Source organism: Brachycentrus maculatus, unplaced genomic scaffold (assembly GCF_059751285.1).
Source record: "Brachycentrus maculatus isolate JH-2025_06_01 unplaced genomic scaffold, ASM5975128v1 h1tg000081l, whole genome shotgun sequence".
Classification (NCBI taxonomy): Eukaryota; Metazoa; Arthropoda; class Insecta; order Trichoptera; family Brachycentridae; genus Brachycentrus; species Brachycentrus maculatus.
The window spans coordinates 3,893,943-4,467,500 of NW_028280835.1; the positions used below are offsets into that span (position 1 = coordinate 3,893,943).

Sequence of the window (573,558 nt, forward strand, 5' to 3'; positions counted from 1 at the left end):
TTACCTAGTTATCGATAAGATTGTTTGATAGATTGTACTACTCATTCCATGTATTGTAATATGTATGAATACAGTGTATTGTATTACTATAATTATAAAAATAAATTATTATCGTGTAAGTAACTTAAAGTGATTGAATACATTAAAATAAATATGATAAATACCTGTTTTATTACGAACACCCTTTACCTAGAATTATTTTTATCATTTTCAAATGAATACCATTTTGATAATGCAATATAACAATTGGATATACAATAACTCCTAATTGGAGATAATCCAGATTTGTGAACGAGTATTTGAACACACTCAAAAAGTTGTAAATAAATTAACTGGTCAAATTTAAAAATAAAGCTTAAAAAAATAATTTTACAACATTTTGAGTGTGTCCAAATACTTGTTCACAAATCTGGTTTATCTCTAATCATAGGAGTATAATAATTAGGACGTCAGCCCCATAAATGCCCAGACTTCCATATTCTTCTTCATCTTTGATGAGATGTCAAAAAATAAATAATGAAAATGGTATTTTCTAGCGTCTCTCAAGGATGTGAATATCATCCAGGATTCGGACCTCACATACAAATGAAAGAGTTTCTGCTTAATAAAAAGCTTGCCTTATCCCACCATAGATGTCCACAGTGAAGTCTATTGAATTCAAGGACTGTATTTCGAGTTTAATTAATATATCTAATTGTTACAAGAATTTGAATAGTGTGGTTGTATATCAAGGGTAAAATTGTTGAATGTTACACGTGTAACATTCAACAATTAAGGTCTGGTTTAAGTGATCACTTAAACCAGACTGTGACGGCCGTAAGCCCTGTAAACGCACAGAATAAGAAGAAAACTCCTCCAGTGTAATTACTAAGTTAGTAAAAAGTCTTTTTCTACTCAACCAGTTTTAAAATAAAATCATAAAACAAAAAAGTTCGTATTAACAATTTTTCATTGTCTAAAACATCAGAAATCTTTTACGATATGTTGTCATCATTTTGAAAAGGGAACTATAAATAACACATATTATCGAATCCACATCTTTTTCTTTAGTAGAAGAAGTAATGCCAAAACCGCTGTTTGTTGAATCAATTAATCTATAAGTCGTTTGTTCCATGTTTAGTCGGCTATACTGAATAAAAAGCTTCGCTTGCAGTAGGCACTCTCAACCTTTTAGCTATGGACAAATTTAAATTCAGTGTTTTCATGCTCTATGTGTTGCACGCTATCTTACTGCCATTTTACTCATTCAAAGTTACAGGTTACAGACGTTAAGGGCCCGTTGCTTGCAGCCAGATGTGGTGCTAGTAAAAAAGGAACGATCTAATAGTGATTAATGTGAATTTTTATAATCATTACAAAAAGTTATCGTATTTCGTCGGTTAATTGTTTTGTTATGCTTTATGGTTCATGACTCACATAAAATATATTTTTATTAAAAAGAACTTACCTACTAGTATTAAGTTTTAGAAAATATTTTTTTTGGTTTTTCCTGTTATAAATGAAGATATATTGAAACGGCTTGGTGAAATATAACTATCAAGCTTCGAAATGTTTTTTTTTTTTATATTATTATATACTTAATATTATTTTATATTATTATATACTTATTATATACTTTATATTATTATATCTTGTTTATTTTATTTTATATTTCTTTATAAGCTTAATGTAGTATTCTCGGCGAAAACAATGTTGATTCTCCGAATTATTTACTTCGAAACTATTTTTTTTTATCCTTTACCATCAAAGACATTTGATATCAAGACCTACATACGTTAAATAGCAAATTAACTTTCTTCAAACCCATGTGTAACAATTTCATCATAATTGAATTTTTTCTTGGAACATCGCCTTTAATTGAAAAAAAAAATCGAAATAGAGATACCAATGGTTTTGAAAAGAAAAGAGTTATTGAAAGGTAAGGAGTTAAAAAAATATATAAATATATATTCTTAAAAACAAAACAAAAAACATCCAATTCTAAAAAAAATCTGGTCTGAAATGACGTGCGGAATGCTGATTAAATTCCGTGATTGCGAGTATGGCATTAAATATATGTTTTTATATTCGTTTACATTTATTAATAATTATTGATTTCAATATTACAACGGAATTTTATCGAGATTAATATATAATGGTTCAAATTGATTGAAAATCAAAAGCTGCCTTGCATTTCATTGGATTAAACGGTAAATAAACGATATTGCACCTCTGATATAAAGGTTTCGCCGTCAGCTCGTCAGCTAGGTGGAAGGAGAGACTTTGGATAGTATTGAAAAATGATTAATGAACGAAATCGCAAAGAGAACGGGGAACAATGTCACACACCCGCAAGCCGTCCCCTTTGCTTTTATTTCCGCACAAAGTTTTCCACACTTTGTTCTGAGAAACAATCACCTACACACAATATGGACACGGTGACGAGACGAGAGAACGCACATACTCGTACTCGCAACTCAGATAACGTGCGTTAATCGTTTTATAAACATGACGCAACCCCGATATGGAAATACTTGAACGGGTCCCGAAATGCATCCAAGGGGCAGCTATCTATACATGGAATCATTCAAAATAATATATCATAAACTTTATAAAATAAATAAAACTCAAAGTTTGTTTTTAACCACGATTATTTATGGTATTATTTTTCCGACCGGCTTCGACGGGGACCTTGTTTTCTTCGACGGTTTATACGCATTCATCTAAAAGGAAGACAAGGTATTTGTCGAATCCGGTTGGAAAAATATTTCCAAAATGAAAATTATTAAAAGCAAACATTGAATTTAATTTTTCATTAAAGTTTAAAAAATGAACCACATTTTAATAAATATATATATATTAAATATATATATATATATATATATATATATATATATATATATATATATATATATATATATATATATATACATTTATATATATATATATATATATATATATATATATATATATATATATATATGTATATATGTATATATACATATATATATATATATATATATATATATATATATATATATATATATATATATATATATATATATATATATATATATATATATATATATATATATATATATATATATATATATATATATATATATATATATATATATATATTATATATATATATATATATATATATATATGTATATATACATATATATATATATATATATATATATATATATATATATATATATATATATATATATATATATATATATATATATATATATATATATATATATTTGGTGTGTGTGAGTGTATGTGTGTGTCTAATACTGATGATAATTGCAGTTTGAGGATCGCTGAAAGTATACACGTTAAGTAAGCGATAATTTCATTTTTTCTTATTTAGATACGAAATAATCTCTAAAGTAACTTTTGGTGCTTACAGTACATAATTTTTTTTTTTTTTTAAATATTTAATAAAGTTACTTTTTTAAGTACAACATAATACAATTTATAAACATTTACACCTATGGCAAACTAATAGTTTTAGATTCGCTGTGCCTCTCCAAAAAAGAGACTGAGCTCTTGTGCTCGGAGAGGGACTTACACCCAAGGTTTAATGTTTTATATAGTTAATAATGTTAATGAATAATATAATCAATATGGATCTATATTCAAGGCGGGTTAAGTAATATGAGAATTAGCTAAAAAAGTGCTTTATACTGATAAATAATAAGTACAATAGAAATTGATCCCTGTATTATTGTTATGCGATCACCCGATTATGCAATGGTGTAAGTATTATGCATATACACAAGTTGTATGCAATGAGTTCTCGATCGCAAAAGTAGCGTTATTTCGCAAGGTTGCCGCAAAATTCCTGCTGAAGTTGGCTCAACATCCATTAAGCATAGCTTCGGCATCATTACTCATCATGTCATCCCATTGTGAGAGCTTACCTGGACCTGTTCTTTGTCTTTGCCTCACTTTACATAGTGGGTACCCTGCACCCTGTACCGAGAACCGATAGGTGTGCCCGACCTTCCTCAACTACTTCTACTTTAAATATATCACAAATAAGACTCAACATAGACGAAGAAAAATATGCAAGTCAGGGTATTTACAGGGCAGGGTAACTCGCAAGATAAATAAGGAGTCTAAGGTTAAAATCTGTGTTGAAAAGTCGAACGGAACATATTGTCCTCTCAGGATCTTTAAAAAAACTATGCTTCTCTGCATTGTATGTATGTCCCTACTAGAATCAACATCACACACACACATTCATTGATTTGCAAGATCTACACTAAATATTTTGTACTAATCTTTATGTTTCTGTGGTTAACTATAATTGGCTTGTTTAATGTATTTCTTTTAATGTTTTATTTTACATATGTTGCTGTTGTTAACCCAAATAAGAATAATAAAAAAATAAGTAAACAAAATTTTAGTACCTACGACATTTTGAGTGTGTCCAAATACTTGTTCACAAATCTGGATTTTCTTCACTTAGGAGTTAGTAAATATAATCCGGGGTTCGGAACTTGCATACAGATATAAGGGTCTCTGCTAAAAATATATGCTTTCCTCAATCCAACAAAGATGGCTGTAGTGAACCGTACATATATTTATATTTTTATTTTTATTTATTTATTCATTTCGTAGATACTTGCATTTTTATTTATTTTTACTATATGTATTACGGCTCTTTAGGCATGGTCTGTGTTGAGCCGAAATACTTACATGTTAATACTTTTTTTTATTAAATTTTGTTTTTTTTTTCAATTATTAGATTATATACATTACATACAATAGATACAATAACAATTTACAGTAGAAAGGTTTTACAATAAAATAATTACACCTGGACTTTAATTAATTCACTTTCTACCTTGTCCCTTCCAACGGGAAGCAACCATTGACGGACACTTTGCTTAAAGACATGATCACTACTGGAATATAATAAAATATAATAATAAAATAAATTTGAATAATTTATGTAGCGCCATTTACGTAAGATACTACCTCAAGGGCGCATATCGCTCACTCCTTTCAAGAACGTCATAAATCAAAAATCGACAATTTTCAGTTGAGCATGTTTTCGGAATGCCCAGAAAATGTACTATATCCCAGAAAAAGCGGCATTTTTAAAACTTAATATTTACCCGTTACAGGGCAGAAAGTGTTGTTTTTGCATATTGTTGAAAAGGTATAGTTTAATTATTTTTTTAAATATACTAAATATTTTTCAAATGGAGAAAAAACCTACAGGTTTTACCTAAAAAGATCTGTTGCAAAGTAAAAAGTTCGATAAGTGGCTTGATATTTATTTTTAATACATTGAATTATATTTTTAAACTTTAAAAATGTTCTCCTGAAAATCAAGTTTTTTGATTTATGACGTTCTTGAAAGGAGTGCGCGATATGTATGTACTGTGTCACGAGATTGATCAATATTTCTAGTTTTTACTTATTTTTCCTTATATGTATTTGAGTAGTGCGGTGGTCAATCATGGGTAGAATGGTGAATGTTACATGGCTATACCTATGTATGTAAAATAATTCACGAATGAATATCCTGTCGAATAATTAAAAATATCTAAAATTTAGACACGTTGGTAAAATTCATTAAACATTGTACAAAAATGAAGATATAGGTCTCTAATAGTAGAGACAATAGTGTCATAATAGTTTTTTTTTTTTTTAAATAAATAATTACGTGTAAAGGCTTAATTGATATTATAATAGTGCATTGTAATGAAATTGTATCTGATGTAGAATTAATCTTAACGTACTCTAAACGTTATTTATCCCGTTTTAAGAGACTCAAGGGTTTGTACTAGTTAAATCATTTGTAGAAATATATTACATGAAGTTACACTCTGACATTAATAATAACTTCCATATATTAAGACATCACATCTAGAAGCAAGCATAGACAAAAACCTTTTACTGTATTTCTGAGCACCTACCTCAAAGTCCATTAATGCGCATTTACGCGTCTCTCTTAGAAATCAAACCTAATTAATTATCACTCAAACTTATCAATATTACCATTTTACTAAGCGCTTGCATTCCGCATTCCGAGAGACTCTAAACTCTGAAAATAATCAATTATACATGTGCGCGGGTAGGTTTTTTTTATATCGTAATGGGACAACGATTTATGGCTTCATCTCATATGCATAGAGGAACTTCTCGGAGCGTCCTAAGTGATACCTGTTATTCTAGTAACGCAGTAAGTACGAAATGATTATATTCAATTTTAATAACTTAGAAAGGTATACCTTTGATGAATTGCTTAATCATTGTAAAGGAGAAAACGAGAAAAAATCAGATTTTGCAATGTATGGCATAAGGCTTCAAGCTCGTTTTATGTACAAAACAAACAGTTAATAATAATGAGAATATTAGACAATACATACAAAATTTTGAGTGTGTCCAAATACTTGTTCACAAATCTGGATTATCTCCAATTGACTTCCATATTCTTCTTTATCTTTGATGAGATGTCAAAAAATTATATGAAAATTTTACTTAGTAAATATTACTGTGCATTCAGCATCATTTTGAATCGAATGGATCGAAACACGTGTCATAATAGATTTTAAGAAGTAGTGGATTTTAATTTTAATTTAACTCAGTGTTTACTCAGGGTTAGATTCCCAGGGTTAAAATAAATATTAGTGATTTTACACTGTAATATTTATTTAAAATTACGCTGGACTGGTTCCTGAAGCGCAAGAGTGACCACCTTGCCTTCATTTAAGTAATGATCAAGATAATACTGCGTCAATTCGATGCAGTGCCCTATGCACCATTGGGTGCGGATAAGGGTTACAAGTAAGTAAGTAAGTTTACTAAGTAAAATTTTAATTAAAAATTTATAGATTTTACCTTAAAGTAGGTAATTGCCGAATCAATTAATGAAATTCTACATTTCATTATGGTATTGAAATTATGTCCATAATACGAGTATCAAATTCTTTGCTGTGTTCAACAAAACAAATATTCCCGATCCAGTTACCAGTGTACTGGAAATGCACTTTTAATATGATGGTTCTAGAGATTTCCCTTCAATATGCGAATAAGAGAGTTCTCTGAATATTTATTGGTCACGTATCAAGTACAGATCTAAAAAATTCAACAACCTGATCGACGGGAACTTAGTACACTTGCAGAATTTCTCCAATATGGTAAACTCAAGGGTGGCTGTACCGTCACGGACAAAATTCACAAACCGATATTTAGAAGAAAAATAATATTTAAAAATAGTAAAAATATGCACATTCACAACATTTTGAGTGTCGAAATGCTTGTTCACAAATCTGGGTTTTGTACCCTTAGGAGTTATTAAATGGGTCTCTAAATCCAGTTCACATTTTACGTAATTGTTTTTTTTTCTTAATACCGTTTTTGCATTGAAAACATATGTTTTTTTAAAAATAATTATATGGTTTTGAAAATAAAGGAGTTAAGTAACGAGAAAAAAAAAATATTAAAAAAAAAATTAACAAAAAAATATCCAATATACATTCTTTAAAAAAATCGAACGTGTACAGACATGTGACCTCTCTGGTGGCCTCCAGTGGAATGAATTCTGTGTTAGCAAATATGCTGTGAATAAAATAACTGGTAATTTTATATATATGTTATAATTTCACAAAAATGTAATATCAGTATGTGAAATAATTCGGTAAAGATCATGCATGCATTTAAAAGGCTCTCTTCAAAATAAAAAGATTACTCAAATCAATCATTGATATCGCCGCGAACTCGCACATGAAGCAACGTGTGAATGATATCATAAATCTTTAAGTTCTGAAAAATTAAGTATTGTGGTTGTCAATCATTGGTAGAATAATGAATGTTAAATTGTATATAATGATAACATAAACCACCCTATGACAAATCGTAAGCCCTTTAAATACCCAGACTTTCGTGTTCTTCTTCGTCTATGTTGAGATGTCAAAATGTTTCTGTAACTTCTCTCTTCTCCCATGCTTCCTAAACCATCTTTGTTTCACACTCTCTGAACTGATTTCATATAAATTTATGCCTTAAAAACCTGCGCACTACCTATAGGTTACCTATTTTTTCGGGCTTTATTGTAGGTACTTATATCTAAAAATATGTTCAACGTGTCAGGCAAAGAAAGTTTGCAATGACAGAGTGGTGTATCGTTCTCTTCTCTCTGCCTACCCCTGCGGATAAGTGGCGTGATGGTAAGTTAAAAACATTTTTTAAAAAGTTAGACAAGTGCTTACGGACTGTCTACTCTTCCAGTTAGAACCGTGGAAGAATCGATCGAATGATTTCGATTTTGTTCAATGATGAATTGTAATCTCTTTATCTTGTTCACAATAAACTTTCAGAATAAAATGCAAGTGGCCATACTAAATCCGTCACTAGCAGTCCTACAAAACATGTTTCTACATTTATAACAACAGCTTTTACGAGATTTTTAAATATGACCGCTCGTACAAGACGCAGTTGCATTCAGATGCTTTGAACGATATAAAGACATTCCTTCGGCGAATGTAATTCATCATTCATCAAGCGACCAACCTTCTTTAGCCCGAGAGACAACTGGCCGTAATATTATGTATTGCCATTCTTCTTTGGGCGGATGGTTCTAGATCGCTTACTGACATCAATATGCCCCAGGGCTGGAGTCGAACGTAATTCCCATCATTTTATTGCTGAAAGAACATTGTCTTCTGATCCTTCCATCACCACCGAATGATACTTTGATCCACCACCAAGTAGGGCACTTTGATCGTTGATTAATGGAGGAAAAAAGTATTTTAATTTATTATTGCATGTATGTTGAAAAAGGAGAAAAGGATTTTTATAAAAAATGTATTTTATTAATTAAATGAAAAGGTAACACTTTTTCCAATAAATAAATAAATAAAAATAAAAATAAATAAAAATAAATAGTGTCGGGTTATGGTCCCGTGGTTAGTGTCGCTGACTCTTAAGTCAGAGTTTCTCAGTTCGAACCCACTCTACCACAATTTGATACCTATTTCTAATAATGAGCCGCTTAGGCTCACAGAAATAGTATGAAATTGAAATATTTGTGTGAAAAATAAAAACGCAAATATTTCTCTTTTTTTTTCAAATTAAGATTCACGTTTTTTTTATTATTTGACTATACATTACATACAAAATGAAGAAGGAAAAAAGTCCAAATTTCAAACTTAATTTAAATGTACGATTTAAAAATAAAAATTAATATTTCAAATTCCGGCTCTGTTCTTAAGTCATGTAAAATTTGAATATGTAGATGTATTGAGGTAATACAAATAGTTGGGTTTATATCAATGCACTTTCCTGCATTGTGTAAACACAATGAGTGACTGATTTCAAATTTATATATGTATTATTGTACGAAAATATGTATATAAATGATAACAAATAAACTTACAATATTATCAATATATGTTATTATTGGCATAGATAAAATTTCTCTACTGGAACTAGAAATCACGGTAACCATTGGTCAAACGGAACCCATAAACAAGTCATTTATATAGAGTAATAATATGAAAGTATCTATTATACATATATTTATAGAAACTTTACTCTTAGATCCTTTACAACAACTGCCACAATTTAACGAGCGTGCCTTTACTGTTGCGGTCCGATGGCACGAAATGCACTTTCACCAGCAGTTAGAAATATTGGTCTTTTGAAAAAAACTAAACTTGTTTTTGTTGCTCAATCATTTCCATATTTATCTTTTCCCAAATGTAATCGCAGCGAAGCGCCCTTGAGGAAGTATTTTACGAAGAAATTATACAAAATATTATTATTATGTATCTATCTACCCACCTATTAGTACAGACCACTGCCCTATATACTATGATACGTTATCTCACGCTTAGTAGTTTTTTTTATCCAAGATGGTCTCAAAACATTCATTGGTAAAATGACAACAATATTTATTTTTAAATAAACAGACTAAATGACATGAAGATCATATAATTCTTAATTAAACATTTGTTTTTTGCAACTAGAGTATTTTATTGTATTTACGGTTTTGAATATAATCATAAATGGAAGCATATGAAGCTTCCGAAACTAGTAGTAATAGAACATAATACTCAAGTGTTAAAAAACAAATGTTTATTTATAATGTACATAATCATAAAATGATAAAATTGATGGCTTAAATATTTTTATAAACGGATAGTGAAGTAGGTACACAGTGCTGTAGAAAATTTTCATATATATTTATTACTTTAAATTAAAACTTTAAAAAAAAATTAAATCGTATGTATAAATTCACTGTTGATTTAATTAGAATATTGAAATTCATTGAAAATACTACTCGTTCAAATTACAAGAAAAATCAAACATTTCTTTTATAATAATTTTTCCATTTTTAAAATTCCGAAATAAGAAACGACTTCTGAATATCGTTAAAATTTCAAGCAAACATCTCTTAGAAACTGTTCTAACTAACTTGTTTCTTGGAATTCGGCATCAATGTTGAACACAACCTTTAAAGTATAATTCGTACAACAGACGATAGATGTCAGTAGCAATGAAAATATCCTGAAAGCTCCGCGCTTTTACGTTGTGTTGGTACGGTTTTCCACTCATAGATGGCGGAGTAGCATCTTGTTTTATGAAATTAAATCGTTAAATTTCATAGTCAAATTGCCACGTTATATGTAGAATACAAGCACCTACCTATATTTTAAAAAATTAGACATTATTTTACATATATTAATATTAACATAACACTTTTTTTTGTTTAAACTTAACATTTAAAAACATGAGTTCTCTATTTTTACACTCCATAAAGCATTCATCTTGTGTGACAGCAAGTAACTACCAAATACATAATAATATCGTTATCCGACCCCAGATGGTGTATAGGGCACCGTAAATATGTAATAATTGATGGAAGGAAGGTGATCAGTCTTGAACTCCAGATGTAATGTAATATGTCATAATAAACTAAATAATATAACTATATAATTACATAACTAAATAATTTTAATTACACAAAATTAAATTACCATCACAATATTTGGAGTGTGTTTAAATTTTTGTTCACAATTTTCGGATTTGTCTCCACTTAGAAGTTATTTATATCAATATTTTTATTGATATCTTGATATAGAGGAAGAAAAATGTGAAGGTCTCTGCTAATTAATAAACTTACTTAGCCCAACCATAGGTGGAGTCGAAGAACTCGCATATAAAAGAAGGTTCGATTGAATATGATGGCCAATCATGGGTAGAATGGCGAATTTTAAACGTATTTAAAATGATCACTCAAACCAAACTATGACGGGTAGTAAGCGCTGTAAATACCCAGACATTCATATCCTCTTCATCTATGTTGAGATGTCAAGATGTTAATATTACCGGTACATTTCAAGCCTCTCCGAATTATCTCCAGACCATCTCTATCCAAAAATTCATAGATTAATAATAAATAGTTCTTTGAGGTGGTATGGAAATATGGAGCGAATGGATAACGAGAGAACTACTAAGAAAGTATATTTCGCAAATGTGAATGGGAGAACAGAACGAGGACGGTCAAAAAAGGCTTGACACGACCAGATAAATCAGAACCTAAAATCTGTTGGTGTCATAAATCTACGTAATCGGAGGGCGTGTATGACAAGATGTATGGACGTGAAGGAAGCTAGGAGTGTATGTCGGGACTAAAAAGTTTGGCGTTCCATCCTCTATGCCTGCCCCTGCAAAAAACCAATGTTTTTTTTTAAATATTTACATAAATTGTATAAATTTATTTCAAGAACAATTATAAACATATTTAAAATATTTTTTTTTGCAGAGGACCCACCAAGCCACCTTGTATGTCTTGGAGTCGGTGGGGTTCTTTTTACATACATTTTTTATTATTTTTATCCATTTTAACCTAACATACACACAAAAACGAGAGAATGATGATGGTAGTATAGTAGTTGTACATACAGAGGCATGCATTCTATATAGGCTGAAAAGCACTGTCTACCCTGGATTACTCGCGTTACATATAAAAACGCAACTAGTGCCTACAATGCCTTATCCTTACCCAACCATACTGCCTACCTTGATTAAAAGTCTGTGCACGCCACTGAGTACATGTATCTATAATATTTCATACATGTAACGGAAATATGTGAAATATCTACGACTAAAACATTTTTTTAAAGTACCTAAGTGTTTATGCATTAATTTTAAATCAAACACAGATTTTTTGAGTTTTTGAGTCTAATTTAGTAGACTCAAAAAAAATTGTGTTTGATTTAAAATTAAAACATAAATTAAAACGGAGTTCTACAAATTAAACGCCAAATCAATAAAAAAATAATTAAAAAAATACCTAGGAGTTATTTTCTCTGGGGTGGGTCGTGCTAAGTTTCTATTCGTCAATCTCAACGTTGCAATATGATTGAGTGCATTTATTATTTACTAATGTGTAGCAGTATGTAGTGTGTAGTATGTAAAGAGGTGAAGTGAGTATTGAGTTACCCTCGTCTGCTGGCTTGTCACTTGTCAATCATCCGTGAGAAGGGTCCGCCTTGACAAGTTATACCTAACTGCAAAGGGCAAGGCTGCTCCGTGAACCATTTCGTGAAGCGTATTGAAAATGTAAAATGATTTTATTTTTTATTTTGTTATTGGTATATGTATTTTTTGTTATATAATTTTATTAAGGAACCTACATTGTACAAGAATGTATAAAAAAAATAAAAAAAAAAATTAACGAGTGAAGCTTCCATAATTTGTAAAAAAAAATTACATTCAAAATTTAGTTTAAAATACACAATTTGTATAATATATATAATATAACTGTATTACGTAAAAGTTCTCAATAAAAAGTAAGTAGTACGTATATATGAAAGCACAAGTGGAAAATAAAAATCAAAGGATAAAAAGTATGGAGTTTTTATTTATCTAAGAGCTGTTTAAATATGATATTATAATTACGAGAATTTAGTTTTTCAAAAAATCCTGAAGTTGTGTTGGTGATTTATTAATTTACTACTATTTATGTAAGATCAGTAGAAAATAGAATTTATACTTTGGTTTAGTGGTGTCAAAAGCTTACGTAATCGGAGGGTATGTATGACTAGATGTATGGATGTGAATGAAGCTGGGAGTGTATAATAATAATCTTGGATAATTTATATAGCGCCATTTTCGTAAAATACTACCTCAAGGGCGCTTATACATATCAGGACAGAAGAGTATGGCATTCTTTCCTATCTGCCTACCCCTGCAGTGGAACGGCGTGATGGTAGTAGTATTAGAAGTAGTTGTTTGAATATGGAGAAGTTAAGTAGAACTTTTTGTGGTACGTGGGCTACGTTAAACATTGGACAGATGGCACAGCCCGTATTTAATGATTTTTCTAGTTAGATGTGCGCAATAGATTAGAATTTGCAGTCTGCGCAGATCACGTGGGATAACAATTTTATAATGACGCACCTCTTTCAACATGGCCGCCGCGGAACATCTGCTTCTTCGATTAGAGGGGTCGACTATCAAATTATAGCCGTTTTTTGTGATGTTTTCCAAACATAATATGTATTATGAGCCGGTAAAAGGTACTAGAATGTGCATATGCAAGTCTGTTGAGAGCTTTTGAAATGTTATAATATTTTGAAGGTATGAAATTATTTACGGCAAAGTTGTTATTTAAATGATAAATTTTACACCATCCAAACATTTTATCACGGAATATGATAAATAAAAAAATGTAACAATATTTTTTTAATAATTTTTTTATTGAATTGATAAACTGCATTATATAAGGACAATAATAACAAGATATGATTCCCATAAGAAACAATGTAAGATGGATGAAACCATTTAAGTCAGTAAGTAAGAAAATTTTAATTTTCATCGTTTAAGGATTGTTTCTCAATAGAAACAAAACATTTTTTCTGAAGGGAGTGTGGAAGTCTAGGCATTCACAAAACTTCGATCTGGCGTTGGCTGGCTTAAGTGATGACTTTATACTGCACATGGCGACCGAACTAAAAAACCGAGCGAAATAAAGGCTTATTTTTTTAAAGTCTTTATTAATTCAATTTTACTTTACTAATCATGCCAATCAATGCACATATTTTTAGTATCTAATAAAATATATTCGACGATTTGACATTAAAAATTAAACTTGAAAGAAATACGAATCCAAAAAAGTAGCAGTATTACTTACTTTATAAGTGAATGTTGCTTCATAGAAATACGAATCCAAAAAAGTAGCAGTATTACTTACTTTATAAGTGAATGTTGCTTCTATCTTAAAAAGATGCTTCGTCTCTGTTAAGATATCTACACATTTTTATTCATTTCATAATTATTTATATTCCCATATTTTTAGGAGACTTCCGTAGAAATTTAAAAATAATATATATACTTATATATATATATATATATATATATATATATATATATATATATATATATATATATATATATATATATATATATATATATATATATATATATATATATATATATATATATATATATATATATATATATATATATATATATATATATATATATATGTGTATATATATATATATATATATATATATATATATATATATATATATATATATATAAATATATATATATATTATTATAATTATAATAAGTGTATATTTTTTATTGAAATAACGTTTACTTTGTAGAATTCCTTAATCTATATTTATGAATCTAAATCAAATCACGATTTATGAGGGTCGCATTCTCATAAAAGCTTGTGAACGTTGGACAAGACACCCATATAAGGAAAATTGTGTGATACCAACAAAGATGATAAAAAAATAGCATTGTCTTAGATACTCCATCTAACAGAGATAACTTGTTCTTACGAGAACCTACATTATGAAAAAATCTCAAAAATATTGGTTATAATATATATCTACAACATTTTGAGTGTGTCCAAATACTTGTTCACAAAATCTGGATTATCTCGTCAGCCCCGTAAATTCCCAGACTTCCATATTCTTCTTCATCTTTGATGAGATGCCAAAAAATATTATGAAAATAACTCCTGTAATTGGGGATAATCCAGATTTTGTGAACAAGTATTTGGACACAGTCAAAATGTTGTAAATAAATTATCTGGTCAAAATATAAGCTTAAATAATAAAAATGAAAATTATATTTTCTGGCATTTCTCATGTAAGTATGTGATTATAATCCAGGATTCGGACCTCACATGCTAATATATATATATATATATATATATATATATATATATATATATATATATATATATATATATATATATATATAAATTCCAAGAATTTGAGTAGTGTGGTTGTCCATAATAGGGTAGAATTGGTGAATGTTACACGTGTGTAAAGTGATCACTTAACCAGCTTATGACGGTCGTCAGCCCCGTAAATGCCCATACTTCCATATTCTTCTTCATCTTTGATGAGATGTCAAAAAATAATACAAAATATATCGGTTAATGCATTTGGCTACTGTTCATCAAATCTTGGATTCGATTTCTATGCGCTCAAAATTGATATGATAATTCCCTCTTTTGTCTTTAATTATTCTTACCCTGGACCGACCTGAAGAACAGCCACTCATCTTGCCTTTATTGAACTAACGATCAAGTTAATACTGCATTAATCTAAAGTGAAGCCATATGTACCTTTATATACGGATAATCGTCAAAAGAAAAAGAAGAATAACGAGTGAGGTATAGATATAACATATATTTTGGGCCATCCAGTATTTCAGAGGGTGTTCAGCGTATCGATGTTCGGAGTAGGTTCCTATACCGCTAGCCTCATATTTCGTCAGGAAGGGATAAATAACATTTTCAAGTAGCTAATTATTACTAGTTTTTCTCTTTATTATTATTTATTAAGTTGATATCATTCATTGTTCTCGTTGCATTTAATATAATTCAGGCCTATTTACCATACCGCGTTTAAAAAAGTTTCATGACATTAGGGCAAATATGTGATGGGGGTTTGTAAAAATTTTAACGGTGTCTCAATTCAATATAAAAAATGTTTCGTTCTTCCCTTATGAAAGAAGATGCAAGTCTAAGCATTCCAGGGCTTACAACCTGACATTTGTCTGGTAATAATACAAGAGGTCTATTACCAGATTGGTGAAATCAATTTCAAATTGATTTCACCAATCTGGTAGTCTTGAATTTTGTACCTTATGCATAGATAATTTCACCTTTAATTTTTACTTCTAATTTTTTTTTTCATTACTTTTAATTGTTATTACCCTTTTTTACAACCAAATTTCTATTCTTTATATATGTATTTAACCTGCACTTTTATTGTTTCTGTAAGCTTGTTTTGTTCTCATCTAATTGATGAAAAACATTCAAAAAAAATTGTATTGCACTGTATTTCATTTATTGTAATATGTTTTTCACTGTTTGAATGTGGGGACGTTAATTTGAAAACACCATAACTAGGCGAAACAATTGTCCATTTTTGATAAACGCTTTACTTAGTAAATACTACTATTTCTTAAAATCTACTATGACACGTGTTTCGATGCATTCCGCATCATTTTCAAACACCGTATGTGAAGCTAGTTCTAAATTTTAGAGTTGGGTCCTTGGGACGTTGAAGGCTGAAGAGGGGGTAGTAGCTGTTTCTTATTTTTATTTATTTATTTAATATTTTTTCTTCTTAAGAAATAAGTAGCAGCTACTACCGCCTCTTCACGTCCCAAGGACCCAACTCTAAAATTTAGAATTAGCTTCACATACGGTGTTTGAAAATGATGCGGAATGCATCGAAACACGTGTCACGGTAGATTTTAAGAAATAGTGGTATTTACTTAATAAAACATTAATTGTAAATGGATAGATTTTACCACAAATCAATTAATGAAACAATTATTATTAAAACCCTTATCCGCACCCCAATGGTGCATAGGGCACTGCTTCATATAAACGCAGTGTTATCTTGATCGTTTTACGCATGAAGGAAAGGTGATCAGCCCTCCACTTCAGGTACGAGTCCTAGGTAATATTGAATAAATATTACAGTGAAAAAATCACTTATATTTATTTGACCCCCCCTGGGAATCGAACCCGGGACCTCCAGAACGGTAGCCGAGCGTGCTGACCATTACACTACGGGGTCGGACAATGAAACAATTGTCACTAAATTGATTTTAATGTGTTTTAACTTAGTAGACTCAAGAAATCAGTGTTTGATTTAACATTTAATACATAAACTGAAAATAATATTGGTATAAGAAGCGTTCATTTCCAGGGACCGATTGTTTGAGTATAGTGCACGGTGAGTGAGGACCCCTGCCCCGACCGAACTAGTGTAAAAACGGCCATAAATCTTCCCGAGCGGCTGGCAGGACCCGACCAAGGCCGACGGGCTTTGTGCTTTGTGTCCGCTACTCCTCTGCACCGGGAGACCCGGGAAACCCAGACATTCTGCAAACTCTGCCGAAACCAAGCGCTATCGGACAACTATTCAAGTATTTTAAGGAATTACAAGTAAATCGGGACCGAGCTACCTACATATTAAATGTAAATCGGTAAAATAATTTAATACTAGACAAAATGTTCCTGGACAGTATGCCGTATTGACTTGTGAAATATCAACGTAGCATTTGAAAGCTGTCCCACTGCATTTCCAGATCTGAAACAGAAGCATCTAGGCTTCCTGACAAACCTTCTCTTGCTAAGCAATTTGTTTGTTTTTGTATTATGAATGTATTATGAAGTTGCGAAATTTATAGAAAATAATATTTATTTTTCCCCAAACTATCGACTTCGAAATGACATATCGCTCACTCCTTTCAAGAACGTCATAAATCAAAAAACTTGATTTTTCAGGAGAACGTTTTTTAAGTTTAAAAATATAATACAATATATTAAAAATAAATATCAAGCCACTTATAGAACTTTTTACTGTGCAATAGATCTTTTTAGGTGAAATCTGAAGGTTTTTTCTCCATTTGAAAAATATTAAGTATATTTAAAAAATAATTAAACAATACGTTTTCTTCAAAATGCAAAAACAACACTTACTACCCTGTAGCGGGTAAATATTAAGTTAAAAATATGCCGCTTTTGCTGGGATACAGTACATTTTCTGGGCATTCCAAAAACATGCACAACTGAAAATTGACGATTTTTGATTTATGACGTTCGTGAAAGGAGTGAGCGATATGTATTTACAAAATTTCATATAAAAACGTTCCTAGCCATCACTCCGCTTCCCCTCAGGGGCAGGCATAGAGAATAGAACGCCACACCACACTCTCTTATCAAACATTATATTATTCGACTCTCTTATACTCATGCATTTCCTTATACCTCCGCAAATAATATATTGATTAATATTAATATATTATACAAATATATAAAATATTATAATAATAAAAATATATAAATCTAACTAACTAACCATCACACTGCTTCCCCACAGGGGAAGTGAGAATAGAACACCACACTAATCTATCTTGGCAAACAATATTGGCATCTTCCACATTCATGCATCTCCTCATACATACCCTACCTGACCGGACCACGTCCAAGTATTTGAAATACATACTTGATAACGCCAAGTTTTCTTCGGTCGTCCTCTATTTCTATCACCTATTTTATTACGACTCCTGACCCGGCCGCTTTCAAGTATTTGACATACCTGATTGTGCCAAGTTTTCCTCGGTCGTCCTCTGCTTCTTTTTCCAACTACATTCGCCTCATAAATTTGTTTAACCGTTCTTTCTTCACTCATACGCTCCACATGTCCAAACCATCTCAACACACCTTTCTTAATTTTATCGATAATGCTTATCTCAGCCTTACATTCTTTCCTTATTTCATCATTCGAACATCTATCAAACATCGTTTTGCCACACATTTGTCTGAGGGATCGCATTTCGACTGATAAATCACGTTTTTATTTTATTTATGATGTTCTTGAAAGTAGTGAGCGATATGTGTAGAGCTATATTAGCCCACTGAACGACCATTATAGCTATAAAAATGTAATACATCCAGTCAGTCAGTAAGTTAAAATGAAAGAAAGAGTGACTTGCACAAATATCCAGGTAACTGATACGAAAACAAAACATCGCCAACTTGACAGATGTGTAAGCGAAAAGTACTATTTGTTTTTATACTCATATAATAATTGCGGTATACAGAGTTGAGGCCTTTTTAGGATTCTGTATGGTTTACTATTTGATGTTTTTGATGTAGCAAATACAGAATAAGTCTGCTCCAGTCTTTCTATTGCCTTTCAGTAGAACAGTCAATTTCAAGGAACGTGTGGGTAAATGAGGACGTAAGGTTTTTTCATGTTTATTTCATTTATACAATCACAATCAAGGTGGTATGGACATGTGGAGCGAATGGATAACGAGAGTGAGTGGGAGAACAGAACGAAGATCAGATCAATCAGAACCTAAAATCTGATGGTGTCAAAATTCTACGTCATCGGAGGGCATGTATGACCAGGGGCGTGCCTTCCATATAAGCAGGATCTATCCTAACTTACCCGCGTGACATATGAAAATGCAACCAATACCTACCATATCTTACTAAGTAGTACCTACCCTACCGTAGTAAGTAGAACCAGCTTACCTTACTACCTACCTCTACTGCATACCCTAGTAAGTAGTTCCTAGCTTACATCACTACACTCTGTGCATACCACCTTACCTTCTCTATCCTTACCTTCCCTATCCTTTAAAAGAAGAGGCTTTGCAGGTTTGTTCCTTTTGGGTCAATATGACCCAGTGCGTTTAAAAACGCATATATTTTCTTCTTCTTTTATTCTTAAGATCAGAATGTAAATATGCGTTATAACGACATAGATTAGGAACATATTCAATAAAACATGAAAATGTCGCACATTACATACATGGGTCATATTGACCCACCTAAATATCCGTGTAACAATTTCGTACCACAATGACGCCGGGTTGAAAAGAAAAAGAAAAGGAAGAAGAAGAAGATTATTTTAGTTTCTATCCATTGAATCCCATTCAGGTAACGTACTACTGCAAGAATTCAAAAAATACCGTTAGAAGCGTGTCCCGTTTCGCCCCTGAGCTCTCTCGTGCTAGAGTAATCAAAATGATTAATAGATCCCAAGCACCTTTTGGTCGTTACGTTCTACCTACTTACTGTTCAATAATCCTAGTTCACTGTTACGTCTGACTGCCGACACAGTTCCTATTTAGGACCAGTCGACCAGCGGAAGTTGATCTACCGGGATTCAATTCGTTAACGCGTTAAAATTCACATAAAACGCGTTTAAGCACACATGAAAACAAGCATTTTAATCTGAAATGTTTAACTTTTAGTCGGTTTTGAAAACTGTTTGAGTTTGCTTTGTGTTTTAATGTTCGTTTGAAGCCGAGGAAGTCATGATCCGAGACGTCTCGTGGTTATTGTGTTTGTAACGACTTGCGCTTCAAGGCTGTCTTCTGCTCCAGTGGTCAGTGGTTTACTTTAACTCCAATTACTTAATTATAATTATGTATTAAATTATGGTAATTTTTATTTGTCATAAATGACACATTAAATAGGTACTTTCTGTTATCAGGGTTGCCAAATATGCTTGGTTAAAAAAACAAAATATTCCGATAAAAAAAAACAGCTTTTTTACATTATAAAGTTTTGTTGCATTGCCAATCCTTATCCTGAAAAAAAATATTAATAAATATGGAATATATTTTTTCGTATTTATATACTTATGTATTATTTTAATTCCCTTTTTCAGTATAAGCTCCGCAATTTATGTAGTGTGGTTATCAATTATGGGTAGAATAATGGATATTATACAAAAACTTAAACCCGCCTATGACAGGTCTGTAAATAGTCAGACTTCCATATTCTTCTTCGTCTATGTTGAGATGTGAAATTGTAATAATAAATCAATTTTTTGTTTTTTTTTTAAACATATACCAAAACAATCAATTTTTCTTTATAAGTAGATGCAAACATGACATTTTGGAATTTTCCTTCGCTATCCGAGATTATTCGAAATTGTTCGAGTACATAACATAAAATGCAACGCTACTTGAGTTATCTCCACAGCGCATATTTAACCCTAGATTACGGGACATTCGTAAAATTTACAACGCACATCCAATTTGTAGAGATCACCGAGGCAACACGTGTAAAGAATATAGTGACAGTTTTTCCCGATATTTAACGTTCGTATTTTATATAAAATTTTCAAAAAACATAATTAACTAAAGCAGGGGTAGGCAGAGAGAATAGAACGCCACACCACTCTGTCTTTGCAAACATTTTTCGCCTCTTCCACGTTCATGCATCTCCTCATACATACCCGCCGATTATTACGACTCCTAACCTGACCACTTTCAAGTATTTGGCATACCTGATCGTGCCATGTTTTTCTCGGTCTTCCTCTGCTCCTTTTCCTAATTACATTCGCCTCATAAATTTGTTTTACCGTTCTTTCCTCACTCATTCGATCTACATGTCCAAACCATCTCAACACACCTTTCTTAATTTTATCGATAGTGATAATCTCAAAAAATATAATGCACTTATTTATTCAATGTTTTTAACAAACGTTTTTGGTAAAATGTGAATTTTTTTACCGTCGTACATTTTACGTTAGGTCAGGTACATTGAAACAAGTCCCGTGGCCTAGGGTTGAGCAAGTATCATTCGCTCATTATGAATTAATTCCAGCACGCTCATCAAAGGGTAATCGTTTAAACAAATAAAAAACTTTATGCTGGATAAAAGTCAAGTTGAAATGGTTATGGGTTAATTAGTATACGAGATAATAACACAAGTTGGTGCGGAATTGGGTACATATAATATTTACTTTACATTGCATATTATTACGCGAGTAAAATATATATGGCTGAAGCCCGGGCGTGTACGTACGTAGGTTCTCGCTAAGTACCTACATAGCTACGCTTTCAATAGCTCCAACCCCAGTGGACTTGGAATCTAAAAATAGATTCATATAAAATTACATGGAAAATGATTTAATTATATTGTTGGTGGTCATAGAATTAACCCTTTGTTTTCTGTACCCCGAAATTTCCACAGTTGCGCGTAGCATATTTATGTATTAGCGCGCTGGAGGTAGTTTTTTTTAGGAAAATGGCGCTATATTAATTATTTATTGATTTGGCGTTTAATTTGTAGAACTACATTTTAATTTATAGATTAATTTTTAAATCAACCACAGATTTTTTTGAGTCTAATAAGTTGTATTTTATTAACAGAAACACTATTTGTTTCAATTGTTCACCGAGTTATGGCATTTTCAAACGAATGTGAAGATCAAATGGACTGACGGTCCTTATGTAGCTATAAAATTTTAAGTGACAGTTTTAATTATCCAAATTATTATTTTTACTGTTCATACTCTGTCTTTTGATGAAATAACAATGCAAAATAATAGCAAAGATAAGAGAGACATGAAAATGTTTTTTTTTAAATGATAAAATCACGTAAACTTTCTTACATATGTACATACTTATAAAAGACTATAAAACGCAAGTACACTTTGATTATTGCATGTATATTTTCTATCAGAGTTTAATTAAATTAAAGGTGTCTCAAGTTAATTCCAAACATATATCATTCTTTTCATGAAAGACGATGGAAGTCTGAGCATCCCAGGGCTTACGACCTGGCATTTGGCTGGCTTAAGCGATCACTTTTTATACTCATGTAACGTTCACCGTTCTGTCCATTATTGGACATCCATATTGAATTCGTTTTTGAAACCTGTAAAAATGCAAAAGTCTCGAATATCTTTCACATGTGGATGCAATTTTCGATATATTTGAAAGTATGGCTGATTGTGGCGCCACCAGTTGAGTAATTTGTGAAGTAATTGTTTAGCTTACTCCAGTGTCTGACATAGGTACTAAATAATATAAATATATATTTTTAAATTGGTTTACTTGTTTTAAAAAATTAAGTATCCAGTTTAAAAACTAACTAACCATCACGCCGATTCCTCGAAGGAGCAGGTAGAGCACTCTGTCTTTGCAAACATTCGTAGACTCTTCCACATTCTTGCATCCCCTCGTACATACTCGCCAATTATTCCGAATATTTCCTTACCGCCTTCAAGTATTTCATATGCTTGATCATGCCAAGTCTTCATCTCTCTTTCTCTGTTCCTATTTCCAATTACATTCGCCTCACATTTTATTATCCGATCGTTCCTCACTCATTCGTTCCACATGTCCAAATCATCTCAGTCCACCTTAATTTTATGAACAATCCTTATATTAGCCTTTCATTCTGTCAAATATGAATCATTTTTGGTTTTCTCGGGGTTTTATCCTCCTGTTGAAGATAAGGAGTAGAATGAAGAAGAGAATTTCTCCTTTTTTCGAATATCAAAAATTTTAGCAATCGTCTTGTTGCATATTTTTTCTGCATTTATAATATTACTGAGTGCTGGTACCGGCACTGATGTATAGAAGCGAAACATGGAACTGACAAAGGAAGGATGAAATCAGAGTGAACGCTGTTGAATTGCGCTCCCTCAGACGAATGTGTTGAATCGAATCATGGAAGCCTAGTGCGCTAATCACAACTTAACAAAATAATAGTAGGACATAATCATATTGGTGGCCTGTAGAACCCGGCGTTCCGCACCCAATGGTGCATAGGGCACTGCATCGTATAGAAGCAATGTTATCTTATTGTTAAATACACGAAGGAAAGATGATCAGCCTTCCGCTTCAGATACCAGTCCAGGGTCATATTAAATAAATGTTAGACTGAAAAATCACCAATATTCATTTTGACCCCCTTCGAACCCGGGACATCCAGCATGGTAGCCTAGCGCGCTAACCACAATTGACAAAATAATAGTAGTACATAATCATATTGGTGATCATACACAAAAGCACTAACATTAATAACAGTCCAAAAATATAACCTTGTTAAATAACAAGCAAGGGACTACAAAGCAACACAACCAAGTATTTAAAAAAAAAAATCATATTGGTGGCCTGTAGAACCCGGCGTTCTATCCTCCGTTTGGGACCGCTCCAATCGCAGTAGTCCACTGGAGCCGGTCCCGCCCTCCGACCCAGCCGCCCGGATCGATACAGCGGTCTGCCGCCCTACCACCCGCCCTGCCCCCCCGCCCCCGCCCCCTGCCCCCGCCGCTACCCCAACTCGGCACTACCCCTGCGTGGCAACAGACTATATCACGGCCAGATAGCACCGGGGAGCCGTAAAGGGAAAACTCAAAATCACTATCAGATTTGAGCCAATTTATTCACATTTTGTTTTTTTTTTTAGATGAAAATTGCATTTATTACTTTTATAAAGATAAAGTTTAACGATTCCAAGTTAAGTAAAGGTAGTTAAGGTTAAAAAGTCGTACTAAAAAAAAAAGTTGTTTTTTAATAAACTCTTTTAGAGGTATGATCTCTTAAAGTCTCTTTAAGAGTTTAGGCGGTGCTCGTTGCATTTATTATTTACCTTGCTTATTATGTACAAGGTTTATAGATCATTTAGCGGATTTTTCTTTCTTCTAGCTAATTAAATATGTTTTAATTTGAATCTGTGTTGGGAACAGGAGGGATAATCTAGTGTGGGCCAAACAGGAACTTCTCACCATTTGCTCATTGCTGGGAGGAAACCACGTAAAACTCCTCAGGAGAAGGCGGACTGTTGACTGTCATCAGCAGACCTTCCGTTCCACTAGAAGATTTTGAGTGTGTCCAAATACTTACGAATCTGGAGTTCTATTCTCCTTCTTTTGCTTGGTGTAGGCCTTGTGGCCCGTTTTTTAAGAGGGTTTAGCCTCCTGCGATGTTGATTCCCAGCTGTCAATCCATCTCATTGGTGGTCTGCCCGGGAGTCATCTATGTGGGGGAGTCTGGATGGTTCCATTCTCCTCACATGCGCATACCATTGTCTTATTCGTTGTCTTACCCATGGGTTACTGGGTTTCTGGGTTTCTCCACTTTACATAAACATATATTTTCACATTTTGACATTTCAACAAAGACGAAGAAAAAATGGAAGTCTGAGTATTTACAGGGCTTATAACCTATCATAATCGAAGGAACGATCGAGGGAACAAACGCCAGAGGACGCCCACTCCGCGAATCTTTGTTTTCGGGCGTTTTCTAGTATGAATGATAATTGGATTAGGATCGTGCATACAATTTTAAATAAAAGGGTCTGTGCTTAATAAAAGTATACATAAATCAACCATAAATGCTGCTTCAAACACACACTTCACACATAGAGTGACATGAGTTTATGATAATTGTATGAGGTTTTAAAATTTGAGTAATATGGTTGATAATCACGGGTAGAATGGTGAATGTTATACGTATACGAAGAGATCACTCAACCATCCTATGACAGTTTATAAACCCTGTACAAACCAAGATTTCAAGTATGTTATGAATTTTATAAATACGATCATAAAATAAAAAAGTTTGAAAATATTTTATTGATATATATTTTATGATTTAAAGAAATGCATCAAAATTAATGTATCCATTTCGATGGCACTTAATTTTGTTTTAAAAATATCAGTGATAGCCGTTGAGATTTACAGTAAACATTGCAATGTAATATAAGTTATCCAAGTTTTAAACCAAAGTACTACAAGCGTAAATTTAAGCTTTTAACTTTTTCGTCTAATCTAGGCCTGTTTGCCTCACCGCAACTAAAAATGTTTCACTTCGAAAGAGCTACATAGAGCTACAAAGCTTTTAATTAGATAACTCCTTATCTACGAAATTCAAGAGAATTCTCTTTTATCAATAAGCTCCATTTCTGCGTATGTTTGTGGATACCGCAAAGAAGAATTTAATCCTCAGATTCGACGAGCGTTGTGCGGAGATGAAAGCTATTATTTTTCAGTCATTTATTTAAAAACTATCACTTTCAGATTTGCAATAAAAATATAAAATAATATAAAATGAAAATAAATTTTTAAAAATATGTGGAAAATGTTGCATAATAAATATACTCCATTAGATTTGTAACTATTTATTGTTACATTTTGATTTAATTAACTTTTTTTTCATATTTATATGAAATAATAAAAATAATCCGAAAACGATGCGACGGCACCTCGAATCAATGCCCCCACCCTAGAAATTAGAACATATTATCTGTCCCCCTCACTTCGTAGCGCGCCATCTCTGTCTCCCCCGAGACTGGTTCCGCCATTTTTGATGCCAGTCACACAGCTGCTAAAAGGCGGTATCCACTGGCCCGCTGCGGTGACATTTTGTCTCTTCTCAGACAGTAATTTAATCCCAAATCAAGCGAAAAACAGTGCCCAAAATTGTACTAATTCATGTAAATTCACGAATCCCCGATCGTAATTTGTATTTTGTCAAAAACATGGCGTCGAAATTAGCGGAAGATCAATATGAGATCGAAAGATGGTCGCGGACGTCATCGAATTTCGGTAAGTTTTAATTATATTATTTAGATAGTGCAATAATGTAGTGAATTATGCAACATTTGCTCGTTAGATTGCAAAAAAAAATTATTTTGTTTGTCTTTTCCGCGGAAAATATAATTTTTTTTTTCATGAATCCTTATGGGTATCGATTTATTACTAACAAATTTTTCAGTTTAATACATTAATTTAACGATATTAATCAAGTTTAATCGAATCAAAGTTGATTGGATAAGTAATCTATTACATTTTTGATATTTTCCGTCATTAATTGATGGTTCCAAAAATGGCTACGGTAATATGGATTTTATGCCTTTTACAATGTATCTCCCTTGTAACAAAATTTGGCCGTAGTGAATTTATTTTTTTGTTCAATAATTTTTATTATAAAATTATAATTTAATTCATTATTGCTATACTTTAAACTGAGTATCGTAGTATTGTTTTATATATTTCATAATATTTGTGGTACATTCATATGATTTCGTCTAAAATCAACGCAATTAACACCAAAAAAAAATACTAACAATTTTAAGCATTGTATAATTATGCGAATCATCAATATACATAGTTGAATATTATTTGTATTGATCGCCTTACCCACGCCTATTGGTGCATAGGGCGCTGCGTTTGATGTGTGCAATGTTGTATTGATCGTCATTTTTGCGTTTCAGTCACAATTATTAATAAATTCATATTAAAGTATCGATTAATGAAAAATAGTTTTTTTGTGTAATCGGATCGTGTCTCGATTCTTGGGCCTTTTCTTGGTAGCCAAATATGCTAACCTATTTGTAGGTTCATTAAAAAAGCCATTTTAAAATTATATATTTTTATTTTTTACTTGTAATTTATTATTGTTACAACGCTACATCAATTTTATTAATGTGTAAGTATACTACAATAAAATAAATATCATGTAAACTCCTTAAAACGAATGGCCCTCGTGGGACTACCGAAGAGAACACGTAACGGTAAAATCAATTTCCAATAAAGCCATTATGTGCAATAACCGTACAATTTCCAATAAGAATCCAATGTGATAAGACATTCATTCTATAAGTAGTTTACAGTCGAATGTTTGTACGTAGGTAGTTTGTACATAAGTGTTAATCCCCCTATAACGTTGAGATAGGTGTTGCTTTATCGGAGGGAACGTAATAGCAGTTAAATGTTTAAAATTGTATTTTAAATTACTCATTTCAATCATTTCCCATCGGAAACCATCGTTAACCATCGTTATAATGTAAAAATACAATTTATAACGTTCTCTCCGATAACGCTGTACCTATCTCAACGTTATAGGAGGGTTTGCTGTATATTCTACGTGGAATATCGTAAAGGTAGGTACCATACATTATTGACCCATAAAAAATACCTACCTGTAATTTATAAAATATTTTTTATTAACCTTTTCAGTACTGAATATATATTTTCTAATGTAAAATCGCACCCTGTTTTTAGACCAGTGGTCGGAAACCTTTTCATTTCTAAAAAAACGCATTCATTTATCTGTTTCAACGTTTCCATAAGACCGCGTTTGTAAAATATAATAGGTCATCGTTGTTACTATTTTAATCACACTTGCCAAAACAAAGCTACACTTTTGGCTACCCTCATATCATCGTTAAAATGAATAAAAATGTATTAAAAAATAACTCCACCGACAAGACACACAGGGTGGCTTGGTGGGTCTCTGCAAAAAAAATTGTTTTAAATATGTTTAAAATTGTAATTTAAATAAATGTATACAATTATGTTAATGAAAAAAAAAATCTAATTTTAAAATAAAAAAAATCCATTCTTTCTACCAAGCCATACCAACTTAATACACCCCACTCTTAACCTTTTAAATATTCCATTATTTTTCATTCTCAATCCAGTCATACTTAAATTTCCAATTTTTCTTTCTACGGCACTGCATTTTTACGGTGTTTCCATCTTCTACTTATAATACATTGTGTATACAAGATGTTACATTTACATACATCAATTAGAATAGCAGTTCAGTTGTTTGCACCTGGATTGTTATCACCGGAATATTTCCATATCTTGCAAACAATTCTTTTCCTTAAAGCCTTATTCGCAAACACAGAATTCAAGCACCGACCGACCACCGGAGAGGTCACACGTCTCTTCACGCTCGATTTTTTTAAAGGATGCAAATTGATTTACTTTAGTTTTTATTTCAAATATATTGACAAAATATTTTTATATATTTTTTTAAATCCTTACCATTCAAAAACTCTTTTCTTTTCAAAACCATATTAATATTTTGAAGAAAAACATATTTTTTCAATTTAAAAACGGTGTTATAAGAAAAAAATTAATTTCGTATTAAAGCCCAGCATTCGTTATATCGTAACATAATTTTTCCAAATCCATGTAACATTTTACGTTATCGATTTCTTTATATTACATATATGGTTTTGAAAAGAAAAGAGTTATTGAAAGGTAAGAAGTTAGAAAATAATTTTAAAAAACATTTCAATATATCGTAGTCATACCTACAGGAGAAAGTGACCAACAAAACGTAAAATGTTCAGGAGGCCCATTTAAGTCACTTTTGCTTGGCAAGAAAATAAACATCAATGCAGTTAGTCATTTTTAACAAGTCAATATATTATACTTTCTAGTTTAAAATCACTTTGGGATTTTTCAGGGCAATATTAAGATTTATGATATCAAATAGTCTATATTCTCAGTGTTATTAATATTTAAAGCATTTACTTTGTGGTTAGACATTTTTACTTATTTATTTTTTTACGAAAATGTTAATAATATTAGTATATAACCACTCACGGAGATTTTTATGTCTACCGGTTTCGAGACGTACCCGTCTCTTCGTCAGTGAATGGTGATATGGTGGTGAAGGGTGGTATTGTTTGCATGCTTCATAAATGGTGATATGGTGGTGAAGGGTGGTATTGTTTGCATGCTGTGTTAGTGATTGTCCTGACGAAGAGACGGGTACGTCTCGAAACCGGTAGACATAAAAATCTCTATGAGTGGTTATATACAAATATTATTGACATTTTTGTAAAAAAAATAAGTAGTCTATAATCACCTGATTATGAAAAAATGCACTTGATCAATTTCTTCTGTATGACTACGATATATTCTTTAAAAAAATACACGTCTGGCCCCTCGTGCGGCCGATCGCTTAATGCATTAGATGCACAATTTCCCCCGTAAATTTCCTCCACTTATTCCAAGCATTCATATTTTGAAATATTACATTATATTTCATTTCTTCTCATTGAGTCGGGCCTGAAACTTAACACCCATTGTTCTACGATTTGTCGAGTCGCTGTTCCGTTTTTCTTTTATTTTCGGCGCGTTTTGAAACAAATGTGTGATCCGAGAGTCGGGAGAAGAAAAGGTCACTAACCCGGGGGCAGATTGACTAGGCATCTGACACTACGGGGTTACGTTTGATCTTCAATCGTTCGCCAATCGGACGTTTTCATCTGACTTGCGAATATCACCCTCACTTATAATGTCTACATATCGTGGGTATACTGGCAAAAAACTCGACTCAATGATGCATATTATCAAGTTTTCTAATAAACTAACCATCACGCCGCTTACACGCCGCAGGGGTAGGCAGAGATAATAGAACGCCATCTCACCTTGTCTTTGCAAACATTCTTAATCTTTTCCACATTCATGCATCTCCTCATACATACCCGACGATTATTTCGACTCTTGACCCGGCCGCTTTCAAGCATTTGACATACCTGATTGTGCCAAGTTTTTTTCGGTCTTCCTCTGCTTCTTTTTCCAACTACATTTGCCGCATAAATTTGCTTGACCGTTCTTTCCTCACTCATACGTTCCACATGTCCAAACCATCTCAACACACCTTTCTTAATTTTATCGATAGTGCTTATCTCAGCCTTGCATTTTTTCCTTATTTCACCATTCGAACATCTATCAAAAGACGTTTTCGTCTGACTTACGAATATCACCCTAATAATTATATCTAATATTTTATCCGACTCCGTAGTGTAATGGTCAACGCGCACGGCTACCGTTCTGAAGGTCCCGGGTTCAATTCCCAGGGGGGGGGTTAAATAAATATGAGTGATTTTTTCACTCCAATATTTATTCAATATTACCCTGACTGGTACCTGAAACCTTTCACCTTTCACCTTATCACCTTTCCTTCATGTGTTAACGATCAAAATAACACTGCGTTAACATGATTCAGTGCCCTATGTGGCTATTGGGGTGCGTATTTGGGTTTGAAGAATGAAGAAGAAGACATTCCGGCGTGTTTCTGCAACAAAGAAAATCGCATTGGTCAAACTACTCCCAAAAATAATACTTGAGCAATAGTAAAATCGATTTGCAATATCTATATTTATATATTTATTTTATTAACGGCTGCTCGGAGGAGTTCAATTGAGAGCTTGCCAAATATTTTACAGAAGTGAAATAAATCTTTTTCATTACTTATTTCTTAACAATTTTAACAATACATAAAACAGTAATTTTAAATTGGAAATAAGGAAGTAGACAGATTGTTAAACATATCGCTCACTCCTTTCAAGAACGTCACAAATAAAAAATCGTCCATTTTCAGTTGTGCGTGTTTTCGGAATGCCCAGAAAAGGTTCTATATCCCAGCAAAAGAGGCATATTTTTAACTTAATATTTACCCGCTACAGGGCAGAATGTGTTGTTTTTTGCATTTTGAGGAAAAGGCACTGTTTAATTATTTTTTTAAATATACTAAATATTTTTCAAATGGAGAAAAAATCTTCAGGTTTTACCTAAAAAGATCTGTTGCACAGTAAAAAGTTCAATAAGAGGCTTGATATTTATTTTTAAGAAATTGTATTATATTTTTAAACTTTAAAAACGTTCTCCTGAAAAATCGAGATTTTTTTATTTATGACGTTCTTGAAAGGAGTGAGCGATATGCGTCATTTGAATTCCGGTAAATTCGGTTTAAAAAGACGAAATACTTTTTTTACTTTTTTTAAATATAACGATCATTAAATATTCACAACATTTTGAGTGTGTCCAAATACTTGTTCACAAAATCTGGATTATCTCCAATTACAGGAGTTATTTTCACATTATTTTTTTTCTATAATTTGATTAGTGTGGTTGTCAATAATGGGTAGAATTGGTGAATGTTACACTGTGTAAAGTGATCACTTAAACCAGCCTATGACGGTCGTCACGGCCTGTAAATGCCCAGATTTCCATATTCTTCTTCATCTTTGATGAGATGTCAAAAAATAATCATTAAATATGTTTGGTAATAGTCTAATTCCCTGCTTGAATTACAAATATTACAATGACATCATCGCATTTGGCCTATCGCGCCCCTTCTCAGGGGTAATTAGATAAAATGGAACACCACATCAATATGTCTGCAAACAATCCTTTTTCGCCCCTTCCACATTCATGCATCATCTCATACATACCCGCCGATTATTTCGACTCCTGACCTGACCACGCTCAAGTATTGGAAAAACTTGATCTTGCCAATTTTTCCCCGGTCTTCCTCTGCTCATATTTCCAACTATATTTATTTTATTGTTATTCTCTCACACGTTCGATTCACATGCCCAGACCATCTTAACACACCTTTCTTGATTTTATCGATAGTACTTATTATCAGCCTTGCATTCTTTCCATTCGAAAATGTATCGTGCATTTTTTTACATACATTCGTCTGCGTGATCGTTTTTCGACTGTATTCAGTCTACTTTCATCCTTCTCTTGCCTCACTTCATGCTTCACTTCCATGCATTAAGAAATAAGTAAGTTACTTTATTTGAAATGAAATATATGATCAACATTTTGAGTGTGTCCAAATACTTGTTCACAAATCTGGATTATCTCCAATTATAGGAGTTAATTTTCATATTATTTTTTGACACTTCAAAGATGAAGAAGAATATGGAAGTCTGGGCATTTACGGGGCTGATGACCGTCATAGGCTGGTTTATGTAATCACTTTACACACGTGTAACATTCACCAACTCTACCCATTATTGACAACCACATTACTCAAATTCTTGGAAATTCTAAATATGTATATGAAACAATTCAGACACATTGTTCTTGATTCATTAGAACTTCACTAGAGACATCTATTGGTGAGATGAAAAAATAAAATAAATTAAATAAATATATATATATATATATATATGATCCACCAACGTTAAATTGACGAAATGAAAGATCCAACAGTATGTGCTAAGAGTTCCGAAACAATAAATTCCTCATGTCGCGTTTTTCTTTGTACCCAATGTGTAAATGAGTTATAATTCAGTCGGAATTTGATTAAAACTACAGGCGACAATTTTATGGCAGCAATTTCGTCACCTAATTAACCTAAATAAAGTAGATAACGGAAATTAATTAATAGTAGTTGACAACACATTGTATGTATACATTTATATTGGCTGTTCGATTTTTCACCCTTTTGGGCCTACAATAATGGCAAACACTGTAGTGGATTTATGCAGTTTTTTTAAATATTAAAAAAAAAAAAAAATGGGAGTTCATTTTGATATGTAAGAGTAATTTGAAAGGTTTGTTTTGATAAGCATTTTCTTTCAAATTCATCATATGTATGTATATTATTTTTTAAATATTCGTATATGTAAATATTCGTTCAAAATCATGAATCTCCCAAACTGATTCATGGATTGCTATGAAATCGTGACACAATATTATTAATATTATTATTATTAATAGTAATAACATGCTCCTTAACCGCGATGGCAGCACCATCTGTTGAACATAATAGCACCAAACGAAATATTGAAGATCGCTCCTGGCGGACAGCGTGCTTCTTGACAGCCGATGCCACTCATCATTTTCAACATTTTTTTGCATCGTTGCTTCACGAGTATTGTGAAATAAAACATAGGTATTGGAAATGTGTGCTTTCTATTTTTTTTTATTTTCCATTTGCCAGACTGAGCCCGAGCAATGCGTTGCAGAGTACAGCTAGAACATATTTCATAAAAGCATTTTTTTTTTCATTTTTATAATGACATGGATGTCAATAAGCAAGTATTTGCCAATAACAGGCCGTATAATACTATTTCATTTGCATTCAATCCTAACCCTTATCAGCATCCAATGGTGCATAGGGCACTGATAGTTACTTACATGAAGGCAAGGTAATCACTCCCGCGTTTCAGGGACCAGTCCAGGGTAATATTAAATAAATATTAGAGTGCAAAATCACATGTATTAATTTCACCTCCCCCCCCTGGGAATCGAACCCAGGACCTCCAACACGATATCTAAACACGCTAACCATTACACCACCGTTGTTCATTCAAATACATTTTATTGTTTAAGAGTTATTGATTGGAAATTCAATTATTAGTTAATAATAAAATAACTACTATGTAATTTTTTCCACGTGAATTTTATTTGACCAGCAACCGGGTTTCGTAGTAACCGACATCATCAGACTGGTTATTAGTTAAAGTTAGGTTAGGTTAGAAGTCTCCACACTGCTCGAATAAGCTGCAGAAAGAGGCTTAGTGTGAAAATATAGTATATAAATCACAAAATATAGTACATTTCGTTTGATGACTTACTCCGAATAGGGATAAGCTGATGATGAAGTCAGAAAATGCTAAAAATAATTATGTGTATAATAAAACGAGATCTTCGGAGCTTTACGAATGTCTGCCTGCCTTGCAAAAATAATCATTTATGTGTACCGATTTTTTCGTGTGACACGAAGCGATATTTTTTATCTCTTTAATACCCAAATAATTATTTACCACGTATTAAAATTTGCCTTAGTGACAATTTTGATATAAATAAGTATATGGTATTAAGATCTGAGCTAAGAAATTAACGTAAAATTAACTTTGCTTCTTTTCGGTAAAAAAAAAATAAACACTATTCTGTTGGTTACATCGATTTATGACAATATGTGTCGACCAAATTTTAGATTTTGTTTGATTTAGTCGTGCCAAATCTTTATTTGCGATCTCCGTACTGTCCTCCCATTCCCATTTACCAAAAAACCTTTCATCATTATCTCGTCATCCATTCGCTCCACAAGTTCAAACCTCAAAGAACCTTAATTAATGTTTTCGGTTATCATACGTTTTAATTCAGCCTTACATTCATTTCTAATATATTTTTACATATTTTTATGGTAATTCTGTCAGACTTCAATGTCACCACACATTCGTCTGAGGAATCATATTTCAACGAGTTAATATCATGTTTTACCAATTCCATGTTTCGAACCCATTTTGTATCTAAGATCAGTACTAAAAGTACCTAAATGTTTTAAAAAAGTTAGGTTTTCTCTTAATTTTAACATTCAATATAAACTTTTAATTTTATTTAGTGTCTTATAATGCTGCATTATTTCATTATCAGAAATTTTAAAAAAAGTGCCTTTTTTCCAAAGAAAATGATCATTAAAACTCATGACTTAGGTTTAAAAAAATGATACTATTGGGCATTATATTATTAGTTTTTCTTGTAAATATTATAGATAATTACTTTTCAATATACATGCATAGTAAAAAACACATACAAACGCAGATACTTCGCCACCTAATTTCGCCAAACAAATTCATCCGATATGGTTTTCAAAAACTTCGGGTCTGAGAGTGTTAATGATATACTCGCATTATTTAGTACTATACGTATGTTACAATTTACGACATGCGACAAAACGACCATTTTGTCATCCGTAATAAGGATATAACGTAACTCAATGGTCCTCAAACATTTCTACCAAATAGATTTAAAAGAATTATTAACAAAATTTTAATAAAATGATGCAAAAAATTACAACTAAAAAATCTGTATTTATAAGGTAACCTTATCGAATTATATTTCACTCATTTTGCAAAAGAGGGTATCTAACAAATCATATACATATATTTGTATAACTCAACATATACTTATATTCGTACAGCTTACCATATATATTTGCAAGGTGGTTTTAAACATTTTTTTGGATTTTAAACCATTAAAACACCTTCGTCGGTGTTATATGGTTTAATCTAACCTAACCGTATTGTTTTTATTTTTGTTTTAATGTTTTCGAAAAAAAAATCATCGTGGCAAGTCTGGTTTTCAACAGTATATTTTTTTTCAACTGTTGGGTATGGTTTCATTCAGAGTTTTTTCATTGTTAATATAGCATTATAAAAAGCATCGTTTATTTCTGCTACCTTCACCCTCAAACAAAACCGGAAATTTCATGGTTTGTAGTTATCCAAGTGTTTATTTCTACATAAATTTACTTTTTGGTAAAATCTATCAATTTTTTTCAGTTAAACTAAGTAAATACCACTATTTCATAAAATTTTATTTCTACGGTGTTTGAAAATGATGCGGAAAGCATCGAAACACGTGTCACAATAGATTTTAAGAAATATTGGTATTTACTTAGTAAAACTTAAATTTAAAATATTTATTTCTACGTTTAACCTCCAACATGGAACTCCATTATCATGTTTACAGTTAAATATATACTAATCAGTATTTTTTTATTGAGTTCTATTAATTAAACAATTTTACATATGTTTTATGAATAGAAGTCGTTTTACATGTTTGATTGACTCTTGGAAAAAATGTTGCCATTCGTTTCGCGACCCACAGTTGAAGAATATCTAGTACCAAGGCTCAATATATATTTATGCAAAACTAGCAAGACATAAATTTTTATAAAACCTACCTTCATGATATGAAGGTATGGTTTATGAACTTTTTTTTATTAAGAGTAGGAACTTTTTGAAGTGTCCATTATTTTCCGTTAGTGCGGAATTTATAACTTTAAAGATATTATTTTTACGTCGAAAGTTTTTTTATTAAAGCCTTGTTGAAAAATTTTTCCGATTAAGTATTATGTAAAAGTATATTACGTTAGATACTTCTTTAAAAAAATATGACTTGATTTTCATATTTTTTAAAAGGTTTTTACACGGTTTACGCCCTGCCATCGGCTGGTTCAAGTAATCAATTTACACATTCACTATTTTACACGCGATTGAAAATTTATGACACATGTAAATGATAACGATTAAATTTGACTAAGCAGATTAATCAAATCGGTCAAAATCTAGGTAATTTGTGATATTTGTGGTAAGGCCCATGAGCAAATTTAATTGAGGGCTTTAAAAATTTTAATTCCATTTCCATGAAAAAAAATTGAATTACACTTGTATGTGACGTGTATTTTAAAAGTAATTGCAATTAGACCAATTAAGAGTTAACGAAACTCATATTTGTCCCATACTTCAATCAGTAAAACAGTAATTGTTTTACAAAAAAACTTTAATTAACACCTTTATATTATAGTATCATTAATTGATCGGTAGTCACTTTGTGGTAATACAGTATCTACTCAATGAATTAGGGCCACCCATTATTTTTTTGAATACTCTGAAATCTTTTGGATTATTATATTTATTTTACATAAATACTTTAAGTTTTCTATTGACATCTAATGTCATGTGTATTACCTTCAATAATATGTAAAATATACCTGGATTTTTTAAGCCTTTACAAAATTTCAAACCCTTTTTCTGAGAAAGGTCCCTAATTAGCACAGGTAGACTGAGAGTTGAAAGTTCAAAAAATAGTCCTATCTCATTTATTAGTGAAGTTTCTTGAGTTCTGGTTGTTGTTTTGTTCAGAGAGGTTATATAGTTATCGTGTCTTGTGAAAAAAACTTAATTTTTAATTTTAGTTCATAAAGTATAAATTTTTTTTGCAAACACAAGTGTTTTTTTTGAAAAGGCAAAATGGGAAAAAGTAAAGACATTTCTGAGGAAAAAAAGTCTAGTGTTATAGTGATACTGAAATTAGGAATACTATCTAATAGAGAAATTTCAAAACAAGAAAACGTTTCTCGTCAAACAGTGGACAGAATTTCAAAATCAATAAAAAATCAGTCACCCGCCACCAGCAATCGGCGAAAGAACTGTCGTAGGATTAGAAAAACAACACCGAGGACTGATCGAAAAATCGTTCAAAGTGCCTTAGAAAACCGTAGTGCATCAGCAAAAACATTAAAAATAAAATTGGAAGAAGAGGGTTTAAATATATCGGTATCAACACTGAGGCGACGTCTTTGCGAAGTAAATCTGAAATGCAGGCGCCCTGTAAAAGTACCAAAATTGACACCACGAATGAAAGCGGATCGATTAAAATGGGCCAGGCTACATCGAAATTACTCGGTGGATGATTGGAAAAAGGTATTTATTTAAATTTAATTTTCAACATATCATTTTAGTAAATAAACTTATATATTTGAATTAAACTTAAATTTTCATTATTTTTCAGGTCATCTTTAGTGATGAGTGCCGGTTAGAAGCCGTGACAGAGAGCCGTCGATTCGTCAGGAGAACACCAATGGAACGTTACAATGAGGCATGTGTGGTAAAAGTTATCAAACACCCCCCTGCAACAATGATATGGTCATGTATTATTAACAATTTACCTGGGCCGTTGTTTTTCGTGGAAGGAACAATGAACCAAAATTCCCATAAGCAGGTCCTCGAACGAATTTTATTGCCCTTCTACCATACACTCGACCCAACAGAAGGTCCATACACCTTCATGCAGGATGGGGCACCTTGCCACCGGGCTAAATCAATAATAAAATTTTTGTCTAACAAAAATCTGCCTTTGCTCCCCTGACCTGGAAATTCTCCGGACCTTAATCCTATGGAAAACGTATGGAGCATGTTAAAAAATAAGGTATACTCATTTCCAAATCCGACAGAAGACTGTCTAAAAAAAAATATTCAAAAAATTTGGTCAGAAGACGAAGAAATAAAAAACATGATAAAACAGTGCATTTTAAGTATGCCAAAAAGAATTGAGGCAGTTATTTCTGCCAAAGGTGGAAATACTAAATACTAACTATATTTATATGAAAATATATGCATTATTTAAGCGTAATAAAGTGTTCATGTGTAAATAAAATTCAATGTTGTTTAATTCAAGGTTTTCTCTGAGTTATTCCTGATTGAATTGAGAAATTGCGCGAAATTCTGGGTGGCCCTAATTCATTGAGTAGATACTGTATCTATCAATTTTTAATATAATTCGTAAATACCACTATTTCTTCATTCCGCATCATTTTCAGACAATCTTAACAACCTAAGGCCCAATATACTTAATTTTCTTTAAACCCAGGAAACATTTGACGTAATTGATTTTTTTTCAAAAAAATAAGTTTGTTTTAAATCGTACCCAGAGACGACGACCGGCCTCTAGCGCTGCCAATCGCATACTGATTGCGAGCTCTCTCATAACATCTTTCCAACTATTAAAATAACACTATTGGCTTGTTATAAATATTTTTCGCGTTATCGGACAAAGCGTTCTCATTATATTTTAATCATAAAGTTTAGCCTGGATTTCTCACCAAATGGTAAATCAATACGACTCAAAAATGGCCGCCATCTTGTTTATTATTGTCTTTTATAGTTCACCGATTAACATTTTCACTGGCAACCAAATATTGATTTCACAAATCGCTCACTCCTTTCAACAGCGTCATATATCAAAAAACTTGATTTTTCAGGAGATCGTTTTTAATGTTAAAAATATAATACAATGTATTAAAATAAATATCAAGCCACTTATTGAACTTTTTACTATGCAACAGATCTTTTTTGGTAAAACCTGAATTTTTTTCTCCATTTGAAAAATATTTAGTATATTTAAAAAAAAAATTAAACAATACCTTTTCTTCAAATTGCAAAAACAAATTTTTCTGCCCTGTAGCGGGTAAATATTGAGTTAAAAATATTCCGCTTTTGCTGGGATATAGTACATTTTCTGGGCATTCCGAAAAAATGCACAACTGAAAATTGTCGATATTTGATGTATGACGTTGTTGAAAGGAGTGAGCGAAATGTCATATTCATACGTGTATTATGTACAATTTACGACTTGTGCTAATTTCCGTAACCGTATAACGTCTTCAGATGCAGGGTGGGTCAACTATTAGTGGACATCATTTCGGTTGTCCATTGTATGTAGATCAGGGATGGTGAACCTTTTTGGCAAGGTTTTTTTTAAAATAAATCCATGTCGCGTGTCGCTTAGGTTGAGTAGTTAAAACAAAGGCTTACTAGATTCATTTAATTTAAAATTTTCTATCAAAATTTCAATGAACTCTTTATTAAATAAATGAAGAATATAATATATGTATGAAAGCTTTGAATAAAAATATGGCGTTTCAATTAGCATACGAAGAGGCGGTAAAAACTACAACACGTGTGCAATTTCCAAAATTCAAAGCAATATGTATGTTCAATCATTGGCAGAATGGTGAACGTTAAACAAGTGTATAAAGTGATCACTTAAACCAGCCGATGACAGGTCGTAATCTGTGCAATTTCACACGCTTCTTTATTTCATTATCATAAATAGTTACTTCGTATCCGTTGAGACTTCTATAATATATCTTGATAATAATCCCTCAAAGAAAAATCCAATACATACATACTTGAGTAGGTACTTTAAAAAATTCAGACTACCTCAAAGTATTGTTGAACAGCCTTGTTTTTATGGTATAATACCAATACAGTATTACGTGCCATATTCCACTGTAAAGAAAATAATGACTTGTCAACCCAATCAGGAATCGACCCCGAGACTCATTTATGGCCACTAAACATGCTAATCACTGCCTTACTACAATGTCGGGCAAAATAAACGAAAGTTGGTATTCTGCTCGTTAGACGTATTCAAATTGGCATGTTTAAAATTGCCTTACTAGGCAATCTTGTATTGCCTGTTTAAAAAACATTAATTTCGAATATACTCGGAACACAGAAACTTAAATTGAACCAGACAAGGTTTATGGCATTAAACCGGGTATTAATACCGAGTAGGTTAGTTCTCACGTATAGCTAACGTTCGTAACACTTATAAGCGCTACTAGAATCTAATCGGCTGTCCAAATTTAGAATACAGTAAGGGACATTTTTTTGTAGTACGTTTTTTTGCATTTTTGGACTAAGTAGAGTCTACTAAGTCCATAAATGCAAAAAAAAAACGTACTACAAAAAATGTCCCTTACTGTGTTTTAAATTTGGACAGCCGTAATTCAGAGATTCTCAAATTTTTATGGACCGTAGCCCTTAAGGAGATGTCGCTCACTCCTTTCAAAAACATCGTATATCAAAAATTGACAATTTTCAGTTGTGTATGTTTTTGGAATGCCCAGAAGAAGCTTTTTTATTGAGCAGAAACTCTTAAACATATTTGATATTTTTATAAAAAAAAATGTCAAAAAATAATATGATAAATAACTCCTATAATTGGGTATATTCCAGATTTGTGAACACTCACAGATTTGGACACACTCAAAATGTTGTTAATACAAGTTTAGAATTACAGAGATTGTTGGTTTTTGAATCTCGCAAACATACAAGTTTAGAATGACAGAGATCATTCGTATTATTGAAGAACTAGATTTCCCCACCAAACCGTTCTTGATTCAAGTTCATGAAGACGAGTAGGTAGGTAGGTACCTTTTGGCAAGCCAAGTCCCTCCGCTCGCAGACAGGAAGGGCCCCGTATTGGCGGGAATCGGTTCGAGGGGGCCGCGACCGGCGGGACGCGGCTCTGCGGTTGCCATGGCGACGGAAAGGGTGCCGCGTGCCGCCAAATTGCGCCATATACCTGAGATGAATTAAATTACAACCGGGGCTTTTTGTTTATTCCTAACCGCCATTCCGGAGATGTCCCTGCCTAAAATGTATCGTATTGAGCGGGAATTCGTTTTTTTTTAGTACCCAAACGGAATGCCGGTACAGATAACCCCGCGCACCGTGAAAACGTAATACATATTTAATTTCTCCATTATCGACATTATCGATAAAACTTGTGGTAAAATATTTTTGTTTGTTTTTAGAAGTGAAACTTTTAATGCGGCTATTCGATGATCGATAATTGGACGCGAGAGAGTGAAATTTCAAGGACGCGTCACGTTTTGTAAAAAGATAAATATTTGTGTTTTACAAAAATACTTCAATTAAGTACCTACATACTATGTCTATGAGTATTATTAAAATATGTATCAAATTGTGGTAGAGTGGGTTCGAACCCAGAAACTCTGACTTAAGAGTCCGCGACACATTTATTAGGCACATTTCGTTACACGAGAGAGAAGAAAGATGTAATGAAGGGAGAAGGTATCTTTTTACTTAAAAAAAATACATACAATTTTAATGCTGACTTTAAAATCGATTATTAATTGAATATTAATTTTGGACGACAACTGAATCATTCGAATAACTTTAACAATCAATTTTTTTAATGGATTTCCATATAACTCGATTATTTTCATTTGATTCATGCCATCGCTGCTTTAAAGTAATGTTAATGACAAATTAGATTAGTAGCCTTAGAATTTTTTTTAATGTGGGGTCAATGATCAGTGTTGCCTCCTAAATTTTCAATTTCCGTTTTGAGTGAAGTCTCAACACGCTACCTCTCATGTACGCGGGTACTTATGTTTTTTTTTTACACAAATCATACACTGGCTTAATTTTGTTCGTAAAACATGATGTAAGTAGGTAGGTACTTACATGTATAATGTACATTCGTTTTTAATACATTTTTTAAATAGTCTCATTGACAAATTAATATCCGGGATGGTCAATGTGACGAGTGTTTCCCGTTCCGAATCCTGCATAAATATCGTTCCTGTCACAATTTAGCACAGAATGACATTTTTTCTAATTATTTCAACTTCCAAGTTGTTATTGTTTACTTGATGCTTATTTTCATAAATCGCACTTATTTAAAAACAGTTGTAAGTGCCAATATTATGTATGGAAGTGAAACGTGAATTAGACACAAGAAGGAAAAAGCAGAGTGAATGCCATTGAAATAGGATGTGTGAATGAATCGACATTTGACAGAATTTTCAATATCGATTTTCGTAAATGAAAGCATTATGTAAGAATGTAAGGCTGAGATAAGGCTGTTTAGACATGTGGAGCGAATAGATGACGAGAAAATGACTAAGAAAGTATGTATATCTAACATATTTAAATAAGAAAATATCGAGAAAAGCAAAAGAATTCTTGGCACGACCAAATCAATACAAAAAATCTGATTGTGTCATAAGCCTACTTAACCGGGGGGAATGTATGACTAGATGTGTGGAAATTGAGGAAGCTAGGTCAAATATCAGAATAGAAGCATGTTCCATTCCATCCTCTGTACCTACCCTTCTAAAAATCCGTGAAAACTGGGATAAATGAAAAGATACTTGACCAGAAATCAATCCCCTACTGTATTTTTTTAAAGTTAGTAAAAGTTAGGTGTTGGTAACAGAAATAGTAGGTACCTACTCGCAGTAGCACCTAATAGTTGTGTATGTTGTGTAAAAATATGTTTTTGGGTAATGCCCATTTAACCTTCATTTAGTCGCGTAACGTGGAAATGCTACTGACTTGATTAAATACTGTTTTTAGTATTTATACCAAGTGGAAGCAACCACAAAGGAAGAAGTAAGTCTACTATTCAGAATCGAGGCCTACAACAAAATCAACTTATCAAAGAAAATATAAAATCAAATAAAAATCTTATTAGCTCCTACCTCATTCACTTTTATATAATTTATTTGCTTATTTTAACATATTGGCAGTACACCATCTCGGCTGTCCAAATTTAAAACACAGTAAGGGACATTTTTTTGTAGTAGGTTTTTTTTTGCATTTATGGACTAAGTAGACTATATTTAGTCCAAAAATGCAAAAAAAACCTACTACAAAAAAATGTCCCTTACTGTGTTTTAAATTTGGACAGCCGATCTAAGGTTAATAGCAGGGGTAGCCAAATAATTCTTATCGAGAGCAGCTTTTGTATAGAGACGGCGACTCTTTGTCTGCCTCTACTCTATATCTTGAAACAAAACATTATTTGATTCTCCAAAGATAGATGAATAATCAACATGTGTGGGTATGTCTAACCATTACGTTCTCGCGTATGGCACGTAGATTATACAAACCTAATTTTAACTGCCGCAAAAACAATGGACGATAATGTGACCTCAAATGCAAAGAAAAATTAATTGGCCAAAACCGCCGACGAATTGGATACCCAATACTTAAATCGACATGCACAGCCAGTGTTGCCAGTAGTAGTATTAGGTAGCACAAATTTATTCGGTAGGTCTTGCCCGCAAATTAACTACACGCGTACCTACAACTCAGGGGTGAATTCTACATCAAAATAACATTTTAATAAAAATAATAAAAAGAGTTTTTTCTATGTTATGAAAATTAGCTATGAAGTACCGAGCTCGATTCCGATACCTCCGTTAAAATAGACCCTTAAAAATCAATAGCCTAACAAATTTCTTACCATAAGGCGCAATTTAACAGTGCAAAAATATTAAATAATATTTTATTTTTATTCATATATAATATTAAATCCACGAATGAGAAAACGTTGATTACATGATTAATACCCCCCAATTTTTGGTAAGCAATTTATCATTAATACGTTTTTTTACAAGTTTTTAGTAATGTAAGTATATAACGCTCATCGAGATTTTAGTCTACCAGTTTTGAGACGTATCCGCCTCTTCGTCGGGACAATCACTACACCAGCATGCAAACAGTACTACACATCTCTGCCTTAGCACTATTCACACGCTTACAACTACACAAAATATTAATCACACAATTTTCACATGACCCTGTTGAACACCCTTAAAACAAGTATTCATTCGCAATATTTTTATTCGGCTAACGAATTGGAACTCGACTAACAACACGTGGGGAACGTTTTCCGTATGTACCGGTGAATATCTGTCTATGTTATTCGACTTATCAATCACGGATTTGCGGATTATTCCTTTAAAAACAAAAACAAAAGAAAACACAATTACGATTCAGATACTAAACGAATATTTCATAATGCGAAATCTAACTCTACCACTTTTGTACTTGTACGTTTTTTTCCTCCTAAATGCAATATACAATCCGTCGTATTGTAAATATTTTTCAATTTATCTAGATTCAGTCCTGCGTCCCATTATTTCAGTTATGATGTATACCCACATGTTAATTAACATACCAAACTAGGACAGATCCCAGACAGTGTATATGAGACTATACTGAGTGTAATAAATATATCGTACCTACCTACACCCATGGTGATGTCATGATACCATCATTGTTGCCTTATATTTATTCTAAAGATCGGCTAGACAGTTTTTTAAAGGATAAACAGCGTTGCCAATCTGATTTTTTTCATCATTTATCTCCAAATAAAATTAACAGCTGAAACAACCGTTATTTAGCGGAATAATGTTGAATAATATTTGGTCTAGGTATAAAATAAATCAATTTTGCTTTTATGAAATATGGCTGAATATGATAAGTTATTGTGAAATTTTATTTAGTTTGCCTTTTATTAGGAAAAAAATGTGTGGTCGTGGTCATGGTCATGGTCAATGTTACACGTGTGTTAAGTGATCAGGTAACCAGCCTACGACAGGTCATAAACCCTGCTAACACCCAGAATTCCATATTCTTCTTCATCTATATTAAGATGTTAAAAATATTAAATATATCTTAGTAAACTACTCTATTGTTCAAAGTTATACGAGTAGGTCATCTTGCATTGTAAAAGGGGTAAAATGAGAATCTAAAAATAACTAAAATCTCGCCTTAATTGTCACTAACTAGCTTTATCCACACGATGTTTCTATCCTATGCTAATTTAATTAGCACGCTTGCTCGACTAATTTAAAAAAAGACCATCCTTCTCCAGTGCGTCACAAAACACACACCACTAATTAAGAAAATGCCTACTTATGAGGATGCGAGTATGAAATTATCTGTATGCAAATTTGGATCAATATCAGTATATACGTTCGTTACAAGTCTGAGTAGAACGTAATGAGAAAATATCTCTAAGGTAAACAACACCATGCGTCTACAATTTTTGTACTTTTTTTAGCCAGATAAAAACTTAACCTTTATATTTGTAGTACAATAATACTGATAAATAATTCAAGGTACAAATAAGCAGTATCCAAGTCATTGCTGCTGTTCTCTTTTTCCTCTCCCGTAGTACCTACTTTACTTACTCCATTTCTTTTCCCATATTGATGTAATGTCTTTCACCCTGATCTCCTCCTTCATTTACCTAAGTCATCTTTATCCCATCAAACATATTCCACTCCTACCATACATCCATAAATCTCGAGTGCAGGGCTGATCACTCTGCCTTCATGTAATCACGATCATGTAGATACCGCGTGAATTCGATGCTGCAGTGCCCTATGCACCTCTTGGGCACGGCTAGTGGCCTAAGGAAGAGAAAGTATATTGATATACGTCCATTTTTCTCTTTTGATGTTTCTAAAATCTAGCAAACAATACCACATAAAATATCGAACTTGGCTAAAAATAAAATAAATATCGTCATCAGTGAGAGAGCAATACAAATATTGGAGATCGACTCATCGATCGAGATTGTGTTTATAATATAAAAATCAGTAACGGTCTGCTAATTTATTGACAAGGGGCTCGCCTGGGAGTGGTAAAAGTGGAGGGTAGGTAGTAATTTTTTTTGTTCGTTTTGAAACAATAATATTTTTTATTTAGATCAATTTAAATGAGTGGATAAAATAAGTATCCTTGTATGCGTACTTACGGTTAAAATAAAGAAGAATATTACTAATAGTAAAAAAATCATATGGAATAAAATTAATTTCTCAATTTAACAAGGCGCTCGCGCGAACCCCTTTGAGCCCCCTCCAGTTCGCTCCTGGTAGAACTCACTAAATATTTTTAATGCAATATTTTTTTTAACATGATCGTATTTTATAATTTACAACGATCATATTTATTCACCTTCTGAAGACATTTTTCAGTGACAAAATAATCGTTTAAAAAATATAAGAATGAAAAAACCTATTTTGGCGCTATTATTCTCTATTTTGCTGACTAGGGAAGGATGATCTCTAACGAACATTAACAGCTTATTTTGTTTTGGGCGATACAAGCCTTAATTTTTTAACATTTATGAATACAACACAACAACTATCCAACTATCCAACAACATACAATAATTAATCCACATCTGTGGTTATGTTTTCAACAAAACTATTTGTTTTAATTTCTTTTAAAAAAAGTCTCTCGTTATCTCACGTTAAGAAAAAGTTTTCTATGCTAAATTAATGATAAATCTCGCTTTAGATCTTTTCATACATTTTAGGTTACGACTACAAACGAAATATATTAATCGGTAGATAAAAGACTTGGCACGATCAGATCAATCGGAACCTAAAATATGGTGGTGTCAAAAGTCTGCATAATTAGAGGGTATGATGAATGGACGTGAAGAAAGGGAGGAGTGTATGTCAGAATAGAAGAGAGTGGCGTTCCATCCTCTCTACCTACCCCTGCGGGGAAACGGCGTGATGGTGGTAGTAAAAGTAGGTAGATATTATTGTGGTAAGGAATTAGCTGTAATGTGTTTTAAAAGAAATGTAAATTCATCATAATCCTAAATATGCACCACTGATATTGCACCACTGACGTTGCAGGCGTATCCCGTTTGCACAGGAAGTTTGTACTGATCATGTGTAACGCGAGAGGGAGAGTTAGCGAAGCAATTCACACCTCCGCTCTGTAAACTGCTATTCTACTTCCTGTACACTCAGTCACTGATTACACTGTCTCAATACATTAAATAACGTCTCCTATGGAATTATTGTAAATCTTGAGTAAAATCTAAGACAAAGGGTGACAAAATAACAAATAAGTAGGTGCACCATCGATTTTTCGGGTATTCCAATCAATTCCTTCATCAAATTATTAAGCTATTGGAATTGATGATCTAATATTAAAATGACTCTATTAATTTTTTTTAAACATTTATTTATGTATAACAAATGTTAAATGCTATTTAGATTTGATATATTTTATTCTGTGTGGATTTTCAAGCTAATTAATAAATTTTATTTTTCAGATACACTTAATCTTCTTGGAGTAACGCAATTCTGAAAAACAAGAGAAATAAGAAATCATGCAACAATTGTAAGTATTTTTTTTCTTCAAAATGATATACGAATATGTAATAAGGAATGCCAAAAACAGCTAATAATTTAAACCAAGAATTAATCAAACAAACTTACAACTTAAGTTGTGTGTAAATAAATATTTAATGTATCACTGAACTATAAAAAAATATATAAATTAAAATAGAGGATATAAAATTGTAGACTATCCCGTCCCTATTCAAATAATTTAAAAAAAATGTTTCTGCAAAGTGGGTAGGTACCCTGCCTACTTGAATATTCGAACAAAAAATTATAAATTTTTGCACACTGGCAACTTTTTTTCTCCATAGATTCCTCACCAAATGTTCGATCGAATCCAAAATTAAAATGTCAAAAGTCCTTTGTGAGTGGCGGTTGCGTCGACGAATTAAATTAATGAGTATGATATATCATTTAATCTTAGAATTGCTTTAGCTTTTCCTGCTTTTCAATGATTATCTTTCAATATATCTCTTAAACATTAAACCGTAATAAAAAGTTGACATATTTTACGCAATATCGAGTCCTCGCTAAAGTATGTTTCATCCCATGCCTCATTTACATAATTTTATTTGATCGAATATTGCATGTAACGCCCTGTTGTACATTTGAATTTAATTCTAAAACGTACATTCAAGAAAAATATGCCTCGCACGCCATTCTGAAACTTCGTATTATTTAGAAAATATTGATCCAGGTAAGGGTCGACATCTTTTCTACTTTCTTTTTACTTTATTTTGCTTTTCTTTTCATGGAGATCGTTCAGATTTCTGGCTTATTTCATTACTAATTTGTTTATAAAATATATACCACTGTTTAATTTGTAACATTTTGACAATAAAGAGGGTAGTTCCAAATTTCGATATTGTGTCACATTTGAGTGCTTTATGCAAATGTATTGAATATACAAGCAATCAATACAATTTGCTGACATCTTTTTTTACAACGCTACTAAAAGACTCAGCTTTTGTAATGAAGTGGAGACACCTTTCAAGCCCCTTTAAAGTAATTTTTAATGGATTGGGTTTTTCTGCTGACACATGTTTCTAATGGGTTCAATAAAGCATCATCAATCTGTTTTACTTAAATACTGTCGAACTTTCTGAACTCGGTAAATCACGGTTAATAGTCTCGCTATATTGTAGAAAATGTAATTTTATTATCAAATTGAATTATGTGCATGTCTATATGCACTTGAATATTTTCTTGATAATGTTAAAATTCTTTGCTTTCTTAATTTTTTTGAGAAAACACTGACTGTCAAAATAAGTGAGAAATATTGCACATTACATCTTCAATTCGAGACTTTCTTAAATACTAATGCATATTAGCTAGTGAACCCACAGTTCTTGGGTAAAAACCCTTTATTACATATCGCTCACTCCTTTGAAGAACGTCATAAATAAAAAAACTTGATTTTTCAGGAGAACGTTTTTAAAGTTTAAAAATATAATACAATGTATTAAAAATAAATATCAAGCCACTTATTGAACTTTTTACTGTGCAACAGATCTTTTAAGGTAAAACCTGAAGGTTTTTTCTCCATTTGAAAAATATTTAGTATATTTAAAAAAAATTGTTAAACAATACCTTTTCTTCAAAATGCAAAAACAACACTTTCTGCCCTGTATCGGGTAAATATTAAGTTAAAAATATGCCGCTTTTGTTGGGATATAGTACATTTTCTGGGCATTCGGAAAACATGCACAACTGAAAAGTAACAATTTTTGATTTATGACTTTCTTGAAAGGAGTAGTCCACGTGGAAACCACATTATGTTAAAAATTAAGTTTTTTAGCCAATGGCAGCAACCGGTAGAATATTAGATCTTCTACCGATTTGAGCTTTTTTGAGAGATTTTAAAAAGTGATTTGTCTATCGACATAGCGAGTTTTGCAAGAGTATTGATTTTTCTATTCCATTTTATTCCTAACTTAATGAGTTTTGGCAAATTATGTTAAATATGGACATTTATATTTTTAATCCGCCTCCGTAGTGTAATGTTCAGCACGCTAGGCTACCATGCTGGAGGTTCCGGGTTCGATTCCCAAGAGGGTCAATATAAATATTAGTGATTTTTCAGTCTAATATTTATTTAATATGACCCTGGACTGATACCTGAAACGGAAGGCTGATCACCTTTCCTTTGTGTATTTAACGATCTAGATAACATTGCTTCTTTACGATGCAGTACCCTATGCACCATTGGGTGCGGATAAGGGTTAGAGAATATTTTTAATTTCCTACTAATTGGAGCCATTTTCTAAAAAACTTAATTTTTGTAACACACAATGTGTTGCAAGTGGACTATTCATATTACTGTCACATTGCACAATATTTTTTTTAAAAACACTAAATCAACCCGGGGGAGAAAAAACTCACAAATAAACTTGGTACACCATCACGCCATTTCTCTGCAGGAGTTTACACTTGTCTGCCTGACATACACTTCTAGCTACCTCTACACATGACTATGGAGTCATACATGCACTCCAGTTACATTGACTTATCTGTTTTTTTTTTCTTTTCAGATTTATTCCTGTGAAGGATTTGTCCACCAGAAAATGGCCCTTGGCCAAAGGTATAGGTAAATACATTGCTCTGGAATCAGTTGAATTTACTTACTTGATTTTTATATAAAACAAAAATAATAACAAATGAAAATCTAACCGTGTCAATACTTAATTTAAGTAGAATACAGCAACTCCCTGGGAAAAATACTGTTACTAAAGTAATAGTAAGTCTCTCGTGGTGTAATGGTCAGTGTGTTTAGCTACCGTGCTGGAGGTCCCGGGTTCGATTCCCAGGGCGGGGGGTGAAATTAAATGTTAGTGATTTAACACTGTTATATTTATTTAATATTACCCTGGACTGGTTCCTGAAGCGCAAGAGTGATCACCTTGCCTTCATATAAGTAATGATCAAGATAACACTGCGTCAATTTGATGCTGTGCACTATGCACCATTAGGTGCGGATAAGGGTTATAAATAAGTAAAATAGTAATAAAGTCCTCATATATGAAGTGCGGCAACTACAATCTATCTAGTTCTAAGATGATGGAGAAAAAAAATATAAATAAAATGTAACTTTATTTTAAAATCACCATAAGTATTTTATTAAAACTTAATGTCTACCGGTTAGCTTCGAAACCGGTGGACTTTATAATTAAGTTATAGTAAAATATTTATAGTGATTTTCAAATAAAGTTACATTTTAATTATAAAATGGAAAATCACAAAGTTAGTGCTTCAAATATAAATTACATAAAAAAATATTAAATGAAATGTGCCATGAAGTATTTTCGAAATTTTAAATATGCGTGTAATCATTTTAATTATACATAAATGACATATGTATAGAACAAACTTACATTTTATATTAAAAAAAATAATGTAACTTCCTTTTGCTTGAAATATGTTAGTTAATTGTCGAAGGATAGGATTGCAATGATATGTGCATACAATTTAGTATAATTTTTTATACATGTGGCAGGATTCGCCAGCAAAATATCAATTCGAAAAACAATCTAGCATAAAATTAGCCATTTATGTAAATTTTGCATCGCTTTTTGCATAAAATAAATATTTCTATCCTTGCATATTCCATTAATTGATTCACTTTGTAGTAAAATCTATCCATTTTTAATTAAGGGTTTACTTAGTAAATACCACTATTACTTAAATCTACTGTGACACATGTTTCGATGCATTCCGCATCATTTTCAAATACCGTATGTGAAGTTAACTCCAAATTTTAGAGTTGGGTCCTAGGGACTTTGAAGGTAATACGAAAAGCCATAAAGTGCAACATATTGAAACAATAGAAATTCATAAAAATATAAATAACAATAAACCCATAATTAACGATATGACAATGACTAAAGCCTCCCCCTTATTGTCTATGTTCCCACTGATAGGAAATAATAAAAAATAATAATAAAAAAATAAAAATAAGAAACAGCTCCTACCCCCTCTTCAACCTTCAACGTCCCAAGGACCCAACTCTAAAATTTAGAATTAGCTTCACATACAGTGTTTGAAAATGATACGGAATGCATTGAAACACATGTCACAGCAGATTTTAAGAAATAGTGGTATTTACTAAATAAAACTTTATTTAAAAATTTCATATTTCCCCAACATGTTTGATTATTGTTTTTCTCTAGCCAATGTGATACTAATTTTTCTATTCAATTTTATTTACAGGCTGAATAATGTACAGAAGAAAGTGGAAGGCCTCAGATCCGGGTCCCCTGAGTCGGGCGCTGATGGAAATTCACAGGACTTCAAAATCCTGTCAGTTAATGTTCTACATCTACCCTGTAGATCCGAATTTGTTTGAAATAAGGCGACAAATTCGGTTCTAGAGAGGTTTGTGTGGTGCATACAATGCGTCAGTCAGCAGAAGCCCTTCAGTATTTTATAATTTGAACTATTTGTATTTCCATTGTTGCATTCGAGGGCATATCTGTTAACCAGCGGCGGTTGGTGATGGAAACATGAAGGAATGCAAACGAAAATTGCCCAATAGCTTTTGTATCACAACCTAAAGAAAATATATTAATATTGAAACTATTGCATATTTTTTTCATTTTAAAATTAATGATTGTGTTTTCTACATGTGCGCCGCCTCACCTAAGTAACTTTGAAATAACATTGTAATGATCTTGAAAGCAAATGCTTAAATAACTTTTTTTTTTTTTAAATAATCTTACTGTATATTTTGTCAACATCTGTATTGTAGTCGTTAACGCATTTCGCTTCCATACTTGAAGACCCAGGTTAAATTCCCAGAAAGACCAAATTAAATATAGGAGTTTTATTGCTCTTATTTATTTTATATTACGTGAATCTGAAGCACCTTGCATTCATATACATAATTAACAATCAAGTTAAAATTTTATCATTCTGATGCAGTTCTCTATACTTTAATAGAAGAAAATAATGTGAAACAAAATAACAAATATTTGAACCACCTGCTTGAAAATGAGTTTTGAAATACAGCGTAATTGAAATTCACTATGATACTTATATATATATCTATTTATTGGACTTTTGTACATATTACTTTTCCTGTTTGTATGTGATGAAAATGTATTTTTATTTTATTAAAATGAAATAAATCTGACCTCTGTATTTTATTTGTTGTTACTATATATTCGGGAGTTTAGGATCACAATTGCTGGGCCTATCAACATACAAAAAATACATATTTTGAGAACAGTTGCGATTTGTGACTTTATTTATTTATCGTGTATTAAATACAAAATTTTATAAAAATTTTAATTTCATAGACACATTCCACATGTGTAATGAAGTACTTATGTTAATATTAAATTAGTTAATTTAACTTGTTCAATAATCAAATTTCCACTCTTAATCCTCAAACTGATGTTTACGTTCTTAAGCCCCTGTGATTCTAAACCCTTGGTTTATCCCTAAAATTATTCTCATAATGTCCGGACCACTAAGCAAAAATGCTCCATAGAATGTATTTTACTTCGAACCTAGTGATGGATGGTATACCAAGACCATCACAGTTGGGAGTACAAGACCTTACAAGGAATTTGGGAATATTATACAAGGAATTAATACAAGGTACTTAATACAAGGAATTTGGGAATACAAGGACCAAATTCAAGGAAAGGTCATGAGGACCGCACTATTATTATCTAGGTACAATGTATAATCGTGACCCCATATCCCAAAGTTGGCCCTCCAAGTATTGTAGCGATAATGAATAGACAATGATGTCTGCCGTACTGTCTTTGTTTCTCAGAGTGTGAGTTCTGGGAATTATATTTTTTGAGCGTGCTGAGGTGACGAATATGTACTATTTTTGTCGTACGTTAAGTCAGAGGTCAAAGTAGATACGGGTCCAACGATTGTGAAATGATAATGAAATCAGTACCCAGAAAACAAGCAAAGGTCAAAAAAAGCAGAATAGAGATAAATCCAGTGTGTTTAGATATATGTATGTATTGTCCGCCTCCATAGTGTAACGGTCAGCACGCTCGGCTACCGCTCTGAAGGTCCCAATGAATATCCACAATGTCCTCTGAATATCCACAATGACAGGACCTTAACAAGCTGCTCTCCGGCATTACCATTACACAGTGAGGCGTCCTGTCCAACATTTTGGCCATACTCCAGCCTAAGAAGACCGAGAAGAAAGCGCAACAATACGGCGGCTCCACTTTCCTGCCTTCAGATTCAGCCGACGTCATTTTTCACTTATATATTTTTTTAATTTTCTCTCATTATCATTTTCATATCACAATCCATACCTGTATAAGCGCCCTTGAGGTAGTTTTTTACGAAAATGGCGCTATATAAATCATCCAAAATTATTATTATTATTATTATGTCCCGGGTTCGATTCCCAGGGTGATGTAAGCGATTTTTTCACTGTAATATTTATTCAATATTACCCAGGACTGGTAGCGGAGGGCTGATCACCTTTCCTTCATGTGTTAACGATCAAGATAACACTGCGTTTATATGATGTAGTGCCCTATGCACCATTGGAGAGCAGATAAAGGTTTGAAGAAGGAGAGTATAATACTGGGGAAAATATTCCCGAACTCTACATTATATATATATATATTATTTTGAGAAATAAAAATACTTTGTGTTCTGATCCACTCACATTTTTATTTAACCAACTAGTTTCGACAACAACCTGTTCTTCAGCCCTCTTCAGGGTTACATTTATTACCCTGAATAAATGTAACCCTGGGTAATAAATGTAACCCTGAAGAGGGCAACAGGTTGTTGCCGAAACTAGTTGGTTAAATAAAAATGTGAGTGGATCAGAACACAAAGTATTTTTATTTCTCGAAATAATATATCAATATGATCCACAAAGTTAATGCTTTCAATATTCAAAACATTATATATATACCTTATTAGACACCCGGCTTTGGCCGCGGAGAACGAAATCGGGATCCTTCCATTCCTCATGGTGCTGAGCGGCCTTGTCTCTACATAAACGACTGGGGCCGTACTCACTTTTTTATTCTCATTTCCCAATACACCTTGCATACTACATGAAAATTAATTATTTATCTGCATAATTTATTAGCTCACAATTATTCCTTTCTTGCTATTGTCTTCTCCTCGCCAGTGATGAATCTTTTTTGAATGTTGAAAGTTGTAACTGACTGCCTCTATTAGGCGTTCCCTAAAAAGTTATTTCTAATGCCAGGCTGTGCGCTAACCACCTCTTATCAGGCAGTACTTATAGGGGATCTTTCTGCATACATATTTTGCTGTATTTACTTATTCTCTTATAATGTTTTAACATGTTTTTATTTAGCAGCTATGTGCTGCTCGTCCGTCACAGTCGGAATGGCAAACTAGAATACTACACCAGGTAGTGAGATTTCCATCCATAGAAGGGTGATGATGCCTAATAAACTGGTCCATATCACAAAAGGAAAATACATTGATTTTGTCGATCTTTGTAACACTTTGAATACCCTACGGATTTTTTCTCTATTATTATTATTATTTGATTAGATTTGAAAAATACTTCAATTTCTTAATATTTCTGTGAGCCCAAGCGGCTCGTTAACAGAAATAGGTATCAAATTGTGGTAGAGTGGGTTCGAACCGAGAAACTCTGACTCGAGAGACCGCGACACTAACCACGGGACCACAACCCGACACCCGAGTTTATTGAGTAGGTACCTACAACATATAGATGAGTTTCTTTCTTTCTTTATACATGAGTTTCTTTTAATGTGACATGGCAATATGTCTTTCAAAGTATTCAAGACTCTAAATCTTAGAGGCTATAATTGCTTGTATATGTTTAGCTAGAAAGACTAGATGTTGGTTAGCCGTTAAATTTTAAAACGCCGAACTTTTTCCAAACGTCAGTTTCCAAATCAACTGGTTCTGATTTTATTTCGTTGACCGGGTCTTGGAGTGTAAGATTTTAAAGAAAAATATTTTGTGGTTTTTATTTAATTTACAATAAAATGTTCCCGCTATAGATATACAGTTTTTGAAAGTTTCGTTCCGGTGTACTGTGAATCGTTCACTATAACATAACCTAAAAAATGGCAAACGTCTCGCACTCTGTTTCTACCAAAGAAATATTCCTTTGGAGACTTTCTCGGGCAGTGTTTTGGAGTGTTTTAATGCAAGTTTTCTTTTTGTGCATATACATTTGTGTTTTGAACATCGATTTAGTTCATCCGATATCGTGGATCAAAGAGACGTTGTCGTTATTGACCAGTGTTTACACTTGGTTGCGATTAATACCGTCTGCCAGCATTCTGTTCTTGCAAGGAGTATGTTGCGGGAAAGAATACATTACTCATCGTCGCACTTACACGACGCGTTTTGCATTCTTCCTGCATTTGTTTTCGATACAAAATGTGGTGCTGTGCGGTTTACACATGGTGTCTGGAGGACTGACCGTTTGGCTGTATCTTTCGATGCTCGGGGGACACTACAGCAGTTTGATTAAACCGAGTTCCATCCCGAATCAATCGTGCTTGGTAGAAGGAAACCTTTTTTTGCTGTTGAGTGGATTTTGGAACGGGATGTACTATTTTTCTAAAGATCACGTTCTAACATCGCCTCTTTTGACATTCCCGCCGATTCAACAGAGAAAATTTATTCAAGTCAAATCGTCTCTCGGATCTCTGTTCAAGAAAGCGATGGGCGACTCGTTTCTGCCGATATTTATATTTGCCTTTTTGTATTACTGTAAAGGTTCCGTGTTCAAAAACACGATGACATCACTTCTCGGTGTAACTGTCGAAGATGAGCCGCTGGATAAATTATTTTACATGGCAAACTTATCCATTATATTCTACGCTTGGATATTTTCTACACTGTTCCTGACTACGATGTACAGCATGACATTGCTGTTCAATGTTTACCTCACGGAACAAAATTACTTCCCTATTGAATCAATGGAGAATGCCACAACTTTGAGCGAAGCTCTCTCCAACGGGCCGGAGATCGTTACGAAACTAGCCGCACAAGACCTGATGGAAATGTCCTTCAAGGACAGGGCTAGAAGGAACATCGTGTTTAGCTTATCCCAACCCGGAGGACACCCGACTAATTGGACCAATCTATCGAACGAATGCCTGAATATAATAAACTCATACTGCAACGAGTTAAATAACATCATAACCGACGGTAAACCGGACTACCAGATGACCACAACGCCGCCTAAAAAAATTCACACACCTCCGGAAATTATAAAAAGTCCGAGGCTGAGAAATCTCGCTATGTCTCCTCCCGTTAGTCCTATGACCGACGAGAATTCTCAAGCTCTAAAGAAACCTATTTTGGCCGTTTTAAGTAACGAATTCCACATTCTATTAAACGAGCTTTGTAAAAAGCCGGGTATTAGCTTTTTCTTTGGCGAAATGACGGAATTAAAGCTCAAATGGGTCGTTCTTCGGGGACAGGTCGTCGCGAGAGTCGCGCAAGGACTATCTCAGCTCGTGGCCACTTCTCTGGTAGAAGACACCTTCGGAGTAGTCCAGGACGACCTCTCGCCCATCGTCACGTCTCTTCTCCACCTAAAGCACACTCTGGACAAACTGTCCAAATCCGGAGTAGCCAACAAGAAGAGCGTAAGGCAGGACAGGATAGCGATGCAGATGCTGACAGAATTGAAATCGGCAGTCAAAAGAAGTATTTACAAGATCACGGTCACATTTGGAGTATTTATCAAAGATATTCCATTGGATTCTGAAACTTCGCAAGCTCTCCAACCATTTATCAACATGCGAGAGGGCTGATACGAAACGAAAGACTTAAATTAGATACTAATGTTGCCATTTTAAATTTTTTTGTCATAATATTTTACAACTAAAAACATGTGATACTACTAACCTATAAAATTTATCAATCTACAGTGTCGGAACATTGATTTTTTTTTGTATGTAATAATTTTAAGATGATCTAGTAATATTGTACATGTCTTACTTAATTTTTCCTTTGTCTAAGTAATGTTATTAATAAGTTAAGTTTTTGTTACTCAATAGATAAGTAAAAGTCATTTTATTTATTCAAAAAGTATTTTTTATTCATTTATAAACAATTAATCCCTGATTCACATATTTTTCAATGATTTAACAACACACAAATTGTACATGAGCATATTCTGCAGCTTCTTCCAGCCTCGAACCTGGGCATTTTGAATTTCATCGATGGCATCCAGCAGTTCGGAAGTCTGGACGATGATTTTGCTGTGGATTTTTAAAAATAAACTGAGATAGGATTGCGCTAGCTCGAAATCTCGATTGCTTTCAAACATGTTTGTGAGCATCATCAAGAACTGTTTAAAAACTTCCACGGAACCTCCGTTGTCGGGGGCGAGGTTTGTCACTTCGAAGTCGGTCATGGACGGACCGAAACCTTTGAGGATATTCAAGCTGTCGGTATAATCTGATGTCTCGGCAGCTTTTTGCAACGATTTTCCAAAAGCCGTTAGATTTTCAAACGATTCAGGAATCAGCAGTTTGCCTCTGTCCCCTTTGTTAGCATCTGAGAGATCGAACTGAACTTGTAGATTTGATATCGTCGGGAGGAAGAAAGGAGCGGCCTTCGGTGCCTTTGGAGGAGCCTTTGGTTTGTTTCTTTGCTTGACAATATCTAAGTTAAGAAGGTTCTGCCACCGAGAAGTGGGCAGGTTCGATAGGGTGATGAGCTCATCGCTTATTTGTTCCGGAGACTTGAATTCTGTTTCATCTCCCAGATTGAGAGCCTCAAATTCTTCTAGTGTCTCCCGTGGCCCATCATCTGATGATGTAGGTAAATCTGAAAGAAAAAGATTATGGAATAATTTTAGAAAGTGCAATCGAATACCGACTTTAACAAATAGAAAATACAGTTGTTTAGTATGAAAAGAATGAGTCTTTAAAAAGGCAACAAATGGAAAAATCAGCAAGACTAATGTTTAAATTCACTCACATCACTTCACCAACTGCACTGGTTACGGTTTCCCGAAAGAGTTGAGTATACTCATGTATAAATCAATAGATAATATGGCTCCAGAGTATCCAAAAGAGCTATATGTATTCCTGACTGGTTCCTAATTGGATGATAGATATCTCACGCTTCGACTGGCTACAATAACTTCTATGGGGAAAGTGATCTTATCAACTCGCAACCATCACACTTTTGGCGAGTGAGGCTTTGCTATTGCGGGACAAGTTACAATTTTTTTTTGATGAAGGACATTTTTATCCCTTGTCACAACTGGGATAAATTAAGACGATTCTGAGAATCATCTTAATTTTTTAGTTGTTCTCGTCTAAATCTAGGTGGGCAATATTTTAATAATGTGAGCATATACCTAGAGTTGGTATGACTAGATTGTCCGGGTCTAACGGCCGCAGATTAACGTGAGCATACAGGGTCCTGTTGGCCCACAGGTACACGCCCAGCTGGCCGGAGTGGGTCGTCGCCAGGAACTCTCCGTTGGGAGACATGCTCAGAGAAGTGCACGGGCAGTCCAGCTATAACAAGACAAAACAAACATCAGCACAAATACAGAATCTCGGCGACATTGGCAAGAGGGTTTTTTTTTACACCCTGTTCACAAATACATGGTAAATCCACAGATAAGGGATTCTTACACATTTACTGCAGTGCTTACAAAGACACATTGTGTGGAAAAAAAGGTAGTGGCAAGAGGGTTGCGTTCCTAAAAAAGGCAAATACATATTTAGACCCTTCACTTGGCCTGTGATAAAAACCTCCTACAAATTCCATCAACTAACAGAAGCCATCTTCTTCTTCCTCTCTAGCCTTCTGTTCTCCACTGCCAGATAGAGACCTCTTCCATTTCCTTCGGTCGGTTGCTGTTTGCAGCCAGTTTCTACCTCCCACAGCGCCTATGTTGTTTTTGGGGTTATCCAATGTCACTTTTATTCTCCCAAGGTCTCTATCTCAAAATTTTTGGGGTCCCGCCTATTGCCACTTGAGTTTTGCCACGCGATCCACGATATCCTCCCGAGTTTATTTTGCAATCGGCAAAATAAATTCAGAGGATATCATGGATTGCAGTCGCACCTCTACCCAACTATGACAAGGCGCCTTTCTAAATGTTGATCGCACGGGTAATATTATTTTGTAAGTGAATAAATAAATACTTAATAAAGATGTGCATGATATAATTTTTTTTCCTAATAGTGTCGGAATTGATTTTTTAACTCTAAATTTAGTTATTCTTTCAACTAAGTTAATTAAATCATAAGTAACTATAAAGTTTACTTACTCTATAAATATCAATAAGCTGTCCGGATGGTATGTCCCAAGTTCTGACTGTACAATCCATTGCTGTAGTCACCAACCACCTGGAAAATAAAATATATAATTTAAAAAAAATTAAAATTGTACAACCCGCTGCTTTCAAAAGACTACTGCCAATTTTATTTATCATAGGATGTTAACATTCATAATATTTTTATAAATTATTAAATATTAGATTACAGGAAATAAAATGTAGAATATTAGTGACATGCATTAACACATTGTTTGTGGGTGGTTTTTTCATCAACCCTGACATAATTATACTCGGACAGTCTGCAGCCCGACCCTCAGTATACTAATCACAAGTAACCGCAAACCCAATTCCGATCTATACAATGTTTTTTGGCGTCTTTCGTTCTCTACTAAAAGCAAGCATATAGAACAGTTATAAGCGTCTCCTACTCTCTACCAACAGTATATAAAAGACACTTTTAAGCGTTTCCCGTTAACCAACTTAAAAAATGAACTCTTGACTTATCTCAACATAGATAAAAATGAATATGGAAGTCTGGGCATTTACGGGGCTTACGACCATCATATGCTGGTTTAAGTGATCACTTTACACACGTAACATTCATCAATGCTACCCATGATTGACAATCACACTACTCGAATTCTTGGAAATTATACTTATATATGATCCAATTTTGAAACATTGTACACGAATCACTAGAATTTTCACTAGTGACATCTATTGGTGAGACGAAGAAGCCTTTTTATTGAGCATAACTCTATTATTTATTACATATTTATTATTATTACATTATAATCACATACATGAGAAACGCCAGAAAACATCCTCTTCATTTTATTATTTTAGCTTACGATTTGACCAGATAATTCATTAAAAACATTTTGAGTGTGTCCAAATACTTGTTCACAAATCTGGATAAATAACTACCACAAATATGATAAATAACTCCTATAATTGGAGATAATCCATATTTGTAAACAAGTATTTGGACACACTCAAAATGTTGTTAAATCGACCTGCTATCATGACTGAAGCACGCGTCGTTGATCTTGGAGGAATGACCGTTGAACTTCCTGACGACAGTATTGGAGTCCATATCCACGAGAGTGACAGTGAAGTCCTCGTTGCACAGCGCCAGGAGACTGCTCTCTCGGTGGCACTTGGTGAAGGAGACTGCCTCCTCGAGGCGGAGAATTTTCAAAGGAAGTTTGGCTACAAAATCAAGGCATTTAATCAAATTAAAACATAAATAGAAACTCGATAATAACCAGTATTTATACAAATCTGTTGTGATAAACAATATGCGGAATGCATTAAAACAGGTGTCACAATAGATTTTAACCCTTTGACTGATGAATTTTTAAGAAAAAAATTATTTGGAAAAGGGGCAGTTTTTTTTTCATATTTCTGGTGATTAAATAAAGTTAAAACCCCTAGTTTATGTGTTTTGAGGCTGAAGAAAAAAAACATAAATCGAGGGAAAATGTAAATTATAAGCGGGGTATTGAAAAAAAAAACATTTTAATCAAATCTATTTTTTGTGAAAATCATGTAGATGAGTTTTTTACATACAAAAACCTAATGAGGGGATATAATAATGGAAGGAAAGTATGAATTAAGGGTAAGTATTGATAAAAACATTTTATATTTCATTTAAAAACTGCATGTAAATGATGATCACGAATATTGTCAAAATAAAAAGCATTACTGATCGAATCGAATGACAGGATATTTTCGATATAAACTGTGGTAAAAAACGTAAATCCGGGTAATAAATGTATAATAAACATATCGCTCACTCCTTTCAAGAACGTCATATATCAAAAATCGTAAATTTTCAGTTGTGCATGTTTTCGGAATGCCCAGGAAATGTACTATTTCCCAGCAAAAACTGCATATTTTTAACTTAATATTTACCCGCTACATACTGGGCAGAAAGTGTTGTTTTTGCATTTTGAAGAATAGGTATTGTTTAAGTATTTTTTTAAATATACTAAATATTTTTCAAATGGAGAAAAAACATTCCTGTTTTACCTAAAAAGATCTGTTGCACAGTAAAAAGTTATATAATTAGCTTGATATTTATTTTTAATACATTGTATTATGTATATGTATTGTTAAACTTTAAAAATGTTCTGCTGAAAAATCAAGTTTTTTGATTTACGACGTTCTTGAAAGGAGTGAGCGATATCGGGACTGAAATAATTACATGCAATTGGCGGGAAAAAAGAAAATCCGAGTTTGACTGTAATACATTAATAATTATGCAGAAGAAAATTGTTTGAATATGCTTATTAATTTTTTGGCTTACACTCTTTGAAGGGCCATATCTTCAGTCTCTTGTCGTGTCCGGCGGTGATGAGCCGACTGTTGAGGCTGTCGGTTTCCACTCCCCTCACGGCCCCCCTGTGGGCGCCCTCCTTGTCCCCCCACCGTCCGCGGAGATGCCCCGACTGCATGTTGAACTTGTAAACCTCTCCGTTACTGTAACCTGCAAATTATACAAAAAAAAATGTTAGCACATTGCATGCCAACTACGAGATAACTCATAGATTGCGTTCTTTGCTAGGACACCAACTACGAGTTATCTCGTACTGTATTAACTTGCCATATTCGTGCAGATACGATAAAATTCCTAGTATATCAGTGCTAATATGGATAGATGGCACATGAGAAGTGAACAAAAAATCAATGCTGGCTTACATGAACACAAAATGTATTAATAAATTAACAGAACATATAATTATGTGCCAAAATTAGAGTTTTTAATTACATAATATGATTAAATGAAATTGGCTTTTTAGACCGGAATTCTGAAAATCGCCGTGGCAGTCAACGTGTTAATACACCCAACTTCCCTTAGATAAAACCAATCAAATTTAATGTTTTATTATAAATACGTCACATTTAAACTTGAAATCACAATTGCTTTTATAATTTCGTAAATGACAATTCATTATAGTGTCGAAAAAATAAAAATATGCTTATGTATTGAAAAAAATTAATGCAACCAAAAATACTGCATAATATAATAATAATAATAATTTTCTTCTTCAAATCCTTATCCGCACCCCAATAGTGCATAGGGCACTGCATCATATAAATGCAGTCTTATCTTGATTGTTAACACATGAAGGAAAGGTGATCAGCCCTCCGCTTCAGGTACCAGTCCAGGGTAATATTGAATAAATATAAGAGTGAAAAAATCACTTATATTTATTTGACCCCTCATGAGAATCGAACCCAAAACCTCCAGAATGGTAGCCGAGCGCGCTGACCATTACACTACGGAGGCGGACAAAAAAATAATATAACCAAAAATACTACATACCTATGAAAACAAAATTTCCACAGTGCGTAACAGACAGACACGTGGCGAATACATCCCTCGACATCTTGGGTGGGACCAGTTTGTGATTCCCCATCTTCTTCTTGTCGTACGACCACGTGGTCACGATGCTGAGACTGTTGTGTATGGCCGCGATGCTGTCCCACTGCTTGTCTCGCTGCATGGACGCACTGATCTCCGTGATAGCCGGCATAATGAGGTTGTCTTCCACTGTTCTCTCTGAAATATTAGAGGATTATTTATTAGCACTGTGAAATTGGAACTAGAATTTTCAAGAAAGATTACAACACAACACACATGATGACGAAACAACCCGCTGGGATTGTGTATAAAGAATATTTGTTGGTTTTTAATTCAAGTTTTACAGTGGAACCTCGGTATACGTCTGCTTTGGAATAAGTCCAACTTTGAAGGTATACGTTATGTTTGGACACGAAACATTTTGCTTGGTATACGACTTGCATGCGTACAAGAACTTTGGTAAAGATTTTTAGTAAAAATCAAACTTGGTGAGCCTCAACCAGAGTCATCTAGGGAAAAGAGAAAAATCAACAGAATGTCAAATTCCTGATGTTTTACTGGAAGCGGACTCTCCTTACAAACAATAACATCTCCTTCTCAGCATCATAAGCACTTGATTCTTCTCACCACGGTAAAGAGAGGTTAAATGTTCATTTATTTCACCTAAGTTCTTTTTTTTTATTATGTAGCTCTGATACCCCTGTCTGACACGCAAATGTGAAAGGCCTTGTCTATCGTTAGAACGCGTATGACAAGAAACGATAAATACTTTATGTTATCTTTATTTAGTTATATGTACTGTAAATTTAGTAAAACTTTTTGCTTAAATTTATCATTGTTTAAATGCAAATTTCACATTTATCTATATTAGTACTAAGCAATGTTTAAATTATTTTTTACAACTACGTCCATGTACAATATATAAAAATAAAAAATAAATTGTGCGAACAAATAATTTATCTTTATGGATTAAGGACGTATACCGGGGTTCCACTGTACTTGGTATATACATACTACTATTTCTTAAAATCTATTCTGACATGTCGCTCACTTTTTTCAAGAACGTCATAAATCAAAAATCGTTAATTTTCAGTTGTGCAAGTTTTCGAAATGCACAGAAAATGTACTATATCCCAGCAAAAAGGGCATATTTTTAACTTAATATTTACCCGCTAAAGGGTAGAAAGTGTTGTTTTTGCATTTTGAGAAAAGGTATTGTTTAATTATTTTTTTAAATATACTGAATATTTTTCGAATGGAGAAAAAACCTTCAGGTTTTACCTAAAAAGATATGTTGCATAGTAAAAAGTTCAATAAGTGGCTTGATATTTATTTTTAATACATTGTATTATATTTTTAAACATTAAAAACGTTTTCCTGAAAAATCAAGTTTTTTAATTTATGACGTTCTTGAAAGGTGTGAGCGATGTGTCTCAAGCATTCCACATCATTTTCAAACTCCGTATGTGAAGCTAAGTCTAAATAAATATCAGAGTTATGTCTTTAGGACATGTAAGGACGAAGAGGGGGTAGGAGCTGTTTTTTTTTTTTATCAGTGAGGACAGATAAAAGGGCTTTAGTCCCATAACAATAATGTAGAAATCCTAAAAATTATTACTTTAAAGTCATAAACTGCAACATTTTGAAAGAATAGAAAGTCATAAAAATATAAATAATAATAAACCCATAATTAACAATATGACAACGACTAAAGCCTCCCCCCCTATTGTCTATGTTCCCACCAATCAAAACTAAAATTTTATTTTACCAATAAATATGGTACATATAACTACATATAAATAATAAAACCCTTATCCGCGACCCCAATGGTGCATAGGGCACTGCGTCATATAAATGCAGAGTTATCTTGATCGTTTACACATGAAGGAAAGGTGATCAGCCCTCCGCTTCAGGTACCAGTCCAGGGCAATATTGAATAAATATTACAGTGAAAAAATCACTTATATTTATTTGACCCCCCCCAGGGAATCGAACCCGGGACCTCCAGAACAGTAGCCGAGCATGCTGACCATTACACTACGGAGGCGGACAAATAACTACAACTACATATTATGCACGTATTTTATTGTGACTCTAGATCAGAAATGTGATAAATTAACAAGAAAAAATAAATCAATAAAACATTATACCTGGGATGTAAAGTTTTGATTTCTAACTGATTTTAGTTAATATTTCAATCAAAAGGATAATTCTATCCTTACAGGGACATCTTTGGTCAAGTGTCGACAATAAATTTATGTAAAAATTATAAGAAATAATGCATTACAAATTTTGTAATGCATTATTATGATTTGTAGATATCAAACTAAAGTATCTTTATAATATGAACTACCACGGATGGGGGTGTGGCTTAAACTGCGGCTGATATGCGAATGTAAAAACATACCTAATGCCAAGATTTGGTGGCAGGTATGCCGATGGGTTAATGAAAATATTTATTAATACTCTCCTTATGATTCATCATTCACTTTGTGTAATACCACTTAAAATATATATTAATGTCGAAGGCCCGTCCATATTAAAATATTCATTAAAAAACGGAATGTAATTACTCTTCTTTTTCGAGGCGGTTCTGTTGTAGGATGCCTTCCCGAGGCTGGCGGGGTGGTGCCCCGCTGCAGAGGACAGGACCCGCAGGGAGCTGTCCAACCCGGCCGAGAGGAGGGTCTTCCCGCCGGGCCCCGCGTGCCGGACAACACTCGGGGCCGAACTGTGCCCTTCCCTAGAAAGAATATTACCAATTAAAAAGCTTCTTTTCATCTCACCAATAGATGTCTCTAGTGAAGTTCTAGTGATTCAAGACCAGTGTTTCGAAATTGGTTCAAATATACAGAACTTCCAAGAATTTGCATAGTGTTGTTGTCAATAATGGGTAGAGTTGGGGAATGTTACACATGTGTAAAGTGATCACTTGAAACAGCCTATGACGGTCGTCAGCCCCGTAGTAAATGACTTCCATATTCTTCTTCATCTTTGATGAGATGTCAAAAAAATAATATTAAAAATAACTCCTATAATTGGAGATAATCCGGATTTGTGAACAAGTATTTGGATACACAAGAACTTTATTAGAGACATCTATTGGTGAGATGAAAAGACGCTCTTTTATTGAGCAGAAACTCTTTTATTAGTATGTGAGGTCCGAATCCCGGATTATAATCACACACATGAGAAACGCCAGAAAAGAGCTTCTTTTCATCTCACCAATAGATGTCTCTAATGAAGTTCTAGTGATTCAAGAAACAACGGTTCAAAATCGGTTCATATATATATATATATATATAGAACTTCCAAGAATTTGAGTAGTGTGGTTGTCAATAATGGGTGGAATTGGTGAATGTTACACGTGTGTAAAGTGATCACTGAAACCAGCCTATGACGGTCAGCCCTGTAAATGCCCAGACTTCCATATTCTTCTTCATCTTTGATGAGATGTCAACAAATAATATGAAAATAACTCCTGTAATTGGAGATAATCCAGATTTTGTGAACAAGTATTTGGACACACTCAAAATGTTGTGAATAAATGTTATTACGAGTTTTGAGATTTATTTTCAATTGGCCTGGCTGTTATGATGCACCTTTCATATATTTCTCTGCCTCTATAATAAAAATGTCACACTACAATTTTTTTTTAAATAACTACCTTATCCTCAGCAGCCTGGCGCCCCCGTCGGGCATGTCGAAGATCCACAGCTTGATGGAGTTGTCGGGCGAGTTGGTGGCCATGAGGGGCTCCCCGGGCAGGCAGAGGGCCGCCGCCACGGCGCCCCCGTGCGCCCGCTCCAGCTGCGAGGCCACGCGCCGCTGCTCCAGGTCCCACAGCACCACGTGCCCTGCCGTGCTGCCCGTCACCATGATGGGGTGCCCGTCTGTGCGGAAGGAGATGCTGGTCACCAGCCCCCAGTCCTGGCTGAACTCCATGACTGTCTGGTCCACCTGATTCAAATAAAAAAATATATTACTTAGATTCTTCCATTCAAGTCATATGCCCCCCAAACTTCCACTATCCATTGAGTGTAATTGTCCTTGTCTTCATTCATTCTTTAAACCCTTATCCGCACCCCAATGGTGCATAGGGCACTGCATCATATAAACGCAGTGTTATCTTGATTGTTAACACATGAAAGGTGATCAGCCCTCCGCTTCAGGTACCAGTCCATGGTAATATTGAATAAATATTTGAGTAAAAATGAAGATATACAAAACATGTGTCTGACCAATAGCCACTTTTGGAATCGAGGCAAGGGCAGATATTTCTAGAAAGAGATCTTGACCGGAACCTCTGAGAACCGGAAACATTGCGAGACCGCGTAAGAAACATTGATATCTGGTCAAATATATTCCATTGCTAACTATATCCATAAATTTGTAGAGCAGGACTGATCACCCAGCCTTTACATGATCCCAATTGAGTTAACAACTCATCAATTAGATGCAATAGTAGTAAGTAACTAGAAAATAAGTACCTTGAGATTGTGGAGGATGATTTTCCCATTCGCTAGACCGATTGCTACAACATCAATAGCCGGCGCTTGCTCTAACACAGTAACACCACTTCCCCAGCCCTTAAAAGTATAAACTAATTTAGAAGTCTTAATATTCCAAATTTGCAGCGCCCCCTGTTCGCTTCCGAGAAGAATCTTGTTGAGGTATGTATTGGGATGAACCATGCATGTAATTTGGAAGGTATCATTGTTGAAAATCAACTCCAAGTGCTCTTCTTCCTGTTTGATGTACCAGACTTTCAGGACGCTATCCTCATCAATCGATATTAATAGAATTCCGAATGGTAGAATTGTGTGAACGGGAACTTTGTGTCCTTTGTAAGTATGCTTAAGTTCTGAGCCTCTTCTCCATGCGTAAATATTGCACTCGCTGGCTGTGTAAATGTGGTAAGTATCACCCGATAAGCATGTTATTGGACCGGGATGGACCCCACTCACGCTCAGAAGGCTGAAATGATTGCACCCGTAAGTGTGAAACCATTTTCCTACGCTCGTTACCAAAAGGGTCTCTTTTCGGCGTTTTATATATCTGGCTATCAGAGGAACGTGAGTGCTGATATAACCTAGCGCGCGACATCCTAAGAAGATTCTGCTTCTGTCGATTTCTGTCATAATGAAGTAATATCAGTATTAAATAACAGATGTTTAAGTGAACATTTCCACAACCTCGATAGTTTCAAATTACTGTGATTTATATTTGAATATGAACACGTGAAAAAGAAACAACGCGGTACGACAGACGTCAAAATCAGCATGTATTATTTATTTCCATAGACCAAAGACTAACTAATTTGTATCATAGACTAAATAAGACTGCAAGCTTATATGATAGAAATCTCAACAATTCTAGGGCTGTAGAGAAAGACAGCATACTACATTTTATATCTCATCTCTTTCATATTTTTTTGACAAATCCCCCACTCATCCGGTGGTCATTCTTTGATCTCTTTCTGTCTTGTTCAGTCTAAATACAAAAAACAGAGATAGGAATATTTTTAGACTAAAAGCCAAGATTTCTTGTACTGAGCTTGCGATGGGTAGTTATTTCATTTTTATTTTATGGCTAAAAAACTAGCCAGACGTAAATTTTTGGAAAAGATTTTTTTCGAAAACACCAATGATAATTCCTATTTTGTACGTAATTACTAAAGTTGCAAAAATATGTATTATTAATTAATAAAATGCCATGAAAGTTTATTTTTGATGATGAAAATGGAAATTAATATTTTCAGTTCTTAACCAGAAATGTTCATGTCATACGAATTATTCTCTATGATTTCAGTCCTTTTCCCACGTGTTTTGTGGTGTTTCTGACGTTTCTGTGAATGTTTTTTTAAATTTGTCGAAATGTCTGTCCCCGAAAAGGTTTTAATGCGAAAAATTAAGAAACGTGAAAAGAAGAAGCTCAAATTTTTACAAAAGAAAGAAGCCGAAATAGCAGAAGTTGGTAAAGTATCATTTTATTCAAGCGTGTTTGTAAGTAACCCTACTTTATATTATTTATTTCAATCATATTATGATTTTTCTATTTTAGAAGCGAATAAAGATGAAGACGAGGACAGTGATACGGTAAAACTAGTGACAATGGACAGTCTTAAACGGAAAAATGACGATGAAGACACAAATGGTAAGTGTTTTGACTAAATTTATGTACTTTCATAACTTGTTTACAAACTTTAGTTTCTTAATTATTATGGAGATATGAACAAAGTATTTGTGTTTTCAGGTAAACGTAAGAAGAAACGCAAAAAGAAGAAGAGTGTGAGTGAAAATGAAGATTCTGACAAGGAAGATAAAGACGAAATTAAACTAGAAGAGGATGGTGAAATTAATTGTGAAGATGATACTAAAATCACAGCTAAGGCTGAACACACACAGGATTTGGGCGAAAAACGTATGTATTTTGTAAAAATCAAATAATTATTATGTTGTTACCTTTCTAAGATCACTACTGTGGATAAATAATAATAAATTTGGATAATTTACATAACGCCATTTTCGTAAAATACTACCTCAAAGGCGCTTAACTGTAAATGCATTGGGAAAAAGAAGATAGTGAAAATGATTTAGCAAACAAATGCGTTGTTAGTTTTTATTCTTAAGATCATCTCACTCACTATTTCTAGCTTCTTCCAGAGCATTCCACGCCATCGGTCTCGCAACATTAAAGACATGCTCGCCAAATTAAGTGCACTGGTTGCGACCTGATAAAATCACTTTGCCCATAGCAGTTGTTGTCGCCGATCGAAGCGTGAGATGTCTATCAACCATTTCATCTGGAATACACAGCTCTTTTAAGATTCTCTGGAGCCATATTGTGTATTGATTTATATGTAGTCAATTTAATTACCAAATTCACACTCATCCGAGTCATATAAACATAGGTCACCTGTATTAGATTAGAAAAGTATTTTTAAAAAATTCATCGGACTAAAAATCTTCTTCTCCGTCTTAGTCCTCATTACTGAGGGTTGTGACCCTTGTGGAAGTAATGACTCTTCTCCAGTTATCCCTTGACTGCATTGCATGTAGCGCTCCAACCACAGAGGTGCCTGCTGCTGCCTTAACTTGATCAGTCCATCTTGTGAGGATCTTCTTCTCCTTCTCTTCCTCTCCAGGCTACCGGTCTCAACCAGTCGTTCCAGGCTATCTTCATTGCCTCGCACAACGTGTTCAAAGAACTGAAGAATTTGTCGTGTACAGACATTGGCCAGAGTCAAGCCATCCAAGTGTAACTCCTGACAAATGGATCCGTTGGTGCGTCTAGCTGTCCATGAATTCGGAACAAAATGAACACAATTTTTTTTCTTTTCTGCTGCTTTTATGGTCCATGTTTCAGCAGCGTGGGGAAAAATGGAGTGGACCAAACTCCTGACAAGCTTTATCATATAATTTATATTTCTAGCAATAACTTTGTGATTTTCCGTTTTAGAAATAAAATATAACTTTGTTTTAAAATCACTTGAAATATATTATTATAAATTAATTATAATCTCTACCGGTTTCGAAGCTAACCGCTAAAATATTTATAGTTATATTATTTTTTGACATCTCATCAAAGATGAAGAAGAATAGGGAAGTCTGGGCATTTACGGATGATGAGATGTCAAAAAATAATATGAAAATAACTCCTGTAATTGGAGATAATCTAGATTTTGCGAACAAGTATTTGGACATACTTAAAATGTTGTATTTATAGTTATTTTAAAACATACTTATATTTAAATTATAAAAATCATGATATTCAGTTTGCCGATTTCTGTAATACATATTGTGTTTTAAATTGCAGTGCCAGGATCCAGTGTGGGTATCGAGGTCCTCTCCGACACGAAGTTCTCGTCCCTGGAGGGCAAAGTGTGCGAGGCGACGCTGATGGGCATCAAGGACATGGGCTTCACCACCATGACGGAGATCCAGGCGCGCTCCATCCCCGCGCTGCTCGAGGGCCGGGACCTGGTGGGGGCCGCGCAGACCGGCTCCGGGAAGACCCTGGCCTTCCTCATCCCCGCGCTGGAACTCATCAACAAGCTCAAGTTTATGCCGAGGAACGGTGAGCTAATTTATCAACATTTTGCAGATTTTATCATTTTGGACCATTACTACTATTACTAAGGCATCAGGTTCGCGCCGCCCAGGACGACCACTGCTGACAATACGTCGGCAGTTCTCGTCAGAACTTCGGGTCGCGGATCTTACTTGGGAGGATGCAAGGGAGCTAGCAGCAGACAGAAAAGCCTGGAAACAGTTTGTGGACTCCATATGCCCCACCTAGGGAGCGGATATGGTTTAATACTACTATTACTTGTCCGCCTCCGTAGTGTAATGGTCAGCACGCTCGGCTACCGTTCTGGAGGTCCCGGGTTCGATTCCCAGGGGGGGTCAAATAAATATAAGTGATTTTTTCACTGTAATATTTATTCCATACCCTGGACTGGTACCTGAAGCGGAGGGCTGATAACCTTTCCTTCGTGTGTTAACAATCAAGACAACACTGCGTTTGTATGATGCAGTTCCCTATGCAACGTTGGGGTGCGGATAAGGGTTTGAATGAAAATGAAATGACTACTAATACTTCTACGATAGTATACTATACTTCAACGATATGTTTATTTTAGAAGTATGCAATTTCAAATTTCCCCTGCCTTGTGATGTTGCGCCATCTTGTTGAAACCACAGCTCTGTCACATCAATGCCATTCAACTGAGGTATGGAGATGTTAGTAATCATGGTTCTGTAGCACTCTCCATTTACCATAACATTCTGGTTGGCATTGTCTTTAAAAAAAATATGCGCCAATTAAGCCAAAATTGCATGCGGATAAGGGCTGTAAGAAGAATAATAATGTTTTCTAAATGTGATGAATTTATACAAGGTAAAATGGCAGAACTCCAGATTGTTGTCAGACGTCCGTTGAGTCGCCACATGATTTTACTTAGAACGGATATCTGAAATTCTTATCAAGGGAAAGTTATAACTTTTATGTTAATTTCTCATAATATTCTTTTTATTTGCATATTATTTTTTGACATCTCATCAAAGATGAAGAAGAATATGGAAGTCTGGGCATTTACAGGGCTGACGACCGTCATAGGCTGGTTTAAGTGATCACTAAAGTGATTATTAACATTCACCACTTGTGTAAACACAAGTATAACATTCACCAATTCTATCCATTATTGACAACCTCACTACTCAAATTCTTGGAAGTTCTATATATATATATGAACCAATTCTGAAACAATATTCTTGAATCACTACAACTTTACTAGAGACATCTATTGGTGAGGTGAAAAGAAGCTTTTTCAGACTTCCATATTCTTCTTCATCTTTGATGTGATGTCAAGAAATAACATGAAAATATTTCCTGTAATTGGAGATAATCCAGATTTTGTGAACAAGTATTTGGACACACTCAAAATGTTCTTTTTATTTGTGTATTGCCATAAGGGATTACAACTTTTTTTTTATTTCCTTCAAGGTACCGGCTGCATCATTATTTCTCCAACTAGAGAGTTATCAATGCAAACATTTGGAGTACTGAAAGAGCTTATGAAGTACCATCATCACACGTATGGATTAATAATGGGCGGCGCTAGCAGAGCTACAGAACAACAGAAACTATCTAAAGGTACAATATTACTTATAAACCTATCAGCGAAAGCTAGCATGCTTCACATCCACCCGTAATGTATTGGAAGGGGCAAGGTAGAAAGTGTGGTGAACGCCCCGCGCGTTTACGAACAAACAAAGCGACGTCACCAAGTCTTTATGAGCCAAAGCGAAGCAGAGTACTTTCTCTCTTCCGCCACCGATGCCGCAATGTGACTGTCGATACGTACTACCTCTGTGTCTCATGTAACCAAAATGTTGTAACATTTTATTAATATAGTTTTGTGTAAATCAGTGTAGAGTAGAAGCATCTGTAAATTTCAAGTCAACTTGTAATCAAAAATCTTTTGTTCTAAAATAAACGCGGATTCCCAAGTAAGTTGAGCCTTTATTCTTTTTATGATTTCACCTAATGATCAATTGCAACTTCTGAGGAGATAGGTACGCGTGGTCCCGTGATCAAGTACCAACAGGCTTAGTAAGTGACCACAAAAGTAATTTAATTAAAGTCCAGGTGTAATTATTTTATTGTAAAACTTTTATACTGTAAATTATTATTGTATCTCTTGTATGTAATGTATATAATCTAATAATTTAAAAAAATGTATATATATATATAATTAAAAAATTAAAAAATATTGTATTAACATGTTAGTATTTCGGCTCAACACAGGCCATGCCTAAAGAGCCGTAATACATATAGTAAATGTATCTATGAAATAAATATGTATCTATGTATCTGTGAAATAAATAAATAAAAAATGTGTGGAAGTGACGCATGGAGTTTGCAAAATAAGGATGAAAGTAGACTGAATGCAGTCTAAATGCCATCTCTCGGACGGTAGATGTCCGAATGGTGAAATTAGGAAATAATTCAAGGCCGAGATAAGCATTACAGTGGAACCCCAGAAATCCAAACTAATAGGCCTTTGTCAGGATGTTGAATTTTTGAATAATAAATTTGTATGAAAAATCACAAGACTATCGATAACATTCTTATTGAAATCTGTAGGGAACTAAGGGAGATATCAAAGTTTAAACTTTAGATATTTGAATAAAACGAAAAATGCGCGTTCGCATACGTCATCAAATTTCTGTCATCAAACGTTTTATGACGTCATATGGTTTATTGTCTATGGTTTATATAGCTGTAAAAGTAGTGTAGATTGTTTGTTTACCACTACACTACCATTTGTGTTATACAAATATGAGGGAAAGGGGGAGGGTGGACCATAGACATCAACGAATAGAGCCGCCAATAATTTAACATTAATGTTAACGCCAACATTAAAAGAACTCCATCGTTTCTGTGACGTCATTCATTGCCAACTTACGAAAATAACAATTTTCAAAGGCGAATTTTCAAAAAGAAAATGATGAATGAAAATATTAATTATATCGGCTGTTATAAGCACAAAACGAGTCTAATACAATCCTCTATAAGTTGAGTATGTTGAATTAGATATTCCTCCCGTCTGACAAAGATCCATTGGGACTGTAGCCTGTTCGGATTTGGAAAAGGTCGGATCAGCCGATAAATTTGTAATACAATACATACATAGTACTTAACACTACAGAAGGTATGTTAAACATGCTGCTCTATAAGTTATTATTTGCAACTTTTTACATTTCAATCTAATATTACAGTACTTGAGTAGCAATACAGGTATAGTACCGTAGAACGGGGCTACTTGAACTTTGATGTGTTACTTGAGCCCAGTACAAAAAAATATTTAGATCTGTATTTGGTCTACAATAATGAACGTATCTACGTGATTCATTGTTTCCCTGACAGGTGACACTTGTACGTTCATTATTGTAGACCAAATACAGATATCATTTTTTTTTACTGGGTTCAAGTAACACATCAAAGTTCAAGTAGCTCCGTTCTACGGTACTGTTTACTTTATTAACTTTTTAATCATTTTTAAACCAAATTAGTTTATATATAATAATACATGTGTAAATCAGTCTTGCATGTTTTTTAAATGTTTTCCTATAAATATTTTTCTTCTAAATCTTGTTTGGATTTTTGGGATTTCGGATTTCTGGGGTTCGGGTTTCGAAGTTCCACTGTGTTGAGATGGTTTAAGTGGATACCCTTTTAAATTATGGCTTTCTCTCTTTCTTATTTTGTTGCTGTCATATATTATTCTTGTGTATATTTTTTACAGGTGTTAATATAGTAGTTGCTACACCTGGTAGACTACTCGATCATCTCCAGAACACTCCCGACTTCCTGTACAAAAATCTACAGTGTCTGATCATTGACGAGGCTGACAGGATACTAGATATTGGTTTCGAAGAAGAACTCAAACAAATTATCAATCTTTTACCTAGTGAGTGTTATTCCTAGCTTATTATAACATACCCTCTCCGGCAGAATAGTCAATTTAAGAAGAATCCTAGCAGTTTAAAACCGTCAAGATCAACAGTTTAAAGCTGCCGCAGTTGAGCATTCTGGTGTTACAATTGAAAACATCTGTCCTTTTTTTGTTAAATCTTAATATAAATACAATGTATCTAACTTTAAAACGTAACTATCTAATAAAAATGCTTTTTATCTTACAATTTTCTGCCTAGAATGTTTTACTATTTGTTCTATCAAAGTATATTTTAGATTTGTCAAATGAGATACATAAATATCATTTTTGTAAATTTCACTTGATAAATAAAACTTTTTCTTAAAATGCACAATTTCTATGCATTTCACGTCATTTTTAAACACTGATTAGTATTTCAAAATAATTTGAAATGCATCAAAATGTGTGTATTTTCCATGTAAAATTTAAAATAAAAATGGATAGATACTACCACAAAGTGGCTGCCGAACTAATGGATTAAAGGGTACTTAACACTCTCCTTATCATTTTCGGTTTACTTTGTGTAATACCACTTAGAAACACTACCAGTTTCGAAATAACCATTACTTCATGAAGACAGTGGTAATTAAAGGCTTAATGTACATTATTTTCTGTTCAGAACGGAGACAGACTATGCTGTTCAGCGCCACACAAACGGAGAAAACCAAGAGCATCACATCTCTAGCTCTGAAGAAGGAACCAGTTTATGTTGGAGTGGACGATCACAGAGAGACGGCTACTGTAGCTGGCTTAGAACAAGGGTGAGATATACGAATACGTCCTTTCTTACATATCTGATTTATACAGCATACTGTTCATTATACAGTATTGTGTTTGATATATCACTCACTCCTTTCAAGAATGTCATAAATCAAAAATCGTCAATTTTCAGTTGTGCATGTTTTCGGAATGCCCAGAAAATGTACTATATCTCAGCAAAAGAGGCATATTTCAAACTTAATATTTACCGGCTACAGGGCAGAAAGTGTTGTTTTTGCATTTTGAAAAAAGGTATTGTTTAATTATTTTTTTAAATATACTAAATATTTTTCAAATGGAGAAAAAATCCTGTTGCACAGTAAAAAGTTCAATAAGTGGCTTGATATTTATTTTTAATACACTGTATTATATTTTTAAACTTTAAATACGTTCCCCTGATAAATCATGTTCTTTGATTTATGACGTTCTTGAAAGGAGTGAGTACAGTAAAACCTTGTTAATTTGAACAATGGTAAATACGTAGACAAAGTGTATGATATTTTGTCTCCACGCAATATTTTTATCAGATCTTTCGATTATTTGAAAAAGTTTGAAAAATATTTTTTCTAAAGTTCTAAATTTTATTTGTACAATAAAAAATCCATAATTTTTTTATTTATGAAATGTACGTTTTGTACAAATATTTTTGGTGAATACAATATAACCCCTCTCTCTCATAAAGTCCCTCATAAATCTTCAACTATAACTTACTTTTTTCTTAGTATTTTTTTACCTTTAACCTTTAATTAACCCTTAACCTTTAATTTTTATGTGTTTTCTCTTTTCCAATAATAATAATAATAGTTTTTGTGCGATTGATTGCAATGTTTATGATGTAGAAAATAATACATTATCCTTTTTGAGTTGTTTATTTTACTACTGTAAACCGGTATTTTGTTTGGTTAGAAGATATTGCTTTTTAGCAATAAGCCCTCCAATGTACTTATTTATTTTCTGTACATGAAGTTTAAATAAATAAATTTTTCTGCATTTTCTGATAATCTAACCTTTTTTATATAATTTAATTTATATTTGAAGCACTGACTGTGATTTTCCATTTTATAATTAAAATGTCATTTTATAATTAAACGTAACTTTGTTTTAAAATCACTATAAATATTTAATTATAACTTAATTATAATGTCTACCAGTTTCGAAGCTAACCGCTTCTTTATCAAGACTGATTAATACTAAAATACTATCTACTAAACAGAATTCAAAATATTATGACAGTTATGCAGTCACAGTCAAAAGGGATCAGGGATGATGAGTGATTGGAAACATATTTAAAAACGGACTTTTAGAAAAATCATTTATTTGTGTATTTATAAGTTGTAAATTATTATTATTTGCCTTTTTAATTTATAATATTTCTAAGTAATCCTTAGCTTTCCTACCATACCCCCAACACCGAAGATGACAGATCAGAGGTGTTCTACTGTAATTCTATGTTGTATAGCTATCTTTATTATCGATTTATCACAATCATGATGATTATAAGGCGAAGATGATGGTAGAACTCCAATAACTTATATCGATGAAAGGTTTTCATCTCTGTTTGTTGTCGAGTCACCCTATGATATGTTTATAGAACGGATATCTGAACAAAATACATACTTATGCTGTTGATTACACCAATATCATATGGCACTGATATCCAATTGTTTTATTTGATTCTAGATATATTGTCTGCCCTTCCGAGAAAAGATTATTAGTATTATTTACATTCCTCAAGAAGAACAGACGCAAGAAAGTGATGGTTTTCTTTTCAAGCTGTATGTCTGTAAAATATCACACAGAACTATTCAACTACATAGATCTACCTGTTCTGTCTATACATGTAAGTATTATTAGATGCACAGATGTGATGACTTTATACTCGTTACTTTTGGATAGCTTAAAAATTACAATTAAATTTTAAGTGGACTGGTCTGAAGCCGGAACAATCTATGTGCGTGTGTAAGGAGTTGGTTAGTTAGTTCTTTAATCACAATATGGAGAAACTACGGTATTCCACTGCAAATGTTATGACTACTCTAGTTCAATGAGTACACGCATAAACTAACAAATAATTTACATAACAGTTTGTTACAATACAAAACAAATTGTCTTAATTTATTTCTCAAAAGCTGGCATTAAAACTATATTCAGTTCTTATATATCTTCTTTAAAACGTATCTGCGCTCAAATCTTAGAAAAATTCACTTAGTATGTAGTAACGGAATGTATAAAGAATTTTTTTTTGTCATATTATTCCACAAAGTTAACGACGAATCAATCAATAATAGAATCTACAATAGTTTTATTACCTCCTTAACAATTTTGGAATTTAAATATGTCTAATTATTTTCTATTACTTTTTATTGTCCGCCTCCGTAGGTCAGCACGCTCAGCTACCGTTCTGGAGGTCCCGGGTTCGATTCCCAAGGGGGGTAAAATAAATATAAGTGATTTTTTCACTAATATTTATTCAATATTACCATGGACTAATACCTGAAGCGGAGGGCTGATCACCTTTCCTTCATGTGTAAACGATCAAGATAACACTGCGTTTATATGACACAGTGCCCTATGCACCATTGGGGTGCAGATAAGGGTTCAAAAAAAAAATTTTTTTGGCACAGTCTGATCACACTCTTGCAAAGCAAAGACATCTATTACATAAGTTAATAAATTCAACTAAATCATAAATCGTGTTTATGGTTTATATAAATTTTTTTTAAAATCACTTTTTCAGAATGTATTTTGATTTCATTCTACGTAAGGGTGTACAATTCTAAGATGTATTTTTATTTTAGGGTAAACAACAACAGACCAAGAGAACGACTACATTCTTCCAGTTTTGCAATGCGGAGACCGGGATATTACTTTGTACAGACGTAGCGGCGAGAGGACTTGACATCCCCGCAGTGGATTGGATCGTACAATTTGACCCTCCGGATGATCCTAAGGTAAATAATAAACATCGCTCTATATTTCAGCTTCCATAATTGTATCTCGCTATTATCTCAGCTTATGTGACATGGTTAGCTAGACATTCACTGTGAGACTGGTTTTGCGATATATTGCAAAATGAATTTTTGAAAACAAGATAATGAATGTTTTTAAGGCGTGCACATATTTGTACGTTTCAGAAACCTTGTATTGTGGCGGTGTGCAATTTTTTGTATATTTCGGTTACCTTCAACTTCACATACAGAAAATGCGTCTTAGGGGAAGACTGACCGGAGCATTTCGTCATAACGTAACATGTTATGATGCGAGCATTCAGGCAGTCAGTACAGCGAACCGAGCTCTCCATCCATAGTTTTGGATGCTCGCCGCGAGCGGTGTTACGACGAAATTCTCCAGTCTGTCTCCACCTTTATACGTCTAATTTCTTGTCGTGTTTGCTTTGCTGTGTAGCATATAGGTGTCACCATAATAGTAAAATATTATTGATTCTTTTCTTTTAACATTCTTTCGATGGGATCTTACATCGCCGGGATCAAATCAAATTAAACTTCACAGTAACTAACGTTTTAATTAGTCTAGACGTTGGCTTTTTTTTATCTTTCAAATACAAAGAGAATGAAGTAAGTACTTGGAGGTATATAAGTATACTTAGCACAAGAAATCTGCTGGCTATTTCTTTGAGTTGTGTTGTTGTTGCCAGGATATGTGGTCTGATAGGCACGCATCCTTTTTATTCTACAGTGAGTTTAAACACTGATTTGTTGATCTCGGTCCCAGGAATACATCCATCGAGTGGGCAGAACGGCTCGAGGCATGGGGGCTGCGGGACACGCCCTGCTGATCCTGCGACCCGAGGAGCTGGGCTTTCTGCGCTACCTGAAACACGCCAAGGTGCCGCTCAACGAGTTTGAGTTCTCCTGGTCCAAGATTGCCGATATACAACTGCAGGTAAACACTTTGTTTTTCACATGTCGCTCACTCCTTTCAAGAACGTCATAAATAAAAAATTGACAATTTTCAGTTGTGCATGTTTTCGGAATGCCCAGAAAATGTACTATATCCCAGCAAAAGAGCCATATTTTTAACTTAATACTACCCGCTACAGGGCAAAAAATGTTGTTTTTGCATTATGAAGAAAAGGTATTGTTTAATAATTTTTTAAAAATATTAAGTATTTTTTAGATGGAGAAAAAACCTTCAGGTTTTACTTAAAAAGATCTGTTGCACAGTAAAAAGTTCAATAAGTGGCTTGATATTTACTTTTGATATATTGATTTATTATTAGATTAAAACCAATATTTTTAGCTTTTCCACTTTTTTATTTGACCAGCGACCGGGTTTCGTCCAGTCTGATGATGTCGGTAACGACGAAACCCGGTCGCTGGTCAAATAAAAAAGTGGAAAAGCTAAAAATATTGGTTTTAATCTAATAATAAATTAAAAATGCAATTCCATCACGAAGTGTCAGTGGATAATATAAATCTATTTAATATATTGTGTTATATTTTTAAACTTTAAAAAAGTTCTCCTGAAAAATCAAGTTTTTTGATTTATGACGTTCTTGAAAGGAGTGAACTTTTTTAACTGGTACCAATAATATTTTACTCTTGTAAGATTCAAACCTACGCATGGTGAACTCGCCGACATCTCGTGATAATGTAATAATTTAGCAATTAAAATGTAAACAACACGCACGTAATGCTCACTGAATCCACTCTGCTCGAAGAAGGTCAAGGAGAGTGCTTTGTTTAATGAGGAATATATTCAATAATAACTTCTCAGAATGTGCTAGCCACATTATTGACGATAACCGCAATATTAATAATCGTACTATTAACCTTTTATACCGTGTCATGGAGGCTAAACAATGAACAGTGGATATCCTTAAGTTAAAAAAAAATTATAAGTAACTTTACATTCCACAACTCATCGCCCATACTGTGTTTGTTCCCCATAACCTTTCCCCTGTTCCACCCCATATCATTTTACGCCTTACCACTTACATTGGCATAACTTCTGGTCTATATAATTTCAAACATACATCGTATATGTGACTGAACTGAGAAGTAGTTTATATCGTTTTATACAAAAGAAGATAGTGTATAATGTAATCTCATTAATTGATTTGACAATCATTTCGTAGTAAAATCTATCCATTTTTAACTTAAGTTTTACTTAGTAAATACCACTATTTCTTAAAATCTATTCGGCATCATTTTAAAACACCAAATGATGCAGAATGCGTCGAAACACATGTTACAATATATTTTAATATATTGTTTATATATTAAATGTTAAAATCAAACACTCATTTTTTTTAAATTTGCATTCTTTTGAAAATGCCATAACGAAACAATTGTCACAAAATAGATTTTTTTATTTGTTTTTCAATAATGCCGGTCCGCCTCCGTAGTGTAATGGTCAGCACGCTCGGCTACCGTTCTGGAGGTCCCGGGTTCGATTCCCAAGGGGGGTAAAATAAATATAAGTGATTTTTTCACTGTCATATTTATTCAATATTACCCTGGACTGGTACCTGAAGCGGAGGGCTGATCACCTTTCCTTCATGTGTAAACCATCAAGATAACACTGCGTTTATATGACACAGTGCCCTATGCACCATTAGGGTGCGGATAAGGGTTTTATTGTTATTATTATTTTCAATAATAAAATGCAACTTAGTAGACTCAAAAAATTTGTGACATCTAAATAAAATTAAATGCCAAATCTATAAATTAAGAAATAGTATTATTTACCAAGTAAAACATAATTTAAAAATAAAATATAATCACTTAAGCCAGCCAATTGCCAAGTCCTTAGCTTTGAAATGCTCAGACTGACCTCTTTCATAAGTATTTGAAATACTTGATCATGCCAAGTTTTTCTCGGTCTTTCTCAGCTCCTTTTTCCATCTGCATTTGCCTCATAAATTTGTAGAATAAAACAACAACTATGTAACTTTTTCCACATTAATTTTATTTGACCAGCAACCGGGTTTCGTCGTAACCGACATCACCAGTCTGATGATGTCGGTTATGACGAATCCCAGTTGCTGGTCAAATAAAATTCATCTGGAAAAAGTTACATAGTTGTTATTTTATTCTATAAAATGCAGTTCCACAAAGAAATGTCAGTACAAAACTTAAATCTAATCTTAAATTTCTTTTACCGTTCTTTCCTCACTCATTCGTTCCACGTGTCCAAACCATTTTATTTACATGTAAATATTAAAACAAAGTTTTAATATTTCAATAACATTTTTAAATAATCTGTTTTCCTTTATATACAGGATCAAAAGGGAAAAAAAGGAAGGTTTGAAGTAGACTGTTATTTGTTCATACGATTTATGAGTATAATTGAAAAAAACTTCTTAAAGGCCAAATTTTTATGACTCATTCATCTGTGAACTTTCAATTTCGATACGTAATTACCCCGGTTAGTGTGTCGCTACGCTTAATCTGTTATTGATAACATCCCGTAGTATTTAAAAACACATTAAACTGTAAAAACTAGTCGATTTACGGAAATATGTAATTACAGATTTGTTACCGAGGGCATGACAACATCCTGTTGACCGAATGTAAGGTGCCTTTCAAAATCGGCCATCTTAAAAATACAGCATCCAATTAAAAATTTACTCTCTCATCCTTATTACAAAATAAGTCATGTCGCTCACTCCTTTCAAGAATGTCGTAAATCAAAACACTTGATTTTTCGGGAGAACGTTTTTAAAGTTTAAAAATATAATACAATGTATTAAAAATAAATATCAAGCTACTTATTAAACTTTTTACTGTGCAACAGATCTTTTTAGGTAAAACCTAAAGGTTTTTTCTCCATTTGATAAATATTTAGTGTATTTAAAAAAAAATTAACAATACCTTTTCTTCAAAATGCAAAAACAATACTTTCTGCTCTGTAGCGGGTACATATTCAAATTAAAATTGCTGGGATATAGTACATTTTCTAGGCATTCCAAAAACATGCACAACTGAAAATTGACGATTTTTGATTTATGACATTATTGAAAGGAGTGAGCGATGTATGGCCTTGTAATTTACTTTTTTCCTATCACTCACTCACTATCGCGGGTTTCTATTTATTTCATCTTGGATAGCTTCGGAAATTTGGTATCTTTCTCGAAAGCCACAAACTGCTTGATATTATAATAAACCTTTTGACTCCATACCGTACAAGCCAAAGATTTTGTTCATAAATTGAAAATTTGCATCTCAGAAAAATGGACTTACCCCGATCGAATTACATTGACTGCCTTATAAAATGTACTCGTATGAATTTAACTGGGTTTAACTAACTAACCATCACGCCGCTTCTCCGCATGGGTAGACAGAGAGAATCGAACGCCACACCACTCTTTCTTTGCAAACATTTATACATATCCGCTGATTATTTAGACTCCTTACCTGACCGCTTACATGTATTTTACATACCTGATCGTGCCAAGTTTGTGTCGGTCTTCCTTAGCTCCATTTTCCATCTGCATTTGCCTCATAAATTTGTTTTACCGTTCTTTCCTCACTCATTCGTTCCACATGTCCAAACCATCTCAACACACCTTTCTTAATTTTATCGATAATGCTTATCTCAGCTTTGCATTACCGTAGAACGGGGCTACTTGAACTTTGATGTGTTACTTGAGCCCAGTACAAAAAAAATATTTAGATCTGTATTTGGTCTACAATAATGAATGTATCGACATGATTCATTGTTTCTCCGACAGGTGACACGTATTGTCACGATACATTCATTATTGTAGACCAAAGACAGATTTAAATCTTTTTTTGTACTGGCCTCAAGTAACACATCAAAGTTCAAGTAGCCTTGTTCTACGGTACTTCCTTATTTCACCATTCGAACATCTATCATACATATTTTATTTATTGTTTCGGCATTAACTTTGTGGTAAGATATGTTACAATGATTAAAGAAAACACTTGTTTTATATATGTTTAAAAAGTTATTATACAGACCTGAATGATGGAAGTTTAACTTCTGAAACATGTAGTCTACAATAAAACTCATGTGGTAAAAAACAAGTGTTTTCTTTAATCATTGAATCTATCATACATCATTTTGCCACACATTAAATTAAGAATGGTGCGTTGAGATGGTTTTGGCATGTGAACAAATCATCAAACCTACTACCAAATAAAAGACATAGCATTTTGAGTGTGTCCAAGTACTTATCCATAAATCTGGATTTTCTCCACTTAGGAATATCAACATAGATGATGAAGAATAGAGAAGATGGGTATTTACAGAGCTTATGACTTGTTATAGGCTGGTTAAGTGATCACTTTAGACACGTGCAACATTCACCATTCCAACCATGATTGACAACCACTATTCCAATTTTTCGAACTCCTAAATATATCGTAACAATGTACGTGTGAGTTCACTAGAGCCATCTATGCTTGGATTGAGATATTGTCATACATCCAAATAATAGGATCTCCGCTAAATAAAGGCATTCCCAAACTAACCATAGACGTTTTTAGTGAACTCACACATGTAGTGTCATGAGATTAATGTAATATGGTTGTCAATCGTGGGTAGAATGGCGAATGTTGAACGCGTGTAAAGTGATCACTTTACCAGCCTATTACAGATCACAAGCCCTGTAAATACCATATTCGTATTCATCTATGTTATGTAATAAGTTGGTGTAAGATTATCAGTAAAAGATTGCTAGTTCTCTGACTTTGGTTTACGGTATTCTAAATACGAGTTACTGGTTTCTAGGAGAGGCAAATCTAGAATGGCGCTTGCCAGACTATGCGGGTATATACACGATTGCGACTGTGTTATTGTTATAATACAAATAAGGCCCGTTAAAAGGGACGCGTTATTATTTATCAAAACAATATGTCCGAACACGAGTTGCGTTGTTTTGTCACTCGATAGCTCGCTTCTATGTTTGCTGCCTTAAATATTACCGATATAGTTTTATTATCTGGATGAAAAGTTGGTGTTTACATTGGCACCGACATCCGCCCACACTCCACTCTTGTGAAAGCTACATTTTATTATTTCAATTTCTTCGAACGCGACGCACATGGCGCTAATAACTTATCTACTCTGTTCTTCATATTCTTCGATCAAACAATTCGATTAACATGTATTATGTGCTTCATGTTTAGAGGTCCATTTTGCGCGTCGTAGGTTCGGTGAAATGGCCGAAAACAATATTCAGCTTGATCCTCTTTTTCAAAAACAAAAACGGTTAAATGGCTATGTCAATATATCAGAATTGCCGAATTTGGAGTGGAGAAAACCCAGAAGTGTTTTTCGAGACCTCCTTACATCCATTAAAATTCACTGTTTGGTGTGATTTATAGGCAAGTAATCATTGGCCCATTTGTCGTGTTGTGGTCCCGTGGTTAATGTCGCGGACTCTTGAGTCAGAGTTTCTTGGTTCGAACCCACTCTACCACAATTTGATACCTATTTCTAATAATGGCTTAGACTCGCAGAAATATTATAAAATTTAAGTATTTTCTCCAAAGTCATTTTCGCTCCAGGTTTAACATAAAGTAATTACTAAGATAACTGAATTTAATGCTAGTTTCTCTGGTGAAATCAATTAGTTATGTAAATATAGTAGTCACTCGACGGGATTCCGATTAGACGCTAGAGACGATCTATCATCACGATGCGCTAATACCAATATGCCGTACATCCGCTCCACATCCCGCCTGAAGCTGCCGTTTAATTTGCGATCCAGACTATCACCTCTTCGCGTACATCACGCCCTGCGACAGGTGTCCATCGAGGGTTCGCCAAAGTCCAAGAAATTCATGTTTCACAAAGTTCAAGAACTTTATGTTTCCTAAAGTCCACGATCTTTAGGCTTGCCAAAGTCCAAGATCTTTATGTTTACCAAAGTCCAAGAACTTTATGTTTTCCAAAGTCCAAGAACTTTATGTTTACCATAGCTCAAGACATTTATGTTTCCAAAAGTCCAATAACCTTATGTTTCCCAAACTCCATGAGCTTGTTTCCCAAAGTCCAAAAACTTTATGTTTTACAAAGTTCAAGAACTTTATGTTTCCCAAGGTTCAAGAAATTTATGTTTCCCACAGTGCACGAAGTTTGTTTTCCTGTTAACTTACTGTTTTCAATCACAGATGACGCCTTGTATATATGTTTTTTTTTAAATAGACCATAGTAAACCTGATTTAAATGGCTCCTAAACAGAAAAAAAAGATTGGACAGCAATGTTTTGGACACAGTTAGAAATATAATTTTAAAAAATTGGGAAAAATTGAAAGTGTTATTTATACAAAGTGAACGATGAATGATAAGGAGAATGTTATATTACCATACCACAAAGTTATGCTTTAAATATACAAAATAAAAAATATATATGGTCTATGGTTACTGGCAGCCCTGGTTGACCAGCTCGGTCCCCTTTGGCGGCTGCTCTCGTGGTCCATTTACCCGGAAAGCGGGGATCGTGTTGACGGGAAATTGTGAGATTTATTACTCGGATTCAAATAGACGCGAGAAGGGAGACGATCGCGCTGCAGCCATTCATTTTCCTATCACTCACTCACTATCGCGCTTCTATTTATTTCATCTTGGATATCTTAGAAAATTTGGTATCTTTCTCGAAAGGCATAAGCTCCTAGATATTATAATAAACCTTTTGACTCCATACCGTACAAAACAAAGAATTTGTTCATACGTTGAAAATTCGCATTTCTGCACTCACCCCGATCGAATTATATTGACTGCCTTAAAAAATTGTACTTGTATAAATATAACTGGGTTTTTTCGACACAGGTTGACAATGGCATTTTACTAAATAACATAGAGAGTTCCATTTCTGTTTTGAATTGTGTTGTAATAAGACGCATTTTTATTACCTTTTCAATATTACTTTTAATACTTCAGAAATCTAAGTTCTGAGGCTTATGCAACACCGCTTATCATATTCCTACTTAGCCTCCAATTTTATAAGTTTTATAGCCAATTCCTAATAGTGAGAGGGTTTACTCATTATGATTAGAGTTACTATAATTTCATGTGATTCTTGAGTGAAAATTCTATTTTTAATTAATGTTTTACTTAGTAAATACCATTATTTCTTAAAATCTACTGTGACACGTGTTTCGATGCATTCGGCATCATTTTCAAACACCGTTGGGCTAAAACTCTCGCTGTTTTTGCCTAGTTTTGATCGACTCTGAGCATTTTTTAAATACCGTAAATTAAGAAAGCTATATTTTTGATAGCAAATCGTTTTCCGTCATTAAAAGCACACTTTGTATTTTTTTCTGATGTTTATAGTGATTTTATAACAAAGTTATTTTGTAAGTTATAAAATGGAAAATCGCCAAATCAATGCTTCAAATATTAACTATAGGCGATCACTTCGTTATACCACAAATTAACCAAACGCATTTGGAAATTCGCTCTACGATTTTCGTGACCCCATTTTCTTTGATTATTTATTTATTTTTAATCCATATTTATGGATGACTGTCTATCTTTTTAAAAAAAATATTACGCGACTGAAGTTTCTCTTATTTATGTATACCGTACCTACCGATCTACATATTTACAAACCCATATCTGTGATTTACAGCCATCTGATATTTCTTCTAAAGATACCAGATTCATTTATGAGGTCATAATAGTACAAATTACAAATACCTACATCTCGGGTTGAATAATCTCCCGAAATAACTGTCGGCCCCCGAGTCGGAAGGGCAAGTCTTATAGCTGCACCTCGTTGCCGTGAAATGGCGTTGTTTTATCACTTGTTACAGAGTGGTGCACTGTTTGGTAGTGTGTCGGTGTGTGAAAGGGAAGTGTAGCGAAGGAACAGGTCCGAACTCCCACAGTACCCTTTCCTTTTGATCTCCCACGTGGTATTATTGCCGTCCTCCCGATTCGTCCCACGTGCGTTCGTCCTGTCATTCTCAAACTGCACGTATTACACGTTTTGTATTTATATATTCTTCTGTGCGTGTTATGTGTAAATTTTACCTTTGCAGAGTCCCTTTGAGTCTCTAAAATATCAACAACAAAAATTGATATCGCTCACTCCTTTCAAGAACGTCATAAATCAAAAAACTTGATTTTACAGTAGAACGTTTTTAAAGATTTAAAATATAACACAATGTATTAAAAATAAATATCAAGACCCTCATTGAACTTTTTATTGTGCAACAGATCTTTTTAGGTAAAAACTGAAGGTGTTTCTCCATTTGAAAAATATTTAGTACATTTCAAAAAATAATTAAATAATACCTTTTTATTCAAAATGCAAAAACAACATTTTCTGCCCTGTAGCGTGTAAATATTAAGTAAAAAATATGCCTTTTTTGGTGGGATATAGTACATTTTCTGGGCATTCCGAAAACATACACAACTGAAAATTGACGAATTTTGATTTATGACGTTCTTGAAAGGAGTGAGCGATATGTCAAAATAGATGAAGAATCTATTTCCAAAATGACTATCTCCAAAAGACGCGCCGAATGGATCGGCCACGTGCTAAGACAAGAGGGTTTCCTGCACCAAATAATAGAGGGGGCGATGGAGGGAATAAACGCCAGAGGACGCCCACGCCGCGAATACTTAAGCGACTTATACGAAGACATGGGCTGCTCGACGTATGAGGAGCTGAAAAGGACTTCCGAAAATAGGCGAGAATGGCGAAAAATATGTTATCTGTTGCTACAGACCAATCCGCAGGATTGAGACCAGAGAGAGAGAGATGAAGAAAAATATGGAAGTCTCGGTATTTACAGGGTTTATGACCTGTCAAGTGGTTAAGTGATTATTGACAACCACACCACTCAAATTTTTGGAACTCGTACATTTATGTAACGCATCATTAATCTCATGACGTAAGAGTTTACAATAATCATCTATGGTGGATTGAGAAAGAATTTATTTAGAAGAGATCGTTTTTGGATGTATACAAGATCCAAGCCCCGTATTATTTTTACATACTGGTGAGATGTCAACAAAATGTAAAAAATAACTCTGAACTGGAGAAAACCCAGATTTGTGAATAAGTAATTGGACACACTCAAAATGACCTAAAATATTTTTTATGTATAACTTGATTACTACAAATAATATGATTACCGTTTAATCGGAACACATTTGGTGTCCATCTCGATTTTTTGTTTAATATTTTACGTGACACAGTTTGAGAGTCCCTGGCCGACACGGGTTTAACCCTCTACCTCCGCGATACGCTCTCGGCTAACCCCGCTGATTAATGCCGACCGCTCTAAATGTGTTAATACTCGTACGTACTGTCAAATTGTAAAGGCAGAGGAATTTCTGAAGGCATTTCCGACCCGTGGTAACTTTATTTAACGCATCTAACGAAATAGCCTTATAAGAACAAACTAATTTACCCTATTATTTTTTGACATGTCATCAAAGATGAAGAAGAATATGGAAGTCTTGGCATTTACGGGGCTGACGACCGTCATTGGCTGGTTTAAGTGATCACTTGACACACGTGTAACATTCACCAATTTTACCCATTATTGACAAACACACTACTCAAATTCTTGGAAGTTCTATATATATGAACCAATTTTGGAACATTGTTATTGAATCACTAGAACTTCACTAGAGACATCTATTGGTGAGATGAAAAGAAGCTTTTTATTGAGCAGAAACTCTTTTATTAGTATGTGAGGTCCGAATCCTGGATTATAATCACACACGTGAGAAACGCCAGGACTTATTTTCATTTTGAAAAATGAAAATAAGTAATTTACCCTACTTTTAGCATTTTAAAAATAGAATAAAAACAAAAAAAAATATTAATTTTTTTAATTGTCTTGGGGCTTTTTTTATGAGAGTTGTATTTATTATTTATCTTGCTTATTATATACAAGGTTTATATAATAGTTTGACAATCGGTTTGTTGATTCTTTTAGCTATTTTTTTTAATTACTCTGTGTTGGGAACAGGAGGGATAATCTAGTGTGGGCCAATCAGGAACTTCTCAGCATTTGCTCATTGCTGGGAGGAAACCACGTTGCACTCCTCAAGATAAGCTGAACCTTCCATTCCACTAGACATAAAGACACTAGACTTTAATTTTTAGTTTTAAGTTTTACTTGGTAAATACCACTATTTCTTCAAATCTATTGTGACACGTGTTTCGATGCATTCCTCATCATTTTCAAACACTCATCGTTTTTTTCATTATTATTAAAATAGATTTTGAAAAATACAGTGGATTCTCTCGTAACGAGTAATTCACATAACAAACAACAAAATGTGAAAAAGTTGCTACTTTAACGAGCGATATTTCGCATAAAGAGTTACAGAGAATAGACAAGTCTCTTTTTCACAACATTTACTTGTGAGCCGGGACTTACGTGTCAACAAAAAAATGTTTCGCTTAACGAGTAAGATTCTGGAACGAATTATGCTCGTTATGAGAAGTTCCACTGCACTGATTTTTTTTATAAAGAGAAATATTTGTGTTTATATTATTAACACAAATTTTTCAATTTCATACTATTTCTGTGAGCCTAAGCGGCTCATTATTAGAAATAGGTATCAAATTGTGGTAGAGTGGGTTCGAACCGAGAAACTCTGACTTAAGAGTCCGCGACACTAATCACGGGACCACAACCCGACACAATTTTGAAAATACCATGAAGATTCAGTGATTGCCGCGCTGATTTCTCGCACTCGTTATGCTGTTGTTTGGAAATTTGCGCGTTATAATAATATTTTCGCTAACCAGTTCGAAATCCCGACATGTTTGCTTGTTTTTCGAGCAGCATCCAGCATTACGGGCCACCGCGTCATAGTACGTGCTAGCAATATGCGATACACCTACCTAAAGGTACATATACACACGCTGCTAATTAACACGTTCATTGCTGACACCGCGTGAGACGCGTTGACGGTTGACGTGACCGCCACGCGCTCAACGCACCAGACGCGTTTGTTTGAATAAATCTTAAACTAAGAAGCGCAGGGTGACTTTTGAGATGTGTTTAGCCTCAGCCTGAGGTGACCTGTCATTATTAGTCATTCCTAGTTCAACCCTCACTTGGATAAGTCACGTAGCGCGTTTTTATTGTTTTAGTGCGAAAAGCAGCGTTTACACGAAAAGCCATATTCACACGGGTCGAAATATATGGAATTTTTTTCGTTTTTATTTTTAAATTTTTGTTTGTTTGGGTGAAATAACTTAAGATTGACAATAGTTTAGTGAGTATTATCAATAGTTAAGTGAAATTCACATTTTTATTTGTTTGTTTTTGTATTTATAAATAGTGTTTTGTATTTTCGCAGAACTAAAATATTGAATTTTTTATATTATTTGACTAACATTGAAACCATTTTTGTGTATTTTTAAGTATTTTACAAAAAATATTAAAAAATGGATCAACCATCTACATCAAAGCGACCAAGAGTGGAAAATGTGAGTGATAGTGATGAAAGTGAGATAGAATACGATTCAATTAGTGAATACGAAATAGATAGTGATATGGAAACAGACGATGAAAGTGACAGCGAAGACGACAATATGTTCCAAGAACAACCACCGCCCACTCTACCTTCAACTTCGAGACGTTGGTCAAACACGCCAACGCAAGCCCAAGAGATCCTTTTTACTGGAAGACCAGGTATAAAAATTGAAATTTCAGGGAGAGAACCAATAGATTACTTCAATATGATAGCCAATGATGACTTCTATAATCTTCTTGTCCAACAGACCAATCATTATGCTTTGGAAATTATGGCTCATTCTGAAGGAGATAAAAGCAGAATAACTCGTTGGAATGACCTCACCACAGAAACATTAAAAGTATGGCTGGGGCTTTTACTGCACACGGGAACTATTCGATTGAATCGCCTCACGGATTATTGGAAGAAACATCATCTCTTCAATCTGACAGCATTCTCACGGTATATGTCTCGGGATAAGTTTTTTTTAATTCTTAGATCATTACATTTTAATAATAATGAAGCGGACACCACTAGTTTAGGGAAAATAAATCCACTGATACATTTTTTCAACGACCGGATGAGTGCAATTTATGCACCCAATAAAAACTTGTCAATTGACGAGTCTTTGGTACTGTGGCGAGGGAGGCTCGTTATGCGGCAGTACATGAAGGGGAAAAAGGCAAAATATGGCATCAAATTATATGTATTGGGAGAATCCAATGGTTTGGCACTAAAAATAATTGTGTACGGTGGTTCAGCCGACCAGGAGTTGAGTGGAAAGAACCACACCAGTAAAGTTGTCCATAAGCTCATGGAAGGGAGCACCCAAGTCGGTCACTCCCTTTTTATGGATAACTATTACAATAGTGTCCCTCTGGTAGAAACCTTATTGAGCCAAAAAACATATGTTACGGGCACTTTGCGAGCTAACAGGAAATTTAATCCAAATGAAGTTTCAAAAAAAAAATAAAACTGGGGAGTCTGTGAGTCAGTATACTGATAAAGGTATCTGCACAACCAAGTGGAAAGATCGCCGAGAAGTGTTGGCCATATCTTCCGAATTTGATGGAGAACTAACAAAAACAACAAATCGTCATGGAAAGGCTGTTGCAAAGCCCAAAATGATAATAAAGTACAATAAATTCATGAGCGGTGTTGATTTCCACGACCAAATGTTAGCGTACTACCCAATAAGAAGAAAAACTTTGCGGTGGTACAAGAAATTGGGCATACATTTGTTTCAGACAATGTTATTAAATTCTTTTTACTTATTCAATATGAATAGCGAAAAGAAAATGAGTCTATACGATTTCAGACTTCAAGTTATTGAAAAACTCCTCGGCCCTCCTCCCTCAATGCAAATATCGAAACAGGAAATTATTTCACACCTCCCAAGTTTTTGCCCGAAAGACGATCGCGGCACAACGAAAAGAAGACGGTGTAAATATTGCTGGAGTGAAAAAAAGACAAGAAAAGACTCCATATTTTGCTGTCTTCAATGTCCAGACGGACCAGGATTGTGTCTGGAACCATGTTTTCGTATTTACCACGAAAAACAATTCTGATCACATTAGTTTTATTTACTTGTTTGAAAATATAAGAAAAAAATCAATTGTTCTTGTTTTTATTTGGAAAAAAAAACAATCTTCCTTGTACATATTTGTTTGACACAACATCTACATAAAAAAAACATAGTTGCGAATAAGTTCTCTGCGGAAATGTCATTCAATTCCACCTGAAGTTCAAATATCACTGGACACTACTTGTAGTAGCGCTTTGGACGGATGTCGACCGGAAATGATGCGTGCGGGGAGGGGTGAGGATAGAGTAAGAAGCGTACTATACAGCGTGTTTATAATTTGTCGTTATATTATGGGGGAAAAAAACAAAGAATGTTTAAAAAAATCCAGATAGTGAAAAACAATATAAAAATCAAATAACGTTGTGTGAACAGTATGGACAGTAAAACTTTTTTACCTCATGTTTATGTCTCAAACATATAAATTCGTCGCAAACCACACACGTTATTTTGTTTTTGTTTTGTCAGATTTGCAGAGGTCGAAATTATAGCGACTTATCTTAGGGGAATTCTTCCCCCATTTCATCTGCAAATAAGCTAAATGCCTTTTGATGGAGCTTATTATGTGATTTTAATCTGCTTCGTTTTCTTGCATTATCTTTTACGAGCTACATGGTAAAATACTGAATGAATTTTCTTCTTTAACGTCTGTCATTTGGTTTCCATTCCGAATTTTTATATAATAAACGTAAAAATGCAATTGCACCAATAAATGTCAGTAGATAATATAAATTAATTATAATTCTCATAAGAACGACAAAAATCACTCTGTATTTGCCAAATAACGTTAGCGTATCGGGAACACAATGAACACGCGTGCAAATTGACGATGTACCACCGATGACTAAACTGTGGGGATAGATAGATTATGATGCCGCGTGTTGGAACGGCGATACGCGAAGACAATAATGCGAAAAATGAATGGAAAAATTCAGCAGAAAAAATCCAATGTTTGTTTGTTACTTTTTTAACATTATGAGGTACAATTACTATTGAAATTTATACTCCCTTTGGAACGGGATAGTTGAAAATTATAAACAATCTTTCCAGTAAAAAAAATTGCACGTGTAAACATAGCTTTGATTCGCTCGCCCTTGAAAAAATAACTGTCCTTTTATACCTGGGATGAAGTTACTTCATTTGTAATGGCATAAAAGGGTGCGGACGGTATTCTTACCTTGATTTCAATTCATTTTACATATTATTTACTTACTTTAGAAGAGCCGAATATTCTCAGCGTGACATGAAATATCTTGTAATTATAGTTAGCATGGAACGTGTTAAACATGCTTATGAGCATGCTTAAGGGGATATTCGCAAACACAGAATCCATTCCACCGGAGAGATTGCATGTCGCTCACTCCTTTCAAGAATGTCATAAATCAAAAAACTTGATTTTTCAGGAGAACGTTTTTAAAGTTTAAAAATATAATACAATTTATTACAAATAAATATCAAGCCACTTATTGAACTTTATACTGTGCAACAGATCTTATTAGGTGAAATCTAAAGGTTTTTTCTCCATTTGAAAAATATTTAGTATATTTAAAAAATAATTAACAATACCTTTTATTCAAAATGCAAAAACAATACTTTCTGCTCTGTAACGGGTGCATATTCAAATTAAAATATGGCGCTTTTGCTGGGATATTATACATTTTCTGAGCATTCCGAAAACATGCACAACTGAAAATTGACGATTTTTGATTTATGACGTTCTTGAAAGGAGTGAACGACATGTCTGTACACGCCCGATTTTTGTCTGTTTTTTAAATGTATGTAAATAGAAAAATATATAGAAAATAATATATAATTATATAGAATAATATTTTTATACATGTATTTATTTTTAACTGCTTACATTTCAATATTTCTTTTCTTTTCAAAACCGTATAATTATTTTGAAGAAAAACTTATTTTTTCAATGCAAAAACGGTGTTTTATGAAAGACATCAATTACGTAAAATGTTGCCTGGATTTAGAGAAAATTAAGAATTCACGAATATTGGGCCTATTTAATTTTCTTTAAACCCAGGCAACATTTGACGTAAATGATTTTTTTGTTGCTAAAACGCCGTTTCAGTTCCTACTGAAAAAATAAGTTTTCTTCTAAATAAATGTGATTTTAAAAAGAAAAAAGTTATTGAATATGTATTCTAAAAAAAGTTAAATTTTAACATACATTCTTTAAAATATGAATGGGAAAAAACGTCTAGCTCCTAGCGCGGTCAATCGCGTTCTGAATTTGAACGTTTGAGATCTCGGTCTTAAGACGAGCATGCTCTCTGGCTGTATACATTTGCTCGAGATAAGCATGCTCGTTTTTATACATCGATATTAGCAAACCTGTTCTGACGCGGTGCATCGAACGTCTGTTGATTTTTGAGCATCTTATTTTTTCCGCCTCCGTAGTGTAACGGTCAGCATGCTCGCCTACCGTTCTGGAGGTCCCGGGTTCGATTCCCAGGGGGGTTTTATAAATATAAGTGATTTTTTCACTCTAATATTTATTCAATATTACACTGGACTGGTACCTGAAGTGGAGGGCTGATCACCTTTCCTTCATGTGTAATCGATCGAGATAACACTGCGTTTATATGAAGCAGTGCCCTATGCACCATTGGGGTGCGGTAAGGGATTTATTATTATTTCTAGCAAAGTACGTACACATATGCTACTTACTAACTAGCAATTGCTCAATAAAAGCATGCTTTTGAGCTAATAATGAGCGTGTGTATGTAGTTGGCTTAAGTTGGCGTTGTGTCGTGTAGTTTGGCCATGTATGTAAATATTTAGCTCTCACCGAACGTAATGGTACTAATTTTATTTCGATAGCGCACCTGCGCATTATTTGCGAGCGCGTCAATATTTGTTCGACCTGTTTGTCTTGTCTTTTTGTTTTTCATCCAATGATGATTAAATCGGATCTTTGCCAATCAATATGTATAATTTTCCTGAAACGTGTCTGCATTAGCGATTCGATGTTAGAAGTGGCTTCGTTAGCTCGAATTTAAAAATCACGCTGAGTATGCAAATCCGTATTCACAAATGCTGTCAAAATTTTACCTTGATACGAAAACTCTAACTAAACTAAAAATCTGGCTAAGCAGGCCATGACCTCATTGAATCTTGCATTATCTTTCTTGTATCTTAAACTCATCCGATTGAGGGCTGCTTTCGCTGTTAGTTTTTGACATATCGCTCACTCCTTTCAACACTGTCAAATTATATAAAAAAATACTTGATTTTTCAGGAGATCGTTTTTAAAGTTTAAAGATATAATAAAATGTATTAAAAATAAATATCAACCCACTTATTGAACTTTTTACTGTGCAACAGATCTTTTTAGGTAAAACCTGAATGTTTTTCGCCGATTGTTACGGTAGGAGTCGTAACAATCGGCGGGTATGTATGAGGAGATGCATGAACGTGGAAGAGGCGAAGAATGTTTGCAAGGACAGAGTGGTGTGGCGCTCTATTCTCTCTGCCTACCCCTGCGGGGAAGCGGCGTGATGGTTAGTTATTTAGTTTTGAATGTTTTTTCTCCACTTGAAAAATATTTAGTATATTTAAATAAAAATAATTAAACAATACCTTTTCTTCGAAATGCAAAAACAACACTTTCTGCCATGTAGCGGGTAAATATTAAGTTAAAAATATGCCGCTTTTGCTGGGATATAGTACATTTTCTGGGCATTCCGAAAACATGTTCAACTGAAAATTGACGATTTTTGATAAATGACGTTGTTGAAAGGAGTGAGCGATATGGGTCTAAAGCGACGGTAGTGCACTGGAATACTTCCCTATTCTAGATCATTCATCTTCTTCTTCAAACCCTTGTCCCATATAACCGCAGTGTTATGTTGATCGTTAACACATGAAGGAAAGGTGATCATTCCCCCGCTTCAGGTACCAGTCCAGGGAGATAATAAGTATAGGAAAAAGGTGATTCGAATGCGTAAAGAAAAGGTGGCAAAATAAATTTTTGAGGCAATTGTAGTTGAAAATAGGAGCAGATGAAGACCGAGAATTGGCATGATCAGGTATTTTAAATACTTGAAAGTAGTCATATCAAGTGTCGGAATAATCGGCGGGTGTGTATGAGGAGAAAATAAATAGCAATGTTTATAGAATTTATAAAATTAAATAACTTTGTTTTAACCACCTTTTTATTGATACAATTTAACCTACCGTTTTCGACAAGAACCTTGTCATCATCAGGGTTTATTTTATAATATTATTATTATATTATAAAACATCAAAATACTCTCACCAAAAACTTCCACATACTCCGTAAAAATCCAAGATGTGCCACAAAGTATCTGCGGAAACCATTCAAGAAATGTTTATAAAGTACCGTTTTTCTTTTGTCCTCAGCTCGAGAAGTTGGTCTCCAAGAACTACTTCCTGCACATGTCCGCCAAGGAGGCGTTCAAGAGCTACGTTAGAGCATATGACTCCCACCAGCTGAAGGCCATATTCGACGTGGACACCATCGACCTCCTGAAGGTGGGCAAGTCCTTCGGATTCACGACGCCGCCGTCCATCGACCTCCGTATCCTTTTCTATCACAATCAATTTATTCACCGTTTTATTTTTATTTTCTCAAGGATTTTAAGTACTCAAAATTTTGAGAAATGTGGTTGTCAATCATGGATAAAATGGTAATGTTACACCGTGTATAAAGTGATCACTTAAACTAGCCTGTTACAGGTCGTAAGTCCTGTAATCCATTTTTATCATCTTTGTTGAGATGTCAATTTTTTCAAGGGACTCCATACAAATTAAATGTCCGATTACACATCGGCTATCCTAACTAAAAACACAGTAGGGGACATTTTTATTTAGTACGTTTTTTTTGCATTTTTGGACTAAGTAGATTCTACTTACTGCAAAAATGCAAAAAAAAGTACTACAAAAAAAAATGTCCCTTACTGTGTTTTAAATTTGGACAGCCGACATGCTAGTACGGGTATGAAGAGCGACTGCCTCACCTCTTTCTATCTTATATTCTTCCTCCATTTCCTTTCCCATATAGCAGTCCCGCGCTCCAGATTATTGTCTTCATTTTTAATCAAAATTTTACTTAGTAAATACCAATATTTATTAAAATGTATTGTGATACGTGTTTCGATGCATTCCGCACCATTTTCAAACACCGTATGTGAAGCTAAGTCTAAATTTTAGATTTCTGTAATTCAACACATCTAAGTATGTCGGCTCAACACAGGCCATGCCCAAACAGCCGTAATACGTATAGTAAAAAAATGTATATATCTATGAAATAAATAAATAAATAAAAATATAAAAAAATATCTTCCCGATGAAAATATATTTAATAAAAATTCTCATCTACAATATTCTGATGTTTTATGAATCAGTTTCTCTCACATCCGCTTAATATTTTTTTTTAATGTAAAATTAAATTATCTGCCGAATCAATTAAGGGAGTACTTTCAAATATACAAAGTCATTACGCGACCGGCTGTGCGAATAGCCACACGTTATTCGCGCATATTATTTAAAGAATAGTGGTATTTACTAGGTAAAACTTTAATTAAAAATGGATAGATTTTACCACAAGAGACTGCCGGATCAATTAATAAGAATATATAGCAATGCGGCGTTTTTTTTTAAACTTCTTGCCTTTCAATAACTCTTAATATTTTCTATAACAAAACACTACCATAATTCTTAGATAACAAAACCTTATTTCGAGGAAAAACTTATTTTTCAAATATAAAAACAGTGTTTTAAAAAATACAATTACTTTTAATGTTACCAGCTGTGTTTAACTAAAATTAAGTACGTCGGTAGACATAAAAATCTCGGTGAGTGGTTATATACTAATATTATTAGCATTTTTGTAAAAAAATAAATAAGTAACAATGACTAACCACAAAGTAAACGCTTTAAATATTGATAATATTGAGAATAAAATTTTGTTGCTGGCTATTGAGTATCCCGCCTTGGAATTGAATTGAAATGGGATTCGCGTCTGCAGTCTGCTCTTCCCGGAAATATTTCCTTGACGTTCGAAACAGGAGTATCGGGAGCCAAGAAGAACGACCGGCCCAGGAAGCGGGTGGGGGGCGGCGGCTACGGCCAGTTCAAGGCCATGAACTCGGACGGCAGGAAGCGGGACGACAAGACTAAGATGTACCGCCAGCCCAAGCCGGGGCAGGCGGGACGCCCGGACAGGAGGCAGTTCGCCAGATAATGAGGGTTAAATGATGCGAATACCAAGCGTTTTGGTTTCACCGATATGTTTTATTTAAATAAAAAATATTTTAAATATTCTAAATTGTTTTATTTAGTTTTTTTTTGAAGCGCAAGACCGATAAAAACATGGCTCGATCAGGTATGCCAAATACTTGAAAGAGGTCAGGTTAGGAATCGTAACAATCGTCGGGTATGTATGAGGAGATGCATGAACGTGGAAGTGGCGAATAATGTTTGCGAAGACATAGTGATGTGGCGTTCTATTCTCTCTGCCTTTCCCTGCGGGGAAGCGGCGTAATGGTTAGTAATTTTATTTTAGTTAAAAGCGTAAGTCTTGTTTCACTTACTATCCAGTATAAAATCAATCGTCTTTGGAAATAAAGGTTTTTTTATAAAAAAAAAAATTCAGTCTCCAGCGTTTCATTTCTGTTAAAATATACGGGTTTAAGGCCTAGATCTCAAGCGTTCAAATCTGAATGCGCTCGGCCGCGCTCAGGGCTGGACGTGTCTTCACTCTCATTTTTTTTTTTAGAATGTATATTGGATTTTTGTTTTTGTTTTTTAGAATATATATGGAAAAAATATTTACATTATTTTAACTCGTACCTTTCAATAACTATTTTCTTTTCAAATCCCAAAATTAACGTCGAAGAAATATTTATTTTTTCAATGCAAAATCGGTGTTTTAATAAAAATAGAAAACATTTACGTTAAATTTTAATTAAAGAGATTTTCTTCAATTAAATTCCACATAACCATTTTCTTATCCTGAAATAGTGTTACGTTACGACGAAATGGCTCCGGTCAGTCCGCACCATAATGCGCGAGAATCGAACGCATATTTCAATGCCAAAAATGAAAACCACGTATTGAAGTTGTTTAACCTTCAGACGAAAACTTTGGCCAGTTTAAATCCATTATTATCCACATTTAAATGTTCACAGTGCACAGGGCAGAAATCCCCACATCGCATGGACACGGTGTTGAGTTGACGGCCAATTACATGAAGGTAAGGTTATATGTTCAACGCTCTACGTCCTTGGCTTATAGGAGTGGATACAGGTGACGTAAGTGAAGAAGCTTAGGGTGGATGTCAATATTGATATATCGCTCACTCCTTTCAAGAACGACATAAATAAAAAATCGTCAATTTTCAGTTGTGCATGTTTTCGGAATGGGCAGAAAATGAACTATATCTCAGCAAAAGAGGCATATTTTTAACTTAATATTTACCCGCTACAGGGCAGAAAGTGTTGTTTTTGCATTAAAAAAAAGGTATTGTTTAATTATTTTTTTAAATAAACTAAATATTTTTCAAATGGATGAAAAACCTTCAGGTTTTACCTAAAAAGATCTGTTGCACTGTAAAAAGTTCAATAAGTGACTTGGTATTTATTTTTAATATATTATTTTATATTTTTAAACTTTAAAAACGTTCTCCTGAAAAATCAAGTTTTTTTATTTATGACGTTCTTGAAAGGAGTGAGCGATATGTAAAAGAAGAAATCATTAAATACGTGAAGGAAAGGTGATCACTTCAGGGCAGTAAAATATAAATATTTGAGATTAAAAAAAAGCAAAATACAAATATAATGTATTAAGAAGGTCGAAGAGGTTTGGGCAGAAGACAGATCTCCTGGCTCCGGAATATACGAGATCAGGGATCAGGACCGTCGAGGCGCTGTTTAGAGCTGCCCAAAACAAGGAAAATTACTCTCAAGTGATAGTCGACGTCAAAGAAGTAAAAAATTTCTTTATTTTGAACTCGAAGCCCCCAAAACTGTAGCCAATCGCACTGACCACTATATTATGGTGGCGGATTATAATTGCAGTATGTATTTTTAAATGCAATTGCAAAACGAATGTTGACAGAGAAATTCATCATCATAATACATGAAAACATGATAAAATACATGTGGCGCCGATAAACACAACTAAGTATGGAGTATGGTCCTTGCAATATTTTTCCTTAAACCAAATTAACCAGCTGCGTGACATATGTAAATAAAATATAATCCAGTCAGGGATCCAAAATAAATTAACTGAAAAAATACTCCGTGGAAAGATATTTGTGTTAGTGATTACTTATATTTTCTCATTTGTTTCCTTTAAACATGCTTCTTACCTTATGTTTTTTTATATGCCTATTTACTATAACTATTTATTGTTTTTAATTTTGCCTTGTGTTCGTTTTCTTTGAATTTTTATATATTTTTTATTTGTGTTTCAGTCTTGTTAAACTTCATCCCATGTCCCAAGATGAGTAATGGAAAATTCTCATCGGGAATATCATATCATGGCAAAAAATTATAACAATAAAATCTCTGTTTAAATAATCCCTGTTATTTAAAGCTTCTAACCTGAATAAAATACCCGCTATTGAACTTGAAGTTTAATTTACTTTTAAAACCACGTAAATATTATGATATGTCAAACTACTTAGTGTATTTTGCCAGTTCATAGAACGTTAAAAACTTTATAATACTGCATCATCAAGTCTAACTAACTAACCATCACGCCGCTTCCCCGCAGGGGTAGGCAGAGAGAATCGAACGCCACACCACTCTGTCTTTGCAAACATTCTTTGCCTCTTCTACATTCATGCATCTCCTCATACATACCCGACGATTATTACGACTCCTGACCCGGCCGCTTTCAAGTATTTGACATACCTGATTGTGCCAAGTTTTCCTCGGTCGTCCTCTGCTTCTTTTTCCAACTACATTCGCTCCATAAATTTGTTTAACCGTTCTTTCTTCACTCATACGCTCCACATGTCCAAACCATCTCGACACACCTTTCTTAATTTTACCGATAATGCTTATCTCAGCCTTACATTCTTTCCTTATTTCATCATTCGAACATCTATCAAACATCGTTTTGCCACACATTCGTCTGAGGGATCGCATTTCGACTGCATTCAGTCTGCTTTCATCCTTCTTTTGCCAACTCCATGCTTCGCTTCCATCATCAAGTCAAAATTCCATATTTTCAAGTTAACGTTTTTTGCCAGAACACACACGATATATACATACATATATGACTTATATACGTTTTTAATATGTTTTAAAAATTAATAAATAACTGTAAGACGTGATCCGACCTTACCTAGGATGTATCTGAGTTTTTTAAGCTTAGAAATAGGTTTATTTAGAAATCAATTATAAAGGTGTTAATCATAGAAGCGGTTAGGAGCACGATATCAATTTGTACAAACAACTCATTTTTACGTTTTTTTAAATAAATTTGAAATTACTTTTGTCTATAATTAATGGAAACGTGATTAATGTCGAAATGAGCAGATATTGAATAATTTATGGTGATATGGAATAGGCCTTAAGTACGGCATAACACAGTTGGCCATCTGGCTTCAGACTGGTCACCTCCTGAACCATGTTCCGTACGAGAAAATTGATTAATTTTGATCAATGTTATTACTCTCGCGTACGTTTATTAACGTTGATTTAGCACCGAGTAATTAACACGTTCGTGGCTAGAAATATTTATATTTTATTTGATGAAAATGCAGAGAAATTCTAGGAATATATTATATTGACATTTTTAATATTTTTGTCACACCAGACACTGGATTATTCACTCTACGGATGAGACGTCAATGCTATAGTTGTCTCATATTGATATGAAACATCTATCGTTTCGTAATAGCAGCGCCATCTGTTGAAAGTAAAATTGATCCTTTTAGCTTTTTCTTAACTAAGCATACCTATTCTTTATCATGTATGGCTATTTGAGTTCTAAAACATTATTATTATTATTATTATACACTCGTATTTGTATACATATATATTAAGGTTTTGTTCGGACATTTTTTTAAAAGAAAAGAGAAATATTTGTTTTTATTATTTACACAAATGTTACAATTTCATACTATTTCTGTAAGACTAAGCGGCTCATTATTAGAAATAGGTATCAAATTGTGGTAGAGTGGGTTCGAACCAAGAAACTCTGATTTAAGAGTCCGCGACACTAACCACGGGACCACAACCCGGCACAATTCTTCGTGGAACTGTATTTTATACTTATAAAAAACAAGCTTTTTCCATTCGAATTATGGGAAAATTCATACAGTTGTTTTATTTTGTGAAAAATTAAATTTGTTATTTTATCTTTACCGTAAAGTTCATTTTAAAATTGGTTTAAATTAAAACACGAGATTTAAAGAACTGTTTTTTTTAGTTGAATATTTTCTTTACTTAATATACTTTCGAGTACATCGAAATGCGAAACGAACACAGATAACCGATCATAATTTCTTTTTCTTAGATGGGAGTTACATTTATTATTTACCTTGCTTATTATGTACAAGGTTTATAGATCATTAAGTGGATTTTTGTTTCTTCTAACTTAAAAAAAAATAAGACGGTAAAAAGTCTAACTTTTCAGGTATAAAAAAATCAGGTGTAAAAAATCGATACCGGGTTTGAATGTGTATGAAACTATTATTATATGAATGGAAAAGTTCATTCATTATTCTGAAAGGGTCACCTGATATAGCGTAGCTACTTACTTCGTAATTTATTGATCTTTTAAATTATTAATTATTTTTATTTATTAATGCATAATATTCAATTAAGGTGTGTGGAAATTCATACCATACACGTATTTAGTGTTTATTTTACAAAATTGCGGGATGTGCAAGCTTCTAAGTTCTTACATTATATCGCTCACTCCTTTCAAGAACGTCATAAATCAAAAATCGAAAATTTTCAGTTATGCAGGTTTTCGGAATGCCAAGAAAATTTACTATATCCCAGCAAAAGCGGCATATTTTTAACTTAATATTTACCCGCTACAGGGCAGAAAGTGTTGTTTTTGCATTTTGAAGAAAAGGTATTGTTTAATTATTTTTTTAAATTTACTTAATTTTTTTCATATGGAGAAATAACCTTCAGGTTTTACCTAAAAAGATCTGTTGCACAGTAAAAAGTCCAGTAAGTGGCTTGATATTTATTTTTAATACATTGTATTATATTTTTAAACTTTAAAAACGCTCTCCTGAAAAATCAAGTTTTTTATTTATTTATGACGTTCTTGAAAGGAATAAGCGATATATCAAAATACAACTATTTAGACTTTTTAAATCAATAAATTTATGAGTATACCACACCAGTTAATAATTACATTCGAGTAGCCGTTAGACCAGGTGCTTTAAGTAAATGCTACGAGCTCATTTCTCTTGGGAGATTTGAAAAAATATATAATTAATTAATTAATTACCTTATAATGGTTATTTGACGTTAATTAGACATGAATTTTAAATTATTCCTCAATGATCTCGGATACAATACGATAGCTATAAAACCCCCTATAACGTTGAGATAGGTACCTACCGCATTATCAGAGGGAATTTTATAAGTGGTTATTTTTCAAAATTGTATTTTTACATTTCAACCAGCGGAAAAGACCGAAATGAGTCATGTAAAAATTAAAATACAATTTAAAAACATTAACCCTCTACAGCATTCTCATTGATAAACGCGGTACGTATCACAACGTTATAGGGGGGTTTACTGTATATTACGAATTTAGACATTTTTTTAAAAAAGGATAGCCCGCAAAGCCTCTAATTTTAGAGGCTTGTCTGCAGGTAGGATAGTGAGGATAGGGAAGGTAAAGGTGAAAATACATAAAAAATACCCAGACCAATTAAAAATAAATCTTTCTTGAATTTATTTTGCACTTGGCGGGAATCGAACCCGCGACGCCCCTTTCGTAATCGAGCGTGTACCCAACTACCCAACGGCGCCTGTCATAACCTGCCGATCCTGTCACAACATAGATGAAGAAGAACATGGCATTTAAAGGTGTCTCAACTCGATATGAAACATGTATCGTTCTTCCCTTTTTTATGAAAGAAGATGGAAGTCTGAGCATCGCAAAGCATACGACCTGGCATTTGGCTGGCTTAAGCGATCATTTTATACACTTGTGTAACGTTCACCATTCTGCCCATTGTTGAATACATTTTTTGCATTATTTCTTGAAATCTGTATTCGAAATGGTCGTATTTCCTTCCGCATACCGGTAAGGTTTTCGATGAATTTGTGAAGTATGACTAATTGTTGCGCCATGAGTTAAGGAATAGGTGAAGTACATATTTATAAAACTTATTCCTTTTACACCTTAAAATTGACATCTCATCCGTGGAGTGAATAATCCAATGTCTTAAAAAATACATAATATAGTTAATAATTTGGAAGTCTGGGTATTTACAGGGCTTACAACCCGTCATAGGCTGGTTTAAGTAATCATTTTATACATATGTAACATTCACCATTCTACATTCTAGGAATTATACATATTTATCATATAATTCACACATTAACCGACTCATGAATTATATATCTTATGTTATATCGGTTTCAAAAATTTGAAGAGTTTTGCCGACAATCAAGGGTAGAATGTTGAATGTTAAGCGTTTAAAGTGATTTGATGACACTTTAACCATCCTTTGACGAGTCATAAGCCCTGTAAATACCTTGACTTCCATATTCTTCTTCATCTGTGTTGAGATATCAAAATGTAAAAATTAATCCCAAGTAGAGAAACCCAGATTTGTGAATCCGAATCCTTGGGACACCCAAAATGTTGTGAACTCTGTATTTTTTTTCTTTATACTGTCTATAACTTATTTCTCTTTTCCCATGTGCCCTAAAACATACTAAAAGAAGAGAAACTCCTAGATTTGTGAACAAGGATTTGGACACACTCAAAATGTAAATAAATGGTATTTGCCTGGCTGTAGCAGCGATCTAAGAACAAAAGAAAATGTTTTCGTAGCCTACCTACGCAAAGCTACGATTTCAAATTAGAACTATATAGATACAATATAATGTAATTTGAAATGAAGAAAAAAAACGTATGGTACTGAAGCCCACACAAGCGCTATTATTCTTCCAAGAGCCGCCATTGGCCGTCGGGATTTCAGCAACAACCAATGGCGAACTGCATTTAATCACTCTTCAATCCCAAAATGGCGATAAAAAAAAGATAATTGGGCGAACGTGTCATGATGCGATCGATTTTAGATTAGCAACGCCATTTTATTAGAGATGGGATACATGTCGCTCGATATTGAATCATCGTTAGTCGAGACTATTCTAAATAAATTTCTGTGACCCGACATTTGAATGCACTAAATTGTTAGATGTTCGTAAGAGAATAGTATGGTATCTATAAAATTAAATATATATTTAGGAATTGGTTGATATATTAGTTGTTACCTACATTAATTTCGAATTTACAACATCGTGTGTGGCATATAGAACATTAGTTACCATTTTATTTGAATATTTATTTTATTTAAGTATTAGGTACTTAAATAAAATAATATAAAATTAAATTATAAGATACCTACAAATACTCATATAACAAGTAACAATAAGTTCGATTCCCGCCAATTACAAAGTGAATTCAAGAAAGATTTATTTTCAATTTGTCTGGGTGTTTGTGATGTATTTTTCACATTTACCTTCCCTTTTCTTACTATCCTACCTGCAGGCAAGCATCTAAAATAGACGCTTTGCGGGTTATTCCTTTGAAAAAATATATGGGAAAAAGTATAATTATGTCACAAACAGTGTTCTTTTTTGTTTTTCTTAAGTGATCAGTCGCATTTTGGGATTCAAATTTCGAATTCAAGCGTTCTTTTTCGTTTTTTTCAAGTGATCAGACGCATTTTAAGATTCAAATTTCGAATCGAAGCGTTCTTTTTTGTTTTTCTTAAGTGATCAATCTCATAATGTTCAAATTTAGAAAAGAAGTGTTCTTATTTTGGTTTTCTTTTCTGATCAGTCGCATTTTACCATTCAAATTTCGAATTGAAGTGCTCTTTTTTGTTTTTCTTAAGTGATTAGTCGCATTTTATGATTCAAATTTCAAATTTAACCGTTCTTTTTTGTTTTTCATAAGTGATCAGTCGCATTTTAACATTCAAATTTCGAATTCAATCGTTCTTTTCTTGTTTTTCTAAAGTGATCAGTCCCATTTTAAGATTCAAATTTCGAATTTAATTGTTTTTTTTTCTGTTTAAATAATCCAAGAAGGAACGTACGTTGTCATAGCTAACCCGATTACTTGGTATATCTCTATTATATTATTATATAATAATAATAGAATAATGGGATGACGATTATCCCTTACAAGGCGCACTGAACGAACAAAATAAATTAAAAGTTTTACGTTAATGTCGAGGCTACGATGATTTACTGTTCTTTTGCAATAATTGTATGCTATACTAAATACTCTTACATATTATCCTCCCACTGTACACACTCATAATATAATAACATCCACAGGTAGGTACTTAATGTTTTATATTATGAAATACACGTCTTACGTAGCACAACTGTGATCATTCACAACACAACATGCATGAACGTGGAAGAGGCGAAGAATGTTTGCAAATACAGAGTGGTGATGCGTTCTATTCTCTCTGCCTACCCCTGCGGAGAAGCGGCGTGATGGTTAGTTAGTTATTTAGTTAGTCAACATTTTAGTGTGTCCAAATACTTTATCACAAATCTGGGTTTTGTCCACGTTTGAACTTACAAAAGTTATTTTAACATTTTATTGAAATCTCAACAGCTTTCTCATTCTAACATAGATGGCTCTTGTGAACTCGTATGTACTGTGTCATGAGATTAATGATATAGGTATGTAGGAGTTCCAAAAAATTAAGTAGTGGGGTTGTCATCATGGGTAGAATGGTGAATGTTGCACGTGCGTAAAGTGATCAGATAACCAGCATATGACAGGTCATAACCCTGTAAATACCCAGACTTATTCTTCTTATGTTGAGATGTTTAAATAAATGTATATACTTAATATATACCTACTTCAATTAAAAAATCGACAGCATTTTTTATTATAAAAACGCCTGTGACAGTTTTTTTAACAGCAGAAACCTTTTTTTTATGTATTAATTTCAAATCAAACACAGATTTTTTGAGTCTACTGAGTTGTATTTTACTAACAAAAACACAAAAAAAATATATTGTGACAATTGTGTCATAATGCCCTAACAAGGCGACACAATTGTCGCAATATAATTTTTTATGTGTTTTCGTTAATAAAATACAACTTAGTAGACTCAAAAAATCTGTGTTTGATTTAAAATTAATACATAAATTAAAATGGAGTTCTACAAATTAAACGCCAAATCAATAAATAAAAAATTAAAAAATCAGAAACCTTCATGAAATGTACGTAAAATTATTTTCCCAATTATTTTACAAACTAGGAGTCGCCTGAAACTTTGGACACACCCAAATCATGGCATCCCAAATTGTTATGAATTTGCAATATTTTTTGTTGTTGTTAAACTGTTTTTATATGGAAAACAACATTCCGAATCACGGGCAAAGCCGGGCAAAAACAATAGTATGTATTTTATATGTACTAAATAGAACTCCCACTGTATTACTAGTATGGAGCTGTAGTCGGAGGTGGTCACTATGGACATGACCAGTCGATGAAACGATTCTGAACTTCTAGTTCTAATACTTGACATAATTATACGTTATGGAATTAATTTAAAACAATAAATAATTTTTCCCACCATATAATGAAGCTTGGTCCCGTAGTTAGTACTGTATTGATTATTTTTGAAAAATAAGTCACTTATATAATACCACTTAATGAGTTTTATTTCATTACACACGACTAGTTTCGAAAACTACAGATGTTTTCATCTACAGGTGAATAGTAAAACATACCACTAATAATATGTTTAACTTTTCACCTGTAGATGAAAATATCTGTAGTTTTCGAAATTAGTCGTGTGCAATGAAATAAAATTCGTTAATTAATATTATACAAGGGTTTTTTTTTCTAAATAATTAGTTTTTTGAAAAATAAATACACAAAGTCATAATACCATGTTAAAAAGCGTTTTAATTTTTCGCTGTAAATTTCTTGCTAGAGCTTGCCTTATATAATATTGAACCAAAATAAAGTATAAAAATAAAATCGAAAATACTCTTATTTGTAGTATTTTTGTTAAAAAATATGCATATTTTTTATTCATCCTCAATATTTACACCAATAACATAAATTAATTGTGAAGTATTAAAACTGCCACTGAATTGGCGGTAATAATTACCATTTAGAAAAACTGGTTGATATTATAAACTGCTAAAAAATCATATAACTATTTCGTCATTTCCTGACACTAACCGAATTCAAATATAAAAGTCATAATAAAGTTATATTTATCTAACATCATCCCATATATCTTAGCTCTGTTGAGTAACTATCATCTGCGTTTATTCAAATTTCACAGAAAATATTTTTTTGTCTTCTCGGTAATTACCGTTAATCTGAAAGGTAAGTTATGCGCTCAAAAGGGGTCTTATTTATTAGGGTTTATTTTTACTTTGTTAATCGAAATAATAAATGGAAAAATTTGTCTGCATATGAATTTTATTTAGACGGATGATCGGATTGAATAACGATTTCTTCAAAATAAGTCATTACAAGTCGGTTTTTGAATTCGATCATTTAAGGGGTATTCACAAACACAGAATTCAATCACTGGTTGACCACCGGAGAAGTCACACGTCCCTTCACGCCTGATTTTTGTTAAATAATGTATATTGTTTTTTTTGTTATTTAGAATATTTTCTACATGGAAAAAATATTTTATATATATTTTTTTTAAACTCCTTGCCTTTCACTTTTCTTTTCAAAACCAAATAAAAATTACGAAGATTCTTTTAACAGTATATGAAGTCAAGATTTGCTTATATTCCGCCATTTTAAAATAGTAATATTTTGAATATTTAAAGCATTAACTTTGTGGATCACTGTAACATATTTTGGAGAAATAAAATTACTTTGTTTTTCTATTCACTCACATTTTTATTAAAAACCAATAAGTTTCGGCAACAACCTGTTGCCCTCTTCAAGGTTTTTTTTATGACTATATAATAATAATAATAATAATAAAACCCTTATCCGCACCCCAATGGTGCATAGGGCACTGCGTCATATAAACGCAGTGTTATCTTGATCGTTTACACATGAAGGAAAGGTGATCAGCCCTCCGCTTCAGGTACCAGTCCTGGGTAATATTGAATAAATATGACAGTGAAAAAATCACTTATATTTATTTCACCCCCCTTGGGAATCGAACCCGGGACCTCCAGAACGGTAGCCGAGCGTGCTGACCATTACACTACGGAGGCGGACATGACTATATAATATAAAATAAAATAAAATTTCAAATATAAAATAAAATAAAGCTACAGGTTGTTGCCGAAACTAGTTGGTTTTTAATAAAAATGTGACCAAATAACAATGTCATTTTATTTCTCCGAAATATGTAGACAGATAATCCTGAATAAATCCCCCATTCTGTAATAGACTTCAATCAGAATAATAACGATTGTCTTGTGATTTTATATATTAATTCATTAACCAAAAAATTTACAATACGTTTTCGTTTAAAATTGTCCATAACTCACAATCATCAAATCATAACATTTCAAATTGTATTTTGAATGCAAAACCACATATATTTTACACAACAAAAAAGGATAAGGCAGTTTAAATGATTTTAAACACATAAGTACATATTTTTAAACGCAAAAGTTGTTAAAAGTTTTAACATAAATAATTGAAATAAAAGATATTTAGGTTTATGCTCGAGCCTTAGACATTAAATAACATACTGTTTTGATCGTTTAATCGTAAAACGGTTTTAAAAATAACAATAATTATAAAAAAAAACCTTGTAATTGATTTTGGCGTTGTAGGTTTCCGTGACTTGGGAGATAAAATAAGAAATATGACCAATTAAACAATTTCAAATGAGTAGATATTAACATCCTGTTATTATGGCTTAAGCAAGCAGTAATTAATGTGTGTATTTTGACACACATATAGGACTGCCTATATAATTATCTATATAAATAAATAAAAATAAATGTTCGTTTAGTCAAAATCCTAAATCTCCTAAAGTTGTTCACCGATTGCTTAACGCAACGTTGCATGTGAATACGTGCGTGTTCTTATGTACACCTGTGACAGGTAAAACATATGTTTAAAAAAAATCTTTTTGACGTCTATGGCAGCGCCATCTGTTTGTTCCGACTACGAACCTAATCACACCCAAGTATTTTGAAATACTTGATCATGTCAAGATCACCATTCGAACATCTATTATACATCATACGCATTTCGACTGCATTCAGTCTACTTTCATCCTTCTTTTGCCAACTCCATGCTTCACTTCATACATTAGGATTGAAAACAGAAATCTAGTTTATAAACACCAATTCAACTGTCCAGCCTTTTCCATAAGAAAAACATCGCGTAAAATCAATATTAGAATTAAAGAACATCTAAGGTGCCTTAATAATAATAATTTTTCTGAATTTGCTAACCACCTTATATCTGAAGACCATAATTTCAATAAATCAACGGGTATAGAAATTTTACATATAAATAAAACTGGTCTTTGTTTAGATAATCTAGAAAAATAATAAATCAGTAAAGCAATTAATAAAGACTTTACAACATTTTGAATGTGTCCAAATACTTGTTCACAAAATCTGGATTATCTCCAATTACAGGAGTTATTTTCGTATTATTTTATCTCATCAAAGATGAAGAAGAATATGGAAATCTGGGCATTTACGGGGCTGACGACCGTCGAATGAAAGAGTTTCTGCTTAGTAAAAAGCTTCTTTTCATCTCACCAATAGATGTCTCTAGTGAAGTTCTAGTGATCCAAGAATAATGCTTCTAAATTAGTTCATATATATAGAACTTCCCAGAATTTGATTAGTGTGCTTGTCTATAATTGGTATAATTGGTGAATGTTACACATGTGTAAAGTGATCACTTAAACCAGCCTATGACGGTCGTCAGCCCCGTAAATGCCCAGACTTCCATATTCTTCTTCGTCTTTGAAGAGATGTCAAAAAAAATTTAAGACTTACCTATTTAAATAACCAACTAAATTTAACTTCAAGTCCACTTTTAAAAATGTTCCCATTGTGATTCTTTTGTCTTCTTTCTCTCTGTCAAAGTTTTAATTTTATTATATGCGTTATCCCATTGTGTATCGTTTCTAGAATATCTTTCCAATTTTTTTCCTGTGTATAAGGGGTTTTAGTGTCATTAAAATCTTGGTTCATTAGTAAGTTATAAGCTATATGCTTACGTACACAAAACAAATTGTACTTATGTATGCAATACAGAAAAACAACCTTTCATTTTTTGTATGTAACTCTACTATGTCTAGGTCTGGCATTATGCGATCCGCCTACCGCTCCCGCCGCCCACTGCAGAGTTGATAGTGGGCGGGAAAGCTGCCACCACTGTCGCTAGTTCTAGAAATCTCCATGTACTATCTATTATTTCAGGTATCACGTCTCTTGTGCTTGTATTCTTGAATCATGTTTAAAGATTTTTGGCATTTCAAATTCTCATAGGTGACTCGACTTGAGATGAAACATACATTACAAGCGCCCTTGAGGTAGTATTTTACGAAAAAGGCGCTATTCAAACTCTCCAAAATTATTTATATTATATCGTTTTTTATATGAAAGTCTGAGCATCCCAGACCTTTTGCCAAATGCTAGATATAACAACGACAATAACGATCCTAAAACATGTGCTTAAACGCTTAAATTTTATGAAAAACAGCAACCTTAAATACCTCAATTACGCCAGGTCCCGAAAGTGGAAAACCTCAGAAAAAAAACTATTACAGATTACGGAAAGGCGACAAAGGAGAATAAAAGCAAAGTCCTGTTTGAACTGTGCTATTCTGGAAGTTGGAAGTTGGTTATCCTATTCTATTTAAACATCATAAATAAGATTTAGCGTATTTCTTCGTATTTTCAAAACGCATAAAACCGGCTACGAATCTTTATCTTTATTCAACACGACTCCCAACGCGTGGCTGCCATATTTGTATGAACACGGAAGCCGTGTTCGATGCACAGAACGTGTTAACCTTTTATCTCTTCAAGGTCGATGCACTTATGACAATGTTGACAAATCACTGACGCCTTGAGGCACAATATACGATAAATCACAACATAATTTTCTTTATACCGAGATAACATTTCGCTCACTCCTTTCAAGAACGTCATAAATAAAAAAAACTTAATTTTTCAGGAGATCGTTTTTAATGTTAAAAAATATAACACAATGTATTAAAAATAAATATCAAGCCACTTATTGAACTTTTTACTGTGCAACAGATCTTTTTAGGTAAAACCTGACGGTTTTTTCTCCATTTGAAAAATATTTAATATATTTAAAAAAATATTTAAAAAATACCTTTTCTTAAAAATGCAAAAACAACATTTTCTGCCCTGTAGCGGGTAAATATTAAGTTAAAAATATGCATCTTTTGCTGGGATATAGTACATTTTCTGGGCATTCCGAAAACATGCACAACTGAAAATTGACGATTTTTGATTTATGACGTTCTTGAAAGGAGTGAGCGATTTGATGTAATTGATTTTTTTTTGTTTAAATTATCGTTTTTAATGAAAAAATTAGTTTTTTTAAAATAAATATATGATTATGAAAAGAAAAAACATATTTAAGAGTAAGGAGCTCAAAACAATTATAAAAATACTTCGTCGAATTCCAATAAACATGAACATATTCTTGAAAAAAATCCGTGAGGAAACACGTCCAGCGCGGCCGTTCGCGTAATGAATTAAAAAACGCTTGAGATCTAGGCCTTAATTTGCTGCAATACATTCCCGTTTTTCCTAAAGTCATGAGTCATCGTCTACCATGTATCGATATGCACCCAAACAACGTATATTTGTTATTTTTTAAATACTTTAACGAAAAAAAATATGTACCTTTTATGAGACTTATAATATACGTGTTTTTATATATGTATTTATTGAGATAAAAAAAATTCATGGAATAAAATTATTGATGGCTTAATGGCTATGGCAATATTTTTTAATTTAATTTGTTTTCATCAATAAATGATAAATTAGATATTTATTTAGATATAAATATTAGTCCAACAAAACTAATATTTATATTCGTTCGGTTTTATTTTTTCAAATCAAGTTTAGTAGTTTACCACAAAAGTGTTTGAAGCGTAATAATGTAAATAAAATGATCATCTAGAATATTCCTTTGATTTTTATTATTTTATTTATAGGTTTTCTATAAATGCATACACGTCATTTTTATTGAATAACGCGATTGGTCATTAATGTACTCGGCAGTCACTTCGTGGTAGATATAATATTAATTTATTATATATTTATATATGTTTGATTTTAATTGTACTAGGTGGATTGCACTTTTCATTTAAATCTATTGTGACACGTGTTTCGATGCATTCAGCATTATATGTTCCATGTTAGATTTAGGGTTCCATGTATAAAAAACAATTCAGAATATCAAGAAACATAATTCATTATTGTTAATTGTGTTTTAATTTTATTTAAAAAAAAATCGAAGATGACAACAATTATTCACCAATTCCTTCCGCATACCTCTCTGTGCACTGATTTTATCTTATCCACTTAACAGAAAAAAATGCAAACGTCCAAATAAGGATTTCCATTACTCATTTTTTTTTATTTAGTAAAAAGTTATTCGAAAACAAAATCGGATGATTATTTTGCGTCACCCAAATTTGTTTTGTATATTGCAGCTGTTTCACAAATGTCAAATATGATTGACGTACGACGCTATTAGCAAAAATTATAACATCTTCCGATATGATGATCAATTTTGCACCACCCTGTGCACACAAGGGATGTTGGAAATTATTAGTTACTAAAACGCACTGTTGAATAGTTTTTATTTATCTTTATGCACCATTCTATTACGTAATAGTGTAAAAAATGTACAAAGAGAGACAGAGTACAGACTTCTTCTTCTTTGTGTAGATCCGTGGGGTCTGTCTGTACCACCGCTTGTTCCTCTCGGGATATCTACTGCCAGCTCTCTACCTTTTCGAGGGTCTGCCTTGTATCTACATCCTTCAGGGTTTCCTTGAAGGGTGGTAACACGTGGAAGACTGTCTTCTGACATTCAGTTTACATCCTCATTTCACTGTATACAATAAACAAGTTTATATATATTATAGTATTCCTAAATTAGTACATTATATTGATTTACGCTATTTCATAATATTTACAGGAATATTAAAATCTGCTATGCGTGTATTATGTATAGATATACCATATAGGAACATATTTTTTTATGATACTCATTTCCGTTTGGCCCTCATGTGTGTGAATACTAATGAAAATCAATATGTTATCGAGATATTTAAATTAAAATTTATGTCGGCATTAAATTGATAATACGGGTTTTTTCTAGGTTTTTGAAATTACGCTGAATTCCCCATTTACAAGGTAGATACAAACGTACCATGAGGTACCGTTAAAAAAGGCATACTAAAATACAAATAAAAATATGGTGGATTGGTTTCCTTGTTTAAAATACCATTAAAGATTTTCAAATAATAAAAGACAAAGGTTTCAGCACTTATGTATTTCACATAATTATCTACAGATGGTTATGATAAACAAGAAAATCTTATCGGGATTGAATAAATAATATATAATAAAACCCTTATACGCACCAAATGGTGCATAGGGCACTGCTTCATATAAACGCAGTGTTATCTTGATCGTTTACACACGAAGGAAAGGTGATCAGCCCTCCGCTTCAGGTACCAGTCAAGGGTAATATTAAATAAATATTACAGTGAAAAAATCACTTCTATTTATTTTACCCCCCCCAGGAATCGAACCCAGGACCTCCAGAACGGTAGGCGAACGTGCTGACCATTACACTACGGAGGCGGACAAAATTATGAAATAAATAATATTTTGGTAATGAAGTAATGTTTGCCTCGCATAACGAACGCTGCGCACAACGAACTTTCTGTTACGCGATTCATACAACGAACCTCGCATTATACAAGGGACTGAAAGACATAATAATGGACCAAAAGTTAGAATTGGAAGAACATAGAGGTTAAGGATATGGAAGAGCTTACTGAAGAACACCAAGAGTAGCGCTTCTACTTCAGCAATACGATGAAGCTCAAAGGAAAGATTCATCTGAGAACGAGGAGGGGTAATTAAATCGACCAATCTCAACTGCTGCCATCCAGAACATTCTTGTCAAAAGGGAAGAGTTTACGGAGTTTACTAACAAAATCTATTCAAACTCTGCTGGATCAACGACCAACGATCTCTAAAATGACACCATTGGCCTATTTCCAGCAGGTGTTGAACAAAAGGAAAACAGACAACATTGAAAAGATTTTTCAAGACGCCAGCAGCCAAGAAGCAAAGAATGCAACAAGAGGATTTGACTCTACAAACCTCGGTAGACTGACTCTTCTAAATCTGAGTCTCACTAAATAATAAAATAAAAACGTGAGTATCTTTTTTCATGTTACAGTACCATATTTTGTGCTATCGGATAATTTTTTAAACCACGTATTGTTATTAGAAAATGCGTTTCACATAACAAACTTGCTCCTGGAACGAATTAAGTGCGTTTTGCGAGGCATCACTCTACTGACTATAAGTACCTAATAGTTATAAATTTGTAATCTTTCTTCAAGTGTTATCCTGTTCCGAATCAAAGTTGGATTGGTGAACAACTTTAGTTTATGGTATCAGCCATGTTGTGAATCCTCGAGGAACACCACTGCTTTTATTACCTAACACAAAAATACGAAGGTAGGCATGATAAAATTTCGTAATGTAAGCGTGGATTTTATGAATGAACAGACGTTAATGTGCGTAGGCTTAGAGGTATGTGCATTTACAAGTTTCATTGTAAATCCATTCACTGGCAATGGCCACATTTATGGCTGTTTATCATTTACACACAAAGCAAACATTATCATATTATCATCACAAAAATAAAAATAAAAAATAAATCTTTCTGGATATTTAAAATACTCAGGATGTGTACTCGAAATAAAAAAAAAACATTATAAATGTTTTTTGAACGCATATTAAAAATGTATTATATCAATATAACATAGATATAGAAGTTTTGTATGGTTATTCAATTAAGGTGTTGTTAATTTTGTTATGTATTTATTATTATTATATATATATTTATTAATTTATTTATATTTACATTACATTTTTTTTTGGAATTTCTTTTATTTTTTATAAAATATATACGTACATATACATACATTTAAAAAATCATTACTTAATTATTTTTGAGGAGACCAGCCATGTCACCTTTTGTCTCTTGACGATACTGAGCTGTTTTTTATTATTTTGATCTATTTTAACACAATATACACACAAAAAAAGAAAAATTGACACTATTTTACAATATTAACATTTACCCATTGCTTTATTTTGCCTTTGATCCATATTTTTGTTTGGCCGCTTACCTCGTATTGAAGTATTTTACTTCCATTTTCATTGTTCACTCTTGGGACCATCAACCCTTCGTTATATTAGCATAACACAAATTCGCAGTGTTTAAGCAAATGCAATTTCATATTGAAAAGGTGTTTTTTTACTATTCTTCCAATACCGTATCGCTCACTCCTTTCAACAACGTCATATATAAAAAAAACTAGATTTTTCAGGAGATCGTTTTTACAGTTTAAAAATATAATATAACTGAACAAAAATAAATATCAAGCCACTTATTGAACTTTTTACTGTGCAACAGATCTTTTTAGGTAAAACCTGAATGTTTTTTCTCCATTTGAAAAATATTCAGTATATTTAAAAAAATAATCAAACAATACATTTATCTTCAAAATGCAAAAACAGCACTTTCTGCCCTGTAGCGGGTAAATATTATTTATTGATTTGGCGTTTAATTTGTAGAACTCCATTTTAATTTATGTATTAATTTTAAATCAAACACAGATTTTTTGAGTCTACTGAGTTGTATTTTATTAACATAAACACATAAAAAATTATGTTGTGACAATTGTTTCATGTCCTAACAAGGCGAAACAATTGTCACAATATATTTTTTTTTATTTTTTTGTTAATAAAATACGACAAAAAATCTGTGTTTGATTTAAAATTAATACATAAAAAGGTAAATATTATTTTAAAAATATGCCGCTTTTGCTGGAGTATAGTACATTTTCTGGGCATTCCGAAAACACGCACAATTGAAAATTGACGATTTTTGATATATGACGTTGTTGAAAGGAGTGAGCGATATGTGAATTCTTGTATTCAGATTTGACAAAAAACGTGCCAAATTTAAATGGTCAATATTTTCACTCAAGATTATGTTCATGTAAACCTCAGAAAAGGTTAATTTAGTCGGTAAGAAATCATAATGTATGGTATCGGATGTGGAGTGAGTTTGTTTATCAACCATTATATCCAGTGCTAAATCATGCAAATTTTGTGTATGGTATAACAAAACCGCAAGACCTACCTGATAATTTAGTGGCCATCTATTATTTGTGATGTGTTGATTTATAACGATCCATTTTTTCACAAATTTTCAATTCAAACAATGCGTTGCATATTAATATTTATCAAATAGCAATAGGGTAGCAAGCGTTATCATTGGCACCGCTGATCATGTGTGATGAAATTAAGGAAGTTGTATCCTTTTTTTTACAAATCCCTACGAATCATTAATAAATATATTTTTATTTCTTATAATACTCAAAGAAAATGCGTTTAAAAATAGATTGAAAATTCTATAACTGGATCAGGTATCCCCATTGTTTTCTATATAAATAAACGATGAAAATGGATATACTTTTTTATTTTAGTTTTAACACCGGTTTTTGAAAATGGTGGGGAATGCATCGAAACACGTTTCACGATAGATGTAAAAAAGCGGTATTTACCAAGTAAAACATTAATTTAAAATGAATATATATTATATTACCACAAAGTGACTGCCAAATCAATAAATTGATATACTTACGTACTTTTTTCGGTCTGTAAAAATATATCTAATCCTCAAAATTTGCATATCTAATAGTTTTTATTTTCATTTTAAAGCCATTTTTATGTAATTTTTAAACAATAACAACAAAACAGATACTTTTTTATGAAACCATAAATATAACAGAATTATTTTGTTTTAATAATACTGCTTTCGTCAATAATTTCCTTTTATAAATCAATTATATAAAAGAATATGTAATTATTCATTCATTTTTAATGTGCTTTTTAAGCATTTTCAGTATTTTTTCTACAATTTAAATCTCTTGATTCATTATAGAAATGATCCAGTGATTTTTTTGTCTCTACAAACATATTCCGACAACAGTCTAATCCAAATTTGGGATGTGGTATTAATTTTTACTTTTATATTTTTTAAACTGTCAAGCTTTGGATTACTGGATTTGAGTGGTATTCATAGACATCATACTAAAAAAATTGTATTAAGATTTATTTTTACCAAATTATTAACTGTACCGGTCACGCGTTGCTGTGGCTCAATCTTCTTAAATATAAAATAAAGAAAATAGACAGCACACATTTAAAAAAAAATATGAATTGCTTCATAATATTTGTAAATCTATGAAATATTACAAAAATCAATTTAAAACATTGAAAATGGTGATAGCAACTATCAAGAAACACGCTCTCCATCATGATCAATGTTTAGTACTGGATGTATTGCTATTACGTCTGTTACTATACGTCCGAGAGATCGCATTTCGGCTGCATTCAGTCTACTTTCATTGCGAACTCCATGCTTTCTTTAACATTTAAATACAATTTTATCGATAATGCTTGCATTCTTCACTTCCATACATTAGGGTTAGAAACAGGCTCCATTGTGCACTGCCAGTCTAGCTTTACCTGAAGATTTTTATTTGCCATAACTCATATTAACGTACCATATACTCTGCTCCTAGCATTCACTATCTTTTCTATATCTTTTTCAATCTTTCAATCCCTAGAAAATATACTTCCTAAACATACGAAATCGTCTATCTTTTCCAAAATTTCCCCATTAGCTACTATTTTACATACAGATCTTATAAAACCATGACTGGATTTAAATTAACTATGTAATATTATTTTGCACAGTTGGTTTATCATCGACTGAAAAACAATAGAATTATGTTTACATACATATGCAAACCTGCGGTTCGACATTTCCGTTTATACAATCTTGAAATCGGGTTCCTTACGATGTTTGTAAAAAATAAACAGTTTCGAAAGAAATTTCAAGCAAAAACTCATAGGCATCCGCAATTTCAGATCAATTTACCAAAGGTTAATGAATAAAAATCGCCACCATTTTTGGACGACAGAATGATATCCCATAGTCAAACTACAGTTGAAATTGTTTATAACGCGGGTTTGCGGGCAACGTATCTGACCCCCTTTATATGATCTTCTTCTTCAAACCCTTATCCGCACCCCAATGATGCATAGGATACTGCATCATATCATATCATTCGTCATTCATTCGAACCCTTATGCGCACCCTAATGGTGCATAGGGAACTGCATCATATTAACGCAATGTTATCTTGATCAAACACATGAAGGAAAGGTGATCAGCCCTCCGCTTCAGGTAATTATTGAATAAAAATTGGAGTGAAAAAATCACTTATATTTATTTGACCCTCCACTGGGAATCGAATCCGGAATTTCGAATCCGACCTTTCAGAACGGTAGCCGAGCGTGCTGACCATTACACTACGGAGGCGGACTAACTATATGATCACCGCGGTAAAAATGAATTGTTTAAAATTATGATTATTGAAGAATAAACCATTTTTATTTTCTTTATTATTTCTGTACGTTTTTATAAAATATAAATAAAAATCATAACACAATCACTTTTTTGAAAAATCCGTAGGGTGAATTATCCAGTGTTTGGTATAATAAATAATAATATTGATAAAAAAAAATCGTAAATTGATTGAAATCGATACCCAGCCCCTTAGTCCCAGTCTTTACGAATATCGGTTTTAGAGTACACAGGGTAGGCGGCCCCCGCCCACACCTCCCGCCGCCTACTTCGCACTGCCGCCTTATAAGGCCATCCTAATGCCTAACGTCCGATATTTGCCACATCGCGGATACATACATTATACTGCCTCTCGACACATTATGTATGTACAGGGTGGTGCAAAATCAATCACCCTATCGGAAAATTTTATAATGGTTTTGGTCTGTATGTTCCCGATAGTTACCTTAGACAGCGTCGGCATAGATTGTTTCACATTCCTATACACAGGACCAACCTGTCGATGGTTATGCCTGTAGGAAGAGCTACCGCTATGCTGAACAATATCCCGCTGGATATTGATCTGTTGTATTCCAAAGCGGAATTCTCCTACATCTTTAGCAATAGTATTCTTACAACATTTTGAGTGTGTCCAAATACTTGCTCACAAAATCTGGATTATCTCCAATTACAGGAGTTATTTTCATATTATTTTTTAACATCTCATCAAAGATGAAGAAGAAACTTAAACCAGCCTATGACAGTCGTCAGCCCCGTAAATGCCCAGACTTCCATATTCTTCTTCATCTTTGATGGGATGTCAAAAAATAATATGAATAGAATTTTTGCTTATTTTCGATCTTTGTTCATGACTCTTTAAATTTTAGTTTGTAATGTGTATGTTAATTATAAATAAATAAATTGAATTGAATTGAATCGATTTTTTTTTTTTTAAATGGCGTCGTACGTCAATCCAATTTGTCATTTGTGAACTAGACAGTTGCAGAATACAAACAGATTTAGGGTGGTGCAAAATTAATCGTCAAATATTGGTTTTAAATAAAGATTTTACTAAATTTTATAAAAGGCGATACTTGAATGAGTATGTAAACAGAATGTCAGCAGACAGACTTCCACGTATCACCCTTCAAGGAAACCCTGAAGGACGTAGACCTCCAGGCAGACCTCCAAAAAGGTGAAGAGATAGCTGGCAGTCAACATCCAATGATCCTGAGGGTCTATAAAAAGAAGAAGAAGATAGAAAAATATTTTGAGTGATAGAAATCTTTTTGTGGGCCTTTGCAATTTTTTCTATTCAGTGGAAAATATGATATCTGTCAAGTGGCTGCCGCCAGTGTTCATACACATTTGTGCCCGTTTTATCGATCTGTTTGTATACTGCAGCTGTCTGGTTTACAAACGCCAAATATGATTGACGTACGACTCCATCTGTAAAACTATAACATCTTCCGATGGGGTGATTAATTTTGTGCCACGCTGTACCTCCTCGTATTGTACATAATGTGGCATAGAGTCAGGTAGGCACTGGCGAGATTAGGTTACGTCACATGTTAATCCGCATGTTTGTACCTTCAACTCGAGTATGGCAGGAAAGAGATTTCATCTTATTGTGACACCTACGCTGAAGGTTGGCAATCGTCATAGCGATGTTTGCTTTGTCTGCAGCAGCGACTTAGTGCTACAGCAGAGCCAATCTCAAGTTGTCTAGTACTACTACCATCACGCCGTTTCCCCGCAGGGCTAGGCAGAAGGATGGAACGCCACACTCTTCTGTCCTGACATACACTTCTCGCCTCCCTCATATCCATATATCTAGTCATACACGCCCTCCGATTACGCAGACTCTTGACACCACCAGATTTTAGATTCTGATTGATCTGATCGTGCTCGTGATCGTGATCGATCTGAAGTATTTTTTGGCCGTCCTCGTTCTGTTTTACCGCTCACATTCGCCACATATATTTTCTTAGTCATTCTCTCGTTGTCTCGAAAAAAATAATTGGTCAAATTATAAGTTTCAAAGATTGCCAATCGTGTTTCCTGGCGTCTCCTAGTATGTAAAATAATTCGGTAAAGATCTTGTAAACATATAAACAAAAAGGGGGTCTGCTAAATAAAAGCTCACTCAAATCAACCATCGACACTACCACAAACTCACACATGAAGCGACGTGAGAATTAAATGACTTATGATATGTATGAGTTCCAAAAATTTGAGAAGTGTGCTTGTCAATTATGGGTACAATATTACACAGTGTATAAGTGATCTCTTTAACTAGCAGGTTAAATGACAGGTTGTTAGCCCTGTAAACGCGCAGATTTCCATTTTCTTCTTCAGCTATGCTGAGAATAATAAAAAATACTTACCTTTCCCGATTTAAAGTTTACAACGAGTATCATCAATAGATTTATGCGCTTTCAACGCTGTGACGACTCTCTGATAATTGTGAATGTTGGAATAATTAGCGGGGGTGAAATCCCGAAAATAAAATGAACACATAAAATATTTATAAAACATAATGATTGTATTTCAAATTTCATACACTGTAAGCTCTCTTACCTCACGGACGGATTGTCAAACTTGAGCAGCGGTAGCAGTCCAAAACTGGCTGTTTTCAGAAACGACGGGTTTAATGTACCTAGGTAGTATTAAATTTTGTCCGCCTCCGTGGTGTAGCAGTTAGCGTGTTTAGCTACCGTGCTGGAAGTCCCGGTTTCGATTCCCAAGGGGGGGGTGAATATAAATATTTGTGATTTTACACTCTAATATTTATAATATTACCCTGGACTGGTCCCTATAGCGTTACTTACACGAAGGCAAGGTGCGCTATCACTCCTACGTGAATCTACAGTTATTTTACCTCTAGTGTTTATGTTTTTATTGTAAATATAAATCAGAGGTAAAATAAATATGAACATAAATAAAATAAAATTAAATAAATATGAATTTAAATAAATCAGAGGTAAAATAAATATGAACGGTCAGTAGTGATAATGCACCTTGCCTTCATGTAAGTAAATATCAAGATAACACTGCGTCAGTATGATGCAGTGCCCTATACACCATTGGATAAGGGTTTGAATAAGTATTTAAATAGTATTTTATTGCGTGGGTCACTATTTAGCACAAGTACCTACCTGAACTTAAGAAAAAATGCAATTTTTATTCAAACTCCGTTGCCCAGTGTTGCCGGTAACATCGGTAGATGTTGAATGTGTAAAAGAACCGGAAATGTTGTTTTCTCTTATTTTTGTCATTTTTTTACTTCTTCTGTGCGTGGCATGTCAGGTCCCCCTGACGTCACTTGAGAGTTTGTAATTGTCCTTGTTCTAGGCAGCTCGAAACAGCGCCTCAACGGTTCTGATCCCCGTCCAATCTCGTTTATTCTTTTTTTTACTACATTGTATGATTAAGTACGGTAGTTCTGTTCTATTATAATCAAACAAATATTTCGATTCTTAATACACAGTTAAGTAAAAAAATGTCCTACTTGAAGTTTTATCTCTAGTATATCCCATCAAATATATGCTGCTGGAGTACAAGATTGATCAATTTGCTTTAATATTCATCGAAACCTCTCGTAAGATCAAGTCAAGGAGATTGTTACTAAAATACTGTAGAAATGGATTGATGCGTCAAATAATTGGTGAGTTACGAGTATTTATTTTTATTTGGGAATTTAACAGAAAAGTTATTTGTTTTTTAGTACTCGTATAAGTTTTACACACATACGAGTACTACAAAACAAGTTCCTGTTTCAATAACAAATTCCACATTTGTTAAAATATCTGGAAGAGGGGCAGGAGGGAGGAAAAAGAGGAAAGATTAATGCTACGAAAAGAGAGACATATCATGATATTAATGACGACTTACAATGTTTATTTAATTAGGACAAAAATGCGTCACTGCGCTTCGTTTTAATTTATGAGTCACTGATTTCCAGAACTAACCATATTTCCCATTATGACTATTTACAGAGGAGAGCACCTAATAAACATTAAATAGTGCATAAATTATTGAAATAGAAAACACAGACTTTAAATACGCACTTTTGAACAATACGTCTGCTTTGACAATTATTAAACAATAGATGTGGTAGATATTAAAAAGAAATAACGTGTTTTAAAATACACTTTAAACATTTTTTCTTGTTACCTGACTTGTTCTTCTATCCACTAGAAATTTAAAGTTTATGAATTTCACGAATGTCACTTCAAAAAATAAAATAAAAATTGGTTCTGTACTATCTGTACCCTACCGCTATCAATGTGACATCAATTATCATAATTTTCTATTTTTAACAAATAACCATCTCTCACAAGTACTAAAAACTCGAAATAAACGTATACATATAGTAAATGTTAACCGAGATTATCAAAGACAATTTGTTATTTGTAACATATATTTTACATCTTTTTTTATATATTTATTTATTTATACATTACTAATTGAATTATTTTAAAAAAATCTGTGTCTTTGTTCTATGTGCTAAAAATTGTCTATGGTGATGTTTGCTATATGAAATGTGGTTCTGATAAAACGTTTACAGATAGTTTTAACCCTTATTGTTGTTTTTATAGTGGTGTGAACATCCATTTATTACTAATCACTATGTATTGCCCGTTTATCGATTCATGACCATTATTAGATAAAATTAAAATAATGGAAGGTGATCAGTCTTGCGTTTCAGTCTGACTAGTGTAACATTTAATATTTTATTATATAGGGTCCGCCATCTAAAGTTTTTTTTTTTAACTAGTGCTTATTTCGTGAATGGTAACACTTAGCTCATGTCTGATTTGACAGATAATTAGTTTTATCCTTCCGCTAAGCGAATATGGTTGTGTATACGCTTGAACAACGCTGGGAAATATTGCGACATTCGACTTACAGAAGATGCCGATTTTGCCAAAAAAATCATCTTTTCGGATGAAGCTCATTTTGATCTTGGCGGGTATGTAAACAAGCAAAATTGTCGTATTTGGGGCACAGAAAACCCGCACGCATACATTGAAAAGCCGGTACACCCAAAACGAGTCACTGTTTGGTGCGGATTTTGGTCCAGAGGCATAATTGGGCCATTTTTCTTTGAAAATGAGCAAGGAGTGGCCGTTAGTCAATGGCGATCGTTATCGGGCCATGTTGAACGGATTTTTGTTCACAAAAATTGAAGAGGAGGATATTGGCAACATTTGGTTTCAACAAGACGGCGCTACGTGCCACACAGCCGAAGCTACACTCGATGTTTTGCGCCCCATTTTCAAAAAAAAAATGTTATTTGGCAGACCCTTTAGTAAAAATACTACCGTTACTGTACCTACATAATTTGTTGACTGTTGGCCCTTTAAATTTTAAATGATTGTAAGTGGTATCTTATACTCGTATTGGTATATCACATAATTATAAAATACAGTTAAAAACATTGTGTAGTTTTGAGTGTGTAACTGGTGCTATGGTGGTGAAGGGTGGTATTGTTTGCATGCTGTGGTAGTGATTGTCCTGACGAAGAGACGGGTACGTCTCGCAACCGGTAGACATAAAAATCTCGGTGAGTGGTTATATGCTAATATTATTAACATTTTCGTTAAAAAAATAAGTAAAAATGACTAACCACAAAGTGAATGCTTTAAATATGAATAATATTGAGCGTATTATAAAATACAATTAGGGCTATCTTTATGGACGTACGATAAGTGCGGCCGCGCAGCGCCTACAAATACCTCCGACTAAACTCGAGCAAAAACTAAACCTCATCTGGGACTATTGACACCTATCGCCAATGGTCTATTCGCATGAGACGTCAACGGTGAATAGAGATTGAGGGTGCATCCAAAACATATATCGCTCACTCCTTTCAAGAACGTCATAAATCAAAAATCGTCAATTTTCAGTTGTGTATGTTTTCGGAATGCCCAGAAAATGTACTATATCCCAGCAAAAGAGGCATATTTATAACTTTATATTTACCCGCTACAGGGCGGAAAGTGTTATTTTTGCATTTTGAAGAAAAGGTATTGTTTAATTATTTTTTTTTAATATACTACTTATTTTTCAAATGGAAAAAAAACCTTCAGGTTTTACCTAAAAAGATCTGTTGCACAGTAAAAAGTTCAATAAGTGGCTTGATATTTATTTTAAATACATTGTATTATATTTTTAAACTTTAAAAACGTTCTCCTGAAAACTCAAGTTTTTTGATTTATGACGTTCTTGAAAGGAGTGAGCGATATGTCATCAATATTTTTCTATACCGCTGAGTTTCGAATTATAATTTTTTTTATAATATGATTTAGGTTAATCAATTAGTAATGTAAAATAATTAGTAAAGTAAATTAATTAAATACATTAATCCCATTTGTGAGTCATAAATCATCATGAAAATGCGATATATCGCTTGGAAAATTGAGGACTACTCAAAAAATATAAACCAATATACTTAGTCAGAAATTTATCGAACCTTTGTTTTGTTTAAAAATATTTTTTAGCTTGTATCTTAAAACAAACCGGATGTTTTGACAATTCGACTAATTTATGGGTTTGACTGCAACTTTCTCAAGTAAAGATGTTCCTACATGGGATGAGGCGGCGCTGAACGTGTTTACCAGATGTTTCTTCTCACGACTGGTAAAATTGTATTTAACCACTCGTTAAAATCATTACGCGCATACGGCTGAAACCGCGTTTGAGGATTAATCTGAGGGTTTATTTCCTATCTCGGAATACAGTCACATTGAGAAAATATATTCACCAGATGGGGTTAGTTACATAGACACGGACACTGACGAAATGGAAGCAAATACGGTAATCTCCAAAACGAATCTTAGCGTAAATGTCCATTACTGAGCCTATTATTAAACTCTTCAAGAGAGAGGATAAATCAACCAAATAATTTCACGGGGTAGGCAGAGAGAATTAGAACACCACACCACTGTCTTTGTAAACATTCTTGAAACCCTTCCACGTTCATGAAACTCCTCATATGTATGAATAATCGGCGGGTATGTACCCGCCAATTATTCCAACTGCTTACCCGACTGCGCCTATGTATTTAAATTACTTGATCATACCATGTTTTCCTTGGTTTTCCTCTGGTTCAATTTCCAGTTACATTCGCCTTATAAATTTGTTTACCCGTTATTTTCTTACTCATTCGTTTCGTATCTCCAAATCATCTCAACATACCTTTCTGAATTTTATCGAAAATGCTCATCTCATCCTTGTCTTTCCTTATTTCACCCTTCGAACATCGATCAAATATCGTTTTTCCGTACATTCGTCTGAGACATCGCATCCAGCTTACTTCAATTCTTCCTATGTCAACTCCATGCTTCACTTCCATTGATTAGGATTGCTACCAGGACTCCATTGTATACCACCAGTTTAGCTCTCGCTTTTAGGCTTTCTCCCTTCCTTTCTATACCTTTATCAATCTTTTCCATCCCTAGAAAACATGCACCCCATATATACGAAATCATCCACCTGTTCTATGATTTCCCCGTTTACCAATAATAAATAAATAATAATAAATTTAATAATAAATCTCAAGTTCGCTTCACTTTGAATGAATTGGGGAAAAGATTACGGTAGAAATGATTTAGCAAACAGATCTATATTGATCTCTTTCAAAAACTATAACTTTGGATTTGCCAATATGCATCAGTAAATCACTTTCATTGCACATGGTATATACTATATATACTTAAAAATATTTTTTTTAAATTTTATTACTAAAACAAAACATTGTGTTCTACTCTCTATTCGCTGAGCTCTAAGAGATTTTCCTACGCCATTTCGTGAAATTATTTCTGGTATACCTAGTTACTGGGGTCTTAATTTAATCAAAACAATATATAAAATATGCAGGTGTTTCTTTGCGTAGGTAACACGTTAGTATTTCCGTGTTCCTTTATTTGATATGTGACATTTTTATATGCATTTTCTATTTGTTAAACGCTTTCGATTTTTTATCGATTAAAATGTTTGAAATATGTATCCATCGATAGCAGGGTAGGAAAACCATTTACAGGCAGCTTAGAGCACATGGGGATAATGAGAGGCTGGACCAGGGATAATTGAAAAGATTGAGAAGAGTTCTTTAAGGTGGTATGGACATGTGGAGCGAATGCATAACGAGAGAATGACTAAGAAAATATACGTGGCAAATGTGAGTTGAAGAACAGAACGAGGACGCCCGAAAAGACAATCAGAACCTAAAATCTTGTCGTATCAAAAGTCTGCATAATTAGAGGGCATGTATGACTTGATGTATGGATGTGAAGGAAACGAAGAGTGTATGTCAGGACAGAAGAGTGTGGCGTTCCATCCTCTCTGCCTACCCCTGAGGGGAAACGGCGTGATGGTGGTAGTAGTAGTAGTAGAAAAAATTACATTTCACAAAAAACGTTTACTATAAACATTTTAAAAGTAAGTGCAACATGTTTTTTGAGAATGTTTTAAAATATTATTATATTGTATTATAAAATACGTATATAAAATATCGGTTAAAAATTGAGATGCATAATAGCTGTCACTACATTCTTCACATGTGTTGCCTCGGTGCTCCCCACAGATTGGATGTCCGTCGTAAATTTTACGAATGTCCCATTATCTAGGGTTAATTAACGATGGCAAAAATAATATAAATTATTAAAACAAAGTATTGAGAAATCCATGACGTTTTATGAATGGTGCCGAATTCAGCAATTACTAATAATTATTTTAACCTTGAAATGTAAAAACTATTTTATGTGTTTGAAATGTAATATTTCGATATAATAGTAAAATACATTATAATTTTTCGGTGAGAATTCAGTGAATCATACAGTTAGTTTACAAGGATTAATACACCCAAAGGCTATATTAAAATAACTATTTTTGACTCATAGGATGAAATGTAGAGACAGAAAACTGGTAACTGGGCAGGAAGAAATAAATAAATGTTGTGGAAGTAAAACATATCCTACTAGCTAAACTAAAACGTATTTTTAGTAAAATCTATTAACAACATGCGTTTTAATTTATAGCATTGTATCCTCTCTGAAACATTGGATTGGAAACATGATAGCCAATGTCCATCATTAGGTGTTATCTATAAATGGTCCACTTACCCTATTCCCATATATTTGTCAGTACCCGATGGAACGTACAATGTACTTGTACGATGAACGTACAATACTTATTATTCTATTCTCCTAAGATGTTAGGGCTGGGGAAGTAAAATAATGAGAAGAAAGATTAATTAATTTCTTAAAGACGCTAAAACAATTTGAAGCATTCGCGTCTGGATTTATTTAGATGAATGATTGCGTTCCTGGACATCTATTTCAGTATTTTTATTAATATTCAAATTTCGTATAAATCCATCTGTTGCGCGTTTCTTCTATCGCGCCGCCCTTCCTATGCACGCGCGCGCGTGGGAGAGAGACACCGATACATAATTAGTACGCCTACACCAGAAAGCGGCCAGTGCGCAGACTCAGAACCGGCCCGCACGCTCTTCCCGCTTCGAGCGGACCGAACAAACCAGTAGTGCTTCGACCTTACTAGTGTTTGCTTGTGTCGCGTAACATTTCTAACAAGACTCGCTCGTATTTATGAGTTAATAAAACTTCTCTTATTAATCCGACGCGGGTGTACATACTGATATATTAACACTCGAACACGCGCAAGGTTTTTTTATATATCCAAAATGTGCGATAATAACAATCCGACGACGCAGAGTATAGCGGACTACCTAGCTCAGTTGCTCAAAGACAGAAAGCAACTAGCCGCGTTCCCGAATGTCTTCATGCACATCGAGAGACTCCTGGATGAAGGTAAAGTACTCCTTTCGTCAATAATATCGCTTTGAGGTTATATTAATAAAAATAATAGTCGGACGGTCCTTACATTCCGACGCGGCGCTCCCGGTCGCCGGAGCGCGGGGCATGCGGCTCCGGCTCGCGGCGCGCCAGCAGCCGGCGACACTCGAGAAAACATAAATTGCTTCTATAAACAAAGCTCCGACCGGACTGGTTTCGGGGCGTGACGCTAGCTTAACTCACTTTTACTATTATAAATTATTTCCATCTCGGACCATATGAGCCGTAAATTCCGAGACTAGAGCGAATTCTACCTGTTGCACAGCATACCTTCGCACATCGAACATCAGTTGTACGAAATTTGCAAGATGCCGGGAAGTCGCGTGGCCAGCACGACCTGTCATATTGTTATTAGACGTGCTATCATTCCTGCCGATGGTGTTTGGGTTAATATTCCTTTAGTTGTGTTAGATTAGAAATGTCAGTTGACAGTCTGTAGATAACGGGAGCTTGTTTTGCGATGTTGCCGATAGTGGCACTCTAAACTACTTTAGCCGATGTTATTAGTTTCAACTGTCCCGTTTGTCCGGCAATGTAGTAAGTAGTAATGTATACCTCGTTCGCGGAGAATAAACAAAATAGAATTTAATACATTACAATCCAGCATTTCGGTAAAATGTAGTCTTTTTTTAGTAAGAATATTACACACTACATTTTTCCTAAAAAAGACGGCTAGATGAGTCAATAATAAATCTATAGCTCAGAGGTACACTGTCGTATGTCCACATTGCAGTTATTTAAAAAAATCTTTATTATATCAGCTGTGAGCATTTTTTTATAATTTAAGAAAGTAAGAAAAATAAATCTATGTAGTATTATTAGTATAAGTCCCTTAAACATTTTATAGCCTGGCTTTAAATAAATTTTGTACGTAAATAAGATTAATATAATTTTAATGAATTAAGACTTAAAATTTAACGATTCCTTATAACAAAAATAAAAAGAAGAAAAATAATCTTATTTTATGATTAAAGACTTAATTTAATGATTCGCCATTCAAAAAAATGAAAAGAAGAAATATCGTCGTATTTAATTGTTATATTATATAAAAAATCAGAAAAATACGATTCAAAATTATCTTATTTTACTTTGGTTACTAGATTTTTACAAGTTGTATTTAACAAATTTTTAAATTCTTGAACACGATATTCAAATTATGGACATAATGGCGTAATATAACTTTTAAAGTACTTCATATTTAATCGGCCGAGATAAACTAAGAAATTTAATCTCATAAGACGTTTTAAATATATTAAAAAAATATAGCACTTTTTAAATTATCAATGTAAGCACATTGTTTACACGTGTTTTACATTAATAAATTCTAAAAAATGGTCTCATACAAGTGTTTTAATTTTATATTTAAATCAATATGTTATTCCATCAATTTAATGCCAAATCAATGGAATAATCCACAAGGCAATAAAAAATGTTTTTAATTTAAGTTTTGCTTAGTAAATGCCACTGTCGAAAAAATGGTATAGACTAAGTAAAACTTAAATTAAAAATTGATAGGTTTTATCACAAAGTGACTTCCAAATCCAATAATGAAAAATATTTTCTTTTTATAAAAGTCAATACGTTTGTCTGTGAAATGAGAACAAACTCAAAAAAATATTTCTTGAATGTTTTTCGCATATACTTTGTGGCACATTTATTAACTTTATAAAATTAAACGACTTTATTTTAACCACTTTTTTAGTAATAATACACTTTAACCTACCGGTTTCGACAAGAACCTTGTCATCATCAGGGTTTATTAAATTCTAAAACATTAAAATACTCATAATTAATTACATTCCCTTACCAAAACTTCCACACACTCCGTAAAAAATCCTAAATAAATAATCGGTACGTTAAAGTGTACTAATAATAAAATAAAAGTGTTTAAAACAAAGTTGTTTTATTTTATAAAGTTTATAAAATGTGCCACAAAGTTTATGCGAAAAGCATTCAAGATAAAAATATAATTATAAAGTTTCAAAAAATATATTATTTAGGTCTTTCTTGAAGATATTGCTAAATGCGACATACGACATTATGTTCATTTCACATCCGCACATATTAGCAATCGGTTGAACAACTAAGACTCATCGGTCAGAAATAACCAATAAAACGACCTACACTAACCGCCATAGGAACACTTCCTTTCTCTAAAACCATATACAGAAACAAAATTGCAATAGAAAGTTCGAGAATTTTTATTGGCGTCAGAAATTGATCTTCAATAATCGTTATTTGATAATCATAGCACTTGCAACATATTTTTAGAGAGTTAAATAAGATTACAAGTCATTAAAAGTCCTCAAAATTTCTTGCTTATAACTCTAGAACATATGTTATATAAAATCGCCATTATTCAAGATTTTACTATTAATATTTAAGAGTGAATCATTTATAATTAAAAAAAAATACAGAAATGGAAATAGGCGAACAAAAATATTTGCCGATTTAGTTAACTAAAGCCAGACGCTAAATCACTATTTTATTTTATAATTAAAATGTAACTTTGTTTTAAAATAACTATAAATATATAGTGATTTTAAAACAAAGCTACATTTTTTATTTATTTTTTATTTTTTATTTATTTATTTATTTGTTTTCATAATACATAGATACATTCAATATACATATTCATTTCATATACACATTTATTATACGTATTACGGCTCTTTAGGCATGGCCTGTGTTGAGCCGAATACTATATTTTAATATTATTGATACTTAATATATATAATATATTTTATAACATATATATTTAGTATCAATAATTGTGTTATAATAAAATGTTTTTGGTGATTTTAAAACGAAGATACATTTTAATTATAAAATGGAACATCACAAATTAGTGCTTCAAATATAAATTATACTATTTTATTTCTTTTGGCTACTATGAAATTTTATTATTTCCTCACATATGGTGCATATTTCGAGTTAAATGAGTGTGAAGTTTGTAACGTAAAATAATAAAAAAAAATGTTAGACGAAAATAATTTTGAGTTCAAAGCTAAGAGTATATTTTAATTTTAATATATTTTTTCAGTACACAAACATTATATTTTTCTTCTTATTAATAAAAATAAGTCTGAACTATATTTTTATTTAAAGATATGGCGTTCAATTTGTAGAACTCCATTTTAGTTTACATATAAAATTTTAAAATCAAACACCGACTTTTCGAGTTTAGTTAATTGTATTTCATTATTAAAAACAAATAAAAATAAATTTTGTAACAATTGTTTCACCTTGTTATGGCATTTTCAAACTAATATCCATTAGTTTAGTTTAGTCCAAACATGTGTTTTTAACAATAAACTATAATTTAGTAGACTCTAAAAATCAGCATATAATTTAAACATTTAATATATAAACTATTTTACTTTGCTTCATTCATATCTTTCATCGACTGTCGGAAAATTTTCTATAATTATGTTATTCCTACCAAAATAACAATTACCAACAACCGACTGAGACCTCTTTTACCCCTAAAGATTTGCCCATACTACTCTTTTAAGTTTCTATAATATTCAAAACCAGAAACATCAGTTTTTTTTTAACTTGTCGAAAATTTCAGAGGTACTAGTCCGTTTTGTTTCGACTTTGAAAATTGATCAGCTGATGCGATCATCGCCAAATCGTCATATCATGTTGTTTTAAAAGTTCTTACACCTGTTAATTACATTTTCTTTGGTTTATTGACTTTCAAATATTATCAATACATCGTATTGTTCAAACAAATACATAAAATGGATGCCTTGATGTTTCTGATAATCCAACTAGATTTATGAAAAAGGTAGTAATTGCTTTTTAATAATTATGATAATTCGTTATAAAGAGGTGTTTTGGAAGTAAATAATAATCCGGTAAAAAGTACTGTTTTTTGAGGTAAAAAATACACATTTACAGGGGTATTTGTTGCAATTAAATACAAATATGAGGGGAGGGTGGACCATAGACATCAACAAATAGAGCCGCCAGCAATGTTACCGATATTAAAATAAGTTCATCGTTTCTGTGACGTCATTTATTACTAACTTACGAAAACAACGTATTTACGAAGGCGAATTTTCCACAAGAAAATGATGATTGAAAATATTGATTATATCGGCTGTTATAAGCACAAAACGAGTCTAATACAATCCTTTATAGGTTGAGTATGTTAAATTAGATATTCCTCCCGTCTGATAATGATCCATTCGTGAATTACCCCATACACTGTCCAGCAAAACTTGACTTGTTCCTTCTGAACACTTCATCCAGTGAAGTTAGATAATCCAATTGCGTGCGGAGATACCCGGTTTCCAAAGTTACCAGATGAGTGATGAAATATTGCAAACTAGCTAACTCCAACAACTTTTCCGTGTAAAGTCGCTCCTATACCCTTATAAGCCATATCGCCAATGGTGGTTGTGAACTGGTCACCATTTGTGCTCGACGGGTTTTGTTATGAAATCTCACTGATGCAACGCGTAAAACTAGAAAAACCTTTGGCTTTCTGATATCCTTTGCTGACTACTTTTGCCAACAACTGCTATGCTGAATTTGGCTAGCGTGCCTTTGCTGTTGCGGACAGATGGCGTGAAATGCTATTCTTCTAGTATGTAGTTAGAAATAGTTAGTATGAGATGATCATTAGAAAAAAAAATAAAAGGAATTTTTTGTTGAATCATTTCCACTATCTCCTTTTCTCCAATTAAATCACAGAGAAGCGTCCTCGAGGTAGTATTTTACGAAAATAACCATGTATAAATTATCTTTTTTTTAAAAACCCTTATCCGCACCCGATGGTGCATATGGCACTGCATCATATAAACGCAGAGTTATCTTGATAGTTAACACGTTAAGGAAAGGTGATCAGCCTTCCACTTCAGGAACCAGTCCAGGGTAATATTGAATAAATATAAGAGTGAAAAAAATCACTTTTATTTATTTGACCCCACCTGGGAATCGAACCCGGGACCTCCAGTGCGGTAGCCCAGCGTGTTGACCATTACACTACGGAGGTGGACAGGTGTCAAAATTAATTATTATATTATTAAAGAAAGACTACAGATTCAGCATTTCTCTTACCTAGACTGATCCGTCGAAGTGCGTAAACGGTACAGAACTCAATGTACGGATATTTGATCCAATCACAAAGTTGTACGCCATTTCGCGAAAAGCCAGCTAACTGTAAAGGTGATCAATTTCACAAGCCGAACGGGTCTCTAGCGGCTAAAACGAGTTTTTTTAGATCAAATTTATGGCCGTTTTCTGATCCGAGGAAAACATGACGCCGAGATGGCAACATTACAGATAAATTATGTAGAATGCAATACTGCCCTGATAACAATAGTGTTCCAGTATAGACTTACACCTAAAGATAGCGAGTGTCAACAGTATAGCACCTGAAGGTACACATGTTAAGATAAATAAATATCCAGAGTTACTGTTTAGTAAAACGTTACGTTTTTCTAATATAATTCACAGGTGTTTGATAAGATAATTTATCTGCCTCCGTAGTGTGGCTGTTGAGATATTCGCTTGTCATGCAAGAACTCCCAGTTTGACTCTTGAATAGGTCATCAAAATAATAACTGTTCGAGTCGACATGTTAAGAAGGATAAACTTAAAACTTAAAAACCAAATAATGAGGCAAAAAAAACAAGGAGGAGATTAAATTTATTTTTAATTATTTTTTAAAAGGATCATCTCACTATTTCTAACTAGTCTTGGAGGAGCATTCCACGCTTTTGGTCCCGTAGCAGCAAAGGCACGCTCGCCAAATTTAGTGCGCTGGTTACGAGCTGGTACGATCACTTTGCACAAGTATCCATAGCAGTAGTTGTAGCCGATCGAAGCTTGAGACGTTTATCAACCAATTCGTCTGTAATACACAGCTCTTTTAGACACTCTGAAGATTTGCTATGTATTGATATATACATGAGTAGTCAGAGTTAATATTCAACCCTTTCGGGAAAGCGTAATCAGTGCAGTCGGTGAAGTAGTGGGGTGATTTGACTGAATTATTTGCCTCTCGTTCTCGCAAATTTTTCTCCCTCTTTGCATAGGTAGAACGTTTTATTCATGTTATTATCTCAGATCCTGATGTTAGCTAACCTCCACCGTGAAGCGATACAATAGGGCGAATCAGAAATTCAACCTACATTTGGTTTGAAAATTAACATAATAATACCCTTCTCTGTTTTCTTAATCACTACCCTCCTATTCAGGGGTCAATATTTCGTTGTAGCGACTTCTTCAATATAAGTCGTTACGTAACACGTTCTGTACGCCGAGCACGGCTCCCGTGTCCATACAAATATTTCAGCCACGCATTGACGGGAGTCGTGTTGAATAAAGATAAGTATTCGTAGCCGGTATTATGTATTTTGAAAACATAAAGGATAGCACTCATTTATGATGTTTAAGGGGATATTCGCAAATACGGAATTCATGCCACCAGAGACCACTGGAGAGGTCATATCGCTCACTCCTTTCAAGAACGTCATAAATCAAAAATCGTCAATTTTCAGTTGTGCATGTATTCGGAATGCCCAGAAAATGTAATATATCCCAGCAAAAGCGGCATATTTTTAACTTAATATTTACCCGCTACAGGGCAGAGTGTGTTGTTTTTGCATTTTGAAGAAATTGTATTGTTTAATTAATTTCTTAAATATACTAAATATTTTTCAAATGGAGAAAAAAACCTTCAGGTGATACCTAAAAAGATCTGTTGCACAGTAAAAACTTCAATACGTGGCTTTATATTTATTTTTAATACATTGTATTATATTTATAAACTTTAAAAACGTTCTCCTGAAAAATCAAGTTTTTTGATTTATGACGTTCTTGAAAGGAGTGAGCGATATGTCTATTTACTCCCGATTTTTTTTAAAGAATGTATTTAGTTTCTTTTTTTATTTTTTAGAAAATATATAGAGAATAAATATCTTTTTATTTTTTTATATCTTACCTTTCAATAACTCTTTTCTTTTCTAAAATATATATTTATTTTGAAGAAAAACTTATTTTCTTCAATACAAAAACGTGTTTCGTATTGAACAAAAAAAGTTTATTTCATTTAAACTACATGAACATAAAAGAATTAAGTACTTTAGCGGGCTTATTGCTAAAAAGCAATATCTTCCAACCAACCAAAAACCAAAAAAAAACTTAAGTGTTTTAAGCAAAAAATGCAATTACGCTAAATGCGACTAGTTTAAAGAGAATTAAGTTGCGGGCTATTGATTATCTCGCCCTAAAAAATATTTTATTTAATTTGTTTTTTAATCTCCCATATCCATTTTCCAGCTCGTAATGTATTTGACATCAAAAACCCAGAGAGAAATGTAAACCGAGAAAAAGTAACGAATAAACCCGGTTTTGCATCCGAAAAAGTAACAGTTACCCATTAGTTACATCTTTAGTCGATGGTATTTATTAACGGTTTTCATGCTTCCCTGGGGGGATTTATTCACGCGTTATTTTTACCTACAAACTTATGTCATCCGTGGACTATTAAATCGAATAATCACCGAATAACCTTTACTGATCGTGTCTCGGTAACGAAGAAGGGAGTATTAAAAGGTTATTCGCTTACTCATTTGCCGAATATATAACCATTTCATCATATTTGTTTCGCTGATATTTAAGCATTATGAAGATTCGGTAACAATATCGTTGATCCCGGTACGAACCGGAGTTGCTAGTGAATGGATCTTTGTCTGACGGGAGGAATATCTAATTTAACATACTCAATCTATAAAGGATTGTATTAGACTCGTTTTGTGCTTATAACAGCCGATATAATTAAAACTTTCATTCATCATTTTCTTTTGAAAAATTCGCGTTCGAAAAAACGTTATTTTCGTAAGTTGGCAATGAATGACGTCACAGAAACGATGGAGTTATTTTAATATTTGTAACATTGCTAAATTATTGGCGGCTCTATTTGTTGATGTCTATGGATATTTCAAGTAAGTTCAATTCGTTATTTTTTTTTCATTCAATATAAAATGCAACCTCTGAGAAGATAGTGGACGTGGGTGCCCGTAATTAGTGCAAATGGGTACAAACACGCTTCCACAACCTGAAGCGGAGGGCTGATCACATTTCCTTCATGTTAGCACATGAAGGAAATGTGATCAGCCAAGATAACACCGCGTTTATATGATGCAATACCTTATGACGAGGGTTTGAAGAATTGAACAATTTTTATATGCATAAGTTAGTTGAGCGATGTCACCTTCTATCAGACGAGCGATTTCACAACACTGTAAATAATAACACCATTCAGACGGTTGGCATTTTCGTGATTCTGTCACCTGCTGTCGGCCTCGCAGAAACCCATCCGTGGGACCCACCGAACATTGATGCGCTGGGCAATAAATCGCCAATTCCAGTCATCAATTAGCCAAACGCTCGACTCTAATATTCAAATTAATACATATTTTGGACATAAATAACGGGCGCACCTTACAAGCCATATTTTTTCGCTTTCTAGCGACATTTGGACCGAATTCTCCGGCGAGTTGCCGTTACGAAGGTTGCTCTCTGCGATGGATCTCGCTGTATCTCGATTTATATTAGTATATCAGGTTTGTTTACGTGTGCCGACGCGTTCAAACCGGTGTCGTATCGATTGAGTTCTTCCATCTAGAAAGGCAACAGCGGACATCTGAATAGTCCACTTGCAAACCATGCTATGTTAAAAATTTAAAACATTTCGTGTGTGTCCAATACTTGTTCACAAATCGCTCACTCCTTTCAAGAACGTCATAAATCAAAATACTTGATTTTTCAGGAGAACGTTTTTAAAGTTTGAAAATATAATACAATGTATTAAAAATAAATATCAAGCCACTCACCGAAATTTTTACTGTGCAACATATCTTTTTAGGTAAAACCTGAAGGTTTTTTCTCCATTTGAAAAATATTTAGTTTATTTAAAAAAAATTAAACAATACCTTTTCTTCAAAATGCAAAAACAACACTTTCTGCCCTGTAGCGGGTAAATATTAAGTTAAAAATATGCCTCTTTTTCTGGGATATAGTACATTTTCTGGGCATTCCGAAAATATGCACAACTGAAAATTGACGTTTTTTGATTTATGACGTTCTTGAAAGGAGTGAGCGAAATCTGGATTATCTCCAATAAAAGGAGTTATTTTTCACATTATTGATAAAGCTTATATTTTTCGTATTATTGAATGCGATCAGGTCGAAATATACGAGGAGATGCATGAACGTAGAAGAGGCGAAGAACGTTTGCAAAGACAGAGTGGTGTGGCGACATTTGGACCGAATTCTCCGAGTTCTAACTAACCATCACGCCGCTTCCCCGCAGGGGTAGGCAGAGAGAATAGAGCGCCACACCACTCTGTCTTTGCAAACATTCTTCGCCTCTTCCACGTTCATGCATCTTCTCATACATACCCGCCGATTATTACGACTCCTAACCTGAGCACTTTCAAGTATTTGGCATACCTGATCGCGCCATGTTTTTCTCGGTCTTCCTCTGCTCCTTTTTTCCAACTACATTCGTCTCATTTGTTTTACCGTTCTTTCCTCACTCATTCGTTCTACATGTCCAAACCATCTTAACACACCTTTCTTAATTTTATCGATAATGCTTATCTCAGCTTTGCATTCCTTCCTTATTACACTATTGTAACATTTATCATACATCGTTTTGTCGCACATTCTTCTGGGAGATCGCATTTCAGTGTTATTTACGATACATAATTTGATTTGTTAAACCACAGCTTAGTATTTTCATTAGGTAGTTTTCTTTTCTGAATTCTTGCTATGGTATATTCAGGTTCTGTGCGTTTTTTTGGTAGAAATATTACAATTTTAAATTCTAGTTGTCAAATGATAAGAAAGTTTGCGCGGAGAGTTTGATTTTGCCCAGTGGGTTAGAGTCAGAGCGCATGACTCAATTATTATTGTAGCGACTCCGTATTAAGGATCAGGGCACCGTATCGTAGGCGGATGTGAGTGTCTTGCGGTTATGGAACTAAACGCCACTTCACGGTGGCAAATTACTAGGAAAATTACCAAAAATATGGGAAATCGTCGCTGTAAATATTTGCTGGAAACGCATGAAAGTTTTTCAATGGAAATGCAAGATTTTCCCCTATAGTTTAGCACGTAATTCCGAATGCACAGTTGAGAGCGAACGTGAACTACTCAACATTCTCCTTAAGGCGGAGACTGACCGGAGTATTTCGTCGTAACGGAACACGTTACGATGCGAGCATTCAGGCAGTCAGTACACCGAGCCGAGCACTCCATCCATAGTTTCGGATGCTCGCTGATGCTCGCCGCGAGCGATGTTACGACTTTATGTTACGACGAAATGCTCCGGTCAGTCTCCACCTTTACGTATATATACAGTATACGTATGTCCGCCCTCGTGGTGTAATAGTTAACGTGTTTAGCCACCGTGCTGCAGGTCCCGGGTTCGATTCCCAAAGGGGGTTGAAAATAAATATGAGTGATTCTACACTCTATTATTTATGTAATATTAATGAATGTTTTACTTCGTAAATACCACTATTTCTTAAAATCTACTGTGACGCGTGTTTCGATGCATTCCGCACATCGAAACACGTGTCACAGTAGATTTTAAGAAATAGTGGTATTTACGAAGTAAAACATTAATTAAAAATGGATACATTTTACCACAAAGTGACTGCCGAATCAAATAATGAAATTATTTAGTATTACCCTGGACTGGTTCCTAAGCACAGGAGTGATCACCTTGCCTTCATGTAAGTAACGATCAAGATAACATTGCGTCCTTCAACAAAAACACCTTCGTGTAAGTTTGGGTATTATAATTTTTAAGGCAATAAAAAAGTCTTACTCTTGATACGGAAAACTGTCTCGATTCAAAAATTGATTTTGTCACGTTAGTCCTAAAGGCGAATTTCGATCGTTAGATATAATATAAGCTAGAAAAAACAATTTAAAAAAATATTATTCAGAATTTTACGGAAACACGTGGCATTTACAAAATAATCAGTTCAGTTGAATATAGAATACGTTATAAGCGATATTCCTCATTTCTAAGAATAGCACGTTGCATTTTTGTTGCTTCGACTTTATGCCAAGGAATCTGACCGCTTCATTACAAGAACACAATTGAAGGCCACATGGAGAATAAGACGATTGTCAACAGAATGAACTTTCTCAGATTGCGCACAATTAAAAAATGGTACATCTCGGTGCCTCGGCGATTTTGTAAACAGATTAGAGTCTGTGTCCAAAGCAACCATTGATAATGATTGTGGAGAATTTGTATTGCGCCGTGTAATTATTTATCACCTGTAATTCTGCGTTTCTGGTGTTTCCCTTTAATTCAATTAGCTCTATGGTACTAATAATAATAAATAACAAATTGTGATAATTAATACAGCGCCATTCTCGTAAAGTACTACCTCAAGAGCGCTTCGCTGTAATTGAATTAGGAAAAAGGAGATATCGGAAATTTAGCAAACACATGCGTGTTTAGATTTTTTTCTAAGATCATCTCACTCTCACTATATCTTACTACTGGTGGAAGAGCAATCCACGTCTTTGGACCCGCAACAGCAAATGCACGCTCTCCAAATTTAGTGCGCTGGTTGCGAGCTGGTAAAATCACACCTACCCAATTTGATATTTTTTCATCACGTTGTTACATTGAGGAGACGCATTTGCATTTTTTATCTTTCGCATTTGCAACATGTTATGCGAAAGCAAGCCCAAAAAATGAAACCTTAGTAGGAAAGACGTTTGACCAAAAACTTACAGTACCTACTTTTTTTTCCTATATTTATCACGCTTTTAAATGAGTTGGGAAGTACCACAATTTTAAACCTAAATCGTTATTGTAAAATCATTGGTCAACAGTTGAATTTTTACTCTAATTTTGGACTGTAAGAAAATGTTTTTGCCGGTTTTGAATGTTTCAAAATAATACATCTTCTTCTGCCTCTTCTGTCTACAATTAATATCATATTGGATGCTGGATTTGGTTCTTATAGTGACGTCAGACAGCCAAGATAAATAGTAATGCATGTAGACTACGTATTTGATATGATGGATGGGCAGGATTTTGAATGTAAAACTATCATACAAGTTTATTTTTTCTTGGCTATAGTTTTAGTACGTATTTATTTTCTAAAAATATAAAAATCATCCTTCTTGTGTCGTTGTGGCGGTGATCTTACAAATAGAGAGAAGATCTGGTGATGTGTGACCGTTTTGAGTGAAGTCTATCATCATGTATGAACCTTTATGGTAAATGAAGCGTGGAATGTGGCTTCCTGACTCTTCTTCCGTGTGATTATAACACTTCCTGCCTCTGCGACACTCCCTTTCCAGACTTCCTGTTACCTACTTCACTGCCATATTTTATTCTAACCTTTCATTGGCCTTACCCGCGTTCTTAATTACGTAAAAAGCTATGCTAAACGCATAAAACTGCCATGTAATTTTTTGTTTTTGTATCTTTTTTTCATCTGTCTCATGTTACCCTGGCTTAGATTAATCGCATTGGCTTACGGTCAGAGTTGGATTAAGCCGTTTTGGGGCAAAAGACTACTCTGAAAAAAGGGCCGAATTAAATAATAATAAAAGAACAACTGTCATTTATGGGTTACTAAAATTATCAACCATGATTTTCAAAGATAAAAAGTATTTAAAAAAAATACCGTTCATTCAATCTTAAATTTGCTTTGAATTTAAGTCTTTCAAATTATCACAATCAAAATATACCTTGCTTTGTGTTTGTATTCAGATTTAAAATGTTTGAAACAAATGTTTTACTTTTCATCTGTATATGAAAACATCTGCAGTTTTCGAAACTAGTCGTGTGTAATGAAACAAAACTCGTTAAGTGGTATAACACAAGTGCGAACGAGATAATTTACCATGATAGGTAGACCCCATTCCCAGATCCTTACTCTTCTACACTTTAGGACATTATAAATTCCATTAATTGATTCTCCAGTTAATTTGTAGTAAAATCTATCCATTTTTAATTTAAGTTTTGCTAAGTTAATACGACTATTAAATACTATTAAATACCACAGAAATAGTGGTATTTAAAGTAAATTTTGAATTAAAATAGTAACAATAATAATTTGGATAATTTGTGTAGCGCCATTTTCGTAAAATACTACCTCAAGGGCGCTTATAAAGACATGGATAATAACAATTATTACAGGATGATGATAATAATTTTACGAAAAATAAATATATTAAAACGTCGTTAATAAAAATGTTATAAATTCGTTGTAAAATAGTTCACATAACCCTTGCGAAATTGTAAAGCTTTTTTTTAACTTTAAAATTTCTTTAATTATTTTTTCAATCGTCGATTCAGAGACTATTCATCAGTATTCATTCACATAAGAATAGAACCGTCGAATTGTGAATTATGCAATAAAGTGGCGTTTAAACTTTTAAGCCTTTTGTATTATGCAAAGTAGGATTAAAATAACAAACCGTCTTGTGAATGTTGTCTCCTCGAATATCCATTCCGGTGCTGTTCCCCCACTCGGTTGCCACATCAAAGATTTATTTATTTTTCGTTTCCGTCTATATAATCTCCCATTTTATTAGTTCCAGATCTTATTTTCTTAGTATAAATACATTTAATCCTCGTGATTTAATAAAACTTTCGTAAATGTAGAAGTTCGGTATTTTTATTTTTCGTCGACACTATTTTGAAAATTTAAAACAACAACAAGGAAAAGCTTTTATTGAGCGTTTTTGGGTATGTAGTACATGTCTTTTCTTGTAGGTTCTAGTGCTAATTTATTTTAGTTTTTTTTAAGAAAATTAGAGTAGTCTGATTCCTTCACAGCTTCGTTTTGTTTTCGTTTTCGCCCAGTTTTATCATAATTTTATGAAATAAATAAATATGTATAGATATGAAATATATTTTAAAAAGAAAACAACTATCTAAAAATACGCCGTTTTGATATGTAATTACGATGCTAATCGGTATGGTAAAAATTACATTGTAAAATAAAATAAACGATATTTTTATTTGAGAAAAAATAGAAGCCATTTTAGATTGAAAATAGGGAGAAAAAATATGTGAACTAATTCTGAATGAAACTCATATATCGCTAACTCCTTTCAACAACGTCATAAATCAAAAAACTTGATTTTTTAGGAGAACGTTTTTAAGTTTAAAAATATAATACAATGTATTAAAAATAAATATTAAGCCACTTATTGAACTTGTGCAATAGATCTTTTTAGGTAAAACCTGAATATTTTTTCTCCATTTGAAAAATATTTATTGAGTATATTTAAAAAAATAATTAAACAAAACCTTTTCTTCAAAATGCAAAAACAACACTTTCTGCCCTGTAGCGGGTAAATATTAAGTTAAAAATATGCCGCTTTTGCTGGGATATAGTACATTTTCTGGGCATTCCGAAAACATGCACAACTGAAAATTGACGATTTTTGATATATTATGACGTTGTTCAAATGAGTGAGCGATATCTCACAGTGCCATTTTCTTTGCTGCTTTTCTTCTTGTAACAGTTTCATTAGAATTTTCATGAGATCTTGAGAGCTGCCGCATTCTGTTGTTTACCGAACCCTACTTGGTACAAAAATAAGTTTTATTTTGGGTCGGTTTGACCCGACGCTGGTTGTTGGGCCGGAGCGACCGGGGGCCGCGTTGTTGTGTAATTCGAGCCATAGTGCGGCGCCCGTGATATTCTATTCATAACCGAATTATTTCGAGCATTCGTTCTCTCCCCACGAGGAAGTCGTAAAGCTGGAGAAGCCATAAACTTGTCAGTCCAGCGCGCCATAAGTCTCGTTTCGATCCAGCTTATTAATTTGAACCAGGGTCTTGTCGCATCTTGTAAGGTGGATTATGGAGATACTCGGTTCCCATACGGTACATTGCCCTTTTTCATGTTAAAGTTTTTTGTTAAAGAAAAAGAGTAATAGTAAAGTAAAGTAAAGTAAAGTAAAGTGATCACTTAAACCAGCCTATGACGGTCGTCAGCCCCGTAAATGCCCAGACTTCCATATTCTTCTTCATCTTTGATTGTCAAAAAATAATATAAATATTTGTGTTTTTACTATTTACAAAAATACTTCAATTTCATACTATTTCTGTGACCCTAAGCGGCTCATTATTAGAAATATGTAGGTATCGAATTGTGGTAGAGTGGATTCGAACCGAGAAACTCTGACCCAAGAGTCCGTGGCACTAACCTCGGAACCACAACTCGACACAGTCTTTCCATGATGATGCGTAGGGTATTGCATAGGATAGATAGATGCTTAATGTCCAGGGTGTTTACAGGGTCCTAAATGTCCTAACAAATCCCCGTAGGTTAAACCGGTGTAGCGTGTTAAATATAACAAAATATGTAATGTTTTTACATGTACAACATATATTTTGCTTTTACATGTCGCTCACTCCTTTCAAGAACGTCATAAATCAAAAAACTTGATTTTTCAGGGGAACGTTTTTAAAGTTTAAAAATATAACACAATGTACTAAAAATAAATATCAAGCCACTTATTGAACTTTTTACTGTGCAACAGATCTTTTTAGGTAAAACCTGAAGGTTTTTTCTCCATTTGAAAAATATTTAATATATTTCAAAAAATAATTAAACAACACCTTTTCTTCAAAATGCAAAAACAACACTTTCAGCCCTGGAGCGGGTAAATATTAAGTTAAAGATGTGCATCTTTAGCTGGGATATAGTACATTTTCTGGGCATTCCGAAAACATGCACAACTGAAAATTGCCGATTTTTGATTTATGACGTTCTTGAAAGGAGTGAGCGATGTGTGATACGCGCTTTTTATTTTAAGGAACCTCAATATTCCTTATATATTATTATTTTAATCAGTCATACGGCCATGTTTTTGTCTCTATGTTGACAGCTTTATATATCCATTAATGTAAAGCTGTTACATTGCATGTTAAATGATCAATTTTTAAATATTTTACTAAGCCATAACAATTTATCAGAGCGAATGAAAGTCAAAACAAAATTATACATTAATTCACGATGATTTATTAGTTAAAAAAAAATTATTTGCCGAAACGCCATGTGATTTATTTTTTTATGAACAAAGTTCTCAAACAGTTCCAATCAGCGAATTACAGATGAAGAAGAATATGGAAGTCAGGGTGTTTACAGGGTCTCACCCGTCTTGGGCTAGTTTAAGTGATCACTTTATACACGTTGTAACATTTACCATTCTAACCATATAATTCATACACGTGTTCTCGTCAGCATCTATGGTTGATATCAGTAATCCTTTTATCTGGCAGAGACCCTTATTTTTAATGTATGCAAGATCCTTCCCGAATCATTTGACATACTGGCAGACGCCTGAAAGCATGATTTTTAATACCCAAATAATACAGGTCGTAAGGTCTCTAAATACCCAGACTTGCGTATTCTTCTTCATCTGAGTTAAGATGTCAAAAATTAAAATCAACTCTTAGGAGTAGAGAAACCCAGATTTGTGAACAAGGATTTGGACACACCAAAAATGATTGGGAATGTGTATGAAGTGATAAATTAATTTACCGCTTCATATTCATCTTTTTTTATTTATTTGCGAGGTATAAAACTATAAATGAACGTAATTATGATAATGGTTATCGACACGCTCGAATTCCTGGTAACTTAACCGTACGATTTATTTCTTGTTTACATGTTATGTAGTGAACACGTTTATTGAATTAATTCAGCGGTAAGGTGTTATGACCACTTATGAACATTTAGCAACGTAGGGCAGTCCTTAACTGATAAATTGAAAAAGTTAAAAGCGAAAAAAGTTTAGCTGTTATTTGCGAAAAATGCACCAATAATGGCATCACTTTAATGCAACTCATGTTAGCTTGTTGCGTAATGTGGTCCATTTCCCAGAAGTGGACCGTTTTCAAGAGAAGTGCACTCGAAAAAAAAAACACGTGTTAAATGCATCCCTACTCGTACGACCATGTCAATACAGTGAATACAATAGACAATAGCGACCCAAAAACATGTGCTTACTCTAACTTCTATTCGTGCAATTTATTATTAAAACTTCATGAAAAAATATCCTTGCAGTAAAAAACACATAACACTAATAAACTTTATGGAGTACAGGGGCAATTTCAAAACCCCAAAACACGCTAGCTCGCATCTGGTGCATTGAGAAAGTTGGGGCTTGTGCGCCAGCGTACCTTGCCGCCGTCACGGAGTACCTAGCTGCTAAGGTGTTGGAAATGCCCATCAATGCCTCCAGTGACAACAAGAAGATCTGCAGTTGAATATCCACAATGACGGGACCTTAACAAGCTGTTCTCCGGCATTACCATTACACAGTGAGGCGTCATGTCCAGCATCTTTGCTATGCTCCAGCCCAAGAAGACAGAGAAGAAAGCGCAACAATACGGCGGCTCCACTTTCCTGCCTTCAGACTCAGCCGATTGACGACGTTTTTCATTAATATATCTTTTTAATTTTCTCACTTTATCATTTTCATATCATAATCCATACCTGTATAAGCGCCCTTGAGGTAGTTTTTTTACGAAAATGGCGCTATATAAATCATACAAGATTATTATTATTATTATTAACTAGTTTTACACCCTTTTAATATCCATTTTTTTACTCACTGTATAGTTCCTTTTTATATATTAACCTTTTCTATCACATGATAAATGTGATTTTTTAATATATTTTTACTTAAAGCGGTTAAATTTGGTATCGTATTTCAAAAATGGGTAAATTGCATTATCTCATAACACGATAATTAAATTTCAGCTCCCTTTTTCAGATCTACATATATGTCTTAAAATTTTCTTATCAAAGTTGTATACGAGAACTAAATTTCCTTTAGGTTAATTCAAAATTTGCGTCATACGCAACAGGATTTGAGTCCTGTAGGCCTGGGTTTGGACCAATCCGTGATCCTTTGCATAGATAATGAAAGAAAAATGTCTCTTTTTTATTAATCGATTCGGATGTCACTTTGTGGTAAAATGTATTAATTTTTGATAAGATTTAAGTACTTGGTAAATACCACTATTTTTTAAAATCTATTGTGACACGTGTTTCGATGCATTCTGCATCATTTTCAAACACCGTATTTACCGGTAGGTATTTACAAAGTAAAACTTAAATTCAAAATGCATTTTTATCGATGTTTACGTTAGGTGTTTGTGTGTAATACGTAGGTAGCATCAGCGACTGGGCTATTAGCTGTAGGATACATCTACAGAATCGCCGTTTTCAAAATGATTTCTGTTATAATCGCTGCGTAGGTAGTTTTTTTGTGAATTGTTTCCGTCAGTTTTTTCTTTCGTGTTTTCTTCGTACTCGACATTTTGGCACACCGCCAAATGAAAGTGTTTATTTCGATCCATAATTATATTTGGTGAAATTAACTCCGTTTTACCTAAAGTCGCGTCTGCGTGTGTTCTGGGGTCAGTGTGCATTTCCATGTACTACTAACTAATCTAATGACTATCGTAAAAATTAGGTTTGTACGCGGTCCAGATTGTGCAATAGATGCGCAAAGACCGAAGATTAATTAAAGTCATTTGAATCAATAGGGTCTATTTAAAAAAATGTATTTTCACCATATTACCATGTTGTAATAGACTGGCGTCTAAAGCGCAATACTGTTCACATTGCCTTCGTCTCTCTTCATTCGATGACCAAGATTACACTGCACAAAACCCAAGAAGTTTTCTGTGTGCTACCAGACTTGCATAAACGAGAAAAAAATCAACAGGAATATCATAGCCATCCGTACTTTGTGGAAACTGGAAAAACGTATTGAAAGTTGTAATGTTATTTATTTAGATAGACAATAATACATCCTGCAGTTGAAACGGGTTCTTCCAATAGGAACTTCCAAAGGCTGTATCGATATAATATGTTTAATCTCATGTCGATAAAACAACGATAACGTATACCTTCGTTATAAAATATGTTTATCTTTTTGATTGGTGAAATTTAGCCCGCCTCTTAGCGCTTGCGCTTTTACTTAATTAGATTACATAGATATCGAATATATTAATACCTATCTTATTATTTTCACAGTGAAGACGATGAATTCTTATCGTTATGCTTGCATTTTTTTATATTTTCAAGAGCTGACTTATTTTTTAAAAAATCGCAAATTTTGTAAAGGCAGAAATTGCTACTGCAGGCTGTAATGTGCGCCGGACATCAGGGCCCGAATATAAGTGAAGTTGAACTCATGTATCTACGTAGTGTATGTAGATAAGTTCAACTTCACCTTTATTTGGTAAAAAGCAAATATTCATAAACTGGTTAAAAATGCGGAAGTGATAAGAAATAGAAGCCTAGAAGTCAAGTTAAAGTTATCTATGTACACTGCTTAGTTAAAGCATGGAAGCTTTCAAAGGCAACAACTGGAGGCGCGTTGCAGGAGCTTGTGTGAGGACCTATCCGCCATCGGATCTGTGTTAGTTCATAAAGAACTCTCACGATTTAATAGTCAAGGACATTGGTACCATACACCAAGCTGGGACACAGAGTGAGGAACCCCTTTCTAGTGGAACGGAAGTTCTGTTGACGACAGTCAATACTCCGGCTTCTCCTGAGGAGTTTTACATGGTTTCCCTTCCAGCAATGATCAAATGCTGAGATGTTCCCGATTGGCCCACTCTAGATTATCCTTCCTGTTCCCAACACAGATTAAAATAAAACATGTTTTGTAGCTAGAAGAATAAAAAAAATCCACTTCATGATATATAAACCTTATACATAATAAGCAAGGTAAATAATGAACGAATAAAAAAAACGCTTGGGAATGGAGTTCAATAATGATTGACCTGAAAAGTGGAAGACTTATGGAAGATATGTATGTATGTATATATATATATATATATATATATATATATATATATATATATATATATATATATATATATATATATATATATATATATATATATATATATATATATATATATATATATATATATATATATATATATATATATATATATATATATATATATATATATATATATATATATATATATATATATATATATATATATATATATATATATATATATATATATATATATATATATATATATATATATATATATATATATATATATATATATATATATATATATATATATATATATATATATATATATATATATATATATATATATATATATATATATATATATATATATATATATATATATATATATATATATATATATATATATATATATATATATATATATATATATATATATATATATATATATATATATATATATATATATATATATATATATATATATATATATATATATATATATATATATATATATATATATATATATATATATATATATATATATATATATATATATATATATATATATATATATATATATATATATATATATATATATATATATATATATATATATATATATATATATATATATATATATATATATATATATATATATATATATATATATATATATATATATATATATATATATATATATATATATATATATATATATATATATATATATATATATATATATATATATATATATATATATATATAATTTTTTTATTATAATTATTTTTTAATATTGAAAGCATTAACTTTGTGCATCATAGCGATATATTATTTTGATCCACTCACATTTTTATTAAAAATCAACGACTTTCGGCAACAACCTGTTGCCCTCTTCAGAGTTTATTTTATGACTTATGGAAGAATTTAATACTTGTTCATTTCTAGTGAAGTCTTGTGACTAAGCGTCGATATCCAATTAAATAATTAAGACCAAATTTGAAGTGATCCGAGGGTGATCGTCATTTTGGCATCAGTTAATTAACCTCGATAGTAATTACAAATAATTTCACTGACCGTATTTCGACAATTGCTTGGACACAATTTAGACGGCATCATACGATACAATTAACAGTGCAATCGATGACCACTCTGTTTCAAGCGTGCTGTAATATATCCCACGGTTATAACCGAATATACCGCCGACATGAAAGTTCTAAGCGGGAATGGATGTTGACATAAACGTAAATTAAATAAGTAATTTACTATCAGAATTTTTGTCCGCCTCCGTAGTGTAATGGTCAGCACGCTCGGCTACCGTTCTGGAGGTCCCGGGTTCGATTCCCAGGGGGGTTTAATAAATACAAGTGATTTTTTCACTCTAATATTTATTCAATATTGCACTTGACTGAAACCTGAAGTGGAGGGCTGATCACCTTTCCTTCATGTGTAAACGATCGAGATAACACTGCGTTTATATGAAGCAGTGCCCTATGCACCATTGGGGTGCGGTAAGGGTTTTTATTTATTATTTTATTAATTTACTATCACACAGCTTCCTTTCAGGGGCTGGCAGAGAGAATAGAACGCCATACCACTCTGTCTTTGCAAACTTTATTCACCCCTTCCACATTCATGCATCTCCTCATGTATACCCGCTGATTATTTTGACTCCTGACCCGGCTGCTTTCAAGTATTTGACATCTTACCTAAAATTAAATTAACTCTTAATAATGTAAATTGAGACGTTTCAGCGATAAAGTGACGTTTTTTATTGGCGTCTTTTCCTTTTATATGCATTCATTTTATCTTCAATAAATGGAGTTTGTTTTTTAACACTTTTACTACTGGGTTGTACAATTTATTGCATAATAATCAAAGTTCTTTTGACCAAAAGTGACAAATGCTAGATTTTGTTTGCTCGTAACGTTTTTCTATGTACGTTACCATAAAATGATAATCAAAATTGTTTTTGGAAATCTGCAATTCGAATTCAGCTCTGTTATTATGCTGAAAATAATACTGTTTATACTTACTTTTACTTCTGTTTGTCCGCCTCCGTAGTTTAATGGTCAGCACGCTCGGCTACCGTTCTGGAGGTCCCGGGTTCGATTCCCAGGGGGGGTCAAATAAATATAAGTGATTTTTTCACTGTAATATTTATTCAATATTACCCTGGACTGGTAACTGAAGCGGAGGGTTGATCACCTTTCCTTCATGTGTAAACGATCAAGATAACACTGCGTTTATATGACGCAGTGCCCTATGCACCATTGGGGTGCGGATTAGGGTTTTACTTATAATTGTATTAAATTTAAATGAATTGATATTGTTTTTTTACTCTCACAATGAATGTTTAATATTTAAAAAAAAATAAGGTCATGAAAACATATTAGATTGATCAAATATCGAAAATTAAAAAAAAAATTTTTTTTGCCTGGTTGGGTCTGGGTCCTACATGAAACCAAGCGTTTATATACTGGAATATGACAGGAGCTTTAGGAGTTCACAAATAAAAAATTCAGAGTTCACAAAAGTCTGAATGTCGTATATATAAAAATGGAAAAGTACTCGATGGATTGACTTGATATTTTTACAAACGCAGCCTTATATTAAATCAAGTAAATGAATGCGCCCATAAGAAATGAAAATGTTCCCAACTCCTGCATTAAATTATCGTCGATTTTCAACGATCTTTAATACATTCATTGGCAGTAAGTACCTACTGGTTAAATATATCAAATATATATGTATTTCACATATTTATCAAAAGCATTAATATTTTTATAACCTGTCCTTTGCGATGGATCGCGTGACGTCGTATTTAATGTAATATACATAAATTATTAAAGATTTTTTTACTTCAACATTTTTACGTATCTGCTGTATATTTATTAGAACTTGCATATTTAAATAAACATAAAACTTTATAGATTTCTATCTATAATATATTGTACACATATCTCAAAATTTATGCTCCTAAGCGAATCTATTTTTTTCACCTTTAGTTCAGACGTGCTTATTCATTACATTTCTAAGTTTGAAACCAGAAAAATATCAATATTTACTACCTGATTAAAATCTAATTTAAAAGTGACGTTTTAATATCTTAACGATTTCAAAGGTTTTGTTAGATAATTTATATTACGAATACAGGTAACATATGTATATCGCGATTTTACGAGTCTGACTCTATAGTGTAGAGGTTAGCGTGTTTGGCTGCCATGTTGGAGGTCCCGGGTTCAATTCTCAAGGGGGTCAAAATGAACGTTATTGATTTTTCATTGAAACTCCTTTAAATATCACACTGGACACCCGAAGCGCAGAATTGATTTTCTTGCTTTGATGTAAGTAACAATCAAGATAACGCTGCTTCTGTATGAAGCAGTGCCCTATGCATCATTATTAGAATAGGTTTTTTTAAATATCGGATTGTAGAATATTAATTTCTTACAAAGGTTTGGTTAAAACCATTTTCAGCAATGTTTAAAATATACACTTGACGTAATTTTTTTAACGTCGTTCGCGAATTGTAACCGGTTATTTTTACCGATTTTTTATCATGAATATATATATTTTTTATCGAGTAGAAGTTAAATTATTATCTCTTCTCTACGCGGTTAAAGCGTTATCGATTCTTTGAAATATACCCTCGATAATAAGTTGAGAGTTTCCTTTGCAATACATTAGTCCTTGCTTTTCACCAATATGTAAGCCCACATTTACAATGCCCAGAGAATGGAAAATTCTGTATTATATTTGGTTTGATTTCGTTCCACGTAAGATAACCTCGGAATTCTATCTGATGGTAGCAGGATCGATATTCATCACGGGGTCATTATAAAATTATGCAGAATTAAAAACACGTTTAATAACTTAACATAAAAATTACAATTTCACGCCTACGTCATAAAAATGGCTGTTAAAATATTGATAATTTTTTGATTAGGTATTATAAATGCAAACCGTTTATTAAGATGTTCTCAGGTTGGCATGCAGTGCGCGATTTGAATAAATTATAACAATGAAATATTAATTTGCTTCAGTATCTGCAAAGTGTAAATCTCTTTATCTTACATCCTCAAAGTATAATAATAATAATCCCATACAGCACCCCAATGATGCATAGGGCACTGCTTCATATAAACGCAGTGTTATCTAGATCGATTACACATGAAGGAAAGGTGATCAGTCCTTCACTTCAGGTACCAGTCCAGTGTAATATTGAATACATATTAGAGTGAAAAAATCACTTATATTTATTAAACCCCCCTGGGAATCGAACCCGGGACCTCCAGAACGGTAGGCGAGCATGCTGACCATTACACTACAGAGGCGGACAATTTTTCATATTATTTTTTGTCAAACAATAATATGAAAAATAACTCCTATAATTGGAGATAATCCAGATTTGTGAACAATTATTTGGACACACTCAAAATGTTGTAAATAAATTAACTGGTTAAATTATAAGCTAAAATAATAAAATGTACATAAATGATATTTTTTAGCGTTTCTCTTGTATGTGATTATAATCCAGTATTCGGACCTCACATACAAATGAAAGAGTTTCTCCTCAATAAAAAGCTTATTTCGTTTGACCGTTAGATGTCTCTAGTGAAATTCTAGTGACTTAAGCACTATGTTTCGAAATTGAACCATATATAAATATAGAAGTTTCAGGAATTTGAGTAGTGTGCTTGTCAATCATAGGTAGAATTGGTGAATGTTGCACTTGTGTAAAATCACTTTAACCAGCCTATGACGGTCGTAATCCCCGTAAATGCCCAGACTTCCATATTCTTCTATGTCTATGTTGAGATGTCATAAAATTATATAGGTCAAGAGCTCATTTTTTAAGTTAGTAAACAAATTGTTTGCGGGAATGCGGGGTCCTTTTACATTCTTACTGTCTTTTACATGCACTTGCGTAAAGTGATAACTTAAACCAGCCTATGACGGCCAGACTTCCTTATTCTTCTTCATCAACATTGAGATGTCAAAAAATGATATAATATCTTGTAGTTTTATAATGTAATCGTTGCAGGTATTCATTATATATTGTTATTTGTTTTAATTCAATACAATGTAAATGTAATACCTTATGTTTAAGTATGTACAAAAAAAAAGTATGTTCTTGCGTTTGGTCCTCCTGGAATTCAGCCTCTTAATCGAAACCATCGTTTTCGAGGGTTTTTATTGAAGGGTTCGCGGCGGTAATTGAAATTCCCCAAAAACGGAGTAGCTATCGAGTGTTTCCCACCCACGCGACCCTAAACTGAATGTGACGCCTCAAATAAAGTGTCGAACGTAAATGCGTTGAAGTTGAAATGGATATCTGTCTGGTCGAAAACAACCTTATAAGGCGCTGCCAAATGATGCAGCTCATTGACTTCTAAACATTGAAAAATAAGTGTACCTTCTTCGAATGTCGACTCGAACGTTTTTATTGCTTTGATCCTTTTAAGGCCTTACGTTTTCAACCATTATTTATTGTTACTAATAATGATTTTGGATTATTTATACAGCGCCTTTTTTGTAAAATACTACCTCAAGAGCGCTTCGCTGTGATAAAATTGGGGAAAAGAAAAATAAAGTATTGTTAAATTAAGGTAGATTAAGTGTCTTTGCGAGATCGAAGATGTCGTTAGGAGGGGAAGGCAACGAAGGAGATAATGGTATGCCCATGTGAGGAGAATGGAACCATCCAGACTCCCCTGCATTGCCTAGAGGACTCCCGAGCAGACCACCAAAGAGATGGAGTGACTGCTGGGAATCGACATCGCAGGTGGCTAATCCCTCTTAAAAACTGGCCACAAGGCCTACAGCAAGAAGAGGAAGAAGTATAAGAAGTTTTCTTTGCCGTTTCAAATCCTAATAACGATTAAATTTATGTATTATATTAGTACAACCATCTCACCATTTCAGTAACAAGTATTCACGTGATAATTATTATGAATTGCATATGGTAGTAACAGCTCATAGGCCAATTTATGCGTTAATGTCAATAAAGTTGCACCTGACCAAATAGACTTCGCGCATTTGAACACGGTTAATGTACTCAGGCACCACATTTCATCGAAGGCTTTAGCTCGAGTCGACCTCGTTAACTTAATTATCATCTCGCGTACCGATCTAAATGGAAACCTTTTATACCCTTCGTCATATGAGGTCGTTTATAGGTTTTCCAAATTGCTCGGGGTTTGCGCAATGTATTGTGAATTCTGCAAAATAGCATTTGTTGCAAATGAGATAGTATTCATTTCAAGTAATCGCCTCAGTTTGTGGCTTGGTTTACAATGCCCATCTGAGACGTTCGTCTATTCGACAACCACAATCGCGTCATTGTTGTTTGTACATCGTGGAGATGTATCAGATAGGAAATTTTGCAATCTAGAAAATAGATTTTATTCACCGATTTATTGCTCTTGTCCGTATGGCGCGACATTGATGAGATCTGCCGCCCGTTCGTATTGAGCAAGACGAATAATGCGCCCACTCGCTGTTCCTTCATTCGGCGGTTACTTGTTTTGACTAAGCCAAAAGAGATCATGTCTTGTTTCCTTCACACCTCTGTCTCCGTTCCCCTCTTGCGCCTTTTTGGATTCGTGGGCGCGGGCTGGAAACCCCCGCAATCAACCCTATTTGGAGGCGACGACTAATCCTATCATTCCTTCGATCCTGGTAGCTTATTCGTGACAGGTGAGCGACCGCGAATGGAAATACTAGTTTAGAATAATGATTCATTTGTTTTTCGCAAATTTAATTTGCCAAATAGTTTCGACAGCAAACATGGTTGTTAATTTTTTATTTATCGCAAATTTAATACGTATTTTCCATCTTTGTGTGTAACGAATTCTGAAACGAATAAATTTCGTTTGTTTTTAAGCACTTAAGATGGTTGGTTATGTCATCCGAAATGTTGCCAAGAAATGCAAACAGCACGCGGCAGGAAAGTGCAAATTTAGATTCCTGGTATTGTTTTTCATTAAATCCTACTGGGGAAGAAAGAAAACCGTTTTAAGCTGATCAATGACGGTGCAATTTTTTTGCGAAATATTTGATCAATTTGTTCTGGCCTTTTATATTCCCAATTAGATGGTCGTGTCCCTTCTCGAATCATATTTGTACACGCGACATGTTGCAAGTCTGGCACTTGAGTGCGTCGTCACCGGCTACTCGGGCCAACAGAACTGCGACTTGTTGTTCATTCGTCGATACTAATAATTGTCGGAATGCCTTACTCGGGCATTAGGCCGTGGGATGCCGTCCCACATCATTCTTCTCCAGTTAGTCTCGATCGCCAATATGGCCATGCCGGGTTTTGGAAATGGTTTGATAAACAATAAATATATGTGGCCCCTCGCTCGCTAAATGTGTCAAGCCCACGCTGATTACACATTTTGTGTATTTTTTATGCATTTTATTGCCCGCTCGTACCGAATACTATTAGGGAAAGTGGTCATTAAAACACACGGTCTTAAATGGTCGCCTGACCATAAAGTCAATATGGCCAACCTGGTCTCGCCGACGATTAAGGGGCGTGTTGCACCTAGATTGCACCCATTGCTTGTATTAATTTAACGTTTATGGTATTAAAACTGCCGCTTGCTTCCGTTTAAAGCCACGCCAGCGCGACCTATAGAATCACCGGCATTTCTGATACCTGCGTAGGGTATTTCTGATATCCGTCGGAATGAATTATTCGGTTGTTGAATGTCTCATTTATCGCAGTACAATAGCGCGAGGGAGTGCTGTATAATTGTCGATGTACCGTCCGATAGTGATTAATTTCTGTCCCATAAAAGCTTTTCCCATGGTGCAATTACAGAACAAAGCAAATAGTCCATTCGAAGACGGACTAATCTCGAGCTATCTTGGTGACCTAGATCCGAGACTCTCGGTCGCTGTAACGACCCATTGTCTACCTTACCTTACCCACAGCCAGCGTTCCAATCATGCACAATTAGTTCCTGCATCGTGGTGCTGATCAGCCGATCTGGCTATCCATCCTCTGGTACCCGGTAGATGGGACATTACCATTTAGGCGATTACGTTACGCTGTCATGTTTCCATCCAGTTCGCATTGTTTGGAAATAAGTCAAACACGCCGATTCGCCACGGTCCGTGGTGCCATATAAAAACACAAAACTGTACCCAGAGAGTGTAGAATAACTCTTAATTTATAGTATCTTCTGTTGCGGAAAATTTCTTTTGTCACAGTTTAAAAAAAACCTTTTTGGTTATAGAAAATTATTTATAATGTTCTCTACAATATGATTATTTTGGGCACTGCTTTATTTCTTAACTAACTGACTAAATAACTTGCCGCTTCACCGCAGGGGTAGGCAGAGAGAATCGAACGCCACACCACTCTGTCTTTGCAAACATTCTTCGCCTTTTCTACATTGATGCATCTTCTTATACATACCTGACGATTATTACGACTCCTGCATAATTTCTTATGTTTGCATATATCCCTTTCTCCTGTTTTCCCTTATTTATTCCTCTAAATCAATTAACCTTTTTTACATAAATTACATTTACAGATAAGTATTAGCTATTATAGCTCTTGCAACAGTCATAACTGTCGGCAGGTCCTGTATATTGGAAGATGGAAATAATGCTTCCTGACGCTGTCTTAGGTAGTTCTCAAGAACGTACAAAACAACGGTAATCAAACACATAGCCATAACTAAACTATTCTTGCCGAGTATACTTTGGATAAATTGGGATTCATTTATCTTCAGAGTCTAAATTTCACTTTTTCCTTGTGACTTGTGAAATTGCAGTCGGACAGTCTTCTACATTCACGTGGTGCTTCCATGTTAATTGGGGAACACAAGACACGCATTTATATTCTGACTTTTGAAAAAGGGTGTTTGATTACGTTGCTTGTATTTTCCTTCGCCTAATTCCATGAGCTGCCAAGATCCAATTAAACGTTTTAAAAATAAATGCGCCGGTTTTTTTGTTACCCGCTGAATAAAATTCTCGAGATTTTTGGCAGTAGTTGTATTTTTGCAAGTCTTTGATGGGTTTTATTATATTTTTATAATGTTATTTTACTTTGTATTCAGTATCTAAACGATCGAGTCGTTACTATATCAGATTGCCATTTTTATCGGTCTATCATCTCGAAACTAGCCAGCAACAATAAATTAATATTCCTTCGAGATGGCAAATATTTTCCTACAGGCGCCGGCTTTTAAATGGTTATCAATGCCCTGCCCACGCACATTACGCCAACTCGACCGTAACGACTGGTTTCTTCGCTTCTACTGATTCCGAAGGTATCGACGGGAGAGCGCGTTGAAAAACGTTGGTTGTAATGACAATTCCTCCAAGTCTTAGCCATCGTTTGAATCAGCGTCTTTTGACTTGTTGGTTCGCTATTTAGGATACCCGTAATAAATTAAAATGACTAACTATTTTGCATCTACGATCACCGTAATTTGATCAATGGGAACGTTTATTTTGTTGTCCATATGGAAAATATTGTGGCTCTTTATAATACAGACATGCCTGATCTTCGATATGGTCTTTGGAACACTTTTCTAGTTTATTGTTTTTTATGATCTATTTGAAGGTGTAATTTATGGCTATTCGCATTGAACACAGGTAAATTCGTGTCTTCGAGTAAAAAATCCTTGTATCTACTTGATAATAGTTTTACATAATATTTTTTTTTCACGTGGTGCCTTGTCGTTGGGTTTGAAATTCTTCCCACGTGGACTCGGTCTGGGAAATGGCGTCGAGGTGAGTCAGTAAGCCAGTAAGCCAGTCCACCCACACTCGTACTTTTTATGCCACATTTCGGCCTCACGGTATTATTATAGACTTCCGTTTTTTTCTTCGTGTTTTGTCACCTGTTTGTTCACGTCTCTCGGAAACCTGGCGCGGATTTACCATTCACCTTTGAGTAATCGGATATCCAAGAATGGGACTCATTATTTTTGAGACGGGACAAACGGTTTCCAAATTTTAATCGTTAATGTTAATGATGATTCGGGTGCCTTCGTGAGAGAACTAATTATAAAATATATTTTTTTATTTGACCTCATAATCAAAATTATATAAGCTTTCTTAATGCTTGAATTTTCTTCATTAGTATTTTAAGATGTATAAATAATTATATCTCCGATAATTTTTCCTCATGTATCTACCAGCGCTTTTTGTCGTTTATATAATCATATTTTTTTAGATAAAGTTTTGTACTGACATTTCTTGGTGGAACTGCATTTCATATAATAAAATATTTACATACTTTTATTGTTTTTTTTTTTCATATTTATTTTATTTGAGAAGTAACCGGGTTTTACGTTTCCGACATTATGAAACCGATTATAATCATATTGATTTAAAATTAAAATAAAAAGTATTTTTCTATTCGTAAAGAATAAGACATTGTGGTACAAACGTAAACCAAACAACGTAATAACGCGACATAAACACATTCATGTATGCCATTTAAAAAACATATATTATCTCATTTTATTCAATCTCAGCGTATTACCGCGAAATGGCCACATATTAATCTAAGCATAACGACAATGAGTTGATGTTTGCTGACACTCTAAAACCGGTCCATCGAGATTCGACGTTATGAAGAGATCCCACTTGGTCGGCGGTTCGATATAACCATATATGGGCAATGAGACAATCGGTGACTCAATCAAAACGGTCATACCTTTATTCTAGGAGATCTATGGCATTTCGCTACACAGGGGTATCATTCATTATTCGATCTTACGCGTCAACTTTGAGACATTCTTCAAATACTCGTACTCTTCTTCTCCGTCTTAGTCCTCATTACTGAGTTTTGTGACCCTTGTCGAAGCAATGACTCTTTTCCAGCTATCCCTTGACTTTGCTGCACGTGGCGCTCCAACCACCGAGGTGCCTGCTGTTGCCTTAACTTGACTTTTCTACAGTTATCCCTTGACTGCGCTGTACGTAGCGCTCCAACCACCGAGATGCCTGCTGCTGCTTTAACTGTGATCAGATCACAATCCGTCGTTTACAGACATCGGCCAGAGTCAAGCCATCCAAGTTTAACTCCTTATATAGATTAGTTTTTGTGAAATAATTTTGGTACGATTAGCGCAAAAAATGCGTGAGATCTAGCGGCTATTGTGCGTTCGACAATGCGTCTGTGGAGGCGTTGAGGAAAAGTAATTTTTGAGGTGAATTGTTCCCTCAGCTCGCCTGAAGCTATAACGTTTATTTCGTGTAACATTGTGCTCTTATATAGTACTTAATATATAAAATTACCTAGTACCTATTGTTTGGTATTCCTCCTTAGGAATTTCGGTTTGGGGGTGGGTATAGACCGCGGGTGGTTGGCTTGTCGGTGTGGATGGTTTCCTTATGGGACTGGGGTCCCCTAGTAGGGTTACGAACCTTCCTGACACTGTCACCCTGGTTACTAGAAAATGGCGGTGGATTTTACACACGCATTATTTGTATTGACTTACATGCCCCGCTGACAGTGATAGGGTCTTTGAAAATATAAGTTTTTTTTGTTAATCGCGAAAAAAATTGCATGATTGATTAAATACCGATATTAGATTAAAAAAAAAGAAAAGGTTTAAATGAAAACCAAGAGTTTCTATACCAGACCTGGAAATACGGCGGGAGCTTTCAGAATTCCTACGAAATTATTTGATCGATGATGCCTCTTTTCCATGAGTTATTTCCATTTTCGTGCGTGGTCAAGTCAGGAGTCGGAAAAATAGCCAGTATGTATGAGGAGATGCATGAATGTGGAAGAGGCGAAGGATGTTTTCAAAGACAGATTGGTGTGACGTTCAAGTCCCTCTGGCTACCCCTGCGGCGGGGATGCGGCGTGATGGTTAGTTAGTTATTTTCATTATTTTAGTATGTAATAGTTTCGAGAAATAAAAATACTTTGTGTTCTGATCTACTCACATTTTTATTTAACCAACTAGTTTCGGCAACAACCTGTTGCCCTCTTCAGGGTTACATTTATTACTTTATTACTTATTTATTACATTTAGTAACCCTGAAGACGGCAACAGGTTGTTGCCGAAACTAGTTGGTTAAATAAAAATGTGAGTGGATCAGAACACAAAGTATTTTTATTTCTCGAAATAATATATCAATATGATCCACAAAGTTAATGCTTTCAATATTAAAAAAAAAATGTAATAGTTTCATTTAAAAATAACCATTCAATACGCGCCAAAGATTCGTGGAATTTGAATTCGCATATTGTCTCCGTTCTCCGAAATTGATAACTAATAATAATTGAGTATGTTACGGAATTAATTTAACCGCAGTCACGCACTCGACGCTATTACTGGATTGTTTTGTTTTTCCCCTCAAATTCCCACGGTCGGGCTCGGCATTTCCATTGAATTTTTCAAAATTACCGCCTGCCACACACGCCACTTTCCTAGAAGAGGATGCCATTCATACTGCACGATTGTAAACACATCTTGCTTGTGATAATATATTGTTATCATCTCCCCGTTTCTTCATAAGGAAGATAATACGGCATAGAGCCTCGCATTATCTGCCCGTGTTTTGCCGATTGATCTTTGTTTGATAGTTTTTTAAAAATATATCGTCCTCATACGTATACCAAAAAATTCAATTTTACAAAAAGACTTACGGGGGAACTCGCAAACATCCAATTCATTATTTTTTGACATCTCAACATAGATGAAGAAGAATATGGAAGTCTGGGCATTTACGGGGCTTACGATCGTCATAGGCTGGTTTAAGTGTTCACTTTACACACGTGTAACATTTACCAATTCTACCCATGATTGACATCCCAAAAAAAAACAATTCATTATTATAAGCCGCGCGAAGTGATATGTATGTTTCCACACACAATTTAAAAATATATATAATGAAAAAATATTTTTGTATCATTATTTTTTAACTCCTTCCCTGTCTTTCAATAACTCTTCTTTTCAAAAATATGTATTTATTTCGAAGAAATCTTATTTTTTCAATACAAAAACGGTGTTTAAAGCACAAAAAATCAGTTGCGTAAATGTTACCTGGGTTTAAAGAAAATTAAGTTCCGGGCTATCGATTATTTCGCCTTAATCAATTTAAACCGTGCGAGATGGACCAGTCTGTTTTCTTGTTATCATTTTACTGTATAGACCCAACCTTAAAATGAGAATTTCTCAGTTTGTCATCGATGATGTTTTATCAACATTTAATTTCGTATATTAGTTTCTTGGAATTCTGTTTCATGTGGTAATAACTCCTTTGGTATTTTAATATATCGCTTCAGTATAACATACGTTCATCGTTATTTTTTGAAAATACCTTGAAGATGATTGCGATATTGGAATTATTCACGATTAGATTTTGTTTTGCTTCCGGCTGTGGTGTTTGCAATTCTCCTGTCATGCTCTCGTCACGTAAATATGAATACTGGAGAGAAATGACGGAATGCGTTGTGACGATACGTCAAGCTTCCGAGATTAGTGTTATTGTAATCGGGGTCATTATCCAATCAAGAATTCCCACAATCCTTGCAGATAATGCAAACACAGAGATACGACATTTGCACAGGTGATTTTTGCCCTAGAGTGACATCCCTTCTGTCAGCATATTATGTTCATAATAGCCGATTTCGCAACCGCATTTTAGCCTCTTCAATTTATACCCAACAATCGTTTAAATTTCAACTTTTAATTATTATAATGTAATTAGAGAAAGAGGCAGAGGAAGACCGAGAAAAACTTGCCACGATCAGGTATGCCAAATACTTGAAAGCGGTCAGGTTAGGAGTCGAAACAATCGGAACAAGAGGCGAGGAATGTTTGCAAAGACAGAGTGGTGTGGCGTTCTTTTCTCTCTGCCTACCCCTGCGGTGAAGCGGCGTGATGGTTAGTTAGTTAGTATTTTCTACTTCCCGATGTAACTATTCAACATTACGCTGTTTCCCCTACAGGGGTAGGCAGAGGGGATAGATCGCCACATCAATCTTTACAAACGTTCTTTACCTCATCTACATCTACATATTATGTATTGTTATTATCTTTTTTTATTATTTTTTTGTGTATATTTGTACTCGTATAAGAACACAATATTTTTCTCCTAAGACGAAGATGCGATTTGTATCTTGTAAACTAATTGTTGATTTTTTTCTTTTTCACAGGTGAGTTTTCCATGCATAATTAAACAATACCATATAAGCAGTTAGTAAACGGCGGATAAAGGTAAAACTCATTTTTCCTATTGAATACGAGTATATCTTCAAATATCGTCATGACCTTATCTTCTTCATCTTCTGGCGTGTCGTCTCCAATAACTTCGACCGGTAGCTTTACTGAAATTTGAACACGTCCCACATTGAATCCTTGTCCACTCTCAGGACTTCCCCTTTCTCCATTTTTCTCTTCTGATTCTCATGAATTATCTCAGATTCAACATCCTCCGCTTTAAATTTGTTGCAAAACTGAAATCGATAATTGGCGAATTTTCCGTATTATTTCTAGTACTTCTTCATTCTTCGTTCGCCCCGTCCAAAATATAAAATTAATACAGGTTTACAATATTTTGAGTGTGTTCAAATACTTGCTCACAAATTTGGATTATCTCCGCTTATGAGTTATTTTTTTAAACATTTTTTACATCTCAACATAGACGAAGAGGAATATGAAAGTCTGGGCATTTAAAGGGCTTTCGACCGTCATAGGCTTGTTTAAATGATCACTTTATACACTTGTTAAATTCACAAATTCTACCCATTATTGACAACCACACTTCTTGTTTTTTTGTTTGGAACTTCTACTTACTTATATTGTTTGATTAGAAGTTCCAAAAATTGAGTTCACTACTAAATGAGTAAATTTAGTAGTGTGATTGTCAATCATGGGTAGAATTGGCGAATGTTGCACTGTGTGAAGTGATCACTTAACCAAGCCTATGACGGTCGTAAGCCCTTCCGTAAATTTTCCGACTTTCACATTCTTCTTCATCTGTGTTGAGATGTCAAAAATGAATACAGATGTTCACGTCGTTCGGTGCTCCGAGTTATATTTTAATGTGACACTAATCCCGATTACCTTATGGGCCTATGTTTCTTAACCGCACTTAAATAAATCAATGTATTATTCATTAAAAATAAATTATACTCAATTTCGTTTACAAATACACGAAGGCCCGCGGCGTCGGCGTCGAAATACAACTTAATTAGACGTATTTATGCGTTCAACCTTTTATTATCAATTTAGGGACTGTTTTTCAATGCCGGTCATATTTTTTATTGGCTGCCGACGCAATTTAAATCGTATTAAACACAGCATTAGCTCTTATTACTTTCTAATTTTACATCTGTAGGGTTTTTCAGACATGGCAATGTTTGTATCCGATTATGGTTTCGTACAAATGTGTATAAAATTGGTTTTGTGTTGTAGTTTATACAGAAGGATTTTCATTTTTCTGTATCCGTTTACGATTCGTACAGGTTTTAGAGAATTTTCTTAAATCGAGATACAATTTTGATTGACATTTTCATATAATTTTTGCTACTAAGTTAGTAAAGAAATTGCTTTGCAAGAGATGTCTGTCAGGAAGCCTAAAGCTTCTGTATTAGATCAGGAATGTGGTAGGAGCTTTTAACACAAATGATTCTCCTTTCTCAACTTTAGGATTTAACCAAGGTATCCTTATTATCCAACATTCTTTTGTAGTTTTCCTCTAGCAATTGCATTAGGGTCTTGACTGCACATTATTCGGTTCATTTTTAGACCAAATTTCACCACAGTTTTTATTTTATTATTGTTGTATTTCGTTCATTTGTTAAATAAATACGTTCATATGGTATACATGCATATAAACATTCATTTATAAATTCATATACAAAATAAATCAATAAAATATTTGAAGAGACCCCACGAAGCCATTTTATGTGTCATGTCGGTGGAGTTCTTTCCACATACTTTTTTTTCTTTTAAAAACTTTTTTACAATACTCTTTGATCATTTACCCATTTCTTCGTTACGCCTTAAGTCCATATTTTTGTTTACCCTCTTACCTGTGCTGGCAACAAATTTTAAACGATCAAAACTATGTATATGTAGCTTCCATATTTATTTCTTGAATGTTTTTCGCAGATACTTTGTGGCACATTTTATAAACTTTATAAAATTAAACAACTTTGTTTTTACCACTTTTTTATTATTAGTACACTTTAACCTACCGGTTTCGACAAGAACCTTGTTATCATAAGGGTTCATTAAATTCTAAAACATTAAAATACTCATAATTAAATACATTCCCTTACCAAAAACTTCCACACACTCCGTAAAAAATCCTAAATGTTATTTTTATTATGCATTGCGTAGCAACCCCAAATAACAACTAACGGAAACCGGTAGGTTAAAGTGTACTAATAATAACAAAAGTGGTTAAAACAAAGTTGTTTAATTTTATAAAGTCAATATTTATTTCATTAATTGATTCGGCAGTCACTTTGTGGTAAAATCTATCCATTTTTAATTAATGTTTTACTTAGTAAATACCACTATTTCTTAAAATCTACTGTGACATGTGTTTCGATGCATTCCGCATCATTTTCAAACAGAAAGAAAAATAAAAAATAAAAACTAAATTAATAAATAAAAATAAGAAACAGCTACTACCCCCTCTTCAACCTTCAACGTCCCAAGGACCCAACTCTAAAATTTAGAATTAGCTTCACATACGCTGTTTGAAAATGATGCGGAATGCATCGAAACACGTGTCACAGTAGATTTTAAGAAATAGTGGTATTTACAAAGTAAAACATTAATTAAAAAATCCATATTTATTGTTCACTCTTGGGACCAGCAACCCTTCGTTGTGGGTGAATGTGTTAAAATGTGCAAAAAAGAGATCCGTTAGCATTGATACTAGATTTTCTTTATTGTATACGCTACAACAAACAAACGTGTTGTTTCCATTGTTTATTATTATAACACGTATAAATTCGACTTGCTAAGTTTTATAAAGGTCATCTTTTGTCCGATCAGCTTCGTGAGCCATCAGCCAGAACTCATTCAAGTCGATCTCTTCTCCTTCGAGGCCTTTCCAAAGGAACTAATGATAATTATTGCATGAATAATATGTATCGGAAGGTTTTTGTGAGCCATGTCATCAATTTGTTCATATACGTCAGAACGTAAATTTAATAATGTTATTTATCTGTTTTTAATGATATAAAATAGATAGTGTTGATGTGTATGTTTTATTTAATGTGGCATCAAATTTTTAATGCCTTTTTGATGGGTTATTCTTGATCGATTACCTATTCAATTATTTATTTTAATTTTTATATTGTTTGCTTGAGTTTGAAGCAATATATATTTAGCTGTCATATCGGTATTTTTTTTAATGAATAACCCGCAAAGCGTCTATTTTAGATGCTTGTCTGCAGGTAGGATAGTAAGGATAGGGAAGGTAAATGTGAAAAATACATCACAAACATCTTGATAGATCTTCATATCAAGTTGAGACACCTTCTTCTTCCTGGCTCCATCTCAACTTATCGTCTTTATAGACTGTTGGTGTCAGCTCTCCTCGTCTTCAGGTTGTAGGTCCTTCTATCGTGGACAACGTCACCTAGGCCATGCCTTCGAATCATGTTATCTTTCTGTAGCATCCATGAATTTTTGGTCTTCCTCTAGATGTCTTTCGAGGAAGATCCATGGAGATTGCGTAGCTCATAATATGATCAGGTTCTCTGCGTCGTATGTGCCCATACCATCTTAAATTCCTTTTCTCTACCTTACTATTGACATCTGTTACACCTAGGCTTGAGACATCAGTAATAATAAAAATAAATAAATTATACCATGTTAACGAGTTTAATTCATGTAGAATCGAGGTTTCGTTGTATTTTCTGATCGGATCAGTCGCACACATGATGTTTTATTGATTTCTCTGTGTGATAGATCCATTAATTTTATCGCTGTTTTAATAGGGATTAATTTATACGGTAGCCGTAACCTTTTTAGTTTTATGGTTTTCTCGACTTGACAAACAAGGGATAATTTATACTGATAATATCACTCTAAGGTCCCTTAATAATAGTACACACGTAAATACCAACTCTCGACCATGTTTATTCATGCGCTAATATATCTTATCTATTTCGTTTTATTTTTCGAAATGTTAATTACTTAATTTTATGACGACCTGCTTTTAAGTATTCGTGCTTCCAGTTTTAAAATTGAAATTAAGTCGTGTTCTTAAAACTGTTTATTTAACCCATTGCGACATTTAATTTATAAAGAAAACGGATATCCAAATATTGTGTTTTATAAGATCTGGTTGGGAAAATAATAGAAGCGTCGGAAGAGCTCTAAAAATATGGTCCGACGACATAGCCGCTGTAGGGGGTAAAAATTGGCTGCGAGCAGCAATCGACCGAAAAAAATTGATGTATGTATGTGGAAGAGGCCTATATCCAGCAGTGGAAGACAGTAGTATGAAGAAGAAGAAAAAAGATCTGGTATGAAAGGGAAGTCCGTGAGACTATGTTAGAAGATGGGGCAGTGTAGAAGACAAGAGCGCGCCATTCTAGCCTATAACCGCGAGTAAATAGGATAATGTTGTCAAATAAACCGCTGTTAATTTTCACCGCTAAAACATTATATTGAAATAGTTCTGACTCTCAGTTTATTACATATCTTGATGTCATTGCAAACATTGACCGAAAAAACATATATCACACGGATTTCGTAAATTGTTAATCATTGTTTTTTTTTCACAACTTCGTCATCTTTCGCATTCTCCAGTCTTCTCTATATGGTGATGTCCACAAAGCGGTGGAGAAGCTGCCTGAAGTCTCTCGTATCTTTCTACCTTAACTTATATGCGTGCTTCCTCTTTCTTACCCCATAAAAATTGCTCATCATCATTTTTCTTGTCTGATCCTCTTTGTGCTCGATGAATAGGACATAGGACAAACAGATTTTAAATTAAAATATTTAAAAAATATATATAAGCGCAATAAAAGTAAATATAAACATTATTATAAAATATTTACATACGTAGTTTTACGAGACAACTAGACTGCTTGTGTTGAGGGCAGAGTTCACATACAATGTTGTATGTAAATATATCAAAATAATAGGTTTGTATGTAAAGAGCAATCTATCTATGACAGAAAGTCCTTTTGGTTTTTTTTTTCAAAATGTCAAAGTTTTGAAATAATTGATATTTTAAAATTTATATTATCATCTTTATTTTATATCTACGATGGCATATAAATTATTGCGAAATATTGGTTTTCAGACCTTTTTTACGAGGGATCATATTTTAAAAAAAAACCTTGCTGCATAAATCATGTTTATCAAAAAAATAGATTATATGAATTTATTTAATACTGATACAATATGTGAGGGGTTAAGAATATATTATTTCCTTGGCGTTTTGATTAGTTTTCGAGTTGACGCCATCTTATCAGTTCAATTATTGGTGTATAAGTTCGCTCTGAAAGCTTTTAGAAATTACGTGTTTTATACGTGCCGTGTTTCGTCAATTTGACGATAAAACGCTCGTAAAACATCTATTTTGTACGATTTTTCCCACAAAACGGCGCATTCATATGGCCAGTCGCGACACTTGATAGGTATCCTAACAGAATGATAATATATTAATTTATATATTAAATGTTATAATGAAACACTGATTTTTTTGAGCCTACAAATTTGTATTTTATTGTTAAAAAATATATTAAAAATAAATTTTGTGACAATTTTTTCGCCTATTTGTGGCATTCGTTTGAAAATGGGAGAACAGTGTCGGGCTGTAAGGCTGTCCAAACTTAAAACACAGTAAGGGATATTTTTTGTAGTACGTTTTTTTTTGCATTTTTGGACTATGTAGAATCTACTTAGTCCAAAAATGCAAAAACAAACGTACTACAAAAAATGTCCCTTACTGTGTTTTGAGTTTGGACAGCCGTGTAGTTTTGTGGTTATGTGTCTCTGGATCTTGAGTAATGGGTTCGTACCCACTCTACCACAACTTTATACCTATTTTTAATAACGGGCCGATGAAGTCGACGAAAAATTATCAATATTAACAATCGATCAGTTTAAAATAACAATAACTAGTCTCTTACCCTATCTTCATGTATCTCAATATCTTAAAATCGAGCCTTGAACCTCACGCATGGGTAACTAAACGCTAATCACTGCATTACGGAGGTGGTGTTTTACCAATTACTTAATTGCTCAATGCGTAAACATATTATGAAATTCAATAAAACTCCTATCGCCGATTCGTAACTTGTATGGTATATTGATTGACGACCGTATTAAAAATTCGACTTTTATCGAGGTTATAAACATATCAAAAATTAAATTTCTCTTTTCCTAATTCATAAACCTACACAGGTTTATTTAAATTTTGCCATTTCAAATTACGCCTAGTACATAATTCTATAAGCTTCACGAATCTCGTCACAGCTACAAGACGGAAATGACGTTGCTTTAAAATATCTAACGAAACATAATATATTTAGCGGTTTTGCACACTGTCATTGATTATGTGTGTAATATATATGCTTGGCCTGTCATCTGAAGCGCACGACTGATCAACTTGTCTTTTGTAGTGCCCTATGCACCATTGGTTGCGGATGAGCGACAGCGTAGAAGAAAAAACGACGATATTTGATGGGTTTAAATGTACCTCAATATTTATTTTTAATTTTGTAAAGTTGTGTTTGTGATTCTCCGTAGTGTCGTGAGTGGCCACCGTGTGCCGCGCTACCTTGCATCAGGTTCCGGGTTTTAAAATCGACTGGGTCAAATAAATGCATAAATTTTATTTTTGACAGATCAACATAGATGAAGAAAAATACGCAAGTCTGGGTATTTACTAACGAAATAAAATCTTTTAAATGGAGTTAATGATTAATTCCATTAAAAATATCAGTTTTCAGTACTCCGATATCCACTCCTCGATCGCAGGAGGCTAATTTATATTAAAAACAGGCCACAAGGCCTACACCAAGCGGAATAAGAAGAAGAAGAAGAAGAACAATACATATCTTCTGTCGCCCGAATCCCGACCGACCGATGGGACCAAAGTGCCGGAACTCAACACGTACCTTGGGCGGCGCCACTTCGAGTAAAGTGGGCCAGTCCGCACCCGGTGATCCACTTACCGCTACGCCGCCAGCCGGGCGCAAAGTCGGGGTTCCTTCGATGCACACCTTCCTCTTAGGGGTGGTCGGACGAGGGGTTCCAGTCTGGGGGTCGTGCGTCTATTTATGGGGTCCGTGGGGAGGTTTTAGAGTGCACGTGTACCCCCCTCGGCAGGCCGCTGCCTGCCTCCGTACGCTAGCGACGTATCGCCCACGGTACTGTTATGTTGCGAGCCATATCGCAGAGATGGTGAACCCGCGACACGCGTGTTCGCTTACAAAAAAACGCACTATACGTTTTTACTGACTTTGAGATACAGTGGAACCTCTTATAACGAGCATAATTCGTTACAGAATATTATTCGTTAACCGAAACATTTTTTTTGTTATGACTGGGGCGGAAGTCCCGGCTCACGAGTAAATGTCGTGAAAAAGCCTTTCTCTGTAACTCGTTGTACGAAATGTCACTCGTTAAGGGAGCAATTATTTTTTCTAATATAATTAAAATGTAACTTTGTTTTAAAATCACTATAAATATTTTATTATAACTTAATTACAATGTCTACCGGTTAGCTTCGAAATCGGTAGACATTATAATTAAGTTATAATAAAATATTTATAGTGATTTTAAAACAAAGTTACATTTTAATTATAAAATGGAAAATCACAAAGTTAGTGCTTCAAATATAAATTATAATTATTTTTTCCGTTATGCAAATTACTCGTCATGAGAGGTTCCACCATATATTATTAATATCAGCATCCTGTGGTGCATAGAACACCGCATCGAATCGACATACTATTTACCTGATCAATATGTTATTTATTGTTTCGGCTTTCGCATTGTGGTACGACATGGTTTAATTATAAATAAAACTGCTGATCTAGTACCATTCGTTTGGGAATCATCTACCCTAAAACAGAACACACGGAAAACTGGATTATTTATGACATCCATAAAAGAACAACAGTAAAATATATCTTTAGTTTATAGTGTGAGGTTACAATATTTTTTTAATTTATTTTAATATTCGTGGGCTCTTCAGGAGAAAAAGGTGCGCCACCTCTACCGTGGCATGCGAGAAGTCTGTCACAGCAGTACATCACTAGCGGGATTCAACTTTCAAAGATTTATCGGAAAACGATCTTTATGTCTCGCAATTTACAAGTGTGCGGACGTATTTTGCCGTCCAAAATAATAATACGAATGTTAATTTATTACCGATTTCTCTAATCCCTGCTTTCTTTTTTGACATCTGCTATATTTTGTCAATTTTATTGACTTATCAATCTTTAACGCTCTTCTTAATCATATTTTCATTTTAATGACACATCTAACGGCTGCAATTTGGCAATTATCATATTAAGTTTTTTTTATAAGGTGTTTACATACATCACACATCATTACAGTAAAAATATCTTAAAATAAAAAGTAGCCTCCGCCTCCGTAGTGTAATGGTCAGCACGCTCTGCTACCGTTCTGTAGGTCCCGGGTTCGATTCCCAAGGGGGGTAAAATAAATATAAGTAATTTTTTCACTGTTGTATTTATTCAATATTACCCTGGACCTATATTACCTGAAACGGAGGGCTGATCACCTTTCCTTCATGCGTAAACGATCAAGATAACGCTGCGTTTATATGACGCAGTGCCCTATGCACCATTGGGGTGCGTATAAGGGTTTTATTATTATTATTAAAATAAAAAAAATAAAAAAACAGTTTAATTAACATTTTTGTCATTTATTATATTAACCTTTTTTTACATTTAAATTATTCTTGTTTTTTTATATCCTAGTTATTCAATCTGTCTTCTAAAGGTTTTTATTAAGATTTGTGTGCATTTATTATTATTATTATTATATATTATTAAACCATATCCGCTCCCTAGGTGGAGCATATGGAGTCCAATAAGAAATTTCAATACCTTTTCTTCAAAATGCAAAAACAACGCTTTCTGCCCTGTAGCGGGTAAATATTAAGTTTAAAATATGCCGCTTTTGATGGGATATAGTACATTTTTTGGGCATTCCGAAAACATGCACAACTGAAAATTGACTGTTTTTGATATATGACGTTTTTGAAAGGAGTGAGCGATATGTGCCTTATTTAATCGACATTTATTTTGACGTAAGAGTCGATAATCAGTACCGTCACATCTCGGCTGTCCAAATTTAAAACACAGTAAGGGACATTTTTTTGTACGTTTTTTTTTGCATTTATGGACTAAGTAGACTGTTAGTCTACTACTTAGTCCAAAAATGCAAAAAAAAACGTACTACAAAAAAAATGTCCCTCACTGTGTTTTAAATATGGACAGCCGATCTGCCACCAACACTCGCACCTAAAATTTTTGCATAGAGTTGCATCACGTATTTAAAATATGACGCCGTTGTTACTTTTTTGCTTGAATCTGCATGTAATTTGATTGAATACAATGTAAGGTCTCCATTACGACACAGAGCGATAACAATTCCGTACCGTGTGATCAAATTATGCGCGATTATAGATTTTTTGTTCTGGCACGCCGAAAGAAATGTACCTTGTATCACTTTTTCATTGGAATTTTAATTGTATAAAAAAGTTTTTCCCACGCTTGCAAACGAAATTTAACACCTACTGTATCAGCATATCAATTTATTGGAATAAGAATATAAGTATATATAAATATATTTATTGGTATAATTTATTGGTGTAAGAATTCATTTCAACGTGTTTCAGCACATTTCGGCTGTCCAAATTTAAAACACAGTAAGGGACATTTTTTGTAGTAGGTTTTTTTTGCATTTATGGATTAAGTAGACTCCTCACTCTTGCAAAAAAAACCTACTACAAAAAAAATGTCCCTTACTGTGTTTTAAATTTGGACAGCCGATTTGGTCGCCTGATATTTTTCAATGATAAATCTTGCTTGCATGCACTTTATGAGCAAGATAACGTTGCGCCATTCTGATGCAGTGCCCTATGCATCATTACGGAACTTGGAATGTACAATGTGTTTCACTTTTATGAGATTATTTGGGTGCACAAACTGATCGACGAAAACTTAAAAAAAAAGTATCGTTTAAACATCCATTATTATTTTTATTATCTAAAACTAGTTGTTCCCCGGCCAGGCGTTGCCGTGGCTCCGTCTGGTTAAATGGAAAATAAATAAATTTAAAAACACACATTTCTAATATGCTACATTTTACAAATTTTTTGATGGTAACATTTAAAGATTTTTAATATTTATATTAACAAAATTAAATCTAAAAATTTATAATTAGGTGCAATAGCTTTTTCTTCTCTCTTCTAAGCACATGAAACTTGTATAAAAATGTCAATATTATAACATTTATTTCGTATTGTAGGAAAAATGCGTTTTTTTTATCAAGCTTGGTTAACACAAAATACCGAATATCTATGGTCTCTTGGTACATCAGGATCTAGAATAGATACGCATGCTGAAAATCAACAATGATGACGATTTAGCGATCAAGATAACACAGCGTTTATATGACGTAGTGCCCTATGAACCATCGGGTTTGTAGTTGAAATAAGTTTGAGAGAAGAACTAAACTGGTTATCTATAAAAAAAGAGATTAAAATTTAATATACTAATATTTATACATACATTTTTTAACGATAAGTTACCAAAATATTTTAAGGATAAAATAGTCATGAACATTTAACTAGAAAAAAGGATAAAATAAGACTGCTATTTATAAAAAAAAACAGAGTCGCAAAATTGTTTAATGTATAAGGGTTTGAAAATGTATGATGAAATGCCTGAATGTATGAAGAATGAAAAGAGTCTGAAAGAATTAAAAAATATTATGTTTTGTGTACTGTATAGATAATGTTTTGTGTACTGTAAGGAAATGTAAAAAGGAAATGCATAAAATAATTATGTAATATAAGCTATGTATTAATTTTAAATCAAACACAGATTTTTTGAGTCTACTAAGTTGTATTTTATTAACAAAAACACATAAAAAATTATATTGTGACAATTGTGACATTCGTTTGATAATGCCCTAACAAGGCGAAACAATTGTCACAGTATAATTTTTAATGTGTTTTTGTTAATAAAATACAACTTAGTAGACTCAAAAAATCTGTGTTGTTTAAAATTAATACATAAATTAAAATGAAGTTCTACAAATTAAACGCCAAATCAATAAATAATATAAGCTACCTTAAGAAATAAAATATAAATTCAAAAAAATTGCTATGTATGTAAAAGATTTAGTTAGTAAAATATATTTTGTACACAAATTCTTGATCTGCTTTTGGAATAATGCACACACACGCTGGATTTTTTGCCAGATATAATGTACACTTGTCGGTTAGCGGGAATGATTGATGAGAGATGGACCCGTCCCGTTTCCACGTGTGGAGATCTTTATACAGTATACGGTACCTACCGCTCCTCTCCGAGTGGCGTTGCACGTGGCCCAGGGAGCTGGAGAGATGCGTTGGAAGCGCACAGCCGCGGCTGTCTTTCGGATTTAAAAATAAATCCGTCGGTCGTCGAACCGGCTACCCCAGATGTGCTTTTTGCCCGAATAGGAGCATCAACAAACACGCCCTGCCGCGCGAAGCCGCTTCAAATTATAATAATAATATTTAGTTTATATTTAAATCCGTAGATGGATGCATCCGTAGCTCCCAAAACTAGTCGCCAAAAAAATAAAGTGGTAATAAACAAGTGTTTTTCTTTATAATTAAATCATATGCTAAATCATTGGTATGATATGATTTAATTAATAAATAATAATAATTTTAGATAATTTATATAACGCCATTTTCTTAAAATACTACCTCAAGGGCGTTAATACAGAAGTGGATTATGATATCAAAATAATAATGATAGATAAAAAATATAAAAAGGAGGTATTCGTAGAACACAGTATTCAATCACCGGCCGACCACCGAAGAGGTCACACGTCTCTTTGTGCCCGATTTAAAAAAAAATGTAAATGGGATATGTTTTGTTTTTAGATTATAAGTATAGTAAATATTTATTGAAAAAATATATATTTTTAAATTCCTTATATATCCATAACTCTATTCTTTTGAAAATCATATAAATATTTTGAAGAAAACTTTTTTTTCAATGCAAAAACGATGTTTTAATGAGAAGAAAAAAGAACAATTTTGTAAAATGTTACCTGGATTTAGAGAAAATTAAGTTGCGACTCAACGAATCCTGGGCCTTAAAGAAAAACGTTGTCATTTCGCTGAGTCTGGAGGGAAAAAGTGGAGCCGCCGTATTATTGTGCCTTCTTCTCGGTCTTCTTGGGCTGGAGTATGGTCAAGATGTTGGGCAGGACCCCTTCCTGGTCACGCTGGTGAGCATCCTGTTGAGCTCACGTCATTGTGGATAGTCAACTGCAGATGGCGGAGGGTGATGCTGGTCTTCTTGTTGTCTTTGGCAGCGTTTGCCAGCATCTCCAACACCTTGGCAGCCAGGTATTGGGCGATGAGGTATACGGGCGCACAAGCCCAACCTTAGCGTAGTAGATGCGAGCTGGCGTGTTTTACGCGTTTAAAATTGCCGCTGTATTCCATAAAGTTTAATATAACCATATATTTTTGTCTAGTGCATAGCCCTCGCGCATGAGGATGTTTATGTTATAGCCGTGCCGTCAAAATTCGGATTACATGGTGAAATGGGTTATAAAGTCCAGATATAAACATTTAAGATGGACTGGAAGATCCTAAAAATTATTAATACGAAAAGAGCTGCAACATTTTTATTTTTTCAATAATTGATTTTGCAGTCACTTTGTATTTATCCATTTCTAATTTAAGTTAAACATGGTAAATTCCATTATTTCTAGTGGTATTTATACTCTACTAAAAAGTGATTACAATAATTTTATTTTGGAATTTAACAGAACAGTCATTCACATAAACCAGTAAGTATTACTAATTTAGTATTTGTATTAATTCCAATAACAAAATTCCACATTAGTAAATTTGTAAAAATGCCTGGAAAGGAAAAGGGAAATTTTGAAACAATAGAAAATGATAAAAATAATTATAAACCCACAATTAACAAGATGACAATGACTAAAGCGACCCCGCTATTGTCTGGTAAAAATAAATACATAAATAAAAAGAAACAACATCTACCCCCTTTTCATCCTTCAACGTCCCAAGGACACAACCCTATAATTTAGATATATTGATCAACCTCGTGACACAGTACATATGAGTTCACAAAAAAATCGCATTTCGTCTTCATTAGGGAGAATTTCTTTTCGGTCAAGATGCATTCTTCGGAGATTACAAACTGTTCGCAAATAGCTAACTGCCTTCACTATTCCTACCGCTAATGGATGGATTGTTTCTCGAAATATCATCGTAAACCATTTCTCGGCAGGTTGCTAACTCATTGTCCGGACTTCGAGATTGCGCATCATTTATCGAAATGTTGACGATTTTTGCATTGCGCAAGATTGTCATTTGTTTTGGTCGCACATTCGAAAGTTGGCCAGCATCATGATTCGTTTTTGTATATATGTATTTGTTAATGATTTTGGGAAAGGTGAAAGAATGTACGCAAAAATGAATACTCGAATTCAATAGTTTTAAAGTAATGAATGCTGCTTTGTCATTCATTATATTTTTTCGTGAATACAACCGATATTTATGGACACTAGATATCTTTGTCCGCCTCCGTAGTGCAGTGGTTAGCGCGTTTGGCTGCCGTGCTGGAGATCCCGGGTTATAAACATAATGACTTGAGGGCAGGTAAATTTTACTGCAATGGCAGCGCCATCTGTTTAAAGTTACGAGCAAGAGGCGCAGGAACGACATGAACATTGTTTTTTTCTTCTTCCAAGAATCTTCATTTTGTCGTCGTAATTTTTACGATAGTTACTATTCTAGGGTTAAAATAAAATTAGTTCTACCAAGTGCCCTATTTCGCTTTCCTCGCAAATTATCAAGTCACGATTTGATTACCGTTATGAGCGAACTGATCTGACCACCGGCTAGCCCAGTCGATGAACCTCCGCAAAAAAGTTTATTCCAATATCTCTATTAATCTGTAAAGATTATGCCAATACTTGTCCCTTTTCTGTATTGCTCACCAGTTTTGTACGCCATCGATACATTTCTTTCGAATTCAGTCGCTGTCTCTGTATCGCTGGTAGTGGGAGATGTATTTATTGCATTTTTGATAATGTTCAAGCGGCAAGGTCGTGTCGGGTGTGGTATTTTTGTTGTTGTGTTTATGAAATCAGCATCAGATTGGCTTTGTTCAGTTTTGATCGATATTTTTAACTCGCCTTAAAATTTCTGCATAATGTTCCGACGGTTTTTGCTCACAATAGACTTTAATACCCGATGACATGATAACATTCCTTACGGATGACTTTTATTATTTCGTTGTTCAAAAAGAACTTTCTTCGTTTTGTTGGCTATGTATAAGCGCAGACCAACGGTTCTCAAGCTTTTTTGGGGGCGGAACCTTTTTGAAACGTTAAATATTTTACGGAGCCCCAAAATAAGTAAAACCTGGTTTTATATTCATTAATTTATTATAATAGAGGAATTCAGATATAATAATTCAGAGGAAGACCATGAAAAACTTGGCACAATCAGGTATGCCAAATACTTGAAAGCGGTCAGGTTAGCAGTCGAAACAATCGGCGGGTATGTATGAGGAGATGCATGAACGTGAAAAAGGCGAAGAATGTTTGCAAAGACAGAGTGATGTGGCGTTCTTGATAGTTAGTTAGTAATTTAATTATAATCATTTAATGAAAATCAAACAAAATTGAGTTCATTATTCTCTATTTCTTCATCCGAACTTATCGTATTTGTAGACTGTCGGGGTCAGCTATCCTCGTCCCTAGGCTGTAGGTCCTTCAGTCATAGACAACGTCACGTCATACCCTCGAACTATGTTATCTTTTTGTAGCATCCATGAATTTTTCATCTTCCTCTAGATGTCTTTCGAGGAAGATCCATGGCAATCGCCTGGTTTATAATATGTTCAGATTCTCTGCGTCCTATGTGCCCATACCATCTCAATTGCCTTTCCTAGACCTTACTATTGATGTCTTTTACACCCAGTCTTCCACGAATGCACTATTAAAAAAAATAATACAATACAAATATATTTTTTATTCTGCTTGTCGCAGTGGAGCCTTCGTTGACGCCTTGTGGATCACCAGGACTCCACGGAGCACACTAAGAACTGCTGGCATAGACAATACTTTCATCCAAGTGTCATAATTAGTATTTTTATAGCCGTTTTGCATATTTCGATCCGTATAACACTATAGGATCATTATTTACTCTGCGTGGATTATAAAATCTATCTACTGATCGTAAAACTTTGACGAAATTATGGCTCTTAGGGAATGTGTACACATTTCGCGTCTGCCAGTTGTTCAAATATTTGCGCAAACGCGTATTTCCTGGGTCGCGTTCATAAAATAATATCTCCGTGACCAACATCATTAGCAGCGTGCTCGATGGAGGCGAACGCGGCTGGAGAATAACACGATCTCGAAGATTGTGAATATCGCCGAGCCCGTTGGTATTCAGCAATGTAAATAAAACGCTAATATTGTTTTACAAACACCACTGGTGTATACGTGATTGAATTGGGAAAAGAGAAATGAGAAGAATAATATGGACCGTGTTATGCAGAACCCATAATTTGTAAAATTTTACTTTTTGATGAATGCTTCTTCGTCAATTGTAAATTTATAGTTTGGTGAAGACACTCAATCCAAAAGATAAACCAAAAGATCCATGGTAAAAAATGTTAGAAACATCCGTGTGGGTTGACAGTAACCATTTTCACATTAAAATTATTTACATACATGAAAGTGTTGCAGAAAAACTCCATGTAGTTTGGATGTGTTCAACTTTTTCAACTAGAAGGAAAAAGAACAATTTTGCTGCAACCATCCAAACAATCAAATATCTATCTGTGACCTTATTGACAAAATGATCAAAATTTTGAATGTGACACACGGCAAACAAGGCTTCTTTATGGTAATATTTAAACAAACCTAACTTCTATCATTTAACATATTGATGTTTTATTTTTCTTCAATTCTGAAAACATGGTACATTTAAAAGTCTTGTTGTAGAAGGGGTTTTCAGTCAATCGTAATACTTAAGAGGAGAAATGTGAATTAAATCATTCTTGAACACCTGCATCATTTTTTAAACGGATTCGTTTGATTAAATCATTTCTCCGTTTGTAAAATCAATGTGAAGATCACTGAGCATTGAATTTATTAAACGGCGAGCACTTATGTACTACACTTCCGTGAAGTTAGCGTGTTTAACGCTGAGCAGTTCAGAAGGGGAATTTCTGTATACATTATACATTTTCAAGTTCACATTCTAAGCCTTGTATTAATTATTCATATCACGAACAGGGTGTAGCGTTATTCAATCCGTTTTTGATTACTTCGTGTTGTGTCATTTCGATTTTTGTTGATTGGGCTTGGGCTTCTATGGTAGAGCTATATTTACGATAGATGAAGCACTATTCAGGATCATTTGCGTCTTTCTCGGTCTGATGTCTAAGCGATATCTGTATTTCTTCCCAAGAGTCTTAATAAAGAGACAATAATCCATTGTAACCTTCAAGTGCTTTGATTATCATATTTGAATGTGTGAGGTCTCAAGCGTATCTCCTGATATATTCAATTTATCAGATGATTCTTACCTTTGATTAGATCTTAAAGCTTTTAATTTTTTTATTTTCAATGCTTTTCACTTTCCGATGTTTTTTTCATGGTGCATTTTAAATCAACTGTTGTTTGTAGTTGTCCTGAAAAATCTCCCCAAGACTCATTGATTCCGATCCATTTTCTCATACATTCTGAGGTTTTTTTTTACCATATTGTTTTAAGCAGTTGGCCTTTTATCATTGCTTAAAGTCTTTGAGGTTCAGAATTTGAGACGATTTGTTGTACAGAATTTTATTTTATTTCAATTTTACAGATCTGTAATTTTCGATGCTTATCGATGAGCCTTGTTTACTGTTAAGATATGTGGAAGATTATAATATAAACGTTTGTGATTCAATGATTTTTTTTTACAAAAACACGCATATTTAAGTATCAAAAAGTTGAGATATTTTTAATTACACCGTGCTCCAAAAAGTTGAACCGCCTTTTCTTGACGACAGTTGTGACTAAGATTTGCTGCGTCCTACGCTTTATCTCTTCATTCCTCACCAAGTCAAACCACCGCACGCCTAAAATTCTTCGCAGACACCTATTCTCAAAGCTTAGTACACGGCTGCTCTGGGCCCTTGTAATGTGCCATGTTTCACAGCCGTATAAGAGAATAGGAGCAATGCAGGTACTTGGTCTTCAGCGATTATAAATCCGATCTCCTTTCACTGCCTAGACCGGAGAAAATTTGGTGACGGATTTACAAACTTGTATTATTTAGATTGGCAGTGACAGGAATATTGAAAGCTTTTAAATGTAATGTGCGGCAAAATTATGTTTGATAGATGTTCGAATGGTGAAATAAGAAAATAATCCAAGGCTGAAAAAATTAAGAAAAGGTTTGTAGGACGAATTAGTGAGGAAAGAACGGTAAAACAAATATATGAGCCGAATGTAGTTGGAAATAGAAGCAGAGGAAGACTGAGGAAACCTCGACACGATCAAGTTTTTCGTATACTTGAAAGTGGTGAGGTGAGGAGTCGGAATAATCGGTGCATATGGATGGGGCGAGGAATATTCGCAAAGACATTAGAGCGATGTAGTTTTTTTTTAAATAATTTTTTTGCAAATGTGCGTGGTTTGCGACATGTTTGGCTTCTCACGCAGCGGTCGCTTACTGAATTTTGTTTGCGAGTACCCCCTTAAGAGTAAAATTAAGTCGCAGCACACATTCTGGGTAATATAAATAATAAGTACATACTCTAGACCGAAAGAAAATGACGCGGTCGCATCAGCTGTACGGCTGTCCAAACTTAAAACACAGTAAGGGACATTTTTTTGAAGTACGTTTTTTTTGCATTTTTGGACTAAGTAAAATCTACTTAATCCAAAAATGCAAAAAAAACGCACTACAAAAAAAATGTCCCTTACTGTGTTGCAACATATGATGCAGAAAACGCCCGCAAATACGAGCAGCAATCGAAAGGTCACAAAAAAGCATTCGTCGGTCGACTCGTGGTCGTAATTAAACTGTTCAATGTTAGCGGTTCGCGGCGCGGTTCAGCGCGGAAGGAAAAAAGTGAACGGTAACGGAGCTATGCGGATGTGTGGTGGAGCACGGTACACACGCGGCCAGCGAGAGTGGAACTAGACCACTGTCGTGGGGCAGAGAGGTGCAATAGGAAAATGAGAAAAAGAAGAAAAAAATCATATTCGTCGTCGACTTTGGTAAAGATTTATATCTTCTTACGCAACGTTAGGCAAGATCTACGAATTAATCATATCTAATGAAAGGAAATGAGATTGCGTTTAGGACTCGCAGTGTCCTCATTCAACAGTATGAACGCTGTCTGGAGACCGGATTTTGAAAGCTGTCCCACCGCATGCCCAGATCTGATACAGAAGCATCTAGGCTTCCTGACAGATCTGCTCTTGCAAAGCAATTTTTTTTAACTAAGTTGCGAAATTTATTGAAAATGTGAAACAATATAAAATTGTATCCCGATTTTACTGTGAATTTACATTTAAAAGCTTTCAATATACCTGTCACTGCCAATCTAAATAAATACATAAATACATGATCTGCGTCCTTCAGGGAAAAATTCGCAAAAAATTCAATTGCGTTAATATTACCTGGGTTTGAAGAAAATTAAGATGCTGGCTATCGAATTTACCGCCTTAACGATAAATTGCAACAAGACAGCCACAGTTAATTTTATCCGATAAAATTACCAAAGGTCAATCGCAATGCTCTCGTTAACAAACATAGGTCAGTTGCCGAAATCGTCCACGAAAAATGGTCTAATTTAACACGACCAAAGTGGACGTAGGTACCTCGTATTTATGGCCATGTTTTACGGCGCTAAATTGTGTAACATGTAATAAAATACCTTATTTCACAATGAGACGCGATGTACTAACTGCCGCCTTTAAATACGTATTTATTATTATTTATTGCAAAACAATGGTGGGCTGAAGAGCTTCATTAATTATCTAGCTTCGAAACAAGACCGAATAATCGTATCTGTAATCATTAAGTCGCATTCATTCTACCGGAGACCACCGGAGAGGTCACTTGTCCGCTCATGCCCGATTTTTTTAAAGAATGTTTATTGGATATTTTAATGTTTTTTTAGAAGATGTATACGAAGAAAAAAAAAACAAAAAAAAAAATATATATATATATATATATATATATATATATATATATATATATATATATGTATATATATGTATATGTATATGTATATGTTTGTGTATATATATATATATATATATATATATATATATATATATATATATATATATATATATATATATATATATATATATATATATATATATATATATATATATATATATATATAATCGTTGGGCATATATGACTAGACGTAAGGATGTGAAGGAAGCTAGGAGTGTACGTCAGGACAGAAGAGCGTGGCGTTCCATCCTCTCTGGCTGTCCCTGCGGGGAAACGGCGTGATTGTAGTAGTAGTAGTAGTAGTAGTCAACCAATTAACTTACCAACACGCCTCTTCTCCGCAGAGGTAGACAGGGAGAATAGAACGCCACATCAATCTGTCTTTGCAAAAAAAATTCCGTTCTTCCACATTCGTACATCTCCTCTGACCTGATCGTTAAAAATTCAAATTTGTATTTTTAAAATTGCTTCCGGTCAGTTGTGGTGCGAGTAGAAAAGTGATGTTTCAATGAAGTCAAAATTATGTGTTTGTTTTTAAACTTTTTAAATACAATATAATATGCTATGCGGTCGCGGTACAGCTGATAAGAGTTATCAGCTAGTTTACAATTACTTTTCTGAACACTGCACGGTATTGTTACAATTAGTCGCCGAAAACATGTGTAATGTTTAACATGTAAATTAATTTTAAACCGCCTCGCGAGCCATGGCAGTATTAATGATCCGTCATATCCATTGGTGAATAAATTACCAGCGCTCCGAGATACAATATGTCAATCATCCAGCGAATGGGATTTTTATCTTTTATTTTTATGTAATAAATCATTTTGCAGTCTTTTCCAAGGTGTTTGTCGATGGACCATGGCAATAGATCACCCAACTACGAAAACAGCTTTTTTCAAGTGAGACTTTTTGGGCGGCGATTCGATCATTGGTAATTTGACGAGAATCGAGAGTGAAATTTCGAGGACGCGTCACGTTTATTAGGCACGTTTCGTTACATGAGAGAGATGAAAGATGTAACGTAAAGAAAGGGAGAAAGAGAGATATGGTACATTCCGACGCCACGGGAGTGTTGCAAAAGAGAGTAACGTTAGAAAACATATTTTACTTATCATCTATTACAGGTAAATAAATAATCGGTGAATAACTTTAGGAGATTAAAGATTTTGAATCAACGAACATTTACTAAACTAGACCATCTAATTTGATCAAAACTTATCGTTGATAGATCTGCTTGCTGTGTAACAGTTTTTTTTTAAATATTGGTAATAATTCAGATTTTCAGTGTTTTCTTCTTCAAAATTTTTATAACTGTACATAAAGAGTGTTGTGGATCTCCTTCTTCTTCTTCTTTCCTCTCTCCCGTATCCTTCCATTTTTTCGGTCTGTTGCTGCTTGCAGTAAATTTCTACCCCCCACAGCGGCTATGTCATCGGACCACCTTTTTTGAACTTCTTCCGACGCCTTTTTTATTTATTTATTTATTATCATCATATACTCACATAATTACAAATTACAGATCACGGTGATTTCATTCCCCCAAGGTCTCCATTTCAAAATTCTAAGGGTACACCTTGCATTTTCAATCTAGCTATCGTCAATTCACTATGGAGATATGTACGGTTCCACGCGGTAAATTGATCGATATCTCTTGACTTAAGAGCGGATATCGTAGTAGGTACACGGTGTATTGTTTTTATTTTGTAAACAGATGAATCGCCATTCAGTTCACGCTATCGCGTGCTCTGATAAAAGTACCCAGTGACCCAGTCACCACTTGGTTCTGCGATCCGTTCGCTCTTTACTCCATATCGCGCCGAGTATAACCAGTGAGTCATGGCGCTCTCGCCGTCTCCCTCGCGGGCCCTCCAGTTCCTAGGCGTTTCGTCTCTTTCCCCCCCATATCGTGTTTCCATCGACTCGGCTTGGAGCGGTGGTTCCCAACCTGGGGTGTGCGCCCGACCGGGGGCGATGCGCAATTCATTAATATTTGTTACATTTTTTATGAAAAACGCATTTTTTTTTATTTGTTCGGTAATTGTACAGCTTTACATTTAAAAAAAGTATATAATAATCAATAGTTACATTAACAATAATAAACATTACATTTCCAAAAATAGTTACATTAATAAAAATAAAGCCAATTAAACAATTCCACATTTATGTTATAATAACTATTAAAAACATTCAGAGATAAAAAAAGGGTATGGTATAAAAAAATAGATTTTGAGAAGGAGAAGTATTATAAATTAGTAGTCCGCATAAAAACTCTTTGCAGCTCACATCAAGCCCAAGGACCGCACTTATTTTCTTTCGAGTAGTAATGTTATGTAATATAATACATATACATATGATTTTATTGTTTCGGCATTTTGTGGTAAGACGCGATTAAATTATAAATAAAACACTTGTTTTTTTACCACTTGCGTGTTTACCACGCAATAGGTAAAAAACAATTGTTTAATTTATAATTTAATATACATATTAATCTTTTATTTTATTTTACAAGCCTCCACCCGTTTGTGCCTGATTTTGGATTTTACAAACAAATTATATTGTAATAATAAAAAAAGGAAATAAGAGGAGATAGAGAGAGAGAAAAAAAACACAATAATAGTAATAAAGTGAAAAAATAAAAAATAGTTAAATTTTTTCGATATACTTTAATTAAATCATATTATTTATTGATGAAAATGAAATCAAAATAGTAAAGATTCTATAAGTATGTATGTTCTTCTCCTCTATGTGTCATGTCACGTCATCCTTGAGAGTATTTGTCATGTCTTGGGCAGCTCTAAACAGCGCCTCGACGGTCCTGATCCCCATTCAATCCCGTTTATTCCGGAGCCAGGAGATCTGTCTCCTGCCCATTCCTCGTCGTGTATTGTGTATGTACGTTTTTATTTGAAGCAATTAATTTTGTTCAGAATTTGTTAGATAAATGACAATTTGATACGGGGAGGGGGACTGGAGATTTTTGAATCGTTGAATTGGGGCACGGTACGAATAAGGTTGGGAAATACTGGTTCGGATTGTTAAATGTATTACGAAGGCGACAATTAAACCGTGCGCTGATCGGTTGGCGGTTCACGTATTCAAATGGCACCACGCTTCACTGTCGCGGTGCCATTAATCGCGAAATACTTTGTCGTGTGACAGCAGTCACCTCCCCGACGCACGATATGAAATCATTTCGATGTCTGTAGCTAGATTAGCGAAACGAGCGTCGAATTTAAGAGTGAGTGTCGGGAACTGAGTCGATGGTCCACCGAATTCAGTTATACCAAAGAAAAGTGAACATCTGTAGGAGCTGGTGTCAAAGGTGTATGATGTGAACAAGGAAAGTGATTTGCTGATGAATGTTGGCAGATCCAAAGTCATAGTTTTTGAAAGAGATGAGTGTAGTAGATCTGGGTGTGATATATTGGTTTTAATGGGGAAATTATTGAACAGATAGATGATTTCGTATATTTGGGAGACATTTTTTCTAGGGAGGGAAAAACTGATGAAGATAAATAAAGGAGAGTGAATGCTGGGAACATTGTGAATGGTGCACTGAGTTCGGTTATTTCAAATTAAACCCTACCAGCGAAAGTTAGACTGGCAATACACAATGGAGTCCTGGTTCTAACCCTAATGCATGGAAGTGAAGCCTGGAGTTGGCGAAAGAAGGATGAAAGTAGACTGAATGCAGTCGAAATACGTTCAGACGAATGTGCAGCATAACGATGTTTGATAGATGTTCGAATGGTGATAAAAGGAAAGGATGCAAGACTGAGATAAGCATTATGTGGTATTACACAAAGTGAACGATGAATGATAAGTAGAGTGTTATATGGGAATTACATTAATAAGTCATGAAGTACTGTTTTAAGTGGTATATTATTTATTGATTCGACATAAACTTTGTGGAATGACATGATTATTTTATTAAAATTAAACACTTGAAAAAGTTTTAAGTGGTATTACACAAATTGAACGATGAATGATATAGAGAGTGTTTTATGTAGATTTATATTATCCACTGACACTTCGTGATGGAATTGCATTTTTAATTTATTATTAGATTAAAACCAATATTTTTAGCTTTTCCACTTTTTTATTTGACCAGCGACCGGGTTTCGTCGTTACCGACATCATCAGACTGGTCAGACCAGTCTGATGATGTCGGTAACGACGAAACCCGGTCGCTGGTCAAATAAAAAAGTGGAAAAGCTAAAAATATTGGTTTTAATCTAATAATAAATTAGTGTTTTATGTTTTTCAGATGGGAATTACATTCATTATTAATCTCCCTTTTTATGTACAAGGTTTATAGATCATTTAGTGGATTTTTGTTTCTTATAATTAAAATTTTATCACAGATTAAAATAAAAATTAAAAATTAAAAAAAAAATTTTATTCTGTGTTGGGAACAGGTGGGATATTCTAGCGTGGGTCAATCAGGAATTTCTCGGAGAGTGTTATATTACTATACCACAAAGTCAACTATGCTTTTCATGTACAAAATATAACAACAGATGACAAAGATCTGAATTCTCGACTGCCAGCGAAGATCCTCATCTCGAGGATTGTTCTGTTCTATGGATGTTCAGCGGTCTTTCGGACATCCCGCGATTTCCGATATCCGTTCTTCCCGTTCGTCTCTATAATAGCCAGCAACAACACACCTCGCCGATCTTTCCCAGCGATCAGGGCTCGGGACATTAGTTTGCGAGACAGCTCGGAACAGCCTCAGTGTTTACGACGGCGGACGGCCACTAAACTTCCTTGCCGAGGCCTTTCCGTTGCGATATTTCCTTATAAGGTCCAGTAGTTCACTCGGGATAATATAACAAACAGCCGCCCGGAGCTGAACCCGTAAAGGACAGGCTAGATGCTATCGGCCCGAGATGAATATAACGCCATTCCCCCGTAGCCGCACAATTCACCGTTATGTACTGTATATTGAGCTAATATTCTCAATATTTAAAGCATTTACTTTGTGGTTAGTCATTTTTACATTTATATTTTTTTTTACAAAAGTGCTAATAATATTAGTATATAACCACTCACCGAGATTTTTGTGTCTACCGGTTTCGAGACGTATCCGTCTCTTCGTCAGGACAATCACTACCACAACATGCAAGCAATACTGTCACTACCATAGCGCTATTCACACACTTATTTTGTGTAGTTTTAAGTGTGTAATCGTGCTATGGTGGTGACGGGTAGTATTGTTTGCATGCTTTGGTAGTGATTGTCCTGACGAAGAGACGGATACGTCTCGAAATCAATAAAAAATAAAAATCTCGGTGAGTTGTTTTATACTTATATTACTAACATTTTTGTTAAAAAGAAATATAAATGTGCATTGAGCTGGTCACTTAGCTGCATTTTCACAATTATTTCCATTACGTATTACGTTTATTTACCGGAACTGACAAGTTATTATGTGTCTCATAATTTATTTCTTTATATCGACAAAATAGGCGGAAGTGTTTTACATGTCTTGAAGTACACTAAAACCTCAATATAACGCACTAATTGGGGTGAGAGGGTGTCCGTTAAAGCTGAAAGTCCGTTATATAAAAATAGGTTTAAAACAAAAACATTTTTGTGAAAATATGATCATTGTTTTTAGATATAAATAATCAATACAAAACACAATTTTTTTATTTATTATTATATTCGGACACTCGTCGTGAAATGACGTTGCTGTTTGATTTCGACGCGCTTGCTTTCGGTAATCCTGCTTTGAAAAAGGAATCGGGGTTTGTTTGCAGGTTTGAGACATAATTTGTGATTGTGTTATGTGATATTAAGAGGACGTTTTAAATTTGACTGGATTTTTTGTCCGTTATATCCGTTTGTTCGTTAAATAGAGGTCCGTTATATCGAAGTTTTACTGTATATTGAACAGTACCACAATATTGCCACAACCTAATACTGTATGATACAAAAATGGTAACCATTTCTTTCTTTGCACGTATTGTTGACTTTTTTTCGTCGACTCTATTTCGTTTTTGTGGTCTAATTGTGTCATTATTGAGTTACGCAATTTTCAATCGGTGATTTCTACCTTTTCAGTTAAAAAAAATATTTGGTCGATTCGGTTGACGTGACGTCACCGCGTCTTTTCGCGTTTTTTTATTGTCAGTCTACAGCTGTTTTCCGGCAGGAAACTTCGAAATAAATGTACATAGGTGTTTAATACTGTAAATATTCCATACGTTTTTTGTTTTACAGAGCTGGGCGCATGTCAACTCTGCATACAGAAACGGAATAAAGAGACCTCGACCGAATTGAAGCCCGATTTGCATATCAAAACGGGCGCTTCATAGAATGAGATACAATTTACTGTTTTTACGGCGATCGAGGACTTCATATTGTTTCTGTAGCTGTTCGTTTTTCCACTAATCTAGTTTCTTTGCATCATCATTAACAAGCACAATGGCTCGCCAGACAGGACCGCTGTTGTACCACATCGCTGGTTGTGCATTAATTAAAACTGCATTTGGTAAATTCTTGTTTACTGTGCTGGTACTACACACTAAAGTTGAATTCCCCACTGTCTTTAATTTGGTTAAAATACGTACTTATTTTATTGTTTATTTTTTTTTATCAAATGTATAATTTGAAAATAAATAAAAATGATCAATAAAATCAACTAACTTTCAAAATTAAAAATAACACATTTTTTTTTATTTACGAGTTTTATTTCATTACACACGACTAGTTTCGAAAACTGCAGATGTTTTCATCTACAAGTGAATAGTAATTCATATTTATTTTTATATATTTGACGTTTAATTTGTAGAATTCCATTTTAATTTATGTATTAAATGTAAAATCACACACCAATTTTTTTAGTTTACTAAGTTGTATTTTTTTGCTAAAAAACTATAAAACTAGTAGTTTTGTAGATGAATCATCTACAAAATACCTGTAGATGAAAATATTTGTAATTTTCAAAACTAGTCGTGTGTAATGAATTAAAACTCATACAAAGTGGTATTATTTATTTATTTATTCAAACTTCATGTACAGAAAATAAATAAGTACATTGGCGGGCTAATTGCTAAAAAGCGATATCTTCCAACCAACCAAAATACAAGAGTTTATTTTTTTTCAATTCAAATTTTTTTGTCATTCCACAATGTTGATGCCGAATCAATTAATAATACAATTTGAAGTATGTATTTCGTCTTTTGATTTGTAAATATGTATTTCAATGATTTGATATAGTATATTCAACACGTTCACCGCGTTCAATATAATGGGAACAATTATGACATGCCAGAAAATGGACTATTGTGACAAGTTTAATTTAACGAGCGATGTTATAGCCCATAAAAATATTCCGAATCTGGAATATTTTACGAAGGATAAAATATTCCAAACTTTAACGTTTGTATTTTTCCAATGTGATATATGTTTGTATCATCTTGGGAATATTTCTAAATGCTTTGCTATTTTTGTTAATTTACAATGATTTAACAATAGACGGAATGAAAAAAAAATGGTCACGGTTCTTCATTCTAAGAAGGGATCGGTTCTATTGTCATGACGCGGACCTGCCCCACTAATTGGGATCGTCAACCTTTTATTTTATGTTTTGAATATTGAAAGCATCAACTTTGGGTATCATATTGATATATTATTTCGAGAAATAAAAATACTTTGTGGTTTGATCCACTCACATTTTTATTAACCAACTCGTTTCGGCAATAACCTGTTGCCCTCTTCAGGGTTTTATTTATGACTAAACACACACACACACACATATATATATATATATATATATATATATATATATATATATATATATATATATATATATATATATATATATATATATATATATATATATAAATGAAACAGTTTACAAGTTGTTGGGTTTCAAAAGGGTAGGGGTGGGGGTAATTGTGTTTTAAGGAGGGGTAAGTTTTAGTTTTAAATAGTTTTATTTATTTTAGTTTTAAATATAAATTAAAGAAAAACTCTTGATGAGTTTTTTCTTTTACTCCATTATCTCAAAAAATGTATTTTAGTAAAATTAATAGATCACTTAAAAAAATCCAGGCACTGGGTTTTCACTTTAAGGACTATATATCAGAAGAAAGCTTTTTATTTCACAAAGTTTTCAACTGATGGCAGCACAATCTGTTAGTTACAACTAAGATACGAATGTGATTGTTACATGACTGCATATATACAGCTTTCCGAAATGAATGCAATGTCGATGTTCAATAATGGACTAATAGTGCACTGATCACTTAAACCAGTCAGTTCGGTAAGCATTCAGAGAGCTTACCTCTTTGCCCACCCTTGCGGGTAAGTGGCGTGATGGTTAGTTAGTTTAGTTAGTCAGTAATAAATATGTTGAAAAAGATAATGGCCATTTTATTGGTCACTGAGCGTAATTAATCATCGTTTAATTTTTAGATACAGTCGAAATACTACATTTGAAATATGTTTAGATGTGTAAGTACTTAAATTAAAACAACCAAAAAGCTAAACCCCTTCTTTCTGAACCTAATTATAGAATTGCGGTCATAATTTCTAAAATGATAAATCTAAAATTAAAAGCAGTTAAATTATGATTTAAAAAAATGTTTGTTAGTAAAAATAACACTTGTCACTGGCAGAAACATCCTCTCACTGGGTGACTGGCATAAGAATAAAAATAAAACACACAAGTGAAGTAAAATATAATAATTCATTATTTTAAAATAAGGTTCGCGATGACTGGCCCATACCCTCATCCTCTGGATTCTGTTCACTGAACCCGAAAACCCACGCACAAAACGTCGAGTCCGTGTAAAAATCAGAAAGCCCTCTCGTCGTGGGTCCCCCTGTTCCTGTACGCTCTACTGACCTGCCTGCGTTGTCCACTTTCCCTCAAAGCATAATACGTACCACCGCCATCGCCATATACCCGATCATCCATCCAATGACTTGGGCTAACAGCTTCGCAAGACTGCAAAATCTACTTCGGATAATTATTGGATAGTTTTCAACTCCTGCCTTGTTGTGTATTATAATATTTTTTAATAAAAGAATTTTGTCTAGCCTCATACCAGTCTGATGATGTCGGTAGCGACGAAACCCGGTTGCTGGTCAAATAAAATTCATGTGGAAAAAATTACATAGTTGTTATTTTATTATATTACTGGATACCTTGCACGCATCCTTGATTCGATTTCTTATGAGGGTAAATTCTTTATTTTAAACATATTACATACATAAGTCAATATATAATATGTATTCCCGATGAGTAATTTCCATTATTCATTTTGGGAAGTGGGATTAAGGTTATCAAGGCTGAAACACAAATAAGAAAGTAAAAATTAAACAGAACTAACACAGGACAAAATATAAAATAATAAACGGATATTGTAAAATGTCCGCCTCCGTAGTGTAATGGTCAGCACGCTCGGCTACCGTTCTGGAGGTCCCGGGTTCGGTTCCCAAGGGGGGTAAAATAAAGTATATTTTCACTGTCATATTTATTCAATATTACCCTGGACCGGTACCTGAAGCGGAGGGCATATCACCTTTCCTTCATGTGTAAACGATCAAGATAACACTGCGTTTATATGACGCAGTGCCCTATGCACCATTGGGGTGCGGTTAAGGGTTTTATTATTTATTATTATAGTAAAAAGGCATACTTATACAAAAAAAGGTAAGAAGCATCTTTAAGGAAAAAATGAGAAAATATAACTAATCATTTACACAAATTTATTTCCATAAAGCATTTTTTCAGTTCATTCATTTTGGATCCCTGATTGGGTTCTATTTTATATGTCAGGCAGCTGGTTAATTTGCGTATAACCAATATATTGCAAGAATTTTACTCCAAGCTTTGTTTATCGACTCCACGTGTATTTTATTATGTCCCTCGTGTACTGTGTTTATTATTCAATAGCAAGTGGCTCAATTATTAAACATAACTGTCTTGTTTCGGTCGTGAAATGCTTCAAACGAGCTCATTTAGCGTTGCTTTAGTTCGTCTACCCCGAAAACTCCATTTTCTTTTTGTTTTAACGTAATTTTTCGTTGATTCACCGCCTTAAAATAACGCACGTGAAAAAACCTGGCACCGCCTCGTGTTTTTGACATAATGTATAGGTAGAAAATCCATTGCACGGCGCGTTTAATAAATCCTCGTGGAAATTTTTATGAAATTGGGTAATCCACGTTTTCAGTTTTGTTTTTGTAAGTTACATTTCTTGTTTTTTTTTTTAAATGGCTTATTTAATTGATTCATTCGCGACATTAACATATCGCTCACTCCTATCAACATCGTCTTATATAAAAAAAAAAGATTTTTCAGGAGATCGTTTTTAATGGTTAAAAATATAATAAAATATATTAAAAATAAATATCAAGCCACGCATTGAACTTTTTACTGTGCAACAGATCTTTTTAGGTAAAACCTGATTTTTTTTCTCCATTTGAAAAATATTTAGTATATTTAAAAAAATATAAATATAATAACTTTTCTTCAAAATACAAAAACAACACTTTCTGCCCTGTAGCGGGTAAATATTAAGTTAAAAATATGCCGCTTTTGCTGGGACATTTTCAGGGCATTCTGAAAACATGCACAGCTGAAAATTGACGGTTTTTTGATATATAACGTTGTTGAAATGAGTGAGCGATATTACCGTAATGCGAATGAATAGTTGGTATTTATTTTGATCTACATTCAATGCGGTTCTACGTACATAACCGTTGATTATCATAACATAAGCCTCACATATTATTAGTTTATCAATGGTGGCTTTGTATTTCGTAGAATTATATGAGGAGCATTGTCTTCAATGAAATGTCGTTATGAGGTGTGTATCCGTGATAATGGTAATTACATCTAATACTAGAACTCAAAAAGACATTATTCCTTTTTAGTTTTGACTTTCTCTTTTAGCTTTATGTTTCCGACGAGACTTCTAGTCGCGCTTCTTACTAAATGTTATTTTATTCCAATAACGTATGATTCAGGCGAAATCGTGCTAAATTATTGTTATTTTTATATTTCATCATATACTTACTTAATTCAAAATTACAAAGATGTGCCCTCTCTGAGTTTTCCAGTGCCGAGATCACATTTTACAATATTTATTCATAAAATTGTAATGAAAGGATAATGTTTATGATATATTCTATATGTGCTATGATGTATAATATGATTACCTAGCACTCTTAGACATACGTACTTACTTGATCACAAATCACAGTTAAACTTAAAGTTGTAAATAAAATACAAGTAAAACTTTTCTTGAAAGTTTTTCGCAGATACTTTGTGGCACATTTTGTAAACTTTATAAAATTAAACAACTTTGTTTTAAACACTTTTTTTATTATTAGTACTTTTAACCAACCAATAAAAATAACATAAAGGAGTTCTTAAATCATATTTGTAAATCATATTTTTTAAATCACATTTTCACATGATGTACGGAGTGTGTGGAAGTTTTTGGTAAGGGAATGTAATTAACTATGAGTATTTAAATGTTTTTGAATTTAATAAACCCTAATGATGACAAGGTTCAAGTGTCGAAACTGGTTGGTTAAAGTAATAATAATAAAAAAAAAGTGGTTAAAATAATGTTATTTAATTTTATAAAGTTTTGAAGTAAAACTATTTTAAGAATAATGAAAATCACAGAATTTTGACAAAAGTAGACAATAATTTTGTCGTGCGAAGGTCTGGTCTACAGTCGCCACTATGCAATCGAATACGACATGGCCGAATGATACGATCTATTTCAGATCTACCCACTTCCATTATCCACTTAGGAATAGTTCTTTTATATTTAGTTTAATATTATAAATGACTTTATGGATAATGAAAGCAGGTTTTACAATTTATTGCATAATAATCAAAGTTCTTTAGACCAAAAGAGGCAAGTGTTAGATTTTGTTTGATGGTTTCTGTGTTTTGAATCTTGTACATTCCCATAAAGTGTAAATTTAAATTGCTTTTGGATACCTTTATAATTCGAATTCAGCACTGTTATTATGCTGAAAAGAATACTGTTTATACTGACTCTTACTTCAGCTGTTCGTGTCGTGTCAGGTCCCCCTGACGTCGACTATCACTTGAGAGTAATTGTCCTTGTCTTGGGCAGATCTAAACAGCGCCTCGACGGTCCTGATCCCCGTCCAATCTCGTATATTCCGGAGCCAGGAGATCTGTCTTCTGCCCACACGTCCTCGACCCTTTTTTTGCTTCTATATTTGTTACTTCTATATATCGTCCTCATACAGGAGTAAATGACCAAGTCCATTTTTTTTACAAAAACGTGATTATTGACTATTTCACATCTCACAAGCTTAATGCCGACCTGAAAAAAATTTCAAAGCTATCTCAAACTTGGAAGTATAATATATTGATTTGTTAAAAATGACTAACTGTATTGATGACAAAAGCGTTAAAGCGGTTAAATAGCCCTGAACATTTTACGTTTTGTTAGTTGGTCACTTTCTACTGTACGACTACCATATCGACGGCCCCTACGTAAAGTACTCTATCTGCAAATCTGTTATTTTACAGGAGAGAGCTTAGAAGAACTAGTATTATACATTAAAAAACACGATAAAATAATGTATTAAATCGTTTTAAAACTTTATGCAAAAAACTTTGTCTTAAGTTTTGTCTTTGTTTGAATTAAGTAGTTAGCGTTTTAGGAGTTCAGTTCATTTGGAAAATTCAATATAGATAGCGTCTTATGCGCCTGAAAACTAGGCGTAATTTATTTAATATATTTTTTTGTTTGTTTATATTTGTAGATAACGGTCAGTTGATAACGTACACCAAATACCTCAAAATTGACAAAAATGTAGCTAGAGCACTTTACGTAGGGCACATCGATTTATTCGTATTAAACGTCGTGACTCAATGATTCGACTTTGTAAATACACGCTATTATGAGTGATTTTCTTTAGTAGTCGCTCTATTCATGGGAATTCCGCGCACATTCCTAGCGTTCCCACAGTAAACGGTCTCGCATTCATCCCTATTTGTTCACTAGTCTATTTCGTTTCAAGGCGGCATTGGATTTCCCTTTCTCTCTTTCCTTCCCGCGCGATCCTGAATGGGGTCCTTTCATGGATCCACCTTTTGCCGGTGAACACGCAAAGTGTACGGTTCTATAAAAACTCACCTGTAATTCACCTGCAGTCGGCAACAGGTGCTTTTCTTTGCACGGACGGAACTCGAGCGGGGAGCGGGCTTCAAAACGTGGCACGTGATAATAAGATAACACTTTTTAACCGTTCAAAGCACTCTCTGGTTATCTTTTTGTGCTCCGAGCCCTCGTTTTTTTTTACGGTGGTTCTTTTATCTCGTGTGTTACTTTATTGGTTGTAAATTTGTGGTTGGCGCAGTTATTCATTCAGGTAAGGCCACACGCTTGTGTCCCGTACTGTTATGCAATATGGGTCTTCTTTAAAAGAGATTATTACGGTACTTAGCTCGAGTGTCGAGGATTTCGCATTGTATGCCAATATTTTTTTTACACGAGTTATTTTTACTTTCATTTTTACATCTTTAACCGCACGCGTTCAAAGTGTTCGTTATTATTATACTATAATACTATTCTACCGGCCACGCTCTGCTTTGGGTATTATTTGGTTAAATGGAATAGAAAAAACATACATATTTCTTATTAATTTCACAATGCTCGTGAAATTGAAGATATTAACAGATGGCGTGGAATGCTCTTGCACCATTAGTTGAAATAGTGAGAGTGAGATGATCCTTAGTAAAAAAAAACGATTTGTTTGCTAAATTATTTCTATTATAAAAATACGCGCGAATTTGAATTCAACGATGTGCCAATTTTTTTTAGTAGCATCAGGAGGTTTAAGATACTTGTGGAGAGTGTTACATACATTTTTTTTAAATGTTTATATAGATAATGTTTTTGTATATCATTAATTTATTTTTTTTGTTTCAGGTAAGCCTTACGAGATCTACAATATCATCCCTCACGACTAGTTGGTGATCTTTCGTTAAACAACAAAGCGTATTTTTAAACTGATGCACCTGGTAAGACTATCGATATTTAATTTTTAATTCACCGAATTCCCGGTTAAAATTGCATCCTCTTACTGACGAAGCCGCCAATTTGTGATTCTAGAAGAAAAAAAACATGTGGCGGAATTTTCCAACCCAATCGACCTAGTTTTCTACGCCATAACTCAGACGTAAATCATTCGATTATTCTAAATATGCGTTCGATCAACGATAATTTGCTGTTTTGCAATCTATAATGAGTCATTAAGTGGATGTAATCATTAAATAAAATGAACAACGCCCTTGACTTAGAAGCGAGTGCACGCATATTATAATACGGTTGCTAGAGATCTTTCAATTTCCTATTATATACATCAGGGCTGTCCAAATAACTGAAAAGAAGGGTGAAAAAAAACAAGATATAATATAATCTTATGTTATAATAAAATCTATTTTATTAGTTCTTTATTAGTTTATATTTTACAATTCTATCAGTATCAACATTGTGTCGAGATTTATTTTAATTTTATATCGAGTATTATTATTTGACGTTGTTAAAAACCTATTAAAATTATGTATTGAATCACAATTTAATAATATTACCTGATAATATATATTTATTGATCTGGCGTTTAATTTATAGAACTGGATGTTAATTTTAATATTCAATTTCAAACTACAATAATTTGAAACATTACTTTGAAAATACCATAACGAGGCGAAACAATTGTCGCTCATTTTATTTTTATGTGTTTTAACAATAAAATACATTTTAGTCGACTCTAAAAATCAGTGTACCAACATTTGATGTAGATAATTTAGATAAATATACTTATACGTAGTTTCACAATTTAGTATCTAGAACTTTATTTCACATATTATAAACGAATTATTTCTTATATTGTGCAATACAACGCAATTCCAATACAATACAACAAAGATATTGCTGTATTATAAGTACTCTTTAAATATATTGTGAAATCTCAACATAGATGAAGAAGAATAGGAAGTCTGCGTATTTACAGAGCTTATGACCTGGGCTGATTAAGTGATCACTCTACACACGTTTAACATTCACCATTCTACCCGTGATTGACAACCACACTATTAAAAAAAATAGTTATCATGTCTCGGGCAGCACAAATATAAGCCGCGGCCCATGACGTGGACAGCCCTCATTTAAATAATCTCGTAAATAATTATACATTTATATTTGTTTTACTCTATTAAAATATAAAACCGTATTATTATTTTGATCTGCTAGCTATATGTGGACACGTTCAATAAATAATGTCGGATCTGCAGAAAACGTCATTTGTTCTATGAACGCTATTTATTCGTCATAAATATATGTATTAGATTCCGCACATGTATCTCGGGCGTAATTTATGAGATGCTCGACTGTGGAACTAGTGTCGCTGGTTTGATTCCGCTTGAATACATTTAATATTTATTTTTTAATATGTTTATTGGCCTGAGTGGTTGTGATGTATTTTTATATCTACCTTCAATATCCTTACTACTCTTGACTGCAGACAAACCTTTAAATTAGAGGATTTGCGGGCTATTATTTTTTGAACTAGCTTGTTACTTGTTACCATGCAATAGGATTGCTCATTATTGATAAATGTTTTATTTGATGTGTATGTCAAAATATTATGAAATAATTATTCTTCGGTATATTCCGCACGTTTTTTGTAAGGGACTATTGAATAATATGGTGCAACAAATGTTATAAAAACCGCACAATACCAAATCATGCCAACAGTCGAATCTTATCCGTCCAAGAGTAAGGCCCTTTGCTTTAACTTATTTGCTACATTAAAGTGTTAATCTACTATCATTCGTACATAAAGTCAACAAGTTATCGACCATTTAATTTTCAAAATTTAATTTAATTTAAATTCACGGGTGAACACTGATCATGAAAGAAGCTAACGCAAGAAAGAAGAAGAATTGTCAAACTCGATATTGTCAGCGCTGGGATCATTAACAATGTAAGTCAACATTGATATCGTGGTATGTCCCTCGTTACTTCGACTTGATCTACCTGTTTCTATCAAATGATCTAATAAAATAAAAATGTAATCAAGTCAAAAAGGCGTGGACCTTTCTTCTTCTCTCTTCTTTGTCAGCTGTCTCTCCACTGCTGGATGTAGGCCTCTTCTGTTCAGACTTCTCTCGTTTGTGGTTTTTCAATCCACTTACTACCCGCGATGGCAACAATGTCATCGGCCCATCTTTTCTGGGGCCTGCCTATTATTCCTCTCTTCATGGTCTATGGTCTCCACCGCAGAACTGAGTTTATGCATATACGGGTCACAAACATATTTTTTTTAAATGTAAGAACATACCAAAGAATAGGTTGCACATTTAGTTTTTGCTACCTTTAGCGAGGTAGAGTGTGTCTGTGCAACTATATTATGTAAATATTGCATTTCCTTGCGTGCCCATCCCACGTGTGTCGTAGAGTTGCCACCCCATTACCAGGGTATAATTATGGTGCCAAATTTTACGCACCGAGCTATTTATTTTCTATCTTATTATTGTGCGAACATGAAGGTATCGTTTTATATGGTACCGTTTCTGCATATCTGATCTTACTCGTTGCATACACTTGCGCAATCTCCGCGGCATGGCGTGTAGGCTGTATAAATGCTCGGCTGACGAAATTGCAGTAATTGTATTATTTCTCGGTGGTCGCTAGTTACGGTGGCTAATTTATCGTGAAATCACTAATAGTCATCCGTGTATTCAATAAAGCGTTAGGTGGCGCATTAGTGCGCCGCGATCAAACAGCAATTTGGTCGGAAAACGGCCATTTATTAGTTTTTCCCACACTTCGGTGCATCCACATGACTTCTGGAATTGGGCTCAGAGTAAAAACGGCCGCTTAATTGGCTGTATGTCTTTACTACGCGGGTCTACAGCTCTCTCCTTTTTATTGAACGGTTTGCCTCTGCCTTCTATCGTTCGTGGCTCGTTTGATTTTCCATAAATGGAAAATAATTGGAACAGCCTTACGTCGGTAAATCACTAAATGCTCTGGGAATCGGTGTCTCAATATACTTGTAAGTATGTCTTGACGTTATTCATTATTTTATTCACAATTATTTGTAACTGCTATTGCTGACTATTAAACGATAGTCTCAATTTTGTTAAACATACAAACGCATACATTTTAAAATTTATATTTGTAGCAATAACTTTGTGATTTTTCCATTTTATAATTGAAATATAACCTTGTATTAAAATCACTATAAATATTGTATTATAACTTAATTATAATGTCTGTCTACCGGTTTCGAAGCTAACCGCTTCTTTATCAAGACTGATTAATACTAATACACTATCTACTTGTAGGCAAAAGAGCTTGGGTAGATCTCAAGTGGCGTTAAAACGAACGTTTTCTGTGTTATTTTTTCTCAAATAAGATTTCTTTAAAAAAATATATATAAAACTTTATTGCAACGATAATACCCTAACGTTTCTTCTGATAACTCGTTATCTATGCCAACGTTATAGGGGGGGTCTACGTATGTGTTTTAATTTTGCATTAATTCGCTCAATTTTTCATATTACGTTTTACATTTCTCAACCTTGCACAATTGAATGATTGAACTATAGATATATCAAGATATATTTTTTTGTTTCTTATAATTTATTTTTCTGCTCGAGATCAAGCTAAATCGTGTAGGATTCTGCAAAACACCGGATAATTATATCTCATTCGTGATATTAAATCGGCCTTCCTTGTTGATTTTAGTGTCGTTAAATACGGCCAACTGATCAGGCCATCAACCACCTGCTGAAAACAATTCTTCTGCCAACTCTTTTTTTATATTGTTATGTTGGAAAAGCCACTCGCCGGCTCGGTAGGTGGCGGCGTGATTTTCCAACATTTTTCTATGCGGACGATCGCCGAAAAGTCAGTACTATCCCGTGCGAACGGCAAATCTTGCGAGATGGATATATTTATTTATACACACTAATTATATCACTGGCCGATTTAACTCCGCTAGACGTGTTTCCGAGCAAGCCGTAATATAATCGGTAATGAGCAGGGCCGAAATGCAACCGGAAATATATTTTATTCAACGTTAGAGTGCTGAGAATCGATATATCGACTTTAATATACTTTTCCTAAAGCGCTGCCGTCGATATACCGACGATTACGCCAGTGTATTTTGGCTGTCAAGCTTAGGGTTTTTGGTGCAGCGTGTGCGTTTCTAAAGTTCGATTCGTCAATAATATTCACAAAAAAAGCAAATTTATTTTTTTTGGTGAAAAACGTTTTTTTTTTTTATTCCATAAATTACTACCACACCCTTATCCGCACCTGGTGGTGCATAGGGCACCGCATCATATAAGTGTACTGTTATCTTGATCGTTAACACATGAAGGAAAAGTGATCAGCCTTCCGCCTCAGGCAGCAGTCCTGGATAATATTGAATAAATATCTAAGTGAAAAATCACTTATATTTATTTGATCCCCCTCCCCTGGTAATGGAACCCGGGACCTCCAGTACGGTAACCGAGCGTGCTGATTATCACACTATGCAGGTGGACAGAACGTATAGACATACAGTTTTTTTTCTAAAAACCCATTGTTTACTTCCTTACAACGTTTTTGGTAAAATGAGTTTTTTACCGTCGTAAATTTTACCGTAGTTCCGTATTAAGGTACATTTTAACAAGTCCCGTGGTCTGGTGTTAAAGCTTAATGAAAAATAATGTAGCTCTAAAATAATTTAAATTGTGATAATTTAATCACAGCGAAGCGCCCTTGAAGTAGCATGGCGCTATATAAATTATACCAAATTATTAGTATTATATCACAAATCATACGCTACCTCAGTGATCTCGGACGCACGTACACTCGTACATACTTCAATGGCCTGTAAGCACGCTATAACTAAATTAAATAGATTTAGAATCTTGTTGGTTTTCCTGCATAAATCCATTGGCGTTATGCTAAGAATCTCAAAACAAACAAATCATTAACGACTTCGGCTCTGTAAATATCGTATCGTGTTAAAATGGTGTCCGAAAATATCGGCGCCGAGTCTGCTTTTACCTAGATACAAATCATTCTGTTGGTCTACAATGCTGGGCAGCTTGGGGCACTGTGCCGCCTAGTAATTGTATGCTGTAGATACATTTGTCCTGACGACTCCACGCACTCCAAATCTTGCACTATTGCTACTATTTAACATATCGCTCACTCCTTTCAACAACGTCATATATCAAAAATCGTCAATTTTCATTTGTGCATGTTTTCGGAATGCCCAGAAAATGTACTATATAAGATATAAAAGCTCTGTGGATTACGCCTTAGAATTTTGTTAAATAGTCGGTAGACGGGAAAAATCTGGAACAGATTTTCCCCTCAATTTGATCAATTTGTCATACTTGGTATATTCTCAATATTATTCATATTTAAAGCATTTACTTTGTGGTTAGTCATTTTTACTTATTTATTATTTTTACAAAAATGTTAATAAAATTAGTATATAACAACCACTCACCGAGATTTTTACGTCTACCGGTTTCGAGAAGTACATACTTGGTATTATACATAAGTATATTCTATACAATTGGTCAGCGATTCATCTTTGCTCGTAAGAAAAAGTAACGTAAAAAAAATAACGCAACGCAATTATGTCACACGTCTTCTAACTGTGTAACTGTGCCTTCATTCTTCGGATTTTTTACATAATGAAAATTTAAAAAAATATATATTTTCCACATTTCCATTTAATTCATGTCCATGCGTCTAGTCATACATGCTCTCCGATAATGTAGACTTTTAACTCCATCTGATTTTATGTTTGTTTGATATTGTCCATTAATTAGCTAAGTAAATTAGTTTAATTCTATTATTTATTGATTCGGCTTTAACTTTGTGGAATGACATGATTATTTTAATTAAATTAAACACTTGAATAATCCACTGAATTGAGTTTTATTTTTATTTACGACTAGTTTCGAAAACGACAATTGTTTTCATCTTCTGGTACAAATTAATTGTTTTCATTTGTAACAGAAGATGAAAACAATAAAACTCAATTCAGTGGATTATTCAAGTGTTTAATTGAATTAAAATAGTTTAATTCTCGCTAATTATCAATGTTCGGTTTGTAAGTTCTGCATTGTTATTATTACTTAGAGCTTTTTAAAGTTTCATCGTCGTGAGTTTTAACATATAAAAAATGGCAGTTTATCGTGTATTGTTCCGATATTGCTATCGGTATCGCCGGTATATGACTTTGATAAACGGTATCGTATTTGCCTAAAACAAGTATCGTTACATCCCTAGTTTGAAACATCACCATTGGTGGTATTATCATTACGTCATTTTTGTATCTTGTTTTTAGCGTGTTTAAGGCTTGCGTAAAATTTGTCTCTGTCTCTTGATATAGTTCGTGTACTCATAGTTCAAATCCTCAGTTGGCTAGTTTTAGTTTGGATCGTCCATGTACTGTGTTAATGTCGTTGGTACTGATGTGCCGTCCTTGCGGCTTGTCGGTACCCATTGGTGTTGTTTTTTCGGCCGAACCAAATTAATAATCACAAGGTTTTAGCATTTGCGGTGTTGGTTTCTGTGAGCCTACACAACTCGTTAGCTATTCGTTTCTGTAATTGTTTCCTCGCTCTTTCTCTTCTATGCATAAATCAAGTCCATATTAAAACTTTCGTATTTACAAAAATAGGCACGAGCGTGGGGAGCAGTCTCGCTTTCATACTACACCCATGTTCTTCCATATCCAATTAAATTGATTTAAAGATCATTCAAATTGTGGCGGTAATCACGTTCCGAAATGATCTTCGCCTACACCGACACGCCTACGGTGTAATTGCCTACAAAACTGTCATTTTTCTTTGTTACGAGATCACTGCTTCGAAGGTACAGAGCACCGAGGCGGCAAATATCACTTCCTGTTCCCGTCTCAATGGGGTCCGGTGCACTGTGATGCCTCTCTCGATACTTGTCGATTAATCTCCCTTTGAAAAGGCGTGAATGTGCTATTGCTTTACTGCACGGTACTTTTTTGTTTATTAAATACATTGAAAATAGATTAACGCATCCCGGTTTCGTAATGTCGATGAAACTCCGGTACACCAGACAGCGTATATTTTAATAATATAATACACACGATACGTGCATATACTACATCTACAATACAATAAATTTTAAAAGTATAGTTTTTAATACATTTTGAGAAGACACTGAATTTCTTAGGGCTGTTTAAGAGCATACGAAATCATCATTTAAATTACTCTGATAAACATATACGAAAGAGGCAAACGAAGTACAGATGAATGAATGGTGGAAAAGTTTGATTCTGCAATTGCTTCCTAGATAAAACAATGCCTTAAGAAATCTTGATTTTTTCTTCATATTCGTTTACATTGTAAATTGTCTGAGTTAATCGTAGGCAGCTTATGTTATTCAAGGAAAATTTAATCTCCTATTTTGGATCTTGCGTCACTTTGAGTCAAAAGAAGCAATACTGATAATTGTCATCACGGCTATATGCGCTAGGAAAACTGATGTGTGTGTCTATATAAAAGGCGTTATATTATTATAGCCGCTCACCATAAATGCTAAATCAAGTGTTGCACTCTGTTAACGATGTCCTCTTCTCTTATTTGGTAAATGTATACATTATCATTTAGCATGCGGAAGTTTCGTTTAAACTTAATGGCAATCGTAAAAGTCCTCGAGTAATCCATTCATAATAATAATCGATTACAATTAATTCTCCAACGCGCACTTGTGGACATTGCGTTTATTATATTTTAGTTTCTAGACGTTATCAGCAATACTGCATATGCTCTCAGTACATGTATTTTTAATGTCTTTTTTGCACGAGTTGAAGTTCTTACGGAATAGTGCAATTTTTATGCTGCATCTTAATTGTTTTCGATTTCTTCATACTCTGAACATTTTTCATGCATTCGTGATATTTATCGACTTATCGTAAATTGCCATCAAAGAAATTTGCCTATAGAGAGAGAATATCCTCGAGCGCGAAGCAAATTAGCAAATATTTTAACTTTGTGATGTGATTAAGATTTCGGTTATTATACTTTGCATTTTCTTTTGATTCACTGATACGTTTATATATCGCTCACTCCTTTCAAGAACGTCATAAATCAAAAAACGTGATTTTTCAGGAGAACGTTTTTAAAGTTTAAAAATATAACACAATGTATTAAAAATCAATATCAAGCCACTCATTGAACTTTTTACTGTGTAACACATCTTTTTAGGTAAAACATGAAGGTTTTTTGTCCATTTGAAAAATATTTAATATATTTAAAAAAATAATTAAACAATACCTTTTCTTCAAAATGCAAAAACAACATTTTCTGCCCTGTAGCGGGTAAATATTAAGTTAAAAATATACCACTTTTTCTGGGATATAATACATTTTCTGGGCATTCGCAAAACATGCACAGCTGAAAATTTACGAATTTTGATATATGACGTTCTTGAAAGGAGTGAGCGATATGTGTATCTCTTCTGTTATATGTGATTATCCGTTGGTTTCAATGTAATATCAATAGATTACCACCATTTTTTTATATCTTCTGTTCGAACCATTTTGAAGTCGTTTGCTCGCTAGCAGTTTTGCATAACAACAAGGTTCGTTTCTTATTCTTACGCTTAGCACGTGCCTTCTAGTTGACAACAATACTAGTTCAACAGATCAGTTGATGATATTCAATTCCAATTAGGTATTTCAGTTCTGCTTTTATGCCCTTTTTTAATACATGCGTGTCTTTAAAATGGAAACTTAGAACGATGATAACCTAGTTGTTTCTCGAATGATTTTCAAATTAAATGATCGTCTTGGCATATTCGTTTTACAGTCATTCGAGTACATAGTCGTCTCGTCTCATTTGCGTACCTGCTTGCGTCTTCAATATACGACCGATGTCCAAACGGGCGAGGACATTTAACCATCCTCGTGTTTAGTATTAGATTATATCATAATTGAATAGCCAAGTAACTAATGGAATGTCGCATAGGCAGATAAACTGAAACTAACGCTAACGAGACATGATTTGATTTCATCTCAATTGCGCGACATGGCAGGTGACATATCGTTGTCAGTATTGCGAGCCATTTACATAAATACAGGGTGGCGCAAAATTATTCACCTTGTCGGATGATGTTATAATTTTTTGCAAATGGCGTCGTACATCAATCATATTTGACATTTGTTAACTAGACAGCTGCAGTATACAAAACAATTGAGAAAAGGGCCACAAATGTGTATCAACACTTGGCAGCAGCCATTCGACGGATATCATCTTTTCCACTTAATAGAAAATATTGTAATGGTCCAAATAGAGATTTCCGTCACTTAATTTGATTTTTTTAGTAAAAGAGTTATTCAAAAACGAAATAAGATGATTCATTTTGCGCCACCCAAAATTTGTTTATGTACTGCAGCTGTCTAGTTTACAAATTTTGAATATGTTTCATTTTGCAAAAATTATAACATCTTCCGATAGGGTGATTAATTTCGTGCCACCCTGTGTATATTGTTGCCTGGATACAGACTGACAATGCACTTTATGAATATATTCATAAATATTTTTAAACTATGCATTTTTTTAGATCGTACCAGGTGTTGTATCGTAAATGATCTCATCGCACTAACATAAAAATTGACAAATTGACTAATGTCTTTCTTAAATATCTAACAGTTTTTTTCTCGTTTGCCATTTTGCGCCTTGCGTATAGCATTTCCGATCGTGTTGACTTTGCCATTTCCCGTTTTAAAAATAACACGAGATCTCTCTTGTTTATTGTCGCGTCGGTATTATTTAAATTTTTCTCCTTTTAATTTATATTCTTTTGCATTGGCCAATTTGTTTTTCGTGTAACATATGCTTCATTTGCATAATCCATCGGTTTAAAAACAACGCGCGTTAGTTGGATGTTTTTAATATTTTCTAGACGAGTCATACGTTGCCTTCAGCACTGCACTGAAGACGTTTCTCGAGTACATATGGCATGTACATACATGCATAATAGGGGTGTCACGTTTCAATGTTAATAAAAGAAATATTATTATTATTTTCGATTTAGGGGGCCCAAAGGTTGCAACAGGTCCATTGCTATAACAATCTTAAAATAATATATAAATAAACCCTTATCCGCACCCCAATGGTGCATAGGGCACTGCTTCATCTAAACGCAATGTTATCTTGATTGTTTACACATGAAGGAAAGGTGATCAGCCCTCCGCTTCAGGTACCAGTCCAGGGTAACTATTTTTGATAATTTTATTACCAGTTGGATTTGTTTTTATTAAGATTTAATTTTTGTCCGCCTGCGTAGTGTAATGGTCAGCACGCTCGGCTACCGATCTGGAGATCCCCGGTTCGATTCCCAGGGGGAGGGGTCAAATAAATATAAGTGATTTTTTCACTCTAATATTTATTCAATATTACCCTGGACTGGTACCTGAAGCGGAGGGCTGATCACCTTTCCTTCATGTGTTAACGATCAAGGTTACACTGCGTTTATATGATTCAGTGCCCTATGCACCATTGGGGTGCGGATAAGGGTTTGAATGAAATATTTTGTATTTTGATTACGAAATGCAGCTTTTGAGACCTCCTTTGCTTACTTAATTGCTTACAAAAATGACACCACAATGTAAAATCCGCACACATTGTATCGTGTGTTTCTTTCATATAAGGCTCGTTTTAAATACCAAGTGTTCACCTCTTTCTATGTATGGAGTTATACGTGCGTTTTTTCCATTTTTTTTATTATTCGTTTTTATTTTAAAGCTAAGCCATCGGAGGCTGTTTACAGTTCATTCACGTAGAGCGTTCATTCAGAGAACGTCGTGACGGGATGTGACGTGAGCTATTTGCGGAGTAGCCGATCTTCTTCGGTTGCGGTTTAGCTATTCTATTTCCCCGAATCGAAAGTGGATCTAGCCCAATCACTCCAAACCGGAAAGCTGGGAGTCTCAACCGAGACAATCACTCCATATTGTTCTTATCGAACTGTCTTGCTCAAAGTATTTGATATTTACGCTGACTTTACGCGAGGTCGAACCCAGTACTTCGTCAACGGTAGCCAAACGTACTTAAATTCGCGTAAAGTCAGCGTAAATATCGAGATGGACAAAGCTAAATTACCGATATATTGAAGATGTGGAGCGAATGGATAACGAGAGAATGACTAAGAAATTATACGTGGGGAATGTGAGCGGGAAAACAGAACGAGGACGACCGAAAAAAACTCGTCTCGATCAGATCAATCAGAACCTAAAATCTGGTGGTGTCGAAAGTCTGCGTAATCGGAGGTATGTATGACTAGATGTATGGATGTGAAGGAGGCGAGGAGTGTGTGTCAGGACAGAAGAGTGTGGCGTTCTATCCTTTCTGCCTAACCCTGCGGGGAAACGGCGTGATGGTTGTAGTGTAGTAGTAGGTAGTAGTTAAAGATGTTTCGGGTTGTGGTCCCGGGGTTAGGTATCGCGGACTCTTGAGTCAGTTTCTCGGTTCGAACCCACTCTACCACAATTTGATACCTATTTTTAATAATGAGCCGTTTAGGCTCACGGAAATAGTATGAAATTGAAGTATTTTTGTGAATAATAAAAACACAAAATTTCTGTTTTCTTTTTAAATTAATAAAAAAAATTATTACTTTACAAAAATAAACAATTTATGCAAATTATTATAAATTGTTTATTTTTGTAACAATTAACGATTAACTATTTACAACAAATAGTAAACAAAAATAAACAATTTTACTAATGTAGACACAACTAGTTTTGAAAACTACAGATGATTTATGTACTCCTCTACTCGACATATGAAAATAGAAAAGTACAGTTGTCTACTTTACAAATTCAAAAGTGGTCTTATGAGTATTTAATTTTTATATTTGAATTATCATTTTACTAAACAAAGTTATAACATATAATTTTTTGACATCAAAGTTATAACAAATAGTATTTATGCTTAGTGTCGTTAATTTAATACGTTATTTTTTTTATGGAAACAAGTACATAACACGAAGAAGTATTATAGTCACTATTACCTATTTTACGGTTTTATAAATTTTAAGATGTAATAAAATATTATTGTTATTGTATGTTTAATAGAATGTAATAGAAGTATTGCATGATGTTTGCCTCGCACCAGTCATTAAAATTAATATTCATGAATGAATTGTATTATGTATTTTTGTCCGATAATAATTATCGCCGTTCGGTGTATTGAACGTCATGTCAATAACATGTGCAGATTACACAAAAGTCTAATTACGGACATAACCCGCCCGGCAAGGTTATTATTTATTATGATTATTGGTTTACGGTTTGATCGCAGTACTGACGCATGCTGCAGTGCATTTTTGCGTGCACTCAAGAGATGGGTAAAATTCGCTCGCCAGTAAAAGTTCGCGAGATGTATCGGAAATATTCCTGTTATCCTAATAGATATTCATTTGGGCCCCTTCACTGAGATTACGGGTGATAGGATCTAAAAACCAAATCAAGTAATGACTTCTTTACGGGTAGTCGTCACTTCATTCGGATTTTGGACTCGATCACTAAACGCTTATCACGATATTCAGTGAATACCTTCTTAATCGGACAACCGAATAATTGACGATTACCCATTAGGCACATCTATAGCGTCTACAAGGTACTGGGTACAGCACCGTCATTGCCAATCCATCGAGCATTGCGTCCTGCATACGAATGCTCTATTGCTTGCATAATATCGTTAAAATAAGATTCTGATATACTCGTATGTATGCACAATGACACACATTATTTTCGCTATTTCGGAACGTCTAGTTTTACTGTTTTATCCATTGTTTTAAATATCTTTGGCTTGTTTATTACTTTGCTGAAATTGATACTTTTTGTTGCATGTACCGATTTATGTCTTTCATTCTACTTGTTGGACATTTCATTCGCGTATTTGTTCGTGATACATCTTGTGGCACCTCTTGTCCAATTGAGACCTATTCTCTAGGTCCATCTTGCGTTATGGTATCTTGAGACGTTTTAAACAACATCGTCAGTAAGCACTTTTGATGAGGCATTCGTTGACTGTTATAATGTCTACGACTTCTGGTTTGCTGTGTAAAGTCTGCAGTTCAGCATTCTTACTTCTGATAAATAGTTTAAACTTATTTCGGAGAACTTTCTTCAATAAATTTCACAACTTAGTTTTAAAAAATTGCTTTGCAAGACAGGTCAGGAAGCCTAGATGCATCTGTATCAGATCTGGGAATGCGGTGGGACAGCTTTCAATGGAGCACATTTTTCTCCTAGACGTGGAGTCTCTTCTGTCATCCAGAATATAGACCCACTCTTTTGTTACCAGTTACCATATACCGCGAAATTTTTGTGTACATAATGAATTTTGATTTTTAGCTCTCATTTTTTGTTTTTATTATTTTTTTCTGAAATCAGGAATGTTTTGTAAATATAGTTTTCTAAATTTTAAGTATGCTTTTTAATGTACTCGCATGTTTCAAATATCGTATTTTTTCTCGTTGCTTTTTTACACAATCGCTTTTATTCACTCTTACTTCATCTCTGTCTTTGTAAACTTTAGATAAATAAAGTATTTTTGTTATTATGATTGTTTCGGCATTAACTTTGTGGTAAGACATTATGATATCGTTAAAGAAGTATTGTTTTTTACCACTTGAGTAAAAGTGGTGAAAAACAAGTGTTTTTCTTCTACAATCTTAAAATCAGTTTTTTTTTTTTTGTATTATTATGAACTATTTTAAATAATTTGATTTTATTTAATTTGATTCCCTCCGTTAGTGTGTAACTACGTGATCCAGATGCGCGCATAGTAAAATAACAGTATTCCTCCACAAATTTATAACCTGCTCGGACCGGATTTGATACAACTACCAATGAAGTGACGAATCGGCCCATCAAAGCTATCCGATTACACCAGATATGTTTCACGTGCAGCAGAATTAACGGTTCTGCGGCCAACAATATGTTTGGTCCATTACCCACTCTTGGTATGCATCTATTTTATTTGTATTTGCGGTCCTTTTACGTGTTTGCGTTTCTATTGAATGTATTTTACAAAACAAGAGAAAAACAATGTAACCTCTTACTAATTTTTCTTCGAGTCCGACCGTTATGATTGAAAGTTCAGGTAGAAGAATTGAGCGTTCTTTGAGCACAGTCGGAACGGCATTCACGTTTGTAAGTCAGTCAAATATCCCATTACGTTCTGTGTGTCATCATTTATCTGATATTTGACCGACTTTATACGACCGACATAATTATTTTTTTAAATTGTACGTACTTTGAGAAGCGGTGGATAAAATATCACAAATATTGATGTAGATTATTCATTCCTATAGAAAAAATATGTAAAAAAATTGCCGCAAGGGAAACTCGATAATTTGATGACATTTACTTAATTAAATACGATAAATTTTGCTGTGCTTTCAGTTTTTAGTTGAAGTTTTACTTGGTTAATACGACTTTTTCTTAAAATCTATTGTGACACGTGTCTCGATGCATTTCAAACACATTATACGGTGTTAGACACGTGTTATAACAGATTTTAAGAAATAGTGGTATTTACCGAGTAAAATATAAATTAACAATGGATAGATATTACCACAATGTGACTGCCGAATCAATGAATGAAGTTCTTTCATTCGTTTGCATGTGCTTGAATGCTCTTACTGTAATAGCAACAATCCTTGGATTCAATATTTATTGTCGCACAAGTTTTATTTATTGGCCTCCTCTGTTCTTTTGATCGTGCGATCTCCGCATTTGATATCGGATTATATATTCGCGTTAATTAAATATTCCATCTTTACGCAAACATCGTGTTGTTTGATATCCTGCGATGCATATTAAAGCCGGCATAAACAAAACGTGGCGGCCAATATGAAGTACTTCACTCTACAGTATTCCGTATTTTGCGTTTAATGTAATCCATTAGACGCTATAGGAACTGCGGAGAGATCACTTGTTTTCGCTTATCTGATTGTGACTGCCTTTACCATTCAATTAGACCGGGCGTTCTCCTAAGTAATTCAACTGAATAAGGCTTAAACATAAACAAACTTCGCAACAAAGGCTAAAGGGATAGGCAAAATAGCCTCGAGTCCAAAATGTATATAAATGCTGCGCTTTTGATAACGACCGCGGCTCTATTGAAATTCCAATATGCGACATTTAATTATTTATAAACTGTTATTCTGCATTCCCGGTGTTTTCTTTTAATTAAATTAGCTCTTTGGTAATCAGTATAAGGATAAAGGTATCCGTGTTTTATACCTAACATTATCGTGTTTTTAGAATCACACAGTTGACATGTCGATATACCATTTGCTCACGTTTCCTAATTGTTTGACAGTTAAACCTGTTATTAGCGTAATACCTTTTACTTCTTGGGTTTCGAGGGTTTGTTGCTCGGCATAAACTTCGTTAAAGTATAGCTTATCGTTCGACATATTTTCGCATCTTTGTGTGATTATTTGGCGTATTTTGTTAGCTGATTGATTGGTCTTCATTTGTGATGAATCATATGCCACGCCTTTTATGACGATAGTGTAATCGAAACCGATTTGTTATTCATTATGTCATAATCAATCGATAATTCCTAAAACCAGTCAGTTACTCACCTGGTATGTTTTTCATTATCCTATAGACCTTATTGGTCTATCATATATCTTATCTTATTTCATTTCCCGATTGAACCAATTATAAATGGCTCGATAAGCTTATCATACGAGTATATGTACCGCATTCGTCGGTACTTTTTCGCTGATAATAATGCAGTCTCCAAAGTCGTACCATATATGTCTTTATGCGGCCCTGGTCTGCTTTCGGTTTCACGAATCCAGTGTATTTGACATTTCACGTGGTATTATATAGAATTAGACATATAATTGACTAACTAGTCATCACGCCGCTTCTCCGCAGACGTAGGCGGATAGAATATAACGCCACTCTCTCTCTCCACATGCATGCATCGCCTCATACGCACCCGCCGATTATTCCGACTTCTGACTTGACCACGCTCAAGTATTTTACGCACCTGATCATGTCAAGTTTTCCTCGCTCCTTCTCTGCTCCTATTTCCAACTATTGTACATTCACCTCATAAATTTGTTTTACCTTTCCTTACCCACTCGTTCGATTCACGTCCTCAAATCATCTCAACACACTTTCCTTAATTTTGTCAATGTTTATCTCAGTTTTGCATTTGCATTGCGTCACCATCGAACATTTATCATTCAACATTTTTCTGATTGAACGCTTTAACTAGACATTACACCAGATTATCATCGTTTTCTTTAGATAATTCGCATGTCCGACCACATGCTACTCGCTCTCGTCATAAACGTTCAGCCTGAGATCTCGAACGTGTAAATTAGATCGCGATCGGTTATTCCATTTTAATATTTTTTTAAACTCCTTTCTATAAGTCTTTCAAAACCATATTTCGAAGAAAAACATATTTTTTCAATACAAAAACGGTGTTTTAAGCACACAAAAAAATAATTACGTCAATGTTACCAGGGTTCAAAGAAAATGATGTTGCGATTTATTGTATATTGTGCCTTAACAACTAGCTAGAGCATATAAATTTCCTTACCCTATTGTCGCCGTTTTTGCAGGCCCTTGGCATTGGGACGATGCACAGATCAATGTGATGCACGTTTCGTGTTGTATCAATTAAGGTAATCGAGTGTGTTCACAAAACCCTGCATCCGTTATGGTGGCACTGTGGGACGGGTATCGCGCACATTAAACTTGCATCTGCAACGAGCCTTACAGCAAATTGTTGTATATAGCTGATGCTACCGAGGTGAGAATTACTCTCAGAAGGTTTAATACTGCTTTAACTTGCTGCCAATTACTATTGAGAAATTAATTGATTTCGTAAAGCCATACAAACTTCATATTTTTTATTTATCTTTCATAATACCATATAATATGATTGTATTCAATTTTGCATAAATAGATGTGCGGTAATTTTGTTGTTGCTGTATTTAAATATTTCTTTATAAATGAAGTTCGTCAAAACATATTTTTTTAAATATATTAAAAGCATTGTTAACTTTGTGGTATGGTAATATAACACTCCTTAATAAATAACCAATTAAATTTAACTACAAGTCAACTTTAAAAAGTATTTCCATTGTGATGCATTTGTCTTCTTTCTCTTTAAAAATTTTATTTTTGTATAAATGTCAGATCGTAACAATTTTAATCTACATTTGACCTGATGATGGAATGATTATTCCGAAACTGGTAGTCACAAAGTAATGTTTTTTAAAGTGGGATTACACAATGTGAACGATGCATTTTAAGGAGAGTGTTACATAGTATTATTTTTTAATTAAATAATAAAAATAAGTTTTACATATTTTAAATATCGACATAGATGAAGAAGGAGATAGAGATCTGGGTATTTACATAGCTTAGGACCTGTCATAGGCTGGTTATATGATCACGGGTGGAATTGGTGAATGTTACACGTATCATTTCCACAATCGGCTTTCGCTCGACTTCTTTTGAAATCAATTATTTCAACAATTTTATGTTTTTATTACGCTTTTTATTTTATGCGGTCACATTTTGTTATCGACGAACCCACAACAAAAGAGTATATTTTAATATTGCGCAACGTACTCGACATTTTGTTCGCAGTTTACTATGCATCAATGGAAATTGGATGAAATTATCTATATTTATGCTTTTATCAGGGCATTGTTCACAAATCATAGTCGGCATTCAGCGGCCCTCACGCATGTATGAGTACTTTTGAAACGCGGACTCAAAATCCACATTGAACTTTCCGCATGGATGACCCTTTCCCGGATGTTTCCGAAAACAATTTCAAGCAGCCAGTAAACAAATGGGGGAAAATAATTTGCATGTTACCCACTTTTTGAGATATCAATGCTGTACCATATAATTCGGTACCTGATATTATCAACGTTCCTCAAGCACTGGCATGGGTGTCAACTAGATACCATGCTCTCAAATATAGAATTCAATCATCGGCCGACCGCTGGAGAGGTAACAAGCCCCTTCAATTTTTTAATAATTATGTATACATTTATGTATTCATTTTTAAATCAAACACAGATATTTGAGTCTACTAAGTTGCATTTTATTAAAAAAAACACATAAAAATTTATATTGTGACATTCGTTTCGTTATTGTGGCATTCGTTTGAAAATGCCATAACTAGGCGAAACAATTGTCACGATATTAATTATTATGTGTTTTTTAATAAAATACAGCTTAGTAGACTCAAAAAATCTATTTGTTTTAAAAATTAATACATAAATTAAAATGGAGTTCTAAAAATTAAACGCCAAATCAATAAATAATGTATACATAATGGATTTTTGTTTGTTTTTTAGAATGTATAGATTTTTTTTTAATATCTTTTTTAACGCCTTACTTTTCAATAACTCTTCTTTTCAAAACCATATAATTATTTCGAAGAAAAATGAGGTATGTCAAATTGAAGACCATTGATGAAACCATTGGTTCAGTTCAATGCTTGCCATGGCGCTCAAAAACGTCTTTATTTCCTAATTTTCCGTAATTTTCATTATCAATTACTCAACCCAGTGTTTCCTAGAGTGCTTGTCTCCATTTTTATATTAATTGTAATCAATTGTCCACGATCTTTTAACGCAGTGGTCCCCAACCTTTTTATCGCCGCGGACCGGTCATGTTTGATAATTTTACCGCGGCCCACTGAGTTCATAATTTAAGTTTTATTTTATTTAAACGTGCCTTCAAATTAAAATTCAGCTACCCCTGAAAATTATTGAACAATTAAGTAAAACTTTAACTTTAATTTTACCTCACAATTTTCATTTTTTTTCGAATCAATCAATAAACTAATTTTTAAAACACTCTCTATTAATCGCTCACATTGTGTAATACCACTTTAAAAAACAGTACTTTCTGATTACCGGTTTCGAAATAATCATTCCATCATCAGGTCAAATGTAGACTAAAGTGATTATTCCGAAACCGGTAGTCACGAAGTATTTTTATTACTGTATAAAACTTTTATTGTATTAAACTTTAAAGTGGTATTACACAGAGTGAACGATGAATGATAAGGATAGAGTTTTATTATTATAACAAGTTAACAATGCTTTTAATGTACAAAATAAATGGTTTAAAATTTGAATTCACTAGAACGCTAAATGAACAAGAACCCTGAGCTTGTTTCTTTGCAACGAGATGGTTCCATCATGGGGTAATGGGAGGCAATGACATCCGAAGTATGTTGCTTATCTCCAGTTTATTTTGTTTTGGTTGCTGTCACTGCAGAAAATCCTGCTTATCACAGATAGATTGTATCAAATGGAGATGGATGCTGGGGTTGGGGACCACTGTTTTAAACTATTCTCATAACACCACTGTGGTCTGAGGCCCGAGGAACTCGGACTAATTCATATATCAAAGAGTTCCGTCTGATTAATTGAATTCCTTTTAATTGCTCCATTCTTTGTATTGTGTAACAATCGATGCGTTGGTGCCGACAGTTTATTTTTTTATTTTTTTTATTTTTTTAGTTAAATTTTCTCATTAGGCTTTAAAAAATAATTTGTTTGATATCTCAGTTCTATTTTACTTACGTTTGATGTCCTTGTCTCATAGCTCAAGGGGATAATCGCTAATACAGAATTCATTCCACCGAGAGGTTACATATCTGTTCACGCCCGATTTTTTTTAAGAATGTATATTTATGAAATAGGATATTTTTTGTTTTTTTAGAATACATAAGTATATAAAAAAATATTTTTATATATTTTTTTACTCTTTTCTTTTCAAAACCATGTAATTATTTTGAAGAACAACTTATTTTTTCAATGCAAAAACGGTGTTTTACGAACGTAAAATGCTTTCTTGATTTAGAGAAAAATAAGTTGCGACTTACGAATGCTGTGCCAACTACTGTAGTATGTTAAAAAAAATTATATCTTGGATTTGAAGCACGTCGGTTGAATTTTTACAAGTCCAATATTTTATTCGCGTCAATCCTAATACTTTTCAATGAAGAGTCACCCATGACGATGCACTCCATCGTCATTCTTATTTAGTCTTTAAATGATTCTAATTCAGTTTTAAAAACATTTGATTGAATCAGCCACACTTATTTTTCCCGACTAAGAAATCATTCATTGCTTATTTGAACGACATGTGACATTGTTTTATTTTTAATCTTTTAACTTCTATAGCATATGACTCAGTACGTTTTAATAATTTATTTAATTATTTATGCAGTCAGTTAGTACGGAGCAAGCTTGTTTATAATAAACAACATTTATTCAACTTATTGTATAAAATGAATGTATGCTGGTGGGATTATTGCTTATTTAATATAAGAATCATGCTCTTTTTCTGCTATGAAGAACGTAATAAGAGAATTTATGAGGCGAATGTAATAGGAAAAAGGAGCAGAGGAAGACCGAGAAAATCTTGTCACGATCAGGTATGCCAAATACTTGAAAGCGGTCAGTTTATCGGCGGTGTGTATGAGGAGATGCATGAACGTGGAAGATGCGAGGAATGTTTGCAAAGACAGAGTGGTGTGGCGCTTTATTCTCTCTGCCTGCCCCTGCGGGGAAGCGGCGTGAAAGTTAGTTAATTAGTTAAAAACGTAATAATTAGGTGTCTATGTTGCATTAAAGTTCCTATCTTTATAGTCGTTAAACGTTTTTTTTCTTTGCCTTTTTAACGTGACATAAGATTGAAATCTATTGTAGATATGAAACCTAAAGTACCCTGTTGTTGTTGTTGCAGACGATGGTTTTGAAAATTCTACATTATCTTGATGCGTATGAATCATAAAGGAGATAAAAACTATCTGTGTAGATTCGACTAATTTGAGTAGAAACACGTTTAAAATGTTTATTCACAACTTTAAGCTCTTTGCTAGCAAGAAAGTTGTTCGTACCTCGGACGCTTTTAGTTTTCTTAATGGATTAATCCCGGCAAGACGTACCGGTCTTAATTGACCCTAAAGTTAACTGTGGACAGTGTTAATTAATTATGTTGTAGAGGAGTGGCTCTGAACCTTTTTGAAGTCAGGGAGCACTTTTGATCATAAAGAAAATTTGCGGTACACCAAAAATAAAATTTCAATAAACATACAAAGATTACTTTGATTAAACATAAAACTGATTATTTTATTACAGAATGTTCAAAATTACATTAATTAAAAAATACACAAACATAAATACTCCAATGAAACTTTTTGCGGCGAAAATTATTTAATGTCACAACTGAGCTTGTCGGCTTTTACGAATTTCAGCTATATTGGGTCTAATATTTGATATAGCTACCCTCATTTCTTCATCTAAATTGCTAAGCCTTTCGCGTTTCTTCGTTTTAATATTGGTTAGTGTCGAGAAACCTAGCTAGCACAAATATGAGGTTGAACACTAATAAAAATTACAGTGCCCTTGTATAGAGAGCTGGGTATTCGTCTTGAACAAAAATCCAAAATTCATCCATAGTTATTTCTGAGAATTTTATTTTTATAGTAGGATCTGTTGATAGAGTAATTAATTGTTCTTCTTCTTGGTATTTGCAACTGAAATCGCACACTAAATGAGCAAGCATTAAATTTTGGTTTTCTTAATTCCGCGGAGCATTTGCAACGAGCTCGCGGAGCACCGGTTAAGAACCACTGTTTCGTAGAGGCACTTTACAAGAGTGTCCACTTAATGTATTGTGTACCTTCATTTGCGCGTACTTCTATACGTACGTAGGTACATTATCCAGTAGGATATTGTCCGAAACAACGGTTCCGCAATCGACCCCATTCCGCGGTTCTCAGGAAATAAGCGGAGTAAATTATTTGTAGAATTTGTTTGCGGTCCATGCCGATGTTATGCATTATCCGAATTAGCGCACTAATTGTATTGCATCGGCTAGGGAAAATGTTCAGATGAGCTATATTTCTTGCGTGTTCAACGGGCATGCTTTATTTAATTTTAAGAAAAACGAATATTTGTGTTTTTATTATTTTCACAAATATTTCAATTTTATACTATTTCTGTGAGCCTAAGCGGTTCATTATTAGAAATAGGCATCAAATTGCGTTAGAAGGGTTCGAACCGAGAAACTCTGACTTAAGAGTCCGCGACAATAACCACGGGACCACAACCCGACACAGAACAGATTTTATTTAAGTATGTCAAATTTTAAAATGTGTTATCTAGATTAATTTGGTCTAAAATAAATCATTTATACACCTATCAAGTACCTATGTATAATACGTTGCCAATTACATTAATTAATAATACTAATTGTACTAAAACTCATTTTTCTTGAATACTGCACATATTTCTGGTAAAAATGATACCATAGCACCATGCAAACATATCAACCCTCGTATACTGTTTCCACAAATTTTTGACCTTAACATTTCCGTATGAATGAATTAATTTCATTTCATTATTCGGGAGTCACATTGTGGTAATATTTATCCATTTTTTAATTTAAATTTTACTTGGTAAAAACCACTTCTTCTTAAAATCTATTGTGATACTTGTTTCAATGCACTCCGCATCATTTTCTAATACCTTGGTGCGGAATGCATCGAAACACGTGTTACAATAGATTTTAAGAAATAATGGTATTTACTATGTAAAATATAAATTATAAATGGAATGAATAGCCCTCGAATGAATGAGTTTTTACTATATTTACGCCAACATAACCACAGTAGAAAATTAGATCGAAAAAAATGGATATAAATATGGCATCCGACATTTTAGGGTGAGGTGTCTTCTTCTGTGATCTCAATCTTATGGATTGGTTTCCAGCGACAAATGACACCGCCTCCATTCTTGTCTATTATGCGACACCCTCTTCATCTCCTCATACGTTGAACAGCCCATATCCTCGTACAAGAAGCAAATATATTGGCGGCGTGGGCGTCCTCTGGCGTTTGTTCCCTCGATCGTTCCCTCTTATTAGCTAGTGCAAGAAACCCTCCTGTAAAATCCCGCCATTCACTGCGCAATTCCTGTGTGGTCGCGGAACAATCGCGTCAGTTATGATCGCTCCCGTCGGCTTGACGATCAGAATCTCAAAAATTCACGCGTGATCCGTCACGATATTTCGGGAGATTTGTCGTTATACAATCTGTGACACGTCTCCGTCTGTGGGTGAGTTGAGTTGGCAGCGTACAGCATCCGCGGTGTGAGCGAACGACTCCGCGAAACGGGATTCGGGAATGTCGGGATTTCGGGTGCTGATGCATGATATCCGCACCAGATCGTCGTCCTCCCACTCGCATCCTCCCTGCTCCACTCCCCGTAACCTAACATACTACTCATTTATTTATGTATTTAAACATATTGCTAATGTGCAAAGGCAAATAGCCGCAAGTTCAAAACAATAGTTTTGAGATAAATGAGGTTATAGTTACCCTTTTTTAATAAAAATGTTAGTAATATTAGTATATAATCACTCACCGAGATTTTTATGTCTACCGGTTTTGAGACGTCTCTTCGTCAGGACAATCACTACCACAGCATGCAAACAATACTACCCTTCACTACCATAGCTCTATTTACGCACTTAAAACTACACAACTCTTTCATTTGTATTTGAGGTCTGGATCCTGGATTATATTCACATACATGAGAAACTGTAGAAAATATCCGTTTCATTTTATTTTCAGTTTTTTTTTATTTGGATCCATGACTGGGTTATATTTTATATATGTCAGGCAGCTGGTTAAGGGTATAGGCCATAGACAATATATTGCAAGGACTCCAAGCTTATTTGTGTTTATCGGCTCCACGTATATTTTATTATGTCCTCGTGTATTATGATGATGAATGTCTCTGTTAATTCGGTTTTAAACATTATTAAGATATTTACGATGAGTAAACTGGTCCAAGTCTATTTTGTTTCATCACAGTGCGTATTGGAAGTAGCATTGGATCGTCGCGTCGACTTGTTTCCCTTTCTGCGAAATGAGAACGGAACTCGTAACTCATACATAGCGAAAGCCGGCGACATTTCTACGAATTTGGTACGTCAACACACATTAATAAAATAAATTAATGTGTTCACTTCATTCTGGACCTTCTTGCCGTTTATTATCGCATCAATTCAATTTTTGATCGCTTCTTCTGTGGGTACTGCGCTATACAATTATTATTTTCTGTTTCTTGTTTGTATTCAATACGTAATATATAATAATAATAATAAAACCCTTACCCGCACCCCAGTGGTGCATAGGGCACTGCGTCATATAAACGAAGTGTTATCTTGATCGTTTACACATGAAGGAAAGGTGATCAGCCCTCCGCTTCAGGTGCCAGTCCAGGGTAACATTGAATAAACATTACAGTGAAAAAGTCACTTATATTTATTTTACCCCCCTTGGGAATCGAACCCGGGACCTCCAGAGCGTTAGCCGAGCGTGCTGACCATTACACTACGGAGGCGGACAAAATACATACTCGTTTTTATTTGATTTAAAAACGCTCAGACGAACCAAGCAAGCCGTTTACGCAATCAGTCTACCCTACCTTACTAAGTAGTACCTAGATTTGGTATCATAATAATAACCATATCCGCTCCCTAGGTGGAGCATATGGAGTCCACAAACTGTCTCCAGGCTTTCCTGTCGGCTGCCAGCTCCCTTGCATCCTCCCAAGTCAGATCCGCGTCGCGGAGTTCTGACGAGAACTGCCGACGAATTGTCAGCAATGGTCGTCCTGGGCGGCGCGAACCTGATGCCTTGTAAAAGAGATTAGATTTGGTATCATACATGATAAAAATAGTGAAGGACATTGGTAACAAAAACCAAGCTAGGACACAATGCCGAACCCTCTTCTAGTGGAACGGAAGGCTTGCTGATGACAGTCAACAGTCCGCCTTCTCCTGAGGAGTGCAACGTGATTTCCTCCTAGCAATATGCAAATGCTGAGAAGTTCCTTATTGACCCACACTAGATTATCCCTCCTGTTCCCGACACAGATTTAAATATAAATGGCTTAATTTAGTTTGATAAACCTTGTGCATAATAAGCAAGGCAAATAATAAATGCACTTCCCATCTTTAAAAAAAAGTAGTACCTAGCTTACCTTACCTACCTACCTCTACTGCCCACTCTAGTAAGAAGTACCAGCTTACCTTACTACCTACCCCAATCAATTCTCTGTGCACGCCACTGCCAGAGGCGGCAGCAGAGTATTCCAAATTGCTAATACAGAAGATCAAATTGCGAAATAACGAAAATTTCGCAAGCCACCGGTGCATTGGTGTTTATAGATCCGATTCATCCCGATTTCCCATGTAGAGCGAGACGAAATATGACGGAGTATCTCGTCGTTAACATTATTGATGTGGAGTTTAACGATCTTGTTTGCTCGGAGTTGTTTTGAGTGTTTTATTAACATATTCATTGCGCCGTTTATTTTATTTGCAGTCAATTTTCTAATGTGACTTGGCTTACTTAATGCCGACGTCTCGGCTCAATTTTGCGTGCTGAAATTGTAATTTAGGCTCACCCGACTTTCTTTGTAATTTTCTCCGTTTGGATTGTCTTCATTTTTTACGGTATCATAATCTCTGTTAGAGTATGTCTTGTTTTTATAAAATAAAACAGCTTTGCTTTAACCACTTTTTATTGGTACACTTTTTCCAACCGGTTTCGACAAGAACCTTGTCATCATCAGGGTTTATGTACTAATTCTAAAACATTGAAATACTTATAGTTAGGTTATAGTTAAATACCCTTCCCTTACGTTGCCAAAAACTTCCACACACTCCGTTACACCATATGGAAATCCGCTGCACAATGCTCAATAAAAGCAACATTTAGGAGTTTTTTTTCCTGTTTTTTAAATCACATCATATGTGCCACAAAGTATCTGCGAAAAACATTCAAGAAATGTCTTGTTTTAGTTTCTTTACAAAAGCTCACTTTTATTACTTTTAACTTAAGATTTTGAGTTGTTTTTTGCTTTTACTGTATTCAAAATATTCATTGCTCTCGCCTCATTCATTCCTCCACGGTCTTTATGATGTAAATATCAATATATGTATGATAGGATTTGTAATGGTAATACCACGAGGGAGTGTCCGATATGTACAATCGGTAAGAATATATCTCTGAGATGCTTTGAATATGACTTGCAAAATTCAAGAAAACATTTGGCTTTGATGTATCCAAGTAGAAACTCGATAACGGTATTGTGGCTAGATTGTAAGTCACTTAAACGTTTTAGAATTCCAAAAAAAAACTTAAATTTGATACTTTGTCCACTGGATAGGTGAACAGACCATTTAAGAATGATAAACGTGACGCTATTCACCTTCCTTCCTGACGTTGGAGAATGCTGTAGCGGGCATGACGTCACATGAATCTTAACCGAGCTACATAGGCCTACCATTGCATTGTCTCCCGAGGCTAATAATGTAAAGTACAGAGTTCTGAACACAATGGGCAGCGGTGCCCGCTCCATTGGTCGCAGGAGTTGGAACACCTAGACGGAAACATTACTCTTATCCCGGTAGATCGATTGTATGTGTCCGGTCATCCGACGCGACGGGTTACTTGCCGTACGCACCCCACAAGCAACTGATTATAAACAGTCATGAACGTGGTGTCCTACTGTCTACATTAGACAAGGAACATGTCTTGCATGCACAGGATCAGATCAAAAATGCAAATATACTCTAGGATCATCTTGACATGTAGTATGCTTTTTTTTTATCCTTTAATAGTGATATTTCTGTTGGCTCTACCGTATATGTATGTATACCAAACAAGTTACATGTGAACATCGCATGCAAACTTGGATATCTTCGTGGAGTCTAAGTTGGCTGTTGTTTAATTTCTTAAAGTGATATCATCTTTAAGCGGCTTCCGTATCAGAAACATTGTATTTTTGATCTGTTTCCTTATCACTTGTGCAAAGACAGCGTCATAGTTCAGTGTGATCAGTATCATGGGTTAATTTTTATTATTGAATCAATAGGGAATCCAACTTGTGAAAGGGATCTGTAATATAATTTCGATGACATTTTTTTGCAAATGACTTGGCACTGCTCCGTGTGATATGCATCTGATGTGCTGGTCGGGGTTATGGAAGCGTTTGTGTACCGGCTAACGCCAGGCTGGAATCGGATCTAGCTGACTTACCGAACTAACTACTAATCACTTTCACTGCCTATTCTGGGGCACTTCTAGAAACTTGGTGGTAGTTTTAAAAAATTGTGTATTTTTAGATTGGCATCTGATATTGCGGTTCAGAACTTTCAATGCAATAAGGAATTTTAACCCAAGATCTTATTCAAGGTTTTCAAACGTGTTTATTACCTCTGACACCGTTCGCACCCTATTGCGCATAGAACCCGATATCGTGTTGACGCCGTGTTAACTTGATCGTTAATCGTAAAAGACAAGGCTATCAGGCGCTCCCGACTATTGAATCTGGGAGAGGATCATACTTTACAGGATACATATGACGTATGTTATGGAGATGGTAAAGAACGTTAATGCTATATAGGAAATAAAAGGGAAGAATAATATTTTAGTACTATTAATTTATTGCTACACTCGACAGATGTGATCTTAGAAATGACATTTTCTATTATTAACTTCTCGAGGATGCTGCAAGGGCGTTTTTATTATAGATCGCATTTAAAAAATATATATTCTTTATAAAACGATTGACATTTCAAAGTACTCCTAATATGGAAGTGTATCACTTGTATTATTATCTTATACGACCTTTATTATATTGTTGTTGTTGATTTCTGTTTAGCTATTCTTGATGTCTTTGGTCTTAGCAGAAACGAGCTTGTTCAAGGCTGTTTCGTAGCGCAATTTGATTGGTAATTAAATTTTATCTGTAATTTAAACCCTCGGGGTATCTGTTTGAAATCCTCGCTTGCAATTGTATAATGAGCGGGGTGCACATATTATTACAAGAACTAATAGTCGTTAGCTGCGTCATTATCAATATATTGATCATTTAATTTTACAGGATTCACACGGCATCTTTACTGCTAATCAAATCATTTAAACGACTTGAGTTGAGTTTCTAGTTATTAAAAAGTAATAAATTGATCAGAAATATGTGTATTTTAATTTTTTACTCGTGAATTTTCAATTTTGATGATACTCGCAACTTGATCACTCAATATATTGCCACTGTTTTCTTTACAGATCAGAGGATCTATGTTATATTATTTATTGAGAAATAAGTGCCTAATCTTGATGTGGATTTAAAAAAGCTGTTACTTAACTCGTTTTTACTACAAACTACGTCGCAGACGCGCAACGTTCAGTTAACAGATTAGAAACTCGATAATCCTTTCTTTTTTTTTAGTTTTAGTTTTTTTTCTTATTTATTTTTTTACAAAAAAGTTTAGTAATATTAGTATATAACCACTCACCGAGATTTCTATGTCGTGTAGTTTTATGTGTGTAAATAGTGCTATGGTAGTGATTGTCCTGACGAAGAGACGGGTAAACATAAAAATCTCGGTGAGTGGTTATATACTAATATTTTTGCAAAAAATAAATAAGTAAAAATGATTAACCACAAACAAAATGCTTTAAATATGAATAATGTTGAGAATACTTTATTTAAACTCAACAGTATCTATCATAATTTTATCCGTTTGGCAAAAATTCCACTCAAAAAAGATTTAGCAGTTTCTTATCATCTGTTTCCCACCCTCCTTCACTTAAAATCATAATTTTCATCAGTAAATTAACATCGCGAATTGTTGGGTAATATATCCAAAATAAAACAAGGTTTCTTGGATTGAATTCTACATTTTTTATACATGGTATATGTTAATACGTGACGCGTTTCGTCTTCTTAGGACATTATCAAACACACATTGAGTGTTTGATAATGTCCTAAGAAGATGAAACGCGTTATGTATTAACATATACAGAAATAAATGTAGAATTCAATCCAAAAAACCTTGTTTTATTTTGGATATATTACCCAACAATTTAACATGAAATTCTGCCAACTGTCTGCAGTTACAATAAATAATTACCATCGCCTTGGTTTTCCATGGTGTATATTTTTATCATGAACTTCTATGTGATCCAGAATCTTTTTTATACAAGTATTTGATTCGTCTTTTGTCGTTGCGCCTTCTCGATCGTTAAAATCGTGTTAATTAATTCTGCAGTGCTAAAAGTATGATTATTGCGTTTAATAAATAACCGATTGATTTGAGTCTTAATTAACGCTGTAAAACACGCGACCGGATCATAAAATTTAATTGATTCAAAAATTTATAATTTGTTTGATATCTTTATTCTCTTTGACAACAATAAATGTATTTTAAAAGGTCTTTTGCCTGATTTATGGACAATAATATAAAGATATAATAAGGCACTTAATTAGCTAGGCTGGAGTTTAATTTATTTTGAAATAAATATGCATTATTTGTAAACAGATATTTCAAAAGTATACAGCATTGGTTCGGGGTGATTTCAAATCAAATTTCAAGTCTAATATTGTTCATTTACACGATAGCTATCACGACCCATAGCAAGAAATGACAAAATTTCAACCATTCATTTATTTATTTCTTCATACAAATTACAATAATGTGCCCTCACTGAATTTTCCCGTGCCGAGGGCACTTTTTACAATGCTTCTTCTTCCTCCTGGATCCATCCCAACTTATCGTCTTTGTATACTGTTAGGGTCAGTTCTCCTTGTCCTCGCGTTGTAGGTCCTTCTATCCTATACAACTTCGCCTAGGCCTATGTCATGCCTTCGAATCATGTTATCTTTCTGTAGCATCGATGAATTTTTTGGTCTTCCTCTAGATGTCTTTCGTGGAAGATCCATGGCGATCGCCTGGTTTACAAATAAGTTCAGGTTCGCTGCGTCCCATGTGCCCATACCATCTCAATTGCTTTTCCTCTACCTTACTTTTGATGTCAGTTACACCCAGGCTTTCACGAATGCGTGAACTCTTTATTTCGTCTCTGAGGGACACTCCAGCTGACCATCTAAGAATTTGCATTTCAGCAGTTTCTCGTTGCCTAGAGTAGGTGTTATACATCATACAGCATTCATCGTACACTTGACAATACTTATTTATGAAATTATGTAGAAGAAAATTGATCATGACTTGCAATCAAATACGATATGGCCGAATGATGCGATATATTTCTTCTTATTGCATATTCTTGTCATAGACCAAGACTCCTTGTACTATTTCCTAATCGAGTATCAACTTTTATCATTGTAATGATATGTACACGCATAAGAATGTTTGATTAATTAATTATTCTGCACTGGGCTTATCTGAACCGATTTAGACTAATACGCGTATACGTGATATCTTCAATCGCAATAGACCTTCTAAAACTTGTGACGTAATACGAAGGTAACTATTGTTATTTAACCCTTTGTTATTCTATAATTTGGCTTTTAATAAGATGCGAACGTCTCTGCCTTATATTTTGCAGGTCTCCACATACCTTATTGTGATTTAACTATCAATATTCTAATATATTATTAGATTAAAACCAATATTTTTAGCTTTTCCACTTTTTTTATTTGACCAGCGACCGGGTTTCGTCGTTACCGACATCATCAGACTGGTGACGTCGTTACCGACATCATGATGTCGGTAACGACGAAACCCGGTCGCTGGTCAAATAAAAAAAAGTGGAAAAGCTAAAAATATTGGTTTTAATGTAATAATATATTAAAAATGCAATTCCATCACGAAGTGTCAGTGGATAATATAAATCTAATATCAATATTCTATATACTTTTACGAGATTTCAATTATAGATTGTATGGAACCATGAATCCGCATCTAAACATCCTTTAGGGACTCACGGACCTTCACGGACAAACCATTGGTGAAATTATCCTTTTTCTTTCATATGGTATCTATTACTCTTTCAACAATATTGTCCTTCACTCTGATTTATTTCACTTACACCATCTGTATTACATGAAATAAATTCTACTCCTGGATCCCAAATTTAGAGCGAAAAACTGGTCACTCTCCTTTAATAAACCTTCCTTCATATTATAATCAGTGATCGAGTTAATATTAACACTTTGTCGATCCAGTGTCGATGCAGTGCTTTATAGTGATATCCTGACGATATTTTAGTCTTCCATATCGATCCTAGTATTCTTTGTCGTTTCTTGATTGATTAGCGTTCGACTCGCTTGATCCGAGAATCTGGAGCTTTTGAGCTCCAGATTCTGATCATCTTGCAATCACATGATTAATAATCAAATTAACACCGCGTCATCCCTATGCGGTGGACCCTGCGACGCCGCAACGCAGCGTATCGTACTAATGAGGCCTCACCCTTATAGTATACCCGAATGCTATACAAACTAGTTGATTGGGTCAAGATGAGACCGTCTGTTGCCCAGTGAATAAAAACTGTATGTTTCCATATGAAACTACCAAAATAATGTGTCATCGTCATATCGCTTAGCGCAACGCGTTCTAGAAGCGAACCTCGTGTTGTGATTTTTACAGCTAATCTTCTGGCAAGGTGTCAAGAGACCACTGAATGTACCACGAAGCCGGTAAACATTATAGGATGTCAGCGAAATGAGTCGTGCATTCAGCTCCTCGCGTTTCTTTCAATTTCGAGGTGCATACGAGTATGATATCATTAAGTATCTACATATTGCCAAGAAAATACTACACTATCGTTGAAATTCAAAATGACTAATGACGGTGATAAATCAAAACGTTTTGTCGCTTTTTATTATTTAATTGCATCTGCAATAAATGGATAAATAAGTAAATTATCCGTATTTTAAGAAAACGAAGGTCTAACTTCTTGAACAGCTGTAGTTCATTTCATATCATTAATCCTTGGCCTTTTCTTTTTTATGATAATGTTATCCTTTATTGGTACGAGGTGTAGAAATTCATATCGCGCTATTATCTCCTCGATTCTGTTTGATTTTATCTCCATTACAGTTATCGAAGTCTAGAATCTTAATTAGCGTGTTTATATCTTTAACAGTGTCATTTACCACGGGCTAAGCACCCGGTACGAACTCCCGTGTTATATATTCAACTTGCATCGTTACAAAACTGGATCATTGCTGCTTACACGGCCACATTAGCATCTCGGGAATGACGCTATCACGGTATTAAGAAAATCTCCAGCGACAAGTATGGTCATTTGCGTTCCGCTTCACACAATCACTGCTCTTATAAGGCAAAGAGTTGGACTTTATTATTATTCCTCGCCGTCTATCTAATTCTGACTGATCTGTATCCAGCATCTAGTTTATTGTCTCTCATTCATAGTTCAGGATGAATTGCTATTCATTATGTTGATCGAATCGTTAGTCAATGTCGGTTATAATATCATACATAAATTTGTCGCGAAATACTATCTTATTATTGGCATTAGATGTCTTATAATATACAATAACGGCGCAGTTTATTATACGAACAAATAAATACACGGGAAAAACATTGGTACCTACATGTTTTATGGGATTGTCTACTGATTGAAACTATTTACGTTTTCCTTAATCTTGCGTTTTAAATCGTCATACTCATGGTCTGTATAAATATGTATTACGTAAACGATTATTTAAGAGTATGATTCGATTTCTACAAGACATTAAAAATGAAGATCGGTGATTGTGGCAAACGGAATACGCTCAAGGAATTTGTCATCAAAGATATTCAAGGAGGTCGCCTCATGTATCTCTGTTACCTAGTTGACCACTGACAGATGACAATGTCCCAAAAGATACAGCTAGATCGGGAATGGATCAGACTGATTGCGGAGATAGACGGTCTTACTTAAGAAGGTTTTGGCCCTCGATGTAACGTAACCACAAGAAAAAAAGTCAAACACGAATGTGGTAAAGCTATTTTGCTTAAATCTAAACGTATTCCATTAGCAATCAAACTTTTATCAAAATATCTTGAATCGTGATATTCATTACCTATTTCCATCGTTACTTCCGCGATGTTTTGATTCAGGTTGCGTTGTTATTCATACCAGCGCCAATGTCCGCCTTGATTTATACGCAGCTTATCTTTCATCTACCGGTTACCCCACAATCTTTTCCTTAAACGGCTACATTTAGAAATGCTGCAATTTCCCGCAATTCTTCTACTCTTACTAGCTTTCTCCTCTCAATTCGATGTATGCAAAACAAAGTGTGCGTTAGAAAAATAAATTCTGCTCTGATCTTGATTTTGCCAATTGAATTTTGTTCCTGAGCTTTGTCTCTTGTACTTTTTTGCCCGTGACTAGTGCTTTGGTAGCCTTACTTTTGTACTTAACTGAAACTTTTAAACTCTCTTTCTATAATGGTTCTTTAGTTAAAATTAATTATGTTATTTTATATCTACCATTCCTAAATGCGATCCTTAATTGGTAAGGGTGTCCATTTATTGGTTGGTATCTTAGCTTTATTTTGGTACTTACTCATATGACCGTTTTCTGTGACCCTTTAAGCGGCGACGCGCACAAAATGCGTTGTAAATAGCATTTCATTTCTTAATTGAATAAAACGTTTCGTGCGTAATGTGATAAATAACATTACAACTCTTACCTTAAAAGTACGCATTTGTCCGTTTCCTCGTGTCCGTATAAAGACATTGTTCCCAGTTTTAGCTGTATCGTATAGTATGTTATGTGTCATACGGTCGAGTATTCCGCGTAATGTATTGAAGAAACTTGTATTTATAACTTATTTTACATTTTTTAGACGCCTATATTAATTCGCTTGGCTCTAGCTTTTACATTATATCCTCGAATAATTATGGATGGTCGGTTTTTATTATTTTTCTACTTGAGTTTTTTTAATAAGGATTGATCTACTTTCCTTATCATGCATCGTTCACTTTTTGTAATACCATATTTTAAAAAAAAAATCGCATGTGTTAGACATTTTGTGTAGTTTTGAGTGTGTAAATGGTGCTATGGTGGTGAAGGGTAGTATTGTTTGCATGCTGTGTTAGTGATTGTCCTGACGAAGAGACGGGTACGTCTCGAAACCGGTAGACGTAAAAATCTCGGTGAGTGGTTATATACTAATTTTATTAACATTTTTGTAAAAAAATAAATAAGTAAAAAAAAATATTAATCTAATTTTTTAAATCTCATTTTATAAATATGTCATTTGTAAAGTAAAGAGATTGTATAAAATATTTTTTTAATTAAGGTTTTACTTAGTAAATGCCACTTTTTCGTGCCTTAGATTATATATTGCAAATAGTGGTATTTACCAAGTAAAACTTTAATTAAAAATGGATAGATATTATCACAAAGTGACCGCCAATTCAATTAATAAGATAAAATAAATATGTATGAAAATATTACGTCGCAATACTCCTCAGGCGGTCAAAAACAATGTTTGAGTTATATTCTTGTTTACAATAATAAACTAAAAAGCGGTTTTAAATTGTTGGTTAACAAAAACCCCATTAAGCTGTACCTCGCTTGATTCCTATAGAATCCTGTATTTTTCCTACATCCCTGTAGAATCCTATAAATGTAAATTTGCATTTCCTCGCACCAGAACGTAAACAAACAGTAGCGTGCCACGCTTTTTTAGATCCCTCGTTACGACAACAAGGTGCCTCTGTTATAATTTTACTCGTGGGCAAAAACGTATTGTAATAACTTCACTGTTGATACTCGTAGTAAATGCTTTCTCTTTGACGACACTAATGGCTCGTTACGCCCTGGCCTGGCTTTTGTGTACGAATCTTGGTAAATATTTCACCAGCCCGACAACAATACGGACGATTCATTGTTATGTCGCCCGGGAGAAAGTTTATAGTGACATTATGTGTAGTGTCATAAAGACTAATAACGCGTGTGATTAATAAAGAAGTGTGTGAATTACTCTATGGTAGTGGGGTAGGGTGTTGTTTGCATTCTGTTTAGTGACTGTCCTGACGAAGAGACGAGATTGATATATTAGCATATCCGGCATCTTAATTTCATTCAGTCGTTTTAATCGGTTTGAATATGATTAACTCGGCCCCCTTTTCTGCTATTTTTGTATATTATAGCAATTTATACATGTATCTGTGTCTTGTAATAATCGGCGTGTACGTATGAGTAGGTGTATGAATGTGGAAGAGGCGAAGAATGCGTACGAAGACAGAGTAGTGTAGCGTTAAAATCGAAGACTTCTCTTCTTTTTGGTGCAATATATTTATGTTATGTAATTCAATATAACTACCTAATTCAAAATAATAAAATCTACATCTCTTAAAAGGGTTGAAATTTCATTTTTTTCTCACCAATTTCCATCCCTTTGTACGGTATTCTTGATACTACTAGGTATTGTCCGCCTCCGTGGTGTAATGGTCATCACGCTTGGCTACCGTACTGGAGGTCCCGGGTATTTATTTAATATTACCCTGGGCTGATACCTGAAGCGGGGGGCTGATCACCCTTCCTTCAAGAAAACTCAGCGTTAATGATGCAGTGCCCTATGCACCATTGGGAGCGGATACGGCTTAGAAGATGGTAAAGAATAATGTCCTACAACAGTGTATTACTGATAGCAGTCACTAGAACTTAATTTGTAATCCACTCCACCGTATACTTTTTTACTACCACCGACCGGCGATCACGATTTCTGAAACAGCAAACTATATTATTTTTCCGTCAGAATAAACACCTTAAGAGCATTCTGCACTTGACCACAAACCCCACAGAATGCTCGGTACACTCGTCTTCCGTGTAGACTTAAATGTACAAAGTGTTGTCCGGATTTGTTTGCGATTTTACGATTTCGTGCCGCCTGCGCTTTGAAAATACCTCCAACAGAAGTTCACGCACGTTTTGTTTGCATTTAATTTGAAGTGCTTACAACAACTCCTGTAATGAGTTCTTGCAGCGATTCTTTGGCGTTTCTCGTAGCGTGTTTTTTGCCTTCACGTATTTCAACCTCTACATCTTACAAATATGTACTTAAACGTGTATTCATTATTGTTTTTCTGTTTTATTTAATATTCAATTCAACCTACTCTGTTGCAAAATAACCAATCATCCGCGAAGAGTTTTTCCAGGAGTAATCTTGATCAAGTCTGCTCAGGATTGCTTTTTCTTCTGGAAATGATCTTCTTTTTGCATTGATCCATTTTTCCATATGTGAAATTTGAGTTTTCCTAACATATTTAAATTGTGATTTTGAGTGTGTCCAAATACTTGTTCACAAATCTGGATTATCTGCAATTATAGGAGTTATTTTTCATATAATTTTTTTATATCTCATCAAAGACGAAGAAGAATATGGAATATTTCATCTCACCAATAGATGTCTAGTGAAGTTCTATTGATTCAAGATCAAGGTTTCTAAATTGGTTCATATATATATATATATATAGAACTTCCAAGAATTTTAGTTGTGTGGTTGTCAATAATGGGTAGAATTGGTAAATGTTACCCCAGCCTATGACGGTCGTCAGCCCCGTAAATGCCCAGACTTCCATATTCTTCTTCATCTTTGATGAGATGTCAAAAAATAATATTTCTTCTCTCTCTAAATTCATATTCACGACCCATTCCATGTTTAATGATGTGTTCATCCTTTGAATGCTATACCTAATGACGCAAACAACAATTTTCTTCTATCAGAAATATGATGAATTTAAACATGAGCATAATATTTACTTCCTTACCTCATGCGCTGATCATTCTTTTGATATATGCGTCATCGCAGGTCAAATATGTATCATGATCTTTGAACATGCTTATGACCGTAATCATTTATTATTGCTGCTCTGCGATTATCTCGATGTATTTATATTTGGTTCAGATTTGATGAGCTAAATCTGTATTTTTTACTGTATTTACTCAATCCTGGCAGATCAAGAACGCGCTTGTCCGATACTATTGAGAAATCAGACAGTTGTTCTGACGATATAACTTCTCCAAACAAAACATAGTGGCCTTTTTTATTATTATGTAAACATAGTAAAATCATCTGGACAGATGTGGCGCATTAGTAGTCGTGATGGATGCTCCAAAACAGTACGAAAAGTGCTAAAAATACTCGGCATGACAACCCAAAATAAAGCTTTCATAGTACCTGCACAAGTATGTAAAAATGAAGACATTAAGAAAATATTTCGCGTTGTGTGTTCACGCTAATTTGGGAAATAAACGTAAGCATGGCGTGAGTCCAGATGCAGCGTTCTATAACAGACACACAGGGCTTTTATTATGTTAATCGAGTCGATCCATCTGGGGTAGCTAATTGGCCTGAATATAATATGAGCTAGATGCTAGATGCTATGCAGGACAGTAACAGATGACTGCGGTACGGTATAAATTATAAATGAAACCCTGTTGATGGACGCTGTAGTGCGATCCGACGCACGGCGTAATCCTGGAAAAATGCTATCGGTATCTGAACTTCTTCTCTAGCCTTCTGTTCTCCACTGCTGGATATAGGCCTCTTCCGTATCCTTCCATTTCGGTTGCTGTTTAGAGCCAGTTTCTACCACTCCACAGACTCTATGTCGTCGGACCATCTTTTTTGGGGTCTTCCGATGCCTCTTTTATTCTCCCAGGGTCTCCATCTCAAAAATTTTGGGGTCCATCTTGTGTGGTCTTATCTTGCAATATGTCCTGCCCATTGCCACTTGAGTATGCTTTAACTGCCGTGAAAATCTTAGCAATACTGAGTGAGATAATTCGATTTAAAATAATTAGCTTTTTTTCCCCATTTTCGCACGAGGCGCTCGACTTTCCAGTGCATTATTCCCATCCAGAGACAATATAAACCAATTTCCGATTTCGTGATGACCTTTCTATGCAGCGCTGATTTAAATCTCCACGGAATGCAACATGGCCGCGGGCGGCAAACGAGATACCAGATGACAGAGGTCGACCTCCTCTGAGACGACAATTGATCTCAATTGGAGCAGGTCGGGTCCTTCGTAGATATCGGTCTATTGTCTTGTGTATTTTGTTTGCTTATCAACTTTTATAGCTGTTATCATTTTGCAAATAATCCTTTATTAATTTATGGTTGTTAACATCTTAGACAGAATTACTACGCCACTACTTTGTAGTATTGTCAAGTTACTATGAACGTCGGTCGCACGTGTCTGTATCATGCAGTTACAATATTTCTAAACTTAGACCTTATACGTAGATCGTTACCAGATTTTTGGGTTTCAAATATTTCTCATCACACTCTTCCAATTATACTTACAAATATACCTACTCGTTCGCCATTCTCTCACTATCCACCAGGTTCACCAAATCCATCTTAGATTAATTCTCAATTTTATTTATTATAGCTGTCTCATTTTTACCTTTTTTTTTTTAAATTTCTTCGTTCTTTACCTTGTATTCTATACTCCTCATTTTAATAACTTTTCTATCATCCTTTATAATATTTTTTTCGATTCTATGTTTCACTTTCATTTATAAATGTTGAGACACCTTTATACATTGCTTGTCCTGCTCCATTTACGTACTACCACCAAAAAATATCAACTGAATTTAATTCGCCATTTATTATTTTTCTCGCGTTTATTTTTCTTCCGACATCTTTATTAATTTTTGCATCATTTGATAACGTACTTCTATGAAGCAAAAAAATAACAGCTGCTCTTTACTGTACGTATTACTCGCTATATTGGAAATTGGTCTAATTAAGTTTATAACCGACAACGCAGAAAACATTGAAAATATAATAACTCTAACCGCGTATTTCGCGTCATAAAGTCGTACTATAATGTTCCTAATTGGATTTAAATCATTTTATGTTAACACGTTTTTACTGCCATAATTGTGTCCACCGATCTATACGAGGAGGCATTGTGTCCGCCACCTAATTTAAATATACCCAAGTAATAATATAGAATTCTCACTTCTGTACTGATTTCTATACTGTTTATAGGTTTTTTATTACAAGTATCCAATGAGCGTAATGCTATTACTCTTGTAAAATATATTATAGTTAACGCCGCTGCCAATTGAACCTTTACGTCGTATATCAATCTATTGGTCCGTGTTATGTCCAACTGTATTTTGCAGTTAGTACATTATTCTTTGTCCCAAGTTTTACTACTAATTTACGAAACGGTTTATTTAGTGCTGCATTATAAAACAATTGGATTGAATTCTCCATTGAGGTTCATACTTTTGAGATACTTAAAAATACCGAAATTCTTTTCTGTATGATAAAAGATACTTCACTAAAGCTCAGAGCAAGAAACTGGCAAGTTTTGAAAATAGGTGTCTGAGACGAATACTGGGTGTAAAGTGGTATGACTTCGTCAGGAATGAAGATGAGAGAAGAGCCCAACAGCCCCTCATACTGGGAAGTCCTGAAGAGGAGAAGGTGGACATGGTTGGGACATGTCCTTAGAATGCCACCTGAGAGCATCAACCCCTCGTGTCTCTTCTTCCAACCCCGAGGATTCCAGCGCTCCGGAACTGCTGACGACCATTCACCGACTATACTCGGCGGACTTCGAGATGCCAGACTGACCTGGGTGGAAGCCAAGGAGATATGGGGCGTTACAGAGTGACTTGGAGACGTCTCGTGTTGGCCATATGCTCCACCTAGAGAGTGAACATGGAAAAAGAAGAAGAAGAGATACCATTTCACAACTGAATTTATTGCGTGCTGATATTATTTTATAACAGGACGAAATATCATTTTATACAACGTCTTTTATTGTCCTTTTTTAACCGAGATGGGTGTTGCTGATTAAAAAATGATGTATGAGCCTGGACCAATTTCTGAATTTTGACCGGCTGCCTCGTTAATTTCTTTTGATCGATTAGTTGTGCGGGTCGGATTTTTTATGTCGTTTCGATGTCTCGACTTCGAGTCTTCAAATTTCCGTTCGGCGTTTAGAAAGTTCAGTTTCCTAACTCGGCCCTTAGCCGATTGACGTAAACGTTCTCATTAAAACGACGATCGATGACCAAAATTAAACACGTATTTTAGAGTGCCCGTTTTTCCTTTTCATTGGCCCGAATGGGCCGTTCAATTACAGGCGAGTAAATCTTTAGGAGAATTTATTGCGTCGTCATTAATTAATTCAATTACACATCGCTAGGGCTACCAGTCTTTGTAGCTGAAACTTATCACATCATATTGATAAGTTTTATTATCAAACGGGCGCATAACCCTTCTTAATACGATGATAGCATTTATACGCATGCAACGGTCATTACGGTAGTAGTTTGTTGATCCGTACTCATCAAGCATTATTTAAATTGCATTAGCACAATATGTTTGTGTGGTGTCTCCATCGCCTTAAGGGATTTTCTTCTTCATCCCGTCACCTAATAATCCATTCTTACGTCAGCGTTATTCTGTCAAGTCATTGAAGCTGTATTATTTAGTGACTTTTATCAAAGTCTTTTCTTCTTTATTTTTTGCTGTTGGTCGTATGGTGTCAACCAAACTTTCTAAATATTGTACATTTTACAAATTATCTGGTCAAATTATAAGCCAAAATAATAAAAATTAAAATGATATTTTCTGGCGTTTCTCATGTATGTGATTATAATCCAGGATTCGGATCTTACATACTAATAAAACAGTTTCTGCCCAGTAAAAAAGCTTCTTTTCATCTCAACAATATATGTCTCTAGTGAAGTTCTAATGATTCAAGAACAACGTTTCGAAATTGGTTCAAATATAAAGAACTTCCAAGAATTTGAATAGTGTGGTTGTCAATAATGGGTAGAATTGGTGAACGTTACACGTGTGTACACATTACACTTAAACCAGCCTATGACGGTCGTCAGCCCCCAGACTTCCATATTCTTTGATGAAATGTCAAAAATTATACTGTCCATTTTGTTCAATTAACGAGTTCTACCCTTCTATAACATATTTTGTTTGTTATAAAATCACTAAATAACTTATTATAACTACGTTGACGAACCGCATCAGGCGCCTTGATGGATTTCATCAACAACAAAAAATTGGTCCCTCACGTGTGTAAAATAAAACTAAAAATAAAACATAAATTGAAACTGAATTGGAACGCGACCGGTTTCGAATCAAATAGATTATATTTTTAACTTTAAGTTTTACTTAGTAAATACCACTATCTTGTGGTATTTATTAAGTAAGACTTAAAATAACAATAGATAGATTTTACCACAAAGCGACTGCCGCATCAATTAATGAAAATAGATTCTCAAATACTAAATAATATTTACTTTTTTTCAGAAAATTTATTGCGCTTTTTTTCTTTTTATTAAATGCATAAAATAAATATAAGTAATTTTTTCACTGCAATATTTATTCAATATTACCATGGAAAACTGGTACCTGAAGCGGAGGGCTGATCATCTTTCCTTCATGTGTAAAACGATCATGATAACACTGCGTTTTTAAGACACAGTGCCCTATGCACCATTGGGGTGCGGATAAGGGTTTTATTATTATTATAAAATATAGCCACTTGAAATTCCTACTCAATATTGACATACCGACGAATTTGTTGATGTTTTTGTATCATTCTTGAAAAAGTTGTTTACTTTCTAATTTTATTTATTTTTTTCAGTCAAATATCAATGCCAAATATCATCCAAATTGTTATCGGCTAAAATTTGACTATTCCATTGGCTATTGTTATTCCGCTTCAGCAAATCTAGGGTGCCGAAACCACCCCGCGAGCCGCCATGCGGGCTGGGGTCGTTGGTATTTTGATCGGTTTCGCTCGTCACTTTTTATCCTTTCGGTTAGGGGTTAGCATGCGACCCCATCGGTCCGCATAGGGGTCACGTGACGTCACCAATTGACTCCATTCAATCGACCCGCACACATTACCTCGCGTGATGGCAAACTCAATTACTTAATTGTGGGTTTGCTCTCTTATTAGTGGGATTTTTTTTTATCGATTTGGATCCGTATTTAAGTGGCAAATTTCAACTCGTTCCTCTTCATAATCTGTTTTTAACTCTGAGTTACCGAACTTGGGTTAAAATTGACCCTTTCACATTTTTTGTGTAATAATATTAATCAGTTTAATTTAAAATTAATTGATTTAATGACAAGAATAATATTTCTTTATTTATTCAATTTATTTTATCACTTTATTACTTCGTGAACAATTATTTTTTAAACCTTTTTTTGAAACCGATCTTTTAATATATATTAAGAAATTTAAACATACAAAAATTAATTTGTCTAAAGCCAGTGTGTTATTCGTTATTTATTGTTTTTTTTGTGCGATTGCTTTCAATGATATTAAGATGTATACTTTTATCAACCAATTAGCGTTCTTACCCGTTGATGGTAATTTTTATATTGTATTTTCATACTGGTAAATTCTTAATTTTTATCCATCCCACAGTAAAAAGAGTTATGTAGTTTTTCACGTTAATTTTATTTGATTAGCAACCGGGTTTCGTCGTAACCGACATCAGACTTGTGAAAAAACTACATACGAAAAAACTACTAAGTTGTTAGTTTATTAAATTATGTTATTCTATAAAATGCAGTTTCACCAAGAAATGCCAGTAGGTACATATCTTTTTACCCTCAAAACAAAAATGGACCTCCAATTTCATCGTGTAATATAATAGTCAAATAGACTTATTCATCTTTTTTGTGGTGGTGTCAGTAAAAAATCTTGATATTATTTTAATGTTTTTCTTTCCATTTTTCCAGAAATTGCAAAGGTCCGCGCCAGCTTATTCCAAATAAATGGTGTCAGAAAAGATCCCCTGGTACTGCCAGAACCAGAAGGCATCGTCACAACACTCACAGAGAAAGTATACGTACCTGTCAAAGAGCATCCAGACGTGAGTACCATTTCCTATTATTTATACGTAATAAAAAATATATACGTTGAAAAACTGTTAATAACCGCCCTACACATACGAACGTACGTGATACGCGCGGTTTTTCTTCACCATTCCGCGCTGACCCGTATGACCTACGCGCACGAGAAAAGATATATGTGCCAAAAATATTTAATGCGTACCGGATACACTGACAATTTTTTATCAGGTTTCATACCTGACAATATTTTGTGACAACAAACGTTGTTATTTTTTTTCTTGTTTATAAAAAAATATACCTAAAATTTAACCCGAAGGTAAGGTGGTTAAGAGACTTAAGATAATACAGGCTTGATCAATCAAAAGACCGTGGTCTCGCTCAGTACATTTTCTTCCTGGGTCCATCCCAAATTATCGCCTTTGTAGACTCTCTGGTCAGCTCTCCTCGTCAGGCTGCAGGTCCTTCGATCATGGACAACGTCACCTAGGCCATGCCTTCAAATCATGTTAAGTTTCTGTAGCATCTATGAATTCTTTGGTCTTCTTCTAGGTGTCTTTCGAGGAAGATCTATGGCGATTGCCTGGTTCACAATATGATCAGGTTCTCTGCGTCCTATGTCCCCATACCATCTCAATTGCCTTTCTTTTACCTTACTATTGATGCCTGTTACAGCCAGGCTTCTACGAATGCGTGAACTCTTTATTTTATCTCTAAAAGACACTCCAGCTGACCATCTGATGATTCGCATTGTAGCAGTTTCTAGTTGCCTAGAGATAGACTGTTATACGTCGTCCAGCATTCGGAGCCATAGAGGATTATGTACTGAAGTCTTCGCTCAGTACATAATCGTTTAATGATTATTATCTTAATTCAATATGATTTCTTAGCCCAAACTCTTACGGAAGAGAATCCATCAAAATAAACTAATTATAAACATTTTGATCAATTGATTCGATGTACAAGACTTGTATTCAAGTGAAGGGTATTTTGATACTACCTAAAAATAAGTTTGTGTTGGGATGGCCTATATATTAGAACTCCGCATTTGGTTTAGTGAAAAGAACTCAACCAGCATTAGATACTGGACTTACACGAGAAATTAGCCAAGAATCACACCAGTTTTGCCAGGGTTTTAATTAGTTGCGTTTATTTTTGTTTATCGCCTAAATATCTGAAAATCTAAACCTGTTACCAAGAAACTATAATCACGCACGATATTCTATCATTGCGCCGCGTTCGTCCACTAAAATATCTACCTATGTTTTCATGACATCACACCCTCGATGAACACGCTTCTTGCGTGACTCATCGCTACGTATCGTATCATCTTCACCGTATCGCTCCACGATTCTAGAGAATCAGAATCGAATCGATATACATATTGTTGTTTTTAATTCTTGTCACATACCGACTCGTCACACTGTGCAAGAGTAGACTTGACAACTTTTTAAGGTACTGTCGAATCTCGCTATTCGCACACAATGGCTCCGCGAGCCTGCTTCAATTGAAAGTTGCACTAATATCGAATATTTTTTAACAATTAAAAATTTGAATATGAAAACATTGGATTGATGTATTTTGAAACATGTATTATTCATATATCAAATGGATCGAAAGATTTACTTATTAAGATCTCTTCTTCTTTTGAACACCCAATGGGTCATAGGGCACTAAATCATATCGACATTTTTTTTCTTGTTCGTTAATGTTATTTAATCAGTCCTGGGTCTTAAGAACCACCCAGAGTAATATTAAAAACATATTAGAGTGAAATAATACCTGGTATTTATTTATCTCAGGAATTTCTATTTAATTTAAGTTTAATACTGATTTTTTTGGTACGACAACTATTTATATAAAACGACAACTCTGTAGTTTTTTCCACTTTAATTTTTTACTTGACCAGTGACCGAGTTTCGTCGTTACCGACATCATCAGGCTAGACAAAACACATCAATTTTTTTTTTGACGAAGTGAATTTGAATTGGAAGAATTTAAGTCCAATATTATAATAAAAAAAACATTTAATTCATTATATGTATTTAATTGTTTTGTAATATAACTTCGGACTTATAGCCTAGTGAAATAAATAATATACCCAATCAGTGTTTTTTTTTAGTGTGTCCAATTTTTTGTTCACGAATTCTGAATTTGTTCCACATATGACGGTTTTTATTTATATATCCGATCGTAAACCTTGTAAATGCCTAGACTTCCATATTAATTAAGGTTAACTAAGTTTCCATGTAATTTTTCCACCAATTCCTGTATTAGTTTGTCCGAATACCGACTACAAATAGTCGAATTTGATTCTGAAATAGCACATTGTACGAATGGCGAGGATCCACCCTATCGTGCGTCTGTTCGTTTATTTTTTACATCGTGCGGTTAGTCGATATCATCCGTGCATGATGGCTTGTCGCAGGTACGACTAGAGTTATTAGCGATGCTTGTCTGCCGGCCTAGACGTTTTGTATTCCACAAACCGACACGCCCCCGTTCTTTGTTGTATCAAACTTGTCGCGTATGTCACCCGTGGCTGCACGGTATGTATTATTAAACTGATTACAATGATCTTCGTCTCTTTTTTTTGGTTCAGTTTAAATTCAGACTATAGCGGTAGTCATGACGAGAACGTCTCCACCTATAAAACGAATCATTTCATTTCAAGCTGGAATAAAGAGTAAAAAAAAAAAAAATTATGTGACGCAATTAAAATCGAAAATATAAGAAAGGAATGTAAGGCTGAACAAGGGGTAGTTGAAATGTTTAAGAAGACTTCTTTAAGGTGGTATGGATATGCGGAGCGAATGGATAACGAGAGAATGACTATGAAAATATATCGCTCATTCGGTGCAACAATGGCGTAATTTTTACTTTTACAAATATTACAGGAGGTTGTAGCATAACAGAAATGGCGCCATTTTACTCAATTCTACAATGTCACTCGCGCCATCTCGCAGCATTTCACCACAAAATCAATTCAATCCATGTTTCTCCCGATGTAAATAGTTTTCCCGCACATTTTGACATATTTAACTTGTTTTTTATTTATTTTTATTTAATTTTTATTTATTATTTATTCATGGTTCACAAACAATGAAAAACATATTGCAAGAAATGAAATACAGTACAATACAATTTTTTTTAATGTTTTTCATCAATTAGATGAGAACACAACAAGCTTACATAAACAGTGCAGGTAAAATACATATATTAAGAATAGAAATTTGGTTATAAAAAAGGGTTAAAAGTATAATCACGTCATTGTTGCACCAAATGAGCGATATGTGGCGAATTCGAGCTGGAGAACAAAACGAGGACGGCCGAAAAAGACTTGGCACGATCGGATCAATCAGAACCTAAAATCTGGTGGTATCAAAAATCTGCGTAATCGGAGCGCATGTGTGACTAGACGTATAGATGTGAAGGAAGCGAGGAGTGTATGTCGGGTCAGAAGAGTGTGGCGTTACATCCTCTCTGCCTACCCCTGCGGGGAAATGGCGTGATGTTAGTAGTAGTAGTAGTCATTAAATTCGACCCTCTGGCCTATGGGAGTCGCAAGTACGACATGCCGAAAATGATGCCTCATTGGGTGTATTTTTTGCACAGACCTCGTAATTCGTACTATTATCATTAGTCTAACATCTTGACCCGAGGCGTTCGTCATCTAGTTTTTGCAATTACGATTGAATTAAATTCGTCTTTGTAACGATGAGGTCCGGTGACTGATATTTAACGGCCGTACCTTCTGATGCAGTTTGGCTACCGAACAAGTAACGACGGTAAAAAATGACCTTAACCAGTTTTTATTAATTTCTAGAAATATTTTGATGATATAGTTTTTTTCTTGTTGTTATTTTGCTGTAGCAAATAAAAGCCTAACGGCGGAATGTAAACTGGCAGTGTATAACGGAGCCCATGGTTGATATATCGCTCACTCCTTTCAAGAACGTCATAAATCAAAAATCTGTATCCCAGCAAAAAAATCGCAGCAAAAGCGGCATATTTTTAACTTAATATTTACCCGCTACAGGGCAGATAGTGTTGTTTTTTCATTTTGAAGAAAAGGTATTGTTTAATTATTTTTTTTAAATATACTAAATATTTTTCAAATGGAGAAAAAACCTTCAGGTTCTTCCTAAAAAGATCTGTTACACATTAAAAAGTTCAATGAGTGGCTTAATATATTTTTTTAATACATTGTATTATATTTTTAAACTTTAAAAACGTTCTCCTGAAAAATCAAGTTTTTTTGATTTATGACGTTCTTGAAAGGAGTGAGCGATATGGAATAAAATCATGATAACGTAACTACTTATTAGACTCTAAAAGTCATGGTTTGATTTTAATATTCAAAATATTAATTATGGAGTTCCACAAATTAAACGCCAAATCATTAAATAAAATCATGGATGTTTGAATGGTGAAATAAGGAAAGAATGCTAGACTAAGATAAGTACTATCGAAAATATTAAGAAAGGTGTGTCTTTGAGATGGTTTAGGCTTGTGAAAGGAATGAGTTAGGAAAGAACGGTAAAATAAATAAATGTATACGAGGCGAACGTCGCTCTCTAAGGGCGCTTGTGCACTACACGGAATTTTACTGTCCGGCAGTCCGATTAGCATGAAAAACGGATGATTGGCTTGTGCACTTGTACGTCTTTCTTCGGATCGATGCGCCTGATTGGTGCGTGATCACGGTGCGCGTGAATTCGATCACGCTAAACTGTCGTAGTCACATTTATTTATTAAAACCGGACTGCCAGACGGTAAAATTCCGTGTAGTGCACAAGCGCCCTAATGAGAATCGCTCTGCCGCGAGAAAAGCGAAGTAATCGACAGCGTTCAGGAAGATTAACGAAATTGTCGGTGAATATTCATACCATACATTGTAGGGAGGGCTCGGAGACAGGGGCAGGAATGTGTAACAAATTTTGATTAATCTCGTCCAGACTGCTTCGAGCGCGGGCAGACACAGTCGAGTGCATTAAATGGCCACTGCATACGCGGAACACTGGGCATTTCTAGACTGGCAATATGAATCACTCCCGAACGCCGCGAGCTGCAGAACTACACCGGGAACCGAAAGTGCTTCAATAAATAACGTCACCTTTTGGGTGTTTTAACATAATATTAATTTGCACTTAAATATTTCATTAATCGATTCGGTAGTCACTTTGTGGTAATTTCCATCCATTTTTCACGGTGTTTTTGAAAGTGATGCGAAATGTATCGAAACACGTGTCACAATTCAGTTTACCAAACAGTGTTATTTATCAAGTAAAATTTATTTTACTTAATAATAAAACAAATTAAATATTTTCAAGCGTGCGAATCTTTTATGGAGTCTTTTATCACGTTTGGAAATTTAGTTAATGTTGAATTATTGGCCAGTTCGTCTGAAATGAAAGGAAACCATACATATTTTAACCTGAAAAAAAATTTCATTAACTGTATACATTTATTTGAAAGAAAATATATAATATATATAAACATATTTAAAATATTTTTGCAGAGATCCACCCAGCCACCCAGTGTGTTTTGTCGGTGAAGTTCTTTTTTAAAAACGATTTTGCTTTTTTGTTTTTATAAATTTTATAATAACAAAAATTGTTTATAATACAAAAATTTACCGCCTCCGTAGTGTAATGGTCAGCACGCTCGGCTACCGTTCTGGAGGTCCCGGGTTCGATTCCCAAGGGGGGTAAAATAAATATAAGTGATTTTTTCACTGTAATATTTATTCAATATTACCATGGAATGGTACCTGAAGCGGAGGGCTGATCACCCTTCCTTCATGTGTAAACGATCAAGATAACACTGCGTTTATATGACACAGTGCCCTATGCACCATTGGGGTGCGGATAAGGGTTTTAATATATTATTAAATTTTATAATAGTGACAAAATTTATCATTGTAATCAAAATCACACAAGAAAAAGAAATTACACCAATGGTCGCCCTCTGCATCATAATATTGTCCTTAGCTGCATTTTATATAATAAATAACTATGTAGTATATTTCACATTTATTTTATTTGACCATTGACCGGGTTTCGTCGTTACCAACACCATCAGACTAGATGTCTAGGATCATGACTAGAATTTTCTAATATCGAAATGTCATAATCCTTCTTGAGCGATTATTTACAATTTTTCTGCTTCATGTCGGTATTAGTCCCTCTCTTATTCACGTCGCCTTCAAAGCCGAATGTGGCTTGATTGACTGACGGCAGTATTACTTCATAGAAGACGCTTTTCTTTAGAAATTTTCCAGTCTTTCCATTGCGAAAATGATTTTACTTTTATCTCCGAACCGCGTTCGTATTCCATTGATGTGACGGATTGTTGACATACGTTTATTTGTTTAGTGTTATCTTCTTTCTACAACTAAAATAGACGGTTTGATTCGAGGTTATTCATTATACGCTGAGACAAATCTGTTTTAGTATTTTTGAATGCAACCAATTTTCAGAAGAAAAATATCTCCCACAATTCATCCTACAAAGAAACATTATCTTTTGTTATCTGTACTATTTTTTTGAAATCTCATCAAAGATGAAGAAGAATATGGAAGTCTGGGCATTTACGGGGCTGTAACATTCACCAATTCTACCCATTATTGACAACCGTGTGGTTACTCAAATTCTTGGATGTTCTATATATAAACATTGTTCTTGAATCACTAGAACTTCACTAGAGACATCTACCAATGGATATTATATTAGACTTCCATGTTCTTCTTCATCATTGATGAGATTTAAAAAAATAATATGAAAAATAACTCCTATAATTGGAGATAATCCAAGTATTTGGAAACAATCAAAATGTTGTATCTGTACTCATTATCATCTTATAGCCTTCTGTTTCACACTGCTGGTTATAGGCCTCTTCCGTATCCTTCCATATCTTCGATCGGTTGCTGTTTGCAGACAGTTTCTACCCCCCACAGCGGCTATGTCGTCGGACCATATTTTTTGGGGTCTTCCGACACCTCTTTCATTCTCCCAGGATCTCCATCTCAATTTTTTTTCTCATTTTATGCCTCGTATTCTTGAACTGCGTCTAACGATTGATTTTTAATGTAGCGAAATTCTTTCAAATGCATCCACGTAATGTCAGTCTTTTCTACTTATTTATTTTTTTTACAAAAATGATAATAATATTACTATACAACCACTCATCGAGATTTTTATGTATACCGGTTTCGAGTGGTACCCGTCTCTTCGTCAGGACAATCACTACCAGTTCTTTTTAGCTGATGACAACACCTGTAGAGCTGTTATTTATCATGTGTTGGTGGTGCCTGTTAATGTTGGGTGTATCGGGTATATAAAATTAGATTTTTCATTGAATACTAGTTGGAAATCATTGAAAGTTTAAATAATAGTAGTAAATAAATTATATATTACTCATTAAAACCTTACACTTTAGCAGTTTACATGAATACTTATCATAAAATAAAGGTCCTGCCATGCTTGAAGCGATGTCAGCCTTGAATCGACCAATAGACAAGTAAATAAACTAGAGACAATTCATAGAATATTGCGCAGGTAGGTAGGTACTGATATAAATGATCGTAGGAAATCTCGTTATGTTTAACGACGGCTGTTACATACAATTTTAGACAAATCGCTCACTCCTTTCAAGAACGTCATAAATTAAAAATCGTCAATTTTCAAATCATGTTTTCGGAATGCCCAGAAAATGTACTATATCCCAGCAAAAGAGGCATATTTTTAACTTAATATTTACCCGCTACAGGGCAGACAGTGTTGTTTTTGCATTTTTAAGAAAGGGTATTGTTTAATTATTTTTTAAAATATATTTAATATTTTTCAAATGGAGAAAAAACCTTCAGGTTTTACCTAAAAAGATCTGTTGCACAATAAAAAGTTCAGTAAGTGGCTTGATATTTATTTTTGAAGCATTATATTATATTTTTAAACTTTAAAAACGTTCTCCTGAAAAATCAAGTTTTTTGATTTATGACGTTCTTGAAAGGAGTGAGCGAAATGGCTCCTGATATACCGAAACAATTATTTCTCTCTTTTTTTATTTGTGAAAACGTTTAAAAATAGTTTCCACTCTGGTTTTATATAACGCAGTTCATTCCCGCGTCTGCTGCAGTATAAGGACATCGAAATAATGTCACATTCTCGCAAGATTGCAGAGTTCTGTCGATTCGCGAGGAGACGTCGGGCTGTTGCAGGTGTTTGCTAAAATGGTCCCGAGTTTAAGTAGCGTTAAATTAGTAACATTAACGCACTGTTACCTTATCGCTAAAGGACTGCGTGATTGTGCGCCAATTGCTGTTAACTAATTTATGCAACGCCTCGCTCACATAGGTACAGTAATAATTGATGTTTTCAGTCGCATTAGCAATGCATATTATGTGTGTTATCTCATTAATTAATCGGCGTGTCGGCACTTTGTACTGAAATTGCAAATTCTGCGTAATTTATTCACCGCAACTATCGATTATTCTAGGCGTATTGTTTTTTTGTACTTCGTTTGAAGGTGACACAGAGAATGAGGGCTATGATGATGTAGGAATATTTGTTTCAATCTGTCACGTAATTGCTGTCGTGGATTATAGGCATTAGTTCAAATGAGAGGCCCTACATTTGTTGGTGTGTGGGTGAAGTCATTTTAGTAATGAGATGTCGAATGAAAATATTCGAGTTAGAGACGGGTGGAGGCTGACTATGAAAGAAGCGAACCAATCACTCAAATTGTGACTCGCGAAGAAGAAAGACTCGATTAATCCATTATTCGAATGTACGAATTCAATGAATTTGACTATTAACCGAAATTTGACTTCAGAAATTTTTAAATTGACTTCTCAATTTAATTGTAAAAAAATGCTATATGAATTTTCAATATTGGGCAGAATGGTGAACGTTACACGAGTGTGTAAAGTGATCACTCAAACCAGTCGAATGCCAGGTTGTAAGCCTTGGGACCCTCAGCTTCCATTTTCTTTCGTATTAATAATGATAGATGTTTCATCTCAAATTGAGATACCTCGAGATTTTGCATCCAAGGACCTTTCAAATGCGGTCTTGTATTTTGGATGTAACCCCAAAATCTTTGCCAATATTATCATTGCAAATAAACCAAACTGTGTGTTTATTTGGAAAATACTGCGACTAGCTTGTTGCGTTGGTATTTCTATTTGATAGTTAGTTTTCTAGGACGGCAAATACTGCACTGTTGTGTTTTCACTATTTACCGTAGAAGAAAAAAAACTCGTTTCGACTTGTTCTATCTGACATTATGTAATTCCCTTCATAGGTAGAAAATGCCGATCCATGTCGCATATTATTTATCGTAAATGACGGCTTGCGTCAGTATAATTCGGAATATTTCACAGTACAGTAAAATCTCGATATAACGGATTAATTGGAGGGAGTGGGCAAGGGTGGCACATGCCCCCTCCCCCTCCCCTAGATTGATTGAAAATAGTCAATGTACAGATATTGTGTTAATAAAAAAAATGTTGCTACAGTATGCCCTTCATTACTACAGTGTCCTGTCCGTTCGTTCACCATACAAATACGCTACAGTAAATTAAAACTACATTAAAATATTACATACAAATATTTTGCCCCCCTTAGAAATTTTTCTGCGGGCGCCCATGGTACGACGTGATTATCATGGTCGCTGAAAATTGTGCACATGCGGTGACACTTGAATTTAAACCTATATATAATATTACCAGGACCTTTTAAAAAAACACATTTGACCGCATTTTTTTCCGCTTTATCCGAAGTTCGTTAAATAGAGATCCGTTATATGGAGGTTTCACTGTATTTTGATGCAGTAAAAAAAAAAAAAAATCAATACTACCCTGGACTGATACGTGAAGCGGAGGGCTGATCACCCATCCTTCATGTGTTAACAATCAATATAACACTGCGTTTATATGATGCAGTGCACTATGCACTATCGGGTGCGGATGAGGGTTTGAAGAAGAATATTAATGCAGTACTAGAGTAATTATTAAATTATTTTTTAGACTTTTTTTTTTTACAAAAATATTAATAATTTTAGTATATAACCACTCACCGAGATTTTTATGTCTACCGGTTTCGAGACGTACCCGTCTCTTCGTCAGGACAATCACTACTACAGCATGCAAACAATACCACCCTTCACCACCATTTACACACATAAAACTACACAAAATGTTTAACACATGCGATTTTTAAATATTAATAATATTGAGAATATTTTTTTGAATTTTCGTATCAGTGTATTGTAATGACGACGGCCAATCGAAATATGCGTATGTATTGTTGTGAACGAAGGGTTCAATTATTCAAAGCACTACCCAAAGATTGGTGATCGAAAACTAGAAGACATTGTATTACTATTTCTCGAACACAGAGTTTCGAGTTCGACCAAGTTCCGAAGTTGTCATAGTGTTGGGTCATTTCATTCCTTCTTTGTTTGAGTCACCCTTTTTACGTTCTAGAGCTGTAAGTATTCAGCTCACGTACGCAACTGGACCGAGCGAGCCGCTCTCGCCTTCCTTCGTCCGGTGACATTTCTTGCATATCGCTCACTCCTTTCAACAACGCCATATATCAAAAATCGACAATTTTCAGTTGTGCATGTTGTCGGAATGCCCAGAAAATATACTAAATCCCAGCAAAAGTGGCATATTTTTAACTTAATATTAACCCGCTACAGGGCAGAAAGTGTTATTTTGCATTTTATACAAAAGGTATTGTTTAATTATTTTTTTAAATATACTTAATATTTTTCAAATGGAGAAAAAACATTCAGGTTTTACCTAAAAAGATCTGTCGCACAGTAAAAAGTTTAATAAGTGGCTTGATATTTATTTTTAATACGTTGTATTATTTTTAATTAATGTTTTACTTAGTAAATACCACTATTTCATTCAATGCATCGAAACACGTGTCACAGTAGATTTTATGAAATAGTGGTATTTACTAAGTAAAACATTAATTTAAAATGGATAGATTTTACCACAAAGTGACTGCCGAATCAATTAATGAAAACATTGTATTATATTTTTAAACTTGAAAAACGATCTCTTGAAATTTTTTTTTTATATATGACGTTGTTGAAAGGGGTGAGCGATAAATCCGTCAAGTGTATTGTTGAAATGCACCGTCGGAAATGTGCTAGCCTTTCATTCCCGAGACGCGTGTAACTTGGAGTGGTAATTAGCGGCTCTGTACCCCACGGAACCTCCTCACGGGTTGATCGAAACTTTAGCTACCTACTAAATATTTATAATATTCTTTTATCTAAAAAAAAGTACTCCAGTTTTGGGTATATTATGGCCGTATTATAAGTCTTTGGTGAACTTTATATAATATGAAAGGGCGAATGGAGCATATTAGAGATTTAAAAAAAAATACAAATGACATGGTAGAAGTATCCGTATAATGCTTCTTTAAAAAAATCTATGGTAAAAAAATGATTTGCTAGATAGAGAGACGGAAAAACAAACGTACACATCTTGTACAGGTTATAGATGGGTAGGATCCGGTAATTCAGAAGATCCGCATCAGTGAATTGTGTCGTTTATGTGATCCGTTCACTACTAAAACCAGATTGAATGATTCGTTCAGGTAAGATAAGTTATCATAGTGGAATATATCAAATTTATAGACAATAGCTAAATTTTTAATTCAAAGAAATTTTGCTATCATAGAACTTTACTTTCTTCTCCAAAATTTTCCAGGCGGCTTTTATTTTTAGTCGCTCGTAAATCCGCTCACGAGTAGGCATATGCTATAAAACTTGAAGCCTGAGTAGGGTCATGATGAGCGGAGTTGCATAAGCCGTAGCTAGATTTCAGAGTCACTTGGACGTTAGTTATCCGAAGTCATGTCACGCAGTGCGTGTCGTCGCCTGAGAGTGTTTATCCACTTTTATTATTCTGTTTGATTTCGGCCGAATGGCGTCAGCCGACGATCTCGAGATGCCTTTTTATATTTCTTATTTGTGTTGGCGAATTTTAATAGTCGTTCGTCTCTTTGTTTATACATACTTCAATCATAAAGAATTGCTATTTGAAGTTATTTGTTCTTCTTATCTCCGAAAGTCCTCATAGCCTTTAAAAATATGTAAATAAATCTCGCCTTTCCCTATACGCACACACAATATACCGCGTTGAATTTATTCTTCAAATGCTGAAATAAACGACCCTTTTATTGTATGCCTTCGTCCTTTTCCCCTGATCTCATTTTCTCTTCGTTGTCATTTTCTGAGCAATTTTCAATATAATAAAACAACAATTATATAGCTTTTTTCACTTTTATTTTATTTGACCAGTGACCGGGTTTCATCTTTACCGAAATCATCGGACTGTTGAGCTAGAAAGAATGTTATATAGGTTCACAAGGCAGGGGTTGAAACCCATGATTTTTTTACTATCGACAACTCACCCATTACCGAGATGCTGCAGAACTTCAACCTCGCTATATTTATTTAAACTTGATATATCGCTCACCCCTTTCAAGAACGACATAAATAAAAAAACTTGATTTTTCAGGAGAACGTTTTTAAAGTTTAAAAATATAATACAATGTATTAAAAATAAATATCGAGTCACTTATTGAACGTTTTACTGTGCAACAGATCTTTTTTGGTAAAACCTGAAAACTCTTTCTCCATTTGAAAAATATTTAGTATATTTCAAAATATAATTAAACAATACATTTTCTTCAAACCGCACAAAAACTACACTTTCTGCCCTGTAGCGGGTAAATATTAATTTATGTATTAATTTTAAATCAAACACAGATTTTTTGAGTCTACTAGGTTGTATTTTATTAACAAAAAACACATAAAAAATTATATTGTGACAATTGTTTCGCCTTGTTAGGGCATTATCAAACGAATGTGTTCGTGTGAAGACACATTCGTTTGATAATGCCCTAACAAGGCGAAACAATTGTCACAATATAATTTTTTATGTGTTTTTTGTTAATAAAATACAACCTAGTAGACTCAAAAAATCTGTGTTTGATTTAAAATTAATACATAAATTAAAATGGAGTTCTACAAATTAAACGCCAAGTCAATAAATAAGGTAAATATTAAGTTAAAAATATGCCTCTTTTGCTGGGATATAGTACATTTTCTGGGCATTCCGAAAACATGCACAACTGAAAATTGACGATTTTTGATTTATGACGTTCTTGAAAGGAGTGAGCGATATGGTACACAGGAATTATTTGAATAAATATTAACTTAATTAATTTATTAATCCGCTCAACCATAAAAAATGCTTATCATTGTATTATTTTCATTTTACCCGTTAAACTGTATGAAAATATCAATGGTAGGAAGATTAACTATTAAATTATTGTTGGTCTAAAATTAACTGATATTTCAGGCAATAAATTAATTCGACTGTTGATCTTTAAATGGGACGTTAAATGAACATTTTCTTATTAATCTGATGAGCTATGAATTTAACTTTTTTAAAACTCATTAAATGCATTGTTCTTTCTCCAGTGCCCAACCATTTATTGTTTTGTTTCAATTGACTAATCTTATCTCTCGCTCGAGCACACATCGACTCTCGACTGACAGTACAGTATCTACTCAATGAATTAGGGCCACGCAGAATTTCGCGCAATTTCTCAATTCAAACAGGAATAACTCAGAGAAAACCTTGAATAAAACAACATTGAATTTTATTTACACATGAACACTTTATTACGCTTAAATTACGCATATTTTTTCATATAAATATAGTTAGTATTTAGTATTTCCACCTTTGGCAGAAATAACTGCCTCAATTGTTTTTGGCATACTTAAAATGCACTGTTTTATCATGTTTTTTATTTCTTCGTCTTCTGACCAAATTTTTTGAATATTTTTTTTAGACAGTCTACTGTCGGATTTGGAAATGAGTATACCTTATTTTTTAACATGATCCATACGTTTTCTATAGGATTAAGGTCCGGAGAATTTCCAGGCCAGGGGAGCAAAGGCAGATTTTTGTTAGACAAAAATTTTATTATTGATTTAGCCCGGTGGCAAGGTGCCCCATCCTGCATGAAGGTGTATGGACCTTCTGTTGGGTCGAGTGTGGTAGAAGGGCAATAAAATTCGTTCGAGGACCTGCTTATAGGAATTTTGGTTCATTGTTCCTTCCACGAAAAACAACGGCCCAGGTAAATTGTTAATAATACATGACCATATCATTGTTGCAGGGGGGTGTTTGATAACTTTTATCACACAGGCCTCATTGTAACGTTCCATTGGTGTTCTCCTGATGAATCGACGGCTCTCTGTCACGGCTTCTAACCGGCACTCATCACTAAAGATGACCTGAAAAATAATGAAAATTTAAGTTTAATTCAAACATATAAGTTTATTTACTAAAATGATATGTTGAAAATTCAGTTTAAATAAATACCTTTTTCCAATCATCTACCGAGTAATTTCTATGTAGCCTGGCCCATTTTAATCGATCCGCTTTCATTCGTGGTGTCAATTTTGGTACTTTTACAGGGCGCCTGCATTTCAGATTTACTTCGTAAAAACGTCGCCTCAGTGTTGATACCGATATATTTATACCCTCTTCTTCCAATTTTATTTTTAATGTTTTTGCTGATGCACTACGGTTTTCTAAGGTACTTTGAACGATTTTTCGATCAGTCCTCGGTGTTGTTTTTCTAATCCTACGACAGTTCTTTCGCCGATTGCTGGTGGCGGGTGACTGATTTTTTATTGATTTTGAAATTCTGTCCACTGTTTGACGAGAAACGTTTTCTTTTTTTGAAATTTCTCTATTAGATAGTATTCCTAATTTCAGTAGCACTATAACACTAGACTTTTTTTCCTCAGAAATGTCTTTACTTTTTCCCATTTCGTCCTTTTCAAAAAAAACACTTGTGTTTACAAAAAAAAATTATATTTTATGAACTAAAATTAAAAATTAAGTTTTTTTCACAAGACACGATAACTATATAACCTCTTTGAACAAAACAACAACCAAAACTCAAGAAACTTCACTAATAAATGAGATAGGACTATTTTTTGAACTTTCAACTATCTGTCTACCTGTGCTAATTAGGGACCTTTCTCAGAAAAAGGGTTTGAAATTTTGTAAAGGGTTAAATAATCCAGGTATATTTTACATATTATTGAAAGTAATATACATGATATTAGATATCAATAGAAAACTTAAAGTATTTATGTAAAATAAATATAATAATCCAAAAGATTTCAGAGTATTCAAAAAAATAATGGGTGGCCCTAATTCATTGAGTAGATACTGTACTCTCTGTACAGCAGTGGTTCTGAACCTTTTTGAAGTCAGGGAGCACCCTTGATCATAAAGAAAATTCGCGATACACCAAAACTTGCAAAACCTATAAAAACATGCAAAAATAACTATAATTAAAATTAAAGCTAATTAGTTTAATAGACATGTTAAAAATGACATTAATTAAAAAAATACATAAATACTTAAATTAAGTTTTTGTTGCGAAAATCATTTAATGTCGCTGGAGCTTGTCGGCTTTTACAAATTTCAGCGATATTATATCTAATATTTTACAAAGCTACTCTCATTTCTTCATTCACATGATGGCGCACCGTTTGTATTAATTCCTAAGATGGTGTAAGGACAGGCACCTTGGCGTAGTTGGGTAGACGCTCGACTGTGAAACTGGTGTCGCGGGTTTGATTCCCGACTATTGCAAAATAAATTCAGGAAAGATTTATTTTCAATCGGTCTGGGTATTTGTGATGTATTTTTCACATTTACCTTCCGTATTCTTACTATCCTACCTGCAGACAAGCCTCTAAAAGTAGAGGCTTTGCGGACTTTTTAGAAGGTATTATATTTTTTTTAAATTAAAAAAATGTAAAAAAAATGCGCTTTTCTAAAAAAAAATGTAGAATCAAAAATATCTTCGCGGCTGTCCTGAGGTGAGCGCGCACACAACTTTGCAAGGGTGCTGCCATCTAGTCATTATATTTGCAACTCAAAACGTACAGTAAATGAGACAACGTTTAATTTTGGATTTCATTGTATCGCGGAGCACTTGCAACAAGCTCGCGGAGTACCAGTTAAGGACCACTGCTGTACGGCGTTAAATAATAATAATAAACGTTTGTTGATTCAACACCTATGCGAGGGGTAATTGATACTTTTTAACGATTCGCTACGTCCATCGGCGTCCAGGCCGCGACCACCGGCGGAGGCGCTTGATTTATGAAGCACGCGAACAATGCCGCTCTAGTGCTATGCCTAGCTGCATAAACAGTCGACAATGCCTAGTCTTCAATAGGCTTTTGATTGCCGAAGTGCGGCGTCTGGAATCGGTAGGCGTTCGTTCATCCTCGGTTCCCTTTGTGCCGGAACAATGTCATTCCTGTCTCGATTTTATTGCTGGACCGTACGGATTGTTGCCCGCAACAATGCCCGCAATTCGAATCTGATTTCATTTCTTATAACTAACCATCACGCCGCTTCCGCAGAGGTAAGCAGAGATAAGAGAACGCCACGCCATGTCTTTGAAGATACATCTCATATATATTTTTTAAAATCCTTATCCGCACCCGGTGGTGCATAGGGCACTGCATCATATAAACGCAGTGTTATCTTGATCGTTAGCACGCGAAGGAAAGGTGATCAACCCTCCGCTTCAGGTACCAGTCCAGGGTAATATTTTATAAATATTAGAGTGAAAAAATAACATATTTATTTAACCCCCCTGGGAAGCGAACCCGTGAACTCCAGTACGGTAGCCCAGCGTGCTGACCATTATATTACGGAGGCGGACCCTCATACATACCCGCCTATTATTTCGACTCCTGATCTGACCGCTTTCGAGTACATATTTGACATACCTGATCTTGCCAAGTTTTTCTCGGTTTTTCGGTCTTCCTCTGCTCCTTTATCCAATTTCATTCGCCTCATAAACTTGTTTTGCCGTTCTTTCCTCATTCATTGCTCCATATGTCCAAACCATCTCAACACATCTTTCTTAACTTTATCGTGATTTTAATCAACTTATCGTGTTTTCGACTCGCCCGCGACTCCACTAGGAACGCTAAGATTCTGTATAAAGACTAATCTTTGCTGTATATATTTCCTCTGGTTGGTTTGCATTTCATCTCATATTGAATAATTTCCGCGAACGGTTTCGCGTCGGCTGGCTGCAATGAAACTTTATACGTTTTCCTAAAATAAAACAATGGCGTGATTGCTTCCACGTGGTTGGCCCGAAGCATAAAAGGAATCACTGAACACATATTGGAATTCCTCGCTGGGAACAACAGGGATTTTGCGGTTTCGATAGTCATGCCCTCGACTCGAGTTTCTTATTCTCAAAACAGAGATTGTAATACGGTTTTTTGCTAATGTTCGCGTGCTATGATCGTGTTGTGTAAATGTCCGGACCAATTTGCTCCGCTGCTTTTCAACGCAAGCGAAAGAGTAATTACGATTAATCGTCTTACGTATCAATTAGCAAAGAACGCATAATATGAATTGATAATAAAAAAAGGTAAATTATCAACACGATTGTTTTGATCTCCGTCGGAGTTGTTATCTCGTGTTGCCGTATTCGAGAATCTAGAAATGATCAACTTCTCGAATACTCGTCTCAGCGTTTAGACATTCAGGATGCTTGTGGGCATGTTTAACCTGATATGACGTGTCCGTTTTTATTTGCTATTACTGAAATCAGTGTACATCAAAGATATATGATTTTTCTTATTTTTCTTCTTCCTGGCTCTATTCCAACTCATCGTCTTTGTGTTCCGTTAGGGTCAGCTCTCCTTGTCCACGGGTTGTAGGTCCTTCTATCATATACAACGTCACCTATGTCATGCCTTCGAATCATGTTATCTTTCTGTAGTATCTACGAATTTTTTGGTCTTCCTCTAGGTGTCTTTCGAAGAAGATCCACGGCGATTGCCTGGTTCACAATATGATCAGACGGTTCTCTGCATCCTATGTCCTCATACTATCTCAAATAACCTTTCCTCTACCTTACTATTGATGTCAGTTACACTCAGGCTTCCACGAATGCGTGAATGATGTATGATAAGATGTTAGAATGGTGAAATAAGGCTTAGATAAGCATAATTGATCAAACATAACCAAAAAGGTGTTTTGAGATGGTTTGGACATGTGGAACGAATGCATGAGGAAAGAACAGTAAAACAAATTTATGTGGCGAATGTATTTGGAAAAAGATGCAGAGGACTACCGAGGAAAACTTGGCGTGATCAGATATGTCAAATACTAGAAAGTGGCTGGGTCAGGAGTCGGAATAATCGGCGGGTTTGTATGAGGAGATGCATGAATGTGGAAAAGGCGAATAATGTTTTGCAAAAACAGAGTCGTATGGCGTTCTATTCTCTCTGTCTACCCCTGCGGGAGCGGCGTGATGGTTAGATAGTTAGTTTAACGTATCCACTAAAATTACTGCCTGGGCAAAACGTGTGAAAAATTTGTAGTCAAGATCATCTCTCTCTCTCCTTAGTCACATATGTAATGATTTTGCAGTGTAGTAAAGATGTCGTAATTAATATTTCCCGAAGAGCTCACTTTGCGGCAGTGTGTGTTGGTTTTGGCGCGAGTCCCAGGCGCAGTTAGGAATATGCATTGGGAAGTTGCAGTTTCTCGCAATACACCATGACGTAAAATTATTTTAGTGAACACATTAGGTACTTACAGTTCGACTAGTATAGTGATAAAATAAACTTGGGTGTTGAAAATCATTTCAGAAATAATTGCTTTTTCCTCTTATTTATTCGGGGATAAGGCAATTCGTAAGTTGTATTTTCATTGTTTATATTTATATTTACAACATTGTATAATACGTCCCTACAATCGATCGGAATAATCCCGAGTACTTTGTCAATATATCTGGCAAGAGTCTACGAGCTAGAATAAGGAACACCAAAATTAGAGAAATATACGAGATCGAAGATGTCGTTAGATGGGAAAGGCAACGAAGAAGACAATGGTATGCGCATGTGAGGAGAATGGAACCATCCAGACTTCCCCACATTGCACTGCACGGTTAGATCATAAAAGAGATGGATTGACAGCTGGTAATCGACATCGCAGGAAGCTAATCCCTCTTGAAAACAGGCCACAAGGCCTATACCAAGAAGAAGGAGAAGAAGACTTTGTTAGCAGAGTATTTTTGGTCTACCCCTGCATATATTTACATTTTCTGAGTTCATGTCTTTCGGTATTAATCTGGACTTAGTTTTGTTTTAGCTTCATCTTTCGAATATTTTTCTTAATATTTTTCTTGTTAGGTTAAGTCGTTCGCACTAGGTTCAATTCTTAAACTTCTAGGAGTTCGATGCATTTTCGATAGAAATAACACCAAATTAGTATTTTTTTTTAAATTTATGTATTTACGTCTGGTTGTGTAGTGTTAAGTGCGTCGGTTAAAACACTTACTCAAACACTCGAGCATACATCATTGCACACATTCCGAAGGCCTCTCAAGATGGTATAACCAGGGCTGAATAGTTCCGCGGCCCGGGGAAGCGAGAGTGGATGCTGTTTGCGAGCTATTTGCCAAGATTACTCGGAGAGAAAGTTACTCTCGGATATGCGGAATAGTTCCTTGTTGTGCGCACTCCTACATAATCGGTTTGCGTTCGGCAGGACCAGTAAATCATAACTCGAATGTAACTGCTTTAGAAGTCTATTTTTAGTATTGCACATGCTTAAGTGTCGGTTGCTTGGCTGCTCTAAAATGCCTACTTATATCATACACTGCGTTAGATTCGTTCCCTCTTGTGTGTTGGAATAAATGTACTAGCCAATTGAATTTAAGATGAAAAAAATGCTACTTAAAAAAAGGGGATGCTTAGTGAGATAAATAATATTGAAATTGAAGTTTCCGGAACGGAATCGAACAAAAAACAAAAAACATTTTTCGTTCACTCACATCATTCTCACTTCACAAAAATTTGGCATGTTTTTGTAGTGTTTTTACCTTTTTGATAGTAAAAAAGCATCGCATAGCGTATTTCTTCAGATATTTCACTATAACTTTTATATATCATCTTAACTTTTTACACGGGCAACGAATTAGAAAACTATCTTGACAAAAAATGTAAGCTGAAATGTCACATTTTAAGCACACGTTCGTTTGAGACAATCGGGCGAGTGTTGCCCGATATATAGGCATCAACACCATGTAGTGGAAATAAACGCTTTTTATATGAGCTGATCTGTTTGAGCGTTATGCGGAAAAAAATCATCAAAAATTAATTTTATCGAAATTCCTGAAACCCTGGAAAGTGTTCCAAACTCCAGGATATTAATGTATGTAAACACTTTCAGTTTTCCAAAACTTATCTCACACCCTCTACGCCTACCGTATTTTTACCTTTGTTCTTTAGTTTTTCTCATATACCGAATGCTTCTAACCATTTTAATACTTCTCATTCTTTTATATTTCCCTGGGAATCGAAGTATCCGTTTGCTAATCTCGAAGATCCATATTGTTCTAACTGGTCCTATAAATCTAGCGGCCTCCGAAGTTGGATTTTGAGAAAGGCCGATTGCAAAATCCTTGCATGTACGCAACTGGTCCATAAATCTAGAATGTCCGATGTTTGAGTAGGTAGCCCCCTATGCTCTCGATATTGCGAATACCCACTTTCGGAAGTGGGCAGCGCTGGATAATTTACTTGTGCAATCGCCCTGATCTATGAATGAATCGAAGGTCACCAGAGGTATAATATACGTACTCGTAAATACGTGTAGGTGATTATGGTGCCTTCTGCAACGTTTCTCAATATTCTGCAGAAAAAACAGTATGTATTGGATATTATCTAAATCAATTTCTTCTTCTTCTTCTTGGTACAGGCCTTGTGGCCTGTTTTTAAGAGGGATTAGCCTCCTGCGATCAATTTTAACAATTTTAAATACAATAAACCCTGCTGCAACGTTGACATAGGTACTCACTTATCTTAGGGAATTTTATAACAGGTTAATGTTTTAAATTGTATTTTTACATTTTATTTAGTGTAAATGACTGAAATGAGTCATTTAAAATTGAAATAAAATTTAAAAAATATTAACTTTCCTATAGCATCCCTTCCGATAACATGGTTCTTATCTCAGCGTTATAGGGGGGGGGGGGGGGGGGTTTACTGTACTAGAAAGCGAGAAATTAATGCTTTTGAATGGTATTTTTTTATAAATGAAATCATCTCTACATCCTACAACAGATCCATAAATGTGGCGTTGGTTCTTGGATAGATTATATTAGGTAACGTCTTTAAATAATGATTAATATTTTTATATGGATGTAACAAAGTATCGTAACCTAACCTAATCATATCTAACATAACCTTAACTAACTTAGACACTACATACATAATCACGTGACAGCGAGGTGATCAGGCTGACGCTTCATCCAAATTGATGAGAAATCGCTAACGTTTCATATACCATACCATTTACTCGTATATTGGCTAAAGTAAAATGGCTGGATGAATTTCTTTAAATTTCTATATAGTCTTAAGCGTTTTGCTAGATTGTTGCAGATACAATGTAACAGATGTGATAGATATCCGTTTTGAGGTCACGCGATAACTTGGTAACCCTTCGGGTTAGCGGTAAGTGTTAGTCCATAATTGTTGCCTCTCAGTTAACCTTACCGGGAAAGGTACTTGACTTATAGCTTTGTTGTTATTATTATTATTTTTGATCGAGGAAAGCATAAGAACCGTGGCACACTGTTCCCACGCGCCTTCACTGACCGGAATCCCTACAGGGACCACTTTACGTCAAGCCCGGCCATATGGTCTGGCTGAAGTCAGATGCCAAGGGCGGCGCGAGAGAAAACACATAAGTGGGTTTTAGCCTACTTTGCTTGCATTCTCCGTTTTACTTGCGATTCATCAAAAATTCATTAAAATATGATAGTGTAGTGAATTGCAAAAAGCTAATTCGTGTACTACAACTCACTGTTTATTATTTTTGTTTGATTATCTTCAATTTCAACAGAACTTAAAAAAAATTGGGAACTAAATATTTCAAAAACTTTTCTACAGATATAAAAGAACAGAAGATATTAAAATTCAAAAAAATATATTCAATGCTTTTTATACATGTTAATCGAAAAAAAAATCACAAAATAAATATTACATAGGAAAAGTTTGGAAGTCGTTAGAAGAGGCCTACATCCAGCAGAGGAGAGACGTCTGATAAAAACATAAGTATTAACAATAAACAATGAGTGTCCCTCTTCAAGCACAATAGCTCAGTCTCCTTATTGGAGATTAACTAGTATTAAGATATGTTAAAAGCAGAAATGTCCAGCAAATGAATGAAACTATACTATTAAATAAATTAAAATAAAATAAAATGAAATATTTATAAGTTTTAAGATTATAAGCTAAACTAAGATATTGTCACTATACTCACTATCGTGAGTTGCTGTAGGTATCGAGACTTCCCTGGCAGAGGACGGTTGTTACAAACGAAGATTTATCGTTTTCCTGTCGTCGATATAATAATATAATCATGTGAACGCATATTGCACGCACGTAACTTGAGGATATCTGCATAAACATCTCGGATAATCACCACGCCGCGCCTTCGAATGTTTTCTTCGGTCTGTCTTTTCTTTTTGGGGATATTTCACAATCTCACCGTTTCTCGGGCTCTTTGTCGTGTTTGGCAAATTGACCAACCGTTCCTTGCTCGTGCTCCCGAGAACTCTTGACCTCTGCCCAGATGCACAGATTCTCACTCACATCTTGAAGTCTTACCTTTCTCTCTTCGCTGTGTTTCGCATCTGCGCCATAAAGGTCACGTTCAGCGGCCAACTCTGGAGTTAGTTTTAATAAAATCTACTCGATTTAACCTCCTTGACTCGTTTGATCCAGAGCATTTTGTAGAATGTGCTTTATCTTTACGAACTCTGTATCTAGTTTTTACGTCTTCGCATCATTATAATCTATATCCTCGAGGTATTTCGTTACGTCGCTCGCTGTTATTATTTTTGTTTGTGGCATTATTAAAATGAACTACAGCAATTAGAATCGTTAAAATACAGATATATGTAGCCATGGCGTTTCGTATAGGTTCTAGAGCAGTCTGTACAGATTTAATTGAATGAGTATTAACAAACTTGTTGTTGCTTTTAGCGTTTATTATTATCCGCAATCACCTACGGATGTTCCAATTATAATTCTGTGTATGAATGAAACAAAGCTGTTCGCGAGCATTGAATATATGAGCCGAATCAATCTTGTATCTATCTGTCAGCCATCAATTTAAACGTAACGTAATAATCGTGTAATTTGTTTGGTGTTACAGTTCGTATTTCTCTTAATTGCGGCGGACCTGTCAATGTTTTTTCTCATTCGGTGGGTTTTTTTGTATTATATTACCTGGAAGTCAATTCATAACACAAGGTGTCTGGTGCTGCTGGCTGTCGCGGCACAATAATGTCGGCCTCTCGCGTGTTTTGACAGGAGATTGACTGCTGTATTTAACAAATCGATTTTCTGGACTCGATGGTTAACTCTGTATTTTTCTTTTGTATATGTACTACTTCACTTTTGGCTCCCATGCAACTGTGGTGTGGTGTGGTGTATTATATAGTAATTTTTGGTGTCAGGGATATTTTTAAAAAATGCCTAGTTTCACCAAAATGATCGATTTTCTAATGGAATCGATATAAAATCTGATATCCGCACATCACATCAATATTTGTAAAAGTATTTTGGTATTCTTATTATATTGCTTTTGTCTCGTTTTGTACGCAGATTTGAAGTGATTCCTGAGTAAATAAAACGGAAATCCCTGTTTGAAGAATATTATTTAAGTCTACAGTGCCAATTGTCTTTGGGTTTATAAGATCAACATTGTTCGAAAAGAACATGACTCGTTTGTATGGTCTATTTATTATGTAAAGTCCTGTCTATATCTTTGTTCTTCCGTACTTTGGACACGAGCTACCTTGATAAGAATCGACTACGTAACGAAACGTGTTCATTTTTGTGAATTGTTGGTATTCAAACGGCTATTGTCATTTGGAAGGCCATTCTTTTTTATCCTTTCTTTGATTTTTTTAATGTTTTTTTTCAACCGTTCCACTATGCTAACCTCATTTTGTCCACAATCCCAAGTGCTTGTTTGCGTAGTTGGGCCACGGTATCTCCCGATCGACTGTAATGTGAATGAAGGTGATGAATTATTGTAATTTATGTAACATTCTTGCGCTTATAAACACACATGGCCCATTCATATGTTATTTAAAGCGCGCCTCGTTAACAAGCAAGTCAGCTTCCGCGTATCATCCATCGGTTAAGGAATAATTTCGTTGCTAGCAATTTTGTCTTAAAACCCAATAGCTGATAGAAATAATCCATAATTAGTTGTATCTATTATAAGTTACAAAGAAAAATGTGTTAAATTCTCTCGATTGCCCATCTTCTTCTTGAATGTAGTATACAACGAGATATGACTAATGAGTAAGTGTTACTTTTTCGGTTACTCGATTGGGACGACACTCGTCTTTGTTACTTTATCTAGGTTTGTATTTCTGGCCAGCTTTTTTAAGTGTTGAATTGTCAAATATATAAGGAGCTAGAAATTGGCGTCATTAGCTTTAAAATATGGAATCCAAAAATCCAATTTGGTATCTACTTCTTTTGTGAGTCGTTATTTAATTCGATCGTCCATGTCTATTTCACAAATTTGCTAGTTAGACTTCTAAGATCATTGCTTTTTGCTTGCACCAATTTAAGGTTTTCTTTATTGCGTATTCATTGTATTTTACCACTCGGCTATACTCATTTACCACACGGCTTTACTCAAGAGAACGAACGTTATCGTTCTCTTTGTGCGTTATTACTGTCGAAATTGTATCGAGTTTCTCAGTTGGCGCTTTTGGAGTGGCACATCGCTCTTGAAAATTTGACTGCAAATATTTTAGCATCGGGAACTTGTTGAAGCCTGCTTTTGTTTTTTCCTCAAGACGCTGTCAATTCCAGTGTCCGAATTCGTTCTGATGTTTTCGGACTTTTGTATTATATTAAACGGGTGTCTTAATCGAAACAGGTCTTGTACGTATGGCATTTTACGTCGTTTTGATATTCACATTAAAAAACAAAATTCGCCACCTCCGTGAATTCCATACTGCTTGCGTGTCATTTATGATCAACTCCCAACTCTCACGATTAGGCTGCCGGATATCTTTGATTGCTGATGTTTTATTATGTTTTTTCCTGAATATAATTCCGTTGGGCGTTTTTTTCTTCTTGATACAGCAAATTCTGCTGCTCGTGTTGAGCAAAAATCACGTTTTTGGCTTTTCGACTCCCAAAGGAGGCTTCGAAAACCTTTCGACGTGACTCTTTATCCCGATATTAGTTTTTTTGCCGCATAACCTTTTTCAATTAGCTTCCAATCAGTAACCTTCACACCGATAAACCACATTTGATTCCTTGTAACACGATACGATGCCGGCGTTTAAAGACATAATTACTCCGTGCATGACCGAATACATAATTTTTAATTACGGATTATTTTAAACTCGTCCATCACTCTTGCACACGCGCGATTGTCATTTTTGTTTAAACGATGGTATGGGAATGTCGGCGTTTTATCGATCCTTAATCGGTTACGTGTGTGTCGAATCTACTGAATTATTATCAATATTTCTCCGAGCGCGCGTGCTTAATTGAATAAATAATTTACCTTTTATGATTCATAAACTAATTCACACGGTGCCAGGTAAAGAAAAAACGCGGCGTCCTATTTTTGTTGATAGTTTATTATTACTTTTATGTGTGATTTTTTATTATCTCTCTTCGTTATAAGTCTGCCAGTTCAAAGGGTAAATTAAAATGATCCTTCTGATGTCACCGGCACCAAATTGAAATTGAATAATAAAAATAAAATAAAAAAAAACTTTTAATTCAGTGAGCGCTCAATTCTCATGCGCGTCTTTCTATTACTTTTTTTTTAAAAGAATTTTATTTATTTGTTGAAAAAAATATTCCTACATGTAGGTACGTACATTTCTAAATTCATATACATAATTGATATATTATTTTTAAGGAGACCAACTAGGCCACCTTATGTGTCTTGTCGGTGGTGTTCTTTTTACATACATTTTGAGTGTGTCCAAATACTTGTGCACAAATCTGGATTATCTCCAATTATAAGAGTTATTTTGCATATTATTTTTTGACATCTCATCAAAGATGAATAACATTACATTATTATTTTTACATATTTTATATTATTTTTTTAACATCTATTTTTACATAATATGTATAGGACATTTTTTTTTAATAATAGAAAGTATTTTACAATATTTACAGTATTAGTTCTGGTCATTTACCCATTCTTTTATTTTGCCTTTTGTCCATATTTTTGCTTGCCCTCTAGTGGCGAAAATGGTGCTGCAATCAAATTAAAAATTATTTTTCCTTTGGTTCATATTTTTGTTTGCGAAATAATGGCGAATAGTGCCGTAATTGAATCGCACAATTTCCCTAAAATCGTGCTCTTTTTAATATTGTCATTGGGACGTTCTTCTTCCCTCGGTCTCCGTAAGGGTTTTAGCAAAACTGGTTTGTCTAGACTCTTATAGAGTTGGGGCGCCGGCGCCTCGCGGTTCTGGAGCGCGTCCTGTGATACGTCCCGGGCGCCGCCTATTATCCAATCGGGAGGCGCTCCATCCTGACGGGAGGAAGTGACGCCTCTCGCTCAATTGGCGTAATGGACGCGCAAACGAATCAGGCCAAATCGTTTGCGGCGCAAATAGGGTTGGGGTGATATCGTAATACAAAGACACGTCGAGTGTTGGCGAAGGGGATCGAGCTGTTATGTATTCTGATCATATTCGCTTTCAATGTATTATTCTTCAGCCTCTGAAGCGTTATATGCTTAATATTCGAGGGGATGTAAAAATATGACGATTTCGCCATTGGAGCGAATTCTAGTCAAATTATCAAACGATTCGCTTCATGAGGCGAATGTAGTTGGAAGGAGCAGAAGAGGTTTGAGAAAAACTTGGCACGATCAGTTATGTCAAATACTTGAATTCGACCAGGTTAGGAGTCGAAATAATCGGCAGGTATGTATGATGAGATGCATGAACGTGGAAGAGGCGAATTCTTTTAATTATGCCTACCCTTGCGGGGAAGCGGGGTGATGTTTTATTAGTCTCAGTTTTGTAATGCTTTCTTTATATCAATTTTGAAGATATACTCGTATGCAAGCATTGCTCTCTTCTAAGGATTTTTGAAAATATTCAATGTGTTTAAGAATTCCTAGTTTCATTATATTATCCTCTTCCGTTATTCTAATTCCTTCATTTGGAATTTATATTGTAATTCGATTGCTACACATGTTTGCTCTCAATATCCTCATGCGCAGTGGGTCGAGTCAATCCGACTTGTTTGCTCTCGAGTTTCTGCTCGTTTCTTCTATTCATACTTTGGTCGGGCCGCCATTTCGTTCCGACGATTCCTTGTCCCGCTTCACCGAGCGTATGATCGATCCAAGCCCCGACTAACCGCCAACCGGTCGATAACAGTTACACATCTTTATCAGAATGTACATTTCGCAATGTCCCTTCTCTGTCGACTTTCTCTCATTTTTACAGGCGCCATGACGACTCGTGTATCCTTGCCCAAATGTTTATTCGGCCTTAGATATGCGCCCGAACGGACGGGTCTTGTTTTGGAACGAAATCATTCGTGGACCGGTTAGTGTGCGCTTCCGCCCACGTGAGCTTTCTCCCGCAAAACTGACACAACTGTCGTCTTCCGAAATCGTATTAATTATCATAAGATTGTTTATTCAATCTATTATCTCATTGTTTAGTCTAAATCAGTGGCGACAAATAGAATATTCGCACCGCGACGACAAAAACATCCCAGATCCCAGGTGTGGAATACGGGTTATGCAATATACATATAAGAGATTGAAAGAGTGCAAAATACATTTTTGAAGTACCTTAACTATAGATGTTCTGGACAGCACTCAGACGGTGTAGAATCTGCAAAATTCTTTATAATGAAGTCTCTGGGTGATCGCAGAAAATCAGCAGATGGAATCTTCTTTTATAAATTGCTCAATTCCCGCATTACTTCGCCGGAATTGCTTGAACGTATATGCTTTAGAGTTTCCAGTCGGATCACTAGGCGAAATGTCACCTTAGCGCTTCCCACGAGTAGAACAAACTCTAAACAAAGTTCCTATGTTTTTCGCCCATTTAAATTGATTAACGATGAAAATGGGAATTTAGATATGTTCTACTCGTCATTGTAAGCGGTGAGATCGCCTACATTGCAACTCGACATTTATATCGTGGTGTGTCCCTGGTTTCATACAATTTGTCTTTAATTCGAGCTTTGATCTTTCCTTTTTCCTGCCTCCTGCCCATCTTCCAGGTTTTTTCACAAATTAGTAGATGTGGAATTTTGTTATTGGAATAGTGCAAGTACTAGATTGATGTAACAATTCTGTAAAATTACCAAATAAAAAAGATTGAATCGGTGATTGTGGACGTGATGATTTCACGTTTGACTGACTATTAAGAACCGCTACCTATAAGGTTCCTTTAGCATTTCTCGCACATGTGGGAGGTTTACAATGGCTCGCGGTATCATTTGAGGTTATTGTTCATGCCCGTCTACGCGGGGTCAGTCGTGGGTATTGCCGCTAGTTTCACGGGTCAGAAATAGTGTGGAACGCTCGAGCTCACGGTTCAACTGCGCTTTAAGTAGGGTTTACGGTCGCTACTTGCAACGGCCGATGTTTCTCGTTTAATTAATACTTTCTGTGGTCGAGCACATACTGAATCTCGGATTTCAAGAGTCACAAACGTGCGGTCTTTTTATTTTTATTTTTTTGTGATGTTGTTTATATTTCTGAATGGCTCGAACGTGTTCGTACACGGCACTCGTGGCTATAATTGAGTGCCCTCGGGTCCGTGCTTTTTATTTGATTTAAGAGCCAAAAGCGTGGCGAGTACGTAACGCTTTGACCACTCGAGTTTCGGCCACTTGGTGCTACCATCGCTCACTCGAAACCTTTATTCGATTGTTGAACTTGTTCCACCAGAACTCGACAGCGAACCACCCGAGCAATACGTATAACAAGGCATTACTTATAAGTATAACAGTGGTGTTCATTTATTTAGGATGAAATGTAACGTATATGCGTGGTGCCCGGATATACACACGGAGCAGCAATCTAACCGAAGACTTTTCAAAATATAGATTTTCTTTGTGTTGGTTGTGTACTGCTTCTTTCACAGATGTTCAGTCATTGTTTTACCAATTTGAAATTGCCAACTGAGCATTCTTGCTGTACACCTGTTTCGATTCGATAGATCGATTTCAAACATATGCGCTTTTGATGAAACGATTAATCAGCGAGTTAGCAACCTGCAAGACGAATATATTGACGGGAGCCGACTTGGGATGCCTGCCAATATATTGATAGATTTGTCAATAGTTTTCAAAATTTTAATATAACATTCTATTCTGTACTGGAATAGGTAACCACTATCAATTTTGTGTATTCATTTGTTGACAAATTATTTTTTCGCCACTTTTGGCTTTTACTTGATTAACCTTTAAATTTAAAGAGATTGAGAAAACTGATCGGATTATTATGTTTTCTTGCATTCTGTACTCAAATTCAATAGACGAAAATGATATCATTTTGGTAAATTCATTTGTTGTTTAATGGTTTTCCCTTTCTCGCTTGAATTTTTCCCTTTTTCGTATATATTTGACTATTTTAAACTTTGATCATTATCTTGTTTTCTGCTGCAGTTAATACTCGTTTCTCGATTGATTCGGAACTCCAATAGAGCCCTCTGGAAGTCGTGCACCTCGCTCGCTCGTTTTCATTCATTAATCTTTGTTTCAACACGTGTTTCGAGCGCGCCACGATTGTCCAATCACTGGCTGACAACATTTGACATGCCTAACCAGACCGGACCCAATTAATTAATTGGCCATGTAAACAAACGCCGGGAGAGCGTCGCCGATCGGTGTGACTTTTCCCCAGCGTTTGACTTTTGCATGCGAGTATGCGTCACCAGTTCCTCCTCGAGACTTCGATCCCTTGTCGCTTGCCAGATATAATTAATTAGTCTCCCGATCTATAAATCACTGGATACTAGCCGCATGGAACAACACACCACTTGTAAAACCAAAAATTAATCGACCCTATTACTTTTGTGTTTTGTGTTACACATTTTTTCTAGCATGTCTGTTTTTTGGTATTAGATCAATTTTTTTCTCGGAATTAAAATTCTGGGATGCAATTTGGCTGCTTATTTGACTTACTGGCTATAGTGCGCCAGGTCGCGAATCCGAAACGCGGTGTAATCCGAACGATGCCAGTTAAAAAAATTTCACCTTCTGAAGCCGCGAAAATGTTCAACTTAGTCAATAAATGGGCTGGTGAAGTCGTTCAGAACACTGAAGAATTGATGGTTTTGGGACAAACGCGTGATTTAGCCCTTGAACACTAGTAAGGTTCGTTAGTTCGAAAGAAAATTATTCATTCAGTATCTAAATAAAAATGTAAAATAAAGAGCATTTCCATAAACCGAAAATTCACGTTTTTCTTTCATTTTTCTACTGTACTAGAATTTCGTATGTGAAATGCTTTTAAATTAAAGACATTATCTTATTTTAATCATATCGTGTTCCTTCAATGAGAACACAACCGGAGAGCTAGTTTCATATTGCAAGTGAAAATAAAGGTTCCATATAGATATGAAATAAAATATTTGTAAAAGTTATCTACCTTCCGCGTTGCGCTGCATTAAAATCACGTGTGCACTAGAAGGATTAAAAAAAAACATTAGTTTTGGCACAGTATAAAAACTTGTTTTTCAAAACGTCAGTAAATAATTTTGGTTCTAATTTATTATCCCTGCAGACAACTGCAACGTTAGTGTTCACTTATCAGTACCAATTAAATAGTTCTTTGGTGATTTACAAAAAAATATGTAACGGATGAAATATAAACAAAGGTTGGACAGGTCGTTGTAGATTTTAGTTTTATTTCAAATCTCAGTGAACAATTATCGCAATGATTTGCTATCTATCTTTTGACCTTAGGCAGGATAAAGTAATCAATTTATGCGGTAAGTTAAACGAGTAACCTTTGCTATACCGTCGGCCGACTCTGGGAATATTAATTATTACCGATCGAAGGTATTTTATCTCTTGTAGGTTTGATTTAATCGGCGAGTTAGTGTCCGTTAGTATTGTAATTACGAATTTTCATCGGTCGCCAGTATTGTACCACGTCACGGTAAAATTAATAACGAAAGTCATCGGTTGTTTATTTTCGTTCCCGTTGTGTTCTTCGGCGACGTGCGATGGTGATGAAGATACCGCTTTATCCGACCCGGCCATCTGCAAAATCGATTAACTGACCTTATTGAGATTTTTCATATGTCAGTATGTTATATGCAACATATCTCTGCCAGGGTATTTATCATATATTTTTTCTTCAAAGGCTTTCGTAACAAGATGTACTTCGATTTAGGCGTTTTATGAGTAACAGTAATATTCTACTTAATGTATCTATTCTGTCATGATAATATACAATATAAATGAACGCAACTTAATCAGCATAAAAAGTAAAGTCAAGTACTCAGTAAGCAAAAATTCTTACTCAATAATGGAAATGTTATTTTGACTTTATTTGGGAATTTAACGAAACAGTTACATCAAGTTATCCACGTATGGTATACGAGTATTAAAAGAACCAGTATGCACTTGTACTGTTCCGATTACAAAATTCCAAATTTGTAAAAATACCTAGAAGAAAGACGGGAGGGAGGAAAAGGAAATAGGGGAAAGATCAAAGCTCAAGTCACAGACAAATTGTACGAAATGAGGAACACATACCACGATATCAATGTCGACTTACAATGTTGAATTATCTCAACGCTGACAATGACCAGTTAAAAATACCAAAATCCCCGTATTTATCGTTAACCAATTTTGATGAACGATAGTTTGTTTCGAGTTTTTTCTGCTCGTGGAAAGCGCTTAGGTGTCATTTGCCCTGGTGATTCGACTGGGAACTCTAAAACATATACGTTCCAGCAAACAAATCGAGCAGTTCACCTGCTGATTTTCTGCGATCATCCTAAGAGTTAATTTTCAGAGTCTATACTATCTGGGTGTGGTCTAAAACGTCTATAGTTAAGGTACTTCAAGCATCGATCTATTTCATTGTACCTAGCTTAATGGTGATGTCTGCAACAACGCTCAGGGAATCATAACCCAAGATTATACGTACTGGCTGTGATTTCGTGGCGTTCTGGCATTTCAGGGTGCGTTCCACGTGTGGGAGCCCCTTAACGACTCGCCAGGTACGAAAAGTATCAAACAGGTTGGTTGCGCTGTCGTCGGTCGCCAGTCGCCACTCATGCCAGCCTGGTACCAGCTGCCAGCCTCTGCGCCTAGCGCGCGTGGGCCACGAGCCCTGAACGGAAACCTGCCAAGGCCGGGGCCCACGTAGGCCTTCGCCTGCCCTATCACGCCCTGGTAGCACTCGTCGAATCAGACTAAATTTATGCACGCTCAAGAGTATAATATAAGTACAACTCGTTAATCAGTATAGGTGCGATACGTAGACGCTGTGACATCGCGTGGAGTCAGACCATGACAGCTAACTATGGAATACATATATCCTTCATTCACTTTGTTTTTCAGTTTATACTAGTGGTCTTCAACCTTCTGCAGTCCTGGAACTTTTAGAATTAAAAAGGACCCTATTTTTTTAATGTCTTGAGTAGACGCATAAAAATCTTTCCATGTTGATGAAAACAGACTAATCAAATGACCTTTCTTTTTGTGATGTCTTAAAACCGAGGAATCTTTGATTTTTAGGAAAGTGGAAGGTGATGTGATTTGCATGACATCTGTATTTAAAATATAGGAAGAGGTTAATATTTACTTTTAGGGTATTTTTATTAAGAACACTCCGTATGAAATAAAACAAATTTAGTTAAATATATTGACGTTTTTAAGTTTTGTTTATTTATTAAAGGAGGTTTAATTGCAAAATGCATAAAAAATAATATGCATTTAACCTACTTCAGCGCCCTTGAGGTAGTATTTTACGAAAATGGCGCTATATAAATTATCTAAATTTATTATATAATATATAAGTTATTATTGTTTCAACTCATGGATATACTTTAAATTATTTTCCAACACCTGATGATGACATTTTAGTTTCATATCCTGACCAGTATATAACAATAAAATATTTATTACTACATGTACCCAGCAAGGAATCGAATCTAGATCATAAATGGCACCCGGACAAGCTAACTACGCTACTGAGCTCGACAGCAAAAACTTGTTGATTTTTCTTTTTCCAACCTGTTATTCTGAAATACAAAATTTCCATTCGCCAGATATCGGATACCCTCCTTTTTGCATTATTTAGTGTCATCGTATTACTTTTCTTTACATAAAATCGTTTAATTTATCTATCCCGGCCAGGTGAGCCGTTCGCGGCATGAGTGTTTGCATTTTGAACAAGTTTAAAGAATCGCTCTTTCATCATCCGTTTATTATCCAGCGTCGTCCCACAGGGACGTGTCTAGACCCCGTCATGGCAGGTACTGAATTATTTCACTGGCATCTTGCTTATCATTGGAGAAACAACAAAAATGCAGGTGTGTGTACGCCTACGGTGAGGATAACGCGTTCGATGTTTATTGTTATTGTATTTATGCAAGCATAATAAGAAGAATTGATCATTACCTGCAATTTATGCAAGTTGTGTCTTTTCATTTCATTAATTTTCTCTGTGATTGGTAACAATATCCAAAATTGGTTAATAAAAACGGGAAAATCGGTGACTTGACAAACCTTTCGGTGGATGCGTGGTCAAACTCATTTACAGATATTTTTTTTCAATTGCGTCTGGAGCATTGATATTTTAAAAAACTAACCAGAAAACCTCTACTTCAGAGGCTTGAAGGATATTAAGAATAGGGAAAATAGATGTAAAAGATACATCACAAACACCCAGAATTGCAATTGACGGGATTTGAACCCGCGATGCAAGTTTCACAGTCATGCGTCTACACAAATAAGCCACAGCGCCATTGCTTTGTAGCAATAATGTTATTTATTCAAGATTTCTGTATCTTTTCTTTCCTAAACGACGGTAAATAACCGAAAAACAGGTTTGATTTTTGTAAGTTATAAAAATGACTTCTTAGCTTTTTTCTCTTGTTCTGAACTTCGTACTAAGATTTTTTTATACTATCTTTATAGACTAATTTACGATTTAATTTTAATATAAATAACTATTTCTATTTATTTTCACTAAATTAATCTTGCACCTACTTCCACTACTGTTATTTGTATTTCCTTTCTCTGTTGGTAAGTGATCGCTTGCATTAATATTTATGGGCGAGAACTGCTTAGTGTACTTATCAACAGTCATTATCCACCTACACCGCTCCTTCTTCACTGTCGACAGAATCACCTTTCGATGTATTGTTGGTGATTTTATTTATTGCTCACGCAATTTATCTCGACACTGTATGTTGATAGGCTTCAAATGGTTGACGTTCTAATTTCCATGATCATCCGATTATGGGCCCATGTTGCACTGGCAGGGTTATAACTTATAACTTCTCCAGCAAAAATACTTTTTAGTTAAGACATACGTCACTATCAATTAAATAATGGCTCAATGTTTTTAGCTTCAACAAACTCTTTGAATAAAATTGTTTTCGTCTGTATTTCAAAGATTTTTTCGAATTTTCTATTATATTCCAAGGTGTTTCTTTTCATTTCTGCTGCCCGGGTACATTTAAAGCAGGAAACAGGCGCTCCTAAAGGATTTCACGTGATTTTAAACGTAGTTATTTTGCAATTTATAAAAGGGAAAATCACATAGCTTGTGCTTCAAATATTTATAAATCACTCAGCAAATTAAATTATCCAGAAAAGTAAATTCTCAGCAAAAAAACCCTTAACTCTAGACCACGGGACTGGTTTCAATGTACCTTAATACGGGACTATCGCAAAAAATACGACTGTAAGAAAAGCTCACATTTTACCAAAAACATGTATTTAAAACATTTTAAAAATAGGAACGACATGTTTTTTGAGAACTGTATATAAAATACGTATAACATATCGGTAAATAATTAAGATATATGCTAGTTGTCACTACATTCTTTACATGTGTTGCCTCAGTGCTCCCCACAGATTGGATGTCAGTTGTAAATTTTTCGAATGTCCTGTAATCTAGGGTTAAATTAACTCACTGAGAGTAGTTACAAAAAGCTTAATAAATATTATTATTGGCTGTTTTCATTCTTTAGCGATTCTGGTATTACGAACGATCGTTATATCATGTTTTCATGTTTTCAGAAGTCCTCCTTTATGTCAATATGAAGGTCTTCACTACACCATTTGCATTTTTCATTGTTCGTTTACTGGTTTACTATAGTTTTTGTTAATAAAACGTCAGCCTTTTCTATGACACAAGCTTGCTTACGACACCTTTTGTATAAAATGCCCTATTTACTTTCAATTTCGATGTATTACTAATTTTTACTTTTTAGTTAAGTAGCATGTAAGGTTTTGAGGAAAATAAAAATATTTAAGTATAACGAATACTTAGATATTTTTATGCTCATTTAAATGTTTTAAATAATGCAATTTGTATTCAACAACTCATTTGTATTCAAGAAAAGAGTTTTTTTGGACCTGCCTTAAGGCGATTGTGCTTGGGGCCCGAGCCTATTAAAAGTCGTTTCATACGAAAACCATTCTAGGAATATCTGCGTTGCACCTTTTATTTAAATTTTACTTAGTATTATCGCATTATGTGCTTCTACCGTTTTATTTAATTTAATAGTTTTTCCATTTGCCGCTCGGTTTTTTCTTTTTCTTTGGTGAAAATATTTTAATGGATTTTAATCAGCTTGCAAGAAAACGCCAGGTTGTTAAGAACTGTTATTCTCAAATAAATAATCGTAAAAATTCAAATTTCCAAAATTATGAATATTAATTGTCGAAAATTTGAATTTCTAATTCTCCTCCATTATATTAGTAATTTAGTATATTCTGTTTAGTTTTATTTTAAACAAATATCACGATTTTAGTTTTTATTTTCGATTGGCAGTATAATTGTTCTCGGAATAGCCAGGATCGTATATTGTCTGTTACCTTGCAAATTTGCAATTTTACATGATACTGATAATTACCGCTTTTAATAGAGGAAACGGTCTATTTGCTCCGAACTCATTGTACTATGATGCCTTTTGAAAAATGACGAAAATGTCAGGGTCCTTTCGCTCAAGACCACCGTGTTTGAAAAATGACAAATAGATCGGCAATGTACCGGCCCGGCATATTGTCGGTATTGTCTTAATGTTCCGTAAAAATAAACATTCATAACGTTTAATTTTTTCGTGTCTCGCATTGTTTGAATATTCATTAGGCTGAGATCACGTCATGGAGCGGTGCATGATATAATATGTAATATCGGGTACGCTGTTTCGTTCGGCTGACGCACTGCTATCGACAGATTTCTGTTCTTCTCGTTAAGCCTTAAGGTATTTAAGGATGGGTCAGGCAGAACTATCGTAATGTCATTTATTCTGGTTCTTTGTGCCTGAGGTTGGACTGACTACACGTGATACTGGCTACGTCTTACCTTTAGACGATTTCTTTCAGCGGTTCTGTAGTCATCCAGTACTGATTTTTCAGGTTATTTGATCTTCAAGCGTCCGCATGCATACCTTCGACACTTTCTACCTAGATATTTATATACAGGCTATCAGGGTTTCTGTTCGAAGTGTGCCAAAAAAAAACTAAACGTTCTTACTCTTCTTCTCCTTCTTTAGCCTTCTGTCTTCACTGCTGGATATAGGTCTCTTCCGTATCCTTCAATTTTTTTCCGTTTGTTGCTGTTTGCAACCAGTTTCTACCCCCTACATCTTTTTTAAGGTCTTCCGACGCCTCTTTTATACTCCCAAGGATTCCATCTCAAAATTTTAGGGGTCTATCTTGTGGGGTCCTGTCTTGCAACGTGTCCCGCCCTTTGCCACTCGAGTCTTCTTACTCTTATACATGGATCAAGTCATTCCTGAAGTGTCGAGGAGTTTGTACGCCTAGTAACAGTATTCGTCGCCAACACCATATTTATTGAGCCATTTTGTTATTTAATTTTCGGCGATTCTTTATTCCTGCAGATTATTCTTTTCCATTCATAAGCTGATAACAAGAAAAAATCATACATTATCGATAAACTTTCTTTCTGCCAATTTATATTTTCTCAATTTGCTTTTTCGGAAAGCACTTAATGATAATTAAGCGCAAGATTTTAATGTTTTCGTATGCCGATACAATATCTCGGTATCTGCTTTTTGTATTGCCGGTAATCGAATCCACAATGGGGTCTGATATCCAATATAGTCGTAAAATTTCGGACCGAACGGTTATTGTTTTTAGTTTGATGCCAAAAATGATTAAAGGTTCAAGTGAGTGCGCTGTTAACACTAATGAAATTTCACAATGTTGCATATTTTCACCACAAGCTAAATGTGACATTACCATAAATGCGTTTTTTTTAAACAGAAAAATATTTCAAAAAACTTCTTTGTAAAGTACCCAATGTTGAATAGATCTATAAATTTTTTACAAATTACTTAGTTGAACTATTTTTGAATTTCATTAATTGATTTGGTAGTCACTTTGTGGTAATATCTATATATTTTTATTATTAAAATTTTACTTTTTAAATTCCACTATTTATTCAACACTTGTTTCGATGCATTCAACTCTATTATGAAACGCTGCATTTGATAATGATTTAAATGCATTGAAACACGTGCCACAGTAAATTTGATATGTTATATAGTGGTATTAACCAAGTAAAAGTAAAATTTGAAATAAACTGTTGTATTTTTGGTTCGCTCTGACTCAAATTTATACAATTTGGGACGCGTCGTTAGATGGCATATTTCTTAAGTAATGTTGTTTTGGTGTAATGGTTGGTGTTAAGCTACCGTGCTGGAGGTCCCGGGTTCGATTCCCAGGGGGGTTAAAATAGATACTAGTGTTTACACTACTCTAATATTTGCTTAATATTACCCTGGACTGGTCTCTGAAACGCAGGAGTGATCACATTGCCTTCGTGTTAGTAACGATCAAGATAAAACTGCGTCAATATGATGCAGTGCCCTATGCACCACCGGGTGCGGATAAGGGTAAGAATTTTGTTTTGGATAATCAAAATATTTTTCTTATAAGAATAGATATGATTATCGTAACAATCACCAATGATAAGATAAAATATATTTAAAAAAGTTTAAAAAAAATGCAAAACCGCGTTTCTGGGTTCAGAGAGTGATGGTATCGAAGGTTTTGAAGGTGTTGAAGGTTCGTGGAGGAATAAAGGTGGGACTTGGCCAGATCTGTGGTCCGTCCAGGGCGGAATATGATTACCATAGTCTCGTTAACGATATTCGCCACACCCGTCAACATGGCCGACACGCGGCGGAACGTAATAACGCATGCAATAATGACAATTAGACACGCCACATTGCTGATCAGCCGAACGAGAGATTTATTGTCTTCTGACCTTTGTTTCATAACCTATCGGTAACAAAGCTTGTTCACGATTATCACTTAAAAATAATCCGCCGTTTTTTTTTGTTCTCAATCTCAAACAACATCGATATTTCAAGTGACGCGTTGGCACGTCAGAAATAATTATTAACAACCGAAATTGATAATTGCCACGTTTTTCTACATATAAACATAAAAACGAATCGTTTCGCGGGCTCGAATTAATGGGCATTAAAACATCTCACAAACCTTTGTCTATATCGATAAATCAGCTTTAAATTGTCTAGCAACCTCCCATTAAACTTATCTGATTCGAATTATCAGAAAGCTACCATTTGATTGGTAAGTCGTAACTCCGCAACCGAAAAACTTTGTACGGGGTGGCGCAAAATGAATCACCCTATCGGAAGATTTTACAATTTTTGCAAACGGCTTACGTCAATAATATTTGTCATTTCGCTCACCCCTTTGAACAACGTCATAAATCAAAAATCGTAAATTTTCAGTTGTGCATGTTTTCGGAATACCCAGAAAATGTACAATAGCCCAGCAAAAGGGGCTTATTTTAAACTTAATGTTTACCCGCTACAGGGCAGAAAGTGTTGTTTTTGCATTTCGAAGTTTCATTATTATTAGAATTTTTTTTTTTTTAAATGAACTTAATATTTTTCTAATGGAGAAAAAACATTCAGGTTTTACCTAAAAAGATCTGTTGGACAGTAAAAAGTTCAATAAGCGGCTTGATATTTATTTTCATACATTTTATTATATTTTTAAACTTTAAATACGATCTCCTGAAAAATCTTTTTTTTATATATATATAACGTTGTTTAAAGGAGTGAGCGATTTGTGAACTAGACGGCTGCAGTAAACAAATAAATTAAGGGTGGCGCAAAATTAATCATTATAATTAATTAATTTTGTTTTTGAATAACTTTTTTATTAAACAAAAAAAATGGTTAAAAACGCCCTGCATAAAACCTTGTAGAAAAGCATTGCGACGCATCTTTATAATGATACGAAGTAACACTTTAGCCGAGTCATTACGGATAAGTGCTGGAATCGTAATCAAGCCAGTCTTTGAATGGGACACCAAAACGGGACATAACTGCGGACGTCCGCGCATTGTCTGAAAGATGATTCTGTTCCTCGTGCTTCTTCTGGACCAGTGGTTCGCAAAGTGGTCCTTACGGACTCCCAGACCTCCCCCGGATGTTTCAGGAGGTCTGTGAAAAATTAAAATTGATTCGAGGGCCAGTGGGTCGCTAAGTTAATTATGTAATTTTTATTTATTTATCGATTTGGCGTTTAATTTGTAGAACTCCATTTAAATATATAGATTAAATGTTAAAATCAAACACTGATTTTTGAGTGTACTTTACTTACTTATAACCCTTATCCGCACCCAATGGTGCATAGGGCACTGCATCGAATTGACGCAGTGTTATCTTGATCATTACTTACATGAAGGCAAGGTGATTACTCTTGCTCTTCAGGAACCAGTCCAGGGTAATATAAAATAAATATTACAGTGCAAAACCACTAATATTTATTTTCACCCCCCTGGGAATCGAACCCGGGACCTCCAGCACGGTAGCTAAACACGCTAACCATGACACCACGGAGGCGGATCTATGTTGAGTGTACTTAGTTGTATTTTATCGTCAAAAAACACTTTTTTACATAATTTATTTTTTGTGTTTTTTAACAATAAAATACAACTTAGTAGACTCAAAAAAGTGTTTGATTTTAACATTAAATATATAAATGTCATTTTTCTATTATGCATTTATGTAGTTTTTCACCCACCCAGGGTCCGAAGGCAAGTTTTGATTATGAAAAGAGGTCCGTGAGCCAAAAAGAGTTTGGGAACCACTGTTCTAGACGAAGAAATACATAATTACATGCAGAAACATGTTTTGTTTAGCTTGTCACATGTCCTTCCGAAAAATTGCATTTGCAATTTGAATGAGGTCTCCCACATGTTGCAATGTACTCGTATGTTAACTTATTCGAGATGACTCGTTCGACATTTTTAATTGTTTACCTGTTTCATTATTATTATAAGGTTGCTCTAATTTTTTCAATAGTATAATTATTGCATTATTTGATGACGAATTACTGTTAACTGTGCATTTGTTCTTCGTTTAAAATATGGTACCAGTTATTATGACGTGTATCTGTTTTTATCATTACTTTTCTTACATCATACACGTTCGTTCTCACATGCAACTATCATAAAAGGAAGTTCTTTCTTTCTTCCGTATTAAAATATTTAAAGCTGTCGTTATTGAATGCTGTTTATATTTTTATATTTATTGCTATGACTGGCACTGTTCTAGCTGCCGATCCATTTTTTCCCAATTTTCTTCTTCTGTGCGTGTCATGTCAGGTCACCCTGACGTCGACTATCACTTGAGAGTAATTGTCCTTGTCTCGGGCAGCTCTAAACAGCGTCTCGACGGTCCTGATCCCGTTTATTCCGGAGCCAGGAGATCTGCCTTCTGCCCACACCTCGTCGACCTTCTATTTAGCACTTAATGATTACTTTATGATTTTTTTATGATGTTGAGATGTCCAAATAAAATAATTGGGGATAATCTAGATTTTTGAATAAGTATTTGGACACACTAAAATATAAAGATAAATTAACTGGTCAAATTATAAGCTAAAATTAACTGAAAAATAATATTTTCAAGCGTTTCTCAAGTATGTGAATATAATCAAGGACATGGACCTCACATACACATAGAAAGATTCTCTGCTTAATAAAAGCTTTCCTCATTCTACCATAGATTGCTATTGTGAACTCGATTTTGATCAATGTATCTAGAAGTTAAAATTTTTTGAGTAGTGTGGTTGTCAACCATGGGTAGAATCGTTAAATGTTACAAGAATGATAACTTATTTTCATAAGAAACAGCTACTACCCCCTCTTCAACCTTCAACGTCCCAAGGACCCAACTCTAAAATTTAGAATTAGCCTCACATACGGTTTTTGAAAATGATGCGGAATGCATCGAAACACGTGTCACAGTAGATTTTAAGAAATAGTGGTAATTACTAAGTAAAACATTAATTAAAAATGATCACTTAATCTAAGCCTACGACGGTCGGATGCCCAGATTTCCATATTCTTCTTAATCGATGTTGAGATCTCAAAAATAATATATAAAAAAACAAAAGTTTGTTTTGGTTTTCGTTTTGCTTCTGAGGTAATAAAATATCGCCGCCGGGTCGTGCAATTAAACCTTTACGAATCACAAACAATGCTATTGCAGAATCATTTTCTTTGGATTCCCATGCCTTAATATCATATTTTGCTGCGGTGTAGTTCTAGTACTACGATGTGATTTTCATTTAGGCGTCGGCCGACAAGGTTGCAACGATTTGCCACGGTTTCGGCTGTGCATTCTAAACGTTTATTGCAGTTCCCAGGCTCCGTTTTCCCTACCGCAACGATTCTATTGTCTTCTAAAGCAGAGAATGATGTGTGCATTATGGATTTTGTCGTATAACACTTACGTATAAGAAATCGCAATTATATGTGTCGTTTGTTTACATGTTTGATATTTCAGCAGCGAAAGCTGAACTGGCAGTTTACTGTGGAGTACAACTGGTACCAGCCCCAATGTATGAAAGTGAAGCGTGGAATCGGTTAAAGAAGGATGAAAGTAGACTAAATGCAGTCGATATGTGATCTCTTAGATGAGTGTGCGGCAAAACGTTGTATGACAGATGTCATAATGGTTAAATAAAGAATGAATGCAAGGCTGCGATAAGTATTATTGGTAACATTAATAATGGTGGGTTGAAATGATAAATACAGGTAACATTTGTCGTAATTGCAATATTTGGTTAAAACACCATTATGTGTTGAATACATCCTCATACATGAAGTTTTTCTTCGAAGTAAATATATAGTTTTGAAAATATAATAATTATTGAAAGGTTAGGAGTTAAATGATAAAACATATATATTTTTAAAAAATTGTGCGCGGGCAACACAACACTTGTGGTTTCTCCCGCTACCGGTTGTGTACTGACATTGTATATTTGAGAATACGCCCTTAAATAACTCTTCTTAATCTTTTCAACTATTCGCAGTTCAGCCTTACTTTCCTTCATTTGTAATTATATCATTCAACCAATACAATATATTGTCTTTATCGATTGTTACGCGGTATGATCTATAATCCTGAAATTATCCGGAGCATTGGTCTGTATGTTCCCGATAGTTACCTAAGACAGCGTCGGCATAGATTGTTTCACATTCCTATATACAGGACCAACTTGGCGATGGTTATGCCTGTAGGTAGAGAGCTACCGCTATGCTGAACAATATCACGCTGGATATTGATCTCTGAAGGAGTATTCCGAAGTGGGATTCTTCTACATCTTTAACAAGAGTCTTCTTGCTTACTTATAATATATGTTTTTAATGTATACGCCTTAAATGTTTGTTTGTAATGTAAATATATATTTTTAAATAAATTGAATTGAATTGTTAACCTTTAAATGCATATATCGTGCTGTAGACTAAGTCGATCTTGTATCGTCGTCCACAGACTCGTTTGGAAACTAGCTAGCTTGGTACAAAATGAACGATGTTTGGAATGGAGCTCTTGCGTGTCTGGAATGCAAATCTTTCACCGCAATCCTATCGCACCCCGGTAACTGAATCATTTCATTTGGCCTCTTGTTTGCGCCGCAAACCTGTCTCGTGCGGGCAGAACTAAGGTGCCCAAACCGCACGCGCGCAGATCATCTCTCGCGTCCACCTCTCATTACGTTTGCAGCCTCTTCTGTTCCGACTGTAATAAATAAATGAATAAATGGCCGCTCGTTATTCCTCTTGCAGGAGCCGTATACCTCTCGCTAAAATAGTTATGAGTTATTTCTTTAATATCATATCGCTCACTCCTTTCAAGAGCGTCATAAATAAAAAATCGTCAATTTTCAGTTGTGCATATTTTCGGAATGCCCAGAAAATGTACTTTATCCCAGCAAAAGCGGAATAATTTTAACTTAATATTTACCCGCTACAGGGCAGAAAGTGTTGTTTTTGCATTTTGAAGAAAATATATTGTTGAATTATTTTTTAAAAAAAATCTAAATATTTTTCAAATGGAGAAAAAACCTTCAGGTTCTACTTAAAAAGATCTGAGGCACAGTAAAAAGTTCAGTGAGTTACTTGACATTTATTTTTAATACATTGTATTATATTTTTAAACTTAAAAAACGTTCTCCTGAAAAATCAAGTTTTTTGATTTATGACGTTCTTGAAAAGAGTGAGCGATATCTCAATATAGATGAAGAAGAATATGGAATGCTGGGTATTCACAGGGCTTACGACCTGTCATAGACTGGTTGAGTGATACACATTCACCATTCCACCCATGATTGACAACCACACGTTAACCACTTACTACTGTCTCATTAACTCCTCTCCTCTCCTTTTCCTTCCTGCATATTCCATTTTATTATATACCCTTACCCTTTTACTCCCACCCTCACACACCCACAGATACACACATACACTCACACGCACCCACTCTCTAATTTTTCCTCTCTCTTTATGTTCAACAGCATTCATAACATACTTAAATGTGGAATTATTTAATTGGCTTTTATCATTGTCAAACTATTTCTTTATGTACAAGCTAATAAAGGCAATATAATTCCCAGATAAATAAAATAAAACAGGCTCTTACAAGTCGTTACCCCTGTAAATACCCAGACTTCCATATTCTCCATCTATGTTGAGACGTCAAAAGTTAATATTATACCTTAAATTTTCGTCTTCCGTCGTAGTGCGGTGGTATAGTGTTTAACTACTATGCTGGAGGTCCCGAGTTCAATTCCCATGGGAGTATTCTTCTTCATCTGTTTAGATGTCAAACATATGTTGTTTTTTTATTATTATTGATTTGTGTACTTTAATGTTAATCGAATGCTTATAACATGTTTTCTTCTTCATATATAATATTTTATTAAAACATATTTTATATAAAATGGCGAACTCGGCCCTGGGATGTTAAACCACCATTATTTATGAACGCGACAAAGCAATAAACTAATAATGTGAAGTATTCATATTTGTATCTAGTATTTATATCGACCTACAAATTTCATATCTTTCATATTTGTATTTATATGTATCCAGTGGCGTGCTTTCCATATAGGCACATCAGCAATGCTTTTCCTACTTTTGTGGAAAAAAATATGGGAAAAGTGATTTGTGCATTTAAGTAATAAAATAAAATATAGGCGTTTTCTCGGTTATTTTTTACCTACAAAACATGCATGATTAGTTTTTTAAGACACGTTTTTTGGATCGTCTCTAGCAAGTTTTTATCAGTATTTATTTAGTTTTAAAAATATCAATTAAAACATTAAAAATAGAAAAGTAAGAATATACGATACACGTGTGAGACCGATTGCCACACACGGAATAGAGACCAAATCAAATATAGCGAGAATCAAATCTCTTCTGAGAACTTAAGAAATGAGGACATTGAGGTGCATAACCGGAAACACGTTGAGAAAAAAATAATGAATACGGAAATTTGGAAAATGATAGTACGGAAGATTTAGTCAGATGGGTAAGACAGCGAAGACGATTTTGGAATACCCATGGCAATAGAATGCGAGAAAATAGACTGGCTCGAATTGCTCTTAAAGAGAACCTAGAAGGAAGAAGACCACGTGGAAGACCTCCGAAGCGATGGCGTGACAGCTCCACGTCATAAGAGACTTTACGACATAGAGAGATCCTCGGGTCTTTGAGAAGGACAAAGAAGAAGATTAAAAACACTGTTTTTACTACTGTTTACCTTAATCGAAAGCTCTACTTCACTGTATGTATGTGTATACGTCATACATAGTTGCTACTGCGTGGAAGTCATCATTATCCACATAGTCCAGCAATTAGTTTGGCGTACGTGAGCTTCTGCAATGCCAGCGCGTAATAAACGTTATAATTTAATGATATAATATATTTCTTATTAATATTATTGCGATTTTCGCGATTAAACCAGAGTCGGGTTTTTGCACGATAAGTGAGGGAGTAATGTTTAATTTTTATGGGTAAGGAAAGTATCGTCACGAGGTGTGTTCATCTTAGCATCGCGAACTGGTTTCTTGTATGATAGGTAGCTGACACCTCCTTGCTAAGGTAATGTGGACTTGTAAATATAGATTTTTTTCGTCTATAGTGTCGTTATAAAGATGTCGGATGAAGTCTGCATTATTAGTTTTGAGTTCAATGATCGCGTTACAAATATATTAGTAAAATAGTGCAAGATTGTGGAAGGGGGGCCAGCAACTGTCTTCCCTAATTAATTTCATTCTCCTTTGCTACAATTTCTGGTCGAATGATTACAGTGCTACAAAAATATCACTATTCGATGCAGAAAGCTCCACCGAAATGTATTAAAACTGAGGCGTGTGATATGTTTATATTGTCAGCAACAATTGCAATTTCTTGCATGCCATCAAATTTGCTATCGTCCCAGTTATGCCAAAGATAAAAATTTTGACTGCTTGGAATCGTGCGTCTTGAATGATTATAAAACCGAGAGCATGTTTATTTAACTCCTTTTCCCTCCATAGTGCTAGAATGAACTACGCCTTTGATCTATTTTAAGTTTTCTGACCTCTCAGCCATCTATCAATCGAAATCTTGTTACTGGATACAGCCACAATATTACGATTGAAAATGCAATATTAACAAATACTCCCTTTACATCAGGCAGTTGTCAGACACGTGATGTTTGATATTTTCGGCATCTCCTCGTATTTCACGGCATTTGATCGTATTTTTATTAGTATGATCGAAATAGAATCCATTCCGATATGACCTTTCTAAGGCCTGTGAAACAACAATCTTGGCATGACACGATTTCCCAATGATCGTAAAATTTCTTTAACAATCGTGTTTATCTCGATTCATAAATTGTACGCGACATCCGAAGGCAAAATATATATTAATACTCGAGTACGAAGTCCACTCGACAATAGGTTGCACCGCAGTGGGTTTATCGCCGAATTATTATATCCCTCGAGATGTCATTTCACAAAATGGCGTCATCTCGTTCTCTGCTCATCTGTAAACCGAATCGGCGCCACTTCCTTTTACGGAATCCCTCTCGAGACCCACATAGTGGAGAGGCCCACGCCATCCAAAAAGGTCCGGGTTCTATAGCTGGTTAAGGAGACGTTCGAGAGCATTAATTATCGCGATACGAAACGCGTCAATGAAGCGACTTCAGGGCGAGGAGAGGTCTGCTTCACTCGCCTTTCATCATAATTGGACTTTTAACTTATCTTTTGGTTATCGATTGCTACTAGTGCGTTTTGCCGCGCTTTTTTATTTTTGCCATTTTAGGACTTCACTTTTCTAAATGTAGGTATCCTTTATGACATTTTTTCTAAATTATGTTTTACTTGGTAAATATCACTATTTATTAAAATCTATTATGGCACGTGTTTCGAAGCATTCAGCATCATTTTTAAACACCGCATGTGAAGCTAAGTCTAAATTTTAGAGTTGTGTTCTTGTAACGTATATGAATAGATTTTACCTCAAACTGAACACTGCCGAATCAAGTTATGAAATTATATCTATTATTATTGTGGGGACGACAACGAAGGCGATACTGGAAGAAACATATAAACAGAATGTCAGAAGACAGACTTCCACGTATCGCCCTCCAAGGCAACCCTGAAGGACGCAGACCCCCAGGCAGACCTTCGAAAAAATGAAAAGACGGCTGGGAGTCAACATCCCAAGAGCAACATGCGGAGGCACAAACAGATCCCTAGGATCTACAAAAGAAGAAGAAGAAGAAGAAGAAGATTTCTAAATACTATAAATCACCCATGCCATGCTTCTGTAGCACTTGAATGAAGTTTGAATTGAAAACGTAAACAAGTTTGAATCACATCAAAAGTGCTTAAAATCATAGTATGAAAATATGTAGTACATCAAATAATGCCGAATGTTGTGAAATAGCAAAAAATCTAAAGAAATCACATTGTTTTGTTTTGATAACTGAATTATCGTCATTGCGAAATTCATCTTGTGCATCGATAACCGTCCTGGAAGAAGAGTCCCTGATGGGATACTAGTTGATACTAGTAGAAAAGTATGGGAAGAGACGAATAAGAAGTGCGCTTCGCCTGAATATAAATGTGACACAGTGACCCGGGAGAAATCGCAGTTGCATCCTCATTCCGATTGGTTCGCAGGACCCCGCACCGGTCCGACCGGTCCGCATTTCGGCTGCCATCTGAGTCGCTTTCGCGGCATTGTTTACCGCCTGCCATCGTCGCCCGGCCGTCCGTAATGTCCACACATCTCCGCGATCGTTGGGCGAACGGGTTTCGCGAAACGGTCCTCGCTGTAGTCACGCGAATGTCGAGCACCTTGCTACGCTTGCTGTTATCACTCGTTGACTGGCATGCCGAACTTTATGTCACTTAGTGGTCATCGAGATTGAATGCGGTCGAAATGCCATATCTCGTACGAGTCAAGATGTATGATGGATGCTTGTCCTTCCACAACCAGTGGTGCATTTCATACTGGGCTGATGACAGAATAATCAGTGTCGTGGTTCATTATGTTTAAAGAATATGATTTGGCGTTTTATCGTCTCCGCCTACGTTCTTCTCTTCCCTCATTTTCCAGATCATTTTCTACAGGGTCACATCTGAGCTGCTGTGTCTTGAATCCGGATGATTTACGCATAGTTTCTTCATTTTCTTTTGTATTTTTTTTTGTAACTGGTGCTATTCTATGGTTATCATTTTTCATATAAAAATATGCGAAAACATTTCGGTTTCGCGATAATTTACTGTCGCAGTCTTCCCAATTAAAATACCCACGTTTCTACAAAGCATTAGCAACGCTGTACTATATGAACGATGATTTATCTCAGCCATCTATTACGAGATCTCGTCGCGGTTTGTTTATATTAAAAAATATATACTATTCGTCCGATATGGTTCTGGCCCGAATGTATCAAATATCCCGGTTTAAATTGGAATTATGGCCGAAGATCCCGTCGTGAACGAGATCAGATCGGAAAGAGAGAAATGCCTCGGTCCCAGCGTTGAATTAATATATTTTCATGGAATCGTTTCATCGTGTTTTTGACTCATTCGTGAGTTTTTGATAGTGTCGCAGTGTGGGCTCGAAAGTATATAATTTTATTTTATCGCGCAATTAATCATTTCGGTAACCATAAAACTCTTACAAGCGTATCCGAGAATGTCTTTGAGATGAGAGGATTTATTTTCGTATAGGTCAAAGATATCCGAGCATATGACACTATTTCTTCTCATTAACACGAGGTGACGCAATTCTCGAATATTATAATGTAGAAAATGTACGCTAGTGCAACCGTAACCCTTGTCGTATACCCAAGGGCCTGGCAATGCCCATCTACGTTCCAGGTGTGTACGGATAATCTCGTCTGTATGGTGCGCTACCATGTCGTGTGTGTCAACAACGCCGTTCCTCGCAGACAGTTTTACGCCGAACACATTATACGTATAATTAGCCAATTTGCTGCCTTAATTCCAAATTTAGCGCGGCACGCCTCGGAGAATATCGCGGAGCCATCTTATGTAAATAATTATTATCGATAGTTGCATCAACATCCTCGTTTCCAGATTTCATTAAACGACTGCGGAATATCCCGCCGCGAACACGGATTTCTTATTTTAGAATATGTAACGTTATTTATATACTACGCATTGTTTTGATTTATACTGACGTCATATTAAAAATGCTCTCGCGCTGCGACAGAATGTTCAATTCCAAATTGTCTAAACATCCTGCCGCTCCGTTTCTCTCTAATAGGATTATTTTTATCCTTCAAAAGCTTTCTAAATTTTCTGTTATTTTAAATGCGGTTAATCCGTTTTCTGCAGTTAAAAAACGTTTCAGACCGGAGCCATTTGTTCCGACTCCGAACACGTCAACATGGTTTTAGGTCGCATTCTATTACAAGTTTTATATGTTTTGCACCCTATCGGATCCATCAGGCATATTCATCTCGGAACCGTTTCGTTACTGGCGCCTCTCAGAATAAACACTGGAATCGGCGACCGAAGATCTGCTACGCGATTTTAATGGTCCATTTCCCACAAACGTACTTTTTTATAGAGGTCCATCGGTTGGCTCGCCCCGTTCTTATGTCATGTCTCGCTTTGTCTTTGGCTTTAGTTTCTATATCTGCATTTTGCTTAAGATCTAAATAATCAAACTCCGGGAAGAGATAAATATTATTTTTACCGATTTTATCGCTGTTTTGCATTCGCACGATACATGTATCGCGCTTCGTCCCAAGAGCGAGAAGAGTGCAAAAAATTAACATCCGAGGCCATCCTTATTTATGCGTAGAAAAACACGTTCCCGATGTTTGGTATTTTTAATTTTCATCTCGTTTTTAATACACCGGGGCAATGCGCTCACATCGGACTGCGTATCTTTGAGATGTGATTTCATTACGCATTATAAATGTACGTGTCCCATTTGATACATTGTAAGTGTCGGTCATGACGCATCCTCGTCATCTGCTCGCCGCGAGTGATTTATGTGATCTTCCGTTCAATATTTGATCTCGGGAGATTTTATTAACTGTGGTCATCGAGTGTAGGTCGCCGCATCTCGGTAGCTGATAAGACCTTTCGAGACATGGCGTGATATTTTCCGAACCCCACTAACTCGACGTAAGGAAATGGAGCAATCTGTTGACAATTGCGACTATTTAATTAGTCGTCGACTTTCATGTTGGCTTTAAAACTAAAATTCTGGTTTGTTTGTATTGCCTCATAGTACCGTTGGTAATTAGTGTAAATAATGATGACACTTCATTGTTTCTTTTTTCTGTATCGTGTCTTTGAGCGATAAGTAAGCAGTAAGTGACAGCTTTCAGGAGTATGTTGTGTAACCCTTTAATCGTCTTTTACTAGTTTTTTCACTGATATCAAAGTGGAAAAATAAATTAATTGTCGGTGCATGTTTTTATGATACGCATTCTATTCGTTTTTATACATTAAATTGCCATTTAATCTGCCGTTTGTAGTTTTGTAACGACATGGCGGAAAGACAAATATAACACTTTCCTTATCATTAATACACAAAATGCTACCAAATATCAAGTATGTTCCTGAGCAAATATGATATTATTTTGTGTAAGAACAGTATTCTGTTTTTTTTAAACGTGTAATTGATTCGATGTTGTTATTCAGTTTAATGTTAGAGGCAGAGACGATGTTATGATGATGACTCAAGGATTTAAAAAAATACGATATCAACTTGTAAAATCATCGCGGGAAGTTCTGAAATTCGTCATTATATCAAATAATCTCCTAAAATACTCGGTGTGGGGTACTCGAGCCAGCTCTGTTCTTGGTGAAAATTGGGCTGGAGCGAGTTTGGCGCGATTACTCAGTCAATGCCAGCGATGGGAAGCCGGCGGAAGGCGGAAGGCGGAAAGTAGGAGCGCCGAGGGAAAGGGGAAACGATGGCAAATGGAACAGTTGGCTCGCGTCCAGGGTATTCATAGATCGCCCGCGCCAACACGGAGCGGGGCTAACAGACTATCGGCCAGGGATGGACAATGCTATTTCAACGCCTTTCCAAAAACACACCAAATCTCAAGAGATTGTATCGGGAGTGAAGAACAAACCACGGGATACAAGCTGTGATCATTTATGAAATAAACAAAATACTGGCTTTTTCTATTATCATCTGACTGATGTCGTAGGTACACTGACCATAGATGGTATACGTCTGCAACCAAAACAAGTAGAAGTAATGAGCCCTTCGCGATTTTTTATTTATTTAAAAAAAGAGAAATATTTGTGATTTTATTATTTACACAAATATTTCAATTTCATACTATTTCTGTGAGCCTAAACGGCTCATTATTAGAAATTGGTATCAAATTGTGGTAGAGTGGGTTCGAACCGAGAAATTCTGACTTAAGAGTCCGCGACACTAACCACGAGACCACAATTCGACCCCGAATTGATCTATCCCAGCTTGTAATATTATTGTAATTTATTTATATTATTGTTTTTGAAAAGGATTTCACGATGGACCATAAAATATGTTTCTTGGTACAAGTCACGTTGCTTAGTATTTTTTTTGAGATTCTTTATCATAGCCGTTTTTAGAGACTTACATAAATTGAGATACTTTTTTCCATGATCAATAATGCTGATTTCTTGGCCGATCTTGTGCAAAAACTGTTTTTACACATTACACACATGGAAGATGATCATTCAAGTTTTAGATTACTCTGTAACGTAATAGTTCTCTGATAAACAGCCAAATAGTTATCCGAACCAACATGCGGATAAAATACTCTTTACGACATTTTTCGAAAAGCTAATGGTGTTTTCGACGCGCTGCCAAAATATTTTAACTAAAAATCACAAGATAGACGTTTTCGTCGCTTATTCAACATACCCCAATGTTAAAATAATAACGTGTATTTTTCAAATTATCATGTCTTCTGTCCGTAAAAATAATTCGGCCGTTAACCGTCGATATCAAGTGGAAAATTGGAACGAGGAATTTTCACGCCAGCAGAAATGTCTTAATCGCTGGTCTGCGGATAGAGAAGGAAGTTACACTACAAAATTAATTATGGCCTGTTTTCGTTATTATTCCGAGGCCAGACATTTAACAAAAATTAAATGATTTTATTAAAGTTTTTTTACGTCTCCTCGCAGCGCAGTTTCTGCACTCGCAGATACGATCTGATCGCGGGAATTAGCGCGTTCCTCGATTGAATCTTCAAAACCTTCAAACTTTCGACATTAGACAAGCCGGCTGCCGGGTGGCCTTTGGCGAGACGTCGGGCCCATTCGCTTTACTAAGTCAATATTATTATTATTGTTGGTGATTAGGAATCGCGCAGCTTTCATCGGGCCGCGACCGCTCGTAAACTGACGCGCCCGAGACACTTTCATCTTCTGCGATACATTTTATGGGCCGCTAATTAAAAACTGTTGTTTTTGACGGATACGAATTATTTTGTAAGACTGCGAGATCTATTGAAATTCTGTCATTGCTCCTTATTGCGCTTGTAAATTTTGGGTTGACGACCTCCATTTAGAACCGTCTAGCGTTTAGCGCACTGTATCTGCACTTGTTTCCGTAATATAATAAATATTTTGTTCCTATATGCTTTTTACTCAAACACGTTACCCAGAACTGAGCTGAAATTGTTTGGGTGATCATCTCGTTCGTTTGAATGATTTTTCTTCTTATCCTTCTTCCTTCTTATAGATCCTCAGATCTATCTGTTCCGTTAACTGTTTCTCGTGATAAGGACTGCCAGCTGTCACGCCATCGCTTTGTAGGTCTTCCGGGTGGTCCTCTTACGTCTTGGTTCTCTGGAAGAGCAATTCGGGACAGTCTATTTTCTTGCATTCTAGTGACATGGGCATTCCAGAGTCGTCTTCGCTGTCTTCCCCATCTGACCATATCCTTCGTACTACACATTTCACGAACTTCCTTGTTCCTTATTCGGTCTCTTAACATGTTTCCAATTATGCGCCTTACATTATACCTTGAATTATAATCAAGATAAAGCTGCTGCATTGCACTCTATGGACCATTTGAAAATAGGTTTTTTTATTCTGCAAAAAGCTCTGGTGCTATGACTACTGTATCGTCTTGCATCCATCCATTTTGATCGTTAAAAATTCGAGTATGTGGCCATTTCTGAATTCTTTCGAGCGTCCAGATGCCTGTATCTCCTGCTGTTGATAATATATTTCTTTATTTTTTATTTATACGCCCTGCCGGATAAGATCCGCCATAAATCTTTTCCACTTCCGTATTTTTAAGAGCTTGAAATTCAATTAGCGATAATGCTCCGGGAAAATTTGTGGAGTGGGGGTTTTCTCCATCGCGATCCATTTAGTTAGCTGTCGCGTGTCTCGATATTTCGTCACAGTTAGGCTAATGTCTTTAGCGGGATCGTGGTCGTAAAATGGGCAAACTTATTGCCGCCGATTGGGAACGCTTTTCGGGCAACGCTGTTGCTCGAATATCCCCAGAAGAACGGTCGGGTTGAATGGGATTCGTATTTTCGGCCATCGAACACGCGCTGTCATTTTTTGTTTTGTTTTGGCAGTTCAATTATTGAGTAACTAACTAGGACTAGGTCATCGTTAGGACGTTTACGCGCGTAGGCAGATAGGATAGAACGTCGTATGACTATACTTTCCTTACATGCTTTGGCTCATAAGAACCAAATTGCTCTCGATCTCATTAAAAAAAATATGCTTTTGAACAAAAAGTTTTCATATGATCATATCATGTTGTATTTCTCGTATTTTTATACCAACGCGTTCTATTTCGTTTTCCTTTATTTTAAACGGTTCTACGATACATTAGCCTACAGTAGCATTTTTGAGGTTCCAGATTTGATTCTGAGCTAATTTGTTTTAAAGTGAAACTTCTCAGGCGGCGATTCGTTAATCGATAATTGGACGAAAATTGAGAATGAAATTTCATGGACGCGTCACGTTTATTAGGCACATTTCGTTACACGAGAGAGAACAAAGATATAATGTACAGAGAGGAAGAAAGATAGCTATACATTCCGATGCCACAGCAGTGGAGCAAAAGAGCGCTTCGAATACACAACGATACAAAACTCTCTATTCAATTTACTCTCTGTCACCATAACCCCAAAACAATCGTACCTACTTAAATAATTTTTTGGAGGTTATGACTCCCGCAATTGTCGTATGAAAAGTTGACCTTGCGAATTTCTCCGAGTTCGTTAAACCAGTCTGATGATACGCCATCTTGTTTCGATTTGGCGCCCGTTCAAAATTTGAAAAAATGACACTCTTCAAATATTGGTCCTTTCCTACTCGTACATTCCGATACGATTTTTATTATGAAATATGTGCATATTGTATGATATTTAGACGTGACGCGTGGATATTTTGGGCGCATTTGGTCGCACCTCGTTGAGAAGTTTCGAAACATTTCGCAAATTACGAACCGAAAACTTTTCTTCCATAAAATGGCGATATTCCAACCTCGCTGGATGATAACAGTCCACATCTAGAAGGGATTAGCGACTCGCAAGGTCTGGTCTGTTCTACGAAACTAGTTAGCGATTATTTTAAACAATGTTCTATGTTTGTTCTATGAAACTAGTTAGTGATTATTTTAAACAATGTTCTATGTCTGTTCTATGTCTGTTCTATGAAACTAGTTACTGATTATTTAAGACTGTTCTATGTTTGTTCTATGAAACTAGTTAGCGATTATTTAAAAAAAATACACAAAAAAAGCCTCCGTCGAATTCTTCAATCGGCCGCATCCTACATAAATAAAAATGTAGATGTTTGTTTGTTCAAAATCTTAAATCTCCTAAACTTTTTCATCGACTGTCTTGAAATGTTGACACAATGTTGCATTTCAATACTTGTTATTTTTACCTGTGACAAGGAAGAATATGTATTTTTTGAAAGATGCCTTTTTTTTCACCGTGATGGCAGTGCCATCTGTTGTGAGTAACAGCAAGTTAACAGAGTGTCGGGTTGTGGTCCTGTGGTTAGTGTCGCGGACTCATGAGTTCTCGGTTTAGTCAGAGTTCTCGGTTAAGTCAGAGTTTCTCGGTTCAAACTTGATACCTATTTCTAATCATGAGCCGCTTAGGCTCACAGAAATAGTATGAAATTAAAATATTTTTGTAAATAGTAAAAACACAAATTTTTCTGTTTCTAAAAAAAAAACACGCGGAATACTAAATATAATCGGAAGGTATGTAGGAGGAGATGCATGAGTGTGAGAGACGAAGAATATTTGAAGAAATCGGTTTGCAAAGCCAGTGGTGTGGTGTTCTATTGTCTCCGCCTACCCCTGCAGAGAAGCGGCATGATGATTAGTTAGTTAGTTGGTTAGTTTTAATATATTTTTACATGAACGGTTTTGTTTACTGTACGCCTCCCACGCGCGAGACTAGATCATCATTTGGCAAGGAAAGTCCGCCATTGCCGAATGCACGTTATAACATGTGGCAGTCAACGCGTCGTCGTATAAAAACAAAAGAATAAACATTCTTCTCAAATGCTGGCTGTCCCAATTCTTCAATGTTCTTTTATGTTTTTATTTTTATTCCGATGTTGCCAACAGGGTATATTATTTGAGATCTTTTTTAGTTTAAAAATGATGGTTTATCAGTCCATTCGTTCATTCACTTCTTCGTCTTTTTCTTTATGAGCCCTCTGACCTCTACTGCTGGATATAGGCCTCTTCCCCTTCTTTCCATTTACTCTGGTTGGTTGCTGCTTGCAGCCAGTTTTTACCCCCCACAGCGACAATGTCGTCAGACCATCTCTTTTGGGATCTTCCGACACCTCTTTTGCTCTCCCAAGGTCTCCATAGTAGAATTCTTGGGGTCCATCTTGTTGGGTCCTGTGTCGGTATATGTCCTGCCCACTGCCTTTTTAGTTTTGCGACGCGTTGCATGATATCCTCTACTTTGGTTTTTTTCCTGGTTCATTCACTTGACAGTATTATTTTATGGAGGTTAAAATAATAAATTCCTGATTAGCGAAACAATTTTTTAGTTATTTCATCCATTGATCCGGAAGTCACTTTGTGGTAATATCTATCTGTAAAAATGGATTTTTTTAGTAAACTGAAAGCGGAGTACCTGCACTGTGAATATCTCATTTTTTTCAACAGTGGAATTTGTTAAGTAATCAATATTTAAACGTGTTCAGTTAATGAACAATACAATATGTAAGCAGTATGTAAAATAATCCGGGTTCGGATCTTATGCATACAAATAAAAGGATCTCTGCTAAATAAAAGCTTTGTAAATCCAATCATAGATAGCTGTTGTGATCTGGAGATTGAGATTGATCATGTATGACTTCCAAAAATTTGAGTAGTGAGGTAAAGTGATTACTTATCCAGTCCATAGACTATCATAACAGGTAATACGCCCTGTAAATACACTTCCATATTCTTCTTCATCTATGTTGAGATGTCAAAAATGTAATATGTAAACGTCTACTGGTTCTCTATGCTACGTATTAACAAAGCACACGCGGCACATGGGCTTAGACTGACTATGACGTATACGACGGAGAGAGTAGAAATGATTCTCCCACTCTTTCCTTTCAACTGCTGGTTGAATTCGGAAAAGCACATATAAGTTACTCTTCAAAAAGATTATCTCGGGATATTGTATCGATATTACTGGCCAAACTAATAGATGTGTTTTTTTACAGTTCAATTTTGTCGGGCGGATATTGGGACCTCGCGGGATGACAGCCAAACAGTTGGAACAGGAGACGGGCTGCAAGATCATGGTCAGAGGAAAGGGATCCATGAGAGACAAGAAGAAGGTAAGTGCTAAAGCAGTTTCCTCCACGGTGTCTGTTGTATCCAACTTCCCTTTCCCTCCCAATTGATGTGACAATCGTGTCATGTCAAGTTCCCCTGATGTCGACTATCACTTGAGAGTAATTGTCCTTGTTTCGGGCAGCTCTAAACAGTCCTGATCCCCGTACAATCTTGTATATTCTCTGTAGATCTGTCTTCTGCCCACACTTCGTGGACCTTCTATTTTGCCTTTTATGATTAGGTGCAATAGTTTGTACTTCTCTCCTCTTAGCGCATACCCCAGATAGGACACCTTCCGGACCTTGATATCAGTCAGCAACTCGGCTGTCCAATTATAAAACACAGTAAGGATTTTTTTTTTTTGTGGTATGTTTTTTTGCATTTTTGGACTAAGAAAAATTTACTCAGTCCAAAAATGCAAAAAAAACATACTACAAAAAAATATCCCTTACTGTGTTTTGAGTTTGGACAGCCAAACTGTCTCCCTGCTCTTGCTCTTTGGAGCACATTTGCGTTGCTGACCATATCGGTCCATGGCATGCGTAGCATTCTCTGATGTGACGCTTCCCAAGTGAATATAACATTACTCCCTCCTTTCAACAACGTCATATATATATAAAAAAACTAGATTTTTTAGCAGATTGTTTTTAAAGTTAAAAAATATTAAAAAATGTATTAAAAATAAAAATCAATCCACTTCTTGAACTGTTTACTGTGCAACAGATCTTTTCAGGCAAAACCTGAATGGTTTTTCTCCATTTGAAAAAAAAATATTTATTAAAAAAAAATAATTAAACAAAACCTATTCCTCAAAATGCAAAAACGACACTTTCTGCCCTGTAGCGTGTAAATATTAAGTTAAAAATCTGCCGCTTTTGCTGGGATATAGTACATTTTCTGGGCATTCCGAAAACACGCACAACTGAAAATTGACGATTTTTGATTTATGACATTGTTGAAAGGAGTGAGCTATATGGGAAATGATATTATTTATCAATTCGGCATTAACTTTGTGGAATAACATGATAAATTAAATAAAAAATGACACATATTTATAGCATTTAGTTTGTGGTCAGTCATTTTCAGAAAATGTTAGAAATGTCAGTTATAACCTCTCACCGAGATTTTGATCTACCGGCTTCAAGACGAAAATTCATGAGTTGAAATTAGAGTGACCTTTTCTAGTAATTTTATGTCCGATTTTTTACCATTTTTGGATCTACCATCTACCGCCCCATCATCAGGTCACTCGTTAAATTGTACTTCTACATTCACTAGCTTCACCTACCTAGAACACCCGAACACACCTATTACAAGCAAATAAACTGTTATTACCGTATGAAAGGTGTGAATGGAATAATCATATTTAGGCGTCTACCGTGTCATTAATGTATTCTTTAATAACAATAAATCACCAGTACCTACTGTCAGGCATTATCTTCAAAATGACATCATTTATGACTATAATAAAACATTGGTTTCTGTAATACATTTGTATTATTATCTATTTATTGATTTAAACTTCTTGTACAGAATACTACATACGTACATTGGCAGGCGTTTTTTAGTTATTTTTATTCCTTTAAAAAATTAAAATCAAATAAGACACGGCTAAATGATGGGATGTATTTCAGATCTACCCGCCTCCATTATCCATTTATGAATAGCTCTTTTATACTTAGTTTATTTTTAACTAACTTACCAACCATCACAGGGGTAGGCAGAGAGAATAGAACGCCATACTACCCTGTCTTTGCAAACATTCTTCGCCTACTCCACATTCATGCATATCCTCATACATACCCGCCGATTATTTCGACTCCTGACCCGGCCAGCGCTTTCAAGTATTCGAGATACCTTATTGTTCCAAGTCTACCTCGGTCTTCCTCTGCTTCTTTTTCCAACTACATTTGCCTCATAAATCTGTTGTTGTTATGGATAAAAGACACATTTTAATTGCATTACCAGGAATGCAGAAATGAAAAAAGCTTTTGTCAGTTTCCTCTCTGGATTGTTTTATCAACTTTGCTTCTTTTTTTTTAATGACTTTATTGGATAAAAGACACATTTTAATACTGTCATTAACCAGGAGTGCAGAAATGAAAGAAGTTTTTCTGTCACAGTTTCCTCTCTGATATATTTTGTCATTGGTTTATTTGCATTTCGTTCAACGCCTCTCGTGTTTATACACACACGCAGATGATAGCATCACCAATCTCAAATGTGATAACAATATCTCTCCCGACCCGCGTGAATCACGCTACAAACCTGTAACTTCAATGTCAAGTGAGGCTGACACAAACTCTTGCACAATACTGTTGACATCATAATTCAACACACCTCGGGTGGCCAATATTCCAATATTTATTTGGTCAAAACGTTAGCTTCCTATTATGATCAGACCGCATGACTTTACAAGATAAACAGTATAAGCTTTATGTAAATCTAATATTATCCTTTTCTTAAATGTTTTTCGCAGATACTTTGTGGCACATTTTTTAAACTTTATAAAATAAAACAACTTTCTTTATTGGTACACTTTTTCCAACCGGTTTTGACAAGAACCTTGTCATCATCAGGGTTATTATACTAATTGTAAAACAATAAACTTTCCTATTCCTAGAAATAATAAAAATTCCACACAGTAGGTGTGTGTGCTGCATTTTACGTATGCGCGCGCGGCTTCATAATGTTTTTGGACGATTCCATTTGTAGCCCACAAGTTGTCGTCAGGGGTGGACGTATTTGCTGCGCAATGCTCAATAAAAGCAACATTAAGGAGTTTTTTTCCCGTTTTTTTAAATCACTTTCATATGGTGTACGGAGTACGTGGAAGTTTTTGGCATTGTAAGGGAAGAGTAATTAACTATAACCTAACTATGAGTATTTCAATGTTTTAGAATTAGTACATAAACCCTGATGATGACAAGGTTCTTGTCGAAACCGATTGGAAAAAGTGTACAAATAAAAAGTGGATAAAAACAAAGTTGTTTTATTGTATAAAGCTAATATTATCCACCCGAGTTTAAGTTCAGTTGGCCTCCGTAGCATAATGGTTAGCGCGTTTAGCTACCGTGCTGGAGGCTCCCGTGTTCGATTCCCAAGTAGGGTCAAAATAAACATTATTGACTTTTCAATCTAATCATTTAGATTTATTTATCTAGACTGGTACCTGAAGCGTAGGAGTGATCACCTTGCCTTCGTGTAAGTAACAATCAAGATAACATTGCGTCAATAGAATTCAGTTCGCTTTGCACCATTGGGTGCGAATAAGAGCTAGAAGAATATATAATTATCTGGTAAAATTTGTAAAATGATAATTTTACAAAATTGTAAAGAATTTTACCCCACTTTATTTGTATTATCTTAACCCTTATCTGCTACGAATAGTGCATAAAGTACTGCATGGCACCAACACAGTGTTATCTTGCTTGTTAATATTGCCCAGAGTAACATTTAATGAATACTAATAATACATCGAATCCGTGATAGTTCATAAGGAACTGTCACGAGAGGTAGTATCATACATCATAAAAATAGTGAAGGACATTGGTAACATAACTCCAAAGTAGGACACAAAATGCCGAACCCTCTTCTAGTGGAACGGAAGGTCTGCTGATGACAGTCAACAGTCCGCCTTCCCCTGAGGAGTGCAACGTGGTTTCTTCCCAGCAATGAGCAAATGCTGAGAAGTTCCTGTTTGGCCCACACTAGATTATCCCTCCTGTTCCCAACACAGATTCAAATAAAAACATATTTAATTAGCTAGAAGAAACAAAAATCCACTAAATGATCTATAAACCTTGTACATAATAAGCAAGGTAAATAATAAATGCAATTCCCATCTAAAAAAAAAAAAAACAATTAATGAATATTGTAGTGTCAAATCACTTATATTTATTTTGAACTCCCTGGGAATCGAGCATGGAACCCTGAGCATGGTAGCCAAACGTGATAACCACTACACTACGGAGATGTTGACGTCCACAGACAACAAAAATATAACATTTTTATAAAAGATATTCATATAAAGACGAACAATTCATTACTAACTCCTATTTTTGCTGCCTACTTTTAGGAGTGTGTTGAAAATATTATGATTTATATTTATTTTTAATGGATCTGGATGTTGTGTTACATGTTTCAAACCTTCCTTTCCTCTCCTTTTTTCCTACTACACTACTTGTTTAAGCTGCATTCAAAAGTAGTTAGTGTTTTTTTTTGTTATTTTTTTTTTTAATGAAAACATTATTTTATTTATTGTTATCATACTGATAATCTAACTAACATGTGCATTTTCTTACGGCTGCATTCTTAATACGACAGGAAAGACTTACTCTCAGGTAATGTTATAATATACATATATGTTTTTTGAAATTTCCTAGTGTATCCTAATGTACAAAGTGACCAAGTCCAGTCAATGTGATTTTGACATAAGCCGCGAGTTCTACAGGGTCGCACAAAATTAATGATCCTATCGGAAGATGTTATAATTTTTGTCAATCATATTTGACATTTGTGAACTGGACAGCAGCAGTATACAAACATATTGATAAAACTGGCCCAAATATGTATCAATACATACAAATGTGTATTTACCAGTGCTTACTATTTGTTATTTTATTATTATTTTATGTTTAAGACTTTTTGTTTCTCTATTAGTGTATTCATTAGTGTATTTTTACATTAGATACAGTATATATGTATTAGTATGTCCGCCTCCGTAGTGTAATGGTCAGCACGCTCGGCTACCGTTCTGGAGGTCCCGGGTTCGATTCCCAAGGGGGGTAAAATAAATATAAGTGATTTTTTCACTGTCATATTTATTCAATATTACCCTGGACTGGTACTGAAGCAGAGGGCTGATCACCTTTCCTTCATGTGTAAACCATCAAGATGACACTGCGTTTATATGACGCAGTGCCCTATGCACCATTGGGGTGCGGATAAGGGTTTTATTATTTTATTATATATGTATTATGTTAAAGGCATTAGCCGTTCAATAAATAAAAAATTAAATAAATACTGGCATTTTTCACTTTACAAAAAAAAATGTTAAGGTCCAAATAAAGATTTTTTTTATTTAGTAAAAAAGTTATTCAAAAACAAAATTGGATGATTAATTTTGCGCCACCCTGAATCTGTTTGTATACTACAGCTGTCTAGTTTGCAAATGTCTAATATTAAAAAAAAAAAAAGAGAAATATTTGTGTTTTTATTATTTACTGCCGTTTTTATTATTTATATTTAATTTTATTATTTTAAATTTATAAATTTAATTTATTTAATTTATTTATTATTGTCCGCCTCCGTAGTGTAATGGTCAGCACGCTCGGCTACCGTTCTGGAGGTCCCGGGTTCGATTCCCAGGGGGGTCAAATAAATATAAATGATTTTTTCACTGTAATATTTATTCAATATTACCCTGGACTCGTACCTGAAGCGGAGGGCTGATCACCTTTCCTTCATGTGTAAACGATCGAGATAACACTGCGTTTATATGAAGCAGTGCCCTGTGCACCATTGGGGTGCGGATAAGGGTTTTATATTATTATTATTATTTACAAAAAAATTTCTATTTCATACTATTTCTGTGAGCCTAAGCGACTCATTATTAGAAATAGGTATCAAATTGTGGAAGAGTGGGTTCGAACTGAGAAACTCTGACTCCAGAGTCCGCGACACTAACCACGAGACCACGCCCGATATGATTGACGTAAGACGCCATTTGTAAAAATGATAACATTTTCCGATAGGGTGACAAATTCTGTTATGTTGCTCAAACGTTCTAGTTTAAGTTTGAAGAATCATCTGCCTATTTATTTCTATAGCTGCAGGTCGATTGAGCAATGCCGAATGGCAAAATGGGGACATCTCGCGAAGCTCGCGAAGCTCGCAATGTATGTTTAAGATTCTGTGCAGCAAATGCATATTTCATCGGCTAAATGTCCCCTAATTTCGCTGGAACCGATGTGTTGCAAGGAATTAGCATAAATATTATTTATACTCGGGTCCAGCGTCATATTAAACACATTCTGTGAGCAACGAGGTATTCTGGTCTCGAAATATGTGTCGAAACATGAATTGCATTTAGCGTATCGCTTTTACGCTACTTTGTAGAAGCTAACATACTTTGCGGCTACCACTTAACTATAGTTCACCTCTGTGGTGTAATGCTTAGCGTGTTTATCTACCATGCTGGAGTTCCCGGGTTCGATTCCCAGGGGGTAAGGGTGAAGTATTAGTGATTTTACACTCATTAGACTGGTCCCTGAAGTGCAAGAGTGATCACCTTGCCTTCGTGTAAGTAAAGATCAAGATAACAGTGCGTCAATAAGATGCAGTGCCCTATGCGCCGTTGGGTGCTGATAAGGGTTAGAAGCAGAAGAAGCGCTCATTTCCAATGCGAGTTTGTTGACGAGCAATGCAGCAAAGTGCTTAAAAACTTTGATATTTCAACGTAGATGAAGAAGAATATGGAAGTCTGTTCATTCACAGGGCTTACTCAGGACTGGTACTTGAAGCGCAGGACTGATCACTTTGCTCTCTTGCAATGATCTAGATAACTCTATTGTCGCAATGCAGTACCCTATGCACCATTGGGTGGTATTTAAAATTACTTTAATTAATTGAAACTTCTTTTTTTACCCTACGCATTGCACTTCTTCAATTCATATTTGATGATTCATCGCTGTCAGAATTGGGAATAACCTGTGTATGTATATGTATGCATTTTTTGTTATAATTGTTGTGTGTTTGCGATCGCAGGAGGATGCGAACAGAGGGAAGCCCAACTGGGAGCACTTGGCGGACGAGCTGCACGTTCTCCTGACCGTGGAGGACACAGAGAACAGGGCCGTGGCGAAGCTGGCCAGAGCTGTCGATGAAGTCAAACGCCTCCTCATACCGGTAAGCCATTCCGGACTTATGACCACTCATTGTTTCCTTCTTCCTGGCTACATTCCAACTCATCGTCTTTGGAGACTGCTATACTAGACGGCAATAGTATATGTAAATTAACGACTTGAGATATATTTGATTTTTTTTATCGTATAAACCTTTTATTTTCTTTTTTATTATTTATATTAGGTACTTAGATATTAGGTACATATTATGTCCGCCTCCATAGTGTAATGGTCAGCACGCTCGGCTACCGTACTGGAGGTCCCGGGTTCGATTCCCAGGGGGGGTCAAATAAATATAAGTGATTTTTTCACTCTAATATTTACTAAATATCACCCTGGACTGGTACCTGAAGCGGAGGGCTGATCGCCTTTCCTTCATGTGTTAACGATCAAGATAACACTGCGTTTATATGCAGTGTCCTATGCACCATTGGGGTGCGGATAAGGGTTTGAAGAAGACATAGATACATTTTTTTTAATTATATGTATTATGGCTCTTTAGGCATAGCCTGTGTTGAGCCGAAATACTTACATGTTAAAACAGTATATATATTTTTTAAATTACTAGATTTTATACATTACAAACAATAGATACAATAACAATTTATAGCAGAAAGGTTTTACAATAAAGTGATTACAAATATTAAGCCTGGACTCTAATTAATTCTCTTTCCGCCTTGTTCCTACCAACGAGAAGCAACCATCGACGGACACTGTTCTTAAAAACATGATGACTTTTGGAATTCTTAATGCTTACGGGCAGCAAGTTAAATATTTTTGGCGCAAGGAATAAAAAGGTTTTTTTTTGTGCAAAATTTGTTTTAACGGATGGGCCAACATAGTTTATATTTAATGCTGCCCGGGTTTGAATATTTTGTCGAGTTCTTACCTTATCCATTTTATTCCAAAAGTGAATCGATGCTTCTTTCTCAATTCCGTCATGGCTACAATGTTGTTTGCTTGCAGCAAGCGGACGGGGAAGATGAGCTCAAGAAGCGGCAGTTGATGGAGCTGGCCATAATCAATGGCACCTACAGAGACTCCAGCGCCAAGGCCACGGTCGCCACCGGTAAGTTGAGCCACGCACTCCTCCCGGATCACACACACATCACCGGGTATCGGGGAACACACCACTACTGCATGACAATCAATTAATCCATCCGTTCTGAAGATTTCTCGCTAAGCTTTCCATCAAACGAGAAGTACTTCACTCCGCTGGCCAGTGAATTCTTTGCGCTACATTCGTCGGGACCCAAATTGGAAAACAGCCCTTCAAACGTCATTTCATAAGGCCCGCTTTCCTATTTTGGATCGAGTGGATGTAGAGCTAATTATTCTCCGCTAGCGACTTGCTTACGAGTGAAGAATGAACCAACACCTGGCGTTGCTGTCTTTTTCCCATTTTCAAACATTTACAAATGGGTTTTTGTGAAATAATCATACGATTGATTTGCTTCGATGTTCTATTTCGATCCGACTTTTTGTCAGTGGTTTTTTAGATATTTTTGAAATAAAGGAAATAAAACATGACACTCAATATTTGATACTGAAGTGGTCCTATACCTACGATGAACTTCAATTGACTGTTTAAATCGATTTGCGGATAATGTTGATAGAATTCAATTTCTACATTTCATAATGGAAGATTGTGGACGAAATTGTAAGTAGAGAAGAAAGAAGAAGTCATATTTTTGTTGACCTCCACAATGATGAGAGAAATTTATACTATTTATTTACTTTGCTATATTTCAAAAATATAAAAAAATACTGCTAGTCTTATTATTTATTCTTTTTCAAACCCTTATCCGCATTCGATGGTGCATAGGGCACCGCATCATATATAAACACAGTGTTATCTTGATCGTAAACACATAAAGGGAAGGTGATCCGCCCTCCTCTTCAGTCTTATTATGTATACCCATATTTAAATTGAATGTAAATAATTTCTTTTGATTATTTCACAATAACCCATCCGATTTCACACAGTTACAAATTAATCCGAGACGTCAGTGATCTGCCTCGAGTAATAATGTTGAATCTCTATTTGAATAACAAATTTTATTGACCGTGAATCTAAAATGTTGTCCCCCCCTTAATGCAATTAATTTGTTTTCAGTTGAATTTGTGAAAAATAACATGTGTTTTTTTTTAACAATAACAACAATATTCACAAGTATAATTAACAGTCTTAAATAAAAACATTTGTTAAATATTATTTTATAATCACCATATTTGTACCTCGAATGTGAAACATCTACACCAGTTGTGGCTTTCAGTGCAAAAATATCTATAAACTTACTTACTCTGTGCATAGCTTATTCAGATTAGCATGTCTTGCTGGTGGCGCTTTTCTGGGTTATTATGCCTTGTGTCTTTACACTGGTATCGATATTTCAGTTTGCAAATCTGGGCTGGAATGTGCCTTATTGTGTGTTGGGCGGGTACTGCAAAGCATTCTGGAATATTATCGAAAAGTCGTAATGACAAATGGCGTAACAAGTGGATTGAACAGCATAACCGAGACATCTTCCATTTGAATGTGCAGAGTTAGTCGGTTTATCACGCATGGAAAGAAACCATTAGAAAAAAATCTTTATTTGGCATATGCGGGATATCTTATGTGCAGTTGGCTTATCTGTCACACAAAGCAAGCTTTTCATAGTAACAAATACACAATTGTGACATTTTTAAATTCCAAAATCAGTGATACATTTATAAAAAATGTCATAGTGGATAAAACTACTAGCAATATGTAGTCTCAACAGGATTCAATTTTGCAGTCAATTTATAGTCTTTTCTTAACTGAGGTTACTACAGTTTTTTGGACTGTGATTCACATTTTCCTCGTGTATAGTCTAAAAGAGGCTTTTTTTTGGTGAATGTATAGTCCGAACATATCACCCAATATTTGCGTTATGTTTTAAATGTTATAAATCAAACACTGATTTTTTGAGTCTACTAAGTCAGAGGTGTCAAACTCAAAAGAAACCGAGAAAAATAAGGTATTTTGGGTACGCCGGCGGACCGCATAAAAAAACTCAATAACTCATTTTCATTTTTATAATACTTTCAGTGAATAATTTACAATCAAAAACAGCCACATGAGGTACAATAGATCCAACTTAATGATTTTGTAAAAGAATATCATGTTCCCGTACAAAAAAATTATTTCAATGAACAATTAAAATAAATGTAAAATATAGCCCCAGGTATCCAAAATAAATACTCGCGGGCCGCGAGTTTGACATGTTTGTACTTTATTGTTAAAAAAACACATAAAAATAAATTTTGTGACACTTGTTTCGCCCAGTTATGGCATTTTCAAACTAATGAAAATGCCATAACTAGGCGAAACAATCATCAACAATAAAATACTTAATAAACTCAAAAAATGAGTGTTTGATTTAACATTTAATACATAAATTAAATGGTAATTTTAACGCCAAATGTATAAATAGTACAATATTTGCTTGTTGGCATAGTTGATATATATTATGTGGAGAGATAAGTCACGATGGCACCCGGATAGTATTCCCGCATATGCAGTTTCACATTGGGGGTACAGAGCGCCCGACTAATTCACCGATTAGACTGTCAACTAATAATGAAATATGTCTTGTATGCACTGGAGGTGAGGCTGACTCTTCCCCTTACAATGGCGGCATGGGCCGGCTGGATGGGGCGCCCATCTTGCCGTTCTTGGCCCACTACCCTCGTTTCCTCGACACTTCTGACTCAGGCACGTAGACCCATAACCGCCTCTGTCTCCCCGCCCCGACCTCACCCGACCTAACCCCCACACCCCCGGACTAACTCTCCCCCCCTCCTTCCCCCGATCTCTCCCTGAGCTCCAGAGTCGCAGGTCTACGAATGATGCGTTTATATGACAAACAATCAATATCAAAAATCATGTATTTCATGCTACGAAGGGGTTTAAATGTAGCATGGATAAATATAATGGTGGGGACTGACCGGAGTCATTTCGTCGTAACGTAACACGTTACGATGCGAGCATTCGTATAGTCAGTACAGCGAGCCGCGCTTGTTCCGAGTACTCCGAGTTACGACGAAATGCTCCGGTCAGTCTCACTTTAGCAAAAACAAATATTAACCAATTTTCAGAAATTATGATTGACTTCTTCTGCTCCATTTTCCAGCTACTTTCGCCTAATAAATTAATTTTATGGTTTTTTATACAGTATCGCCTTCGTTGTCGTCCCCACCTCATGATATCCTCCGTCTTACACATGCTCCGGATGTCGGTATTTCTTACTCGGTCTCGCAATGTGTTTCCGGTTATGGATCAGAGAGTCTTCATCTCGGAGGTTCGAAGTCGAGATTTTGTTCTAGAAGTATCTGCTCTTGCCTCAATCCAATAAGTGGCTATTGGTCGAACACATGTTTTGTATATTTTCATTTTACTTTCTAAATTATTCAAAAAGTATTATAATAAATTTCCTGGAACTTGTCTCAGGCGAAGTTGTTAGAAATTAACAGAATTTAAGAAGAAGCTTCGCTATCTTTTTGTCTAGTAAATTAATTGGCAGTTATACATGGAGCGGCTCCAGAGTCGCATCTATTTCCCGCGATTGTCATCTCCACCCTCAATTACCGGGCAGGGCAGGTGAAGTAATTACGCAGCTGCCCTGGAAGTGTGACAAGATGAATGGATGTTATTGTCCCGCAATCGTTAACTCGCTTTGGCTGATTGGGTTCCCCCGATAAACACGTTTCATCTCCCGCAATTTATTTCTTTAATGTTTTATTCTCGCCATTGGCTCTGGCGCTCGTCCAAGTTGCCAGCTTGAAAAAAAAATCTGATTGGATTAACTTTTACGGGTTTTTTTCTGATCCGGGTTCCCGGAGATGATGAACGCCTGTAGTAGTGCACCGTGTTGCCATTAGAAAAAAATTCTATATATGAAGAAGGCACGAAATAATGTTGTGATGTCATGAATAAGATTTTAAAGATTAAAAAAATCAACATTCATTTTTCAATAATCACCAAATACAATAAATATTTTACTGATATTTCACCATATATGAAGAGGCGCTTATTAGGCTGGGGATATGGAAGTCTGTGTAGTCACTGACTGGTTTAAGTGATAACATAGTGATAGTTGGGTAGACGATCGACTGTGAACTGGCATCGCAGTCTCCTTGTTGTCAGGGTTGTTAGACATAGGTGTACGGTACATCTCCGTTGAATGCAGCATTCAGAGAGAATCGCATCTCTTCTCCGTCTTACCTTTAACTGTCCTCTTAATGCCATCTTCTTGAGACTTGATTTGTCTATATGCCACAAGTATGAAAGAATCCCCTTTTTTGCATGTTGTGTTCTTCCGCATAAAATAATATTTTACTTCTTTTCGTACTTGACCACCGTGTGCCTTCACGTAATCAAGAAATCTAGATAGCACTGCGTCTACATATATGATGCAGTGCCGTGGTATAGGAGCTTTTGGATCCCATTTGGATCTGCACATGTAAAAACTAGCGTTATTTCAATGTGAGATTGGTATTTTATCAATAGTACAATGTAAAAATAAAAATAATTACTAACGCTTTCAAAGTCCCTTTTACTGTCAATATAAGCTAATACTAAATAGTGTTTAATCCTCTACCATGTTCTGATACCCAGGGTAACAGCACTAGGAAAGGATCACTACATATTATACGAGGGTCATTCATAAAATAAAGTTCCCATATTTAAAAAAATATATACAGCCTTATTGTTTTCCTTGGCATTATACATAACTTATACATTTTTAATAAATGTTTTACTTAGTAAATACCACTATTTCTTAAAATCTACTGTGACACGTGTTTCGATGCATTCCGCATCATTTTCAAACACCGTATGCGGAATGCATCGAAACACGTGTCACAGTAGATTTTAAGAAATAGTTTATTATTAGATTAAAACCAATATTTTTACCTTTCCACTTTATTTGACCAGCGACCGGGTTTCGTCGTTACCGACATCAAAAAAAGTGGAAAAGTGGAAAAGCTAAAAATATTGGTTTTAATCTAATAATAAATTAAAAATGCAATTCCATCACGAAGTGTCAGTGGATAGTATAAATCTATTAAGAAATAGTGGTATTTATCTTGTAAAACATTAATTAAAAATGAATAGATTTTACCACAAAGTGACTGCCGAATCAATTAATGAAAGCCTAAAACTTACTCAATTTTTCTACATTATCACCATTTTAGTCTAAACATTTTAAAGCGGACAATGCTCCAACTTTTGTATCCCCAAATCGAAAAAATCTGCGGCCAAAAGTAACAAAGTTGGAGCGTTGTCTGCAAAAGTGTTTAGACAGAAACGGCGATTATATAAAAAAAATAGTGAGTTTTATGATGTATAATGCTAAGTAAAAAAATCTTCTTCTTGTTCTTTTTGTAGATCCTAGGGATCTGTTTGTGCCTCCGCATGTCGCTCTTGGGATGTCGACTCCCAGCTGCCTTTCCATCTTTTCGGAGGTCTACCTGGGGGTCTGCGTCCTTCAGGGTTGCCTTGGAGGGCGATACGTGGAAGTCTGTCTTCTGACATTCTGTTTATATATTCCTTCCAGTATCGCCTTCGTCGTCGTCCCCACCTCACGATATCCTCCGTCTTACGCATGCTCCGAATGTCGGTATTTCTTACTCGGTTTAGTTAAAAAAATAAAGCTGTATATTTTTTTTTTCGTCCGCCTCCGTAGTGTAATGGTCAGCATCTCGGCTACCGTTCTGGAGGTCCCGGGTTCGATTCCCAGGGGGATTTAATAAATATAAGTGATTTTTTCACTCTAATATTTATTCAATATTACACTGGACTGGTACGTGAAGTGGAGGGCTGATCACCTTTCCTTCATGTGTAATCGATCGAGATAATACTGCGTTTATATGAAGCAGTGCCCTATGCACCATTGGGGTGCAGTAAGGGTTTAATAATATTTTTTTTTAAATATAAGAACCTTATTTTATGAATGACCCCCTGTATGTCGTTGTAAATTAGTCTAATTAACTCAGAGTTGTAAATAACTTAGCGTTGCTCGTTTACTTGATGCACCCTTCACACACGGAACTGATGTACGGTCTGTCTGAGTGTATATATATTTCCAACGAGGGTGCAAATTGTTTGTCTTGCGCACATTTGTGGGATTTGCGACTCGGGCGACAGATGATCCCGCCCCTCCCTGTCTTAACATTAGCTTAAATAAAAAATGCTTCTTATTTATACATATTTTATATATAGAATTGGTGTAATTTGATTATTGTCTATGGTTTTTAAAATTTCATGTTTGTTTTAATGAGTTTTTTTACTAAAATTAATATAGCAATATCATTCACAATTAAAATGTTCATTCAATATTTATATATAATCCTGGATATTCAGCATGCCTTCTTGTTTGTTTCAGACATTAATTTATAATGTTATATAGAAAAATGTGTTTTTGAGATTTTTTTATACACGTAGTAATTAGTCAAAGTTCCCATATTTTCTGTGTATAATGTCGTTGGGGTTTATAAATTATATTTTTAAAATAATTGGAAAACATAACATTGGGTTGAATGCCAAGAACTTAGCATTCTTATTGGATTATCCAATCGATGACATTATCTTTGTTTGTTCAAATTTTGTGAAGTATTTTTCTAGAATATAGCTGATGCAAACATGGGAAAAAATTTGTTTAGTAATATGTATCTAGAACAGAGATGGCTAACCTTTTCTTGCCGGCAAATTGCGACAGATACTAACTGATTTTCCATCGGCAACAAATTAAAGTTGTTCAGAGTACACTTTGGTATTAGTGGTTGGCCATATCTGGTCTACCTAGACCACACTAACAGCGTACCTACACTTTTAGTGTGAAGTTGACTGGACACAGGTCCCGGGTTTGAATCCCGCCTGTGAAATTGATTATCTCGCCCGAGATAAAGTTGTAGTATTATGATGCAGTCCGCCTCCGTGGTGTAATGGTTAGCGTGTTTAGCTACCGCGCTGGAGGTCTCGGGTTCGATTCCCAGGAGGAGGGTATAATATTTATTTAATAATATTACCCTGGACTAGTCCCTGAAGTGCAGGTGTGAACCTTGTCTTCATTTGTCAACTATCCAGATAACACTGCGTCAATACGATGCAGTGCTCTGTGCACCTGATCACCTTGCCTTCATGTAAGTAATGATCAAGATAACACTGTCTATATGATGCAGTGCCCTATGCACCGTTGGGTGTGGATTGAAGAATACTTTATGTGTAATGATGCACTAAAAGTAGCGCATCATTAGAGGAAGCTGAGAGAGAATGGTGATGAATTGTTGCCTTGTTTTATGTGTGGCCGGTATAGAACAGGGAGGGACTTCAATAATACAGATCTATTCGGTTTACTGCGACGTTCCTATCCGAGGAATGAGGTTGAAGTTTGTCCCGGCTCTATGGCGGCCCACGTCTGAGCGTGTGTGTGTGTTTCTCCCACGCGTCTAGACGAGGAAACTCAACGGCGGCACATGAACTTTGCGTTTGCAGTGAGCGAGGAGGAGTGGCGGCGCGTGGCGGCGGAGACGCAGCGGCTGCTGGGCGGCGGCGCGCTGGCGCTGCGCGCGCCCGCGGCGCCGCTGGGCGCGCCGCTGCTGCTGTCGCCGCGCGCGCCCGCGCCGCACGCCGCGCACCCCGCGCCGCCGCTGCCCGCCGCGCTGCCGCTCGACCACCAGCTGGTGTACGCGGCCGGGCCCTACGCGGACTACGCGGGCTACGCCGCGCTCGCCGCGGCCGGCAACCCGCTGCTGTCCGCCGACTACGCGCAGCAGGACCACGCCGGTGGGTTGATGGCCTTCTGACTAACTCGCCCGCACCCACACCCACACCCACACACCGACACCTACCCCGGCTGGCCGATGGACCGCTCTCCCTATCAATAATCTCCCATTCACTTGTTACGCATCAAAACCGTCTATCAAATCACTGTGTATTTCGGAAGCAGTGAATCTTAGATAGATTGATTATAAGTAAAGATCAATATTTGCATTAGACGCATAGTCCGTATTGCTTTTGATGGACCGCTCTCCCTATTAATAATCCAACAACAATGCGCATATGAAGCTTTAAAAGCTGTCGATTGTTACACATCAAAGCTGCCTCACATGTGTATAACGCATGCTAAGCATCGCATACTTCGAGAGCGGTGACTTAGTCCATATTGCTTTGGATGGGTCCGAACGGAAACAAAGAGTTTCTACACCGAACCTGGGAATGTGGCGGGAGGTTTCAGAGAGTCCATATTGCTTGGATTACGCTTTGTCAATGCCCCCTGCCACTCGAAGCAACACTCCAACCGATTAAATATATATTTTCTATATATTAAAAGCATTGTTAACTTTGTGGTATGGATTACCATAAACACTCCTTTCATTCATTTTGTGTAATACCACTTAAAATTTTAAGTGGCATTACACAAAATGAACGATGAATGATAAGGAGAGTGTTAGATTGAATTTATATATTAAAAAAAAATATAATACATAATTGCTTTTTTGGGAAGAGTCCATTTGTCAGCATCGGAGGCGCGGGTACATTTAACACTTAAAACAATAATATACAAATTACACAAACAAATAATTCCATTTCTATGCAAGGATAAAAAGTTGAAATGTTCTCTGCCTCGACGCAACTCTAGATATTCTCTTAATCCTCCATAATTCAAATAACTTAGTTTTAACGGTTTCCAAGGAATTCTGAAATTAATATTTTAAAGCTACACATTTACACAACTTTAATCCTTGTCAATAACTCATTTCACATAACAATTTTCATTTATCATTATATATTTATCATATATATATATTTATTGGCCATTCTTACTATTTATCTGTCCTGCCTGTTGTGATGATCGAGAAAAAAAAGACTTTCGCCCGCATGTTGTCATATTTGGAAAGTATTAGTTTATTAAAAGTCTAAATTACTGACAGCATTTTGAGTGTGTCCGAAATTTGTTCACAAAATCTGGATTATCTCCAAAAATACCTTTCATCTCACCAATAGATGTCTCTAGTGAAGTTCTAGTGATTCAAGAACAATGTTTCAAAATTGGTTCATATATAAATGAAATGGTCCGAAATGGGTAGAATTGGTAGAACCAGCCTATGACGGTCGTCAGCCCCGTGAATGCCTAGACTTCCATATTCTTCTTCATCTTTGATGAGATGTCAAAAAGTACTAAATTATTGATTAGACAGGCGCTGTGGCGTAGTTGGATAGACGCTCGACTGCGAAACTGGTGTCGCGGGTTCGATTCCCGCCAATTGCAAAATAAAATCAAGAAAGATTTATATTCAATTGGTCTTGAGTGTTTGTGATATATTTTCGCATTCACCTTCCCTTATATCCTTAGGATAATTCCTACCTGCAGACAAGCTTCTAAAAATAGAGGCTTTGCGGGAAGAAGTTTTGATACCTCGGGTTCGATTCCCGATAATAGGGTTGGTATTCAAATTATTACCGGGCATATGACAGGATCACTTTGCATTTGTGCAATTTTTAATATGCAATGAGAAAGGCTGGCCAAGTGGAAAAGTTACCTTAATACTGGTAAAAAAGCCATTAAAATTGGTGTTTTTTTTTAAATCCTAAAAGTTGATTTAACATCCTGCACTTTAAAATTATGCACTCTCGAGTTTAGAAAGTCACTGCACTTTTTTCTTGGTCATCGAGATATAATTTTTTTAATTTCTAGAGCATTCTTAGAGGTAGTATTTTTTCATAATTTGACCCCATTGTCTTCATAATACTTACTCATTTGATACTTGAGGGAAAAGAATACATAAAAAGCTACATGATTTTTTTATTGTATTGAAATAGGAGTAATAATTGTAGTTGATAATTGTTTTGAGCTTTTTATTGATTTTTTTCGCTCGATATTTTATTATTTACCATAACATTTTTGACATTTAGCAAAAGAAAATAGGTATGCTTGATATAACAATTTTATTCACATTATTCTAATATATATAATTTTATTATTTATATACGGGAATGCAAGTTCTACTAGTTGTACTACACGCCAACTATTTACATATTGCACATAATCTATATTTGTACAGTAATCATAATAATAATATATCTGTTAACCAAGAACCTAATAATACATAGTTAAGTTTGCAAACGGTCGAGAGCTTTAAACACGAGGTGTATAAGTATGGAATAGCGCCGGCTATTGTAACATTTCTAACAAGAAAGGAGACACATATTACTAACGCGATGTGAGAATTAGTAGCTGAAGGTTTTGTGTGGGTTTTACAGCGACCAGATATCTACTGGCGGGATTCTGACATGGACCGCCGACTCTGATCGCTTCTCCCCTAAACAGACCGCCTCTGCACTCCTCGCGTCTGTGCGCGGGCCAGTACCGTCGCCCGTACTGACCGCGCCGGTCGGATTAGGTACACCTCCAGAGAGGGCCCGGACTCGCCTCTATTCCCACGTCACACTTGTATCACTAGACTAAGCGGATTTATATATCTATTTATACACTTGTCTACTAGCCATCACTATTGTATAATGTTATTCTCTATTCCACACACGTGGGAAAATTGTCAGACGACTCGGCGAGTCACTAGAAAGGCTCTATCTACACTAATCCCATACGGACTGACCCCAGGAACCCCCGCTTGTAACATAACTAATCCACTTTAATTATCTCGTATTCTCCGCCCTCGGAGGATGACTGATAACTGACGTTTGAAATTAACACGGATAGGTTGCCACTCGCCGCTAAACACACGCGACAATACTGCCAATCAGTAGGGACAATCGTTTCTTAACGGCGTCAATCTAATGATTTTTACAGGATCTTTCAAACTAAAGTATTAATTTGAAGGAAAAAACAGTTAGGATCATTTTAAATTCCGCTGATAAAGTTAGTACACTTGTCTATGTGAGAATTTACACATTTTAACATGAAATGTCTAATAAAATCAACAATCAACAGATTGGCAAGAGTTTATTCCTCATGAGGACTTTTTTATTGGTCAGAATCGCGCCGCGAAGTCGAGTATTTACAGAACCGAAGTAAGGCGGTGGCATCCGAGAAACATAAAATTCCATAGATTAAATAATTGTGAGTAATTTTCTAATACCCATAAAGTCCTTTGAATCAGGACCGAAGATTGATCCCCCGACTTGACTCCTAACAAATAACGTAGCGTTCGGTGTTTTCTAATAAATATGGCCGAATGGCCAGACAAGCGCCCGGGACCAGTACGGATTAGGTTTTGTTTTAACTTCTAACACCGCTATTAATTTTACCCTAAAGAATAACACGGACAAACATAGGAAAGCGGGTTTTACACCGGTTGTAGCTCTTGTTAGGGAAAAGCGTATTTAGGTTCGTAGATATCTAAGTTAGGTTATTCTCTAGTATTACGAGTATTATTTGAGCGTTCCGCTTAACCAGGTCAATAGAAATTGATCGAGAATATAGTTCTCCATTTTTAGTCCTCGTTTCCAATGTGAAAAGATTATTAGAAAGTATAATATATTTTGTTTTAAGCGTATTGTATTTATGTTTAGATAGATTTCTTGTAGAGAACTCACTTTCTGCCTCGCAACGCCCCATGATGGTACGATGCCGAGATGATGCCGAGATGATGCCGTCTCGCGCCATTAGCTAGCTTTAAATTGCAGATTCAGCCGGCCCGAGCCGCATGTCAAGCCGCGGAAGAACCTTCACTTCATCCATGACATTTACTTTTTACGGCCAAAAATCTTAGCATTGTTTGAAACTGATAAACAGTTATGACATTTCTTCCAGTGATATCTAAATTTATATTTTATTCTATTAGAACTCGATGATGTATATCGAGGGTAATGATTAATGTTGTCACAATATCTGTAGTCTATTTTAAGCAGAATTGTGTGCGTGTGTGTGTGAATGTTGTCAACCTGAAATATATTTATATATATATTTTTGCAATATTCCGTAGGAACATTTTGTTCTCAATTTTTTTTTGTATATTTATGTTACTTGTTTTAAAGATTTATTTATTTATTTATATCCACCGTAGTTTCTTTTGCTAAATTGAAGTCATTTATGTAAACCTCGGAGATGATACGTAAATATGTCTCGACAATAGCTAGTCCGCACCTTGTCTCGAACAAAAAGTGACCGACTGATTGATATTCATATTACCCCAGTATTTTGGGTGTTAAAGGGTGACGAAATTGTCTTTCTTGTCAGAAATTCACTCGTTTCCACCCAAAGTTGGTCACTTTTCACTCGAAGATGTTTTTTATTTTAAATTTGAATTGTAACGGTTGGATGTGGACTCTGTTGTCACGGCATATTTTAAGTATTTAAACTATGCATATTATGAAATTATAAAGTGTCACAATGATGTGCGCTTTGTATAAAAATGAAACTAATGGTTTATCCCGAATCTGGGTACAATGTGGTATATTTGATGTCGATGATCGCAAATCAAACCGCCGGCGCCAGACCTTCCCTCCCGCACACTTCTAACGGGCTTTAATACTCTCAAATCCGCATTTTTACTCATTATTAACTAACTTCTTATTGTGAAGAATTGCCCGCGTTTCTTGTGTAATAACAATGTAATTGTAATACCAAGAATGCTAGTCGATAAAACCATGTTTTGCAAGATTTTATCCTAAGATTTTTCACTTCATTTGTAAACATAAAATGCCCAGTACATGTTACATGTAGAAGTCACATTTTCATCAGCAATGCATTTCTAGTTTTCAGTTTAGCCCGAGTGTCACTCGGGCAAGGAGTTTGTTTGTATCGCAATGATTGGCGAGTCTGAGTGCTGCTCAGGTGAGTCGTATTCTCATGGATTGATGAGTCAGAGTGCTGCCCGGGCAAATCGTATTCTATTTGGATCAAATAGAATACGATTTGCCCGGGCAGCACTCGGACTCATCAATCCATGAGAATACGACTCATCCGAGCAGCACTCAGACTCATCGATCATCGCAATATAAACGAACTTTGACTGACCCGAGCGGTGTTCGGGCAGTGTTGTTTCCACTTGTTGGTGACAATTTCATTAAACTGTTAGCTAGTGCTTGAAAGCAGAGTAATGCGGGCACTGATGTGGCACGTAGTGAGTAGGGTGGGTGGGTCTCGGGAGGTCTGGGCCGGGCGAGTGGGAGAGTGGAGGATGCTGACGGTGTGTGTGCTCCAGTGGCGGGGGGCCGAGCGGCGGCCAGCAGGCGGCACCTGGCGCAGGTGCGCGACCACCCCTACCAGCGCGCCGGCGCCCTCTCCTAACCCGTCCCAAGGTGAGGGCCTGAATACCTCTCTCTCTCTCTGTTCCCCTTGATGTTTACCCCGAGGAAAGAAGGACACACCGCACCCTCAATTGTTCCTAGTCAGATTTCATATTTAAAGTTTATCAAATAAAACTATTTGGTTTTCAACCATTTTTTATTGGTACCTTTTTCTCCAACCTGCTTCTACTATACTATGACCTCGTCATCATCAGGGTTAATCATGTACAATGTTTAACCCTGATGATGATGAGGTTCAATATTTTACCATAACTTAATTATAATGCCCACCGGTTTCGAAGTCGACCGCTTCTTTATCAAGACTGATTAATAACTATTTTTTTTTAGTACTAATCAGTCTTGATAAAGAAGCGGTCAGCTTCGAAACAGCTAGACATTATAAATTAAGCTATGATAAAATATTTACAGTGATTTTAAAACAAAGTTACATTTTAATTATAAAATGGAAAATCACAAAGTTAATGTGTTAAATACAAATTATATTTATAAAACTACTTTGTTTTTGACCACCTTTTATTGGTGCTTTTTCTCCGACCGGTTTCGACAAGAACCTTGTCATCATCAGGGTTAAACATGTACATGTTTAACCCTGATGATGATAAGGTTCTCGTCGAAACCGGTTGGAGAAAAAGTACCAATAAAAAGTGGTTAAAAACAGAGTAGTTTTATTTGATAAATAAAGTTTATAGAATGTGCCACTAAGTATCTGCGAAAAACATTCAAGAACAATAGTACATACAGTCTGGGTGAAGCGGTAGTGCGGTGTCCTTCTTTCCGCCATGTGTCTCGATAGTGTGTCCTGTGTATGACTGCCCCTACTGTTACGGTTAGGTGTTAAGTTTACTTGTAAGACTAGTCTGTAACTATTCCTCCAGTCCGCTTCCGTTCTGCGCTGGATAGCCTCGGTGGACTCGAGCCCTTGTGGAAACTAGCTTTAAGGATGTGTCCGAGCCCGCGAGAGAGGCGATGTCATCTCGCGGGCCGGACGCATCCTCCCGACAGCTATATACGATAGTTTGAATACGCCAACTGACAGATTGTATTGTTATATTTAATTTACCTGAGATTTTGCATTATATATTTAATGTTAATTTATATACAAGGTGCTATATTATTCGATGCGAACAATTTATTATGAAATAAAAGAAATAAATTTACCAAAAAAACGAACCGAGTATTATTTTCTTGAGTAAATACATATATATCAGTTTGCACCATAAACTCGATAATCTCTGTTCTCATTAACACCGGAATGGATACCATATATCTCAGTGACGTAACAATATTAATTAGCGGTTAGACTAAAACACTAACCTTCCGGTCCACAAGGCCGAGTAGTGCGAGTGAGTGTGTGCGGAGTGCGTGCGAGTGTGGAGGAATGGCCCCTTGTGGACGCACACTAACCTCTGTTTTCTCTCTTCTCGTGTAACCCGGCTAGGCTCGGTGGAGTGCTAGCGGCGGAGGACTAACAGCGGCCTGCGGCGGTAGCTTCCCACCTGTAACCGCCACTAACTGCTGTATACAGCTCTAGCGCACCGAAGCCGGACGCCGTCGCCGTCCGCCCCTTAGACACCCTCCGGAGTAATGTTATGAGTGAAGGACGCCTATCATGATGAAGTATTTAACCGTACGACTCGCGAGTCTGTACTCAGTAAGCTTTGTAAATGCTTTATTAATAATTATGGAAATGTAAAGTAGGAACGAGAACAAACGCAATCCGCACAATTGTTCTACACTTAATTCTAATTTTATCAATATTAACTTTGGTGCTGTTTTTCTATATCGATGTTTCTATCCTCATCTTTGTTTACTCAATTCAGAATTTATGAAATGGATCATTTTGTTATAAATATATTTTCCGAGTTTAATGTTACGTAGAGTTACGATCAGAATCTCAATCTCAGCGCCGAAACTGTTCGGCCCAACAACGAATAACTGTTACGTCGGATTGTCTGTAATATATATTATGTTAACGAGTAAGGAATGCCGATCTAGAGGTCGCTGTTAATGTTTATGTCAAATGTGCCATTGAATACCACTTACCGATTAGTTGTCGGCTCATCCCGCCGCTCGCGGCCAGGCCTAGTTACTTACTCCTCGACCCGTCCACGCGCTCGGTCGGGAGCTCTCCGGAGCGCGGCGGTCCCGGTGCCCGCAGAGATGCATGCGCTTTGTAGCCGGGACTCGCCGCATGCTCCCGACTCCCGGGCCCGACCGACTACCATCTGACCATAGAAACTCATTATCTCTTAATTAAATAACTCAACATCTGGGGAGAATACTCTTTCATTTATATCATAGCTAGATCTGTTATCATTATTATTATTATTATATAGTTAAGTTATATTACTTTATTCACAAAATAATATTAAATATAATCGAGAAAATTAGAGAGTAGATTAATGAAATATTAAAAAAAAAATACAAATAATTTTAAAAGATTTTTTATATAAATCAGTATACATATATATTTTACATATATACACATGAAGTTTTTGTATTTAATATGGTGAAGAGAGTGTCGGTGGATTGCAATAACAAAATGTCGGCAACAGATGCCGAGCGTTTTTCTATGTGTGTTGTATCTTTGTTTTTATTTCTTGGCAATAAAATTTATTATTATTGTATTTAATAGTTTTACTTAATTACTTAACAAAACCTAATCCTTATCGTAACCCATTACATGTGTTAACTCACTCTAACAGTAGAACGGGTCTCGTCACTCGCTTGGGAGATATTAACCGACATCCGATACCCGCCACCCGGCACCCGCCACCCGGCACCGCCGACCACGCATAACACCATCCATCCTAACTCCGTACGGACTACACCGGCTAATACTACTAATCACTGCACATCACTAACGTATCATAGAACACCCCTGGGAATCCACTTCTCCGCACTAAACCAGTATTGTATATCTCTTCTCCAAATTTGGCACTAATCACTCGGACAAACGATAAACACGATATGCGCGTCGGCCAGTCACAAATACAACACGAGGCCGCAGCCGCAACGCACTCTGCGCTCATATTCTACATATTTATAATTATTACTATTTATTACAATGTGTTATATTGTGTAATTCTTCCAAATGCCACGAGCACATCAAATGTGTGCCCATTTTACGAGCCATTTTGTAATTAGATCTTGTATGCCAGAATCGCTACGTACTTAAATATAGTTTTATTTCTAAAAATTATTTTAGTTAAATTTGACGAAAGAACTTTATCTTCCGAACCATTCTACCTACATAGTATTGTGCAATATAAAAATAAATATTTGAATGTTCAACAGTATTATTTAAGAGAAACACGAAACTTCTTTATGTCGAAAATTGGCTATTTTGAGCAATTTTCTTTCTTCTGTGATTTTATTTTCAGTTATTATTTATTTAAATATATTTTACAATAAAGTTTTAATATTATTTTGTGTTATCTCTTATGCTACAATTACATACGAATGCACATTCGTTCCAGCCTCAAACTGACTGTAATTTTACTTTATTTAAAGGATATAATAAAACGACTGTGTAGTGTTTTCCACTTTTAATTATTATTAGTATTAATAAAAGTGGGAAATAAACTATGGTTGTTTTATTATATAAAATGCAGTTCCACCAAGAAATGTCAGTACAAAACTTTAAACAAAAATACTTAAAGGAGAAAAAACTGTCAAAATGCAGTTCAAAAGGACTTATCGATAAACAGATTATTATTATAAATATAAATCAAAACACTAAATTTAATTCTACTGAATTGACGGCTATTTTGCCTTGTGATTTGTATTCAGAAAAATTGATTTCTATTCATAATAATACATTATGGAGCTCTACTAAGTTAAAATCAATTAAAAAAAACGATATACAGTTCCGTAAAACAAACATTTACCTAATCATGAACATGATACAATTATACTGGAAGATATATATTATACGGGCAATTCTCGATTTAGAAGTGTTCATTCTTGAATGAATTATGAACTTTATACATACTAATTTAATGAACATTTTTGTTTAAAATCTTGATGTGAAGTGAAATTCTATGTTTTTTTAAATCTCTTTTTGTTTACATCTGTAGCGCATTGTCATAATGAAATCTAGATAATTCATATGCAATATGTAAAAATACTCTCAATATATAAAAATGAGTTTTAACAAGAACGAAAAATAAAATTAATTATATTTTGTAAAAAAGCGCATATTTACACAAAATTTAACATTTAAGAGTAAATCGAGAACTGCTTGCATATTATTTAGTATTTTTTTAAAAAAACATTCAAAGAAGTGTACCAGTGGACAGAAAAGATTTCATCGATTGTTCCAGCAGTCAGTTTGTGGTAATATCTATCCATTTTAAAATGTAACATTAGGTAAGTACCACAAATTATTAAAATGGATTGTGACATGTGTTTCGATGCACTCACAATATGTGAAATTTCCCTCTTCTAGTGGAAGGGAAGGCCTATTGACAACAGTCAACAGTCCGGCTTCTCCTGAGGAGAAAACCACAGTTTTCTCCCAGCAATGAGCAAATACTGAAAAGTTCCTGATTGGCCCACGTTACATTATCCCTCCTGTTCCCAATACAGATTTAAATAAAACATGCTTTTAGGAAAAAATTAAAGTCCCCTAATTGATCTATAAACCTTGGACATAATAATAAAGGTAAATAATAAATAAGACTCCCATTTCAAAAAATCAAAATATGTGAAACTTGACACTTACCGATATCCTTTACAAAGGTACAACTCTCCAATTAGGCTGAATTTCACATACATTACGGTGTTTGATAACGATGTTAAATGCGTCGAAACATGTATTACTGGAGCAGTTGTGGTATTTACCTAGTAAATGTTACATTAAAAAATATAAATGTTCCCAAAAGTCAACAGATGGCATTTTGAAATAAACAAAATTGGAATGAGCATTCAACAAGGAGTTGCAATATCGCAAATGGGAAGGCCCTTTGTTCTTAGTACGGAGTATACTACGCAAACAAAGTAAATGGTAGGTATTGGTATTATTCATACTAAATATCATGAAGTATAATAGTGGAGTCAAGGTGCCGAGAGAAGATCACTCTTCATGGAAGGCTGCAATTTTGTAATGAATTAAACAAGATAGCTGGAGTTTAATATCACTTTAGTCTAATATATATATATATATATATATATATATATATATATATATATATATATATATATATATATATATATATATATATATATATATATATATATATATATATATATATATATATATATATATATATATATATATATATATATATATATATATATATATATATATATATATATATATATATATATATATATATATATATATATATATATATATATATATATATATATATATATATATATATATATATATATATATATATATATATATATATATATATATATATATATATATATATATATATATATATATATATATATATATATATATATATATATATATATATATATATATATATATATATATATATATATATATATATATATATATATATATATATATATATATATATATATATATATATATATATATATATATATATATATATATATATATATATATATATATATATATATATATATATATATATATATATATATATATATATATATATATATATATATATATATATATATATATATATATATATATATATATATATATATATATATATATATATATATATATATATATATATATATATATATATATATATATATATATATATATATATATATATATATATATATATATATATATATATATATATATATATATATATATATATATATATATATATATATATATATATATATATATATATATATATATATATATATATATATATATATATATATATATATATATATATATATATATATATATATATATATATATATATATATATATATATATATATATATATATATATATATATATATATATATATATATATATATATATATATATATATATATATATATATATATATATATATATATATATATATATATATATATATATATATATATATATATATATATATATTAGACTAAGGAAATCCAGCATATATGAACAAAAATTTGGACACAATCAAAATATAATATTACATGGAATATTATGGTTTACAGTAAAATTGATGCAAAATGACACCCAAATTTGACAAGAAAAAAATAAAAATTTGCTTTTGACTTACTCTTATACTTTTAGTATTTACTCTCCCGACCTTCTGTCCGCCTCCATAGTGTAGTGGTTACCGCTTTTGGCTGCCACGCCGGAGGTCCCGGGTTCGATTCCCAGGGGGGTCAATATAAATATAAGTTTTTTCACTCTTATATTTATTAATTTCACCCTGGACTGGTGGTACCTGAAGCGTAAGACTGATCACTGTGTCATCATGTAATCTACGATCAACACATTGCATAGATTTGATGCAGTGCTCTATGCATATATATCTATATATCTGCATCTGCGGATGAGGGTAAAAAGAAGACCTTCTATCAGCAACCTGACCCTATGTGAAATCTCGATAACCCTTACAAGATATATCAAAACACAGGCAATCTTTTATGTATGTTATATATGTGGTGTTGCCAGTCACTTTGCGACTCGGGCTGTGTTATTATGGCGATTGCGAGTGAGGAAAGGTCTATATGAGGGTGTCTTCATCTCTCACAGACGGAGGGGAAAGGCGAGAGGGAGGTCGTTCCCCGAGAAGGGCCGTTCTCTCTCCGGAAGATGAACCATTGAAGCTGAAGGAACCTGGAAGAAGAAAAAAGCAAAGTATATAACCAACAAAAATAATTAAGAAAAGTAACAGAAGTATACAGGTATTTTAGGGCATATTCCTTCCAGAATAGACTGTATTTTACAAAATATAAGACGCACCTTTTTCTTTAAAAATTGCCTCAATATTCAGGTATACTCGAAATTAATATAAAAATATCCAGTGTTTCACTCAAATTTCCCGCCAGTCTTAAAATGGCCATATATTTGATGCTGCGGGAAACCTATCTCCATCTGGCAACATTATAGTGATGGGAATCATACAATAATAAATGTAGTTTACCACACATAGTACACAATATTTGTAGTCTACCACGCATAGTATCCAATATTTGTAGTACACAAAACATATTACAACTGTGTAATGCAATGTTTTCTGAGGTGAACACCTCTTCCACTCCAACAAGGATTCCACAAGAGCCCCAAAGTTTTGTGGTTATAACGTTTTGGTAAAAATATTATTAAAAAAAAAAATTCTTAGAAAATAAAGTACATATGTCTTATAGTCCATAAAATATGGTACATTCTTAATAAGGAACAATGAGGCTGGTCGAAGGTATAATGAAATGGTAAGTTCAAATAATAAGAGATCTATAGCTCTCTAAAATAATTATCATAAAAGTACTCATTGGGCCACTTGCTATCTGTGAAAAGTTCACAGGTTATGAAAAATTATGTGGTAAAAAGGTTTTTTTGATGGCTAAATAAAGAAGATGAGTAATATTTTGAATGTACCAATTTTTATCACAAGTGCTGGATTTACACCATTTAGGAGTCATTCATTGCTATTGGATAGACCTCAACATAAATGAGAAAGTCCATTGAGATGGGAAAATGGAAGTCTGGGTATTTACAGGGTTTATGACTGTCTGTAGAATTCCATGTTCCTATCTGAATATACTTATGTTACGGCGCAATAATTCTAGCAACATGAACTATGACCCTGTGCGCCCGCTAGGGGCAGGGCGGGGTGTACGCGGGGAATGTTTACGTTATCCCTTATGAGATTGAGGCAGGGAAGACTGCACACACTTGTCATTGTACTGTCATGGCGACCTGTTGAATAAACCGATTGCATCCTAATTACGAGTTATTATTACCTATACCCGAGCCCCGTAATACATAAGTATATAAATACTTCGTTTATGTTAATATATCAATAGAAATATTGATGGGTGAGCAAGTTCTTTGAGATGCAAAATACTTCCAGTCATCATGGAGCAAATCTAGTATTTGTGAACAAATTAAGACACACTTTAAAATATTGTGTATAGGCCAAACACTACATCGGAGTTGGCGTAATAAATACTACCATATGGAGCCACACTCTATAGCATTATATAGGTGGTAAAGGTTATCAGTAAGATGACTATAAACATAGCGGTGGTGTAGAGAAGACTTACCATCCGGACTGCGGTGATGGGAGAGAGTAGCACCACTGGAAGAGGAAGCGTCGTGTGGTTCGGGTGAGGCCAGAGGTGGGGGCGCGCGCTGGAGGCTGTAGCTCTCCCTGGAAATAAGACAACATTTTATTACATAGTGAATGGCACCACAAACAACATATAGCTGTAAACCAATAAATAATTCGCCTACGGTAACTAATTACACATTGTTTTGTAGGTAAATGTATCAATATTAACACATTGTGGGAAACGCTTAAAAGCGTATTTTACATACTGTTGGTAGAGAGCGGGAGACGCTTATAAGCGTTCTATTTGCTTACTTTAGGTAAAGCGCGAGAAACACCAAAAAACATTGTACAGATTTGTGTTTGGTTTGTGGTTACTTGTGATTAGTATACTTAGCCATTAGGGTCAGGTGGCAGGCTGTTTGAGTGTAATTAGGGGTCGGGGTTGATGAAAAAAATTGTCAGATAATGCGTTTATTTGCCCTTGGATCATTTTGTCATAGCTTCTATTTTCTTCCCGCAAATTGAGTGTAAAGAATATTTAGTTATTTATTTTTATTTAAGTTCAAGTAACGTAAGCAGTCATACTTCAAAGCCTGTATGTCTTATCAAAATTACCTATAAATACTATTTTGTAGATAATTCAATGGTAATTTCGCTCCTGATAGCTATCATTTGGCTTAAACTGTTTTTGTAGAAAAAAAATTAAAGGGGCACAAGGACCTGAGGAACACTTATCGCTCACTCCTTTCAAGAACGTCATAAATCAAAAAACTTGATTTCTCAGGAGAACGTTTTTAAAGTTTAAAAATATAACACAATGTATTAAAAATAAATATCAAGCCACTTATTGAACTTTTTACTGTGCAACAGATCTTTTTAGGTAAAACCTGAAGGTTTTTTTTCCATTTGAAAAATATATAGTATATTTAAAAAAATAATTAAACGATACCTTTTCTTCAAAATGCAAAAACAACACTTTCTGCCCTGTAGCGTGTAAATATTAAGTTAAAAATATGCCGTTTTTGCTGGGATATAGTATATTTTCTGGGCATTCCGAAAACATGCACAACTGAAAATCGACAATTTTTGATTTATGACGTTCTTGAAAGGAGTGAGCTTTATGCCAAAGATCAAGACAGTTTTTTTTGAGGCTTGGCCCAAGATATGCTTAAATTATTTTGACTAATGATGACGAATTTAACGACCCTGAAAATTAGCTCCAGACATAAAAAGCTATTTTAAAAAAAATATCTTTTACGCAGTTCATTGCGCGATACAGATTAAATGCACGAAAAAACATCTAAAGGTGTGAGTAGGACACAAGAAATCGTGCATTGTTGAAAGTAGAGCATATATTCCTTGTTGCATGGTTAAGTGCATGAAACCTTTTTAGTTTTAATTTGAACCAGAAGATGAAAACATCTGTAAGTTTTCGAAACTAGTCGTATATATATGTAAAACTCATTAAAGTGGTATATTCAAGTGTTTAATTTTTTTTCTCACATACTAATAATAAAAGAGTTTCTGCTCAAAAAACTTCTTTTCATCTCACCAATAGATGTCTCTAGTAAAGTTCTAGTGATTCAAGAATAATGTTTCAAAATTGTTTCATATATATGTAATAGAACTTCCAAGAATTTGAGTAGTGTGGTTGTCAATAATGGGTAGAATTGGTGAATGCTACACATGTGTAGAGTATCACTTAAACCAGCCTATGACGGTCGTCACCCCCGTAAATGCCCAGACTTCCATATTTTTCTTCATCTTTGATGAGATGTCAAAAAATAAACCTTTGTAGCACTGATTGAGAGGTTTCACATAGTAAAGTGTGTACAATGTTGCAAGAAGGAGTTAAATATTTTTTAAATGCGATGCACGTGTCATTGATGCTAAATAATGATATAAAGTAACTTGCGCGCTGTTCGGTCTAGCCTACGACTATTACTTTGGTTTTATCCTGATATATTTTCATGCCGAATTCGCTCATGAGGATCTCCTCCAAGGTTGTTGGCTTCTTGGAGTTCCTCTTCGCTATCGGCAATCAAAGCAACATCGCCAGCAAACCTAATCATGTCCACCTTTTGTCTCAAGACTCTCACACCCTCTCTCTTACTCATTCGCTCTCTTACTCTGTCCATTCGCGCACTGTATGTATGCATTGAAAAGCATTGGTGACCCTTGCCTTACACCTTGTCTGATTCTTGCCTCTCCTTGTTCATTGCCACATCGAACTATAGTAGCTTCCTCTCCATACAGTGTGTGTATCATATACCATTGTTCCGCAAACTGATGTACCGTTGATGTGCCGCGGAAAAAAGTGTAGTTTTTTTTTTTTATTTTAAAAAAAGAGAAATATTTGTGTTTATATTATTTACACAAATATTTCAATTTCATACTATTTCTGTGAGTCTAAGCGGCTCATTATTAGAAATAGGTATCAAATTGTGGTAGAGTAGGTTCAAACCGAGGAACTCTGGCTTAAGAGTCCGCCAACACTAACCACGGGACCACAGCCCGACACCAATTGGAACAATTGTGTTTTTTTTTGGTGAAAATAACACAATCGCTCCAAATTTTGATTGCCTTTGCTCAGTTAAGTAGTCTCACATTTCGCATTAAACATAACATGTTATATATGTTACCATAATATGGTAAATATGCACCTCTGAAATTTCTTAATTTGGTAAGTGTACCTTGAATGGTGGAAATAAATAAACAAGGCTACAGTTATATCGGGATGCCTCAGAAACTCGGTGTGGAGGAACAAACACATGAGAATAGAAAATAAAATGAAAATATACAAAACATGTGTTCGACCAATAGCCACTTATGGAATTGAGGCAAGAGCAGATACTTCCAGAACAAAATCTCAATTTCGAACCTCCCAGATGAAGACTCTCCGATCCATAACCGGAAACACATTGCGAGACCGAGTAAGAAATACCGACATTCGGAGCATGTGTAAGACGGAGGATATCGTGAGGTGGGGACGACAACGAAGGCGATACTGGGAGGATCATATAAACAGAATAACAGAAGACAGACTTCCACGTATCGCCCTCCAAGGCAACCCTGAAGGACGCAGACCCCCAGGCAGACCTCTGAAAAGATGGAAAGACAGCTGAGAGTCAACATCCCAAGAGCGACATGCGGAGGCACAAACAGATCCCTAGGATCTACAAAAAGAAGAAGAAGAAGACCTTGAATAGAAAAAGTTTGCGGAACACTGAAATAGTCCATCCTTGTCTATACCTGTAGCCTGAGGTGGAGGAGGTCTGCGAGACCTGGCTCTCACTGTCCCAGGATAGGTCAGCGGGGGCGATGAGGGGCGGCGGGGGGCGCAGGGTGGGGGGCGCGGACAAGGGCGCGGCCGGCAGGTCCTCCGCAGGGCTGGAGCCCCCGTCTGAGTCCAGCCGGATGTTGGACACCTGTCAACAATAAAGGAATAGAGAAATGTTTTGGATATCGGTAACCTAGACATATAAGAAACATGTATTACTTGAATAGTTGTGCTAGTAGATTTAAAAAATAATGTTTCTAAAAGAGAACAGATGGCATTTTGATGTAAACAAAATTGGAATAAGCATTCAACAAGGAGTTGTAATATTGCAAATGGGAAGGCCCTTTGTTCTTAGTACGGAGTATACTACGCAAACAAAGTAAATGGTAGGTATTGGTATTTTTCATACTATAGTATGGTGAGCGGGGTCAGGATGCTGAGAGTAGATCACTCTTTTCATGGAGGGTACATTTTTCCTTTATTTTTGCACCCTGCTCATATAAACAAGGTAAATCTACGGATAAGGGATTCTAACACATTTACTGCTGTGATTTCAAAAATGCATTGTGTAGAAAAAAGCGTGTGTGCAGTTCAGCCGCTCCACTTCACCACACTTTGGCATTAAGGCTTTTTTTAACTTCTTTTATTGTAGTTTTTAAGCCTCACAACTGTTTTTTCCATATCGTCTATGTATAACTTGGTGACAACTCCGCTTCTTAGCATTCCTGTGGGTTCAAGGCAATGCAACTTCCATCTAAACTAAAGCCTGTACCTTGTTCCGTCGGCTCCTGCGCAGGCGGAAGGTGTTGCGGGACTGCGCCTTGCAGCGCTGTAGGCGCGGGTGCACCTCCCCCTCGCCCTCCGCCCCCGCGCCCTCGGGCCCCCCGTCCAGCTCCATCTCCACGCTGAGCTCCGCGCACGGGGCGCTGCGCAGGTGCTTGCTGCCCGAGGAGGCGGCTGGCGACAGAGGAGTGCGGGTCGTTTCCCCTGGAAAGTGAGGAGATTCAGTACGAGGCAAGTTGGCACAGTGAAACATAAGATGTCTCCGGAAGCAGCATTTCTTCACAGAGGGCATATCCATGAAACCAAATACAACAAACAGACATTACAAAATGCTTTCTTAACCTAGCTAGATTCAACAATTTTTTAAAAATAATTATGTACATTTCCCAGAGCTTTTATCACTCATCAATTTTAGAGTCCCGGGAGCACAGACCAGGAACAAAAATTTATTTAAAATCCCTAAAATGCACACCAAGTCCTACCAAAATTCATTTTTAAACTGAGCCTGCGATATGTGCAATGTAATGCTTAATGGAATAGACATCAATAATGTTTCTTTTGATACGTTTAAGACAAATATTGTTGATGTCTATTTGACTAGTTAATAAAGAAAATTTATATTATTTGATAAAAACATGTAATGTAAGTTTATTATATAGTTATACTTTTATTTACATGACAGTTTATTTTTATTTTTAGATTACTTAAGTGAAAACCTGTAATTGAAATGTTTTTTTTTGTTGTTTTTTTTTATTTATATTTTGTTATTTTTGTTAAATATTCTGTTGGTTTTCCAATAAAAAAATAAATCGCTAATTTGGTACAACAATGACATAATTACACATTTCAAAAAAAAAAAGTTAAATATGTTGAAATGTGCGGAAAGACTATTTGCATCGAATTTCTCCAAACATTGACAGAACTGATTTTGTGGTGAAATGCTATGAAATGGCGCGAGTGTCTTGAGAATTGAGGTCAAATTGTACCATTTTTGTTGCTACAACGTCTGAATGGCATCTCCTGTAATATTTTTAAAAGTGTAATTACACCATTGTGGCACCAAATGAGCAATATATGAATTTTAATTCGATAAATTTAGCACTATACGCTAAGCGCTACTTCACATTTGTGTAATCTTTAAAAGAATATTGATAAAAAATTTCCCTTTTTTATTTTTATAATTTCAAATTATTGTTTTTGATAGAAAGCACAATCAGTCAGTATTGTGAGATGTACGTACTTATATATCAGCAGGTTAATTTTTTTGTCTGCTAGCTATAAGTTATTTCTTTCACTCTAATACATGTGGTATTACCACAAGCAGAGAGCGGGACGATTAGATTACTCCGCTTTCATTGATCCGATTTATGGCCTAGCATTCAGTCACTGAGTGACAGCGTGTCGGAGCGCACATCCTGTCTATGACTCAGCAGGCGGCGAGTTGGTACTTGCTGCAAGCTGCGTACTACGATTTCCATACAAATATGAATTGGAGTCTTATGGTATCTCCCTTCAGATCACGTGTGATTATTGGATGATCAGTACAGGAATTTAAACTCACAAAGAACGCATACAAACACAAACAGAACACAGAGAAATCCCTAATTTGCGGCCTCAGATAGTACGATCCAGATGTCTCCTTAATGCCTAACAGGTACAAACACAGATTCCTGATGCACTTTTTCATAGTTGGACCCGCCATCCTGGGTTCTAATTAATTATAAGTATAACTAATTGCTGCATAATCATACTGAAAGTTCTAAAAAGGAGAAGGTGGACATGGTTGGGACATGTCCTTAGAATGCCACCTGAGAGCATCAACCCCTCATGTCTCTTCTTCCAACCCCGAGGATTCCGGCGCCCCGGAAGGCCGCTGACGACCATTCACCGACTATACTCAGCGGAACTTCGAGACGCCGGACTGACCTAGGAGGAAAGCCAAGGAAATGGCGCGTGACAGAGTGACTTGGAGACGTCTCATGTTGGCCATATGCTCCACCTAGGGAGCGAACATGGAAAGAAGAACAAGAAGATAACTCATTGCAGTGATAGTTAAGTATACAAGTTTTAGGCAAGAAATCATACCTAGGATATAAGTAAATTCACAACATATGTATCTGTGTATCTGTGACCCCTCAGATAATGCTTATTGTGTGTTAGGCAAGCGCTTGTGTGGAACACAGTACGGTACCTAATATTCAAACATTCTCCAGATCAAATGAGCGTGGTGGAAATATCACGACTAGTGTGATGGTCAAGTTCTCAATTTAATATTTCATTTGTACAGAGTCCGGTACAGTTTATACACACAGCCACCCTGCAAGAATACATTCAACTACCTAATCAAATAATATGGTAATATCAGTTTAATCTACTTCTTCACCAGGGTGCCCGTATTCGGTGCAGTCAAAATGCGATCCCTCAGATGAATGTGTGGCAAAACGATGTCTGATAGATGTTTGAATGATGAAGTAAGGAGAGAATGCAAGGCTGAGATAAGCATTATCGATAAAATTAAGAAAGGTGTGTTGAGATGGTTTGGACATGTGGAACGTATGAGTGAAGAAAGAACGGTTAAACGGTAATTGGAAAATGAAGCAGAAGAAGACCGAGGAAAACTTGGCACAATCAGGTATGTCAAATACTTGAAAGCGGCCGGGTCAGGAGTCGTAATAATCGTCGAGTATGTATGAGGAGATGCATGAATGTAGAAGAGGCGAAGAATGTTTGCAAAGACAGAGTGGTGTGGCGTTCGATTCTCTCTGCCTACCCCTGCGGAGAAGCGGCGTGATGGTTAGTTAGTTGGGTTAAAAAATTCCGAGCAGGATATGATTCGGAACAGTAAAGTATGCTGTGTAACAAGGAGTGATATAAGGTCTTACCTGACTGGTACTTGAACTCCACGGAGGACACAAACCTCAGCTTGGGATGTGAGGAAGCGGGGGTGATGTGCGTGAGGGGCGGAGCGCTGCTCGGGGGGTGCGGGTGCGAGGCGCTGTGGGCCATCCCGCTACGGACTCCTGGGGAAAGGTATTATCGCTCTATAACACAGACTCGACACAAGTTTAAACTAGCCAGATCTAACAGGGAGATGGAAATTCCCCATTTATGATTAATTTTTGACATCCCAACGTAGATGAAGAAGAAAGAATATGGAAGTCTGGATATGTACAGGGCTTACGACTGTCAGAAGCCTATGACAGTTAAACCAGCCGGTTTATGTAATCAAATGAAAGAGTCCCCACATATGAATTTGAATTTGATAATTTTAGTGTTATAAGAGCTACTTCATATTTTTGTAATCTTAAAATAATATCAATATTAAAATTTACCCTATTTTATTTTTGTAGTTTCAAATCGCTAAATGTTTCAAAACATTGTTTTTGATAAAAAGTACAATCAGTGGGTATGGCGAGATCTATGTACTTAATTATCTGCACATTAACTTTACTATATAGCGATATATTATTTCTTTCACTCTAATAAATGTAGTATTACCACAAGGAGAGAGAGAGACAGTTAGATTACTATGCTTTCTTTGATTCAATTTCTGGCCTCACATTCAGTCGCTGAGCGACAGTGTGTCGGAGTGAACGTCCCGTCTATGACTCAGTTGGCGGTGAGTTGCGAGCTGCGTACTACGATTTCCATACAAATATGAACTGAGGTGTTTTGGTAATCCGCTTCGCATCACAAGTTGTTTTTGGATCATCAGTACGGGAAAGGTTAATATATAAAGCTGTAAAGATTTTTTTTTTAAAGTTGCATGGATGGTCTACATTTTACTTCGTCGTTGTTGTAATATTCATTTGATCATCGCTAAATTTTTAAAATATCTTGTTCAAAGTTGTTCCGTCAAATTTAATTCTAAAATATAAGAATATGATGAAATTACCTGCGTAGAAGTGTTGTGGATTGAATAGAATCCCCGAGTCAGGATTAGAAGCGAGGGAACTCCCGTTCATTCCGTCCGTGGGTCCGTCACTCACGGATATGTTCACCTGATTAGTTGTAGACCCACTAGAGACTGATTCTGAAATCATATGATTAAATACACCAAATTAGAGATATGTACCTATTTGAAAACTACAGTAGACTCTATAATTTGACATACTTTACATCAGGCTGGTAGGGGTCTATATAAATATAAATGTCTATTTAAATATTCTCATCTAACCCTTATCTGCACCCAATAGTGCATAGGGCACTGCATCGTAATGACGTAGTGGTATCTTGATCGTTACTTATACGAAGGCAAGGTGATCACTCCAGTGCTTCAGGGACCAGTCCAGGGTAATATTAAACCCGTACCATAACTAATATGTAATTTTTATTATAATGCACTGTTTAAATTAATTTCATCAGAATTTTTTTTTTAAATCATGGTTGGTATATTATACATATAAGTGGATTATACAGTACTTTGAAGTTTTGTTTGTTAGTTGATGACGTTAGCCTGCATGAGGATGAGGAAATGAAGAAAGGGTGTTTACCCCTCTGCGGTGGGAGGGTCTGGGCTCGAGTGGCCTTGGGGTGGTGCCCCCGCAGCGAGGCCAGGGAGGCTCTGGACACTTCGGGGCCCTTCTTGCCCACCGCGGCCCCCGCGGCAAGCTCTTCTGCCTCTGTAAACACATTAAATACTCACTTATAATAATTATTATATGCCAGATTGATCAAGCAATGGATGCGATAATTAGAGTTGGCCATATCTTGTTTACAACTACATAGTATAGTATCGTTGGTATGACTACATGTCTAATCAGAAGGTTCTAGAGAGAATAGGTTGTTGTCCGATCTCGGTGTAAATACCCTTCTAACCCTTATCCTCACCCAATGGTGCATAGGGCACTGCATAGTTTAAAAGCAGTGTTATCTGAATCATTAAATACACAAAGGAAAGGTGATCAGCCTTCCGCTTCAGGTACCAGTTCAGGGTCGTATTAAATAAATATTAGACTGAAAAATTCCCTACTATTTATTTTGACCCTCTTAGGAATCGAACCCGGGACCTCCAGCATGGTGGCCTAGCGCACTAACCACTACACTATGGAAGTGGTATATACACCGAGATTATATATATAGAGATTGTATATAGATTTTATACTCGCTATATAGCAAAGGCTCAGTTCAGATGGGCAGGGCATTTCATTCGTATGGATGACTCGCGCCTGCCCAAAGTTTTGTTTGGTGAGCTTCTCGAAGGAAGACGAAAGCGAGGAGGGCGGTACAGGAGGTACAAGGACCAACTGAACGCCACATTGAGGTTGATGGGGATTGATGATGACTGGGATGATGGAGAAGCTCTGTAAACGGTGTTTATGCAAGCACAACAGAAGTGACGAGGATATAGAGTGGGCTCGAATTATAAGGTCCAAGATTGGCATGTTCAACTACATGATTACTCATAGATAGCCCCACATGCTGAAGACAATATACTAGAGCGCGAGAGTTGGGAGCTATTATTATTATTATTATTATAATAATAAAATAAAACACTTCTTTTTCTTCATGTGTCATGTTAGGTTCCCCGATATCTTGAGTTGTTACTTGAGAGTATTTTGTAAAACTTAAGTATGGTACGTGGAATATTGTGGATGAGTATCATCGTTGAACAACAAACTAGATAAAAATATCAAGATCCTTTAGTACACAACCATGATACACGATTTACACAAAACGAAGGTTTGATAGTCCCGAGAATTAACAATAAATATGGGAGTCCAACACTGCAATATTTCGTTCCGAACATTTTTAATTTGTTGTTGACGAATGTTAGAGGTCAAAATAAAATATGGAATAAAGGAACGGGTAAATAATCGAGAGTTAATTTTATGAAAATTGTAAAATGTTTATATTCTTAATTTTTTTCTCTTTTTTGTGTGTATATTAGGTTAAAATCGTTAAAAACAATAAAAAATGTATTAAAAAAGAACTCCACCGACAAGAACAAGGTAGCTTGGTGGGTCTCTGCCAAAAAAAAAAAGTTCTAAATATGTATAAAATGTGATTTAAATCAATGTACACAGATAAAAAAAATCAACAAAGTTAGTTCCCGACCTGCCCGACTCTCGTCCAGCTCTTCCCTCAGGGTGCGGACTTCCCTGGCCAGCTCGGCCAGCAGCGCCCCGCGCCCCCCCGCGCCCGCCGCGCTGCCGCCCCCCGCCACGCCGCGCACGCGCTCCCGGATCACAAACTGCATGTGCCGCTCGTGGTCCCCTATCGGCGGCTGCGATAGCTGAACTCACAACGGGACTTTGTTAGGGCTATAATCTTGTTATTGATGAAAGGGCTAGTACCTTGTGAACGATGAAAGGGTTATAATCTTATGAATGATGTAAGGGCTATTACTATTTTTAGTCTAAAAAACTGGGCCATGGACAAGAGCCAAGAGATCTGGTCCAACAGCTCAGGGATGAAACACGCAAAGAAACTGATCATGGGGTACTCACGGAAATTCACCACAGAAGCTCTATAGCTTAGCATAAAACAAATAAGGATCCTAACCAGGACCTTGACAGGACACTGCAGACTGAGGAAACACGCACGCAGGTCTTGGAAGTGAGCTATGATACAGAGCGAGGTCACAATAGACCTGATATGGTCGCAGTGACATAAGGGATGCAAGATCCCTTGACCTCAAAAAAAAGGGCTATTATCGTGTGAATGATGATAGTGTTATTATTATCTTACGACTGGTGAAATGAGCAACATTCACAGAGAAAACAAAATTTACTTTATATTGTTTATTCATTCATTGTTATTTTTTTTAGCTTTTCCTAGTTTTCAGCACTTTAGTAGTTCACTGTAAGAAATGTGGTGTCAGTGGTAACAACAATATCCGGTAATCATGTGAATATCCAAGTCTGGCAGCCATCATTCTAGATTAGTTTCTCCTATACAGCAGCCGCTTACTTAAAGCTACCAAGTAACTTATTTATAGAATAAACCAAAGTCAAAGAACTTTGCTAGTTATTTTACTGTTCTCCTTCCACAACCTAAACCCATAACATTCACAAATTTAGTTTTTTTTGAGTTGATTAAATTCAATGTAGATGCTGCAATTCCTAAACCCTTGGCCAACCCTTGGCTGAACATCAACACATTTTTCAGTGAGATTTTTTTCCACTTTCGCAACACATTTTTCATTGGACGAGTTATTTTTAATGGTAAAAGGGGTCAAAAAATAGAAAGTATCCATATATATATATATATATATATATAAATAAAATACCTAATAATAATAAAACCCTTATCCGCACCCCAATGGTGCATAGGGCACTGCTTCATATAAACGCAGTGTTATCTTGATCGTTTACACATGAAGGAAAGGTGATCAGCCCTCCGCTTCAGGTACCAGACCAGGATAATATTGAATAAATATGACAGTGAAAAAATCACTTCTATTTATTTTACCCCCCTTGGGAATCGAACCCGGGACCTCCAGAACGGTAGCCGAGCGTGCTGACCATTACACTACGGAGGCGGACAAAATAGGCCTAATAATAGATTTTATTAAATACATGTAGTGCCGACCATCACCATTGTGACAGTCGGTAAGGCAGATCGCGCGAATCTACCACCAGACGCCGCGCATGCGTTGCACTGGGAAAAACAAGAGACGTCAAATATTCTATTTGGTGAACGTGTCATATTATATGTGAATTATAAAAGATTATTATTGAACAAAACTTTTATTGTCGTTTCTTCAATTACAAAGCAGCACATTGTTTATTATATTATTTCATTCCCACTTAATTCCAAAAAAAAATATTACTGTGTTATATATTTATGAAATTTTAATTTAATGATTCATGAGGTAAAATGATGCAAAAAGAAATGATCAATGCCATCATGTGTTTTGTGTGAAATTAATTTGGAACTGCAAGAAATAACGATTATTTAAGGAAAAGTCGTGTTTAACTGGGACATTTTTTCATATTATCTGATCAAATAAAAATAATATTAATTAAGGGTTTATTTATTACCTTGTGGATGATGAAAGGCAGGAGCAGGATGTACAGGGGGCAGCGGTGCGTCACCACGAACTCCAGGAAGTTCCACAGGACGGGCGCCGCCTCGTTGCGCTTGCCCAACTCCCGCATGGCTCTCGCCACCCGACCCCAATCCGCCACCAGTTCGCTCTCGAAGCACACCAGCATGATCTTCAGAGCTGTCAACCGCCAAATCACACACTTTAGCTACCTTGACTCTTATACATATTCACGGCATTCAAAATATCAACAATCACGACGAAATAGCTATTTTCTAAATGCTAAAACCATATTCAAAATATGTTGTTTTGTAGATATTACTATATTTCTACTGAACTCCGATTATCCAAACTCTGGCTATCCAAATCGCTGATTATCCGAATTGCTTCCAGAATTTCAGAAAAAATAAACAAATTAACAAGATGGAAACATACTATGATTCGCAAAACAACGATTCCGTGAGTATTACGGATGTACATACTGTACTAATGTACGCTTTATATATAAAGCCATTTGACTAATAGTCATCAGCCATATGCGCCTAGCGGTTATTCCGCACCAGTAGAAATAATAGATGCGTCTGGCTTGCTAGGCTGCACCCAATGTGTTAATTTTTATTTCTTTTAAATTTTGATTCATAAAAGACAAATTGCATATTAATTTATTAAAATGTACCAATTTTTAAGCTTAATGATGAGGGTGGCCCACAATTCCAAGAGGACAATGTCGGCCATCCTTGTCTCATCCTTTTTAGATTAATTTTGTTTGGATGATAAAGAAATGTTTCATATGAAAACACAATTTAAATTCTGCCAAATTTATTTGAAAAGTTGGACTTAGTGACATCTGTGGACTTTTTCACAAAGGTACGGGAAGAAATAACTGATTTTAGGTGAGATTATTTTTTGTGAGATACTTATCTCACAAAAAATAATAATGAAGTACTCGCAGTATTGCTATATGTGCTATTACTACTACTACTACTACCATCACGACGTTTCCCCGCAGGGGTAGGCAGAGAGGATGGAACACCACACTTTTCTGTCCTGACATACACTCCTCGCCTCCTTCACATCCATTCATCTAGTCATACATGCCCTCCGATTACGCAGACTTTTGACACCGCCAGATTTTAGGTTCTGATTGATCTGATCGTGCCAAGTCTTTTTCGGTCGTCCACATTCTGTTTTCCCTCTCACATTTGCCACATATATTTTCTTAGTCATTCTCTCGCTATCCATTCGCTCCACATGCCACCGCAAAGAACTCTTCCTAATCTTTTCAATTATTTCTCGTTCAGCCTTACATTCCTTTCTTATATTGTCGTTTTTAATTCTGTCATACAATGATTTTCCACACATTCGTCTGAGGGAGCGCATTTCAACAGCGTTCACTCTGCTTTCATCCTTCCTTTGCCAGTTCCATGTTTCGCTTCCATACATTAGTGTCGGTACTAGCACGCCGTTGTGAACCGCTAGCTTGGCTTCCATGGACATATTCTTATTCCCAATCACTCTGTTCAAAGCACCATTTATTCTATTCCCTGCATTCACTCTTCTCTCAATATCCTTATCCACTTTTCCATCCCTTGTGAACATGCTTCCTAGATATAAAAATTCTTGCACCTGTTCTAGGGATTCATTGTGCACGATAATCTTGCATTCTGTCAAATCTTTCTCTCTCTCAAACACCATGACCTTTGACTTACTTTCATTCATTGCCAGATCATTTCCATACATACATCGTACATTCTTGACACTATTAGTTGCAAATCCTCCGCGCTGCTCGCTAGCAGTACGGCGTCATCCGCATACAGCAAGCAACTAACAGTTATATTCATCATTTTCGCTCCGACTCCCATACTTTCAATCTCTTTCATACAATGGTCCATATAGAGATTAAACAACCATGGTGACATTACACATCCCTGCTTTACGCCTTTGGATATTGCAAACCATGATGTAATGCCCCCATTCACTCTTATACTAGCTGTACTGCCCTCGTAGAGGGAAGCAACGCTTGTATAAGTTTATTGTCTACTCCATATTTTTCCAGCACGCTCCATAATTTTGTCCTATCAACCTTATTGTACGCTTTCTGCAAATCCAAGAAAGCACAGAAGAGTTTCTGATTTTTAGCCAAAAACTTTTCCATCAGCAGAGTGCAAAAATTTGATCTGTGCAATCTCTTCCACTCATAAAAGCACCTTGCACATCCCAAATACGTTCTTTCGTCACCATTCTAACTTTTTCAATTATAATCTTACTATAGAGATTACCGACAGAGCTCAGCAGGCTTATCGCCCTATAATTCCCACACTCTGCGCGAGATCCCTTTCCCTTGAATAGAGGCATGATTACTGCCCGTCTCCAATCCAGAGGTGTGTATCCTTCCTCAAGACACAGGTTAAATAGTCTGTGAATCCACGTGAGGGTGACCACCACCATATGATTGAATCCATGTGACTGACCAGTCCACCACATTTTACAAACTCTATAGCAAAATTATCATACCCAACAGCCTTACCGTTCCGCATTAATTTTAAGGCATTTGTTATTTCTAACATACTTATCTCATATGTGAGATAAGTATGTTAGAAATAACAAATACCCATACCCTCACTCACCCTTCCCTCCATTGGTGTCTCGGTGGAGACATTACCGTTACTTTCATAAATTTCCACAAAGTATTCTTTCCTTCTTTCTTTCACTTCACTTTCATTCGTCAATATTTTACCATCATAACTTTCATACCTTCTTCTCACTTTAGACGATCTTTCCGTTCTTTTACTCCCATTTTTACTTTTCTCTTCCATTCTTTATACCGATCTTTCATTATTTTAAAAAGTTCACTCTTAACATCGTTAAGATCGTTAACATCGTTATTTGTTAAGCATTCTTCTTCTCAGAGATAAGTTCTTTCATGCCCTCATCCCACCATGCATCTCCTTTATTTCTACCTTCGATCGCAACTCCACATACACTCTTTGCCAACTCATACATACACGATTTGATGTGCTCCCAGGTATCATCTACATTCATATCCATATTCCTTACATTCAATCTTGTAAGATTGTGAGGAAGTGAGTGTACTCACTTCCCTTGCATACGACTTACTTACATTATCGACTTGTAGTTTTTCAACTTTGGACTCTCGATGAAACCGGAACAGTTTGCTATATGTGAATGTCGGTTACGGTTACGAACGGTTACGGGTAACCGAACATAAACATGAAACATAAAGAACATGGTTACTGTTACGGTTACGGTTAGTTACTGTTACGGTTACGGTTACAGTTACAGTTATAGTTACGGTTACGGTTACGATTACGGTTAAGGCCGGGTTACGATTACGATTACGGTTACGATTACGGTTACAATTACGGTTACGATTACGGTTACGATTACGATTACGGTTACGATTACGATTACGATTACGGTTACGATTACGGTTACGATTACGATTACGGTTACGATTACGATTACGGTTACGGTTACGATTACGGTTACGGTTCCGATTACGGTTACGGTTACGATTACGGTTACGATTACGGTTACGGTTCCGATTACGGTTACGATTACGGTTACGATTACGGTTACGATTACGGTTACGATTACAGTTACGATTACGGTTACGATTACGGTTACGATTACGGTTACGATTACGGTTACGGTTACGATTACGGTTACGATTACGGTTACAGTTACGGTTCCGATTACGGTTACGATTACGGTTACGATTACGGTTACGGTTACAATTACGGTTACGATTACGGTTACGATTACGGTTACGATTACGGTTACGGTTACGGTTACGGTTACGATTACGGTTACAATTACGGTTACGATCACGGTTACGATCACGGTTACGGTTACGGTTACGATTACGGTTAATGATGAGGGTGGCCCACCAAGAGGACAATGTCGGCCATCCTTGTCTGAGACAAAAAATAATCTCAAAAGGATGACCTTTTGAGATTAACTTTGGATGAAAAAGAAATGTTTCATATGAAAACAGAATTTAAATTCTGCCAAATTTATTTAAAAAGTATGACTTAGTGACATCTGTGGACTTTTTCACAAAGGTACGGCAAGAAATAACTCGAACTGATTTTACGTGAGATTATTTTTTGTCTTCTTCTTCTTCTTCTTCTTATTGTAGGCCTTACGGCCTGTTTTTAAGAGGGATTAGCCTCCTGCGACGTCGATTCCCAGCTATCGGCCCATCTCTTTGGTGGTCTGCCCGGGAGTCGTCTACCATGGGGTTGGCCGTACAATGCGATGTGGGGGAGTCTGGATGGTTCCATTCTCCTCACATGCGCATACCATTGTCTTCTTCGTTGCCTTCCCCACCTAACGACATCTTCGATTTCGCATATTTCCCTGATCTTGGCATTTCTCAATCTATCTCGAAGACTCTTGCCTGTTATGCTTCTCAGAGTCTTCATTTCTGACACTCTAAGCGTGTTTTTTGTGGCAGCGGTGTCTGCTCTACTTTCGATTCCATACGTCATGATGGGTCGGACACAAGTTTTGTATATCTTGATCTTGCTGCCGATCTTCATCTCAGGGTTTTTCCATATAGCATTTTTCAGGCATCCTGAGATGGCTGCAGCTTTGTTCATTTGCCCCATCACTTCGTATCGCAGATCCGTCTGAGCACATAGGTCCACACCCAGGTATTTAAACTTTTCCACCTGCTCTACCAAGACGTCACGCTACATCCCACTGGGGTGCGAGAGAACACCATACTCTCGGTCTTTGTAGCGGATATAGCCATATTGAATTTTTGGCTAGCAAGGTGGAATGTGTTCAAGAGTAGTTGCAGCTCCCCTTCAGTCTCAGCGAATACAACGGCATCATCCGCATAGCAGACAACATCGATGGTTTTCTCTCCCAGTCTGTATCCTTTATGTAGTCCTTTAATATCCTCCACAATCCCATCCATGATGAGATTGAAGAGGAATGGACTCAGACTGTCACCCTGCCTGATGCCGGTACCGACTCTTACGGGATTTGAGAGATTACCATCTACTCTGATTCTGGTGTTTGTGTTTGAGTTTAGTTGCCTGATTATGTTGACTATTTCCGGGAGCGTTCCTCTTTCAGCCAGTATTTGCGTTATATCATTAAGTCTGGCTCGGTCAAACGCCTTTGTGAGGTCAATAAAGCGTACGAATGCCGGCCTATTATATTCAATAGCTTTTTCTTTTATTTGCCTCACTATAAATACTGCATCTGTTGTGGAACGATTTTTTTATTTTTTATGAGATGAGTTAAAGATGAGATGAGAATCGAAGTATTGCTTTATGTCAGGCCTGGCCAAAGCAAATAGCATCCCGGGCCGCATCGATGACTTCAAATTTTCCGAAGGGCCGACATTAGAATTTTTTTTTATAACAACGAATTTCATGCTTATTGATTTTTTGTTAGTACATATAATAAATAATTTGAATGCGGAGGTAATCAGACAGTAAAATCATTGTAATTGTGAAGAAAGAAAACATTACTACGACCAGAAGTGAGTAGAAAACATACAATGAACCAACAAAAAATGTATTGGCATAGTAAAAAACATTTTGAAAATTTTAACAATCAAAATTATTAATTAGGACATATAAATCAAACAACATTAACATTTTTATTTTGATAAAAACCAATTTATAAATGACCTTTCAGTTTGAGATTTGAATTTCTCTTCGCTTGCTTAATTTTTCTAAATCTACTTCAATAGGTAAAGTTGCACACTTAAACTGGTTTTCGAGATTTTTTGAGATTGCGTTAAATTGGCGATGCTGAAGAGCGTGCGAACGGATATTGTTCACTGTTTTTTTGACAACATGCTTGACTTGGCTCATAGAATACTTGACGGCACAAATTTTGTCGATGCATCGAACCGTGTATTACAAATATATTACTGGTTTAAAAATATATTCTTCATACATGGCCGCGGGCCGCACGTAAGGGCGTCGCTGGCCGCGGGTTGGCCACCCGTGCTTTATGTGAATGGTCTGTAGTGAACTTTGCCACCCTATGTCGGTATTACGATTACGTTTACGATTACGGTTATGATTACGGTTACGGTTACGGTTACGATTACGGTTACAATTACGGTTACGATTACGGTTAAATTACGGTTAAGGTTACGTTATGGTTACGGTCACGGTTACGGTTACGGTTACAATAACGATTAAGACTAATGGCATATTAGTTTATTAAAATAAACCAATTTTTAAGATTAATGATGAGGGTGCCCACATTGTCCAAGACGACAATGTCGGCCATCCTTATTATCATCCAAACAAAATTAATCTCATAAGGACGACATGTTTCATATGAAAACACATTTTAAATTCTGGCAAATTTATTTAAAAAGTAGTTTAATGACATCTGTGGAATTTTTCACAAAGGTACGGGAAAATTCGCCTTTACTAGGGCAAAAAAGTAAAATCTTAAAATAATAATAAAATCATACAAAAAATGGAAAGGGGTGAGCATTTAAATGAATTTTTGTTGCTGTATCCTCTCTTAAAGTCTCTTTAAGAGCTTAGAATAAGCTCGTAAAATCTTCATTAAAACAGTCAGAGTCAAACAATCAATCAAATCATCTTATGAGAGATGTAGAGAAAGCCAGGCGCTGTGGCGTAGTTGGGTTAGGCTCTCGACTGCGAAACGGGTTCGATTGCAAAACAAATTCAAGAATGATTTATTTTCAATGGTCCGAGACCGTTGAAAATAAATCTTATTGGTCTGAGTGTTTGTGATGTGTTTACCTTCCCTATTGTGGTACCTTGGTCGGCCCTGATCACCATAGATGAATTGGATGACAAACCATAGAGCGCATGACGTCACCACGCCTTTATAAGTGATGACGAGGCGAGGTACTTCTTTTCTCGTCCCAAGTCGCCGGAGTGACCTGACCTACCGTCAGTTGCCCATTTACCGTATATAAAATTTGTAACTTTAATTAATTTGTGTGAATATAAATCTAGTACTAGAATCTGTAATCTTAGTTATTTGTAAGCATAATCTTTGTGAAAATAAACGTGAATCATTCAAGTAAGTTTGACTATTTATTCTTTCATCCATTAATAAAAATGCAACTGAGGAGATAACGAAGACGTGGATGCAAGTAATCAGTGCAAAACGCATACATCCCCACATCGGGCAATGACGTCTTCATACTATCCTCACTATCCTACCTGTAGACAAGCTTCGAAAAGTAGATGCTTTGGGGGTAAGGACATTAAAAAAATGGGAATAAAGTATGTACCTAGGAAGGCCACTCGGTAGAGCGAGACGGGGATGCGCACGGCCCTCTTGGCGTCGCGCCCGGCCGCGGTGAATGTGAGCGAAGGGGCGCGCAGGTCGCCGCCCGGCAGCCCGGGGCCCAGCGCCGCGCCGGGGGACATGGCCTGCAGCACGGCCGTCAGCGCGAACGAGATGTCCGACTGCCGCATCCGAGGGATATCTACAAGAGACACACATTCAAACCATATCCGCTTCCTATGTAGTCCACAAACCGTCTCCAGGCCTTTCTGTCGGCCGCCAGCTCCCTTGCATCCCCCCAAGTCAGTTTAGAGAGCTGCCGACAAATTGTCAGCAGTGGTCATCCTGGGCAGTGTGAACCTGATGCCTTGTAAAAGAGGCAAGCTTGATTAGGCTTTTATCCTTGGCTCTACCCGACCGAGTTTCTCCAGGGTATGCTTGGCTACAATAGTTTAGAGACTAGAAGGAATGTGTATTTAATTACGCATTTTTCTCGATTGTTGCGCGGTATGATCGATAATCCTGAAATTATCCGGAGCATTGGTCTGTATGTTCCCGATAGTTACCTAAGACAGCGTCGGCAAAGATTGTTTCACATTCCTATACACAGGACCAACCTGCCGATGGTTATGCCTGTAGGAAGAGCTACCGCTATGTTGAACAATATCACATTAGATATTGATCTGTTCCATGTGTCCGAAGGAGTTTTCCGAAGTGGGATTCTTCTACACATTTAACAAGAGTCTTCTTGCTTACTTTTTAATTTGTTTTTTTAATGTATACGCCTTAAATGGTAGTTTGTAATAATTATATTAATTATTGAATAAATTGAATTGAATTGAATTGAATTAAGGCTCTCGGGAGGTATGCGGAGTACATGGCCACAGAGACACACATACTATTAATAAAACCAGTCTTATGTAGATATCATGGTGTGACTTTTGACACTGCATTCGGTAGTGGGTGCCACATTTACTGCACATGTATACACACATGCAATAAATATGTCCGCCTCCGTAGTGTAATAGTCAGCGTGCTCGTCTACCGTTTTGGAGGTCCGGGTTCCATTCCCAGGGGGGGAGATCAAATAAATATAAGTGATTTTTTCACTCTTATATTTATTCAATATTACCCTGGACTGGTACCTGAAGCGGAGGGCTGATCACCTTTCCTTCATGTGTTACCGATCAAAATAACACTGTGTTTATATGATGTAGTGCCCTATGCACCATTGGGTGCGGGGATAAGGGTTAGAAGAAGAATATACAGATATCATTGTGTGGCTTCTGATGCTGAGTACGGTAGAGGGTACCACATTTACCGCACATGTATATGTGTGCGATAATGAGAAAGAAGTGAAAATTGTTTGCAAAATCAGATTGGTGTAGCGTTCTATTCTCTCTGCCTATCCCTGTATGAAGCGGTGTGATGTTCAGTTCTTCTTCTTCTTACAACCCTTATTCGCACCCAATGGTGCATAAGGCATTGCATCGCATTGACGCAGTGTTATCTTGATCATTACTTGCACGAAGGCAAGTTAATCACTCCTTCACTTCAGGGACCAGTCCAGGGTAATATTAAATAAATATTAGAGTGTAAAATCACTTATATTTATATTCGACTCCCCTGGGAATCGAACTCGGGACCTTCAGCAAGGTAGTTAAATACGTTACGCAACGGTTAGTTAGCTAGTTAGTAAAAGTACCTTTCCTCCCGCTTCCGACCCTCAGGCACAGCGGCATGAACAGGTTCATGAGAATGTTCTCGGCCTTCTCTTGCGTGGGGAACACGGAACTGCCCCCGCAGATCTGCTCCAGAGAATACGTCTCCTGAAAATTAAACAAGAATTAGCCTTTTTATTTTTGGGGAACCTACTCAAATCTACAGGACGACTCAAATATTTATTAAGCACCATATTCATGAACTAGCCACAATTACAATATAGTCAAGGGTTTGGGGGTAAGGACATTAAAAGATTACCCTATTCAACATTACCCTGGACTGGTATCTGAAGTGCAGGAGTGATCACCTTGCCTTCATGTAAGTAATGATCAATATAGCGCTGCGTCAATACGATGCAGTGCCTTATGCACCATTGGGTGCTGATAAGTGGAGGGCTGATCACCTTTCCTTCATGTGTTAACGATCAAAATAACATTGCGTTTATATGATGCCCTATGCACCATCGGATGCGGATGAGGGTTTGAAGACAGTATAATCCTAACAAGACTAATCTCAGTTTCCTTGTGTCAATGTACGAGTAAAGTCAATTAGAACTGTTTGTATTTCTAGTAAAAAATATGATGTCTGGCTAGCAGCAACTCTTATACCTCATATTATAAGCTTAAATAATAAAAATAAAAATGATATTTTCTGGCGTTTCTCATGTATATGATTATAATCCAGGATTCGGACCTCACATACTGATATAAGAGTTTCTGCTCAATAAAAAGCCTCTTTTCATCTCACCAATAGATGTCTCTAGTGAAGTTCTAGTGATTCAATAACAATGTTTCTGAATTGGTACATACATATAGAACTTCCAATAATTTCAGTAGTGTGGTTGTCAATAATGGGTAGAATTGGTGAATGTTACACATGTCTAAATTGATCACTTAAACCAGCCTATGACGGTCGTCAGCCCCGTAAATGCCCAGACTTCCATATTCTTCTTCATCTTAGATGAGATGTCAAAAAATAATATGAAAATAACTCCTGTACTACTACTACTACAACCATCACGCCATTTCCCCGCAGGGGTAGGCAGAGAGGATGGAACGCCACACTCTTCTGTCCTGACATACACTCCTCGCCTCCTTCACATCCATACATCTAGTCATACATGCCCTCCGATTACGCAGACTTTTGACACCGCCAGATTTTTGGTTCTGATTGATCTGATCGTGCCAAGTCTTTTTTGGTCGTCCTCGTTCTGTTTTCCCTCTCTCATTTTCTTAGTCATTCTCTCGCTATCCATTTGCTCCACATGTCCATACCACCGCAAAGAACTCGTCCTAATCTTTAATAACTCCTGTAATTGGAGATAATTCAGATTTTGTGAACAAGTATTTGGACACACTCAAAATGCTGTAAGAATAAAAGATATTTACCCCCGTGTTTAGTATTTGAAGGGCTATTAGTCGAACCACGGTGCTGCAGAAGTGAGGCGGAGGGGGTTGGGCCATCAGGGCTGCCGTGGCAGACGAGCAGCCCTCCAGGCAGCCGCTGTCCGAGACTATCAGGGACTACAACAGACAAAAACATTTTCACAACCCTGAAATAGGGGGAGGATATAGCAGTTTAAATTTGAAACCCAGTTAGAAAGCTGCATCAGAAAAATACAACAGTTAAAATGATACATATACATATGTATAATATATACAAGTAAACAAAGAACCTCTATTATTTTAGAATATAGACATTGGAAACAGAAATGATAACTTGAATGATAAAGTTGAAAATATATAAATTATGACATTATTTTTTGACATCTCATCAAAGATGAAGAAGAGTATGGAATATCACGTGTGTGATTATAATCCAGGATTCGGACCTCACATACTAATAAAAGAGTTTCTGCTCAATAAAAATCTTCTTTCCATCTCACCAATAGATGTCTCTAGTGAAGTTTTAGTGATTCAAGAATAATGTTTCAAAATTCATTCATATATATATAGAACTTTTAAGAATTTGAGAAGTGTGGTTGTCAATAATGGGTAGAATGTTTCACGTGTGTAAAGTGATCACTTAATCCAGCCTATGACGGTCGTCAGCCTGTAAATGCCCAGACTTAGATATTCTTCTTCATCTTTGATGAGATGTCAAAAAATAATATGAAAATAACTCCTGTAATTGGAGATAATCCAGATTTTGTGAACAAGTATTTGGACACACTCAAAATGTTGTAGATAAATTATGAAATAAATTCATTAAAAATTGCTTTAATATCTCAAATTGTCCATAAACTAAAACAAATTTCCTACAAGGAACAATATATTATACAATGAATTAATCCAAAACAAAATAATTAAACCTTATAGTCTGAACTAAAAATAGTATATATAAAAATGTAATAGTACTATCATGTAATATATTTTTAAACAAGTGAAATGTGGGCATTCTCAGACCTTACAACCCGGCATTGGCTGGCTTAAGTGATCACTTTTAACAAAAGCCTAACAGCGGAAGCTAAACCAGCAGTGTGTAACTAAGAGAACCCTAACACGCAATTAGCGGTAAATCCTAAGTTATGGTTTATGAGAGAGATCTGAGTGTACAATAGTAGTAAATGGAACAGGTAAATAATTTTTTTTGACATCTCAACATAGATGAAGAAGAATATGGAAGTCTGGGCATTTACAGAGATTACAACCATCATAGGCTGGTTAAAGTGATTTGCCATTTATGTGGTCAAAAAAATAATATGAAAAATAACTTCTTTCATTGGAGATAATCCAGATTTGCAAACAAGTATTTGGACATACTCAAAATATTTTGAACCGGTAGATGATTTTGTATATTTGAGAAGTATGTTTTGTAGGCATGGATAGATTGATAAAGAAATAGAAAGGAAAGTGAATGCCAGGAACAGAGTGAATGGTGCACTGAAGTCAGTTGTGGCAAATGAAAGCCTAGCAGCAGAAGCTAAACTGGCTGTGCACAACTGGAGTCCCGTTACCAGCCTTATAATGGATGGAAGTGAAGCAGAGTTGACGAAAGAAAGATGAAAGTAGACTGAACGCAGTCAAAGATCTATGAGACAAAATTCCAATGATTGAAAAACAATCCAAATATATTAGGCACCCCTACAGAATTGGTTTACGTCTTTAAATACTGCGACTCTTGGAAATTTTTGCAATCTTTTCATATTGTATTGTATTTTGATGGATTTTACCTACTACTTATTACCTGCTATCCCGACCCAGGACAGTTAGGGCGTGGTTTATTTAAAAACACGCTTTTTACAAATTTATATGTGAAACATTGCCCTCCAGTTATTTTAATCAGTAAAAAAGTGCATTTTTTTTGTACTTTTCATTTAAGCCTAATCACGTTTTTTTGCCATTTTGATATAAAATAACGAAGGCTTAGATGAAAAGTACAAAAAAAATGCACTTTTTTACTGATTAAAATAACTGGAGAGCAATGTTTCACATACAAAACTGACCCTTGAAATTAGTAAAAAGAGTGTTTTTAAACAAACCACGCCCCTAACTGTCGTAGCTCGGGAAAGCAGGTAATAAGTAGTTGGTAAAATCCATCAAAATACGATACAATCCGAAAAGATTGCAAGAATTGAGAGTCGCAGTATTTAAAGACATAAACCAATTCTGTAGGGGGTGCCATTAGGCATGTATTAACATAATGTTTTAACACATAATGTATTAACATTTGGCCAAAGCTGTGTGTTCAAATGGTGAAATAAGGAAAGAATGCAAGGCTAAGATAAGCATTATAGATAAGATCAAGAAAGTGTGTTGAGATGGTTTGGAGACATATGGAACAATGAGTGAAGAAAGAATGGTAAAATATACATATTTCCGAGGTTATTATAACCGAGTTTCACTATATATATTTAATGTAGGAATAAATAATTGTGTTTTATATATAGTGGGTGACTTTTTAAAGCAAGTGGAGAAGTTAAATTTTAAAAAGAGGAGAGTTGTATTCCTATTCATAAAAATCTTATTAATATCTGACCCAGCAACGAATATTCCATACAAAAAACATGTTATCCTGGTCTTCACCCTTTATATCTTCCCTTTATCCAGTTAAAATCATCATTAATTTTTTTATATTATTAGGGAATTATACAGCTTATATTGTGTGTGTGTAAGTGTGTGTGCGTGTGTATTGGTGTGTGCGCGTGTGTGTTGGTGCGTGTGCGTGTATTTACGTGTGCGTGCGTGTGCGTGTCTGTGCGTGTGCGTGTGTTGGTGTGTGTTGGTGGGTAAGGATCGGTTTAATACCTTTTTTTGGTATGGAGCTTCCGTTACAAGGTCACATATTAACAGGATCATGAATACGGATATAAATACATAATTAGTAAGTGTTAAAATAAGCGATTTGAATTAGTATGTGAAATTATTATGTGCATGTTTTAAAAAAAGGATCAAACTGATAACAAAAATACACACCAAAATATAGAATCAAAGTCACACCAGGATCTGAAAACAATAATTATTGGAAAAGTAAACAAACAAAAAAAAACATTTGTCGGTAAATTTTTTGCGGTACCCGAGATTCAAACCTCAATTTCTTATAACGTCGGTTATGATACAGTCATGAAATAATTTTTTGGTTAAAATGTAGTTTATTCTTCATACTACTGACATCTGTGGAAATAATCTCAAAAAAGAATATCATTTAGTACAATAACATGATAAAACATTTTGTTCTTGGCGAACAGCATTATTAGACAAAATATATCTGCATCTCTCTAACTAACAAACTCAGTTATCTGCATCTCTCTCATACCGCATATTGCAAGAGCGACTTAAGTGTTGAATTGTGAGAGACACAATATACTAAAATGTTTCAATTGAAATAATTAAAAGTTATATTAAATACCTCTTTTTCAAAGCTTAAATGGATAATCTGAATAATGCACACTGGATATTCACTCTAAGGATGTTATGTAGAGATACCTTTTGTATGTTAGTTGGAGTCAACAGATGGTGCTGCCATCAGTTGAGATATCACTTGAGTATAAAAAAATGAAAGATGCTTCATCTCTGTTGGGATAGCTACAGGGTGTTTCAGATTGTTTTTCGTTTTTGAAACTTAAAAATAAAACACCAGAATTCGTTAAAATTTGTCAAAATTACTTTTAAATTAAAGAGCAGGTTTTAAATTTTTATAAATAGGTAAAAAACTAACCGTTTGTGAGTCATAATCACTGGCGAAATTAACGCTATTTAAAAAATAAATCATGATTCAATTTCAAAATTTTAGTGCCAGGCTAAATTGAGTGTGAAGAAGTGGATGGTACTTACAAGCGCACTTACAAACGGTTATGTTTGATTCGTAAAAATTCAAAACCTGCTCTTTAAAATTTAAAAATTACTATAACAAATTTGAACAAATTCTGGTGTTTTATTTTTAAGTTTCAAAAACGAAAAACAATCTGAAACACCCCATATAATATATCTAAATAATTTATAGCCTAAATGGTTTGTTACTTACTTATATATCTGTTATTATAGTAAATAAATCAATGGTTCTCAATAAGTGTTTGAAACAATGAATAACCAATTTGAACAGGGTGATCTGGGTAATACGGAATGAACATACTAATATATCTAACACATAATTCAGTGAACGGACTCTACCTGGCAAGTGTTAAGGAGAGTCTTGACGTGTTGCCAATGCATAATGTACGGGCAGCGATTCATCGTTTCGTAAATTCCTTTGAGCAGACCCGACGCCGCATCCCAGTCCGTATTTCTCTGGAAAATGATCAACTTATTGCAATCAGGAATGATAAAATATAAACAGAATGCACAAAAAGAAGTCGAATTCGGGAAAGAAAGGAAACTATAGTTCCTTTATTGTCAAAATTATTTTCATATTATTTTTTGACATCTCATCAAAGATGAAGAAGAATATGGAAGTCTGGGCATTTACGGGGCTGACCACATGAAGTTGAATTAAGAAGTGGAGTTATCTCCATGTTTGATTGCCAAAAGAAGAAAGCGGATTGGCTGATATTTAAATATGACTATTAGAATCTAAGGTTTACATGATATTTTATTGACTACAGTAGAACATCAATATAAAAGACCTGGATATATCTGAAACCTCTTTAAAAGAGAGCTGGTTTAAGGTAGCATCATGCAAAAATAAAGCATGGTTATAGGAAAGAACTCTTTGTAAGAGAAAAATGACCTGGTCCATTGAGCTCTTTTATATTGGGGTTCCACTGTAACTAACTAACTATCACATCGTTTTGCACAGGTTTAGGTAGAGAAAAGAATACCACATCAACAAGAATGGTTAAAAGAGACATCCTGGAATGGATTCATCAATGGGATGTATCAGTAGGCTGTCATTACAATTGCCTAGGTTAGCAAGCGGTACCATATTCACCCTGAGGAGGTACAAGGACCAACTGAACGCCACTTTGAGGTTGGCGGGAATTGATGCTGACTGGTCGGGTCACCAACCTAGAGGTCCTCCGACGGATGAATACCAATAAGGAACTCCTACTAACCATCAAGCAGAGAAAGCTGATGTACTTCGGACAGGTCATGAGAAATGAAAAATATCGTCTTCTCCACCTAATCATACAAGGAAAGATTGAGGGGCGAAGAACTCAAGGATGCCGAAGGACATCATGGCTGAAAAACCTGCGACAATGGTTTGGCAGAAGCACCAAATCTCTGTTCCGAGCTGCAGCATCAAAATTGAAGATAGCCATGATGATCACCGATCTTCGTTAGAAGTGGCACAGAAAGAAGAAGAAGAAGATGCTGACTGGGAGTCGCGGGCTAGAAACAAAGATGGATGGAGAAGCTCCGTGAACAGTGTTCACGAGGTCTTTGCGCACAGCTACCGGCACAACAGAAGTTGACATATGGCACAACAACGAGGACACAGAGTGCGCAGTGTGTGCTCGGATTATTAATTCCAAAATTGGCATGTTGAGCCACATATAGATAACCCCACATGCTGATTATTATTATATTCACCCTGATGCTGGGCTTCTTGGATATCTTGAGGAAGAGCTTGTCGAGGCGGCGCAGGATGGTGGTGAGGGCGGGCCGCATGGCGTCGTTGGACCACTCGGTGGAGGGCAGGATGAAGGACATGTAGCGCTGCAGCCCGCGGCACGCCATGGACTCGGGGTCGTACGGAGACACCTTCAGCAGCGAGTGCGCTATATCTGCCAGACGCTGGGAAGTTAAATACTCTTGTTACAAACGCAATACTTGGACCACTCTTGGATGGAGACAAGTCTTTACATGAAGTATTATACCACATACTTCATACCACAAATTCTCTGGACTGACTAGTAAGAAAAAAATGACAGTACATGAACTATAAGGGTATATACGCACACATATTTCCCATACTTCTTTGGGACTAATCCAAGAAGTTGATGTTTTATTGTTTAATATATAAACTAGCTTACAAAGATTAGACTGAAAGTTACAACATGGAATTTGTATCTAACAGTTTCATAGGCTTGGAATCTTCGGGAGAATGTTTGGCTAAGATAATGTTTTATGTGGTGCTATAGGCATAATTATAGGCTAATATAGACTATAGGGGATACATTGGTCGGAACATGTAGGGGATAACGAGGTATTAAGCACGGCTGGGGAGTCTAGATGCTTACAAAATAAAGTAACACAAAAACGAGCTAAATGGATAGGCCACAATATTTTATAAGACACCCGGCCTGCTTCTTATGATTGCGGAAGGCATGTGCGAAGGCACAAACTACAGAGTACAACCCCATTTGACCTACATGGACCAAATCATCTCCAAAATGTGCTGCTGCGAGTACACCGAGGATAGAGACGGGTGAAGACTGTCCAAGAAAGAAGCAAACCACTAATCCCACAGATTGTAACGCGCAAAGAAAAATGTTTTATTGCCAAAAGCTAATGTAGATAAACTGACTTACAAAGATTTACTGAAATGACAACTTACAACATGGGATCTTGTATCGAGTAGTTCCAGTGGTTTGGAATCTTGCGGAGAACGTTTAGCTAACTCCTGTAACCTCACAGTACACCGGCCTATAAATTCACCAACAAGAGACAACAGAACATCTCTGGGCCTCCGGTATTCCGCTCGGACCATCTGAAAACACAAGAGAAAACTTGTAATATCACTCCACTTCTTCTGGCCCGTGTGTTACTCTATTGCTATATGTTTACCTCGGAATCTTCGTTGATAGTGTCGATAGGAGGATGTGCTCTGGAGTGATCGCTCACATATTTGGAATGCGATTCGTCATCGAAATCAAATCCCGGAGAGTAAGGACCTCTGCTGAAGTTCCGCTGAGAAGATCCTTTGTGCTCGGGAGACGATCGATAGGGGCCATTGTAGGATCTAAAAAAGGGATGGTTCATCAATTTTTAAAATGCTCCCATTAGTTTCCAACAATCAAGATTATGTGTAAAGATAGTAGGTACCTATGGGACTAAGAATATTTAAAATCCAAGAAAAAATTCTGACTGACACATTCTGATGACAGCATTACAAAGTTATTGGATACACCATAGTGAAAAATGCTAAGAAACATATTACAAGATTCTGGATCTTGGAAACTTGCTTGAAAAGACCTTCACAATTGTTGACCAGAGTTTTTGTACCGCTGTAAATATTTCATCTACCTCATCATGCAGTCCACTTCTCTTCATCACTCACATTTATATAAGGGTATACCATGATTCAAACTGCATTCTGCAGTAAATTGGAAAGACCTTTACAGTTGTTGACAAGAGTTTTGTTACCGCTATTAATTTTTCAACTACCTCATCATCACTTCTCTTTATCACTAACATTCGTCCAAGGGTAGACTAACTCAGACTACATTCTGCAAGAACTTACTTGGAAAGACCTTCACAGTTGACCAGAATTTTGGTTCTACTGTAAATCTCACTCTTCAATCCTCATTTACCTCATCATGCATTCTACTTCTCGTCATCACTCACATTTATACAAGAGTATACCACAATTTTGATGCATTGTTCAGATTGTATTCTGCAAGAACTTACTTGGAAAGATCTTCATAAATGTTGACCAGAGTAAATGTTGTTTTGGTACTACTGTAAATCTCACTCTTTAATCTTCATGTACCTCATCATGCAGTCCACTTCTTTTCATCACTCACATTTATACAAAGGTATACCATAATTTGATGCATTATATAAACTGTATTTAGAAACAACTTACTTGGAAAGACCTTCACAGTTGTTGACCAGAGTTTTGATGGCAACAGCCAGCTGTTGAATGATCTCCTTTTCAGTTTTCCCTTCTCTGTTGTATGATGGGGACTGTATTTGCTTTACGTAGCACGGAAGTATAGCTTCTAATATTATCTGAAATACACAAGGTGAAAATGGTTGATTGCAAATAAAAGTGAAACTGTTCTGCATTGAGTGTTGTTCAATGCAGGACTGGCTATATTACTCACCAGCATCTGATATCCTCGGACGCTCTCAGCGGAGTAGGAGACGACCATCACACACAGGCTGATGCAGTCCAGCACGGTGACCATCTCATTCTCATCGTGGTAGCAGAAGTCGATGGCTTTCAGAGGCTTCTCTTCCTTCACTAGTTCCGCGATGTTCAGGGGATCCGGAGATGGGGTCTCTAGACTGAGGAGCAGGTTGAACAGGCAACTGGACTGGACCTGGTATACAAATTAAGAATATTTGTATTTGCTGGTATGTGTATATTGATTTGTCTCCCTTTAAACAGTGACTATAGATTATCATACGTTGTTTTGAGGCACATTAGTCTGAGGGATCGCATTTCAACTGCATTCAGTAAACTTTCATCCTTCTCTTGCCAACTTCATGCTTTGGTTTCATCTTAGGGTTCGAACCAGTGCTCCATTGTGTACTGTCAGTTTAGCTTTCTCCAAAAGGTTTTTATTTGCTATAACTGATTTCAGTGCGCTATTCAACCTATCCCCAGCATTCACTCTCCTTTCTATATCTTTATCAATCTTTCCATCCCTAGAACACTTAATCATCGATCTGTTCCATAATTTCCCCATTTACCAATATTTCACAATATTCATCTCTTTCAAAAACCACAATTTTGGATTTGCCAGTATTCATCAGCAAATCACATTCCCTGCACAGATTATACACTTTTGTCCCCAACACCAGCAGGTCTTCTCAACCTTTCAGTTTTTTAATGCAATTCTCCATGTACAGATTAAACAGCCATGGTGACATTACACATCCCTGTTTAACACCTTTAGAGATCATATATTTTTTTTTGATATCTCAACATGGATGAAGAAGAATATGGAAGTCTAGGTATTTACGGGGCTTACGACCGTCATAGGCTGGTTTAAGTGATCACTTTACACACGTGTAATATTCACTAATTCTACCAATGCACAGACGGCCGGCGGCCTAAGAAGAGCGGTCGTAGGGGGTTATCGTAATAATGACTAATCATGGCGTGTGTTACTGTACCTACAAATATTTTTTATGGAAGCTTTTAGTAAATTCACATAAAATAACAACACATTTTTTTGTAAAAAACCCTTTTTATTTTTAAATAACTTATTCTGCCAATAGGAAATGCTGGTTGACGGCCGGCCACTTGCGCTCCCATCGAAACAGCTCCGGGCGCACAGTGGGCCGGTAATAGGTCATAGGCTTCAAATATCGATGTCTGAATTATGACCTCATACTACCCTCAAGTAATAGTCATTAGTGTTACTATTACACTAGTGTGCCGCGGCACATACTTTAGGCAGCTTAGTACAGCTTTAGGGTTGTGCAAAAAAACCGATTCATCGACGGCCGTTCAAACGACGGTCATTAATCAACGGTCGCTATATCGTCAGTCGCTAAATCGACGGTCGCTAAATCCACCGTCGCTATATTGACGACGATTAATCGACCGTCGCTTAAACGACTGTCGCTAAATCGACCGTCGCTAAATCGATCATCACTAAATCAACCCTCGCTAAATCAATTTATCGACGTTCGCTAAAACGACCGTCACTAAATCGACCGTCGCTAAATCAACCGTCGCTAAATCGACCGTCGCTAAATCGACCGTCACTAAATCGACCGTCGCTAAATCGACGGTCGCTAAAATGACCGTTGCATAAATCAACCGTCGCTAAATCGATTTATCGACGGTCGATTTATCATCGTCGATTTAGCTACCATCGATAGATCGATTTAGCGACGGTATTAATCGACGGCCAATTTAGCGACGGTCGATTTAGCGACGGTCATTTTAGCGACAGTTGATTGATCGACGGTCGATTTATCATCGTCGATTTAGCGACCGTCGATAGATCGATTTAGCGACGGTATTAATCGACGGTCGATTTAGTTACGGTCGATTTACCGTTGTCGATATAGCGACGGTCGATTTAGCGACGGTTGATTTATACCGTCGCTAAATCGACCTTCGCTAAATCGACCGTCGCTAAATCAACCGTCGCTAAATCGACCGTGGCTAAATCGACCGTCGCTATATCGTTTTCATCTTGGATGAGATGTCAAAAAATAATATGAAAAATATCTCCTATATTTGGTCCCATAATCCTACGTATTCCTTCTAAGATCGTCTCACCAATAGACGTCACTAGAGAAAATTCTAGTGATTCTTGCAGAATGTTTCAAAATTGGATCATATATATAGAGCTACCAAAATTTTGAGTAGTGTGGTTGTCAATCATGGATAGAATCGGTAAATATTACAGTGTGTAAACTAGCCTTTGATAAAGTAACACGTGGTATTTTCATACAGTTTCTACGCGGATATCATTTGGTGCTACGGGCGGCAAAATGGGTTCCCGGCGCAAGTTGGCGCAGACAAATTTTCATGATTCTTAAACTACAGACATATGCCTACATTCTGAGATAGAAATCGTTCACGCAGGATAATAAAAGATAAGTTAAAAGTTTATATGAATAAAAAGAAAGACGAAATGATAACACAATTTTACGTACTGCGTAGCACCCATATAATTGAGTAAACCTATGAAAAAAAGAAAAAAAAAGTATGTAAAATATTGTACTAACCTTCTTGAAATTACATTTTTTAACAACCGTCACAATTAATTTTTTTCTAGGAAACGATCAATTGAACGCAGAGTGAGTAATTGCCGCTCGGATAACGCTAATGAGAGCTAATGCGATATGGTCACTTTGGATGCAAAAAGTGAATAAATAATTTTAAAATCCTGGATTTCTTTTATACCCTCAGGTAGTATGGCTAATGATTATTACAGACATCGATATTTGAAGCCTATGACCTATTACCGGCCCACTGTGCAATGATTGACAACCATGCTATTCCAATTCTTGGAACTTCTATATATATTGTTCAAATTCGAAACAAATTGCTTAAATTGATTTCACGAGAGACATCTATGGTGAGATGAAAAATGCTTAGAGATGCTAAATTATAGCTTTTTAGTTAAATTTCATATTTACCTTATGAGCATCGCCATACGCTCCGTCTTCGTCCGTATCAAGGATGGCAGACACCGAACCGAACATCTGCAGGATGAAGGGTTTCCGGTTCATCAGGTAAAACTGCTTCACGGCATACTCGATGGTCGTGGTCACCAACTTGTTGGTCTGGTGATTGGAGTAGATTTGAAGAAGGGTTGGCATTATAAGCAGGTACCTGAAAAGATAACAAAATTGAAATAAAGGTAAACAAAATGTTCTAATTACAATGTCCACCTCAATAGTGTGATGGTCGCCACGCTCAGCTATCGATACGGCTCGGCTACGGCTATTAATGGAGGTCCCGGGTTCGATTCCCAGGGGGGGTCAAATAAATATAAGTGATCTGTCACTCCAATTTTTGTTTAATATCATCCTGGACTGGTACCTGAAGCGAAGGGCTGATCACCCTTCCTTCATATGTTAGCAATCAAGATAACACTGTGTTTATATGATTCAGTATCCTATGCACCATCGGGTGTAGATCAGGGTTCGAGGAAGATTGAAGATTCAATTACAACATTTTGATCAATTACAGCAGTCCATCATATTAGAAGTCCTATAAAGGAGAATGGTTGGGACATGTTCTAAGAATGCCATCTGAGAGCATTAACCTCTCATGTCCCTACTTCCAACCCTGGGATTCTAGTGTCTCGGAAGACCACTGATGACCATTCACCGACTGTACTCAGCGGAACTTTGGGATGCTGGACTGACCTGAGAGGAAGCCAAAGAGATGGCGCGTGACAGGGTAACCTACTGAAGACTTGTGATAGTCATATACTTCACCAGGGAATGTGAAAAAGGAAGGAGTTATTTGAATAAAAAGAAATAAAACACTCAAAATATTGTTAATAACTAGAACTGAATGAAAATTTGAAGTCTGTTATGCTGGAGTTGACTCACCCATTTGTGGAGAAAATGTTTTTGAAGTTGAAAGCAGCATTGATGTATGTAGCCATGACATATCGCAGGATACAGGAGTCTTCACTGTGAAGAATGACGGCTCCATTCAGGACATTGAGAAAGAGGTGAATGTCCCCCGAGTAGGCGAAGTTACCTGCCATCGCTTCAAACATCCTTGCGATGAGACGCACCCACCTAGAAACAACTCACTATTGTTTAGGGAATACTAAAACATTCTTGCAATGAGATACACCCACATAGAAACAACTCACTATGGTTTAGGGAATACTAAAACATTCTTGCAATGAGATACACCCACATAGAAATAACTCACTATGGTTTAGGGAATACTAAAACATTCTTGCAATGAGATACACCCACTTAGACACAATTAACTATAGTTTGGGGAGTACTAAAACGTTCTTGCAATGAAACTCACCCACCTAGAAACAACTCACTATGGTTCAAAACGTGCTAAAACATTCTTGCAATGAGATGAAGTAAACCATATTGAGTACTAAAACATTCTTGAATTCAATGAATGCTGGAAAATAACTTCCGAAATTTGAGTAGTGTGGTTGTCAATCGTATGTACAATGTTGAATTTTTCACAGTATGTGATCACTTAAACCACACAAGGACAAGTCTTAAGCCTGTAAATCTTCATCCATGTTGAGATATCAATATAAATAACTTGTGCCGAGAACTAGCATGTGAAAGAAGTTGTCAATTGAAACATAAATACAACTTCTGAAATTTGAGTAGCTTGATAGTCAATCATGGGTATAAAGCATATAAAGTGATCACTTTAACCAGTCAATTGCAGCCCTGTTAATGCTCAGATGTCCACATTCTTCATCGTCCATGTTGACGTATCAATAAAAAATCTTGACAGTAATGAAATAGTCTGATGATCTAGTTCATGATATGAGGATTTTGTATAAATTCTAAATAACATATTCTCACATGAACTTGTGTAAGACATCCAGTCCCAGCAACTGGTCGCCCAGCTCTCCTCCCTCGTACAGGTCCAGGTCGCACTCCAGAGCCTTCCGGGGGAAGGAAGGAAGCTTCATCAGCTCCTCGTGGAGGAACACCACCCTTTGGACCACCTAAAATAGATCCTTGATGTTATATCTCCCACAGAGGAAATAACAGTCAAACACAGGTTAGGATTTTTTACATTTTTATTGTTTCTGTTTCGTTATTTTGAATTGGACTATGGTTCTGACAAAAAAGAACGCAGAGAAGCTCAAATGCACACAGTGGTCCATGGAAAGATAAGTGCTTGGTTAAGCTTAAGAGATAAAATAAAAAAAAACAATAAGTAATTAGGAACCAGAATAGTGGATATCATGGATCGCGTAGGAAGACTCAAGTGGCAATGGGCATGACATGTTGCAAGACAAGACCCCACAAGATGGATCCCTAAAATGTTGAGATGGATACCTTAGGAGAATAAAAGACGGGTCGGAAGACCTCAGAAAAGATGGCCCGACGATCTTGCCGCTGTGGGGGGTAAAAACTGGCTGCAAGCAACAACCGATTGGAAAAAATGAAAGGATATGGAAGAGGCTTATATCCAGCAGTGAGGACAGAAGGCTAAAGAAGAAAGAAGAAGAAGAAGAAGATTCACAACATTTTTCATGTACAGTTATCAAGTTTTTGACTTGATGGGCTCTAAGCCATCGGGCATGATGCGATGTCCTCACCATGTCGACGTTCTTGAGGATGGCCCAAGTGAGGTGCACCTTCCCGATCTCCAGGAACTTGTGCAGGAGCTCCTGCCTCTGCAGGGCGGCCCGCGCGCTGCTGGCCCGCATGTGCACCAGCTGCAGCTGGGGATACTGCGAGCGCTTGAAGAAGTACATGTCTCGGACGTAGCGAAGAGGGTTGTGGATTTGATCTGGAAATAAAGAAAAATTACACTGTAAATTACACTTGTTTTATTTACAATTTAATCATGTCTTAAGGTAGAGACTGACCGGAGCATTTCGTCGTAACGTGGCTCACGGCGAGCATCAGCGAGCATCCGAAACTATGGATGGAGCGCTCGGCTCGCTGTATTGACTGCCTGAATGTTCGCATCGTAACATGTTACGTAACGATGAAATGCTCCGGTCAGTCTTCACCCTTACCATAAAATGAATTCCGAAACAATAAATAACATAATATGAAGTGATTAGTGTCACAAAGTAGAAGCTTCACCAGAAATAGCTTAAAATTTAGAGTCATATAAATTCAGCCACCTTGCGGCTGGGTCCGCAAGCCGATTCTCATTTTTAAATCAGTATGGGATAATCTTCCCCTTTAGTGTTATGATCACTCGGACTTGGGGCCTTCGGCAGAAGGCAGAAGGCTTGTCACCGTGGGCCGCGGTGCCATACTCTTGTACCCACTGTACAGGTGCGTCCCACGCTCTCCGCGTTTCATTCTTCTCCCCGTACACTTATAGTGTGACCGGGAGTACGCAAGGCAGTTGCGCAGTAACCAGTATACAAATTAGTTAATCTTTGGTAACCAGCGAGTCAGACGAAAAGTACGTAGTAAGTGACGGACAAGTCCGCTTCTGTTGTACAGTTCCCAACCAGCTACTTTTCACTAAAATACATTATTACTAAATACCTGCCGCCGTAGTGTAGCGGTCAGCACGCTCGGCTACCTTTGTGGAGATCTCGGGTTCGATTCCCAAGGGGGGTAAAATAAATATAAGTGATTTTTTCACTGTAATGTTTATTCAATATAACCCTGGACTGGTCTGAAGTGGAGGGTTGATCACCTTTCCTTCATGTGTCAACGATCAAGAAAACACTGCATTTATATGATGCAGGGCCCTATGCACCATTGGGTGCGGATAAGAGTTAGAAGAAGAAGAAGAAATTAATTGCGTGATGATCCTAAATCACGTCTCGTAATTTACAGGCACGTCCGTTTCTAAGTGATAATGATTTAATCACAATATAAGCCGTTATTTCGGGCTCTAAGCTAATTGACTGAAGAATATCTTCACTTCAAGGTCCACGGAAGATGATGCTCTCCTTATATAACAAAGTAGCTTACATAACTGAGAAGATGCTGGCAAAAGGTATCTGACTCACGTGTTTTGTAGTCAACAAGTACAAATTCTTTGTGCTGGGGTTCATCGATGCCGAAGAAATCCAGCGATTCCCGCAGGATTTGACAAAACTGGGTGTCCTCCTGCACCGGGAATTGGGAAGGAATGCCTCCCTCGTCACGGTCTAAACAAAACAAACACATCGGTTAGACAATTTACCTCAACTTATCAGAATAACATATCGCTCACTCCTTTCAAGAACGTCATAAATAAAAAATAGTCAATTTTCAGTTGTGCATGTTTTCGGAATGCCCAGAAAATGTACTCGAATATCCCAGCAAAAGAGGCATGTTTTTAACTTAATATTTACCCGCTCCAGGGCAGAAAGTGTTGTTTTTTGCATTTTGAAGAAAAGGTGTTGTTTAATTATTTTTTTAAATATAATAAATATTTTTCAAATGGAGAAAAAACCTTAAGGTTTTAACTAAAAAGATCTGTTGCACAGTAAAAAGTTTAATAAGTGGCTGGATATTTATTTTTAATACATTGCATTATATTTTTCAACTTTAAAAATGTTCTCCTGAAAAATCAAGTTTTTTGATCCATGACATTCTTGAAAGGAGTGAACGATATGCACATTCATGATTGCCTTCAAAATTTAACCATGTAATGAAAAATCTATACGAAAAAGATTAGGCGGGTGCTTGCTCCTTGTATTCTACCATTGTCTAGTCAAATAGATATGTGACATATAGAAGGAGATCGATACATCGCCTATGTATTTTATTTTGTATGGAGTTTTTATTACAAGGTCACATTTTAACAAAGTTTGTGAATACGGATAATAATGCAATACAACTACTAGGTACTACTGATACAAATGTAAAACACAATTTTATACGTATAATGTGCATTGTTTAGAATGCTTGGTCTAATGTGATGATATTAAGTACCTTGTGGACCGTGAACGATGATCTTTTTGGCCGAGGGTACATTAGCAGTCAGCAAAATGGAAGCGTCGCATTGCTCCTTCCTCAATATCTGCTTCAAGTCTTTGAACATGATCCCGTGTACGCTGTGGACCACCTGAAAACAAATATTAAAAATACATCCTCTTTATTAAGTGTGTACAAAATCAAGAATATTTTTCTCAAATATTGACTGATTTTAGTACTTCTCTACCCAGCTCCATCCCAAAAAATGCACTGGTGTCGTCGTCATCGCTGTATCGACAACTAACACTTTTGACAAAGTATGTTAAGGGTCGATATATCGATTCTCAGCACTCGGTATATATCACCCTGAACTGATCACCTTGACTTCTTGTAATTGAAGACCAAGCAACACTGCGTTCATATTAGGTTAGTACTTAAAAGCTTAACTTAATGGGAGAGGAAACATCCATTAGTGAAAAAATTGTAAGAACATCTCATTGAACCAGGGGTTGGCTGCCAATTTTTAACAAGGGCCTCGGGGAAGGTGGTGGGGGAGGGGGGAGGTGTATCATTTTGTTTTAACTATCCAAAATACATAAAAATAAATATATAAAAAACACTTAATATGCACATCAAACGACAAAATATAGATATGACTTCCACTGAAATTGCATTTATGTACTGATTTAATCAGAGATTATTGATTTCTCTTTATTTAACAAGGGGCTCGCCGGCTCAAGTCGAATTTAACAAGGGGCTTGCCGGCCAAAGTCAAATTTAACAAGGGGCTCACGCGAGCCCTTCTGAGCCCCCTGCAGCCCACTGCTGCATTGAACCAATCACAATGCCACTTTTGCAGTGTTACTCAATCCAACAATGCCACGGTGTCTGTATTCTGATTTCTGATTTCTGACTGTCTATGACTGTAATATATTTAAAAAACGAATCTAATGAAGTTGAATTGTTGGGTAATATATCCAAAACTAAACAAGGTTTATTTGATTTAATTTTACATTTATTTATGTATATGTTAATACGTGACGCGTTTCGTCTTATCTTAATAAGACGGAACGCGTCACGTATTAACATATAATAATAATAATAAAACCCTTATCCGCACCCCAATGGTGCATAGGGCACTGCGTCATATAAACGCAGTGTTATCTTGATCGTTTACACATGAAGGAAAGGTGATCAGTCCTCCGCTTCAGGTACCAGTCCAGGGTAATATTGAATAAATATTACAGTGAAAAAATCACTAATATTTATTTGACCCCCCTGGGAATCGAACCCGGGATCTCCAGAACGGTAGCCGAGCGTGCTGACCATTACACTACGGAGGCGGACAAATACATAAATAAATGACATAAAAACACTGACGTCATTGTTTGATAATGTCTTAATAAGACGAAACGCGTCACCTATTAACATATACCATACATAAATAAATGTAGAATTAAATCCAATAAACCTTGTTTAATTTTGGATGTATTACCCAACAATTCAATATGGAATTCTACCAACTGTCTGCAGTAACAATAAATATCTAATGAAGTTGTTTGTTACCATCCACAGCACTGAGAGGGCGGTCCCAATGAGCATCTGTCCGTCCTCGTGAGGGGAGCGCACGTAGAACATGATGTATCCGATGATGTAGTTGTACAGGGCGAAGGCGGCTTGCTGCGGCAGCTTGGGCACGAAGCGGATGAGGTGGCGGAGCAGCTGGAACATCTGCTCCTGCCGCTCGCGCGTCAGCCTCTCCAGCACGTAGCGCAGGAATAGGGCCGAGTCCTCAACCAGGCAACACCAGATCACCTGAGAATTGAAACTTTGTTATATTTTTCATTTTTAAAATAATCATAGGTTTGCTGACAGTCAGTATAAAGCTAACAAGCCAATGCAAGCCAACAAACAGCGCTTTTATGTATGTTCTGTATGTTCCCGATAGTTACCTAAGACAGCGTCGACATAGATTGTTTCAAATTCCTATACACAGGACCAACGGTTATGCCTGTAGGAAGAGCTACCGCTATGTTGAACAATATCACATTGGATATTGATCTGTTCCATGTGTCCAAAGGAGTTTTCCGAAGCGAGATTCTTCTACACCTTTAAGTCTTCTTGCTTACTTTTAATATAAACACCTTGAATATTGTTTGTTATATACATATAAATTTTTTGTTGTTGAATAAATTGAATAAATTGAATTAAATTGAATTGAATTTTCGTATCTGTAAATCATCCCAAGCAAACATTGTGTTGACACAACCGTGAAAACAAATATTCCATACTGTGTATTGCTGCTTTTTTTTGTATAGATCTTTGAAGAGTACATGAACATGAGTCTTTACCTGCTAGAACTTAATGTTTAAGAAAACGTTTGACAGGGTCTTTAAAATAACTTGAGTCTGCCTGGTATTCCTGCTCAGGACTTTGTGTGGTGGGGTTGGCCTTCGGTGCAGACAGTCTTTCATTGGGGCTGGGATTCTCTAATAGGGTTACCAGCTCTGCTGATAACATCCCTTTGGGTATAAGAACATGGTACACTGAATTTAGTATAACAGATTAAAGGGTTCTACTGTAATATGATATATAGAGATTTTAATACAAAGTTAGTGCTTCAAATGCCATGATATAATTTGTTGAATTTTGGTATATGACCTGATAAGCCACTTCGTAGACTGCATTTCCATCCGGTGACACGGCGGCATCATCCAGGAGAGCAACTATGTGGATGACTGCGGAACAGAGGCACGACGGGAACAGGGAGTTGGCCATCTGGGCGTGGTGGGAAGTGTTGCGTAGACCTTCCCCGGCTTCCTCATCTGCAGATGGTAACAAAGTTACAAATTGGTTATCAATTATAGTATACATAGGTATGAATGATCAAATAATTGCTATTCTTCTTCTTTCAACCCTTATCTGCATCCAACGGCGCATTGGCCAATGCATCATGTAGAATTAAATAAAATCTTTACTGATGGTGCCACAATCAGCCATATTTCTAAATCTATTGAAAATTCTACTAGCATGCGGAAGACAACCGTGACCATTGCATATATAGAGGTTTAAAAAATTAATGCAATATGGGTGTTCATTAATGGGCAGAATGGTGAACTTTACAGAAGTATATAAAGTGATTGCGTAAGCCAACCAAATGCCAGGCAGTAAGCCCTGGGATGCTCAGACTTCCATCTTCCTTCATATAAAAAGAAGGATAGATGTTTCATATCAAGCTGGGACACCTATAATATATCTTCGTCGTTAAATATAATATATGAAGGAAATGTGATTAACCCTACATTTTCCGTACTGAATCGAACATGGGACATCCAGACCGGTGGACAAATGCGCTGACCATTCCACTACAGAAACCGACATTGTATAGTTACAACGTCGTATAAATAAACAACGTTGTATATTTATACAAAGTTGTTGTAGGTTTGCTTCCGTAGTGGAGTGATCAGCGTGTTTGGCTACTGTACTCCTTGTTTTCATAAATTTACAACAAGGTATAAATAGATGAAAACGTAAGGAGTAAACCGTAAGGAGTTTACGGAGGAAGAGATAAAAAAACCCAAGGAAAGAATGATATGATGGACAGTTAAGGTTCCAATAACAGATAGAAATGTTTCAAAACTTTCTTAAAAGTTATCAGAGATGGTAAAACATACCATATATGTATACAAGAGACATGAACTATCATAGAATCATACTAGAAAATTAAAGAATGGGAATTATGATGCTTGAAGAAGAATGTTTGGAATATCTTGGATTACCTTGTATACTATACGAGTACTAATGAGTTGATCTTCAGAAATAGGGCTTTAGACGTCAAGCAAGAACTGATTTCATTGAATATATATTTTTTGAAATGTCTATTTCGCTTATAAGTCTGCCTCCATGGTGTAATGGTTAGCATGTTTAGCTACCGTGCTGGAGGTCCTGGGTTTGGTTCCCAGGGGAGGGTGAAAATAAATATGAGTGATTTTACACTAACACATTTATTTAATATTACTCTGGACTGGTCCCTGAAGCGCAGGAGGGATCACCTTGCCTTCATGTAAGTAATGATCAAGAGAAAACTGCATCAATACGACGCAGTGCCCTATGCACCATTGGGTGCGGAAAGGGTTACAAAAAGAAGATTTCACTTACTGGGTAGCCCAAAATGTTAATTTAATGGGGGATTATACCTTCAACGTGATCATCCTGAGGGTGCTCCAAGGATGGCTCCCAGGCGGCTTGCCGGGTGATGGGAATGGTGGTCAGCAGGAAGCCTTCCCGTTCAGCTCTTCTCTTGTCCTCTCTCTGCTGGAGGGCTCGGCGGATGGCTTCAGTCTGCTGCTTCTTGCGGGTCTTCGTAGCTGTTACCAGAGAGCGCTGCGAACAACAATTCCAATTCATTCATTCCACATGTCCAAACCATCTTAACACACCTTTCATAATTTGATCGACAATGCTTATCTCAGCCTTGCATTCTTTCCTTATATCATTATTCGAATATCTATAAAACATGTTTTCTTTGCACAGAGAGACTGCATTTAGACTGCCTTCAGTCTACTTTTATTAGTTGCATTACCGCATTCTGCGAAAACTGATGCCCTCTGAGGAATGTTTTCTTGGAATTGGCAATTTGCTATCTGGTGTGTGTTATCGAGAGGTATTATTCAATCCTCAAGTTCACTGACCCCACACATTTACTACTACTATCTTCACGCCGTTTCTCTGCAGGGGTAGGCAGAGAGGATGGAATGCCACACTCTTCTTTCCTGACATACACTCCTAGCTTCCTTCACATCCATACATCTAGTCATACATACCCTCCGATTATGTAGATTTTTGACACCACCAGATTTTAGGATCTGATTGATCTGAAGTCTTTTTCCCTCGTCCTCATTCTTTTCTCACGTTCACTTCGCCAATTAACTTTCTTATTCATTCTCTCTTCATCCATTCCCTCCACCTTAAAGAACTGATTATAACATATTGCGGTGATTCGCCACTCAATCACGAGTAACGTACCAATAATCGGCGGGTATGTATGAGAAGATGCAAGAACGTGGAAGAGGCGAGAAATGTTTGCAAAGAAAGGGTGGTGTGGCTTTCTATTCTCTCTGCCTACCCCTGCGGAAGCGGCGTGATGGTTAGTTAGTTAGTTAGTCTTTTGATAAACCATGATCTGTGATCAAGCTTTTCACTTATCTTCAATTTTATGATGAGTCAAGAAAGCTAGATATTCATACATAAAACCACACCTAGAATACCAATAACATAATGTAGCAAGTATTTAGTGACACTCTTGTGTAGGGATCTTACATGTCTCTCCTGGTTGAGTGTGACCTCCATGTCCTTGGTCTTGACGTGCGGACTCCAGGGCGGGTCCACTATGGGCAGCGACTCGATGCCGATCTTGGGCGAGGGCAGCGTGAACTCGATGCCCGGCGGGGGCACCTTGAACGTGAGGGACGCGCCCTCCTCCATGCGCGGCCACACTTGGTAGCGCAGCTTCCACATCACTTGGAAACGAAGAATAGCGTTTATTCTGCAACAGAATTACAAATCACTCAAATTTTTATACAAGTACCTCAATCATGATGCCTTATTCTTTTTTTGAATCTATGAAAAGCAGCAATATAGATCTGAATTTGTAATCCAATGCGGCATTGACTTTATCATTAATAACAGAATAAAGAATAAAGCATTATTTAGGAAATATCCTCTTCTTTTTGATGCTAAACTTGCATAAAAACTGAAAAAAATAAAAGCAATCAGTGGAAATTAATAATGATACTAAGACAATACTTCTTTCTTTTAACTCATATTAGGACCACATAATGCAAAGGGAACTGCATCATATTTGCAAAGTGTTATCTTGATCGTTAATTATATGAACGCAAGGTGATCAGTCCTGTGCTTTAGATACCAGTTAATGGTAATATTAAACAAATATTAAAGTGAAAGAAATAGTGTTATTTTAATCGTTAATTACGTGAAGGCAAGGCGGTTGGTCTTGCGCTTCATGCATTGATTGGTCCAGGGTGACATGCGAGTGAAACCTCTAACTAACAAGCTAACCATCACGTCGCTTCTCCGCAGGGATAGGCAGAGAGAATAGAATGCCACACCAATCTGTCCTTGCAAACAGTCTTCGCCTATTCCGTATTTATGCATTTCTCTATAAATCTCTCCGATTATTCCAACTACTGACCTGGCTACCTTTGAGTGTTTGAAATACTCGATCATGCCAAGTTTTTATTCCAAGTGCTCATGGCGGACAGCATGCTTCTTGACACTGCTGTCACTTAGCACTTGCAAAGTCTTTGATAGATTTTTAATATTTCATTGCTTCGCACGTATTGAGTGCATTAGAAATATGAAATATGCGAGATCGAAGATATCGTTAGGTAAGAAAGACAAACGAAGAAGATAATGGTATGCGCATATGAGGCGAATGTAACTATTCAGACCCCCCCACACTTCACGGCCAACCCCAAGGTGGATGACCGGGCAGACCACCAAAGAGATGGATTGACAGCCGGGAATCGATATCGCAGGAGGATAATCCCTCTTTACAATAGGCCACAAGGCCTACACTAAGAATTTATTCTAAGTGTAGGCAATGAAGTGCCTACACTTAGAAGAAGTTCTTAGTGTAGGCCTTGTGAGAAAAATGTGCTTTTACTCTTATATTTAATTTTCATTCAAGCAGACTGTGACTTGGCATCGGTTACCTGACACTGGGATCCGTGTGCTGCAGGTCCTTGAGCATGATGTCGCTGGCGTGGTGGGGCACCTTCACGGCGGCCAGGATGAAGAGGGAGGCGGCGCTGGCGGCCACCTCCTGGCAGGAGTCCAGCAGCAGGTTCCAGCAGGCGGGCAAGGACCCCGCCAGCCCGTCCTCCGTCATGATCATGGCTCCCTTCACCAGGGTGGCCAGCGGAGAGTGGAACGCGTTTCGGACCTACAAGTCACAAAAGCATTCACTCCTAAATCCAGGACTCTGACGTGCTGGACTATTAACCTTTCCTTTTAGTTTCACATTTTAACATAATATAACTATGCCGTAATGGAGGGTATGACCGAGGGGACAAACTCTAGGATGCCCACGCCGAGAGTACCTGGAGGACTTGTTGGTGGACGTGCGCTGCTCATCGTATGCACATTTCAAAAGAGCCGCACAAGACAGGGAAGAATGGAAGAAAAGAACAGAGGAAATTGCTGCAAACCAATCCCAGGATTGAAACCAGAGAAGAAGAACTATAACTGTTTATTATGTAATGAATAGAGAAGTCTGGGCATTTACGGGGCTTACGACCGTTATAGGCTGGTTTAAGTGATCACTTTACACACGTGTAACATTCACCAATTCTACCCATGATTGACAACCACACTACTGAAATTCTTGGAAGTTCTATATATATGAAACAATTTAGAAACCTAGTTCTTGAATCACTAGAACTTCACTAGAGACATCTATTAGTGAGATAATCCAGATTGTGAACAAGTATTTGGACACACTCAAAATGTTGTTACTATAACTAAGTTCATAAAACAAAAACAAAAAATTGCTTTGCAAGAGAAGGTCTGTCAGGAACCCTAGATGCTTCTGTATCAGATCTGGGCATGCGGTGGGACAGCTTTTAATATCTCTTGATCCTTTTCCTAATTGTTTTGCAAGAGAAGATCTGTCAGGAATCCTAGATGCTCCTGTATCAGATCTGGGAATGCGGTGGGATAGCTTTCAATATCCCTTGATCCTTTTCCTAATTACTTTGCAAGAAAAGATCTGTCAGGAAGCCTAGATGCTTCTGTATCAGATCTGGGCATGCGGTGGGACAGCTTTTAATATCCCTTGATCCTTTTCCTAATTGCTTTGAAAGAGAAGATCTGTCAGGAATCCTAGATGCTCCTGTATCAGATCTGGGAATGTGGTGAGATGGCTTTCAATATAACCTTTCCCATACGATCATCCAAAAATCACACGTGATCCAAAACAGTATATAAATGACACCAGTTCTTATTTGTATAGAAATCGTAGTACGCAGCTCACAGCAAGTAACAACTTGCCGCCAGCTGAGTCGTAGGCGGCACGAGCTTTCCAACGCGCGTTCAAGCTCCGACTGAGCGAGAGACCGAAAATTGGATTAAGCGAAAGCGGAGATATTATTTTTGAGGTTACACAAAATATGGAGTAAGTAGCTCCTATAACACTAAGTTATTGAATTAAAGTTTACGATTCCCCTGTTAGAGACGGCTAGGTTAGTATCATTAAAATAATAATAAATTTTAATAATTTAGATAGCACCATTTTCGTAAAATACTACCTCAAAGGCGCTCCACTGTAATTTAATTGGGGAAAAGGGAATAGTGGAAATGATTCAGCAAACAAATGCGTTTCTAGTTTTTTCCTAAAGATTATTTCACTCTTACTATTTCTAACTAAAAGTATAGACTAAAAACGTAGAGAAAGTGCAGAAATTATGGAATTTCTCCAAATTTCTCCATATACTTATTGTCATTAGATTTTATCGGTAAATATGTATGATATAATGAATAAGGTTGCGTTTATATAAGTTTTAAGCACTTAGGGTAGTGAGCAAAAGTAATTTACTAGAAAAATAATGATTTTAAACGGATTAAGGTCGAACACATAGGGTGAGGATCTGGTTAAACCCTTTTTATGGAATTTTTGACAATGCAAGGTCAAATTATCAATGGGAACATTAAATACTCCAGTGTGTATGTGAATACTTACTTGAGTTTTGATGTAATGGAGTATTGGAGATACTGGAGATATTTTCTGGCTGGAACATCTCCCAAATGAGAGATTCTCTCTTCCCGTTCCATCAATCACAGATCGATCCAATCTGGAAACCAATATTAATCAATTTTACTATCAAAATTAAACAAACACTGAATAAGCAGTCTATTCTACAGTAAGGGATTATTGGATAGGGTGGTATAACAGACTAGTGACGTACCATTCGGGAATTGCGTCGCCTACTTTCAAAATCCGCCAGATCCAATTTTATAAGATTTTAAAATAAATACACTATCGGAATGCCAATTGTGGGTTTTATAGTTTAAAATATTTATATATTTGAAAACCCTGCTAAAAAATACTTAGAAACGGCGTTGTATTTTAAATTCCGCTATATTCATGGATATATCTTTATTTTGTCTGCCTCCGTAGTGTAATGGTCAGCACGCTCGGCTAGCATTCTGGAGGTCCCGGGTTCGATTCCCAGGGGGGTTCAAATAAATATTTGTGATTTTTTCACTGTAATATTTATTCAATATTACCCTGGACTGGTTCCTGAAGCGGAGGGCTGATCACCTTTCCTTCATGTGTAAACGATCAAGATAACACTGCGTTATATGACGCAGTGCCCTATGCACCATTGGGGTGCGGATAAGGGTTTTATTATATTCATGGAACTTGCCTTGCTTGACCCATATCGGCCAATCAGAGAGCGGAGATAAGTCAAAAATTGAGATGACATCATTATTAGCTCTGTGTTTTTTTTTTTAAATACTGAACAGTTTTCTAAAAAAATGGGAAAATTCTCTTTTTTATAATATTTTATCAAAGGTAGATAAGTCTTTCAAACATAAATGTTACCCGGAGAATTTTGCATTTTTTGTAAAATCGACTTACATGTATCTGGCGGATTTTAAAAGTAGGCGACACAATTACGCGATGTTAGTATGCAGTTTAGCCTAACCTAACCAAATCTAACTAAGCCTAACCTTACCCAACCTAACCTAATATGACTATGCCACTGTGTGCCTATTACATGATTTTATAATTGACTTGTTTAAATGAAATTAGAAGCGCGACACTCTGTTGACACCAATTATAATATTGTACAATTTAATTGTACGTTAATTTTTTAAAAAGATATTTATTTTTAATGTCGCAATTAATTAAAAATTATTAATTACTGTTATCTGAGAATTATGTAAAAGAAATCCGAGCGACATAGGAAATGAGGGTATATCAAATTCAACATCATTTACCAGTTAATTGTACTAATCACCCAAATATGGTGCAAAAATTCATTTTGTTTGTTTAATAAATAATAATAAATCCCTTACCGCGCCCCAATGGTGCATAGGGCACTGCTTCATATAAACGCAGTGTTATCTCGATCGATTACACATGAAGGCAAGGTGATCAGCCCTCCACTTCAGGTACCAGTCCAGTGTAATATTGAATAAATATTGGGGTGAAAAAATCACGTATAATTATTAAACCCCCCTGGGAATCGAACCCGGGACCTCCAGAACGGTAGGCGAGCATGCTGACCATTACACTAAGGAGGCGGACTTAGCGCATTTTGTTTGTTTAAAAAGTAAAAAAAATGGCATTGAATTCGTTAATACTATGGGAAAAAATTGGTATTTATCAATGACTGGAATTTTTTGGATGACTATAAGCATAGAAAATATCAAATAACTTGATTGTATCACAATGGATTTTAAGAAATAGTGGTATTTACCAAGTAAAACTTGTATTGAATATGAATAGATATTACTACAAAGTGACTGCGGAATCAGTTAAAAAATAACATAATTTGAAATTAATTTTAAAACTATATATATACTATATCTAAATACCTTGCTCTGAACCATTCAAAATATCTGTAGAATTTGAATTGAAGATAAAAGAGCACTGACTGGCAACATGGGCAAACAAAAAGTGCTGATAAACTACGAGATAGCTTTTGAATCGCCCTGTGAATGTTCTTAATTATCACACAACTAAGATAAGAAAATAAAAGAGCATTTTGAAGAAATACATAATCATTTTAATATCCGCTTTTCTTGGGAGAACACCTACCACAGTTCTTAATACAAAATGTCGACACCAAATTACAAACTCACGTATTTCGATATCAAGGGATTGGGAGAATGTATAAAGTACATTTTTGCCTATAAGAATATTAAATACGAAAGCGAAGTCGTGATTCTTTTCACCGGCAAAGTTTTAAGAGAAAGCCGATGGTTTGAAATGAAAAAAAGTGAGTCAATTTTGTTTTTGAATTTTTTTTGTTGAATCATGTGTGCGACCCATCATGACACATAGGATCGAATGCAGAGCGGACACCACATTAACAAAATGCGCTAAGAGTGTCAGAAATGAAGACTCTAAGGAGCATATCTGGCAAGGGTCTACGAGATAGAATAAGGAACACCAGGTTAAGAGAAATATGCGAGATTGAAGATGTCGTTAGGTGGGGAAGTCAACAAAGATGACAATAGTATGCGGATGTGAGGAGAATGGAACCATCCATACTCCCACACATTGCACTGCAGGGCCAACCCCAAGGTACACGACTTCCGGGCAGATCACCAAAGAGATAGATTAACAGTTGGGAACCGACATCGCAGGAGGCTTATCATTTTTTGTTTCGAAAACTGTGTTGTGCAACAACTCGTGCCTAGTCCAGACCTTGAGTAACCAAGTCCTTGTTCACAATTCTGGGTTTCGCCACTAAGGAGTTATTTTTACATTTTGAGAGTCCCCCTGACGTCGACTATCACTTGAGAGTAATTGTCCTTGTCTCGGGCAGCTCTACACAGCGACTCGACGGTCCTGATCCCCGTCCAATCTCGTTTATTCCAGAGCCAGGAGATCTGTCCTCTGCCCACACCTCATTGATCCTCTATTTTGCCTTTTGTGATTAGGTGATACCTAATAGAGCAAAATATTGATTTTCAGCAATGCCATTTGGGCAATTGCCAGTTTTGGACGTGGACGGCAAGCGCCTGTACCAGTCTCAGGCCATCTGCCAGTACTTGGCCAGCCAGTATGATCTGCTGACCGGAGATGCCTGGGAGGATGCCCACCTCACGGCGATAGGAGCTTCCTTGCAAGACCTTGTCATGAGTAAGTGTTTCTTTTAATTTTTTTTTAATGAGGTTAAGGGGTCTTGCATCCTTTATGTCACTGCGACCATATTAGGTCTATTGTGACCTCCCTCTGTATCGTAGCTCACTCTCAAGACCTACATGAGTCATGTAGATCACGACCTGTCTTGGTGGTAAGAGCTTCACTTTCTCGGAGTCTAGTAGTGGTCCTCCAAGGATGTGACTTGTGAGTAAGTGGTTTAGTTTAGCACCGTATGCACAGGGGGTCACTTCCTGCTTGCACGGATGGATAGGTCGAATGAAAGAGTTAGCAATGAGATTATCACCAACTAACTAATTAACCATCATGTTGCTTCCCCTCAGGGGTATAAAGAGAGAATAAGATGCCACACACCTCTCCTTTGCAAACAATATTCGTTTCTTCCAAATCCATGCAGCTCAATAATATAAGACCAACTAACCAACTAACCATCACGCCACTTCTCTGTAGGAATAGGAAGAGAAAATAGAATGCCACGTCACCCTGTCTTTGGAAACAATCTTAGCCTCTTCCACATGCATGCGTCTCCTCATACATACCCACCTATTATTTTGACTCCTGACCTGACCACTCTCTCAAGTATTTGAAATAACAAATCATGCTAAGTTTTCCTCGATCTTACTCTGCTCCAATTTTCAACTGTGTTCGCCTCATAAATTTGATTTATTGTTCTTTCCTAATTTATTCGTTCTACATGTCTGCACTATCTCAACACACTTATCTTTATTTTATCGATATTACTTATCTCAGCCTTGCATTCTTTCGAACATCTATCATATACCTTTTTGCCACACATACAGCTGAGAGATCGCATCTTGACTGCAACAAGTCAACTTTGTCCTTCTTTTTCCAACTCCGTGCTTTACTTCCGCATATTAGGGTTGGAACCAAAACTTTGTCATGTACTGCCAGTATAGTTTTCGCTGACAGTTTTTTATTTGCTACAACTAATTTCAGTGGACCATTCACAATAAGATTGTCTTTGTTCTATCTACATAATAATTTTTTTAAAAGTGTGTTTCTGCAAAACCTTAAATTGCTAAACGTAATTTAGTGATTAGTTTGAAATTTGGACATACCATTACATTCAAATACACGAATATATTTTTTTATACCTGATTGGTATTTTACTTATGGCAGGTAAAAACACAAATTTTCACCCCGATGGCAGCGCCATCTGTTGAACGTAACAGAAACAAATGTAATGCTTTTACATTGCTCATGGCGGAGAGCGTGATTCTGGACAGCTACAGTCACTTGGATTGTTGTTTCAGATTTTTAATGTTTTCATTGCTTCACAAGCGATGTGACATCAAACGTATTAGAAATATGTGCTTTCTTTTGCATTTCTTTTCCATTTAACCAGATTGAGTCACATCAACGGGTGGCTGGGTAAAGCTAGTTTACTATGAAAAGAGATTAAGATAAATATTTTGTTTATGTTGTTTGCAGGAGTGGCGAGATTCTACTACGAGACCAATAAGGAGAAGAGGGAAGAGCTTAGAGCGGAAAGGGAGGAGAAAATCTATCCTTTCTACTTTGAACGCTTTGAGAAGCTTCTCAAGGAAAAAGGAGACTATTTCGGAGGAAAGGTAGTAATGATATATAAATTATTTGTTCATGCTTTTAACAATATGGATGTTGAAAATATGTTCAGTTAACTGTTGAAAAGTATTGATAATTCAACACAGATGAAGAAGGAAATGTAAGTATTTATACAGGGCTTAAGCCCTAGGCTGATAAGTAATCAGTTTACCCACATGTGTACTGAGTAGTGATGTACTAAGCAGCAACACACTGAGCACGCAATGTACTGAGTAGTAATATATTGAGCAGCAACATACTAGTGACGCACTGAGCAGTAATGTTCTGAGTAGTAAGGTCAATTGGGCAGTAACACACTGAGCAGAAATGTACCGAGCAGTTATATACTGAGCAGTAACGTACTGGGCAGTAACGCAATGAGCACTGATGTACTGAAGGCTAATAAACCGAACGGAAATGTACTGAGAAATGATGTAGTAAGCAGTAATGTACTGAGCAGCAATGTACTAGACAGCGATATACTGAGGAGCAACATACTGAGCAGTAACGTACTAAGCAGTAATGTACTGAGTAGCAACGTACTGAACAGTAACAGCTAAGCAGTAATGTACAAAACAGTAACGCACTGAGCAGTAACGCACTGAGCAGTGACGTACTGAGCAGCAACGTAACACACTGAGCAGTAATGTAATGAGCAGCAACATACTGAGCAGTAACGCAATGAGCACTGATGTACTGAGCGCTAATAAACCAAACGGAAATGTATTGAGAAATAATGTAGTAAGCAGTAATGTACTGAGCAGCAATGTACTATACAGCGATATACTGAGGAGCAACACACTGAGCAGTAACGTACTAAGCAGTAAAGTACTGAATGGTAACGTACTGAGCAATAACGTACTGAGCAGTAACGTACTAGCAACAAGCAACAAAGGTATGATACGAGTAATCAGATTACAATGTAGTTATTATTTAATTTTTAGTTGACATGGTTGGACTTCTACATGGTAGCGGGATTCGAGACCATCAATGGGATGATGGAGAAGAATGAAATGCCTGAAAAATATCCTGCCCTAGCGGCACATTCCAAGAGGATCTGGAACCTTTCCGGAGTCAAGGAACACATCGCCCAGAGACCACCAGCCACTCGCTAACTCAACCATAAAAATATGCAACAGTAAAAGCAATGAGAAATTATAACGCAATTTTATTTTATTTGGTTATTTCAACCCAATGCCTTCATCCATATTGAAATGACAAAATGTAATTTACAACTTTTTTAGGAATTTGAGAGTAAACAGTTTGAACAGGCAGTGATAAAATCAGGTCAAAGATCCCAGACCTCTTATTATGTAAGTTTAATTATTTAATTGGAATACAGAATTGTTCAAATAATGTTCTTTTATCTGGTGTTATATAATAACTGTCAAAGATCAACTTGAAATTGAGTTGACAATGTAAGGTGATGAGATTGTAGCACTATCCTATAATATTTATACCAGGGGCTACCAAAATGTCGGCGTGTTACTATTACTATTATTCGCCCGCAGTTTTGATATAACGTCTTCTTCTTATTCTTCTTCTTGCAGGCCTTGTGGCCTGTTTTTAACAGGGATTAACCCTCTTGCGATATCGACTCCCAGATGTCAACCCATCTCTTTGGTGGTCTGGCCGGGAGTCGCCTATATGAAAAGCTTTCTTATATGTGTTGCCTACTTTCAAAATCCGCCAGATCCAATTTTGTAAGATTTTAAAATCAATACTCCATCGGAATGCTAATTGTGGGTTTTATTATTTAAAATATTTATAAACTTGAAAACCCTGCTAAAAAATACTTGCCTTCTGATCCATATTAGCCAATCAGAGAGCGGAGATAGGTCAAAAATTTAGATGCCGTCATTATCGGTTTGCGTTTAGTGTTTTTTTTTTAAATACTGAATAATTTTAAAAAAAATTGGAAAATTCTCTATTTCATAATTTTTTATCTCAAGATAGGCATAGAATCTCAAGATATTTTAAACATAAATGTTACCCGGAGAATTTTGCATTTTTTGTAAAATCGACTTTACACTGTACATTTACATACATATACGAGTATTGATACAAAGATACACATACATATATACAAATGGACATATACATAAATATATACACATATGTATATACATACATACACATATCTACATTCAAATACCGTGTAAAAATAAACGAGAAATATAAGAAATAAATAAGATTTATATAACACAATATATTTTTTTATTTTAATTTTACAAATCTTTTTTTCTTTTTCTTTACATGATAACTCAAGTCTTCTCAAGATACTCGGACTTCTATCTTCTTTCATATAAACGGTAGATGCTTTCTCTCTAGTTGAGACACCGGTTATATCCTATATGGTAGGTACCTAAAGTGGTAACCCTGACATGACCATCTTTATTTAGAGATATTGAAGGATCTTCTTGTGTCTTTGCTTTGATAGAGAGAAATCACTGGACTCTCTAGGGTTAGACTACCACATAAATCGCCGGCAGGATTAGTACTACAGACGACAGACAGAAGACGAGTGTGAAATTGCACAAGTAAGCTTTTTTCCGCCTCCGTAGTGTAATTGTCAGCATGCTCGCCTACCGTTCTGGAGGTCCCGGGTTCGATTCCCAGGGGGGCTTAATAAATATAAGTGATTTTTTCAGTCTAATATTTATTCAATATTACACTGGACTGGTACCTGAAGTGGAGGGCTGATCACCTTTCCTTCATGTGTAATCGATCGAGATAACACTGCGTTTATATGAAGCAGTGCCCTATGCACCATTGGGGTGCGGTAAGGGATTTATTATTATTTATTAAGCTTACCTGTCTTTCTTGCCCACGCTGTCTTTCCGCCGGATGGGAGAGGTCTGCGAGCTGGTCTGGTCGGACACCTTCCTTCCTCTCCTGTCCTTCTTCATCTGCTGCTTATCCATGTCCACGTCGAAGGTCGTCGTCTCCCCAAACACTCCAAACTTCTCCCCGTAAATCTGAAAACATTTCAAATGATAGTTTTTACAATTTTTTCATATACCATCTATTATATTCAATATAAATTGAAATACAATTTATGATTCTAATAGCTTGATTATTTTTTGTGACAGCTGTTTCGCATTGCGAGGGCATTATCAATCTGTACTAAAAAAAACAGAAACACATATTAAAGTACACACATTAATAATTTTAGATGGTTCTATTATGCAGAATGTGAATTATTCCAAGATAAGAGCAATCGGTATATATTTTTTTTTATTTATTTCATGGATACATACATTTCTTTTAAACTATTTGTATTACGGCTCTTTAAGCATGGCCCTGTGTTGAGCTGAAATACTTACATGTTAATACAAATTTTAATTTTTATTATTATTGTTTTTCAATTTTAATTATTAGATTATATACATTACGTACAATAGATACAATAACAATTTACAGTATAAAGGTACAAATATGCATACAAACGGTGGATATTGCACAAATCGAGGTTATTGTATAAACTGAAGATATTCTACAAGCATAGTTTATTGTATAAACTAAAGTTTATGTATAAACTGAGGTTACTGTACAAACCGAGGTTATTGTATAAACTGATGATATTGTTCAAGCAGAAGTTATTCTATAAACCAAGGTTTTTGTACAAACTGAGATTATTGTACAAACCGAGGTTATTTTATAAACTGAGTTTATGGTAATAACTGAGGTTAATGTACAACGCGAGGTTATTTTACAAACCGAGGTTATTTTACATACCGAGGTTATTGTTCAAACTGATCTAACTGAGGTTATTGTAGGTATTAGTAGGTACTAGTATGGACTGAGGTGATAGTAAAAACTGAAGTTATTGAAAAAATCAAGGTTATTGTATAAACTAAGGTTATTGTACAAACTAAGGTTATTGTACAAACCGAGGATTTGTATAAACTGGGGTTATTGTTAAACTGAGCTTACGGTAATAACTGAGGTTATTGTAAAAACTGAGGCTATTGTATAAACCAAGGTTATTGTATAAATTTAGGTATTGTACAAACTGAGCATATATTAGTACATGTACTTTGTATTTTAGTGTATCTATAATTGAGTAATTAATGAATTTATAAGTTTAAGTATGTATAAATAGGATAATAAAAGATGTGCGAGAGAATACCGTTACGTAGCAGTGAGGCTCACCACCCACTATGCAGCGTCTCTCGCGGGGGTGCAAAGAGGAGGATGGAATGCCGCATAGGCCCTTGGAATATCCGAGGAGGAATGGATAAGAAGATGAATGAGTTGTGCGAAAGTATGAAGAGCAAAGCTCTAGACATTGTGTGTGTAAGCGAATGCATGAAAAGGGGAAGTGGTACGTTGGAGCATAATGACACGCTTGTTCTGTGGTCTGGAGTACAGGACACAGAGCGGGCGAGTCAGGGCGTCGCGGCGCTACTATCCCCGAGAATGGTAGAGTGTATGAAAGAATACAAATGTAAAGGGTCCGCCAAATAACTTTTTTTTTTTGAAAATGGGGCGCAAAACATCGAGTGTAGCTTCGGCTGTGTGGCACGTAGCGCCGTCCTGTTGAAACCAAATGTTGCCAATATCCTCCTCTTCAATTTTTGTGAACAAAAATCCGTTCAACATGGCCCGATAACGATCGCCATTGACTAACGGCCACTCCTTGCTCATTTTCAAAGAAAAATGGCCCAATTATGCCTCTGGACCAAAATCCGCACCAAACAGTGACTCGTTTTGGGTGTACCGGCTTTTCAATGTATGCGTGCGGGTTTTCTGTGCCCCAAATACGACAATTTTGCTTGTTTACATACCCGCCAAGATCAAAATGAGCTTCATCCGAAAAGATGATTTTTTTGGCAAAATCGGCATCTTCTGTAAGTCGAATGTCGCAATATTTCCCAGCGTTGTTCAAGCGTATACACAACCATATTCGCTCAGCGGAAGGATAAAACTAATTATCTGTCAAATCAGACATGAGCTAAGTGTTACCATTCACGAAATAAGCACTAGTTGAAAAAAAAAACTTTAGATGGCGGACCCTATATAAGTGCCAGGCTCATGTGGATCTCCTTCAAGATTGGAGTCACGAGTATCCTTATCGTAATAGGGTATGCTCCTGTGAACTCATCTTCTGAGGATGTGAAACGAGAGTTCTGGGAGAGTGTAAGAGAAGTGCTGACAAATAGAAGATCGAATGAAAGAGTGATTCTAGCAGGTGATTTTAACGGATGGGTAGGCACTCGGGGGGATGGCTTCGAATCAGCCTTAGGTATGTTTGGTGATAACAGAACGAATGGTAATGGGAATAGTCTGCTCGAGTTGTGTCTGGAATGGAACCTCTTTATTTCGAACACTTTTTTTGATCATAAGGGGATCCATCAGTATACGTGGGAGAGATGGAATGAAAGGACCATAATCGATTATGTTGTTGTTGACTCGAGATTGAGGAGAAATACAATCGATACGTGGATGGCGGTCCAGGAACAAAACTGTTCCGGTTTCATCTAGAGTCAAAGTTGAAAAACTACAAGTCGATAATGTAAGTAAGTCGTATGAAAGGGAAGTGAGTGAAAGATTGAATGTAAGGAATATGGAAATGAATGTAGACGATACCTGGGAGCACATCAAATCGTGTATGTATGAGTCAGCAAAGAGTATGTGGAGTTGCGATCCAAGGTAGAAAAAAGGAGATGCATGGTGGGATGAGGGCATGAAAGAACTTGTCTCTGAGAAGAAGAATGCTTGGCTTAATACCAGTAAACGCTGTTACCAGTAAACGATGTTAAGAGTGAACTTTTCAAAATAATGAAAGATCGGTATAAAGAATGTAAGAGAAAAGTAAAAATGGGAGTAAAAGAACGGAAAGATTGTCTAAAGAGAGAAGAAGGTATGAAAATGTCAACCCACTTTCAAGAAAACATTAAGCTCTGATCGTAACCGTAATCGTAACCGTAATCGTAATCGGAACCTTAACCGTAATCGTAACCGTAATCGTAACCGTAACCGTAATCGTAACTGTTATGGGTTCTAGTTGAACACCAACTTAATTTAACAGAAGGGAAGCAAGATGAAAGCGGATTACTTTTAACACAAATTTATTCAGTTCTAGAAAATTACAATCAGGAAATATTTAAGAATAATCGCGTGATTCTAATGTGAGAACAGTTGGAGGACGTGTCGATCAGTGGACGGGCGGTGACGGAATGTAACGTTCTGGTTCCCGTTCGGTGTGAGCTCGGTTTGGGTGTTCGGTTATGCTCGTTCATTCGATTGTCGAGTTGTCACAGCGTGTTCGATTATGCTCGTTCATTCGATTGTTGTGGGTTGCCACACTGTAACCGTAATCGTAACCGTAACCGTAACCGTAACCGTAATCGTAATCATAACCGTAATCGTAACCGTAACCGTAACCGTAACCGTCACTGTAACCGTCACTGTAACCGTAACTGTAATCGTAATCGTAATCGTAACCGTAATCGTAACTAACCGTAACCGTAATCGTAACCGTAATCATAACCGTAATCGTGACCGTAACTGTAACCGTAACCGTAACCATAATCGTAACCGTAATCGTGACCGTAACTGTAACCGTAACCGTAACCGTAATCGTAACCGTAATCGTGACCGTAACTGTAACCGTAACCGTAACCGTAACCGTAACCGTAATCGTAACCGTAATCGTAATCGTAACCGTAACCGTGTTCGTACCCGTAACCGTAACCGACATTCATATATAGCAAACTGTTCCGGTTTCATCGAGAGTCAAAGTTGAAAAACTACAACTCGATAATGCAAGTCGTATGCAAGGGAAGATTGAATGTAAGGAATATGGATATGAATGTAGACGATACCTTTGAGCACATCAAATCATGTATGAGTCAGCAAAGAGTGTATGTGGAGTTGCGATCCAAGGTAGAAAAAAAGGAGATGCATGGTGGGATGAGGGCATGAAAGAACTTGTCTCTGAGAAGAAGAATGCTTGGCTTAATATGTTACCAGTAAACGATGTTAAGAGTGAACTTTTCAAAATAATGAAAGATCGGTATAAAGAATGTAAGAGAAAAGTAAAAATGGGAGTAAAAGAACGGAAAGATTGTCTAAAGAGAGAAGAAGGTATGAAAATGTCAACCCACTTTCAAGAAAACATTAAGCTTTTCTGGAAAGAGGTAAAGAACGCAAAAAATGAGACTGAAAATGGAGGTATGAAAGTAATGATGGTAAAATATTGACGAATGAAAGTGAAGTGAAAGAAAGAAGGAAAGAATACTTTATGGAAATTTATGAAAGTAACGGTAATGTCTCCACCGAGACACCAATGGAGGGAAGGGTGAGTGAGGGTATGGTATGTGAGATAAGTATGTTAGAAATAACGAATGCCTTAAAATTAATGCGGAACGGTAAGGCTGTTGGGTATGATAATTTTGCTATAGAGTTTGTAAAATGTGGTGGACTGACCACCCTCACATGGATTCACATACTATTTAACCTGTGTCTTGAGGAAGGATACACACATCTGGATTGGAGACGGGCAGTAATCATGCCTCTATTCAAGGGAAAGGGATTTCGCGCAGAGTGTGGGAATTATAGGGCGATAAGCCTGCTAAGCTCTGTCGGTAAACTCTATAGTAAGATTATAATTGAAAGAGTTAGAATTGTGACGAAAGAACGGATTTGGGATGTGCAAGGTGCTTTTATGAGTGGAAGAGGTTGCACAGATCAAATTTTTGCACTACAAATGCTGACGGAAAAGTTTTTGGCTAAAAATCAGAAACTCTTCTGTGCTTTCTTGGATTTGCAGAAAGCGTATGATAAGGTTGATAGGATAAAATTATGGAGCGCGCTGGAAAAATATGGAGTAGACAATAAACTTATACAAGCGTTGCTTCCCTCTACGAGGGCAGCACAGCTACATAGTATAAGAGTGAAAGGGGGCATTACATCATGGTTTGCAATATCCAAAGGCGTAAAGCAGGGATGTGTAATGTCACCATGGTTGTTTAATCTCTATATGGACCATTGTATGAAAGAGATTGAAAGTATGGGAGTCGGAGCGAAAATGATGAATATAACTGTTAGTTGCTTGCTGTATGCGGATGACGCCGTACTGCTAGCGAGCAGCGCGGAGGATTTGCAACTAATAGTGTCAAGAATGTACGATGTATGTATGGAAAATGATCTGGCAATGAATGAAAGTAAGTCAGAGGTCATGGTGTTTGAAAGAGAGAAAGATTTGACAGAATGCAAGATTATCGTGCACAATGAATCCCTAGAACAGGCGCAAGAATTTTTATATCTAGAAAGCATGTTCACAAGGGATGGAAAAGTGGATAAGGATATTGAGAGAAGAGTGAATGCAGGGAATAGAATAAATGGTGCGTTGAACAGAGTGATTGGGAATAAGAATGAATTCTATGTCCATGGAAGCCAAGCTAGCGGTTCACAACGGCGTGCTAGTACCGACACTAATGTATGGAAGCGAAACATGGAACTGGCAAAGGAAGGATGAAAAAAGAGTGAACGCTGTTGAAATGCGCTCCCTCAGACGAATGTGTGGAAAATCATTGTATGACAGAATTAAAAAGGGCAATATAAGAAAGGAAATGTAAGGCTGAACGAGAAATAATTGAAAAGATTAGGAAGAGTTCTTTGCGGTGGTATGGACATGTGGAGCGAATGGATAACGAGAGAATGACTAAGAAAATATGTGTGGCGAATGTGAGAGGGAAAACAGAACGTGGACGACCGAAAAAGACTTGGCACGATCAGATCAATCAGAACCTAAAATCTGGCGGTGTCAAAAGTCTGCGTAATCGGAGGGCATGTATGACTAGATGTATGGATGGGAAGGAGGCGAGGAGTGTATGTCAGGACAGAAGAGTGTGGCGTTCCATACTCTCTGCCTACCCCGGCGGGGAAACGGCGTGATGGTAGTAGTAGTAGTAGTAGTAGTACAAACTGAGGTTAATGTATGAAATGAGGTTATTGTATAAATCGAGTTTGTTGTATAAACTGAGGTTATTGAATAAACTGAGCTTATGGTAATAATAGGGGCTATTGTACGAATTGAGGTTATAGTATAAACCAAGGTAATTGTATAAAAACCAAGGTCAAGGTAAAAACTGAGGTTATTATATAAACAAAGATAGTTTTACAAACTGAGGTTACTGTAAAAACTGAGGTTATTGTACAAACCGAGGTTAATATGTTTATACTATGTTTATACTAAGCCTATGGTAATAACTGAGGTTACTGTACACACTGAGAATATTGTATTTACTGAGAGTCAATTGGAGGTTTATTGCACAGTAAGTGGATATTGTACAAACTGAGGTTATTGTACAAACTGAGTTTATTGTTTATACTGAGCTTATGGTAATAACTGAGGTTACTGTACACACTGAGAATATTGTATTTACTGAGAGTCGATTGGAGGTTTATTGCACACTAAGTGGATATAGTACAAACTGAGGTTATTGTACAAACTGAGTTTATTGTTTATACTGAGCTTATGGTAATAACTGAGGTTACTGTACACACTGAGAATATTGTATTTACTGAGAGTCGATTGGAGGTTTATTGCACACTAAGTGGATATAGTACAAACTGAGGTTATTGTACAAACTGAGTTTATTGTTTATACTGAGCTTATGGTAATAACTGAGGTTACTGTACACACTGAGAATATTGTATTTACTGAGAGTCGATTGGAGGTTTATTGCACACTAAGTGGATATAGTACAAACTGAGGTTATTGTACAAACTGAGTTTATTGTTTATACTGAGCTTATGGTAATAACTGAGGTTACTGTACACACTGAGAATATTGTATTTACTGAGAGTCGATTGGAGGTTTATTGCACACTAAGTGGATATAGTACAAACTGAGGTTATTGTACAAACTGAGTTTATTGTTTATACTGAGCTTATGGTAATAACTGAGGTTACTGTACACACTGAGAATATTGTATTTACTGAGAGTCGATTGGAGGTTTATTGCACACTAAGTGGATATAGTACAAACTGAGGTTATTGTACAAACTGAGTTTATTGTTTATACTGAGCTTATGGTAATAACTGAGGTTACTGTACACACTGAGAATATTGTATTTACTGAGAGTCGATTGGAGGTTTATTGCACACTAAGTGGATATTGTACAAGCTGAGGTTATTGTATTAACACAGGATATTGTACAAACCGAGAATTTTGTACACATGTTTTTAGCACTATATCAATAAAAATAAAATCATCGTATTTTGATTATTTGTTTTTGCGCAAGCGATTTATAGATTTCAATTTAGAACCACCTCCCCTTGTGATACATCTAGAAATATCAGAAATCTTAACATGGAACCATATTCACCAACATAGTAATGATAAAGTACTTACTTTTCTCACAGATTTAATCAGCCTAGAACTAGCCCTCATGTTCCTCTTGTAGCAGTACGGATGGCAGAAGTTTTGGTGGGAACAATAGTAGTTGAAGGAATTGATTGTTTGCACCATGACCTAGAAAATAACAGCTACTAGTTTAAAAAGCTCATTGTATTTTAGGCGTGCGGTGGTTTGACTTTGTGGAGAATGAGGAAATACGGCATAGCAGCAACTCATGGCCACAACTGTATAAAAAAAGGCGATTTAGTTAGCTAGGCCATGTACTTTGCATGTGTTCTGAGAGCCACCATCAATCTTGCCTTTTTTATAAGGCATCAGGTTCCCGTCGTCCAGGACGTCCACTGCTGACAATTCGTCAGCAGTTCTTGTGACCTGACTTAAAAGGACGCAAGGGAGCTGGTAGCCGACAAAAGTGCTTGGAGACATGTAGACTGCATGTGCTCCACATAGGGATATGGATAAATGAACGAATGTATTAGCGGGCAAAATATTGCATCATTAAGAACATATATGGTTTAAAAACGTTTTATAGTAATACTGTTAAAATTATTATTGTTTGACATCCCATCAAAGATGGAAAAAAATATAGTAAAAAATTTAACACTGTAATAATTATTTAATATTACCCTGGACTGGTTCCTGAAGCGCAAGAGTGATCACCTTGCCTTCATGTAAGTAATGATCAAGATAACACTGCGTCAATTTGATGCAGTGCCCTATGCACCATTAGGTGCGGATAAGGGTTATAAATAAAAAAAAAACAAAGATGAAGAAGAATGTGGAAGTCTGGGTATTTACGGGGCTGACGATCGTCATAGGCTGGTTTAAGTGATCACTTAACACATGTGTAACATTCATCAATTCTACCCATTATTGACAACCACACTACTCAAATTCTTGGAAGTTCTTTATATATATGAACAAATTTTGAAACCTTATTCTTGAATCACTAGAACTTCACTAGAGACATCTATTGGTGAGATGTAAAGAAGCTTTTTACTGAGCAGAAACTCTTATATTAGTATGTGAGGTCCGAATCCTGGATTATAATCACATTATAATCCAGATTTGTGAACAAGTATTTAGACACACTCAAAATGTTGTAATGTACATACAGTGATATTTATAATAATAATAATAAAACCCTTATCCGCACCCCAATGGTGCATAGGGCACTGTGTCATATAAACGCAGTGTTATCTTGATTGTTTTACACATGAAGGAAAGGTGATTAGCCCTCCGCTTCAGGTACCAGTCCATGGTAATATTGAATAAATATTACTAGCGATATTTAGGAAGGCAATAGAGTGCCTTGCTTTAATCTTCAAGAGCATATCTAAAATTCTTCAGGATAGAAGAGTGTAGCGTTCCATCCTCTCTACTTAGTCTCTCTCTCTCTCTTTAGTAGTAGTAGTAGTAGTAGTAATATCAAGATAAACCAACTCCTAGATATTAAGGGTCTCTCAGACTTGGAGTACAATCCACACTTACCTTTATCCACGGCATGCCTTTGCTGGTCTCGTCCGTGTCGTTGCTGTCGGGGCTCTCCGGCGGATGGTCGTGGTCGTCGCTCAGCACCCCGGGGCTCTCCTCGCCCCCGCTGCCCTCGTGGGGCACGGCGCTGGCGCCTGCGGCTCCGGCCACCGGCACCCCGGCCGCCGCCGCCGCCGCCCCCGCCTCCGAAGTGTCGCTGCGGTCCGACAGCGAGCTGACTTTGCGACGGGTCTGGATGGTGTCTGGAAAGAAAATGCAGGAGAAGTGAGATTCCGGAAAGTGAAGATACTGATCTTGCATATGTAATTTTAGAAAGAAAATCCAAATCCATCCAAAAGAACATGAGATAATTGAATGTTCACCTAAACGACATCAGCTCCCGTCGCTTTACAAAAACATTCTCATTTTAACCCGTCCGCATATCAGTTTTTTTTTCAAAACATGTATACAAACTACAAAAAGATAATTCTATCCTTACAGGGACATCTTTGGTCAAGTGTTGTCAATTAATTTGTATAAAAATTATAAGAAATAATGCATTACAAAATGCTTTCTTTACTGATTTGTAGATATCACACTAAAGTATCTTTATAATATGAACTACCACGGATGGGGGCGTGGCTTAAACTGCGGCCGATATGCGAATGTAAAATATACTTAACCGCAAAGATTTGGCGGCAGGTATGCCGATGGGTTAGTGATTTCTTGACTTAACGATGAAATTCCTTCTTGCTACCATAAATACCTATACACGAACGTGCTTACTTTTCCTCAGTTTTCTTCTGCTTCTATATCCAACTACATTCGTATCATACATTTGTTTTACATACTTGCCGTGAGGCAATCATTCGATCCAAATCCAAACCACCTCAATGCATTTTTATTAATTTACTGTGCATTTTTTCCTTATTTCACCATTCGAACATCAATCATATATCATTTTGCCGCACATTCGTCTGATGATTGCATTTCGCCTGCAATCCGTCTACCACACTGGAGGTCTCAGGTCGATTCCCAGGGAGGGTCAAAATAAATAACAAATTTCCACTGTAGTATGTATTCTTTTAATATTACCCTGGACTGATACTTGAAGCTGATACCTGCTAAAAAAACGTACTACAAAAAAAAAGTCCCTTACTGTGTTTTGAGTTTGGACAGCCGAGCAGTCCTTGAAGGTACGCTTGAGTTGACATGATAATGTTATCAGAATTAGTATCAATTAGACTTACACTCTTCCATATCCTTTCCGTCCTTAGTATTCCTCCTGAGCTTGAGCGACTTCCTCTTGAAGGAGCCCCCGCCGGCGGGCGCGCCCTGCGGCGGGTGGTGGGGCGGCAGAGGGGGCGGCGCGTGCTGCAGCAGCGGGGGCGCCCCGTGCGGGGGGGTGCCTGCCCCCTGCTGGGTGCCGCGCCTCAGCAGGAAGGGCCGGCCCGTTCCGGGGACTACGCGAGTCCTGGTCGCCTTCTTCTCTTCCACAGCTGTACCGTCTTCAAGCTGGGAAGGAATAAGAGACATCTATATATTTTGATTTAAACATCTTGTGGAAGCGTGGAATGTTCGTAAGATTAACAGGTCTTACGCTAAACTTATATTGTTCGTAGTCACCTCGAATTCGCCTCAGTCGTTTGGAACCCTCAGTACGCTATATATATAGCTCAACTTGATCGTATTCAAAATAAATTTCTAAAAATGTTGGATGGTAAGCTTCATTTAAGTTTCAACTCTTACGAAGAATCTTTAGCCTTCCATAAATTATCTTCACTTAGTAAACGAAGGAATATATCAGATTTACAAAATTTGGCATCGGTAAGAGTTGATAATTTCCTCTCAGAGTCATTTCAAGTACAAAAAGGCGTGAGACAAGGGTGTATACTGTCTCCTGATCTCTTCAATATATATGGAGAATATATAATGAGGAAAGTACTAGACGGGTGGGAAGGTGGCGTATCAGTAGGGGGCAAAAAGATCTCCAATATAAGGTTCGCAGACGACACAACGCTAATAGCCAACAATGAGGACGAAATGGCTGAACTCCTCCATAGAGTCGAAATAGAAAGCCAGCATTTAGGACTGCAAATAAACAAAAGTAAAACCAAGGTTCTTGTCATCGACCGATTCGGCACCCTGATAAGGAACAATTCTTTAAGGGATTATGAAGAAGTCGACGACTTTATCTATTTAGGTGCACTCATTTCTAAAGACGGAGGCTGTGAAGCAGAAATCCGGAGAAGAATTGGAATGGCAAAATCAGCAATGTCTAGTCTGGCGAAGATATGGAAAAATCGGTCCATACTGAGGAAAACGAAAACCCGTCTAGTGAAATCTCTTGTATTCTCTATTGCGCTGTATGGAGTGGAAACATGGACACTGAGGAAAAAGGAAAGACATATGCTGGATGTGTTTGAAATGTGGTGCTGGAGGAGGATGCTGCGCATTCCTTGGACTGCAAGACGCACAAACGTCTCCATTCTCCGCGAACTGTCAGTGACAGAAAGACTCTCCACGACTTGCAGGAAAAGGATTCTGTCCTACTTTGGGCATATCGCCAGAAAGAACGAGAAGAGTCTTGAAAAACTGGGAGTAACAGGTACAGTTGAAGGCAAGCGGGCAAGAGGACGGTCTCCAACAAGATGGACAGACCAAATAAAGGAATTAACCGGATCCTCGCTAAACGCTGCCATCAAGTTGGCCCAGGACCGGGAAGAATGGAGAGGACTTGTGCACCAAGTGCCTGACATTCCAGAAGACCACGACGCTCAGCATTGAGCAAGAAGATGAAGAAGAAGAAGATATCAGATTTATGTTTTTTGTATAAAGTTATAAATAGTATGACTGAGAGCCCCTATCTTCTTGAGCAGATACCTTTTCACTGTCCAATTAGAATCAATAGACATAGTCATACCTTTTATAATCCAGCACCATCAAAGAACTATTAAAAAAAATCCTTTATTTATCGAAGTTGTGGGAAATTTAATGAATGTTGTACCCACCTTGATATGTTCTACTCCAATCTTTCAAAATTTAAAGCTAAATTGTTCGAAATCTTATAAACCTAAAAAAGTAATTCTATTCCCTGTCTTCTTTACTCTTTTCCTATCACTGCCACCTCCTTTTCTCTTTATCCCATCCTTGTCTCATGTCTCTTCCTTTATATAGACCTCTTTTATGCATAGTTGTGAAGAACTATAATTGGTACTCATGATTTTATTTTTTGTATTCTGTATGTATCATATATTGTAACTGTTGTTCTTCCTTCCAATAAAATAATAATAATAATAATATTCACTGAAATATTACTAAAATGTTACTAAATTTTTGTCATGACGAAATGGTATGGTAAATGGGCAACTGAAGGTAGGTCAGGTCGCTCCAGTGGCTTGGGACGAAAGAGGATCTACTTCGCGTTGTCACTACTTTTAACGGCGTGGTGACGTCATGTTGTTGCACGGCCGTCTATACTTTTGTCAGGCCGACCGAGGCACCATAATCTTCTAACCCTGTTAGGAATACACCCAATGGTTCATAGGGCACTGCATCGTATTGACGCAGTGATAACTTGATTGATACTTACATGAAGGCAAGGTGATCACTCCTCCGCTTCAGTAACCAGTGTAGGGTAATATGAAATAAATATTATAGTGTAAAATCACTAATATTTATTTTTAACCCCCCCTGGGAATCGAACCCGGGACCTCTGGCACGGTAGTAAAACAGGCTAATCATTACACCACGGAGGCACACGATTTAAACATAGACACTGTAAACTGAAAAAATACCTTGAAAGAATGGGTTTGGCCGAAAAAAAAATGGTACTAGTTCAATAGAAGAGACGATGAAGTAGCAATACATATTTCGTGTGTAAAATAATAAACACAGTCTATGCGAGTGTAAAACTTTGTGTCATAATAGGAACTTTGTAAGAAAAAAACACTTTGTGTTGTAATAGGAGCCATAAAAGAATAAACACATTACGTGTGAGTGTGCCACTTTATGTTGCAATGAAAGCCATAAAATAATAAACACATTCTATGTGTTGTGACACTTTTTGTTGCAATGGGAGCCGTAAAATAATAGACGTATTCTATGCGAGTGTGACATATTGCGTCGCAATAGGAGCCATGCTACAATAAATACATTCTAGTGTTGTAATAGGAGCCGTAAAAGAATAAACATATTCTATATAAGTATGACACATTGTGTCGCAATAGGAGCTATGCTGCAATAAATACATTTTAAGTGAGTGTGTAATTTTATATTGCAATAAGATACATGGGTCCGTAAGAAAAAAACACATTCTATGTGAGTTTATTGTAACAGGGTCGTAAACTAATAGACAAATACTTTGTGGGTGTGACACATTGTGTTGCAATAGTAGCCGTGCTAGAATGAATACATTCTAAGCGAGTGCGACATATTGCGTCGCAATAGGAGCCATGCTGCAATATCATTTAAGAGAATGTGACATTTTGTATTGTAACAGGAGCCTTGTAAGAAAAAAACACATTCTATTCGAGTGTGATACTTTGTGTTGCAATGAGAGCCATAAAATAATAAACACATTCTATGTGAATGTGACATAATGTTGCAGTAGAAGCCGTGCTAGAATGAATACATTCTAAGAGAGTGCAACAATTTGTATTGCAACAGGAGCATTTTAAGAAAAAAAGACACATTCTATTTGAGTGTGATACTTTGTGTCGCAATAGGAGCCAAAAAATAATAAACACATTCTATGTGATTGTGACACTTTGTGTTGCAATAAAAGCAGTAAAATAATAAACAAATTCTGTGTGAGTTCGACATATTGCGTCGCAATAGGAGCCATGCTACAATAAATTTATTCTAAATGAGTGACATTTTATGTTGCAATGGAAGCCATAAAATGATAAACACATTCTATGTGATTGTGACACTTTGTGTTGCAATAAAAGCAGTAAAATAATAAACAAATTCTGTGTGAGTTCGACATATTGCGTCGCAATAGGAGCCATGCTACAATAAATTTATTCTAAATGAGTGACATTTTATGTTGCAATGGAAGCCATAAAATGATAAACACATTCTATGTGATTGTGACACTTTGTGTTGCAATAAAAGCAGTAAAATAATAAACAAATTCTGTGTGAGTTCGACATATTGCGTCGCAATAGGAGCCATGCTACAATAAATTTATTCTAAATGAGTGACATTTTATGTTGCAATGGAAGCCATAAAATGATAAACACATTCTATGTGATTGTGATACTTTGTGTTGCGATAAGAGCCGTAAAATAATAAACAAATTATATGTCAACATATTGCGTTGCAATAGGAGCCGTGCTGGAATAAATACATTCTATGTGAGTGTGCCACTTTATGTTGCAATGGAAGCCGTAATATGATAAACACATTCTATGCGATTGTGACAATAAGACAACATTGTGTTGCAATAAGAGCCGTAAAATATTAAACAAATTCTATATGAGTTTGACATATTGCGTCGCAATAGGAGCCCTGCTACTTTTCCAACTGAGTGTGACATTTTGTATTGTAACAGGAGCCTTGTAAAAAAATAATACCTATGTGAGTGTGACACTTTATGTCATAATAGGAGCCGTGCTAGAATAAATAGATTCCAAGTGACATTTGTATTGCAATAGGAGCCATAACAGAATAATCATGTTCTATGTCTTTACAAGGAAAACTTGGTACAATCAGGTATGTCAAATACTTGAAAGCGACCGGGTCAGGAGTCGTAATAATCGAGTATGTATGAGGAGATGTATGAATGTAGAAGAGGCGAAGAATGTTTGCAAAGACAGAGTGGTGTGGCGTTCGATTCTCTCTGCCTACCCCTGTGGGGAAGCGGCGTGATGGTTAGTTAGTTAGTTTCTATGTAAAGTATAGCACTTTTTGTGGCTAAAGGAGCCATTATAGAATAAATACATTCCATATGAGTGTGAACTGTGTTGCGATGGAGACGTTAAATAATAAACACATTCTATGTGAGTGTGACACTTTGTGAGTTGGAAGTTATGGAAGTTGAGGAAACTATGTGTGTGTGGAGTTCCATCCTTGTTGCTCATGCCTGTGTAGGAGTAGTGTGATGACACTTACGGTGGCATTGCTGCTCCCCTCCGACTCGTTCTCCGGCTCGTGCAGCACGAAGGAGATCTTCCGGTCGGCGTCGCCCGCGATGGACTGCAGCGACTGGGCAGAGGCCTGCGAGTGGCCCATGCTGGAGAGGGCCATGCTCCATCTCCGGTTCGCCTCCCTGATCCAGTTTACGGAAGGTGATACATTACATCCCTCTGTCACTTCGGGCACGCCGCTAGCGCATTCATCCTTCTCCAGGGACACATTCACACTTCTGACCGTACACTAGTCCTCCGTTTCTGTACTCCTGGTGAATTTAACCACTCACTCACAGAGCCTAGTGTTATCTTGAGCGCTAATTACATGAAAATAGAGTGATCAGTTCTGCGCTTCAGTAGTACTAGTTATTAAAGAGTGTATTATAGTACAAAGGATATTTTTTAGATGGGAATTGCATTTATTATTTACATTGCTTATTATGTACAAGGTTTAAAGATCACTAAGTGGATTTTTGATTGTTCTAATTAAATAAAGATGTTTTATTTGAATCTGTGTTGGGAACAGGAGGGATAATCTAGTGTGGGCAAATCAGGAACTTCTCAGCATTTGCTCATTGCTGGGAGAAAACTTCGTTAAACTGCTCCGGAGAAGGCGGACTGTTGATTGTCATCAACAGACCTTCCGTTCCACTAGAAGAGGGTTCGGCATTTTGTGTTCTAGCTTGGTTTATGTTACCAATGGCGTTATTTCACAGTGTTGCTGACTTTCAACAATTTTTTTCTTACCCACTGGTGGTATTTTTTACAATTCAAAGTGACTACTTTCAAATGATCAATATCAGCTAAACTTTCTTTGTTCACAAATTATCAACAGCTTTGATGGTGTGTGGGAACACATGAATTGAGATACACACGTAGACATGCAAACCATGAGGGAGTAGTGTACGCTATTATCAATATAGAGTCCATTCATTCAATGGGATAAAAGTATTTATTGTATGAAATTATGTATTGAAATTCGTGTATATGTCACAGGAAAAGTAGATTGTTAGGGAGAGTTGACTCTGTTTTGTATTTTAAAAGCATTGTAACTCTGTGGTATGGTAATATAACATTCTCCTTATCATTCATCGTTCTGTGTGAGTGTGGCACTTTCGACAACAAGAGTCGACTTTACCGAATCAGATTAAACTCTTACTGAGTAATCTACTTTTACTGTAACACATATATGATACAAGAGAGTATTTTAAATCTTTTAAATTTACTGACAGCGATTTTAGTTCATACATATCAAATATAGATGCAAGTAATGGCAATATACTGCATTTGTTTTTGGCTCTCCTCCGCACTCGAATGGTGCTCAGGGTACTGCATCGAATCAAAATGATGTAATATAATCGTTATAATATCAAGGCAAGGTGATCAATTGTACTCTACAGATTAATTCAAAATATAAAATGTAAAATGCATGAAGGAAAGGTGATCAGCCCCCCGCTTCAGGTATCAGTCCAGGGTAATATTAAATAAATATTAAGAGTGAAAAATCACTTAAATTTATTTTGACCTTCCTTGTAATCGAACCCAGGATCTCCAGCCTAGCGCCGTTACCGTTATACTACGGAGGCGGGAATATTTACATTACATTTAATTTTTACATTTATAATAATAATAATAAACCCTTATCCGCACCACAATGGTGCATAGGGCACTGTGTCTTATAAACGCAGTGTTATCATGATCGTTTTATACATGAAGGAAAGGTGATCAGCCCTCCGCTTCAGCTACCAGTCCATGGTAATATTGTATAAATATTACAGTGAAAAAATTACTTAAATTTATTTTTACCCCCCTTGGGAATCGAACCCGGGACCTCCAGAACGGTAGCCGAGCGTGCTGACCATTACACTACGGAGGCGGACATGATTTTTACATTTACTTATTTAAAAATATTATCTTAGGAAATATTTAGATATTTGAGATTTTAGACTTATTTCATACATACAAATATGTAATTTGATTTATTAGCTATGAGTCCAATACATACTGCAAAAAAATGTGTGGTATGTTGCCAATTTTTCAAAATAAATTCAAATAACATCAATATTTAGTATGCATGTATTAAAAACAAATTTAGTCTTTAAAATTAGGGGGTTTAATATAAATATTTCACAACAGAGGTCATACTTACGATTCTCAAGTGATATATGAACGTATAAACATCGAAACATTGAAAACACACAGGAAGGGATTTAAAGTGACAACACATAAGGTTCGATAGTCTGGAATGCATGTACCTTGAAATGCAAGCATTATGACCACCTTGCCAAATCAAGGCAGAATTTGATTCCAACATTTTAGCATTGATAAAACTGGGGAACTTAAAAATTAATTCATTGAAAATCGATCCATAGGGCAATATCAAAATTGGCTCAAGGTACAGGGTGGTGCAAAATGAATCACCCCATCGGAAGATGTTATAATTTTTGCAAATGGTGTCGTACGTCAATCATATTTGACATTTCACCCACTCCTTTCAACAACGTCATTTTATATATCAAAAAACTTGATTTTTCAGGAGATCGTTTTTCAAAGTAAAATATAATAAAATGTATTAAAAATAAATATTAAGCTACTTATTGAACTTTTTACTGTGCAACAGATCTTTTTAGGTAAAACCTGAATGTTTTTTTTTCTATTTGAAAAATATTTTGTATATTTAAAAAAATAATTAAAGAATACCTTTTCTTCAAAATGCAAAAACAACACTTTCTTCCCTGTAGCGGGTAAATATTAAGTTAAAAATATGCCGCTTTCGCTGGAATGTAGTAAATTTTCTTGGCATTCCGAAAACATGCACAACTGAAAATTTACGATTTTCGATATATAATACGAGGTTGTTGAAGAGAGTGAGCGATTTGTGAACTACACAGTTGCAGTATACAAACAGATTGATAAAACGGGCACAAATGTGAATCATCACTGGCGGCAGCCACTTGACGGATATCATCTTTTCCATTTAACAAAAAAATGTTAAAGCGCAAATAAAGATTTCCATTCCTAAAAATCTTTTTTTTTTATTAAGTAAAAATGTTTTTAAATTATAAAATTGGATGATTAATTTCGCGCCACTCTAAATATGTTTGTGTGCCGCAGCTGTCTAGTTTATAAATTTCAAACATTATCGACGTACAACGCCATTTCCAAAAATTAAAACATCTTCTGATGGAGTAATTAATTTTGTGCCACCCTGTATGTAGGTCATGTATTGTACTGGGTATTGAAGTAATATATTTTTTGTAAGTTATGCATTGCGTTGTAGACTCTGTAACAACTGTAAATTGCATAGACGTTCAAATATCTAAAGTTTAAACCATCATATTTAATTTATTTTCATAATGGATTATTCTTTTTTAATTTACTCATTTGATAATTACAAATATATGAAAATTTGATACTGCCCTATTTAATAATTACCTTTTGATATTACACGGAAATAAAAAATCAATTTAAGTTTTATTTACTAGATTAGTTAAAGTTTAACTTCTAAATTGTTTTTGATTTTGTGTGCAGTTCTAATATGCACAAAGCTGGGACATTAATTGTGCAATTCTTTCTATATACTCCTCTAGACATAAGTCCTCATTCACAAATGCTTGTTGAGTATCTGGTAGCGGGTACTTAGCATCAGACATATAGAAAGCACTGCTATTCTGTTTCTGAACTCAAAATGCATAACCATAGATAAAATATAAAACGGGGATAGGTACCCATCCGTGTTTGAAAAAAAATGGCTGCATTTTTTAAGAGCATGTCTTCAGCTTTGTGGCATATTAGTGATGTTCTTGCCAGTTTTATGAATGTCATTGCAACAGTGGTATATCAACGATGGAAAGCGAACAGACTTGAAGGGATAATTAATTGAATTATTTACTAATTTAGTAGTTAGGTGGGGAAGGCAAAGAAGAAGACGAGATAGAATAAGGAACACCAGTATAAGAGAAATATGCGAGATCCAAGACGTTGTTAGGTGGGGAACACAACGAAGAAGACAGTGGTATGGGCATGTGAGGAGAATGGAGTCATCCAGACTCCCCCACATTGCTTTGCACGGCCAACCCCAAGGTAGATGACTTCCGGGCAGACCACCAAAGAGATAGATCGACAGCTGGGAATCGACATCGCAGAAGGCTAATCCCTCTTTAAAACAGGGCACAAGGCCTACACCAAGAAGAATAGGGTATTACCTTATTCTTCTTCTTCTAACCTTTATCCATACCCAATGGTGCATAGGGCACTGGATCGTATAGATGCAGTGTTATCTTGATCTTTACTTACATGACGGCAAGGTAATCAACCATTCCTGCACATTAGGGACTAGTCCAGGATAATATTAAATAAATATTAGAGAATAAAATCAATAATATTTATTTTCACCGCCCCCTGGGAATCGAACCTGGGACCTCTAGCATGGTAGCTAAGCACGGTAAACATTACTCCACGGAGGCGGACATTTACCTAATTAGCTATTTAGCATTTTATTTCATTCGACAAGCAACATTGATATTTTAAAATTGGTCTGGTAAAAAATTCCTCCGATTGCTTTCCCAAGTCCATTAGCTTTCCTCATTGACATGTTAGCTACGTGCAATATGTCTCTTGATGTGACAGTGTGGTTAGTATATTCTTAGATGAAACACATTTAGACAATACAGAGGGATGCATTAATGTTTTGTGTAGTTGGTAGACACAAAATTAGTCAAAATTCAAACACTTAAAAACGTCAAAAAGTCATAAGCATTCTCAGGCAATGATGCATTATGTTTGACAACACCTAAGCCCATGGGAGATGGAAAGATAAACTGGAACGGGAAGTCTGGAATTAAAACTATCGGTATTTTTCTGTCTTCGAATGCATGGGCTAAAATTTGATGTATCGGTTAGTATCGGTTTATGTTGAAATAGAAAAATGAAGTGTTTATTTCTTGTGATATACGGAGCGTACCTCGCTTAATTCTTTGCTTTTACTTGCTGGCTATTTTAATGAACAAGATAATGAGCTTTAAAGAAGTAAGGAATTGAACTATCTACTTTTATAATTTATATTTGAAGCACTAACTTTGTGATTTTCCATATTATAATTGAAATGTAACTTTGTTATAAAATCACTATAAATATTTTATTATAACTTAGTTATAATGTCTACTGGTTTCGAAGCTACACCGCTTCTTTATAACTGATTAATACTAATCAGTATTAATACTAGTATTAATACGTCTTGATAAAGAAACGGTTAGCTTCGAAACCGGTAGACATTATAATTAAGTTAAAATAAAATATTTATAGTGATTTTAAAACAATGTTACATTTTAATTATATATCTACATTTAAATTGCAAGAAAAACTAACGATTTGCAACGTCATTAGAATCAAACCGCAATAATCAAAATTGCAAAACTAACGAAAGAAAAATGTATCCCTGCTATGTAACACGTTTTCGTTCTACGTTGTTATTATGCCATGAATTTTCGCAATTTTTAATATACCTATTGCGTGTTTAGACATTTTCATGTAGTATTTTTTATTTAATTTTCATATTATCAAGAATTGAAAAATGATTTTTTTTTTTTTTTTTTTTTATTCATTTAATATATTTACATTTTTATTTATAACATAATAACATTTGAATCATTTATACATATGTAGAACTTTTATATTTCGATTCGCTGTGCCTCTCCATAAAAGAGTCTGTGCTCTTGTGCTTGGAAAGGGACTTACACTCGTGGTTTAATGTTATATAATAAAAGATATAATAGTTTTTTTAATATATTTTTTTAAAGATTTAAATGTATAGAGCTTTAATTTTTTTCTTGAGGATTTTTATATCATCTATTTTTTTTATTTCTTTAGGGAGTTTATTGAAATGTTTGATTGCCAAATATTTGAAGTTTTGCTGAAATTGCTTGGTGTTGCATTTTGGAATAGAAAAATCGTTTGATAATCTCGATGATAAATTCTTTGTTAAATTTAAATAGTTGTCACCCTTTAGTATTTGAAAAACTGCGGTTTTTTTATAAATGGATTCTATATTTGGGACTTGAAATTTTTTAAATAATAATTTTGTTGGAAATATGTTTTTTTTTTTCAAGATGACTTTAATTATGGTTTTCTGTACTATTTTCACTGAGTTCAGTATGTTGTTGTATGAGCCTCCCCATGCAATAATGCCATACTGTAGTAGTGAGTGAACGATAGCATAGTAAACTCTTTTTAGGTTGTCGATGGTTAGTATGTTTCGGATTCTAATGAATATATATATGCATTTTCTTATTCGTTTTACTAGTTCATTAATGTGACTATGGTATTTCAAATGTTGGTCTATTATAACACCTAGATATTTTATTTCTTTTTTTGGACATAAAACAGAACATAAGTTTTTGCAATTTGAATCCCTGCAGTCACCATTGTGAATTGTAATTTTTATATTTGTCGGTATTTTGAGTTTATGGATACAAAATGGGATAAAGAATGTTTTATCTGTATTTAGGGATAATAGATTATTGTCAAACCAGAATTTTAGGATTTTCATGTCCTTATTTGCGCGATCATTTACGGTATTCCAGTTGGGTCCGTTTATAACTATTGCGGTGTCGTCAGCATAGGATATTATGTTACCGCTGATGTTTTGGTGAAATATGTCGTTGACGTAGATGATAAATAGTAAAGGGCCTAACACTGTACCCTGAGGTATACCGAAATTACTAGTAAGGGGTTGGCTATAGGCTTCATTGATTTTGACAATTTGGGTTCTTTCGAGAAGATAACTCTGGAAAAGTTTTAAGGCTTTACCCGTAATTCCGACAGATTTTAGTTTTAATAGAAGTTTATCATGAGAAATACTGTCAAAAGCTTTTCTTAGGTCGACAAAAATTCCTATACAGTTGAGTGATTTATCGAGAGAATCTTGGATGATGTATGATAGTTTGGCAATTGCATCTTGTGTGCTTCTTTTTTCCATGAATCCATATTGGTTTTCATTGATTATATTAAATTTATTTACATAAGTGGACAGTCTTTTTTTAATGATTTTTTCAATGATTTTACCTATGTTTGATATGAGAGATATAGGTCGGTAATTTGTGACTGATTCTGGATTTCCAGATTTGTAGATGGGGATGATAATGGCTTTCTTGTAAATTGAAGGGAATATACCGGTTGTGAGGCTAAGGTTTATGATGTGTGTCAAAGGTTTAGAGATTTGTTTTTTTATGAATTTTAATGTATTAACAGAGTGTCCGTCGTATCCCGGGGCAGATCCTCCTTTCATATTTGTTATGATTTCTTCAATTTCCTCCTGGGATGTTATTTGTAATGATGCTAATATATTATTGGAAGTTGGAGTATCTGTTTTGAAAATATCGGAATTAGTTTGAGTAGGGATTTTTTGCGCTAAATTTTTACCAACACTGGCAAAAAAATTATTAAACATATTAGCAGTTTTGTGAGGCATTTCTAAGCAATGAATTCGTGAATTTTCGTTTGAGAGGTACATTATTTTTTTTTGCTGGGGGTGTTTTTTATCAATTATATCATTTATTATATTCCACATTCTCTTACTGTCATTTTCTGCAAAATCTATTTTTGTTTTGTAATATTTTTCTTTGGTATTTTTGATGAGAAAAAAAAGTTTTTTTCTATACAGTTTAAAATATTTTTTTAGGCTTTCGTTTTCGGGATTTTTTCTAATTTTTTTTATTAGACTTTCTTTATGTCTTATAGACACAATAAGTCCATGCGTAATCCACGGTTTTATTGGTTTGAATTTTGATGATTTTTTTCTGAAGGTTTGGTATTTGCTGGCATTCATGATATGACAAAATTTTTCTTCGAATAATTTAAAGCATGTGTTTACATCGGTACATTGGAATAATTCATCCCATTTCTCGGAGTTAAGTTTATTTAAAAGTGAATTATTTAATGCCGGTGCTGAAGAGGTTTTATTTGGTATGTTTATATTCGTTATATGAGTGTTCGGTAGGTTATATGAGTATTTAATTATTGTTGTAAAATGATCAGTAATAGAGGTGTGTATAACGCCAGCTGTTATATTATCAGAATCGAGTGCGTTACAGAAAATATGGTCTATACAGGAAGGTCGTTGACCTTGAATGTTTCTAGTGGGATTATTAATAAATGATGTGAAATTGAATTCCGCTAGAGTATTCAAATAATTATGTTTATTATTGCAGTCATATTCCCTGTCGATGGATAAATTTATGTCACCTAATAAAAAAGTTTTTTCATTTTTGAGATTGATTAAGATACATTTTAAATGTTCTATGAATGTTGTTATCGATGAAGAATGAGTTCTGTAGATTGCTAAAACATTGTTAATGTGACCTTTGTAATTAATTTTAATTTTTAGGATATTAACATTTTTTATTATTATTTCTTCGAAATCAATAACGTTATGTGTATTTGCTATGAAAATTGCGATTCCGCTATTTTTGTTGATGATGTTTTTTGTTGCATAATAAGTGTAGTTCGGAATGTGGTAATCGATATCATATGATGAGTGAGTTTCTGTCAATATAATCACGTCCAGTCTATTAAAACTATTTGTTACTACTATGAATTCGTCAAAATTTTTTCGTATACTTCGAATATTCATATGCAATATAATTAAGCTATTGTCAGGGTTTGGATCTATTATAGCATTTGTATCGTTAACGGTATGAAAAGTTCGTTCGTCTATTTGGAATTTAGTATCTATAGAATTAATTAAGAAGTCAGTCATTAGAACTGAGAGAAGATATAAAGATAATAAAAATAAAATAAAAATAAGAATAGGTAAATGATAAGGAGAAAATTACGGTTAGTGAAGTAATAATGTTTTTTTTTATGATTGTGTGGAAATGCATATATATACTCACTAAAAACAAAAAATACTTACTCATAATCTATTCGGTCTTTCGCTATGATCAACATTTTTTTTCTGTATTCACAGCAGGTATTATGATAATAATAGCAATTTAACAGAAGCCAACTGTCAAACTGACATTTCTTGAGTGAATTAAAAAAGTATTGAGAAAGTTCAGATATTATAAAATTTTTCAAAATAAATGGAAATTTACATAGATTTTAAACACATGGAGAGAATATAATTTACTAGAAAAAGCATTTTTTTAGCGGGTGAAAATGCGGTTGATCTCTTATTCATAGAGAATTTTCGTTTCTAGATAAACCTCAAGAGTGGAAAGTGAAAATATTAACCCCTACAACGTTCCCATTGATAAACATGGTACCTATCTCAACGTTATAGGAAGGTTTACTATACTCGAAAATGTCAAGAAGCTTTATAAAAAAATCACAGATGTCACTATAAGTCCTATTTTTTAAATGAATTTGACAGAATCTAAATTATGTATGAAACATGTCATCCATACTCTTCGGGACTAATTTTGTTTGGATTATTAGCTTGGTCCATATTGTCCAAGAGTTCAAAAACTTTGATGCATTTGTTAAAGTAATTATAATCAGTTTCAAAATAATAAAAAGTTAGCCATGTTTCGGAGAATAGTAATTCCTACATTTGAGTCATATTAAGTGCTAAACAAAACAGAATTAAGCGAGGTATTCCGGTATTGAATTGAATTGTATATATTTTGTGAAAAGGTGCCTTTAAAATGTACATTTTTAACTTCTACATAGTACAAAGCTTTCTCAGTAAAATTTATAAAAGAAATAATTGCAAAGCAGACCAACTGTGAACTTGCTTCCGATCAAACATCGAGAAAGTTTTGTAGTACTGTAGATAGTCGGTTTAGTTAAAAATAAATAATAATTTATTCTTTCGTACAATATCAGTTAATTCCAGACTTGTCAGCGCAAAATAGTCGATACAATTGGCTGGAACATTCAGAATGATGCAAGGCCAGTTACGAATCAGTAGTTTCTCAAAAGATAAATTTAGACTTCAAAAATTCAATATTGAATGTATTGGAAAAGTGAATTATTTTAAACGTTTAGTCAGTTGAACAAGAATCCAATGACAAATAGCAAATCAAACCACATATCCCTCACTCCTTTCAATAACATCAAAAATCAAAAATTGTCAATTTTCAGTTGTGCAAGTTTTCGGGATGCCCAAAAAATGTACTATATCCCAGAAAAAGCGGCATATTTTTAACTTAATATTTACCCGATACAGAGCAGAAAGTGTTGTTTTTACATTTTGAAGAAAAGGTATTGTTCAATTATTTATTTTAAATAAGCTAAATATTTTTCAAATGGAGAAAAAACCTTCAGGTTTTACTTAAAAAGGTCTGTTGCACAGTAAAAAGTTCAATAAGTGGCTTGATATTTGTTTTTAATACATTATATTATATTTTTAATCTTTAAGAACGATCTCCTGAAAAATCGTGTTTTTTGATTTATGATGTTCTTGAAAGGAGTGAGCGATTTGTCAAGGAAAATGATGCAATGTCACCACACAAGTGCTAAAAAAGATGGCCGATATACACACACAAATGATTTGCAAACATGAATGGCAGACCATCCGGTTCATCAATGATATCTAGTGGCGGCAACGTTATATTTTTGCGTGTGGAAGACCATAGAAATTTTAAATTGCGGGCATTTGACAAATTCTCTAAGGAAACCACTGATTCCTTTACAACAATCATAGCTCGGCATATCTCAAATAGTTCCATCTTTTGGCCCAGCTTCAAAATGCCCTCGCTAGGCAAAACAGTTGTCACAAGAATTGATCAATTCATTAGAACTTGGAAACTATGAAAAATAAAGAAAACAGAAAGTCATACTTCTGATATGTTCAATTTCATAATGCCTGTTGGTAAACAATATTTTAGCAGTTGTCAAGAAGCACGCTATCCGCCATGGGCAAAGTTAAGTATTGCTCTTACGTTTAACTGTTGGCGCAGCCATTGCGGTCAAAAGAGCTGGTCCCTTAAGGTTGGATCGAATTTTCGAGTTAGCGTGGGTCTAGTCGTGATGGACTTGATATTTATATAGATAATAGATAAAGATTGTAGTTTGTGGTTTTGGTTGAGATATGCCGAGCGTGGGCACTGGACAGCCGCAGTGTAGAGAGAGAAAGAGACATTCCGGGAGAGAGAGAAAGCAACATGAATACATCTATGGCTCCTTATAAGTACCAACGACCTGTAAATCCTCTCCCAGGGGGCGGGGCGCTCCTTGACCGACGCCCTGGAGCTGGCCTTGGGCAGGTTCTGGTAGGTCTCCCGCAGGAAGGCCGTGATCTCCAGCAGCAGGATGCAGGCCACCAGGCGCAGGGCCATCGGGCACTCGGCTCCGATCGGCCCCCCGGCCAACTGAAGGCTCGCTGGAATAATTAAAATCAATTTTTATTCCTGTGTGACCTGTGTGACCTGTGTGGTCAAACGGATCTGCGATGTAAAGTGATGGGGCAAGTAAACAAGGCTGCAGCCATCTCAGGATGTCTACAAAATTCTATATGGAAAAATCCTGAGACGAAGAACGGCAGCAAAATCTAAATTTACAAAACTTGTGTGTGACCCATCATGACATGTGGGATCGAAAGTAGAGCAGACACAGTTGGGATCGAAAGCAGTAGTCACAAAAAAGCGTTAAGAGTGTCAGAAATGAAGACTCTAAAGGTGAAGACTGACCGGAGAATTTCGTCGTAACGTAACACGTTACGATGCGAGCATTCAGGCAGTCAGTACACCGAGCCGAGAGCTCCATCCATAGTTTCGGATGCTCGGTAATGCTCACCGCGAGCGATGTTAGGACATTATGCTACGACGAAATGCTTCGGTCAGTCTCCACCTTAAGAAGCATATCTGGCAAGAGTCTACGAGGCAGAACGAGGGATATATGCAAGATCGAACATGTCGTTAGGTGGGGAAGGCAATGAAGGAGACAATAGTATGCGCATGTGGGGAGAATGGAACCATCCAGACTCTCCCACATTGCACTGTACGGCCAAACCCAAGGTAGACGACTCCCGGGCAGAACACCAAAGAGATGGATTGACAGCTGGAAATCGACGTCATAGGAGGCTAATCGCTCTTAAAAACAGACCACAAGGCCTACACCAAGAAAAAGAAGAATAAGAAGGATTTTAAAAATTTCAGTTGCTGTGTATTGTATTGTAATTTTCTTCTATGATGCTGAAACATGGACCATAAAAGCGGTAGAAAGGAGAAAAATAGAAATGTGGTGTTGGAGGCACATGCTCCGAATTCCATGGACAGCTAGAAGCACCAACGAGTCCATTTGCCAGGGACTACACTTGAATGGTTTGACTCCGGCCAATTTCTGTAAACGACGGATTCTCCAGTTCTTTGGACATGTTGCGCGTAACAATAAGGATAGCCTGGAATGACTGGTTGTGATTGGTAGCCTGGAAGAGAAAAGAGGGAGAATAAGACCCCCACATGATGACTGATCAAGTTAAGGCAACAACAGGCACCTCGGAGGTTAGAGCGCTATATGCAGCGCAGTCAAGGGATAACTGGAGAAGAGTCATCGCTTCCACAAGGGTCGCAACCCTCAGTAATGACGAATAAGATGGATAAGAAGATGAAGAAGACTTGTGACTCAGTTACGAGTAGGTCCCTAAACGAACAAGCAAACCCATCAGACTTTCTGCACTGGTAAACCTACCAAATTGTCTAATTAGCTAATTTCATGATGGCGGATGGTACCTTCATCGAGGAAATCTTCTTCTTCGTCTTGCTGCAGTAGCTCCTTTTGTTTCTCTGGATCCGTGACCATGGAGATGACTTGCGACACGTGCTGCTTGTCTTCATGCATCATCTCCTCTAGCCTCCCAGCAATGGCCTGCGATTAGTAAATGGTATTTGTGTTGGTATCATATTATATTTGGTGGTTGAATTTTAAAATAAGACAAGTGAAAAAATCTATATTTCATACGGAGTACCTACCTCAGTAGAAAGAGTAACAATTCAAATACATATTACATACAAATCTGACCATTTTTAGGGCAAATACAAATATGGATCAAATATGAAAAATAAAGGAATGGTTAAACAATCAAGAGACGTGTAATGAAGAGATTAGTATCACAAAGTAAAAGCTCACCAGGTGTATCTTAAAATTTAAATCATATAGATTCAGCTACATCGTGGCTGGGTCTGCGCGCTGATTTCTAAATCAGTATGGAATAATCTTTCCATTTCGCATGAGCGGTATTACGCTACCGGCACGGGACCTTCGGCGGAATACGGAAGGCATGTCACCACGGGCCACACTGCCATACTTTTGCGACGACTATACCGGAGCATCCCGCGCTCTCTACGCTTCATTCTCCCCCCACGCACTCTATGGCTACTTAGCACGACCGTGAGTACGCCGTAGCAGTTGCGTCCCGGGAATCAGTAACAACGATATCTAGTTTATAAGGTTTCGTGGCTAAATTTTAAGTTAGGTAAACCACACAATATTCTTCATACTTAAGTAACCAGTGCCAAGACAGTACCAAGTACTAGAGCAACTGCCTGGTTTCGCAATTATAAATGTGTAATTATTTTTTTTAAACTGTTATGTTGAAAATATTATTGCTTTTTTATTACTCGGGAACTTGCCTATTTTAAAATTGTGTTCAATTATCACTGCCATTAAGCTTGTATCTTCATTTTTTACATACCCACCATAAAAGCCATTTGTTAAAAGATTGTTTGATTTTTAGTTTTATATATCCTTTACGCAGGCACACCTGCCTGAAGATAGAGTATTTCATGCAGTTCAACGAACTAGTGGATGTTTTCGGTAATGAAAGAAATTATACATAATTAATTTCAGGTTAACTACATGAATAATACGAGTCAATTGAACTTTAATTTTGGCACTAAAAATACTATAATAATAAAATTGAATGTTTGGTTTTTATTTTTACTTTTTTTAATTTCTTGTGTTAAAAGAATATAAGTAAAAACGTGTAAAAAAGAACTCTACCAACAAGACACACAAAGGGTTTCCTAAATAAATGGAATATCCCAAAAAGTGTAAAATCCATCATGAATGTGTTTGATGAAGGAAATGGTTTTTACCTCTCCCCACTGATAAAACATCTTCCCTGCAGCCCTCAGCCTTCTTATTCCAGGGTGTGATGAAACTGGAAAGAGTTAAAAGACACACATTAATCTGTTTGTGAGTACATGATCGTCCAAACAAAACATTCCTCAAAGTGGTATGGGCATACATGAACGGACGTGCTTACAACTAATGCCCAGTGACATTTTTGATTGCCGCACTGCCACAAACTGTATGCCAATCGCGGATAAAGATTGATTGTGATAATATTTACCTCTTCCTGGCACTGGAACAGATGGTCGTATGTTGGGCATGTCCACTTTCATCCACTGTGGCCACTGTCCTTTATTGCAGGAATGCACCAAATGGGCGCACTCCAACAACATGCAGGCCCTGGAGACTACTGGAGTGTGAGGCTAAAATGACCAAAGAATCAATTCAATTGTGATGACAACTTCAATCTAAAACTTCAGCAAAGAATGGTTAGGTGCTATGTTTAGTCAATACTTATACGGACCCTCAAGATCAGTTCTATGAACTGGTTAGAGGCATTCAAAATGTGGTTGCATATGTGGTGTGTCCTCTGGGGCATGTGCTTAGACGAGAGAAGTACAAGCTATTTCACTTAATAGAAGATCAACAAGGTAACAAGGGCAGCAGGTAGATCTCCTGGCTCCGGAATATACAAGATTGGAAGGGAATCAGAATAGTTGAGGTGATGTTTAGAACTACGTAAGACAGGGACACCTACTCTTTATCGATAGTCAACGTCGGCGGGACCTGACATGATACTTTAATAAGAAGAAGGAGATTGATTCAATCAACCACTTTCAAAATTTATTATAGCTAAATGCGTTCCTCCTTACCAAATCAAGTAAAGCAGCCATCAGGTGAGGGTCCGGTATGGAGCCGGGTTGGCAGGTGTCGAGTAAAAAGGAGAAGCGTAGCATCCCGCTGTAAACTGGCTCCAATGGAACTAGTTTCCTCTCTTTCAGGACAACCACCTCCGATTCTCTTGTGCTGTCTCCCATCTCGAAGGAGTTGCGACGGCTCATATCTGGAATTAGAAATATAAAAAAAACAAATGTCAAATGACAATGATACTATAATTCGACATTTTAACACAGATGATGAAGAATATGGAGGTCTGGGTATTAACAAGGCTTTTGACCTGTCAAAGGCTGGTTAAGTGATCACGTTATACACATCAGTCGGTGCCGGGAGGTGTATGTACTTATATATCAGCACATTAAGTTTTTGTCTGCTAGCGCATGTTATTTCTTTCTCTCTAATAAATGTGGTATTCATTTATTTATTTAAACTTCCCATACAGAAAATAAATAAGTACATTGGCGGGCTTATTGTTAAAAAGTAATATCTTCCAACCAACCAAAATGTGGTATTACCATAATATCACATTTATTAGAGTGAACGAGACAACTAGACTAGGCTTTTGTGTGATCCAATTTTCGGCCCTTCATTCGGTCGCTGCCTGACGGCGCGTTGGAACAGACGTGCCGTCAATGTCTCAGTTGGAAGTGAGTTGGTACTTGCCACAAGCTGCGTACTACGATTTCCATACAAATATGAACTGGGATCTTTTGGTACCCCCCTTCAGATTATGTGTAATTGTTGAATGATTAGTATGGGAAAGGTAAGGGTAAAAAGAATATGAATTTGTCATAACTTACAATTTCCGGGCGTCTCCTCCATGCTGCCATCCCTCTTCTTCCCGATCTTGCGCAGGCCGAGACGGCCGAGACGATCCTCCACGCGGCGGCGCGCGCTGCGCAGCGTGCGGCCGGCGCGCGAGCCGGCGGGCGCCGCGGCGCTGGACAGGCGGCCGCGCGCGGGCGGCGCCACGGACGCCTGGCGCACCAGCGAGGCCACGGGCGTCTCGCCGGGCGGCGAGTCCGAGTCGCCGTACGACGAGGAGCTGGAGCCGTACGGCTTGCGGAACCATTTTACTGGAAGGATGACCAAATTATTAATCAAAGAGGAACTGCGTGCTTGAAAGGTGTATTGTGCCTCATTATTTATTTTTAAAAAATCTGCCAAAATGAATATGCTCTCATCCAGGATATTCATGTGCACTATTCTTGGCAATTACACGAGGTTCTGTACAGATATTAGTCAATTCAATTCAATTCAAACCCTTATCCGCACCCTATGGTGCATAAGGCACTGCATCATATAAACGCAGTGTTATCTTGATCATTAACATATGAAGGAAAGGTGATCAGCCCTCCACTTCAGGTCAGGGTTATATTGAATAAATATTACAGTAAAAAAATCACTAATATTTATTTGGCCCCCCCTGGGAATCGAACCCGGGACCTCCAGTATGGTGGCCGAGCGTGCTGACCATTACACTATGGAGGCGGACAAAAGGACAGATATTAGTACAGAGCTCTATACTCTTCGATACACACATGTTTCACATGTTGTCTGTTATCGAAGAGAAACAGGGTGGTTGAAAGACGTGATGCGACTTATTCTTTATTTTTTTAAAATGGTTCTGAAATGAGCGACACAATTATTTTATGCTCCTACCCAAGATATTCCCAGTATGGAGCTTCATACTCTTGGATACAAACATGTTTTAACAGTTCTGTCTGAATTAACACGCAAGGTCTTTCTCTGATCATGTTTCTATATTCGCCTCATAAAATTGTTTACCTGTTTTTCCTTCACTCATTCGTTCCACACGTCTAAACCATCTCAACAAACCTTTAGTAATTTTATCGATTTTTGTACAAAAACTATTTTTATTCCTAATTTCGCACGGCCATATAAGGTTCAAACTTTGACTGTCCACTTCATGCATCTCCTTATACATATCCGCCGGTTATTCTGACTCCTAACCTGACCACACTCAAGTATTTGACATACTTGATCCAGCCAAGTTTTCTCCACTCATTCATTCCACGTGTCTTAACCATCTCAACACACCTTTCTTAATCGATAATGCTTATCTCAACCTTTGCATACTTTCTTTATTTCACCATTGGGACATCTATCATCCATCGTTTTGCCGTACGATCTGACAGATCGCATTTCAACTGCATTTAGTCAGTAGACTGAAGGACGAAAGTATTCGTTCTTCTTTTGCCAATTCCATGCTTCACTTCCAGACTCCATTGTGTATTGCCAGTTTAGACTTCTCCGTCTGCAGAAGATATTTACCAATCCCGCCAAACTTCTTGGATTTGGAAGAAGTGGACTTGTTGGAGGTGGTGGACTCTCCCATGGCGCACAGCGCGCGCTCGCTCTGCCTAGGGGTGAGCGGGTGCAAGATGCCGGCGTGCTTCTTGCGCAGGTTGCCCAGTGGACTCTGGCTGGCCTTGCTGCTGTCATCGCACGCATCCGTCTCCAACAGGCTCTGAAAGCAAAATGAAATAAATCAATAAGAGTGCAGAGAATCGATATATTAATTCTGGTATACTTTGTCAAAAGGGCAGACGTCGATATACCGACGATGATGCTAGTATATTGTGGTGGTCGAGCTGGGAGCTTGTGTTCCAGCATGCGCATTTCTTAAGTTCCGATTCCTCAATAATCTTCATAATCAATCAAATTTAATTGATTTCTATCTAATTACATTTTTTGTAAAATCTTGTTGTTTTCGCCCTTACAATGTCGGATTCGTCCAAAAGTTATGTTGGAAGCGATTGTCAAACATCACAAAAATGTTTGTTAAACTCAAAGTAGTGAATGTTCTCCACCAATACTAGAAAGAAATATTAAAATCGGTCAATATTTGAGAAAAATATTGTTAATTTTGTACACACTTTTGTAAAGAAAGCCCATTAGTGCATTAAGTCTTCAGCAATTTAAGCATACGAAAGAAACAATCTCAGTCATATTTGTCCTATAAAATCTTTGTCATATTTGGATAATCGTTGGAACTTATTGATTTTACTTGCAATCTTCTTCTAAATCATTCACTCTTGCCGGAGTGGTCATGGTAAACAAATTGGCATCTCGGCATGTTGAACTAATTATACACATGTTGAATTACTAGCTTGTAAGTCCATTAAAAGTTTCCCGTCTAAGCTCAGTAGATTTAATTAAAAAACAGGTTAAGTATCATAGATATATAATTAGGCATACGTACGGCACATGTGGATGAAGTGCTCCTTTTCTTGAACAAAAACTTCCTGTTGCTTTTGTCTTCCACGACAAAACTGCTGTCTGCTCCCGTGTCCGATTCCCTCTCCTCTATTTCCGAGTGATGAATGTGTCTAAAGAAGATATAATAAAGTTATCTATAATCTATACAATGATGGAGTATTCAATAAGAAATAAAAAGAACTTGAAAAATAATGTTAAAAATTACTGGGATTCCATTTGAAGCGTGGATATTGTTAACCTGACTTTACATGGTAGAAAACAAATAATTATTTTTCAGTTACTTAAATTTTTTGATAGTACAGATTGACGACCGGTTTAAATATCAAATATAAACGCCGTGAAAGAAGTTACATTTCTTAGAATGCCGGGCCTTCACAAGCTGGCCTCCTCATTACTGAGGGTTGTGACCCTTGTCGAAGCAATGACTCTTCTCCAGTTATCCCTTGACTGCGGTGCACGTAGCGCTCCAACCACTGAGGTTGCTGCCTTAACTTGATCGGTCTATCGCGCGGGGATCTTCCTCTCTCTCTCTCTCTTCCCCTCCAGGCTACCAATCACAACTAGTCATTCCAGGCTATTCTCGTTGCCACATGCAAAGTGTCCAAAGAACTGAAGAATCCGTTCTTACAAAAATCTTACATTCCAAGTTACATTTAAAAAATCCTTAACCGCACCTGGTGGTGCATAGGGCACTGCATCATATAAATGCAGTGTTTTCTAGATAGTTAACACATGAAGGAAAGGTGATCAGCCCTCTGCTACAGGTAATATTCAGGGTGAAATTGAATAAATATTAGTTTGAAAAAATCACTTATATTTATTTGCCCCCCCTGGGAATCGAACCCGAGACCTCCAGTATGGTAGCCCAACATGCTGACTATTACACTACGGAGGCGGACATTACATTTATCTACACAAAATGTTAACTTCTGTATGGAGTTGATGTCCAGGATTGGCAAATTAACATTGTATCTATCTGATGTGATGCCCTATGCATTATCAGGTATGTGTGTGCGTGTGTGAATGTATATGTGTGTGATAATACCTGATAACCCTCGTTGTTTGGGTGTTGGATTCAGGCTTGTTAGGTCTCTCCGCAGAGTCGAGAAGGCCGCTGAGAGCCACGACCCGGAACACTCCTCCGTGAGCTTCCTTGACATAGGTCATGAGGTGCCGAATGTCTCGATACAGAACCTACAACCAATATCACATGAGCTTGAGCTTTTGAAAACCTATCCTAGTTTTCATATTTGCCATCAGACATTAGGCTACGTTCACATGGAAACGCACCACGCATATTATTGCCGTATTAATTATTCTATGAGCTTATTCTAAGCTCTTAATGACACGTTAAGAGAGAGTACCGCAACAATAAAAGCTCTCCTCTTACCTGTTTCGTTTTTGTAATGACTTTTTTTGTTGTTAAAGATTTCACTTTTTTGCCCTAATAAAGGTGAATTGTTCATAAATAATGTCAAAAGCAAGCTTACTCAACAAAGCGTATTCATAATACATATCATTCTAAGCACAAGTTTTCAAAAATTGCTTAGTTATGAAAATCATGCCTGCTATTCAAAACTACCATGTGTACTGATTTAAATTGAAATAAAAATAAAAACTAAAATCGCTCCATAAGTCTATGTATGATTCTAAGTAGGTACTAACTATTTTATAATTACCTTGTAATTATTGATCATGTATTTTCATTCACCAATAAGTACTCATTTGAAAAAAAAATAAAAACGAAATCCTTATCTAAATCGATGTATGATCCTAAGTAGGTACTGAGTTTTTAAAAATCGCCATATAATTATTAATATCATGGCTTATGTGTCATCACTGAGTCCTGATTAAAAAAAACAAAATCCCTCTTGCTTGATTCTAAGTAGGTACTAAGCGTTTTATAATTGCCTAGTAATTATTAAAATCATGTATTATGTTCCACCAATAAGTACTGATTTGAAAAAATCATACTCATAATTAAGAATCATACTAATAATTGATGAGATGTCAAAAAATAATATGAAAATAACTCCTGTAATTGGAGATAATCCAGATTTTGGGAACAAGTATTTGGACACACTCAAAATGTTGTAAATGAATTATCTGGTCAAATTATAAGCTTAAATAATAAAAATGAAAATGGTATTTTCTGGCGTTTCTCATGTGTGTGATTATAATCCAGGATTCGGACCTCACATACTAATATAAGAGTTTCTGCTTAGTAAAAAGCTTCTTTACATCTCACCAATAGATGTCTCTAGTGAAGTTCTAGCGATTCAAGAACAAGGTTTCTAAATTGGTTCATATATATATAGAACTTCCAAGAATTTGAGTAGTGTGGTTGTCAATAATGGGTAGAATTGGTGAATGTTACACGTGTGTAAAGTGATCACTTAAACCAGCCTATGACGGTCGTCAGCCCCGTAAATGCCCAGACTTCCATATTCTTCTTCATCTTTGATGAGATGTCAAAAAATAATCATACTTAAGATTTCAGTCTAAAATAATGGGTTTTACCGTGATGAAATATTTAAATTTTTGCATAAAAGAGCTATTAACCCTTTGCACTCAAAAGTTTTTACATGTGCATGGTGCCAACTCAATCAAATTTCAAAACTTATTACTATTTACATAATAGTACTTATATAATTCTGGTTTAATTATATTGAAAAGTAAAAAAAAACAATATATTAAAAATATTGAGTACTCCAACCGATTTCGACAAGCGCCATGTCATGCACATATCCATCCTTGAAGAAGAAAAAGTGCTTGTAGAAACCGGTTGGAGTAAGGTACCAAAAATAAAAGTGGTTAAATCAATGTTTTAGTCTTATCTTATAAAGTTAAATGATGCATGGTTATAAAGCAAGAAATAACAATAATTTCCAGATTTCATAATTTTTTAATGTTTTTATTGAATGTTTGAATTAAAGGAATATTTAACTAATTTTAAAACTGATCAAAGGTATTCCAACTATGTACACAAAGGTTTTCCATTAATATTTCTAGTCCATAGCCCGATTATAATCTTCTACTACCGCCGTTACTACATTAAAAACTTCTTATTCTTCTTTTTCCTTCTTATAGATCCGAATATCTGTCTGTTCTACATCCTCGCATCTATATTTTATATATCTGTCTTTTAAACTGCCAGCTATCACGCCAACACTTTCGAAGTCTTCCAGTAAAATCAGTTAGATCTAATTCTTTGCCGGGGTGCTCGCACCAGACACAGGCAAATCCGCAAAGGCTTTTTATTGTTGCCGTATATGGTACAAGCAAACCAGTCAAAGGGCTTAGATAAAGAGATATCGCTCACTACTTTGAAGAACGTCATAAATCAAAAATCGTCAATTTTCAGTTGTGCACGTTTTCGGAATGCCCAGAAAATGTACTATATCCCAGCAAAAGAGGCATACTTTTAACTTAATATTTATCCGCTACAGGGCAGAAAGTGATGTTTTTGCATTTTGACGAAAAGGTATTGTTTAATTATTTTTTTTAAATATAATAAATATTTTTCAAATGGAGAAAAAACCTTCAGGTTCTAAAAAGATCTGTTGCACAGTAAAAAGTTCAATAAATGGCTTGATATTTATTTTTAATGCGTTATATTATATTTTAAAACTTTAAAAACTTTCTCCTGAAAAACCAAGTTTTTTGATTTTTGACGTTCTTGAAAGGAGTGAGCGATATGTATACTCACAATATCTTCTTGAATCTTGACATCCTTGGTGTCAGTCACCAATCTTGTGACGAGGACCTTGAATACGCATTGAATGAGTTGCCCCTCCATGCTGGGCCCGCCTGCAGAGCCCAGACCCGCCCCGAAGTTGGTGGCGTAGCCTCCGTGGGTCGCATCGGGTGACTTGACGTTTCCTCCTCTCTTCTGGTCTGTAACGAAATGTTACTTGTACCAGTCGTCAGGGTTTGGACCTATATTATATAGTATGCGCGGAGCTTAAGCGAGAGAAGGAAGATGGATGAAATGAGATGAACGCTAATCTAAGAAGAGATATCAATGTTGAGCACCTGTCGATGAAAACATCTATAGTTTTCGAAATTAATCATGTGTAATGAAAAATAACTCAATTGATGGTCTAATGAAATCTGGATTATCTCCAATTACAGGAGTTATTTTCATATTATTTTTTGACATCTCATCAAAGATGAAGAAGAATATCTTCATCTTTGATGAGATGTCAAAAAAAAAATGAAAATAACTCCTGTAATTGGAGATAATCCAGATTTTGTGAACAAGTATTTGGACACACTCAAAATGTTGGAAATAAATTATCTGGTCAAATTATAAGCTTAAATAATAAAAATGAAAATGGTATTTTCTGGCGTTTCTCATGTGTGTGAATATAATCCAGGATTCGGACCTCACATACTAATATAAGAGTTTCTGCTTAGTAAAAAAGCTTCTTTACATCTCGCCAATAGATGTCTCTAGTGAAGTTCTAGTGATTCGAGAACAAGGTTTCTAAATTGATTCATGTATATAGAACTTCCAAGAATTTGAGTAGTGTGGTTGTCAATAATGGGTAGAATTGGTGAATGTTACACGTGTGTAAAGTGATCACTTAAACCAGCCTATGACGGTCGTCAGCCCCGTAAATGCCCAGACTTCCATATTCTTCTTCATCTTTGATGAGATGTCAAAAAAAAAATAATATGAAAATAACTCCTGTAATTGGAGATAATCCAGATTTTGTGAACAAGTATTTGGACACACTCAAAATGTTGTAAATAAATTATCTGGTTAAATACGACTAGTTTTAAAAACTAAAGATGTTCTCATTAACGTGTGAAAATGGAAACTGATGAAAATTCGAAGTTAAATACAAACAGGTAAAAACAGGTTTTACATTGGCAACCACTACATTACTTATAAAAATATAAAGGAATAAAGTTATTATTATAAAATTGACATAAACCGGAGTAAATCCATTCCTTGCATGCGGGTTATAATCAACGCACAAACGCATCAAACAAAACCTAACACATACCTCTTTTGGTCACGAGAACTTTAATTACTATGCAATCAAGTTTTACAACCTGCTTCCATTATCCATAATGTCATTGAAAATAGTATGAAAGAGTCATTTATAAATGGATAATAGAAGTGGGTAGATATGAAATAGATCGCATCATTCGGCCATGTTGTATTTGATTGCAAACCATTGACAATTTTCTTTAATATAATTTATGAATAAATAGTGTAAAATGTGCTCTTGGCAGGGGAAAGTTCAGTGAGTGTACATTTTTGTTATTTGTTATTATGTGTATGATGAAACAAAATTATTTGACCACCCAAACAAGGGATAGCCAGACATCCACCTCTTACGAGCAGGTTCCGAGAACTAGACGACACAGTCCTAACCAAAGCAGAAGAAGATGAAGATGAAGTAAAGGAGTGAGGTATGAGATAGCGATGCGATGCGATGACTATTAGAAGGGTCCAGTACTGTTATACTGACTGAGCGGCGACAGTAGTGTGCTGGGGTCCACGCAGAAGGCGAGGTAGGCGTGCAGGAAGGGCAGCAGGCGCGAGAGCGGCGCGCGCGCGGCGGCGGCGCGCAGCAGCTGCGCCACGGGCGCCGGGGCAGCGCGCCGCACGCGCCCCAGCAGGCAGCGCGCCTGCACGCGCAGGCACTCGGCGGGCGGCCCGCGCGCGCCGCCACCGCACCCCTGGCTGCAGCCCAGCTGCTGGATCACCCTGGGGACAGGAAGGACCAGTTACTTGATTACAATGGATCTGGATCATATGCTCGGAGGAGAGAAGTACGAGCTATTGCATCTGATCATATAAGGCAAAATAGAAGGTGTGGGAAGATGTGGGAGGAAGGCAGATCATTACAATCACTAGTTTTAGTATCTGCGGCATGTGCTTAAAGGAGAGAAGTACGAGCTATTGCACCTGATCATATAAGGCAAAATAAATGGTGTGGGAAGAAGGTAGATCATAACAATGACTAGTTTTAGTATCTGCGGAATGTGCTTAGAGGAGAGAAGTAGGAGCTATTGCACCTGATCATATAAGGCAAAATAGAAGGTGTGGGAAGATGTGGGAGGAAGGCAGATCATTACAATCACTAGTTTTAGTATCTGCGGCATGTGCTTAAAGGAGAGAAGTAGGAGCTATTGCACCTGATCATATAAGGTAAAATAAAAGGTGTGGGAAGAAGGCAGATCATTACAATGACTAGTTTTAGTATCTGCGGCATGTACTTAGAGGAGAGAAGTACAAGCTATTGCACCTGATCATATAAGGCAAAATAAAAGGTGTGGGAAGAAGGCAGATCACTATTATGACTAATTTTGGTATGTGCAGCATGTGCTTAAAGGAGAGAAGTACGAGCTATTGCACCTGATCCTATAAGGCAAAATAGAAGGTGTGGGAATAAGGCAGATCATTATAATGACTAGTTTTAGTATCTGCGGCATGTGCTTAGAGGAGAAAAATACGAGCTATTGCACATGATCATAAAAGACAAAATAGAAGGTGTGGGAAGAAGGCAAATCATTACAATGACTAGTTTTAGTATCTGTGGCATGTGCTTAAAAGAGAGAAGTACGAGCTATTGCACCTGATCATAAAAGGCAAAATAGAAGGTAGACGAGGTGTGGGAAGAAGGCAAATCATTACAATGACTAGTTTTAGTATCTGTGGCATGTGCTTAAAAGAGAGAAGTACGAGCTATTGCACCTGATCATAAAAGGCAAAATAGAAGGTAGACGAGGTGTGGGAAGAAGGCAAATCATTACAATGACTAGTTTTAGTACCTGTGGCATGTGCTTAAAAGAGAGAAGTACGAGCTATTGCACCTGATCGTAAAAGGCAAAATAAAAGGTGTGGGAAGAAGGCAGATCAAAACAATGACTTTTTTTAGTATCTGCGGTATGTGCTTAGAGGAGTGAAGTAAGAGGTATTGCACCTGATCATAAAAGACAAAATAGAAGGTAGACGAAGTGTGGGAAGAAGGCAGATCATTGCAATGGCTAATTGAATCATCTTGGGCATGTGCTCAGAGGAGAGAAATACGAGCCATTGCACCTAATTGGAGGTGTGGGAAGGTGTGGGAAGAAGGCAGATCATTACAATGACTAATTTTAGTATCTGTGGCATGTGCTTAAAGGAGAGAAGTACAAGCTATTGCACCTGATCATAAAAGGCAAAATAGAAGGTGTGGGAAGAGGTGGGAAGAAGGCAGATCATTACAATGACTAATTTTAGTATCTGCGGCATGTACTTAAAGGAGAGAAGTACGAGCTATTGCACCTGATCATAAAAGGCAAAATAGAAGGTGTGGGAAGAAGGCAGATCATTACAATGACTAGTTTTAGTATCTGCGGTGTGTGCTTAGAGGAGAGAAGTACAAGCTATTGCACCTGATCATATAAGGCAAAATAGAAGGTAGACGAGGTGTGGGAAGAAGGCAGATCATTGCAATGGCTAATTGAATCATCTTGGGCATGTGCTCAGAGGAGAGAAATACGAGCCATTGCACCTGATTGTGGGAACGGAGATTGATTGCACGTATTTTTATGAGCTCACATCCACCATTCATTTCTCAGAAGGTTGCATTTAAAAAGGATGGTAGTTAAATTAGATAAGCAACTCACTTGATTCCACATTTATGCAATATTTACAATGGTATGGAATGTTTATTACTACGTTTATTGTTGGGTAATATATCCAACAATAAAACAAGGTTTGTTGGATTGAATTTTACATTTATTTATGTATACACAACATTTTGAGTGTGTCCAAATACTTGTTCACAAAATCTGGATTATCTCCAATTACAGGAGTTATTTTCATATTATTTTTGACATCTCATCAAAGATGAAGAAGAATATGGAAGTCTGGGCATTTACGGGGCTGACGACCGTCATAGTCTGGTTTAAGTGATCGCTTTACACACGTGTAACATTCACCAATTCTACCCATTATTGACAACCACACTACTCAAATTCTTGGAAGTTCTGTATACATGAACCAATTTAGAAACCTTGTTCTTGAATCACTAGAACTTCACTAGATAGATAATAATTCACTTAATAGATGTCTCTAGTGAAGTTTTAGTGATTCAAGAACAAGGTTTCTAAATTGGTTCATATATACAGAACTTCCAAGAATTTGAGTAGTGTGGTTGTCAATAATGGGTAGAATTGGTGAATGTTACACGTGTGTAAAGTGATCACTACCAGCCTATGACGGTCGTCAGCCCCGTAAATGCCCAGACTTCCATATTCTTCTTCATCTTTGATGAGATGTCAAAAAATAATATTTATGTATATGTTAATACGTGACGCGTTTCAAACGCGCGTCAAACAATGAGTGTTTGATAATGTCCTAAGAAGACGAAACGCGTCACGTATTAACATATACATAAATAAATGTAGAATTCAATCCAACAAACCTTGTTTTATTTTGGATATATTACCCAACAATTCAATATGGAATTCCACCAACTGTCTGCAGTTACCATAAATACTACGTTTATATTTATGAAAAAAGAATTGATCACTGATCACATTGCACTTTTAATGTTACATAGTTTATTGAACCGACTATGCGGTAAAATGGCAACTGAAGGTAGGTCTGGTCGCTCTGGCGGCTGGGGACGAGAGAGAATATACTTCATTTTACCGCATAATCGTTTCAATAAACTATGTTACATTAAAAGTTGTCAGTCCTTTTAAAGATCCCATCTCGTTCTTCGCGTGGTGACGTCACGCTAGTCCGCAATGACGTGGTGGCGTCACGTTCGTTCGTGGTACATTCGTCTATGGTGGTCGGAGCTGGTTGGCTCACCACACAATCATAAAAGGCCAAATAGAAGGTCGACGAGGTGTGGGAAGAAGGCAGATCGTTACAATGGCTAGTTGTAGCATCTGGGGCATGGGCTTAGAGGAGAGATATTGCAACCGCTTAAGGGGGTATTCGCAAACATTGAATTTAGTAAGCTACCGGTCGAGGGTATGTTTAAGACCCTTCTCTCCTCAACTTTATTATAGCCTATTCCTACACTGTACTTATAGTGGGTTTAATATTTATATTATTTTTTGTCCGCCTCCGTAGTGTAATGGTCAGCACGCTCGACTACCGTACTGGAGGTCCCGGGTTCGATTCCCAGGGAGGGTCAAATAAATATAAGTGATTTTTTTCACTCTAATATTTATTCAATATTATCCTGGACTGGTACCTGAAGCGGAGGGCTGTCACCTTTCCTTCATGTGTTAATGATTAAGATAACAGTGCGTTTATATGATGCAGTGCCCTATGCACCATTGGGGTGCGGATAGGGGTTTGATTGATTGATTGATTATTTTTTGACATCTCATCAAAGATGAAGAAGAATATGGAAGTCTGGGCATTTACGGGGCTGACGACCATCATAGGCTGGTTTAAATGATCGCTTTACACACGTGTAACATTCACCAATTCTACCCATTATTGACAACCACACTACTCAAATTCTTGATATGAACCAATTTAGAAACCTTGTTCTTGAATCACTAGAACTTCACTAGAGACATTTATTAGTCTTACTATTTATTTTTAAAGTTACTATAATTTCACGTAATTCATTCATTCGAACCCTTATCCACACCCCAATGGTGCATAGGGCACTTCATCATACAAACGCAGTATTATCTTGATCGTTATCACACGAAGGAAAGGTGATCAGCCCTCCGCTTCAGGTACCAGTCCAGGGCATATTGAATAAGTATTAGAGTGTAATTCAATGAGTGAAAGAACTTACCTCATGATGACGTTTAAAATGAGATAGTGAGGACACGAAGCAGTATCAGAAGTCTTGCTGCTATCTTTTCGTGGCTCGGGTTTTTCAGCAGTCGGGGAATCTTGGCTCGATTGTCCCATCAATATGTTGGATTCATCGTTCTGCAAAATGAAAAACAGTATAATTTTTAAGAGAAAATATAAAGACTCGGGGAAAAAATATAAATAAGATATAATAAATAAATAACAATAAAACCCTTATCCGCACCCCAATGGTGCATAGGGCACTGTGTCATATAAACGCAGTGTTATCATGATCGTTTTACTTATGAAGGAAAGGTGATCAGCCCTCCGCTTCAGGTACCAGTCCATGGTAATATTGAATAAATATTACAGCGAAAAAATCACTTACATTTATTTTTACCCCCCTTGGGAATCGAACCCGGGACCTCCAGAACGGTAGCCGAGCGTGCTGACCATTACACTACAGAGGTGGATAAGATATGGGAGATCAAATTAAAACATGACTTATTTAAATGAAGTCATTACTCAATTTGGTTATCGGACTTGATCACTATATTCGCCACAGATGACTCATAATTGAGTCTTTGTGTATGTTTGAAAGTAAAAAAAGATCAGTGCTATAGTAGGTACTTTGAGATTTTGCCTACAGATGTCACTACAAGGGTTTTATTAACCAAAACAAAATAACATGTGGCTATGAATATATGGAATACAGATTGAGACCCTCTGAAATATATACTATTTAAATACTTGAGGTTATAAAGAAGTATTTCTGAAAATTTTGTTTTAAAATTCCTATTAGTTTAATATTTATGGTCAAAAACCTATTCGTATTTATGGTCAAAAACCTATCAGCGGAAGCTAAACTGGCAGTGCACAACGGAGTCCTGGTTCCAACTGTAATGTATGGAAGTGAAACATGGAGTTGGCAAAAGAAGGATGAAAGTAGACTGAATGCAGTCGAAATGCGATCTCTCAGAAGAATGTGTAACAAAACGATGTATGATAGATGTGCGAATAGTGAAATAAGGAAGGAATGCAAAGCTGAGATAAGCATTATCGATAAAATTAAGAAAGGTGTGTTGAGATGGTTTGGACATGTAGAACGAATGAGTGAGGAAAGAATGGTAAAACAAATTTATGAGGCGAATGTTAGCGGGAAAAGAAGCAGAGGAAGACCGAGAAAAACATGGCACGATCAGGTATGCCAAATACTTGAAAGTGATCAGGTTAGGAGTCGTAACAATCGGCGGGTATGTATGAGGAGACGCATGAATGTGGAAGAGGCGAAGAATGTTTGCAAGGACAGAGTGGTGTGGCGCTCTATTCTCTCTGCCTACCCCTGCGGGGAAGCGGCGTGATGGTTAGTTAGTTAGTTAGTTAGTTTTTTATGGTCATTGTTTCTTCCAAATTTTTGTATTTTTCAAAAGAATTAGTGAATTAAAATTGTATTCATAAATGTATGCGAGAAGAACAAAGAGACGCAGTTCATCTACATTATTTATTCATAATATTGTCCCCACCACATGTAACTCCTTTAAAATTATATATAAAGGGTGGAGGGCAAATATTTGTGTGCTCAGATAAGATTAAAATTGAAACGTATATACGTCGCGCACGTTCTTTGTCTATTGGCGTCGCTTTGTTCTTCTCGCCCTTATAAGTGTATTATAATTTTCGATGAATAAATGATTGTCTTCATTTGCGCGTTTCCGTCTTCCTCATCATCAGTGTTCCAGTACCATTAGACGTAACAGCCATTTTTAAAAAACAATGCATTTTTTTGCATATGTATAAGACTACCTCAGATGTATCACTCAATTTTGGCAGTTTGGCCAAAAAAAATTGCCCCAGTAGTAATTTTAATACAATTTGTACCCGACACGAAAGTGTTAAAGCTCAGAATATATTTTTGAATAATTTTCTTTTAGCTTTGCTGACCTTGCATGGATCCGCAGAACAGGTTCCTTCCTTGGTCGGAGAGTCGGAGTGCGCCTTGGGATGACACTTCCCCAATTTGAGGACTCCGACATCCAGCAACACCTCCACTAGGTTCAGCATCACCTCGATCACACGAACGGTCCAGCACAGGTTGTCACGGAGGGCGGAGAAATGGACTGCCTGAAAATTTTTAATCGACATTGTTAAAAGTATGTTTTTCACTCTATTTTATATTCAATGTTACCCTGGTCTGGTTCCTGAAGCGGAGGGCTGATCACCTTTCCTTCATGTGTTAACGATCAAGGTAACACTGCGTATATATATATATTATGCAGTGCCCTTTGCACCATTAGGTGCGGATAAGGGTTTGAAGATGAAGAAGAAACACTTAAATTAGTTTGTTTTACCGTTCGTTTTTCAATCATTCGTTCCACATGTTAAATCCATCTCAATGCATCTATCTTAATTTTATGCAGTGCACTATGCACCATCGGGTACGGATAAGGGTTTGAAGAAGTAAAGTAGGTGTGATGCCAATGGCCGGATCTTTTTTGGGTAAAAAACAAATAGTTTTTGAATCATTATTCGTAATATATACTTTTTGACAATACAGATTTATAACCTATTTTAAAATTACAAAGCCATTAGAAAAAGAAGTCCAGAAGCAAAGTTAAATTTAATTACATTTCTTATCTCCATTTGTACTTACTCAGCTTGTGGTCCCGTGGTTAGTATAGTACACTCTTAGCGCGTTTGTCCACTACACGGAATTACACGGAATTTTACCGTCCGGCACATCAATTAGCATTTTAAAACGATGATTGGCTTGGATTGGTTTGTGCTTTTGTCCATCTTTCTTCGGATTGGAGCTCTTGATCGGTGCGTGAACACGTTGCACGTAAATTCGATCATGCTTAACTGTCGTAGTTGCTTTCATTTTTCAAAACCGGACTGCCGGACAGTAAAATTCCGGGTAGTGGAGAAGCGTCCTTAGGGTAGTGACTGACCGGAGAATTTCATCGTAACATCGCTCGCGGCGAGCATCCGAAACTATGGATGGAGGACTCGGCTCGCTGTACTGACTATACAAATGCTCGTATCGTAACGTATTACATTATGATGAAACGGCTCTGGTCAGTCACTACCCTTAGAGTTTTTTGGTTTAAACACATTCCACCGTAACTTTATACCATTTTTAATAAGTCGCTTAGGGTCATAAAAATAGTATGGTTATAAAATATTCGTGCATATAATAAAAACACAAGTATTAATCATTATTTTTTAAATGGTGCATAGAGTGCCGCATTGGGTGAGCATGATGTTGACTAAATAAACATTACCCTGGATGAAAACCTGTGTGGTGTTTCGGTCGGCCCCGACCACCATAGACGAACTGATGATGACAAACCATAGACGGCCGTGCACTTGTGCACAGCATGACTTCACCACGCCTTTATAAGCAATGACGAGGCGAGGTACTTCCTCTCTCGTCCCAAGCCACCCGAGCGACCTGACCTACCTTCAGTTGCCCATTTACTGCATATAAAATTTGTATATAAACCTAGTACTTTGAATATAAACCTAGTACTAGAATCAGTAATCTTAGTTATTTGTAAGCATAATCTTTGTGAATATAACGTGAATCATTCAAGTAAGTGTATCTATTTATTTCTTCATCCATTAATATAAATGCAACTTCTGAGGAGCATTAAATGGAGACGTGGATGCACGTAATTAGCGCAAAACGCACACTTCCCCACATTGGGTAACTACGTCACCATATCTGGTGATCACCGACGTACGAATATTCCACATTCAGATCCGTCTCCATACCTGAAGCAAAGGGCTGATCACCTTTCCTTCCCGAGTTAACGATAAATAATAACACTGCATTTATATGATGCAGTGCCCTATGCACCATTGGAGTGCGGACAAGGGTTTGAGGAATATAAAGAAGGTGTTGTTTTGGATGTTACGACATAATGTTACGTACAAAGCAAGTATTTACCTTCAGAATGACCATGAAGTCAATGTCTCCATCTCGGGTGATATAGCACAGAGACCCGGGCGCTTCCTGTATCTCGTCTGTGATGTACGTTATATTGGAGTCCGTCTGCGAGCGCGTGAGACTCGGCTTCCTCTCTGTGGTCATGTGGGTTCCCTGCATGCTCACTGAATCCATCTGGGACTCCAAGCTACCCTGAGATTACAGACAAATAACAACGCATACAAAACACAGCCAAAACATGTTGAACCTGTCCCGGAGTATGAGCATACATAGTCATAAAACAAAACTTTCCTTTTTTTTTTTTTTGAATTACCTAACGTTCAAGTGACTCTGAAATCTAGCTACGGCTTATGCAACACCGTTTATCATGTCCCTACTCAGGCTTCAACTTAAAAAGTTTCATAGCCTATGCCTACTTGTGAGTGGATTTACTCTTTATGTTTAAAGTTACTATAATTTCATGTAATTCATGAGTAAAAATTCTAGGCAAAAACACTCGCTCAAAACTTTCCTCAAAAGAGTATGGGCTTATAACTGAAGCCTGGTAACATTTGTTTGTAAAATAGCACTTGTACTGCCATCTGTGATTTTATGTAAACACTAATATGACACTTCAGATTATAATTCTGATTTTTTTATTTTTTATTTTTTTTTATTTTTTTGGCAAGGCACCCAATTTTGGGTGATACCTGCCATACTAGTGATTTTATATACTTAAATATTTTTTTTTTTTTATTGATTTTTTTTGGGGTCACACGCTTTTGCCATACTTTTTTAAATGTTTAATAATCGCACCGTTAACATTTTTTGAGTTCATTGACAATAGGTGTTGGAAATTCAGCGGGAAGGACAAACCCTCAGACTGAATGTCCTGAATGAACTTTCTGATTTACTTATGACATTTTACTTAAAACAAAGATTTGTGACCTCATCGTAATGACGCTGTCAAAGAAAACATGTTAAATAAAACACCGATAATTTTGATGTATGGCAAATCATGTTTACTAGTTTAAATTTATTTTTTATTCAAGAAAATATGTATGTTGCTTATATTATTTTAAGGAGAGAGAGTATGAAATAACATTTCTGAAATAAGCCTGAAATAACTTACAAATGTATCAAATAAGAACAGGCATATGAAAGGAAACTAACAATATTGCATATATACAACTTTAAAAAATTAATGCCATACGGATGTTCAATAATGGGCAGAACGGTGAACAGTACAAAAGTGTATAAACGAATTTCCAAGCCTGCCAAATACCAAATGCCCTGGGATATTCAAATTTCCTGATTCTTTCGTATAAAAACGATTGATCTTGATCTCAAGTTGATATATCTATAATATTGATATATCATCTGTTGGATGAATAATCCAACGTCTGATATAAATAACAATAAATATCATAACTAACTCTAAGGAGCATATCTGAGAGTATTATAAGAGAAATATGCGAGATCCAAGACATCATTAGGTGGGGAAGACAACGAAGAAGACAATGGTATGGGCATGCGAGGACAATGGAACCATCCAGACTCTTCCACATCGCACTGCACGGCCAATCGCAAGATAGATGACTCAAGGGAAGACCACCAAAGAGATGGACTGACAGCAGCTGGGAATCAACTTCGCAGGAGGCTAATCCCTCTCAAAAATAAACCACGAGGCCTACACCAAAAAGAAGAAGAAGAGACAACTAACCTGTCTGGTTTTCATATAATCAGGTGAAGGAATCGGAGTGTGCTCCGTGACGGTTATGATGGGGTTCTGAGTTGCTGGTGGGTGACTGTACTGAAGGTCAAATGGTTTACGCCTCTCAGTTCTAATTTCCCCAATGTACCTGTGTAAAAAGCATGTATGTAATTACACGTGGCCAAAAGTCAAACTCCACATAGCTTCATATGATGAAAACCAAAAACCACAATAATCCTATATAATAAAATAAGAAATATATTGTTTTTTCATTACTGACATCATCAGACTGGTGATGTCGGTAATGACGAAACCTGGTCACTGACCAAATATGTTTGGAAAAACTATAAAGTTGTTATTTTATTATATGAAATGTAGTTCCACCAAGAAATGTCAGTTCAAAACTTAAGTACAATGATACTAGTTCAAATATTAACAATATATATATATATATATATCGCTCACTCCTTTCAAGAACGTCATAAATGAAAAAACTTGATTTTTCAGGAGAACGTTTTTAAAGTTTAAAAATATAATACAGTGTATTAAAAATAAATATCAAGCCACTTATTGAACTTTTTAATGTGCAACAAATCTTTTTAGGAAAAACCTGAAGGTTTTTTCTCCATTTGAAAAATATTTAATATATTTTAAAAAATAATCAAACAATACCTTTTCTTCAAAATGCAAAAACAACACTTTCTGCCCTGTAGCGGGTAAATATTAATTTAAAAATATGCCACTTTTGCTAGGATATAGTACATTTTCTGGGCATTCCGAAAACATGCACTACTGAAAATCGACAATTTTTGATTTATGACGTTCTTGAAAGGAGTGAGCGATATGAAAACATTAAAAAAAAAGTTAAGGAATTACTTCATCTTACAATATGGACTACCATTATGCTATACTCTTGAGTATTGTATTTTGTATTGTAGTTTTTTAAAGAAATAACCCGCAAAGGCTCTTTTAGAGGTTTTTTCTGCAGGTAGGATAGTAAGTCTAGATAAGGTAGTTATGAAGAATACATCACAAACACCCAGACCAATTGAAAATAAATATTCCTTGAATTCATTTTGCAATTGATGGGAATCAAACCCACGATGCCAGTTTCACAATCGTCTGCCCAACTACGCCATGGTCTCTGTTTACCTATTTGTAGATATGTTGCAGCTCAAAGCTCTACAATTTTGTTAGGTAGTTATGTATGTACATTAACACATTGTACATTAATGTTGAACCCGGGACCTCCAGAACGGTAGCCAAGCGTGCTGACCATCACACTACGGAGGCAGACAGGGGGGGTCAAATAAATAAAAGTGATTTTTTCACTCTAATATTTACTCTGGACTGGTACCTGAAGCTGAGGGCTGATCACCTTTCCTTCATATGTTAACGATTAAGTTAACATTGCGTTTATATGCTGCAGTTCCCTTTGCACCATTGGGGTGCAGATAAGGGTTTGAAGAAGAAGAGAAGACATTACTGTCTGCCAAGACTTTATTCCTTAATGTTTAATAGTATAGCAACATGGCTACTTTTCAAATTTGTAGGATTTCAAATGCATCTCCCGAAAACTAGCCCCATATTCTTTTCTCTTGGACATACTTAAGACCCCCCTGCGAGTTGAAATTGACCCCCAGAGGAAGAAATCGACCCCCACTTATATAAATGAACCTTGCATGTTATCAAAATACATTATACTACAATAATACTACATTATTATGACTTTTTCAGTGTAAATTGATCTTGTAATTTTTCACAGCCCGCTGATATTCGCATATCACATCATCTGGACCGACATGGTCAAAAACATTAGCAAGAAAAGCAAACAACACATGGAATATACACTATCATATAAAATGCATCAAAGTCAGTATCTGAATGGCTGTGAAATCTAAAAAAAATACATACAATATCAGAATTTACAAAAGTACTTTTAATACTACGAAAATGACATGTTTTATAAAGCTGTTCAATTTAAATTGATGTAGAGTCTATGGAATATGATGTGTTTGTGTTACAGTTATGTAGTTTAGCAAATAAATTATATATGTTTTAATCGGGAAACATGATTAGGAATGAAACCTAATAATAATTATAATACTAACCGACAGTTGAATGAATAATTTCCTTTGTGGCCTGGTTAGTTTAATGAAAATATAATTTATGACTTCTTTAATTTTATTTAAAGTACTACTAACAAGGTTTAAAATTTACACAACTAGTTTTAGGAGAGCAGTCTTCTCGTAGATAACTATCTAAACCAGGGCTTTTTCCCCATGCATGTAGCACGGTGGAACGGCGTTCTGGCACCTTTTTTCAGGTATTTATTTATTTAAATGTTAAAAATCAATTAGACGAAACAATGTTTGCGCTTATGTAATTAAAATCTATACGTATAATATGTAAAAAACATAAATATTATTATATGTAAAAAGCTTGACATGAAGTGAGTTCTGGCACCTTTTTTGTTAAAAAAAAAAGCCCTTATCTAAGCACATTGTTTGCGGGAAATGCTTAAAAGCGCCTTTCACATACTGTTGATAGAGAGCGGGAGATGCCAAAAACCATTGTCTTGATTGGAATTGGGTTTGCAGTTACTTGTGATTAGTATACGACCCTTATTAGTATACTAATTAGAGTCGGGGTCAATGAAAACCGCCTAACAACAATGTGTCAAAATTCATCAGATCTAACCTTAAATAACCAAAATAAACCAAACAAGATACTTGATACAATGATTAAAGAAAACACTTGTTTTTTACCACTTGAGTTTTATTATAGACTACATGTTCCAGAAGTTAAACTTCCATCATTCAGGTCTGTATAATAACTAAAATATAAAATTTAAAATTGTTCTACAAATAAGGAGAGGGGAAAGTAAGGGGAAGGGGTTAGTCAAGGGACGGAGTTTGAAAACAACGGAAAAATGGAAAGCAAAGGTGAAGAATTTTGAAACAATATATTATTTAATAAATTATTATTAGAATCTAGGTTTTTTTTTATTTCTAAATTTTCAAGATAATTCATAATTTGGCCTTTTATTTACTTTCCCCTCTCCTTATTTATAGAACAATTTTATATTTTAGTTATTATACAAACCTGAATGATGGAAGTTTAACTTCTGAAACATGTAGTCTATAATAAAACTCAAGTGGTAAAAAACAAGTGTTTTCTTTAATCATTGTAACATGTCTTACCACAAAGTTAATGCCGAAACAATAAATAAAGATACTTGATGATACTAGATAATATTAGGTTAATTTCTGAAAGGTTAAGTTCATCTTTTAATCCTTATTTGCACTCAATGGTGCATAAGGCACTGCATATAATCAATGTATTGTTAAAATAAACATTAATCTCATGAAGGCAAGGTGCTTTAGGAGTCAGTTTAGAGTAATATCGAATACATATGATATTGAAAAATATTTTCATTTTGAGACCTCCGGGTATTAAACTCAAGACCTACAGCACTTATCAGGACAACAGGTTAGGGTATATTGAAAAAAATTATTTTTTTGTAGTAAATTAACCAAGCTCCACAAGGAACTATCAATGAAATTATCGGTTAATCCAATTATTATAGTAATATTAATCACACTAACCGAATAGTTTTAAAACTAACCGAATATATTACATTAAATTTACAATATTATACGAGCATACAATCAATACATTTTTAAAATACAAGCTTTTTACAAATGTACTTTTACTTCTAAAAGGTTATACAAATGAATTAAAAAATAAAATGTTTAGAATGTGTGAGCTTTGTCGCATAGCAAGTAATTACTTGATATTTATTACATTGATGTTGTAAGAATTCTTATTTTTACGAAGGTGAAAATTTCCTAAATAAATGACACACTATTACAATGTTTCTTTCTTCTAGGTTACAATAAATTCTTGCTTCTTGTCTGCTAGAAGCAATATTGATGATATTGTCGACAAAGCAATACGGTGCATAGCATTATTCCTGCAACCCTGGTCAAATTTTTTGGTTCAAACATGCAATTTTCCCAATCAAAGACCATATTTAACACTGAAAACTTGAGGGTTTATATAGGAAAACAGTTTTCCAGTTGTTTTCAATGATCTCGCTTGGTAACTAAAAACCTATTGGCGAATTTTCTTTACTGAATAAAGAATAACATATCTCCATTTTACAGAGCAAAGGCATTAAATTTTACTCCCACTAATACTACTATGAGGTAATTTTCTGCAAAGAGGGTGGAAAACCACACTCGTCTGTCCCGACACACACTCTTAGCTTCCTCTAGATCATACTCTCTTAGCTTCTTAGCTTTCTCTTAGCTTCCTCTAGATCATGCTCTCTTAGCTTCTTAGCTTTCCCTTAGCTTCCTCTAGATCATACTGTCTTAGCCTCTTAGCTTCTTAGCTTCCTCTTAGCTTCCTCTAGATCATGCTCTCTTAGCTTCTTAGCTTTCTCTTAGCTTCCTCTAGATCATACTGTCTTAGCCTCTTAGCTTCTTAGCTTCCTCTTAGCTTCCTCTAGATCATACTCTCTTAGCTTCTTAGCTTTCTTTTAGCTTCCTCTAGATCATACTCTCTTAGCCTTCTCTTAGCTTCCTCTAGATCATACTGTCTTAGCTTTTTAGCTTTCTCTTAGCTTCCTCTAGATCATACTCTCTTAGCTTCTTAGCTTCCTCTAGATCATACTGTCTTAGCTTCTTAGCTTTCTCTTAACTTCCTCTAGATCATACTCTCTTAGCTCCTTAGCTTTCTCTTAGCTTCCTCTAGATCATACTCTTTTAGCTTCTTAGCTTTCTCTTAGCTTCCTCTAGATCAAACTGTCTTAGCTTCTTAGCTTTCTCTTAGCTTCCTCTAGATCATACTGTCTTAGCTTCTTAGCTTTCTCTTAGCTTCCTCTAGATCATACTCTCTTAGCTTTTTAGCTTTCTTTTAGCTTCCTCTAGATCATACTCTCTTAGCTCCTTAGCTTTCTCTCAGCTTCCTCTAGATCATACTCTCTTAGCTTCTTAGCTTTCTCTTAGCTTCCTCTAGATCATACTCTCTTAGCTTCTTAGCTTTCTCTTAGCTTCCTCTAGATCATACTATCTTAGCTTCTTAGCTTTCTCTTAGCTTCCTCTAGATCATACTCTCTTAGCTTCTTAGCTTTCTCTTAGCTTCCTCTAGATCATACTGTCTTAGCTTCTTAGATTTCTCTTAGCTTCCTCTAGATCATACTCTCTTAGCTTTTTAGCTTTCTCTTACCTTCCTCTAGATCATACTCTTTTAGCTTCTTAGCTTTCTCTTAGTTTCCTCTAGATCATACTCTCTAAGCTTCTTAGCTTTCTCTTAGCTTCCTCTAGATCATACTCTCTTAGCTTCTTAGCTTTCTCTTAGCTTTCTCTTAACTTCCTCTAGATCTACTCATATATGCCCTCTGGTTATGTAGACTTTTGACATAACCAGATATTAAGTTCTGGTCGTGCCAAGTGTTTTTGGCAGTCCTAATTCTGTTTTCCCATTCAAAATTACCAAATATACTCTCTTAGTCATCCTTACGCTCCACATACCTAAATAACCACTGTTAATATTTTCAATTATAGTGTGTTATCTTCATTTTTAATTCTGTCATACATTGATTTTGCAAATATCCATTTAAGGGACAGGATTTCATTCTTCTTTTGCCAATTTGGTATTTTGCGTTTATACATATTATTTTTTAGTAATTGGTTATTTTGCACTAGCATTTCGTTATGAATGGCCAATTTGGCTTTCAAGGACTCAGATTCAATTAGTATTCAGGATACCATTTAGCATGTTCTATTATCTGGATTAAAATTTCATTAGACGTTAAAATCTACAGATCAATAGAGAAATACTAACTGATTTTTTCAGTTGTCCGAGATATATTAATATAAATCTGATCACTGCGGCGTTCACTTTCATATGTGACCACCTATGTAACAATAGGGCATGGTGTTCAAAGCAATTTTAACATTAGTACTTTGGGACCATAGTTGTCTGAAATTATGGTATGCAATATGTAAATTTTCTAACTAAAATTAAACAGAATTCTAAAGTATTTTTTGCTCCTCAAAAGACGAGTGGTAGTTAAATGAAATGACCAAACATAGTGTATGACATATTTTGTATTTTAAAAGCATTATTTACTTTGTGGTATGGTAATATAACACTCTCTTATCATTCATCATTTTTGTGTAATACCAATCAAAAAATTGAGTGGTATTACGCAAACGGTGAATGATAAGGAGAGTGTCATAGTGTATAGCAAGCTATGAGTATACTACAAAGGAGCTCAACTAAGTATAGTGATGCAAGGTATGGTGTTAAGTGTTCATCCGCATTCAGTTGACTTACCCGCTTGCTGCCAGCTCATCTATCAAACAGCTGTTTGTGTTTAAGACAGAAGAGGACGGAAAATAGAGAATCAATAAAGGGAAAAGGGAAAGAGATAGTAAATACTTAGTAGTATGTGTTTATATGTCTTATTACATGCATCTCCTATCAAGTTGTATCTGAATGGTAATGAAGTACCATTGAATAATGTAACATATCGCTCACTCCTTTCAACAACGTCATAAATCAAAAACCTTGATTTTTCAGGAGAACGTTTTTAAAGTTTAAAAATATAATACAATGTATTAAAAATAATATCAAGCCACTTATTGAATTTTTTACTGTGCAACAGATCTTATTAGGTAAAACCTGAAGGTTTTATCCCCATTTGAAAAATATTTAGTATTTTAAAAAAATAATTAAACAATACCCTTTCTTCAAAATGCAAAAATAACACTTTCTGCCCTGTGGCGGGTAAATATTAAGTTAAAAATATGCCGCTTTTACTGGGATATAGTACATTTTCTGGGCATTCCGATAACATACACAACTGAAAATTGTCAATTTTTGATTTATGACGTTCTTGAAAGGAGCGAGCGATATATATTTGAACTTTTAAATACCTTCAAACCAATCAAAACGTACCTTGTAGGAATTTAATCAAATGTAATATAATAATACAATTTTAGAGGCTAAGTAGTGTAAATTGATTTATTAGTACTTTCTGACATTAATGACTATATTTTGGATATTAAAAGTATTATTATCTTTTTGGTATGGTAATATAAAACTCTTCTTATCATTCAAAGTGGTATTACACAAAGTGAACGATGAATGATAAGGACAGTGTTATTAATGACCATCTTCAGATTCATAGAAATTATAGAGTAGATTATATTGTCAAAAAAAGAAACTTTTAATAATTGAAGGTATATTTTTTTACTTTCTAGCACTAATTTATTGGAATTGGGCTGTTTTGAGGATAAATATAAGTGTCTAATTAAAATTAATGCTTCAAGGATGTCATTGATAGTATCAAAAAAAAAATCCTGGTCTTAATTCTAGCATTGTTTCAATTAAGGTACATAATTTGTCTTTGTAATAACCTTGTCTTAAAATGCTTTTATTACTATTTTAATGATGTCATTTTAAATGCCGTATTATTTTTTTCATTTATAATTTTCTGTTTAAAAAATGAGAATATAAAAAAAACGTCTTGCAATTGGTAAAAGTTATTTCAAAGTAGATAAAAAAAAAATAATTAAAATTTTACTCAATAAATACCACTATTTCATAAAATCTACTGTCACACGTGTTTCGATGCATTCCGCACCATTTTCAAACACCGTAGTGGAATGCATCAAAACACGTGTCACGGTAGATTTTAAGAAATAGTGGTATTTACTAAGTAAAATTTTAATTAAAAATGGATAAGTTTCACCACGTGACTGCCGAATCAATTAATGAAAAGAAATAAATTTTGATAGTTTCTTTTCTCTAAGAATTTGTAAAAATAAAATCAATTACATGTACAGTTACTTTTGTCCTTCTGACCCTTACTGCACCCAATGGTGCATAGGGCACTGTATCAGATTGACCCAAAAAGTTGATCTAAATATTGAGAATATGACAATCAAATGGAGACCATTCTGAATTTTCATTGATCAATGTTGGATTTCTAATTCTGGTGGCACTTCAGAGAAAGAGACGATTCTTATTATTATTCTATAGGGTGAATAGATTTTGCTAAAAGGTAATAAACGAAATCATCTATTTAATTCTATAAGTCATAGGAAATCATGCTTCAGAAATTATAAAGCAAATTGAGTTTCCAGTAAAATATTTTGAGCTCTTTGAACTCTTGAACTTGAACTCTTTGAACTCTTCCGCCTCGTATGAATGTCAATCATGGTAAAATATAGTACATATTACCCAGTGTATATAGCAATCATTTAAACCTGCCAATTGCAGGTTTTTACACAGACTCCGATTGCCATTTTAAAAGAATTATTCATAAATTAGATATTTATAAAAATATCTTGATATTGGTACTCAAATAATTATCTTGTTATCAATTATGTACATATAAGGATTTTAAAGGACCATGGTATTTAGACAAAGATAAAAAAGTTGTGACTTTGTAAGGCTCTCTCCAGTAATACCCCATTCGATCCACCCTTTGATTTATCACTTTATAACTAAAAGGTGTATGTTTCAAATAGATTTTATTATTTAAATTAATCCGATATTGTAACTGATGTCACACTGTATCTATTATATTGGCATACAGAGCATAAAGTGCAGTAAGAACATATGACATACGCTGATTTCCCCATACGTAGATACATTCCACTCTTCACCATGTAAAAAAAGTATACTTTGATAACTTTCATTGTATAATAATAATAATAATAAAACCCTTATCCGCACCCCAATGGTGCATAAGGCACTGCGTCATATAAACGCAGAGTTATCTTGAACGTTTACACATGAAGGAAAGGTGATCAGCCCTCCGCTTCAGGTACCAGTCCAGGGTAATATTAAATAAATATTACAGTGAAAAAATCACTTATATTTATTTGACCCCTCCCGGGAATCGAACCCGGAACCTCCAGAACGGTAGCCGAGCGTGCTGACCATTACACTACGGAGGCGGACTTTCATTGTATAAAAATCAATTTAGGATATCAAAGGATAAAATTGATTATTAATAAAATAAAATTCATTGACCCATCCGGGAGTGAGTTTCTGCGGACAAAACTGTATCTGGGGAGTAAATTTATATCATAGTCGATGCTATAAGAAAAATATTTTCATGAATAAATAAAATATGCTTACACCAGTAAATATGATTTGATTTGAGATTATATTGTTTAAATACAACCACAGATGGCAGTCCAAGTGCCATTTTAGATACAAATGTCACTGGGCTTTAATTACTTAAAAATACTTAAATAATCAAAATTATTCACCTTGCCCTCTTCCGCATACCTCTTTGGGCAAGTACTGAGTCGTAAGTACAAGCGAGGAATATAGGGAATTCTAAATTACTATTGTACGCATTGTGTCGGGTTGTGGTCCCGTGGTTAGTGTCGCAGACTCTTGAGTCAGAGTTTCTTGGTTCGAATCCACTCTACCATAATTTGATACCAACTCATATTTCTAATAATGAGTCGCTTAGGCTCACAGAAATAGTATGAAATTGAAGTATTTTTGTAAATAATAATAAAAAAAACACTAATATTTCTCTTAAAAAAAGGTTTATTTTTCTCTTATTTTCTGTGTTTTATTTTGAAATTATGTAAAAAATAAAAAGTAAATAGTTAGTTCAGTATATACTCTTACTGCGCTTTTTGTTCTGTACTACATAATATAACATGAGATTATTATCAACGGATGGTTACTAGTTATCCACGCATTAACAAAGCATTAAGCTTTGTCCTATCTAATGCGATATTGTGTGATTTCGGTTAACGCCTGACCAGCGGTTTCACCAGGTGCAGGCATTGTGCTGCCATGAGAAGGTTGATTGGAATTGAGGATGTTCAGAGTTAAAATGGGATTATTTACCTGAGACTTGGCATGCTCTTTCCTTTGACCAGGTTGGACGGAGTTGCCATGATCTTACTGTGCGCTGCCACAGGAGATAATGGAGGGAAGTTGTTTCCGAGAGCTGATCCTGGTCTGTCCGCATCTCCAGTGTCCAAACTGCGATGGTATTCCTATAAATTTATTTATTTTAAAACATATTACATACATAAGTCACATATACATATAATATTCCCGATGAGTAATTTCTATTTCTCATTTTGGGACATGGGATTAAGGTTAACAAGACTGGAACACAAATAATAAAGCAACAAAAAAGATTTTTTTTAAATAACCAAAACTAATACTTCTTCTTCTTCTAACCCTTTTCCGCACCCCAATGGTGCATAGGGCACTGCAACCTATAGAAGCAGTGTTATCTTGATCGTTAAATACACGAAGGAAAGGTGATCAGCCTTCCGATTCAAGTACCAGTCCAGGGTCATATTAAATAAATATTATACTGAAAAATCATTAATATTTATTTTGACCCTCTTAGGAATCGAACCCGGGACCTCCAGCATAGTAGCCTAGCGCGCTAACCACTACACTATGGAGGCGGACAAACTAATACTAATACATGGCAAAATATAAAAACAATAAACAGGTATAATAAATAGGCACATGAAGCATATTTAAAATAAACAAATGAGAAAATATAAAAAATGATAATAATGATAATATATACATCATAGTGGATATTTTAAATTAACCAGCAGATAAAAAATAATCGTTGGCTCGCCTGCTGTAAGCTGGTTCAGTAAACGTTTCTTAACGTTCACAAAATCTGGATTATCTCCAATTACAGGAGTTATTTTCACATTATTTTTTGACATCATATCAAAGATGAAGAAGAATATGGAAGTCTGGGCATATACGCCGAGTCGTCAGCCCCGTAAATGCCCAGACTTCCATATTCTTCTTCATATTTGATGAGATGTCAAAAAATAATATGTTTCTTAACATATTGACTGCCACGGCAATCTTCAAAATTCCGGTCTAAAAAGCCAATTTCATTTCGTCATATTATATTATTCTCGAATCCTTATCCGCACCCCAATGGTGCATAGGGCATTGCATCATATAAACACAGTGTTATCTTGATCGTTAGCACATGAAGGAAAGGTGATCAGCCCGGCCCTCCGCTTCAGGTACCAGTCCAGGGTAATATTGATTAAATATTAGAGTGAAAAAATTACATATATTTTTTGACACCCCCCTGGGAATCGAGCCCGGGACCTCCAGAACAGTGGCCAAGTATGTTGACCATTACACTACGGAGGCGGACATTGTACATATTATTATTTTATTTTTTGTCATCTCATCAAAGATGAAGAAGAATATGGAAGTCTGGGCATTTACGGGGCTGACGACCGTCATGGGCTGGTTTAAGTGATCACTTTACACACGTGTAACATTCACCAATTCTACCCATTATTGACAACCACACTACTCAAATTCTTGGAAGTTCTTTATATATGAACCAATTTAGAAACCTTGTTCTTGAATCACTAGAACTTCACTAGAGACATCTATTGGTGAGATGTAAAGAAGCTTTTTACTAAGCAGAAACTCTTATATTAGTATTATAATTATTTTATTAAAAACCCCAATTATAGTACAAAGTTATATTTTCTGTTAATTTATTTATAAATTTTCTGTTCATGTAAGCCAGCATTGATTTTTTGTTCTTTTCCCAGAAGCCATCTATCTATATTAGCACTGATATACATACTAGAAATTTTATCGTAGCTGCACAAATATGGCAAGTTAACACAGTACGAGATAACTCGAAGTCAACGTCCTAGCAAAGAAGGCAATCTACAAGTTATCTCGTAGTTGACAGTCAATGAGTTAATATTATTTGATACTAAGTGACATTTGGCATTGAGTTTGACATTTCAGTGTTTTTGTTTCAAAGCAAAATCAAAAAAAGAGTGCGATTTTTTATTGTCATGGCTGGACGATATTTGAGGCTTGTCATTGTCACATTTGGCAAAAAGGCAGTAATTTTCATAAAATTAGAGGTAAGTATAATTATGTGATAGCACAAAAGATATAGCTGTTGTATGTGTGTAAATTTTTGAAAGTTGTCTTTTTTTATTCAATTAATTCAATAATTGACTAACACATTATATACATAAAATTTAAAGCGTATTCACTAAAATAAATTAAAATCGAAAATATGCAAGAATACTATTGCTAACGGTGTAGAAGAATCCCGCTTCAGAAAACTCCTTCAGACATATGGAACAGATCAATATCCAATGAGATATTGTTCAATATAGCGTTAGCTCATCCTACAGGCATAACCATCGGTAGGTTAGTCCTGTGTATGGGAATATGAAACAATCTATGCCGACGCTGTCTTAGGTAACTATCGGGAACATACAGACCAATGTTCCGGATAATTTCAAGATTATCGATCATACCGCGCAACAATCGATAGAATTACGTTATCAAACAAATATTCCTTCTAGTCTCTAAACTATTGTAGCCAAGCATACCTTGGAGAAACTGGGTCGGGTAGAGCCAAGGATAATAGCCGTACTCTCTCATGTAGAGATACCTCAGAAACTTTTTTTGGACTTTCTCTACCATAAGAGAGTACTTAAGCTCGTGTGGCCCCCAAATCAACGAGCCACTCTCGAGTCTACTTCGCACCAAGGAGTTATAAATAGTATGTATTCATGTGTATTAAGTGTATGGAGAAGACTTTGTGGAACTCATAATTAGGAATCATTCTCAGAAGGTCAATTATTCATGAATTTTCCAGAAGGTTTTAATGGTTAATTTTTCATAAATTAGAAAAATTAGTGGCAATGGCGGTTGGAAGGTTTAAAAAAGGATATTTTTTGACCCACTCAAATACACATAAAAATTCATCAAAATCAGTCCAGACGTTTAGGAAGAGTTGAGTGACATACACACACATAAGAATTATGTACATAAAGATGAACTGAGATTAAGAATAAGGATATCAAAGACCTTTGAACACCAACCTTTGAACACCTTTCAACATTTGAAACATTATAAGTGAAATAACTTCCTCCCCTAGATGGTGCAAAGAGCACCGCACGGGATGGAGTCAGACTTAACGGCCAATTACATGAAGGCAAGGTGATCAGTCCTGCGCTTCAAATATAAGTCCAGGGTGATGAAATCAATACTGGAGTAAAAAATCACCAATTTGTTTTTTGACTCACTGGGAGTCGAATACAAAACCTGCAGCACGGTAACACTACTCTTCAGAGACGGGCAAACGAATATAATATATTTAAGGTGGTAAATAACGAAACTCACCAGCTGTTCATAGGGCACTATTTTAGGATCGTCGTGTCCAATTTTCTCCAAAGCCTTTTCCGATTTTGACATCAGCTTCGTCTCCACAAATGCCTTCAGGTCGGCCATCTTCATTCTCCGTTTGACCTTCTCGCTCGCTCTCCGGGTGATGGTCGGCTCTTCAGGAACCTTTACCACGTTGTGGAAAGGGCTCTCCGCTATCGGAGATACGTCCTTCAGCTCGGGGACTTCCATGAAGTTTTTCAATGACTCGCGTTTCTTGGATTCCGGACTTTGGTAAATGGACACTTCTATCTTTGGAATGGGAAGTGAGTTGCTTCGCTTTCTGGGTTGGCTCTGATTTGAAACGTCATCACTTATGTCCCGTAATCTGGAAATTTTACACAAAAAATCAAATTCGATGACCATCAATCTCTACACACACATGTGAGTACGACTAAAAGAGTCTTGTTGGTGTGTTACAATCTGTGTGATGATTAGTTTGCTTCTTTCATGGACAATCTTCACCTGTCTATCCTCCTCATCTTTTCAACTCAGCGTACCCACTACAGCGCATGCTGGAGATAATTTGGTTCAAGTAGTTTAAGCGGGGTCATCCTCTATAGTTCGTGCCTTCGCACATGCTTTCCGCAATTGTAAGAAACAGGCCTGGGTGTCTTATAATATGGCCTTTCCATTTGGCTCTCTGTTGTGTTACTTTATTTAGTAAGCACCTAGATTAAGAAAGTATATTTGATAAGTGTAAATGGGACAAAAGAACGAAGATGGGCAAGAAAGACTTGGCAAGATAAAATCAATTAGAACCTAAAATCTAACTAACTAACCATCACGCCGCTTCTCCGCAGGGGTAGGCAGAGAGAATAGAGCGCCACACCACTCTGTCCTTGCAAACATTCTTCTCCTCTTCCACGTTTATGCATCTCCTCATACATACCCGCCGATTGTTACGACTCCTAACCTGACCACTTTCAAGTATCTAAGTTGGCCGCGTTTCCCGCGGAGGCGCAAAGAAGAGGATACCTATGAACTTAAAATCTGGTCATAAATGTACATGACTCCAAGTGACTGCAAGTGTGACTGGCTATATGAATGTAAAAGAAGCTAGGAGTGTATGTCACAACAGGCGAGAGTGGTGTTCCATCCTCTTTGCCTACCCCTTCAGAAAACATTGTGATGGTAGAAGTAGCAGTAATAGTACCTGTTGTAAATATAATGCAGGGCCCAGTATACACCTTCTTCCTGCCACTGAGATACAAAGAGACATCTTAAAACTGCCACATCCAAAAAGGTTGCTGCCAAAACATCACCTCCTTTTGATGAGGTACCAGCATGCGCAGATTTGCCACTGCTCTCCACCGAGTCTTTATCCGAAGAGCTATGAACATCGAAATTAAACCTATCAACATTTATATATGAAATGGTAAAGGGTTAATTGATAAATAAGCTTTTGCTAATTTTGGCTACAGTACCTTAGTTTTTGGCCTTGCGGAGTGGAGGCCTTGGTTCCTTTAGTGGTTTCTTGCGACAGATTGACCACGACACCTCCTTGGTGATGCAGCATGCTAGTGTCTGCGGTGTAAATGGAAGGGTCTCTTAGCAAGCCAGAATAGTTGTTGTTATGGATCGAAGGAAGTCGAAATATTACCTGGAATGGAATTATTGGTTCGTTTCATTTGTAAATTGCAAACATTTTCTTTTATTTGGTTTTGTTTGCCAAAATGGAATCTCTGATTGAATCAAAAGTAAAGGAAACTTACCACGTGTTCTTCCTCTGTGCTTGAACTTTCTTCTGGAATAGTCTCAGGGAACACAGTATCCTTTGGAGAGGAAACCCAACCCTGAGAAATGTGTACCTACATGTAGGTAATTTTACATATTAAGCATTGTTTTTAATTTTGATCATGCATCGACTTGCCATCCAACCTTAAAACCACACGCAGTGTTTTTAGTATGTGCATATTGCTCACTCCTTTCAACAACGTCATATATCAAAAAACTTGTTTTATCAGGAGAAAGTTTTTAAAGTTTAAAAATATAATAAAATGTATCCAAAATAAACATCAAGCCACTTATTGAACTTTTTACTGTGCAACAGATCTTTTTAAGTAAAACCTGAAGGTTTTTTCTCCATTGGAAAAATATTAAGTATTTTTAAAAAAATAATTAAACACTACCTTTTCTTCAAAATGCAAAAACAACACTTTTAGCCCTGTAGCGGGTAAATATTAAGTTAAAAATATGCCGCTTTTGCTGAGATATAGTACATTTTCTGGGCATTCCGAAAACATGCACAACTGAAAATTGACGATTTTTGATACATGACATTGTTGAAAGGAGTGAGCGATATGTACTATGCACTTGTCTTCACACAATTAAATTTACCAACATCTGTGTTTCAGTTTTAACATCCAGTATTTTTTTATGGAGAAAAATTCAATAAAGAAATATTGCTGAACAATTTTTCTTGGCCATGCACAAATGAGCTAATGTGCATATTTTAGTATGCACAGATTTCTGTACTATTATGATGGATCTATTGAGAATCTTTCCATTCTTTGGGACGGTGACATGAGTGAGACAGACTCTTAGATAGGGGCAAATCATGCGTAAGAACAGTTAAAATAATATATCTGCGTGCACTATTGGCATATGCGTAAAAGTGCCTTGGCGACAAGTCACTTTAATTATGCGTAACATGATCCGTGAGTAGTAAGCAATGCATAACGAAATTTAGTCAATGTAATTTAAAATGTTAGCGCTACTAATACGAACAGGACGCACATGCCAATGTGACAAGTTAATGTGGTTTTCTCGGCCAATTCAAAAGCAAATGGTTATTTTTAAAATATGTGGAAATAAAATACTGCGATAAACGTCGATTTAGCTTGAAGAGGATATGATAAGGCACAATATTGAATGCTTCTTGGTTTTATATAATTTGTTGCTTAGATTGATTTGTCTATGAAGGAACAACTTTAAACTCAATACCAGCAAATTAAATTTGATGAAAATTGAAGTTTATAAATTAATTTAACAAAAAAAGGCGGACGATTGTTTAAGTATAGTTGGTTTTAAAGAAGGATGTATAGTCGGAATGCCAATTAGAGTGAGGACAGATAGACAATTGCTTGTACCTCTTCATCGATATTGACTGATTTGGGAGTCTGGTGGTCGGAGAAGGACACGCTGACTGTTTGGCTGGGAGGACTCTCTCCACCCATGTATTCGTCCTTTGAAGCCTTCCCTGAAATATTAATACAGAGATATTTAATGCCACGTGTATCCAATCCCCAATCATGCATCATATATTGATCGTTCATCCAAATTGGTTTTCGATGAAAAACTAATTAACTAACCTTCATAGCACTTCTTCGCGGGGGTAGGCAGAGAGAATAGAACACCACACCAATCTGTCTTTGCACAAAGTCTTTGCCTTTTCTACATTCATACATCTTCTAATACACACGACAATTATTCAGGCTGACCAATTTCAAGTATTTGTCATATTTGATCATGCCACGTTTTCCAATACGATTTCGTTTTTTATTTTAATTATTTTACTGTGTTTTTTTTTTTAATTATTTCGTTTTTTATTTTAATTATTTCACAGTAAAATCGGGATACAATTTTATATTGTTTCACATTTTCAATAAATTTCGCAACTTAGTTAAAACAAAAATTGCTTAGCAAGATCAGATCTGTCAGGAAGCCTAGATGCTTCTGTATCAGATCTGGGCATGCGGTGGGACAGCTTTCAACATATTTACACGCTCGGAGGTTAGCGGATACTCACGTCCAGGGAAGAGGTCCGGCGCGCGCCTAGTGTTGAGCGGCGCGCAGGGCAGCGCGCGCGGGCGCGGCCGCACGAGCGCCGAGAAGCACGGCGCGTCCGGACGCCGGAACTCCCAGAAGGCCTGCCAGATCTTCAGCCCGTTCTCCAGGCGGAAGTTCTGGAAGTCCGACTCCTTCAGGTGCTGGGCGATGGGCGCGAACAGGTACACGAACAGCTGGATCAAGAGAAATTATAAATCAGATTACAGCATGCAATTACAAAGGATTTATTTCCAATACACCTCATATGTCGTAGTCGCACAGGAGAGAGTGACCAACTACCAAAACGTAAAATGTTCAGGAGGGCCATTTAAGTCACTTTTGCTTGGCAAAAAAATAAATATCAATGCAGTTAGTCATTTTTAACAAGTCAATATATTATACTTCCAAGTTTAAAATCCTTTGGGATTTTTTCAGGGCAATATTAAGCTAGTAAGATATCAAATTGTCAATGATCACGTTTTTGTAAAACAATGCACTTGGTCACTTTCTCCTGTATGACTACGATATGTATGTTTGAAATATTATACAAATAAAGTTGTCACTTTCACAAAATATTCTCAGCTCAAACATGTCTCTTTATGGGTCAGTAAAATATTTATTATGCTGTGCGAAGTGACATATCATTTTGACATTTTAAGTGTGTCCAAATACTTGTTCACAAAATCTGGATTATCTCCAATAATAGTAGTTATTTACATATTATTTTTTGACATCTCATCAAAGATGAAGAAGAATATGGATGTCTGGGTATTTGCAGCTGGTTTGAGTGATCACTTCACACAGTGTGTAAAGTGATCACTTAAACCAGCCTATGACGGTCGTCAGCCCCGTAAATGCCCAGATTTCCATGTTCTTCTTCATCTTTGATGAGATTAAATAATATGGAGATTTTTTATATTAGGAAAGCACTTAAAAATAATATTCCTCTAATTAACAACCAAATAAATTTTACATATAGTCCATTGTTTGATTCGACATCGATTAAACACGATTCGTCAATATCCAATTCGAACCCCCCCCACTCCTCTCATCCTACAAGTATATAAAATGATTCGATTCCTAGTCTAATTCTAATATACGTTTAACCTCGGCTCGTAACGCATGTCTGTATTGAAAACTATAGTGCATGTTGGTCTTCGGGTCGACCAAAAATCGCATGTGTTAGACATTTTGTGTAGTTTTGAGTGTGTAAATGGTGCTATGGTGGTGAAGGGTAGTATTGTTTGCATGCTGTGTTAGTGATTGTCCTGACGAAGAGACGGGTACGTCTCGAAACCGGTAGACGTAAAAATCTCGGTGAGTGGTTATATACTAATTTTATTAATATTTTTGTAAAAAAATAAATAAGTAAAAATGACTAACCACAAAGTAAATGCTTTAAATATTAATAATATTGAGAATATAAAAAATAATAAGAATGTACTTTAAATCTACCAAGAAATAGTGGTATTTACTAAGTGAAACATTAATTAAAAATTGATAGATTTTACCACGAAGTGACTGCCGAATCAATTAATGAAAGAATGAACTTTATTAACCTTCCCCTCCCGGTGATATGTATTAACTGCAACTAGACTTTTAAGATGAGAATATCATTCAGGGTTGCCAATATGTGGGGGAATTCCCCAAACTGCGGGGAATCTCAACTCTACTGGGGAATTTGTGGGGATTGGCACTATGTGGGGAAAATGCGGGGATTTTAACATTTAACCATTTATTCATATAATAATGTGAGAATTTTAGAACTTGATTTTGGAAATTCTAAATATACACAGGGGTTATAAGGGAAACTTTATACATTTGATAGTAAAAATACATTGAATTGTTATAAAATTAAATTTCATAGTTTGAGCTAATACAAGCATTGATTAAGATGAATAGTAATCACTCGCTTGTAGTGACTTAGGAGTTACACTTGGATGGCTTGACTCTGCCTTAAAAATAGGTTCTTACTGTTATGGAGGGCACCGAGAAGAGGTAATAGAATGGGTTGGAGTGATATATTCCCTTAAAAAATAGGTTCTTGCTGTTATGGAGGGCACCGAGAAGAGGTAATAGAATGGGTTGGAGTGATATATTCCATTTAAAAAATAGGTTCTTACTGTTATGGAGGGCACCGAGAAGAGGTAATAGAATGGGTTGGAGTGATATATTCCCTTAAAAAATAGGTTCTTGCTGTTATGGAGGGCACCGAGAAGAGGTAATAGAATGGGTTGAAGTGATATATTCCCTTAAAACATAGGTTCTCACTGTTATGAAGGGCACCGAGAAGAGGTAATAGAATGGGTTGGAGTGATATATTCCATTTAAAAAATAGGTTCTTACTGTTATGGAGGGCACCGAGAAGAGGTAATAGAATGGGTTGGAGTGATATATTCCCTTCTCGAAGTCTGCTTCTGCGCATTCCTCTGCAGCATCCAATATGATCCAGTGTAGGGTGTACAGGAGTTTGGTTTCTACAGCGCCTAGACTCTGCATGTCCTTCACTCTGCAAAACACAACACCCTGTGTTATAATATTTTTATGTTTTCATATTCTTTTTGTAACTAAGGATGAAGAAAATTCATCAACATCCATGCATATTGATGAAAAAACAAGATTTTTATTGGCATCTCAACATAGATGAAGAATAAGAATATCTGGGACTGGACTTTAAAAATGAGAATATCAATATAAAATACATATAAAAGATACGGGCTCAAATTTTTCGTATTCTTCCGTATTACCATCACGTATTACACAAAAGTATTATAATATAAAGTTATTCATTTGCAGCGACGGAAATAAATAATTTGTGAAAAAAATCGGGGATAAAATCACCAATACACAAAGGTTTCTCAGCGTGTGCAAGCGTGCCGTGCTTTATGTATACGCGCATGTCGTAGCCTGTTTAAAGCGCCAGTAGTGCACAGATCGTCTTGCGTGGCGGTCGTGTCGCTGCGCCAGCTATTGTAGCTACTTGCAAAGTATTTTGTTCTCATTTTCAGATTAGACCAGAGCTAACATTACATAATTGTTACACTTCAACTTCAACTGTGGTCAATCAAAGCAACATTTAGGAATATCCACATTTTTCACGTTTTTAAAACACATTTTCACATGGTGTACAAAATACATATGGTTGCACGCAAAAGTTTTTAGCACCGTAAGGGAATAGTTAAAAACCAAACCCATAAAAAACATCCTATACAAATAATTAAAAGGTTTATTTTAGAAGTTATAAATATACACAGGGGTTAAAAGGGAAACTTTACACATTTCATAATATAAATACAGTCGAACTCGGTTATTACGAGCACGGTTATAGCGAGATCTCGGATATAACGAGGAAACATTCGTTGAAATTTCGGTATCGGATTTTCTCCATATTAATAAATATTCACGGTTATATAACGAGCAACTTCTCGGCTATAGCGAGCAAAAAGAGATTGTCTTTTTTTTTCATTTTGTAAACATTTGAATGTTTTAAAACATTTTAGACCTTGAGCAATAAAATCCTATTACCGGGCAATTAGACCGTTGCCACCGGGATCGGATTACGTTTATGACTCTAAGTACTGAATTGGTGTTGTCACCTACAATTAAAAAAAAATTCACGCACATGGGTTTGAATTGCATATTGCAAATTGCAAGCTTTGTCCTGTTTGTAAGGACCTACTTTTTACGATAAATAACTTATTTTATAGTTTTTGAACGTCATGCTTGTTTCGGGAATTTTTACGACAGTTTCCATATTTTGTATGTTCTATGGTTACTATGGACATTGCATAATAAACATTACGAGGTGGGGAATGTCAGATCAATTCTAGAGGAGGTCAGTCAAAAAGCAACCCTTCGAATTATCAACATATACACCAATTTACAACATTCTGAGTGCGTCTAAATACTTATTCACAAAATCAACAAATTGTTCAGCCCCGTAAATGCCCAGACTTCCATATTCCTCTTCATCTTTGATGAGATGTCAAAAAATAATATCTACCAAAAATAAAAAGTGTCTCACAATTCATGAGAAGGCGGAAATTGTTCATGGCGCGAAAAATATTGAAGTGTATAAAAAGTTTTCATCATTCCGAGTGTCAATATTGTATTTTTATCTGCATTTAAAAAGAACATCACGGACTCGAAAAAAAATAGGACCTGTGATCGTACGAATTTTGATGAAACTGCTACAATGGTTTTGTACTCAAGCAGCACAGGATTTCCCAATTTTTATAAGAAAACTGGATTGACAGAAAAATATGACATGTGTGTAATGGGTGAATACTATGAATTTTGTTTCAATTGCGACATATGATTAGTATGTTTTGCTTCATGTGATAGGTATGTTTAAAAAAATACCTATTTTCGGATATAACGAGGAACGGTTATAACGAGCAAATTCAGTCGGTCCCTTCATCCTCGTTATAACCGAGTTCGACTGTACATTGAATTTTTATAAAATTAAATTTCATAGTTTGTGCTAATAATAGCATTGGTTTGAATTGTAAAATGTATATAGATACAACAATTCAACAAGCTGCTATTAGTAAAATGAGCTCTGTACAAGCCGGTATAAGCGAGTACCATAACAGTGTAAAGGTCATGGTTTAATGCTTAGTACCATAACAGTGTAAAGGTCATGGTTTAATGCTTTGACATTTCAACAAAACAATGTTGATGTTTATGGGAGTTAATCGGCGGAGCAACAGATGAAAATAATCCAATAATCTTTCTGCCCTGAAGCGGGTAAATATTAAGTTAAAAATATGCCGCTTTTGCTGGGATGTAGTACATTTTCTGGGCATTCAGAAAATATGCACAACTGAAAATTGACGATTTTTGATATACATGACGTTCTTGAAAGGAGTGAGCGATATGTGCTATGCACTTGTCCTCACACAATTAAATTTACCAACAACTGCGTTTCAGTTTTAACATCCAGTAATTTTTTTTATATGGAGAAAAATTCTATAAGGAAATATTGCTAAACAATCTTTCATGGCTAAGCGCAAATTAGTTACCGTGCATATTTTATATAGTATGCACATAAGGAGTGAGCTATATGTATTTGTAAAGGTGATCACCTGTTGTGCAGGAAGGTCGCAGCCGCGTGCATGACGTGCGGAAGGGAAGCTTGGATCAGCCTCCATCGGGGGATGGACTGTATGGCCTCCGTAAGACTCGGGGATAGTCCAAACTGTATGTTTTGGACCAGCACCTTTTCGAACGACTGCCAAAAAAATACAGGGCGTTAATTTTACTTTCATATTAAAAGTTCAAATTTGTCGGCTTATAGTTTTCTCTAACCCTTATCCCCACACAATGGTGCATAGGGCACTGCATCGTATTGACGCAATGACATCTTGATCGTTAATTATATGAAGGCAAGATGATCACAGGGACCAGCCAGAGTAATATTAAATAAATATTAGAGTGTAAAATCACTAATATTTATTCTCACCCCCCCTGGGAATCGAACCTGGGACCTCCAGCACGGTAGCTAAACACGCTGACCATTACACCACGGAGGCGGACTTATAGTTTTACTTGGTAAATACCACTCCTTAAAATCTATTGTGACGCGTGAATAATGCATTGAAATATGTGTCACAATCGATTTGATAAATAGTTGTATTTTCCAAGTAACACTATATTTTTTCCGCATCATTTTGTCCGCCTCCGTAGTCTAATGGTCAGCACGATCGACTGCCGTAATGGAGGTCCCGGGTTCGATTTCCAGGGGGGGGGGGGTCAAATAAATATAAGTGATTTTTTCACTCTAATATTTATTCAATATTATCCTAGAGTGGTATATGAAGCGGAGAGCTGATCACCCCTCCTTCATGAGTTAGCGATCAAGATAACACTGCATTTATATGATCCAGTGCCCTATGCACCGTTGGGTGCGGATAGGGGTTAGAAAAAGTGTAGGTAATGTCGGGTTGTGGTTCCGTGGTTAGTGTCGCGGACTCTTAAGTCAGAGTTTCTCGGTTCGAACCCCTCTACCGCAATTTGATGCCTATCTCTAATAATGAGCCGCTTAGGCTCACAGAAATAGTATGGAATAGAAATATTTGTGAAAATAATAAAAGCACAGATATATCTCTTAAAAAAAATAAAGAAGATGAATTAAAAATTGACATTGTGACCGTATACGGTGTTTGAATTTTATACGGAATGCTTAGAAATACGTCTGCTGTCCAAACTCAAAACACAGTGAGGGACATTTTTTTGTAGTACGTTTTTTGTTGCATTTTTGGACTAAGTAGTTTCCACTTAGTCCAAAAATGGAAAAAACAGGTACTAGAAAAAAATGTTACTTACTGTGTTTTATGTTTGGACAGCCGACGTGTCACAATAGATTTTAAGAAATAGTGGTTTTAACACAAATTGAAAATGAATAAAAACTAAATTTTGGATTTATATTATATTTTTAAAGGAAAACTTACCTTACACGCTTCTTTTGTTTCCTTTGAGATTTGCGTTAAAATATTATAAAATTCAGAATTAATATTTCACAGTAGAAATTATAAATCACAGTTTAAATCACTTCATAGCAAATAAGTATAATCGACCACAGTTTTTTATATGAAACGTGTAGACCAAAATTTAGTATTTGTTTTATAATATAATTTTTAATGATTTTTAAGCGATAACACGAATAAAAGCAAACCACGAGTAAAGCAAAGCATGTTATTAAAAAGCAACGATAAAAATAATACTAAAATAAATATAATAATTTCATGTGTTCAATATGTTTTCATATGATTAAAATGTTTAAGGGCTTAGTAAAATAATGATTAAAAAATGTGTAATGAAACTGGAAAGATATATAATGCAGAGAAATAATATGGTTTTTCAATTGAATATTTCGAAGTTAGTAAAGATTGAGTATGAAGAAATTATTTAGAATGTATGTAAGTAAGGAAATAAAATGGTACGAATATAGTAATAGTTTCACTTGAAATTGTTTATAAAGAATGAATGTAATAATATACGTTTATACATGATGTATTATGTACTGCATGTATAAAAATGCTATAATAATGTAAAAATAATAGTAATAGTAGGTGAATGATGTTTATTAAGAATGAATGCAGTTAGACATAAATGTTTATGAAGAGTGAATGTAATATGTAATAGTAAAAAGTTTATTTATGATATACATACTTCGTACTGTATATATGTTATGTATTATAATACAGAAGCGATAATTATTTTACAAAAAAGTTATGTAATAAAGGGTGAATAATGTTAATAAAGAATTAATGTAAGATGTTTCGAATAAAAATGAGATGATGTAAGTAATAAGAGATTTACAATGTTTAAAACGCTTATAACAATGAATGTAAATTACAAACCAACAATGAATATTACTTGAGACAATAAATGTAATAATAAGTGAATGATGTGTGATGTGTGATTACAGGAGATAATAATATTACAAAAACAAAAATATCGTTAATTTGTTAATAAATAGTGAATGTAATAAGAATGGTTTGATGGATAATATCAATAAATAAGTGATGTAATAATAAGTGAATGATCTTGTGAAAGAATATATGTAAATAATTACAAAAGTATGATAAAGTATGGTAAATAAAGTATGGTAAATAATAGTGAATGTAATTACAAAGCATTATTTAATAAAAATATAAGTAGACAATTTATGTAATAATAAGTGAATACTATTAATAACGTGAATAATGACTGTAATAATAGGTGAATAATACAAATGAAAAAAAAATTGATATTATTCACCTATAATTACATAAATTATCTAAAAACTTTTGATAGCTAGAGACTTATAATGTATGTATATAATATAATAAATAATAATATGAATATATAATGAATGTAATAATAGGTGAATGATGGAGGAATGTAATACAATACGAGTGTAATAAAAGTACTCACGTGGTGTCCGGGGGCGTGCTGACAGAACTGTGTTGTGACGACACATAGAGTAACAACATACACGTAACAGCGCGCACATTGCGGGGCATGTGGGAACATACAACATCATATCACATCGTATATACACATTCGGGACAAGCGGGCCACCGCCGCCGCTCGGGGCAGTCAGTGGGGACATTCAAAAACTCATGCGACATTGCTAACGACAAAAAATAAAATTAAATAAAAATAAATAAATAAATATTTATACTAAAAAAATTAAAATATTTATAGTAAAAAACAAAAATCCTAGAAAAATAAAAATATTTATACTAAAAAAATTCAATATTTATACAAATAAAAAACAAAGTTTAATTTTCTTCAACAGGGCACATGTCCATATTTTAGCGAAATGCCAGTTACAGTAGAACCTCGATTATTCGGACTAATTGGGGATGAAGGTTGTACGGATAAATGAAATATGTTTAATATTACGTTTATTGTTTTTAGTTCAACAGATGGCGCTGCCATCGGCATAATTTATTCTGTTTTTTTTTTTTTATTAATATATTTAAAAGACAAAACACGCTAGTATTCAAATGCGACGTTGTGCAAAAATATCAGAGCAGTCGGTGGATAACTTTTGATAAGAGCAAACGGTCATTTACATTTTTACTTAAATGGTATATAGATGATGAGACTGAAAATGTTATTTGAAATTAATGTATTTTTGTTATGACGTCTTATTAAAGTGAATTCGTGAGAAAGTTGTTTTCAAAGTTGTAAAATGGTGACACAAAAAGTAATGCTTCAAAAAAATATTATAAGCAGTGCCATAATTTTTTTATATATTTTTTTAAATTCTAGTTTTAACAAAAGATTTAAACTCTAACAAATCAAATACATTGTAACAGCAATAAATATAGGGTTTAAGAGGAGAAAGGTGATTATATTTATGATTTATGCAGTTAAAGATAAATTTGCTGAAAAAGTCAAGGTTACCGATTTAAAAAAAATTGTATGTACGAGTCCCTTGAAGTTTATCAATTTTACTAAAATATAAACAGTTTTTAACTAAAAATAAACTATTTGTTTCTATAAAACACATTTTCTTACAAACCATGGTTTTTACAATTAATATCGATATTTTTTTGTTGAAAGGATATTATACCTTTATGTGTCGATACTTGATAGCCGATATTTCAGCTGTTTTTATTACCAGGGTGATACATCAAAGAATAACGTAGTGTGGCAACCCACACATCTACTATGGCAACTCAAATCGAGTGAAATAACGAACACCCTACACCGGAGCCCGCAACGAGCGGAAACTAGCCCGTCACATTTCCTCGCCGCCCGTTCTTTGATCGACACGTATTTCGACTGTTCTCATATTAGAATCACGCGATTATTCTTAAATATTTCTTGATTATTATTTTATAGAACTGAATAAATTTGTGTTAAAAGTAATCCGCTTTCATCTTGCTTCCCTTCTGTTAAATTAAATTGGCATTCAATTAGAAACCATAGTAGAAACCATTAAAAAAAACAGCAATTCTTCAACTATAACATTAGTCTAAAAAAAGTTTATCTTTGTGGTTCCAAAATGAATTTCCAATAGCACGATTCCCACAGAACTATGAACTATTTGGGTTCAATAACCTTCCTTTAGATATAAAGAATATAATATATAATAATACTCCTAAAAATTAATGCCTTTTATACATGTTAATCGAAAAAAATACAGAATAAATAATACAAAGAAAAAACAATCAAATATGTCCATAAATATGAACAATAAAACAATGATGAAAAAAATATGGAAGTCTGGGCATTTACGGGGCTGACGTCCGTCAAAGGCTGGTTTAAGTGATCACTTTACACACGTGTAACATTCACCAATTCTTCCCATTATTGACAACCACACATATATATATATATATATATATATATATATATATATATATATATATATATATATATATATATATATATATATATATATATATATATATATATATATATATATATATATATATATATATATATATATATATATATATATATATATATATATATATATATATAATCCAATTTTGAAACATTGTTCTTGAATCACTAGAACTTCACTAGAGATATCTATTGGTGAGATGAAAATTAACTTTTTATTGAGCTTCTGTTCAGTAAAAATTTTTCTCCTAATTAATTTTTTTCGTATATTTACTGAGCAGAAGTTCAGTGAATATTAGAAAAATCCACTTTAAGCATCGACAAGCAATGGCATAGTACCCTAAAAACAAATATAAAAGAACGATAAAATAATTAAACGAAAAATATTAAAACACTAAACACAACAAAAAACAGTTATATTCTAAAACACAACACATATTTAAACATACAATTTATTAATCCATGTATTTTATATACATATTCATTTAAAATTATTAATAAAGGTAAGGTACCTTTATGGTAAGAAAAAGATTATGATACAGGGTGGCGCAAAATTAATCATCCTATCAGAAATTGTTATAATTTCTGCAAATGGCGTTGTACGTCAATCATATTTGACACATACGGACACAAATGTATATCAATACTGGCGGCATCCACTTGACGGATATCATCTTTTCCACTTAACAGAAAAATATTGTAAAAGTCCACATAAAGATTTCCATCACTCATTTAAAAAAAGATATTTAGTGAAAAAAAGTTGTTCCAAAACAAAATTGAATGATTAATTATGAGCCACTCTATTTTTTTTCATATACTGCAGCTGTCTTGTTTACAAATTTTAAATATCATCGACGAACGACGCCATTTGCAAAAATTATAACATCTTCCGATGGGGTGATTAATTTTGCGCCATCCTGTATATTATAGTATATTTATTTATATGCACTCAAAGTAAAGGAAACCTTCAACTTTTTTTTAAATTACCTAACGTCCAAGTGACTCTGATCTCTAGCTACGGCTTATGCAACACCGTTTATAATGTCCCTACTCAGGCTACAACTTTATAAGTTTCATAGCCTATGCCTACTTGTGAGTGGATTTACTCTTTATGTTTAAAGTTACTATAATTTCATGTAATTCATGAGTGAAAATTCTAGGCAAAAACACTCGCGGAAACCTTCGACTCAATTTTTATGGTTACTTGACTACGAAAAAAAATGTAGGTATCATACAATATCACAGAGAAGCGCCCTTGAGGTAGTTTCACTATTTAAATGACGCTGTTTAAATTATCCAAACTAAATAATTAAAAATGTTACTCTTATAAATTTGAAGTAATAAAATATAATTGGGTAATTTAAACACATTTTTTACGATTTTTTTGTACATAAAACGGGACTAATAACTAGTCATTGATCATGAGAAAATGTCACCATCAAAAAGCTTTTTGAATGGCCGAAATATTTAAGAGCTTTTGTGAAAACAAACAGCTTTCTGGTGAAACACACTTTAGAGGTAAAAGCTCTATCCGGCTCGCTCCATTTACCGACCAATACTATTCTATTCTGTAATCGATTAAATTTTTTACACATATTTTTATATTTTTCTTTTATTTAAACGGAATGTTAATTTTTCTTGAGTAAAAAATAATAACACCCGCAGAAAACTAAAAATAAACGTGTCTTATATTTATTTAATTTTTTCAAATATATATATAAATTATTTATATATATATATATATATATATATATATATATATATATATATATATATATATATATATATATATATATATTTATATATATATATATATATATATATATATATATATATATATATATATATATATTTATATATATATATATATTTATATATATATATATATATATATATATATATATATATATATATATATATATATATATATATATTTTTTTTTTTAATTTTTTTTTTTTTCGCATTATATTTTTATTTAATATATTTGTTTTTTCCTATAACATCAGAACCAACATGTTAAAAAATAGTGTAAATTTTAACCCAAAACGATTTTTTACTAAATATGTTACCAATTTTTTATTCAGTTAAGTTAAGTCATTTTGTACACCCTTCCTTTATGTATAAACAGATATGTATTTATTTATATTATAAGGTAATATTATATATATATATATATATATATATATATATATATATATATATATATATATATATATATATATATATATATATATATATATATATACATAATAATAATAATAAAAATGAAAGCAGTTTTCTCACCATACAAGTAGCCTCGTGCAGTTTCCCCAACTTGGGCCTGATGAAGGGAGAGATCTGTCTCCAGAGGAAGATCTGTATAGGGATAGGCAGTGCCTGGTCGTTCAGCGAGTCGTCCATCGCCTTGTCTTGCTTCATGGCTGCTATTGCATCAGCACCTGAAACAAGGTTTGTTACAGTTATCAATATTAATGTCTAGAAAAATGGCTGCATTAAATTTACTGTCCATTCTTTACCTGATCTTAGTCAATTTCTAAAATAGCACTATTTAAAAAAAAATCTATCGTGACACGTCTTTTAATGCATTCCGCATCATTTTTTTATTACCAAGCAAAAATTAATTTCGAAATAGCTTTAAATGCATTTCGAAATGGCCACAAGAATTACGCAATAATATTAAAATCACTCTGATTTTGAGAGTGTCCATTTTTTTTCACAAATCCTGGAATTCTGTCCACGTATGAGCTATTTACATTGTATATCAAGATTTTATTAATATCTAATCATGGGGTGAATGGTCAATGTTATAATACACAGTGTATGTATTAAATGGTCACGTACGCGAGTCAATGACATGTTTAAAGCCCTGTAGATGCCCACACTTCGATATTCTCATCTCAATATTTAACAATATTTATCTTAGTATATAAAAAAATAAAATTCTGACCTGTTTCTATGTCTCATATTGTTTGATTACCTGTTTAATTTTAAGTCAGCATTTAACGTTAAACGTTGATATTATTTTTTATCGTCTCATCAAAGATGAAGAAGAATATGGAAGTCTGGGCATTAACGGGTCTGACGACCGTCATAGGTTGGTTTAAGTGATCACTTTACACACGTGTAACATTCACCAATTCTACCCATTATTGACAACCACACTACTCAAATTCTTGGAAGTTCTATATATATGAACCAATTAAGAAACCTTGTTCTCGAATCACTAGAACTTCACTCTTCTTCATATTTGATGAGATGTTAAAAAAAAAAAAAAAACTCCTGTAATTGGCGATTATCCAGATTTATGGACAAGTATTTGGACACACTTAAACGTTGAAATAGGATAATCGTTTTATATAACATATTATGGTGAAACACTGTTAAATTTACGAGTACTTTTCGATAAAAAAAATTGTATTGCGAAATATATTAAAATTAAAGAATAGAATTATCTGCAAGAAATTAGAATATCTGTCTTTAATTAGTCGTTTTATTTAACATACTATGGTGAAACACGATTACATTTACTTTTCGATTTTTTTTTGTATTACGAAATATACTGAAATTGGAAAATAGAATTATTTGCAAGAATAACGGCCTTTAATTTGTACATGACGTATTCTTCAGTTCTTTGGACACGTGCGTGTGGCAATGAGGATAGCCTGGAAAGACTGGTTGTGAAGAGAGAGAGAAAGATTCCCACACAATGGGCCGACCAAGATAAGGCAGCAGCAGCCACCTCGGTGGTTGGAGCGCTACGTGCAGCGCAGTCAAGGGATAACTGGAGAAGAGTCATTGCTCCCACAAGGGTCACAGCCCTCAGTAATGAGAACTAAGACAGAGAAGAAACTTCTAATTTCCTACTGATCTCTTGAATCAGCCAATTATTCTTTTTAAAAAACACGTAGAAAACACTTCGTGGTCTTTAACGCAAAATATAATTAAAGAAATGTTTATTTTAAATTAGTCTGGGTATTTGTGATGAATTTTTCACATTTACCTTCCCCATCCTTACTATCGTACCTGCAGATAAGCCTCTTAAAATAGATGCTTCGCGGCTGATTCCTTAATCATTTAAAATTTCAGCTTGAGGACGATTTAAAATAGCACATTTAAATATTTTTTATTAATTCTTCATTGAAAAATGTAATTCAATTATTAATCAAATATATCAACTTATGATGCAACATTTTGAAATGATTAAATATGGCATAACGCGATTTAATATTCCATTTAAACGCCGTCGTTTGAAGTGTATGAGAAAACCCATTAATCTAGGTCAAGTAGTCACACTCACAGCTTCCATAACTCATCTCGAACATAATCTCAAATAACAGCAAGAAACTTACCGCGAATCCTTGCCTACGCGAACACTGAGCAAAACCCGCGATGCCACGAATTATTTTGAGAATATAAAACTGAGAAATTTAAGATAAGGGTCTGATTGTAAAGGGGTGTTTCCCGGACGACGTTCCCCCGGCGTAAAAGCCTCCGAATGACTTCTCTCGCCAGAGTAGGGGTGGGAGGCGAACTGCGTGCGCATCCTTTCAGATGTAACATAAACAGTAATTATTGCTTTATTATATGTAATTTTTACAATATTACATTACATTATGACATTATATATTCAACTGCAATTAAAGCGATGGTTAAATACTGAATTTAACAATAAATAAAAATATTTCATTTGGTTACAAGAGTTTAAAAAATAAAAAATTCATGAATTTTTTAGACATTTCTTCTTTTTTTTTTAATTACCTTACGTCCAAGTGACTCTGAAATCTAGCTACGGCTTATGCAACACCGTTTATCATGTCCCTACTCAGGTTTCAACTTTATAAGTTTCATAGCCTATGCCTACTCGTGAGTGGATTTACTCTTTATGTTTAAAGTTACTATAATTTCATGTAATTCATGAGTGAAAATTCTAGGCAAAAACGCTCGCTTAGACATTTCTTCTTTTACAAACTTAAAATTTATAACGCAGTTCTCCCCAAATAAAGAGTCTAAGCTCTTGTATATGGAGAGAGGCTTACACTTATTATTTATTTATGTTTGTTGGAAATATATATTTTTTTAAAATAATTTTTTCAATTTTTTTCTTAGATTAACATGTATATAATTCGTTTCATTTATTTTTTAGCGTTTTATTGTCTTCATTTTTTTATACCTGTAGAAAGGTTATTGAAGTACCTACTTGTTTTCTAAATATGTATTTAAAGTTTTGATAAAATTGTTTGTTTATTTAGTATAGTTATAAAATAATTTCATTCATTTGTTAAACTTTTCTAATAATTTATAAGGAAAAATGTAATATTATAATATTTTTTGTAACTATATTAAATATTAAATCTAGCAATGGTGCATAGGGCACTGAATCGTATTAACACAGTGTTATCTAAATCGTTACTTACATGAAGGCAAGGTGATCACTCCTGCGCTTTAGGGACCAGTCCAGGATAATATTAAACAAATATTGGAGTGTAAAATTACAAATATTTATTTTCACCTCCCTTGGGAATTGAACCCGAGACCTCCAGCACGGTAACTAAACACGGAGGCGAAAAATGTTTGATAAAATAAAATATTAATTCATTATATAGCAATTAATATAGATTAAGAGGAGTCAGCCACTTTTATCTATGATATAATTATTTCATACTGTTGTTTTCAATTATATATTTTTTATTTAATAAAAGATAAATATTAGTGTTTTTTTTTTTAATTATTTACTAAAGTACTTCAATTTCATACTATTTATGTGAACCTAAGCGGCTCACTTCGGTCCCGTGGTTAGTGTCGCGGACTGTCGAGTCAGAGTTTCTCGGTTCGAACCCACTCTACGACAATTTGATACGTATTTTTAATAATGAGCCGATCAGGCTCACAGAAATAGTATGAAATTTAAATATTTTTGTAAATAATAAAAAAATATCTTTTTTAGAATATAGTGTATCTACTTCAACCTTAAGAAATTTTGTACATGTATCGCTCACTCCTTTCAAGAAAGTCACAAAACAAAAAAAATATTTTTCAGGAGAACGTTTATAAAGTTTAAAAATATAATACAATGTATTAAAAATGAATATCAAGCCACTTATTGAACTTATTACTGTGCAACAGATCTTTTTAGGTAAAACCTAAAGGATTTTTCTCCATTTGAAAAATACTTAATAGATTTAAAATATATATATATACAATACATTTTCTTTAAAATGCAAAAACAACACTTTCTGCCCTGTAGCGAGTAAATATTAAGTTAAAAATATGCAAAAGCTGATATATAGTATATTTTTTGGGTATTCCGAAAACATGCACAACTGAAAATTGTAGATTTTTGATTAATGACATTCTTGAAAGGAGTGAGCGATATGAATGTATACAAAATTTGTCAATGTGGGTTTTTTCAATATACTTTCTCAATTCCATCACAAATTGTGTTTAGATTAAAATTAATAAAAATAAACGAATTCTGGTTGACTTTCTATCACATATTTATACAATATTTGTGTTTATTGTAATATTTCAAGGAAGTAGCCACAAGATGTTTACGTAATAAGGGAATAACAGCTGTTCTCAGATGGCGACGCGTCACAGCCTCCGGTCTGGTTTCCATGGCAACCATTCTCCGTGAGAAATACAGGCAAGAGGGAGAACGATAGATGAGAGCGAGCTGGAGAGTGTTTTCAATCGATTTGTGTGCCATCTCTGCCAATGGCAATGTACGAAGCTAATAGTGAAATTTCTAGGCTTATTTTTATTTTTATACTATTAACTGTTAGAACAGTTTTTTCCTTAAAAATTGCAGATTTTTTTATTAGAAAAAAAACGACATTACAAAATCATTTTGAGTGTGTCCAAATTCTTGTTCACGAATCTGAGTTTTTCCACTTTTTTGGTAGTTATTTCACATTTTTTTGACTTGACCTGACAAAACTTGATTTTTCAGGAAAACGTTTTTAAAGTTCAAAAATATAATACAATGTATTAAAAATAAATAGAAGTTTTTTTGTGCAACAGATATTTTTAGGTAAAACCTGAAGGTTTTTTCTCCATTTGAAAAATATTTAATTTATTTAAAACAATAATTAAAGAATACCCTTTCTTCAAAATGCAAAAACAGCACCTTCTGCCCTGTAGCGGGTAAATATTAAGTTAAAAATATGCCGCTTTTGCTGGGATATACTACATTTTCTGGGCATTCCGGAAACATACATTGAACTGAAAATTGTCGATTTTTGATATATGACGGTGTTGAAAGGAGTGAGCAATATGTAATACATCTTTACAAAGTTATACAGTTACATTAAAAAAATAAACAAATTGATATTTAAACAAGTCTGTTAGGGGGGGGGGGGGGTTAGTAAAGTCGAGATATTAGTAGGTAATGAAATGTTAGTACTGGAAAAAATTGAAGATCGGGTATCCACCGTTTAATGTGCACCCAAAGAACATCCAGATTTTATGTCTTGTCTAGATTAAAGGTGATCAATCACTTCCCCGATGGGAGTGAAACACAATATGTAGTGTGATTTATTTCGCAAATATTCATCGGAGGAGAAAATCGGTTTATTCGAGAAATGGTCCATCCGTCCCAAGGTGATACGTGCACCTATTTATAAATAACAAGAGATGGAAATCACTCCGATGCTCTAATTCTGGACTGGGTTAGTCACTCGCATAATTCGAAACGACGAAAATTCAACAGATTCAAGTTTTCGGTGGCGCAAAGAAATGTGAAATTTAGTAATAGTTTACCTATTTATGTTTTAATATGTGCAACTTTTTCGACACAGTTTGATGATGCCCTAGAATTATAACATAAAAATGTATTGATATTAATTGATTACAGAAATTTACGAAGTAAATGCCATTTAAGTAATAAATTGATACAGTTTTTCATATTTATATCCATCGCTCACTCCTTTCAAGAACGTCATAAATCAAAAAACTTGATTTTTCAGGAGAACGTTTTTAAAGTATGAAAATATAACACAATGTATTAAAAATAAATATTAAGCCACTTACTGAACGTTTTACTGTGCAACAGATTTTTTAGGTAAAACCTGAAGGTTTTTTCTCCATTTGAAAAATATTTAGGATATTTAAAAAAATAATTAAACAATACATTTTCTTAATAATGCAAAAACAACATTTTTTGCCCTGTAGCGGGTGAAGATTAAGTTAAAAATATGCCTCTTTTAATGGGATATAGTACATTTTCTGGGCATTCCGAAAACATGCATAACTGAAAATTGTCGATTTTTGATTTATGACGTTCTTGAAAGGAGTGAGCGATATGTACATATGATGGGAAATTATTTTTTGACGTCTCATCAAAGATGAAGAAGAATATGGAAGTCTGGGCATTTACGGGGTATACGACCGTCATAGGCTGGATTAAGCTATCATTTTGCACACATGTAATATTCACCAATTCTCCCTGTGATTGACAATCACACTCCTCAAATTCTTGGAAATTCTATATAAATTGTTGAATTCATTAGAAATTCATTACAATTGATTTATTCATTTATTTTTCAAAACATATTACAAACAAAAAATCATATATATAATATTCCCGATGAGTAATTTCTATTTCCCATTTTGGGACATGGGATTAAGGTTAACAAGACTGGAACACAAATAATAAAGTTACCAAAAACATTGTTTTAAAATAACCAAAACTAATACATGGCAAAATATAAAAACAATAAACAGGTATAATAAATAGGCATAAAAAGCATATTTAAAATAAACAAATGAGAAAACATAAAAAAAAAACATAAGGTAAATACAAAATAAGAAAATATGACTAAACACTATATATATATATATATATATATATATATATATATATATATATATATATATATATATATATATATATAAAGTATTTTTTCCACTTCCATATCCTTCTTTATCTATGTTGAGAAGTCAAAAAATAATATGAAAAATAACTCCTTATTGGAGATAATCCAGATTTGTGAACAAGTATTTGGACACACTCAAAATGTTATTAATACCTACTTATATCGTAGTCGTACAGGAGAAAGTGACCAACTAACAATACGTAAAATGTTCAGGAGGGCCATTTAAGTCACTTTTGCTTGGCAAGAAAATAAACAACAATGCAGTTAGTCATTTTTAACAAGTCAATATATTATACTTCCATATTTAAAATCGCTTTGAGATTTTTTCAAGGCAATATAAAGCTAGTAAGATATCAATGATCACGTTTTTGTAAAAAAAAATGCACTTAGTCACTTTCTCCTGTATGACTACGATATGTATGTTTGAAATATTATATAGATAAAGTTGTCACTTTCACAAAATATTCCCAGCTCAAACATGTCTCTTTATGGGTCAGTAAAATATTTATTATGCTGTGCGAAGCGACATATCATTAAGATAAAAGGTCGTCGATATTTGATAGTATCAAACAACGACACACCCTTATAGGAAGTGCCGCATACAGCTCGGGAGTAAAGGGTGACCCACACTACATCATACATATGGAATCCACAGGTTCCAGGACTTCTTCTTCATCTTTGTTGAGGTGTCAAAAAATAAATTTTAAATATTTGTTATACTCTCCTTATCATTCATCGATCACTTTGTGTAATATCACTTAAAATTCTACATCACGGCTATCGGTTTCGGAATAACCTATTGTTGCTCTGATGAGGGAATGGCCTCAGAATGGATCAGACTGGAAGTTTACAATTTATAAGTGAAAAATATTGTTCTTATAATAATAAAATCTTTATCCGCAACCCAATGGTGCATAGGGCACTGCTTCATATAAACGCAGTTTTATCTTGACCGTTCACAAATGAAGAAAAGGTGATCAGCCCTACGCTTCAGGTGCCAGTCCAGGGTAATGTTGAATAAATATTACAGTGAAAAAATCACTTATATTTATTTGACCCCCCCTGGGAATCGAACCCGGGACCTCCAGAACGGTAGCCGAGCGTGCTGACCATTACACTACGGAGGCGGACGATTTACTAGTGACAAATATTGTTTTTATAACGTCTTTAGAAGGCGAAACAACTGTCGCAAAAGTAAATAAGTCACTTGACTTAATAATTGCATCTCACCAATAGATGTCTCCTGTGAAGTTCTAGTGATTCAAGAATAATGTTTCAAAATTGGTTCATAAATATAGAACATTCAAGAATTTGAGTAGTGTTGCTGTCAATAATGGGTAGAATTGGTGAATGTTACACGTGTGAAAAGTGATCACTTAAACCAGCCTATGACGGTCGTCAGCCCCGTAAATGCCCAGACTTCCATATTTTTCTCCATCTTTGATGAGATATCAAAAGATAACTTGACTCAAAATGTATCGTCGATGTATTATATTTATTATTTTTTTTTAAATTTCCAATTCTTTTTTATACAAACATTTTTTTTCCTTTTCCACGAATCAAATGATAAGTTAGTTAAATTTTTATTTAATTAGTTCGTTTGTGTTCTCAGATATTGATGCTTGAGTTACTAATATGAAACGAATGAGTCATTCCAACGACTCGTTTGTCGGAATCGATTTTTTATTTTTAATTGATTAATTTACGTGCCAAAATTGGTGTGCCAAAAATCAAAGCTAGTTATGTTTTATTTTCGCATAAAAATAACTACACATTTTTGTCAGCAGGTCGTAAATTTTGTTAATCTAGTGGGAGATTGACAATTTTATTTGTTTTTATTTATATTATACTCCGATAGATGTATACATGTAATAAAATAACTAGGTACCTACCTATACATTTTATTAAGTACTTACAAATAGTACCTACATAAAACAGTTCTACCACCAGATGTCGCATGCGTCGCACTGAATAAAACAAAAGACATCAGATAGAAAAAATATAATATTGTTAACTGTCAGAATCAGATAGATAGAAAATTATTGTAAAGATTAATTAAGAATAAACTTTTATTGTCGTTTCTTTAATTACAAAGCAACACATTGTTTATTTTATTATTATACGCCCACTTTACATATTATTTACACCCAATTTAAGAACGAAAATATTACCACGTTATATACATATCCATATATATATGATATTTTTGTTGGATAAATTGTTTTGAAAGACGTTGTTGTGCAGTAGAAACATTGGCACAAATTGCTAGCTATACGGTGCACAAAAACTTTCTAAAGCAGGCTTTTCCTACCCAAATTGCACCCGGGCCGCATTGATGACCTAAAACTTTCCTAAGGGCCGCAAACAGACAGTAATATTTATTTTTTTAAATACAAGGAAGTTTTACAAATAATTTGAATGCAGGGGTAATCAAAAACTACAATCAGGGAAATTGTGAAAAAAAATATTATTACTACCAGATGTGAGAAGAAAACACACACTGAACCAACCAAAAATGTATCTTTATGGTAATAAATCAGATTTAGTAATAAAAAGGGTATAGTAATAAATGTCCGCCTCCGTAGTGTAATGGTCAGCACGCTAGGCTACCGTTCTGGAGGTCCCGGGTTCGATTCCCAGGGGGGGTCAAATAATATAAGTGATTTTTTCACTGAATAAAAAACAGAATAAAAAACCCTAATTACGAATTTTTATCCATCACCCTACAAATTTATTAAGTGGTGGATTACATAAATTAATAATAATAAAATAATAGAATCTTTATCCGCACCCCAATTGTGCATAGGGCACTGCTTCATATAAACGCAGTGTTATCTTGATCGTTTACACATGAAGGAAAGGTGATCAGCCCTCCGCTTCAGGTACCAGTCCAGGGTAATATTGAATAAATATTACAGTGAAAAAATCACTTATATTTATTTGACCCCCCCTGGGAATCGAACCCGGGACCTCCAGAACGGTAGCCGAGCGTGCTTACCATTACACAACAGAGGCGGACAAACGAGGCTTACATCAATTAGTGACACCAAACTCTCATGACATTTTTCCAGCATTTTCAGAAAATTAAATTAAATTCTTTCAGGAAAAATTATCGCTGAATTTTCGAGCTTATCAGAGCGAGATTAATGAGAGTTTTTTTATAAGTGCTTTTTAGTGGGTGATTCCGTAATCTATAGCGTCAATCTTTTTAGGCTTGAGTGACTCCTAATTAGATATTCGATTGGTATCGTAAGTGCTGGCGATGATCATGATATTTTCAGGCGTGAAATAATTCGGAAAAGAATCTCACAGGAATAAATTAATTTACAAACTTCAACCAATGTTACTAATAAATTTTGTATTGAAAATGTGAGGTGCCTCTGTCACTTGAAACTTGGTTGTGAATCATGGGTAGAATGTGAATGTTAGAGCAGTGTATGCAGTGATCATTTAAACCAACCAGTGACAAGTCCTTAGCCCTATAAATAACAAGACTTCCATATTCCTATCATGAACTCCTATATATTGAGCGTCAAAAAATCTGTCGGTATATATGGCCTTACTTCTTCCATTTTCATATTTTTTTCTTCTATTTTGGTATTTAGAAACCGGTTGTCCATTTGTATTGTCAGGAAGATTTGCCAAAAAAAAATATGTCAAGGGTTCTCTAAATAAGTCTCACTATCCAGTTTTTAGGATGTAGGGTCGAAACATACATTTAGAATGGTAAAAAAAATGAGGTAAATAAATTACACAAGAATGAAGGAGATTTCTGGTATAATGAACAGGGAATGGAGAAGGAATGGAAAGCAGGTTAGCAGCCAGAGGTTGCACATTCGCACTCGCACTAGCTTGTGTGAGTTTGACACCGGTGTTATGCGCGAGTCGCATGTCCTTGCAGGGCCGACTATCTCCGACTATATCCCTTAAACTTCAGTTATTTTCGCGAGCCTCTGTTTGAAATAGCTTAGCATAAAAGAAGTGTTACTTTTGAAACAATCGCGAGTTTTCCCCGATGTCCTATCCCGACCTGCCCAGACCGTCCAGAATATCGTCATCTCTCTCTACCAGAAAGGTATTGGACGGTGGTAGAGCGGGACGTTCGTCCGCAGTGCGGTTCTCAAAATAGAAACCAAGCAGATTCCTGGGCCAATTCTCAAATATCCAGACTCGAGCGCCATCTAGCCCGGATAAAACTCCGCGGCGGGAGTTGTCGTGGCCCCACTTGTAGTTTGTGTTTCTCCGAGTGAACTTGAAGAGGGATAGCCGCAAGCCATGGTGAGTCCACTCCCCTACACCCTACAGCCATGGCGCCGAACCAAAAAACCAAGAACCCCATAGATGTTTCTCTGCCCCGACCCCAGAGTTTCGAGCCGGCGTTCGTGACCGCGTTCAGATTTTGGAAAAGCAAAATCAAACGAGCCCTGATTGTAATTCGACACCTCCTGATTTTGCGTGACGATTCGTGCTCTTAAGTGGCCACAGCATACTGTAACATTCCACCACTTCCGACAACTGTCCAACGCCTGACTCTAGTTTCAATTTACCAACTTCTCTAACGGAAACTTTTTTCTTGATTTCAGGCCGATTTAAGCGCAAAGGACGTAGAAAGTAAGTGGATTCCTTATTTTATTCCTTTCAAAGTGTGCTTTATTTTTATTTTTTTATTTCATAATCACAAGTGATATTGTGTGCAATGATGCCTCAAGTGAACTGGATATATGTGGATATACTGCAGTGTGAAAAAGTGAATGAGGGTGATCAAGAATGCATTAAAATTTCAAATAATAAAAAAAATGTGTAACTTCTGAACTAATGTTTAAACTTTTCATTTAAATTATATTTATTGAGATTACATACATCATTATATATCGCGATATAGGGAAAATAACTACCACTATATTTATATTTAAAAATTACAAAAAATACATATAAGCAAAGTGCAATCAAACGTGATTTCAGGCGTATGACACAGTATAAGTTTGTCACATAAGATAAAATATGGTTGTCACAATGAGTTCACGCAAACGCAAAATTCACGTTAATACAAAAAAATAGCGAATTCTCTGCTACGCATATGAGTAATTTGTGTGATAGGTTAGTTAATGCGAATATCAGGATAGAGTATAACGTAACATATGTTTCAATTTAATATGAGTGAGCTTTTGTTAGTTGATTTAATCACATTCAGAGAGATTTTCAGCTTTATTAGGTCATAGCAATAATAGATTATCTTTCACCAGTGTTCGCGTTAATGTCTACAACATATCTTTCTTTATTAAATGCATTAAAACTGTATTTTATAAAGAATCTTCAACATAACTTGATAAATGAAAAAAAAACAGTCATTTTATTTTGGTTTTCCTAACGATCGAATATATATTTTGAACAAGTTATAAATATATCGTATTTAATACCGTTTATCACGTGATTTCTTAGGAACGTAATCGCCTACATCTTGCATTTCCTTGTTAAAACTACAATTCTATAAATAATAATCATTATAATTCATGGATATTTTTTGTTTTCGTTGAAAACACAAAACATCCACACTTTCTACAAACATTTCTCTGGAAAGTATTTATTAGAAAAAGCAAAATCTTACTTTAAATAGGATAAGTTGTGATATAGAATTGTGATATTTAAAGTAATACTTTAATAAAAATTAAAGGATATTACTTTAAATATCACAATTCTATATAGTATCTGAGATATACGAGTACAATAGCCTTTGAGATATCGGCGAAAATATTAGCGAGATATTGGCAAATTTAAATTTTACTTTTTTCGAGACGATTTTAATTTATATCTCGATATAGTCGAATAAATCTATTAAAATTTGAATGTCTAAATCTGGGCATTTACAGAATTTACGACATAATGTAATTGTCTGGTACGAGTGATCACTTCATACGCTGTGTACATTCACCATTCCACCCATGATTGAAAACCTCAAAACCATGATACTACCCTCACTTCGGAAAGTCGTTTATACATATGTTTCAATTGAAAATATCATATACGTTTATCGAGAACAATTATGATTGAAATAAGTAAATTTTAATTTTTTTGATATACGAGAAGACGCCTGAAATATGATTATTTATTTCATTACATTCATAATTACAAATTACAATATTGACTTCCCATGCTGAGGGCACATTTAAAAATATTGTATAATTATGGCCATTCTTCCATATTATCATGTAAATAGATTTCTTCGTCTCTTTTGAAATATCAATAAAAAAACCTCGATGTTAAAATAAAAATTCGCTCAAAATATTATTGAATGATTTTGTTATTTTAGACTTAATATCATACGTTAGCTAAAATTTAAATCGTTTTTCGACATTGGAATGCTTTAGACATTTTCATATACGCTGCATATGCAAGGTTAGTTAATGGTAGAACGGTGAATTTAAACGCGTGTAAAGTGATCACTTAACCAGTTTACGACAGATCGTAAGCCTTGTGAATACCCAGACCTCTACATTCTTCTTCATCTACGTCGAGATATCAAAAATATAAAATAAATCTCAAGTGGAGAAACCCATATTTATGAACAAGTATTTGGACACACTCACAATTTTGTTTTATTGTGTAAATAAGACTTAAACACACAGTAAGACCACATTATCGTATTTTGCATTTATGTGTTTAAATAAATAATAAACAATAAATAATAAATTAGAACATTATTTTAATTTTAAAAAAATCTGGTCTGCTGAAAGGTGAATTCAATAATATAAAATAATTAGTTCAATAATATAAAATTATGAAAACGTATGTTTGAAGCAATAACTTTGTGATTTTCCATTTTATAATAAAATATAGCTTTGTTTTAAAATCACTATAATTATTTTATTATAACTTAATTATAATGTCTACCGGTTTCGAAGCTAACCGCTTCTTTTTCAAGTATTAATCAGTCTTGAAAAAGAAGCGGTAAACTTCGAAACCGGCAGACATTATAATTAAATTATTATACAATATTTATAATAATTTTAAAACAAGGTTATATTTGAATCATAAAAGTATTTGTTCAATAATACAATATCTTATGAATGAATTTGCCGTATTTTTAATTTTGTGAGCCCACCTGGGTCTCGAAAGAGCGCGGGGGGCGGTAGGAATCGAACTCTAGCTGAGCTAAGTTTAGCCGCGGACTTATATGGCGACGGCTACTACCGGTTGGTACTGGCCCCAAGTCGAGTATAAATAGCCCCCAAGCTGTCGGCTCTTTCCGCCCTGTTTTTTAGCGCCACCACGCGCTAATAAATGTCAACAACTAATTGATGACGTCGCGTCGTACAGCGACGCCAATGCACCGGATATCCTCGATGCAATTTACCTAATGCATGGACTTTAATTTAATTTAAAGCTTTTCATTAATTGATTCGGCAGTCTTCTTCTTCTTCATACCCTTATCCGCACCCCAATGGTGCATAGGGCACTGCATCATATAAACGCAATGTTATCTTGATCGTTAACACACGAAGGAAAGGTGATCAGCCCTCCGCTTCAGGTACCGAAGCTTTTCATTAATTTATTCGGCAGTCGCTTTGTCTTAAAATCTATCCATTTTAAATGAAATTTTTGCTATGTAAATTAAATTGAATTTAAAGCTGCTACTTTTTACGCTGATATTAGGTGACACGGTAAACCCTCCTATAACGTACCGCGTTTATCAATGGGAACGTTGTAGGGGGTTAACGTTTTTAAATTGTGTTTTAATTTTTAATGACTCATTTCAGTCTTTTCCGCTGGTTAAAATATAAAAATACCTCTCACTTTCATTCACCTTCTTAATAATAATAAAAATAATCAAAAGGTCATAAAAAATAAATAAAACTTTCAAATTTCTTTTACTAGAAATCCCTATATAAAACAAATTATTATGTATTATATTTTAAACAGAATATTCGGTTATAAAAACCGGTAAATTTAACCTACTGACAATACGGATAGAAAAGCAGTTTTAAAAGTCAAGAAGTTAAGTTGAACTTATCTACACTATATAGTTAAAATCTATCCACTGCACCAGATAATTAAATTTAACCTACTGACAATACGGATAGAAAAGCAGTTTTAAAAGTCAAGAAGTTAAGTTGAACTTATCTACACTATATAGTTAAAATCTATCCACTGCACCAGATAATTAAATAAAAAATTTCGTTTTTACAATACACTTTTTACCATCAAATTCTAATTTGACAGGTTTCTGAATCGTAATGTCTTTGTGGTTAAATGTAGACTTAAAACTTAGGATCTTGTTTTTACGTAATTAACGATCAAGATAGCACTGCATAGCGATGCAATACCATATGCACCACGGTGTGTGTGAGGATTAGGAGAAAAACACTTTTTAATGCGATCTGTGATTCGTGTAACATCGCGTATCAGTTTTCATCTTGAAAGAGTTATTTAAATATAACCAGGGCTTTTTTTAAAAACAAAAAAGGTCCTAGAACTCACTTCATGTCAAGCTTTTTATTTAAAAAATAATAATTGTAATATTCATTACGATACCATATTTTATCATATCGACGAATTACATAAATATAGACTGTTATAACGTAAGCGCAAACATTATTTCGTTTAATTTATTTTGAAAATTAAATTTATCCGTGAAAAAAAGTTCCGGAACGCCGTTATATGAAAAAAGCCCTTGAATATAACTATAGAAATATTAAAAACTATAAATATACTATTATTATATTATTCATGAGTTGCATTAGTGAAATATCTAGGTAAATTTTGTATTTTTCTCTTGCAAATCTAAAAGTGATGTACATAATTTGATCTACTATCACATTTCTCATTCAGATAACAGTTAGCCCCGTATATATGTGGTATTTCTACATATTTGTTCTCTATAATTATGTTCGATCTGGCAAACGCCCAAAATTCCCGACTTGAAAAATAGATTCCCGCATTTCGTAACTGACCAAACGTGAGACATTCGCACTTGGTGGCGACTCGGTTCAACACTATTGCAACTCAAGGTTAACAATACATATAAATAATAACATGTAACAGTTTATTGTTGCAACCATTACGTTAATTTATCACGTTACAAAATAACACCTGTTATTTTTTGGACGTTATTTATTACGCTGAATTTTCAACCGTTAATGTTAGTTTAGTAATTGTCTTTGGGAATATATATTATTATGTCATTTGCATATTTTCATTACGTATTTAGTTGCAACATTTCCGCATACTCCCATTCTTCTATTTTAGATATTTTTAATTATTTTAAAAACTATTTAATCTTTTTTCCATTGTTACTGAAGTGCATTTTTTTAATTAACAAAAAATTTAATTAATTCGACTGCAATTCTGTGAATTTCAACAGTTGTTTTGGTTCAAAATAAAGGGAATTAAGAGGAAATCTTTCTTATATTTTCATAATCATCATTATCATCGTAGAAGATTGTTTTTAGTCCATTATAGTTCTCTGTCTTCTCCATTCTTCCCGAACCTGTATCTTTCTCATCCACTGTTCATCGATGAATTTCCGAACCTCTTATTTTGTTGATAGGCATTCTTAGGGACTCGCGATAGATAATTCTATACTAGTGCATTTTTAGAAACTTGGTGATGGTTTTCGAAACTTGTATTAATTTAAACTAGCAGTGACAGGGACATTGAAGATTTTAAATTTGAATTCACAGTAAAATCGGGGTACTATTTTGTTTGCTCGTTTTTTTTGTTGTTGAAATAGTGGTCTCTCAGGAAGCCTGGAGCTTCTGTATCAGATTCGGGAACGCGGTTGAGAGATTTCAATGCATTATGTATAAGTGGCTTATGAAGAAATATCAATGAATCTTGAACTTAAATGGCGATTAAGACGAAACTGGGGAGAAATAAAATTAGCGATAAAAGTGTGAATGAGAATGAAACAGGAATGTGCGAATTAGGAATGCATTATGACATAAAAACCTATTAAAAAATAGCTAATTTAAGATATCATCGGCTTAATTCGTAAAGTGTCTAAATCCATCCGGGTTTACTATCCAGAAGAGCGTAAAAACATTATCTACGTAATGAAAATAAAATACTTGGGTAAAAAGAGCAATATTACAGATACTACAAGAAAGGAAAGCTAGAATACTTTGGCCATTTTATGAGGGGAAAGAAATACGAAGTAATACATATTATATCACAAGGCAAAGTGGAAGGTACTATAAACGCAGAAAACTGTCCATAAAAAATATACATTCCTGAGAGAGATGTTTTGTTAATGACTTATCACAATGCAGAATAGGAAGAAGACGTATATCCTGAATCAAGAATTTGAGAGTGGTTCCACTTAAGCAATAAGTCTCTGTTTGGAGCGGCTCCAGAAATTTTTTGATTTGCCATAATTGCCAATAATTTGCGTGAAGTGGCACATTTAGAAGAAATCCAGATAAAGTTAAAAAATTTACGGATTTAAATCAAAGATATAAAGTTTATTCAAACAATAAATTCTGGAAAGAAGTCAGATTAGTTGTATCGTATAAACTGTACAAGCAGAAAAGCCAAAAATATCAACATAAACTTATTTTTTCTTCTTCACCAGGGGCGACCTTCGCTTTCTCCATCTACGACTTCGAGGGTGAAGGCCAAGTCGATGCCTTCAACCTTGGTGATGTGCTGCGCGCCCTCAACACCAACCCCACCCTCGCCACCATCGAGAAGTTGGGAGGCACCAAGAAGAAGGGAGAGAAGAAGATGAAGGTGACTTGGAAATCAAATATCATCCATTGCAACACCTTTTAACTATCTGCCTACAAAAAATAATAAAAAAACATACACGAAATTTTATTTATGAATTTCTTTTATTGGGCATAAACAACAGAATTTTTTATGGTTCATAAAGATTCTGAATTTGTTTTTGCTTGCAATTAAGTTTTCAGTATTTCACAGTATTTGCTACCAACTAACGTATAATGGTAGTTCAGAGCTTTTGGTTTTAATAACTTTGGTCATATCTAATAGTTGAAATATTCATGAATAAATTTTTCCACATAGTTTTATGAGACACTTCTTTGTTGACCATCTAAATACTACCTAAATCTAAGTATCACATTTTTACATTGGGTAAACTCGATTATCTTCATATATTATTGGTAATAAAACTTCAATAGTCACTTAAACATAGATTTTCAGATGTCTAAGGTTTCAGCAAATGTTTTACTCTGTTTTTTTTGGTTTGCAGGTTGATGAGTTCCTCCCCATCTACAGCCAGGTTAAGAAAGACAAGGACCAGGGATGCTACGAGGACTTCCTGGAGTGCTTAAAACTCTATGACAAGAATGAGGATGGAACCATGCTTGCCGCTGAGCTGACCCACACCCTTCTTTCTCTTGGTAAATATATTAATTTTGAATAAGAAAAAAACGAATTAATAAGGATTGGCTGGGATGAAACAGATTGCTGAAAATTACTGGATCATCAGCAAAAGAAATGATTGATATTTAAATCAGACCTTCAAATTTAAGCATTTTGTGTCTATCATGGGAGATGTGCCTCAAAGCCTCTTTCCTTGTTTTATTTAAAGATCCAGAAGCCATTTAATTCGATAAAAGAGAACATTCAAGAAATCGTTAACTTTTTGGTACCTATTTCATTTCATAACACATACTCCGATATTCAATCAAGTTATATGTAATTTTGAATATAATTTGACATTATAACACGACATTTGAATTTTTGGACGGTAAACCATTTTGAGCCAGTTGAAAAGACGATTAAATCAACTTACCAGTTCAACATTGTGACTTTCTTTGCAGGCGAGAAACTAGAGGACGCACAAGTCGATGAAGTAGTAAAAGACTGCATGGACCCTGAAGATGACGATGGCATGATCCCCTATGCTCGTAAGTATTTCAGCCAGGTTCACTTGTATATTATCCTCTTGTACATTGTAAAGTCTTGGATTCTTCAGTATTCCCTATATTGCATTTGCATTCTTAGATAAGCAACGCAACCCGTGGATGAGATTGAAAATAAGCGACTCCAGATAAATTGTAAAAAATGGTATTTTGTAGTTACATAGTTCGCATGAGAAAGAGGATGAAATCGCTTTAGATCTCGTCAATATCTTAGACCCATTAGATGAAAAACACCCTTTGAGCTTTTATATAAATATTTCACATTAGAAAACCTTCAACCATTGCATTTACACCCCTAAATTTGATATAGAACACACAGGCTTGAGCCATAGTTCATGGCATTTGCAATAGATCCCAATGCAATTCTCCTCACCCTACAAATGCACTGCCCCCTTTGCCCACACACTGTGATTGCACGATATCGTCCTTTCTACTTGCAGCTTTCCTCAAGAAGGCTATGGTACTGTAAGCGGTTCTTCACATCCAGGACCTCGCCATGCAGTTAGTTCATAAGATCGTAAGTACATCTGAATGGCCTCCATTTGGCTAACGTGTGGACGTGTTTTCTAATTTTCTTCATTCACAGATTCTTGGAGTTCTGTCACCAGAGTTCTTCCGCTTCTTCATCAAATGCTAATTTTTAATATAAAGATCGTCTCATTGTGGACACCGTTGTTTATATATACATGTACTTATGTGTTTAAATATATACAATTTTGCCCACAATTGATGATCTAAAAATTTTTCTGTTAACTGTTTACTGTATTATTGTGTTCAACTGATCACAAAGGTTTTCAAATTAATATTTATTAAAAAAAAAGTACTTGAAAAAAAATTAATTGTTGCTTTTGTTGAAAATAACAAAATAATACCAAAAAAACAACAGAGTTCTCTTAATGCATATAATCGTAATTTGGAATTGAGGTAAGTTTTAGAGAAAAAAAATACACTTTCATGAATTGTATAATTAAATTAAATATTAACAATTTGAGATTTTTTTAGGTATATTTGCGATATCTATGGTAAATTAAAACACATTTTAAATGATTTTACTGCTATTATTAACAATAATGCTTACTTATATTACGAGTATATCATTATATCTTTACTATGAAACGAAATTCAGAAGACACATATAGTTTTATTTTGGTTTGAATGCAAAGATTAAATGCGAAATAACAAAATTAATGAATGTCACAATCTAATTGCGTATTTGTTTCTTTAAAATAGCTTTCCTCCGGAAGATGTGTGATGGTTGGGGGAAGAAACCTGAGGGAGAAGAAGAAGCAGCGGAAGCCTAAATCCATTTCCGGACCAAGCTCACATTGTCAAATGTCAGCCATCAGCTGATTGCCGCAGACGCCATCTTGCCGAGCTTACCGCCATCTTGTTGAGGTTTCCGCCAACTCGCTGACCCTACCGCCATCTTCTGGTGTCGCCAGACACTTCATCAGTCACAACAGCTCAGGGGGCCCCGCTCTGTTCCTAAGATCAACAACCGCCAAGAACTTCACGTCATATCATCAGTTTTATAAACTTTTTTTATCCGGACACCATTGCACCAGTTGGAACATCTTTGTGTACATAATAATAGATGTGTAAATTAATCAGTATAACATTAATTTGTTATTTATTTCTAATGTAATTAATTGTATTATATTATCGCAACCGTCTCAGTGCCATTCGAGATATTTTTAATTTTTGTTAATTTATTGTTTACTTTTGTCAACTAAAAAAAAATAAAAACATATTATTTTATAAATAAATATTTCCAACAATGATGTTTCAATAAAAAAACTGACCATAAAAAAAATATACATTCCTGAGAGAGATGTTTTGTTAATGACGTATCACAACTATAAATGGGTGCCCATTCATAAATTCCTATAAATACTGCAAGGGACATTGATAAATCCCCGTCGAAACTCATATTTTCATATAATGCTATCTAAAATCACCTCACATTATATGAACACCTAAGAGACCTAAAAAGGGCAACTTAGGGACAGTTATTTAGGGATTAGGGACAACTGACTATGACAATATGAATTCATCATATCATAGGAAAAAGTGACTGGTCCTCTCAAGGATTTAAACCCGGGTCTGATGTCCGGTCAGGTGCTCTTATCCTTTGAGTTGAATGGTCTTCCACCTAAAACGAGAAATTTAGGAAAGCCTAAGTGAGTAACAGTGTCTAGTGTCAATAATAGAAATAAACCATACATTGTATGTCCCAAGATGGGTCTTGAAGGACTTGGACAGTGAAGGGCTTTTGTGACTATCACAGATAGATGTGTGATTCTTCAGCTAGCATTGAAAACAAAAACGTGATAATGAAAATTATTTTTTGCTCAAAACGCTTGTTATTCATACTGTATATCCATCTATATTTGTCTAAATAATGACTAAACAAGATTTCCTTTTTTCGATAAACAGTGATGGGGTTAATAGAAGTGTGCTTAGAAAATGTTTTTGAATAAAGTTTATAAAAATACTATTCGTAAGTACATTATTCGCCTTCATAGTGTAATGGTCAGCACCCTCGGCTACCGTTCTGGAGGTCCCGGGTTCGATTCCCAGGGGGGGTCAAATAAATATAAGTGACTAGCTGTACCCGGCCACGCGTTGCTATGGCTTAATTTGGTAAAAAGAAAAAAAAATAAAGCATACAATTCTTTCATGATTCATTTTACAATGCTTGTAAAGCAATGAAAATATATAAATAACCTATAAAACGACAATGCATTCGTCAAGAAGCACGCTGTCGGCCGTGAGAAACATATAGTATGAGTATGTTGCTCTTACGTCCCACGCATGACGCTTTACCCGTGGCAGGATTTATAATTTTGCACGAACGAACTGTTTTTAATATACATTTGTATGTGGCATATTTTTATGTATATGCTGATACACATGAAGAGGTAAAGAGGCAAAGTATATTTGCAAAAACAGAATGGCGTTCTATTCTCTCTGCCTATACCTGAGGTGAAACGGCGTGATAGCTTGTTAGTCAATATTTCTCTTTTTATTTTCAGATCCCTAAAATTACCTTGCTAGTGTCCTTCTTCTGCGTCTTATTCCTCATTACTGAGGGTTGTGACCCTTGTGGAAGGAATGACACTTCTCCAGTTATCCCTTGACTGCGCTGCATGAGCGCTCCAACCACCGAGGTGCCTTCTGCTGCCCTAACTTGATGGATCCATCGTGTGAGGATCTTCCTCTCCCTCTCTTTCCCTCCAGGCTACCGATCAAAACCAGTCGTTCCAAACTATCATCATTGCCACGCGCAAAGTGTCCAAAGAACTGAGGAATCCGTCGTGTACAGATATTGGCCAGAGTCAAGCCATCCAAATGTAGTTCATCATCATACATGGATGGAATCCATGTACTATGAGGAATCCAATTCCAAAATCAAATTCAGTTTTAAAACAATGGACAATCTTTTATTAAATATGTTATTTTAAACTCCCACAGGCTTTTTTTGTGGTTTAAATACTTTTCTCGTATTGTCATGTAATTGTTTTGATACAGTGACCTCCGCGAGGATGTAATGAAGATATTTTGTAAGTTTCAAACATTTCCTATGCTTAATATGGCAATATATTAAGTACAAACAGACAAACAAACAAACAAACAGACAGGACATTTTATATATATAGATTGCTTTTTTATTTAGCAGGCCACATACCATGTCCGTGTGGGAAGCATGGCTTTTTAAAATTTAATCCACACATTTGTAGCGAATTTGGAAGTGAAACATGGAGTTGGCAAAAGAAGGATGAAAGTAGACTGAATGCAGTCGAAATGCGATCTCTCAGAAGAATGTGTGACAAAACGATGTATGATAGATGTGTGAATAGTGAAATAAGGAAGGAATGCAAAGCTGAGATAAGCATTATCGATAAAATTAAGAAAGGTGTGTTGAGATTATTTGGACATGTAGAACGAATGAGTAAGGAAAGAACGGTAAAACAAATTTATGAAGCGAATGTTAGTGGGAAAAGAAGCAGAGGAAGACCGAGAAAAACATGGCACGATCAGGTATGCCAAATACTTGAAAGTGGTCAGGTTAGGAGTCACAATCGGCGGGTATGTATGAGGAGATGCATGAACGTGGAAGAGGCGAAGAATGTTTGCAAGGACAGAGTGGTGTGGCGCTCTATTCTCTCTGCCTACCCCTGCGGGGAAGCGGCGTGATGGTTAGTTAGTTTTTTTTTTTGTAGCGATTGTCCCTGTGCTTTTTTGTCAATGCGAATGCAAGTCCAATATTTTTACGTTTGGGTTGCATTTTACGATTCGATTACGACTTTGCGATAACGTATTTGCCAACACTGAAATTAGTTGCGATGCCATGAATCGAAGTGGTTGTTTACTTTTAAAATTGTGTACCCAACTCAGTACTGGATTCTTAGTAGATTTATAGAATTCTCAGTAGATTATAAGGATTCTTCGAATCAGCAATGGATTTATTTTTTACCTTAAAATAGCGTCCCATCGAATTGTGGAATGGTTTTAATGATACAAAAACCTTCCCGGATGCGCATCTAACATATTTACAAAATTTCATCATGATCGGATAAGCGGTAAAGGTATGCATAAGTAAGCAACCAACAAACAAACAAACAAACAAACAAACAAACAAACATACATTCATTTTTACATATATAGATTATTCTCTATATTTATTCAATATTACCCTGGACTGGTACCTGAAACGGAGGGCTGATCACCATTCCTTTATGTGTTAACGATCAAGATATCACTGCGTTTATATGATGCAGTGCCCTATGCACCATTGGAGTGTAGATAAAGGTTTGAATAAGAAAAAGACAAAGTTTTTGATAAAAAAATATCTATGATAATACTTTGTTGTTGATTTTAGTGTAATAAATTAGAGTAAATAATTTTAAAATTTGACAATAGATGTCACTAACAGACAACATAAAAATAATAAGAATTATTCACATCGAGTTTTATTCAGTTATATGACATAACAATATATAATAAGTAACAATTTAACAATTATGTCAGACAAACAATTTACAATATAGATTATATTAAAGATAAATCATTTTTAAATTATCATATAAATAAAAATTAATATAAGCAAAAGTTTAACAGAACATTCAGGCCTCTCTTCTAGTATATTAAAATTATATAGAATAATTTACACTCAAGAAGTATTAATTTAAAGAAATAAGGCCATAAAAAAAAACAATTACAACTATCAGCTGTGCAATAAATAAAATGGAAGAGATTTTAAAATGCAACTAAACCATTTACAATATTATTTCACATTGCATATTAAATATATAATTTTTGGTTATTTCAATTCAATTCAATTCAATTTATTCAATAAAAAAATAATATATACATAACAAACAATATTCAAGGCGTATATATTAAAAGTAAAAGTAAGCAAGAAGACTTAAAGGTGTAGAAGAATCCCGCTTCGGAAAACTCCTTCGGACACATGGAACAGATCAATATCCAACGTGATATTGTTCAACATAGCGGTAGCTCTTCCTACAGGCATAACCATCGGCAGGTTGGTCCTGTGTATAGGAATGTGAAACAATCTATGCCGACGCTGTCTTAGGTAACTATCGGGAACATACAGACCAATGCTCCGGATAATTTCAGGATTATCGATCATACCGCGCAACAATCGATAAAAATGCGTAATTAAATACACATTCCTTCTAGTCTCTAAACTATTGTAGCCAAGCATACCCAGGAGAAACTGGGTCGGGTAGAGCCATCTGGGAGTGGATCCCAAGAAGAGGTTACATTTTAACTATGTGGAGTGGATAACTAAGTTACTGTCCATATTTGAATATGGCCTTATATTTTTTATGCTTTAAGCATATTTGAACTGATTATGGATCCATCATGTCAGGATGTTACAGTAACCAAAAAATATTCACTGAATATTTGTTTTTTACCGAAATAGAAGTCATCTTATTGTTGGGTTATATATCCAAAATTAAACACGGTTATTGGATTGAATTCTACTTTTATTAACATAAATCACTCACTCCTTTCAACAACGTCATATATAAAAAAATCATCAATTTTCAGTTGTGCATGTTTTTGGAATGCCCAGAAAATGTACTATATCCCAGCAAAAGTGGCATATTTTTTAATTAAAATTTACCCCCTACAGGGCAGAAAGTGTTGGTTTTGCATTTTGAAGATGACAACACGACGTCGTAACAATATATATATATATATATATATATATATATATATATATATATATATATATATATATATATATATATATATATATATATATATATATATGTAAATAAAAGTACAGTTCGATCCAATAACCGTGTTGAATTTTAGATATATTACCCAACAATTCAATATGGAATTCTACCAACTGCTTGCAGTTACAATAAAGAAGTTATCTACTCTAAGTAGTTAAAAAGTCAACAGCTCTTAGGAATCAACGCCCTATATTGTTGTAATTTTAAACTAGTATAAGTCACGTTTAGACAAAGGGTCTATCGAATCACTCATTGAATTAGTTCTTGCCCTTTTAAAAACTTCTAAAATTTCACATTTCACGTCCAATTTCATTGATTCTGGTATTTTTTTCATTTCTTTAACAAGCGAAAGCATAAACAGTCTATCCTCATCCATTAGTTCCTCCCTATTTAGTTTCTTTAATCGTTTTTGTTCTTTGAGCTTGAACAACGATTGGTCTGAGGAACTTTGTCTTCTATATGACCTGGTTCTCCTAAAACTTTGTTTTGCGACGGGAACTTCTATGTCATCCACACACTGGTTCATATCTTCAATGTCGGGAATAAAATTGTCATCTTTTTCATCATCCTCGCTGGAGTAGGATTGTTTTAGTGAGGATCTTAGGAATTGTAGACGGTCGAAGTAAATATATTGTTTCCTTCCTGCTGGAGGAACTGAGCCTCTCTTTTCAGACTTACGTTTAGCTAACTCTCGCGAAAAAGAGTTTCGAAGACTTTTCCACTTTCTTTGATAGCCTGCAGCTGAAACATAAATCATCAATTGAAATTTCTTAGTCACCAAAAACTGGTTCATATTTATCTAGAAAAATATTTAAACCTATAAATAAAAATAAATAAAAAAACAAACAGGGGAAAGAAGGGCATATACAAGTATGCTAACCAATTATGAGGTTTTTTAATGTGTAAAATATATGTATATATATATATATATATATATATATATATATATATATATATATATATATATATATATATATATATATATATATATATATATATATATATATACAGTCGAGCTCGGTTATTACGAGCACGGATATATAGCGAGATCTCGGATATAACGAGGAAACATTCGTTGTCATTTTGGTTTGTGATTTTTTCCATACATTTATAAACAGTTATAACGAGCTACTTTTCGGCTATAACAAGCAAAAATATTGCCAAAAAAATCTTAAAATTGTTAATGCGTCAATTTTTTCAACACCATTTTCGACCCTAAGCAATAAAATCTAACCGGGCAGTTAAGTACAGACCGATGCTGCCGGGATCGGATGACAACTTTGTATTTTTATCTGCATTTGAAAAGAACACCACGGACCCAAAAAAAATAGGAACTGTGATCGTACGAATGTTGATGAAACATTGCAACAACGGTTTTGTACCCAAAGTAGCGAGGAATTTTCCAATTTTTAAACGAAAAGTTGATTGAAAAAAAATGACATGTCGCTCACTCCTTTCAAGAACGTCATAAATCAAAAAACTTGATTTTTCAGGAGAACGTTTTTAAAGTTTAAAAATATAATACAATGTATTAAAAATAAATATCATGCCACTTATTGAACTTTTTACTGTGCAACAGATCTTTTAAGGTAAAACCTGAAGGTTTTTTTCTCCATTTGAAAAATATTTAGTATATTTAAAAAAATTATTAAACAATACATTTTCTTCAAAATGCAAAAACAATACTTTCTGCCCTGTAGCGGGTAAACATTAAGTTTAAAAAATATCTCTTTTGCTGGTATATATAACATTTTCTGGGCATTCTGAAAACATGCACAACTGAAAATTGAAGATTTTTTTATTTATGACGTTCTTGAAAGAAGTGAGCGATGTGTGTAACGGGCTAATTGTGTATTTTTGTTTGAATTGCGACTTATTATGTTATGCGACCCTTCCATATACTCCATGTCTTCATGTTATAGGTATGTTTATTAAAAAATACCTATCCTCGGATATAACGAGTGAATTCAGTCAGTCCCGTTGTCCTCGCTATAACCGAGTTCGACTGTAAATACAGCAAGACCTCTATAATCCAAACGTTGAAAATTTGCCTCCTGTTCAGACAAGTGGAGCGTTCAGATTACAGTACAGAGAACCTAAAGGGTATTTTTATCAAATAAAACAACTATGTTGTAAATTTTAAATGTATTTATTCAATTTTTTAAAAGAAATCAAATATTTTAGATAGTTAAGATTTATGTGATGACCAGTAAAAAGCTTTGTCTCCCAATTTACGTAAAAGCATCTTCTCTGGCACAAGTTATCCACTTGGTCAGCCCATTCTAGGCATGTGTTTTTAAGGAATGAGTGGGCGTTCGGATTACAGAGGAGTTTTGATTAGCGGGGATTCGGATTTAATAGGTCCAGCTGTAAGAGTACGAGCTATTGCACCTAATCATAAAAGGCAAAATAGAAGGTCGACAAAGTGTGGGCAGAAGACAGATCTCCTGGCTCCGGAATATATGAGATTGGACGGGAATCTGAACCATCGAGTTGCTGTTTAGAGCTGCCCGAGACAAGGACAATTACTCTCAAGTGATAGTCGACGACAGGGGAACTGACTTGACACGCACAGAAGAAGAAAAAATTACAGTAGAACCCCTCTGATTTGTCCCTTTCGGTACTAGGCGTATGGTCGAAATGCAAAGAAGGTTGGATTATCAGAAAATACAGATTCACAGAAAAATGATATCTCAACTTAAAAAGTATTGTATGTATTGTTTTCCAGATTAAAAGCATTATAATACACTGCACAAAAACGAAGCAAGGAAGATAAGATTATGTTTTGAATGCCCTAGGCCAGGGGTCGAAATGGTCGAAATGCAAAGAAAGTTGGATTTCCAGAAAATACAGATTTACAGAAAAATAATATCTCAACTTAAAAAGTATTGTATGTTTTGTTTTCTGGATTAAAAGCATTGTAATATACTGCACAAAAGCGAAGCAAGGAAGATAAGTTTATGTTTTTGAATGCCCTAGGCCAGGGGTCGGCAGTTTGTCAAGTGAGAAGAGCCAAAGTGTAATGGAAACAGGATAACAAAAGAACCAGAGAGCCGCACATATCGCTCACTCCTTTCAACAGCGGCATATATCAAAAATCGTCAATTTTCAGTTGTGCATGTTTTCGGAATGCCCAGAAAATGTACTACCATATATCCCAGCAAAAGCGGCATATTTTTAACTTAATATTTACCCGCTACAGGGCAGAAAGTGTTGTTTTTGCATTTTCAAGAAAATGTTTTATTTGATTATTTTTTTACATTTACTAAATATTTTAGAAATGGAGAAAAAAACTTTCAGGTTTTACCTAAAAAGATCTGTTGCATAGTTAAAAGTTCAATAAGTGGCTTGATATTTATTTTTAATACATTGTATTATATTCTTAAACTTTAAAAACGATCTCCTGAAAAATCAAGTTTTTTATAGGAGTGAGCGATATGACGGTGTTGAAAGGAGTGAGCGATATGTCATATACATATAAGTAGATGTAGATTTTTAACCCTTTACTTGTACTGTATCACTAATATCACACGACTCATCAGTTGGAATTAATATTGTGGATTCCAGCCTAATATCTTCGACTTGCTGCAAGATATTTTGGAACTTCTGTCTTGCACTGTTTTCACATATAGAGGAAATGCTGCTTGCGAGCCGTTCCTGCCGACCTCTGCCCTAGGCTTGTTAAATTTGCCTATAAATAACGAGTTCTAGGGATGGAAATAATGATGAAAAGACATAGAAAGATGAGTGAATGCTGGGAACAAAGTGAATGGTGCACTGAAATCAGTTATAGCAAATAAAAACCTATCAGCGGAAGCTAAACTGGCAGTCACAATGCAGTCCTGGTTCCAACTCTTTGGAAGAGAAACATGGAGTTGGCAAAAGGAGGATGAAAGTAGACTGAATGCAGTTGAAATCTCTCAGAAGAATGTGCGACAAAATGATGTATGATAGATGTTCGAATAGTGAAATAAGGAAGGAATGAAAAGCTGAGATAAGCATTATCGATAAAATTAAGAAAGGTGTGTTGAGATGGTTTGGACATGTGGAACGAATGAGTGAGGAAAGAATGGTAAAACAAATTTATGAGGCAAATACAGATGGAAAAAGGAGCTGACGAAGACGAGCTGACAGAGACAAACTTGGCACGATCAGGTATGCCAAATACTTGAAAGTGGTCAGGTTAGTAGTCATAATAATCGGCGTGTATGTATGAAGAGATGCATGAACGTGGAAGGGGCGAAGAATGTTTGCAAAGACAGAGTGGTGTGATGTTCTATTCTCTCTGCCTACTCCTGCGGAGAAGCGGCGTGATGGTTAGTTAGTTTTTAATAACAAGTTTGTGTGTATTATCAGCGTTGTTACAAGAAGCAACAGTTAGCCTATCTTTTTTTAAAGTTTTGTTCCTGCTATGGTTTTACTATGTTATAGACATGGCAAGATAACAGTTCATATTCTTGGGTCTAGAAAGGGGACAAGGTCGGATCATCCGAAGTGTCAGACCAGCCAAGGGAGGACGAGAAGAATTCTAATGTAATAAAAAAAACTGATATAAAAAATAAAAGCATCCAGTGGAAATTAATAATGATACTAAGATAAAACTCCTTTCTTTTAGCACCCTTTGAGTTGGTATTTACAAAAATGGCGCTATTTAAATTATCTAAACTTATTATTATTATTACTTTAACTCTTATCCGGGGCACATGGTGCATCATATCGATGTAGTGTTATCTTGATTGTGAATTATATGAAGGCAAGGCGATCACTCCTGAGCTTCAGGTACCATTCAAGGGTGATATTAAATAAATTTTGGAGTAAAAAATCACTGATATTTATTTTGAAACCCTTGGGAATCAAACTCGGGACCTCCAGCACGGTAGCTAAACGCACTAACCATAACATTACAGATGCGGACATTAAACCCATTACTGTATTATATAGTTATATAATAATAATAATAATAAATTTGGATAACTTATATAGCGCCATTTTCGTAAAATAATACCTCAAGGGCGCTTCACTGTGAATGAATTGGGGAAAATATTATGGTGGAAATGATTTAGCAAACAAATGTGTTTTTAGTCTTTTTCTAAAGATCATCTCACTCTCACTATTTCTAACCATTGGTGGAAGAGCATTCCACGCCGTCGGTCCTGCAACAGCAAAGGCACGCTCGCCAAATTTAGTGCGTTGGTTGCGAGCTGGTAAGATCACTTTGCCCATTGCAGATGTTGTAGCCGATCGAAGTGTGAGACGTCTATCAACCAATTCATCAGGAATACACAGCTCCTTAAGATACTCAGGAGCCATATTGTTTATTAATTTATACATGAGTAGGCAGAGTTTATACTCAACCCTTTCGGGAAAGCGTAACCAGTGGAGTTTGTGAAGTAGTGGGGTGATGTGACTGAATTTAGAAATTCCAAAAATTAGTCTCGCTGCTGCGTTTAACACTGATTGCAGTCGAGTCATTTTATTGTTTGGTAGACCCGTGTATATACCGTTACAATAATCGACTCTAGATATTGCAAACGCATTTATTAATTGACGGGCAGCATCAACTGGCAGATTCTTGTGAATGCTTTTAATTTACGTTAGCTGATAAAAACATGTACTTGTTGTTTTGCTAATTTGAGTCTCAAGGGAGAGAATCAGAATCTAAGAACACGCCGAGCAGTTTGACGGCCGATGTAGTGGTACTCTTTGGATTGAGTGGTGTCGTGTTATCAATCAAATTCTGTCGTTTAGGTGTGGCTATCCAGAGATGTTGTATATCTATTATTTGTTGTTGTTACAAATAGGCAAAAATATAACAGTGAAAAAAAAAACTTTATCAAAAGCTTTAATGGACTTCAATACTGACTTATCAAGACTGATTACTATACCTTCAAATAATCAATGATCATATTCATTCATGCTGTATGCATAATATGGGTTTGGATAAGAGTTAAAGCATTATTACCAGCCGTGCATTATGGTGTCTGGTACCAATTCCTTTATATGGAAGCAAAGCACGGAGTTGTCAAAATGATGAAAGTTGACTAAACACAGTCGAAATACGATATTTAAGGCATATGTATGGAAAACGTTATATGATATAATTAAAGATAAAGTACACACCACATCGATCCAATGCAGTCATATGCACCATCTGGGTGCGTATAATGAAAACTAATGTTTACATTTTCGCACTCTTGGCGGGAACTATTAACTTGATTATTTGGAGAGACACTGAGCGGCGCACAGAGGGGTATATTAGCGATCTGTTAGTTACCTAAGACAGCGTCGGCATAGATTGTTTCACATTCCGAAATACAGGACCAACCTGCCAATAGTTATGCCTGTAGGAAGAGCTACCGCTATGTTGAATATTATCACATTTGATATTGATCTGTTCCATGTGTCCGAAGGAGTTTTCCGAAGCGGTATTCTTCTACACCTTTAAGTCTTCTTGTTACTTTTAATACATACGCCTTGAATATTGTTTGTTATTAAATTATGTTATGTATTTAATTGAATCGTATTTAATTGGTATATGAGGAGAATGGAACCATCCAGACTCCCCCACATCGCACTGTACGGCCAACCACATGGTAGACGACTCCCGGGCAGACCACCAAAGAGATGGGTCGATAGCTGAGAATCAACGTCGAGAAGGGTAATCCCTCTTAAAAACAGGCCGCAAGGGCTATAATAAGAAGAAGAAGAAGAAGAAGATTTAATTGAATTGAATGGAATCGAATCTGGGTGACCAATATTATTTTTAGTTCTAAATCAATTCCAAATATGCCTTTTGACTGATTGATTGTATTATATGGAGTAAGAAAGACTTATTAGTAAAAAACACATGTTTTATATTTTTTTTATAATATTACAAATATAAAAATCATACAAAAAATAATTTGAAAAAATATTAGTCTGAGGAAGATGGCCTTGGTTCTTAGTCCAGACCCAGTCTTTCTTCTTCATCACTAGTTTTATTGGGTTCAGCTGGTAATAACATGGCTATGGTCTCTGTTAAAAAAGACAAATTTGTCTGTGTGTTCGAAAATGTTTGTTACATTCTTCAGTAGCCGCTTCTGATAGTTGCCCGGTTGGAAGCACGTTTTAGATGACTTCCGACCCGTGCATTTAAATTTTGGGCATCGTAGGAGTCATTGGATTCCAAGGATACAGTCGTTGGATGCCAAGGATGTAAAGCTCTTCTGTACTGTATTGTCTTAGAGGGCCATTCCAGCATATTAGTAAGTCATCGACGTATCTGACATAATATATTATGTCTTTTGCTAGGGGTGATTCTAACATTATACGTTCAATGTGGTCCATAAAAAGCTACATAAGGACTGTAGTCCATTTGATCTTCACATTCGTTTGATAATGCCCTAACAAGGCGAAACAATTGTCACAATATAATTTTTTATGTATTTTTGTTAATAAAATACAACTTAGTAGACTCAAAAAATCTGTGTTTGATTTAAAATTAATACATAAAGTATATTTTATGTTTAAATCATTGAAATTCTTTGAAGTCAAACCACAAATATAACATTTCATTGTAGATGTCTTTATTGGTGACAGCGTATAATGAAAACTAATGTTTACATTTTCGCACTCTTGGCGGGAACTATTAACTTGATTATTTGGAGAGACACTGAGCGGCGCACAGAGGGGTATATTAGCGATCTGTTAGTTACCTAAGACAGCGTCGGCATAGATTGTTTCACATTCCGAAATACAGGACCAACCTGCCAATAGTTATGCCTGTAGGAAGAGCTACCGCTATGTTGAATATTATCACATTTGATATTGATCTGTTCCATGTGTCCGAAGGAGTTTTCCGAAGCGGTATTCTTCTACACCTTTAAGTCTTCTTGTTACTTTTAATACATACGCCTTGAATATTGTTTGTTATTAAATTATGTTATGTATTTAATTGAATCGTATTTAATTGGTATATGAGGAGAATGGAACCATCCAGACTCCCCCACATCGCACTGTACGGCCAACCACATGGTAGACGACTCCCGGGCAGACCACCAAAGAGATGGGTCGATAGCTGAGAATCAACGTCGAGAAGGGTAATCCCTCTTAAAAACAGGCCGCAAGGGCTATAATAAGAAGAAGTAGAAGAAGAAGATTTAATTGAATTGAATGGAATCGAATCTGGGTGACCAATATTATTTTTAGTTCTAAATCAATTCCAAATATGCCTTTTGACTGATTGATTGTATTATATGGAGTAAGAAAGACTTATTAGTAAAAAACACATGTTTTATATTTTTTTATAATATTACAAATATAAAAATCATACAAAAAATAATTTGAAAAAATATTAGTCTGAGGAAGATGGCCTTGGTTCTTAGTCCAGACCCAGTCTTTCTTCTTCATCACTAGTTTTATTGGGTTCAGCTGGTAATAACATGGCTATGGTCTCTGTTAAAAAAGACAAATTTGTCTGTGTGTTCGAAAATGTTTGTTACATTCTTCAGTAGCCGCTTCTGATAGTTGCCCGGTTGGAAGCACGTTTTAGATGACTTCCGACCCGTGCATTTAAATTTTGGGCATCGTAGGAGTCATTGGATTCCAAGGATACAGTCGTTGGATGCCAAGGATGTAAAGCTCTTCTGTACCTTTCACATACACAGAAAACTTTTTAGTATCAATTTTATGTGCCATTCCATTATGTTTATAATATTACTTTCAGACGATATATTAAATTTGCATCAATTGAAGTTATTTCTGATGCTAGCTCATGATCTCCAAAAAACCTTTGACTCGTATTATCATCGTTTGTGTAACCGTGCCCGGGTTTTGGCACATCCACGAGCAGACCCATTTTTATACAAAATTCTATTTGGATTTTTAACATCATATTCTTTCATTCGAACCCTAATCATCATCCTAATGGTGCATAGGGTACCGCATCGTATAAACGCAGTGTTAAACGAAGGAAAGGTGATCAGCCCTCCGCTTCAGGTACCAGTCCAGGGTAGTATTGAATAAATATTGGAGTAGAAAAATCACTTATATTTATTAGACCCCCCTTTGGGAATCGAACCCGGGACCTCCAGAACGGTAGCCGAGCGTGCTGCACATTACACTACGGAGGCGGACATTTCATATTCTTTACTTTAGTTCTTTCACTCTCGGTTCTGAATTGCCATTTGATAGGTTACTTGTAAGATAAATGTAAAAGTGTTTTAAATAATCGGATTGGGGCATGCAAAATAGACAGTCCAAAGTGCCTCCAGATTGACAGTATATTTTTATTTATTGATTTGGCGTTTAATTTGTAGAACTCCATTTTAATTTATGTATTAATTTTAAATCAAACACAGATTTTTTGAGTCTACTAAGTTGTATTTTATTAACAAAAACACATAAAAAATTATATTGTGACAATTTTTTTGTTTCGTCTTGTTAGGGCATTATCAAACGAATGTGAAGATCAAATGGACTATGGTCCTTATGTAGCTATACAATTCTAAGTGAGAGTTTTAACACGTGCAGCAATAATTAATGGGAGACAACAGTAGCTAATGGGGGATGTAGGTATGTACCCTTACATTTATTTTCCAGGAAAGGAAGAATTTATTGACATGGCAATATTTTAGAGAATTAATATTTTAAAGCTTAATACAATTGTTGGTAATATTATTTTTAAGAATTTATATATGTAGATGTAATTATTAGTTTATCAATAACGCATCATGCAAGCGTTTACATAGAGAGATATGATGTATAATAATAGTCTATTTAAATATGTTTAGCAGTAATGAAGACATAAGGTTGGTTTGTTCATTAGGTAATGGGGGATGTATGTATGTACCCTTATATTTATTTTCTGGGAAAGGAAGAATTTATTGACATGGCAATTTTTATTTTTATTTTAAGAAAGAATTTATATATGTAGATATAATTATTAGTTTATCAATAACGCATCATGCAAGCGTTTACATAGAGAGTAATAATAGTCTATTTAAATATGTTTAGCAGTGGTGAAGATATAAGGTTGGTTTGTTCATTAATGATTTTAAAATTAGGATTGTTGATATACTTATTAATTTCTAATTGCTCTAATATATTCATTTTTCTACCTTTGCTTTCAATATGTAATGGAATTGGTTTATTTGAGACATGAATTTTATGGTTATTTTCATTTAAGTGGTTGGCAAATTGAGAGCCTAGTTTTTTATTTTTAAAAGATCTTACGTGTTCTGAATATCTAGTTAATAAAGAGCGTCCAGTTTGTCCTACGTAAATTGCATTGCAATCATTACATTCTAGTTTGTAAATTCCATTGTTTTTTTAAATATTTAATTTGTCTTTTGAGTTTTTTAAAATTGATCCGTTATTATTGTTTGTTTTGAATGCCACTTTTATTCCATGTTGTTTCAAAACATTAGAAACTTTTATGGATATTGTACCTGAAAATTGTATGCAAGCAAATTTGTTTATTATCTGGTCAGCTGTCCAATTTTAAAACACAGTAAGGGACATTTTTTTGTAGTACGTTTTTTTTGCATTTTTGGACTAAGTAGAATCTACTTAGTCCAAAAATGCAAAAAAAACATACTACAAAAAAAATGTCCCTTACTGTGTTTTGAGTTTGGACAGCCGTGGTTATGGATGTGAGGATAAATTAAATTAATACTACGTTTGTATATTTTTTGGTTTATTATTTTACTAATGGTCTTTTTTCCGAATCCATTATTTTCAGCTATGAATTTAATTGTATTTAATTCTTTTTGATGTGCGATTTTATCTAAGGGTACGTTTACTAATCTATGTATCATGGAGTGGTATGCTGCGAGTTTATGAGACCATGGGTGCATTGATGTGGCGTGTATTCTCATGTCTGTAAATGTCGGTTTCCTGAATAATTTGAAAGTGTGTTTGTTGTTTTGTCTCCCTATCATTAGATCTAAAAAATTAATTTTTCCGTCAATCTCATGTTCAGTTGTGAAGCAAATTTTTGAGTTTATTGAATCGGCCCATTTTGTGAAATTATCAAATTGTCTTAGAGGGCCATTCCAGCATATTAGTAAGTCATCGACGTATCTGACATAATATATTATGTCTTTTGCTAGGGGTGATTCTAACATTATACGTTCAATGTGGTCCATAAAAAGCTACATAAGGACTGTAGTCCATTTGATCTTCACATTCGTTTGATAATGCCCTAACAAGGCGAAACAATTGTCACAATATAATTTTTTATGTATTTTTGTTAATAAAATACAACTTAGTAGACTCAAAAATCTGTGTTTGATTTAAAATTAATACATAAAGTATATTTTATGTTTAAATCATTGAAATTCTTTGAAGTCAAACCACAAATATAACATTTCATTGTAGATGTCTTTATTGGTGACAGCGTTGCACACCTTTCCATCTACCATTGTGAGCATCATCGTGTGCTTAACTGAATAATTTTTAGTATCCAGTGTAACATTAGTTTTTTGTAATTCATTTGCGGCATTTTTAATATAAGCGATTTCTTAATTTGTTATGTTTTGTTTCCTTTATAAATCGTATTCTTATTTGAACGAGTAGCACAAATTATTCTATATGTTTGCGCGATTCTTCAGTTTTCCTTCTTTTGCTCTGACTTGATTCACAAAACGACTTTGATGGTTGTCCTGATTGATTTGTTACCCTAGGAATTGTAAAACATCCTTCAGGCCAATTTTCTTTATTAATCAAGAAAGTTTTCTCCCTTCTGAGTGCATTAGTCCATCTTCGTTTCATTTCAGACTTTAAATGCGAAAAAAAATATTTTGTTTTTTTCGCATACTCGTCAGAAAAATTATCTAATTGTAATAGGTACTTTTTCCAAACCTTCTATTTAATTCATTAATTTTATTTGCATTTTGTTGCTGCATAATGATAAATAACTGTTTTCGAGTCATTAATCTAACATCCGCTGGTCCTAAAATAAAAATATAACAATTTAAAGATAAAAAATAGTATGCAGTTCAGTTTTCGTTATTATGCTGCTCATCTTTAAAGAGCGATTGTTTGAAAAAAAGGCAAAATATAGCATTCTAATTTATATTTTACATAAAGAGAGAGGGCTAAGCTATTTACTACACTCAAAATTATAGCCGGGAAATGTTCGGAAGTACAACTAAATAGCCTGAATTTGAAAAAAAAAATTAAATCCATATAAAGGCATTTATTTAAATTACGTTTTTTTTTAGTTAATATGTTAGCTATTGCAACTAAAACCAATGTAAAGTAGACAAACTTACCTGTTTGATCACAATGCATTATTAAATTTTTTATGTGTAGTCAGTGTTGCCATATATACAGATTTATCTGTATTGATACAGATTTCAGGCTGCCGTTACAGATGACAGATTTTACTCTTAGGTAGTACTTTTAGTTTCATAGAGATTTTTGGAATTGGACATAGTATATGATAAAACAGAAGAATGAAAATATGTATAGATTCGAGCATGATTGGTATTTGATAATAAGTAGGTGAGAATTTGTTTTATATTGGAGTGTGTTATTTATTATTGGATAGGGTAGGTACTATTGTCTTGTCATGAAACATTACGCAATTTACGCAGCGTACTGCAGGATTCCCCAAAACATGTCTATTTTGTTCATGCGACCGAGTGTTCATTTTTTAAACACGTCGCGTAATACACTATGTTTTAATCAGTGCTGGCTGGAAAATAATTATTTTAAGACTTGTTTAGAAACAAGTGAAAAGGGTGAAAAATATGCAAACTGTGAGATCTGTCAACAGATCGTGCTATTTGTATTAAAATTTCAAAGCAATGGCAAATAGGCACCTACAATATACAGATTTTGGGTTATTGATTCTATACAGATTTTATAAAGATTTCAAGACTTTTGATTCAGATTTTTTTGGTTTGGCATATGGCAACACTGCGTGTAGTACTAAAAAAATATATAATGACAAATGTACGCCTACTAAACGAATACGCACTCACAATTAACAACAACTTTGCGACTGACCATTGAACACGTTAGATGTACGGGAGGGGGATAACAAATATTGTGCTCCATTTCATATTGCTATATTTTTCTTACACCTATGTCAAAGTTTTTATAGGTGACTTTTAGCCGCCCAGATCGCTAGTATACCATATACCAGGGGGGGTCGACTCGTAAACGTCAGATTGTTCAAAAAACGACCAGAAATGACGAGACACACTAATACACTAACAAAAACACCAAAATGGGAACAAAAAATACGAGATACCAACAAGTTGTTCAAATATTTCAAATAAATGTAGACAAACTATGGTTATAGACAATTATCGATAGAAAAATAGAAATCCGTATATGAAGAACTTGATAATATTAAGTATTATGCCAAAGTTAAAGTTAAATTTTGCATATGAAAGTGTAGTTTTTCTTACTTGACACAACGCTCCCTTGAACTTCTGCAGCACCCCCCAAATGCAAAAAATTTAAAAACGCCTAGCCAGACTTCCAAAACGCCCACAAAGGGGCGCTGGCACCCCCGTTAAGAAACATAACTTCAGGAAGTGGTGGGCACTCCTTCCGCCCTTTTAAAATATTGTATTTTCTAGAATTTTAAATATAATATAGTAATTTGAAAATTCTATCGTTTTTGTTTTTGTTGAAAAGCCTTATATTTATACATAGTTTGAGATAATAATTTCAAAAAAGTTACCATTACCATTTACCATTGTAAGGCTGAGTTGAGTAACCATTATTAATCGCCTGAACTCTTTTTTATAAATGTCGCGTTTTAGCCGTGACCTTTCTATTTTCGTTTACACTGAAATAAATAAATTTAGATAGTGAAATATCTTCTTTGTAATATTAATATTATAATTTTGAAAATATGTAATACAACAAATTTCAATATAAATACCATTTAACCTGAAAAATGAATGATAAATATTTCGGCGGGTGGATTCGACATTCAGCCGCGGCGAAGTCACGCCCAGCCGGGAGCTTAGTACTTCTAGCCGTTTACGTCACTTCCGGCCGCTGGCGAATATCACTTCCAGCCATAAAAAATCGAGGCAGTTGGCGGTCTTTATATAAATTAGTTAGTCTGTGCCATATACACCGCGTATATAATCTTTGTACACCGCTGTGCGGCGCCACAAGCGAGTGTTTTTGCCTAGAATTTTCACTCATGAATTACATGAAATTATAGTAACTTTAAACATAAAGAGTAAATCCACTCACAAGTAGGCATAGGCTATGAAACTTTTAAAGTTGAAGCCTGAGTAGGGACATGATAAACGGTGTTGCATAAGCCGTAGCTAGATTTCAGAGTCACTTGGACGTTAGGTAATTCAAAAAAAAAAAAAAAAGTGCGGCGCCACAAGCCGCGAATGAATGTGACAGTTCGTCTTGTAGCGCTACACCCGATAATGCCACTTTAATTCACATTATTTTGATCGACATCCCAAATATAATGCGCAGGAACACTTAAACAAATAAAACAATGCTTATTACCTATGACATTCTTCTCCGCTGTAGTTTTCTGCTTGAAATCCGGGCACAGTTTAACCATAATCTGTTTCCAAGCGTTAATCTTGCATATTTTATTTTTATATTCGTCGCACTCGAAGTTCCATATTGCAGGGTGCGCCTCTATTTCGGCTATGAAGCATTCCTTGTCCAGGTCGATGGAAAATGGATCCATTAAAACGGGAGCGCCACAAATCACAACGATATTGTTACGAACGAGAATGACAGTTCGCGGACACAACGAATGGCCACGAAGTGGCGACGCCAGCGAAGTTTTGGTACACTTTCATAGTCGATAAAGATGATTTTTGCTTGACAGTGTTCGGGCGACTAGCGCGCCACCGCAGAACGGTGGCGCCATTTTTATTGATATTATCATGACTACTTTTTTAACTGAAATTAATATTTTTACAAATGGCTGGAACAGTCTTGAAGGGTGAAAAGCCATAAAAGAAAATTAAAAAAAATATTCAAAGAAAATAGGCCATTCGCTCCCCTCACCTTTAAATTAATTTAAATAAATATACAAGCAAAGTTAGCAACAACGGAATCCTGGTTCTAACCTTAATGTATGGAAGTTAAGCAATGTGTTGGTGAAAGCAGGATGAAAGTAGATCGAATGCAGTCAAAATGCGATCTCTCAGACGAATGTGCAGCGAAAGGATGTATGATAGAAAATAAATATTATGAATGATGTTAGTTGATATCTCAACATAGAAGAAGAAGTCTATTGAAAAGTGAATATGAAAGTTTGTGCATTTACAGGGCTTACGACCTATCATTGGTTGGTTTAAGTGATCACTTTACACACTGTGTAACATTCATCAGTGTATCCTAAATCAACTACATTGCTGATATAACTGAAAATTTTTGATAATGTGAAAACTGTAAATATCCATAATGTTTATTCCTATCTTAATAACCTTCTTCATCTATGTTGAGATGGTAATACAAATATTGATATGAATAACTTCAAATCCAGCATTTGAGAACAAACATTTTAACATAATCAAAATGTTGCCAAAATTTAATATTTTATTAATTCACAAACATATTAATGTTTTATATTTCAAATAATAAATCTTTATAAGAATTTGTAATAGTGTTCAAAGACAAAATCATAAAAAAAAATTGCATAAATTTTGGAAAGTAACCCTGTTTTATTATTTTTCCTAACAAATATTTTTTAAAAGAAGAAAACCTCCCGCTAAAACGCTCTTATCAAGGAAAATGGCTGCTTCGGCCAGCTCCGTAAAACATCGGCCGTTTCCGCCAGCGATCGGGAGCGTCCGTCGTCGCTCGGAAAACTCCGCCGTCGCGAAAATTCGAATAGGGCTTCATAACAAATTGTTTTTAGTTGAAAAAGACGCGTCGCGTCGCGCGCTAGCTCTGAGTGTTGCATTTAGATACTTAAATTAAAATTGGTAAAATATAATTTTATTATTACTTTTTATAATAATTTTATATTCGTGTTTTATTATTTTGTTGTTACTCCGTGAGCGATTATTGAAAAAGAGTGAAAAAATAAATTACGAATATATATATATTTTTTAATATGGTGTTTTGTTGATGTTTTTTAAGGCGTGTGTCACTAATTTAAAGGTATATTTTTAAATGATTCTTTTTTTTTATGTAATATATTTAACCTACATTAAATAATACTTATATTTTTGTAATTTCACTTATAATATTCAATAACAAAAATCAAAAGTCACAGTGACGTTTCTCGGATAATTGAAAGCAAAGAGCAAGAGTATAATTTTCTTACTTTTTGCTGTTAGGATTTTTTTAAACATAACGAAACAGGTTACGTTTACAATATATCTAGCCCTGCCTCTATATAGTATAGTGGTTAGTTCGTGTGACTTATTTGCTAAAAATAAAAAATAAAATGTATTTTTAAAAAATATTTATATAATACAATATTATCCGTTACGGATACCAGAAGTATAAGATTGCCTTCATTGTATTGCATGTATTGTAATTTACGATCAAGATATCACTCCGTCGTTATGGTGTAGTGCCCTATGCACCATGCGTTTCGGTCAAGGGTTTGAAAGCTATCTGCTACACGTAACGTAATTTACAGAGCTACCGTAATGGAAAAATTATCTTATTTTTAATAATTATTTAAGTTTTACTTCGTAAATACCACTAATTCTAGAAATCTATTGCGACACGTGTTTCGATGCATTCCGCATCATTTTCAAATACTCGTGAATTAGTGGTATTTACTAAGTAAAACTTAAATTAAAACATAATAACGTATGATGGAAAATAAATATTTTCAATCTAAGTTATCTAAGATCTAATCTGAGAAATACTTGGTAAATACCACTAATAGTAGTATTTACCGAGTAAAACTTAAATTAAAAATGGGTTGATTTTACCACAAAGTGACTGCCGAATCAATTAATGAGAAAAAGTATCATTTGAAACTGATGATCGTAGCAAAGAGGGAGTGATCTATTTTTGTTTTATGGACTTTTCATTACAAGGTCAAACTATGAACAGGATCAGTGAATACCGCCATAAGAGTGTTGTTACAAGAGCCAGGTACTCTCATATTAATGCGCAGTGTTTTTAGAATTCATCTAAACAAAATAAAGGTCAGACTCGTCATTCGTTTTGGCAACAAACACTCTCGGGGCCAGAATTTTAATCCGAGTTTAATAAATATTTTCAATATTTATATCATTTATGGGCGTATACGAGGAGATACATGAATGAATGAATTAAATTATTCAAAATCCTTATCCGTACCTCAATGGTGTATAGGGTACAGCATCATATAAACGCAGTGTTATCTTGATCGTTAACACATGAACGAAAGGTGATCAGCCCTCCGCTTCAGGTACCAGTCCAGGGTAATATTGAATAAATATTACAGTGAAAAAATCATATATATTTATTTGACCCCCCCTGGGAATCTAACCCGGGACCTCCATAACGGTAGCCGAGCTTACTGACCATTACACTACGGAGGCGGACTAATGGAAAATGAATAAGATACGTTATTTATAAATTTAAGAAAGGTGTGTTGACAGGTTTTGGTCACGTGAATCGAATGACTGAAGAAAGACTATTTAACATATTTATCAGGCTAATGTATTAGTACTAGAGGCAGAGAAATGATAAGGAAAACTTAGTAAGATAAAGTATTTCAAATACTTGGGTGTGGTCAGGCCAGAAGTCGGAATAATGGGCGGGTATGTATGGGAAGATGCATGAATGTGGAAGAGTGGTATCGCTTTTATTTCTCTCTGCATGTTAAGGGTTGTAAACGCAAATCTCGGTAAGTAATTAGTTATATACTCATAAAACTGTGATATTTGTAAAAAAAACTATTTTTTTTCAAAGAGATCATTTTTTTAAAGGATGAGGAAAACATCACAAATATACTAATTTATTAATAGATTTATATTATCCACTGACACTTCGTGATGGAATTGCATTTTCAATATATTATTAGATTAAAACCAATATTTTTAGCTTTTCCACTTTATTTATTTGACCAGCGACCGGGTTTCGTCGTTACCGACATCATCAGACTGGTGGGAGGCTATACAAATTGTTATGTTATATATAAAACAAGGCAGGAGTTGATAACCATGATTTGATATAATTTTATTGAGAAATTAATTTAATTTGAGTGAATTTAAGTATTGTATGACATTAAAAATATTTTTTATGCAAAAAATGCAAATCTAATAAAACTTTATATAAAATCGTGCTCTCAATACAAAAAACCTTTATAAAAAATAATTTTAATATCATACAATACTTAAATTCACTCAAATTAAATTAATTTCTCAATAAAATTATATCAAATCATGGTTATCAACTCCTGCCTTGTTTTATATATAACATAACAATTTGTATAGCCTTCCACCAGTCTGATGATGTCGGTAACGACGAAACCCGGTCGCTGGTCAAATAAAAAAAGTGGAAAAGCTAAAAATATTGGTTTTAATCTAATAATATATTCCTAATTTATTGGTACCACAAAAATTATTTTTTATGCTTATTCTAGTTCTTATTGATTTTCATTATTTTTTTTTTAAATGTTTATCTACTTTTCACATTTTGCTTATTAAAAATGTCACTTAAATTATTTTTGCCTATTTTTATATTTATAAACTAGATAATTTTTAATGTTGGATTGAATCGTATCGTAATCCCTCTATATCTAATGTAATATAATGATGAGCACGGATGTTTATCATATATTACACATTCGATAAATCGTTGTATTTTTGTTGACATATTTCACAAATTTTATTTTAATGTGTTCCGATCAAAAATGCCCATCAATGAATGAATGCGATGATTGATCAAAATACAAGTGGAAATCGAATACAAAATGGGCGGTCAGGAAATTATCTTTGTAATAGGAACAAAAAGTTATTTTTAATTTAAGTTTTATTTGATAGATACCAAGTCAGACTTATACCTAGTAAAACGTACTTACCAAGCAAAACTTAGATTAAAAACGGACAGATATTATCACAAAGTGACTGCCGAATCAATGAATGAAAATATAGATTTAGATATTGAACAGAAAAGTGATAAATGGAACTAAATGTACATATTTATCACATTACTTACATATATAGATAAATACAAAGATAAATGTATACTTTATAAAAATTAAATAAAAACTTTTGTCATTTACGTCAATTTATTTTAAAGATATTGTTAAAACCATTTAAAGTGTTTCCAAATATATATTTGTTCACAAATCTGAGTTTTCTGCACTTATTTTTATATCTCAACATAGATGAAGAAAAATATGGAAAAGTCTGGGTATTTGCAGGGCCTATGACATGTCATAGGCCGGTCTAGTCATTATCTTGTTATTCATTTTCTCCACTTGTCCATATCATATAACTTTTTAAAATATTTTTGATTATCCCTTGTTCTTAAGAATGAAAGTAAAAGTAGGACTTTTCAATAGTAATCAATTTAAAAACCTAATGCTATAAATGAATAATTCGTAAAAAAAAAAGAGTTAATGGTAGTCCGCTTCCGTAGTGTAATGGTCAGCACGCTCGGCTACCGTTCTGGAGGTCCCGGGTTCGATTCCCAAGGGAGGTAAAATAAATATAAGTGATTTTTTCACTGTAATATTTATTCAATATTACTCTGGACTGGTACCTGAAGCGGAGGGCTGATCACCTTTCCTTCATGCGTAAACGATCAAGATAACACTGCGTTTATATGACGCAGTGCCCTATGCACCATTGGGTGCGGATAAGGGTTATTATTAATATTATTATTATTATATGGTAGAAGAAATACCTACGATAATTATATATTTTGAACCTTTAAACATGTGATTATCGTATGCGTATCCATCGTTTTTTATATGTACGTGCCAACGGTTTATTAAGGAAAATATTATATAATCAAAACACGATTGAAAAAATCGTCCCTGTTTTTCTTTTTATTATAAGTAAAGTTACCGGTGCGACGTTAACATATTCTTAAAATCACATTATAATAATATATACACGTATTGGCCAATTTGTGTTGTATTGGACGAGATGAATGCCGACGAACTGTTACCAAATCATGGATACAAACTGCTAATAATATTGCTAACATAACCGATAATGGCTTCTGAGTATTTCAACACATAACGTAACACTTAGTAGCATCACGTTTTTTGACATTTTATTTTATTAACGGCTAATAATCTTTAACAATGTTTACAAAAAAATGTACAAAAACAATAAAGAATACACTAATAAAAATAATCACTTAGAATAACAATAGATTTTCAAAACAATTCGTCACATAAATAAACGACTGTTATAACCTAGAAAAAAATGTGTAAAGACTTCCAGATCGTTGCGATAAAAATAATCTCTATCTTAACTCACCAAAATGCCAAATTATGAGATTCTAAAAAAACAAGAAACCACTACTTTTTAATTACTTGATCAACAAATACCTAGAATCCGTATTAGAAATAGAATATCTAGGTATAACCTTCGACACCAAACTTAGCTTTCTATCGCACATAACAAAATACCAACAAAAGTATTGGAATGCTCGGTTTCATAAAAATAATTACTAAATACAAAACCACAAACTCCTGTATATAACGTCAGCAAGGAGTCAATTGGAATACAATTTTCATCTAATGCTGGTCAGGAATGGAAAAAACATTTTAAAAAATTTACAAAAATGTTACATATCGCTCACTCCTTTCAAAAACGTCATAAATCAAAAAACTTGATTTTTCAGGAGAACGTTTTTAAAGCTTAAAAATATAATACAATGTATTAAAAATAAATATCAGGCCACTTATTGAACTTTTTACTGTGCAACAGATCTTTTTAGGTAAAACCTGAAGGTTTTTTCTCCATTTGAAAAATATTTAGTATATTTAAAAAAAAAATTAAACTATACCTTATGTTAAAAATTCAGAAACAACACTTTCTGCCTTGTAGCGGGTAAATGTTAAGTTTAAAATATGCCGCTTTTGCTGGAATACAGTACATTTTCTAGGCATTCCGAAAACATGCACAACTGAAAATTGACGATTTTGATTTATGACGTTCTTGAAAGGAGTGAGCGATATGTTAGTTTAAAACCACTCACCGCGATTTTCGTCTACCGGTCTCTTCGTCAGAACAATCACTACACCAACATGCAAACAATACTATACTTTTTTTTCATAAATTATTGCTGCACATGTTAAAACTGTCACTTAGAATTGTAAAGCTACATAAGGACCGTCAGTCCATTTGATCTTCACATTTGAAAATGCCATAACTAGGCGAAACAATTATCACAATATTAATTTTTTATGTGTTTTTTGTTAATAAAATACAACTCAGTAGACTCAAAAAATCTGTTTGTTTTAAAATTAATACATAAAATACTACACGTCACTACTATAGCACTATTCACACACTTGCAACTAGACAAAATGTTGATCACATTCGTTTTTTGGTGAACCCGAGGACCAACATGCACTAAGGTTTGCAGAAAAACATACACTAAAGTTCACAGTAATAGTAAAGAGAAAAAATAACTATATTAATATTATTTATTATATCAGATACTGGATTATTAAACCTACGGCTCAAGCCAGCCAAATTCCAGGACGTGAGCCCTTGGATGCTTAGACTTCCATCTCTTTCATATAAAGAGGAACAAACGATAGATGTTTCACGTCATGTTGAAACGCCTATAATAAAGAAAAAAATAAATACGCATGGTTTTTAACCTGAGACCACGGGACTTGTTTCAAAGAACCTTAATACGGGACTATCATAAAATATACGACGGTAAAAAAATTACATTTACCAATTTTTGTTACTGTTGAGATTTAACGACTGTCTAGGGTTTATTATATCGCAATAGTCTGCCTCCGTGGTGTAATCGTTAGCGTATTTAGATACCGTGCTGGAGGTCCTGGAGTTCGATTCCCAGGGGGAGCGGTGATAATAAAAATTAGTGATTTTACACTCTAGTATTTATTTAATATTACCTTGGACTGGTTCCGGAAGCGGAGGGCTGATCACATTTCCTTCATGTGTTAACGATCAAGATAACACTGCGTTTATATTATGCGGTGCCCTATGCACCATTGGGTGCGGATAAGGGTTTGAAGAAGAATATATCGCAATATAAAACACTTTCCATAAGGTACAAAATATCTTATTGACCACAACGGATGACAATCTTTTTATGGTCAATGGGTTTATTAGTTAGTTTTAAGACAGCTTAACACTGACTTTGTGTTTTGAATGTGCGCTTTGTTTTGTGCCATTTCTTCTTCTTCTTCTTCTTCTTAAGCACTCTGTCCTCCACTGCTGTATCGTTCCTCTTCCGTATCTTTCCTTTTTTTTCGCTCGGTTGTTGCTATCCGCCAGTTTTTACCCCCCACAGGGACTATGTCGTCGGACCATCTTTTTTTAGGTCTTCCGACGCCTCTTTCATTTATCCGTGCCATTTACAGGTATATATCGTAAGTATACTGGCAAAAAACGTTAACTAGAAAACATGTAATTGTGACTAAATGATGCAAATTATACGTTTTTAACAGTATAAAATCTGGCAAAATACACCAAGTAATTTGAAATGTCATATTTATGTGGTTTTAAAAGTTAATTCAACTTTATATTCAATAGCGCGTATTTTATTCAGGCTAAAAGTTTTATAGATTTGTGTCGGGTTGTGGTCCCGTGGTTAGTGTCGCGGACTCTTAAGTCAGAGTTTCTCGGTTCGAACCTACTGTACCACAATTTGATACCTATTTCTAATAATGAGCCGCTTAGGCTCACAGAAATAGTATGAAATTGAAATTTATGTATTAATTTGAATCAAACACAGATTTTTTGAGTCTACTAAGTTGTATTTTATTAACAAAAACACATAAAAAATTAATATTGTGACAATTGTTTCGCCTAGTTAAGGCACTTTCAAACGAATGTGTTTTTTGTTAATAAAATACAACTCAGTAAACTCAAAAAATATGTGTTTGGTTTAAAATTAATACATTTATTTAAATGGAGCTCTACAAATTAAACGCCAAATCAGTAAATAAATGAAATTGAAATATTTGTGTAAATAATAAAAACATATATTTTTATTATTTTAAAATAATAATAACAGGGATTTTAGAGTTAACGTTTTTTGCCAGTATACCCACGATATCTCAAGTGAATAACCTGGATTTTTTTTTAAATCAACACCCCTTCTTAAAACAGTTACCTCATGTCAGATACGTAGGTACCTAGTTAAAATTCTAGAAATGTCAGGTATCACAGTTTGAATTATAAAAACACAGCTCATTGCATAAAATTACTATTTTTACCATGTGACATCACTCTATTACTAGTTACCCAGACCTTGTGACTTGCGATTATGCATTGATGATATCGCTCACTCCTTTCAAGAGCGTCATAAATCAAAAAACGTCATTTTTCAGGAGAACGTTTTTAAAGTTTAAAAATTAATACAATGTATCAAAAATAAATATCAAGCCACTTATTGAACTTTTTACTGTGCAACAGATCTTTTTAGGTAAAACCTGAAGGTTTTTTCTCCATTAGAAAAATATTTATTTTATTGAAAAAAATAACTAAACAATACCTTTTCTTCAAAATGCAAAAACAACACTTTCTGCCCTGTAGCGGGTAAATATTATGTTAAAAATATCCCGCTTTTGCTGGGATATAGTAAATTTTCTGGGCATTCCGAAAACATGCACAACTGAAAATTGACGATTTTTGATTTATGACGTTATTGAAAGGAGTGAGCGATATATTACATGAAAAAATACATAAATTACGTCATTTCATTGCAATATTTGCATCCATAGAAATTTCGAATCGTTGTAACAATAACAATTATAGAAAGTAAGAACAAAATGTGTTGGTATAAATGTTTGTGCAGTAGTTTACGTCTAGTTGAGGTTTTGCCTCTTTAGTTGACACTCGAGAGATGAGATTATTAATTTTGTGAAAAGTTAAAAATTATTAATTTTGTGATGAAATATTTCTGGATTGAAAATGTTGTGTAATCATCACATTGGTCCATCCAACTCTTTCAACGATACTAACTTATTAACTAACTGGCTACTATGCCGCTTCACTGCAGGAGTAGACAGAGAAGATCGAACTTCGCCTCGTCCAAATTCATGGATCTCCTAGTACAATACGCCGATTATTCGTACTTCTGGCCTGCACACATTCAAGTAATTTATCATAAGTTTTCCTCTATACTTCTATTACCTACCACAATTGTCTCATAAATTTGTTTTCCTGTTATTTCATTACTCATCAAACCATCCAAATTTAAAACCTTTAAATTACCAGACTTCCTTATAAAACATTATCGTCTCTGTTGAAATATCAATCAATAATCAATCTTGAAGTGTTCACGGAGTAACAACATATAAATCAACTAAATATTTTGTTTTTACGAATATTTTATGTAACGTGTTAATTTCTTTACAGCAAAGTGCAGTTATAAAAAATAAGTTATAATAAAATATCTGTAAAAAAGGTTATTGTGAATTTGTTCATCTTTTATTCGTGGATTAGTGGTAAAAGTTCATATTTTGGATTAAAATGACGGAGGTTCAAGAGAAGGTCGTCATTCCAGACAATCAGGTCTCCAATAATGTAACAGGTAAGTGTATTATAATACATATTTATTAATTTAAAATCCTATAAAAATTAGCGTGATGATGTTTTTTTAATGCAAAGCAGGCATGGACGATCGGACTAAATAACGCCTTTTTTAAATTATTCGCTATTTCATTCGTTTTTTGAACACTTGAAAAAATATAACGAAAACATTTTAGTAAGTAGGGTAGACTGGGTACGGTTGAAACACAGGACGGTTGAAACAGAGCAAATATCTTGCAAACCGTATGCGGTAGGGTGAAGGGTCCTAGGGACGAATAAAGCGGACAACAAGTTCGAACACAAATATCAGTGTTGCATCGCTCGCCGCACGGTGCAGTTATTTGTAGGAGGTCCTATTATATTTTGATAACCAAAAGTAAGTATTTTTGTTCTGAGAATTTTCCTTTTATTACGGTTTCTATTGAAACGATTTTATTGAGTATGATTTCATGTTTGAAATGAAGCTTGTAGAACACAATATAGTGATTAGTTTTAATGTGTCATTATTGTTAACATTACTATTTTCTGTTTTCCACCTAAAGGAGGGGTTGGGGACGGTTGAAACATTTTTTGTGGGTACGGTTGAAACAACATATTTTTTCAGTTTTCCTGTTTTCTAGATGCCAAGAGTACGCGCAAGAAAGACTTCGAGAGGGGAGGTTGACTTGTCGAGGTATACATACGCTTATGAGGCGGTTAAAGCAGGAGATTCAATGAGAAAATCGGCGGAGAAGCATGGATTAAACCACTGTTCGCTCATTAGATATATACGAAAGCCAGGTGCATCTGGTGAAGAAGAAAATGGGATATGAACCCCACAACGAAGTTTTTAATAAAGAGAGCAGGAGCAGGAGCTTGCAAAATACTTGCTACTAAAAAAAACAGAGAAAGAAGAGATAAGAAAGGAGCATGAAATAAGGTTGAAACGGATGAAAACTAAGTAAGTCAAGAAAAGATTGGATGGAGGAAAAAGTAGAAGGATCGTTAAAGGAAAAAATTAGCATAATACGCAACAGGAATCATCATCAGAAGAGGACGAGTGCTATTGTCTTATTTGTCTGTCACTATATTCAGAGAGCAGATCCGGTGAAAAGTGGATACAGTGCACCACTTGTAAACTGTGGGCTCAAGAAGACTGCACAAAAGGTGGTCTAAGCTATGTTTGCCACAATTGCGACTCGGAATGATCCCAAAGCTACATTTTCGCTTGATTTATGACTAATCAAAATGAAAGAAGTGTTTCCTTTTAGTTTATTCAAAGATTATTTTCGTTCGATTTGTTTTTTTTTTTAATGCCATTGTTTTTAGTTGTTTTTGTTCATTACATATCTGTAGACTGATTAATATTGTCATGCGGTGCCATAATTATTTATAAAACAAAAATAAATAATGAATAAACCGTCTTACAATATTAAATATTGATTTATTTGCGTGTGTTTCAACTGACCCCAATCACTGTTTCAACTGCTCCTGGTATGGGGACGGTTGAAACAAATCGGATATATTTTTTAAATTTGATCTGCTACTAAAAATAACACACCGGGTACTGAAATAATACTTCCCATTAGTAGACAGAAACACGCTCTTGTATTTAATGCATCTTCATCATCGCTTGACTTGTAAACAGCAATACTATGGACAATATAAGCAAAATTGTTTCAACCGTACCCAGTCTACCCTATTAGCCATTTTTTCACATATTTAAAAAAAAAAAGACTTATATTTGTGAATGTGAATTTACAGCATGGTAATAAAAATATCAGTTGATCGTGGCATGTATCAATTACTCAATTTTGGGTGCTTTGCCAAAAAAAAGTGAAATACTTGTGGAAGAAAATTTCTGCCACTATCTTGACAGTTACTCCTGAAATGATTGCACGTACGTGGTGAGAGATCGACTATAGACTAGACATCTGCGGAAGAACGAACGGTGCATAGATCGAAACATAATAAGATTTAAAAAATTGAAGACATTAAAATACTAAAAAATACATTAAATTAATTATATACATGTTAATCTAAGAAAGAAAGAAGAAGAAAAAAAGAAAAAATTATCATAATAAAAATAAATTATATGATCAACAAACATAAATAATAATAAGCGTAAGTCGCTCTCCAAGTACAAGAGCTTAGTCTCTTCATTGGAGAGAACTTTATACTATTAATTTTAAGATTGTAAACGTGGGAATGCCTAGAAAATGGATTAAAACTTTTGTAAACATGTGAAATAATTGTAAAAATTAAACAATTAAAAGAAAAACCTTTTCCGCACATTTTAAGATCAAAACCATTGAATGACCTCTAGTAGTTTTTTTAATAACATTTTTTTGAATGTTGGCATTATTTATCGATGATCTTGTATATTCTTAAATAAGAATACTTATTTTTACATAATAAAATAACAACTTAATGCTTTTTTCACATGTGTAGTTATTATTTTCTTATATAAAATGTAGTTCCACCAAGAAATTTCAGTACAAAACTTAAAACATATCGCTCACTCCTTTCAAGAACGTCATAAATAAAAAAACTTGTTTTTTCAGGAGAACGTTTTTAAAGTTTAAAAATATAATACAATGTATTAAAAATAAATATCAAGCCACTTATTGAACTTTTTACTGTGCAACAGATCTTGTTAGGTAAAACCTGAATGTTTTTTCTCCATTTGAAAAATATTTAGTATATTTAAAAAAATAATTAAACAATACCTTTTCTTCAAAATGCAAAAACAACACTTTCTACCCTGTAGCGGGTAAATATTAAGTTTAAAATGTGCCGCTTTTGCTGGGATTTAGCTCATTTTCTGGGCATTCTAACAACATGCACAACTGAAAATTGACGATTTTTGATTTATGACATTCTTGAAAGGAGTGAGCGATATGTTTATCTTTAAATTATGTTATAATATATTATACTTCGCACAGTTAGCCATTTTCACTACGTTTTCGTACACATTGATCACGGACTATTGATTCAGCCGTTATATTTTTATTATTTTTTTAAATCAATGTAAATAATACATGTATAATGCAAGTAAACCAGTACATTCCTAAATAATATTATTTCTATTGAACATTTTAAATTCTTTAATTCATCATTATTTTAATATGAAACAATTAGAAGTACGATATTGTATGGCAAGGAAACACCTCTAAAGGTCTAGAAAAACATGCTCATTATAAACACAAAAGTATGGTTTTATTGAGCAATTCTACTTAGTAGCACGTGTGTACATTATTTTATAGAAATAAGCATACTCATTGCGAGTATGTTTAAAAATCGACAGTCTTTTTTTATGGAAGTAGTATTTTTTATGAGCTGTAAATGTTTTTCTTTATTTAAAATTCTTTTGCATTTCACAACATAATATAAATACTAGTGCAAAAAAATATATAGTATAAATACAAAAAAAGATCCCACAAAGGCATGGCCTGTGTGTGGGTATACATTATTGTCTGTATGTTCCCGATAGTTACCTAAGACAGCGTCGGCATAGATTGTTTCACATTCCTATACACAGGACCAACCTGCCGATGGTTATGCCTGTAGGAACAGCTACCGCTATGTTGAACAATATCACATTGGATATTTATCTGTTCCATGTGTCCGAAGGAGTTTTCCGAAGCGGGATTCTTCTACACCTTTAAGTCTTCTTGCTTATTTTTAATATATACGCCTTGAATATTGTTTGTTATGTATATATTATTTTTTTTTGTTGAATAAATTTAATTATATTTAGGTCATAGTAAAGGGCACTGGCAAGAATACAATGGATATAATAAGAAGTAATATAAGATTTTTTTTAAATATACGACTTTTAAAATCTTTTAGGCATATCAATAGAATATATTAATTAACTGATATTTTTTTTATTTTGTTGAACGTTCGCCACTCTCCCATTATTGAACAATTACATAACATTTTTGTAAAGTTGTATATATGCAGCATTGTAACGGTCGCATTCGTTTCTCAGATGGGCTGCCATCTATTGATATCTTGGAAAATAGATAGTTCTCACTCCCTCAAACTATATCTTATTTAAACCTAATAGTAAACGCGTGAAATATTAGAGTAGAACATCCCTAATCCGTCATCTTTGGGACTGGAGACTGGTCAGAACGCAAAAAAGTCGGATTATCAGAAAATAAATAAAAATGAGGATTTACAGTAAAAAATCTCTGAATACAATAATTACTTTGTGTATTATTGTTCTCTACATTAGAAACCGCACAAAAGCTGTTATTATTATTGAAAAAGAGCAATACAATACTATAATTCGTATATAAATATGAGGGTAGCCTATATTGTAGTGAAATAATATATGGTAGTGAAATAATACAGGGGTTCTATTCTATTTCAATTGATATTATATGTATGAAATGCTTTATACATCGCCCTCAGAGATTATCCGAAGTGTTTGAGTACAATCTAATAAAAAAATATTATTGACGATTTATTTGTATGTTACTTAAACAATTAAGTACCGTAGAACGGGGCTACTTGAACTTTGATGTATTACTTGAAGCCCAGTACAAAAAAAGAGATTTAAATCTGTATTTGGTCCACAATAATGAACGTATCGTGACAATAATTGTCACCTGTCAGGGAAACAATGAATCATATCGATACGTTTATTATTGTAGACCAAATACAGATCTAAATATTTTTTTGTACTGGGCTCAAGTAACACATCAAAGTTCAAGTAGCCCCGTTCTACGGTACTAATTATGTTTTATTTTATTTTATTATTATGAAACTGAGAAGTTGTACATGTCGTTTTAATTCATAGTATGTAGTATATAGTGGATTTTATTTATTTTTAAATCGACCTAAATACCTCAATCTCTAAACGTTGACAAAATCTTCTTCTAACTTTTATCCGCACAACGGTGCATAGGACACTGGATCGTATTGACGCGATGTTATCTTGATCGTTACTTACATGAAGGTAAGGTGATCACTTTTGCGCTTCAAGAACCAGTCCAGGGTAATATTAAATAAATATAATATATAGAGTGTAAAATCCCTTGTATTTATGTCTCCTCCCCGTGGGAATTGAACCCGGGCCTCCAGCACGGTAGCTAAACACGCTAACCATAATTGATGATACACCACGGAAGCGGATGTGACACATTTTTCTTCTCACGTACCTCAGAAATAACAAGATAAATGTATAAAAAAATGAAAAAATACATAGTAGTAAATTCACATATACGAGTATAAATGATTATGATTTACGATTTGGTAACTCTTTTAATAGAAGATGACACCGCGCGACATTACGGCATTCATTAACTTTCATCTCTCTCCCTAATAATTCAATCTACTAAATAGACGAATATGGGTGATGTACAACTGAAACCCAAAGTTCCTCTCCATTCACATATCCTGACTGCTATGAGTGTAAATTCTATCTGGGAGTTTGATCCGCGATTGTATTTTTGTACAAAACTTTTTTATATACATGCTAAACCTGATAATCTTATTCCTCTTCTTCTTTAGCTAGGACTGTGTCATATTATTCTCGGAACTTAATATTTACCCGCTACAGGGCAGAAACTGTTATTGTCAGCAGTGGTCGTCCTGGGCATTGCGAACCTGATGCCTTGTAAAAAAGGCAAGCAAAAAGCAAGAAAAGCAAAGCAATTAAGGCTCTCGGGAGGCATGCGGAGTACACAGCCAAGCCAACTGAATCGCATTTTCTTGACGACAGTTGTGACCAATATTTGCTGCATCCCACGCCTTATCTCTTCACTCCTCACAAAGACAAACCACCGCATGCCTAAAATTCTTTGCAGACACCTATTCTCGATATATTATTTCGAGAAATAAAATACTTTGTGTTCTGATCCACTCACATTTTTATTCACCAACTAGTTTCGGCAACAACCTGTTGCCCTCTTCAGGGTTTATTTATTACTAATAAATAAATGTCCACCTCCGTAGTGTAATGGTCAGCACGCTCGGCTACCGTTCTGGAGGTCCCGGGTTCGATTCCCAAGGGGGGTAAAATAAATATAAGTGATTTTTTCACTGTAATATTTATTCAATATTACCCTGGACTGGTACCTGAATCGGAGGGCTGATTACCTTTCCTTCATGTGTAAACGATCAAGATAACACTGCGTTTATATGACGCAGTGCCCTATGCACCATTGGGTGCGGATAAGGGTTTAAAAAAATAAAAATAAAATAAATAAACCCTGTAATAAATAAACCCTGAAGAGGGCAACAGGTTGTTGCCGAAACTAGTTGATTAATAAAAATGTGAGTGGATCAGAACACAAAGTATTTTTATTTCTCGAAATAATATATCAATATGATCCACAAAGTTAATGCTTTCAATATTCAAACCCTATTCTCGAAGCTAAGTACACGGCTGATCTGGGCCCTTGTAAGGTGCCATGTTTCACCCGCGTATAAGATAATAGGAGCAATGCAGACATTGTAACTATTAAATAATACAGCATACATACTCTTCATTACTTAATTTTAAATGTTTTCCACTCAATAATCTGTTTTGAACATTTATACGTATAAAACGAAAAGTCTTTGTAATCCGCGCCATTACTTTTAAATAATAAAAATGATAAAGTTGTAAGATATGAACACTTGAATAAACATCCTAAATAACATTGTACACCTTTGTTACTACAGTGCGTTTATAAATACATTGCGTATTTTGTAATTTATTGTTATTTTAGTTATTTGACGGTCAATGTAGCCACTCCTGTATTGGGTACAACAAAACTACGAACTATACTCTTGATTAGGTTTTAAAAAAAGTTAAATACAAACTTATACATAACTCATATTATTTTTTGACGTCTCAAAATAGACGAAGAAGAACATGGAAGTCTGGGTATTTATGGGCTTACGACCATCATAGGCCGGTATAAGTGATCACTTTTCACACGTGTCACATTTACCAATTCTACTCACGATTGACAACCACACTACTCCAATTCTTGGATGTTCTTTATATATGATCCAATTTCGAAACATTGTACAAGAATCACTAGAATTTTCACTAGAGACATCTATTGGTGAGATGAATAAGTTTTTTTATTGAGCAGAAACTCGTATATTTGTATGTGAGGTCCGAATCCTGTATTATAATCACATACATGAGAAACGCCAGAAAATACCCTTTTAATTTTATTATTTTAGCTTATAATTTCACCAGATAATTTATTTACAACATTTTTGTTATACATAGACTTTGTAGATATTAAATTACTTAAAAGATGTAATAATAAAATACTACATAGTACAACTAACTAACTATCTAACCATCACGCCCCTTCTCCGCAGGAGTAGGCAGAGAGAATAGAACGCCACACCACTCTGTGCCTCTTCCACGTTCATGTATCTCCTCGTACATTATATCGATTATTTCGACTCCTAACCTACATAATATATACTACAGAAAAAAAACAGAGCGATTAATACACATTTATCAAATCATACATCGCATGTAGTTTTTGTTCGCCCCCGTAGTGTAGTTGTTAACGTGTTTGGCTATATTGCTGGGGGTCCTGGGTTTAATTCCCAGGCGAGTCAAAATAAATATAAGGGATTTTTTACTCTAAGGTGGGGACTGACCTCCACATTTCGTCGTAACGTAACATTCGCGGCGAGCATCCGACTTCGGATGAAGTACTCGGAACGCTGTACTGACTATACAAATCGTAAAGGTGGAGACTGACCGGAGCATTTAATCGTAACATAACGTCGTAACATCGCCCGCGGCGAGCAACAGCGAGCATCCGAAACTATGGATGGAGCGCTCGGCTCGCTGTACTGACTATACGAATGCTCGCATCGTAACGTGTTACGTTACGACGAAATGGCTCCGGTTAGTCCCCACCTTTATATTGATTTAATATTACCCTGGACTGGTACCTGAAGCGTGGCTGATAACTTTGCTTTCATATCATTAACGATCAACACAAAGTTCGCTCATGTGATTTCTTCTTCTTCTCCGTCTTATTCCTCATTACTGAGGGTTGTAACCCTTGCAATGACTCTACTCCAGTTATCCCTTGACTGCGCTGCACGTAGCTCTCCAATCATGTGATTTAGTTCATTTTTAATGAGAACATCACATTTAAAAACTGGATACGTTTTTAATGACCATTCTGTACTAGCTGTCAGATAACTCCGGTCGGCAAATTTACACTGTGGTATATTGTATTTATGTTATAGGTAAACATAAAATCGTGTTAAAAAAGTCGACCTGTTTAGCTTATCTTTTTATTTATCAGAATAGATAATGTTTTATCATTATTTTAATAACAATAATATAAGTTTGGGAATGATTTTTGTAAAAACTATCGTAAAATGTTTTATGAATATCTTATGATCTTACCCCCAAATAGTGATGTAAAGTTATCGTTGCAATTAATTACATTAAGGCTGTAATATTTATAATATCATGTTTAATATTAACTTAAACCGAAAAAAATTCAATTTTAATTTTAATTTTAAAATTTGAAAATTAAAAAAAAAACATTTAGGATTTTTATGGAGTGTGTGGAAGTTTTTGGTGAGCGTATTTTAATGTTTTTGATTTAAAAAAAAACCCTGATGATGACAATGTATTGTTGAAACCGGTAGGTTTAATTGTATTAATAAAAAAGTGGTGAAAACAAAGTTAATTCATCTTATTTTATGAAGATACGAGAAATTTCATTATATTTTATTTATTACTTTGTGGTAAGACATGTTACAATGATTAAAGAAAACACATGTTTTTTACCACATGAGTTTTATTAAAGACTACATGTTTCAGAAGTTAAACTTCCATCATTCAGGTCTGTATAATAAGTTATTATACAGACCTGAATGATGGAAGTTTAACTTCTGAAACATGTAGTCTTTAATAAAACTCAAGTGGTAAAAAACAAGGCAGTCGTGATGTAGAGAGAGAATGATAAGGAGAGTGTTATATTACCATACCACAAAAATAACAATGCTTTTGACATACAAAATATAAAACATCTCACCAAAAACTCATATACTTCAGTATCGAATACTATCGATTCGGTAACGTAATCTTATATATTATTGTAACTTTCTTTGTTTTAAAAACATAATATATTATATATCGTTGCGATGAGAGTAAACATTCTTATTGGATAACTGTCTGATGGTCGAACTAAATAACAATATAAGTGTATGTCTGTCAGTTGATGTGTATGTGTGTATGTAATATGTGTGTGTCACCCACCGATAGTTGTATAAATAGTCGCTAGGAGACGCACTTGGGGGGACAGACCGGAGGTGCAGCCAAAATTACTCCATCAGTGGTTGACTACAGACGGTCTCTACTGGTTTTTAAAAGTTTTTTTCGACGATGAATTTCCTTGAAAATTTAACAAAATCTAAAATAAACTATGAAGACTGATTGCAAGACAGGACCCCAAAAATTTTGAGATGAAGACCTTGGGAAAATAAAAGACGCGTCGGCAGATCTCGAACAGATGGTCCGATGACATAGCCGCTGGCTGCAAACAGCAACCGACCGAAGGGGATGGAAGGATACGGAAAAGGCCTATATCCAGCAGTAAAGAATAGAAGGCTAGGGAAGAAGAAAAAAAAAAACAAACCAAAAATCGCATGTGTTAGACATTTTGTGTAGTTTTGAGTGTGTAAATGGTGCTATGGTGGTGAAGGGTAGTATTGTTTGCATGCTGTGTTAGTGATTGTCCTGACGAAGAGACGGGTACGTCTCGAAACCGGTAGACGTAAAAATCTCGGTGAGTGGTTATATACTAATTTTATTAACATTTTTGTAAAAAAATAAATAAGTAAAAAAAAACAGTGATTGCATTAGTGGTTCACAGATGTAATTTTTTTATTAGGGTTAACAACAGCAACATATGTAAAACAAAACATTAAAAGATATAGATTAAACAAGCCAATTAAAGTTAACCACAGAAACATAAAAATTGATACAAAATATGTAGTGTAGATCTAGCAAATAAACACGTATTTATGAGAGAAAATGTGGGTGTGCGTGTGAAATTAAAGAAAAAAACATTAAAATCATCAAAAGTCATTAAAAATCATTGTGAAATTGAACTTAACAAAAATACATGCTTTCTATTTGTTTTGAAAATCAAATAATTCAGTAGTCGATGGAGTTTAAGTATCTGGGAGTTTATATCAGTAGCACTAGCAACCTCTATGATGAGAATCTAAGACAGGTCAATAAAGCGGCTGTATCGGGGTGCCTAAGAGAAAAATTTGGAAGAATAAACATATGAGTATTGAAAGCAAAGTAAAAATATACAAGACATGTGTTAGACCGATTGCCACATAAGGAATAGAGATAAGACCAGACACAGAGAGAAATAAATCTCTTCAAGAACTTCAGAAATGAGAACATTAAGGTTTATGACCGGAAACAAGTTAAGAGACAAAATAAAGAACAATGAAGAAAATGTAGTACGGACGATACAGTCAGATGGAGAAGGCAGCGAAGACGATTCTGGAATGCCCATGTCAATAGAATCCAAGACAATAGAAATGCTCTTCAAGAGAACCCAGACGGATGAAGACCACCCGGAAGATCTCCAAAGCGATGGCGTGACAGCGTGGCAGTCCACATCAGAGATGAATAACGGATCAGACACATCCTCAGATCTATATGAAGGAAGAACAAGGAGCAGAAGCTTTCTATTTCCTTTTTTTTCATTTAACCAGAATGAGCGACAGTAACGCTTGGCCGGATACAATGGATAAAACATAATTTACAAATAATTACTAAATAATACTAGAAAGATTATGTAAGAAGATCAGCTCGTTAGCTGCCACATGTCTAGCCCCCATCCGTGCTCCAAGCAGTTTTATGATGAGGTTGGAGCTCTACCTCAGTCTCTCTCAGAAACCTGCCACGCTACTTTATTACAATATCAAAATAATTGGTCCCCAAGCAATGTTATGTATCCCTATTCGACCACTTGTTCTCTTGAGCTCGTAACAAAATGACATAACAACTCACGAGCGCTAATAATTTTCACCCACCGAGTAAAAACTGAATAAAAAAATATATCCTTCGGTCTCCTAGATTCATTATTTCTACCATTTATCTTCCATAAAGTCACTTTGTTTTCTTTCTAACTATCAAAATCAAGATCCTCACTCATTACCTCCCAAAGAAATATGAGCAAAATCATTTATTTCATGTCAAATATATATGACAACCATAGGTCTCTTTTGCACCAGAGTAAAAAGATACAAAAATAGTTTGCGTTTTAATAAATTAATTTTATAAATACTTGAACCTTTCGCTTCAGTGCCTACTTGATGAACATTGTTTTGGCCTGGTTCTGGACCTAATTCTGGATGACCTGTATTAAGAGCACTTAGAGTGGGCATTAATGAGTAACGACTGCTATTTTCAGTTAGTAAAAAAAGCACAGCGTTAAATAGGAAATGTATTGTTAATGTACCAAGGACATTTATCCTATAATATTAATTTATTATCTACTGTAGTTGTTTGGATACAATTTCACGACTAAATCAACTCATGAGCCCCTTGAAAAGGTGATCTGCCCTGAGAGCTTCAGGTACCAGTCCAGAATAATATGTAATAAATATTATCCCGAAAAATCACGTATGTTTATGTTAATTCCCTGGGAATCGGACCCAGCACTACACTACGGAAGCAGTCAAATTATAAAATTAGTTAACAAGCTATAAAATCTAGAAAATGTACGGGTATGACACCCCAAGTGCCCTAGAAATGGCTGCTAGTCTTTTTTCTCTCTCTTATAACTAACGTCACTGCATCTAAGAATTTGATGCGCAGGACTGATCATCCTACCTTCACACAATCAACGATCTAGTTAACACGGTTCGGACGGGAAAGGTATTTCTACCCGTTCGGTCGATTGATAAAAGACGACGGGAAGGGTAGTCTTACCTTCTGCGCCGGCCTTATTTCAAAGGCAGAAAAGATGGAATTATCCAAAGTTTTTATATGAATATTATAAACCAATATCTTTGTAAATGTGATAGCTTTGTCGCTCACTCCTTTCAAGAACGTCATAAATCAAAAATCGTAAATTTTCAGTAGTGCATGTTCTCAGAATGCCCAGAAAATGTACTGTATCCCAGCAAAAGCGGCATATTTTTAACTTAATATTTACCCGTTATAGGGCAGAGAGTGTTGTTTTTGCATTTTGAAGAAAAGGTATTGTTTAATTATTTTTTTAAGTTTACTAATCATTTTTCAAATAGAGAAAAAACCTTCAGGTTTTACCTAAAAAGATGTGTTGCACAGTAAAAAGTTCAATAAGTGGCTTGATGTTTATTTTTAATACATTCTTATATATTTTTTAATGTTCAAGACGTTCTTGAAAGGAGTGAGCGATATGTACATAAATTTATCAAATCCCATCGGCAGCGGTCTGCAGGCGTTAAAAACACCGCGTCAATCAAATATCCGAACAGAAAGCAGAAGACTTTAAAATAAACAAAGACAAGTCATTAATAAAAAATAACGATTAGTTTTACAAAAGATAATTCGGGATAAAATCGTTTGAAATAACAAAAAGTTCGGTTACATATATCTAACATTCTGCAAAATTACTTTTCAAAAATAGCAAGTCATTGTTGGAATCACAGACCCAAAAGTTTTTCGGTAAATAATGCGAATCGATAATTCAGCTTTGAAGAGCTTTTCAATATAGTTATTAATGGTGTTAACTTTGGGCAAATGAGCTTTGCGTATATTTCACAGGTCAGTGACTTGCATGTCCTATAGACTTATTTTTTTTTATACCAATACATCGTTTTGTTTATAATTGATGAATGTAACATATTTTTCTAAAATACTTTCTTGTAATTTGTCTTTTTTTGTTAACTCAAATGTGTTTCTTGTTATCCATCCTATTTTAAATTGGCAGGTATTGTTATACATATTTCGTAAATAACAACAAAAAAATCTTAATAATTTTTCGAGATGATTTTTTCTTTGAATATATTTTATATATATTTTTTTCCAACGATAAATTACCGTGGTTTTGTTTGACTTGCTGTATATATAAAGATGGAGTTTATCTACACTTATTTTCTAATTTACTTAAATATACTACCCTAATTTTTATCACGATCTGCGTAGGTACTTAACCTTTTGAGTGCGTCCAAATACTTTTAGTAAATTTTTTGACATCTCAACATAGATGAAGAAAATATGGAAGTCAGGGCTTATGATCTGTCATAAGCTGGTTAAATGATCGCTTTACACACGTGCAACATTTTTTTTCGATGCATCCGAAAAAGGGTCTCTGCTAAATAAAATCTTTCTCAAACCAACATATTTGAACTCTTTTTTCTTATTTATAATAATAATAAAAATAAAACCCTTACCCGCACCCCAGTGGTGCATAGAGCACTGCGTCATATAAACGAAGTGTTATATTGATCGTTTACACATGAAGGAAAGGTGATCAGCCCTCCGCTTCAGATGCCAATCCAGGGTAACATTGAATAAATATTACAGTGAAAAAATCACTTATATTAATTTTACCCCCCTTGGGAATCGAACCCGGGACCTCTAGAACGTTAGCCGACCGTGCGGACCATTACACTACGGAGGCGGACAAGATTTTTCTTATTTAGCTCTGATATGTCACAGTCATGAGATTAATGACATATGTAGGAGTTCCACAAATTTGAGTAGGTAGTATGGTCGTTAATCATGGGTAGAGTGGTGAACATTGCACGTTTGTAAAGTGATCACTCAACCAGCCTATGATAGGTTATAAGCTCTGTGAATATCCAGTTTTTCATGTTCTTCTTCATCTTTGTTAAGATAAAAAAATGTTCTTACTAACCTAATATCACTGATATCAACTACGCAAATAAGAAGCATAAATTTAATATCATATGCTCAATTGAAAAACAATTATATTAAAAATATTTTGAGTGTGTCTAAATCATTGGTCACTAATCTGTGTGTGTCCTCTTGGGAGTTATTTATATTGATATCTCACAACATAGAACTCAACTTTTCTTCTTCCTTTATTTTCTTCTTTTCCTATCACTGTCATCTCCTTTTCTCTTTATCCCATCCTTATCTCATATCTCTTGTTTTATATAGATTTTTTCCCTCTTACTTTTCCTATGTATAAATGTGAAAGACTGTATTGGTATTCATGATTATTTTTTTGCAACATTTTGAGTTCTCATCAAAGATAAATTAAATAAATTAAAAAAGATAGATTGTAAATAAATTGTCTGGTCAAATTATAAGCTTAAATAATAAAAATGAAAATGGTATTTTCTGGCGTTTCTCATGTGTGTGATTATAATCCAGGATTTGGACCTCACATACTAATATAAGAGTTTCTGCTTAGTAAAAAGCTTCTTTTCATCTCACCAATAGATGTCTCTAGTGAAGTTCTAGTGATTCAAGAACAAGGTTTCTAAATTGGTTCATATATACAGAACTTCCAAGAATTTGAGTAGTGTGGTTGTCAATAATGGGTAGAATTGGTGAATGTTACACGTGTGTAAAGTGATCACTTAAACAAGCCTATGACGGTCGTCAGCCCCGTAAATGCCCAGACTTCCATATTCTTCTTCATCTTTGATGAGATGTCAAAAAATAATATTATTTTTTTGTATTGAAACTGTTGTTTTTCCTTGTAATAAAATAGAAGAAGATCTTCACGTATGTTGTGAATAAAAAAAAATAACTGGTGAAATCTTAAGTTGAATAAAAAATTCAAATCATGTTTTCAGTCGTCTCTCAGTATGTAAAATAACTCGGAAAGAATCTTACATACAATTCATGAAGGTTTCTGCCAAATAAAATAAAAATACTCAACTCAACCACAGATGCTCCCGAGAACTCGCATGTGAAAGAAGGTGCCAATTAAAGAATGTATACATCTTCTAAAATTTTAGTAGTATGGTTGTCAATCATTGTTGCAATGGTAAATGTTGCACCTGCATATAAAGTGATCACTTAAACCACCTTATGACAGGTTGTAAGCCCTATAAGTACCCAGACTTCCATATTCTTCTTCGTCATCGAGTGTTTTTGCCTAGAATTTTCACTCATGAATTACATGAAATTATAGTAACTTTAAACATAAAGAGTACATCCATTCACGAGTAGGCATAGGCTATGAAACTTAAAAAGTTGAAGCCTGAGTAGGGTTATGATAAGCGGTGTTGCATAAGCCGTAGCTAGATTTCAGAGTCACTTGGACGTTAGGTAATTCAAAAAAATCTTCTTCATCTATGTTGGGATGTCAAAAAATCCAATTAAACATCAAAATCTAGTTGTGTCTAAAAACAACAACAAAATACCATCTGTCAATCGTCTAAACATATGTAGCGGTGTTGTCTTTCAGCGATTTTTATGTCCACATTTTTTGAAGGGCACGGACCAAAATAGTTGCCGGATATACGACTCCTATTTTAACTCAAATGCAGGGTTGCCAACCCCGTAGAAAACGAACATATCGCTCATTCCTTTCTAGAACGTCGTAAATCAAAAATCGTCCATTTTCAGTTGTGCATATTTTCGGAATGCCCAGAAAATGTACTATATCCCAGCAAAAGAGGCATATTTTTAACTTAATATTTACCCGCTACAGGGTAGAAAGTGTTGTTTTTGCATTGTGAAGAAAAGGTATTGTTTAATTTTTTTTTTAATAAACTAGTTATTTTTCAAATGGAGAAAAAACCTTCAGGTTTAACCTAAAAAGATCTGTTGCACAGTAAAAAGTTCAATAAGTGGCTTGATATTTATTTTTAAAGCATTATATTATATTTTTAAACTTTAAAAACGTTCTCCTGAAAAATCAAGTTTTTTTTATTTATGACGTTCTTGAAAGGAGTGAGCGATATCGTAGTCATACAGGAGAAAGTGGCCAAGTGCATTTTTTACAAAAACGTGATCATTGACTATTTGATATCTTAGTAGCTTAATATTGCCCTGAAAAAAATCCCAAAGGATTTTAAACTTGGAACTATAGTATATAATAAATAATAATAAAACCCTTATCCGCACCCCAATGGTGCATAGGGCACTGCGTCATATAAACGCAGTGTAATCTTGATCGTTTACGTATGAAGGAAAAGTGATCAGTCCTCCGCTGCAGGTATCAGTCCAGGGTAATATTGAATAAATATAACAGTGAAAAAATCATTTATATTTATTTTACCCCCCAATGGGAATCGAACCCGGGACCTACAGAACGGTAGCAGAGCGTGCTGACCATTACACTAAGGAGGCGGACAAATTTATATTGACTTGATAATAATGACTGACTGCATTGGTGTTTATTTTCTTAGTTAGTCACTTTCTCCTGTACGACTACGATATAAGCATGAATGTCTAAAATATTACAATATGTATATTTGTCTTCTTCTTCCTGGCTTCATCTCATCTTATCATCTTTGTAGACTGTTGGGGTCAGCTCTCCTCGTCCTCAGGTTGTAGGTCCTTCTATCATGGACAACGTTACCTAGGCCATGCCTTCGAATCATGTTATCTTTCTGTATCATCCACGAATTCTTTGGTCTTCCTCTAGATGTCTTTCGAGGAAGATCCACGGCGATTGCAATATGATCAGGTTCTTTGCTTCTTATGTGCCTATACATCACAATGTATATTTGTAACTAGGTACCAACCTATAGATTTTATTAAGTACCTACATTAGTACTGACTATCAATATTGCAACAGTCGGTAAAGCAGATCGCGCAAATCTACCACCAGATGTCGCATGCGTCGCACTGAATAAACAAGAGAATCAGATAGATAGAAAAAAATATTGTGTACCGTCATATTATCAGTAATTTATAAAATATTAATTAAAAATAAATTTTTATTGTCGTTACTTTAATTACAAAGCAACACATTGTTTATTTTATTATTATGCACCCACTAATTTACAAAGAAGAATATTACCACGTTATATATATATATATATATATATATATATATATATATATATATATATATATATATATATATATATATATATATATATATATATATATATATATATATATATATATATATATATATATATATATATATAAATATATATACATATATATATATATATATATATATATATATATATATATATATATATATATATATATATATATATATATATATATATATATATATATATATAAATATATATATATTTATAGATATACACACACACACACACACACACGCAAAGTTCAGTAAAATTGTCATTAAAAAAAATTGCAGTATTATTGTAAATCAAGGGTAGAAGGGTAAATGTTAATATATATAAATTGATCACTTCAATCAGCGAATGACAGGTCGTTATCCTGTTAATACCCAGACCTCCATTTTCTTCTTCACCTTTGTTAAAATGTCAAAATGTAAAAATAACTAAGTGGATAATTCTGACTTGTGGACAAGAATTTGGCCACATCCAAAATGCTGAGGAGACAGTTATAGATTGAAACTGATGATAGCGAAAGAACACATTGTATTTGTTTAGAACAACAATAAAAGTTTCTTTTTTTATTGTATTGTAAATTAACGCCCTGATTCTCTGTAAGGCGGCGCTATTTGCTGTCTGGTAACAGTTCGTTAACATAATAGTTAATATCGTTAACATTGCTTTAGAAGGAACTTCTTTCATAGTCAGTACGTTAACCTCCTCACTAACTTGTAGTTCTACATACATTCTCTATGCTTTATTACGTCGATAAATGTAAAAACCTATTTGATGGAGTTATTTTCGACATTGTTGATTGTTGTCGAAGGGTTCATGAACTCCGGGGTTAGAATTCTTTACGTAAGATAATTTAACACTTATCTACGTGACATAGTAAAGATAACTTTAATTTTTTGACCCCGTAGTAAAGATACTTGAACATTTCATCTCTGTAGCGGCGATAACTTTAACATATAATATCTGTAGTGAAGATAACTTTAGCACTTCAACTCTGTGGTGGCGACAACTTTAACAGATTAATACTGAAGTGAAGATAACTTTAGACTCTGTAGTAAGGATAACTTGAAATATATGGTAAAGATAAATTTAACACTTTTATTCTGTGGCAAAGATATCATTAGCACTTCAATCTATAGCAGCAATAACTTTGACATTTAAAATCTGAAGAGAAGATAATATGTAGTAAAGATAACTTGAATACTTTGAATATGTTGTAAAGATAAATTTAACATTTAAACTCTGTGGCGAAGATAACTTTAACTCTATAACTATGTAATGAGGATAACTCTAATTCTATAACTCATTTTTTTTAAAGGACTAACCCGCAAAGCGTTTTAGAAGCTTGTCTGCAGGTAGGATAGTAAGGATAGGGAAGTTAAATGTGAAAAATTCATCACAAATACCCAGACCAATTGAAAATAATTATTTTTTTAAATTTATTTTGAACTTGGCGGGAATCGAACCCACGACCCCAACGTCAACGTCAAGTCGAGCGTCAACCCAACTACGCCACAGCGCCTGTCCCTGTAGAACCTCAAATTTGTAGTAGCGATAACTTTAATACCTTATATGTATAGATGCAGTGTAATCTTGATCGTCAACTATACGACTGCAGGGTGATCAATCGTGCGCTTAAGGTTCATAGAGAACTCCCTGAAAATCTCATCGATTCGATTATCCGGTAGATACGTAGCCAAATAAAACAACGTTTACAGGATATTCCAGTTTGGGTAACTTTAAAATTGAACAAAGTTAACGTTCGTGTTTAACTGCTCTAATTAAATTGACTAGAAGTTTTGTAATAAATTCACAAATCTAATTAATTTATTGTTTCCTAAAACGACACATCGCATTTGGCAGGGAATTATTAAGTTAGTATTTATTTAACGAGAACGATAATTTAACTACAAACCTGTTTTAGTTAACATGACATAAAATTATTATCCCGTTAAAATGTTGTCGATAAAATTCTTCTTCTTCTTCTTTTTGTAGATCCTAGGGATCTGTTTGTGCCTCCGCATGTCGCTCTTGGGATGTCGACTCCCAGCTATCTTTCCATCTTTTCGGAGGTCTGCCTGGGGGTCAACGTCCTTCAGGGTTGCCTTGGAGGGCGATACGTGGAAGTCTGTCTTCTGACATTCAGTTTATATGTTCAAAATAAGCAGAATGTCAGAAGACAGACTTCCACGATAAAATTCAATTTTAAAAATTCCCTGCTAAATAAAAGCTTTCTTAACCCAACATAGATGGCTCTTGTAACTCTTCTGTACAGCGTCATGAGATTAATGATACTTATATGTAGGAGTTCCAAAAATTTAAGTAGTGTAGTAGAGTCATGTGTACATTTTCAATATATCGCTCACTACTTTCAACACCATCAAATATTAAAAACCATAAATTTTCAGTTGTGCGTGTTTTCGGAATTCCCAGAAAATATACTATATCAAAGCAAAAGCAGCATATTTTTAACTTAATATTTACCCGCTACAGGGCAGAAAGTGTTGTTTTTGCATTTTGAAGAAAAGGTATTGTTTAATTATTTTTTTAAATATACTAAATATTTTTCAAATGGAGAAAAAACCTTCAGGCTTTATTTACCTAAAAAGACCTGTTGCACAGTAAAAAGTTCAATAAGTGGCTTGATATTTATTTTTAATACATTTCATTATATTCTTAAACTTTACAAGCGATCTCCTGAAAAATCAAGTTTTTTTTAAATATGACGTTGTTGAAAGGAGTGAGCGATTTATTTAATTTAAAAAAATAAAAAAAGATACACGTGCGTCTCCAATTGTTTATTTGAAAGTATACCCTCAATGCTAAATGACCAGTTTCATCAAACCATCATTAAAAAAATGGACTTGCAAGTCATTTCGAGGATGACGAAATAATGAAAAGATTAATGTTTTTGGTTTTTATAGACTGTGAGAAAAATCATAAAATTTCGCTTTCAGACAACAATGATTTGCACCAAATAGATTTATGGGTTGTAATGAAAGGCATAGGAATATTCTAAGAAAAACAATTTGTTTCTTCATTCAACGTACCATGCAAAAAATATATCCAATATTTATACGTATAAAGTTGCTTTTACGTAAAAGCAACTTGAATTAGTGTAAGGGCACTGCATCATATAAACGCAGTGTTGTCTTGATCGTTAACATATGAAGAAAATGTGTTCAGCTCTCCGCTTCAGGTCCAATCCAGGGTAATATTGAAAAAAATATGATTGCGAAAAAGTCACTTATATTTCAGATCATTTTTTGACATCTCATCAAAGATGAAGAAGTATATGAAAGTCTGGGCATTAACGGGGCTGACCACCATCAAAGGCTGGTTTAAGTGAACACTTGTACATTCACATGTGTAACGTTCACCAATTGAATCGATCCCAGGACCTCCGAGCCGAGCGTGCCGACCGTTACACTACGGAGGCGGACAAACGCGTTTTCAAAAAAAAAAACATTTATTAGTTGTATGTACAAGGATATATAGCATATTTATTTTAAATGTCCTAAAAATTATGGTGGATGTATGTAGTTCATAATAAATAATAATAAAATTAATAAGGTTGATCACTAAAAACAATACAAAAGATACAACAATACAAAAGACACAATGGATTCAATATCTTATATCAATCAAGATTTGTCACATAGCTCATTTATTTGTATTATTCGTCTTGTCATATTTTATAAAAAAGACACCACTAAATCCATTAGATCTTTATGTCCATTTCGAATAAAAGGTATTGTTTAATTATTTTTTCAAATATACATACTTAATATTTTTCAAATGGAGAAAAAAACCTTCAGGTTTTACCTAAAAATATCTGTTGCACAGTAACAAGTTCAATAAGTGGCTTGATATTTATTTTTAATACATTTCTTCATTATATTCTTAAACGATCTCCTGAAAAATCAAGTTTTTTTATATATGACGTTGATGAAAGGAGTGAGCAATATATGTATAATTTTTAAAAAATAAGAAACATACACGTGCGTCTCGAATTGTATATTTGAAAGTATACCCTTAATGCTAAATGATCAGTTTCATTCAAACTACCATTTAAAAAATGGACATGCAAGTCATTTCATGGATGACGTCATCAATTTTCGTCATCTTAATTTCCTAAAAAATCTTGTGATAACGTCTCATCACATTCACAAGCAGAGTTTTGACAAACGCACTACACACTAAACTAAAATGCGATTTGAGAGTATGCAATATAAATATATTTTTAATTTGAGGTTAATATACTTTATCTAGTCTTTGGTATGAAACGTGTCTGCAAGTACCATGGTACCACCTCGCTGTCTCCATGGTATCACTGTTGGTATTACCATCATACCACCATGACGCAGCTTTATGGGGTGGTGTCGTGTTAATGAAAGCATGGCGGCATCGAAAGTAATGCAAAATTACCGTCATGAACAGGTTCATGTAGCTCGGTTGACATTTATTTTATATTTCGTTGACATTTCACAAACGAAGACTAATAAAAGTTAAGTAATTGAAACGGTATTATTTTCTTTAATACGGAATGGCGTGTACAAATCAGCAAAGGATTAATAGAATATATATATATATATATATATATATATATATATATATATATATATATATATATATATATATATATATATATAAATATATATATATATATATATATATATATATATATATATATATATATATATATATATATATATATATATATATATATATATATATATATATATATATATATATATATATATATATATATATATTTATTTATATAAATTTAAAGTCAAAAACGTATGAAAAATATAAATACAACGACAATTACAAATTAAAAAATATCCTATACTCAATATTATTAATATTCAAAGCATTTGCTTTGTAGTTAGTCATTTTTGCTTTTTTTTTACAAAAATGTTAATAATATTAGTATATAACCACTCACCGAGATTTTTATGTCTACCGGTTTCGAGGCGTACCCGTCTCTTCGTCAGGCAAGTGATTGTTCTGACGAAGAGACGGGTACGTCTCGAAATCGGTAGACATAAAAATCTCGGTGAGTGGTTATATACTAATATTATTAACATTTTTGTAAAAAAATAAAGAAGTAAAAATGATCGTTTTAGCAATTATTGTAATAAAAATAAAAATGAATTAGGACAATTTATGTAAAGTCATTTACGTAAAATACTACCTCAAGGGCACTTCACTGTGTTTGAATTAGGAAAAAGGAGATATTTATACAAGATTTGTCTGTATTTCATATAGATAAATCTTCAAATTTTAATTGATACTTCGAGTACAAATTAAACTAAATTAGAAGAAATGCTGCAATTACTAACTGCAAGAGAGAAAAACATTGGTAATTGCGTTTAATTACAGTTGCGTTCACATCTCCTCTTGTTCCCATTGTGTTTTTTCATTGTGGGAACCAGTAATACCAGTCGTCGCTCTTCCTCCTTTGTGGAACTCTATATGGGCACCTCCACCCGTTCCAGTACCTTCGCGAGGGGACCTTTCAAGGCTGAGCGAACCCTTTATTATACTTCCAACTTAACCTTTAATCCCCCATGACGCACGGTGAAAACGGAAGCAGTCAGCAATTGACGTATCGCTCACTTCTTTCAACAACGTCATGTATCAAAATACTTGATTTTTCAGAACATCCTTTTTAAAGTTTAAAAATTTAATAAAATGTATTAAAATATCAAGTCACTTATCGAACTTTTTACTATGCAACAGATCATTTTACGTAAAACCTGAAGGTTTTTTCTCCATTTGAAAAATATTTAGTAAATTAAAAAAAAATGATTAAACAATACCTTTTCTTAAAAATTCGAAAACAACACTTTTTGCCTCTTAAAAACAGGCCACAAGGCAAAGAAGTATGTAATGAAATCATATAAAATAAATCGGTAAAAAACGGCGACATGTTAGACTTACACATTCTGTCTTGGAATAAAAATAGCGCTCATTCATAATCGTAACATCCAAGGTTCATAGTTTAAAATTCACGCCTAAATGGTCGAGGCAATGATGTGTGGCACATGAATATTGATTGTTTCTTGTGTGTGATTCCCTGTACTCGCATGTCGTAAGCAGCTCCATGTCCTGCAGTGTATTCTCTTATTGTCTATGACACGGTCCATAGATTATACAACTACGGACTTAATATTCCAAACTGGCAACGTTTGGAATAATACATACAATTCTAAGATTCTGCAACATTTTTAGGAGCGTTGAAAATAACGATGGTTTTACATACTATTTATCGATTTGGCGTAATAATTAAATTGAAGGTGGCTGATATAGTCACCGAGGTGATTTTGTATAGAAGATTAAAATTATAATTTCGAAAAACAGTGCAAAATTTGTATTATTACTGCACATGTTAAAACTATCACTTAAGTACATAGAATTGTATAGCTACTACATAAGGACCGTCAGTCCATTTAATTTTCACATTCGTTTGAAAATGCCATAACTAGGCGAAACAATTGTCACAATATAAATTTTTATGTGTTTTTTAATAAAATACTACTTAGTAGACTCAAAAAATCTGTGTTTGATTTAAAAATTAATACATATAAGTTTTACATACCTTGATTTAAGTTTGAATATTACAAAAAATCTTCACCTCTTTTAGCTAATCTTTTCCTTAAGCGAATTTACTTTTTGTCTGCTTCCTTAGTGTAAAATTATCGCGTTTTATCATCGAGAACGACGTTCTGGGTTCGATCCTGGTAAGTTTAAAACACTTGAACATATAGTTCTTTACATTTTTTATTTATTGTATGGACCAAAGGCTAAAAATATGGACAAAAGTTTGTATTAACATTTTAATTCTAATTTAACTTCTTTCAATATCTATTGTATTCTTGCCAGTGCCCTTTACTATGACCTAAATTATATTGTATACCCACACACAGGCCATGCCTTTGCGGGATCTTTTTTTGTATTTATATTATATGTATTATTTTGTATTTGTATTTAACTTATGTTGTAAAATGCAAAAGAATTAAAAATAAAGAAAAAATACAAAATAAAGGAATGGGATCAACAGTTAATATTGAAAAAAAAATGTAAAATTGTTTTTTTTTTCATTCTTGTTTTTGTGTATATTATGTTAAAATAATATACCTACACACAAAAATGTAATCATTTACTATTATTTTTAATTTTTAATTTTAGTTTTACTTGGTAAATACCACTATCTATAAAAATCTATTGTGACACGTGTTTAAGAAATAGTGGTATTTACCAAGTAAAATTTAATTTTAATATGGATAAATATTACCCTAAAGTGACGAATCAATTAATGAAATTGGTTTTTATTTTATTTTTTTCCCTTTGTAGTATCATGTTAGTACATATGTACTTGTACGTATTGTACATATCGCTCACTCCTTTCGACAACGTCATATATCAAATATCGTCAACTTTCATTTGTGCATGTTTTCGGAATGCTCAGAAAATGTACTATATCCCAGCAAAAGCGGCATATTTTTAGCTTAATATTTACCCGCTACAGGGCAGAAAGTGTTGTTTTTGCATTTTGAATAAAAGGTATCTATTGTTTAATTATTTTTTTAAAAAAACTAAAAATTTTCAAATGGAAAAAAAACCTTCAGGTTTTACCTAAAAAGATCTGTTGCACAGTAAAAAGTCCAATAAGTGGCTTGATATTTATTTTTAATATATTTTATTACATTCTTAAACTTCAAAAACGATCTCCTGAAAAATCAAGTATTTTTGACGTTGTTGAAAGCAGTGAGCGATATATGGACTTAATTCCACGCACTCGTAAAATTAATATTCTCGCTTGATGCATTCAATATTTTAATGTACGATTATGTTTTCATTAGATTCTCAAATGCTTTTAATATTCAAATTAAAATATGAAGAGAGCAATCGGGCGGAAATAAATAATCGTATTAAATTATCCTATCGATCAACGAATTCATATCTCGGTACTGCAGGCATAGACTAAGTGCGTACATATTGTATGCGTTCGTAACTGAAGTTTCTAACGATCTGCCACTCCCATCTCTAGAGATGGAAAGCTGTTAATTAAAACGATCATTCTCAAACTATATCAACCAAGGTATTGTAAACAGATTTAGAAGAAGAAATTTAATTATTTCTTTGACATCTCAACATAGGTGAAGAAGAATATGGAAGTCTGGGTATTTACGGGGCTTACGACTTCATAGGCTGGTTTAAAATACAGTCTCTGCTCAGTGAAAAACCTCTTTCATCTCACCAATAGATGTCTCTAGTGAAATTCTAGTGATTCAAGAACAATGTTTCGAAATTGGATCACATATTTATATATTTATAGAACTTCCCAGAATTTTAGTAGTGTGGTCCTACACGAGAAACGCTAGAAAATATCATTTTAATTTATATTACCTAAGCTTATAATTTGACCAAATAATTTATTTACAAAATTTTGAGTGTGTCCAAATACTTGTTCATAAATCTGGATTATCTCTAATTATTCATTCTTATCCGCTCCCCAATGGTGCATAGGGCACTGCATCATATAAACGCTTCAGGTACCAGTCCAGGGTAATATTGAATAAATATTAGAGTGAAAAAATCATTTTATATTTATTAGACCTCCTTCTGGGAATCGAACCCGGGACCTCCGGAATCTCCAATTATAGGAGTTGTTTTTCTTATTATTCACCAATAGATGTCTCTAGTGATGTTCTAGTGATTCAAGAACAATGTTTCAAAATTGGTTCATATATATAGAACTTCCAAGAATTTGAGTAGTATGGTTGTCAATCATGGGTAGAATTGGTGAATGTTACACGTATGTAAAGTGATCACTTAAACTATATTCTTCTTCATCTATGTTGAGATTCCAAAAATAATATGAAAAATAACATAACATAATAAAATAAGTATTCTGCAAAATTCCCAAATAAAATTTTGATATATTTTTTAACATATTTTTCCTTGTTACAGGTATATGATTTTTTATAACGAACCTTCAACATTCCCAAGTCCTACACGAGCCATCGATTGGGAACCTCTGGACGCAATATTCTCACAGGTTTTTATATGCCATTTCACTTAATCACTTACTTTCTCGATGCCTCGGGCAAAAAATATTCGGGTCTACTTGTAAACTGATATTACTACTATTGGGTTCACTAGTTTGTTATGTAACCAGCTTGAACATTGACCTTTCCCGTTTATATCTGTGCGATTGTCATTACGACATGTTCACAAACCCTGGTTAGTCGTTTGAAATCAATCGATTGATGTATATTTATATTGTATTCTATATTTTGTATGTTAAAAGCATTTTTTAAATTTGTGGTGTAGTAATATAACACTTTTATATTATTTTTTGATCCGGCATTAACTTTGTGGAATGACATGTTGATTTTTTTAAAATTAAAACACTTAAAACACTTAAAACACTTGAATATACCACTTTATGAGTTTTATTTATAAATACGAACACTTTTAAAATACTTGAGTATACCACTTTAGGAGTACATTTATATATACCAATACTTTAAAACACTTGAATATACCACTTTATGAGTAGATTTCTATGTACGAACACTTTAAAACACTTGAATATACCACTTTATGAGTTTCATTTATATAAACGAACAGTTTTAAAACACTTGAATATACCACTTTATGAGTTTCATTTATATAAACGAACAGTTTTAAAACACTTGAATATACCACTTTATGAGTTTCATTTATATAAACGAACACTTTTGAAACACTTGAATATACCACTTTATGAGTTTCATTTATATATACGAACACTTTTAAAACACTTCAATATACCACTTTAGGAGTACATTTATAAATACGAACACTTTAAAACACTTGAATATACCACTTTATGATTTTCATTTATATTTACGAACACTTTTAAAACACTTGAATATACCACTTTAGGAGTACATTTATATATACGAACACTTTAAAACACTTGAATATACCACTTTATGAGTTTCATTTAAATTCACGAATAGTTTCGAAAATTCACAGTTTTAATTTTTACCAGAAGGTGAAAACATCTGTAAGTTTTCGAAACTAGTCGTATATATAAATAAAACTCATAAAGTGGTACATTCAAGTGTATAATTTTGAAAAAATATAACACTCTCATTATCATTCATGGTTCACTTTGTCTAATACCACTTGAAAACACTACTTCATGGTCATAAAGTAGTGTTTTTAAGTGGTATTACACAAAGTGAAAGATGAATGATAAGGAAAGGGGTTATCTACTCTTTGTTTATTGAACACGCCAGTAAATCTAAATGCATTCCTCTAACCAATCTGATTTTGTTCCTGATTTTAATTATTCTACATTTAACTTAACCGGTTGTCATAAAGTAGTGTTTTAAGTGGTATTATACAAAGTGAACGATGAATGATAAGGAGAGGATGTTCTCTTGTTCAATCAACACGCCAGTAAATCTAGATGCATTCCTCTAAACAATCTGAATTTGTTCCTATACATGTGACTGGTTGGTTACATTAGTACCGCTGAATTAATATGGAGTTATGTACAGAATGTCGTATTCTCTATTGAGGAAAGGTAATTCAGCGTACAGCATGTGTTTTTAATGTGCCCGTCCTTATACGCTTCACATGTGATAACGCAACACACATATCGGTTTCATTGCAAAATAGGAGTTTATATTTTAATAGGATAGTATTTTATACGACAGTGAATGCTGGAATTTATTGAATGATGCGCTGAATTCAGTAATAACAAATAAAACCCTTTCAGAGAAAGCTAAACTGATAGTACACAATGGAGTCCTGGTTCCAACCCTAATGTATGGAAGTGAAGCACATTTTCCTTCGTTTAATCGAATGAATTTTCGATTAATTATATTATTTTTCTGGATCCTTCTTCTTTTTTAGGTCGTGATAGAAAAAAATGTCACCGCTCGATTTTCGAATTCTGTATACTTACTTATGTAAAATTCAAACCACAGGCTTCTCAACCTCGTTATTTTAGAGTTTATAATATCATGAAGGATTAAAGTGGACTGAATGCAGTCGAAATGCGATCCCTAAGACAGATGTGTGGTAGAACTATATAAGGAAAGAATGCAAGGCTGAGATAAGCATAGTCGATAAAATAAAGAAAGGTGTGATTTAAATTAGTGAAGAAAGAATAGTGAATTTCATTATTTTGTGTAAAGTGATCACCTAACCAGTTTTCGACAGTTCGTTAGCTCTATTAATTCACAGACTTCTATATTTATATTCATCTATGTTGAGATGTCAAAAAGTGAAATAAATTTAATCGTCTGCAGTACCTACTTGCCTGTAACAATAATACAACTGGCAAGAATGCTTAGAACAAATCGCTTAAAATATTGTAAACCAAAAGATGATAGAACTAATGTATGTACTCGTATTAGTGAAATTCAATAGGGTAGCTACCCGTATGTATGAAGAGGCGTACAAAAATAAAATACGAGACTTCACCCTCGCAACATTAGTTAAATATAGTAAGATGGGTAGGTACTTGCTTACCCACTCCACTGATTTAACCGCCAAGGGTGTATTTACCACTCCAGTCGTTTAGTCGCGATTAGACACTTACGTGGAATTCTTCAAACTCTCTATGAATGTCCCTTGTTATTGCAAATGACAAATATTTATACCCCAATCAGAAACACAAGAAACCGTCAAATATTTTACTGTAATGTATTTTACAGCCGGACAGTGTCTGGATTCAATACCCCCATTCACCGAATGCGAAACTTCGGCTTGATGATGATTTCGCGAACTACACCTATATCTGGAACATGTCACTTTATTTTGTTATTAACATAAATTTTATACATTTATTCAATTCATAATTTTATACATAGTTTAAAAAAATTGCAGAGACCAACCAAGCCACCTTGTGTTTCTTGTCGGTGGAGTTCTATTTGAATACATTTTTATTTGTTTTTAACCATTTTGACCTAATATACACACAAAAAGAAAGAAAAATTAAGAATATATATCTTACAATTTTCATAAAATTAACTCTTGATTCATTCCTTTATTTTGCCTTTGTTCCATATTTTATTTTGACCTATAACATCCGTCGGCAATAAATTAAAAATGTTCGGAACGATATATTGCAGTGTTCGACTCCCATATTTATTGTTAATTCTTGGGACTATCAAACCTTCGTTGTGTGTAAATCGTGTATCATGGTTGTGTACTAGAAGATTTCGATATTTTTGTATAGTTTGTTGTTCAACGATGATACCGGCAGTAATTATATTTATATATCAATATTGGATTATCCCTTTGATTATATGTATGACTGGGTACATTTTTTTTTATTATGGAATATTGCAGATTTGAACCATTTTTCAATTTGTTTTCGTCGAATGTCCCCAAGACTTAATTCCATATCTTAATATGGACTCTAGAAACAACGGTAAATAATATTGAAGGTCGATTTAGGCAGGATAAAGGACAACTTATAAAAAGTACTCCCTAGAGCCCGCAGACGATCACAGAGTTTTATAATATGCGAATCCCATTAGAACTTTTTATCTATACATAAACCTAAATATTTAAATTCATCCACAAATTGAATTATATCAAAATTACAATTACTCGCTAACTATAAAGAAAGAATAATTACAATATTTCAGGCTAATGTATAATTCCTTGTCTAATATCGCTCACTCCTTTCAAGAACGTCATAAATCAAAAATTGACAATTTTCAGTTGTACATGTTTTCGGAATGCCCAAAAAATGTACTATATCCCAGCAAAAGAGGCATATTTTTAACTTAATATTTACCCGCTACAGGGCAGAAAATGTTGTTTTTGCATTTTGAAGAAAAGGTTTTGTTTAATTATTTTTTTTAAATATACTAAATGTTTTTTAAATGGAGAAAAAACCTTCAGGTTTTACCTAAAAAGATCTGTTGCACAGTAAAAAGTTCAATAAATGGCTTGATTTATATTTTTAAAACATTGTGTTATATTTTCAAACTTTAAAAACGTTCTCCTGAATAATCAAGTTTTTTTTATTTATGACGGTCTTTGAAAGGAGTGAGCGATATGTTCATCTTTGTTTAATATACTTAAAAGAGATTATTGTTTTATACAACAATTATTACATTTACTATGTACAAATTGGCTACGACCGTAAATAAAGGGGAAATATAAAAAAAAATCACATGTTAAAAGGAAATTTAACCGCGATGTTACACTTATGAGGAATTCTTCAAACCTTCCATCAATGTATGTTGAACTATTTCACATTTTAACGCACAGTGTCATCTTGATCGTCAATTGCATGAAGGAAAGGTGATCATCAGCCCTCCGCTTCAGGTACCAGTTCAGAGTGATATTAAATAAATATGAGAGTGAAAATCCCCCATATTTGAATCAATGAAAACTATTCATGAACATTATATCCTAACTCAATAACTAACTAACCATTACGCCGCTTCCCCGCAGGGGTAGGCAGAGAGAACAGAACTCCACACCACTCTGTCTTTGCAAACATTCTTCGCCTCTTCCACGTTCATGCATCTCCTCATACATACCCGCCGATTGTTACGACTGCTAACCTGACCACTTTCAAGTATTTGGCATACCTGATCGTGCCACGTTTTTCTCGGCCTTCCTCTGCTCTTTTTTCCACTTACACTTGCCTCATAAATTTGTTTTACCGTTCTTTCCTTCTACATTCTACATGTCTAAACCATCTTAACACACCTTTCTTAATTTTATCGATAATGCTTATCTCGGCTTTGCATTCCTTCCTTATTTCACTATTCGCACATCTATCAAACATCGTTTTGTCGCACATTCTTCTGAGAGATCGCATTTCAACTGCATTCAGTTATATATCCTAACATATCAGTAATCGTAGTTAACACATTGAAAATATTATATTTAATGATGTTTACAAAATATTTACTTAAAAATGTCACTATTTATAGGTGTGATGTTATCAAAATATTATCGATTCAGGAATTATCATATTAATGAGCGACTTACACACATCAATCTACCTTATAATGATAAGACGTTGAAATACAAACATATGTATATATGTATATATATTATATACAGGGTGGCCCAGATCTTCCTTACCATTGATAAATTTATTTATTTAGATTTTAGAATTGTATTAACTACATGGTGTTATTATCGTAAAAAATTACAAAAAAGCAATGCGTTGAATTGATTGAATTTTAGTTTAAAACTTAGCGTGTCATTATTTTAATCAAAGGGTAAAGAATACTTAATTTTTTTAACCAATATACTTAAACCAGCCTATGACAGTTTGTAAGCCCTGTAAATGCCTAGACTTCTATACTTTTCTTTATCTATGTTGAAATATGAATATTCATAACTCCTCAGTGGAGATAAGCACAGAATTTGTAAACAAAGATTTGATCACACTGGAAATATTTTAATAAATAGCTGGTCAAAACAAAAGGCATCTCCTAGGATGTAAAATAATTCGGGAAAAATCTTACAAACATAATATGATATCAATCGAAGCAAAAATATAGCCTTCAAAATTTTAGTAGTGTGGTTGTCAATCATGAGTGGGATGGTGAATGTTACACCTTATAAATTGATAGCTTAAACCAGCCTGTAACAGGTCGTAAGCTCCGTAAATACGCAAAATTCCATATTCTTCATCAGCAACTCAACGACAATGGCAGCGCCATCTGTTTTGCAACAGAAACACAAGCAAATTTAGAAATTGCTCATACTAAAAATATTATGATTAAGTACTTTTACATACGTTTTAGAACCATTATTACACTTTTAAGTAATTGTTAGTACTCGCCTAGTATAGCCTATAATTTACTTGAATGTGTCAATTTTAATAAAGTCTGACCAATTTTGAAGCAATTCAAGTAATTTGGAGCCATTCGGCGGCACTTAAGTGACACCACGATTAGCTGCTAACTTCACATTACTGTCACTCGGCAACTCCTCCTTGTATTTATTATACCAGTACTCTGTATCCGTTATTCACAGATAATCTTTCTGTCTTCGAATACTGTAGATAGGTGCCGAGATATCTTTTATTCCACAATAAAGGCCTACAATATACGAAAAATTGCAACTTAATTTTCTTTAATTATATATTTGTACGGGTTGTGGTCCCATGGTTAGTGTCGCGAACTCTTAAGTCAGAGTTTCCTGGTTCGAACACACTCTACCACAATTTGGTACCTATTTCTAATAATGAGCCACTTAGAAATAGTATGAATTTGAAGTGTTTTTGTAAATAATAAGATACCAAATATTTTTCTTTGTCCGCCTCCGTAGTGTAATTGTCAGCACGCTCGGCTACCGTTCTGGAGGTCCCGGGTCCGATTCCCAGGAGGGGGGGGGTAAATAAATATTAGTGATTTTTTCACTGTAATATTTATTCAATATTACCCTGGACTGGTACCTGAAGCGGTGGGCTGATCACCTTTCCTTCATGTGTAAACGATCAAGATAACACTGCGTTTATATGAAGCAGTGCCCTATGCACCATTGGGGTGCGCATAAGGGTTTATTTTTATTATTATTATTAATTTATAATAATAATAATCATATTTTTTGCTAGAAGCGCTATTTTTGTTTTGAAAAAATACGTTAGTCCAGGAAATAAAAACATCTTACAAAGAAAAGATTTATTGAAAGGTAAGTAGTTAAAAAAATACATTTTCAATATTTGTATATTCTAAAAAAGACAAATAAAGTACATATTAAAAAAAATTGGGGGTGTAAAGACGTCTTTAAGTTCTAAATTTAAGTACTTGGTAAAAACTACTATTTCTTAAAATCTATTGTGACACTATTGTCTATATTTCCGGTGATAAAAAAAACATTTAAAAATAAGAAACAGCTTACTACCCCCTCTTCATCCTTCAACGTCCCAAGGACACAATTCTAAAATTAAACTTTAAAATTTAACTTTAGACTTAGATTCACATGCGGTGTTTGAGAATGATGCGGAATGCATCAAACACGCGTCAAATTATATATTTTAAAAGTGGTATTTACCAAGTAAAATTTACATTAAAAACATTATGTTCGTTTGTAAATTGTCCCATATTTCGCCTCACTTACTTCCTGTCCACGATTTATACCTATTATTACGTAGCATAAGAACGCGGACTTACGACCATACCACCTTAAGTGTCGCATCTCCACAGTATTAGATAATGACTCATTTCTGGTAATCTTTAATTAAACAAAGTGCTTTTGGCTTTTATTCTCAATTAACAACCGCCTTGATCGGAATCCGAAGAAAAAACGATAGTCATTAAAAATTATGAAAAGAAAATATTTTTTAAAAAGAACTTCGTTACGGTACTTACGCTAGCCTTCACTAAAAAAAATTCTCTTGTATGTTTTATTAAGTTTTTTTTTTTGATATCTCAACTTTGATGAAAAAATATATGGAAGTCTGGGCATTAAAACATGTCATATCGCTCACTCCTTTCGAGAACGTCATAAATAAAAAAAACTTGATTTTTCAGGAGAACGTTTTTAAAGTTTATAAACATAATAAAAATGTATTAAAAATAAATATCAAGCCACTTATTAAACTATGTTTACTGTGCAATAGATCTTTTTTTTAGTTTTTTCTCCATTTGAAAAATATTTAGTATTTTAAAAAAATAATTAAACAATACCTTTTCTTCAAAATGAAGAAACAACACTTTCTGCCCTGTAGCGGGTAAATATTAAGTTAAAAATATGCCGCGTTTGCTGGGATATAGTACATTTTCTAGGCATTCCGAAAACATGCACAGCTGAAAATTGACGATTTTCAATATATGACGTTGTTGAAAGGAGTGAGCGATAAATGTTAATTTTTACTGAATAAATAGAAAAAAAATGAATGTTACCCGAGCAGTGTTAACTTTGCAAATACGCAAACTATATTACGTATATATTTATTTTATTTACCTTCGTAATAACCCACACAAAAACTGATACGAAAAGACTTGTTTTTTGCATCATCTTTCAGATTTCTATCTATATTCTAATAAAATCACACGATTCACGTATTTCCTTATGTAATTTTTCCTTCAAAACACTCGGGTCATTGCTCGAATGGCATCATTTGCTGCAAAAGATACATTAGTACCGAGGAAATGCTCATTTGATTGCGCTGTGTGAAAAATTCACACATGTGACGTTTTTGTAGATTTTACCTATTTGACTATCGTCGAGATTGTTCCGTAGGTAAAAATAGATAGTGTGTTTGCCAACATTTCAACACATGTGACACGATTAGGTGTGTAGTGTGTTTCTGCGATACATTTTTATAATTTGTACTGAGGAGACTGAGGATTCTATTATTCTTATAATTTTGGACTTCAAACATTTTGAATTTTTTTTAGTTATATTATATTACATTTAATACAAACTATAATTTATTTTTTGACATCTCATCAAAGATGAAGAAGAATATGGAAGTCTGGGCATTTACGGGGCTTACGACCGTCATAGGCTGGTTTGAGTGATCACTTTACACACGTGTAACATTCACCAATTCTACCCATTATTGACAACCACACTACTCAAATTCTTGGAAGTTCTATATATATGAACCAATTTAGAAACCTTGTTCATGAATCACTAAAACTTCACTAGAGACATCTATTGGTGAGATGTAAAGAAGCTTTTTATTAAGCAGAAACTCTTATAATTACAGGAGTTATTTTCTTATGAAAATAACTCCTGTAATTGGAGATAATCCAGATTTTGTGAACAAGTATTTGGACACACTCAAAATGTTGTAACTATAATTTACACTAAATTTACATCATATACTTATATATTTACATCTTCTTACAGTAAACAAAATAATTATTTTAAAATTCGTTCATACTCTTTTCATTCTTCATACAATCAGGCATGTCATCATACATTTTCGAACCCTTATACATTAAGCAATTTTGCTACTCTGTTTTTTTTTTCAAAAATGTCTTATTTTATCCTTATTTCTAGTATTATGTTCATGAAAATTTTTGATTAAAATTATTTTGTTCTTAAAATATTTGAGTAATTTATATTTAAAAAAAAATTGTAAAAAGATAAGCAGCAAAGATAATACATATATATATATATATATATATATATATATATATATATATATATATATATATATATATATATATATATATATATATATATATATATACATATATATATATATATATATATATATATTTATTTTATTGAATTACCTAACGTCCAAGTGACTCTGAAATCTAGCTACGGCTTATGCAACACCGCTATCATGACCCTACTCAGGCTTCAACTTTTTAAGTTTCATAGCCTATGCCTACTCGTGAATGGATGTACTCTTAATGTTTAAAGTTACTATAATTTTATGTAATTCATGAGTGAAAATTCTAGGCAAAAATACTCGCTATTATACATATATAATATTAGTCTCTTTTTTAAAGGTCACACATCCTTGAAACTCATTGTCTTTATTACATACTATATTGGTTGCTTTCAGTGTTTTCACGATTTTGTGAACGAAGTTTGAACTCAAGGTCAATCAAATTGTAATCAACCGCGTTATTGTTATTGCTGCCGTGACAGTGTATACAGGGCAGCTCAATAATTCCAGCTTCATGTCCATCTATATTTGCAAATGCTTTGAAAGATACGGATATAACTAACTAATTAACTAAGAATCACGTCTCTTCCCCGCGTAGAGAATAGAACGCCACATTAATCATCTTTGCACACATTATTCGCCTCTTCCACATTCATGCATCTACTCATAAATACTTATTATTATTATTCCGACCCCTGACATGTCCACCAATGACCAAGTATTTGAAATACTTAGTCATGATAAGTTTTCCTCGGTCTTCCTTTGCTTCTAATCCACATTTGCCTCATAAAACTGTTCTTCCTTTACTCATTCGATTCGTTTGCTATCACAACACATCTTTCTTCATTTTATTGATGAAGCTTATATTTTGTGGTATGGTAATAAAACACTCTCCTTATCATCCATTGTTTACTTTGTGTAATACCACTTTTATAAACACTTATTTGTGACTACCGGTTTCGGAAAATTATTCCATCATCAAAGTTTATCTTTATTCTTTCCTTATATCACCATTCGAGCTACTATCCTTCATTGTTTTGCCGCATATTTATCTGAGAGATTTAATTTAAATTGCATATCCGGATATTCTTAAAATTATTGTTAATGGGGGTTTTTAAATATATACACTAAAAACTGTATTCATCTTGTGATGATTTTCCCATAGCAATAAACTATCAACTTTAAAATTTCTCACACTATACGAAATTACAATTGGACATCTGTAATCTCAGATCATGGTTTATCCCTTCGTTATTCTCAGGAGATGTTCATTCATATCACATCCATATCTCGTCCATAGCACATCATTCTTCAGTAATTCCTGCATTCTCCAAGTTTCTATGACTACGACTTTAGAATGAATTGCTCATCTTGAAAAATAAAAAAAAATAAAAATCCTTATCCGCACCCCAATGGTGCATAGGGCACTGCGTCATATAAACGCAGAGTTATCTTGATCATTTACACATGAAAGAAAGGTGATCAGCCCTCCGCTTCAGGTACCAGTCCAGGGTAATATTGAATCAATATAACAGTGAAAAAATCACTTATATTTATTTGACCCCCCCTGGGAATCGAAGCCGGGACCTCCAGAAAGGTAGCCGAGCGTGCTGACCATTACACTACGGAGGCGGACGAGAAAATCTTGAAAAATACCTCATCTCTAATCTTCTTCTTCCTGGCTCCATCCCAACTTATCGTCTTAATAGACTGTTGGGGTCAGCTCTCCTCGTCCTCAGGCTGTAGGTCCTTCTATCATGGACAACGTCACCTAGGCCACGCCTGCGAATCATGTTATATTTTTCTGGATGGTCTTCCTCTAGAAAAAGATAACATGATTCGAAAGGAAGATCCATGGTGATATCCTGGTTCACAATATGTTCAGGTTCTCTGCGCCCATATATGTGCTCATACAATTTAAAATGTCCAATCTCTAATGATTTTCTAAAAGCTTTTGAAACGTTACTGTCTATCCTTGAAGCCCTAACTCATTCTTCCTTTCCCTCTCAACTCCTAACCTGATTCTTCCAACATTGCCTTCCACTGTTTTCATGAATGTAGAGTTTGTTGAAGAAAAACACTTGTTTTTTACCACTTGACATTATTTTATTATAACGACTAGTTTCGGAAGCTTTCATCTTCAGGTCTAAATATAAACTGTAAATAAGTTTCATTTGTATTTAAGCCAAGTTTTCCTCGGTATTTTTCTGTACATATTTTCAACTACATTTGCATAAAAAATGTTTTACCGTTCTTTCCTCACTCATTCGTTCCGCATGCCCAAACCATCTCAATACACGTTTCCTAATTTAATCGATAATGTTTGTCTCAGCCTTGCGTTATTTCCTTATATCGCCATTGGAATATCAATCACAATACAGAGAAATCGCATTTCGACTGCATTCAGTCTACTTTCATCTTTATTTTGCCAACTCCATGGTTCATACATTAGGGTTAAAACCAGGACTCCATCGTGTACTGAAGTCCGTGATACTAGTGAAATAATGTTGAATATATATAAATATATATTTTTTTTAAACTCTTTATTCCAGCTTGACTAAGTGGTGGGTGCAATACTTAGTCAGCCATATATGTTTTACAACATTTTATTTAAACAATGAAATTAAAAATAAGAAGGAAATAAGAAATTGAAAGAAAAAAAAATAATAAAAAATAAAAATAAGAATAAAAATAATAATAAATTAAATATATATACATACGTTGTCAACTCGATACACGGCTAATATATGTCCCGTATTAAGGCAATAATTTTAATGATGTCATCCTTCGTACATCGCTCTAAGTACCTACTTAGTACCTACCTACATGTCTCCCAAACTAAGGTTACTCGTGAGAAAAAAAAACAAAATCTATTTTTTTTAAACATGTATGTACAATATACTGTATACTCTATTTGTAGGTATAGTATATTAAGAGATTACTTAAAAATATGTTTTTTTACTCTCTAACTAACCATCACGCCGCTTCTCTAAAGGAGAATAGAACGCCACACCAGTCTGTCTTTGAAAACGATTTCGCCTCTTCCACATTCGTGCATCTCCTCATACGCACCCGCCGATTATTTCGACTACATACCTGACCGCTTTCAACTATTTGAGATACCTGATCGTGCCAAGCTTTTCTCGGTCTTCTTCTGCTCTTTTTTCCAACTACATTCGCTTCATAAATTCGACATTTATGCAATGCAATTGGTGTTATGCATAATGCAGAGCGTTGAAACACATCGCTCACTCCTTTCAAGAACGTCATAAATCAAAAATCGTCAATTTTCAGTTGTGCATGTTTTCGGAATGCCTAGAAAATGTACTATATCTCAGCAAAAGAGGCATATTTTTAACTTAATATTTACCCGCTACAGGCCAGAAACTGTTGTTTTTGCATTTTGAAGAAAAGGTATTGTTTAATTATTTTTTTAAATATACAAAATATTTTTCAAATGGAGAAAAAACCTTCAGGTTCTACCTAAAAAGATCTGTTGCACAGTAAAATTTCAGTAAGTGGCTTAATATTTATTTTTTATACATTGTATTCTATTTTTAAAAATCCTGAAAAATCAAGATTTTTGATTTATGACGTTCTTGAAAGGAGTGAGCGACATGTCACAATAGATTTTGAGATATAGTAAGACTTATTAAGAAGAATACCTAGACTTCTTTTTCTTCTTCATCTATGTTGAGATTTCAACATGTTTTCAAAAATGTTTGGTCACGCGCGCCACACTTTGGTGTTGCGGAACTGAGAGGCTGAGACTCTATGGCTGTAAGTCCTCGTGAAATAACGTATGGCCGTATCGGCTGCCATGTGCTGACCTCATAGTTCCGTGGGCGTGATCGTGTCAGCCCAGTTTATGTCCCGAAATTAGGCGTCCGCTCCGAGCCCGTACCACGGCTGGATGAATCTCTCGAGATTTATGCTCCCCTGATACTTCTATCAAACAAAATGACATTATCTACTAACTTGAGTGGGATAGAAACGTGCGACAAGCTTGTTCTTACGATATTATACAAATATTTTATATCCGGGATGCACAAATTATGTGAAAATTTGACCTTGTAACGTAAAATCCATTTCAAGAAGTATCCTACCCTAAGGGCGTTTGTCCACTACACGGAATCACACGGAATTTTACCGTCCGGCACGTCAGTGCTTCAATACTTGTTGTGCGCAAACGCCCGACACAAATCACTACAAGGAATTTTACCGTCCGGCACTTCAGTTAGCGTTTTAAAACGATGATTGGCATGGATTGGCTTGTGCTTTTGTCCATCTTTCTTCGGATCAGTGCGTGAACACGTTGCACGTAAATTCGATCACGCTAAACTGTCGTAGTCGCTTTTATTTTTCAAAACCGGACTGCCGGACTGTAAAATTAAGTGAAGTGCACAAGCGGCTTAAGGCAGCTTGTGCGCTACCCGGAATTTTGCCTTCCGGCAGTCCGGTTATTATTGTTTAAACCAGCCTATGACGGTCATCAGCCCCGTAAATGCCCAGACTTCTATATTCTTCTTCATCTTTAATGAGTGTCAAAAAATAATTTTAAAAATGTACATTTGTAGGTACACGTATGTTTTAGCTCACAGTAAAAAAAACTAACTAACTAACCATCACGCCGCTTCTCCGCAGGGGTAGGCAGAGAGAATAGAGCGCCACACCACTCCGTCCTTGCAAACATTCTTCGCCTCTTCCACGTTCATGCATCTCCTCATACATACCCGCCGATTGTTACGACTCCTAACCTGACCACTTTCAAGTATTTGACATACCTGATCGTGCCATGTTTTTCTCGGTCTTTCTCTGCTTCTTTTCCCGCTAACATTCGCCTTCTAAATTTGTTTTACCGTTCTTTCCTCACTCATTCGTTATACATGTCCAAACCATCTCAACACACCCTTCTTAATTTTATCGATAATGCTTATCTCAGCTTTGCATTCCTTCCTTATTTCACTATTCGTACATCTATCATACATCGTTTTGTCGCACATTCTTCTGAGAGATCGCATTTCGACTGCATTCAGTCTACTTTCATTCTTCTTTTGCCAACTCCATGTTTCACTTCCATACATTAGAGTTGGAACCAGGACTCCGTTGTGCACTGCCAGTTTAGCTTCCGCTGATAGGTTTTTATTTGCTATAACTGATTTCAGTGCACCATTAACTTTGTTCCCAGCATTCACTCTCCTTTCTAAGTCTTTATCAATCTTTCCATCCCTAGAAAACATACTACCCAAATACACGAAATCATCTACCTGTTCCAAAATCTCTCCGTTTACCAATATTTCACATTCAGATCTGCATTCTTCTCTTTCAAAAACCATAATCTTGGATCCAAGATTATGGTTAGCTCACTGTGCAGGCGTATAATGGTTGAATCATATTATGAAGCTACCTACATACTTTTTATTATTTTATTTGTGTACATTACGATAGATAAATTTATCGACTTTTAAACACCAATGAAGTTAATGGATCCGAAACCATCCTCGTTAGATGAGCTATAATATGTATCAATCAATCTATCTACATATCTAAGCGATCACTTTACACACGTGTTACATTCGCCATTCTACCCATGATTGACAACCACACTACTCAAACTTTGTAACTTGTAAATATATCCTATAATTGGCACATTCCTTCATATCTGAGTCCTCGGCTGCATCTATGGTCGAATTGAGTAGGCTTTTTAATTAGTAGAGACCCTTATTTAAATGCACGAGTATGAAAGATTCTTTCCGAATTTTTTCTCATAGACGCCTAAAAACATGATTTTTGAAAAAAAAATTGTCAAGCTTAAAACTAGACCAGTTATTTTATTAACAACATTTTCAGTGTGTCCAAAATCTGTTAACAAAGCTGGGTTTTTCCACATAGGATTTATTTTTATATTGACATCTCAACATTTATGTAATTTATAAAAAGTTCCATATAACGTACATACCTTAAAAGAAACAATGTCTTATATTGTAGTACAAGGTTACCCGTTGTGTCGGGTTGTGGTCTCGTGGTTACTGTCGCGGACTCTTAGTCAGAGTTTCTCGGTTCAAACCCAATTTACCACAATTTGATACCTATTTCTAATAATGAGCCGCTTAGGCTCACAGAAATAGTATGAAATTGAAATATTTGTGTAAATCATAAAAACACAAATATTTCTCTTAAAAAAACTACTGTAATATAATGTTCTATGTTTGTACTGTATTACAAATTTCTCGGTTAATCCGAATTTTTCCATATCCGAACTGGCCACAGCCCACATTAATTCGGATTTCGAGTTTCCACTGTATGATTTTATACACAAATATAATTTGTTTATCAAAAGCATTGTTAACTTGTATTGTAATATAACTGTGATATGGTAATATAACAGTGATATGGTAATATAACACTCTCCTTATCATTCATCGTTCACTTGGTGAATAATACTACTTTTTTAAGTGGTCATCCAAAGTAAACGATGAATGATAAGGAAAATATTATTGTACTATACAAAGCAAAATAATTCAGTTTTATCCGTCGCGTTTTCGGTCTGTACTACAGTTATAAGTATTTTACAGGATTATCTAGCGTTTTAAGGCTAACTCGGAGAAAATGGCTGCCATTTCAAACTACAAAGGCTTCATTTCACTGTGCACGTCAAGTCTAGTGACGTAATACCTGCAGTAATACAGAAAAGGCGAGAAATATTGTATAACTCACAAAATAACTTTGTTATAAAAATCACTATATATCTTTTTTAAACGTGGTTATAATGTCGACCTGTTTCGAAATAAACAGCTTCTTCAACAGGTCTAATTAATACTAAAAACATTACAGAATAAAATTTAATTTAAGTTCACAAATTCTAGATGTTTGTAGACACTTCAAATTTTGACCACATACAAATTATTGTGATTTTTTTATTATTATTTTAATTATTTTTACTAATATTATTTTATAATTGTTACTTTTATAAAAATATGATCAGGTATGTTAAATATTTGAAAGCGGTCAGGTCAGGAGTCGAAATAATCGGCGTGTATGTATGAGGCCAATGAGGGGTATGTTTAGTCCGCCTCCGTGGTGTAATAGTCATCGTATTTAGCTACCGTGCTGAAGGTTCCATGTTCGATTCCCAAGGGGGGGGGGGGTGAAAATACATATAAGTGATTTTTTCACTCTTATTTTTATTCAATATTACCCTGGACTGGTACCTGTAGCGGAGGGCTGATTACCTTTCCTTCATTTCAATTGAATTCAATTTATTCAATAATTAATATTTACATTACAAACTGACATTTAAGGCGTATACATTAAAAAAAAAAACAGATTGAAAAGTAAGCAAGAAGACTCTTTTTAAAAGTGTAGAAGAATCCCGTTTCGGAAAACTCCTTCGGACACATGGAACAGATAAATATCCAATGTGATATTGTTCAACATAGCGGTAGCTCTTCCTACAGGCAAACCATCGGCAGGTTGGTCCTGTGTTTAGGAATGTGACACAATCTATGCCGACGCTGTCTTAGGTGTCTTCATGTGTTGGCGATCAAGATAATACCGCGTTTATATGATGCAGTGCCCTATGCACCATTGGGTCCAGATAAGGGTTAGAAGAATAAAATGCATGAGGAGATACATGAATGTGAAAGAGGCTAAGAATTCTTGCATAGACAAAGTGGTCTATTCTCTCTGCCCACCCCTGTGGGGAAGCGGCGTGGCGCTTAGTTATTTGTGTTTTTTTATTTTAGTTATTATTATTATTATTATTATTTATTATATTCTTGATTTTGGTAGTTAGATGGTTCGGGTTTGAATCCAAAGCAGTTATATAATATTTAACATTCTGTGCAAAATATCAGTGAAAGTAAGATGTGCGAAGGTAAGTCGGTTAGTTGGGTGTGGCCCGAGTTACGAGATCATCTCATCCAACTGCGGTCCATGGCGGAACGTGAGATGACTGCGGATAGGTCCGCGTTCGCTCGCCAAAATCCCGGAAATATTATCAATTTGACACGCCCTATAATATAGACAAGAAAAATGCCAGGTCTAAACGTGGGGATTGCTCAATTTACTAATGTAGACACATCTTAATTAATTGTGTGCTTTCAAATATACAAAGCTAGTACGCAACTAGCTGTGCGAGAAGCCTCACGTGTTGTCCGCGCACAATATTTTTTGAATATATATTGGAATTTAGGGAATAAATATTTTTATTATAATTTTTTAACTCCTTACATTTCAAAAACTCTTTTCTTTACAAAACCTTATATTTATTCCGAAGGAAAAAATGACAAAAACGATGTTTTATTTTTTTTTCAATGTTACCTGGGTTCAAAGAAAATTAATTTGCGGGCTATTGATTATCCCGCTTTAAACACTATTTTTATTTACAACATTTTGAGTGTGTCCAAATACTTGTTCACAAAATATGGATTATCTCCAATTACAGGAGTTATTTTCATATTATTTGTTGACATCTCATCATTCAAGAATAATGTTTCTAAATTGGTTCATATATATATATATACATATATATATATATATATATATATATATATATATATATATATATATATATATAGATATAGATATATATATATATATATATATATATATATATATATATATATATATATATATATATATATATATATATATATATATAGAACTTCCAAGAATTTGAGTAGTGTGGTTGTCAATAATGGGTAGAATTGGTGAATGTTACACGTTTGTAAAGTGATCACTTTAACCAGCCTATGACGATCGTCAGTTCCTTAAATGCCCAAACTTCCATACTCTACTTCATCTTTAATGAGATGTCAAAAAATAATACTATTTTTATCATTCATCGTTCATTTTGTGTAATACCACCTAACTTGACAACACTTTTTATGTGAACGATGAATGATAAGGAGAGTGTTAAATTACCATTCCACAAAGTTAACTATTTAAATTATACACAATATTAATTATTACAAAATATAAATATTTTATTTACAGTCCTGGTTCTAACCCTAATGTATGGAAGTGAAGCATGGTCTTGACAAAAAAGGATGAAAGTAGACTGAATGCAGTAGAAAGGCGAAAATCTCAGACGAATGTGCGACAAAACGATGTTCGAATGCTGAAATAAGGAGAGATTGCAAAGCTGAGATAAGCATCATCGATAAAATTATGAAAGGTGTGTTGAGATGGTTTGGACACTTGGAACGAATGAGTGAGGAAGGCGCGATAAAACAAATTTATGAGGCGAATTTAGTTAGGAAAAGGTCCAGAGGAAGACCGAGAACAACTTGGCATGATCAGGTATGTCAAATACTTCATGATCAGGTCAGGAGTCGAAATGTATATATGTATGAGGAGATGCATGAATGTGGAAGAGGCGAAGAACGTTTGCAAAGACAGAGTGGTATGGCATCTTACTTTCTCTGCCTATTCCTGCGGGTAAGCAGCGTTATGGTGAGTTACTACATAAGTTAGTTAGCCATATTCCTCTTCATCTATGTCGAGATGTTAAAATTTTCAATTTCAAACCCTTATCCGCACCTTATGGTGCATAGGGCACTGCATCATATAAACGCAGTGTTATCTTGATCATTAACACATGAAGGAAAGGTGATCAGCCCTCCACTTCAGGTACCAGTCCAGGGTTATATTGAATAAATATTGCAGTGAAAAAATCACTAATATTTATTGACCCCCCCTGGGAATCGAACCCGGAACCTCCAGTATTGTAGTCGAGCGTGCTGACCATTACACTACGGAGGCGGACAAATGTTAAAATAGATAAAGATAATTTGGATAGGTTAATAAATAAAGTGACAACGCTCTGCGCAAGTGAATTTACAATTAATTGTTTAAAAAACAGTTATTCTCCCACGAGCAATTGTTCCGCGAGATGTGCATTGTTTGTAATGAACGGTGAAAATTCGGTAATTAGAAAGTCCTTTAGAATGTCTCAGTGATCCCATTGTTCGATAATGCAGGGCACACGTAATGAAATGTGTTGCTTTTGTTTTGAAATGTATGTACATTGTTTTAATTGCCTACAAATGTTCAACAAAATTAGTGTTTTTTTGGGGCAAATGGACTATCAAACTAGGTCCAATCGTTCTTTTATTTCAATTTTTAATATTACAGGTCTTTCCTTCTTTTTACAAAGATTTAAAAATGAAGCTATAAGAAAGGAATGTAAGGCTGAACAAGGAATAATTGAAAAGATTAGGAAGAGTTCTTAACTGTGGTATGGACATGTGGAGCGAATGGATAATGAGAGAATGACTAAGAAAATATATGTGGCGAATGTAAGCGGGGAAACAGAACGAGGACGACCGAAAAAGACTTGGCACGATCAGATCAATCAGAACCTAAAATCTGGCGGTGTCAAAAGTCTGCGTAATCGGAGGGCATGTATGACTAGATGATAGTGAAGGAGGCGAGGAGTGTATGTCAGGACAGAAGAGTGTGGGGTTTCATCCTTTTTGCCTACCCCAGCGGGGAAACGGCGTGATGGTAGTGGTAGTAGTAGTAGTATTAGTAGTGGAGATGTGTGGCCCCTCGCGCAGCCGGTCGCTTACTAAATTCTATGACCCGTGTCACAATTCGATGTACATATAAGTAAGCACAGATCTTGATAAATGCGTGTGAGATTTTTCCGTATTATAATTTGACACTGAAAGAATACGTAAATAACGACCTACGTATTAAAATTCAAACATATTTTATTAGAAGCCCAATTAAAAAATTCAAATATTATGGTCTTCCAATCGAATATGGAAGACGTCAATCATATTGTAGCCTTATGTGAATGAGATAATAAGATAAAAATATTACAATATATACACTAATTAACCAACTATCACGCCGTTTCTCCGCAGGGGTAGGTAGAGAGAATAGAACGCCCCACAAACAACACCATGTTCTACATTCATGTATCTCCTCATACACACTCGCCGATTATTCCGACTCCTGACCTGACCACACCCAAGTGTTTGAAATACTTGATCATGCCAAGTTTTCCTCTGTCTTGCTCTGCTTCCACTTCCAACTAAATTCACCCCATAAATTTGTTTAACTGCTCTCCCTTTACTCATTCAATTCACATGCCCAAACCATCAAGTCACCATTATAAATCCAAGTGTGTAGGTTCTCACCAATAAAATCTTTTAAATGCAACTCTGTTCTGTTTACTGTATTCTATCGAAATCTTAATAAAAGTTGCGACAAAACGTGACCAATCCTGTGTTAAACCAGTATGAAATCATTGAATCGCACCAAAACGTAACAACTTTACAATCTAGAATTCCTGATTACTTAAAATCATTTATAATGGAAATGTAACGTTTTGGTGAGGACCTCCACAAGTGCGATTGGAGTAGAACGTTGTAACCTAACCTAATCATGTTACTGTGAAAGCGATTTGAGTTTGTAGGTTATGTAAGATAAGGTACGAGATATTGTCAGCACAAAATGTGAAGTTAGCACTATAAGTAGTAGTGTTTTGCGTTGTTGGCAGAAGCGCTCTTTAGGGGTGGAAATCGATACGTCCTCCCTCTGTGGAGAGCTATGGTACCTACTGATGGGTACTCGCCCCAGCAGGCAGAGAGGGATGCTGCAAGGGTGAACGAACTTTCAAGTATTTCGCAAAACGAAAGAAGGCTTTACATTTTGTGGTCAAAAAAGTTTTGTGTTTTTCCATATTTTTTTTATCACTTAAGAAAAAGAAAAGTATGAATAAATTCTTAAATTCAGTTGAACGTTTAATTTTTAACATAACTAAATACAGTGGAAACTCTCATAACTAGTAATTCCGATAACGAGAAAAAAATGTGAAAAACTTTCTGTTAACGAGCGAAATTTTGTAAAACGAGTTACAGAGAAAACGCATGTCCCTTTTTTAAATTTATTTATTGAAACTTCATGTACAGAAAAAAAAAATAAGTACATTGGCGGGCTTATTGCTAAAAAGCAAAATCTTTCAACCAATTAAAAACAGACTAGTGATATTGATAAAAACGTTTGATACCAAATATATAGGTGTTTGCAATCAGAGGGTAGAGAGTGCTTAAACATTTTTAAAAAATACATAAATTACAAATTAACCTTTTTTCACGACATCAACTCGTGAGTCGGGACTTCCGCGCCTGTCAAAACATTTTTTTTTCGCATAACAAGTGTTTCGCTTAACGAGTAAGATTCTAGAACGAATTATGTTCATTATGAGAGGTTCCAATACAGTAAATTAATGAATACTTGGATAACTAGATGATAAATTAATGGATAGTCGTATTTGTGCTGTTAATCGATGACAGCTATCGAGTTGTCGTTTTTCCACGTGTCGCGCGATGATAGAAACTGTTCGTTGCATCACATGATGAAAATAACATTTCTTCATCGAATATTCTTCGGGAATTAAAAATAAGATAATTAATACGATAAGGCATGTTCTTTTTATATTTTTAATATCCAAACCTTGAAGTGAATGATGCAAGGCTCTAAGGTATATATAATATATGTATTATGTAAATTAAAATAATCAAAATAAGTTCAATAAAGGATACGTAAACACGTGACGTTCATACACAGACACATACACGTACATACATCGTAAAATCCTTTTTTTTCAGGAAATTGCAATTTGACGTCTAAAATTAACAAATGAAAAATCTATTTGGGATTGTAATTTTTGCGTATTAAATGTCATGGTATTAGAATATTTTCACCTTTTTAAAGTCACTTTAAAAAAACATATTTTTGACTTACAGCTTTTTTATTGTATTATATGTTTAATAGAGCAATGATTTGACATCATTTTCACGTTTTTTTTCGTAATAAAATTATCGTAGTTCTTCTAATAATAGTTTTTTTTTAAAACGAACTAACCATCACACTCTTAACTGCAGGGGTAGGCAAAGAGAATAGAACGCTAAACCACTCAGTATAGGAAATAATTTTCGCCTCTTCCACATTCGTGCATCTCCTCACACATACCCGCCGATTGTTCCTTCTCCTGTCCTGACTATTAGAAATACTTGAATGTGGTCAGATCAGGAGTATATCGTAGAGTAAAATAACTATATAATTCCATCAGCGGGTGTAATTTACAAAAGATTCATGAACCATTTCTAAACCATATGCACCTTTAAATGCATATCTAAAAAGGCAGCGCGCATAAATACTTTTTTGTTTAGTATGAATTACCTAACTGAGCTGTATGCTGATTACACTCCAAAAAGTTTGAAACGTGACTTTACATAAATGGATCCAATACAATGCAAATATTCCCAATGTAGGTACTACGTATAATATCCCCCTTATTAGGTATTATTATATATACGAGTACGTTTTTATTATAAGCGCATCAAAAACGTTGATAAAAAGAGATTCATTCATAAAGTGTCTCATTTTGTTTACTTAAAAGAGTATGCAAAAAAGAAAAATGTTAAAAACAATTTATTTAAATACTTATACAGATAGTCTTAATTCAATTTGTATAAGTATCTAATAGATTTCGTTTAGTATACATAATTTTTATCGATGGAAAAGAAACTCTTATTTATCTTTTATTTCTCCATGTTTTATTTTCTTTTTTTAAATGAGTGCATGTTAGGTTACCTATATTTATTGATGTGAAAATTTCTCTTCAACTTTTTCAATAAAACAGTTTTTAAAACTATTTCGATTGTTGGGTTACTGACATCTAGCGGTACTAGAATAGGGTTTATCCAAGTATCAAACCCATACTTGTAGAGATATCTAACATTGTTTTATTTTAATTTTTATTTAAATCAATGTTCAGTTATTTAATATCAAGACTTTTTCATCCGCATTTAAAAAGGATTTTTTATATTTTTTAACAAATTGGTATGCTTTTATTAACAACTTTCAATAGTTGGGTTACCGACATCTGGCGGTACAAACCAATAAAGGGTTTATCTAAGTTTCAAACCTATAATTGTAGATTACATTGGTAAAGCATTCCCGACTATAACTAGACGTCGGGTATAGTATTAAATTTCCGCAAGAGATGGCGGTAATATACGTAGGAATTTAAAAAAGCGCGAATTGTAGATAATGTAAACATTATTTTCGATAAATAACACTGATAATTGTTTTTCCTTTAACGTTCATGAATACTTTTTCTAACTTTATTTATGTATTTACAAGATTCTTATGTTTACTGAAAAAATTTTCTATTCCTTCTAGATAAACAGGTAGGTTTATTAAAATTATCTTTATTATAATTTCTCTGTTTTTTCTATTTATTTCCCGCGAGGGACTCACTCGTACATATCAGCAGTGTCAAACTTACACATGCTAGCTAGTGCAATAATTAAAGTACCCAAGCAATTACTACTATCCCCTTTCCTACATACAATTCTCCTCCATTTCTTTGCCCGCATATCAGCAATACCCTTCGTCCTGAACTCCTTCAATAACGTCATCTGTATTCCTTCTGATATATTCCACACTTATATCTAAGCGCTGGGATCTTCATACAATGAAAGATAAAGTAAATATTGGGTTGAACCGATACGGTGCCCTATGCACCATTTGGCTGCAGATAAGCGTCAAAAAGAAGAAAATTATGAATAATACCTACTTGTATTAAAAATATTGAAGATATTTGCAAATCGCCATGAATAGGTTGTGGTCCCGTGGTCAGTGTCGCGGACTCTTAAGTCAGAGTTTCTCGGTTCGAACCCACTCTACCACAATTTGATACCTATTTCTAATAATGAGCCGCTTAGGCTCACAGAAATAGTATGAAATTGAAATATTTGTGTAAATAATAAAAACACAAATATTTATCTTTAAAAAAAATGTAAAAAGCTTTACAGAATTTACGTGATATTTCTCAACAAACTTTTTATATTTAAATTTTGAGTGTTCAGAAATTCTGGGTTGTGCGGCACTTTATACTTATTTTATATCAAGATTTAATCGATAGATATCAATAAAAATAAAAAATTAAATCAGGAAATTTAAGATAATAATTTATAAGAGAATTTCATTCTGACCCTTACACACCCTATGGTGCATAGAGGACTACATTGTATCGACGCAGTGATGAACAAATTAATCTAATTTTTAGTCTTCTTCTTCTTTTCCCTTTTCTAGATCCTAAGGATCTGTTTGTGCCTACGTTTGTAGCTCTTGGGATGTTGACTCCCAGCTGTCTTTCCACTCTTTTGGAGGTCTGCCTGGGGGTCTGTGTCCTTCAGGGATTCCTTGAAGGGTGATACGTTAATTTTAGTGAAAAACAAAAATACGTCTCTTGTAAAAAACAATTTTTTCGCCCTTATAATGTCCACTGAATTTGAAATAGACCATTTTTGCAAAAAAAACGTCGTCAATTTTAGTATATCGTAGTCGTACAGGAGAAAGTGACCAACTAACAAAACGTGAAATGTTCAGGAGGGCCATTTAAGTCACTTTTGCTTGGCAGGAAAATAAATATCAATGTAGTTAGTCATTTTTAATAAGTCAATATATTATGCTTCCAAATTTTAAAATCCTTTGGGATTTTTTCAGGGCAATATTAAGCTAGTAAGATATCAAATAGTCAATGATCACGTTTTTGTAAAAAAAATGCACTCGGTCACTTTCTCCTGTATGACTACGATATATACATAAAGAATCCCGGCACTTTAACGATTAAATAAATATTAAAGTGAAAAAAAACGCATATTTATTATGAAGGATTCGAGACCTCGAACACGGTAGCGAAACGCTCTAACCACTACCCCATAAATTGCAACACATTGAGAGATTTTAATTAAGTATCTTCTTCTTCTTGGTGTAGGCCTTGTGGCCCGTTTGTAAGAGGGATTAGCCTCCTGCGATGTTTATTCCCAGCTGTCAATCCATCTCTTTGGTTTAGTTTGGTTCTTCTGGAGTCGTCTACTCTGGGGTTGGGTCCACTCTCCTCACAAGCGCATACCATTGTCTCAAATATGTATGATTTTCCTAAATATTTTCATTTATACGCCGGATGATACATCGCTCACTCCTTTCAAGAACGTCATAAATCAAAAATCGTCAATTTTCAGTTGGGCATGTTTTCGGAATGCTCAGAAAATCTACTATAACCCAGCAAAAGCGGCATATTTTAAACTTAATATTTACCCGCTACAGGGCAGAAAGTGTTGTTATTGCATTTTGAAAAAAGGTATTGTTTACTTATTTTTTTTAAATATATTAAATATTTTTCAAATGGATAAAAAACCTTCAGGTTTTACCTAAAAAGATCTGTTGCACAGTAAAAAGTTCAATAAGTGGCTTGATATTTATTTTTAATACATTGTGTTATATTTTTAAACTTTAAAAACGTTCTCCTGAAAAATCAAGTTTTTTGATTTATGACGTTCTTGAAAGGAGTGAGCGACATATGATAAATGTCAATGACTTGTAACCCGAAAATTGGTAAATTTTTACAATAATTATTGACAATTGAATCGATCATTCCACAATTTGCACGCAGAAATGTCTGACATTTGCTTACATTATGATTCTTGTCCTACATTCGAGTTGCTGAGAACCGATGTTATATTTTATTATAGCATTTAATAGAGCGGATACACAACGCGTGTCAGGCACGACTGCTATCGATTGTCATGTCTGTGTAGCGCACCGCACATCCCTTCGCAGGGCTGATATAATCTACGAAACTACGACCCTCTACCCATCCATCCCACGCTTCCCTAGACATAATCTAACGACAATTCTTCAGTCAACTCAGGTTATGTAGGATGGAATTTGCAATGATCGATTTTGAATGAGTTTTCATTGATTTTTTAAAAAGTAAACACTCTATTGTTTTTATTTTTGAAGTAATAAGTTTATGATTTTCCATTTTATATTTAAAACATAACTTTGTTTACGAATCATTTTAAATATTTTATTACAACTTAATTATAATGTCTACCGGTTTCAAAGCTAAACGCCTCTTTTTCAAGACTGAGTAATCAGCTTCGAAGCCGGTGGACATTATAATTAAGTTTTATAAAATATTTATAATGATTTTATAGCAAAGTTGTATTTTAATATAGAAATGGAGCATCACAAAGTTATTGCTTTAAACGTAAATCTAATTTTCTTTCATATAATTATATTAATTAATTATTATTAAATGTGCCCTCGGTACGGGAAAACTCAGTGAGTGCACATTTTTGTAATATGTAGCTTCGAAACCGGTAGACATTATAATTAAGTTTTATAAAATATTTATAATGATTTTATGGCAAAGTTGTATTTTAATATAGAAATGGAGCATCACAAAGTTATTGCTTTAAACGTAAATTCAATTTTCTTTCATATAATTTTATTAATAATTATTATTAAATGTGCCCTCGGTACGGGAAAACTCAGTGAGTGCACATTTTTATAATATGTAGCTTCGAAACCGGTAGACATTATAATTAAGTTTTAATAAAATATTTATAGTGATTTTAAAACAAAGTTATATTTGAATTATATCTCTATTTTAAATGGAATTGAAATGAAGGATTTAAAAAATCAATGATCGTTAATTAAATTTTATTAACGTTTAAACATTTAAAATAAATATCGCACCCAGTTTATCATAAATATCACTTAATCATTTTTGTTATGTTCTTACTTTTCGTTATGTATACCATTTGCTATCTGAACTTTAAAGGTTTGCACTTTTCACTTCAAGTTTTGGAATAAAGGATAAATAAATATTACAAATAAAAACCCAGAAAAAAACTTTTTTAAAACACCTATATAACATTGAAAGAGAAAATGACAGGTATTTAACAGTATAAGTGCATGCACTTGGAGAATACTAGGTGATTATCGAAATTATGAATAATAATATCAATAATAAAAGTTATTAAAAATTAAGTTTGTTTTTATTAAATTTATAAAGTTTGTAGAAAAGTCCACAAAGTATCATAAAAAACATTTAAAAAATAACTGTCAATGTAATAAATAATCACCGCGCTGATAATAAAAGTACCTTTCATTCAGCAGATTTTAATGAATTCTGCTTTATTTATAGTAAGAATACTGTTTCATTAATTTTAGATTCAATCTTTATAAAGTTTAATAAAAAATGCCCAAATTTTTGCTTTTTAAAATATACATTAATAAAATAACAAAATAACCTGTTCCTTAGAAATTAACGATATTTTTTACTTATTTATTTTTTCACAGAAATGTTAAAAATATTAGTATATAACCACTCACAGAGATTTTTATGTCTACCGGTTTCGAGACGTACCCGTCTTTGTCCTGTCGAAGAGACGAGTACGTCTCAAAACCGGTAGACATCAAAAATCTCGGTGAGTGGTTATATACTAATATTATTAACATTTTTGTAAAAAATAAATAAGTAAAAATGACTAAGCACAGAGTAAATGCTTTAAATATTAACAATATTGAGGATATTTTTTAAATTGTCTTGATAATATTTCAATATGAATGTGGAAGTTGTCACAATTTAGGTTGGATGAAGAGATGACGATTAGTTGAAAGCTCTGTCTAGCAGCTGTTTATAGCGGCATCCTGACCTGCTTCCGGTTGCCATGGAGACTGGCGCCTCTCCGCCCAATCGATCCGCCCTACCTACCCCCAACTTCAGACAACCGATACACGTGCCATACTTAAAGTGACCATACGTCCCGTTTTGAACGGACCGTCCCGTTTTTAGATAGCCTGTCCTGTTGTCCCCAAGTAAAGTTTCGGGACGTCGAAATGTCCCGTTTTCAAAAAAAAAAATAGCTACACACGGTAACAATTTAAAAAAAGTGCTACCTATCGTTGCCTGGTTTGATTGACCACTTTATACACATGTAAAATTCACCATTCTACCCGAGATTGATAACCATCTGAGTATAGATGAAGAAGAATATGAAAGTCTAGACATTTACGGAGCTTACGACCATCATAGGCTAGTTTAATTGATCACTTTATAACATTGTGTAAAATTCACCATTCTACCCATGATTGACAATCACACTTCTCAAATTTTTGAAATTCGTACATACTTATACATTGTTCATACGTCGCTATATGTGTAAGTTCGCGTTAGTATCTATGGTTGATTTGTGTAAGCTTTAATTTAGCAGAATCCATTTTTTTCTAAATATAGGTAAGTACTTAAATAAATAAATTAAAAATCAATAGTTCTTAAACCAAATTTCAAATTATTTCGAAACAAACGAATTTAAAAATAATACTTCACATGACAGATTGACGCCAATAGTAGTTGCAATGCAACGTCATTTATCAAAAAAAATATTTTTCAAGAGATCGTTTTTAAAGTTTAAAAATATAATAAAATGTATTAAAAATAAATACCAAGCCACTCATTGAACTTTTTACTGTGCAACAGATCTTTTTAGGTAAAACCTGAATGTTTTTTTCTCCATTTGAATATTTAGTTTATTTAAAAAAATAATTAAACAATACCTTTTCTTAAAAATGCAAAAAAAAACAGTTTTTGCCCTGTAGCGGCGAAATATTAAGTTAAAAATATGCCGCTTTTGCTCGGAATTATATACATTTTCTGGGCATTTAGAAAACATGCACAACTGAAAATTGACGATTTTTGATATATGACGTTGTTGAAAGGAGTGAGCGATATTTGAAATATACAATTATCAAATATTAACGTTATAAAAATAATGACGTCTTGTATATAATAAAAGGACGACATGTTAATTGTGATATTTTGTTTCTAAAAGTATTTATTTCTAAAAGATTCTAAAAGTAATAATGTTATAAAACAATTCATATGACAGGAAAGTAATTTAAATTAAGTATTTTTTTTTATTTTATGCAATTCCGTGTGTAGTTTTTTTATGTGTTAGGAGGAATGGGACAAATCCCTATTTGGAAAAGTGATCAACAAAAAATTTATGAAGAAAATTGTAAAAATAATTTCGGAATCATATTAGGTGAGAAAATTTGTAAATTCATACCCGTATTCAGAAATTCTGTTAATGTTTGACCTTGTAACTAAAACTCCGTTTAAAATAAGCGTTTAGACCGGGGGAGGGGGGGGGCAACCTGGATGCTATTGTCTACTCTGATATAGCCTTTTAATATCGGTCAATTCTTTTAAAAAAACTATATAAATAAAAATTGATCAGTTTGTTTGTAGTCGATGGATTGACTTGATTTTTTTACAAACGCGGTCTTATGTTACTACTACTACTATTTCACTATTTTCTTGAAGGGTTAGGCAGAGAAGATGAAACGCCACAATCTTCTGTCCTGACATACACTCTTATCTTCCTTCTCATCCATACATCTAGTCATACATGCCTTTCGATTACATAGATTTTAGGTTCTGATTGATCTGGTCGTGCCAGTCTTTTTCAGACGTCCTCGTTCTGCTCTCCCGTTCACATTCGCCAAAATATTTTCTTAGTCTTTCTCTCGTTATTCATTCGCTCGTTGGTTGCAACGGCAGAGAGAATAGAACGCCACACGAATCCGTCTTTGAAAATAATCTTCGCCTTTTCCATATTCATACATATGATATACACCCGCGATTGTTCCTAGTCCTGACCTGACCACATTCAAAATTAAGTACTGTCTCATAAATTGATTAGGCAGTCTTCTTCTTCTTCTTTATGAGCCCTCTACACTCCACTGCTGGATATAGGCCTCTGCCCCTTTCTTCCTTTCTTTACTCAGGTTGGTTGCTGCTTGCAGTCGCTATAGGCAGTCACTTTGTATTAATACCTACCCATTTTTAATTTCAATTTCAATTCAATTCAATTCAAACCCTTATCCGCACCCCAATGGTGCATAGGGCACTGCATTATATAAACACAGTGTTATCTTGATCGTTAACACGCAAAGGAAAGGTGATCAGCCCTCCGCTTCAGGTACCAGTCCAGGGTAATACTGAATAAATATTAGAGTGAAAAAATCACTTCAATTTATTTGACCCCCCCCTGGGAATCGAACCCGGGACCTCCAGAACGGTAGCCGACCGTGCTGACCATTACACTACGGAGGCGGACAAAAATTTTAATTTACCTTGGTATATACCACTATTTCTTAAAATATATTGTAAAAATGATGCGGAATGCATAGAAATACGTATGTATCTCAATAGATTTTAATAAATAGTTGCATGTTATTTACCAAGTAAAACTTAAATTTAAAATTGTCGACAAAAATATTATTTTGCTTTTTGTTATTTTATTCTTACTAGCTTAAATCACGAAAATGTCCAATATTATCTACCTTGGGTGGAAAATCACGAATTCCGATCATTTAGACAGCGATCAACACATTATGTTAAAGGAACAACCCTACTGTAAAAAAAATCACTTAAAAAATTTCCTCAAAATTCTCCATTCTGAAATTTGGTAAAGAAGTTATGATTGTAATAATTTAACCTTTAAAGTTTTTCGTTTGAAAAAAATGGGCTGCTATTAAAATTTTAAATTAAAAATGACTAAAACACGACACATCAAAATCCCAAATATTATCTTCATTAGGGTTGTCAAATATATTTTGGCAATGGCGCTAATATTGACGACGTTTGAATTTAATTTGAGTACCTACGTACTCGGATAAAAAAAGATTTTTTGGATACATTGATTTAAAGGGAAATATCACAAACACCCAGACCAATTAAAAATAAATATTTCTTAAATTAATTTTGCATTGTAGGTAATCGAACCTGGGACCCTGTTTTGCGTCTGCCGTTATAGCAAAAAAAATGTGAATATATCTCTTTTTATGACAAATACATTTTATATAATAAAATAAGAACTATATAGTTTTTCCACATATATTTTGTTTTGCCAATGACCGTGTTTCGTCATTACTGCCAACATCAAACTAATCTGATGATAATGATGATGACTTGACCCAGTCTGATGATGTCGGTAATGACAAAACCCTGGTCACGAGTCAAATATAATATATATGGAAAAAAAACTTTATAGTTGTTATTTTTTCATATAAAATGCAATTCCACCAATAAACGTCAGTAAAAAACATGCCTTAGTTACGTTTTTTGTGTACATACAAATAATGGCTTTTTCATTTAAGGTAACAAAACCTCATCTTATTTACTAATATAATAAAACCCTTATCCGCACCCCAATGATGCATAGGGCACTGCGTCATATAAACGCAGTGTTATCTTGATCGTTTACACATGAAGGAAAGGTGATCAGCCCTCCGCTTCAGGTACCAGTCCAGGGTAATAATATTGAATAAATATTGCAGTGAAAAATCACTTATATTTATTTTACCCCCCTTGGGAATCGAACCCGGGACCTCCAGAACGGTAGCCGAGCGTGCTGACCATTACACTACGGAGGCGGACGAACTACTACTAAAGTGTATATAAATATGTATATATTTGAAGAAATTTCTCAAACAAATTGTTCTGTTCTACTCTCATTTAAGTTCTTTTAAGCGTCTTTTTTTTTAATTACCTAACGTCCAAGTGACTCTGAAATCTAGCTACGGCTTATGCAACACCGTTTATCATGTCCCTACTCAGGCTTCAACTTTATGAGTTTCATAGTCTATGCCTACTTGTGAGTGGATTTACTCTTTATGTTTAAAGTTACTATAATTTCATGTAATTCATGAGTGAAAATTCTAGGCAAAAACACTCGCTGTTCTTTTAAGCGTCTCATATACTCGTATGTTGTAAGATTTTTTAAAACAAAGTTCAGTATTCTCTTTAGATATTGCTCTGTACAAATATATTTATAGATTCTCATTGGATCCAGATTATGCGAACATGTAAGTGCTAACAGGGCGCCATTCTCGTAATTCATCATCCTTTTTGGAACTTACTATCTTTTCGCCATCCCTAATCTACTCCAACTGGTATAAGTTATAATATTCATTGATTTTGCAATGTTTAGCTAATTTACATTTTTTATGCTTCGCGTGATGTCAGTCGACCTGTTTCTTTTTGTGATTGATACAAAAAGTTTCTCTTTACTTTTAATTTGCTAATCTACAAAAAACATTTTAATCCTATGTCGTAAGAAAAGTGAATAATAATCTATATGTTGCTCCTGTATAAGGTATTATCACAGGAAAAGGTTAGTTCTACATTGAGGTGAACATGTTGCTACTTAAAAAGGCGATTTAACTACACCTCGGAAAAGTAAAAGAATCCTGCAATAACATATTATTATATATATATATATATATATATATATATATATATATATATATATATATATATATATATATGTGTGTGTGGTGTGTGTGTGTGTGTGTGTGTGTGTGTGTGTGTGTGTGTGTGTGTGTGTATTTATATTATATATGTATATATAGTTTGGATGGACAACCGTATAAAATATTAATATTTCTTTTTAATTTATTGACTTGCGTTTATTTTCTAGTGCTCCACACTTATATTTAAATCAAACACTGATATGAGTCTAAGTACTAAATTTTTTATTTGTATTTTTAAACATTTATTTTTAATACAAAAATTCTGTAACAATTGTTTGGCTTTGTTAGGGCATTTTTAAACTAATGTCTTTGAGCTCGGGCTGAAAACCTCTCGGATTCAGATAACACCTTTTTGTTTTTGAGAAAAACACACTTGAGATTTTCATTTATCATTTTTATTATTTTTTTCTTCTTCTGAGGGGTCGAATCTAGTATTTGTGTACAAAGACATGAACACACACGGAATATCGTTTAGTGAGTTTGCTTGCCACGTGCTGTGGCGTGATACAAACAAATGAAAACAGAAACGATTGACTCGGCTTCACATTTCTCTTTCTCTCATCCTTCATTTCTTTCAACCTTTCCCTCGGCCTTAGCATGACATAACTTTTAGTTTCATAAATATTGAAATAAATGTTTCCTCATTCTGGCAGACTATAAATTACACACAAATGCACTGCCTTGGATAAAAGTTTGGGCTTTATGGGCAAAGCTATATTGTTTATACCCATATCACAAGAATTATCGTCGACATGAATTCAATTTCATATTATTTTGAGTACGTCCAAATCTTCGTTACGCAATGCTGGATTTGATTCACTTAGTGATTTATTTATTTTTATATTTACATTTCTTTTTTTCTTACTATGTTACGATACAATTATATAAACTAACCATCACGCCGCTTCCCCCCGCAGGGGTAGGCAGAGAGAATGGAACGCTATACCACCTTGTCTTTGCAAACAATCTTCGCCTATTCCATATTCATGCATCTCCTCATACACACCCGCCGATTATTTCGACTCTTAACCTGACGACCATATATATACAGTGGTGGCCAAATGTAATTTAGTTTCTTCCTCGCTTTGCAGACTAGTAATATATATTTTTGAAGACATTTTCTCACGATGTGTGCCAATTTTTTTATGTTGCATTCACTTTCCAGTTCAGCAGATAGCTTTTAAGACAAATTAAGACGTTTATTAACTGAAATTAAGTCTTTGGGACTTTAAGTGATTTATGTATTAATTTTAAATCAAACACAGATTTTTTGAGTCTACTAAGTTGTATTTTATTAACAAAAACACATAAAAAAATTATATTGTGACAATTGTTTCATTTGAATTCAATTCAATTGGACATCCGTTTGATAATGCCCTAACAAGGCGAAACAATTGTCGCAATATAATATTTTATGTATTTTTGTTAATAAAATAAAACTTAGTAGACTCAAAAAATCTGTATTTGATTTACAATTAATACATAAATTAAAATGGAGTTCTACAAATTAAACGCCAAATCAATCAATACTTTAAGTGATCCCTATTCTAAAAGTTTTGGGCAGTTTTTATAAGAACTAGATTAAAAAAATATTTTAAAAAATATTTGGACTGCACACTGGGAGCATTGAATTTTTTAGCTATTTTTACCCGGGTCAACCCTACTGAATTCAATAAAATTATTTGAGACCGTTCAGTTTTACTCAAACAAGTTTTTTGGCATTAATATATAAAATAATGAAGGCTTAAAAAAACTACCAAAAAATGAATTTTTTCACTGGAGAGCAATTTTTCACATATAAAACTGACCCTTGAAATAAGTAAAAATAGAATATTTGAATAAACCACGCCCCTAACTGTCATAGGTCGGAATAGCAGATATAAATATATAACACTATTTTGTCAGTATTTTATTGATAAATCCATAATAAAAGTGTTTTATTTACTTGGAAATCTTGGTGTTTTCAGGATTTACATAAGCTGGTTTGAGTAATCACTTCACTCCTAAGTAAACTTTCACCATCCTACCCATGATTGATAACCACATTACTCAAATTTTGTGACAATGGGTAGAATAGTAAATTTTGCATAGTGTATATGAGCTGTCACCTAAACCAGTCAAAGACAGGTCGATAGGAAGCCCCGTAAATACCAAGGATTCCATATTCACATATTTACGTACAGAATAAATAAATAAATATCTTTATTTCTTTTGTTTCAGGTGAGTCCAGTTCTAAGACACTTTACGTATAAGATATAAGCTGAGTCATGTAAGGTAATAAAAAATCATTTTATTTGGTGTTTATTTGGTCAATATCGTCACATTTGAAATACTTTATTTTTCTCTATTTTATTTGATTGACTGTGTTTTATTGTTATTTACTATGTTATATTGTTATAAAATATTGTATGGTATTTTGTAATAAAAAAGTTATTGACCACACAGATGTATGTAAACTAAATTAACAGGAATTTTAAACCAAATCGAAATATTTATTTGACAAATTTTTAGTTTTCTCCTAACAACTTGTGCATTGTAATAAAAAATATACATTTTTTTTATTTTGTTTACTGTTTTATTGATATTTACTATGTTATGAAATGTTTTATGGTTTGTTGTAATATAATGGCTGTTTGACAACATATAGATATTTATAAGTAAACTGAAATAACATTAATTTAAATAAAATCGAGATATTTAACGACATATTTTTAGTTTTCCCCTAATAACTTTTGCATTGTAATAAAAAAAAAACAATTTTTGTTATTTTATATCCTGACATTTATAATACTTTTAATATGTACACATTTAAAAAAATGTAAAGTTTCAAACGTAAAATGACATGTTTTAAATTTGGTTATACTCAACATTTTTGAGTGTGTCCAAATACTTGTTCACAAATCTGGATTATCTCTAATTACAGGAGTTATTTTTCATATTATTTTTTGACATCTCATCAAAGATGAAGAAGAGTATGGAAGTCTGGGCATTTACGGGGCTGACGACCGTCATAGGCTGGTTTAAGTAATTACTTTGAACACGTGTAACATTCACCATTTCTACACGTGGTTGTCAATAATGGGTAGAATTGGTGAATCTTACGCGTGTGTAAAGTGATCGCTTAAACCGGCCTATGACGGTCGTCAGCCCCGTAAATGCCCAGACTTCCATATTCTTCTTCGTGTTTGATGAGATGTCAAAAAATAATATTGGTAAAACTCAACTGAATTATTTGGTTTTCAGCAGGAAACGAGACAATTTATGAAGTTAATTTATCCAAAGATATATTACTCCGCATCTTTCAATTACTATTTTCTTTTCAAAACCATATAATTATTCCGAAGAAAAACTATTTTTTGAAATGCGAAAACGATGTTTTCTGAAAAAATCAATTACGTTAAATGTTACCTGGATTTAGAGAAAATTAAGTTGCGACTTAACGAATGCTGGGCTTTAATGCCAAATCGATAAATGTACAAACCTGTGTTTTTGTACCATACGTTCTAACATTTCTATTAAATCCGGAGAGCATAGGTTTGAACAAAGCTTTGCATTATTTTTCGTTTCCCGCCGGTATAATCTGTCGCCCACGTGTGAGGCTTCCTACCCCCCTCCCTTCCTCCCTTCCTCCCTTCCTCCGTTCCTCCTAGCAGAGCCAGGGTCATTACCTCCCGGTCAAACCTCGAGCCACCCCCACCTACTTTCTGCGAGCCGGGTAGATCCTGGTACAACTAACCAAGGGTTGAGAGTTGCACTCACGAGTTGGCTATGTAATGTCATTCTCCTGACGTTACGTCGATATTAAAAGTGTGAAAAATATGCTTTAACCCTTTGGACCCTGAAGCGCTCATTGTACGAGTACCCTAACCCTGAGCTCCTGAGTAACTTTTGATCAAAAAAATCAGTTATTGTAACTGCAGACAGTTGGTAGAATTCCATACATAGAGTGTTTGATAATGTCCTAAGAATGTCCTGATAATGTCCTAAGAAGACGAAACGCGTCACGTTTTAAGATATACATAAATAAATGTAGAATTCAACCAAATAAACCTTGTTTAATTTTGGATATATAACCCAACAATTCAAAAAATCATATTTGACTAAAAATGATACTTCGATCCAAAATTAGTTCTCAGACAGAAAACTTATTTTCTTTTGGTTTCTTATAATTAAAGTATAAATATAAAAAAAAAAGTAGTTGGTTGGTTGATGCTGAAATATAGTTACAAAGAAGAGGGAAAACATGGGACCCCTTTAGATTTTAGTATTATTTGCCAAACCATTAGTTGAATGGACGAAACGCGATATGATTCGCCAAAATTCGATCCATCTTCTTCCTGTTGACAAGCAATGAAAGAGTCTAAACACATAATATCCCCGAGTCCAAAATTTCTTTCATCGTTGACTGATTCAATTCATTATGTATACAACTCAACCAGATTAAAATTGGGGCAAGGACGAATACTCGGCTGTCCAAACTCAAAACACAGTAAGGGACATTTTTTTGAGAAACGTTTTTTTCATTCCAAAAATCGAAAAAAAACTTTTTTTTAAAAATGTCCCTTAGTGTGCTTCAAGTTTGGACAGCCGTACTGTTGTCCTGTATTTGAAATATTATTAATATTTTTTACAGAAAAAAATAAATATAAAAACACGTTAGGAGTCGAAATAATCAGCTGGTTTGTATGAGGAGATGTATGAACGTGGAAGAGGCGAAGAACGTTTGCAAAGACAGAGTGGTGTGGCGTTCTATTCTCTCTGCCTGCCCTTGCGGTGAAGCGGCACAATGGTTAGTTAGTTATATTTTACATTGTTTTAGTATGTATTATTCATATTTTTAATACTTATAGCATTTGCTTTGTGGTTAGTCATTTTTTACAACATATTAGGACTGTTAGTATGCAACCACTCTCTGAGATTTTATTTTTTATTTTTTTTATTTATTTCTTAAGTTAGCTTATATTAAAACTAATATAAACTATTATATACATTTACATCATCTTTATATATTTACATTTCCTTACAGTAACTTAGACATTTATTTTTAAATTCTTTCAGACATTTTTCATTCTTCATACATTCAGGCATCTCATCATACATTTTTAAACCCTTATACATCAAGCAATTTTGCGACTCAGCTCTTTTTAATAATGGCAGTCTTATTTTATCCTTTTGTCTAGTAGCATATTCATGACAATTTTTGTTTAAGACAACTTTATCCTTAAAATGTTTTGGCAACTTATCGTGAAAAAATTTATGTACAAATATCAACATATTAAATTTAAGTCTTCTTCCTACAGATAACCATTTTAGTTCATCTCTCATTCCTTTTACATTGCTATATTTATTCTTCCCAAGAACTATTCTCATCGCCCTATTTTGTGCAATTTCTAGTTTATTTAGATTATGTCTACCGATTTCGGGACGTTTTTAAACAAAAACGATGTTTTAGACAAATTTATGAGGCGAATGTGGTTGGTAATAGATACAGAGGAAAACCGAGAAAAACTTGGCATCATCAAGTATTTAAAATACTTTTTAATGGTCAGTTCAGAAGTCGGAATAATCGGCGGGTATATATTATATGAGGAGACAAACGAATGTGAAAGAGGCAAAGATTGTTTGCAAAGACAGATTGGTATGGCGTTGTATTCTCTCTGCCTACCCCTTCGGGGAAGCGGGGTGATGATAAGTTATTTAGTTTTTTACTGTTTTAGAAATCTGTAGTGTATCTTATAAAAAATCTATTTTTGTATCATTTTCTTTCCAATTAAATAAAGAACGTAAAGCCAACTTTTGATTAGTTTATGGCTTCGTAAAATGTTTAATTTTTCAAAAGGGTTCCGTCGCCAAAAATGTTTGAGAAACGCTGGTGTAAACGATAGTTAAAATTTAAACGATAATTAAGTTCGTGTAAAAAAAACGACCGTGTAAAAACAGAATTAGGCATCAAGAAGTATAACACATTTATCAGGCCAATCGTAAATTGTAATCAGAAAATGGCCCTAGGATTACAAACGACGCCATTGAATCGCCATAACG

General features: G+C 34.8%; 8 protein-coding genes and 2 long non-coding RNA genes across 18 annotated transcripts; 7 read left to right on the forward strand and 3 right to left on the reverse strand.

Annotated features, from left to right (window-relative positions):
- The first annotated feature begins 36,723 nt into the window (after nt 1-36,723).
- LOC148310985 (uncharacterized) lies at nt 36,724-37,860 on the forward strand. The gene is made up of 2 exons (XR_015837322.1): nt 36,724-37,585; nt 37,674-37,860. It is a non-coding gene; the product is annotated as an uncharacterized LOC148310985 (long non-coding RNA).
- A 9,879-nt stretch (nt 37,861-47,739) lies between these two features.
- Nucleotides 47,740-52,549, forward strand: LOC148310986 (uncharacterized). Its single transcript, XR_015837321.1, has 3 exons — nt 47,740-48,118; nt 49,953-50,008; nt 51,628-52,549. It is a non-coding gene; the product is annotated as an uncharacterized LOC148310986 (long non-coding RNA).
- A 2,728-nt stretch (nt 52,550-55,277) lies between these two features.
- Nucleotides 55,278-57,471, forward strand: Ndc1 (Nuclear division cycle 1). Its single transcript, XM_088257493.1, has one exon. It carries the CDS (start codon nt 55,488-55,490, stop codon nt 57,192-57,194), a length of 1,707 nt encoding a protein of 568 aa, XP_088113619.1. The 5' UTR covers nt 55,278-55,487; the 3' UTR covers nt 57,195-57,471.
- Nucleotides 57,472-57,508: 37 nt separating this feature from the next.
- Nucleotides 57,509-68,340, reverse strand: LOC148310988 (WD repeat-containing protein 36). The gene is made up of 9 exons (XM_088257492.1): nt 67,547-68,340; nt 66,724-67,016; nt 65,630-65,799; nt 63,018-63,254; nt 61,998-62,177; nt 60,703-60,898; nt 59,678-59,756; nt 58,754-58,916; nt 57,509-58,215 (listed from the first exon to the last, which is right to left on the reverse strand). Exons 1-9 carry the CDS (start codon nt 68,195-68,197, stop codon nt 57,509-57,511), a joined length of 2,676 nt encoding a protein of 891 aa, XP_088113618.1. The 5' UTR covers nt 68,198-68,340.
- A 528-nt stretch (nt 68,341-68,868) lies between these two features.
- Nucleotides 68,869-99,116, forward strand: pit (probable ATP-dependent RNA helicase pitchoune). Of its 2 annotated transcripts, none has more exons than XM_088257494.1 (12): nt 68,869-69,032; nt 69,120-69,212; nt 69,312-69,479; nt 70,875-71,135; nt 72,564-72,713; nt 74,869-75,033; nt 75,677-75,818; nt 77,497-77,656; nt 78,615-78,767; nt 79,549-79,719; nt 97,202-97,379; nt 98,869-99,116. In XM_088257494.1, the coding sequence occupies exons 1-12, from the start codon at nt 68,933-68,935 to the stop codon at nt 99,042-99,044; spliced, it is 1,917 nt and encodes a 638-aa protein (XP_088113620.1). In that variant the 5' UTR covers nt 68,869-68,932; the 3' UTR covers nt 99,045-99,116. The 2 variants fall into 2 exon arrangements, with proteins under 2 accessions (XP_088113620.1, XP_088113622.1); XM_088257496.1 differs by having other exon boundaries at nt 69,123-69,212.
- A 31,167-nt stretch (nt 99,117-130,283) lies between these two features.
- Nucleotides 130,284-322,400, forward strand: how (protein held out wings). Of its 6 annotated transcripts, XM_088257516.1 has the most exons (10): nt 130,284-130,574; nt 240,635-240,768; nt 297,665-297,781; nt 304,548-304,688; nt 305,651-305,753; nt 308,316-308,423; nt 313,161-313,245; nt 313,354-313,493; nt 318,875-318,971; nt 320,419-322,400. In XM_088257516.1, the coding sequence occupies exons 1-9, from the start codon at nt 130,448-130,450 to the stop codon at nt 318,958-318,960; spliced, it is 1,041 nt and encodes a 346-aa protein (XP_088113642.1). In that variant the 5' UTR covers nt 130,284-130,447; the 3' UTR covers nt 318,961-318,971; nt 320,419-322,400. The 6 variants fall into 6 exon arrangements, with proteins under 6 accessions (XP_088113642.1, XP_088113640.1, XP_088113646.1 ...); XM_088257514.1 differs by having other exon boundaries at nt 313,161-313,493; XM_088257520.1 differs by lacking the exon at nt 308,316-308,423.
- A 2,712-nt stretch (nt 322,401-325,112) lies between these two features.
- Nucleotides 325,113-462,049, reverse strand: unc80 (unc80, NALCN channel complex subunit). Its single transcript, XM_088257457.1, has 64 exons — nt 461,895-462,049; nt 459,829-459,983; nt 455,617-455,643; nt 454,149-454,169; nt 452,784-452,929; nt 450,043-450,205; nt 447,677-447,890; nt 447,018-447,127; nt 445,641-445,736; nt 445,353-445,528; nt 445,082-445,258; nt 443,884-444,253; nt 440,563-440,714; nt 437,014-437,043; nt 430,675-430,813; nt 428,973-429,164; nt 426,965-427,144; nt 425,022-425,161; nt 420,717-420,967; nt 418,952-419,139; nt 416,288-416,436; nt 415,226-415,352; nt 414,295-414,490; nt 412,800-413,075; nt 411,975-412,165; nt 411,383-411,524; nt 411,126-411,190; nt 409,761-409,896; nt 408,232-408,412; nt 397,073-397,229; nt 392,206-392,470; nt 390,974-391,218; nt 389,477-389,596; nt 381,925-382,088; nt 374,368-374,479; nt 372,344-372,573; nt 370,929-371,154; nt 369,806-369,992; nt 368,271-368,434; nt 367,176-367,424; nt 365,628-365,760; nt 364,718-364,858; nt 363,332-363,525; nt 362,586-362,731; nt 361,620-361,814; nt 360,696-360,891; nt 357,692-357,910; nt 357,451-357,596; nt 356,430-356,604; nt 356,200-356,352; nt 355,233-355,436; nt 353,874-353,990; nt 349,653-349,787; nt 348,248-348,371; nt 346,547-346,744; nt 339,269-339,453; nt 337,341-337,518; nt 335,777-335,905; nt 335,179-335,316; nt 334,166-334,303; nt 331,273-331,487; nt 330,473-330,648; nt 327,213-327,319; nt 325,113-325,785 (listed from the first exon to the last, which is right to left on the reverse strand). The coding sequence occupies exons 2-64, from the start codon at nt 459,961-459,963 to the stop codon at nt 325,673-325,675; spliced, it is 10,344 nt and encodes a 3,447-aa protein (XP_088113583.1). The 5' UTR covers nt 459,964-459,983; nt 461,895-462,049; the 3' UTR covers nt 325,113-325,672.
- LOC148310992 (glutathione S-transferase-like) lies at nt 376,421-380,268 on the forward strand. The gene is made up of 4 exons (XM_088257378.1): nt 376,421-376,636; nt 377,338-377,505; nt 378,979-379,118; nt 380,055-380,268. Exons 1-4 carry the CDS (start codon nt 376,474-376,476, stop codon nt 380,223-380,225), a joined length of 642 nt encoding a protein of 213 aa, XP_088113504.1. The 5' UTR covers nt 376,421-376,473; the 3' UTR covers nt 380,226-380,268.
- An 8,586-nt stretch (nt 462,050-470,635) lies between the features above and the next one.
- Mlc1 (Myosin light chain alkali) lies at nt 470,636-480,082 on the forward strand. The gene is made up of 7 exons (XM_088257524.1): nt 470,636-470,696; nt 471,002-471,029; nt 476,986-477,143; nt 477,625-477,775; nt 478,199-478,285; nt 478,741-478,817; nt 479,531-480,082. The coding sequence occupies exons 1-6, from the start codon at nt 470,694-470,696 to the stop codon at nt 478,767-478,769; spliced, it is 456 nt and encodes a 151-aa protein (XP_088113650.1). The 5' UTR covers nt 470,636-470,693; the 3' UTR covers nt 478,770-478,817; nt 479,531-480,082.
- Nucleotides 480,083-484,596: 4,514 nt separating this feature from the next.
- On the reverse strand, nt 484,597-499,342 carry LOC148310994 (uncharacterized). Of its 3 annotated transcripts, none has more exons than XM_088257522.1 (3): nt 499,054-499,322; nt 497,976-498,145; nt 495,238-496,507 (listed from the first exon to the last, which is right to left on the reverse strand). In XM_088257522.1, the coding sequence occupies exons 1-2, from the start codon at nt 499,241-499,243 to the stop codon at nt 498,129-498,131; spliced, it is 207 nt and encodes a 68-aa protein (XP_088113648.1). In that variant the 5' UTR covers nt 499,244-499,322; the 3' UTR covers nt 495,238-496,507; nt 497,976-498,128. The 3 variants fall into 3 exon arrangements, with proteins under 3 accessions (XP_088113647.1, XP_088113648.1, XP_088113649.1); XM_088257523.1 differs by having other exon boundaries at nt 496,380-496,507; nt 497,976-498,361; XM_088257521.1 differs by lacking the exons at nt 495,238-496,507; nt 497,976-498,145 and adding an exon at nt 484,597-485,316 and having other exon boundaries at nt 499,054-499,342.
- Between the last annotated feature and the right edge of the window lie 74,216 nt (nt 499,343-573,558).

Bases quoted from the DNA above. Each gene is read 5' to 3' on its own strand.
- Ndc1 (XM_088257493.1), top strand. From the start codon at position 55,488: ATGGCAAACGTCTCGCACTCTGTTTCTACCAAAGAAATATTCCTTTGG.
- LOC148310988 (XM_088257492.1), bottom strand. From the start codon at position 68,197: ATGACAGAAATCGACAGAAGCAGAATCTTCTTAGGATGTCGCGCGCTA. The intron at 63,255-65,629 runs GTAATTACATTC...CTAATATTTCAG, and splicing joins AACCGCCTCGAAAAAGAAGA to AGAGAACAGTGGAAGACAAC. The intron at 58,216-58,753 runs GTATATGCTCAC...TTTTTCTTTCAG, and splicing joins TCTAGTCATACCAACTCTAG to ATTTACCTACATCATCAGAT.
- LOC148310992 (XM_088257378.1), top strand. From the start codon at position 376,474: ATGTCGACACCAAATTACAAACTCACGTATTTCGATATCAAGGGATTG. The intron at 376,637-377,337 runs GTGAGTCAATTT...ATTGATTTTCAG, and splicing joins ATGGTTTGAAATGAAAAAAA to CAATGCCATTTGGGCAATTG. The intron at 377,506-378,978 runs GTAAGTGTTTCT...TGTTGTTTGCAG, and splicing joins CTTGCAAGACCTTGTCATGA to GAGTGGCGAGATTCTACTAC.
- how (XM_088257514.1), top strand. From the start codon at position 130,448: ATGTGCGATAATAACAATCCGACGACGCAGAGTATAGCGGACTACCTA. The intron at 308,424-313,160 runs GCACGTAGACCC...CCACGCGTCTAG, and splicing joins CCTCGACACTTCTGACTCAG to ACGAGGAAACTCAACGGCGG. The intron at 313,494-318,874 runs GTGGGTTGATGG...TGTGTGCTCCAG, and splicing joins CGCGCAGCAGGACCACGCCG to TGGCGGGGGGCCGAGCGGCG.
- Mlc1 (XM_088257524.1), top strand. The intron at 471,030-476,985 runs GTAAGTGGATTC...CTTCTTCACCAG, and splicing joins AAGCGCAAAGGACGTAGAAA to GGGCGACCTTCGCTTTCTCC. The intron at 477,144-477,624 runs GTGACTTGGAAA...TTTGGTTTGCAG, and splicing joins AGGGAGAGAAGAAGATGAAG to GTTGATGAGTTCCTCCCCAT.
- LOC148310994 (XM_088257521.1), bottom strand. From the start codon at position 499,243: ATGGATCCATTTTCCATCGACCTGGACAAGGAATGCTTCATAGCCGAA. The intron at 485,317-499,053 runs GTAATAAGCATT...TTTATGTTTCAG, and splicing joins AGCGGAGAAGAATGTCATAG to CTGCAGGCTATCAAAGAAAG.
- unc80 (XM_088257457.1), bottom strand. From the start codon at position 459,963: ATGAAGCAAGACAAGGCGATGGACGACTCGCTGAACGACCAGGCACTG. The intron at 445,737-447,017 runs GTACAAGCAATT...ACCTACATGTAG, and splicing joins CAGTCAATATCGATGAAGAG to GTACACATTTCTCAGGGTTG. The intron at 430,814-437,013 runs GTAAGTCAACTG...CTTTTTACACAG, and splicing joins GATGAGCTGGCAGCAAGCGG to GTACATTGGGGAAATTAGAA.
- pit (XM_088257494.1), top strand. From the start codon at position 68,933: ATGTCTGTCCCCGAAAAGGTTTTAATGCGAAAAATTAAGAAACGTGAA. The intron at 75,819-77,496 runs GTGAGATATACG...ATTTGATTCTAG, and splicing joins GTAGCTGGCTTAGAACAAGG to ATATATTGTCTGCCCTTCCG. The intron at 79,720-97,201 runs GTAAACACTTTG...TTTTGTCCTCAG, and splicing joins TTGCCGATATACAACTGCAG to CTCGAGAAGTTGGTCTCCAA.